Consider the following 576,716-nt stretch of genomic DNA (forward strand, 5'->3'; position numbering starts at 1 on the left):
CCCTTTCTCAAATTTTCATAGGATCTGGTAGACATATATTTTTGGCTGGTATACAATATTTGTTCCTTGCTTTTCATTATGTTTTGAGAATTTCATGCATGAGGACTGTCTTTTCAAGTGGTACTCTGCCTCTTTCCTCCACACCACTCTACTCTCTCTTGAGTTTGTGAACTTTCCTTTAATTACTGCTGACACACACACACACACACGTACATACACACATTATAAATACAACCTGATGACTCCATTACACCCCACATTAATCAGTCCACACAGTCTTACTGCAATGGCCCTAAGATATTTGGCTATGATGTTTTTGCAAAGTCTGACTTTAAAGAAACTGGAGAAAGTAGGAATGTTTAGAGTAATCATCCTTGGAATTCCCTCCCTTAAGAACTGGTTATTGACCTACCTCTGGCATTGGTTCCTTATGATAAACATTATCTATATTCTTAGAAAAGTTTTTATGATCTTGATTTAGCCATAACCCTAAATAGTCTGTATTTTTCATGTGGTCCTGTAATGAGCATTGATAACAAATGCACTAGTTAATTTTAATGTCAGGAGGCCGGTTCCATTGACTTCCTGTGGATTCAAATTTCGAACCATCAGTTTTTTTTTTTTTTATCATAGTTTGCAGTGGTCTTCATTGGCAACTCAGTCTCAAGCCTGGCACACAGTCTTTTCATCATTATTATCTTGAAGTGTCCTTGCACACACAGTTCATGGTAGTTCATCCCATCGTTAGCACTGTTCTGTATGCAATGGTGACCGTGACATTTTTTTAATGTTTTGCAGAAGATATCTGCAACCCCATCCATACATGATGGGTTAAAGTAACTATTGCAGAATAGGATATGCTTAGACTCTTATTTTTTTGAGTATTTAAGAATGATTTATTTAGACAGATAGAGCATCCTGAACTAAATCTAAAATCATAAATGTAGTGGCATTTGAACTGTATTTTGATAAATAAACATTGCCTGAAGATCTGAGAGTAGAATAGTTCCATTGGTCAGTAATGTGTGCAGGGGTGGGTGTGCATCCATGCCGATGTGTACATATGGAGATCAGAGAGCAGCTTGAGAGAGTCATTTCTCTCCTTCTACCCAGTCGATCTGGGGAATGGACCCAGTCAGAAGTCTTGCCAGCAAGCGCCTCTACCTACTGAGCCATAGAAAAACATTTTCTTGAAAGTTGACATTTGTACAAGTAATCTACTGTCTCAAAATAAAATGGTATTTGTTTAAAAAATCAGAGAAGGTAAGATCTAATACAGCTTGTTTAAACCAAATTTTGAAGGGCTAAAAGGATGTTAGAACAGCTGTAATTTTGTTGATACAGAAAATATTAGATTGATGATTGTTCTGTTGCATAAACCCAGTCATAAACACTCCCATACTCAGACCTGATGTTACTATTCTCTTGGGAGATGGTTCTCAAAGCGATCTCCCACAGACCTCACTTAAGCTTGGGTTTAAGTAAGATTTGTTTGTTGAACAGTGAACATTTTGATGGGTTTTAAAAGCCTTAATTTCCTCTTCAGATTTGCAGCAGCAATTTGGAGAAATAACACAATCTTTTATAATTATATTTTTATCTCTGTATTTCCTAAAGGAATTTATTACATTTCCTTTATGGGGGGATTATTTTTTCTTTAAAAATATTTTAAACAATAGGTTAAAAGCTAGAGACAACTAAAATGCCATCTTTGGTGTAATTCCCTATGATAATGCTTAATTTTTCACAAGTGTTTCATTATGTGTACTAAGAATGCTTTAAGCAAAATGGAGCCTGGCTTCTGAGGACATCTTCATTATTGTCTTACATTAGAATTAAGGATAATTGATTATACAATTGACCACCCTGAAATGAAATTTTTTCTGAATATAAAATGTTTAGAAAATAAATTTGAAATAAAGTTTACAAAATATTACTTCTTCACTAATATAAAATCAAATATTTTTTCAAAGATGCTTCTAAATTTGACTCATTTTAAAAATCGTAAGATTTATCCTACTTTAGTGCACTGGGTAATTAGGGCCCTGATGCACCTTGACATGTAATACATTCAGAAATGCTTTAGAGAGCACAGAGGCCATTGGTAAACTTGGAAATGTGCATGCCTTTCCCCTTTCAAATCTGCTTTAGACACCCATCTTGCTGGAACCTGAACCGGCGGCAAAGATGGGTGAATAAGGGCAGTATTGAAGCAGTTCAACAGCAAAATTCTGAAGTAGACTGTTTACCAGAAATAGGATTGAGTAAATGGGTAATAGGCCATGAGGCACATATTTAAGAAACTGAGGCAAGCCGTGAGAAGGTCGTTCAAGAGAAACAAAGTGTCAAAAGCATCGGGAAGGGCTATGTGTTCACATTCCCACGCAGAGCCAAATTCTTTAGGTTAGATAGGACTAGGGTAGATGACCCTTGTTCTCCAAGCTGCTTCATGGGAGAAGTGGGGCCTAGGCAAATAGAGCAAAAATCCCCAAAGTCACCTAAAATGTCACTATGTAGCAACAGTGCTTCTTTTCACCAGACATTTAGATTTTTTCTCTGTAAACTGTATTTAGCTTATATGCCATTACATATACTTATGTGTATGATATTTTTATTTTATTGAAACTTACTATAATAATACTAGATGAGCAAAATACATGCATTATTACCTTGACTGGATCACTATTGAGGTCTAGACACAGAACAACATGTTTTTAAGAGAATTTGAATACAAGTCCAGTGGAATGACATTGTAATCTTTATGTACTAAGTCCCTGCTAATACTTTAGTGGTTTTACCCTTAATTATTGTCTATATTTAGGGAAAAAACCCAATAGGTTCATTCTGAAGAGTTCCATGGTACGCATGGATGAGGCAATTGCACACACAACTGCCTTTAGAGTGTCTGTGACTTGCCCAGTTTTCTCTAACACGTTAAATGTTGGATGCAGACCAACATTTGTAAGCATCCTTTAGCAGTTCACACTTTTAATGTTTATTTCTTCTCCGTCACAATCTCAGCTTCCATGGTTGCTGATGCTGAGAAGCAAGTGACATATTCAAAGTCATTTTATTTTTGAAATTTGCCCCTTTACTCTATTTGCAAAAACTGAACAATTGTTTTCCCCAGTGAAGGTTTCCTCCATTAGAGACTCCCACTTACACAGCTGTTTCCTTAATACAATAAGAGACACAAAAAGTGTGACTGAGCCTTTTTTCTATCCTTTCAGTAAAGCTTCTAATCTATTTTTATCTTTTTTATTTTATCTTTTTAAATAAAGAAATAAATTTATTTCACATCTTGGCTACAGTTTCCTCTTTCTGTTTTAATATGTTTTAATATGTCAGTTGCTAAATATATAAGCCCAGGTGGGGCTATTAATAATACACACAGAAACACAGAGGTTCACTGGGATCTGAGATTCATTGATCCAGAGGAAGAGACTGTGAGTCATTTTGTAATTTGAAAACAATAAAAGTAATGACAGCATGCATCAAGTGTTATAGAGTAGACATAATTTGGAGCAATTTGTCTTATTAACTTGTTTAATCATTCTAGCAATTGTATATTGTCATTTTTTGTCATTTTATACATTCTGGGGAGTAAAATAAAGATAAGATTATGGAAAACAATGACACAAAGACAAACATAAAGCCTAAACATACATAAAAGGTTTGGAAAAGATGGGTTCAGGTAGGCAAATGGAGTCAGAGAAAGGGCAGAGTGATGGGCTATATTGTCCAGTGCGTGCTCTTCTCTTCCAGTGTCATCTGAGAGAGAAGTTGCTCAGGTGCTTAGTTGGGGATCATTATTGGCGAAAGAAAAGTCTATAGATCTCCAGTGTGTTTGACATGAGTTAGGAGCTTATGTGTCCGAAGAAGAACAAGACATATTGTAAAGAAAGGACAGACTAAGCGGAAGTGAGCAGCATTGGCAAGGAAGGCTCAAGTCATCAAACAGCCAGCAATTCTGAGCTGTTTGCCTAAGAGAGAGACTCAGCCCAACTCACACTGTTAACTTGCTCTGTTTCACACAGTAATGGTGGATACATGTCAGGACTTCTTCCAACCTTTAGCATGGAAACTCTCAGACTCCAATGTGAGTCAGGGGTTTGGAGGGACACTGATGTGTCTTGTGTGCTGACACAGAGACTGTGCTGTTAGAAGAGGGAGCATGTAATGACTCCATGCTCTCTAGACAATTTTGCAACGAGCATAAGAACTGACCTAAAAGTCAAGTTGATTTGAAGGGTCAATGAAAAACCCAAGATAACCATCACTTTCCAAACAGTGAATCATAAAGAAAAGTAGAAAAATAAGAAAGACAAAGACCATAATGTCCAGGTGTGTAAAGGTGGTACCTCCATAGGATAGAAGTCTTTCTCCTCTGTGCCTGGCACAGGATCCAGGGGTGAAAATGTTGTACCTTTCATAGGCCAGTAGACATACTTCTCTTTGTATGGCACACTGTTCAGGTGTGAAAAGTGGTGTCTTTCATAGGACAATGGACATACTTCTCTGTACAAAGAAGGTTCTGGGTCTACTTGGAAGATGAAACTGGTAGTGTATATGTTATAGTAAGTAGACTGAACAAGTTGCAGAAGATAGTTTTTGGTAGCAGAAATCACTCAGATTTTTAGCCTGAAAGTCTTAAAAGTTTGGGGTAGCAATTGTCTAGATGGGGAATTTAGATGAAAATGGGGTTTAGGATGTAGACCTAGTATGTCAATGAGAAAGCTCTGATGGTACACACAGAAAAATAAAGAGATGACCCAGAACTCTCATTGGTGTTTAGTTTAAAGCACTAGGGTTAGGATCAGAAGCATCAAGTCAGGCTTGACTGACTGCAGGATTTATGTCTAACAATCTCCCAGAAGCACTGAATACAAGGTTTTTAAATATAAATAATAGACAAATAAACACTTTCTGGCTGTAAGAAAAGCCAGTTACCATGTTGGTTACACTTACTGCTCTTTTAGCACCGAAAAGAATGTCTGCGCTATATTTGCAGAAGTAAAAATGATAGGATGGAATGGACAGGACAAGAAAAAAAAAACATTCTGAGGGAGGTAACCCAGACACAGGCGCATACAATATGTACTCACTTTCAAGTAGAATAATAGATATAAAGCAAAGGACAAGCAGCCTACCGGCCACAACCCCAGAGAACCTAGGTAACAAAGAGGATCCTCAAATAGACATACATGGGTCTGCTTAGGAAGGGGATAAAAAGACAAGATCTCCTGAGTATATTGGGAGTATAAAGGGCAGGGTGAAGGGTGGAAAGAAAGTGGGGGAAAATGTATAGCACACTCCTATCCAAACAATTAAAATGAGAAGGACTTTTTAAAAAGTCACAAATCACTAGATACATGTAAAAGCCCTAAACTCAGGGAGTATATTTTAAAAATAAAATCATATGAAGGGTGATTGTTTATCACATGGGTTTTCTAGACCCTGAAATACAATTTTCCAGTAAATGAGAAGGTTGAACACGATGTTAAAGAAAGAGACAGTAAATTTTTCTTCAAGTTTGAGAGCCTAGCAATGTATCTGGCTGTTGTTGTTGTTTCTCAAGATGAAGTTAGAAATCTAGGACTGTTTCTTACTACAGAGAACTCAAACCGTATCAGGAACAAACTGAATCCATTCATATATATTTTATCAATAAGTATGAATATGGGTGAGCTGGAAACTTTTCACAGTTTGCCAGAGAAAAAGCAAAATGTTTACAGGGATGAAAAAGAAATCCACGCAATTGAATCTAAACAACCTGACTATGGCAAAGTATCTTCAACAATAATGGTTCGCTTGTTTTAATATAGAAAGAACAGGCACTCACAGATACGTCTAAGGATTTCTTTAGGACAAAACAAACCAATACTAAAGTATTGCCTTCCTAAAGAGTTACGGTGATCCCACCAAAAGTGGCTTCCCAGGTAAGCTCCAACTGCATATCTGTATAGTAACACCCATAGTGGATGCACCAAGGTTCACCAGATGTAGTTCCAGATCTCTTTGATCAGTCAGACATAAGTCAGGAGACAGATCCAGGAATGAGAAGACACCACACAAGTGATGTGAGAAGACTCTCAAACAGATCCTTCTCCACACGGGCTTCATAACAGGGCTTTAGCTCATTGCTGTGTGCAAAATGAGTGTGATTCACAGATTAATAGAAATGGGTTAAATTAATATGTAAGAGATAGCCAATAAGAAGCTAGAGCTAATGGGTCAAGAGGTAATTTCATTAATAAAGTTTCTGTGTGTTTATTTCGGGGCTAAGTGGCCAGGAACCAACAAGTGGCCCCCTCCTTGCAACATTTCCTCTCCAAATTCCTTTTGGTCATGGTGTTTTATACCAGTCATATAAAACCTAATTAAGATACCAGGCATGTCTTATCACATGCTATTACCCTTATTTGATCATTTTGGGGTTTACCAGAAGATGGATATACATCGAGTCAAAGGTCTTTGAAGCAGGCTGAATGGAAACCATGGACTTGCTAGAAAGGGTCTCCATTTTAGAGAAGGGAGCTAGCCAGGCCAGCTGGAGAGGAAGGAAAGGGTATGAACCCACCATGCTCATACCATTGGCATGTATACCATTGCTCCAGCAGCTGCTGCCTGTACACTCAATTATCATGTAAATTTTTATTCAGGAGAAAATGATGTCTCAGTAGCAATGAATGGGATTGTTCAATGCTGGAGTCAAATTTCTATTTTGCAAGAGGACTGTTGAGAAAAACACATGGGGGAGTTCTGTGTTTACAGCCAGTGCAGCTTGCCACCCTTTCTGAGCTTCTCAGTCAGCACCTGTTCCTCTAGTTTTCGAGCATAGGAGATACCCACAGAAGGCAGTCCCACTCGTCAGAGCTCACTGCTCAAAATACAGCTGAAGGTTCTATGCCTTCTTCGAACCTCTCTTCAGTGACAACATTCCAGGCAGCCGCTCAGCACCACAAGCATAGTGTGTCAGCCTAGTGAAGAATTAGGTGCAAGACTTACAATGACATAGTTTATCCTACACTCTTAAAATAATAACCACCTGCCATATGTGGCCATTTGTATTTAAATAATCAAAGTGAAATATAAATTGAAGTTCAGTTCTTCAGTGTCACCAGTCACATTCCCAAGTAGAAGAGTCCCACGTGGCTGTTGTCTGCTGTGTGAGAGAGCACCCTTTTAGAAGAGACGCACAAACCAGCACAGGGGTTATCTGTCTCTTTCTTCAGAATCAGGGGCTCTCCAAGAAGACTTTGAGTAGATCAACCTTTGTGTTGCTCTCACCGTGAATGAGTGTCATGCTAATCAAGGACCAATATCCCATGTCGTATAATGAGAGCATTGTTGTGCTCAATGCTCTCCTGAGGGTGTAAAGAGATAGTATGCATCCCCTCACTTTTTAGGCAGTGTGGTGTGACTATATTCGGTAAAGCTTTCTTACTGTGAATAGACAAGAAACCTGTTTGGCTTCTCATAGTGTGTGTGGTATGTAGGCCACAACTTTAATTCATGAATTTTAAATCAAGAGTTGTAATCCTTTGGTTTGTAGTTTAGAATCATTAAGACACTTTCTCCTCTCAATTCTAATTTATACGCATTTTTTATCAGAGTTATGAAATACAGTCTTTAAATAAAAGACAAAGCAGTTACATATGATATCTGGAAAGTGTTTTCCAAAATGACATAACAAGAAAAATAATATTTGAAAAGATAATTTAATTAATTTTTTACACAGTACTCCTAAGTAATGGATATGAACCCTTTAAAATATTAAATTACTCTCACAGAGAAACATGTTGGTGGCATCAAGTGGCACAGCCTATTACTGATAATTACATGCAAGAACGTGAAAATGATGGTTCCTGCTCTTGAGTAGTTGGCATTTGGTAGAGTTGGGAAAACTGCCCATATCCATGTCCACAGCGGCGCAGAGATGTGGCTGCTTCACACCAGCCCTGTACTCTAGAGCTGACCAACATCCCAACTTTCCCGCAGGAGATGTGAATATTGAGCCAGGCCTATTAAAGCATGTACTCCCATGTCCTTGGCTGTTCTAGGCCTCCCTCTTGCTTTGTTACCGTAGGACCATGCTCTTTTGTGGAGAAACTGCCTAAGTATGAGGCAAGCACAGCTGCAATTTATTCAGTAAAAGCACCGACAGAGCCACAGAGAAAGGACACAGGAACCAGGGCAGGAGGAGGGAAGTAGTGACTCTCGTAGCCAGAGAAACCATGTGCTTCTTGAAGTTTTCCGAAAACGGGTTTAAAAGAGAGCGAAGCAGGTCTGTGTCACCAACTGCAAGTCACGATAGAAGAGAACTCTGCTCACTCCTTCCATCGAGCAGGATGTGCAGCTCATATTACTCTCCCAGAATATTTATAGATTTCCTGAGAGTAAGGAATTGTTCTCCAATGTGATATTTTTAGTTGCCTTGACGGCATCACAGTGCTGAGAAACGTGAGTCTGAAAAAACATGGTCCTGTGGGTACGGCTGTGGGTGAACTCCCATCTGCTGGTTCTGGTTTCATTAACAGAAAATGTATGTATCCCTCAAAGAAATTGTTTAGAAAGAAGTGCATTCAGCTTCATGCATGCCAACTGATAGCTTTAAAAGTTATTCCTCACAGTTTATTTTATTTTTCAAGATAGAAAAAAAAAGTTAAAAAAAACCCTGAAGCGATATTCTAAAATCCTTGCAGGGTATTATATGTATGAGAAGGACTCTAAGAAAATAGACTTGCGGACTGAAGCTAATGAATTATCTATGGCTCCCGGTTCAGACTTCCGAGGTTTACTTAAGAAGACGAATATGTTTAAAGAAGTAAATGCCATTACTATTTCTTTGTCTAGCAGCAAATGCTATTATCAGTAGATTTTATTTCATAAGATGTACACATAGCTTTACCTAAGGTAACTGAGAAAGTTTTAATGGTTAGAAATGATGCACATTCCAGTTGTATATTGATGAAATGTATCGAGGCTGTCAGTCTTATTTATTACAGCATGTCACCAGGTCTAGACAGAAGAATGGTACGTTCCCTGGTGAGGCATGCATTTCAAAGACCATCGGATCTGCTCCGATGTTGATCCCTCCGTCCCAGTTATGAATTCTTTACAGTTGATTTTACATTCCTATAGAGAAAAAAATACAACAGTCCTCTTTATCCTAATTCATTGAGAACTTTTTTTTCAAACTCAAAGTGACCTCTAAATTGACCATGGAGCTGTGTCTTCATTTTTTTTTTTCTGTCCTTGCTGTTTCTCATATTCCAAATTATAAGGCAAGTGTTAACAATTTAAACATTTCCTTTCTGAGAACATCACAGGGGCCAAGCAGCTTTGTGTCACTATAAAAAAAAGCCATCATCTTCAAATTCTAATGCACTCCAGACCCGTTTGACTGTGACTATGATCAGGACCTCTAACAGTAATGCTTTATTGCTGATCAGCTTAAATCCAACTAGATTTCTTTAATGTAAAATCTATAGTGAAAAATCATATGTTTAAGGTAAAAGAGAGCTAATAGTTAGAAATCTGGAAGGACCAGTCGACAGAGAATGAGGAAACTATTAAATCTTCAAAGTTATAATTTTCTACAGTTTGAGGTCTTTTTTCTAAGCATTCCTAAATATTTTATATTAACATGCATTGGTTCCTGTTGTGTGTTTCCCCTGTGTAGCTTCTAAGTAGCCTCACAGTGTGAAGACAGTTATTGCCACTCCGGGAACGGAGTCAGGACATACCGTACTGCACACTGCCACACAAGAACAGTCTGTGTGCTGAAATTCTGCTCTCACTCTCTGACCCCTTTAACATGTTTGCTTTCTTCATGCCTTATTATTGTTCTTGTTCACAGAAAATTGACTTTTACCTGATAGCCATCCCTTTATTGAAAGCTGCTTTATGCAAACTTTCCATCTCTCTACTGATGGCTTTATTTTCCTAGTGGTCTATTTCTCCGTCCTGCTGTTCTGTACGATAAGGAAGCACCCTGACTTAGAGAGCAAAATGTATTACAAGGAAGGTGGCTGTCCAACATGGATGATATTCTAAATTATGTTTACTCTCCCAGGAAAAAGATAGTAGGTGCACTTTTAAAATATGCTTATTAAACCATGCAATCTGAGCATTAGCTCCCCTGGAAAGGAACTTCGTGCTTGGGTGTACCGTATCCTGCTAAGGCAGTCAGACAATGAGAACTTCATCTCCATTACTTAGATAACTTTTGCCTTTGGGGCAGAAAAATTAATTCCTATGTCTTCACTTTCTTTGTCCGTAAAATGGAGACAGAAATATCCCTTCCTTTATAATACTACTGTGAGCTTTCAGTGAGCACTTATGTTGGAGCTTTTAGTATAATCTCGTGCACCTAGAGGCCTCCCGGTTCACTCTCATGATTGCCGCAATAACGTTATCTCAATGGCATCTCAGAGATAATCTTGCCTGCTTTGTCTGTGTGATCCCTTCATTGAATTAACTATTATTCAGGTAGAATAGACAGAACATTGTTATAGCAGCTGAGCGACACTCAAGTCTGGCCACTGTTATTCACTAATATTGAAGAATCTAGCCATCATCCATGTCCATTTCACCTGGAAAACCATAAATCACCCTATTATTTCCAGGGTAGCTTTCTGGGTCAAACATGTAGTCCAGTGCGTTTGTTATAACTGTGTACGAGGGCAAGGTCTCTTACCTAGGATGTTAACTAAACATAAGAATGCGAGAAATCTGCTTTAACGTATGGATACGTCTTGAAGGGCTTCTGTTAAGAACAAGAAATGCCATGTTTATCTTAGTAGGTATAGACGCTAATGAAATAGTTCATCATGACTACAGAATATGTTGAGGATAAAAGTGAGTGTCTGAACAGCCAGTCTACACCAGGAACAGAGAACTGCAGCTGAATCTTTTGACACATCCCACCTGCTGTCTGACCCACGCCTGTTCATTCAGACCCATTGACTCTATATTCTGAGCATCTCAGAAATCAACGGCTCCTTCAAGAATGAGCTACTGTCCCCTTAATTTCAGATAACGGCAACTGTCTCCCTGCTGATGTTCAACATTCTTATTAAAAGCTACACTCAGTGAAACCTTTTAAAACTGTAATTGGAACACAACCCTAAGTCCTTAAGCATTGAATGGTTTTCATGCTTCCCGCTCAGTTATGCCACCATTCTCCGTTTAAGTGAGAGACCAGCATCACATAGTCCCACCTCATCCAGGGTCTATCTCTTCTTGCTGTGTTCTCTAAAGTCCTGGAGGATGGTTCTCTGTCTGTGTCATTGGCTGTAACTTTACCTGCCTTCCATATTTTGGCATCCATACCATTCCTTGCTGAAGGCTATTGGTTTGTTCACCAGTGGTGGCTTTCACAGCACCCTACTGTGTGTAACCATACTGATCTGCAACAGCTGCTACTTCTGTGGCAATTTCCCCACCTTTAAGAATTTCCCAATGTTCTCTTTAGACTACAAACTCAGCAGAGAACCTGGGATTGTCTTGCAGATGACGCCAGCCCCCAGCTAAGCAGATTGTCTGACATATCGTTTTAATGCTTACTTAATGCACATCTAAATAAATTTAGAGCATGCCCACCTAATTTCTTAAAATCCAATTACTGTTTGTAAAATTGCTTGCAGAATTTTAAATTTGGACCTGATTAAAGTTTGTACCACAGTTAAGTCTTCCATGCCATTTGAGAGCTGGAGGGAAGATGATGAGTTGGAAACCATTACTGTCACATTGCTGGAATGCTACACACAGACCCCACCTGAGTGACTTAGACATGCCCTTGGGCTGATTAGTTAATTCTTGCTGCTGTTTCACTTTCCTTGTGCATCTGAAAGGTGCAAAGGTTAAATAAGTGATAATATTTAAACGGCTTAAGAGAATACTTCATGGGATGCCCAGTAAATTCGACACGGCAGTTAAAAGGAAACAGTAGACATCAGCTAGATGCTCATCTAGACTTTCCATTGAAACCTAAAGTGTCTCATGCAGAGCAATCAAAATGTATACACTATATAGAGAGTTGATGGGGGCAGATAGAGACACACAGAAACCATCAGTAGTTTGTGGGTGAGAGTTGCATTTCTGATGCTTAGGACCTGTGAGAAGTGTATTAGTATTTTTTTCTATTGCTATGACGAGGTACCTAACAAAGGCAACTTAAAGGAGAAACAGTTTGTTGTAGATCACAGTTCAAAGTGGGTACAGTCTATGGAGGATCTGGAGAAGGAGCTGAAGTCAGCTGGTCATACTGGGTAGGCAGTCAGCAAGCCGAGAGTGAAAAGTACGAGGTTCCACCTGCCTTTCTCCTTTCTATTCATTCTAGGGTCTCAGCCCATGAGATGGTAACAGCCATATTTAAGGTAGGCCTTTCCATCATAATGAACCTGATTTAGAAACTCACTTACACACACACACACACACACACACACACACACACACACCTGAATGTTGGTTTCTTAGGCGACTCTAGATCTTTTAATTAGACAATTAACATTGTCGTCATGACCCCCACAGCTCACATGGGCTCTGACAGTGACAGCATGGGTCTGTGCTGGTGTTGATAGTCACAGTTGCCAACAGAGGACATTTCTCTCACCTCTGTTTGGCTCCATGTGCTTAACAGGGAGTCTCTAGGATACATCCACATTGGGCTTGGTATTTCCAATCACGGCATTAGTGGGCACCCTTTAGATGGGAGAAGCCAATGTTTTTCTCCGGAATTTTCATGAGCTACCATTAGTGAAGCAGATGTCTTCCCTTTAGTACTAACAAAAAACGTCTGTATGCATATGTTTTCGTGTATTTTATGTCGTAATTTTCTATTTTACACATTATGGCTCAAAATACCCCCTTTTCTTGGAAAGGAAACAGGAGATTAACAAAATTCTCATTAAGTTTCTTAGTTTTTCTAAAGAACAGAGATCCATTGAGTACTTAAAGTGGTTTCTTTAAAAAATAAATTGGATTTAATCATGAATTTCCCTCTATTTCACCTACCAAGACTACTTTATGAGGGGTCTAATCCACTTGTCTGCTCCTACAGGAGGATGTGTGTTCCAAAGTAAATTTGCCTTTGAGAAATAATCAGGTTGCTTTGCATAAATGTGAAGTCTCTTTTATTTTAAAGAATTATTTCAAAGTACAAAATTATAATTAGCTATTTCTGTCAGACTGTAAAAAGACCCTGTCCCCATCAGTAATTAATTTTAGATATATAACTGTCCAAAAAATATTCCACTCCCACGTTAACTGAATATTAGCACACTTGGTCAGTGAGTTTATTTTTCTCTTCATTCACAAAGATGCATGAAGGGAGAGAGAGAGGCTTTTAAACAGACTTAATTAACAACCCGAAATTATATGATTTATTTACATGGAATGTTCTCGTGGCAGAAATCCTCCCCATGCTCTATTTTCAATACATTAAAAATGTTTTCTGCATTAAGATGTTCTGTAAATGACTCCCAACATCTCCAGAGAAAATAGCTATTGCATCCTTAGGGTGATGAAATGGTTTTCATTCCTGTGAGAGTTTAAATTTGTTGAGGAGATATATACGTAGTAGAAAATGAGAGTGGAGCCATTTCCCTTAATTTTCTTTTGTGTTTCTAATTAGGTATCATAAAATGCAAAGGAGATCAGACAGAGGAAGTAATAAATGCAAAATGTCATATATCTTCGCTGTGTTTCAAATGTATATTGACCCATTTTTGCCTTCAGAATAAATGAGCTTGGAAAATCATTGCATCTATACTTATTAGATCCATAAATATAAATGTACCTCTAGGACTGCTATACTGGAGGCTGATAAGGGAGGCTCTATATCTCTGATTTCCAGCCATACAAATTTTAAAGCCCAAGGAGATCTGCTGTGATAACATTTTAAAACAGAAACACTTGCTGGAATGACTTGGGAGAGAAAAGCCGCTCAGAGATTCAGCTATTACCATGGTAACCAGAGTTCAGAAGTCCTCACTTGGAGGTAATCATTGGTACTCTTGAGAAGAGCACAGCTGACTTAGTCCCACTCTTGTAAGAAAGGCTAAATGGATTCTATTAATAAATTGGAAAATGGAAAGACTCAGGTAAAGTGTGCCGATAAGTCCAATGTGCAAGTAGAAAGACATTGTTAGTAGTTTGTCTGACTGAGTCACTCTTGGATGGTTTCTGCCTGTTTCTAACAAGTTAGGAAACAAACACATCCAACTTTCTTGGATGGTATGTTGTAAGAATCTATCCAAATGAAGGATATTAATTGGTTTATTCATCAAACTTTTTGAATGATTTTTCCTTATAACACTCACAAAAAAAAATAGTTACAGACCTATAGTATCCCTATATCAGGAATATATATCAGGAACTAGAGAGAAACACAAATGGATCCATTTAGTCAAGTTAAGTAGGGAGTAGAGAAACCAAATAAAAACAAAGGGAAAAAATCCAAGATGCTTTGAAAATTTCCAAGTATTCTTCTTTTATTTTGTAACCTATGGTTATTATATAAATTGCCCATTTTAACATAATTTTGCACACATTGCTTTAGGGCAATAAAATCAGGCTTCAGTATCATTCTCTATTTTGTACTAAGAGGCTTAAATTTTCTCTAACAACACTTTCGTACAACTCAGAAACCTCAACCACAATACCTGCAACTGATGTTGAAAGATGCAGTAGCTTTATGAAGAAAATATATCCTCTCCTTCCCTTCCCCTTCATCAACTTCATCTAATTTCAGATTGGTCCTATGGAGAAATAGGCTATGAATAATCCTTTTCCTTGTGTCAAGCATGGCTATGGGATGCGAACACAGCCTTGCCCTAGGGCCCCAATTTTTGTGGAATACATGCTAGATCTTCTGTGTGTCCGTGTGACCTGATGAATCAGCATATGTGCTGGGTATGTTTATAGAGAACACAATTAGAAGTAATGGTGACAAACATTTCTCTATTGGATCTGTAGGAGACTGGGAAGAAAACTGAGAATTCAAGTATTGAGTTCTCACATTGGTGTTCAAGAGATTTTTTTGTGTGCGTGGTTTTTGAGACAGGGTTTCTCTGTAGCTTTGGGGCCTGTCCTAGAACTAGTTATTCTAGACCAGGCTGGCCTTGAACTCACAGAGATCCACCAGCCTCAGCCCCCCCCCCCCCCAGTGCTGGGATTAAAGGCATGTGCCACCACCTCCTAGCTTTTGTGTTTAAGAGGTTTATCCTATCCTTCTCCATCAATGTATACAGACATAAACAGATTGCTAGAAAGTAAGTAGTATTCCTGATTCCAACTTGATGTAAGGATGGTGCTCTCATATACAAATGGACAAGTAACTCATCATAGTTATAGGTGGACAAAATACTACTAGAGTCAAGTGTTGGGGCTCGAAGTTGGCTCAGGTGTTAAAAGCACATATTGATCTAACAAAGACCATAGTTTGATTCCCAGCACCATGTCAGCTGTTTCACAGGCACATACAATTCCAGCGTTCAGGGAGCCAATACCTCTGGCCACTTTAGGCACTAGTACACATGGACACACACACACACGTACACATATATACACACATGTGTGAACACATATGCACACACACACTCTTGGAATCATAAAGATTTTATTTAGAGTGAAGATTAGAGTTAGTTTATATATCCAGGAAGAGACATATCCTGTAAAATTTCTTTATTCATCTCATAAAATGTAACTAGAAATATTAGTTTAAAATCTAGCAAGTTTGTAATTATCTCCTTTATTTTAACATGCCATGTTTCTTAATGCAGTAAAACTTATTTTCTTCCCTGGGGTCCTTTTGTTTTTCTTCTTATGTGGCCCCGGTGAGAAGAAGAGGAGCCCTTTATGACCTTCTGCAAAGTACAATCCATGTCTGGGGACCTAAGTTTGTCTTTGCTCCTCATACTATGAATTTTGAATAACCCTAGGTACACTGTCACTTTTAGTTTTAGAAAGCAATTTTGCAATCATTTCCTCATTAAATGCCATGCTAGTTTTCTACTCTCTGGATAGCAAATTGCTGTGTCTTAGTGATTTAAAACATATTCACTTAACCCTTCAGTTTCTGTGACTCAGGAATATAGGTCAGACTTATGGTCCCCTACTCAGCTCAGCTGTGTTCTCAACTGTGGAAAGATTTGCTTCTGCTATGGTATGGGCACTATATATCCACCAAATTTTGGTGGGCTATCTTTGTCCCCAAGACTCATGGCATTTGGAAGTGGAGGACCTTGAAGAGATTCTTGTGTGACACCTTGGTGGTCCTTAAAAGGTTTGATAGATCTGTGTCTCTACAATTTTTGCTCTCTTCTTGGACATGAGATCTTTTTCCTCTGTGCATCATCTTGCTCCTGTAAGGGTATGGACCATGAGATGCTCACTAGAGGCCATGGATATGACAGCAAAAATCTCAGTCTTCAGGACAGCAGTGAATTGTGTGTGTGTGTGTGTGTGTGTGTGTGTGTGTGTGTCTGTAATGTGTTTCATAGGCACATATGTTGTTGGTTCTGTTGAAGGGGATGACCTCAAGTCATATTGAATGCTTTGTCTACTAAGATAAATAAGAGGCTGAGTCTGAAAAGAAGGAAGTAGGAAGAGCAAAGAGAGAAAGGGGAAAAAGTATTCTTTAGTGAGTGAAAGATGCAGTTAAGGGTGGGACCATGACACAGAGCCAAAGGCATGCATATTTCTCTACAAAAATCATCAGAGTTGTTACTCTTTGTAACCTGTTTACTTGTTCTAGTCTATTGAGGGTGGATTTGGCTAGCTCCTCTGCCACAGGACATGCATGAGAGAGATCTGTGTGATGGATGACCTCTTACCATATGTGGGAACAATGGAACTAAGACAAGGCAGAGGACATGGGTTATGGGACACATGGAAGAAATTTGATAGTCGTGCCCTAGGGAGACTCAGCGGCAGCAAGGTCATACCAACCCTCACAACTTCTGCTCCCCTTATCCCCTACATGAGCACTGGGTAGGAATATGCAGAACAGAAATGACTGTCTATAGGGTAAAGGACATTTTAAATACTTACTCAGATGACAGTGATAGTAAACACTGAGAAGGTTCTGGGATTCAAATGAAATTTAAAAAGTCACAGAACCAATACAAGTTGTCTTAAGAATAGTAGAAACCTATGCAGATTCCTTTTTCTTATATGAGGTCATTACCAAACTCATCGCTCTGCTCATCAATCATTTCTCACTCACAGGATGCTCTACCCAAGGCATACTGCATGCTAGAAGAATTCCTACTCAGGAGAAACATATGCACACCCCTGAGCTCATAGCTTGGCTCTAGACAAAACTGTCTCATCTGTGATGAAGAGTCCAAGATACCGAGAGTAGTGGGAGGCTGCTTGTTGGTTCCCGTATGCCCGGCTATCTTAGACACAAAATAATCACAAAGAAGCTCTATTAATTAAATCACTGTTTGGCTCATTAGCTCTAGCTTCTTATTGAATAACTCTTACATTAATTTAACCCATTTCTATTAATCTGTATATCACCACAAGGTTGTGGCCTACCAGCAAAGTTTTAGAGTAACTAAAATAGGTGGAACTGTATTAAAGGGTCACAACTTTATGATGGTTGAGAGCCCTGAATTAAGAGAAGACAGTAAGTGTTCATATGAGCAGAGTAGATTGCATATGTGTGTGTGTGTGAGGCTGTCAAAAATAAGAAGGGAAATATTAATGCCCGTAAAGGCCATGTGACCAAATGGAATTAGTATGAATGTGAATGCCTGTAGAACCAAGATGAAGTCCAAAGTTTGAACCTGGGGTATCTTAGCTATATAGGGCTCAGCACAAATACAGGTGGGAAAATTGAGAAGGACTTGCCAGTAAGGTATTAGAAGCAGGAACATGGAACGGCGTTATCAGAGGATTTAAGTGTAGGATAATTTGAAGGAAAGTAAGAGAGTATGACTTCCCCTTCACTCTGCTACTTCCCAACTATCCATCCTCCTTAAAGACAGTGCTCAGTGCCTAATAAGCTGGCAGCACAGAGGAGTGAGCTATGAGCACCCAGTGTAAGTTGTCAGAAATGTATGGGGTTTGAGTGGGTCCCTAGTAATAGATTTTTAATCAGAATGTATGTAAATGAGAAGCAGGTTGAAAATGAAGGACATGGAGCCATTTTGAAGCATCATGCTGTTTGGAGGAAAAGAGCAGTTGCAGAGGGAAATTGGTGTAAGAGTTATTGGCTTCAGATAAAAGAAACAACAGCATATCTTTGCTCTGATGGGTGTGATTTATCTGTGAAGGAAAATATGCCCAGGCAGTAGAGAGAGAACAATTGCTTCAGTGATGTTTGTAAGTGACCAGACAATACAGCATTGCTCGCTGTGGGGGCTGAGCAGAGAGACAAGTGCAGCCAGGCTTCTAGGGAAGAAGACAGGGTGGACCCTTAAGACTTGTGTTTCATCAGCTGCAGAGTCTATGGGAGTCCTGAGTACTGCTTCTGTGTTCTTATGGAAACAAAAGTCAGGAAGCCAGTACAGGGTGAGAATGGAGGAGGAGAAGTTGGAATGTTGAGGAGAGGATGATCTGGAGAAACAAACAGAACAGTGTAGGATAATGAGAGCCTATGAAAATGTACTTTGGTAGAGGTCACCAGGAAGCATCAATGGCCCTAGTAGTCAGTAATCCTGAGCTTCAATTGTGACCTCCTGGTATAGGGTTGTGCTTTTTCCATAGTCAGACTAATTTCTTTTGTGGATGCACAGGTACTGGCAAGGAGAGATATATGTTCATCTTATCCATACTATAATACACTATTTCTAAGTAATTATGGAGGGGAAGTTAATACTGAGTACTTTGCTCAACTGAGTGTTTTAGAGGACGAAAACAAAGTCATGCTGATGAATATTTTTTTATAATATTCCTCTCCAGACAGTGCCAACATCGTATGATTTCTTTTAAATGTTCATTTATTTGGCAAAAGGTGCTGAATTCAATGTTGCCAATTTCCCCCTCCTCCACTCAGGAAGAATGAGAAGATAAAGCTATTCTATTTGCAAGTTTTCTCACTTACAAATGACATCCCTTGGGTCTTTTGCAAGTCACTGAAGTGATTTTCAAAGTCACCTGTCATTATTATTATTTTTTTGCTGTTGTCATTCAAGGGAAATAACCTTCAAAGTTACAAATATTCTTATCCAAAAAAAAAAAAAAAAAACTAGGCTGGTGCATAGCCCAATTAGAGTATAGGGAGCCATTAAACATTGCAGAGAAAAATGATGCAGTGAAAGCATGGCATCTCCCACATGGTACTTAGTCAGAAATGAGGGCAGTAACACACCCATTAGAAAAGGCTCTCCCAAAGATATCAGGAGGAAACAGAGACAGAACAGCCAACATTATTTGTAAGATATGTTAGATCTGGGAATAAAGACCTGCATTCCCTGAACGGTTATCAATCAACAATGTCTGTGCTACAATTATCAAAATTTTACATTTGTATGAGTTTCAACAGAGCTGGCTCAGTATCAGAGTTCTTGCTAGTGGGATGAGGTCTTGTGTTCAATCTTGAGCACTGCAGTAAAGCAGAGAAAAGTGTTCCTACACTCTTGAAAAGAAACACAGGTAGAATTGAGTGGGACCCTTCAATCCTCATTCATGAAATATTCAGCAAAGAGAAGACAGGGTCAGATAAAAAGAAAAGAGTAGATACTTACATTTATTCCGTTTTGGGCTTGAGTACTCATTAGGAATTGCATCATAAAAATTCGAAAGGCAAAGAAAAGAATAATTTGAAAATAAGGCAGAATGAAATGCCCAGCAGTTATACAGAAAGAGGAAAACAGCAGCTTACTGCCCCCTGCTAGGCTGGGAAGCCTTGCAGTTCATGGTATACTGGATGGATTACTTAGGAAGAATTTACTCTATAGCTATAATTGATTAGCTCTGGATTAAGTCTATTCCAGATTCCACCGAACAAACTAAGAGGCCTAGCCCAGAATATTTAATGTGTCCCCAATGAAATTAACTTAATTTGAACATAAGGGTCTGGCAGACATGAGATTATGAAATGGCCAAGATTCACTCTTGCGTATTTTTATAATGTATGACTTCTTGAAATACATGAAAGTCATGAAGAAAAATAAATAAATGTAAGCCAGAATAAAATATATCAACTGAAACAAAATGAAAATTGACAGATTTTAAAACTAATGTTTAAGATAAACTATGACAATTGTTCTAAACTGCAGCATGAGTTATTGAAGTAGAGATATAGAAGGTAAAGGAAAGCTCACATCTATCCTTAAACTAATAGAAATGGGAACTACAATGGTTCAGTTGAGAAATTTATTTGAAAGGAATAATAAAATAAATATTCAGTTGGAAGGAAAGGAAAACTGAAATTAAAGGTAGCCATAAAAACTATCCAGAATGAATCGACTTAAAAAGAAGACAGAATAGCAATGAGTAAAGATAAATTCTCACTGGCATTCTCCATAGAGGAAGTGTAGAACACTTGCAAAGTATCTGAAGAAATAATGGTCAAAGTGCTTCCAGACACAATGAACCCAATAGTCAAGAGTTTCAATAACCTCATTCAAAAAGCAAATAAAGAAAAGAGAAATATATTAAATGGATAAAAGAAAAAAGCTGAATATAAAGCTTAGGATATGGTTGGAATATATGTTACATTGAGAAGCAGAGCTAAAACTGACTGTATATTTATCACTGAATAGTAAGCAAGGGAATGGATGGTCATGCAGACTCTTGAATGTATACAGGAAAGCAATTGCCAGTCTATGTTCCTGTATTAGGCAAAATCTACCTTCAAAACTGTAAATGAAATAAATTGGGATCTTAATACACAGGGCAATTGAAACAATTAACAGAAAGCAGACATACTCATGGAGAAATATTTTATCAAAGCCCACCAGGTGGAACAATAATGAAGTGGAAATCATTTAAAGTTGGAATTTATACATAAAATTAAGAAAATTGGAAAAGATTAACCCATAGCCCCTCTCACCCAGTTTGAGAGAGAATACAAAAAGTTAATTATCACACATTCTTTCTCTGTACTTGAATAATATGAGATGATCTGGCAAAAATCTGTGATTGTTTATGAAAGCCAAAGGACCAAGTAAATCACATAATACTTTTATCTAAGTCAATATAAAAGATAAATGAACTCATAAATTATACACTTTTAATTGAAAAGAAGTCACAAGAATAACGGTTAAAAATAGGAGAAATAGAGAATATGCACAGTAGAGTCGAACAAAGCTGTGTTATTTGCACCGATAACTGCAGGTGGTCTGGACAGTCCAGCCACTGATAAAGGATGATGATGGAGGAAGGTCATTGGTTAATTAAATAAAGAAACTGCTTGCCCTGATAGGTTAGAACATTGGTGGGTGGAATAAACAGAACAGAATGCTGGGAGGAAGAGAAAGTGAGCTCAGAGACACCATGCTCCCTTCTCCAGGGCAGACGTGATAGCTCTGCTCTCTGAGGCAGACACAATCAAGCTCCAGCCCAGGATGGACGTAGGCTAGAATCTTCCCGGTAAGTGCACCTCGGTACTACACACTTTATTAGAAATGGTCTAATCCGGGTGCTAGAGTTAGCCAAGAGGAGGCTAGATATAATGGGCCAAGCAGTGTTTAAAAGAATACAGTGTCCATGTAATTATTTCGGGACATAAGCTAGCAGGCGGCCGGGGTGCTGGGGAGGCAGCACCATCCCTCCTATTACAACAGGATGATTACAGTGAGCTGAAAAGCAACACTCAGAACTCCGATACCTGCAGACCGCAAAATACACCTTTATAAACAGTCAAAAGAGAATAAAATGAAATTGTGAGAACATACCATGTCTACATTAGTAAAATATGAAGTAGTCTGTAATATTTATATCAGAATGAAATAATGCTTTGAGGACAGAATGTCCTTAATGGATAGGGAAGTTTGTTTTATAATGGTGAAAATGTTGAGATCATCAAATGAACATGTTGTTTAAATGCATATGCAGCTCATGGCAGAGCTTTAAGATACATTAGCTCTGGGGGAAACATCACTGAGATAGAAAAGGACTCCACAGACTCTCCTAGACTCCAAGTGACTCTGAATTAGCTGCAACTTGTGTGCTGGTATGCCACTGAGCACTCTTACACTCTTATGAACAGCTGACAAGCTATCAAATTCAGGCCCTTGTAAATCAGAGACAATATTCCAGTTAAATGGATGGGGCATTGTTTTTTTAATTAATTAATTTATTTATTTATTAAAGATTTCTGTCTCTTCCCCGCCACCGCCTCCCATATCCCTCCCCTTCCCCCAATCATTTCCCCCTCTCTCATCAGCCCGAAGAGCAGTCAGGGTTCCCTGCCCTGTGGGGAGTCCAAGAACCTCCCATCTCCTTCCAGGTCTAGTAAGGTGAACATCTAAACAGCCTAGGCTCCCACAAAGCCAGTATGTGCAGTAGGATCAAAACCCAGTGCCATTGTTCTTGACTTCTCAGCAGTCCTCATTGTCCGCTATGTTCAGTGAGTCAATCTGGGATTTCTTCCCTAGAGTAAAAACAAATCAGTGTGCTGTGTATCCAACATTCTCTGCAGTGGCTCAAGAAGTCTTTCCCTCACTGGTTTGATCAGGAACACAGTGCTGGGGCCAGATTTATTATTAAACAATATTGGGAAGTTATGAATTAGTAAAGCAAGTGCTGCTGTTTCCCCCACATCACCTGTTTGGATTATTAAGTTTCCAAGGGTTGGAGATGTAGCTCAATGGTTGTGCTCTTTCCAAATGACTAAGGACTTACATTCAGACCTTTTCAACAGACTTTCATGATGTTGAGGACAGGCAAACAGAATACTGGAACCGTGCATTTATGGCAGATGCCAGGAGTAGCAGGTCAGACAACCTCTCTGAAGTCAAGAGTCAACTAGTATCTCTACAACTAGATCTACCGTTGGACAAACTCATAGACAAAGAGTAGAAGATTTATTTTTTTTCTCAAAATGCTCAGTCTTCTTCAAAAACTAATGAGATAAGAAGAGAGAAAAACAAACCCAGATAAAATATAATAAAATGCTTCAGAGATCAATATTAACCACCATTCTCAATTATGAGATACTGAAAATACTTTTTTAAAGTCAAGAACAAAGAAGTGACCTCACTTTTAGAACTTCTGTTCAACGTAATATTGGAACTACTGGCCAAAACAATAAGACAGAGGAAAGAAATATGAAGCATTTTAATTTCAAAAGAAGAAAAAAATTCTGTTTGCAAATACCAGTATCTTGATTTCTATTATTTAGAGAACGTCTCTTTAGTTTCTATAGTCAAATGTAGATAGACAGGGCATCCATATTTAATATTATTCATATTACCTATAATCACCGAAAAACTAAATTTAATGGCTCTAGGCCAAGAGTGGCTGTTCGTTTCTGTGCAATGCCATCTCATTGTGGAGGAGTAGGATGCTCTTTTTAAAGTTTACAATACAGAGAAAATTTCCCAACATTCCAAACTGACAATTTTATTTCTGTGAATCAAGACCATTACTAATGGTGTCATAAATATCAACAGCAAAACGGCTTTTCCAAGTCCTGCATTGTGAACAAAATTGTAGAGACATCCGGCATACACTACATTAGAGGCAAAAGGCTTCCATAAAACAGCAAAATTCAATTATTGTTGTAGTATCTGAGCTATTTTTTAAATAGTCTTCTTAATAGTCATCATAGGAAGACGTCTCCAGCAGTGCATCATAAGGAGAGCACAAACCAAAGGTCAGCACTGCTGTGTAGTATGATATGTGGGAGGGTGTGGGATGGAATGATTCTGCATTTTTGACGCTAGAAGATGAAATTCTAAGGGGATTATTTGAGAACTAGTATGACTTTCTCCAAAGTATGGTATGCCACAGCCATGAAAAGAAATGCATTTTCTTAAAAATATTGTGTTTCATTAACTACACAGTTTTAGGTACTCATTGTTTTCAAAAACATAAAGGCTGTTATTTAAAAAACAGGAAACAGGAAACCTCAAATACAAACTGCCACAACTAATAGCATATATAAAAATGGAACATTTCACATTAATTGGATTCATTTGAAAGTTGCTATCATGACTTTATAAGCAGAAAACCTCTAAGGAATTCACACACTTGTAAAGACACACAGACATATGTATGTGTGCAGACATTCACACACACACAATTACTAGAACTATATAAACTTTCATAAAACTCAATCAAGTTTCTATACCCAACGCACATTTTTAAAAAATTAACAAGAAAATACTATTTACAACAGCACCAAAATAATAGAGTATTTGAATATGGAAGCAAAATACTTAATCCCTGAAAAGTACAATATAGTTTTGAGAGAATAAAAGGTGCCAATAAATGAGGGCATCTTTCATTCATCAGTTGGAAGGTTTAGCATTATTCAGATGTCCATATGCCCTCCAAATTGCCGTTTCAATATAATCATTGTTATTATGCCAGAAAGATAGAAAACTGCACCCCAAAATTTACATGAAACCTCAAGGTTCTTATCTACCCAAAACAATTTGATAAAGAAATAAAAATGGGGAAATAATCATACTTCTGATTTCATCGCACATTATAAAATATAAAACTGAAAGCATTGTCTACTGTTATAAGAGACAATTAGATCCTTGGGGAGGAGAGGAGTCTAAAATTCTGACATGTCAAGTAACATCTGGTAAGGACATCAGCATCATAGATTATGAAAGGTCAATGTCTTCAATAAACCTTTAGAGGTTATATACTAACGTAGAAGGAATGGTGTTGTATACTTTCCTGAGCCATATATGAAAGTACAATTGGAATGCTGGAAAGACCTGAATATAAGACCTAAAGGTAGAAAACTCTTGGATTCATGTTTTCTCCCAGCACATGACTTTTTACTTGATTTGGCAATAGAATCGACACCAAAAAAATGATGGAGAAAGTTTAAGAGACTGCATAATACTATTAAATATGTGTACACAATCTAATTTACAAAGTAAACCAATTTACTAAGTAAAAAGGCAAATATTTGAATGAGAATATTTGTAAATCATGGAATTGATGGACAGGCAATTTCTAGGACATATAAAGACCTAAAATTAAAAAAAAATACAAAATTAGCATATGTCTAGACCAAAATTCCTTCAAAGATAATATGCCAATGATCAGCTTTTGATGATGTTCAGCATCAATAACGCCCAACAACCAACATGCAAGGCAACAATGCGTACTCACTAAAAAGGATAATATTAAAATTAGAATACACAAAGCTCCAAACAGCACCACTGAGATTGTATAGTAACTGGATCCTTTCTGTGTCCTTTGGACTGTCAAATGATACAAGTTTTATAAAAACAGAAGTTTATTTTGCCCTGTGACTTACTTATGAGCTCTGCTTTGAGGTCTATATATACAAAGTAATTAAAAACCAAAGCTCAGCATGGTAGGTGCATGGTCAGGCTCAAAGCATCTACTATGTAAATTTACTAAAAGGTTCAGGAATATTGAAGTTTACTGAGGCTGAATGGGTAAATATGAAGAATGGAAAGGAATCCCAAGGACATTATGGTATGTGGATAAATATTATACATAAATAACATAAGCGCATCAAATCCCTGGAAACAGAAAGTTGAGTGATTTTTCCTCATTGGCAGGTGGGGAGGGGCCATGAAGAGGGACTGAAATATAATGGTTAATCTTATAGAATTGAGAATCAAGCAGTAGTTCAGAAAGTGTTTCCCTGAGGTCATTTCTGAAGAGGATTGATTACTAGAGACCTGCTCCAAATGTGGGTAGTGCCATTGATTAGGCCGAGGTCCTGGATTAAACCTCCAGGGCTTTCTTGTTCTCTGCTTCTTCCTTAAGGAGAGCTGGGCAGTTGGCTTTGTCGTATGCACCTGTTCACACTCTGAAGCCTCAAGACAGCCTAGGAAGAGTGGAGATAGGTGACCAAGGACCCAAATTTCTCCCACTCTGAACCAAAATTAATGCTACCTGTTTTTTTTTTTTTTTTTTTTTTTTTTTTAAGGAGAGGGCCCCTTGTTTGTCCCTGCCACCCGGATAGCTTACACCTGATATAACCATATAGAAACTGTATTAATTAAAATACTGCCTGGCCCATTAGCTCTAACTTCTTATTGGTTAACTCTTATATCTCAGTTAAACCCATCTCTATTAATCTGTGTATCACCACGTGGTACTGGGTTAGCGGAGATTTCTAACTGGTGCCCGTCTCAGGCAGAGGATTCGTGGCTTCTCTCTGACTCCGCTTTTTTTCCTTCCAGCATTCAGTTCTGTTTTTTCCACCTACTTAAGTTCCGCCCTCTCAACTAGGCCAAGGCAGTTTCTTTATTCATTAAACAATGAAAACAACACACAAACAGAAGGAACCTCCTACACCACTATTTTATTTTATTTCTTATTCTCAGGTATTTTGTTAGAGTGATAGAAAGCTAACCAATATATTGGTTTTGAGAGTTTCCAATGTTCAATACGAAATATCCCTTATTGGGATATATCCTTTATTGGGATATATCCCTATATGGATACATGTGACAGCTGGACCTGGAAACTGTTTAAAAGAGGACATTTTAATGACATATGGATTTTTGCCATGATAAAAGCATAATAATCTATTAATTAAATATTAACAGGACTAGAAATAGAGATTTAAATATTATTTTGAATTTTTTATTTTCTTCTTCAATAATTGACAACAACTTAAAATCTAGCTTCATAAACAATTATGACTCAAAAATCTCATTTTGCCACACAGTTTGATAAAAGATGATGGTAATTTTTTTTAACATAGGTGTCATTGGAGAATTTGTTAATAATGCCATGTAGCTACCACTTGAGAATAGATTCAACATTTTAAAGATCTGCATTGCACTCATCCGCTAGTATTAAGTAACTAACTGTGTGTATGTGTTCTGAAAGGAGGTATGTGAACACTTTGTATTTCCAAAAATAAGTCATAACAATAAGTCATGATGTCATAGAATGAAATACTTGTCAAAAGGTTAATTTGAAATAATTAGTTATTTCAAATGCTTAAATCAAGTGATGTTTGCAAAAATATGTAACCACGGCATGGTTACATTGCATGTATTTATAACCAAAAAAATATAAATAAAAGTGAGAAATCTTAGGAAAATGATGGACCATAAATTTCATAATCTCAATCTCTCTCTCTCTCTCTCTCTCTCTCTCTCTGTTTCTATCTTTGTCTCTCTCCTTCACTGTATTTCAGTTATCTATGGCTGCATTTGGGAGAAATGAAATCTTCCTGACCTGATGAGTTTGCGGGCTGAAGGTCACTCTACAGGTAAGGATTCTTTGAATTATACTTTGATGAAGCAGAGTACATAGCTGGGAAAAAAAAGGAGTACAAGAGTTTGAAAATATGATCCCAAGGTTTTCTTGTCTAAACATTATTGATTTCATCAAGTAACCTTTGTTATTAGGATAGAACTCTTTACAGTACAGGAATGAAATGCTGACATATATCAAAAAGAGGAAGTTTAAAAGTTAATTAATTTGAAAAAAATAGATCCTTGTATGTATGTTTTTAAAAGAAAGGAATGTTAAAACTATATAAACATCACATAAAGGTTATGCTCTTGTATAACCCCACCCCCTCCACTTTCTTCACTGAGTGGAGTCCCTAGTCTCCACCTTGCTGACTGGGCTCAAACCCTTGTCTACCAGCTCAGGCTCTGATTATAACTCTGCATTTTAGGGGAAGTTCACATTATTCTGGGAGCTTGACTCAGAAATTTCATTTGTGTGGAAGGCTGTATTTTTACTGGCAATTATTAATATTTGTAGAGATGTTGGTTAGTGCAGTGTACTGTCCTGGGCCCTTGAACGGAAATGCTGAGATATTGAAAACTGTGTCCCCATCAAAGAAGAGAGGGAGATACAAATGGGACGAGGGGCACCACAGATCTACACCTCTCAGAGGCCTAAAGTGCAGAGGAAATAGACAAAGGCACTGAGCAAGTAAGGGGCTCATTGTATCGCTTTGCAAGGTGCTGCTATTGCAAGTTGCTTAGCCGCTCCCGAGAAGCCCTTTCTAGACTCTACATGTATCTACTACCATGCAAAGAAGTATTAGAGAGGTGGCTTGTGCATTGGATTTTTAGAACCCTTTCAAGGTGACTTGTTTTCTGCAAACGTTGGCCTATGATAACTAAGGAATACACATGCTCGATGAATCTTCTTTGAATAGTTCAAAAATGAACTAGTGCAAAGAATCAACAATGTAGTTGAATTAATATCCACTCATAGTGACAGTCCAAAGATACAGGTCTGGAGAGACTGACTGACAGAAAAACCAGGTGAACTTTCCTCAAAACTTCTTCTCATACTCTATCTGAATTGGAGAAAACAAACAAACAAACAAAAAAATGCTCCAAGCCTTATTCCCTCTCTGGTTGGCTCCTACCATCATGTTCTATGGAGTTGAATTCCCCTGTGTTCTTGAAGTCGTTTTACTAGCCATCAGTTTGGAAATGTTTTCTTTAGACACATGTGCACAGCCCAAGGGTATTGAATAAAGCAAAGGAGATGTGTGTAACATTCCTCTCACGTTCTCTGTCACCTTCACCAGAGTGGATCTGGTGTGTTTGAGTACTATAATGTGACTTTTATTTACAAGCACCCAGTCACTAGACCACAGAGACCACCTTCTCCACATGGCACTTCTGTGTTCTTGCCAGCTTGCTAGTGTCCTCTCTATGACCTCCACTTCCCTATTCATGGCAGTGAAGCTTGCCATGTTCTAGGCAAATGCTCCAGAATCTCCGGGGCCTCTGCTCACTCTGATGCCTCGAGCAGTAAGCTGTCACCTCTTTCTTCTCTTTGGCTCACATCTACTCATATTCAAATCACATATAATTAGAATATACAGATCTGGAAAAGTTCTCTCCTTTAATGAAATCTGATTGGCTTGTGTGTTCTTTTTTCCCAGTGTGCCTACCCCTCAAAGTGGTATGTGTTCCCTCATCAAACTCAAAGTGATATTCCTTATATTTCCATCTGTGCTTGGCCCACAGCACACAATTAATAAGTATTTATTGGATTGAAGTAAAATAAACACTGTCTTAGATAATCAAGCCCCAAACTGACTTTACTGGAACTTAAATAATTCAGTATGTTTATCGGCATCCTAGACTGTCAAAAAGATCCGTGCTGAATGAAAGTGACTGATTATTAACAGCTAACCTTAGATACGATGTCAAGTATTTTAAAAATGTTGTTTTGTTAAACTTCTTCTGATTTATCAGAGGGAACAATTTTCTTTCAAAGACACAAATGGACAATAATTTACTTTCACACATGTGGAAAATGCTTTCTTAAATGCAGGGTACTGAATTGCCTATGGACAAATGGGGCAGCCATGACAAGGAGGTGTGGACCAGAGTTAGTGTGCTTGCATCTGACCGAACACTTCTCATGTGCCTATCTAGTGTATTTAAACCTCAGGCTCTGCCACTTCCAAGGGGCAGGAATATTAGTATATTAAACAACAGTTGTTGAATGGATGAAATGATGTATGTATGATAATTAGTATAGCACTTATGCAATTAAAAACTCCAGTTTTGATGAACATGGGTGATCTATGCAATCTTACAATGCCTGTTTTCACATCAGTCATAACCTGAAAATTATTTTTGATGTAAACAAATCCAATGTCAACAGGACGTCCAACTGGCATCAATTGTGAGGCTTAGATATGTGTGGTCTCTACTGAAATACACAAATTTACCCTTAATACGAAGAGTTATTCCTCCTTTCCATTTTATCCAAAAGAGTGACTGTAGGACACATATAGGAGATAGGTAAAAAATTATGTATTCACATATCAAAGTCTTTGAATGATGATCATGTGAGTGCCTGATGTCATCTCTCGTTCCCACTTATGTAGCTTTATAATAACACAATATGAAATTGAAGTGGCTCTCATCAGCAGGGAGATTGAGCATGTCAGTTCTTGGAGCGGGGGCTCCTCCAGGGCTTCAGCATGTATCACTGGAGATGCGGTAGAGTGCTTAGGAAGAACATATTCAAGTCTTTACCTCTTAGTGTTACAATCTGACTGCTTTAAAGTAATTATAATTTTCATTGCAGGATCTATTAAAAAAGCTTTTACCTGACAGTAATTTTTCTTGTACTTACAGGTCGTTATTAGAATGAAGTGAAGAAAGGAAGGCATGAAGGGGAAACGGGGATGTTTACGGAGCGTACCTCCACAAAGGAGACAAGAGGAAGGGCTGTGCTCTTCAATGCCTTCAGAGCATAAATCATACAGAGTCAGAAGAATTCTCCACAGCTTCTAAAAGCTTGCTCCAAGGGTGAGCACCAAATGGGAGCTGACTTCACATTAGCGTTGTTTTCAAATAATTTATCTTAAAGCTAATCTTAGAACTTAACACTCTGTGATATGTAACTGTTTGCTACTTCATCATTTAACATCTAGAAGGGAGATTTACATTCCTCTCAACTTTCTTGTTTATATAACCAATGGAGTACCCCTAAAAGCTGGACACTATGCAGGACTCTCAATTTTTTTGTAATTAATATTCCCATGACACATGATTGAAGATACATGAATCTATAAAAATATACAAATATATTTATATTTGTGTATACATATATATGTATACATAGATATACTCATATATTTCCCGTTTTTACACACAGAGAAAGATTTGAAAGTATGTAAAATCTCCAGTGGGCATGCCATTCTGATGAAGGAAATAAAGGTAACTAGAAGACCTGTCTTCCTCCAAAATCAATGTTTTTCTGTCTCACATGTCCCTGCACATTCCCAGACAGGCATAGAGTTTCCTGACATGTCTTAAACCAGTGACATAGCTAAAGTTCGCCTCTAAAGTTCTTCCCACCTGAAGACTCAGCACAGACCAGATGACAAGCATGATGGGTTTTTTTAAATGTCTGCATTAATCTTAGAAGAATCTTCAAATCACTCAAGAGATGTAGTATACAATGGGAACAGGTGGGAATAGCGTGGATGGTGGTGAGGCATGCTGAGTCTGAGAGAGGTTGACAAAGACTGAATATCAGTGATTGACTTGTAAGGTATAAGACAAGAAGATGACCTTTCCACAATGTTTCTGGACCTTTGTTGTTGTGTCCAGTTGCAGGCTTTGGTCCTTCATAGTTGGAGTATGAATTATACCTCAAGAAACACTGCATGAACCACAGGACTTGCTAGCATTAGAAGATTGCTGTAATTTCTAAAATTATGTCAAGCATCACTTTAACTAACAAGGTCATCCTCCTTCCATGTATTTATCCTAAAGGGAATTCACTGCACAAATTAAATATAGAACAACTCTATGTGCAGTCATTAAAGTTTGATAGGCAGATACTGTAATGCATGAATAATCTAAGAAACCATCTTAGCCATTTGTTTGATTTTCCTCTCATTTGTGACTGTTTGAAAACTGGTCTTCCTAGAATTAGGAAATCTAATTACTACCTGTCTCTCCCCACTCTGCAGGCATTAACCCTGACACAACTAACATTAGAACCGAACCCGAGGGAGGGCCAATGCCATGCAGATGGGGTGACTGACTGACTGGGTAAGCTGACTCTTGGTCGTCTACACTTTTAGGTAGAGTCCCTTGTCTACCTTAGTTATAATATTTGTACAAAAAAAATACTTTTCTGCTTAGAACATTGGATGTAATTTGTGGAGTCATTTTTAAGAATTCTAGAATTTCAGTCTTTTGAAGTGGCTCAGTAATAAACAGGAAGCCAGGGTAAACCACAACATGCAAATCTGGAAGACAGCTCCAATTTATGTTTTCTTCGTACGACTTACATTAATGAGGAAAGAAAATCGTAAAATCATAAAATTGGCTTTTATCTAATAGTCTGTACGTTGGTTGTGACAAGTGTTGCTGAAGACAAAGGAACATTACCTCATGCTGGTGTCCCAGAGCCTTAAGGGAGTGGGAAACTCCCAGAGCTGGGCAGCTGGTAACCGAAAACTACCCTGTCAATGTCAACCACGGGCCATCTCCCTCATTTGCCAGAGAAAACATAGCCACACTTTGCTTATAGCGTCTGGTGTCAGAATGACCAAACTCTTGGCTCCCCTTCATTTAGGACTGGGGCAAGAGGGCCAAGGCATACAACCAGCATGCCCACCCTGCCAGCTGCAGGCCAGAAGGAAGCAAAGAATGCTGCAAATTGCGAGTCATTGCTTTGAAGTATTCAGAGGCCAAAATAGGACAAAGGATTTTTTTAATTATTAAGAGAAGAAGAAGCAGCAATTCCCCCTCCTTGTATTTCAGTTCTGAGTGTGTGGAGATCTGAAAGCAAAGCTTGTCGTACCTTGTAAACGCTGGAGAAAGAGACATAAGAACCCTTCCCTTTTAAGTTATCTTCGGCACTAATTTACTCAAAAAAGTAAGCAACTCAAGATACCATATAAACAAACTGCTAATAAATGGTGGTGTAAACAGCATTGCATGAGGACAAAGATAAAGGAATGAGAATATCAAAGAAGTAATCGAGAGTTTTAGAGCTTCACTATGGGCAGAGGCACCCCAGATGGGGTTCAATGCAAACTTCACCCAGCAGAAGAAAAGCTTCATACTTAGGAAACACTGAGGATTAAAAATCAATGAAGGAAAATCTTGTTACCTACAGAAACCCTGACTCATAGTCCACAAAAGTTTTTAAACTAGAGGGGCTCATCTCTATGACATTCTTCCTTCAAATACGTATCCCAATGAAATCACAAGTAAACACTGGTCAAGGCAAAACTGACATATAAGTTAACAAAAATACCCGACGGGTGCTTTTAAAAGTGTCAGCATCATGCAAAATGCTGGTCAAGGAAGTTTCACAGATCATGGGAGGAAGTCAAGGAGACATAAAGATTAATTGTGCATATGACACAGCCTCCCAGAGCAGGAACAGCCAACACCAGAGGAAGAAAGTCTGTTCGGTTCTACTTGGTGTTTATCCCTTAGTTGTAATGAATGAAGAATCATTGTGAAGCTGAGAGCGGCAGAAAAGGTCAATAGAGAGGTGTGTGAGACGCTGCCTTACTACTGGGGAAATGCTTTCATGGGTCTAATAATTCGGTTTAAAATCTGAAAAAAAGCCATCCAGAACTATTTGCTCCTGGAAGACAATGGAGGCACACCTTCAAAATTATTTAGGGAATGTGATGTTCAGTTTATCCTCACTGGATCTGTCAGCGATAAGGATCAAAGGATCATTGTTTCATATTATTGAAAAAATTTTGAAAATTCAACTTTCGACCGCATTTTCTTAGATACTCGTTTCATGATCTATTCTAGACAATGAAAGACCAAACCAATAAAAAACAGGGACATGGAAAAGTAAGTGGAAACAGTGTGAGAAGCTAAAAAGTTCTATAATAACAATAACAATAATTATGAGAGTAATAATATGATAATAATATCATTTATGTTTGAAAAAATTTAAATAATTTGTTTTTCTGGATTAAGAGGTGCCTATTGTCAGATGTCAATGTAAACATATAAAAAAGTACTCGACTGAATAGATTCGTGAACGACTGATGCCTTGAGAGGTCATCTTGTGAAGGACAGGGGAAAAGCAGAAGGGAGGAACAGTGAGAGGGAGAAGGAAGGAAGCAAGAAAACTGAGAGCAAGGGAAAGGTCCAACTAAACCATAGGTTTCTACAAAATGAAAATGACCGAGAGCACGAATTCCTTTCTGCTCCATCCAGTTTCTTCTTTACATAAAGAAACCACAGCCACAGAACTGGTTTTCAAAGCACAGTAAGATTTGCCCAGGGGTCAATGCCGCACTAAGACAGCTAAGAATCAACAAGATCCTTCCATATGTCATCCTGGGAAAAGAAGCAGCATGCTCCAGAACACGGGGTTCAATGAGAATAAGCACCTGAGAAAGTTCAGGGATGAAATGGAACAAGCAGAATTCGTAAAGTCGAGGTGGATGGGATGAAGGGGACAGAGAGGGACTATGTTAGGAAGACATAGTTGTGGAAGTAGGGGACATTTTTTAAATTGATAATGTATATTTTTAAATGTCAGTTGTATTTCTAAGACAGATAGCAAAGTACTTTGTAATACAAAATGATAATCTCTAAAATAACGATTTTGAATGACTTTTGGCAAATGGTTAGAATTAGGTAAAAAGCAGGCATAGATGAATTTAGTTTCTGTGTTAAGAACTAGCTTGGCCCAGATTAAAGGAGTGCCAGTAGGAAAATTCATGGACACCAAGGTTCATGGAGACAAACAAGGGTGTGATTTTATGGTTATTTGAACTTGGAAAAGCAAAGGAGCAATGAAAACACGTCTAGTTTGTGACTAGAGCCACTTCCTAGAAAGACATTCCTCTCGTCCAAAGCAGACAAAGACTCATTGGTGTTTGCATCATGGTGACTGAAGGAGGGGCTAACTGCACTGTGGATTTCTGGGAGATCCAGTTAGACATTTGCATAGAGGACTTCAAGCAGCTATTAACGACATGGCTGTAACCATTTTTGGATAGCATCATGTGAGAAGTCATCGCTTTGAGCATTGTTACCCCAATGAGAGTTGTAACTTTGTGTGATTGTCAGGCTTCTTTCTCTTCCCTTGAGAGAATAAGGCAATCAGCACTTCAAACGTTTCATGAAGTACCTTTAGCTATAAAAGTCCGTTCCCTGTCCACTCACAGATTCATCCAGAAGACATCTGCCAAGAGTGACCAGAAATACACAACTAATCATAAAGATGTTCCCCATTTAAAGAAAACCCAATCCCTCTCCTCCCCGTGTAGGGATACACTGTTCTTTTGGGGCCACGGAGAAACAGTAGTGCAAATCTAGGCGGAAATATTCGAATGGGTTGTCACTTATACTAATGAAGCATGGACAGGTCTAAATTATGTCCCCTTTCCAATTTTGTTGTTTTGGCCGATGAATTAACTCTTCTCATACTGAGGCTTCATTTAACCAACCAGCATGTAAATATTCTTAGGATTTCAACAGAAAATACCATACTCCTCAGGAGAGCTGGCTTATTAGCTCATGTTCTGCTGAGAGATGATTATAGGAACCAGAAAGCCTGGGGAAGGAGTTTGATGGGGCAGGAAGGGGGAGACAGTAGACTGTGTGGCACATTTACTTATCTGCATTTGTGTGACAAACACTTCAAGCACTGTTCCTTCACATATTATTTTTTAGAACTGTTCCTAAACATCTTATTTTTTAGAACCATGGATATTTTTGACTCTGTCATATCTAATCTTCCTTACTGTTATTAATCTGAGGTTATGTCAGTATCATATGATATTTGTTGAACAACTACATGCCTTGCTATTGCAGACTAAGTTAGCAAGCTAGTGTGGCTCAGGAAGGACCAGCCTTTACCTTTGTGTTGAGGAATTACAGGGAAGCCTTTAGTAGAGGTTTTAGGAGAGGAGGTATATGCTTTCAGGATGAGAATGGGGGCAGAGAAACAAGATAGAGTATCAACTAATGGGCTGGAGTCAGCAGTTGCAGAGGTAATTCTGGGAAGACAAAGAGTTACTGCTTCATAAATAGGGTGACGTTCCAAGTGTCACATGTGAAGATAATAAGCCAAAAACACTGGCATCTACTGGATTGCATACAAGCCCAGTAAATCTTCAGTAATGCTCTGGATTTTCTATCTGTTTCATAAAAGGGCTGCAGACATTTTGAATACAAAATGATTAAACACAGATGAAGGGCTGATTCTTTTCCTCACAGGAAGCAATGAAGAGACTTCTAAAAATGCAAGCTTTGAGTTGTTAGGACTTAAATTAAGGCTCTGGTAATAAATCATAATTATATAGAAGAATAGAAAATTATTCCATAGTCGACGAAAGTTGGCTTCACTCTTATTTTTCTGCAAGCAGCATACACAGAAAGACATACCACTAATAAAGCTACCATTCAGTTTGTTTTAAATGTAACAATTTTGCTTAACTTAACTGAAGCTACAACAGTGAAGGCAGTTTTGAATCAGGCAAGGCAGGATCTGCGCAGGAGACATGGGGCTGCAGAAGGCATTCCCAAGGGGTGGAGATAAAGGGGGCTGCAAAAGTCCAGTGGACATTGTAGGTGTCAAAATCACCTAAGGACTGTTGCATAACAGAGAAAAATGGCTTAATTTAAAAATATTCTTTTTTAAAGAGCAAGCATAGAAAGTTTGGGATCAAGGTGATGAAAACAAGCAACATGTGACGACACCAAAGTGTATAGCAAACGCGGTGATGGGAGATGCTGGGCAGAAAGGTATGCTTTAAAGGGAACCCACAATTTGGAGAAAGATGAGTTCAGGTTTGAACACACTCCGTCCACAGTGAAAACTGATTACTCAGAAAGATCATTGCTTGGACAATCAGCTCAGTAGTCTGGGGGAAATAGTCATATAAAATAAACAAGTCACAGGCTCATTCATTGATTAAACTGACACAGATAAAGAGAAAGGTAAGGATTCCCATAAATGGGAAATAAAAAGACTAAATAAGTACAATAAGAAAAAAATTAAAAAGAGTCAGTTGAACTGGGGACTCTGTGGTCTACTGAGGACGAAGAAGGTGGAAGGTGGAGAACATGACTCTCATGTAACCGTAGCAGCCTCCCCAGAAGAGAAGGATGAACCCAGGTGACCTGTACCACTCTGTAAGCAATTCAAAGACATTGCGAATTATGGCACAGAAATGCCAGATATCCCTGTTGAGGATGGGACAGCACGTAGGGATGAGCTTTTTTGAGGAATGCATAAAAAGCTCCAGTGTCTCCATTTTAGTCTCAGATTCTTTGAGGACAGTAACAAAGGTGGAGTAGTAATTTTTATCTTTGCCAAAAAAATTTAGTTTAAGAAGACAAATTCAAGAGCAATATTTAGGACAAGAATAATGTGGTGTGCGATGTTTATCAAGATCCTGTATATTTAAAAGGTTACTCTGTATTCAAATACTTTTCTTTTATTCTTTGCTATAATCAGACCTAATTTGGACTGCCAGCTCCCAAATAATAAAACTGAGATTTCTTATTAAGTGTGAAAGCTTGGTCTTAGCTTAAGCTTGTCCCAACTAGCTCTTAAAACTTAAATTTAACCTTTTTCATTAGTCTACATTCTGACACACACACGGCTCATTAACTCTGCTTCATGTCTGGCTGGTGAATTCTAGCTCTCAGCTCTTTCAGACTTTGTATCTCTGCCCGAAAGTCCCACCTATCTTCTCCTGCTTGGCTATTGGCCATTCAGTTCTTTATTAAACCAACCAGAATGTGGCTTGGCTTTCACAGCATACAAAAAGATTATCCCACTTTGTTTTTCTTCAGTAACTCTTATCTTCAACATTAGAGCTAAAATAGTCTTAGCAGGATAATATCAATAATACTGAACATCGTGGGTAACATCACTAAGAAAGATGATAGAGTTCAATTTAAAACACTATTCTCATTTGGTCTAGGTCCTGGGAGGAAAAAGCGATAGAGAGAAATGAAGTCAGTACATATCATCTTTAAAAGTAGAAAAAAAAAACCCTAGTGATTTTCAAGTTATTTAGTTCATAAATGATATTTTATGACACTTCAACAAATATAACAGAGATAGAAATTTACATTCCAAACTTTATATCACAGTTGCTCTAGGTTACTTCTCTGCTAAGGCAGAGTGATGCCCAAGAGCAACTTCAGAATGACACTGAGTGAGGGGCTGGCATCTGGAATGTGTAAAGAACCCACCTTCTAATTTCCTTATGCACTGCCCTTGCTACCCTTTTGCTGTATCCTTCCCAAACTCCCCCACTCTTGATACCCACCCTCTTGGAGAAGCCTATTGGATTTTCTAGACTCAAGACATTTAGACAAAAGTGGTGTCCATCATCTGTGCCTTCCATCCTCTCATGATTCCAGTTTACTGATTACCAGACATGGTTTGAAAGAGAGTGGCCTCCATAAGCTAAAACATTTAAATGTTTGATTCCCAGTTGGTGGGATCATTTAGGAGGTATTAGGAGCTGCTGTTCATTAGAGAAGGTGTCATTAGGGATGTACTTCGAAGTTTCAAAAGTCCACACCAGGCCCAGTCTAGCTCTGCCTCATCCTGCGGATTAGGGTGTAGGCACTCAGCTCCTGCTCCAGTGACATGCTTGCTTGCCTATTTGCCTGCTGCCATGCCCCCTACTATGATGGTCGTAGAATAATCTGTAAACTGTAAGCAAGCCCCTGACTGAATGCTTTCTTTTCTAAGACGCCTTTGTCATGGTGGCTCTTCACAGCAACAGAATAGTTACTAAGGAAGTGAGTACAAATACCCCAGAACAGAGCGGTAAGTCATTCAGAAAAGGCTACCTGCAAACCCTTTTCTATCAGGCTCAGCTGAAATCATCCATTTGAATTGCATCAATGTTTATTCAAACACAATGCTGGTATTATTTTCTACTGGATAAGTTTTAAACCCCAAACACTTTATCATTACATATATCTCTAAAAGAAATTCTTACATGATTTAAAAGGTCATCATAAATTTTTTGGTGAAAAAAAAATCTGCTTATTTTTAAGATCTGTGAATGTCATTTGTGATGATATTTCTTCCATAGGGTTACATGATTTTCTATTGTCTTGGAAGCATCTTTTTTTTTCCCCAAATGAGATACACAGTTATTTGAATACTGTCTAAGAATATGTGCAAATACACAGGCTTAAAAAGTTGAACAACTTACAGTCCCCTCTTTACCTGGCAATCAAGAAGCTCAGAATGAAAGCTATCCCAGGATCCTTAGAGACTAAAACCCTTCATCGAGGGGCTTCTATGTGTCACGGTAGCACGTTGCCCAGGCTTCCTTAGTTATTTTTCTAGCTAGGGTGCAGAGCTGAGGTTTGCCCCTGTCTATCTAGTATTGCAGGAGTGTTCATTCCTGTTGGGTTGTCATAGCATACGTGTCTGTTTTATGTAAGTCCATGCACACACGTATAGGGACCTGCGTCATTTGCATTTGTAATTTTTATCCAGTTGCCTCAGAAAAGATTAAAATAGAAGATTATACCCCATTCAGAATTACACAATGCCTCAGTAATAAATCTTTCTCATCATTGGCAGAGTGAAATTTCAGAACTATGGGATAGGACAAAAGCTGATTTGAGATTCATACCGTTGTATACCTACTCACAAGAAAAAAAATCCCAGAAGCAATTTCCACATCTGCAAATCTAGGAAATGGTTGAGGAAATTTGCATGATTTGGGCACATGAGGCCATTTTAGCACTCAGACTTCTTCCTTTCATCTCTGAAGGGTGTGGAAAGGATATAAACATGTTTTTTGCAGATGATGTGAATTATTGAGTGGCATAAATAGCAACTCACACTAAATGCCTCAGAAATGTGGCTTTTATTGAGTGAAGATGGCATTCAGAAGAAAATATGTAAGAAAAAAATCCTATTTCATGAGGGATGAAGATACAGTTAGCTGTAGTATGTGTATACGTGTATGCATGAGAATGCATGAGTGTACATGTCTGTGTGGGCACATGCACATGTGTGTTTGCTTTGTATCTGACTACACTTCTAGGAGGATCTTTGTTATGCAGTTAATGTGTGTATTGTGTGTTGAGACTTTTGTATTCAATAACACAATGAGAAATATGAGTAAGGAAACCCCTATACCACCCACTATAGCATCACTGTCTATATTAAATGGGGTGAACAAAATCCAAATATGGACATTTTGTCAAATAAGGAAGAGGCCTCTATACAAGCTTTTACAATGACTTTAAAATGTATTCTCGAAATCACCCAATCAGATGTTCTTTTAAAGGAATCGTCACCTATTTTGTCTGCACAGACATTTGTTTTCTTTTGCAGCACAATTCAAACAATGCAGGAGCTGTCAGTGATATGTTGAGGTTGGAAGCACACAAGTTAGAACAACGCTTCCTTCAGTTTTAGGTAGAATCTGAGTCCCTGAGGCCCTCACAGTCCCCATGGGGAGTCAAAGATTGGTCACTATTAGTAAACCAACAATAGCGGCAAAACCAACAACAGCAACAACAAAAAACAAGACATCCGTGCAGGTGGGGAAATGGATGGGAGCAGAAGATTTCAGTGGTGGAATGGGGCAGGATATGAGTAGATAGGATGAGTTAAAATATCCCAAAGTTAGTATATAAGTGTGTGAAATTGTCAGGGCATAATAATAATAATAAAACCCATATTCTCCACCATGTTTGACAAGATGAACAAGAGTTCAGACTCCTTACTGCCATTCCTCTCACCTCCATCCCCTGTTTTTCTGCAAACATGGGTGATGATACTATTCAAATTGTCTAGGGAAACTTTGAATGTTTTTTAATCTTTAATATCTAGATTCTTGATCATCAGAAGCCTTTACCCAAGGTAGATCCTGAAAGATGAGGCCTGGTTTCAGTGACGGGATAAATAAGTCAGTATTATCTCATTGGGGACACTAATTTGAACGAGAGGAGATTTAGAAATGTTAGATGTTTGTGTTTTTTTCCCTTTTGACTATATTGAATTACAGTGTCTGATTGCATGCTTATAATAGTGATAAAAGAGGTCTAGGATATTTTAACATCCTATCACTGTGGCTCACAGAGTGTGTCCTGCACAACAAATTACTCCACCTCTCTATCTGTACATCTTCTATATGCATAGGAAATATATAAAATAAATATGTGTAATACCTATTCCATATTATGCACATATATTCATGTATATATGCACACCTACCTATGCAAGCATATCAACATTCATGAACAAATTATAAATGTGTGACTGAACAGTTAAATATCTAAGCGCATGGGATTCAGATCTTTATTTGAGATTGGTTAAGTCCTACAGATGTGTTACACACTTATCTAAATCGCTGGAATGAAGTAAAAATATATGAAGTGTGTTTCAAGATCTCCCAACCAGTAATTTTTCTCTAAAACTCCGAGAGAGTAGATGTGTATGAACATGTACACAAAGCAGATATACCATATTCAGGACAGCATGATTTCAAACAAATGGGAAACAGCACTGTAAAAGGGTGCCGTGGGGGGTGCTCTTCTAAGAGGAATCCTATGCAGTAATCATGAGTAATATATTCTGATTATACCTACTAATGTGGATGCTACTTGAACCATCGTGAGTATGTGAGCACATAAAGAGAAGGATTACTGAGGACACGTTTGTTCTTCAATCTCAAGCCAACTATTCGATGATGGTAGAACTCAGCTAAGAGGTACACAGATCTGTGAAACTGAGGTAATTCAGGAGGGACTCTCGCAGATAGTGGATGGTGTTTATTTTGTAATTTAAAACTTCCTTGAGGTTATAAAACAATTGCATCATTTTTATTTTTCTTTTCCTCTCTCCAACATCTCCCATACATACCCCCTCTTGCCTTCATTCAACCTCAAGGCTTCATTTTCTTTAATTGATGATAATGTTTTAATTATTGATTTACTCTAGAGACAAAGGCATGACCTTCTTGCTGGCTTGGAATAGTTCATTGAACAGATTGTTGGTTCTATGTGTAATAACACCGTTTTGACTGTTCACTTCATGCTTTTGTGACTTTGGGGAATTTACTTTTGCCTTTGATGGCTCCATTTTCTTCTCTGATCAAAAACTGACAACTGTATTGCTAGTATCTTAGAGTCTGAAAAATTAGATCAATGGGGAGAATATATATATATATATATATATATATATATATATAGTACTTGTATGTACTTGTACATTCTTGTGGCTGCTGTACTTTTATCTACAGTACAGTAGATGCATAAACTTGTATGCAGCATTTGATTGCAGGCAACAGGAAACTGTTGAGAACATTCTGTCAACTACCTACTAGGCATTCTAGGCCTTCCTGCAGGTAGTGGATGAAGATTTTCATCAATTCATCTCTGTGTAGCCTAAAGGAGCAATGAAAAATATCTGATTAGCTATCAGTTATGGAGTGAATCTTACCTTTCTTCCTCCCTCCCTTCCTTCTCCCTCACTCCTTTCCTCTCTTCTTCCCTCCTCCTCCTTTTCTTCTTTCCCCTTCTGTGCCTTCTCTTTTTGAAATTAGTCTTAAGTTTTAAGTTTCCACATAAAATTAAATGTTTTATATATATAATACAAGCCATACATGCACACACACACACACACACACACACACACACACACACACACTTTTTGGGGGTTGTGGTGGATACCATTCCCTGCAGACATTGAGAGAGATTAAAGACATGAAGCATCGTGATGTCAGGGTTTGTCTAAGGGGCTCTTTTTTAAATGCATCATTGAATAACTCTGGGTTGAGTGGTAGCCTCTGTCAATGACCACAGGTCAGTAGACTTCTTTGGTTTGCTTGTTTGTTTGTTTGTTTGTTTGTTTCACAGCTTCTTGCTTTTAGGCATCTTTTTGAGATGGTTATTTCTCCTTACTGCCGCCAGCCCTGCTCTTTTCAACCATGGCACTCTGGTAGTCCCCAGTCGCTAGTGTTTGTAGGTGGTCCTGGCACCAAGCTCTGGATAAGCTTAACAACAGTGGCAGTGAGTCATCTGCCATTCATCATGTCTCCACCTGATCCTTTGTAGTAGCCCTAGCAAAGCCAGGACTGCAGATGGAACTCTGGGAAATGGTTATCATTAAGTACCAGCTAAGAGAAATGGGCAGCAGGGAGGTTGTGCTGATAAAATAAAATGGAAGGGCAGAAAAGGGTCCATTGCAGTTGAAAGGCCATGGGAGGTTTCATCCCCAGAGATATTTCGGTGATGCACTGACAGCATAAGTTAGACAATTCAGGCTAGGGCTGTAGGTGGTGAAGTGAGAAGGAGAAATTGATAAGTCTGATGACAGGAAGAAGGGTGAGTTCAGAATTTATTTAAAAGCAAATGTGGAGTTAATCAATTTATATCATCAAATTCTTTAAATGAAAGTTAGCTATGCTGCGTCTCCTGTGGTCACAACAGAATAGAAAACATACCATCAAAAGGCTTTATAGATGTCAATGTAAGAAACATCATCAGCACCTTAGGCAATAGATTTTTATTAGTCTGGTAAAGAACAGAATCAAATGTCTAGTCTTGACTTTTAATCTAAGCAAAGAGAAAAAGAGAAAAAAATTGCAGATGATGAAGAAGGCATAGAAAATCTAAGTGAGAACAGAGGGTACGATGATGGTTACCCTGGGCTATCAGAATAAAGAAAATGTAAATACTTCTATGTTTTTATGTTGCATCTTGATAATGATAGAAGATGAGTTATAATGCCATTGCATTTAAAGTGTCTAATGCATCCATTCATCATTATACAGTACCAATCTCATGTATTTTCCAATGATCACTGGAACAAACTATTGGAGCAACAAATTAAGATTGGCAAATGTGTATGTAAATTGAACTACTTAATCAAATACTTTGTGTTAAAAAAGGGAAATTGCTGTTATTTAGGAAGCTTAGAGCAATACTATATTCAGAGAAATAAATGTCCGCTATTTTGATGAGTTGTTCCTCATTCATATTAAAAACTTGAGATCACATGAAGAGTTTTTCTAGTTGGTGTTTTCTTCCTAAAACTTTTCCAAGAGAATTGCAAAAATAATATGATCTAAGAGAATTACTAATTCCCTATTGCTTAGTCACTAATAGTGACCAGAAATGCCCCATTCCAGGCTCTGTGGGAAGGGAAATATTCATCTCTACTATGATCTAAACCCTTCAAGGTCTAGCTTAGTGAAATGATGGTTATGAATACTTGTTTGGAAGATATATGATCTATCCTTTATGCCTATCCCTAAACAATTCTTGGGTGAATTAAGACCACCAGAAACCACAAATCTAGTCACAATTCAGCATGCTTTCTCTTCTTTTCTTTTTGAAAGAAAGGAAGGAAGGAAAGGAAGGAAGGAAGGAAGGAAGGAAGGCCAGAAACAAAACCAACAGACATAGCCCCTTTTCTTGGACTTCAGGGTGATGTCATTACTATATTTTGAAGCATATGTTCAGAAATCATCAAGAGAAGGCATTTTCATAAGCGAGAGTCATTTATGGCACCTTATCTACTATAGCTCTGTAAATTATTTTCTTTCTTTATTTACAGAAAGCCTCTTTCATTCCTGTCAGCTGGTCAGCTTTTTATGGACTCTGAGGTTTGTTTACTGTGTTTCCTGGGCCTTCTCCGGAGCTTAGATGTTTACATGCTGGACTTGAAGTTCCTTGTTAGAGAAGGAAATGACTTCATGCACAAATTTTATGGATTAACTGTGCTCTGGCTTCTGCTTAAAAATAATTTTCACTTGTCTCATCTTTTTAATTTTCGGGCAATTTTTATCTTGCTTCCTTCTCTGTAAAGCAAACTTCATGTTTTTTAAAACCTTCCTTAATTTAAAGTCATAGAGAAATTGAAGTAAGTACAAAAGTATATTGATATCAGCAAGCCAGGGTGGCTTTGCTCTGTCCCCAGAACTGGCTGTGCTTTGATTCTTATCTGCCTCTTCCATGATTACTTCCAGTCAGTCTGAACTTCAGCCACAGCTAAGGCTGTGTTTGTGAAATCGAGTGCTGACACATTACCTAATTTAATTTCATCCATCAAATGAGTTAATTTGGATAATTCAGCCTGCTTATTTGTCCCCATTTGCATTGTTAAAATGAAGTGACAAACAGCCAAGTCCCTCCCCACTACTTTTTTCTCTAGCTTTAGAGAATTAAAAAGAAGAGAATGAAAAGGAAGGAAGAAGGAAGAGACCTGCATTAGTATTTGCTTTCAGATACTGTTAAAGATCTTGAAAATGAGAATTCCAACTTTAGTGTTGTTTTTGGTTTACACTGTTGATGATGGAATGTAAGACACCTGGCAGAAATGCCACCATAACATATCACAGTAGAAGAGAGTGAACAGTAGACACCCCACTTTCAGTCTCTGGTTTGCTGGGGCAGTGGCGGTGGTTATAGGAACCACTGATTTTATCTATCTGACTTTTAACTAGGAAACACTTCTTATGTGAGAAGAACACTGTTAGCAAGCTTGAAAGACAGTGGAGCCAATCTTAATTAGGCCTGATAGGTTCTCTATGGTGGACACAGGAATCAGGCATCCTACCCAAGTGGCTTGAAAGCTACATTATACAAGTAAAGTTATCACTGCTGAAGAAATCACTGTACATGAAAGATTCTGGAAACAGGGGAAAAGGACATCGAAATCTCTAAGAATATGAGGTTTTTGGGTCTTGTGTTTTTGTCATTTTTAATTACTTCCTACTTCTTAAACTGCAAGAACTGGTAGCGATTAAGTGGACACCTTATGATAATGCAAGTTATCTTCACCTTATGAAAAAGGCAGCAGTTGCCTGCAAGGGGAAAGCCAGCCAAGGCTGCTGTTTGCGAATGCATTCGTGAGCCCCTGCAAACCTGGGTGCATGTTGCTTGGCATTTTAAAATGAACTTAGTGCTGTTGCAGCACCAAGTAAGTCTGTACGTAGAGAAGTAAATAAAATATTTGGGACATGTGCGTTTGATAGCCTCAATATATTATCTTTTTAAGACACTTGTTCTCTTAGTCCTAAATGAATTATACATCTTGGTGATCTTCTTTGCATGATTGTATTAAATAGGATGTTCAGGGTCATTTAGGAACACTGAAATAGAGATATATTTTAGCCATACTTTTCTAAGAATATCTAGTGTCCCATTGTGAACAACCAATGAATACAATCCTCTGATGGGATGTGATTTATATGTATGTTATACAGTTATGCCTTCACAACATATTCAGTGAGTCAATGACAATATAGAAAATTTATTCTGGAAATTCTGTTTTGCTTCAATGTTACTGAAGAAACTTTAATAAAAATTCCAGAATCCAGGCCTTTTAGTGTAGGTCTGTAAGTCCAGGTGTTGTGGAAGTCAAGATATAAAGTCTGCAAGCTCAGTGCCTGCTTAAGCTACAGAGTGATTTTATTTTAGTGAGAGTCTGTCTCGAAATATTTTTTAACTAAAAAGAAGCTAGAGATAGGGGCTAGGAGTAGAAGACTTTGAGGCATGCACCTCACTCCGGTTGCCTCAGTAGCTTATTCCCCTACCACACATACAGACACACACACACACACACACACACACACACACACACACACCATCATGGAAAATAAAATAAAGTCTTAATGATTAGTAGTTTTTGAGTGTTGAGAACATCCACCAGCAAGAGACAGTGTAGGTGGGGGGACTTAGGTCTCTGAAAGTGTAACCTCCATGAAACAATTATGGTTTTACTTTTTAGCCTCAAATGGCAATGTCTACATTTTAACCTCAGATATGTAAGTCTGAGATGATAAGAACATAAGGATGGAAGAATTTATCTACAGTTATCCCCAGAATCCATATTCGGACTACTAAAAGATACAGACATATGCATTATTCTCTTCCTTGGTACTCCATTCCATGGAGCCATCTGTAAGTCAGACAAGGATTTGGCAGCCATTCTTTTCTTGGTCTATTTCGCTTTTATTTGTTCTTGTAGCATCAATAGGCAATCACTATGCTGTCCATCCAGTCAGGTTCTAGATTTTAACTGAGTTTAAAAAAGAAACCTTCAAATAATTAAACAAGCTTTCAAATCTCAAAGTATTATAAATGACAACATTCTACAAGATATTTTCATCACTAACCAAACACTGTCATTACAAACTAAATGTATCTCTTCCTTAACCATTATTTAAAAAGATTACAGAAAATTCCATAAATAACTAAATTTCAAAATATAGCACTGTGAAATCCATTCTGTTACAAGAAAGTATTAGTCCAACAGAAGTCCTTTATCAATGGATGGAGCTTGAAATGTATGTGCTATGTTGTATAGTTGGATGACTTTAATTGGATCAGTGAAGGATCAGGCTTTGCAGTATTCCTCGTGATGGGTTTGTGCCTCTGAATCTTGCTATGCCAGGGTTTTTCTTTACTGTAAGCGTATATGAGCAGGAAGAGAATCATTTCTTTTGAATACACTGATACACTTGTAGAAGGTTTACAGGGTCTTCAGGAGAGCAGAATGGGGTTGGGGAAGCAAAGTCAAACAGAATCAGCAAGCCTTGCTTCCAAGGGACATTAAGTGCTGTCCACATGACACCAGGGAACTAAGAGAACAGTAGGCTCACACTTTAGTGTGAAAACAGAACTTTTCCCAGTCAGCCCCCTAGTGTCTCAGTCATTCTGTATCCTCCTTTCTATCTTCTTCTTCTTCTTTTTTTTTTTTGTTTTTTGATTTTTGAGACAGGGTTTCTCCGCAGCTTTTGTTTCCTGTCCTGAAACTAGCACTTCTAGACCAGGCTGGCCTTGAACTCACAGAGACCCTCCTGCCTCTGCCTCCCGAGTGCTGGGATTAAAGGTGTGCACCACCACCACCCGGCTCCTATCTTCTAAATGACAAAGACCTCATTGCGAAGGATTTCTCTCTCTAGAGTTCTTTGTTTCAAAACCCAAGGATACCACTGTTAGCTTCCATTCTGTAAACATCATGAGCTCTGGGAACCTTTGCTGTGGGTAAAACAAATAACGCTCATCTTCTAAGAACATTTGGATTGGTGTTTACTTTGATTCATAATATTAGGGTAGTGAGAAGCACAGTTCTTGCTTTTCGAGGAAAAGGAGAGACTACTGTGATGTGTATGTAAGGTCGTGTGTAAAAAGTGCAGGTGCACATGCTTATATGTGGTGGCCAGAAGCCAACATGAGTGTCTTTCTTAGGTGTTCTATACTAATTGGTTTGTATAGTTACTCGTTCATTAGTTTTTTGTAATCTCATGTTTGTTATGTTGCGTGTGTGTAGTGCGGGTACCTATATACTGATATGTATATCTAATCATGTGTGGAACCAGTGCTTATCTACTTCCTGATTCTTCATGGAGGCTCCAGCTCACTTGTACAAACAATACTGTGTGAGTAAACAGAGCGAGCACAAGATTATTTATGTGAAACACAATTAAATGTAAGCAGTAGAATCCACTTCACTTGGCCTCCATTGCCTAAAATCAGGACACTCGTTTTAGCACAAAGCTTTGTCATTTCTAAAAATAGCTTAAGCTACATCTTACCTTCCTAGAATTTTTTTTCTTGTTTTGAGTTATTGAATAAAAAATGATGAAGTGGTTTCTTTTTTCCTTCCTTCCTTCCTTCCTTCCTTCCTTCCTTCCTTCCTCCTTCTTTCCCTTTTTACCCTTCCTTCCTTCCTTCCTTCCTTCCTTCCTTCCTACCTTCCTCTTTCCTTTCTTCCTTTATTTTTGTCTTTACTTTCTCAGATGTCATCTTAGAGAATTAGAGTGTAAATGTGACTGGTTTGAGTATAAACTACAGAGGGTTTCACGTAGCTGTGATGCCATTTACCACATCTTATGAAGTGGGACTGTTCTGAAGACATCCCTGTCAGAGGCTTAGTCTGGGCAGTTATTTCAACCATGGACACTCATGGAGGTTAGAATGTCATCTTCATTCTGACTTTCCCTAAGTTGATCCATACTCTACTCCGCAAAACAGCAGAAACTCAGGGTATCCCTCTCCTGTCATCATCTCTTCATTTTCTAAAGCTTTCTGTACCCTCCCAAATTTTTGCCTCTGTATTCTTTCTAACGTGATGTCGCCCAGACTGTGTGCCTAGTTAGCCCCCACTGTCTGCTTCTTTTGATTCTTGTCCATATCTTTTCTCATAGTTTCTATGCACAGACTCTTTCATTTGAAACATGCTCAGCTGAGCACATACTAAAGCCAACATGCCTTCTGATACAGACTTTGCAATGATCTCAGTTTTGCAAAATGAGATTCCTTCATTGCTTGTTCAAAGCATATTTCTAGCTGCTGAAGGCAAGCTTCTCTAATTCAGTATTTTAAATTGATTTTTGAATTCAAATGGAAAGCTTTGAAATCAAATACTTTTACAGCCAAAAGGGAGCCTTGAAATCACATGGAAATTAGGATTAAGGTCCAACTCCACTGCTGAAGGTACCATGCGTCTTCAAACAATCAGCTGAACTCCCGGGGCAGATCTGTAATCCGTGAGAAGTAGTGTTTCTTCCTCCTTCACAGGACTCTTGTGAGCACCGAGAAATAATACAAACACAGCTTTTGAGAATGATACAAACACAAGATGTCACAGGCTTCTGCAAGCTCCTCTGTTCCACTCCTCCTATCTCAGTGCTGCTTCAGAAAACCAATCGACTTAAGACCTTTGCATGCTTGTGTTTCTAGCGCCAAGTAGTCATCTGACTCTGACAGTTTGCTGCGATCCGACTAACAGTCCAGACTCAGAGGAACCCACAATGCAAGGGCTCAACCTACAAGGTGGCTTCCACTTCAGAAGCCAGACACAAAAGGGCCACCCAGGCTACTTACGCTCCAAATGTAGGTTTGCCGAACATACGCTATATTTCAAGTTTTATCATTTGCCAGAAAAATTCAGAAATCCACATACTTAGTGATTATGAAATTATAAAGGCTACAAAGAGAAGAGATGTTGGGACTGTGTGTGAGGAAGGGTGAGAGAACATCCTAGCACTTGGGGAACACCAGCTTCTTAGTGCACGGTTCCGCACACACCTCCCCTGCACACATTCCTAGAAGGCTTCCCCCCCACACCTTCCTTGCTCACCTTTCTAGAAGGTTTCCCTACACACACCTTCCCTGCACATCAAACGTGTAACAACTTCATAAACACACCCAAAAGCCTTAATTCTTTGTCATGGAGTTTGCACGCCATGGTCTCTAGCTACATTTTCTTCTACCTAGAGGTCAGGGAGGTGTGTGTAACTTAAAATCTTTAGACATTACTCATTAATTTGACCTCTTGACCAACCCTGTCTAAAGGTTGTCCAAAAGTCTTCTCAAGTCATCTCACTGCTATGAATGTGAACATGTGTAACATGAAAGCTGGGCTTGTTGGGGTTTCTGTCTCACCTGGTCCCCCCAGCTGTTTAGTCCCAGAGAAAACGACAGAGTGTCTGCATTAATTATAAACTGATTGGTCCATTAGCTCAGTCTTCTTATTAGCTCTTGTAGCTTATATGAACCCATTATTCTTATTTATGTTAACCACATGATTCGGTACCTTTTTTGGTGGTGCATATCACATCCTGCTTCTTCAGTGATCTGGGCAGGAGTGGGAGGAATGGGTTTCCTTCTTCCCAGAATTCTGTTCTCATCGCCCTGCCTGTACTTCCTGTTTGGTTGACCCACCTATACTTCCTACCTGGCCAATCAGTGTTTATTCAAAACATGAATAACAGAATACAGAGAATTCTCCTGAACCAAACATGGGAGACGAGCTGGCTATCAATGAATAGGAGACTCTCATCGTGCAGGAAATGTCAGGGTTTCAAGAGCTCTGTATCAGAAAATGTGAAAAAAAGGGGCACCATAGCTATTGCTATAGCCAACCCTCACCACAGGCTGCCACCCTTGTCATCGACTCAATGTGCATGGCTCTCCAGCCTTTCTCTAACCTAAACTCCCCACCTCCCCAGAGAGTTTCCTTACCTCAACACAGTCAGGGTTTCAGGCCCCTCAGGTGCAAATCCGTGTCAACCTTTTATCTTGGATCTTCCATTCCTGGGAGCTGATGATACAGCAATGCTGCTCTTCCTTCTAAGGTTCTGCCCACCGTTCCTTGTCCTATTGGAAGCACACCAAGGAGAGAGAAGACTTCCTTATTGAGAATGGAACCTACAGGGAGTTTTATTCTCCAGTGTGCACATGTATTATTACTGCAATAAAAAGTTTTTTTTTCTTTTGTGTTTGGAATTTAAGTTACATCATCTGCAGAATTTTAAAATAAACTGCTCAAAACATATCACAAATTTACACATCTATATAATCCAATGAACATGAGAAGCTTTTCTGAAATTAAGTCCAGTATTTTACAGACAGGATACCAGTAATTTAATTTTCCTATTTCTTGACAGCTTCTCTGATCACTATGAAATTAATCTCTGAAGATGATTCTTCACTACAAAATGACCAATCTCTTGAAGTGTGAGCTGGGAGTCTACTGCAGTGCAGCTGACTCAGAGCACTTCATGTGGAGATCCTGGAGTTCACTCTCTACTTCTCATCTGTGCATCATTGAGATTTACTAAGATGAGAAGGTAAGTTTTCATAAGCCATTAGGGGTCTGCGGTATGAAAGAAAAATACCCATGTCTTTTGCTTTTGTGAAACTAGAAAACTGAAATCTATAAATCCCCCTAGATTTTACCTGTACTTCTTGTATCAGGGTGAATTGTCTCAATAAGCTAAGGTGCATGATATATAAGAAACAAGCTTTGTTACTGCTTGGGAGTCTGAGAGAGCTTCTGAGCCAAATGCCTGAGTACTTTTCCTAGGAAGATTTGGCTCCATGCATAAAATTAAGCTTGTTCCTCAAGAGTGTATAAGTGAGAATAATTTTCAGATATTACTACAGGCTAGGTCCTGTGTGCATAATCAAGTTCCCATGTGTGTCCTCCTTCAAAGGGCTCTGCACTCCTGTTTGAATAATCCTGCTGCCCCAGTCTCCTGAGTTACTGAGACAACCTATCAGTTTCCCCATGTATATATGCTTTGAGAGATGTTTTACTTCTTCTTTGGAAGTATAGTTTGTGAAATTTAGCATGAGAAGGACTTCACAAGAAAGAGGAGTAGTTTTATTATATCTCTTTTAGGTCATGAAATGAACAATATTCAAAAGAGTCATAACAGAGGTCCACTTTTGGTCCTTTTGTGTGCTGGGGAGCCTGGTCCAGTGCACTGGTAACTAATTGGTTAAGCATCAGCCACATGTTGTATACCTAGTACACTCTGGAGACACCTGCAGCTACAATTGCTTGTGCAGATATTTTTATGCTGCCCTGACCCAGCCTTTTTTGCTGACACCTCCACTCTGGACGGGAGCTCATAGCAGTGACTTTTGGTAAAGTAAGTTTGAGAAGCCACTACTTGTACATGATGCAGGCTGAGTGCCTGTGGGAAATGCTCTGGAATGTCAAGCGAGCATCATCAGGGGCAGAAGAAAGGGTTGTCTATGCGACTGTTCTATGTTACTTTTGTGCATCTCTGACTATCAAAATAAAATTTCCTAGCTGTTGAAAGAGCTAAGGGTATTGACCTTCTAAGTTTACTCTGGCATATTCTAACGACATTTTGATTAATTAGTTAAGGTCATTGTTTTTCAGGTACTCTTGCTCCAATATTGAACAAATACACCAACCTCCTCTGACAACTCTTGAGACTCTTACTTTCTAATATTCTGTGCTACACAGAAGAAAATGAATGACAGGATTCCATGTATTTTACACATAAATCTACATTTTGTGTAATTTACAAAGGTTTGTTCTTTCATCAGAAAGAATCAGAGATGCTAGAAGTAACGAGGCTATTTGATCCAAATTCCTTAACTTACTCCAACACCCAGAAAAGAGCTTTGTGGCAAGCTTTGTTAAATCAGAAGAGACGTTAGACTAGTGCTGAGGTTGGAATAGCAAAATATTATTGTATTAGTCTGCCTGGCTGCCATAAGAGAGAACACCACCGGCTGGGAGGACGGGGCAGTGAAGGCCTGTTCCCCAGTGCTGGAGGCTGGGATCCAGGATAAGAGGCAAGCAGAGCTGCTGTTTGCTTCAGCTCCCTTTCCAGACAGCAGACCAGCCCTTCTCACTTTGTCCCCAGAGTGTGCTGTTTCTGTGTGCACTCCTAATTGTGCCCTCTTATTGCAGAGCACGCTAGTTACATTGGACTCCAGTGCCACCATCATGTCCCATTAAACGTGTTTCCTGAAGGGACAATGCCCATATGTACCGCAGTCCTGGGGCTGCTGTACTGTACAATTATTTTCCATGAGTGTGAAAGTCTTTTCTCAATGCTATAATATTTTATGAACAGTCAAGGTCTTGTTCAATCTCAGGAGTCTCCCCATATATTGCATAATTTCAGAAATATTTATAGTAAAAGTTTTAAACACTATATTTGTTCCCTGATATTTATATATTAGCATCTTGGGCACTGATTTTGAGTTAAAAACCCAAATCCTCTGATTCACTGCCACTCTGAGGGCATAGACCAAGCCCTGTTTCTGGATTATATACACAGTCTTTTCTGTCTCTGCTTTTCCCTTCTGTCTTCAGTATCTTCATGAGCAAAAGCAGCCCTCGTTGTTTGGTTCAGGGAATAATGATTCCTCATGCTCTTCCTTTTTGAAGGGTTATTTTCCTAATACGCAATTTCCCACACTCAGTTTGATGCTCAGTTGACCCACGCAACCTTCTTCCTTTGTCTCATTTCCCACTGCCATTTCTGACCCTTGACTCAAATCTACTGCAATCTTACACTGTTTTGTGAGAGAAGTTTTACTTTCACCTTTGTAAAGCAAACTTTAGGAAGTCACAACCTTTTCAAGCTCTCGTGATTATGCTTACTGCTGATTGTCTAGTTGGCACAGTTGAATGATGATTAGGGATGGGAAAGAACGGCTGCTGTGTGACATTTCTGAAGTCTATATCTTCCTCTGTACTAGATATTGATCCTAAATTTGATGTGCATGTATTATGATTTTATTTAACTATACTGAACAATTGCAGTTTGCCTCATATCACATTGAACCACAGGTAGACAAGGATCAGCTATTCAGCTTACAGGAAGATGGACTTCCCAGATGAAGTCTCTACTGTGAGAGCTAGCTGCTTGCTAGCAGGTTCCTGAAACATCTTTAACTGTTGTCTCCATAATACACTAGGGATTAAAGTATCATGAATCATGGGGCCTCGGAGATAGCTCAGTGCGTCAAGATACTTGCTAATAAGCCTGACAACCCAAGCCCACCCCTGCAACATACACATAGAAACAGAAAACTGACTGCTCCAAGTTGTATTATGACCACCATGTCGACACCGTGGCAAGCATATGGTTCCAGAATACATACAATAAAGAACCAAATATACAAAAGAAAAACACACTGTCCCATTAATTGTAAGGTTCTCTGCGAGCTGCCACATTGATACACTGAGATAATTTTGTTATCCTGATGAAGTCCTTCAGGACTCTTATTATTACAGTTTCTATCTGTGACTTGGGGCATCAGAATGACCTTCATGGTTATGACAAAATACCAGGAAAATCACCTGAAATGGAAGGCTTTATTGAGTCTCATTATTTCAGAAAGTTTTCAGCTGAGGAGTGGGCAACGGTGCAACAGAATGGAATTGGGAGACAAGGCTATTTGCTTGCTTAATGGCAACCATGAAGGAGAATAAGACAGGGAGAAACCCAATACAATACACAACATTCAAAGAGAAAGTCCCTGTGGGCCTACTTTATCCCACCATCCTGCATGTCCCTCAAATGCCATCTTATTATAAAACTATCAAGAAGATATGAAGCCAACAAACGATTGGGTGAATGTGATAATGATCTAATCAGCCCTCATGTCTGCCAATTAAGTCTGCAATACTTCAGTTTCGGTAGACACCACAAATTCAAACCCAAACACTAGTATGCTATTCCTTTCAGTCTGTGGATGATTAAGGTTAGATGAAAAAGGCCTCTATGGTGGACTTCACAGTCATCAACCTTACTGCTCAAAAGGATAACATTCAACAGCTGCTATCACAGTAGGATAAAGTAAGTTTATCCTCTGCTACAAGAGGCTGAAGGGTAAGCAGCTGGGGACAATAACAAAGAAGATTCTCTTATTTTTCTACCTCAGCTTGAGGGTCTTCAGCATGAAGGGCAAACAGAAAAGTGACAGATAAACCTTGGCTTGGAATTACTGTGGTTCAGAAACAGCCATTCCTCACCAAAAGGGAAGCAGGAGAAGAAACTCTTAGCTTCCACGGCTACTTATTGTGGACAACAGTTCCTGGTAGAGCAGTACAGCAGGCCAAAGGTAATGTTCATATTGGGTCTTAGAGAGGTGTGTCAACAGCTTCACCTCCTGGACCACCCAGCTCTTAATTTTTCTTTCCTGGAAAATTATGGGAGAAGAACATTTTTTCCTCTTAGAGAGAGTATGAACTTCAGAAGGGTGGGGGAGCCTAATTGAGCACAAATACAAGTCAGAAGCAACCTGATGTGAAGAAGGCATGATTAGAGAAAACACATGCTTTTCATATTTGGATGACACACGCACATCTGCATTAAGTTTTTGAACCCTGAAATAAGAATTTGAAAAGAAAGAGAAAATTATTTTCCTTTCATAAGGCTTCTGAGAAAAAAATTCTTTTCTCATTTGTTAAAATAAAAAGGAGCTAATAAGCTACAATAAGAACGCATTGACCCTTTCATTGGCCTGAACTTCCTTTTGAAAAAGCAGGAGACAGTCATTTTATTTTTTTAAAGCTCATTCTCCTCCCTCCCGACACACACTCTTTCTTCATTATTTTTAATTGTTTGAAGAAATTTATTTGGGAGCTAGAGAATATGAGAGTGTAATGCTAACATAAAAATTAAAACACAGTAAGAAGTTAAGAAAATATCACTATTTTGTAGTGTTGGTGATAGATAATATGATGTGAAAAATAACAAGGAAACTTAGATATGCAAGTAAAAGTAAAAATTATACAATTGAAGCTTCCTGTTACCTTTCTTTAGAAAGCATATATATATTCATTTTATAGAATTTCCTATTTCATTTTAAAAGCTATATGTGATTTATTTTTATTTCAATACAATTTAAATTAAAATATAGTAATATAACTTTACCCTTTCTCTTTCCTGTCTCCAGCCCTCACAAGTTCCCTTCCTCCGACTTTTCCACGACCGTCTCTCTAATGATGATAGCCTCTACTTCCCTGATCACTTCTGCTTTACACATACACACATACAAATACGTATGTACATTAATATATAATTACAACATGTTGTTATATAACAAGTTACTTCAAAACTTAGATTTTAAAAACAACAAAACATTTTAATCTTTTTAAAATTATGAGTCAAATTTATAATTGTGTTTGTTAAATATGTCTGGTTTAGGTTACAGTTAGGATGATATCTGAACATATAGCTGGGGTTGGAACATCATCATTCAAGATACTTTTGTGTTGTGTTGGCAGGGTGCTCATTCCTCACATCTAGGTGAATGGCTTTCTCTACAAATGAGTGGCCCAAGACAAAGAGGACACACACAATCTACACTGCTTTCATGATTTAGTGCCAAAGTCACACGTCTGTATTAAAACACAAGTTAACTGGAGTAAATCATTAGTGCTTGGTCACACTGTATGGCAGGAGAATGACTTCAGCATCTTAAATGGGAGATGATATTGTGTAGAACTAATTTCATACCACTATAGAATGGCAGTAGCTGTGTGACTTTGAATCATTTAATCTGAGCATCAGTTTCTCCCACAAGTTAAGGTAACAAAATCCACCTTAAAAAATTCTTGAGATCTATCCATTAGAAGCTGGGTATTTGTCCAAGTATATTCCTTCAGAGAAGGAATCAAAAATATTCAACTGCAGAGGGTGTGATACTCAAAGATTTTGCTATAGACACAGAGAACAATAATCTCCAATGGAAAAAGTTTAATTGCCAACGGATGGTAGCGAATTACTGTTTTCAGTGACCTGATCCAAATGCATAGATTTTATTTGTGTTTTATTCTTTGTCTTTCTTACTTTGTCCCCATATGTCAGGAAGCTGGGGATAGGAAGCTAGTGTGAGGCTCAGGCATCCCCTGCAGATTTGTGAGCTGACAGCCTGAGTTTCTTGGCTCCACAGAGCCCTCCTCCCTGTTTCATTCCTGCCTTGCTGTCTCTGCTTGCAGTATGGAGGCACACCTTAGGCAGACAGGAGGCAAAGGACACAAAATGTCTGCTGATTGTGCTCTGTTTTGTACAAAATCTTTTTATTTTAATATAATTTTAGACTTATGGAGAAGTTATAAAGTAATAATGATTTCCCATAAACTCCACTCATCCTTTAGAATCATTTAATGCTAACATCTTCTGTAACTACAGTATATTCATTGAAATCAGAAAAACAATCACTTGTATTCCATCTTTATCTATCTGCTCCATCATTATAACCAAAAGTTAGAACTAATAGCAATGATTATTTTAATAATACCTTTAATAATATAGTACAAATAAAAAATAACACTGTACCATAACTACACCATGCAATCACGTAAGATATCAATAACATTACCTTTGCTCTTCGTCTGTCTTTATTAGTTGTACTAACTCATGTGTGCTTAAACTTATCATTTTTCCATATATTTCTTCTTTTTTATTCTGACTGCAGTATCAATTGTCTGCCAGTTCCTTACTTTTTCCTTACCTCTTGTGACTCTGAAATATTTGAATATTTCTAGTCTGTTTAAGTGGAAAATGTGCCTCAAAGTGGATATGCCAATGGTTAGATTTAAATCATGTAATATTGCCCAAATGGTACTACGTTGACACCGTGAAGTTCTCATTATATGACATCATGGATCCAGGAGGGAAAAACATGATTATTTGGTTTTGACAGCTTTGACCATGTTTGACCATGTCTTTAAGGGAGGACTTTTCATTGTGCTGTTTCTAAGTTTCTTTGAGCTACTCTGACTTACACTGTGCATCTGTCCACCAATTTTAGTACAATAACTGCCCTTACTTACTGTGGCTGTTTCTACATTGTTTAAGTCAATGGTTTTTATAGGAATCGATACAATAAGCACAAAGATAGATTCATGGCTTATTATTGAAAGGTGACTGTGTGGTCAAATATTTTTAAGGTAGATGGAGTTATTTGATTTAGTCCATGAGAATAAGGATCATGTGAGCTGTTTAGATATCTGGTCGTAAAGGTGGCATTCTGGATTTTGGCATTCTTTGATTGCAAAATCAGCTGAATGTATTTGCCGCAGGAAAGATCTACACACAGGCGAAGAATTCAAAGAGCAGAGCATAGCACTGTACTAAATTCTCTTTGCAGACACAGAACATCTCGCTACGAAAGACAGAGTTGCCCCAGACAGTTTTAAGACCACAGAGAGATAAATGAACATTTATCATGACTTTGCCACTGAACAAGCTGAAACTTGTTCCTGGGAAGAAAATCTGATTCTACTTTCCTTGATATTGTTACATTCTTTAAAAACTCAGGTTAAGAATGTTTCCATCGCTCACAAGAAGATGTATTTAGATAGAGGAAGTGGTGTGAGAATTGACACCATGTGGCAGCTGTCCAACAAAGTCAGTCAGCACTTCAGACAACTGAGAGTATTGGATGTCTGCGTGGTTTGCCAGCGTGCGAAGGAAATAACTAAGCGGCATCAACAAAGAGTATTTAAACAAACCAATCTAGTTGTCAAAAGGTTATGCACAACGTAGAGCTGGTGGTGCTAATTCTTCATGGCTTAACACCACAGTTATTTCCTAAAATAGACAAGACCTGCACTAAGGGTTGCGCCTTTGTTGTCTACGCTCCAGATCAGTCATTTAGCTCTGTCTTTGAACTAGTAAAGTGCTTTCCATTAAGGTGCTGGTGAGATTGAGTCATCAGAGGCCGAGTTGCTTACAGGACCATGTTCTGCCTTAGACCTTAGGAGGGAGGCATAGGGACCTGCACTCATACTGCCGGCAAGGGTGGGGCATTGACTCTAAACCCGCTATGAACAGTATTCCTGACATCCACCAATAACAGGTCAGAGGACCTCTGAAGTCTAAGGACCATGGCCACAAGCAGTCTTTGTCCTCTTTTACACAATGTTCCTTGTCTTTCCTTCTGTGAATCAGGGTCTTACAAACAAGACATGTTATCTTTCCTGGCTAGTTGAGGTCAGAACATGTAACCCCATGATGAAATATCTGTATGTAGGAACCAAGAATATCACCTCTTATACAGACCCATATATAGGGCTTGCCATGAGGTGTGGCGAGGCCCAGGACAGGCAAAACAGAGAACTGGATGCCGCTGTATGCTTGACTTTCCTAGTCCACTGAATTTGACATGGAATACTGAGAAACCCATCAAGCTGAAATTAAATTGTACTAAGAAGAATAAGTAATAATCATAATTATTAGCATATTTAAGTAGAATATAACTGATCATATTTCATAGATTTTATAAGATAATATATTTTAATACTATATTTTAATAAGATAAAACATACATAAAATATACACAAATAAGATTAGAATTTTGTCATTGTATTATTTTAAATACCTAACTCAGTCATATTAATTATTCTTATAATATTGTACAACCATCACCTCAATCTATTTCTAGAACTGTTTAATAATTCCAAATAAAATCTCTATTACTACATAAAACAGTGCCTCCCCATTTTTCCTTACCACAGCTCTTGGCAAGAAGTCTTCTATTTTATGTCCTTGTGAATGTGTCTCTTCTATGACAGACACCTCATAGAAATGGCATTAAGCAGCATTTTTCCTTTGATATCTGGTTTATTTTATGGAATGTATTCACTTTTAAGGTTCATCTATGTTGTAGCTTGTAACTCCATCTATTTTCACACTTGGAAACATCCCTTCTGACATTCATTCTTCTCCTCGATTCATCAACTGGTGGACATTTGGGCTGCGTCCACATTTTCGCTGTTGTGAATGATGTTGCCAGGAATACTGGTGCTCACTATGTGAATTTGTTTCAATAGGGCATGTACTTTAGACTGCAGCTGATGGCTCACGGGGAAATGATATGTTTAACTTTTCAAGGACCTGTCAAGCTGCTGTTCCTTGTTTTTAGCTAATATTTACATGTGTGATGTGGGAACTTCTACTGTATCCATGGTGCTTGGCTGAGTTAAGGGTTAGGCTGCACGGCAACTTTAAAGGTCTAGAGATATAGAATGGTTGTGTTTCTTAGAAATGTTATCACTTCCTTTTTCATAGTTTCCCATGTTTTATCAACGAAAAATATGTGCACAACTTTGTAAACTTTTGTGCTGTCCAAAATTAAGAGCGAGAGAGAGACAGACACACACACACACACACACACACAAGGGGGGGGGGGCGGGAGATTGACTTAAAGTCAAGGTGTTTTGTGCTTAAAAAGAAAAACCTGGCTGGGGTCAGGTAGCTGGTAGTTGTCTGCATTGCATTAATGTTATTTGTGTAAAATTTATTTCTTTAAAACTTTTAAAGTTTGTGTATGTATTTTACCTATCTTATTGGGTTTTAGCATACTCTTTGCACATCAAAGAACTCAATTACTCTCCATAGCTTTATGGAATTGTTTGTCCTAAATAACATATCTTAAAATGAGACCATTAAGACAAGATCTCCTGAGTAAATTTGGAGCATGGGGACCTTGGGAGAGTGTTGGAGAGGAGGGGAGAGGCAGGGGGAAACAGAAAGATTTAGAGGTCAATAAACTCAATTGAAAAAATGATACCTTGAAAACCATGCATGAAGAAGAAAAGTAGAAATTTAATGAAGGAATAAGAGAGCTTCACGAGTAGCAAGACCCAGTTCCCACTGTTTGGGTACAGCCTGGGCTTTCAGTTCCTTTGAAGCACGCACAATATTCTGAACCCTAACAACCCATATTCTTAAAAATTTAAGCTGGAAACTAGCATGAGCAAAGTGACATCACATTTGAGTTTGAGAACAGAAAAATCTCTGACTGCCTGGAGCGAAAACTTTAATCAGAATGTCTCTTCATTCTGCCTTCTGACCTTTCCCAATATTCATTTCTTTCCCACACAGGTCTTAAAAGAGCCTGTGGCTATAAGGATGAAGATCTTCGGTATTGCTTAGTGTGGTTTATGTCAAGATTCTGCCCTTGTCAAAGTACCTGAGTATATTGGTGACAGCCAGAGAGGGATGAAAGTTCAAAAGTAGTTCCAGCTTTTGTTAATTTTTTTTCCTCCCAACCAAATGGAAGCACTTCTCCCCACAACGATAAAAACATAGTTCATTAAAGTTATACTTTTCATATTAAATAATTTCTACAGATAGTTCCTATCTTTAATTTTTTAATGCCTTGTATTTTGTGTCTTGGCATTAGCCATAGTTAATATTTCAATAGTATTAGAAAAGACCCAAATATAGGAATTTATAATGAAAAGAGTCTATTTTAACGTGCAGTCTGGAGACTGAAAGTTCATAAAGCTTAACTTTGGGGAGGGCTTTGTGGAATAACCTAATTATTTCATGGTGGATGGCATTTTAATGTCAGGAATGTATTCAATAGAAGGCGATCACCTAAGATCTGAAGCTAGAATGGGGGTGGAGCCAGTCTTGCAAACTACTCTACAGCCTAAACGTCCCCGCACCTCAGGACCTGGACACTCGGGAGCATTTCTCACCCATGGGTCCTTGAAGGACACACTATTTACCCATCATTCTCTGTGCTTTTATGGATGACCCTTAAGAAGAAGACAGGCAGCATAGCAACTGATTTCACAGAAAAGGGGAGACTCAAGTTTTAGCTGTCTATCAATAGTTAACCAGGAAAGTTTGATATTGGACTCAACATTTGTCTTTCTACTGGATTTATTTTTAGAACATTTATTGAGAGAAAGCCAAACCTTAATAATTATATCAAGAAACTGAAAGCTGTCTCTATTAGAAGTATATGACGAAGGCATTAGCAGAACTAAAGAAACTTCACCTTAGGCTCCCCCTTTATTTCCTGTATATCTTTCATACCAGATACTTCATTATTATATGTGTAAATTGCATAAACATATACTGACTTATACCTAAACATACACGACCAAGTCTGACAAACCTAAACTTATAACATCTCTATTTAAGTGACAACACTTGAGAGAATAAACTACTGAAAAGATCACTCGAGTGATGTCCTGGAAACTGTGACTCCAATCTAGTGGAAGAAGCCATAGCCCTTAACTAATTTGCAATTATTTCTTCTTTTGCCCTTATAGGGTTCCATACTACAGAAGCATTAAGAATCACAAAAACATGAAATCATATGTCATATACTTTATGCCATGTTGATACTTCAATCCTTCCACTGTGCAATAGCGTTACCCAACTTTGCTGTGTCCACATGTCCTTCTGTGTCCCACAAAGCATCCTCATTTCTCCCACAGAGGTTCCTTGTTCTACATTACATGACTTTCCCTTACTGCTTTGGATATATTCATTGGTAGTTTTTGAAGTCAAAATTTTTGTACATATCGTCTTCTTAAACATTTTTCTCTTATTTTTTTTTGTAACAAGCGCAGACATTCTAATGGTATGGGAGGTCAACCTGTTGAGTGTTTTCACTTTTCCCACCTGCTATGACTCACAGTCAGTGTTCACAGTGAGGAGACGATGAGGAGCTGTTCACAACATTCTCAATGCCGCACCAGTTATTAACAAAGAACAGAATGCAATACCAAGATTACAGGATTTCCTAAACAAGACTCTTGCCATTATGTCTACTTATTGAGAGATTTCTTTGATAGTGCTTTCTTAGACTTTCTAACTATGGACCTATCATATATTTATCATATATCTACTAATTATACCTATCTATTGCCTATCTGCTATATTATTTACCAAATGTCAACTTGTTTATCTATGATCTACAATCTACCTATATATTAGTTGATTATGTCTATCAACTATCCATCTGTTATATATCTACATATATATTATCTGTCATTTATTTTGCTATCATCTATAAATTTACATTTGTCTACCTATGTTATATTGCCTATATCGACCACTTGTTTATTTATCTATATCTATCATTTATTTATCTATTTACCTGCTATCTACCTAATGGTTTATCTAACTATAAGTTTATTAACTATCATATGCCTACTTACCTATTCTCCAATTCTATCTACAACCAATAAACTTCTCTTTCAACTATCGACTTATTTATTCCCTATCTATATATCAACTAACTGTCAATATTATACTAACCTCACTGATTCTTCAACTGGTTGTAAAGAAAATAGTTGAAAGACCAATAGCAAGGTCCCAGTCAGCTGCTGGAACATGCTGTTAGAGTCAAAGACGCATCAGAGGAAAGTCACAGCTAAGAACCATAATTATGTAAAACCCCCATACCTGTCAACTGTGTAAGCTGTGTAGATCCTGAGATGTGTGTCCCTCCCTCCAAATGCCTTTCTTCCTTGGAGGGTAATGTCTTCACAGTGGAGGCTTTCAAGTGAAAGTTTTGTGAACATTCTTGAGCAAGATGAGGTTTTCTAACAAGCAGAAAACCAGCTCTTAGAGTCTGTGCTATGTAAACCTAAATATCGAACCTCATAATTTGAATACTTTACCATTTCATAATGTTTGTCATAATTTTTTAGTAGCTCCTAAAGTAAATTTTATTGGGCAATACCATAAATCAGGCCACACACACTGTTTTGAACTTTACATCACAACTTCCCAATATCTGGATAAGCAGAACTATACTCACATGCATAATTATATATACACATTGTCTAAAAGGAAGTTCCAGAAACGGATAAAGTTATGCAAAACAAATGCTATTATTTGGTGGTTTTCATTATTATGGCACAAGTTAAAATATATGAAAATGAAGCTGAATATGCTAAGATCTCTCACTCTCTCCTTCCTTCCCTCCCTCCCCCCTCAGTGTCCAAGTGTGTGCATGCAGAGGCATGGGACAGCTTTGGTTGCCCATCCTTGCATGGTGTTAACCTTGTTTTGTGAAATAGATTATCTCATTGGCCTGGAACAATAGCTCATGCTGGAATGCAAGGGCATTACTGACTGACCATCATCTTAATATTAAGAGGCTTATGAAGCACACAGAGAACATTTTGGTTACTAGAAGGGTCTAGGGAAAGAAGAAACAGTTGCTCACTTTTCTGCCCAAATAACATGAATTTAGGCACAGATCTATCACAATGATTTATTTTATATTTATTGAATGATTGGTGAACAAAAATCCAGGGCAATTAAATTTCCTAATTGTAATATAGGGTATTTTTGCTTTATTTAAATTTGTATTATAAATATAGTTGGCATTGACTGTTTTTCAGGTAATTTGCATGCTCAAAGACCATCTGTTACAGAAAGTTCTCCTTCTAATAAGAAATTTATCATTGTCTTACCTTCTCTCTATTTATCCTTTCTTATTAACTGCTGTAATAATCATAAAATTTTAACTCTCCTAGTTTACTTTCTTCCTGCTGTAAATTTTGGGAAATCATATTTTTAAATATGTATGCTAACCACACAGCAGAAGTCGGTAAGGGGGATTTTAGAAAGAAATTTTGTAATTTCTCCAGGCAATACACTCTGCTTTTCTGAATACACCATTTCAGATGAGAATGAACTGGTTAGGCAGCACCCACTTGCTCGTCTGCTTTTGCTTTATCCAGGTAGATGCTATTAGCACTGATGGGAACTGCTCATTGAACAGAGGAACTAAAGGCAGGAGAGGGATTTCAGAATCAGTAGAGTGACCCATCCACAATTCCCTCTGCTCTTGTTTCTTCATGTGTTGTTTCCAGAGTTTAGTCTAGACTGAGAAAATAGAAAACTATGTGAATTGTTTCCTTAGCTTTGAAAATTTCAATATGCTCTCACTCTAACCAAAGTAGTGTTAAAATGGTTGTACGGCTGGGCGGTGGAGGCGCACGTCTTTAATCCCAGCACTCAGGAGGCAGAGGCAGGCGGATCTCTGTGAGTTCGTGGCCAGCCTTGTCTACAAGAGCTAGTTCCAGGACAGGCACCAAAAAGTTCAGAGAAACCCTGTCTCGAAAATTAAAAAAAAAAAAAAAATGGTTGCATGTGGGCTACTATTTTTGCTGTAATTACTCATATTATTGCGATATTTACAAAGAAAACAGAATTTGTGAGAAAACAGTATACAAATCTAACTTCTTATATTTGTATTTATACAACACTTCTTAGAGTGTTTTGTTTTAATAAGTGTACAGGGAAAACCATTGAAGTACTACAATCTTCACGTTAAGTCGCTGAAGTCTCATGGTGTTCTGTGAACAGACTTTACAGAACTATGATATCTGTTAAACAGTGACTTGCCATAGAGTAACCACCACATGTATCACATTGATTACAGTTGCCCTAAATATCCTTACAGTCTCGTTGGCTCGGGCTGAACAAGAGGAGGATGCTGGCACTGGTGGTCATGCTTCCTGACACTCTTTGGCTGAGTTTGGTTGGAAACACTTTGCTAGAGCATGGGTTTGTAGGTGAAACATGTTTCCTCTTGAAAACACAGGGAGTTTGTGCTATAATTATTAACGTGGAGTTATTGTCTGAATAGCTTTAACCCTTCCAGCGCCCCTTCTCTGTCAGTTCCCTTTGAGAAAACCCATTTCTCCAATTTGGTTTCAAAGGAGTCGCTGTAAAACACAGCTACCACAGACATATTGAACTCTGAGTAAGTTCACTGCTTCTTGTTTTCAGGTGTCTCCCTTCATTTCCTGTCATTAGTTCCTTTGCCAGGATTTAGATTTTTCTCTTCCTTTTTTAGACTTGGTAAGATATCTGATGATCAAAACACAACGGGTTGTCATTGGACCATGATGTAGCGAGGAGCTTCATCTATGGAATGTGCCACATAGAATATTTTATTTCCAGCTGACAATAATTATTTCTTAGAGTAAGAAAGAAGAATTAGGGAAGCGGTGACACAAATAGACAGCAGTGAATTCAGAATTCACAGCAGAATGTTCAAATTAAAGCCAATGTTTCCATGCCCAATTACCTAATTTGTAATTGCAACTATACACTACACTTGATTATTCCCTTCAATGCTCTCCTTCCACTCCCCGACTCCTTTCTAGGTTTTGTATGAGAGCTTCATGATAAATGCAGAAGGGCAGCTGTTTCTTTCCTAGTGTTCTCTACTTCCAGGTCCTATCAAGGGCACATGAAACAATGAATGAAGCCTGTGACTGGCATGGGGAACTCTTGTATTTTCATACTGTTCTTCAAGGTGTGTCATGGGAACCACTATGTTAAACCTAAGCAAAGCCATAAATACTGTGCTCAGAGAAAAGTTAAAGGCAAATAACACACACACACACACACACAGAGAGAGAGAGAGAGAGAGAGAGAGAGAGAGAGAGAGAGAACATGCTTTCTCTGACATTTAAAAAATGTAGATGTTTCAGGAGTGACTTAAAGAAATAAAGAGTGGTATCATAGTAAGTAGAAATTAGAAATCCTGAGGCATCCTTGCCCAGATATTTTCATTTAAACATTAAAAGTGTTAATACTCATGAATTGGATGATGGAAGTAATCTGATATTTAAGCCTTTAGCCCAAGGTGTACCATCCCTAGGTATCTGAAGTCACAACCTGTGTTTCCTAGGAATTCTCAGTGTGGTTCATGAACTGACTTGATGAGGGTCAGCTGAAATGGTGGATAAAAAAATTAGAGCAAACTAGCATCTTTTTACTTTTTCTTTTCTTTTGTTGCAGTAAGGTATACAACAAATTCTGTTACCAGAACGATTTATGTGTCCTTGAGTGATAATAAACACACCAATATTTTGTACTAATTATCTAGATCCATAGCTACTTCATACAGAAAAATTAGAACTTATTCTCATTAAAACAAGCACTGTGTACTACTCTTCAGACCCAGATTAATTTTACGTTCTTTTACTGACTGTACTACCATCAGTGTCTTGTACAGACAGAATCAGACTGTATTTCCTTTCCATGACTGATTAATTGCATTTAACATAAGTTCCTGAATTTTATCCATGTTGTAACATACTTCAAAAGTGGCCTGACTTTAGGGGTAAATGATATTTTACTGAATATCTAAAATAATACATGTACTCATATTCACATTTTACTTTTCATTCATGTACAAATGGATAATGATAGAGAACTATTTTATTATATTCAGGGATATAACTTTCTGTCATTTAATCTTTCTGTTATCTATCTATCTATCTATCTATCTATCTATCTATCTATCTATCATCTATCTATCTATCTATCTATCTATCTAATCTATCATCTCTCTGCCATCTATCTATGGATATATCAATCTATCAATCATCTCTCTGCCTGTATATATGGATGCTGAACACATCAAATGGGGGAAAATGTGAATCAAATAATTCCAAGCTAACTCCAAATAGAGTATTCTAAGATTTTTCTTTATAAAGGGAAAACTAACGGAACAGGAACATGGGTCCAGCATTAAGGTTGTGAAGTGCAGGAAGAAGAGGCTGAGGTGGGTGGGACCGTGCCTTTTTTCTACCCTAAGTCATGCCCCAACTAGGTACAGCCTCTTAAAGGCCATTGGCTGATGGAGGTTCCTCATCAATATATTATCTATATCATTGGGTTATTTCATTCATGTATATCTCCAGAAATAGAATTAATTTAATTATTTAATCTTTTGTTTCTTGAGTTGGTCATGAAAGTTCTATTTTTCTCTCTGATGTGACTGTACTAATGTACTTTCCTCTCCTTAGGGGACAGGGTTATCCAGTTGATTACTTAATTTATGTATTATTTATTTACTCTGTGTGTACGTGTGTGCATAAGTGTGTTTCTTCATATGTAGCACATCTGCACGCCCAGGAGTTCAGCTATTTTCCTTTTTTCTACATTGTGAATTGCTGGTTTTTGAGTATCTCTCTTGATAGTCAACTTTAAGAAGACAAGTTCAAAACATTCACTTTGTCTAATTTTTACTCTAGTGCTCTATGCCTGAAATTTCATAAAGAATTTGCCTGGTGGTATTTTTTTTAAATCTAATATATACAGTTTTTTCTTTTGTTGAAATATAGTTTCCTCACTTAATATATTCTTATTTGGAGGTTCCCCTATCTCTTCTCCTCCTATTTCCTCCCTACATTCCTCTCTTTCTGGATCCACTCTTTTTCTGTCTCTCAGAAAAGCAAAAACAGACTTCTAAGGGATAATAAAGGAACATTATTAATAACAACTAAAATAATATGAAAATTAAACAAAAACAATCACATCAGAGTTGAACAAAACAAACAGAAGGAAATGAGTCAACGAGAAGGCAACAGAATCACCCCCCCCCCCCCGCTCAGGAATCCCATAAAAACAGAAAACTGGAAGGCATAATGTATACACACAGAACCTGGTGCACTGTGTTTGTGTACGCTACCTTAATCTCTGCGAGTTCCAGAAGACCTTGTTCTCATGGTGTCCTCAAACCCTTCTGTCTTACACTATTTCTGCCTCCACTTCTTCAAGGTTCCCTAAGCCACAAGGGGAGAGAATTGATGGAGACCTTCCTTTTATGGCTAAGTGTCTCATGGTCTCTTATCCAGAGTGTAATATCTGGCTGTGGATTTCTGTATTGTTCCCATCTTCTGCAGGAGGAAAATTCTCTTCTGATGGTGACTGAGTGAGGCACTGATCTGAGTATAGCGGAATATCATTTGGGATAACTTTATTACTATATTTATTTACTTACTTATTTGTTCATTTACTTATTTTTAGAACAGTCATATTTGGTTATGTCTGTGGGCTACCTAGTCTCAGGTATTGTTCATCCGAGCCATATCAGGTATGGGTTCCATCTTGTAGAGCAGGTCTTATGTCAACTCAGATATTGATTAAACCTTCATAGTTTTAGATTTTACATTTAGTTGTTTAATCCATTTTAAGTTCATTTCTTTATATCTTATTAGGTGAGAATCCAGTAGCATCGTGTTTTCTCAGCAATATTTGTTGCAATTGCTGACTTCTTGGCAATGAATATTTCTAACACACACGTCAAAATCACGTGAATATCCACGAGGAGATTATTCTGGTTACACATCGCAATCCGCTGGGCTGTTTGCTTTAATGTTGGTACCACACTGTTGGATTATCATAGATTTGCAGTGAATTCTGAAATTAGTCAGTGTGATTGCTCCAAATTAGTCTTTTTAAGTGTTGTTTTGGCTGTGAAGGATTTCCTGAGATTTTAAGAAATTTAGGATGTTTTTCTCTCTCTTAAAGTTGTTGAAATTTTTACAGGAATTTCATTAAATTGGGGGATGAGTTTGGATAATGCCTTCCCCTTTTTTACGTTGATAGAACAAAATGTGTAAGCCCAGGTCACTGAGATTCATGTGAGTGGCTGTGGTCTAGGAAGAACCATCAGTATGGTGCCAGCATTTGGTGGGGTGGGATCTTCACGTGAATCAGAATAGAAGCAGAAGTAGAAAAGGAACCAGCCACTTGCAAAAAATACCAGACCTGTGTTTTAGAGCAACCGCTGTGGAGTGGAGTGTTATACCCCATGATCTGCCCACTCACCGCTTGGGTCCTTTCTGTTCCTTAAGATTTGGGGGGAATAACCCAGGTTTTGAATCACTGCAGGTAACTTGTGCCTCTTAATATGATCAGTTCTTCCATTTGGCAAGTGTGTGATGTCTTTTCTCACACCTCCTCACAATCAATGTCTTCTTTGATTTGGTAGGAAATGTTCAAATTTCTGTCACAACGATCTTTTACACACTTCCTATTTTGTTTTATGATGCTATTATAAGTAAAACTGTCCTTGGATTATTTTCCCATTTGAAGCACTTATTGCTAGTATGATATATGCAAACTCAACTGAGTTTTTGTGTTGATTTGTAACCCGTCACTTTGCTGAATTTGATTAAATATTTTTTCTATGGAATCTTAATTTTTTTCTACACATATGATCTTCTGTGAAAACTGATTAAGTTTTCTGATTCAGAGAAAGACTCTTCTTCTTGCTCACTGTCTGGCTAGGCAAATCCAGACTTACGCCAAGAACTCGCCCAAATGAACATCTCTGGCCTGCTCTTGTTCTTACAGGAAACCTTCCCTTCTCTCTGCATTGTTCATGATGTTTGTTGCATGTCACCATCTGGGTTGTGTTATGGTGAAGTAATTTCCTTCATTAGTACTTCCATTGAGTGCTCCTATCAGGAAAGCATATTAAATTTTGCCAAATGATTTTTATGCATCAATAAAGATGATTGTGTATTGTTTCCCCCTTATTCTGTTAATGTGGTATATTATATAAATTTCGGTTTTTATATTGAAATGTATTTGCTTTCCAGGAATAAATTGTACTTGGTCATGGTATATAATTCTTTTAATATGTTAGTGATTTGAGTTTGGTAGTATTTTGTTGAGGATCTTAAAAAAAATGCTATTAATTAACTTTTTATAAAATTGGTTTTTTTATGATTTTCCTGTTTCAATTCCAGAAACCTCTGCTCTGTCCTTTATGGTTCATTGCTTCTGTTAAGTGTGCTTTATTTATTGTTCTTTGTTCTTTGTTCAGTTCATAAAGCTATGAAGTTAGATTGTTGACATCAAGTCTTTTTGTATTTCTCGTAATAAAATATATACTATATGCACACACATATATAATATGTATATACACACCACATTTATCTTTGTATATATGCAACCATGTTTATGCTTGCTTATCTCTGGGACCATGCCAAGAACAAGAAATACATTGATATTTCAGATAGGCTGTTCACACCAAGAACCCTGGGTCTGGTTGTCTCTGGTCCTCCAATGCTAGAGTTACAGAAAACCATACCACACTATGCTTTTTTTTCTTTTGTGGGTTCTCAGGATTCAAACTCACACCCTCTCTAAGTGAAATCTATACTAAGCTAAATCCCCAGATCTTCTTTCTTGTTTTACAATGCATGATTTTTCCTGTTAGAAATGCATTTGTTGTATCTAAAGCTTTTTATTACATAATTTATTAACACTGATATTTTCATAGAGTTTATTTTGATCATTTTAACCCCTTCTTTCCCCCTTGTTGCCTACCAGAACCAACGTTCTTTCCTCTCATACCAACTTGGTGTCTTTTTGTTTCTTCCCAGCGAGTTTTGACATGATATACTTTATTATTATTTATGTTTCTTTTATTTTGTTATTTAATATTGAATCAATCATTTGCTAAAAGAACATGATTTAATTTCTACCAATTTGTATGTTTTCTACTTTCTCTTTTTTCACTTATTTTGATTTTATCCTGCTGCAGAAGGTATGTTGCATTACATTTAATTTGTTAAACCTATCAAACCTAAGTTTGTGGTCTGACAAATATCATGAACAATGTGTCTTATGGACACTTGTATAGAGTTATTTGTGTATCCCTTGGATCTTCTTGGTTTATTGTGTTAATTCCTCTATTTTCTCTCTGCCTAGCTGATATCCATTGTTAATGACAGAATTAATGACGTCCTCACCTGCAGTGGTGCACTGTGATTGTTGATTTTTGAGTGTGTGTGTGCGTGTATAATTCTGTGCCTTCATGAGATCTACACCAGACATTTTACTAATATGTAATTGTTATCATCATTCGATATCTTATTCTTTAAAGTCGATTTTGTTTGATTTTTGGGATAATCCCTCCTGCTCTTGTTTGGGTGTGAGATCCCTAAATTCTCTTTACCTTCAATTTTCTTTTTCAAATTATTGTTTTGTGTATTCCTTTCTGAAATCAGTCTACTTTTTTGTAAATAGAGTATTTAAAGTGCCTTAAGATCCAGGCAGCTGAACTTCTATTTTTGTTTGGTAGCGCTGATCTATGTCTTCTTAAACTGAAAAACCATAAGTCAGTTTCAGAGCTTTTCTGTGTTTATCACCTTTTTCCCTTCTTTCCCTGCATTTCCTCTTCTTTCATGCTTAGTTCATTAATTAAAAAAAATACTTTTTATGTGATGTGTGTGGAGGTTTTGCCTTCATGCATATCTGTATACTACATACTTTCCTGGTATCCACGAACTCAGTAGAGGCCATTCAGTCCCCTGGTACTAGAGTTAAGTATGGTTGTGAGCCCCCATGAAGGTGCTGGGGATTGAAACTGAGTCTTCTGGAAGAGCAACGAGTGTTCTTAATTACTAAGCCATCTCTTCAGTTGCATAATTGTGTGTTAAAATGAAATCTTTAAACTCCTATCTTGTTTCCTTTCTTGTAAATTCTTTTTATTTTCTCTTTTAGGGGTTTTCATGATAATTATATTTAAATATGTTTTAGTTGCAGGTTATAGTTTAATTGGAATGGATGCCAGCGACACTATCCTAATATAAAGAAAACTTGTATCTTTTTCCTTTAAAAGCTTTATTCCTATCCTTTTCAGTTGCCCATGCCATAAAATTGTGCCTGTGTATATGTTATGTCCGGAAATAACAACAGATACTTCTTAAACATCTATATAGAAATTATGTAGAAGCCACAGAGAAACCCTGTCTCGAAAAAAACAAAAAACAAACAAAGAAATTATGTAGAAAACAGAATGTGGTCTTCCAATCAATCTTTATACTAATAAATCTGTTTGAATATTTTAGTCGTATATTCCATAGCAGACAGAGTTATCTAAAGCTACAGTGATACTAGCAGTTAGACAATTCAGAGCTTTCCTTTCATCTGAATCTCATTTCCTTTATATGGCTTTGAGCTGCAACCTAACACACATTTCCACAAAGGACTTACTGTTGTATTTCTTATGGGGAAATCAGCAAGTAATGATCCCCCATTTTGTTTATATGTCAATGTCTTCCTTTTACTGACCTGGAAGGGCCATTATGCAAGACATGGTGTTTTTTTTTTTTTTTTTGACAACATTTTTCAACACATCGTGTGCTTTTGAGACTGATGTGATTCCTGAAATTCTGAGTCTCAACATGTGGCATAGGGTTCCTCTGTGCCTATGGTCAGAAGCTTCAGTTAGTAACTGGAGAACAAGGATACTTTCGATAGTTAAAAACCAAGGTGTTTTCCTCTATCTTTGCTCCTGCGTTCTATGTTGTATTTCCTTCAGGGACAAGTGTTCAGTACCCTGCTCAATGGTTATGAGAGAAGATGTAGGGTAGCTTCCGTTTTGATTAGATATCATGTTGACCAAAATCAAGTCAAGTCTATGGTCCAAGTCTGCTGAAATTTATGGTTGGAAGTCTTTTACAGGAACTTTCCATTTGTAGATTCCAGAGTTGCCCACGAGTTACACCTGGGAGTTTCTAACACTGATTATCTGAGTGTGGAAGCAGGTTCCTATTGCTACCAATTGTACCCCTTTCCCAGAAAATTGTTTCAAACTTGTATATCTTTATATGGAAATGTAACAAAATGATCCATATCTCACATATATCCCTATGCAACTCTTTGTCTACTCTAAGTTTCTAAGCTACAGTTAACTGTTTCTGTCTTTGCCACACACAGAAGCACTGGGAATACACATGGCTCACAGTGTAGCTCTGATGTGATTCATCTTCCAAGAGAACACAGTGAGAACAAAGGGATTGTACTTAAGCTGTGGGAAGAGATGTGTATGGGTGGATTTGAGGCTGCTTTGGAAGGAGCGATTAGAAAAAGCAGTTCTTTGCTAAGGGTTACTACCAAAATGATTGTGCCATATTTTTGCATCACAGTGACATTTACAAAGGTTGAGTATTCACAACAACCTAAAGGCATTTATTTGCTAAGAATATGGTGTATATCATACATCTTCAGATGTACTGAATGTGAATTATGTGAATTATATTTTTTGTGTATACACACACACACACACACACACACACACACACACACACACACACACTTCCATGTCATCTTCCCCAATGGATCAGTAGAATCTCTTAGCAAGGATGAAATATTTTTTCCCATCAAGATTTATCAGTCTTCTCCGTGCTCTTCTTGCTTCAGACCATCCTACATGGGGTTGATCTCTTCCTTGTGTTAGCATCAATATTATTATTTTCAGAAACTCTCGCTTTTTCCATTGGCAAGTGCTCAAATAAAACTTTATAAAAAAATTCTTTATAGTGTTGTTGCCAATTTAGCTTCTTTCCATACAGTGTAATTGCTATAGGGCAATTGTACAGCGGGATGCATGTCCATGTGCATGTGAAAAACGACATTTTAAATGCTTTGTGGGGAAGAGTAAACCATTCTGGATTGAATTGAATACTGAGTTGGCTTTCTGTTTGGAAAAAAATTTACATGCTAGAGTAGGTCTTGTATAAGAACATTAAACATCTCATCCTAAATTATGCGCCTCGGGGGATGTTATGATAGCTGTAATTGTTTATGGGGGAAATATTCACTCATAGAAAACTTAGGTACTGACGAGAACTTGGAAAGTATAGCAATAAATATCCAGCTGTGTCTCAGCAGGAAGATACAGTTATGTTATTGGGTCATTGGACTCTTGTTGTGACTGGAACCATCCAAATGATTTAGAATAATAGATAATAAGCAAGATAAGCATGATGAATTCAGCTTACAAAATACAAATATGTCTGATATCAAATAAATCCTGGGGCTACTAAACTTGACCCTAACTAATGTTTGACATACCATTTTTGCTGCAGCTAATGGAAACAGCCACTGGAGAATTCTTAATCCAATTCTATCTCTCTAGATCTAACTATATATAAATCTATGATTGATGTATCTCTTCTACTGCCTTCCTGAAGGTCTAAAATTATAACTGTGGAGTTGCCATGGCTCCATATCAATGTTCTACATATTGTTACTCAGCAAATGGCACAGTTTGTCTTACCCTAATTGGTGAGTCCCTGTAAAGATAAGGGAACAATTTTTAAGAATTAGTTTTCTCTTTTCACTATGTTAGCTTCAGAAACAGAATTCATGTAGGTGGACTTGGTGGCAAGGCAACATTACCCACTGACTAACCTCACTTGCCCCAAGCACTCTTTATAGAAAATTAGGGATTTGTTTCAAGCATATGTAAAACAAAATGAAATTTTAGTAACATCTTTGAACTCGAATGCAGAAAAAATTCTTCTATGAATTCAATATCTGTAAAGGTTTAAGAATATGTGTATCTCTATTTCTTTCTAATGAGAAGAGATGATGAGGCACAAACAAGGGGCCCAACATAGATGCTGATCTAAGCAAATTCCTCCAAACCACACAGGGCTATGCAAACTCTTAAAATTGCAGGAGCAATTCTTGATCATTCTCATATGTGCTGGGTACACTCAAATAGACCTTCCTATTTAATTTATGTGATTATTAACTTGCAAGTTTATGTGTAGAAATGGTGAATTTATTGTTTAATGTTTCATAATTGTTTTTCCCAATTGTATCATATTTCCTTGTTGACATTGAAATGGTGTTTTAAAGCAGAAGAGAGGCAAATGTTATTAATTTAGAACATCGCTAACCCTGAAAATCAGGGAATTGTAGACACTATAACCTAATGATATTCAGGTATTGTTTTCTGTATCAGTTTTGTACATTTTCTGATCAGGCCAGTTCTGTATGGGCTTGATTCATTTTAACACGGAAGTTATGTGAAGTGGTGACCATAAAGGGCCAAAATTCATTTTCTTTTGACACATGATTTCTCATTAAGAATGGAAGGAAGACAGTGTGGTGAGTGAGGACAAATCTTTCTTCAAAGAGATAATCTTCGATGGCTCAACATCTTGAAGAAGTTATTGTCATATTGATCTTGACAATAAATTTGCAACTCTTGACATTATTAATGTTTGAGAATATGTCATTTTCTCTGCTGCTGACCTCTAGAATTGTAACTCAGATTCTTCTGGAAGATCTTGCAAATAAATAGACAAGCATCATGTGCTGTAAAATTAACAGGCAACAAAGTGTTTGCCCAAGGTAGCATTACATGTATGATTGGCTGACGTGATAGTCATTTTGGATAATGTCCATGTTCAGTAGAAACTTACCCTAACTTTCCTCCAAATTGGTGTAAGATTGAAGAGATTTTAGCAGGGACAAACTTGGAGAAAGTGTCTGTGAGGATATAAGTAGGCATTCCCTTAAATCCACAGTCTTAACTGTTTAGCCCTAGCAGTCTATGAAGAAAGTGCATCAACCCTCATAGTGCAATTAGTGCTTTTCAATGATTGTGCCTTGATGAGCAAAATAAGTCTGTGTGAGGGAAGATGGAGCACATGTTGATCTCCTTGTTCTTCACATTCGTGTTTGAGACGTGGGAATGACAAACTTCCAGTCATATTTATAGGGTGGAAACCAGATAAAATCAAAAGAGAGGCCAAGCAGTGGTGGCACACACCTTTAATCCCAGCTCTATGGAGAGAGAGAGGCAGGTGGATCTTTGCGAGTTTGGGGTCAGTCTGGTCTACAAGATCTAGTTCCAGAGCAGGCTCCAAAGCTATAGAGAAATCCTCTCTCAGTAAAAAAATAAATAAATAAAAAGAAGCATAGGTTCTAGATCAAATGTAATAAATTAATGTCTCTTATAAGTCAGTGACAACTGCAAGATGGTGCATGAGAGAGAGAGAATAGAAGAAATGATATTGATTAACCAACAAGAGTCCAAATAGGCTTATAATGTACCACTTGTTAAATATTATTCAAATATACAGAACAAATCCATTTTATTTTTAAATATCATGACAATATTCATAATTAAAAATAAAGTGGTTGGCTAACAGACTTAACTTACAGCAGTGGTTAAAATTTTCCCTGTACCATTGTGTGAGTTATGAAATTGACATTGCTATTATCTATATATTTAATCATCTTTATAGGAATCATTATAATAGGAATGATGCTGATAACACTCTTATCAAAGAAATCTTCAACCCAGGCAAATTTTATAGTCAATATTCATTTCAGTTAGGAGACAATTGTTTTTTTTTTCTGTTTGAAATCATTGTTCATGTGCTTTTAACAGCAAACAGTTCCATCCATAAAACAAGATTAGACAGTGTATCATTTTAATCCTGCTGCTATTTTCTCATCTCTTTATAGATAACGTTTTTGAACTTCAAACAGGATCTCATAAAGCCAAGACTGGACTCAGACTCAGTAGATTACCAAGAATGCCCTTGAGCCTGGGTCCTCTTACCTCCAGCTTCTGAATGGTAGGGTTACAGTGTTTGGTTTTATTTTGTGCTGGGGATAAACTCAGGGATGTATGAATTCTAGGCAAGCACTGTACAAACTTACTTAAACCCCCATCAATGGATATATATATATATATATATATATATATATATATATATATATGCACATTTAAGGGGAGGAATTCACCCTAACGGTCTGAAGAAATACATATCTCAGATGTACAACTTATATTAAAATGATTAGACCTTATAAAATTGCCAAATAGTTAGGTGTACTTCAGTTTCTGGGCAGTCCATATCTTTTGTCATGGTTCAAGTTTTTTACATGTTGTTTTATTCTTCTAAGTAACTGTTAATGAGCTTAAAAATACTGCTGATGAAAGAAGCTGCTGATCTTGGCCTGGGAGACAGCTTAAGCAATAATATCTGTCAAAATAACAAAGAGAAAGAGCAGTGCAGCTATGATAAGGTCATTATTGTCATCATGGTCCTATACTCTACAGGACCAGCATTGTCCCAGGGGCCCTGTGTAAAACCTGGTAACAATGAACCTCTACTCAAGGCTGGAGACTCCTGGGTAGAATGTGTGATGGTGACTACCATGTCATCGGTCTGTGTCTCAAAAAGAAAGAACAAGATTGAAGGGAAATTTAATAAGGTAATGTTCCAGATAAAATAACTAGAGGTTCCTGTATTTGTTTGTTCTGCTTTCTCCTGCTTCTCTTTTTTTAAATATTTATTTATTTGTCATGTATACAATATTCTGCAAGCCAGAAGAGGGCACCAGACCTCTCCACAGATGGTTGTGAGCCACCATGTGGCTGCTGGGAACCGAACCCAGGACCCCTGGAAGAGCAGGCAACGCTCCCAACCACTGAGCCATCTCTCCAGCCCTGCTTCTTAAAACCATCATCAGCATTGCACTCTCTTCCATATTTCTGCCTCCCTCAAGGAAGGATGCCTGATTATATTTTCAGCCTTAAACATCGTAAAAGTCATCTCTTGTTTGGGAACTGGAACCTTTACATGTTTGCGAGAACCAGGTAGTAACTGATGATCTGTCTGCCACAAAAACCATGAAAAGAACATGGCAGCTTAAACAATAAATATTGGCATTAATAGATAGATGGCTCTAAGAAATATAAAGTAACAATGTCAAAATTGAAGGTCATAAAATGCTTCATATATTGTTTACAGAATAGAAACAATCAGGAAAGATTTACCTATAGGTGGCAGTGAACTACACACACACATGTGCATGCACACACACACACACATGAAGTCACACATATAGTACATACATACACAAACACATAGATACAACATATACACGCAGACACACACACAGACAGTGTATAAAAGAGCAGTTCAGATATATGAGGGCAGATTTAGTGGCTCCAACATCTCCCAGTGAAGTTCACGATAAAGAGGATTAAGGAGAATCGGCAATTGAAAGGAGAGAAAAGTTCTGTAGTTGAAGGAAAGAATGAGGTTCAGATTGAATGAGATTTTTAGTTCTGAGAAACATGAATGAGAATTAACTCAGACAAAGCCACAACGTAATGCAATTAAACAAACATCAAAAATCCACATTCTTTTGCACTTAGGCAGGAGGCAAAGCTCAGGAGATCGACTTCACAGCTTAGTGACAATAGGCAACAGCTATGTGTTCTCTGCTGGGAAAACGCTAGGCGCAGGTTTTAACTGTTCCCATTACAATCACGTCAAGCCTGTAATCTAACACATGCGCTACTTCACTCTAGCAGCCGTTTCACAATAAACAGATATTCAACGTGGCGACACATACAAGTTGGTCAATAAGTATTTCTGATTCTTAAAAATCAGTATGTATTTTTAATTTGGAAGACCCATAAGAAAAAAAAACATTTTTTATAAAAACAAAAATTAAATTCCTCATAGACTGCACAATTGATTTAAAAAGACAATAGATAAAATAAAAATAAAAAGCTGTAAACTTAGAAGTCAGTGTTCTGATGTACCAATTAAGATAGAGGGTATAAAGGTCACTATGTCTCTTTCCCCAGCCTTTCCATGTAGACTTTTTATGTAATCATATATTATTAATAAGTATTTCTTTCAGTAGTCTTCTACCATAGCATGTCTGATAATACCCATACCAACCCCCCCCACTATATATATATATATATATATATATATATATATATATATCACTTCTATAATAACTGAGTTGATATCAAATAGCAAAGCAAATATTAGTATTTAAGAATGGTTGATCAAGTCATAAGAAGAGGTCCCTCCCTTCCCACTGAGTACTTGGATTTATATTTATATTTGCTGCCAAGAGAACTCCATATGAGGACGTTGAAATACCATGAGCTGAGTGAACTATGCAGCATCAAACAACCATAATATAGAAAATTTCTACTTTAATAAAAGGGATATATCATGGAGCTGTGTGGGTGTTTAAAAGATAATTTTCATGCAAGTTGATTATTTTAAGATGAATTACTATTGTGTTCTTTATTTAATTTTGTGTGTTCTAGAGAAAATGGGATTAAAGTTTTGATCAGGTACACAGATCTTAATATGTCCCGTAGACAATCTACATGTTAAATATATCATCACTGCTGCAAATAATATGGATGGCACTTATATCAAATAGGTTTTCATGCGGAACCCAACTGCAATCACTCATAGGTAAGAACTTTGAGTCTTTAATTGGAAATAATTTTTATATGGAAACTCATATCAGAGTATCACCTATTCCACAATTATTTATTAACGACCTACCTCATTTACTAGGAATGAGAGTGATAGCCACAGGCATCTGGTGAATGTGTGGTTAAGGCAGTGGTCATCGGATGTATAATTAAAAGTAGGTTGGTAGGGGAAAGTCTATACAATATAGCATTTTCAGTTTCTCTTAGAAATGAAGTCATGCATAGCTGATGCACCTGTTAAATTCTGTGGCTCTCCAGTTATCGTGAATTGGTTCTAGTAGCTGTTTGTCTCCAGTTAGCGTGAATTGGTCCTAGCAGTCTGTTTAACTAGTGACTGAATCCTAAAATTCAGTTTCTTCAGTAAATATCTGATCACTCAAAGGTTTGTAAAGTATGGGTAAACAAAGATTTGAGTTTAGAATGTAAAGTATTTAGAAGAGTTTATAAAAGTCATAATGGAGCTGTCTATGTTTTGGATATCAGGATTATATGAGTGTTTGAAGAAATGGCTGAATTGAGCCCTAGAGAGGCTAAAGGTTGAGTTCATAACCTTAGTGTTCAGAGAGTTTGGGTTTTTGTTCATTTAGAAGGAATGTTTTTTATCTTCTAAGCATCCAGCCATGTCAAATCAAGATAAACATACTCTTAAATATTCACCTTTTATAGCTGTGTTGGTTTCTTTTCTTATTGCTGTGATAAACTATTCTGGCAAGAGTACCTGATTTATGGAAGAGGGGTCTCAGATGGTTCACTGTTTGAGAGCATAGTCCATCACAGTAGGGGCATCAGGCAGCAGGGGTTGAAAGAGCTGTCCAGGTGTCATCTGCAGCCAGGGTCAGTGCTCTGAATGCCTGCCTCTGCCTAGCTGTCAGGGAATAGTGTCTTAATGGGTGGGACTTTCCATAGCAGGGAACCTAGACAAGATACCCAAGGCCTGTAGGCATGTCCAGGAGTCCATCTTCCAGCTCGTTCTATAGTCTGTATTCTAGTTGGCAATTCTAGCATTCAATCACCCAGTACTTACACATTGCTTCAAAAGTGATTTTGGAAAATAAGTAACCCTACTTCTGTTTTCTGAAACAAATAAAACTATTTTAAATTATCAGATCAACCAAGTTTTACATTCTTTTCTGTAAAGGAGGTTAAAGCACTAAGGATAAAAAAAAAAAAAAAAAAAAAAAAAAAAGTCCTGGGGAAAAAAATCTTTGGGCAAATAATTCGGAAGAGCTCAAAGTTAATGGATAGTAAGAATTCTTTTTTTCTAAGACATTATAAATATGACTGAATGAAATGTAGAGCTCAATAAAAATCAATAAAAAAGATTAGAAAAGAAAAAACCAAACAAAACAAACAAAGAAAACAAAGTCCATGAGCTCCTAGGAGCTCATTGTGTGGTTTTGGTATCAGGGTAACTGTATCATTAAGAAAAAAGTTTTGCAATGTTCCTTCTGTTTCTATTGTGTTGAACAATTTAAGGAGTATATCTTTGAAATTCTGGTAGAATTCTTCACTGACACCATCTGGCTCTGGAATTCATTTTTTTTTTTTTTTTTTTTGGCTGGGAGACTATTGATGACTGCTATTTCCTTTGGGGTAATGGGTATATTTAAATTATTTATCTGCTCTTGTTTTAATTTCAGTATGTGTTACCTATCAAGAAATTGTCCATGTATTTTAGATTTTCAAATTTTATGGAGTAGAGACTTTGACATGACCAGATTATTGACTCAATTTCCTCAGTGTTGGTTGTTATGTCCCTCTTTTCATTTCTGATTTTGTTAATTTGGATATTCTCTTTTTGCCTTATGATTATTTTGGATAAGGTTTTGTCTATCTTGTTTATTTTTTTCAAAAAACTAAGTCTTTGTTTTATTGATTCTTTGTATTGTTCTATTTGTTTCTATTTTATTGATTTTAGCTCTCAATTTGATTATTTATTATGTCTACTTCTTCAGGGAGAGTTTGTTTCTTTTTATACTAGAGCTTTCAGGTGTACCATTAATTCTCCAGTGCACGATTTCTCTAAGTTCTTTATGTAGACTCTTATGAACTTTCCTCTTAGCACTGCTCGCGCTGTGACCCCTAAGATTGGCTATGTCGTGCTCTTTTTTTAATTGAATTCTAGGAAGTCTTTTATTTATTTATTTATTTATTTATTTATCTCTTGACCTCGTGATAATTCAGTTGAGAGTTGTTCAGTTTCCATGAGTTTGTAGGCTTTATTTAGTTTGTGTTGTTGAATTCTAACTTTATCTCATCATGATCTGATAAGATACTTGGGGTAATTCTAATTCTTTGGAATCTATTGAGATTTGCTTTGTGACCAGGCATATGGTCAATTGTAGTGAAGGTTCCATTAAGTGCTGAGAAGAAAGTATATTCTTTTTTCTCTTTGGGTAAAATATTCTGTAGATATCTGTTAAATCTATTTAAATTATGATTCTATTATTTCCCTTATTTCCATATTAACCTTCTGTCTGCCAGACATTTCCATTGGTGAGATTCGGGTGTTGAAGTCTTCCAATATTAATGTGTGGGGGGTTTGATGTGTGACTTAAGATTTAGTGATATTTCTTTTATAAACAGTGGTGCCCTTGTATTTGGGGCATAAATGTTCATAATTGAGACTTGATTGATTTTTTATGTGATAAATATGAAATTTCCCTCTTCACCTTTTTTGAATAATTTTAGTTTGAAGTCTATTTTGTTAGATATTAGGAGAGCTACACAAGCTTGCTTTCCAGGTTTATTTGATTGGAAAATCTTTTTGTAACATTTTAAACTGAGGTACTGTTTGTATTTGAATTTGACATTTGTTCCTTGTATGCAGAAGGATGGATCCCATATTCCTATCCTTTCTGTTAACCTGTGTCTTTTTATAGGTGAATTGATTCCATTGATATTAAAAAGATATGAGTGGCCAGTGATAATTCCTGTTATTTTTCTGATTTCGATGGTGGTAGTGGTACTGTACCTATGTTTCCCTTCTTTAGATTTTGCTACAGTGAGATTATCTATTGCCAATATTTTCATGGGTACAGATAACTTACTTGGGTTTGAGTTTTCCATTTAAATTTTTCTGTAGAACTGGATGTGTGGTTAAGTATTGTTTGAATCTGTTTTTGTTGTAAAATATCATTTTAAGATTTGTACCCTTTGTTTATGCTGTGTTTGTTTAACTCTGTGAAGCTGTGATTCCTTGTCTTTCTAAAACACCTAATGGCCTAATAAAGAGCGGAATGACCAATAGTGAGGCAAAAGAAAGGATAGGCAGGGTTGGCAGGCAGAGAGTATACATCGAAGGAGAAATCTGGGTGGAGAAATGAAGAAGAAAGAGAGAATAAGGAGAGGAGGACATTATGGGCCTGCCTCTCATTCAGACATGGAATAAGAAGAAAAGTAAGACATGCAGAAGAGAATGGTAAAATCCAGAGGCAAAAGTAGATGAGATAATTTAAGAAAAGTTAGGAATAAAAAAGCCAAGTTAAGCCCGGGCTTTCATAAGTGAGAATTAAGCCCCCATGTGTTATATATTTCAGTGCTAGGTAATGCCTCCCCCCTCCACACACACAAAAAAAGCCCAAAGAGTAAAGTGTAAAATATCAGTGACAGTAGGTTTTATCATGGGCTACCTTGTTTTTTCTTTCTATGGTGACTGAAGATTTTGCTGAGTATAGTAGTCTGGCTTGGCATCTGTGGTCTCTTAGTGTTTGCAAAATGTCTGTCCAGGACTTTCTGGCTTCTAGAGTTTCTGTTGAGAAGTCCAGTGTAATTCCATTAGGTCTATCTTTAATTGTTACTTGGCCTTTTTCCTTTGAATCTCTTAATACTTTCTTTATTCTGTTTGTTTAGTATTTTGATTATTATGTAGTCGGGGTATGCTTTTGGGAAGGTGCAGTCTATCTGATGTTCTGCAAGCTTCTTGTCCCTTCACAAGCATGTGCTTACTTAGGTTGGGAAAGATTTCTTCTATGGTTTTGTTGAATATACTTTCTGTGCCTTTGAACTGGAATTCTTCTCATTCTTCTAACCATATTATTCTTAGGTTTAATCTTTTCATGATGTCCTAGATTTCTTGGATTGTTTTCTGTTTGTATGTTAATAATATTTTAGATTTATCATTTTCTTTGACCTCTATCAGATCTTTGGTGCCTGAGATTCTCCCTTTCATCTCTTGTATTCTGCTGCTGATACTTGAGTCTGTAGTTTTCTGTTTGCTTACCCTGATTTTCCATTTCCAGAATTCAGAAGGTTTGTGTTTGCTTAATTGCCTCTATTTCAAATGTGAAGTCTTTCAGTGTTTCTTTCACCTGCTTGATAGTTTTTTCATGGCTTTCTTTAAGGGATTTATTGATTTCTTCTAATTTTTTGTTTCTTTTCCTCAATTTCTTTAAGAGAATTTTGTATTTCCCCTTAAATGACTTCTATCATCATCATAACATTATTTTTATGCTCATTTTCTTCTGCTTCATCTGTTTTGGGTTGTTCAAGTCTAGCTTTTGTGAGGCCACAGGGTTCTCGTGGTGCCATATCGCCCTTTAAGTTTTTGCATGTATTCTTGTACCCTTCTTCATTTGGAATAGTTATAGGTATTTAGTCATGGTTATATAAGTATATATACAGAATAGTTATAGTTACTGCGTCTGTGCCCGGACTAGGAATCGTAAGTGAGACTGCTGGCAGAAGGAAAGGTAGCCACTCCTAGGGATGAGACTTCTAAATAGTTGTCCAATACACAATGGTCAGTCCTGAAACTATAAAAACACCAACAAGAAAAACTGCTTCAGCAGACTGAATTTATATATTTGTTCAAATATATACTTATACATATGTAATGATAATAATTAGAAGAAGATGCTATTGATTTGAAAGGTAAGGCATGGAAAAACATGGAGAAATGAAAAGGCGAAAGGGATGTAATTATATTTTAATAAAAATGTATAAAACTAAAATATTAAGAAATGATTTTTAAAAGGAAAATACAACAAAAGACCAACTTACATTTCAAAAACAATATATTTTTATGTTTTCACATGCACACACGCAAATGAGTATTGTCCACACATTGTCCATGCTGCCACTTAGAGCTATTTCAGAGGAACTGGCTCTCTCTTACACATTCTCCATGTTGGCACTTAGAGCTATTTCAGAGGAACTGGCTCTCTCTTACACATTGTCCCATGTGCTCCTGGGGCTGCCTCTTGTAGCATTTCTTTTAACCCATGCCTCAGAGTCTTAACTCTTTCCTTAACTTGGACTATGAGTTCACATCAGGGTGGTTAGTGAGGAAAGTTGTGGTAAAAAATGGTAATGGTCAAAGCACGCACAATGTGCGTGCACAATTGTGCACTGTGCATCTGAACGCACAATGACCAAAAGTTGGTCTAAAATCAAATATGTAATGGATCGTATCTAAAGAATGTGAGCTGCTTCTGGCAGTTCCTGCCTGTGTTGTTCGGAATTAATGGCTTGTACAGTATGAATGAAACGTTTCCTCATTCCAAACAGTGCCAATCTAGACCCCCGTCACATGTCACAGCTGTATTTATGAATTGTACCTTTCACTTTGTTTAAGTTTTTTGTACTTCTAATAAGAACACAGTAGTTTATTTCACAAAATATTTTCCTTCAATGTTACTTAGAATGCAAATTTCAAATTATCATATTTTTGTACTATACCATATTAGATTGTTTTTAAAAATTGCCGTTTTGATTACTGACTTGAGTTTTGTTAAAAGTCATTAAACATATTCGACCTGGGATTAGGACGGAGTTTCTAATGATTTTTGAAAGGGCCATTACTTATCCCAACTTGTACTATATATGTATGTGAAATGGTACTATTATAAATTCCAAATACTGATCAATTCTGAAAAATTGGGAAGGTGCTCTCTGTTCATCAATTCAAATTTTTAGCTGAGATTTAATTCTCTATATTAGAATTTACAAGCACATCATCATTTTAGCTTGCAAAATTGCTTTCACTTTAATAAATGGAAAGATTTCATATTAAATGAAATAATTATTTACTGATAATAAGCCATAAGAAAAACTATTTTCTTTTTATACCTATTTTACTTACCTTTAAAACCAGGGCTATATAAAATGTTTTTTTGATAAGAAGGATTCTTGGATTAAAAAAAGTGAAGAAACCATGTTTTAAGGTATATAGAGAGGGGCATTGGATAGTTTAATTGTCCTCAAATAGACCTATGGTGAGGTGATGCAGGGAACTCAAGATGTTTCAATTTTGTTGATTTATTTTGCCCATCACAAGGTCATCTTAAACAGGTGTTAGACATTCACGCATTTATCTAGATCATATGAGACCAAAACATTAATGAATAGTAGTAACATCATTGTGTTGTATTTTCTAAGATATAACATAGAGATTTATCCAGAGAAAACATTTAATATATAGGAAGAAGATCGAAGAAATACTACAGAGCCCACGAAAGTTGAAACAAGTCTTTCCTTACTAGTCCCTTCTGATTGACAGTAGAAAGTACCATAGACCGTGTCTCAAAGGCACATTTATGCCACTATCTAGTAGGCTTGAGTGAAGATCTGGGTGCAGATGCCACTGGCTCCTGGGTGTCTCTTTTTCCTAGGTGGTCAACAGCCTGTCTTTCTTCACTACATCTCATGGTAGGTAAAGCTCTCTAGGCTTCTGAGTCCAGGATTCTCATTTGTGAAGCCTCTGCCCTCACACCCATGTCACTTCCTGAATTCTCCTCCTCCTGATGGCACCAAATTCTAGGCTAGAATTTCACAATGATATTTGAGGATGGTTTTGGTATTCAATTCATAGAAATTTGAGGATAAACCCACTTCTTCTAAAGCTAGCATCAGTAACATATGTTGCTTTTCATGCAGGGTTAGATTTATATCTTGAAAAATAGCAAAAGAATACTCTATCAAATGCATCTACATCCACAATGCACATTTTCATTTTCATGTACATATGCATGCATGCATGTATGTGGGCAGTGCATGTTATGTGCAATAAAGTAGTACTGGCAGATAATATTCATGTTGGTGCTAACTGATTATAGTTTTCTCTTTTAGGCTGAAGTCATTCTAAAGAAACTGTTAACATTGTATATTTTATAGTGGTACTAAATTCTTCTAGATTTTCTTCCTGCAAATAAGGGATAGAAAGATTTTTTCTGTTGACAATTGTGCCCTCAAGTGTTAACAATATTCACACATGTTTAAGGGAATAATTAGGCACATTCCGTTCTATCCTGCTTAAGTAGTAATTATAAAACGACCTTTGTTCTATTTATACATACAAGTAGTATACTCTGATGGGAATTTTTTTTCAGATAATAACCCAATTCCCTAACAGAATTATAACTCCTAAATGACCTAACCTTGGAAAAAATTAAATGAAAGACACCTGCACCAGAGATTAACTTCCTGATGTTCTGTCTAAATTCTCTGTGCCAAACTAGCCAAGGACACCTTTCTTGTCCATATGATGGAAATGATTTCCATGTGTTTGTTGATCATGCCTATCCCACCTTAGACGATATAGGAACTTCAAACCTTTCAACTCTGCTATTGACAAGCTTTCTATGCTTATAAAATTTTCTCTAGTATTTGTTAAGAGTCTTCAGTATCTTAAATAAGAAGTGGAAAATACATTTCAGGCAAGAATGGAAGCCTCCACATTAGAGTTATTCTGCATTTTGATATAATTTACAAATATATGACATCAAACATTAGAGGATTTATCCCATTTCTATATCAGAGGGAGTTCTAACATGTTGTGACAACCTTAACTCTGATTTTCCTTCTTTTGTCAGTTTAACCTAAATCTTTGCTATGCTTTTTTGAACACTGCCACGCTTTTAACTCTCAAACAAGAAACGGGTGGTTAAACACTCACACATGGCCATATTCTTTGTGTGTGATAATCTATATTAACTAAATATTATCTTTTGCCATTGTCAATATACACATCTTATCATCTTATTTTTGCTTTAACTTTTCCACTAAGACTACACTAATAAACAATTAACTAAATCAGCATTAACAAGAATTCAATTCCCTGATCTGTTGTCTTGATGGAAGAGCACATTCATTCATTTCTCTTATTGAGTCTGTATCACTCTATATGCTGGGGAGACCAAACAGGTGCTTGCATCATGCTTTTAGAATCGTTGTTCCTGGACACACTGAAGTTAGTCCTGATATCATAAGTGCACATTCAGGAATTAGGGTCCTAAAATATCTTCTCAATATTGGGGTTCTAAAGCCATCTAGCATGGTTGGGATTAACTCTTTGCAAGCTCCAGGATACTGACTGGCTTTTCACTTATCCCTAAGACTGATGTAGCTGGTTGTCTGGGAACAGTTCGTGTCTTACAAAGACCAATTGCACAGTGTGTCCCCACATCACAGGCCCTCTGAGTCCAGGTTATTCGCAATTGCAGCACTTGCAGTTAGAACGTAAATGATTTTCAAAAGAAAACCAGCCTCCATGGCAGGGTGGTAATTTGAAGACCCAGAGGAGGCCACAGCATGAACATCCTCCCTTCTCCAGATGCACAGTTGATATTTGTGTCCTGACTAGAGCTTGGGAGAGTGCTCATAAAGCCCACAGCATCAGTGAAGGGCGAGTGTCTGTATCTTTGGTCTTATCTGATCCTCCTATGCACCTGTATAATGAGTAGCCTTTCTAGATTGTTCAAATAGAAACAGCAGAAAGGGACACAGGGAACTTTATGTGAGTGAGTCAGGATCAGTGAAGTTGGAATGGAGGGGCAGAGGGCCAAGATGAAAGAGCCAAGAGGGTTTGGGAGCAGAAGGGTCAAGCTCTGCATGGATTGTCTCCTGCTGGACTTAACATCAGAACACATACCTCTCTTTGACTCCGAGAAAATATAGATGGACATCAAGGCATCGGCTTTGTTGCTGATACTGGAGAGCCAGGTGACGGCTGTGATGTACTAGCAGGCACCTGTTCCCTTCTCCCTTAGAATTAAACATGCTGTTACATTTGCTGTCTGTTCCATTTCTTCATGGCTGTGAACCACTGCCTTTTGGTTGCTTATTATAGAAAGAATGTGAGCTTCTGTTCATGAGAAGGCTCAAAATGCAACCAAGCCAAGTTAAGCTTGGTTTTAAACAGAGGGAGATAACCTGCAGGGTAGGGGTTTGTGAGTGGAATTCCAGAAGCTATTATTTCCTGAACAGGAGACTCACTACCGCTTTAAGGAAATACAAAAATTTTCTGATTAGATTCCCTAAACTTTGAAGGGAAGGGTTTGATAGACATTTCCATTTAGGCTTGAGTGCTCCAAGGTCTCTCAGCATATTGTCCAGTTGTGGACCTCTGTGTTAATTCTCATCTGCTTGCAAGAAACATCATTTTGTGATGAGGTTTGAGCATTGCTGGATCTATGGGTATAGAAATATGTCATTAGGAATCATTTTGGTGCTTTGTTCCTTGAGCATACTAATAGTAGTAGATTTTCCTGTAGAGTCCACAACCTATCTAGTCTCAGACACTTTATCAGTATTATGTATGGGTTCCACGTCATGTAGAGAATCTGAAGCCCAATTTCAAATGTGGTTGGTTACTCCAATAACACTTGTGCAATTATTGTACCCTTATATTTTGCAGACAGGATACTGCTGTAGAAGCAGGGTTTGTAGACTAGTAATATTAATAATTACTTTTGTAAGGAAAAAGCATCTTTCAGATACAACATGATTGATACACATAACAACTCATAGACACTGTGTCAGCACACAAAAAATCTGTACAAGTCCAAAACAGGCAGAACCCCATCACTGAGAAAGCTAAATGTACATAAAGCTGTTTGCAACTTATACCTGCAGGGAAAATAAAAATCAATTTTCTTCAATGAAATAACACTGGCTATATAATCACACTCTAGAGAAGGCCCATTGCCAACAGAAAATGGAATTTATCTCTTGTATTATATGTAGTTTTTGTTTTGATATTCTTTCTGTCTTATTGTTTTGTTTTTCTTTATCTATTGGTCTTGATATTTGTTTTTTAGTTTTTGTCTCCTTTTAAAAGAGAAAGAGAGAGAGAGAGAGAGAATAAAGTTAGGTGGGTATGTGTATGGGGAGGATCTGAAAATGATAATGGGAAGGGAGAATGTGATCAAAATACATTGCATGAAAAAAAAACCTTAAATTTTTAAAATATTAAATTGGGCAAGGTATATGTCAGGCTCCTATTGTTCATTATCATTTAGCTCATTTACAAGCATTCTTAAGACTCTTTAGTGACTGGTGTATTTTTGACATTGAGAAGTCAATCAGTATTGTTTATTTTGAACTTAAATATCATCTGGTACTGAGGCTCAGGTGCTAGGTTCTCACTGTTTATTTTCAGAGGCCCCATTAAAAGTTCCATTTTAAGTGATTCAGGTGCAGCCTTCAAGTTCCATCCTTGTGTTTTTCAGTTTCTTTATTTTTCAACACCATTCCTTTTTTATTTATCTCCATCTTTTCTTTATAAATATCAAAATTTACATCATTCACTATTTACTTAAAATGTTTGGAAGTATTTTAGGTAGTATTAGGTAATGTTGATATCAAGTCTAATATACCATTGTACTCAGCAAACATATTCCAAATTCTTTAAATGCTTTGGCATTTATCAGGACTTATTTTTTGAGTGAGAGTGATCTACATAAATTGGTGTCCTGTGTATCACTATGTACATATATAGATATACACATATATGATATATATATATATATATATATATATATATATATATATAATAGTGTATGTTCTACCATTGCTGGATATGATATAGGACATGTGGGTATTAGATTAATATGTCCAATACTATTCAAAGTTTCCAAAGCCCCATCAAGTTTTTAGTTTCTAAATGTTTTATGAATTCCCAATAAAGAGCACGTGTAATGTTTGATCATGATCACAACTTACTCTGTAATTCATCTCCTTTTGTATTGTTAATATGCGAAGGCATCTGCTGATATAACCTGGAAGTGTTCTCTAACAATAATATACTTGTATAATTTACAATCATTCATATTTTCTCTTCAATATTTCTAAAGTAACTTCTTAAAAAATTCAAGCAAAACCAAAACTGCTACTTAAATTACTAATTGACATAATTTAGCTTCATATGGAAGTTTGGTCAGGGAGAACAGTGACTTTGGTATGACATGTCACTGTCTACTATGTCCATGTGAATTCAATAAATGGTACATAGCATATGGTCAGTCTGGATCTAGAGTCGTGGAAACATGAGAGAATGCGATCGCTTTACAGTGACTCTTTGCCAATAACACCACATTTTGGGTACTTCTACCAAATGAAAAATAGTATTTATGATTCTAGGCTTCTAGAAGTCAGGAACCAGTATGAGGCTCTCTAGAAATCTCTGTGTTCAAGCCGCATAGCTACAACTTGTCTCAAAGAGAGTTGAGACTAATGTTGGGAGAGAAGCAGGAAGTAAAGTGGAAGGCAGGTGTGGTCCTCCTGCTTATGCCGGTGTTCTCTCCCACTTTCAGTAGAGAGATACTTAGGAAAGCAAAGTGACTTCATTTCCTGCTTGCTTTTGCCCTTGGATTTGACGTAGCCTTGGTGTTAGGGAATTCTGCCCTCAATGCACCAATCACTCACACTCAAATTTAAACACACTTCCTCTTCTGTAATCAGTGAGGGAAACAGCTGGTCACCATCTTCTGCGCACTACATGTTAGAGCTGCTGCTTCAGAGTAAATGATCCTACTTCATAGAATCCTGAAATGAGAAGGGACCTTGATGTCATCCTAGGCTTCCTCTCCCTTTGGAGAAGGTGACCCTTTAACTGTCCTGAACAGATGAGCAAATCCAGCCTATTTTTAAGTGATCAAGAGAAAACGTAATCAAATGCCTCCAACGACCACACATTCCTCTGATGGGAGACCCTTGCTCTCAGGAAATCATCTCCATTATCATCAAATAGCATTTACTAAACACCCACATGTGAAAAACGTGTTTGTGTTTTCAGAACTTAGAGTGAACGTCGGGGAGAAGAAAACTGCAAAGTGGCAATAGCCCTTCTTTGTTTTTGGGCAGGGCACGGAGAGCTTAGCCTACACCATACGCAGAGCTGCAGTGAGCTAATGGAAAGCAAATTATTTTCAAAGACCGTCTAGAAAGTCTAGGGGATTTATTTTCTGTTCTTTCTTATTTTAGAAAAATGGCATTGTAATGAAAGGTTATCATCATTTTGCTTTCTTCCATTTAGACTTTAAGATTTAGTCAATCTCATTTAATGCCCAAAGACTGAAGAAAAGGAAAATATGCTAATCACAAAACAAATCTGGGATCAAGACTACACTTGTTATTCAATTTTAATTTGTGCTTCTATTACCCAACAGTCAATGCCCTACAACTGTTACCATATTCTCCGCTATTTTCTTTACCATGGTTAGAAGGTCCTAGTGAGCAAGATACTACCATAAATGTAGTAATGCAGTGTGGATGAAAGAATAGTATTGCTATAGTTGTTTGATCGTGTTTCTAAACCCCCTCTGTGTGTGTGTGTGTTCTGTTTTCTAAGTTTATAGTTGTATTTCAAGGCAAGGATACTTATTCGCACTTTTTCCTGATAACGAAGCTAAGCTTCAGAGAGGAATTCTTTCCCATTAACTGAATTCAAATGAAGGATTATCTGATCTCAACATGCATATATGCATAATTATGTAATTCATTCGATGTAATAAACAACAATAAAAAATAAGTGCTACATTTCTAGAAGTTATCAGACAATCCTAATGACCACTCTATATGGCTTGTCTGGTTTACCTGTACTAAGCCATGGAGTAGAAAGAAAATTTCTGTATGCAGTGGGCAGCGGTGAACGTAGAGACTCATAATTGGTTGATTTACAAAGTAAAGTTGACTGAGTGTTCAGTTGTGAGTTGTCAGACTAAGACTCAGGAAACTTCACAGAAAAGGAAACAGAGAACTGGTAAGAACTGGCAGATGAGCAAGAGGGAACAAACTACAGAGGTCCCACAATTATAGAAGTATACACTGTCAGCTGATGGCTGCTGAGGGAAGGAGAATCAGTCTTCTTGGGGGCTTGGCCACTGGTACTGGTAGGTTGTTCATGACTCAAAGGATAGTCATCACACACACACACACACACACACACACACACACACACACGTAGTACTAATTTAGATTTAGGGAATATTAAAAAGAACATGAGGCTTAAAGGGGAATGGAATCTGGAAACAGCACTAAAGTAAACAGCATGGAGGAAAAATGTTTGCTGGCTTGATTCCCCTGGCTCACCCAATTCCTTATACAGCACAGGTTCACCTGCCCAGCATTGGCACCACCCATAGCGGGCTGGGTCTCCCTATAGTATTAACAATTAATAAATCCTTACAGATAGGCCCATAGGATGGACTGACAGAGGGAATTCTTCAGAGTCTCCTTCTTCGCAAATGACTATGGGTTTTGTCAAGTTGACAGCTCAAAGTAATTATGACAAATGTACATTGCATAAACATATGAAATTTCCAAAGAATAAAACATTATTTTTTGAAAGAAGCTACATATAGTTGTTTCAACTTAAGGTAAGGATAAAGTTGTCATGTAACGCACATTTTATCATGTTCTTTGACAACAGCCCACCTGCCATTGGAAGGACTTAATTTATAACCTGTGGCCTTTGAATGATTCCTATTGTTTATCTGTTCTATGTCTGTCTCTACTTTATGAACCTTTAGTGCTCAAGGCTGTAGTATTAGAATAGCTTCCTGAGGACTGATGCTTCCTTCTTCCTTCTGTGCCCAAACTTGGCTGTGAGTGCTGTCCTTTGCTTGCAGGGCCTCAAGGATACAGAGGCATCATAAATGCCTCTTCTAGTGTTTGAATTGAGCCATGCTCATGGATCTTACCAGTACCCATCCCCAGCGTGCCACAACTGACTGTGCTAGCCAGGTTTATAAAACTGTGGCAAAATATCTTAGGAGTTTGTTTGGCCCATGTTTTCAGAGATATTTTCTGTCTCATTGGGCCTGTGATATTCAAATGTATCAAAATGGAGATACGTGGAGCAAGAGTACTTATTAACGAGAGCAAGAGAGAGAGAGAGAGAGAGAGAGAGAGAGAGAGAGAGAGAGAGAGACCTGAGGTCATTTTTCTAGAAGTTTTGTGAGGTTCTCACTTATTCACTTATTCACAGTACAATGAAGATGGAGAGACTGAGTCTCTTTGGGGATTAATGCCCCTAAATTTGCCATATGTCAATCTAGACAAGGACAGAGGTTTTGTTCTCTTTTTGATTCTCTTTTTATTTTGTTTGCAGAAACTGAAAATCTATAAAAATAAAATAAAACAACCTATTTTTACCTACTTAATATACAAAAGGGACTGGAGAGGTGTCTCAGTAGGTAAAGGTGCTTCCTACCAAGCTAACAACTAAGTTCAATCTCTAAACCTACATGTTAAGAAGAGAGAACAACCTCCCCAACAACCCAAACTCTCCTTCATATGTATGCTCAATCATATGCATACACATGCACAAATACACACACACACACACAAAGTCACAGAGCAGTAAATGTACATGAACCTATGGATAACAGTTATTTAAAAGCATGTCAATATAAATATTTGGAAGTAATAGTCACTCTTCTTTGTATTACTAATACATTTTTCATAACTTATTTCAAACATTTGACCTTAACCAGTGGAATTTACCTTTAGAAGAAAAAAATATGACATTGTGGACAGTTTAGACCCAGTGGAACTTTTCCAAGGGATGTATGTGGTGAAGTAATAGAATTCTACCACAGTAGCGTTGAATTTAGGTCTTCAATATTTTTTATTATATTTTATATTCTTATCAGTTAGTACTTAGGTACATTTTGATTCCTTATCCTGAAGTATATTGGCCAATTCAGAGTCAAGAGTTTTTAATTTGACTCAGTACAGCTATTAATTCATGACTAGATGAACTGAGAAAGGCATCTACACCTTCTAGAACTGTTAGCATATATATTTATATTAATATAGCCAATTAATTGCTAAGTATCCATAAGTACAAATAAATGTATTCTGTAGTTGATGGAAATAAAGTTCCTAACTAACAATGTCTTGCTGTAGTGTGAGATTTGTGAAAATTCAATTCTTATATTGGCAAATCATAGTCCCTTGCTGTGATTTTCTTTATTTACTTTTGCTACATACGCAAGGGCCTCCATTGAGTGAACAATGGGTCAGGAGCTATTCTTGAAATGCATTGGATGTGTGGATACTTTGGTGAGTAATTCAAAAAACTAAACCATCTAATCTCTTTAGACACTTCTAAAACATGTGTGATAATCTGGCATAAGTAACACAGACACAAGAGGCAAGGCAATAACTTCTCTCACAGGAGGTGAACAGGAATAAAGCAATGAAACCAAACAAAGTGCAGGGACATCTGGAATTTCACGAAGGGAAGCTCAGGTAGATTTCATAACTTTCAGTGATGTGCTTCAACCACATATTTAATGTTTCAGACATGACCTTAAAATCACCTTTGAAAGGATTTACCATTACTTCGTGTAAACATCTGATTGGAGCAAGATCCATTTCATTAATCAATTCCAGGAATGCTCAGGGTGCTGCTTCTGTCAGAAGAGAACGGAAAGAATGATTTCATAAGCAGATGAAAAGTATGGGCTTGCCTCTGTTTCTCCAAGCAGCCCTCAGTGCATGCTTAATCTTAAAACTCCCAGTTTTGAAAAGCTTGCCAAGACAGCACTCAGAAGTGTCATGAACATGAGGCAGTAAAGATGCAGTAACCACTGTTCAGATTTTGACATCTGTGCTTCTACCTACCTAGCCTTCAAAAGACAGTGAACTAAAGCTCACTGAAGAAGAATTAGAAACGTACCGATTAAAACCCTTGAGGATTTCAAAAATCAATGACACGACAGAGGAGAATAGGCCATTTATCATTGCTGTCTCTTTGATGTCAAGGAAAAAAAAAAGAAAGAATACAAAAAACATTGCCCTTCATATCCAAGCTGAAGTGCTTGCTTAGGATCCTAAGAAGTATTTTTCTATCAGCCCATTATGTCAATTAGCTGTCATAATATCATTATGGAACTGATGTTCACACCACATGCGATAATCACTCCATGTGAAAGCCGAGAGAGTCGGGGTCAGAACATTTATGTCATTTTCATCTGAGCGGTAATGCTACCGACAGTCAGCCCTAGATTCTCCAAAAGATGGAGAAGAAAATCTCTTAGTCATCTGTAATGTACGTTTTATTGGCAGAATTTCCAAATGTGAATTGAGGAATAGTCTACATTTAAAGTACTGCAATAGGAAAGTATAAAAGTATTCCTGAAGTCATACATAAATAATATTTTGGTTAAATGGAGGAATAATATAAGAGTTTTGTTTCTTCACTTGAACCCAGCAGAAATTCACTGAGTCCAAACTTTTTCCGTGCTCCTATGAAAACAAAACTATCCCAGATTAGTGAATACCAGGTGAAGCTACTGATATCAAAAAAAATATTTTAAGGTTTCTTCATCTTTGTACCATTGGCTTTGGGTACTTTTTTCATTATTTTAGGAGGATCTGATTTGTGTTGTAGGATGTCAGGGGTTGATTTCTCTTCATACTGTGTTTCAGTAGCATGCCCATTGCAAGAAAACTTTAATATCTTCAGATAGTACCACAATACATTTGGCTGAGAGTCATTTAATAGCTGGCAGAGGTGGTATCTTTACAACAATCAGTCTAAAATACTTTAAATTAACAGAAGTAATTGTTATGAATAAGACTATGGTGGATTATTAATATGCTGCATAATTTGCAAACATTTTTGCATATAATCAGTCAATTAAAATAGTTACTATTTCCATTACCCTTTCCCCTTTCATCTATCTGTTCTTTCCTAGGGTAAAGTTTTTCTCTAATTTGTTTTGTTATAAGCACTTCTCTTTAGGGAGAAAATAGGTCCTTTATATTTTTGTGCAATTTACATCAGATGGCTTGCTATTGGAGTCTGTCTTTGGCAGACTACTTATGCAGCAAACAGCACTAGAAATCAGAGATCACACCCCTGGTGGAACAACACACAGAGATGGCTTATTGCCTTCATGGAATGGTAAGGTTATCAGGTCTCTGGGTTTTTTCCTGGAATGCAGACCACATGAATGCTGGTTTTATCTGATGCTGTTTTCCCTGTAGGAAGCAGAGTTTTAGAAACTTGATCTTGGACCAAAAGGTTAGTTATTCCTTACCAGAATTGTTAAATCTATGTCAGGACATTTTTTTTTTTTTAATTTTTAAGAGACTGAATTTTCCACTTCCTTACATTTTCACATTTTTTTCACGTTATCCATGCCAGTCTCTGGCATGGATAGAACATTAAGAATATTTGTTCTTCAATGTGCTAACTTCTCATTTCATTTTGTTGTTGTTGAAAAAGAATTCTTAAAGATGTTATCCACTGTATCACATACCTTTCTCGTGTATATAAACATATCGACCTTATAAAGGAAAAGCTATTCTCCAAATCAAGAATAGCTTTCCTTCACTACACCAAAACTTATGATTGGCTGTTGGTGCAGCCTTGTTTTGTTTTTAGGAAATGAAGACTTCCTTTTCGTGGGGCAGTTCAGCAGCTGTGCAGCACCATTCTGTAATAATGCCTGGTGTTAACTCTGCCACTGATTTATTGTTTTTCTACTTTTAAATAATTGGACATCTTGGGAAACAGGATTTATGAAAAAATGCTGCAACCTCTTTAAAGGTTCACCTAACTAGTCACCTTTGAACACATTTCTATTATTATTGTACCAGGGAACTCACAGGAGCAATGTCCCCTATATAACACCCAGAACCATGAAGATCCAAAAGACCTAAAGATCTTTTCCTCCCGTCTATGCATGCATTGTTAGTATGTGCATTTGTGTGTGTGTGTGTGTGTGTGTGTGTGTGTGTGTGTGTGTGTTGGAGTTAGGGTCTCAGAAACCAGAGAGCTTTTGAGTAGAAAATGATTGAGATCCCAAGACAAAGTATGGAAAGTATTAGAAACACATCTAGCGAAAATAGACTCAGAGCGTGTCTGGCCCCAGGAGTCCAAGTACTCCCTGGGTACATTGCAAGGGTAGAACTTGATTCCAGATTTCACCACAGTTTCTGAGGAACCTAGGGAAAGGTGCCACTGGACAGTAGCCGTCTCTCCCTTTGGAGAGGCCCAAGCACTTCCCAATTAATAAAAAACAAAAAACAAAAGAAAAAAACAAAACAAAAAAACAACTAGCTTTCATCATGGGGAATTGCTTGTGTCTTTGGGTGTAAATTTGAAGACTTTTAATCACTGAATTAAAGTAGAGGACAATTTTTGTTCTATGGGGCTGCTGTGGAGTAGTCAAGGGTCATCTACCTGGGTGGACAATATGTATGAAAGACTATGGGAAATATGGGAAGTTCATACTTCAGCGGGAAAAGGTCACATTCTACTCTCTTTAGGAAGACTTGAGTCCTTGGGTAGTGTGGGTTTGGCTGACTGAGTTTATTGAGTCAAATGAAAGCAAATAGGAATGACATGAGCTAAGGGGTATAGGCTAACTGAGAAGATAGTGAAAATCCCCACAAGGCATTTATTGCTCAGTGAGTTATATTTCTGTCCTCTCATCTATCTGTTCTGCTTGCTTATTTCTATATTTCTTCCCCAGTGCTGAGGCTTTAACCCAAGATCTTACACAGGCTCAGCAGGAATTCTCCAACTGAGTTTCATCCCTAGCCCCCCTTTCTCCATCTTTCTGTTAGTTCTTCAAAATACTCAAGATCCTATAATTGATATTTATCTTTATAATATACATCTCTGTTTTGCTATTTTATACAGATGTGCCACTTTGTTTTATGGATTGAAATTGTATACAGTTTCTATTTCTTTTTGATATATAAAAATAATTACATTTATTGATGCTATATTTTTGAGATTATAGTACAATTACATTTCTCCCTCCACTTTCTTCCCTCTAAGCCCTCTCTTACATCCCTCCTCACTCACCTTCAAACAGATCAACAACTTTTAAGTAAATATGACTGATCAAACATTAGTTGAACAAAGATGACACCAATGGCTATGCCAAACTGGACTGGGAAACGCCCATGAGGCTTCAATTCCACACATAGATTTATAGGCAGCAAATGAAATTGGGGAGGAGGGAAGAGCCTACCAATTAGTTGTCCTCTGCCAAATAGTCAGCACTGAAAAAGCATACTTCCTAGTAGCATTGTGTCATTTTTATGTGTGTGTGTATGCGTGTATGTGACTTTAGCCACTTTGTGAATGTACGGTATCTTCATTTTAACTGGGGATAATGAAATGAGGTATCTTAACAAAGAAAATAGGGATAATACTGTTTACTATGTTTGCAAAATAGATTCTTCTCTAAGAAATACACTCATGGACCATGAGCTCAGAGTTGGGCAGTAGTTTTAAGTATATTATAGAAAACTTGTCAATATTTCCATCTATTAATGAATCCCAGTAAAGTAAAATACCCAGATAACATAAAGAATGAAAAATGACCCCACTTAATTGGTACTTCTGGGAAATCCAGGTATATGTCTGAGATCACTGAAGGACCTGTGCCAATTGCTAGATGGTTTCATCTATGTCTTTTTCATTTCTGTAAGCCTGAAATATATAGTATTTTTAATGCTCTCTTTGTGTATTACATTAAATCAGGAGGCAGTGCCTTGGCTTGCTATTAGAGAGAAAGAGCAACGAGCATTCTGCTTTGAGGGTTTTGCTGCTGGTGCTGATAAAAAGAGTATCCGTAGTTTTCTGACACAATATGAAGAATACACAGGAAGGAAAAGACCTATTTCAATGGATGCAACTTTGATCTGAGAAACTTTTGTTTGTTCTTTGATTTTCACTGATAACTTATTGTTCATATTTATTTTATGAGACCTCAACTGTTAACTACTATTGGTAAGGAATTTCTAGCAACAATGAGCAACTTATACTAAGAATAAACATCCTTTACTAATCAACTTGTATAATTCTCACAAACAAACAAAAAAAAACAAGGAAGATAAACTAAATTAAAGAAGGACTAAGTGTTTGGATCCGACCCAAAATGACCATTAAAATTGTAAATTACACCCATTAAATTGATAACAATACGAGCCACTTTTTATATTGATGGAAATGTCAACATAATTCTAAGGAATAACATCCTTTCTAAATGGTCTTTGCTATCCCATCTTGATTTCAGCTTTTATGTGCTGTAGTATATTTTTTATTTTGAGCAATGAGTTGAAAGATAGTGCTGAACTGATGGATGATCCAAGTCTCAGGGATTCTTCCACACTGTCAGTGGCTGAATCAGTCTCCTTACTCAGCATATTTGCTCCTGTGAAATAATAGATGCTCATAACATATGCACAGTTTACATCAGTCATCATTGTATTGACACAGTCATGGATACATGACTTCCTTCTCTTGCACTTTTTGACCATTCCAAGATAGTGACCATTCAACATATTACTGAGAGTGGCTGGGGTGAACGTTTTGCTTGGTATCAATTTACTCCACTAAGTTAAGCTCTTTATCCTAAGAGCTGCTCACATCCGTACTGTTATTAACGTCTATAAACCCATTGGAAGTTCCATTGTCCATGTCGTGTAGTGAAGGTGCACTGTGGAAAGGCACTCTGTTTCTGAAGGCTCCACTCTAACCCTAAATCCAATTATTCCCATAGCATGTTGATATAGGAGGGTCTTCTGTTTTGTGTTGATTTCATTGGCTAAATAAAAAAAATGCCTTGGCTTTTTGATAGGGCAGAAAATCAGGTAGGCTGAGTAGCCCGAACAGAACGCTAGGAGAAAGAAAGCAAAGTCAGACAGATGCCACGAATCTCTGGCTTGAGGATCTTTCACAGTAATCCACAGTCTCGTGGTGCTACACAGATTTAATGGAAATGGGTTAATCAAGATGTGAGAGTTAGCCAATATGAGGCTAGAAATAATGGGCCAGGCAGTGTTTAAATGAATACAGTTTCTGTGTTATTCTTTCCAGGGCTAAGCTAGCCATGAGGGAGCCATGAGGGACGAAAAGCAGGCCTGCTCGCCTCATCACTACAGCATGTGCTCACTGTATCTATCACCCTCAGATGCAGAATGCTTCTGGTGAAGTATTTGCCACCTTGTTCACTGTGACTCTTCTTCATGAATATGTGAAAATGGTGTGTCTTGAAGACATCTAATCAGAAAAATATCAGGTTTGATTCCATTTATCTTTCCCTTTGGACATATAAGCATTTGTTTTACCTCAGTTTATTATAAAAGAAAAAAGATAGTTAGTTGTATATCATGTCCATCATTTTGGTTTTGAAAATTTTCAAATACGTTGGCAAGTCGAAACATACACTGAACCCATCATAGAAATTCATCAACTGTGGGTTTAACATATTTACTTTTCCTTCTTGCTACATCTCTCCAGTTTTATTTCTATTACCAGTCCATCCTCTATCTTGGATAAGTATCATTTTATCTCTCTCTGTATTATACAGACAGGCATGACACACAGAGTTGTTTTATCTTGTGTAGGTCTTACTTCTTTGCCTGCTTTTGAGACTCTTCTCCTATTGCATAGCCTTATCCAGCTTCAATATGAGGGCCTTTGTTTAGTCTTATTGTATCTTATTTTGTCATGTTTGAACGTTGTCTCTTGGAAGTCTGCTCTTTTCTGAGACTAGATCTGGGAGAGAGTAGAGGTTGGTGGGTCTTATGGGGGGAACTGGGAGAAATGGAAGGAAGGAAAACTGTGGTTTGGGATGTATTGTATGAGAGAAGATTATTTGCAATCAAATAGAAAAGAAATCACGACATTTAAAAAATTCACATCTATGAAAATTTGCACTAATTTATTAATATTACCTAATAACAGAAAATTATTCAAATGTATTTTCCAATATTTTTTTATGAGGACTTGTTTTAGCACTTGTCAATTGGGAATGATTTTGCTTGTTTATATGGTGGAATAGTTTGGTCTAGTTTTCATGTAACACTGAAGTTTTGAACAACTCAGGGTACCTTTCATTGTGCATTCCTTCACCAGGACCTTGTGCTTAGAGGAAAACAGAAATTGTTTCTGAAAAAAATGACATATATGCTATACTATGTGTTATTTAGGTCAGTCCATTAGGGACCCTTGGGTTCATGCTTTTCCACAAATGACAATGGCAAGGTTCCCTTTGTTGGCTTGGGTATAGATGACTGCCACATGTACCCATAATAAATGCATGCATTTTAATGTGACATAACATATATACATGCATGCTTATTTGTGTGTGCATCTATGTGTATTAGTACATATTTGGAGAGTTATTGACTTCTGGCAATGCGAGTACACTATTTTTGAAAACTTTTAACAAAAACATTTCTAATTAGTTTTTGTGAAAATCAGCTGTCATCAGGAGTTGCCAAATGGCAGTATGTCATCCATTTCTTATTAATAAGCTTTTTTTCTTCTGAAATATATGCTTTTTATCTATCTTTATTAATTTATTTATATCTTGAGAATTTCATACAGTATATTTGACCTTATTTTGCCCCAATCTTTCTTGCCCAGGACCTGAATTCTATCTTCCTCCACCTTCCTAATGTATATGCCATATATTGTAATATTATAAGTAGTCTAAGAACTTACATTTTTAGGCATTTAAAAAGTTTAGGCATGTAAATTGTTGGAAACACCTAATCATGTGTTGGTACAAATCAAAGATATATTATGTGGAAACATTACACTCATTTCAGCTTATACAATATAATTTTTTGTTTCATTTCAAAGCAACATTTGTTAAAACTATATACAGATATCCCTGACTGTGCCTTGATTTCCAAGCTGTTGTTTAATGTGATGTGTACCTGCAAAAATGGGTCACTCACTCCGTGGTGTCGTTGTTGTGAGGGCTACTTTTATGAACGCACTGTTTGACCTCTGAAAGATTTCTTCAACCCTTCATAGAACAGAAAACAACACACACACACACACACACACACACACACACACACACACACAAACCCCTCCATCCACAGACATATACAAACACTCCTACTTTTCCTAAGCAATGGTGTGAGAAGAAGGACAACGTGAGATTCTCTTGTCTGCAGGTGATCTTGTTACTTTAGTTCATTACAACACATTCTTGACAGTTGTGTAGCTTGGTTTCTTTTTAAGGCTCCTAGCAGTGAGATCAGACCTGTCCCTGGCACTTAACTGGCTTTTGGGAACCTGTTCCCCATGTTGGATTAACTTGCCCAGGCTTGAAGCAAGGGGGTGAGCTTGGTCCTGGCTCAGTTTGATGAGGGTTGCTTTGTTCAAGACCATTTGAGTCCTGCTCCTTTCTGAATGAAGTGGAGGAGTGGATAGGAAGCAGGTGGAAGACAGGACTGGGAGGAGAGGAGGGAGGAGAAAGTCTATGATTGGTATGTAAAATAGATGGAAAAAATGTTGTTTACATGAAATAAAATAAAAATTTAGAAAAGAATACATTCTAGTTTATGGAACTTAAATTGAGTTGTAATGTTAGGAGCACCCATGGAGACCTAGGTGAGTTAAACGGGTACATAAACACATGTATAAAGATTCAAGTCTAGTGTACTCATGTGGAAGAGAGCCCGTGGCGGCCTTTGGAGTTACCTTACACTTAATGAACTTTTTTAGCTCTATCCATTCATCCAAGAGTTTCAGATTCTTTAGCTGCCAGTTGGATAAACACTTCAAATGCTCATTACACTTTCAGTAAATTTTTTTCTTTGATTGAAAATAGGTATTTGTCAGGCAATATATTTACACACAATCTTGGTTTTTTTTTTTTATTTTTTATCTAAACAGATTTACTTAGGTAAGAGGTGCTACTGATTCCAGAAAATCTATAGCCAACAAGTTAAATGACATTTAAACTTGATTAAACAGAAGCAGTAAACTCACATATCTAAGTTAGCACTTTTGCCAGAAAATCATAAATATTTGCTATGAAAATCATGAATGAAAACTTCCAAGTCAGCTTTTCTGTCAGCTGATGGTGGGAAGTTTACAAGAAAGGTGACCAGCCAACTTCTACCACTGTGGTAGTTCTCTTCTGAGCTGACAGAACTTCTCTTTAGATACAACTGACATCTTTCTTTCAATCAAAAGTAAAATCAGTATTCTTGGGATTTTTCTCTTGGGACTAACTAAACAATTTTAGAGGTGAATCTTCTTATTTCTTCCCCAAGTTGAACCCTTAAATTCTGTCGAGCTCCATTGATGCAGTATACCAATGGCTTCTTTCATTTCACAAAAGCTACATTGTAATACTTTACTTTCTGTTTCCTGTTTTAAAGTACCACTACAAAAAAAAAAAGTGAATAAAGAAAATGTTGTTTTTCAACTTAGAGTCCATAAGGGAGGGTAAGACATGTTTATCAGAAATAGAAGGTGGTGGCTGGTCTTATTTCCTCTGCACTCAGAAAGCAGTAGAGAGAAAACAGGAAGTGAAGCAAGGCTATAAACCCTCATAACCATCACCAAGTGATGTACTTGCTTCAGTAAGTCTCCCCCTCATAAAGGTTGCATATCTCCAGTTGGGGACCAACTGTTCAAATACAAGATCATATACATGGAGACATTTCTCCTTCAAACCACTGTGCATCTAAACCTCTACCTATGTGTCCAAACTTTGGTTTACTTGGAACACTAGGAAATTCTGATATTGTCATCAATGTGGCCACAGATTCATAACTTTGAAGATTTAGAGTCCACATTTCTTCCAAACTTTGCCTCATTCTTATCAGGATAACAACAGACTATTTGAATTTTTTTCCATTAAATGTTTTTGTTATTATGTTTGCAGCTATGATTAAATTGGCATTGGAGTAGACCCTTTTTTAGTTACTTTTTTATTTTTTTAGACTGCACCAATAATCCTGGCTGGCATTACAGGCTCGTGTTTTTGAACACACTCATCTATCATAGAGTGACTCACTTTGCTGTTTTTGTTTCCACTTGATTCTGAAAGGCACTGGCAGAAACATTACAAGAATGCAGAGTTGCAGCAAATAAATTCTCAGACCAGGCCTGCTCTGTGTTTCCACAGCCAATCTATCCCACACAACATCATCTTTGAACAATACAGAGTCATAGCTAGAGATAAAAGAATGAGTTTAGATAAAGCACAACTTTCCATCGTTCCAAATATCCAGTGCACATTTAATCTGAAGCCAAATGTTCTAACAGAAATTTATTGAAAGACTTTACTCAGGTTCTACAATGGGGAAGTCTAAAAACCTGGTACTTTGTTCTTTGTTTGTTTGCTTTGCCTACTTCCTTTATTTAAATTCTAAGCCTCTGGGTATTTTGTTTATCAAAAGGATTTTTTTACTTTCTATTTTTTTTTAATATGCTTTCTTAACCATTTGTGGTTTTACATGGAGAACAGATGGTTTTTTAAAACAAGTTTGCAAGAAAAGCAGCTCTTTGGGTAGACCTCTGTGAAACCATCATAAAATGAACACTCACTGTTGATACATTTGAAGCAGATTGACCACCGATACTCGCTCATTTGACACACTTTAGAAACTGAGCCCATAGCAAACAGAAAACTTACACAAGTGGGGACAGAAGGCTTTACTTTCTGAGCAGAGTGTCTTCAGGGGAAACTGGATGTTCTTAGTCTTAGAGAACCTTCATAATGTCTTCCAGCCCCAGGTTCACTTGAACCCTAACATATAAACAGCACACACAAAGAGGAAGCTATTCCATTGAAAGTGCGAAAAGAAGAGATTTGGGTGGCAGATTGTCTCACAAAAGCTCCCTCCAGATGTGAGCTCCCACAGCCAATCCGCTAACATTATCTTCCAGAAATTCAGCCTTAAAATCTTCTACTAGAAGAGGGAGTGTAGAAGACATGAATTAAGACACATGTAGGAAAATGGCTTTTCCATTCTTGTCTCCATTTCTTGCCAAGAGTCTGTTCCTTCAGTCTTCAGAACTGTTTCTTGGACATTTAGTGACCACACAGCTGGGTGAGAGATGACAAGAATCAAGTACAGACTTGAACTGAGTATTTCTGGAGTTCTCGGCTCCTATTTCAGGTTGGAAGCAATAGTTGTCTCCTTTTCTTTTTTTCACTATATTTTTAAAAAGGTGTCAGTGAACAAGTCTAGATTCTTTCTCAGTCCACTTAGTTTTCCATACTTTATGGATAATCGAAACTTAAGAAAAACACTGGCAAGTCTTCCTTCAAAATTGTTGACTTTTTCCTAGGAAAGTGAGTTGAAGTGAGAATATGTATTTAAATTCTACATGTAGACTTTATTGATCCTGTGGGAATAATGTAGTTTATTCTATTTTCTCATTCTTTATGTGCTTGAATAAGGACCATTTAAAATTTCCTTCACATGAGCCGAAATAACAGAACTGCAGATTGCTTGTTGAAATTTATAGGCATAATATATTCTCAAAAGAGTGACATAATTTTTATTTCTGTGGAATAACACAAAGAGATCATAAAACTTTGAGCTATTTAATAGTGAACCACATGAGAGAAGACAAACTGAGTTTCTCATCTCTGAAAATATGTAATGAGCCAGTAGACATGGACCACTGATAGGTGTGCCTGAGTGTGTAATAAGCCGATACACATGAATCAATGATACAATATATCGATTTGTATGTGTGTGTGTATGTGTGCATGTGTATACCATTTGCTTGTTTAAAGAATCCAAAGTAGTAGATATTGTCTTTACTTTTGAGTATATACTCAGAATATTTCACAGTTTTTAAAAAATTATGTTTTGAGAACTTCATAGATGCATATAACATTTTTTGATGAAATACATCCTTATTAACCCCCCCACACACACACACACGCGCGCGCGCGCGCACACACACACTTCAGGTACTCACATACTCACTGTGTCTACTTAGAGCTTCCAGTGAATGCATGGTTGTAGGCCCATCTACTGGAGTATGGGCAGAGTGTACAAGGTGGCATTTTCTTTAATTGTCAATTTAATATGTGAACCCTGGTCAGTGTACTTGGCAACTTAAGCTCATTTATTCATGGCCCTGCATGAAATAAGCACTGCGGAACTTCCATCTGTATTAAAAAGCTGTAAAAAAGCAAAATGCCAGCTTCGATGATTTCATATACAATTGCAGTAATTTAGAATAATCATTATGGCTCATTTCTGAGTTTTGTCACACAGGAAGAATAAAACAAACATTAAAAAAATAACCCAAAACTTCCTTCAATAGCTTTTAGGGAAAATAAGTCTCATTTTGTAAAAATATAAGCTAATTGAATTTCACATATTTCTGCGTGCACTTCATGTTCATTGTGTAAGCATGATGCTGATATAACGGTCATTGGATTATTCTCCATGTAAACGTGGTGGGTGTGCCTACTCACTGACAGGACTAGTACACCCCTTGCCTTGATAGCTCTCCCAGTTTTGGTCAGCTTTGACTTCTTATGCCACTTGAAGACCATTTAGTTACTGATACCTAAGCTCGCCCCAAAGCAAAGTGATTTTCCATGACAAATATTTATAACTTAGAACCAAAATGTCACTTAATATAGAATTATTGATGTTTTCAAACAAATAAATTAGCAGAGAACTTTTTAAAACCCTTCAAGTATTTTCAGTTTTCTGATTTGGTTGCATGAAGATTTCAATATTATTTCCAAAAAAAATTTTAATCAGGATCAGACATTTGTTTCTTCAAAAACTGGGCTAACATATGCAGAAGTCCATTTAGTAAAACATATTTTAACTGGAATTGCAATTAGTCATAAGGGGACCAGCATTTTAGTGGAAAATATAATCCAACAAAGCAAAACATTAAGTGCTGATGTTGCCTTTACCCTTTGTAAATTCTTACTGCATGATCTCACCCTCCATATATTTTTGAATGCATATTTCTAGGGAAATTATTTTGTGCTTGATATAAAATTCTAGGCAATTAGATGCAAAAACAGCATAAAGAAACATTAAAGTTGCCAGTGTAAACACAGGAAGGAAAACTAGTCGGGGAGTTAGTGCTCTGAAAAGCTGTATTAAGTAGCACACATGGCTAATGCCTGCTAGGCACACTGGCAAGCACCCATTCACTCCAAGTGAGGAGCCGGGAATTGAGTCTGGAACATGGTGAATATTAACCTTGCGGTGAAATAATGTGATTCTGAGATACAGTTCTGGACATTCATAATGGACAAAGGTTTGCCAAAATTATGAGAAAGATCAGTGTACTCAGATCATTCTCTAGGATGCAAGTCTTATGGAGCTGATCCAAGGTGTGCTTCGGGCACTCAGATTATTCAGAACTGAAAATTGAGAGTTGCCATTTCCATGTCTATGGAAGTTTTAATTTTCTATTCCTTATTATAAACATATAAGTTGATAATAAAAGGAATTTACTTCTCAAAAAAATAATGAATAAAATGCCAACTCTGCTGCACACCTTTTCTTCTTATGACTACTTGCACATGCGGTACCTTGAAACCTAGAATGATGTGAAACAGAAATCTGTATGACTGGTTATCTTCCTGTAATATCTGATTTCCTTTCACCCTCAGATTCTAAGTTGTTCTTTAGATGTGCGTGCTGAACTGAAATCTGCACAGCTGGATGCCATTGTGCAAGAGTCTCAGGTGCCAAGTCTTTCTTCACGAGGCTGTAGTGAAGGTAATAGGTAAACACAAGGCATTTAACATAAAGCTAGAGAGGATAATTCTGAAACAGGCATTGTCAGTATTATTTTTATTAGACAGTAGTTTTCTAGAGAATTTTTTAATTGGAATTGTAAAACATTTTGAGAATTTCATGGATGAGTACTATATCTACATCATTTTCACTCTTTTTTATCCCCTGTGACTTCTGTGGGTTTCCCTATTCCCTTTCAAATTAAAAAATTCTTTCTCCAGAATCATTATCGTCACTCATGTATCCACATGCTATCTATTGAATCCATTGAGTGATGCTCATATAAACATCTGAGATTGACCATTTGGGATTGGATGACCGCTGGTGCCTCTTCCCTGGTGACAAGTGATTCTCCCCTTCTTAGCAACCCTTGATTGTCTGTAGTTCTTCTACCAGGGGAGGGACTTTGTAAAATCCCCCCATCTGCACTGGCATGTTGGCTGGTGTGGTCATTCTGTAGGTCTTTTTTATGTACACAATCATATCGTTAATTTATTGTGGGTAGAACTTCCCTGTTATATGTAGAAGATGTTATCTCATTGCTGATATCATGGTCTTCTGGTTCTTATGACATTTCCCCAACTTCCACAATGTACCTTGAGATATAGAAATTCCAGATAGGGTTGGGAATCCCAGGGTTCCTTGTTATCTTCATTTTTATCATCAGTTGTAGGTCTTCATAGTAGCCTCCATTTGCTGAAGGAGGCAAATTCACATATGTTTGGTTATCAGCCCTCTGTCAGATGTTGGGTTGGTGAAGATCTTTTCTCATTCTGTAGACTGCTGTTTTGTCTTATGGACAATGTCCTTTGCCTCACAGAAGTGTTTCCATTCCATGAGCTCCATTTATTAATTGTCACTCTCAGTGTCTATATACTGCTATCATATTCATTCTGAGCTAATGCATTCAAGTTGACTTCCCACTTTCTCTTCTATCAGGTTCAGGATGTCTGGATTTATTTTGAGTTATTTGATTGACTTGACTTGTACTTGAGATTTGTGCATAGTGATAATTTATGCCTGCACCATTGGTTGAAGATGCTTTCTTTTTTCCATTGTAAAGTTTTGATTTCTTTGTCAAAAATCAGATATTCAGAGATGTGTGAATTTACATCAGTTTCTTCAACTGGATTCTATTGATTTGCCTTTCTGTTCTTAAGCCAATACCATGCAGTTTTTATTACTATAGCTCTATAGTAGAACTTGAAATAACAATGCTAATATTTCCGGAAGTTCCTTTATTATACAGGATTGTTTTATCTATTCTTGGTTTTTTGTTTTTCCATATGAAGTTGACTATTGTTTTTTTTTTTTGAGGTCTGTGAATAATTGTGTTGGAATTTTGATGGGATTTCCATTGAATTTGTTGACTGCTTTTAGAAAGATTCAATTCATAAGAATTGACAACTATATTTACCTGTGAGTAGAATGTTAAACATTTAGACTACTTTTAGGGATTGTACTGGTGTAGAAAAATGACAGTAGTCAGTTTCCAGTAAAGTCTATGGCCTTTCTAACTATACAATTCCATCTTACAGCCTGTCAGTGATAAAAATCTAGAAGGAAGATAAAGCCAAAACTTTGCAACAATTTTTGTAGTGAATCTAAAAAGACTTTCATCTACTTCTGCTCACACATAGGTTTTTCATGACATACAAACCTTCTTTTGGGCCAGGGGAAAGGATCCTAAAGCATATTTATTGGGATCAGCTTCTTCATGGCCAACTGGAAAAGAATAAAAGTGGAGAACACAAATGTGATCACTTTTCTGATTCCTAAATGACCTTCTCCATCTGAAACTTAAATATTAAGCTTCAATGGTATACATCTGAAAGTGCAGTCATAAAGGGTTTAAGACTGCTTTTTTCTTCACAGCTAGTGTGGTTCTTCAAAAGCTTTCTCCATGAATAAGTTTCTATATAAATCAAAGATGTGGAAGTTTTTGACTAGATAATGTAGGAGATAGAAAAAAAATAAGAAATATTTCAAATTTAATAATAAATCCATACAATTTTACATCTCTAAAAGATTTCAAATGACTGGAATATATGCTTATAATTATTGGCCAAAGAAATGAACTGTTCTTCATACTCTGCATTCCTATATTTCTTCCCTTAACATACATAACTTGTTGTGTCTGATTAACTTACATAGAGCCCTGTGCTACTAGTACAAACTGCTTCATTCTTCTCAACCAGAAATCTTGTTTTTATTTATTTATATATTCAGAAGTATTCATGCAATAAAATATGAAGGATATTCCATTTTAAATAGTTTAAGTTAGAATGGTATGAAGGAATCATGAGACTAGAATTGAAAGAAAATTGAAGATAGAAATTGTCTGGAGGTTAGTTTCCAGTTCAGAAAAAATGAATTTTTATAGTGAGTGATTTATCAGACTGAAGGATAGAAGTTATTGCCTAAAGCCCTCTGAATTGAGTAACATAATAGAATACTTTATCTAAGTTAAGCTGAAATGTAGGAATTTCCCATTCAGGTAAGTTGAACCAAAAAAAAAAAAAAAGTAGGAATTTTCAGCACAAATGCTCATGGCCTTGTGGAATTCAACTCTTATTTCAATCATTGACCTTCTATGGAAGATGATCTCAGTTTGATAATATGCCTCACCCATATGTAACATAAGCAACATCCATCACTTGCTCAAAAAAAGGGCAACTTCATCATAGGCTTAGTTTTCAAGCACGAGATACAGCTTGTGTTGCCACCTAAGCAGGTGCAGGTAGTCGATTCCTATATGACTACTCTATGAGCAGGAATCTAGAAAATAATGCAACAGCTTAATGGACAGGAGAATCCACAGTCTAGGAACAACCTACTGTGTTTGGGGGAAGAGGAGTCACATACAAATTAATAAGAAACTACACATAGAATGATCTGAGATATTTGGAACTAATAGAAAGGAATTCTATTAGTAAGATTCAAGTAACTAATTCTATAGGTAAACACGTGAAAGCAGTAGTACCTGACAATGAAGGAAGAGAGATATAGTGAGTCAGAGGAAGTCAAGAGAAATTACATATAATACAGAATATGAAATAATTGATATGGAGGAAAGAGCAGACTACTGTGCTATATATTAAATCAGTTTGTTATTGTTTCAATGTGGGAAAAAGTACAACCAGAGAACTGAAAACTTATCAGAGAAATTGAAATAAAAGTAATAAATATTATAATCAATAATTTCTAATGAGAAGTCGTATAAGCCTAAATAGAATGTACTAGTATATTTATTCACCACGTTGCTATAATTAGGAGCCTAGGGCTCTACCCAAAATGTTAATTTATTTTCAGTTATTAGAATAAAACTGCAAACTATTGAAGAGATAAAATCAATTTACTAAATACCATGTTTTAATTTTTAATCAAACGTTTGTATCATTGAGCTTCCTCAATATACTGTTTTGAGTTTTCACATATATGGATACTGGCTGAGTTTTTTGTTGTTGTTGTTGTTGGACTCAATGGAAATCCAGCCATGGCACAAAAAAAAAATCAATTTGCTATAAACAGGTGTCAATAATAATTTTCATGGCGAAAATAAAAACCAACAAAACATATAGTCTTCCACTTGAGTATCTAATTGAAATGAATGCCATGAACAAGAGAAAATATAGTTTTTATGTCACCATATTATCAGAATGACACTAATTAACTTTATTTTATGTTGGCTTCTTTTGAGACAGGGTTTCATGGTGTAGCCAAGGCTGTCCTGGAACTCACTCTGTAGACCAGTTTAGCCTTAAGCTCACAGAGATCTGCCTCTGCCTCTGCCTCTGCCTCTGCCTCTGCCTCTGCCTCTGCCTCTGCCTCTACCTCTACCTCTGCCGAGTGCTGAAATTAAAGTGTGCCACCACTGCCTAGCAGACACTATTTTAGATGTATAAATTAAGTATAGGTGATGTAACTTTTAATAGAGACTATCAACATAATTCCCAATGATCCCTTAATATATTTTGCTGTGTTATTTTCAAAAAAAGAAGTTAGGCCAGGAGACCGGCAAAAGAAGGCAATGCAATGAGCAGGCAGAAATTCCAGACAGCATGAGTTAAAGTTTCCAGTTTTAAGAAGAAATCCAGGAGCCGGGCGGTGGTGGCACACACCTTTAAGTCCAGCCCTTGGATGCATGTGGATCTCTTTGAGTTTGAAGCCAGCGGTATCTACAGAGTGAGTTCCAGGACTGGCTCCATAACTACTGAGAAACCCTATCTCAGAAAACAGAAAGAAAAGAAGTAAGAAAGTCAGAAAAGTAACAAGGAGTTTTGCAAATTCAGGAGTTGCTCATTGTCTGAAGTTTAGTGGGTGCTTAGGTTCTGATTTGAAAGAGAGTCTTCATTATTAACTTGGATCCATCTGATCAATCCAAATATCAAGTGATTGAGGCAATTCATCCTGAATGTTATTTATAGAAAAACCTACACTAGAGTTTGATAAAAATAACCAAGAGGGGTGTGCATGCTGCAAGATTGACACTAGATCCTTCTAAGAGATATACCATTATTAGAAATCCCCACAGGGCAGGAAACCTGGTCTGCTCTTCCTGCTGATGAGAGAGGGGGAGTTGATTGGGGAAGGGGGAGGGATATGGGAGGTGGTGGCAGGGATGAGACAGAAATCTTTAATAAATAAATAATAATAATAATAAAATAAAAAAAAGAAATTTATGGTAAAGAAAATTCTAAGAAATTCTGGGGATTATCTTTTAGTAAATTTTAGTGAAGTCAACACATAAAAATGTATTATGGATACCTACTATTTTGTAAGTTACCTAAACTATTTCTCTGTCAATCATCTATCTCTCATATAAGACAGTTTATTTGAATTATTGTAGTTACCCTACAAAAGAAATAAAGCTCTTCTGAGAAGCCATAGTTTACCAAAAAGACTGTGGGTTACCACCTTTCTAGTTGTTGGCCAAAGATATCTAGGCAATCCCCTAAACAATACCTGTGGTTATTACTGATAGTGGTTACTCCAAGTAACTTAATGGCAAGGCTAAGTTGCTGAGGTACTGCATAAATTAATCATGGAACACAAAGAAATCAAGTTAATATGACTAGCAAGCTTCTCTTTTACTAGCTAGTTCTCATAGTGCTGGAAGGTGCTATGCAGGCCTCTAGGGTAAGGGAGTCTTCAGCAGTCTTATCCAGCTGTGACCCCGATGACCAGCAGCAATTGACTGACAGAGCAATATATGCAATGATATAGTCATGGCATAAGGATTATGTGAGTAACCAGCAGCTTTCTGATTGATGTAAGGACTTCTTCTCAGGAGGAAAAGCATGGCTCGTTCTACAAATGTTCAGTAGCTCAAGGCTCTCAGGGCTAACCCTCTTACTATTATTGTGCTAAATGGACATAGTATCAAAGTGTCCTCAACATTCCTGTCTCTACCATTAAAGAATTGCAGCTCTCAAACCTATCAGAGAAATTTCTTTGAGCAGTGGATGATAGCTAATTCTGAAAAATCACAACTTGTCAAAGTGTATAGAGTAATTGACTGGTGAGTGTTCCAAATGGGGCATTTATACCACATCCACTTTACACAACTCAAGGACCATTGAGGAAGAAGAGGAATGATCATAATATCTACTTGTCTTGGAAGATATGAACAAAAAAACTCCTCCTGGATACAATAGGACCTCGGCACTTAGAAACTAACAGCAGCTGTGGTTACCTACATAAAACCTGTACAATATCAAGCCAGTCAACATCTTGGCAAGGATGGAGGTGGGGTTCATGAACTCCTCCCTACTTCTAACTGATGTTAGAGAGATTGTGGTACATATGGTAGGAGTTAAGGAAGGTATTGAAGTACATAAACCTGCTTGCTGCTAAGCCTGGTGAGCAGAGATCAGTCTCTAGAATCTACAAGGTAGAAGAGAAGCCACACCTTCACTCTCTCCTTCCATCTCCACAACCATCATGTGTTCAAGCACATTGTCACGTACATATGCAAGTACAGGAATATAAATAGGTGAATGTAATTAAATAACAATAAAATAGGAATCTATTAAATCAGAAGACTATAGAAGGAACAAATAGTAAATATAAGAACAAAGTTTCATGAAATTACAAACTATAACTTGTATTCAAAAGGACCAATTAAACCAAGATTTGGCTCCTTGAAAAGACTCAGAATTGGCACAAGAAGGGTGAGTTAGAACAAAGAGAAAGAGAGGCACAAATATTTGGAAGTAGAAAACTCAGTACTTAAATGTTGTGCACTCAAGAAAGAAAATAAAGATTTTTATAAACCTTATGCCAATAAACTTGAAACTTTAGATTAAGCTGATGAATTCCTAAATATATGTTACTCAAGACATATTGGAAAACTAGAGTCTCATGCCAATTCAAAAGCTTACATAAGTAGTCAAAATCTTCTCTGGGTAAAATCATCCCTGCTTGCCTTCTGTAAAGGCTTCTTGCAGACATCATATCTTGCATATGCATATATGCAGATATACTAAGCATCTATGTATATGTTATGCACATAATTTGTTTTGCATACATGCTAATGACTACAGAACTTTGCAGAGTTTTGATGTCTGGCACAATCTTATGCATGTTTTTTAAAGATTTGTTTAATTTGTCCGGGTGCTTGTCTTGCTTGTGTATGGATACCACAAGGAGGTCAGAAGAGGATATGAGACCACTTTGACCTGAACATACAGTTTCGTGGAAATACACAGATTAATAGAAGTGTGTTAATTCAAGATGTAAGAACTAGCTAAAATATGCCTAAGTCATTGGCCAAGCAGTGTTCTAATTAATTGAGTTTTGTATGATTATTCAGGTTTGGGAGGCCAGGAACAAACAAGAAGCCTCTCTCTACAATGAAGTAATTTAGTAACAGCTAATTGTGACATTTGAAAAATTAGAAAATTATTGTTCAATGTTGTAATAGCAGTGACGGGGCTGCGTTCCCGGCACCCGGCCACCCGCACGGCTAGCTTTACCCAAAATAATTACATGGAAACTGTATTCTTTTAAACACCGTTTGACCCATTAGTTTCAGTTTCTTATTGGCTAGCTCTTACATATTGATTTAACCCATTTCTAATAATCTGTGTAGCCCACGAGCTGGCTTACCAGGAATGATCTTAACCTGCGTCTGCCTGGAGTGGGAGAATCATGGCGACTCCTGACTCAGCTTATTTTTCCCAGCCTTCTGTTCTGTTTACTCCTCCCACCTATCTTTTAACCTATCAGGGCCAAGCAGTTTCTTTATTGCTTAACCAATGAAATCAACAGATTGATATATGACACTCCCACATCAGTTCAAGAAATCATAAAAGAAGTATTGCATAGGCTATGAAAAATAAAATATAATTTAAACCCTACCTCATGCTTTCTAAATAATAAAATTTTTAATTATCAAATATCAATATTAACAATTATATGAGAGGAATATTTGTTATATAATATAATAGCAAATATATAATATAAATAATATAATATATGCAATAATATAATAACTTGTAATGATATAATGCAATTATATATTACATAAAATAATGACATAATAACAAATAATTACATTACATATAATGTAATATTTAATATATAATATAATATAGTAATATAGTAACAAGTATACAAGAGGAATGCACTCTGGCTTGTTTGTCTTATTGATAGTGATAAGAGAAAGGAAGGTAATTTTGAATTAATTATATAATACAAAATGAAATATAAAAAGAATAATGATATTTTACTGTATGAAATGGTCATTTTCCAGTGAAGAAAATAATTTTATTTCATTGGAAAAATTAAAATATAAGATGTCAAGCACGAACTGGACATCCTCAATTTAAAGGTAGCTCCAAATACCAAGAATACAGCTAAAAATCAGATAATGAAATAAATGACCACGGGAATTGGGATACTGGGATTGGGGGAAGGTGACTGGATGACAAAGGTGGAGTCCTTCTCATGCAACTGGAGCATTTAGAAGAGTTGAAGATAGAGTTCTCCCCTTCCACCCTGTGAGTTTGAAGTTTACAAGACTGACTTTCTTCAATCTTGAGAACCCCTTAAGTTTTAGACTCTGCTGCTTCTGAAACAAGAATGAAAATTCCATATTTATAAACTCTCTAGTTCACGTATGTATTGACCATAGCCTACAGCTAAAAACGGTGCCTCATCTCTGGAATTGGTTGGTATTTTATTTTAGTCTATTTTGCATATGAACAATTTGTCTACAAGGATGCATCTGCATCATGTATGTGCTTAGTTCTTGGAGGCCAGAGAAGGACATCAGAGCCGCTGTGGCTAGAGTTCCAGGAGGCTCAGAGTTGCAGTTAGGTACTGAGAACAAATGCCGGGTCTTCTGCAAGAGCAGTAAGTGATCACAAGCCTGGATGCTCAGGTTGGTAATTTTCTGAATGAGTGGATGAATGCATAAAAAGGATTACGATGCATATTGTCCTTGGATGTTTTGGTTATGCTGTGGGGTAATGAACTCACTGAGGAATTATTTTTATGTGGCTGGACAGAATTGTACCTGCTAGGGCAGCATCTTCCAGGTCATTGGAATTTGACAGATACTGTGTTTGTTTTATAAAAATTTCTAAAATGAAAAGAAATCTTTTTTTTTTTGCTGCTTATGCAAACCATTGGAAGCTTCTGTCTCAAATTCTAGTCATGCTCAACTGTCTTGGAATGTGTATTTATAAGCTGGAACTCCAAGACAGATGAAATAGCTGAGCTTTTTGAGCAGGACTTATTGTTGAAGTTTTCAATGATTTCTTTTTTCTGTAAAGGTGTAACTGTATGACATTACCTTCAGGCTTCAAAGCAGCAATTGCATGTCATAGAGCCAAAAGCAACCCCAAGTGCCAAGAATACAGCTAATATACATGGGAAATGTTCCAAGAGTCCCATATGGCAATGTGAGTTGAACATCTTTTACAGCAGCGATTCCTTTCTAACCCAAGTTCTTTCCTTTAAATAGCACCTCTTTTATTTCCTGTAGTCGAACTGGCTACACAGGCCTGTGGCTTGCCAAGCCCATGTCTGGGATGTGAATCTCCAGGAACCAAAGTGCTAAACCTTGCTTTTCCCTCGCCTGCTCTGCCAAAATCCATCTCACCACACCTTAAATTACATGAGATCAAAGGCTGAAAATTATATGCCATCAAAGTGGAGAGATAAAATGTTTATCTACGGCATTAGAGGTACAGGGTGTTTTGCAAGCACTTGGTGTTAGAGTGAAGCTCGGCTGACTGCTCTTGCTGTGGCCCTGCCTGCTTCCTCATCCCACTGGATAGATTCGCTGGAAGAGGCCGGTGGCAAATTGGAAGTGGTGTAGTCATTATGCGTTGAAGACCTTGTGTTGTGTTCAGTCTAATTAGAAATTAGACTTCCCTGGTGAGAACAGCCAAGAAGAATGGAGCCATACTATAAAACTGAGTCTTGCTGCTGGCATGCGCTTCTTTTAATGGATTTCTGCATATTTGGAAAGCATTCTAATTTCTCCTTTAAAAAATAAACCCATTAATGTCAGGGAAAATATGTTTATTTTTTTCTTCTTGATGTTCTCTCTAAGCCAAAATGACTTTGCAGAAGTATCTGTAGGTAGGCTCTGGGAAAAGCCAGAACAATTGATCGATTTTTTTTAAGTTTTTCTTTTAAGAAATATTTCCAATTCAATACAAACAAGTCACCATGTACCTAGGTTTCAAATTTATTAACAGCTGGTACCGTCCTCAAATATGTACTCAATGTTGGTGAAAGTCACTGAGATGTGATATCCTAAGTCTTCCCTCAGTTATAGGTAGTATGTTTACACCCCATCCCTGTTCCCCCAATACGCTCAGGCATTTCGATACCTAGTCCCCATCTTAGAGACTGTTTGAGGGGGACAATGCACTCTGAAGAGGTAGAATTGATAAACACAGGTCATTGGAGAAAGAGAGGGAGCTTTGATGGGACTAACTTGCTTGTCTGCTTCCTCCTGCACTACTGTGAACAACCCCCTCAGCATCCTACCACCACTGCTCCTGTGGCCATGCCTCTCACCACAAGAGACTGAAATCTCCTGAAACTGTGAGCAGAAATTAAAATTTTTCTCCATTTAGTGTGAGAGAGATATTTTGTCAAAGACAAATATGTAGTATTACTACATACTAAATTGAAATTTAAGTATGTGACATTGCCAAAATTGGAATTGTTTGATAACATGAATTAACAGGGTTAGGATTTCAGACTTTATTCTTCTTGATTATTTTGTAGTATAGAGACATAAGAAAGTATAGAATATTTTGCTTGTCTTACTTTAAAAAAGTATACTTTAAGCCTGGTATTGCAGAAAATGCTTTTAATCCCAGAGCTTGGGAGGCAGAAATAGTAGGATTTTTATGAATTTGAGGCCAGTCTAGTCTACATAGCAAGCTGCAGACCAGCCAGGGATGTATAGTAAAACCTTGTCTTCAAAGAGAACGTAGGTATACTTTGAGAATAATCATAGAGCATATTCTATGTCCTGGTTACATATAAATTAATAAATAAATAAAGTTACAATCATTGTTTAGTGTAATATTACTTTTCAAGAAGCAAGGGCTAATTCTAATACAAACAACTTTGAAAGTACATTTACAAAAACTTCTCTGACTCAAGCTGTGAAGAGAAAAATCCAATGTTTGTTTCAATCTTTGTTTCTAAAATTATTCATTTACCTAATGTTTTTAGGAAGAAATACATCATCAGAGTTTTCTGGAAAACATATTTAATTGGAAAATTAACTTTTCATAATCATATTAAATTCGATTCTTTTTTCAATATGTATTTTGTTCTTGTTTTTTAAAGTTAACGTACAGTTATGGCCTTCATTGTGACATTTACATACATAGCTGCCCTCAGATTTTGTTCTAATTCGTCTCCCCAATTCTTGTTGTACCTGCAGTCCCATCACTGTTCCTGGTTTCCTTCCAATCATCAAACAGTCACCCCAGCTCCTCTTAAATTTGCTAATGGCAGCAGAACTCTCTCATGCCAAAAAGGAACTCTGTCCTTTTCCTACTATCTTTGGCTGTCCCAACCCCCCTAACTCAGAAGTCATGTCTAATTTCATTTGTAGGAGTATGTATTACAAGTAGAAAATCATGAGACCCTGCTCTGGAGCTCTGTATTAATCCTTAAGCCTTCTCTCTCCTGAAACATGAGCCCAACCATCATTGTCCAAATATTACATTCTGTTGACCTCAAATCAGCTTCTGTTCCTTAACTCTAGCTAGTACATTACTAAAGAAGAGTGGCAAGACCTAAGTGTGTTGTCATCCTTGACCCGTTCAAGGTATTTCTCATGTCACTGAGGCCATATTTGTTGACTATCATTGAGGAGTAAAAGATTCATCAATGGAAGGAAGAAGTGGATATCAGGGAAGTAGTGTCCTTAGTCAAAATGTGGTAGATTATTCTGATAGAACTCATGAAGTGAAATTCCAATGGAATAGTCCCTCTGAAAATTTAATTAGATAATGATGTTTTCAATAAAAAGCATGAAGAATTCTTAAATATGAAGGATAAAAAGCTGGGAGTTTATTATACCTCTGATTTTGTTTGAAGAAACTTGGTTAAAAAATTAAAAATTTTTAGGTGTGCTTTTCACTATTTTCAAATTAGATTACTGATTTAATGTAAATAATTTACCTCAGAGATAGTCTTATAATCTTTGGTAACTTTCCTGTATTTTTATTCATGAAAGTGTTAATTCATGTTTGGATGACAGAGTAATGGCTTTTGTTGACTGAGTGGATGATGTATTGAACAGATAGGAAAACAAAGACATATCATCAGAAACTACTGGATGAGGTGGGAGGTGGCCAAGTTGGTTCTTAGGCTACCACTAGACAAAAGAACAATGGCTATATAATTGCTTTATTCCAATGTGGCCTAGTAAAGTGCTAACAGTCATACCAGCACAATAACTGAAGACTGGAAACCAATCCCAAAGGGAGATGACAGAAATACAGTGAAGTGCATGGGCAGATTGCCCCGGCCCTGCAGCTATCATAAAACTATCATTGATGTGGAGATGGGTGGGAGCTGGTGTCTTCCTGCGGCATGAGCTCTTCCTAATTACCCTGCTTGATCCTTCCCATGGTCTGGAGAGTCAGCCTTGCTTTGTCGTGCCTTGCCAAGGGTGTGATCAAAACTGGGGAGAGATGATAGGAGATGGGTGGTGCTTTGAATTGCCTATATAGTTAACCTACTGAAAATTCACTCTTGATATTTTGACCACAGTAATTTAAAGGAACTCAAAGTTTTGTTTCATAACTGGTGGCTGCAGACTCACCCTTACCAGGGAACTGTGTTGTGGGCTTTTTCTGAGAAAGAAACCATTACAGAGTCATGGACAATCTTTTCTTTATGCATTTCTTTAACATTACTTCTGAGCCTTTGCTTTAAGTGATGCTTGTGTTTTCTTTCCCATTCCCTTTGTTTGTGGTTTGTAGCAAGACATATTTCAACATTCCAATTCTTGTATGATTTTAGCCTACTTTTATTTCTCCTCTGAACTCTCCCTACAATTTCGCTGTGCCTCTTGGTTTAGAGCTAGTTCCTTGAAAATGCCTTATCTGTAATAACAATCCACATAAAAACAGAAGAGAGCAAGTCTAATGAGGACAGATTTCCTTAAGCTGCAAAAATCAAGTTGTCTTCTTTGACATTCTGTTGAAAATTAGTTTAATACAGGCTTAAGGTCTCCACTAACAGCCTGGTGTGACTTGATTCAGAACCAACCTACATCCTGCAGGGCTGCCGGTGAGATGAATCCCCTTTAAAGATTTCACAGAGAGAAGGAGCTCCATTTCCATCCCGTTTTAGTGTTAAAAAACTGGTCCTTATTCTCATTCCATGATTTCAAGTATCAGTCTCCAAAGGTTATTGCTTTGTAAACACTGCCAATTTCTTCTCTCTGATATTTTCCAATATATTTCTTAGTAATTCTTCTTCCAATTCCAGCATTAGCAGATTCTATTGTATTTAGACACCACAGTATCTATTTCTTCCAAGATATTGTCTTGATATATGACCAGCTTATCTGAAGTCCAACTCATGGCATTGACACACATTTTCTTGAATGTTGTGTGGTTGTATCAGAGAAGAAAGGGACCCTGCTGGGAAGTAGTAGGATTTGAGTCTACTTTTCTGTGGGTGAAGGAATTATCTACAACAATTCTACTACCTTCCATTCATAATTAGTAGCTGTAAGCAAAAGCCTTGCAACGTTTCTTTCTTCACAGATCAGGAGAGAGCAAGACTGATTTGTGTGACTGTTCAGGGACATGAACATCTGTCTAGAGCTCACTCTACAATATACAGGAGAAAGAAGGCTGACCTAGATGGTCTATGATGATTGCAATTATGTTTTATCCAGAGGCAAGGATGTTAGCAGGCTTGGATAAAAGATCAGGGACATGTTTATATAAACATGGTCTCTCAAGAATGGCAGTTGTGTGTTAGTGTCTCTTTATGCCTATACTAAAGACTCACGATAAGGGTGAACCAATACAATCCAGGCAGAATTCCTTATGTTTGAAAAGCCAGAAAGCAACTTCCAGTGCTTACCATTAAATAAACAAATTACTTAGGCTAGTCAAGAATCTATACTTTTCCTAATCTTAAACACATGGGTAATTGTTTTTATTATTTCCCCTCAGCTCAGTTTTAATTCTGAGATTAAAATAGTAAATGTCAACCTCACAAAGTTGTTATGGAGATTAAATAAACTTCAAAAGATGTCTTGTTTAATTGTTGTTTATATGCCTTACTAATTTGTTCACATTGAAATTAATTCATTTTTGGCCCCATTTTAAATTATTCATTATTCTGAATTTGGATCCTATTCTCAAATTGTCAGTACTTCAGTCTTTAAAAATACTTCTCCTATACCTCAGTTTTATTTTTAAAGTGATATCTTATTAATTATATGATAATTTTATACAACATATTTTGATTATATTCAGCCTTCCCTTTCTCAACTCTTAGATTCACCTCATCTCCATACCCACCCAACTATAGAGGGAGGCTTCTTGTTTGTTCTGGGTTATTGTGGAACTCCTTGGTACTACTACACCCAGCTTCATGTTTCATCTTCTGTGGGTTTTTAGTTGTTGTTAAAGCCCATTTGTCCAATTTGTGCTTCACAAACACGATTGAGTGTGGAATAATCCCCTTGAGTTTCATTGCTTTTTTCACAGATAGCACATTTTAAAAAATTAACTCTCCTAGCAAATACCAATTACCAATAGCTCTCCAGTTTGGGGTGAGGTTTCGTACCCACCTCCTCTCTTCATGATAGTATTTGTTTGACTTGAGCTTAAACAGGCCTTATGCATGTCATAAAAATAACTATGAGTTCACATTGGAACATCCCAGAAAGGATTAACTATTTTAAAGATGTTTGTTGGTAGGGTCTCATAGACATTCAAATGGAAAGCTATTGCCATTGTTTATGGTTTCTCCCCAGAACTTCATGGTTATAGACTCTTAGTAACAGGATCATATACTTGAATCACAGAACATAGAAAACTTAACATGGTAGTGATCTTAAAAGCTTCTTTCCTACTGGCTAGTTTTCATGGTTCTGGAAACCTCTGTGCACACTGCTGTAGGAGAAAAAGAACCGTTGCATCAGTCTTACTGTGACCACTGCAAGCTATAACAATGACCTGCCTGGGAAAATATTCCCACTGCTGCTAGAGTAGTAAGAGTGTTATGGAAGTAACTATTTTCTGCATCAATTTAATGCCCTTCCCACAAGATGAACCTCATACCACGAGGCATTATCAGGCCAGTGGTGAGACATCTCATAGGGCCTAATAAACAGCCTACAACTATTATTATGCTAGTTGAACTTAATATTAAACCAATTCCTAATTACGTATCACTAAACCCACATACTAATACTTCTTTCAGCACTCATCATAGAAGTTTATTCTTATTGTAGATTGTAGATGACAATTATTACAGATACCCAAAAGTTTTGGGAGACCTTGCTGATCAGAGGTTGTAGTCCACCATGGCCTAACATTTCTCTTTGAGCTTGGCCCAACATGGAGTGTTGGAGGAGAGGCTGCTTGTTGGTTCCTGTTACTCAGCCCTGAAATAATCACACAGAAACCATAATATTTAAGTCATTCTTGGCCCATTAGCTCTAACTTCTTATTAGCAAATGCTTACATCTTAATTTAACCCATCTCCATTAATCTGTGCATCAGCATGAAGTTGTGGCCTACCAACAAAGTTTCATCTTGTCTGCTTCCAGCGGCAGCCCCATGGCTTCTCTAAACCCCACCTTCCTTCTCCCAGCATTCACTTTAGTTTTTCCTGCCTCCCTCTCTTCTTTGCAAAAGCCCAAGACAGTTTCTTTATTAACCAACGGTATTCACAGCATACAGAGGGGAATCCCACATTAGTGGAGGACCACCCCCCAATTGGAAGACTTTCCCATATTGGGGGCTTCCTCCTCTCTGCCTGACCTTATTTGGAGAACACACATATCCTATTTAGTCCAATACTGTTGCTCACATATGTTTGTGCATGTGCATTGGACTAAATAGGGTGTGTGTGTTCATACATCTACACACACACACACACACACACACACACACACACACATATATATATATACAAATAATAATTATAGAAGAATAATAATTGTAGAATATAAAAGTATAGAAGTCATGAGTTTGAAAGGTATTTTGGGGACTATCAAATGAGTTGGACGAAGAAGGTAGAAAGTGATGTAAATATAGTGTATTAATGTATGTAATTCTCAAAAAATGAAAATCAGATTGTTGAAAAAGTCTCACTTTAATCAAAGAGGTTTCCTCCAGTCCTTCATCCCATCAAGGATGCTTCATGGAGTCATGTGCTCTGTCCTCTAATCCTTTCTTTTCTTCAAGAATGGATTAGCACCTGGAATAACATTGTAACAAGGGTGTGTTTGTTTAAGGTGTGTCTTTACTAAGAGAACAGAAACTTCTTCATGACAATGATCATGGAGTGGATCCAGATATTGAGTAGGTGTTTAATGTGCGAAATAAATAGACAACTGAAATTAAAAAGCATAAGGATTCAATTAATTTGCTGCAAAATTATCTGTTTATTGCAATTAGTGTGCACTGGCTGCTTAGAAAACTTAATGTCACTGAATTTAATGAATCTCTAACAAACTTTTTGTCTGTGAAGGAAAGTGAAGTACAGACTATAATAAAGATGACTTTACCTCTTCTTTCTTTTCTAATTATGGTTCCTAAATTATTGTTCCATCCTACTGCTCCAATGCTTAGAATGAGGCGTGCTATAAACTGTTCCCTAGGAGTGACAAATTCTGTGGTTGTTTAGCTGATGTGGGACATAGCGTCAAGAGACTCTTGGGTGCTGAAGGGAAATTTTGCATATACCGAATGATGGTTCCTCAAACGCTGCTCAACCTCTTGGTGATTTGGCACAGTCCTACTCTCCTGTATCCCTGATTGGGTTTGACAAGCAGTGTGAATGTAGAGCTGTCATTATGCCCTAGTGCAAAATCCAGGAGATGTGTTTGTGGACTGAGTGCAGAAACTTTGATGGGTTTCTCCACCTTAAAGTAGATTTGAATCTTCTAGGAGAATGCAGAATAAATGAATGGAAGGAGCAAATGGGTTAACTTTAATAGAGACATATGTATAGTTAGCTTCCTTTAATGACAGATGTTGATATTCACTTGTTTTCATTTTAGAAGGTTTGTTTTGTTGGAGAGAGACCCTTAGCCATCTAGTAGAAGAAAGATACTTTGTCACTCATCCTTCACAATGGGGAGGACTTTGAGAGGTCCCCCATGCAGCGATCTGAGGATCTGACGTTCTAGCTGTGCCACAGGCAAAGCAACCACTGATTTTAGAACTTTTATTTATTTTTTTATTTCTTTGGTAAAGTGAGCAGCAGAATTTTAGGCAGAAGCCCAAAAAAGCATGTAATTGCGAATCTTTGTGAAACAGCAAATAACTGATATTTGTTTTCTTAGTCCTTTTGATCTGTAGCACCGACCAAGGCTGTGTGGGAGCTCTTGACTGAGTGGTTGCATCAGGCAGAGGATAAAAGGAGACCATCCTCGCATTCTCCTTAGTGTTATTTGTCCTGTAAATAGAAAGGGACCCAGTTAAGCTGGCCCGTTGTTATACAGAGGAGAGCCTTATTAAAAATAAACAGCGCACGTATTCATTGCAATGAGTCATTGTTCTGTTTCAAGGCCCCTGGCTTCTGCTGGGCCCTCACTAGACTCCTCTTGGATATCCTGCTGCTGCCCTGTGTCATGGAGATCCTACTGCTTGGATCTGCAGGACAGGCCCCTTTATGTGCTCCAGCAGGCCAAGGATGGTATTGTGGTTTGAAAGAAAATGACTCCCAAAGGAGCGGCACTATTAGGAGGTGTAGTTTTGCTGGAGTAGATGTGCCCTTTTTGGAGGATCTTGGCTCTACTGCACTGCCCCGAGGAGATGTAGGGCCCACTCTCTAGAGTGCTGCAGCTGGAAAGCAGCAGGCCCAGTTCTTCCTGTCTCCTGCACCTTAGGTCAGCTCTCCTACTGCTGCAGGTGGCAAGGGGTGAGCTGGGGGAGCAGGTACAATGTGTGATTTACTGTGTCACACTATGAGAATTTTTATTTTCTATTAAATTATATTTTTTTGGAAGAATGAAAGGGCAGAGGGTAGATATAAAAGGACAGGGAGATGAACGTGATTGGGAGGCATGCTATGAAATCCACAGAGACTCAGGGCATGCTGAGCTAGCAGAATGTGGTTTTTCTGCAGAGACATCCATGACGGATTCCAATAGTTCACTAAAACACGAACGAGCACTCACTCGGGGTTAGGGGCGGAATATCGTCATGGAAATTAAGGCCTGCTAGAGCTTTCCTGATGATCACACAGAGGATTGTGTTTGAGACTATTTAATGTGATAATCCGAATATATGACCCCCATCTTATTTTTTTTTTATTTTGACACATATGGAAGATGCTGTTTTGTTTTAACATTTGGAAGAGATGTTCTTTTTATTAAAAACCATTAAACAGTAACGCGATTTGAGGAAACTGTCTTAGTTGATCTCTACAACAGACAGAAACAGGATCCTGATGGCTCACAGCTCCATGAGATAAGTAACTGTAGGCCTGTGCAGTGTGTCCAGATGTGGTCAGTGATTTCCCCCGCTGCCTCTGTGTTTGTTTCATGGAAGCTGGGTTGAGTAGTTCTTGTCTGGACAATAGCTACTCAGAATTACAAACATGAAGCCTAGAACAAATGCCCTACAAGGAGTAACTGGAGAACACGACACCAGCTGTCTTCTCAGCTGAAGACTGTGAGTTCTATCACACTCCAGAACAGGCCAGTATTCCTCCAGTGTGGCTAGATATAGTGATGCCATAGCAAGGCATGTAAGATAAATTCAGAAGAACACGTGAAGAGCATGGGGGATCCAGAAGGGAAAGCCTGCTCGGAAGCTACGGCTATACCCAACACCAGAAAATATATTCTAGGAGCAAAATAAAAACATTGTTCAGAATGACCAGAAAGGATCTCTTCATCTTGCCTTTCATCACGTTTTCCCTCATATTTAATCAGAATCGTTTCATTTCAGTACCTATGCAGTCTCATGGAATTCTACACCAGTTGTGTGGGTTTCTTGTTGTTGTTGACCACACACATCTCTGGACTATGAGAACTGAACTAAGATGGTTAGAATAAGAGAGAATTAGCAAACATGTTTTACATTTACTTTCTTGAAAAATTAGAAAGCAGGCACACTTCCCCAAGGTGATAAAAATCTCAATCAGTGTCAGAAAAAGATAAAGAGCTACTGTTCCATTCTGTCCAGATATTGTACCAGAATGCCACACAGATCTCCCTCTTGCAGCTTCCTGATGGAAACTTACTTTTCTCACAGTTCTGGAATCCAGAATTCCAAGATCAAAGTGGCCTTGAGGTCATTCATGGTGAGAACTATTCCTGGAGCAGACAGTGAGCTTCTTATTTAGGTCTCTCTCTGCCTTTCCTGAGCAGGTTTCTCTTCTTCCCCATCTCTTGAGGTCAACAATTTTCACACACTGGCTTCACCCATATGACCCCAATTAACCTTAAATATTGCTTCAAGGGCTCTGAATCCAAAAAAGTTCTGCTGATGGTAGAGCTTCTGTATATGAAGGGGGAAGGGGCACAGTTTTATCTACACTTGTAATAATTTAATAAATACAAAATCTAGCACCTACCTCTGGCCTTTATTTATTATAACAGTTCCCATTGCATATGAAAAGATGGAAAATGTATTCATTTCAATTGAAATTAAAATTATGGTAGAATGAGTGGGACCAGGATGAGTCTTCCAACAATTTCGCTTTGATTGATGGTGTGTTGGCATTAGACAGACATCCTTGATGACTTTTCTAGAAATTGGCGTGTAGTTTTGTTTTTATTTTCTCATTCATGTCAACTTTGGTCAAATTTAGTGCTTATCTGGTAACATACAGGTTATTCTTTAAAAGAAACAGATGCATAGACAAGAATTCAATAAGACCTTTCCTAGTAGCAGCAATAGAGAGTTTCTGAAATGTCATCCAAATGTAAATGCGAGGTTTTGGTCTATTAACTTAGAAATCTTACACACTGTTAGGTCAATGTTTCCTTGCTGATGTATGTTGTGTCAGAGCTACCATGAGATTTTAGGAGGATTCCTGGGGATATTAGACTTTCCAGTGAGAAGACTGGATTCTTCCAAGAGACATGTGGGCTTCAGACAGACAGAGATCTTCCCTGGAAAGATGGTATTGGGAACAAAAACGTGGATAATATTGCTATCATAGACTTCACTTACGAGATGAGAAAAAGTCCACTACACATAGGGCCCTTAAAGTCATTTGTAAGGTACCCAAGCCCCTTAAATGCCCATAATAACGACTTTTCTAAGCTGAGAAATTTTGATTTATTTCTTAATTGAATCAAGTAAAAATTTTAATGATAGTGTCTACTAAAATTATACTAAATAAGCAAAAAGTAAATGTTTTAACTGTTTGCAAAGAATTTAAATATTAATATATTATTATTTTTAGAATACCACGTCACGGCAAAGATAGAAGTTCTTAACAGCCACGACAGTTTCAATGCAACCTTGGTTTGATATAGCATGGATAGTCTTGAAAAGGTCTAGAGAGAAATAAACACTTACTCAAGTATTGAGAAAGGACCTGAAAAGCACACAGAATTTAATTTCCCAAGCACCAGTCTTGACTTTTTTTTCAGCAGATAACTGGGATCCAGGAAGGCGACAGGGGGGTGGTCTCTCTGCTCTGAGAGTGCTATTTTCCTATTATACCTCAATTACATTTATAAAATTTTTCCTTTCATGCCAGCCTAAATGGTTGTCGGAGTTATTAATTTTAATGTTTAATAAACCGGTTGCCATAGCAACAATCATATCACAGATGTTTCGTTAAAGACTCTCCAAAGCATACACCTTTGTCAATATGTTATTTTGAACATTTCAAAGAACAAATACGGGAGGGAAAAAGCAGCATAGCTCTCAGGTTGGAATCTCACAATTTGCATGACTAATTATGCATGCAAAAGAATTTTAAGCACACTAGTACAGAGAAGGGTGATGAGTTAATATCAGAAGTATAATGCAGAGAAAGGTCGGAATGGAACACCACCCTTGCAAAGAAAACATAAGGTTAATAATGAATCTGGAATAGGAATGATCGAATGCATGTATCACTTTTAATGAAAACAATTTTTAGCCAAAATGATAAAAATATTAGGCAACATCTTTAAGTTTTTAATGCATTTTCCTCCAGTGGGTGACACCAATTGTAACTCTGCTACTTTTGTATGCACAAAGCTCTAGCATGGAAATTTGTGTTTTTCATTTGCTGTCTCTATCAGTCACCACATTCCCCCTGATCGTAAAGACTTTCAAACGATTGCAAAGTCTTTTGTGTTTTTTTTTCTAATTAAAATCGCCTTATTTCATATCTACATATCTTGATAATTGAATTTGTCCCTGGTAATTTTTTCAATTTAATTTCTTAAAGTTAATTTTTCAATATATCAACTGAATAACAGCCACTGCAGAAACAACAGATCCAACCGATGGGAAGCGAGTATTTCATTGTTGTTATTCTGTGCTCCTTTGAACTTTTCTTCAATAAAACCTGCCTCTTTGGAAAAGCAGATGTGGGAGGTGGCAATGGCAAATACGCCAAACACACACAGAAACTTCCCAGGAACACAGGCCATCACTAGGAGCCACACACTGGGTGTGTTTTCCTCAGCTCTCCCCTTAGCTGTCTCAGGTGCTAAGTTGATAACAACTTTTTGGGGGATGTGTATAAGATCCATGTATGAACAAGGGACTAAAGGATCCCTCTCTGGAAGACTGCAATTTTCCCTTTGTGGGACAAAAAGATTCCAAGACTACAATCACAGCTAAGTGGGGTTTCCTTGGGCTCTTGTACTCAGGGACACAGGGAGAAATAAACACTTTCATCGAGGGTTTCAGAGGGTATGTGAGTTATAACAACCTCTTTCTTTACCACTGTGACACAGAGCTGGACAAGTTACTTCTTGTGCCTCCCAAGGGCTGGAACCTTTGGCTCCTTCTAAATACCAGCCTGGCCTATGCTAACACCAGATGAATAATTTTCCAAAACAGAAACTCAGAATCCATCTGTGTAAGGATGCATGACAAATTTCACTTAAAGTAATGGTTTAAGGATCTTATTCAAATGTGAAGGAAGAGTGAACACAAGGCTTTCATTTGTTCTTTAATGGGAAAAAAATCCCTCTTAGTGAACTTAAATCATGAGTTGTGTTTGGGAAGGAAAATGTATTGCAGTTTGGCCATCCTATGGTCTCTTTGGGACAGTGTAAAGTCAACCTTTATGTTCGCCCTGAAAGACTACACACCTACTTATTTATCTAACATCTGAATCTTTTTGAATTTGGATAATAGGAATAAATAAATTCAAAATAAAAGTTGATAAAAAATAGTGCCCAGTACCTGGAAAATTCACAGTATATGTTCAAGAACCATAAATGAAGTCTAGCATGCTTTATTTGGAAGAATATAATGGTCTATTAAACGAACCACTCTAGAGAAACAGAAGCAGTAGTTTGGGAGTTGGCCAATATTTCAATAAACTAAAAAAAACTAAAATGGGGGAAGTTTTATCTCTTCTATTAGGCTCTGTAGTGAGATTGCTATTACAAATCACCAACTGGGATGAGATATACTGTCTCCCAAGACATTAGGCACTGGTATCAGCTGGTGATACCACAGAAAGGTAACCAGTATTAACTTGTGGGTGTGTATTTATTACTGATGAGTTTTATGACTGATGAGTTAAAAAAAAAATAGGTTTGGTTAAAAGAAGAATGTTCCATTTTTTTTCTTGTCTTTCAAGGGAATCTTGTTTCAGGCTAGCTCTTCTCACCTCTTTCTGTCTTCTTCCTGGACACCTGATGTGACTGCCTAGCAGCACCACACACCCTCTGCCATGATCCTTTCTCTCACATATGCCCCCAAACAACAATGCTAAGTGACAAAGGATGGGAGCCCAAGAAACCGTGAATCCAAATAAGCCTTTTCTCTTTAATTGGCTTCCTTTATTCATTTTGTCATAGCGATATGAATCTAAAACAGGACATGAACAGGGGCGCCTCCACCAGGGTTGGTGAGGATTTGAACATCTGCTATGTGAACTATGATCTTCCTCAAGGCTTTGCCTGGAGTTGAATACCTGTGTTTGCACCAGGAAGCTGAGTTAGGTTGGCGATAATGGAGTAGAGTTAATCTAATTGACTAATTATATATCTATGTGTGTATTCAGATAAACATGTAGATAGATAATGCATTTCCTATATTGTCCAAAATTAGTATCTATCTATCTATCTATCTATCTATCTATCTATCTATCTATCTATCTACGTGTGTCTGTGTGTGTGTGTGTGTGTGTGTGTGTATTCTATCTTTTCCAAGGGGCAACATTCTAAATTTAAGTAATCTGGAGTCAAAATCATCCATGTTAGGACCATTTAAGAAAATTCATTTTACTTCAAGAAACAGATCCAGAAAGACTATCTTTTTCACCTGCTGTAGAAATATGTTTTTCAAAAATAAGGAAAACCTTCAATTTTCACTTTTGTAAATATTACTGATATTTTTGAATATCAGCTGTCCTCTTCTGTCCTTTTCTTCTTCATCAAATGTGCAAAGATATTCTGACACCATAGCTTCTCTCCCTCTCCCCCACGTTTCCTTCTAGTGTTGAACTGGCATCATGGTGACAATTGAATAATTACCTCCTTCAAAATGTTCGTTTAAGCAACAAATTCTGCATCTTTGAAAATATAATAAAAGGGCTTGTTACAAATATAAACTCAAAATAGACAAGTATGTCTTGCTAAGTTGTGGTTTAAAGACAAACCATGGATTACTAACATATACTCAGGAAAACGTCTATCAGCATTTCATCCCTGATTAGGGGCTGTTCCATGTTACCTCTGAAACTATCAAAGAGCTGGAACTGCTGAATAAACGAGAGACTGTGCTGAACCTTGGGATGAAGATGCTTCTTATGACACCTGGGATCCAAGTGGGGGGAAGAACGTATCTTATATCTTTAATGTGTTTTAGTGACATTTCAGAACGATTTTCTCTTAAATTTGTGGTTCTCAATTTCTTCCCCTCCCAGACTCTCTAGGTTTCTTAGAAGTCTTATTGAAGTTGTTTAAATTTATTCTCATCTTTTATACCTCATGGCCAAGTCACATTATTCTTAAATGACAACCTTCGATGTGAACTTGCCTTACCATACCATCACAGCTTTGCTTAAGGCCCTGGCTAGGACCCAAACACTTTGCTCATGGTATAATTCATTGTCATTTGAGTACTACAGTCTGTTTTCTTTCCTTTTTCCTTCTTGAGCATAGATTAGGATGCTTCTTGGCCTCAATATTGATCCTAGCAGTCTCACTCTTCCTTTATTTGCATTGGCTCGTTCTACATTCTTCATCAGTCTTTTACATTAATATATCCCTATCGTTTTTATATGGAAAAGGAAGACAAGTTGATAATTCATGTAAGCCAGAGATTTGCTCCATTAACATTACTTATTATGTGTGTTATGAGATTAAACTTGTTTCCAACAATTTTAGCTTGATATATAAACTGTTGCGAGCATACAGTCAATCCCAAACCACGATATAGAATTTATTGCCCCATCTGAGATGGTGAGTAGGCTTCAGACATCAGTGCTCCATCTCTTGAGTGTATAGGCACCAAGTGAACAAGGTGATTGGGTAAATCCTTACATCTACACTGTAGTGTATTGATAACTACATATCACATGTCTTTCTTGCTTTAATGAGACACACAAATGCCAACTAATAAATAAGCAGAGGAGCATGGGAACATGACTTTAGATTCTCTACTCTGTAGAGTATTGCTCCCTAAAGATGCAAGGCTGTGTTTTAATAATCTGTGTGGCAAAGCCCTCTGAGCTAGAATTTATCCAGAACTTTGTGGTTAATTGCTTTCTGAGGATATATTTTATAGCAGGCTACATTTGAATGGCTCCCATTATGAAAATCCCAGTGTTTGATTGAGAAGAAGCAGGTATTTACTTAGTAATTAATGTATACTCTTTCTGCCCACCACTGCACTACTGTTTGTTCAGTCTTTCTTTTTTGTTTGTTTTTATTGTTTTCAGGTAACAAGGGAAGACACATTTGTATAAATGGCTATCGTAGTTTCCAAAGTAGAAAAAAATAATAGCCTGAGGTCTGGAAGTCTTACAAATAGAGGATGTAGGGACAGTTTCACCTCACAATCTACCACAATGTTCATGGAATTATTTCGCTTCTATTTCTGTCTGCCGTTACTCTGCTTAAAAGAAAAATAATCAAATAATCAGGAGAAATCAGCAGATGGGTAATAACGAATGTTTTTTAATGTCTCTGACCAGATTAGTGCGCACAATCACAGGATGAATTACAGGAGCTGGGAGAGCTGATTTTCTGACTTTTTCCATGGAAGCACTGATCAATAGCAATTACAAAGCTTGTCTGACCAAGAATCTGCTAGGATGCTTTCATTTACAATGAGAGAAACCACAGCTGAAGCATCTTAAGCAAACTGATTATAAAGAAATAGAAATACTTTATTGTTATTTTAGGGTTATGAGTGACAGTTTAAGGTAGTAACTTTTTTAAATTTCAGTTTTATCTTTGTGTGTGTGCTTATAGGTGCCTAATGGTGGTGGGGCAGAAAAGGGTGTTAAATCCCCTGGTGTTAGAGTCACAGACCATTCTGGCCTGCCTGATGTGGGAATTTGAAACAGAATTCAACTCTGGTTCTTTGCAGAAATAAGTGTTTTAACAGCTAAGCCATCTCTCCAGCTTTTTGGAGTATAGATCTTAAAATTGACTTAAGAAAACAAACAAACAAAAACAAACATATGAAAAATATCAGAAAATAGTCACAGCCAGAATGTGGTTTTCCTCTTTTCCCACCCACTGATAAAGATTCTCCTGAGCTGTGTGTTTATGTTCTAGGCCCTAATTATGGAGAGGGATCCTTGCCAGGTAGAGTTAGCTGATACCCGAGAAACAAGTCTTAGCTGCCTATGTAATTTAACTGTGAAACTGTTCACCTTAGAACTGCTCCTGACGGTCAGAGACAAGAATACTGTTGGTTCTTATTTTATCCCCAGAATCTGTGACAATTGAGTCTTTTCCTTCACAGACCAATTCTCTGACCTGGGGATGAGGAGGAGGCAGGTGGATGAGGGAGAAGGTTCCTATGAGCATTGTAGAGGACCAGGACTTCTCGTGCCATGGGAGGGCCCCTGCGGGAGCTAGCAAACTATCAACCTTACTCAGAGGTTCCAATTAAATCAATATATTCCTGTTTCTGGCTCTGTTGACCCCAGTCAGCTGTCAATTTATAAATGTTATTACAATAGCAAGGTTTTGAACACTGGACACTAGCTGGACCCTATGTTGAATCGTTAAGAGATTTTTTAAAAATATTGTTTGTCATAGCCACGGTGGTAATTACTGCTTTTTATAACTGAAAATAAATTGAAACACACACTCACAAACACACACACACACACACACTCCACACACATACTCACACATATACACACTCGCACACACGCGCGCGCGCACACACACACACACACACACACACACACACACACACTCACATACACAATTTAACTGTCCGTATAAATGTTTCAGTGAAAAATATACTTGCAGTGCAGGTCTGTGGACCTGAGCTAGTCTTCAGGACCCCTTTTAATTTGGACATGGTAATCAATGCATGTCTAAACCAGAGTGGCTAGAGCTCATTGGCCATCTACTTTGGCAAACAACGTGATGAAACACATGAAACTTTCTCAAAGGGACTGACACCCGGGTAGTCATCTGAGCTCCACATGAGTGCTGTGAACATCCACACACACATACATAGCATACCCACACCCTCCACACGGAAACACACACCCACACCCACACACACATGCATGCATTTACACATCACTCTCAAAGACAAAGTTAATTAATCTGGCACAATCCTATAGGTGGTAAAAGGAAAAACAAGAAGTTAGACCTAACTTTATCCAACTCTAGAACTTGTAACTGTATTCATGAAAACAGAATAGATCATTTCTGTTAGACAGGTTCAGTTCTGTCCTGCTACTTAGTGACTGTGACTGTATTTCATCCGAGGTATTTTCTTAAGTCTGGGACATCTTCTCATTTACCTAGTCCTAAAATATTTAAAGTTACAGCCCCTAGTGGGCCAAACACCTTTAAAACTTCATTTCAATTGCAAGCTGATCCATACTAATTACTTTAAGAAGTTTTAGTCATTTTTCATCTGTTTTGAGGCAAAGTCTACCTATATAACCCGAATGAAATTCACAGAGATCACCTGCCTGGCTCTACTGAATGCGGGGATTAAAGCTGTGCACCACCATGCCTGACCCTGCTCTAAGTAGTTTAATTGAGTCTCCCATCTTCTCCAGGTGATTTTCAACTCTCCTTTGTCAGTTCAGCTTGGACCACAGTCCATCAGCCTCTAATGAGGAGACGTTTGATGCTGTGTCTTTAGAGGGTTTCACACACTGTTTGCTGCTCCTACAGTTTGAGCTGATTTCCTACTGAATTTATCCCTGGGTCAGGTTGAGTTTCACAGTTCTAGCAGCGTGGTCAAATAGAGAGATCCACACAAAACCAATTTCTATAGACCCAGACCTCTGTTAAAGACAAGATGTGAGTGAATGTCTGCCCTTTCTTTGTTTGTCAGTTAATGCCAGTGAGGGGGTGAGACGGAGCCTGGGAATATATACCACAACCTGATGAGAAAGGCTCAGCCTTGGCTAGACGTCGGCTCACACTCTGTCCTTTGTGTGTAGAAGCAAGTGTTCCCAGATTTCATTTCTTCTTTAAGGGTGGAGCCAAGTAAAATAGTCCAACCAGTTCAGTTTGCTAATTGCCCAATTTACACATAGTTATGATGTCGGTAGGATGGCAAAAAAAATAATCCCAAGCTGGTGGCAGATGAATTTTCTTCCTGAAAACTTTATACTCTAATTTGATTTTGTGAGACTTCTCTTATTCTTGTAGTCTAAGGTATTCTTTTTTGTGGTAACTATTCTTGAAGAGGTGTATCTTTTATCAATATAATATTTCCTCTCTGACAGTTAGATAAAGGACAGTCAACAGAAATACACTGTTGTGACTACATGTTCGATGAATATGCACATGGGTGGTAGACACAGGTAAACAACACTGGGTTTAGCCATTGTGGCCGATTTAATGAACACCAAATTGCTGAGAATTTCTATCTACGAGATGACTAAGAGATTGCTGAAACATAGTGGAAGACAGGATCAAATAACCTCTTCCTTCATATTATTGATTGAATCATATTCAATTGCTTATGTCACAGTGATTTTTAAAAAGCATCACACACCTAGTGACCCATGAACAATATTTCAAAGTCTCTCAAATTTTAAGAATGGAATAAAGATGGGGTCAGTGCTACAACTGGCTAGCAACTACGGCAATAATCTCGCAATAGGGAGTGGTACATCATGAATTCAAGTATATTGTGAAAGTCAGGATTTGGTATTGAACTTGATGAAGAGAGCATTCTTTCTTGTTAGTTTGCATGACTTATTGACAGGACAATTAGTTCCTAAGAAGTATTAATTTGAGATACATGTTATGCCTGTTAATAGTCTCACATTTTGACTTTCTGTTTATTCTATACTTGAATTAAGAAAAGCCAAGTGTTTGCACGCTCACATTTTTCTCTTATTTGAACTTTTAAATGAAGAATTTATTAGTCAATCTTCAGTTGTTTTATCCCGAATGTGAGAATACTCTTGCATTACTTCAAAGATGTAACTGGGGGCCAAGTCCTAAGCAGAGTTCCACATAGAGGCAAGGTGCCTTGAGGTTTTAAATAGTATAAATCAAGTTTTATTCTTTGTTAATCTTATGGTTCTTAATGCCATGGAGTAAAATTTCAACTAGTCAAAATATTATACATTGGTCTTATTTAAAGGAATGAAAAGATACATTTTAAAATATTTAAGTCAAATATACTTTCCTTTCTTCTTACTAATTACATAGTTTCTGATAAGATCAATACCAATCTTTCCTTTCCATCTCTGTAAATGATAAGAGTTACAGAATTATGATAGCTTTTTGTTTTTTGTTCTGTGAAAGTTCATTCATGTAGCTCACAATTAGTTAAAAATGCATTTTCTTCTTTATTTTTCTGGTTATTCATACTCTTTGTTGCTTATCTACATTTGGGTCAGAAAAAGTAATAAAGTTTATTATTTAGACGTAATTAAGTGAGGCTTTATGTTTTAGAAAAGACAGTTCAGGATGCATTTCTCTGCAGGTTTCTACCTATATTCTCTCTATCAACCAACTCATTCCCAATTTCCTGTTGTATAATTCAATTTGATCAGCACAAACATACAAGCTGGCAAGATCTGGGCAGTTGAAGCTCATTGCTTTAAAATGTCTTTGTTTAAAATCTTTCATAATTCATTCTCAAAAATGGCCCTCTTAGTAATTAGTTACCTTTAATGTCTCCATTTCCATTTAAATGTTCAATGATCAGGATAATTAGAATTAATTTGGCATTGTCATCTTATGGTAATGAAGCTTCTGCCACTTATCAGGGGCATCCTGCAGGCACAGTGCTAGAGGAAATGTTACTCCTCACACTTCCACACTGGCTACGGTCTTTGGTTAAAGTGGTAACGGTGGGACCTGGCCCAATTCCAGGTTAAATTTATGTCACTTTGGGTGGATGATGATCAGGAACAGTCAAGCTGGTGGTCTTACCCTGTTTTTAACCAGCCGAGTTAACCTGTCTCCATTCCTCTGGATCTTACCTTTCAACAACAATTATACCATAAACAAGGGAATCTTGTTGAATTAAGCTTAAGCAAATAAAAGCTGACCAAAGCCACTTTGAAGACTACATGGAATCTGAAAAATCAAAAGTTCAGGAAACTCTGAACCAAAATAGTCTATGATAAAGAAATTTTGTCCACAAATTTTCAAGCTGAAGAACTTCTTGCTTTTCCTGGTTTGGGTTCTCGGGTTACAAGCAAGATATATTTTTTATTCCCTTTATTCAAAACCATACCTTTACCTTAGCAGCAGTATTGGCTGGTCCTTAATCATCTCAGTCATCTTCCTTACTCCTAGGAAGCATGAGGTTAAGTAGAGGGCTTAACTGAGTGCAAATGTGGAAGAAGAAACCCTAAAGATGTCTAGACTTGCTAAATGAAGCGATATATAAGGCTGCCTCTAGAACATACACCATTCTCTAAATCAGTATCTGTGTCTTACAGGAAGTGGATCTTTCTCCACTAGACTGTATGATTTTCTTTGGATGTGTCTTCTCAAGGAGTAATGTCATATTAGTCCAATGCATATTTATCTAAATTTTCATCGTTGATAAAGTACAGTATTTGTGAAGAGAAATGTCTACTTTCAATCACTGTAATTATAATGACTTTGATCAAATGAGAATACTGTACTAAACTTGTTAGCTCACGAAACACTTCCTTTTTCTAATGACTTTGGGGTCATAGAGTTGGAAAGGGCAGAGCTTGGCATTTCCCTCTGTATTTATTCTGAAAACTAACAGGATAGAATGTTCACATTGTCTATTGCCTGGGAGTTCTGCTGGGGATTGCTTGCGTCACTGCCACCTGCCTGTATACTGTGACCGTATCACAGAAGTAGAACCTCTGCCAGTGGATGACCCTTGAAGAGCGTCCTAAGAGATGCTAAGGCAGATGTGTGTCTCCCAGTGGGAAAAGTTTTTGAAGTTACAGGATGTGGTTTATCTTCTCCTTTCTATCAAGAGAGTGATGTGGAGGGTTACCTGTGTTTCTAGTGGATGGGATATCAACATTACCTATTTCTGGGGATGAGAGAGGGAGGGAAGGAGGAAGGGAAGGCAGGAGGGAAGGAGGGAGGGCTGCCCAACCCTTTTCAAACCTTTGAAAATCACCATAGTGGTCAAAAGCTGAGACGTTCTGTACTCATCAAAAAATAGAAAAAATACCTTAAAATTCCCCATGTATTTACACAAGAGAGATGGCTTGGATGTACCTTCGTGAAAGGCAGTGAGAAATCCCTTTGATCATGGGCATTTGTTCTCTAAAGTCCGTTTTGAAAAGCAAACATGCACAGGTAACACATAATGTCCCAGTCTCTAATCTGAATGCAGTGGTATCACATTGATAGGTTGAAGATGACCACAGGTGGGTATTTACACTATAGAAATTCAAAGAAATTAAAGAAAGGAAGGGCTCCTTTCTCCAGAGATCCATCTGCTGAAAGACTAGCAGCACAGTATTAGCAATGGGGCCATCTAGAAACTCCCCAAAGAAGCCCCGGATGTGACCAGTACTGGCTGTTGTAAGATAAGTGTGTTTAGAAAGGGACCCATTTCAGAAAAAATCATTAAAAGAGTACTACCAATCACGAAACACCACAGCACTCTCTGGACTTGTAGAGAATTCAAAAAAGAGTCCAAGCCAAGTTTGCACACAGCTCCAAGGGGTCATGATGCCATTCTCGATACTTGCTTTTGCACAAATTCTTTTCACACTTATCACATACACGAGTAAGTCTCCTATGGATCTTTATTAGCATGCGAAATCCTTAAATATTCTGTACAAAAAAGAGAAATCATCTAGTTTTAATGATCTTTAGAGACCACATTTCTAGAAAGTAGCTGAAAATAGCCTTCAGTGGTGTTATTATGGTGGCATTATGTATACACGAAAGGTAAGGTTAACAAAGAATGGCAGAAGGTCAAGACCAGCCACGACTTCAAGGGACCTTGGCCAGATTTGGAACACCAAGTCTATATTTGTGAGACCTGGGAAGAAGGTGACGATAAATCCACAGGGAACGGGACTCAGTTTAGTGTGGGAGAAGATGGTGAGCAAAGACTTTGTAGCAAAGGCTGAAGCGTGGTTGGCTCCCACCTTCAGCCTTCTGTTTCTTTGGATCTAATTTACTCTTAGGAAAAATAGTGATAAGATAGCACGGTGACCTTTCCAATGAGTCAGAATGTACAAATTTTGTGAATTTATAAAAATATTAAGGCTTGTTAATTTTTGAGGATATAACATAATCACATTTCTCCATTCCCTTTCTTCCCTTAAAAGCTTCCCATATGCCCCTCACCACTCTCCTGCAAATCTGTTGCCTCATTTTTCATTAATTGCTATTGAGGGCATATATTTATATACATGCTTATTTCTTAATATAACATGTCCAGTCTGTGTAATTCAGATTGTACGGAATTTGACAATATGTTATAAAATAGTTCATTTATTTATTTTGGAATTAGTGGATTATATTAGTTGCCTTGTGTGAGGTAGAATAAATAGAATAAAACAATGAATGTTTTAATATATTTAAACTGTAGACAGCCATTTCAGCCTTTTTTTTTTTTTTTTTTTTTGGTTTTTCAAGACAGGTTTTCTCTGTATAGCAGCTCTGGGGTTTTATCTGTGTAGTAACTCTCGCTGTCCTGGAACTCACTTTGTAGTCTAGGATGGACTTGAACTCACTGAGATCCTCTTGCCTCTGACTCCCAAATGCTGAGACTAAAGGCCTGATCCACCACATCCTGCTAGATACCCATTCTCATCCTGCTTAACTTTGGGTCTTACCTGGAATTCCTACGAAGTGAAGATTTAGTACAAATTTATATCTATTGCTATATTATTTAAATACTTAATCCTTATTTCTTGTGTTGATGAAGACTGCATATATATGCATGGAAGGTAAGACTGTCATTGAGTCACCTTCTGATTATTCATTATAAAATAGCCACCTCTGCCTTTCCCACAATCTTTAATTATGATGAAAGCCTTCTATATGTTATCAGACAACGAAACAGAGCCTCCTAATCAGCGGCAACTGTCAGCCAACTTATTTAAAATTGCAAGAGAAACAATAAACCAAGTTTAAGAATCCAGACAGGTTGGAAGGATGCTAAACGTACCACACATTCATTACCATTAAACAGCAGTGGCCAATATAACATGCATAATAGATAGATAGGTGAGTCAAAGGAAAAAAAGAAAGAAAAAGTATCTGTAAAATTGCTAGATTGTAGTCACAAATAGATGAAATTTTATCAAGAATGAAAATTATGGTCGGGATGTACTAATAATTGCGTATGTATGGTTCTGTGCCCTGTCTGCTGAATATAAAATACATGTGTGTCTCAAACAATCTGACATAGCTATGAGCTATTATCCTGATACACTCATGTTACACAGTTTGCAGTCATCACTTCCAATGAGTTTCAGTCCAACTGAAATTTTGCTATAATTAGTTTACTTAGTTTTCTCCAGTATATTAAATTAGGCACTGATTTCAAGGATGTATCTGATGAAAGTACCTTGTACAGATGGTGAACAGTCTACAAGATCATTTAGCAATTTTGGTTTTCCTGAGTGAAGAGCATGTATCTTTTCAAAATCTTACTACTTAGACTTTGTGGAATAGTAAGGGATGCACCTCTAATTTTTGTACCATTCATAGATTGTATGGCCATCCAATCTCAGTGGAAAGGAAAATCTTGCCTGTGACATTTAACATGTGTTTAGTTCTAAGTAGCCAAAGTTCAAAAACGAATTGCTTCAACGTTGGATGTTATTTTTATATAACTGATGGCTTCAGGTTGGGCTCTCTTCAAAGCTTGTTGTTATGACACCCAAGCAGGATATGCAAGATCATATATTATATTTATATTCACTTTCGACATTGACTTCAGGCTGCTATATAGGAAATTGCGGCTATTTAAAGCAACAGATTCGGAACAGCCATGAAGGAGGAAGTGTAGCAGCTTTGATGGATGAAAGGTGGTTACAAGTGTGGTTTCCTCCCACCTCTGGCCTCCCTCCTTCAGATGTGTGTTCTGTGCTGGCATCCGTTATAATTAAACTCCCCCAACATCCCCTGGGTATGTCATCTCTCTTTAGTACTCTGGCCCTGCACTTTTATTTCTTTGTTATTCATTTTTTTTCTATCCCCCCACCAGCCACATGTGTCAAAATAACTCCATTAATAAGGCACTAAAATGTTATTTGGTTTTCATCCATTATTGCATGGATTGATGATTTTGGGCATTTATTTTCTGGCATACTATTTTGGATTTGGCCACCAACTTTAAACTGTGTCTTCCTTTTTGCTCTCTTGAACTATCTATTGTTCTTGGGTTTCTTCCAAGCTTAAAATACATCTACTTATTCATTCTCTGAACATCGCAGAAATGTTGGTTTTTCCTGAGATTTATAATGATCCTTTATTATTTCCTGTTCTTCAAAAATCTCATTTGCTCTGATAATGAGCCACAGTTTGAATAATGAAAACTACCGTATGTCCATGTCCTGTGGACATATCTTTCTTCCATTCAGAAGCATCTGTAAAATGGCTTGCTATGACCTCAGCCTGGTCATACTGGTGTTTCAACTTCAGCGAGTCCCAATTAGGACAGATATTTTCCTTTGAAATCTCCTTGTTCTTGGGAGCTTGAGGTATGACTCAGCAGTTAATAGTATAAATGTACTGCCCTTGTAATGGACCTGAATTTTGTTCCCAGTGGTTTTCCAGCACCCACATCACATGGCTAACAACTGCCTGAAATTCCAGCTCCTAGGGAACCATGGACACCTACACCACATGCACACATGCACACACACACACATAATAAACAGCTGTTTGCTTATTCTTTTGCTTTCTCAACCTCACTTATGCACACTGATCAATAATGACATTCACCATCCTTAGAATGATTTTTGTCCACACCTATGACTCTCCTTGGTGATTGCATCTGTGTACTTCTCATGCGCCCTTGCTCACATTCTGGTGAAGCTAGAACGCTGTGGTGTGCCTGGGCATCCTGATTTCAGATCAGTTAGATCATCTATGAACCGCCCGTGTTTTTACACTAACGCTTTTCAAGTGACACCTTTACTCTCTTTAAACACTGAATTTGATATTTTCTTGCTTTGCTCAATACATTGCATTTAATATGTTGTCACTGCATAACCTTGTTTTAAAGAAGTTTTAAATATGATATATTTTTACTATGCCCTCCTCTTGTAGGAATATAACACCCAAGTCCATATCTTGAAATCCTGACATCCCAGTCAATGGTATCAGCATGTGGAGCCTTTGACAAATGCAGTGACTTTCATATGGCTGGATTAATGTCTTTTCCTAAGGAGTCCGAAAAGGCATGCCACTTATTTTACTATGTTAGGACAGTGTGAGAAAGTGCTGTTGACCAATAAGGACACAGACACGCATCAAAGTCCCAACGCCAACAACCTATTCCTTGTTTTCCCATCATTCGCAACTGTTGTAAATACTTTGATTTTATTTATCTATGTCTTTCAGCATAAAATATTTTTTATGAGAATACATGTGCATTCAGTTATAAATATGAAAAGGAGATGTGGGAATACTGTTGTAGCTAGTATCTAAAGTATAGAAGTACCTTTGTATCTGGGTTATTAGAAACTGGAAGAGTCTTGAGGTGCAAAGTATGAATCATCCTATTGTCCTAAGGGAAGTCATGAGTGTCCTTTAGAAATTTTTCAGTGAGGACTCATAAATGAGACATTTTAGAGAACACTTCACACTGTAGCACACACAGGAGTTACTGTTAACTGAGCAGTGTTGTGAGTCTTTGGCAAAATAAAGAACAGAGTTTTGTTCTTCTTTTTTTTTTCAACTAAAAGTAGAATTTTTTATATAATATATTCTGTTTCTCATTTTTTCTCTCCCAATTCCTCCCACATCTTTCTGTCTCCCCACTTACCCATATCCACACCCCTCTTTCTCTCTCTCTTTATCATTAGAAAACAAACAAGCATGTAAGAAAAGAAAAAAGATAAAAAAATAAAGTAACATAAAATTGAAAAAATGAATAGGATAAAAACAGATGAGCAGAAAGTAGAGACACCTCACTTCAAATTCACAAGAAACATGTAGACTCAGAGATGCACACATTCATGCACACAGAAATCCCAGAAAGACATAAAATAAGAAACCATAAAATATAATCAGAAAACATGTAGGAAAAAATGTGTGGACAAGGCATTATTAGACAAAATCCTTCCAAAAATACCCCCAAGTTCATTTTATGTTAGTCATCTATTACTGGGCATAGGGCCTGTTATTTTTAGCCAGTAAGACTCCATTAGAGAAACTAATTTTTTTCATTTGCTAGTGGTTCTCTATTGGGGGAAGCTTCTGGGTTAGGGATGGGGATCTACTTCCACACACAGCACTGTGACTCCATCTGGCTTCGTCCTCTTCAGGTCCTGTGTATGATCACACATTTCCTGTAAGTTCATATGTACATCCATCATGTTGTGTCTAGAAAGTTTGTTTTGTTTTCTTTTAAGTGTCTTCCACCCCCCATTAGATCCCACAATCTTTTTTCTCTCTCTTCCATACAGTTCTCTGAGTCAAAGAGGAGAGATTTAATTGAAACAGTATATTTAGGACTGAATGTTCCAGAGTCTTTCACTATCTGTACTTTGTCCAGATGTGGGTCTCTGTATATAGCCCCATCTAGAACAGGAGGGAGCTTCTCTGATGATGGTTGAGAGAGGAACTAATATATTAGTAGAGCTGAATGCCACTAGGAGTAATTTATCCTTATATTCCTCAATCAGAGCAGTAATATTTGGTTTTCTCCAAGATCCATGACTTATCTAGTCTCAGGTTCTTGAACACTCAAACAGTGTCAGGCATGGCTTTCATCTCATGGGTTGGGTTTTAAATTTAATCATATAGTTATTGGGTACTACCACAACCTTTTGCCATTACTGCACCCGCATTATCATGTATGTCCGTCACCATTGTTGACCAAAGGTCTTGCAGCTGGGTTGGTGTTTAGGTGTCTCCTCTGTGATACACAGAATGCTTTCCGGTACCGTGAGCACTGGAGCTGGGTTGGTGTTTAGCTGTGTCCTCTGTGATACACAGAATGCTTTCCGGTACCGTGAGCACTGGAGCTGGGTTGGTGTTTAGCTGTCTCCTCTGTGGTACACAGAATGCTTCCCGGTACCGTGAGCACTGCAGCTGGGTTGGTGTTTAGCTGTCTCCTCTGTGGTACACAGAATGCTTTCCGGTACCGTGAGCACATGTCGATGGAAATGAACAGTTTATTAAATGCACTTGAAAAATTCTCACACGAAGCCCACATTCACTCACTATCAAGCCTCACAGGTTTGCCCTGTGTTGGTTTTTGTTTTGGGAAAATCAGTAAAATTGATAAGCCTTTAGCCAGATTAATTAAAAGGTGGAGAGAGAAGTTCCAAAGATCCTAATTAATAGAATTAGAGGTGAACAGGGAGAACAAAAATAGGCACTGAGGAAATCCAGAGAATCGTAAAATCATACTTTAAAAACAACACAAAGCAAAGCAAAGCAAGCAATCAAATAAAAAAAACTGTAGCCATCCAAACTGGGAAACTTAAAATAAATGGATAAATTTCCTTATATACACTACCTACCAAAATTAAATATAGATCAGTTAAGCAATTTAAACAAACCAATAACGTTAAGTGATACAGAGCAGTAATTAAAAGCTCCCCACCCTCTTACAAAAAAGCTCAGGGCCAGATGAATTCAATGCAGAATTCTACCAATCTTTCAAATTAACATCAATATTCTTCAAATTATTCTGAAAAATAGAAACAGGTGGAATATTGTGTGATTCTTTTTATGAGACCATAATTACATTGACACCTAATCCACATAAAGACCCAACAAAAAAAGAGAATTATAGACCTTTCCTATATGAACATAGAAGCCGGGCGGTGGTGGTGCATGCCTTTAATCCCAGCACTCGGGAGGCAGAGGCAGGTGGATCTGTGTGAGTTCGAAACCAGCCTGGTCTACAAGAGCTAGTTCCAGGACAGGCTCCAAAACCACAGAGAAACCCTGTCTCGAAAAACAAAACAACAACAACAACAAAACAAAACTATATGAACATAGATGAAAAAAATCCTTGATGAAATACTTGAAATCCAAATTCATGACCACTTGAATAAAAAAAAAGATCATCCACCACGATCAAACAGACTTTTTTCCCAGGGATGCAGGAAGGGCTCAACAAATGTAAATCCATAGCTATAATTCAAGTTACAAACAAACTGAAGGCCAAATCCACATGATCATCTCATTAGATGCATACAAGGCCTTTGAAAAAAACCAAACACTCCTTCATAATAAAAGTACTGGAGAAACTACGGATCCAATAAACATAGCTTCAGGTAATATAGGCAGTTTACAGGAAGCTCACAGCCACCATCAACCTACATGGAGAGAAACTCAAAGCATTTGCACTAAAATCAGGACAGATAAGGTTGTCCACTTTCTCCATACTTATTCAGTATAGTACTTGAATTCTTACCTAGAGGAAATAAAGACAATTGAATGAGATCAAGGGGACAGAAATAGGAAGGGAAGTATTCCTTTTTTCCCCAGAGGAACTTGTGATTGGGCAAGGGGAATTCATGCGTTCTAAAGTGTGGATAAAACTAGAAGGATCCTGTATTTAGCCTAATATTGGGTGGAACTTGGAGCGGTTAAAATGAGTATTTTACCGAGGTAATTTTTATGTGAAGTTCTTCAAAAGTAGCCTTGTTTCTTTTATATATTTAAGGGAAAATATTTAAAAAGCAAAGTGATTTTTTAAATGGAATCATTATCCACAAGAGAAGCAAAACTTGCATATTAGAAAAATTCTGAATTTATTGTTATTACAAATTATACTTTTAAGTAAGTCTTGGAATGGATATCTAAAGAAGTAGTTTCACCAATGGAGAGCATACTATGGATGTGGCCAAATGACTATCTGAGAAGAAATAATTCAACCGTTTTCAAGAAAAACCAAAGTGTAGTGTCTAAAACAAGGACAGCATTATAAACTTTAAGTACAAGAACCAGAAGATGGAGAACCAAGGGCAAGATGACCACACAGACCCTCCAGATCAGAGTCCATCGGGTTCATGAATGGAGATGTGGTAGCCACAAGGAATGAAGCCTTGTAGAGCCATCTGTTCCCAATTCAGAAAAATCCACAGATTCACACCTGCATCCACGAGGTCCTCACTGTAAAAAGCACCCAGACAAATTGTGGGTGAAGGAGCTGCCTGGAAGCTTGAGAGTCCAACCTTTACTTAATAAAGTTTTAGAGGCACCCAGCTCATGGGCACATAAGGTGTAACTTCTTTCCAAGGGTGCCAGGAGGTTCAGCATGAACCCAAGGAGTATTAATCATTAACCCTGATGGCTGATGCTGTTTTCTTGTTAGGAAACAGATCAACTAGGGATCTATTTCTTCTTTACATTTCCAATTTTCCCTTTGGGTAATGAATTTTATTCCCTGTGCCAATTGCACTCGTACATGTGGAAATGCATGACATGTTGATCATTGTTTCAAAATTGAGAACAATTTGCCCCAGAATGAATTGTAACTTGGAACTGATTCATATTGGATTTAGGTGATATTTAAGTGCTGCTATGAATATTTGAGCCTCATTCTAATAAGTCAATTGAGATATGGTAGATGGAATTTGCATGTGAGAGTGATATGAATTTTTGGCACTATTGGGAGAATGTTGTCTTGATTCTTGAGCATCCTTGGAAAATTCATTTAGAACTCGACATCCCTGGGTATGACTTTGGATAGTTGATTGTAAAAGAGCACTTATGATTTAGACAATAGTCTTTATAAAGGGGGCCAAAATGGAAAGTCCTATTCCAACAAGTAAAGATCAGGGAAATTATATCTCAATATAGTCAAGAGCAAGTGAAGTCATGGACATTGAAAGTAAACCTACAACTACGGCTTTACTAAATCAGCATAATCCCTAGCAGCAATTTAAATGTTTGTCTTTATACCCACTGATAAGTATGGTCTTCACATCTCATGAAGAGAACTTCTATTTGCAAAACTATAGAAAACCATAACCAATCAAAATGTAGGATCTTGGAACCCATTTCCAGTAGACACATCAACAAGACTCCCACACATAAGGCTCAGGGAACATTGTAGGAAAGGGCCCAAACTGTAAGAGCCAGAGGATCAAGGAGTATGCTATGGGAATATGTGTTCTTGTAATATTAAAAGCGAGCCCCACAGAGTCTCATCACTAAGACTGCCTAAATATGAGCTGAAAAAATGATATTAACAAACCTGCAAAACTGGATGGGGGAAGCTCAACCATATGCAAAAAACTATAGGTAAGTATAGAGTACACATATTGGGAATAACTGTTCTTGTCAGGGAACAACACACACCAATTGGCTATCCAATACCAAATGACCATCCCTGAAACCATACATACAAGTAACGTTACACAGAGTGAGCAATTTGTATTTAGGCATGTATTTATATGTACACATATGCATGGATGGAGGAAAGGGGAGGGAGAATGTTGTAATTATATTATAACCTCAAAAAGTATAACATCTATTTATTACCACAGAGAGCAAATAAATTACATAAGAGTTTCCACATCCAATACATACATAAGACAATTCTGATTTAAAACATGAAAGTCTTTGTTTAAGGGGAGTTTATTAGAGAAGTAATAATAACAAAGCCATTCCTCCAGTTCTGACACTGGTGTGGATGCTGTCTTGAACTTTTGTGTGGGTTCTAGGTTGGTAAACTACTTAAAAAATATGGTATCCTGCAAGAAATAAGTAAGTGCTAACTAAAGCAAATTAAAACGCAAAACCATGCACCATGAGATGGCCAAAGTCATGGACTACCCATGATTTCATTTGCATGTGGAGGAAAAAAATGCTAAAACACAAGTTTGGGTTCTGAATTATAAGATGTTGTTTTGTAGAGTGTATGAAAGCAGTTATATTTCCACAAATAAAATATTTGTGTGACTACCCAAGTTAAAAACTAATGCCTGAGAGCATTCAATTATAAAAGTTATTATTCCAGCTGCAATATTTCCTTCTATCTATATCTTGAATTTTTTTTACAGGATAAAATAAAAAGTGGCTTAATTCAACACAAAGGTTACTTGAAAACTAGAACACATACACATATATATTCAAACACACATGCAATCACATATGCTGTGGAGTAATCCTTCTGTACACTGTGTGAATATATATTGCTACGATTGGTTTAATAAACAAGCTGGCTGGCCAATTGATGAACAGAATAAAGTTAGGCAAGAAAGCCCAACTGAGGTGAGGCTGTAGTTGGACGAATCACTAGTCAGATGCAGTGGGAGCAGGAGGTGAATGTGCCATGCTAACAAAGGTACCACCATGTAGCAGAGAGTAAATAAGAAATATCGGTAAACTTAAAACGTAAGAGCTATTTACTAATAAGCCTGAACTCTTGCCCAAATATTTCTAATTAATATTAAACATTTGAGTGATTATTTGAAAGCAACCATGGGACAGAAAAACTGTCTACACACATCACACATAAACACATGCAGACACACATATGAAGTTTACAATGCATAAATGTATATATTCAAAAAGCTGTTTTTGTATAATACTCTGCTTATGACCTTTTATATGAACCTGTGAGTTCTTGAGTTTTAAACAAATATTTGGAAGTTCCTAGACATTTACTCTACTATTATCAAAGAAATCAATGAACCCTGCCACACAGATCATATTTTACATTAACCTAGATATTTTAAAAAAAATATTCACCCTTTATCAATACATATACTTAAAGTGCTTTAATAAAGATGAAATATATTTTAAAAATATGATTAAAAGACTTACATTTCAGATATGTTTAATTGGCCATATTCTACTATACTTAGTCCCAAACATTCAGCAGTAAATAGTATTAGATGAATAACTTAATGGATGGGGTATATATGGATTATTTTACTCCTCAGTTAACACAAATTTTTAGACAATTGCAAATACTTATTTTGGAGAAATACCTTTTACTGTTTGTACTATTTCACTTTCCATTTCCTATGTTAAATGCCTGATAAACACAGTTTAAGGAAGAAAAAAAGGAGCCCCATTGTGGCTTATATATGGAGGGTACAGTCTATCCCTGTATGTAAGTTGTGGCAATAGGCAGAAATGTTGAAGGAGCTGATCAAATTATATCCTCAGCCAGGAAGGGGTCAGTGAAGTTTGCCATGCTTGCTAGTGTTCTTCTTTTGTTCAGCCCAACATCCATTCCATGGGATAATATTTCCCACAGCTAAGTGGGATGTTCTAATTTATTTAACCTACTGAATATTTTTGAGTTAATCTTGTATCCAGTCTCTTTGCTGAAAGTATTTGTCATCTGTAGGAATTCCCTTGTGGAACTTTTTGGGTTGATTATGTATACTGTTATATCATCTACAAATAATGATACTTTGACTTCTTCCTTTCCAATTTGTATCCTCTCAATATCCTTCAGTTGTCTTATTGCTCTGGCTAAAATTTCAGGTATTATATTGAAAATCTATGGAGAGAGTGAATAATTTTATCTTGTGTCTTGTTTTTAATTTGAGGAATTTCTTTGACTTTATTTCTATTTAATTTGTTGTTGGGTATAGGCTTTCTGTCACTTGCCTTTATTATGTTTAAGTATGTCCCTTGTACCATATCTCTCCAGAACTTTCATCATGAAGGGGTGTTAGATTTTGTCAAAGGCCTCTGCTGTATATATTGATATGGCCATATTATTTTATTTAAATTTGATTATATGCTGGATTATATTTACTAATTTTCATATGACAAATCATCCCTGCTTCTCTGGGATGAAGCCAGGATAGCTAAAACAATCTTAAGAAATAAAAGAACTGCTGGACTTATCACTGTTCTTGATTTCCAGTTGAGCTACAGAGCTATAGTAATGAAAAAAAAACCAGTATGGTATTGGCATAAAACCTGACATATTGATCAAAGGAATCAATTAAAGACTCAGACATAAATCCAAATACATATGGATACTTGTTTTTTTTATATAGAAACCAACCAGAAATACACACTAGAAAAAGACAGCATCTTCAATAAATAGTACTGGTCTAACTGATTATTGACATATAGAAGAATGCAAATAAATTCATGTTTTTCACCTGCACAAAACTCAAGTTCAAATAGATCAAAAACCTCAACATAAAACCAGATACACTGAACCTAATATAAAAGAAAATGGGGATAACCTTGAACAAATTGGCAAAAGAGATAATTTTCTGAACAGAATATGTTTGGCATAGGCACTAAAATAAAATTCAATAAATGGGACCTCATAAAGCTGAAAATTTTATGTAATGCAAAAGATACCATTTATTGGACAAACTGATGGCCTACAGAATGGGCAAAGTTTTTTTTTCTTTTTCTTTCTTTCTTTCTTTTCTTTTCTTTTTTTTTTTTTTACCAGTTCTGCATCTTCTAGAGGACTGGTATCCAAAGTTTATAAAGAACTCAAGAAACTAGATATTAAAAACCTAAATAATGAATTTAAAGTGCAGTACAGACATAAACAGAAAATTCTGAATAGAGAAATCACAGATGTTTCAGAAATGCTTATATGTATGTTTAATATCTTTAGCTGTGTAGGAAAATCAAATCAAAACTACTTTGAGATTCCATCTTGTACCTGTCAGAACAGCTAAAATCAACAAAACAGATGACAGCTCATGCTGGCGAGATTTAGACCAAGAGGAACATGACTCTGTTGTTGCCATAGGTACAAACATGTACAGTCATTATGGAAATAAGTATGGCAGTTTTCTCAGAAAATTAGGAATTGATATTCCTCAAGACCCATTGATGACTGAAGTTGTTGACAGTGGTTTCTGTCCACCTGGTCCTGCAGTCATTCCATCAAAAGGAAACACATAGAGGTCTACATTAATTATAAACTGCTTGGCCTAGTAACTCAGGCTTCTTATTAACTCATAACTTATTAGCCCATAATTCTTGTCTGTGTTAGCAATGTAGTTTGGTACCTTTTACAGCGAGGCAGTCACATCTTGCTTGCTCTGTGTCTGGCGTCCTCTTTTTCTGGCTGATGACAGTAGACTGAAACTACTTTCTTTCCAGAATTCTTGTTGCCCCACCTCTATTTTCTGCCTGGTCACCAAACCTATACTTCCTGTCTGGCTATTAGCCAATCAGCATTTATTTGAAATACAAGTGACAGGGAACAGACAATTGACCCACAGCAACCAAGTTATAGCATTTTGGGGCATATACCCAAAGGATGCTCCCTCTTACCACAAGTACATTTGCTCAACCTCATTTACTGTAGCTTTATTCACAATATCCAGAAACTGTATCAACCTAGATGTCCCTCAACAGAAGAATAGATAAAGAAAACATGGTACATTTACACAATGGAGTGCTACTCAACTGTCAAAAACATATGTCACCACAAAATTTTCAGGAAAATGTATGGAACTAAAAAAAATCATCTTGAGTGAGGTAACTTAGGCCCAGAATGACAAATTTGCTATAAGTTGATGTTGGTCATTAAATAAATGATCGCCAAGTTACAAGCTTTAGACACAGAGAGGTTAAATAAAAGGAGGTGTCTAGGGAGGATGCAAGGGTATCCTTAGGAAAGGGAACTAGAAGAGATTTTATGAATGGCCTGGGGGTGGATGGAGATGAGAATGAAAAGGATGCAGGGCATGAGGTGGAATGAGAGAGTGTGGGGAAGAACAGCTGGAATCGTGGAATATTGAAGGGAAGCTGTGGAAATCTGGTGTGGTTGAAACTTCCTGGAATCTATGAAAGTGAACCTAATGAGTTCTTTGTAATGAGAGATACAGAGTCTCAACAGGCCACCTCTAGTAGCTAGGCAAGGCTTCCAGTGGAGCGACTGAGTTCCATTCAGTTAATTTTCTGGCCAAGGTATTCCCATGGAAATCCCCCGAATAGCCCAGGCTGTTGCTAAGACAAAGGGTGGCTCTCCACAAACTGACAACAGACAGGGCCACATTGCCAAGGAAAACATCTACACAATTGAATACATGAAGAATTAGTGTTGCTGCATGCATATTAGTGTCTTTGGTGTTGGAAGGTACTCTGTAAACTACAGAAAGAGAAATGTGCACACCAAACCTTCCAAAAAACTTTGGACCTATAATCTGTTGTGCCTGCAAAATATGTTAGGGCAATTGTGGTATAGAATGTGTGGAGTAACCAACGAATGTGTGATGTGATGTAAGGCCCACTACATGAATAGTATCGTACACTGCTTGAGTAACCAAGAACCAGAGACCAGATAGACTTCAGATCTAGGGTGAAATTCAACAATGAGGGTGTAAAAAAATCAATAAAATAATTCCTAATGATGTTCTGCCAAAATCATAGATTAATGCCTTATCTAGTTATCATCTTTCTCCAGCAGTGGGTACAGAGACCCACAGCCATCCATTGAGTAAAAAGAGACGCACTGCCAGAAAGTCTACATTGGAGCTCAGCATTAAATCGCTTCCCTTAGAAGTCAAAGAATTCTGCAGAAGAGTAGGCAGAAAAATTCTAAGAGTTTGAGAGGATGGAGAACACCAGGAGAACAAGGCCCTCTGAATCAACTAAGCTAGGCACAGAGACTGAAGCAGCAAGCACAGGTTCTACATCGGTCTGCACCAGGTGCTCTGCATATATGTTTTAATTATTAGCACTGTATTTTTTATGGAATTTGTGGCTATGAGAATAAGTGATTCTCTGACTCTTGTGCCTGTTTTTGAGACTCTTTTCCTTCTGTAGGGTTGCTGTCTCCAACTTCCATATGAAAGTTTTTGATTCATCTTATTATATTTCATTCTGTCATGCTTGGTTGCTATGTCTTAGAAGTCCAATATTTTCTAATGATAGACAGAAAGGGAGTAGTTCTAGAAGGGAGACAAATTGAGGAGGAATTGGGAGGAGTAGCGGGAGGGAAAACTGTAATTAGGATATATTGTATAAAAATAATCTATTTAAAAAATAAAGAACAGTAAATTTTATTGAGAAAATATTTTGCACATGAAGACAGTATCTTATTAAATGGAAACATTTTGTATTTATTGTTGCTATTTTCAATCATCAAGAATTAGTCACACAAATGCCTTTTCTGATTGGAACACCCCCCCATCTACTTCTCACAATAAGTACTGATGTTGATATTCATTATCACAAAGGTGGCTACAAACTTGTTTGTCATTGAGCTTGTCAACTGACTACAGGTGTTATTTTGGGTTTTGCAAAATTAGAAATATTTAATCCCACATTTTTGCTACTTCATTTTACTAATTTATGTTTCTTTGGTTTGAGAGTGTAGACAACAGGAGAAGCAGAAAAGATTATTTATGACCGAGCATGAGTATGCACCATCAGAGTGGTAATGTGAAAATCAATCTGACTTTTCCCCGAGAAGTTGTTTTCTCTGACATAATGATTGACATACTGCTGAATTCTTATTTATAACCTTTCGCTTTCACAGAAATCTTCATTATTTCATGGTTGTTTCATATCTCTCAAATTTGTCTTCATAGCCTGGAAAAAAAAATGGGAGAAATCAATTGCACAAACTGTTGAGATTCCTAAAATTGTTTGCTAATGTATTCAGAACACAGCATAACTCCATATGTCAGAGTGTTCAGGATCTATACCAGAAAGCATCAAGAAAGCACCAACACCTCCTTCAGAAAGGTGAGGGGTAGAATCCTGTGGCGACATGAAGGGGATGAATCTTAGATGATGCATATCATAGTTAACGATTTCTGTGGTTTAATTACTTGCGTAGGGAAACACTTTGAATTTCAGTCTCCAATGTCACCATTGCAGTTAGAAGACTCCAGAAATAAATTCAGAGGAATGTCAGTAGTATCCACTTTAGCCTTCTGGTAAATGCAGGTTCGGCTTCTTCTCTAACTGGTCTCTGCTCTGGAATGTGATAAGAGTCACAAGATACTTTCTTCAGGGAGGTGAAGATGAAAGAATTCAGGAGTCATTAATTTTGCTAATCAGTTAACTATAAACTGAAGCTATGAGAGATTTTTCTGGGTGATAATGGGTAATTGAATGAGTTTTGAATGTAGTCAGAATTTATAGGTATACAACTCTCTGGAAGTAGCAGAGACCCTCAGATAGTAGTTCAAAACAAGCCTTTGTTCTTGGCTATATCCCCCTTGTTTCAAGAAAATGCCTAACGAAAACAACTTAAGAAAGGGAAGTTTCACTTTTGACTCACAGTTGGACTGTATCACACATCAGGATGGAGAAGCCATGTCAGCAGGAATTTAAGGTAGCTGATTGTACCTGCCAGTAGGAAGCAAAAAGCTATGAACGTCGGTGTTCAGCTTTCAGCTTTCTCTCTTTGTTTTATTTAATCTGGGCCCCGAGCACATGGAATACTACCATTTAGGGTAGATTTTGTCACCCCAGTGGAGACAACTGGGAATCTTCCTCACAAACATGCCCACAGGAAGACGATAAAAGATCATGCTATTTAAAAGGGAGTATTTTTTTCTCAGTCTAAAAATTATGAAGAACGCTTAACTAAAAAATGTATATTATTCAACCGACCATGACAGTTATGCCCCAGTCGCAATATTAGCTTTAAGATGTTATTGCTATCCAGGCATGGTGGGACACACTTGTTTCTCCAGATTTGGGTCTGAGAAGGTCAGATGAAATCAAGGCTGCACAGTGAGACCCTGTAAACAGTAAGGTTTAGGTTCAGTCTATACTACTCAGCACTGTGAAAAAATGCCTGAGATAAATCAGCTTTGAACAGGGAAAGATTTATTTTGAGTCAGTTTCATGAGTTTCACTTTATATTCACTTATGATCTTATGGAACTATGGTGGCACAATATGATCATCATGATGGAACTGTATGATATAGAGAGTCTACTTATTTCAAGTGCCTGCATTCCCAATATGCCCATCATACTCATTCCTATATTTCCCTGTTTTCCATGAATTCTGCTTTCAAAAGGTTCTGCCATACCCCAGTGGTTTCAGAAGCTAGAGACCAATCCCGAGATAAGTGCTATTGGAAGACATTTAAAATCCAAGCTATACCTTGCTTTTCTTCAAAGCCCAGCTAAAATAGCATTTATTGGCATCGCTGCGAATCAGGTAAAGAGAGGAAAGCCATAAGTGTGTTGTTTCTCACAGTTGTGTTATCCTAAGTAAGCAGCTATTTTATTTATTCATTTTTTGATTAAAATTCATACCAGTTTATTAATACTTAGAATTATAAATATGAATAATTCTATGATTAATAAAAACATAAAAATGCAACAGGGTTGCATTTAAAGATATAAATGTTCTATGATAGGAAGACCAAGTGACTATTGAGGGTGCTAAATTGCCCTTTACATGAAACCAAATATATTTTGTATCTTAAAGTGTAAAAGATTGGAAACATGAGAACTTTTCATAGCAAACAGTTTCTAGAAAAGGAAATCATTTCCTCTTTTTAAAAGATATGCTCTAACAGACATTATTTTTTTTGTTACTTGATTTATAATAGATATAGAATTTAGCACATATTTATCATTACTGTCTTTGAAAGCTAGGCTTTTCATATATTATTTTGATTTTATTCAACTTATAATATATAAGAGTACTGGTCCCATATTTACTTTTAATATTTTCTTATCTTTTAAAATAAATTTATTGAAATTAAGCAAAATTTTTATTTATTTTAAAATTTTGTATTAAGAAGGAATTGAGTACTTTTAATTCCTTTGTATGCCAATACTACATTGAAATTCACAATAATTGTCAAGGAATATATTAGTGGACAGTTTGGTTAAACTCAAGTTTGATGGCACATTTCTCTGTCCCAATTGCATTCATCTAACAAATTTAACTTTAGTTTTAGGCAGAATTTTAGTTTAATGAGAGATATTTTTAATTGAGATTTTAAGCACGATGTTCAAGAGCTATAAAGAGACATACAGCAGAATATTTAGACACATCATAGTGCATAGATATGGGAGTCTCTCAATGTCATCTCAATTTCTGTTTACACATTTAAACCCCCTTTCCCTCTCTCGATACTATTTTATTGAACTTTTCTATTAATCTGCCTTTGACTTTTTATTGCATTGTTCACTCATAATGTGGCTGTGTAAATCATGTATCTGTGAGCTGAATGGCTAACTAGTCCAATTTGATATTCCTAAGTGTAACTTTTAAGGTCAGTATACAGTCATTATGAATGTATGTCAAGGTTTCTCAAGGCAAAATGGTGACAAGAAACAGGAAAACCCTATCTTGATTCAGCTTAAATTACATGGCGGGTTGGTTAATTTTACAATGAAGACCCACCTAGAAATCTTGCTAAGTAAATTGGGGGGAGACGATATCACAGAAAGAGAGAATGTAACAGAGGAAGGAAGCTTGGATCTGGTAGCAGATAGAACGGTTTAAAGAAGTAACATGAAGCCCAAGTTTTGAAAAAAAAATTACAGAATTAAAATATCGCAATAAGGAACCAAAAACTTCATTAATATTTAAAATGATTTAATTTTTTAATCAAAAATCCATTCCTCTTTGTACCCCATTCAATACTGTGTTTCAAGCATTAACATCAGTATCTTGCATGCAGAAGCAAACAAACAATACAGTTCTCCCTTTATAAGGCAAATGATGCCTTAGGCATAGGACATGGAGAAAGTCACTCCAGCAAAACATCTTTCGGTCACCTCTGGATTCTTCCCCACCAGCTCTTACCTCCATTTTCATTCTATTTTGACGTATCATTTAAAATTATAATCACACTTGCAAATATTTTAGGTCATAAACATGGTCTTAAAATTAACCTGAAACAATTAATTGGTATGGAGATGCATTTCTCTTCCTTGCATTTGTACATTTGGTATTAGTTATAACTTATTGGAGACACTGAGTGCTATTGTAAAATTTATGTGCCACTAATGGAGAAAATTACTTCATAACTATTCAATTCTATCTGGATACTTTCTATATTTTATTCTGTCACTCTTGTTTTGGAACCTATAATTTTCTGTGAATCTCATAAAAGAATTTTAAAGGATTAAAAGAGATAAAAAGAATACAGTAAGAAAAATAATGGAAGCCTAGCCAACTATCTAGGGTGAGTGAAGTCATGGAGCTTGCAGGAGAACCTACAACCACACCTTTCCTAAATCAGCATAATCACTAACTACCTTGTAAAAATTGTGCTCATATCCAGAGTAATTCTCATTATGTCTCATCAGCGAAATTTCACTTTAAGACAGGCAGAGACCCTTACATAAAACCCACAAACAAACAAAACACAGAGTTATAAAGCTCCATTCCAGCACATGCATCTACAACATAACTCCCATTCTTTAGGGTCTGGATCACTAAGAAAGAAATGTTGGAAAGATTGTATGAGTCTGAGGAATAGGGAGTTTGCTGTGAGACTTGACTCATCTAGGAATCCAGAAATCTACAAAGTTTCACTAAGATGAGCACATAGAAATAAGTTGAAAAGGGGCAATAACAATACATATGTTAACATAGACAACAGAAGGCCTAAGATAAGTCTCATGATGAATAAAGTAAATAAGTCTCAACCCTACACAAACAACTACAGGCGACTAAGGAATGCCCAGAGTGGGAGAAATATTCTTTCCTCAGAAAGAGCAGACTAGTTACTTGTCCAAGACTAAAATGTCTAGCCCTGAGTACATACAAGCAGGTAACATTATGCAGACTAAATAGACTGTTCTTATGTAAGTAAGAATCTATATCTACCTGCCTATTATCTATATACTTATATATCATATGTATGTATATAACAATTATTAATTAAAAGAGACCATGAATTTGAAGGAGAGGCTCAGTATTCTATAAGATTTGAAAGAAAGGAAAGTGGGAAAAATGCAATTATATTATAATCTCAAATAATAAGAGAAATAAATTTTTTAAAAAGAAAAATCACTCAACAGAAAGAATGAAAAATCATAGTCACTGAGTGACATGAAATATATAATATAAATTTAAAGATATTTATGCAGTGCTTTTGGCAACTTACTACTAAGTGCATTCCTTTGCTCCTTCCTTTCTTTATGACTTTCTTTACTTTTCATACAATATATTTTTCTCATGTTATTTTCACTTCAAAACTCCTAAGTTCTCCCCAGCTCCTCCATACCTCCCCAGTTCCCTACTAGCCCAACTTCATGCTCTATCCATCCATCCATCCATCCATCCATCCATCCATCCATGTATGTATGTATCTATCATCTATCTATCTATCTATCTATCTATCTATCTATCTATCTATCTCTCTATCTGTCTATCTATCTTTGACATTTTTTTTCTCTAACACAACATCCAAATAAGAACAACAAAAATTTGGAAAACTAAAACAAATCAAAAAGGAAAAAAAAAAACCAGAAGCACAAAAAAACTATGGAGTCCAATTTGGGTTAGTAAATTATGTTTGGGCATCATGTCTGTCCTAGTATATGAATGATATACCCAGTGATAATCCATTGGAGAAAACAATGCAAACAGCTTCTTGGTTAGGAATGGAACTTTGTGTCCACTTCCCCTTCTCCGTCCTGGGATTTTGTCTGGATTGAACCTGTCTGGAAAACACAGTTTCCTTGGGGTCATGCAATACTTACAGCTCTTAATACCTTTTCTTCTTCCTCTTCTGCAGATATTCCTGAGTCTTGGGTTAGGGGTTTTGCCATAGACATCCTACTTAGGACTGAGTTCTCCAGTGTCTCTCACCCTGCACAATGGTCTAATTGTGGATATCTATGTTAATTTTAACCTGCAGCAAAAAGGAAATTTTTTTTGGTGAGGGTTCAGTGATGCTCTGATATATGAATCTAAAAATATACTATTAGAAGTCACTTGATTGCTATACTATTTATTAGAATAATAGTACTAAGTTTTTGCCTAAGGCCCATGGCCTATATACTCTCAGGTTTTGTTCATTTTAACAGTGTCAGATATGGGTTCTATCACATGTAGTAGCCTTATATTAAAAAGTAGTTGGTTTTTCCCATAACATTAGTGCCATGATTGCACCAGTATATCATGAAAGCAGGTTTCGGTTGCAGGTCACAGAGTTGTAGCTAGGTAATATTAATGATTATTTTTGACTTAGGCAGCATACAAAGTCCCATCCAGAACCATTAGTGTTAGGCAGTAGCTGTGAAGCTTCTATTTGGACACCTCATTGATTTCTCTATGTTCAGTGACATAAGTAAGTTGTATATTGGGCAACAGGGCCTTTATCATTGGTTATGGAGAAGTATTGGTAGCTTTGGTGTTGTAGGGAGACTGGTTGTTCGTCCTGGCCACCCATAACCAAAATAATCACACAGAAATTACAAAATATTACACACATAAACAATCACACAAAAATCATACACATATCATTTGCAGTACTGCTTGGCTAATAGCTTAAGTGTATTTCTAGATAATTCATATCCTAAACTCTATTATAACTCATTTCTATTAATCTGTGTATCACCATGTGGCAATGGCTTACCAGATAACATTCCAGCATCTGTCTCTAGTGGAGCTACATGGCTCCTCTCTGACTCTACCTTCTTTCTCCCAGCATTCAGTTTAGTTATTCCCTGCCTACCTAAGTTCTGCCCTGTCAAAAGGCTAAGGCAGTTCTTTATTTACCAACAGTAATCACAACATACAGAGGGGAATCCCACATAACCTCCCCTTTTATCTTTAAATAAATAAGGAAGATTTTAACTTTAATTTAGCAAAATTACATATAACAAAACAAGCATCAAGCAATAATTACAGATACAATATTTATATCTACTTTATCTTTTATCATAACTAAGGAAAACTATAACTATAAATTCTTTAACTCCATCAAAGACTCCAGAAAGGTATAATATTACCTAAGTAAACAGAAAGTACATTGTAAGCAACTTCCAAAACTCTAAAAATGACAGAGACATCTCACTGCCAGGACAGTTACCCAAAGATCTTCTTTACCATTGGGGCGCCCATCTTCAGTCCATAAGCCCAATGGTATTCACAGCCTACACAGGGGAATCCCATATCACTTTGGCAACATTCTGCAATGTTAGGGCTTTTGTAGGACCTCTTTGACCAACAATTAAGTAATAAATTTAATACTTTTAGGGTATAACGTTTATCTCTTTCTTTTATGTGGAGATAAAGTACTTTTTCTAATGGCAAATGAAGAGTGAAATGTTATTGAATATTTCAGGAGTTACACTGTGTTCTTCATTTCAGAGTAGCAAGGTAACTACCCATCCCTGTATTTTAGCACTGTAACCATTCAACATCATCCAGAAAGATTAGGTCCTTGTTTCCCTATTACTTTATAATTATGCTCCCCAAGGTTAGCAAAAGTTCAGTTGCCTTGTCAGTTAAGTTTCTAGATCAGATGAATTATGTTTTCTATAATTGAGCTCACCATAGTTAATTACCTAATAGACTATGCCTACACTAACTGAAAAAAGAAGAATTAATTGCTTGGAAAAGAATGTGTTCTATTTTTTCAATCCTAGCTATACAAGTGTGTTACAAAAACTTACAATAAAGCCACTTCTCTACCAGGACCTCTGCCCACAGCAAAATTAGTCTTGAATTAGACATGTGCCAAAATTTTGTAGCTTTCTAATGGGTATATGGGAGTCTGAAAATAAGAAATATGACTGATAAATTGAACTTATTTAGGAATCTGAATTCATTATACTATTTTTTTTTCATTTTGCTACACGAGAAAATAATTGTAAATCCTTGGCAAAAATTTCGATGCAGTTAAGAAGGCGACATTTAACCCTGTCATCATAGTAGAAGTCCAATACCAGGTGCCTCAAAATTTTCTAAGCCTTTCCTGAAAGCATGAGATGCATGAAAAAGGTCATGTTTATTAAAGCCATTTGCCAAAAGAGTATACACATCTTCCTTCTCTGAGCCATAGTAGCTATGCTAATGCCTCCCAATTTTATCTTTTAGGATATAAGTAGAACCCTGAAGAGAAAGGCTAGAAAAATTAAACATACCTCTTGCTGCTACACTGTGATGTATTTGTTTCTATAACTGGAGAGTTGAAAAGCAATATAGTCAACCTTAGAAAATTCATCTAGTTAAAATTACTCAAGTCAGACACAGAAAGTCTTTAACTCACTGGATTCTAAAAGAAATGAATTTTGTAGTATTTAAAAGCCATTTCATCTGTTGAAACATTTATGAAAATATTTTTTAACGCTTTTACCTTTACATGAAATATTCAAACACAATGCTATAGCAAAGGCTGGGGAAAGCCAAGTTTATCATTAAGAGAAATTTTGAGACATATGATAAAGACCAAGGAGCACAGTAAGCCCATTCATGAAAAAGAACTTATTCATAATTCTAATTGGAAGAATTCTGACGTCTGGTCAGAAGGCTGAATAACATTAGACAATAACTAAAAATGACACTTATTTGTAACTTTCCATTCTTCTAATGGCATGCTCCCAATGTTGACGCAAAAACACAGGTGTAGAGATGCCCTCCTGTAACTCCAGGGCTGTGGGTTGGAGACAGACAAGTCCTGTAGCTCCCAGGCTAGCCAGCATAGACAAATTACTGAGCTTCAAGTTTAGGGAGATATAACACTTAAAAAAAAATAAAAGTGGAGAGCAATAGAGGTAAGACGCCCAAAATAAGCCTTTCCTTGTACACATATCCAAATGCTCCCAAATGCCCGTGGCACACACATATTAACTGACATGTAAAAATCATAGGTATACACATGCATGCACCAGACACAGACACAGACACACACACACACACACACACACACACACACACACACACAGAGAGAGAGAGAGAGAGAGAGAGAGAGAGAGAGAGAGAGAGAGAGAGAATAGATGCAGTAGGAATAGGAGCAGTATCTGGTGTTAATAATTAAACAGATTCCAAAGAAGTATCCTTAAACTTGTGTATGTATTATAATAATTTCCTATATCGCTATGTTTAGTTAAGGATACATAGTTAAGGATTATCAGTAGTTTTATATCTGAATGTTTTTAACATGGTTGATTCCCTGAGCTTGTCTAAGGAGATGTAATTTCAGTTACTAATTCTTCCAAGTATGACCATGTCTTCTGTGTCTCAAGAGAACATAGATAGCCCCAGTTACCTGAAACAAGATGAAGCAAAAAAAAAAATGGTGGTGTGGAGGAGCCAGAGACTTGTAATACCTTCTCTCCAGAGAGAGAGAGAGAGAGAGAGAGAGAGAGAGAGAGAGAGAAACACAGGAATGCACGAAGCCAGTCTTACTTTGTTCATTTATCTCAGAAGGGTCCTTAGCATACTACAGATGCTCAATAAATATTGATTAGATACAGGAAATTTGGAAGTGAATATGGAAGCTTTTTACTGAACTGTGTTCTCTGAAAAAGATTAAGAATAAACAAAGATTAAGAAAGAACTGATAAATTGAAGCATAAACTGTCACTAAACATAAAAATGAAGAGCTTTTTGTTATAGATCAGTCCTTGATAACAGTTCTGTTATCAAGAAAACAGAAAATTGGGTACTTAGTGAAAAAAAATTTATTCTAAGCTCCTTGATATGACTCAAACGTTCTCTAATTCTGAGACTGCTTGGTTTATACTCAAAAATCTGCACAGGGTATCACTCCTCAAATATTTAGGAAAGTCTAGATCAGTTGTGTCCAATCTGTGGCTCATAAGTTACCTGTCCCATGATGTTAGAACATACTGCTGATCACAATGTCAGAATGCAGTGTCCAACAGCGTAACCACCTGTCTGTTCTTGACTACAATGCTAACAATAAACTCTTCGTTTTTCTTTTTCTAGCTTTTATCTGCTGTCCTTCATTTATAGCCTTCTGTGCTCCCTGAGGTGTGTTCCACATGCATTGATGCATGAGACCATTAATTTTTAGCTTCTTCTTGTGATTCTTCTCAATGCAGTCTATGGATGAGTCTCACCTGATTCCAAAAGCCAAAATTTTGTGAGCAAAACATTCTGTTCCCACAAGGCACAACCACACACTTACTACACCTTCTCTGATCTATTTTCAAGTTCTCATGTTGGAAACCCTTGATATTCTCACCCTACTTAAGATTTAATTGTGATTTTGGGGATTCTGTGTTACTTTTTATGGTAAAAACACATATTATTACAAAGGGAAGTTCACATAATTTTTGTTTTAAATCATGTTGAAACAAAAGAGCAACAAACATACACACGAACATTGAACTTACCACATACACACAGGTTGATAAGCCAAATGGCTGATTTTATTGATGAAACAAAATCATTCAAATTAAGAAAGCTACACTTATAGAGTTGGAATTAAATTATATATTATCTTTGAGCACTTCCTGACGCTGATGCGTTACCTTCTGGGCTGAAGGAGCAATATCCAAACACATCCTTGTGTGCTTGAGTCCTCTCTCAAGGGTTCCCCTTTCTTACCAGGAAGAAAGTACCCTGGGAATCCTCCCCTGATGGAAAAAATGGGAGAAAAGCAAAGATAATTTAGTAAAAATGTGGTGTCAAAAGTAAAAATTTATATAAAAATGTGTGATAAAGTACATTTGAGTGGGTATAAATGATGAATTATATATATATATATATATATATATATATATATATATATATATGACAAATTCAGAAAAGTGTAACATTGTCTTAGAGACAAGTAGAAGTATTTAAAACTCACTTGGGAAGATCTTACAGAAAACTCTGGTTGCTATATGAAGCTAGAATAACTCAAGGTATCTGCGTAGTTATATTCAAATTCAACCTTGGGGTCATAGTCAGCATCTTTCCCTCCCCAACAACACAGGAAGATGGAATCACATACAGGAAACATCCAGACTATTCTAAAGACTGTGGTATTTGCTAGCATCAAATATTACAGATTTATGGTTTTACTGGTAATCCAAAACCACAATTTTGTAAAGTATTTGTGAAACTTATTTGGGAACAGTAATGTGCTTTATTCTTTTCTCATGTTTTCTGAGATGTTTCCTGTACTCTGTTGCCAGCTTGTCAGTTTGAGGGTATTTATTCCTCTTTTATCTATTTCAAATCTATTGCCTTCATGTGAAGCTAATGTAGAGAAGATTCACATCTAGTATTGATATCTCCATAGTCATTGATGACCCTTATATAGCAGGATTGCTCAGGATTTCTGAGTTCAATATACTGTCCCCTCCAAATCCCACATTATTCATATGTACTATATCTCTTAAGGTTTCATTTTGGGCCATGGGGCTCAGTGGTGAAATGTGTCTCAGATTCTGGACCTAACCCCAAATAAATATTTATACTAACCTGTTCTCAGTGTTGATATTAATTTACTAACTAATTAGAACCTACCCAATGCAGTTACTTTATAATGGTTCCCCATGATCGATCATAGCTTGTTCTTGCACACCTCCCCTTCATACGGAACACTTTTAAAGTCTTCGTGGTTATCTCTGTACATATTTTATGCAGATTACTTTTATATTTATGGAAGGGGATCACTTCTTCCCCCAGGTGGCTGTAAAATTGCAATTTCACTTTGACATGATACAAATTGGTTTAGAGAAAACAAATTATTCTAAAGTCTTTAGAAGCTGAAAGATGTAGTTTGAGCATAGTAACAACATAAATAAATCTAGAAGATGGTGGCTTTTATCTCGTCCTGGATCATGCCTCTGAATTTAGTTTACCGATTTTTTTTTTTATCCAGGAATGATTTGAGGCTTGTGTGAAGAAATGGAAACCAAGAACCAGCATAAAATGTGAATAAGTTTACAATCTCTTGAAATGTGTATTTATACAGACCACGAAATACAAACATTTTGTTCAAGAACAAATGTTGTCTTTCAAATGCTGTTCTGAACACAAGACCAAAAGTGAAAGATTTTAGAAAGGAAGTAAACAATCTTATTTACCTTCTGCTACTAACAACTCCACAAATAGGGAATGTTGGAGCATGGAAGAAAACTGAGTTAGGGTTGTGGTAAACTAAAGTAAATCATAATTCATCAGTTGAATTAATTTTAATAGATAATAACCTTGCTACTAGCCTCCCAGTAAAAATAAGACAGTAGCACCTCAGAAGACCCTCATGACCCACTGTAAAGCTGTTGCAATTCTGTCTGTTATGGTTGTGTCTATTCTCTTAGCAGGACCTCTTTTATTAAATATTTATTTATAGTGCTATTAATTCATGTGGTGTGTGTGTATCATGTGTATTTGCATGTGCGTGTATGGGTACCCATGCAATACAGAAGAGAGTGGTTGAAGAAGTTGTAGTCTTAGACATTTGTGTGGTTGTGAGCTATTTGATGTGAGTTGTACAAAGTAAACTCCAGTCTTTTGCAGATTCAGTGATTATTTATATTATTATTATTAATTAGATTTATTCATTTTTTTAAAAAATTCTGACTCCAGTTTCCCCTCCCTCCTTTCCTCTCATTTCCTACTCCCACCTCCCCTATCCACCCTCAATCCACTCTTCTTCTGTTTCTGTTCAGAAAGGGTAAGGCCTCCCATGGGTGCCAACAAAACTTGAAAATCACATTGATGTAGGACTAAGCTCCTCCCATTGTATTAATACTGGGCATCTCAAGCCAGTATGAAGATTAGGTTCCTGGAAACCATACACAGCCTTAGGGACAGGTACTCTTCCCATCATTAGGAGTGCTACAAGTAGATCAAACTACACAACCGTCAATCATATGTAGAGGGCCTAGGTCAGTCTCATGAAGGATCCCTAGCTGTCAGTCCAGAGTCTGAGCTTTTGTGATCCATGGTTAGTTGTTTCTGTGGGTTCCCTTATATTGATCTTGAGCTGACTGGCTCTTACATTCCTTCCTCCCTCTCTTCAACAGAATTCCCCAACCTCGCTCAGCCTCGCTCAGTGTTTGACTGTGCATCAATTCCATCAGCCCCTGGACAAAGCCTCTTTGATACAATTGACAATTAGAATAGTTACTCATCTGATTACAGAATATGGCCAGTTCAGGCAACCTACCCACTATTGCTAGGAGTCTTAGCTGGGGTCACCCTTGTAGATTTGTGAGAGTTTCCCTTGCACCAAGTTTCTACCTGACCACAAAATGCCCTCAACATCAAGATATTTCTTTCATTGTTCTTCCCTCTATTCGCCCTCCTCACCTCCAACCCATCCCACATGTTCTCTCCACTGCTCTGGTGCAGCCCCACCAACAGGCAGGCCAGTGAATGACCTGCCTGCAGGCAAGACTTCTGCCACCCATTGGATTCTGTACCCCCAAGACCCACTCCAACACCCAACCCCACCCACCTCATCATCCTCTCCAATGGATAGCCCTGCCCTGCAACTCCAGTGGATTCTATATGCAGAGAAGTGCAACACACACCAGTCTGAAGAACAGTGATTACTCTCAACTGCATGTCATCTCTCCAGTCCCCTGAAGACAGCTTTAAGTGTGTGTAACATCAATATCATCTTAGAGGAGCTTTCCTAGGAAGCTTTAGCCTCCCAATTATCAATCATTATCCAGGAGGCATCATCATAGAATCAAGGGATATTAAGCACTTGAGGCTGTCTTAACACAAACATATCTTTCATAATTGTTGACAGGAACCTTGTGCCAGTGCTAAGATCTAAGTCTGAAGACTAGATCCAATTTTAATAGCACCTGTACAAATTATTCCATGATCTTTCTCCTACACTAATTTGGTTCATAGTTTTGCTTAGCAAGAGAAAAGCCTAAATCCACCAAAATCTGCTCGAAATTAATGAAACAATAAAATATAGAGAGATAGGTAATTTTAAAGATCAAGGAAGAGGGAACCTTGGTTAAAAATTACAAGCTCTTAGAGAGCTTTATATATCAACATATTGAAAAATTAATTCCATCAGTTCAGGAATAATAATTATTTTTAACAATTAAGCTTTTTTATTCTCTATAATTGTGTCCCACAGTTTAAAATGCTTAATGAGTTCTTGCTAGGAAGTGACTATTTCAGGAGAATATAATGGTCTCTAATCACTTCACTGGAGCTATTAGTGAGAGAAGTTGTCAGGAAATGTTTTTACTTTTATTATAAAATTAATTGAACTTCTCATTTAATGAAACAAGACATTTGTCAATATGTAAGCCATGAAGTCTCACTTTGTCTTCTTTTTCTTGCATTGCCCCTAATCTAACCGTATGGGCTATCAATTTATTTAAACAGTTTCTCATCTTTTTCCTAGTGGAAGTCGTCTGAGAAAGGAAGGTAAGGAGATGCCAAGGGAGAAACTGCTGAGTCTCTGTACCTTGTGTAATAACATACTTTGCTTCGTGTAATACAGGCCCGTAGAAGTCTGTTATCAGGTGTTCTGAGTTAGTGTGCGAGACCCCTAGATTAGAGTTATACAAAGTAAGGGAGTTATAGTGCCCAGGTGAAATAATTCCAAAGACCATTCTAGTACTTTCAGTCCAACTGAACAAAATGTTTATCGGGCACATCACTATATTAATATTACCATATTAATATTACCCCATTGAAACCACCAGCAGATTGAGGAAAGCAACTATCTTGCTGATTTTATAATTGTGGAAAACAGAATGCTTTGCTCCACCCCAAACCGGCATAGCTTCCAGAATGAGAATTAAAAACAGAGACATACGACTCTAAAGCTTTTCAGGAACATGTTTCTGTAAAGAACTGAGGGCTGAGAATTAGTATTAGACACAATGTGTGGGCTGACAGACTGATGTCAATTCTGGTAACAGAATGATGTTTAATGCTGCAGAAATGTGAGTACCAAATTGCCATACAATTTTGTATCTTTGCTTATCCTGGTGAGGGAGTTGGTGTGGGAAGTTCAGTTCGTGTGGATCTCTGTCTGTGGAATCTGTACTGGTTGGATCTCTATCATCTGTAAGATTGTTGGGAAAGAAAGACAAAGTTCCATTCTGAATCTGCCTGTCTGAGCATAGTGCCAAGAAAGCTATGTTTGAGAAAGCTGCTGGTTTGTTTGTCTGTGTGTGTGTGTGTGTGTGTGCGTGTGTGTGTGTGTATGGCATATTTGAAAACTGTACATGCACACACACACACACACACACACACACATATATATATATATATATATATATATATATATATATATATATTACTAAAATGTATGTAAGGTGTACAATATGTACCACAATCTGAAATCAAGTTACAAGATATTAGTATATCAGCCCATTTCTCTGGAGCTTTGTTTCTTCATAAAAATGTAAGAATTGATGAAACTTGTATCACAGGTTTGCTCTGAGGACATTGTAATACTCAGGTAATTCTAACTTTACAAAGCAAACTGTAGGACCAGGCTAATAATAAAGACTATTACTGATAGCACATCTTAAATTCACTATAAAAAAGCATTCACTATATTCACCAGCATTTTAATGGTGAGCTCTAATGTTTAATTGAAAAGAAATAAACATTCTTTCTCAACTTGCTTTAGCATTTAGAGATACAGAGAACAGAAACGGAAAGGTGATGAAGCACCCATATAAACACTGCATCGTAAATTACACGCTGTGTGGATATGATTTCGTGCAGAATTCCAACGCGATGCCATTAGTGCTCCAAGCCAGAAACCGCAAATGAGGATTTAGCAAACACATGATTTGAGAAACGCATCAGAGAGAGGAAAAAATACCTCCGTAAATTTGAATCTTTAAATGCAGATGCAATCTTGTGATGAGAAATTCCAGAAGAAAACATGAGCTGCTCCTGATCATTTTTAGTCTCGGGAAGAGAGAGACTGAGAAAAGTTACCCTGAGTTAAAATTATCAATGGAGACAATTAATGGAATCCACTCCAGAAACGTAAGGGTATGGATATAGCATCCAAGCCGAGTGTGCTGTTACATTCAGTATTGATTTTAATGAGGTCCTTCCCGCATCGACGCACCTGTGAGTGAGCAATCACACCATTTGCGATGGCAAACTGGTGACAGGGGATGATAAAACGAGACGTGAACGACCACAGATGGGGTGCACATACCAAAGTCAGAGCCACACACTTTGAGGCGTGTTTTAGTGTTTTCATATTTATAGAACAGAGTTAAGGCATCAGCTGAAAAATACTTTTGGTTTTCTTAGCCCGTACACACCAGTTAAACACACGCCATTAAACAGTAACTGTGTTTGTTGAAGCATGGTGCATAGAGAGATGGAGAGGGAAATTTAACCCACACACATTTTTATTTCATTTTATCCTTTTAAGAGGAAATACTGAAACAATAAAGTGGCAATCCGAGTTTTTCCAGAATGCTTGAATACAGAAGTGCCTTTCCATATGCTTGCTCAGGCTATTCTCCTAATGCATTGTCAGCTGGACTTTGCTATTTTCTTATTATATTTATAAACGTATTTAATATAATTGTGAGTGTATGTACATGGTATGTGTGTATGTGCCTGTGTCTGTGTGCGTGGGTGTGTGTGTAACAGGACATCTTAATGGTATGTGTGTATGTGCCTGTGTCTGTGTGCGTGGGTGTGTGTGTAACAGGACATAATCATGGTATGTGTGTGTGTGCCTGTGTCTATGTGCGTGGGTGTGTGTGTAACAGGACATAATCATGGTATGTGTGTGTGTCCCTGTGTCTATGTGCATGGGTGTGTGTGTGTGTGTAACAGGATATAATCATGGTATGTGTGTGTGTGCCTGTGTCTATGTGCGTGTGTGTGTGTGTGTGTGTGTAACAGGACATAATCATGGTAGGTGTGTGTGCCTGTGTCTATGTGCATGGGTGTGTGTGTAACAGGACATAATCATGGTATGTGTATGTGTGCCTGTGTCTGTGTGCGTGGGTGTGTGTGTAACAGGACATAATCATGGAGTCAGTTCTTGCCTTTCATCTTCACAGGTGTGTCAGTGATTAATCTTAGATTGCCAGACTTTCAGAGAAAATAGCTTTATTTGCTTAATGTATCACCAACGTCCATATTGTCACATTTCCTGGTTAAGGACATAATGTGATCATTTGACTAATGGGGTATGAATCAGAAAGACATGAAGCAAAACTGAGAGAAATTGTAACCCTCCTCAGTTTTTGTTCTAAGGCCATATCCTTAGTTACCATTTTGTTATGTTTCCTTTGGAATGTGTGTCCTAATCTTATGAAACCCAAAAGACTCTCGGAATCAGGGTAAGCATTATATATACAACTTCATAATCACATTATTAAATTAAAAGTCATTAAATCAGTATCATTCAAAGATGAAAACATTAAGCTACTTTTCCAATCTTCAACCTTACAAACATATCTGTGTAGCCTCAAAATCTGGAAAAAGCTAATTCTTTTTTAATGATGATTAAAGGTTTAAAACTCCTTATCAAAATGGAGGAGGAGTACAAATGTGACCTCACAAAGGGGTGGAGGAGGAGGACAAATGGATCCCCACCAAATGATGAGGTATATTTGAAGAAACCTGTCACCAAACCTGCAGTTTAACGGACCATTCAGTTATAGCAATCTCAAGCCACAAGTTGAGTGACAGCTTCCCTTGTGGAAGTCTGACTAAGCAGCAACAAAACTACAAATATCTTGATATCTGGCTCCATGTGTGGCCTTCAAGACTACACTCTTATTTCCGTGTGCCTGTGGTTTTAAATCCTTACATGCTGGCCAGATGTTATCATTGAGATTATAAAACAATTATGTTGTTAGCCATTTTTCTCCCTTGGAGTGATTTGGGCAGTAAGTTTACCTCTTTATTTTTATTTTTTAAAAATAAATTCTCAGGGAGCTAACTGGGAACATCGCCCTGGGCACCTGGGAGCCCCTCTAGGTTCAAGTCTCTTGCCAACCCTAAGATGGCTCCCTTAATTAAGTTATGTGATTCCCTGCTCCTCTATCCAACCTTCCTTTCTCCCAATCATCCCGTTTCCCCAAGTTCCCCCCATTCTCCCCTTTTTGCTTTTCTCTCCCCATCTCCCCTTATCCCCGTCCCACCGCACCCCCAAGTTCCCAATTTTTTGCCCGGCAATCTTGTCTACCTCCCATACCCAGGATAACAATTATATGTTTTTCTTTGGGTTCACCTTCTTATTTAGCTTCTTTAGGATCACAGATTATAGACTCAATGACCATTATTTGTGGCTAGAAACCAATCATGAGTGAGTACATCCCATGTTCCTCTTTTTGGGTCTGGGATAGCTCACTCAGGATAGTGTTTTCTATTTCTATCCATTTGCATGCAAAATTTGAGAAGTCATTGTTTTTTACTGCTGAGTAGTACTCTAATGTGTATATATTCCACACTTTCTTTACCCATTCTTCTATTGAAGGACATCTAGGTTGTTTCCAGGTTCTGGCTATAACAAATAATGCTGCCATGAACATAGTTGAACAAATGCTTTTGTCATATGATAGGGTCTCTCTTGGGTATATTCCCAAGAGTGGTATTGCTGGGTCCAGGGGTAGGTTGATCCCGAATTTCTTGCAGTTGAGGATAGGGAACCTGAAATGACCCTATCCTGTAGCCATACTCATGAATATCTTGCATATCACCATAGAACCTTCATCTGGCGATGGATGGAGATAGAGACAGAGACTCACACTGGAGCATCGGACTGAGCTCCCAAGGTCCCAATGAAGAGCAGAAAGAGGGAGAACATGAGCAAGGAAGTCAGGACCACGAGGGGTGTGCCCACCCACTGAGACAGTGGGGCTGATCTATTGGGAGCTCACCAAGGCCAGCTGGACTGTGACTGAAAAGGCATAGGATAAAACTGGACTCTTTGAACATGGCGGACAATGAGGGCTGATGAGAAGCCAAAGACAATGGCACTGGGTTTTGATCCTACCTCATGTTCTGGCTTTGTGGGAGCCTAGCCAGTATGGATGTTCACCTTCCTAGACCTGGATGGAATGGGGAGGACCTTGGACTTTCCACAGGGCAGGGAACCCTGACTGCTCTTCGGACTGGAGAGGGAGGGGGAGAGAAGTGGGGGGAGGAGGAGAAGAGTGGGAGGAGGGGGAGGGAAATGGGAGGCTGGGAGGAGACGGGAATTTCTTTTTTTTTTTCTTTCAGAAAAAAAATTCTCAGAAGGTAGCCCGTACCAGATTGGAACTCATTATAGAGATCATATTTGCCTCAAACTGGTAGAGATTGTTTTGCTTCTGCCTCCTGGGTGGTGGGATGAGATCTATGATCCATCATGCCTGGCTTGATGGGGACTTACTACCAGTTAATAGCAATTTGCCTCTACACTGAGGAACAGGTATTTATGCCTCTTTTCTTCTAGTGTCATTGGGTCTGCATTCTTCTTCTTAATTACTGGCAATTTGCATAGTCTCTAAACTATTACACTATTGGTAGGCGGAGCCACTGGGTAGTCCCTAAATTTAGATGAGGTCATGAAGGTGAAAGTGACAGAGAAGGAACCATCTATCATCAGTACAAGGATAATGCAAGAAAGAGGTCATCTGTAAGACAGGAAGTGAACCCTCACCAACCTCCCTATCTAGGGTTCCTTTGATTTTGAACTTCCTGGCCTCAAGATCTGTGGGAAATAAATTTCTGTTGTCTAAGGCTCTGAGTCTGTGCTATTTTTACAGTAGCAGCATGAACAGATTGAGGCATTCAGGCAAAATATAACAACCGGATGTTCTTTTGTTAATAAGTTCACTATCAATGTGGCTTCTCTGGCATCATTAGAAAAGTTTGCGTGTGTAGGTGAATACCTGGAGAGAGGTTGTTAAAGATAATGAGAAAAAAGGGGTTGAGACAAGGTGTAGGATAAATTAGATCTTCAAGTTGAAAGATGATGATTTGATCTATTTATATAAATGTACTCTGTTCAACTCTTCTCCTGTGGAATTATTGATCTTGTCTAGAGAGATACCCCTGCAGAGTACAATGTGTCTGTGATTCTACTGTGAGGCACCCCTCCGGGAAGATAAGAGGAGGAAGTTCTCCCTGACCTCAGGGAGCAGGGTCATAACCATCATCGCTGTCCATTTTGTATTAAAATATTTATTTTTTATGTGTGCTAGGGTCTGTTTGGTGCAATTATGTGCACCATGAATATATAATGCTGGAGAAAGCTATAAGGTATCCTGAAACTATAGTTGCAGGCATTGTGTGGGTGCTAGAAACTAAACCTGGTACCTTTGGAAGAGAGGTGAGTTCTCTTAACCCCTAAACCATCTCTCTAGTATCCATACCTCCACCATTCCTTGCATTGATATCAAAACTTAAGTCAATAATCTTATCTGCTTCATAGTTAGAAGTTAGATATTTCAACCTAAGGATTTTCAACTCATGTATTTATGTATGAACAAATTTTGTCATTAACTTTACTTTCATATGGTTTCAATTTTTATATCAACAGCCTTAAATTATTAAGACGAATATTGCCAAAGAGTACATGAGTGTTGTTTGATCACAAAATTTGGTTATTCTTTATTCTGATGCTAAGTAAATGCAGAGGTTTTCTCTGATTGGTAGCCAGTTAATTCTATTGATTGTGAGGAATCTATTAGAAATTTAAAGAAACTTTAATTGGTTTTAACGAAATAACGTATACAATATTTCCAAAGCATTACATGGAGTTGAAAATGGTTCTTATTGAGTTTGTACAGATGCTATAAGAAAAAAATTCTAAATAATAGTAGGAGAATTATTGAAATACTTAATAGAAATGTTTTATCAAAATATAAGCACAGGGTTGGCATGATTGTTGCTGTGGACAAAAGTGATTGCGACCAAGACTTACAAGTTGAGTTTAATCCGCAAAACTCACGTGATGGAAGAAAATGTATTTTGGCACGCTATCTTTTGAGTTCTACACATATTATATGGGCTCATACACTCCCATTCAATACAATGAGTAAATAATAAATAAAAAAGTAAAATATTAGTTCAATGAAATAGCAAGGTTGAAGCCAATTTGCTCAGTGTATAAGTAATTATAAACAAACAAGACTGGTTTAATGATGTGATGTGATCTCCTCTCAGTTCTCATAGTCTCGTGTAAGGTCAGTACTTTTATTGTACTTAATTTGAAAATAAGGAAAATTCATATTAAATAACTAGTGTTGTCAGCATCTAAGTACAAAGGCACTGTAATCCCACCAGCCTTGTTCCTACCTTCTGCTCCTCTATACCTACCAACCCTGAAGTCTAAGAACCCTACAAACAGGTGATTGCTTAATGTTTCTGAAGTTTGTCTTCAGAGTTTCAGGGATAGCTTGCTTTCCTGTGTGTGACAGGAACATTGTTAAGTTTCTGTTCATGCTCTTTGTGGGTGTGGACCTCACGAGTAGCTCGTGTAAGTAGGCCAAGTAAATAAGAACACAGAACCTTTGCCCAAGACCTTGGTCAATGGGAGGCAGACACTGTAGCTTCCATGATTTTCTTATGTTTATAACTAAGGGAAAGGAAAGAGGTTGTATGTAAGAATGTAAGATATATGTCCCTGAAAACAAAACAAGACGAAGATAGAAAGCACGTCTACATCTTTAGCTCATCTTAGGCAACTCAAGTCATCCTGATGTTTTCACTTTCTGTGTAACCATAGGCAGACCTTGTCCACACTGACAGAGCAAAGCGTCACCTCCATTGTCCCAATTCTGTCACTGGTGTCGGAAGACCCACAGGTTGTCTTAGAAACCGAAGCACACCACTGCTTTTCTCCTGCCATTTGTCATTTTGTTGTGAGCTATTTGTCTTGATAATTTATCACATATGATATTGGTAAAGCATCACACATCCCTACTCCTCTAGAATGGCTCACTCTCTTTGCGCCTCTGTTCTCTACTGTTTCCCTTACTGCTTACTGTCCCACCACCAGCCTGTATTTTGTGTCAACAGGGTGTCAGGACACAGACACTCCAGTTCAATTCTGATGTTTGGTGCAGCAGTTACCTGCCATCTTCTCTCTTCTTTCTTCAGAACTTTCCAGTTCATGCACTTTCTTACACTTTTGTGACCTGACTTTAAACCTTGTTAAAATCTGTACCGTCCACTTTTTGAGGCCTGAAAATCTTTACACAGCATCATTTCTCAGTCAAGGTTTTATTTTAATGACCCAGTGTCTTTTATTTGACACCAAATTTATTTTTTTCTGCATTCTTTTTACATAGTTACACAAGGTGAAAGTATTCCTCGAACTTTCAGAATATCTTCTGTCACAGTTTTTGTTTCTTTGCTCATCTCCTGTGTATAAATATACGACTATATTATCACACATTCTTAGTGTCGCTAGATACAAGTTGTAAAGGAGGAATGAATGACAGTTTAAGTAACTGTAGGGTTTGACAAACCTTTCAATAGTCATTAGATATGCAGATAAACTGGCCTCCTCCTGTGTCATCTTTAAATATGAATAAAACCCAAAATTTCCTTAGCAGTACTTCAGTTTTCATTCTTCTGGACTCTTATGCTACAGTCTTCTTTCATGCAATTAATTTCTAGCTCGATTCAATAGATTTTCATTTCTTAGGAAAAAAATACTTTTCTCTAGAAATTTTGCACACAATTCCCCTCTTCACCTTTTTAACAGCCAAATAATATTTTCTTTTCTTCAAATACTCAATTTAACATTATCACAGATTGAAACAGAGCAGCTTCCTCTAGAATATGATTATTTAGTATCCGTATTTAAGTGTAAAAGCATGTGTTTGTCGTGCAAGAATTTCTAAGGGTAGTTGTACTAAGCTTAGAAATTTGGGGAGCAAACATGCAGCAATTATTGAGTAATAAATACACAGAATAGCTGTCAGGGAATAAACATTCCCTGCACTAATATGCCTAGTTTCAAGGAATGTATATTCATGTGCCCAGTGTAAGTATGAATTCAACATTTCTGACCAAGCTAACACATTAAGCATATTGAAATAAAAGTACAAATTACCATGAATTCTCAAGCTACAGAACCAAAGGAAGAAGGAGAGGGTGCCAGTCTGAGGAAGGTCTAGAGAGGGCTTTCAAAGGTTCAGAACAAGAATTACTGGTTGACACAGGACAGCTGCAGTTTGTCAGCCTGCTCCAAATGTAGACCGGCCTAACCTCATTTTCCTCATTCACAATGAGTAAGTAAATTTTACTAATATTGTTAGCCTTCTGTTTGTAAGGACATGGGAGGAATAAAGGTCTCTTTCCCCGAAGGCCCGGACATAATTCTGCTGGACACGCAGTCATGTACTATGAAGCAGGGACAGAATCAATTGTACTGAGCTTAATGAAGTCCTGGCTCTCTGCCTTTTATATCCTCTAATTGCACATGGCATAACATATTTATTCGAGCCAGAGGACAAAATAGTCTAAGGACAGAAGTCAGCTAAATGTATGGCCAGATAATTGTACCGAAATTATCGAGTCAGCGTTTGGCTCCAAAGCCATTTCAGAATTGAGCATTGGGCCTCATCACAAAGAATCCAGGCTTGTAAGCATTCTATCCATTATGTTGAACACTCTCAAGGGGATAGGTCCAAATGCACCAGTTTTGACAATTCTGAGGTCTTAAGCACTAATGTTTTATTTAAAATAATTTCAGTTTTAATTGTTATGTTGTTTAAACTGCATATCTGGTTTCATTGGAGACAAATATAGGTGACTCTTTCTGTCAGTTCATCTGTGAACTGGGGTTGCAAAATCCCTGTTAGCCTTCCAATTGTGTTTGTTCCTGATTAGAACAGTGGTCATACTAGAGAAGATCTCAAGACCCATGTTAGACTAAAATTCCAACATACCAATAAAGGGGTCACTTATGAGGATCTATTTCCTCCAATTCAGTCCTTCCCCCTATTGGTTACACTTCTTCACTCCAGTACTACAGGTGTGCTATCAAGTCTGGCAATGCTTTTGAGTGGCATTTCAGATCCGAACTGTATGTACAAGCAACAGTTTTTAAAAATTCATTAAAAAATCTTTGCTGTGCATTTGAAGTCAGAGGACAATTATGATTCTGTTCTCTCCTTGAGATATGTGAGTCTTAGAGACCAGATTCAGGTCTTCTAGGTATGACACCAGACATTTTATTCCACTGACCATTCTCAGCAGTCTGAAGTCACCATTTTCTTGAGCTATTGGAACCAAAAGTGGTAGAACAACATCCTCTTGCCTGTCAATCATTGTCAGTGTTTCTTTGCTTGTATTCGGTGTGAAACGAAATGGGAGCTGCTGTTTCTTCAATAATTTGTAAGAGAAAAAGCAATCTTTTATTTCACAGACTTTGGGTGTTTGATTTCATTTCAATTTAGGTTCTTTAATGGTTTTAAGAAAGGATATGAACATCTAGAGAGATGGTTCTGCAGTTCATAGCCTGTGCAACATCCTGTTTCTCCTCAGAGGGCCAGAGTTTGATTCCAAGCACTCCTGTGTGATGGCCTACAGCTTTCTATTACTTTAGCTTTGAGGATTGTGATGCCTTCTGAAGTCTATCAGATTCTGCATACATGTGCACTTGCTCTCTCTCTCTCTCTCTCTCTCTCTCTCTCTCTCTCTCTCTCACACACACACACACACACACACACACACACACACACACACACGCGCACACACACAAGAAAAATCTTCAAACAGAGAGTAGAGAGGGCTAATCTTATTATAAAGCTGCTGACATTCTTCAGTATTACACATATCAAGTTCAAGTGGTGCCCACTGACACGAGATTCTGTTTTAGCAATTTTAGACTCTAGACGGCAGAAGATTTGTGCCTGTCAATGCTTTAGGAGAAAATATTTTCTAGCCAAAATCTAAAACCTCTTCCCCTCCACACACACTACCGCCAAATTTCTTTGTATAATAAAAATAAGAGATAGGAACTTTAGATTCACAAGAAATAAGTATGCCTCAGCTTAATATAAATGTTTGTAGAACTATATTTCAGAGGGTGTAGTTTATTGAAATAGGGTCAAAATGAACAACAGAAGAAGTGAATGTATCAGAACCTAAGAATCATTGTTTCGAATCAAGCAGAAAAAGGACATTGTTATTTTTAGCTGGTTTAAAAAGTCATTTGTTTCTGTGGTGATCGATTCAGGTGAATGTGTGAAGTAAGACATGCAAAATGTAGTGTATCATAGAGGGTAGTCATATCATTTTGATTTTGATCAAAGCTTTAGTAACTTAGTAATAGTTTGGCTGAAGAAAGGCATGTCAGTGATGCTTCTGTTTGTATCCAAATTTTCTTTTACTATTCACCCCAGTGCAGTTGCAAGTGCTACGTATTGTATTTTCTTTTTACTTATTTATTTTTTATGTGTTGTATTTTCAACTAGACACTTGAGAAAGTTTTAAAATAACTTTAAATGAAGCTTTTATAGACAGTGGGAATATATAGATATATAGTTAGCTATTCATTATTGAAACACACATCCCTCCCCATGGAATGAGAGGATGCAGAAACTTATCAAATAGTACACACAATTTAAATTTAAATGAATTAACACAAAAATATTGCACCAATTCTTGAAACTGTGTACTCTGGTTAAAGCATTCCAGCATTCCTACATTTTATAATTTTGCTTACTTTAGTGCAAGTCTTGATTTGCTTGTACAATGCTAAGTTCAGTGGTGTTGTGCAATACTACTCCTGGAGACACTTGAACAAATACCTACTCACCATAACAAAAGATGCAAGGACCAATCAAGGTAGCATTCCTTTGGCTTCCAGCTTGGTGAACCAATGACGTTTATTGGGCTCATTATATTTGTGAGGGGTTATACCCAGGGATAGAAATGACTCAAAGACAGTTCCATCTCACAAAGCTCACATGAGTGTGGGTGACAACTCATGAGAACAGGAAAGAAAGAGTCCAGTGTGAAGCATGCAGGCAGCTCCACAGGTTGGAGAGTGTCCTTTCCAGGCAGCTTAGTTGGCCTCTGCTTCCTCTAGGCAACTCTGTAGGCCTTTGTCTCTTCCAAGCAAGCACCTCAGGTAAGCTCCATCACTTTCAGGTGGCTTGGCTGGTCTGAGCGTCTTTAGGGGAGTTTGACTTGTTATGTCAGAGTGTCTCTCAGCAGTGCTGATATAAGCCTGGGGAGAGAGGGGTTTTGGTAATCTGTTCAGTGTCAGGGACATCATGATGCTTTTGAGTTCTTGAGTTTTAAAGAGTTCATTCTTCATTTTTAAAGAGTTTCCCTACAGGATGGGCTACTTCACAGGCCTTCCTAGCATCCTGCTCCTGACGAGCTTCCCTCCCTGATGGAAGATTTCATCTCAGAGAAAACTGCTACACCGCAAAGGGACACCTAAAATAGAAAGGTCTTCCACCTGGTAAACATACAGAAGACATAGCTTGACCCAGGCACTAATGTAGTATTTTAAAAGTTAAGCAAATGGTTAGCTAAGTAACAACCACCCTTAAAAGATTCCAGAAACAGATAGTGACAAAATTAGAGAAGCATAATGTGAAAATAATTAAAATTTTCACTGATGGACAGGTGAATAATATTCCTGAGGACCTAAACACATCTGAGGGTTCACAGTTTGAACCATGTTCTTAGGAAGCATCACACAAGCCAAGCGAGGGTGTTTTATTGTTAAATTTTCTTCATCTAGACAGCTACTATAAGACACAAAATATAATGACCCATTTCAGTTTAAAAGAAACTTATGGAATATACCAACAAAATACAATATAAGACAGAATTCTTGGTATTAAAGGCATTGCTATCAATTACAAAACTGGTGTTTGTAATATATTGGATATGTAGTCTATTAGTGGTGCACCTCCCAAAATGGAAATTGTTCTGTGATGAAGCAAGAGGATGTCTTGGTTTTTAAGATATGCACACTGAAGTGCTGAGGGAGAGAGAAGTCAGAGAACAGCCGCTTGCTTTCCAGAGGGTGTGCATGGGGTGCACATTCACACAAAGAAAAGTGGCAGTGTTGCATCCGTCAACACAGCTGGGAAAAGAGCTTGCAGGGGGTGCACGTACCATTCTTGTGATTTTTCTGTAAGCGTATAATTGCATTCAAACAGGATGTTAGAAATACTCCCCCTGAAAAGAATGATGTAATATTAGTGTAGGTTAACACTTCGATGGCTCTGTTTTGAGAGCTACAAGAGTGCTATGATTTCGTGTGTGAGGCTCATTATCTCTGCCTTCATTATAGACTTGGGAGGTGTAAATGTTAGCTGGATTAGGTCTTAATAATTTTTTAAAAAATCGATGTGTGTGTATTTGTGTGTGTGTGTTTGTGTTTGCGTGTGTGTGTGGGCTGATATGCTTGCGTGCATGTTGGTGTGAGTATGGGCTGATGTGCATTTGTATGGAAGACAGAGGAAGATGCCAGGTGTCTTGCTCCATTACTCTCAGCCTTACTCTCCTGAGATCATCTCTCACAGCTTTGACAACGCTGAATTTCCAACAGGCTGCTATGGTCTGCCTGTCTCCCTCCCCTTGAACTGGAGTTAAAGAAGGTCACACAATGCTTACATATGGGTAGTGGGGTCTGAACGCAGGCCTCATGCTTGTAGAGCAAAGGTTCTTACTCATGAGGCCACCGCAACCTCCCCCGCCCTAGCTGTAGAGATCCTGATGAACAAAGTCGCTGGTAGCCTGCGGTCTCCTTTTAAAATGAAATGCATATGATCAAGTCACACTCACGTGGGATGGCTTGGCCATTTCTTCTGAGAACTTAAACAAAACACTGTTTGAGTTCATAGCCCTTTATACATGTAGGATGTCTATTTTGTCACACTAATTACTTGATTCGAACAAATGTTGATGAGATTGTTAGGAAGTGACATAGAGAATGATATAGCACAACTTTAGGAAATAAATGTAGAGAGGATTGAGGCCAACAACATACCAGGGCATGAGACTTGTACAGAATTTCCTCTCAGCTGTACACTCTTCTAACCAGAACTGAAGGCATTAAGAGTGACAGTCTCTTTACTGGCAGCACACAAACTCTCCTCTTCTTCCCTGCTTATTCTCATAACTTCAATATTAATAGAAAACTAAAATGTGTCTTCACTCCACACAGTGTGTGCAACCAGCTGTGGCTCTATTTTTGATGCTGCCCTATGGGGGGAGGGAGTTGTTTTTTCTTTGCTATAGGTGTTAATTGGTATCTTTGTATCTTGCTAATTACATTCTAGCAACACCTTTTCCCTCTTTCTCGTTTGCATTTAATGAGCTCCTTGTTGTATTAATTTATTAGATAATAAGATAAAACAAAAAGTTCAGTTCCTTTAGGCGTGGTTTGGAACATGTACATTAGCTATGCGGTCATATATGTAAACTTACATGTTACACCAGAAAAGGTCAGTTCAGAAGAAAGAAATACCATTCCTGTTATTCTACCCTGACAGCTTAGATAGTGTGATCGTTGATAGAATCACAGAAAGGCAGGTTTGGTTAATCTCAGGCAGTAGCAGTTATTGGGAATAAGCAAATCGGAATCCCATATGGCCCAACAAGATGTGCATATCAGGAACCTCTGCAGTATTTAAACACAACAAACAAATTATGATTTCAGCAATGTGCCCTTTAGACTCTAATTATCATTTTTATTTGCATGTTCATTTTCTTTATCCAGTTCTTTTGAAGCCATTGACCGGGCTCTAAGTTCTATATAATTAACTAAGACCCAAAAAATTTATTTGACAAGAGGAATGGAAAAACCATCAGTGTCTAGAGAGACTTGCAATTGTTTAATAGAATAAAGTCCTTCATCCTTCAGCAGGTAGGGAATTCTAGGAATTATTTTGAGTGAAGTCTTCCAGATGTTACTGAGTGCACTCTACTGTTCCAGTTCAAGCTAGTACCAGTTACCAGTTTTTTACGTTGTTGTCTGATATTTTTAGGGGAGCTTGTGATGCTCTTATTGCTTGAGTAATGGGTTCCATTAATCCAGCATATTCTCCGTTGCTTTCTGAAATATCTACAGTCAAAACTGTACATCCTTTGAAATAAGTGCCAATTCTTAACATGAAGTAAACACTTCCACACTTCGAAATCCCAAGCTGTAAGTATTTTTTGCTAAATAAGCAGACACATTTCCAATCAGTGCTAACACTATGTGCTGCAACTAACAGGGAAAAAGTTAATGCTGAAAGTCCTAACAGTGCAAATTGCTGCTGTACTTTGATACATAAAATGGCAGAAATGACTGCATTTTCTACTGTAGTTTTAGTGATGTTGAGCTTCTCAATTTGGATTTACACATTTTAATAAGATACTTTCGAAAGTGTAATAAGCACTGTCCCATGAGATGGTGTTATCAATGCTCCCCACAGAAAGCGTATGGCTATCACTAGGCTGTCTACAATATATCAATACATTAGGGTAGAAACATGCAGCTGTGGCGAGCTTAGAAGTTATATCAGTTTATCTCCACTTGAGGTGTCTTTTTGTGAGAAGTGTTGGAGCAAAAGCTTTTTCCATTGTCTTTTTTAGCTCATGAATCAGAAAGGAGAGTTTTTCTCCACTGCATCTGAGAAGAGTCTGAGGCAGGTAATCGACACAGCAATTTAAATCTTGCACAGCTCATGGATTTGCTCTCCCCTGAATGCTAATTTTAATCCCTCATGGTGGTTAAAAGCAAGTGTAAAAGTGAAGACAATTTCCAGAGAAGCCATTGAAGAGAGAGACAGTAGAGCTTTGAGAAGATTGTTTGCAGAATATAGTTTTCCCATGTGTGGACTTGGCCTTTGAAGCAAAGAATTATAACAGGAAATTAGTGATAGGCTGGCACAGCCTCATAAACAAGTACAAAATTGTGTCAGCACACCAAAATATTTCACTAGACTGCTATTGCTCTAGAAGGCTCACAGGTGGTGTAATAAATAGGATCAGCTATCCTTTTACATGACTAAGTTATATGTTATTTTGGTTCAGCTGACCATCTAGTTATTGGTAACCCAAGGCATAAATGCAGACACTATTTGGTTATTTATATGCAGTTCCAGAATCCACCTTCATTAATTTGTCTACATATGGGGAATAGGGCTGATAGGGGAGAGTAGAGAATATTACTTGGGGAGCCATTGAGGTAATGTATTAAATATGAGTGTGCTCCTGGTGTGGGGGGTCCTGGAACTCTTGTTAGGTGTTGGGTCCCTGTTGAGACTTTATCATTTTCTCCTTTCCCACACTGAATATAAAACTAAAAAGCTACCTTTAGCAGCTTCACAAATGGTGACACTGCCAGAGTCATCTTAAGAAATTTGCTAAGTTTTCTTCCAGATGTAAGAATTTTTATAACTGTAGTTGTGGAGAATCTGTCCTCAGAGCCCAGCTCAACCTGATCCTGACATCTGTAGCCTATATAGAAGAATTACACCGAGACGCCTTTGTTTCACATTGCACAGTAACATTAACAAGTTCCTGAATTTATACTCTCCCTACAGCTCTTGTTATTGTTCTTTTAACAGAAGAGAATATACAAAGAGCAAACACACATAAAGTGTGATGCAGAGTCGAATGTCTACATCCAACATTTTATAGATTCTAGACATAGAATGTCTGCCTGGAAAATGGTCTCGATGTCAAATATTCAACCTTGTAAAAGAAAACTACCTGCCCATAGTTCATTTTAATTGTAAACTGTCTTTTTTATTTTCTTTTTTTGATATATATATTTATTTAATTTATTTATTTAGTAAAGATTTCTGCCTCCTCCCCGCCACCGCCTCCCATTTACCTCCCCATCCCCCAATCAAGTCCCCCTCCCTTGTCAGCCCATAGAGTTATCAGGGTTCCCTGCCCTGTGGGAAGCCCACCCACCTCCATCCAGGTCTAGTAAGGTGAGCATCCAAACTGCCTAGGCTCCGCCAAAGCCAGTACGTGCAGTAGGATCAAAAACCCATTGCCATTGTTCTTGAGTTCTCAGTATTCCTCATTGTCTGCTATGTTCAGCAAGTCCGGTTTTATACCATGCTTTTTCAGTCCCAGGCCAGCTGGCCTTAGTGGGTTCCTTATAGAACATCCCCATTGTCTCAGTGTGTGGGTGCACCCCTCGCCGTCCTGAGTTCCTTGCTCGTGCTCTCCTATTACTTGGACCAAAGTCTGTAGATATTATGCTCCACTGCATACATACTGATCATAGATTAATGGGTTTTGAAAGCATTTCCTCAAAGTGGATAGAGAATCTTCCTACTATTTCTTTCCATTCTGAATTTTTTTTTTGTAAATTCATAACACTAAAATAAGTTTTTGCTATGGGGGTTTGAGAAATTTTCTTTTTGTTTGTGTGAGACAGGGTTTCTCTGTGTAATAGCTCTGACCATTCTGGACTTTGCTCTGTAGATCAGGCTGGCCTTGAACTCACAGAGATCCACCTGCTTCTGCCTCTTGAGTGCTGGGATTAAAGGCGTGTGCCATTAGCTAGAGATAGTTTATAACTGCCAAGCTTATTCTGACCAAAAGTTATATAATAGTTATATCACGTACTCTTTTAGGTTTGTCTAGGAAACAAATGAAAAATTTATAAATAATTTATATTTTCGGATTAAGAAATGAGTGTACTGGAGTATGGCTGAGTGTGGAGTGATATATTGATTTGCGATACAAGATCCTGAGGTCTGATTGAAGGGGAAGGAGAGGGAGAGAAAGGAGAGAGGTGAGAGGAGGAGAAGTGAAGGAAGAAAATGAGATTATTTGCCTAAATATCTTATTAAAGAATAAACTTGTAATTAAAAAAAATAAGATACTTCACCAAACTGTCAGCAATGGTCAGTTCTACCAGTTTGTCAACACAAGTATCCCAAAATCACATGGAGATTTATGATACAGTAGATTTTCCTTACCTCCACCTAGACCTTGTATTAATATTATTAATTTTATTATTATTATTATTATTTGAGTGTGTGTGTGTGTGTGTGTGTGTGTGCTTCCATGGTGGCTGGAAGAAGGCCTTGGAATCGGGGAACTCAAGTTATAGACAACTGTGAGAGGACTCAATGTGGATGCTGAGACTAGAATGCTGATCTATTGGGAGAGTGGGAGAAAAATCTCTTTAAAAAGAATGTTTTTAATTGAATAGAATTATATTGCCAATCCCCCCATCTTTTCTCTTTTCGGTCCATTTCAGTCATCCTTCCTTTAGTTCCTCTAGTATACCCACTCTCAAATTGATAGTCTCTTGTCCTTTGATTATTATTGTTTCACACATACACAACACCACAAATATATATATATATATATATATATATATATATATATATATATATATCAATAGCTGAGACATCTCTCCAGCCACAAAGCCAGTAATTTCTGAAATAATATTTTTGAATTTCCATAAAGTTAATATGATATTTTGATTCAGAAAAGCTGACCATATTCAGATGAAATCATTTGTCCAAAATAGAGGGATATGCTTCCTATGGTCCCAACCCAGCGTTTTATGAGATTTGTTCAGAAAAGTTGCTAGAGCTAGGGAGCTTGTTATTTTCCTGCAAATTATTAGTCAAATACTTTATTTTCTTTAGTTACAGACTGTTTAGAAACCTTAGAAGGGAGATCGGGAAATGGCTCGGTGGGTAATGTGCCTGTTGCATAAACCAGACAGTCTCCTCAGTTAGGATCCTCTGAACCTACATAAAGTCCAGACACAGCCGCTTGCCATCTTAGACAGCTCTTTCCAGAGGACAGGGAGCAGAAGCAGGAAATGGACAGAAGCTCCCAGGCCAGCTAGCCAGGAACATGGAATAAAAAGCAAGAGGGACTCTGACTCAATACAAGCTGAAAGACAATGACCAAGCAATGCCCAAGACTGTCTTCTATGTACCATGTATGTGTGTGTTGGCAAGTATCACACACAGACAGACACACACACACAAATTATCGCACACACACATATGCACACCTACAAACACACAGAATATCTTAGAAATATTTACATTATTTATTATATTTCTATTTCCATAAATAATGTTGCTAGTAGTGATGGCACGTGCATGTTTATCTAAACAGGATTTTTAATATATTATTTTATACTTGTTTCAAGAGGTTTTTTTTTTTTTTTTTTTGATTTTTCGAGACAGGGTTTCTCCGTAGCTTTTGGTTCCTGTCCTGGAACTAGCTCTTGTAGACCAGGCTGCCTCGAACTCCCAGAGATCCGCCTGCCTCTGCCTCCCGAGTGCTGGGATTAAAGGCGTGCGCCACCACAGAGGTTTTTAATATTATATGTTTAATTAATAAGATGAGTAATTCTGTTTTAAGTTATTAGAATAGACTGATGAATAGTAGAGCAAAAGTTGTTCGGATTTTATTTTCTGGGATATATTAATGAATTAATGAAATGACCTTCCATGTGTTCATGAAAGAAAGAAGCATATACTCTGTTAAAAGATAATCTAGGCTTGACAAAATTCTCAGGCTGGATGCAATCTGAGTATGTCAGGATTCCAGATGAAGCAGTCTTCTGTGACTAGCCCTTGGGTATTAACACTAAGCTCTTCCAGAGGAAGCATAATGATGTGTTAGACATTAGAAAATATTAGATACCAGAGTTACTGTATGGATGCAGCTCACTGAAGCTCTCGTATAAGGGCAATGTGGTCCTTAGTGGACTCGATGTCCCTAGTAATTTGTGTGATTATTTTTATGTCTGCTTGACAAAATCTAGAGTCATTTTGGAAGACAAAACTTCGATTGAAAACATGCTCCCAGTGGCTAAGTGTTGGGGACATTTTCTTGATTGATGTGAGGAGGTCCATTTCATTGCGGATGGACGAGAAGTCCCGCACCTGTAGTCCTGAGGCATGTAGGGAAACCGGCTGAGGAGGTTCTAAGGAGCAAGCCAGTAGGAAGGGCTACCTCCAAGGCCTTTGCTTCAGCTCTTGCTTCCAGGTTTCTCACCTGAGATTCTGCCCTGCCTTTCCTCCTTGGGGGAGTATGACCTCAAAGTTGTAAGTTGAAATATACCCTTTTCTCCCTAAATTTATTTTAGCCATTATGTTTTTTTTTTACAGCAATGCAAACCCAAGACAAAACCATCTAATTGCCTGCAAATTTCCTGATGTTCTTGTTTTTAACAGGTGAATAATACACTATTATGTAAATGTAGTACATATTCTTTATCCATTCTTCAGTTGATCTAGGTTATTTCCAGTTTCTGGCTATTGCAAATAAAACTGCTATGAACACAGTTGATCAATTGTCCTTGAAGTATGGTAGAGCATCTTTTGGTATATGCCTGGAGTAGAATAGCTAGCTTGGTCTTGAGGTGTATCTATTCTCAATTTTCCAAGGATGTTTATTTCCATAATGACTGTACAAGTTTGTTCTTTCACTAGCAATAGAGGAGAGTTCCCCTTGTTCCACATCCTCTCGAGCATGAACTATCATTTGTGTTTTTGATCTTAGCCATTCTGACAGGTGTAAGATGGAAGCTCAGCATCATTTTGATTTGCACTTCCCTGATGTCTAAGAATGCTGAACATTTCTTTAAGTATTTCTTGGCCATTTGAGATTCTTCTCTTGAGAATTCTGTTTAGATTATACCCCATTTTTAAATTGGGCAATTTACTTGATTTCTATATATTTTAGTTCTTCTCATATTTCGGGAATCAGCTCTCTGTCGAATGTCAGGTTGGTGAATATCTTTCATCATTATACAAGCCGCTGTTTCTGTCCTATTGATAGTGTCCTTTGCCTTACAGAACTTTTCAGCTTCATGAGGTCCCATTTATTAAATGTCAAACTTAGTGTCTGTGCTATTGGTGTTCTATTTAAGAAGTTGTCTCCTGTGCAAATGCATTTATAGCTATGCCTCACTTTCTCTTCTATCAGGTTCAGTGTATCTGGTTTTATGTTGAGGTCTTTTAACCACTTGGACTTGAGCTTTGTGCAGGGTGATAGATATGGATCTACTGTAATGATGCTAATGACATTCTGCTGTACTTATAGATTGGTGCCTAGTCCAATTGTCATCAAGAAGGCTTCATCCAGCAATCAATAGAAACAAATGTAGAGGCCCTCAGCCACGCTCAGGGAATTGGGCCCAGCTCAGGGAATATTGATGAAGAGAGGGGGAAAGGATTGTAGGAGCCAGAGGAGTCAAGGACTCAAGAAAATTAACAGAATCAACTAAGCTTGGCTCAGAGATTGGGTTGGCTCAGAGGACCTCAGAGTCAGAGAGACTGCAATGGACTGACCTAGGCACTCTGCTTGTATGAAACAGTCGTGTAGCTTGATCTTTTAGTGGGACTTCTAACAGTGGGATCAGGGACTGTCTCTAATACTTTTGCGGGCTTTTGGGACCCTATTTCTCATACTGAATTGCCTTGGCCATCTTTAATACAAGGGGAGGTGCTTAGACTTACTGCATCTTGATATGCCCTCTTTTATTCATATCCATGAGTAGTCTACCCTTTTCTGAATAGAAACTGAGGAGGTGTGGATTGGGGGATAGCAAAGGGGAGGTGACAGGGAGGGACTGTGAGGAGAGGATGGAGGGAAAATGTTGGAATGTAAAATAAATGAACACATTTAAAATATAACAAAACAAAGACCAAACTTAAGACAGAAATTGCTACCAAGCCATGGGATATTGTTGTGACAGAACTGAGCATGAAATTTTGGTTAGGATTGTGGTGACATTTGAACTTCAGATTGGGAAATTTGTTGAGTGCTCAGAGTATTATAGACTATTCTTTCTGAGATGGGAAAATATAGACTATTAAGAGCAATGTGATGGAGGCATGGCTCCCATCAAGTGAAGTTTCAGAGGGACATTTGTGAGTCTCTGTAAGACTCTATCAGGGTCATTTATGTATTGTTTTGAATTAGTAATCTGTCACTCTGGTCAGCTGGAGCGGAATAATCAGCTATGATTTTGAAAATACCATCACTGAGGGGGTCTTTCCTCAGGGTCCGCACACTAAAGCTTCTGTGCATAGGAGTCCAAGGGTGCACCTTGTATTGGTAGTCACGTTTGGTAAATGTGTAAAAGTCTCCCAAGCATTCTTGTTTAACTAGTTGATGCTTGGCATGAAGTAGCAGGTCAGGGTCCCTGATGAGGGCATAGGAGAGGTCATTGGTCAGTATGCTATACCTGTTATAGTGGAGACCTCAGCATATTGGAAATGTCCTTAATATGGGATAACAATGTCTCCAGTAGTTCCTAAGTGGAGCTTTCCTGAGTCTGCATGACGAGCTGATGTGTTGTAGGTGGCAGCTTCTTAAGCCCTTTGGAAAGCAGAGAAACACCAGGTTATTTACACTCCTGCAGTTTGCTTTTATTTTTATTTAGTTGTGACTATGTCTTGGTTCCTTCCTCATAGAGTCAGGAAGAATATAACTTAGAAGTCCGCATATACGAGATTTTGGAAAGTTTTAGAGACCTTTTTTTTTTTTTTTTACATTTTTGGAAGACTTGGTGTTGTAGAGAAAATTTAGTATTTCAGAGACTGGATATTTTGGAGAAACTGAACTTTGAATAAGGATTTGGTTGATTTAAAAAGATTGAACTTTTAAACTCTTTGATTTTTTTTCAAGTTTATTACTATACGTTCTTTTTTCTTTTTTTTCTTTTTTGTTAAGTAAATTTATTCATTAATTTTACATCCCAGCTGAAATTTCTCCTCCCTCCCCTTCTCCCACTTCTCCAATTCTCTCTGCTCACATTCCCTCCAACACCCAACAAGCCACACTTATTTCTGTTCAGAAAGGAACAAATCTCCCTTGGTTATCAACAAAGCATGGCATATCAAGATGCTGTAGTCCTAAGCTCCTCCCCTTGTATTAAGGCTAGGCAAGGTTGCCCATTGTGAGAAATAGGTTCCCCAAAGCCAGTCAAAGTATTGGGGATAGCCCCTGGGAGCTAATGTCCCAATCATTGACACAGGTGACAACTTCCTGAAGAGAACACCAATAGCCACAAACACTATGATCCGTAATTAATAAATGGGACCTCATGAAGTTGAGAATTTTCTGTAAGACAAAGGGCACCATTAATAGGATAAAATGGCAGCCTACAGAATGGCAAAAGATCTTCACCAACCCAACATCTTATAGGGGGCTGATTTTAAAATATATAAAGAACTCAATAAACTAGATATTATCAAACTAAAGAATCTAATTAAAATGGGGGCGCAGCTCTAAACAAAAAAATTCTCAACAGAATATTCTCAAATAGTTGAGAAACACTTGAGATATTCCGCATCCTTAGTCATCAGGAAAATGCAAATCAAAACAACTCTGAGCTTCCATCTTACAGTAGTTAGAACGGCTAAGGCCAAAACCACAAGTGATAGCTCATGCTGAAGCAAGTGGAACACATCTCCATTTCTGGAGCGAGTGCAAACTTGTACAGCTCCTTTGGATGTTTAGGGTAGTGGTTCCTTAGAAAACTGGGCATCAATCTACCACAAGACCCAGCTCTACCAGTCTTGGGCATATAGCCACAGATGCTCAATCATTCAACAAGGACACTTGCTGACTATGTTAATAGCAGTTTTATTTGTAATAGTCAATATCTGTAAAGAAGCTAGATGTCCTTCTACTGAGTAATGACTAAAGAAAATGTGATACATTTACACAATAGAGAATTATTCAACTGTTAAAAACAAGGACACCAGAAAATTTGATGGCAAATGGATGGAACTAGAAAAAAAATCATCCTGGGTAAGGTAACCCAGACTGATAAAGACAAGCATGGTATGTTCTCACTCATAAGTGGATATTAGCTATAAAATAAAGGATAACTATGCTACAATCCATAGACCCAGAGGGACTAGGTAGCAAGAAGAGTTCATGGGGGGACTCCCAGATTATTCTAGAATGGAGAAAGGGATTTCATGAGTGTACTGAGAGCAGGTGGTAATGGGAACATACACAATTAGATTTGGGGAGCAAAGAGGGAGAGAGTGCTGAGGTGAACTGCTGTGGAACATTTCATAAGCCTGACACAGGGGACTCTCCCAGGAGTCTATGGGGATGACCCTAACTTAGATGCCTAGCAATAATGGATAAGTAGCTGGAACTGGCTATCTCCTGTTACCATTGATACCTGATCCAATTGTCAAAGAGAAGCATCATCCAGTGGCTGATGGAGGCTTTTGCAGAGACCCACAGCCAAACATTGGACCTCACTGAAGGGAGAAAGGAAGGACTGTATGAGTCAGGCTGGTCAGGGACATCACAAGGAAACCCACAGAAAAATCTAACCTGGGCTCATAAATTTACAAAGAGTCTAGATGAACAGCCAGTGACCTACATGGAACCAACCTAGGCCCTCTATATATGTGTAATAGTTGGATAGCAAAGTCTTTGAGTTTTTGATGACTGTAAGGCTCTTAAAAATGGAATACTTTACATTATGATATTGATAAGAATATATGTTCCCATCTTGGGAACAAATGAAAAAGGAAAGGTTCTATTTAAATAGTGATGGGTTTATATATCAAGTTGTCAAAGTATAAATCTGCTTGGCATGCTTTATTTCAGCTTTATATAAGCTAGAGAAGTTTGGAAAAAGGCAACCTCAATTCAGAAAATATCACTAAGAGAATTTAAAATTTTTAGACTAATATTTATTGCTGAACAAAATTATGAGAAATTTTTATAACATTTTGTAAAAGTGTGTGTGTGCTTGTGTGTTACAGAGGGTTGAATACAGGACTTGTACTTACTGAGCATATACTTCACCACTCAACTAAACCACCAACCTGACAGGATTCTTAAGAATTGGATTCCCAAAATGAAAATTGGTGGATTTAAACCACATGGAACTATACACAATTGTACCTTTTTTTCTTAATGTTGTCATTTTCATACCCACTGAGGATATTTTCTTTACTTTTTAGTGATTTGAATTTTCCTATTTTATTTCCAACTTATGTGACATTTTTTTAAATGCTACATTATGGCATCCAGTTACTTGTCAGAAACTGAACCTGTATTTATACATTGTAAATACTCCAACAACTGGTTGACAATATTAAGCCAGCCACATATTCATATCAACTATGAGATTAAATTTGAAGTTCAAGTTACTGAAAAATTAGGTCATGTAATTTACTCAACCTGGTTCATAACCCTGTGGAGAAGAATTTTGGGTGGAGAAATGCCTTTTTAAGGGAATTCAGTGCAACCTCTCATTGAAATCAGGACTTCCCTCACGAGACTCCTTGAATGACCTGAAATCAAAATTCCCAGTGACAGTCTTATGAAGGAGGAAGCTCTGGGAGGAGCAAAATGACCCTAATATTGCTTATAAAAACAAAAAGCAAAATTAAACACCAAAGAAGGAAAGATCTGCAAAACACAATCTGAAATGAATGAGAAAAGTTGGAAGTCCCAACTTCTTAGCGCTAGCTATCTTGTTCTTTTTGCTTATTGTTTGCTTGTGTTTTGTCTGTGTCAGAGAATCTTATATATCAGAAACACCTCAGTAAACACATTTATCTTGCATAAACTCCATTGGCAAAATTACCTAAGGGACTAACTATGCTTTAATCTTTTCCCTACAAACTAACTGTCAAAGTGAAAGGCCTTTCATTTGCTTCCCTACCCTCAATCATGATTAGTTAATTCTTGAAACTCTAGTGTTAACTTAAAAAAATAAAGGCTTTTAATAATTTGTAGGATGTGGTTCCTACAAATCACTTAGTACCTGTAGTAACATTTGAAGGATGAATGAAGATCATCATTGAAGATAGGGGGATACTGTCTTCAAAGAAGAATGACTCTCTGTTTTTAACACAATGATAAATGCAGCTGTGAGTGCTGCTTCATCTGAACATGGAGAAACAGAGACAGTCTTCTATAAAATGAGATCTAAAGGATATTTATTTGCCAGACTAAAAATCGGCAATATATTTCATCATGAATGAAGTGACTATGAAATCACAAGGGTATATATTATTGAGAGGGTATGAGGTATTACCTGGGAACAGCATGACCTCCTATGGGATAGTAAGGATGATATTTCTGTAGGCTGTATGAATATCTTATGGCATTTTTAACACTTCTTACATCACATCTATAATTTGATTGCTTCACATAACTGAGACTCAGTTTTGAGATGCATTATTTATATGCTCATAAAGAAAAAAGTTTTATAAATTTTGTAATTATCAATGATCGAGGTGAGTGATTTCTCCTCATAGTGGTTAAAAACTTCATCTAGAATTTTGAAATGAAGCCAAAATGAGCTGTTACTAACCGAGGTTGCTGAGGAGACATCTCTTTATGAAGTAATTAATATAAATTTTAACATCTATTACAAAGTAAATTGTATCCACTTTTTCAGTGTTATAAGAATTTTTTCCTGTGCCTGGTTTCTCAACTAGGATGCTTTAGATGGTTCTATGACTTGCTTTTTCCCTGCTCTTTTGCTCACCAAGTGACACCCTGTTGAAACAATTGCTGTGCTTATACGTTATTCCAGAGCTAATATTTTGAAAATTGGATAATTTGTATATGTTCTAATATTTGTCAAAAGTAAATTGATTTTTACTAACTTCATGTCCTTAGTCTGCTTCATGTGTGTTCACCACTCAAGTCAAAAATTGGACATATTCACTTGACAAAAGAAAAGAAGAAAACACAACACATGCACACGTGGTTACTATTAAGGACCCGAACAGAATAATTTTAGTATCCTTGTCATGTAGAGTCTCTAACAGAGTAAATACATTAAATTTCCACCTTGGAAGTATTAAGGCACTCTTAACTTCATTGGCAGATTCTAAATCAAATTCAGTGCATAAATATAATTAATTATTTCTTGCTCATGTCAGGAGGTCAGGAGTCTTTGAACAGCTGAGGATTGATCGTGTCATCTATAACAATTCTGCATAATGATAAGTCATTAGGAGTCAGTTTAATTTGATGTCCATTTATCAAGGTAGGAGCAGTAAGCCCCCCTACTACGGCCTATGAGCAGTCTAGTCACAAGCTTTTGGCCTTTTGATTTTAAAACGAACAAACAAACAACAAAGAACATAACCCTCATGCCTTTTCATTAACCTGCACTTCCTCATGGATTTCTATTCTGATTGTAACGCCATAGAACCTCTGCACCAAGAAGACGCCCTCCTGTTCCTTAAACCATCACGACTCGTTTGTAAAAGCCCCCAGATTTTCCTTGAATCTCTTAACTCACGTTCCCACCACTGTCATTTTCAGGCTCGCAGAACAGGTTGTAATTAGGTCATTCCTCATCGTGTCTACTCAGGAATCAATGCATACTCAGTTGCCACACTTCCCATTAATACATTATCTGAAACAATCTTTCTTATGTTAAAGCTACATCCTAGTGACCAGCCTTCCCATGGATTGTCACACAGCAGCAGGCCACACAGGCCCTTCCATGCCATCTGTGTTCCTGGAGACTTCAAATCTGTCACTCCTTTCTGCTTCATACTTGATGTCCAGCAGGTGGTTCACACTTCAGAATCAGAACCTTCCCCTTCACAAAGTCACAATGGATCTCTTCAGCCTCCTTTCTTTCTTTTGTTAGAGGCTTCTTCTGTCCTCCAGGTTTCTGTTGTTTTGGTTGTTTTTTTACTTTTATTTTTTCATAGGAATTGCATTGGAATGATCGCTTCACAGCCACTCCCAACTTTAAGCCACAAATGCCTGCTGGTGCTATCCCCTGGATGCAATTCCCTTGATAACTCTCAAATGTACTTACTCTACTTTATTGTGACTACCATATGATTTCAGGCCACTGCAGTCATTGTACTAAAACATTAATATAATGAGCATGTTTTAATATTTTCCATCTGTTTCTACCCATTCTGAAGATTTCCTTTTACTTCAATGAAGCTGAAGTAGAAAAATTAGATCCTCTTTTTAAATAATTCACCGCATTGCCACAGCACCATGGACAAAGTCTAAGCTTTTCACTGTCATTTACGAGATGTTTCCAGATGAGGGTCTGCATATCCTACACAGCATGTGCCTTGCACTGTCCCATATAGAAACCCTGTCCCCTGTTCTTTCCACCCACATTCACGGTTATTGCTTCCTCCTGTGATCTTTCCATATGACTTTTTATCTGAATGACAGTTAGAAGATTGTTCTTCTGAACCCACCTCTTCATCACCTTGTGGCCCCTCATTATCTGCATCCAAATGGTCAGTGTCTCCTCCAGCCATGCTCCCCCAGATATTGTGGACTGATCAAGTGCTGGCACTTAATGCCATTTCCACGGATAATGGCTCTTACAGTACGTCCTGTGCTCCTGTCTCATCCACTCCCACGTCTGTACACATTGCCAGCATTTTCTCATTCCTAAACAAGATACTCAGTGTGTGTTTTGAACATTATGTCTTCTCCGGGTGTAAACCTCTCATATTAGTGGATTTCCTAGAGAATTTTCACCTTTCATAACACAAGACTTCTGCATATCTGAATAAGAACTTGAAGAGCCCCTGCAGGCTTTGGCTACCACAATTTTCCATTTTGCCAGAGAACCACATGTTTCAAATAGAAAATGCACGTTCGATCTGGATGCCGGAGAGAAAAGGCACACGAAGTGAAACCCCAGCCAGCCCACAGCTGCAAGGCCACAGGAGTGAGAAATGCATTATTGTCACGTTCCACTGAGAGTTTGGGGGCTATTCAACAGCACGGAAAATCCCCAAAAAAGTTGACATAAACAGGTAATCATATTTGCAGACTCAAGTGCAGTTTCCAATGGCTCGTTCATCTCCCTTCCAATGCTTACCAATAGATAAGATTAGCTTCTTCCTGCAGAAAATACAAAGAAGGGAGGGAGGGACAGAGAGAAGGACAGAGGGAGAGAGGAAGGGAGGAGGACAAAGGGAGGAGAAAATGCCCCTGCCTCTATTATGTGTCAAATAAATTCTAAGCCCAAATTTCTTTACTGCAGATTCCTATCAGTTTCAATAAAAGCACTGTTAAGAAAATAATAAAAGTTAAAAGACCGCCCTAAATCCTACTCAGTATGTGATCTGTGTCTCTGTTGTCTACCAACTGTTTTTAATGGACTTCACAAAGTATTCTCATTTTCATTTTCACTTCTTTAGCCTTGTTGACCCTTAAACCTCTCTGTTTTTGCATTTCTTTCTTTTTTATTAAAACTTTTAATTAAAATATAATTGGATAATTTCTCCCCCTTCCATTTCCTCTGTACAACCCCTCCCATGTCCTTGCCTTGCAACCTCTCTCCTGCGACTGCTACGTCCTTCAAATGGATGGCCTCTTTCTCTTTGATTCTTTTTTTAATGTATCTAAATGAATACATACATTCAAAAATCTGCAGAATCTACTTAATGTGGCTGGATTGTATGTGAATGCTTTCAAGGCTCCTTTGTATTATGATCTCACCAAAGCAAGGCACCTGGACCCCCTTTTCATGTCATTATTGATGTACCTGTCTGTGTAGGAAAGCATTGATTGTTTCTGTTCCCATGTTACTGCAGGACCTGTTGATAGGTAGCCTCCACATTGAAAATTTATGGCCATGTTTTAGCATCAATGACTATTTATACATCTTCTTTTGCTTATTTCAGATCATTATGATTGAATATTGCTCCTTCACAAATCAGTATTTAAATAATTAAATATTTAACACATCCACTTGCAAATCTCAAGTGTAACATCCCTAAGGCAAATATCATGAACTCCCTCCCCACAAGTGAAAACAAATGTGTCACTGTGCACAAGTTCTTCACTATGGAACTTCAAAAAAGTAGAAGAGGAAGCTGTGCCTTTGTGCCTGGTGTCTGTCATCCAGCATAATATTCTTGAGGTTCATCTACATTGAGTTTGACTTTTTAAATTGATGAGCTTAAATTGATTAATTGCTTAGATAAGTCAAATGTTAGCTGTGATATCTAAAGTCCTATCAAATTCTCATATAGTTTTGTGAATTTACGTTTTCATGACCTTGTATAAATGCGCAGCAATGGGATAACTTCATGAGCTATGTCTAAACTCAATTACATTGGAAAAGTTAAAAATCTTCTGAAAGCAGTTGCCAGTGTCTGGGATTTTAACCTACTTAGAAGCTAATAAATTTGCCTATTAATATTTTATGGTTGCAGGAAGAAGGCATGTGATTCTTGATGTAAGAAAAACTATTTTATCGTTCAGGAGAGGAAGCAGCATGACCACTATGTGTATGTTGTTTTATGGTGTTGCTGGAGTCCCAAAAGGAATGCACAGGCCTAGGGGACGCTGAACATTACAAAGAGTACCTGGTCCTGGGGATCCTAATTTAGGGTAAGTGGAAAGAAAGCTTGAAGAGAAAGTGTTTTTTCTCCCACCTCAGGGATGCTAGTCAGAAATTTCACCCTGGGAAATGGTCCAGGCGAAGGAGGTCATGAGACCTGCACACATGGAGAAGCCAGAGAGCATGTAGAGGCAGGAAGCACCCAGGGAAGACAAATTCCCACAGCTCATAACTTTGCACTTCCCTTACGAGTGTGGGAAAGATCCTTAACTGCAACCATTCTCAAATATGCACCTTACCTTTGAAATTCCTGATGAATAAGAACAAAACCCTTTTTCTTATTGGACAATCTCTGTTTCCTTTGCTTTGTTTTACAATGTGCATACTTAAGAATTATTTTTGTTTTGTTTTTGGGATTATAATTTAATTACATGTCTTCCTTTCCTTTTCTCTCCCCAAACTCCCCCATGTATCCCTCCCTGCTCACATTCGTTTATGGCTTCTTTCCCCCCCCCCAATTGTGATTGCACAATTAGATGCCCAAATATAATCTGTTGAGTCCATATAATTATTGCATGTATGTTTTTAGGACTTTTTGAATACCCACATTTGTCTTTCTACATTCTAGAGTCCAGTGTCATTTACATATTATAGATATAATTGGTCACATATATTGTAAATATTTTCCAGTCAATGGCTTCTTTTTCATTGGCATCACTTGAAAAATCAGGAACTTAACACGTAACATGAATTTTTTTTTTTTTTTGGTGTTTGGTGTTTTTGTGCTCTTAGAAATCTTGTGTATCAAAAGAATTTTTATATTTATTATTTAAGCATATTATTTCACTATTTAATAAGTAGCTTATTATGATTACTTTCTCCTCCTACTCTTTCTTATCTCTTTTCACTACTATCGGTTTCCTCCCCTATACCCTCTTTAAGATCTATATCTCTTTGTCTTATTTTGTGGCCCACTGTGTATAAGCAGAGTCATCTGTGCTGTCATTGGCTTCAGTTAGTCATGGGCGTCTAGTAGACTCCCTGGTTGTAGACAATGGCCGGCAGTGATTCCCTTTCTCTAGAACCCATGAAGAGTCAATAGTGGCTCAATTCTCTATGCATGACCACTTATTCTCTTACTTTTTACTGAAGGATTTTCGTCTTCTTGTTTTTTTTCTTCTTACACTAGAGTTATCTTTTTGCCTTTTAAATTAATTTAAACTAATAATCAAACAGCCATATATCCTATTCCATCTTTAAAAAAATGAATATTTTAATTAGGTAGCATTTGATGGGTCAACAGTGTTTATTCTTACTATACTAATGCTATAGTAATTATATATCATATAATACTTATATTATTATTAATTATTCTCATGGATTACTATTGTTATATGTTATTTTATAATAACTATTTATAGCAGGAAGGTTAGTTTTAGATTAGCTGCTTTTCTGTAACTAACAATGTTTTTTATTTAATAACAATTTCATAAATTGATTCATTTTTACTCAATTGAATATTGACATTAGTTATTTTGTTATGCTTTCCACTGAAGTCTTTATTTTTTTATTGAAAGAAAAAAAATTCCCGCCTCCTCCCAGGCTCCCATTTCCCTCCCCTCCTCCCACTCTTCTCCTCCTCCCCCCACTCCTCTCCCCCTCCCTCTCCAGTCCAAAGAGCAGTCAGGGTTCCCTGCCCTGTGGTAAGTCCAAGGTCCTCCCCCCTCCATCCAGGTCTAGGAAGGTGAACATCCATACTGGCTAGGCTCCCACAAAGCCAGAACATGAGGTAGGATCAAAACCCAGTGCCATTGTCCTTGGCTTCTCATCAGCCCTCATTATCCGCCATGTTCAGAGAGTCCGGTTTTATCCCATACTTTTTCAGTCACAGTCCAGCAGGCCTTGGTGAGCTCCCAATAGATCAGCCCCACTGTCTCAGTGGGTGGGTGCACCCCTCGTGGTCCTGACTTCCTTGCTCATCTTCTCCCTCCTTCTGCTCTTCATTAGGACCTTGGGAGCTCAGTCCGATGCTCCAGTGTGAGTCTCTGTCTCTATCTCCATCCATCGCCAGATGAAGGTTCTATGGTGATATGCAAGATATTCATCAGTATGGCTATAGGACAGGGTCATTTCAGGTTCCCTATCCTCAGCTGCCCAAGGAGCTAACTGGGGACACCGCCCTGGGCACCTGGAAGCCCCTCTAGGTTCAAGTCTCTTGCCAACCCTAAGATGGCTCCCTTAATTAAGTTATGTGATTCCCTGCTCCTCTATCCAACCTTCCTTTCTCCCAATCATCCCGTTTCCCCAAGTTCCCCATTCTCCCCTTCTTACTTTTCTCTCCACTGAAGTCTTATAGCTAAATCCTGTCACTCAAATTAAATGAGATCTTGTCTCATAGCATATCGAGTAAATGGTGTTTGGGGACAGTCAGACCTAAACCACTTGAATCTTTACAGTGTCTTTGTTTCTTTTTGGGGGGATGCTTTTTAGTGATAGCCAATATTCTATTAATAAAGGCCAGTAACCCCAACACTGGGTACTGCCCTGTGTTGTAAAGAACACAGGGAACTGCCCGGATTAGCAATTTGCCCAGAATTCTAGCTATCAGTTTAAGATGCTAGCCATATGAACTTCAGGAGCTCATCAGTCAGATAGGAAAATGATGGCTTCCAATATGTCACATGAAATGGGAGCATTCATGGATTCATCCAGCTTTGCTAATGAGCAGAAGCATTACTAATAGAAATTGTCAAGGAAAAGTCGTCCCCACATGGCAGCATCTAGAGTCAGCCATCAGTGCCTCTGCACTATGGTTACGGCTGTCATTCAACTTTGTCAACTCCAAACTCAGAGGAAAGTTTACTAAAAGTCTTCTTGTTACTGCGACTAAAACCTGAATTGACAGAACACAGAACGAGCTTCCTTGTGGTGTGATATTTATCTATCTATCTATCTATCTATCTATCTATCTATCTATGTATTTATGTATCTATCTATCATCTATCTACCTTTCATATATATATAACTATAATATATATATATATATATATATATATATATATATAAAATCAGTGCTGATACTAGATGAGAAAAGAGAAAGTTATATCCACATAAAAGTGTCAAGTAAATGACCTCTCCTTGTTCTCGTGTATAGAACATTTTAAATATATGGAAAACTAGATATTGTAGAGCCCCAGGGACTTGTGACTTCTAGTTATGTAAACAAACACAAGTCCTTTTGTAGTTTTATAAAAGAAATTATTTGGACACTAACAGCTTATTTATTAAACAGGGTGACTTTCAGTGTTTTTTAATTCTAGCATGAAAAAAGCTATAAGCCACTCAAATCATCCAATGCCTTTTATCCTAGTTAGCTTTATGTGCTTACTCTAAGTGTCAACTTGATACTGCCTAGGGCATCTGAGAGAAAAGGCTCAACTGAGAAATTACCCGCTCAGATTGGCCTGTTGAAATGTGGCAGGATTGTCTTTATTACTGATTGATCATCTGGGGAGGGAGCAACCCGTTGTGGGTATTTTCATCTCTAACTACATAGCCTTTCTGTACGTAAGAAAACTAGCCAAACATGACCTTTCTATCGAGCCGGAAAGCAGCATTCCTCCACAGTTCTTTCTTTACATTCTTGCTTAAGTTTCTTCCTGCCTTGACTTCCTCAAGGATGGATTCTAACTGGTAAGCTGAGGCAAACCCTTTCCTTCTGAAGCTCTTTTTAGTTGGAGTCTTTTATTACAGCACCAGAATGAAAGTAGAACACCCCCCCAACTTCCCAAGAGGCATTAATTTGACTACAAAACAAGCCATTGCCCATATAGTTCAAAAGTGCTCTTGCATCATAAAGAGTCATCGTATTAGTCTTCAGGGATTCACTAAAAGCACAATTGAACCAAAGGTTCTTAGGGGAGGAATAAAGAAGAGGAGGGCCGACAATTCTGCATGAATCAAATGCACATTTGCTGCTCATGGCCTTATCTAATCAGTCTCTTTGAGAAACACACATCTAGTGGACTGCATTTGCAAATCTCATGTTTCCCCCTTAGAATAATATAGTGTGGAAATGCTTTCCTCTGCAGGAACACTTTTGATTCATTTTGCTGAGTTTTAGGAAATGTGGCTACCTTGCATAGAAACACCAAGCTATAGCATGCACAAATTTAGCACCAAATTTGCAGGTATAGCAATTTTGATACAGCCACCTACAATTCCTATTTACTTTATCCACACCGTTATACCCGTGTCATCAATGCTCCACACTCAGAGCAGCCTGGCAGTTTACAACAGACACCACACAGTCTGCATTATCCCCCATTGGCTTCCTGAGCTGCTTAGAAAAAGGACCTATTCTAGGGTCTATTGGCATGCACAGAGAGAGGGCGGAGAAAATAAAAGTTCTGCCACTTCACTTACTATTTGTTCCTCTCCAGTTTCTCGGGCACGTCTGCTGATTATCACCTAGTACAAAACATCCAAACTCCCCAAAGAGAGAAAAGAGAGTCAGTCAAATGTTAACATACTTCCAGCTCATTTCAGAGCATGATAATTAGTCTTGATCCAGTCTAAGAGCCAAAAGCCAGAGAGCTTCAGGAAAATATTGTACATAAAATCCATCTTGTTTAGAACCAGTGGGCAAGTTACACTTCCTGTCTCAGATGGTTGTCTCTCCAGCATGGCGTTCATTACAGGGACGAATAGTGAGTACCAGTGGGGTTCTAGTCATGCTGGACACATTAGTTGTAAGTTTATGTTTTTTTTCAGAAAGGAGTTCTCAAAACCTGAACTCAACTTCAGGAATATGTGGAAAATGGTAGACGCTCGCTGATGCTTTCAGGATGTGTCAATATCAACGAGACTGAGATAAAAGTCACTAGGTTTAAGCATATATGCTTTAGTATAAGAAGACAGGAAAGGAAGAGAGAAAATAAAGGGGAAAGAAGGAAGAAAGGAAGGCTTTGGCTATGCCAAGGGAAGATTATAAAAGAAATATATGTGTATATATATATATATATATATATATATATATATATATAATGTTTTTGTTGCTCTAACAATAAAAGGAAAAAATGGAGAGAAAAGAAAAATATAATCTATGTAACCATGTCTGACTGCATGAAAGTTAAAGAGTAGTGATAAGAAGATAGTATTATTTAAAGTATGAGAGGGTCATAGAACACAGAGAACAACACATCACAACATAAGAAATACAGGGAAGAGAAAGCAGGAATTCTCCATCCAAAACTAGATAATGACCATTAGCCAATAACTTATGGCTTATGGATTTGGAAGAGAATACTTAAGAATGAGAATGATGACGATGATTCAAGGAGATAAACTCAGAGGGGGTTGTGGACTGTTTATTTGGATAGCTTTGGCTACTTAATCTCTGAATATGTGGAGAGGGTATGGGGAACAGACTCTAGGAAACCAAGTGATGGACACTTTGTAAAACAGAATCATAGATTGATTGCAACATCCTCAGCTAGATAAAAACAGTATCTGATAACTTCTTGGAGATAGACCGATTGTAGGATGCCCAGAAAGTAGAAGGGGTTGGTGACCAACAGGCTAAAGGGATAGAAGGGAAAGTATGCAAGGCATAGGGCTACAGAAGAGAGCTTTGGTTTTCAAACCAATGCTAAACAGAATCCAGATACCAGGCATTTGCAGTGATACCCTGCCTTGGTAATGTTTCAATGGCAAATACACGTTTTAAGTCAAACACATTTTCCTAAATACATTTATTAATGCATTAGTAAATCACTGCAGCAACTAGGTCTGCAATTTTTGATTCCATGTTGCCTTTGATTTGATTTTTGTTGTAGCCATCATTTTGCTTTCCCAAAATTTCTACCCCTGAAAACTTTATTCCATGATTCTACCTGAATAGTTTGAATTCCATCGATATATATTATGAAGAAATATGACATCTGCAAAGTGTGGCATAGACACTATCATAGGATAAATTAACTGGTCCAGATAAGGATCCTCCATGTGCATTCATCAAGTATAAACCAAAATTAACTGCAGATATTCTTCAACCTCCATGGACATGTAACAAACATAGCATATCACACAAGGAACTGTTAACGTTCACATAATGGAAACAAGCATTCAGGAATCAGGGGTTTTGCGGTGTGCTTCTTACATTAATATGTGGCAGGTTATGTTCACTACAGAGCCATTTCTATGAAAACATGCTCACACTGGTTATTCAGGATACCAGCAGAATATGTAAAAGTGGTACATAAATACATAAATATTTGTTACATGTTTCCTAAATATGTATAAGATTACAATTTGAAAAAAAAATGTACTATAGCATTGAAACAACTGATTTTATAACAAAATTAAAGCAGGTCCAAAGCACTGAAGAGGCAAAGTTTACCTTTTTAAGTCCATTTCTCAGTGAGAAAGAGTTTAGTTAATGTACATGAGTTTAGATTCCCTTAACTCCACATAATTTTTTTCTTAGGCAATACTCATAAAGCAGTCATTATAATCTGTGTTATTATAATCCACAGTGTGAAATGAAAATAATGAAGGAAGGGGGATGAGAGAGCTCAATGACTTAGAAAATATGATTTGTATATTATTAATGCAATGACAATAAAGAAAAATTTGAACTGGGGAGATGGCTTTTTTTATAAAGAGCACTTACTGATCTTCCAGAGGACCTGAGTTTTGTTTCTAGCACCTGCTGGTGATAAACAACCACCTATAATTCCAGCCTCAAGGAATGTGATGCTGTCTGCTGCTGCTTTAGGGCACCTGGAACAGATGGTACACTTACTTACAGGCAAACACAACTATAAATGAATTAAAATCAAAATTAATCTTAAGTCAAAGAAGTATTATCAATTGAAAGCTAAATATAGGAAGAAACCTAGAGAACAACGTAGAATTCTAAACCCAGTCCATTTTTCAAATACTTGGAGCCAATTGGATTGATCAGTATCTATAATCGCCAGGCAACCCAGATCAAAGGTTCTTTCCTGGCTTGGCCTGAAGAATATACATTTTTACATTGATACCTTCAGCGAGTGGTACACAAAATCCACCTCCTTTTGGTAGTTTTCTTTGTGTTTTCAGTAAACTCCATCACTTATAGTTTATAGAAAAAAAATGGCATTGATGTTGGCATGGAAGAATGTTAATAAATTCTGAAAAGGCTGGTGGTGTTTAAGCTACATCTTGTGATTTCTGAACCAAGGAATGTGGATATATGTAGAATTTTAAGATACCCTTTAAGAGATCTTCAGACATATAGGCTGTCTGAGGCCTTCTTTATTTCCAGTTGGATGGAAAGGAGTTTATATCATAGGATTAATTAAATAGAGTTGGTTTGTTTTGGTAAAAAATGATATTTGCATGAATTATTTTTACTTGATGATAATATTTTGATTCTGCAATATTGGTTTATTCTTTGTCCTTTACCACTACACCACACCCCTGCTCATAAATGAGTTTGCTAGGAAGCTGTCTTTGTTACTGTTCTATTGCTATTTAGAGATACTATGACCAAGGCAAATCTTATAAAAGATAGTACTTAATTGGCTGCTTGCTTACAATTTTAGACAGTTAGTCTATGATCTTCATGGTGGAGAGTAGACAGGTATGGTGCTGTAGAAGCAGCTGAGAGCTTCACATCCTCCTTCCTGATCCACAGGCAGAAGACACTCACTCACACACACAGGGGGCGGGGATGGAGGAAGAGAGAGAGACTGGGATACTGGGTATGATGGCATGGACTTTTGAAACTGCAAAACCACCCTCAGTGACACAACACCTGGAATAAGGCCACATCTACCCTAACAAGGTCGTACCTCTCAATCCTTCTTAAACAGTTCTAACTGGTCATTAAGCACACAAACATATGACCCTGTGGGGGCCATTCTCATTCCATCTAACACAGATGTCAAAAGTGGGTACCAGTGGTATGGCTTAACACAATAGGAAAACACTCCCTCACAATTATAGAGACTGAAGTGAGACATCAAGGCTTCATAGGGTGGGTTTTCTAGAAACCTGTAGAGCACCGTTTCCTCATTTCTGGATCCTTGGCAAACTGACTTGTCATTCCTCAGATCTGAATTCTATCTTCCTATGGACTTTCTCCTACGTTCAAGGGCTATCTATTGGTACAATGATACTAATCAAATAGATCCAGCCAACGTGGACAAGACCTCATCTCAATTGACATAGAAAGCTCTTATTTTCCTTCTTTCTTTTGTTCTTTCTTGCTTGCTTTCTTTCTTTGGTTTTATTTATTTATTTTTCATATGTGGTTTCTCTGTGTATCCCTGACTATCCTTGAACTTCCTTTGTCGACCAGGCTGGAATCAAACTCACAGAGCTCCACCTACCTCTACCTCCTGAGTACTGGGATTAAAGGTGTGCTGGCAAAAGTCCCTATTTTCAAACAGGGTCACATGTACAGAAATTTAGAAAATTAACCCAAGCGGTAATAAGTGAGGTGCACAACTTAAAACATAAAAGTAAGATGATGTACATACTACTCCCTATGATACCTCTTCAGTACTTCCCGTAGAGGAAAGACATAGAGGGGTGAATGCCACAGAAAGCCAGTTCACTACAGACTGCTTGCTCACTTGGGGAACAGCCTGAAGAGACTTTAAAAAAGACACTAGTGTTTGCATATTTTGTGGTATGTGGCTGACCATAATGTGTGCATCATAGTGATAAATAAAGTCAATATGTGATTGCGTGTCTTCACAGCATCTTTTGTTACCTGAACGTGAATTGGTGCATCAAGGTGTGGAACTGACAGTTAGGTCGTCCCTGTCAGAGACTGGTCCTCATAGGTCATGGAAGGGCTTCTTTTCTGATTGCATCTTAACACACTTAACTGGTTACATAAATAGAAGACCGTTGAATAGGTTTAGGAGTCAAAGGAATGTATGAAAGAGGTTCTGATACTAAGAGAGAACTAAATGACAGGTTGGAGTTTGAGATATCAATTTATTAAATTAAAAGCCTTCTAACTTCCCTATATAGTAATTCATCGAAAAGAGAGAGATCTAAGCAAAAGTAGTTGAGTTGCAAGTGCTTTAACTGACTGAACACTCTCTGTGCGGTGGAGGTGGGGAGAGACAGGAAGTGAGGGAATGACAGGCCAGGGTGTCTTACTAGGTGGGTCAAATCCTATTAGAACAGGTAATTTCCTTGGCTGGAAATGGGACAGGGCTCCTATTGTCTTGTCTCCCTTGGCAGAAATCTTTCATTCATCCTCCATATTTGTTTCATTCTCAGGATATTCTATCCTCTTCCTACATTTGCCTGTACTCTTTGCCCTTGCTTTATTTTTAAGTTCTTATAATGAACATATAAATATACTTTAAAAAGATAATTGTCATGTTTTCTCTTTGAGTACTGAAAGTGATGTTTTGACTTATCTTAACGAAAGTTAGTTATAGTTACTGCTATGAGTATCTTACTAAAATCTTTAAATGTGTTCTTCCCACTACAGATGAATGTATTCTTTTGAAATCTGATTGCCAACAAAGCTTGGCAGGAAGTTTATTCTCCTTGTGTAATAAACCATTTAATCTGGAATGCGTATACATCCACCTGATGCTTGAAGAAAATAAGCCGTCTTTGGCTTATGTTCAAACACTTCAGATTTCTATTAAAATATGGGCAGGTTAAAGATACAGTTCCATTGCTAATCATTTATCATTTATTATATGACACTTGGCACGTCTACAGTTCATGAGAGAATCTCATCCCAATTGTCTCATACCTAACAAATACAATGCTAGGACTCTGGCTTTACTAAGGAATGTAAGAACAATTGCATCAGGTTTAGAAAAAGAAGACCATCCTGACTGTAGGATTTGCTTCAATTCCTCCACCTTCCTGGATGCCAGCGCTAAAATGTTACCCCTAAGAGCATTCAAATTGGTCATTGGCAAGGGAGGCACTTAGCGTTTTTGTAGATATGGTTGTTGACCATATTTCCGAGAAGGTTAGGTTTGCTTATCCTCCTTGTATTTCTAGGAGCTTCCTGGAAGTCTAAGAAAGAATGTGGTCCCCATATCTTGTTCAAAGACTCCACCCTTATCTGCCATTTTTTTTTATTTCCTTTGCTTTGTCTTTTCCTTTCAAAAGTCCTTGAATCCTGCCATAACTATCAGAACTACTGTTACAATTTTGAGTGCATCCAGAAAATGAATTCTAACTTGGTTGGTGGAAAAATCTTGATAAAACCCAATAGTCTAGTAACTGAGAAAAGTAAAGGACACAGAATATAAGGACAGGGGCAGCAGAAAGAGTAAACAGAAGTATGTTCTGAGTCTACAAGAAATATAAAAGACATGCAATAATCTTAAAGAATTAGAAAATAAAGGAAATATAGCCTTTAACATGAGAAGTCTTATGGGTTAGATATAAAGATCATAATTTTAAGGCCGCTGAAGGTCATCTTTAGGCATATAAGAAGTTCTAGGTGGAACCTATGCTAATGGAAGAGGGGTAAAGGAAAAGAAATTTAAATACACCCATAAACTTATCATGAAACAGACATGAAATCATTAGCATAGAAAATTAAAAGTGGGATGATTATGTTCTTTTGGCATCCGACTGAATATCTGAGAAATCATTGCATTTTCTCAGTCCTCAGAATAGCAGAAGATTCACTGGCCTTCAAAGATTTTATTCCAATGAAAAGTCTGGCTGTGATGCAGACCCATGACCAGTTCAAAGGCCGTGTTAACTACACAGGTGATTCAGTATTGGAGGAATTGTTCCTCGAGACTATGAACTAACTTTGAATTAACTTTAGATGTATAGAGATTTTATGAATTGGTAGTCTGTGTTTAACACCCAAGAGCATTAGGTATGAGATCTGGGATGGCTAATATATACTTTTAGTTTTAACCTTGAAATGGTATGAGACTTTCTAAGCAACTTCATTCTTATGAGACTGCTGTTGAAGTCCTATTTTAATTGTTTTCCCATTCCCTCTGCAAAACAACAATGTGTTATACTTAAACCACTGGATTTTCATTACTAGAAAAGGAAAATGTAAAGTCTCATTGATACCTGATTTCCTTTTAATTCCAGAGACCTTTAATCCTAAATTGTAGCTTAATTTAATTTATTTAAATATTTCCATGAAGAATGTTCTCCAGTTAATATTTGTTACACTGATTCTAAAATCTTAAAAGCATGAATATAAGGAGGGATGATTTTACTTTTTCACATAGTAATCAGAAAAAAAAGAACAGGGAACAATTTTAAAATCTCAATACTCTATAGCAATAAGGAAAGTCAAAAAAAGAAAAGAAAAATCACAAATGTTCCAAACAAAACAAGTCCAGTGATTTTTTAAAAAATTCTCCAATGGTTTTTCTGTCATAAAAAGTTCTTTCACAGGCAATGTGGCCACAACCATTCAATTTTCTAACGTATTAAGCAGTCTAAGAGTGAACTGAGAGTTTCACTTCCAGATTATGGCGATCATTAGCAACTTAAAAGTCCCTGTTGACATTCATTAAGTTGTTATAATATTTAGTTGAGACTACAGGATATCTGCACAGAGGGTAGTGCCTCATATAATTGTAAGTATACATAAAGGAATATTGAGAGTACTTTAACATTGCGACAGATTATCAAAATTGCATTTTTAATTTAAGTTCTGACTTCAGTCTCTGCAGTAAATAAATACACATCTCTGTGTTTATCAAAGTTTATCAGTGAATGAGCATATGAAGCTGAATGAATGAGCTATAAAGTGAGAAGGAGAAAGTACTTCAGACTGTAGCACCAGTGGATAAATCTGATGTGAATCGTTAACAAATAACACTGTGTGTATTTCTATCAGCTCTATAGGATTGAGTAGTCAGTGTATAACGCAGGCAGCGAAAGACTCCAGTTACTGGGCGGACATCCTCTTTCATCTACGGTAGCAGTGCTGGGATCAAGACAAAAATATCTGGGTGGCCTTTGCCCGAGACCTCTACTCCTACAACTTGGCTTCTGAGAGAGCGCTCATCTCTCTGACCACTGGGGAAACTTCTAACTGAGGAACTTCAAAGGGACAAGGCCTTTCTTTGTCAGTCTCTTTGAAGGTTACCACCTTCCAGGTTAGCTTTTAAGGGAAGTCCAAGATATTAGGAACATGAAAATAAAGAAAAGTTTGCACAATGAAATTTCGCTCGCTTGTAGTTTAGTCCTGGGAAAGGAAAATCTGAAATTCTAGAAAAAAAATTGGCCTTGTGCTGCTAGGATTGAACCCTCACTGTCCCTACATGTTAACATGGTTTATGCGTGGGAAACTTGAAATAGTGAAGCAGAGACAAAATGTGTCCTCTGGAATTTAAAATTGTAAGCGAAATTAGCATGATAATTTAGAAGGTTTCTTACACTTTATATTTGGAAAGTGCTTTTCTGTAGCTTATTAAGTTGCCCATTTCAAGTCTACCACTTAAATCAACAATCTTGGTTGTTTTAGGCCATCATTGTTGTCTTTTAGGGGTTTAACCGATAAAAGTTCCCAATGGTCTTGGACATTTGAATGTTTGAATTTCAGTTGACAGCACTTGTTTAGCTAGGGTCAGTAGGTGTGGCCTTGAGGGAGTAAGCCTGTCACTATGCCCTGCCTTGAGAGTTTAAAAATTCACACCTTTCTAGTTTGTGCTTTCTTTGTGCTTCATGATTTCATCTCAAGATGCCAGCCCTCTGCTTCATGCTGTAGCCTTCGTGTTGGCCCCTTCTCCACTATGATGGCCTCCTATCCCAATACACCCATACGACCAAATCGACTCATCCTTCCATAAGTTGCCATGGTTATGGAGCTTTATCCCAAGCTCTATGGTGAACAACCTTCCTTATAATTACAAATATTTATCTTTTGGTGGGGAAGAAAAGTAAGTGCTTGGCTATTACTATCAGATTTCATTCAGCAATTAAATGTAGAGCACAGTGGAGTCACTTTAGCTCTTTAGGCAATGGATTACAGTTGAAGGAAAAACAAATAAATTGACATGAGAGACAGAAATTTAAGTCTTTCCCAAACAGGAGAGATTTGTAATGGGGGGGGGGGGGGGGATTAACTTGGGAAACAAACAAAAATCTAGGGGTTATGCCATTCATTAGAAAGTATTATTGCAAGTATAAATGCAAAATTTTACATGTTTTGAGAATAATCCTAACATTTAATACCCAATTAATACATGATAAATATTCTGCAAAACACAGCATTTGAGCAGGAACCAGCCTGGAGAGCATGCGGAAGTTCCCTTCTTCCCACGGTGTGTCAGGAAATGCTTTCACTAGAGTTGTACAGCTATGTCTATACTGCAGCACGCAAGAGAAGTCACCTCCAGTACAAATAGTGAGGAAAAAGTGTAATTCTATTCTTAACACATTCTTCATTTCAAACAGTCAGATAAATGCTCATGTGGCAATTTTAGTAGGAAATTTTATTGAAAGAGTATAATGGAGTTCAGTAATTTTGAGGAAGCCCACAAAGACAGGTTACAGACTTAGAATGAATATCAGTATATATAGAGAGGAAGTAAGGGACCCAGTCCAACCCCTACACAAGGAGATATTTACAATTGTTAGCTGCTAGGAAATGAGGGCAAAGTTTTCTTTGAGTGTTGCAGCTGTCAAGCTGACCATTCTCCAGTGGAAGACCACAGATCTGAGAATATCTGGGCAACACAAATTGGTACTTGTGTTGGATAGTTTTATGTCAGATTGATAGGAGGTAGACACATCTGAAGGGATGGATCCTCAATTGATATCACCTCTATCTTGTCTGAAGGTAAACCTGTAACACATTTTCTTAACTAGTGATTAACGAAAAACCCATCCCATAGTGGGAGGTACCACTTCTGGGCTCATGGTCCTTGGGTGCTATAAGAAAGCAGGCTGAGCAAGCCATGAGGAGCAAGTCAGTTAATAGCACCCCCATTGCCTCTGCCTAAGATCCTGCCTCCAGGGTTTTTCCCAGTTTGAGTTCCTGCCTTGACATCCTTCAATGAACTCTGACTCAGGATGTGAAAGCCAAATAACAAACCCTCTTCCCTAGTCCCCCAGCTCTTCCGCACCCCACCTCACCCCCAGCTATCTACCACCAAATGCATACAGCAGTAAAATCCCTACTAAGGTAGTATAAAATACTTCTAAAAAGACACAAAGTTGTGTAGGTAGGAAAGTGTAGATTTGGGAGGAGTCAGTGAAGGTGATGAATATGGTGAAAACAGATTGTATGGAACTAGAGAATGAGGAGGAGGAGGATGAGACAAGGAGGAATAGAAAAGAGAAGAAAAAAAGGAGAAGGAATGAAGGAGGAGCAAGAGGAGCAGGAGCAGAAAAGGGAGGAGGAAAGAAAGAATGACCAGAAAACAGCCAAACTGCAGAAAGGCAAAAGCGTTGCTTCTAGACTATGACTGACCACACTGGTGCACCTTCTGTGTTTCCTTCCTTGCACTGCCTTGGCTAGGGCAATTGAATGACAGCCTGAGGCACATCCATGGTCCTGAGGATGTGTGGGCACCTGTGGGCAGGCAGCATGCTGTGATGGTGGGGATTACTCTCTTCATATTCTTTCTGTCAGTGGAACGATAAAGGGACGATTTTGGATTTACTTAATTGACACAACAAATGTGCACATGGCTTCCAGTGAAATCCAGAAATGTCTGATCTGAATGTAGGGAAAGCCCTTTAATCCCCATGCAGAGGAGACGAGTTCTCAGGAAAGGAAGTGCCTAAAAGTCTTACCTCTGGCCCTGGCATTCACGCCCCAGCTTATTTACATGGGGCTGTGTTTTCAAGAGGCTGTCTCCTTTTCTGCACCTCATGCGGTGCTCAGGTATCTCATGAGATTGTTCACACATCTTTCCAGGGTGTTTCGTGGCATCTCCAAAAGCACAAATCTTCTGAGAACCATCGCTTAAGTTTAGTTTTTCCATGGTCTTTTAGTATGACTTTAGTGAAGTAAACTAGATCAAGGAATAGATTTTATTGCTCATTATATTTGAGAGAGGAACACGTCGCGTGAGAGGCTCTTTCACTTTGAGAAGCAGATTGTGATGTCTATGTGCCAGGTGACCCAACAGATCTCTAGGACTTTTTGTCTTTTCTAACTGACCATTTGTACCCGTGGAACAGAAAGCCCCCATTTTATTCATATCCCAAGGCCAGCAGCAGTAACAATGGACTCCAAGGACAATGAGTGAAGTAAGTTTAAAACAGGACAACATATCTGAATCCATGAATGTGGGGTTCTGAAAGCAACTAAGCTTATGGAAGAGAGGATTATTTGGGGAAAGATAGCCTCTTAAAATGTGGGGGGATCTTTGCTTTAATTGATCAAAACCATGCACCTAAAACCTCTTTAACATGGCGTATTGAAGGTATGGTCTGTGTGAGTGTATGTGTGTGTGTTTGTTTGAGTTATGGACTACAGGTATACAAACATTTCATTAAAATGTCCTAAAGAAAAGAAACAAAAGGGAGATTTAAGGGAAAGAATGGAAACACTCTTGGCCACAATATCTCCACTTCAAAGGGTGTATTAACATGAAATATTCACTACAAGTTATAAAAGCATTTTATTTGTGGTGATAGTAAGAGATCAGCTGGTCCAGCTAACTATTGTAAAATAGACTCTTGCCATTACCTTCTAATTTGTTTAGAAATTCACTGGATTTGTCCATTGTATCTTCTTAATAAAATATGTAATGCAAGTTTATATTTTCACATTTGAAACACACAAAAAAATGTTCTTTGTACTACTTTTAATGCAAGGTACCAGGGCTCAGGGATTAGGTAATACCACCTATGATTGACCTGACAATGAATAATTTTTATTATGATTAGACATTAAGCATATAAAAAGGTGAGACCCAAAGATATGATTTCAGAGTTATGAATTACAATCTTGATTTGCATTTTGGAATGGTTTTTAGATGCAGAATAATCCTAGCAATATATTTAGTAACAAGACGAAACCGATTTACGTAGCACACTGATTGCATTCATTTGGAATATAAATACTATAAGCAAAATAAGAATGGCAATTATTTATTTTGTGCTCACTAATTTTCAGGTTTTATATAGTCTTTCCTTTACACTAGTCCAATGAATTACTCATGGAAGATAGTTTTCCTTTCATTTACTTAAGTGAGGTAACTGAGAACTCAACAAATGATTAAGTTTATTTTAGGACATATTGCTGATAGTAGAAAAAAAAACACTATCAGATCTTCTGGAATGTTTCAAGAATTCTGTTCATGCCCGAGACTGCTATTGCACTTGGAACTCTGGAGCTTCATGTGGGAATTTATCACAACTGCACAAATCCTCTTGTTCAGAAGTGTGATAGCAAATACAAGGAAATACACCGCATACTCTCATTCTCCTTGTCTCCATTTATGCCATTCTAAAGAACAGCACAGTTCTTCCTCTCTGCTCTCTTAATGACATAACCTGGTGTCGTTACTTGCTGGAAGGTGATCTCAGGTCTAGAGCTATTAAAAAAAACAAACAAACAATTATTGGGATGATTGAAGCTCCATTTTGAGGCACACTGAATTTAAACTCATGCCAATGAACATGGGATAAACAGATCCCACATACTATTCACCTTCCTAGGCATGGTGTCTATAAAAACATTCAACCCAGGGTTTCTCACACTTCTCTTTACTGTGGAGATAAGACTGTGACAAGGTCTGAAAGAATGCTTCCTGTGTGGATTGCAGAACATAGTGATTAATGTTATTTATCAACTTAATGGCATAAATATACCACTGACATCAATGAAACACGCTTTGGATGTATTAGTGAGGGCCTGCCCGTGAAGGATTCACTGAGTGTTGAAGACTTGCTCTGATTGGGTGCTCCTGTGTCTGGTGGACTTGAGTTCTAGAATGAACACACAGGAAATGGGAAAAGATATAGTTCAGTGTTGGATTTCCTCCCGGTCTCTGCTTCCTGCTCTGCCCATTTGGTCCTGCTGTAATGTGTGAGTCTATCACCAGAACCATTAGTCAACATAAATGCTTCTACCTTTGCTTGCTTCTTTTCAGTTTTGTTTGGTAATAACCATGATCAAAGCATAACCAGTGTTGAGGCGGTGTCGGAAAAATGGGATGGGTATCTCTGGAGAGCTGCAGCCTTATAGGCAGCTGTACTCCAGGCCTGAACTGGGCATCCCCTGCATGCCTGTGAGAATGCAATTTCAACAACCACAGGGTACATCAGTGTTCACATGACTGCTCCCTTTCTGAGAGAGCCCAGTGCACACCAAGGGTCAGGCACTGTGTTCGTTGTTTGCCATCCTTACAGATTTGCTCTTGGTGCACATTATATAGCAAATTCTCAAGAGAATCTAGTAGGCAAACATGTTTGAGAGACAAAAGAAAACACACCGATCGATGTCTTTAACTCATCCATAGACATTTTGCCTTGGTTTGAGAGAAACTAGGTCTGAGGTTCAGTAATTAATTTGCCCCTCCCTGGAACTGTTCGTCTTTTGGCAAGGCTTGTTTGAAGCAGCACTGAGACCATCTTGTTAATCTCACTTTTCAGATACAGAAATAAGGATACAGTGTAGAAGTTACTAGGGAAGCAATCCCAAGTGTGAGGGAACGGAGTGCACAGCCTAGATTTTATATCCACTTCCAAATGTTTATGTTGCTGGTTACATTTAAAATCTATACCCCACAACCACTGTTCTGATCCCCTTTCTCTACAAAACAAGAAATTAATATTAGTTACGTCTATCTGAGATTTCTCAGTGAAAAACAGGATAAATATTAACAGTGAATACCTGAAAAAATCAAAAGCCCAACACATATTTTCATTTTTTCAAAAATATTTTAAATTAAAGTTTTTCTTATAAAAATCTCATTTTAAGGCTATTGTATCCAAAAGTTGTTTTTACTGTTCTTTAGTGTTCATACATTTCAAGTAGGTTATCTCACCTGTTTCTTATAATCATTATAAATTATCTTAAAAAAACCATATATTTCATTGTAATTTGGTACCACCTTTAAAAACCATTTTTTTATGTATTTATTTATTTTGTTTTTGTTTTTGGAGACAGGATTTCTCTGTAGCTTTGGAGCCTGTCCTGGCATTTATGTGTTTTTAAAACATGTTTAACAACTATTACTAGAATTCCAATTTCTCATGTGAACCAAATTAGAGAGGTTAATTAGAAGAGTAACCTGGTCATCATTAGAATGTAGGTGTTACTTCAAATACATTCCACTTAGTCATCGCAGCAAGGGAAACGATTTTACACATCAAGTCAGTCATAACCAGACAATGACTGTGCAATTATCAGTCTATAAAGGAGGTCCAGTGGTGGCCCTGCCCCAATGAGAGACAGGCGGGAATAACATGGAGCTTAAGAAAAGTGGGTGCCAATCTCATTCCAGTGGATAACGGGTAAGCCTTGATCAGATCAACAAATCTTACTGAAATTTTGTTTGTGTTTAATAGTTTAGGAAAACACTGAATTTTGAAGTGAGTAGTAGATAGGATTTGAAACATTACTTGTAAAGAGCCTGGTTTTCCTGTACTGATCTAGGTTTTATGGCTGTGATGGTTAGCTTTGTAACCTTGACATAATCACTTATGAAGAGAGGCTTGATAAGAGATTGTGTACCTTGAGCTGATATTGAACATGATGGTTGTGAAATGTCCAAATTAAGTTAATTGATGTGGGAAAACCCAGTCCAGTGTCAGGAGAACAGTTCTCAAGGAAGATTCTAAACCATACAAGAGCGAAGAAACCAAGCTGAACACAAGCAAACAAGCAAGTGAGGAAAGGGAAGGGTGGGGAAAAGGATGAAGAGGGGAGGAGTGACAACGATAAGGAGGGGTGGAAGAGCGTGAGGAAGGCAGGGGAGGGGTAAAGAGCATGAGGGAGGGAGGGGAGGGCTAAGGTATGGGGAAGGGAGAGGTGAGGAAAGATTATGAGGAGCAGAGGACTCAGAGACAAGGGGACAATGAATACTGAGGACAAACATTCGGCTCATGAAATAAATATAGTGGAAACTCAATAGCATTGTATTTATAAGTATTTATATATAACCTTTGGATTTATTACTTATGAGAATTCTCTGAAGGATTATTGAACTTTTCCTTCTAATGCATTGTATTCCTGCAAGGCCACGGTGCTGTTCAGTTTAGCGGAGTAAACACTGCATTCACGGGCAGCTAGATTCAATCTCCTCTTTACTTTGTTGTGAGGGGAAACATTTCAATTTGTTCAGAGAGCACATTTGAAATAATCAGGGCCCATCCACAGTTGGTAACCATGACTGTTGGAGGAGAGACACCTGTTGTTTTCTGGCCTCCCTGCTAGCTTAGACCCAAAATAATCACACAGAAAGTGTATTAATTAAAGCACGGCATGGCCCATTAGCTCTATCTTCTTATTGGCTAACTCTTATATTAATTTAATCCATTTCTATTAATCTGTGTATCTCCACATGGCTGTGGCTTACTGGGTAAAGTTCCCAGCATGTGTCCCCATGGGCTTCTCTCTGACTCCGCCTCTTTTTCTCCTAGCATTCAGCTTAGTTTTCCATGCCAATCCAAGTTCTGCTATGCTACAGGTCCTTAACAGTTTCTTTATTCATTAATGGTAATCACAGCATACAGAGGGGACTCCCACATCACATGACTTCTAGGGTAGCTTCCATTCTAGAGCCCATTGGAATCATTAAAAACATTCTAAGCCTCATCCACAGAGATTCCAACTCTGGAGCTTTGGACTGTCCCAGAGAGTCTCCTTCTTCAGGTTCCCATGAGTAGCTAGCTGTCTCTGCTGATCAGGGCTACCATCTGAACATTGCATTTGTCCTGCTCACATGCAGTAACAAATGCCTTTGAACCAAGGTTTTTAAAGCTAAGTTTTGCTACATCATTCCTGGGTTATGTAGAAGAAGGTAGATGACTTCTCTGTAGCCCAATTGCTCTGTAGAGTGAAAAAAAGACAACACCCACCATGCAATGTCCAGTCAGTAAATATGCCTCTTGTTGAAGGAAACATCAAAGCTAATTCATACTTAAGGTAATTCTTCAAGCTTTGTCATATTTAAGCAGCAGTTTCTCCTTACACATGGATATTCTGTTTTCTTTTTATGAGACAAAGGAGCCACATTTATCTACTAGAGCATGTTCGGGTCTTTTTTAGGTATGGTTAAAAAGAACTGAGAACTAAGACAACTAACAAATTAAAACAAGTTGAATGTTTTCTAATTCTAATTTCAGAGCCATACATACACATATATATTTCCAGCTAATATTGTTTATTTTTATCTTCACATTTGTACCAGAGATTTGTTTTTAGATTTAAAGTAGTCTTAATGTTTTACAAGCTCACAAATATTAATGTCATAAAAAATCATTTCTTTTGATTTTATCCTTTGTAAGTAAACCTAAAAAATACAGCTAGTTGCATTAATTGTCTAGCATAATTGTGAAATGCTGGATTGAAAACCATTACTATATATAAATAGAATGTATTTACTCTCTACATTTTTCATCATTCACTTAATTTTTAATCATCCCTCGTTCATGCAGCAGATATATGTACACTATTTTTGTACTTTTTCCTCTGTCCTCCATTTGCCCTAAACCACTTTAAACCAAACAATACTCAGGGTGGCGGCATTTTTTTTTCTTTTTTCTTTCTTTCTTTTTCTTTTTTTTTTTTTTGCCTGGAAAACTTGAGACGTTTGATTGGTTCCACTTACTTTCATTCAATTGAATTTTGGTTTCTTCTCCTGCAGCCTAGGATGTAAACTCTCCTTTAAAGCCACCACTGTTGAAAATCCACCTAAGCAAGTCAAATCCAATGGTTTCCTTACCGACAAAACCCCCGGGGGAAGAATTAGCGGGAAGGACTCCATGGTGCATCTGCTACCAGTTTTGTATGCTTGGTTGCTTGTCACTGGGCAGAAATCAATAGGTCCACAGAAGAGCAGAGGAGACAGGCAAACCGGAGCTATCGCTGCACAGACTGTGGGCTAAACACTTCAGTGTTGTCGCTCCGGCATGTGCCCTCCGAGTAACACTTGGCTCGGATTTACAAAGGACCGCATTTAGCAAAGCTTTAATTTAGAATAGACACAGGTGACAACACTATTATTTTTGTATGTTCACTTGCATCCACAGATGTTTTTATTTATCTAAGCTGCATGCACGCACATTTGTTGTAATTATTAGTTTCTGATGCCATTAAAGATAAATATTTCCAATGCCTACAGAGGCTAAATTAAATTACGGAAATCACACTTTCAACCTCATCCGCTTCGGCCCTGTTTCCTGCAGGAAATTACCACGACTTACACGTTTGAGCCTCATTTCTTAGCATAAAAAGTGCGTTGCCAAAAAGGTCATGGCTTCTAGTATTATTGCTTTCAAATAAGCTACCGATAGTGTCTACTCTACTTAACACAACAAAAGTGAGTTTGAAGTTTTTCATATATGCACAAAATATTTATACACTATTTTTTATTACTGGGAGAATTTCTGAAGCATATGGCAAAGACTTGTGGCATGGAACATTTAACGTATTGTTTCTGAGTGAATGATTTTGAGCTTAGGTGTTTATTATTTGTTTGTTTGTTGAGGTGTTGTCTTTTAAACTGTATTTGACAGGTTGGAAACAAAGGAGCAATGACTTTACCAGTGATCATAGGAGATGAGGAACAGTCTAGTAAATTTGGAAGCTTAGAAATATGCAATAAAATGAGGGAGTAAATAAAAAAGGTGCAATAACAGGAGTTCCTTCCTTTCTCCCTTCCTTCCTCCCTTCCTTCCTCCATCCCTTCCTTCTTCCTTCACATCCTTTCTTTCTCTTTCTTTCTTTCTTTCTTTCTTTCTTTCCCCTTCCTTCCTTCCTTCCTTCCTCCCTTCCTCCCTTCCTCCCTTCCTCCCTTCCTTCCTTTCTTTCTTTCCTCTTTTCTTTCTTACTTCTTTTCTCTGTCATAATTTCGTTCCTTTCTCTTTCTTTATTCCCTTCCTCCCTTCCCCCTCAGTCTTTCCCTCTCTCTGTCCATCCATCCATCCATCCATCCCTCTCTTCCTCCCTCTCTCTTTCTTTCTGTTTGACTCTTGTTTTTTAAATAGGTAGAAGTTTGTAATTTGTAGTATCATGGTATGTACCTCCAAGAGTCTAGTTGAAGTTTCTTTGGGGAAAAAAGTCTGGTTGCAGAGGTATGGAAGAATTGTTTTGATTTAGAAGGAAAAATCAGGTGTTTTTTTTTTTAAGGTTTGAAATAAGATTTAGTATGTTTTACAGAAGGACAGTAGGCTGGTTCTCAGACACAAGAGTGTCCTCTGTAAACATTGGATTATCTTGGGATATTTGTAGCTTCATGCATTTCAAGAATTTCATAAAGAAAAGTTTATTGAATGCTGTCCAACAATATGTGAGGATGTCAACTAACTGCTAAGGAATGTAAGAGACAGAACTGTAATTCAGCACGCAGAAAATCTAAGTATGGAAATGGACATGTATGTTTCCAACAGCCATAAAAGACAAGTATTTGAGTTTTAAAAGAAACAAATTGTGTAATTTTTATAGTTATTTTGAGTATAAAGACATTTCTCTTACTCTTATATATAAAGCTCTATTTTTTTTTTAGTTTTGTTTTGGTTTTGAGATAGGGTTTCACACTATCTATGGATTCAGTCCTGGAACTCGTTCTGTAGGCCAGTTTTGCTTTAAACTCAAAGAGATCTCCCTGCATCTGCCTCCCGAGTGCTGGAATTAAAGGTGTGCACATTTTTAGTTTATTATTCAATTCTGAATTTTAGTTTATGACCACTGGCATTCTTCATGGGAATAGAAATACTAAAATCTATAATCATTTCTGGAAGGAGCTGCAAGTGGAAGCATCAGGTTTGCACTCGTGACTTTGGTAGCTGCTGTGTTTTTTGTCTTTCTTGCTTTTCCTTTTCTTCCACTTAGTGGAAGGGTTTCTGAAGAGATATTTTAATGTCCTTGATATGGTGATATTTTTAAATCAGACATACTCCAACTCTCAAAAAATAATATTTAACCACATTTACAATATTTCTGTAAATAAGATCAGTGATGTTGATATTGATGATCTCTTAAAGGGCTTATGTTCCTAGATGGGGGAATGGAAACAAGTTTAGCGTTGGCTCTCCCACCTAGTTACTGCCACCACTTCATTAGCAAAACATTCAGTGTTTTAATTCTTTAGTTTGTACATTTGGGGGTGAGGCTTTGTGACAGGTGATAATAGAGGTTATTAGCTGCATTGCATGTAGAAACACTTGAATATATATGTGTTAACACATTTTCACAATGGTGGAGGGTGCCCTCAAATAACAGCAACTCTTTGAAATGGCATTCAAAGCTAAATCTTTGAAATCACATGGAAGTCAAGACAAAGTATAAGCTTTGGCAAGCGCTGCGTTGTGATTCGAAAGACATACTTTTTATTTCAACTCAAAATAAATATTTTAAGAGGTAATGAACTCTGTTTCTCTATATTGTGTTTGATACTTTTTTTAACAGTTATGGAAAACAAGTTTCCTTGGTGCTATTATCATGTGTCTTTCTCCCTTTTATAGTACCAACCTCAGGTGAAATGTTAAGGGAAAGGGCCCACTGGTTATATAGTCTTCCGCTGGCTTCACGTTACAACAAGTTAGCAAATACCTCAATGTTAGAAGCTGTCCAGTTCTTTCCTGCTCTTAAGATATGCTACTCTTTTAGTTTATCTTCTGTTAGTATAACAACAAAGCAGGAACTGCTACTTTATGTATTTATTAAATGGATTTATTAACTTCAGAGCTCTTGAGGTTTAGGTACATGGAACGGAAAGTGACCGTATTGCATGTTCTATGAGGGAGGATGATCAGAAGGCACCTGTGGATGCCGGCAGCAGGACAGTCACCAGGCTCGGCAGTGCCACCGGAACTAACACTAATCCCTTCTCAAGATATTGGCCCAGTGACTCTCTGCTTACTAGACTTCATCTTGTAAAAGTCTCATAGTGCCTTTCATATCATCACTAAGAGAGCTAAGTTTCAACATGTGAAGTCAAGAGAAACCCGGAACTATATCAATACAATGGTACCACCATGCATTTTCAATGATCTTTCAAATTAGAGCGGGTGAATCATATAGTCACTTCCTCTTTTTCACTGTGACCTTGGGGTTCATATTGAATTAGATTTCAATCTGAATTTTGAGTCGTCGTGTAGATTAAGTCAATTTGATGCATTTACACAACTTGGCTCTGTTTAAGCAAGTTATGTTAACATGAATTTGACTATATATTGGTGCTAAATATGAGATCTGAGAGGAACCGGCCTCCTTTGAACGGTTTGAAGATTCCAGATAGACACACATAAGATAAAAAATAGGCACATACTGCACCACGGAACAGCAAAAGGGACACTTTATGGAAATGAACACACGAGATAATAATTTGAATTTGACAAGGTGATAATTAAAGTCCCCAGATAGATCCCTTCCACTTCTGTATGCCTTTTGGTAAAGTTGGTTAGCATATTAACTACTGCTTGAGAAGACTAAAAAATATTCATGGGATGTAAAACTGCAAATTATTATTCACTTCAATTTGTATAATAAGTGTAACAAACTGCAGTGCATACAGGCTAACACAAGAGATTGGAAACTCTATTATACACCCTTTCAAAACCCAGGTGAGATCTGAAGATAACAACTTTTATGATGCAATAGTCGAGATAAGCATGATTTGCTACTCTTCACAGCTCAAAAGCTACTTTTATATCTTTAGTGTTCTGTAGGAAACGTTAAGTTCTCTCTTTGTATACCTACATTAGGCGTTCTCTATTATGTATTAGGATTACTCACATATAAACATGTAGTCATACAAATAAATCTCAGTATCATACATTTCTGCTATAAAATGTATAATAACTCTAATAAAATAATTAGAATTCAGTGACCAGAGAAGAGGACATAGGACACAGAGAAGCGCTTTCTCTTTCTCACTTATGGACACACACACACACATACAAACACATTACACAATCGTATAATACATACACACAATGAGCACAAATTTCAAATTCAGATTTTGCAGTGATTCAGCGTAATTTCCTCTTCATAATTATGTTTGGTTTTTATATGTATTCTAATTTTGACATTTATATGAGAAAAGATTTGAAATATAATGATAAAAACAAACTGTGAAATTTTTGTTGAGAACTGTGGAAGTGTGCCTACACACTGTGGGTGACTGATGGCATACTTCAGCATGTCCTTAGACCTGCTGATCTGTGTAGAGAATATTTTCTATACTGTGGAAGTTTCATTGAAGAGATGGAGGAAACACTAGGTAGAAAAATGTGTTGTAATACACACACACAAAAACACACACACACATACACACACACATATGACTAATGAATCTTGAATAAGAACTTAGATCGATGTTTTTTATATATTGCAAAAATTATACTATTTATTTTTATTAAAAAACTCCAGTCATACTTATGTCTTGCACCATCATTGTGGTGTTGAGGAGTTTTTGATTCAAAGTCAGGAATCCTGAATGTTAAAGGCAAGGATATGTCCTATGCCTCTATTCTCTGAGGGGATGGAACATTCTGAAGTGGGCCCTATTTAGAAGTTAAGCCACACAGAGGCTTCTTTAAAAGTGCTATTTGGACCTTGAATCTTTCCGTTCCCTCTCTTTTCTTCCCAGCACTAACTCGGAGAGCAGCTTCCTCTGCCTCACTTCTTGAATGACATTCAGCCACACCAGAGCCGCAAAGGCGGTGGGGCTAAAAGGTCTGAGACTTCTGTAAGTAGAAGGCAGATAAACCTTTTCTACTTAAAACCTGACAAGGTGACTTACAGTGTGAGGAAAGGTGACTGAGGCAGATGATCACCCAGGAAAAGTTATGGTCTCTATGGAAAAGTGGCTAGAGTCAAGGCAGCAGAATCACGGTTACATAAAAAGGAGATGTCTTGGAAGGCAGCTCAATGTGAATTATGTATTTATGGATGGAAAATAACTCCTGATAAGTCTATGCAAGAGAACATAATTCATACTTGAGAAAGAGAGAAAAGGGGAAGGAGGGGGAAAGACATGGGAGGGGAGAGAGAGAGACAGAGACAGAGACAGAGAGAGAGAGGAAATTAAACAGTCACAGGCAGTTGCACAGAAAAAGAAATAATGGCGACCAGTGAATGCATAGCATTCTGCAAAACCAGGACAGAAAGCCATTCAAAACAAAAACTAGGAATCAGAATTTCCTGGAGGTTGTATGAGATGAGAGCTCATGCAATTCTCAGCCCTGAGAATGGCATACACACATGCATGTGAAAGCAGCCATCACAAGTAGTTGGTGCTGCCTCTGGAAAAGGAAGACCTCTATGGTTACTAGGAAAGTCTGCTCAGTCTTTCAGACTCTGAGTTGAGGACACTGTCTTTTGTAAAGACTATTCAAGTGTCTCCCTGGGGAATTCATGAAAAACAAAAAACAAAAACAGCCCTGTGACTTCTATAATTTATAATTCATGCTTTGTGTGTGTGTTTTCTATTTTTTAAAGACTTATTTTTATATGTACATATGTGTGTGGCGAGTTTATGGAAGTGTGCATACAGGAGCCTTCAAAAAACTCAAGAGGGCATCAGATGATTTGGAGCTGAGGTTGAAGGAGTTTCTGAAATTCCATGTGGATGATGAGACCCCAAACTCCAGTCCTCTGCAAGAGCAGAAAGTGCTCTTAGACACTGAGCCAACTCTCCAGCCCACATCTTTTGTTTATTTATGCAGTTTGTTTTTTCACCTGACAAGGATCGATTAATTACCGATTGATTTCCAACAAATGCCACTGTCATCAGCTGGGCAGCTACTTGAACCAATAGCTAAACTTGTACTTCTCCCAACCTTGAGTAGGTACCTACTAACAGCATACTCTCTGTTCTCATATATCTGTCTCTTTAGCAAGCATGACAAGATACCACTGTTATAGCCAAAGAGGAAATCTGGTATATTATATAACTGAATTTTAGTTTTGAAGAACATATGTCTATGGAGAAAATAGAACAAAAAAAAATAGGATTTTTCTCCGACTTTATGACTCTCGGTTTTTCTCAATTTTTTTCTTTTTAACCTTATTTTAAGATATCATTTTCCTTTGACTTTATTTTACCTTTTGCTGCAGTCTGGGCTATCTTTGCAAAATAAAAGTGCATGTTATTTATTTCCTTATTTCTTCTTTGTGCTACTGCACAAAGAGACCCTGTGGTCAGCTTTGCCCCTCCTGGGAAGCTCTCAGCTTCCTCAACTCAGGCAGGCTCTTAGAAACATAAATATCAGCAGACCTGACCACTCCACAAAAGGAGGGGCTCTTCTGACCAAGATCCTTACAAGTTTTCTATTTGGGAGTCAGAAGTATTGATTTTCCTTATTTTTCAAGAGATAAAGCAGATTCAGAAGAAAATGATTCAGATTTTACTTACTGTGAATGATTGTAGGATTTTTTGATCTGCTCTTCTTTTTGTCTTGTGAGAAAAGCATGTATGTGAGATAAAATTATTTGTTATGTTATTTAAAATTATGTTTACCAAAATAGTGTAGTATAAAATATTAAAATTTAATATGGCATTTTTCTAGTTCAACTGTTTTTAATAAAAAATAATTTATTGATATTATTCATTCTGATTTTCTTTCAGACTATATATTCATATATATTAATATATGTGTGTATGTGTATATACATGTGTATATGAATGCATACACATGTGTATAAATCAACCATCACAAAACTTTCTACTTTTATGTAGCAAAATGTAACTAAATTTCCTATAATTTAGTATAACTGAATTTTTAATATCTTTAAAGTTTTTATTTCTTCTGCATAGTTTATTGTGTCACATACATTGCTTCACCTTACACTGACTATGTGCCTCAGGACTCAGTTACTAACTCCTCCCCACAATGACTACATGAGCAATGTTATATCACTTAAAGGGAAGGTGACATCCTCTGTAGGGGTGGTTTACCTTTGACTACAGAGCTGTTTTGGTCACTACTTAGTACACCTGAGCTTACTCTTAGGAAACAAACTCACTTCAAACTCCCCATGTTTTATTTAAAGCAAAACTTCACCTCACCCTTCATCAGCTTCTTTCAGGGGGTTAACCTCCCTACTGAGATTCTTCTTCCCTGCACTTCTGCTTCTGTTGAACATTTCCGTGCAGGAAACCCTTCTACAAGTCTCTGTGTGCTATGGATGGGCTCCTTCTTCAGGGATCCAGAACAGCAAATTGCTACCTAGATCCAAGTGCCGACTGCAAGCTGTGGTACAGGGCCTAGACCCAAGCGCAAACTGCAGCTATGATAAAGGGCTAGGTTCTAACACTGGCTGAACTCCAATAGTTTATAGGCTTATGAGTCTTTTGAAATTTGTTAAAAACTTTTGTATATTTCATTTTTGAAACATTTTGCAAGAGTAGAGCCTAACTGAGGCTAGCCCTTAGTGATGTCTGTAGGCATAGAAGGACTGAAATTGACCATCAGTGACATGATCTCTTTCCTTGGAGGCCGCTTGAGTTCACCAGTAAGAAATTACTGTTCCTTTACTTTTGGAGAGGGGAGTACATAGTTTGAAGATGTGTGTGTGTGTGTGGTGTGTTCATTTTTAATATTGACTTTTTAGTACAATATAATGCATATGAAAGGGGGGAGGGAAAGAGAATTGTCTATGCTTTCAGGAAACTAGCAAAGTTTTACAATTTCAGGAATGAACATCCATCCTGATCTGTTGATATTACCAAATGTTTTCTTCACTGTTAACAGCCCATACTTTATGACTGCTGCTCTAAGAAGGTTGTTTACTGTCCTCTACCGTTACAGTTTCTGTTGAGAAATATATCAATGGTACTTCTGAAAAAATCTTGTTCTCATAATATGCAGAACCCCACTTATCAGGAGAGTTGATAGTTGGTCATTCTTGAACACCTTTTAGAAGGCTTTGCATATCCACCCAGACAGGATGGTGCAGCCTTCTCTGTTATGCCACCAGCCTAGTGAGCATCCTCTGGTCCCTGGCTCACTGACAGGACGTGAATAGACAGGGCTTGGGCTTCTGTGCTTCTGCTACATATCAAGAAATAAACACTGCAGGCCATTGCAGTTCCCAGCGTCAGGAGGCGAATCAGCTTGCTTATACATAAATGGTAACCTGGAGTCACACCAGACAGTCCCAGCAGACTCCTGGCGTGGTCCTAGCTGACCTAGGAGGGAATTTGGGGATTGTTTACCCCTGTGAGGCTGAGTTTTTGGCTGTTTATAAAACCACACATTTTATTAAAAACTTTACAAACACAATGCTTTTAGCAAGGACTTCTAATCTGTGCTCTACAACATCTAATTGGGGCATGCCTAGCAAGATCCCAATTCCAACTCGGTTTAAAGGGGACTACGAAGCAGCTCTGGTTCAGACTAATGGGGATTCTGCGTCAGGAAGGATACAACAGTCCTCAAGGAGCCAGGACAAGGGAAACAAAGGCTAAATGTGGAAAAGAACTACAGGCTCGTGCACCCAGTTGCCTCTCTGGATGGCAGGCCAAGGCTGTGGCACACAAAGCTGCGGTATTATAAGCATTTTTTCAGGGCTTCTCAGAAATACTTGAAGAGAGAAACCCCATAAAAGACTAGATTTTCTGCCATAACACACAAAGAGACCCAAGCTATTGGTATTTAGGCATTAAAGGGAAGCATGACCCACCCCCGAAGGCTGAATAAGTGTGAGACACCTGGTTTACATTTCTGTAAATCTTTACACAGGACAGCCCAACCTTCTAAGCACAATGGAAAGTAGCATAACAAATCTATTAAGCATAGTGCCTCTTAACTCATAATACGTAGCGTACAGCGGTCTCCCGTCACAGCCGCTAGCATTTATTCAGATTTTTGTATGGGCCAGTCTTGCCCAAAACCTTTTTATTTTTTTGAGGATTTAGCTGATCTAAAACCTTATCAGATAAGTCGCTTTACTATTACTATTTAATAATAGAGTCAATTGCAGCTTAGAAAAGCTTGATAGCTGCACCAAAATATGACAGTAAAAATGACTCTGTGGTTTATTGCATACATAATATGCCTTTGATAGTTTCCTTTTATCCTTGTTTCTACATCTGGGAAGCAAGCTGTGTTCCTTAGAAACAAGATGTGTATTTGTCTGTGTAAATGAAATGATATATAGGCAGATATTAACTAGACCTCCATTCCAATAAAATTTGGTCTATATTAGAAATAAATAACAAGGAATGGGTCACCACATTCCTAGAGTGAGGAATTTACTAATTTATTGATAATATTTTTAAATACTTAGTCCATTTTGAGAATGTCTAGCTATGTGAGTTAGAGACAAAATAGTCTGCTCTTTCTGAAAATTTGAAATATTAATCAAATAGAAATTGTTTTATAGATAGGAGCGATGGTTTCTTTGGGGGGGGACATCTTAAATGGAAAACATTATGATAAAAACATTTCTCAAATATAAAATTCCCTGTAATTGAAGCTCTGCTACAGGGAATAGTTAGATAATGCCATGGTGTCTCCTCTTTTCCTGCGAGTGCTGGCTGTCAACCAGTGCTCTGCATGGAAGGCTCACATAGACAGTTTCCTCCTCTACCGACCTGAGAATGCCTCACTAGTGGGTTACCACTGTTCCTTTGGTGTCCTTGTAACTAGAAACACCGAAGTAGACAGCGGTTTACCTCCTTTAACTTTAAATTTGTTCAAATTAAACACAAAACCTTTGTAAGAAATTAATTTGCATATTTCAAATTATTAATAAAAATGAAAAGATTAGGTAAGATGTAATTTCTGAAATAATTAGAATAGAGATAATTATAACTAGTTTCTCAAAAGCAAACAAAAAGTGATACTCTAAGGTTTAAGTTTAAAAAAGCATAGATATCTTCTTTAATAAAAATACATATTGTTACCGGGCAGTGGTGGCACTCACCTTTCATCCCAGCACTCTGGAGGCAGAGTCAGGCAGATCTCAGTGAATTCGAGGCCAACCTGGTCTACAGGTCCCAAAGGTACAGAGAAACCCTGTCTTAAAAAACCAAAAATAAAATTATATTATTAATAATTGAAATGTTTTCAAATCTCAAAAGTAATTATTACATTCAGATAAAATTAAATGTATTGTCTTAATGTTAGAAAAATATGTTTCATTGCTTATTTTGGGAATTATTCTACTAATAACCATTTTAATTATAATAACAAATTATATTTTCTGTAAATGGAATCTCCAGAATTTATATAAAAGATCTAATATTTTAATATATGAACTAATCTGAATTTAAAAAATTTTCAATCATGACAAGGTTCTATGTGCATCTATATTTCTGGATTTTATGAATTTATACACACAAATACCAATAAAAACATTGGCATGTTTAAATAAAATATACATACACATTTTAAAAGCTAGAAATCCTATATACACTTGATGGAGGAAGGTCATTGGCTAATAAAGGCACTGCCCTGGCCCATTTTATTGGTTAGAGGATAGGTGGGAGGAGTAAACAGAACAAAATGCTGGGAGGAAGAGGAAGTGAGCTCAGAGTCTCGACAGCTCTGCTCTCGGGAGCAGACGCCTCAGCAGAGACGCCATGCCCTGCTCCCTGGCAGACACACGATGAAGGTCTGACCCAGGATGGACATAGGCTAGAATCTTCCTGGTAAGCGCACCTTGGGGTGCCATACACAGATGATTAGAAATGGGCTAAATTAATATGTGAGAATTAGCCTAGAAGAGAATGGGCCAAGCAGTGATTAAAAGAATACAGTGTCCGTGTAATTATTTCGGGGCATAAGCTAGCCGGGCAGGCGGCTGGGGTGTTGGGGACGCAGCCCGCTGCCGCCCCTATTACTTCATACACTAATATAGGTATTCCCACACCCTATAAATATATATATTCTGACAGCAAAAAAAATCTAATTTGAGAAACATTTAAGATTTACATACATTAAGGTGGGATTTTTTTCACTATTAAGATTCTGCTGCTTCTTATGAACATACAAATTTCTTACTTTTCTCTATACTTTAGTTTTAATTTGTTTGTTTTTTTTTTATTTATTTGCCTTGTGAAGAGGTTTTACGACTTAGAACTTAATAATGATCATTATTACTATTCCAATTTTAGGGAAATAGTCTCAGGAGGGACAGAAATAAAATTATCTGATGAAACCAGAAGGAAAAATTTAAAACAGATACCCTTTTATATTTCAGATATTTAGTCAACCATCACAATAATCAATACACATCACCATTTGTTACCCAGTGAGAAAAGTGCTAACTAGGAAAGAGAAATTTTATTAAGTCCTATCTCATGTGAAAATGTTTGAGATATACCTTTTTTTTTTTTTGGTTTTTTGAGACAGAGTTTCTCTGTAGCTTTGGAACTTGTCCTGGAACTAGCTCTTGTAGACCAAGTTGGTGGTGCACGCCTTTAATCCCAGCACTAGTGAGGCAGAGGCAGGCAGATCTCTGTGAGATATACCTATTTTAATTGAATGTTTTGATTTGGTTGTCTGGTTTCAATGCCAAAAGCAAGTAAGAAACTTAAAATAAAATCTAATAGCCAAAGCCTTCAGCATGCATTGTTCTCTATTTTATTGGGATGGCCATTTAATGATGGGCTTTAGTGTGAAGAGGAAAGATTCTGTCTAGACTGATGGTGACACACAGCTGTTGAGGGACGAGAGGCAGAGAGCCTTGCTCTGAGCATGTGTTATATTTATACTTCATGGTGGTTTCTGTGATCTATAGGCAGACCATAAGTTAGCCAAGATCACATGTAGAATGTAAAAGATTTAGAACTCGATCCTAGGAAGTTCTTTTCAAAGACTCAACTCTTGACCATCGCCTCTAGTGTGCTGTTTGAAGCACTCAGCATGTGGATTTCTCCTTATCCTTTTACGTAATACTCCAGAGGCCTGCATCCCGTGAGTCTCAGACATATCTACATAAAAGTGTGTGTTCTCCGAGCAACCAGAGCTCTCTACACTAAGCTGGTCACATTGGAATAGAAGACATCATTTTATGACAATAATATAAACCCTTCTTTGCTCTTGTTTCTCTAGCAGAAAATTTTACTAAAACTCACTCCACGTTGAAGGAACGTGAATAAAGAGAAACAGGGGAGTCACCTCTATTGGTGTTTGGGAAATCAATTATTTAGAGCCTGTGGCACACTGACCACACACACACACACACACACACACACACACACACACACACACACTCCCAGTAATGCAAGGCAGATGGGCACATTGAAAACATGTTTTATGGCTCAGTGTGGTTGCTATGTGGGGAAGAGTCACTGCCAATGGGCCTGAGACCTGAATTTGGTCTCTGTACGTCACATGGTAGAGAGATAGGACAAGATGATGCTGCTTTCTTGTTTAAACATCACCTGTATCCTGATTTCTGTGCATAGTAACCAACTCATCCCCCATATAAATGTACACTAAATACATAGATAAATACTAAAACATAATATCTCAACACACTGTGAATATACATTTAACACATAAATTCCCTCCTTTAAAGAAAATAAATTTTTAAATTAATTAATAATTAATTTATTTGATATCCCAACCACAGTTTACCTTCCCTGCTCTCCTCCCATTCCTTCCCACACCACCCATCAAATCCACTCCTCCTCTGTCTCTGTTCAGAAAGGGGCAGGCCTCCCATGAGTATCAGCAGAACATTGCATATCAATTTGCCATAAGACTAAGCACCTCCCCTTGTATTTCATCTGGGCAAGGCAATCCAGTATGAGGAATAGGTTCCCAAGAGCCAGCCAAAGCATTAGGGATAGATCTTGCTCCCACTGTTAGAAGTCTCTCAAATAGACCAAGCGCCACTGCTGTCGTATATACTTAGAGGGCTTAGGTCAATCCCTATGTCTAATGCAGGAAATAAAATAAATAAATAAAAAGTATAAAAAACAAAATACAAACAAACACAAAAAACAAGGAAACAAACAAATTAAAAATAGCATTTTTCCCATAGTAACTATATATTGTAAAAGCAGGAAAGGTTCAATCAGTAGTCTTAATGGAAGTGAATTGTTAGGGGTAACAGATTATTGATTTAAGACAAGAACAGGGTGGATTTCAGTCCTGTTTAAGACAAATTAACACATTGCGTCTTTCTCCATAGCACTTCATTTTAATTTAAATTCTGGCACCGAGTTGCATTTCCATCGTTCTGTTATCTGAAAACTCCCTGCTTCACAGCCATCCTCATCACTTTGACTATGTTTAACTCTAAGGTCGGGATGCCAATGAAACCACAGTACATCTTCATGTTTTCTGGTTGGATCTGGTCAGGTCGATGACTACTGCCAGAATGATGCCAGGCAGCCTCTGATCTCAATGGATTCCCACCTGTACGCTAAATACCATCCTCCTCACTGCTCTGACAGTTGACAGTTGGCACGGTGACAACTCAACAAAAAAAGAAACAGTAGGTGCCCAAATTCCCAGAAAAATCTCTGCTCATTCTCAGAAAAGTCTTGAATATTCATCACCTTTCTTTTTAGCCTAGCCACTGATTTTATTTCTTTAAATCTATATTTATAACCTCCTGACCTGCAGGGGTTGAGAATTTGATTTGAGACCTTATCTCCCACCTCTATTCTCAGTCAAGTTGGAAGTTTTCTTTGCTGCTCAGTGGATGTCCAGCCAGGTTATTGGTTCTACAGTTCTTAGAAGGAAAATGATTCAGTCTGGGGCAAAACGCTATATCAGTTTCTTTCTACATTCAATCAAAATATAGCCATGAAATATAACCATGCCAAGGGGAGAATTTGATGATATATTAATTTCAAGTCCAATATCAGGTTTTTCTTAAGCCTGTGCCTCAAATACCACACTCTGAAAGTCTTTGCAAAGACTTTCAATATCCATTCAAGCCTGTGACTGTACCACATTTTCTTGATATATGTCAGGGAATAATCTGCCTCTGGAGACTGTTCTGTTTTGGCAGAGTTCAATTCTTTATGGCTGCAAATTTTTTTTGTCTGTTATTACACATCCTTATAAGTTCCTGCAGTATCCTCTAGTAACTAAACTCAACACAGTTCTTTACCATGGTGACTCTTTCAACATTACTGGTAGTGACATCAAGCTTTCTATGAAGTCTTATCACAGTGGGACAAATCTTGCCTAATGTACCCCACCAAGCAAGCCAGATCACTTGTGTCTAGGGGAAAGGCATCATACAAAGACGTGATCTTCACAGGTATAATTCATTGGCTTGTGTTTGAGTCTGCCACGACTGTATATGTGGATGTAGCAATGCAGAAATCTAAAATGCTATGATGATGTAAGTGTATTTTGAAGTCCATTTCTGAAGAAGGCAAAACAATGCCTCACTTTGATAGATTGGCAGGTGACATTTGCTGGAATGCCTCCTGGGTTCTGTGAATCATTTCTTAATGTGAATTACCCTGGTATAGTTCAGAATATGGACAAAGACTTAGGATTTTTGCAATTGAATCGTCAGAAATAGTAACAACCCACACGTTCAGTGTTTGCCATAATGTGTTTAACACTAATCACCATGAATTTTGGAAATTAAAGAAATTTTAGGTCTCACTACAACCAGGAAAATCTAGCTAAACTTGCCATAAGTCAAAACTAGATCTAATGAACAGAGCAAAAATGTATAGCAATGTTAGATATTATCTTGGAATTGATGGCACTTATCCATGATTTCTATAAGACTTGCATTAGACGAGTCTGTCTTGTTTTAAAGCGTAAAATACTGGTATATTCCTATGATATTCATACTATAAAACTTATCTTAACTGTTCTGGAGAAAAGCTGTTTTTTAAAAAATTATAGTTATTCAACATTAACCCCTAAAATGCTCCATAGACCAACTCTAAGCAGATTGTGATTGCAGGTCATTTGAAAGAAGAAAATGTAAATGTAAAAGTTCATTTCTCAGTTGCTAAAATGAGAACTTTAGAAGTAACGGAATTTTCCATGTCATAGAAATATTGGAACAGGATTTAGAATCTATATTGAATTACTTATTATATTACTTACTATACATATACTTATGTATACACACACGTGCACCTATATAAACATGCTCAGAGATTACCATTCAGCATCCTCCCTAGCTCCCCAAATAGTCACCCAGTTTTTAGGTTCTGTCCATGCTCCTGGGCTCAGTCACTCTGGGCAGCAGTGTGAACTGTCACACAGATTGCCTTGGTAGACAGCTAGATCACTGGAGCATAACAGTTTGTTAAGTGTCTCATTACCCTAGTAAATGATGTTGTGTATCTTGTGAAGGAGGAAATTAATACTGATGACTTCTCAACCCCCACCAAGATCGGATAAAACACGTTGAGAGAAGGTAGCTTCTCAGTGTGAGAGATGCCCACCATGCATTTCAAACACCTCTGCGTCATCAGGCCCTGTACTGAAGATGCTTACCTGACAGTATTCTAATGGTTTGTCCTCTCTCCCTATTCTCTTCTTTCAAAAAGATAGGTGCTACAGTTAAAAATTTAAAGGTAGATACATATAATGAAATAAATACATTAAACGTATTCTGCCCTCTGGTAAAAATAAACAGGACGATGCTGTGGTTCTTGAACTGCTGCCATGTCAAAAACAAATTTATTCCACAAAACTCTGGGATAGAACCCTCAATGCAGAAATGCAGTGGTATAATACTTCGAAATAATTGTGAGCCAAAACAGATAATCATATTTTCAAACTCTTTGAAATGTACATGTAAACTGTTATGTGCCTCAGGTTCAATACGATGATAAATAATTCTAGACATCACTCAGTAATATGACAATTACAAACCATATCATGTGTGTTCCTGTTAGCAAATCAGAAAACGGTGAGAAATAAGGCCATGATGATAATTCGATTTGCTTCATTCATAGTTTTGAGTTGTCTTTTCATAAGATTTTTGTGTTACTTCTCTCTACCAAGAGGAATGCTTTATGTAAGGAGACTCTTTTGTGTTAATCAACGCTGATGGGAATATTTTACCAGAGGAAAAGAAAGAGGGAAAAGGAGCAGGTAGACGTATTGGGCTCTGGGGAAGCGACAGATGAGGAAGAGCAGATTGAAATTATTAGTTGCCTGAAAACGTAGCTATTGGCTTTTTACATTTTCAGAAGTACCTCTATTAGCTCTCAGGATTCAGCTGTTTACAGCAGTTGATAAGCCCTGGCTTTTAAGCTTATTCACGTCCATTAGTTCCCCCCTTTTCCCTCTGTTAAAAATCTGAAGCTGTCAGGCTGAAGCAAGCATGATCAACTAATGTTCTTGCCAGGCTCGCAGCAAGTCCCCAGGGGTGGCTACAGCATTCTGAGTCCCTGGGCATGCATGGTTCCTCGGTGATGTCATGGGACACCAACCATTGCCTTTACTTCACTCGCCGTGTTAAAATAGGTATCAGGCAATTATACAAACTGTGTTTAACATGTGTAATAGGCCTTTAGTGGCTGATTTCCTATAAATACTTCATTATTGAGACTTAACTAAAAGTGCTATTTGAAATTCATCGTTTTATTTGACTTTTTAAAAAAATGGAACATAGTTACATTTTTTAAATTGGTGAAACTAGTTTCTAGTTTCCACCTCAAGTCTACTGGTGATTATGCGCTTCCTGCCCTCTACTTGTTAATTTTTGTCTTGCCAATTGTCACACTATTCTCCTTCTCCTGCAAAGTATTTTGAGCCTTTGATTCATCACTTTTGGGTATGTTTTGTAGGAAAGAAGGGGGTGCAATGTTAAAAGAAGAAGAAATAATTTCTGAAATATAAATTCTTAAACACTGAATAATAAATATGATAGTCAGCACCGTGTCTTATAGGGACTTATCTCAGAGGCTATTTTTAAAAATACATGAGATAGAGAAGGCATTTCAGTTAATGGAAAGTTCACCATTGCTGTCATGAGGACCGGAGTGCAATCCAAACCCACGTATAAATGCAAAGCATGGGAGCAGATGCTTATTATCCAGCTGCTGAGGAAATGGCACAGGTATGTTTCTGGGGCTGGATGGCCAGCCAGCCTAGCAAATTCAGACGTGAACATGCACATGACCTACACTTGTATACTCACCTGTACATATGCACACATGGTTAGTGAATGGATAAATAAATGGGATAAATTACCTTATCTCAATTATCAAGATATTATTATTATATAAATTATATCATTTTGAAAGGCCTTTGTAAAAAATAACAAAGATAAGAGGAGGGAGTTAAACGTGAATATTCGTCTGAAAAGTAGAAGTCAGGTTTCTCCTCAGCACGAGACCTGGGGTTTTCAAAACCAGCTGGCATAATTGTGTCATTATCTGCCTTCTACAGGGTACTTCAGTTTTCCCTACTTCATTTATCTGTGCCTGTTGTCTTCTGACCCCAATTCCTGTTACCCACACCAGGTAATCCGTGTTTGTGTTAGTGAGGGGGCTTGAGCAATTTAGTCCATCCTTGAAACCTTGGCGCAGATTGGAAGGTAGCTCTGAAATGCAGCAGGGAGAGAATTCCCCACAAAGCAGGTTTATGCAGAGTTGATACTGAGACTGTTGAAACTTATGGGATCATCACGTATGTGGATTCTGCATCCAAAGCATCTTTTGTGTTGCATCTAGCTTGCAGGCATACAAAACAACGGGTGATTGTCTTGTGTGTATTTTTTACATGCCTCACTAAACCCATAGTCTTTAGCTGGGAATACTGGCATCAAAGCTTTTAATCCTGGCACTCAAGAGGCAAAGGCAGGTAGAGCACTGTGTGTTTGATGTCCGCATAGTCCATATAGGGAGTTGTAGTCCAACCAGAGCTTCTAGTAAGAGATTGTTGTGATCTTAATTAATAATAATAAATTGTTGAAGTTGTGCTTCTGTGAAATTAAGTATCAATAATTTATAAGACTGACAATCAAATAAAGAACTTTAGTTCTTAAAAAGTGACCATTAGGAGAATTAAAATGTAAGCCTAAGGTCAAAATGTAAGTCAAAAAAATATTTGCAAAAGGTCTACCTAATGCAGGGTCTCTATCCAGAACTTAGTAAAATCTCTCAAAACACAAAGTAAAAAAAGTCATCAATTCTGTAAATTATAGAATAAAATTATAGCAGACATGAGGCAGATGTTTAGTTGGATAGAAAATATTCATATGAAAAAATTCTCCATATCATCAGCCATTAAAGAAATCTATATAACAACATATCATTGCATATCAATTGTGTAGGTAACCTATAAACTATAAAGGTTCACCTTATTTCTGGTGCGGTGGGGGAGGCACTCATATCTAATCAGAGTGAAACACGATCCAGTCACTTTGTAATGCAATACATACTCCCAAAGATAAGCATGTATCTACCAGTTTGATCTAGACACATGATCTAGGCATTCACCCACCAACGAGAGTGAAGGCCTATGTCTGTTAAAAGACTTGTATTCAGACCCAGGTGTGGGATACAGAATCCCAGACCTGGTGAGGCAGGCAGATCATAAATTTGACTAGCTTGAGCTACAAAAAATAACGAACAAATAAACAAGCAAGTAAAGACATGAGTACAAACTTTCTCAATGCTTATGCAATAGCAGCGGAAACCTAGGTGAGAATAATCATGGCTGATGGGCAGGTGGGTTGATGAGAGTTTGTTATGAAGTGGAAAACAGCTGACTAACGGACTGTCCACAGGAGACTTTTGAGAGGAATCTTCTTGCTCTAATAAACTATAAAATAATAAAAGTGAACTGTAATGAATGAGGACTGAGGCACAAAGACAGGAAGTAGTTGATCTGAAAGCCTACTGGAGCTTTCCCTGAGGAAGACGGACAGAATGGATAAAGGGATGCTGAAAAGAAAAGTGGGGAAATTTCTAAGAATGGCAGTGGGCTCAGCTGCTGTGTCTGTGGTAATGCTTTCAGGGTTAAATCACACATCAGTGTGGATAAAGTTCTATACATTTGTGTGATCACTTTGCTATGTAAATTATATATCAAAAAAAACCTGGGGAGAGTCTCGTAACTTGAAGTTTACAATTTTATGTTGAACTTTGACATTACATCACTCAAGTTGGGAAAGAAAAACAGAAGCTGGGAAAAGAAGCACAGGCATGAATCCCAGGAGCTTGAGAGATGCTGTGGCCAGCTCCAAGGATCAGAGAGCCCAGGGACCTGAGAGGTGCTGTCAGCCAGCACTGAGGTTCTAACTACCCTTTCTGATGCTGCTCAGAAATCAAGGCCAGAACATTCACAGGGAACACTGCTAACTCGGTTGAATGATCTACATATGAGGAAATAAGGGTTGTCTGAAGAATCACGTACAGTTGGCAAATATAGTCATTTGATAGCGATTTCTTTTAAAGAAGATACACATACAACACAGGGGGAGAGATAGACTGAGACATAAAATGTTAGCGATGACCATATTTAAATATTGAGGAGGGAGGTCCAACAGAAGGAGAAATTTCAATAATTTGTTTTTTTTTAATTGACAGAATAGCCACATTGATTTGGTGAAGGGATTATTTTTTTTCAAAGAGGAAAAATCTCTCTATATGTTAGATCATAGGTAAATTATCGAAGGGAATTTATCTTCTGTTTTTCTCTTTCATTGAAGAAAAACAGACAAATGTCTATTGAGATTTAAAGTTTTGAAGAGACCTGTGTCCCATGCCTACATGCAAGCAAAAAGCATAATATAATGGTGAATCGGTTTTTATCTCTATCCAGGGAGCCAAACCCAAGAGTATCCCTCAGTTTCATTGTCCAGCCTACCCTGTTTCACACCAATAGGAGAACTTGTTTCAAATGAGGTGAACAGTGTTCTTGAGACTGGCAGCCTACCTTATTTTTTAGCATTTCACATACAGCACATACACACTCACACACACACACACTCACACACGGTGACACACACACTCACACACACTCACACACACTGACACACACACACTCACACTCACACACACACTCACACACACTCACACACACACTCACACATACTCACACACACACTCACACACACTGACATGCACACACACACACTCACACACACTCACACACACTCACACACACTGACACATACACTCCACACACACTCCACACACACTCCACACACACTCCACACACACACACTCATACACACTGACACACACACTCACACACACTGACACACACACTCACACACACTGACACACACACTCACACACACTGACACACACACTCCACACACACTCCACACACACACTCACACACACTGACACACACACACTCACACACACTGACACACACACTCACACACACTGACACACACACTCACACACACGCACACACTGACACACACACACAGACACACACGCAAAAGACAGTTGTATGCCCTATTTATCATTAATATATTTATTGGTTAAACTTTTCAGCCCAGTGTATTATTTTTTAACTTTCTTGTTGCCAAATTATTTTAGTTTATATTTGCTTTTATGTATGTGATTGGCTTTTCTATACATTTAGATTTTATACTACAAAATTCTAGAAATGCAACCTTAAAAGAAATTGCTAATTAATCTCTGCTTGGGAAGATTCGGTTTAGTGAGAAAATGGAAAATCTCTTTGTGGAGTGTCTCCAAGCAAAGGCGTCACTTCATGCCCAGGTCTGGAGATGGCTGTATGGTACAGTGTTGGAGGGATGAGCTCGTAGGGTAAAAGACTGCTTATATGAGCAAGAACAGCAGAGCTGCAGCTGCAGGATGCAGAGAGAACCGAGGGAAGGAAGACCATCGGAGACAGCATACACAGGTACTCCTTCAGTTTGTAGGGAACCACAGTGTTTGTCAATATCTTGCTGGTGGTGTCACTAAATGTGTAGAGCTATAGCTAAGCAGAAGTTGAATGCGATGCTGTTCTGACATGCTGGCAGACATGGAGAGTCTGAGGGCAGCAGGGGGGCAGGGGGACTCTGTGCAAGAGAAACTGATGCCTTTGAAACTCAGACAAGTGTGGCAGAAATTGTGTTCAGGTTCAAATGTTTTAGGGGTGCCATGTAACACAACTCAACAGGATGACTTGAGTGTCAGGAAACTGAATAATTGGGGCTGGCCAAAGGCTTTGTGCTGCGTCCTCGGCTGCGGGCAGACTTAGAATAAGGTGAAGGAAGCTTCAGGCTGTTTTTGTGGCCACGTCTTTTCCATCCACATCATCAGTCACCAAGAAAGTGAGTTAATCCTGTTGACCCCTCTTTTTCATACCTCACATGTAACTTAGAATAAATATTTAAAACAAAAACTGGTGCTTAGGAGGGATAAGTAAATCTTTTTTCCCATGGAGGAAAACCATTAATTATTTTTCTTTCTCTAAAAAGATCTCTGAGTGAAGTTATGGATATTGTTATCATTTAGTAAGCTAATACCTGTATCTCACAAAACTCTGAGCTGAGCTTATTTGAGAATTCCAAATGGACAGAAATGTTTTAGAGCTCTCACTGTTGGCATTGTTGAAAATGGGACAGGGTGCGTCAGCAAGAACGGGGTGGGAGAGGAAACGTCACTGCTCCTATATTCCCAGGCTGATTTCTAGACAGGCACAAGTTTTGATAAGTTAAAATTTTAGATAAAGATATCTCTGTTCTTTTCTAGTTTCTCTAAAGGGAAAGCTAAAATATCATTATGAGATCCTGGAAATAACAAGTTGTATCAATAAAGAGAATTATTAACAGTATTGTAGTAATAAAGAAGAGTCCCACCAACAGTGGTTTAATTATACACTTTATTAAATGGTCCAATTAAAAGAGTCTGTGTGCAATTTCCTTTATGATTGGGCACAAAAATAAATGTAAATAATAGAAGCCATTATTTTGTACATTGTTCACTTTCTCTGACGTAAATAAAAAAGCAAGTGATCTACCACCTGACAAAACATAATAGATTTCATGTACACACGGAACTTCCTAAGTACAAAATGACTGCATCTCAATATATTGGGAAATTCCGTATTTTCAGCTTAAATCACTGCCCCTAAACTTCCCATCCAATTTATCCCTTATTTTCCCTTCATACAAATACAGCCCTCAGTTAGCATAGCTATTATACAGTCTGAGACATCTTAACTCCTCCAGAGCCCAGCCTTCCAAGAATGAAAATTCCCTCTCTGCTTCTTCAGCATAGCTGGTGGTTTCTGCTGTGAATTTCTTCTTATTTTCTAAATTTGTTTGAAAGACTTTATAAGAAATAAGTCCTTTGACAAGGAGGCCGTTTTACCACCGTCATTACAAAAGAGTCTGTGTTCACGAGGGGAACTTCTTCCCCTGAATTAAACTTAACCTCTTTTTATTCCCATTTAGCCACCTGATAAATCCACTTGAGCTATCTTTTGGGGAGAGCTAGGTCCGCGGGAACAATAACACTTCCTTTTTGAATGGTTTAATAAAGCTTTTTGAGATTTCGAGATGAAAGATAAAGGTGTAAGGCTGATAGTGCCCTCCAATGCTTTCATTCATGGATCCAGTTACAGGTTCCATCCTGGTAAAAGCCACCCTGGGTCTATTAAATGGGAGCGTGGTTTAGGAACTAAGGCGTGGCGTCTGAATATTTGGTTTCTAAAGTTGACTTAGCTTCTGGTTTCTTATCTAACCCGGCGCAGCTGCGAAAGTCCTTTCTCGGTGTCTCCTTCCATAAACTACCTAGCAAATGTCTACAGAATTGCTTTTAAAATGACAGCGTAAACCACAGCTTAGACCTCTGAATAACACTGAACAAATGAGGTGAGCATTAGGGAAAGCAAGTGTGGTCTTCTGGCTAATGTTAGACGTATCACAAAGACTTTCTTTAACAGTTTAAAAGCACAGAGATTTCTGGTGGCTGAGACCAGCATTTTCCAGTTCTGAAGGACACTGGTGATGTTTCCTCCACTCTGTTCTCCTTCACCCTCACCAAAGTTTTGCCTATGACTTTTCTCTGATTTCTTTGCCTCTCACCTCCTAATTACTCATGGAAAAGCATGAATTGCGATCTCTACTTGCCTGAATCTGTCCTCTAATTTGAGGTAGTCTTTTTAAGGTTATGCAGGCCAGATTGTGTTTCTTATATGTTCCTTTCCTATTGGCATATGCAATCATCCCCTTTTAGACATTAATCCCAATGATCAACCTAATCATGGGATTGTTTATAATAACATAGAATATTATGTAAATTAATTTTTGAATTAAAGCCGGCACAACTTTATCACTCATGGCCGTCTTTCGATGACCTTAAAGCAGCAAACGCTGATCAATTTCTAACAGAGCATGTCACGTCAACAAATGAATATTCGTGTATTCAAAAATCCACGTGCATCCCATAGTTTCTTTTAATAAGCAGTGCCATGAGTTTGAATACCTGACAGATGCCCAGCGAGCTAAGACAATGTCTCTGTTCCTGTGGCTGCATGGTTCAGGTGGCTTCAGAAGGACTCAAGTGTAGCATCTATTATAGCCTCATTGTTCTTTTCTCAGCCACCTACAGGTCCAAGATATCAATGCAGGTGCAAAGATTATCACATAAGGTTCTGAAATGAAATCTTTTGGTTATCCTGGACATCCATCCATGCAGAACAATAAAACAGATTTCTTAATGTGCTAGTTTGTGGAGAATTGTGGCATATGGATGGTATTCTTTGGCCTGTCATGTCTTTAGCAGAACTTCACAGGTTTTTACCTCAGTGGGTTCTTGCCAAACTGCTGATTCCAAAGGAAATTTTGTTAAGAAATCTGAAGAGTTTAGCTTCATTTTAGTGATAAGAAAATTTACTAAAGCAGTGTTCCCATAGTCCAAAGATTAGGCAGTTCTGATTAGAACTAGATTGAAAATGAGTAGAAATCACCTCTTAGAGAACTTGTCTAAATTTAACTTCATTTCAGACCAATAAACTATAGCCTTTCCTGTGCCGTAGACAGATTATAGCTCATCAGTATGACTAGAAATCACGGTGGAATTACTCCATCACAGTCGTGTTGCTAGGCCTCTAAATATAATTCCACTGAGTGACTTTGCGTTTTTCTGACAGCTTAGATCCATTTTCCTGTGACAAACCAGAGGCCCTCCATCAGGAATACTGTAAATGACACTTTGAAGTACACTCATAAAAAAACATGAACAGTCCACATTGAGTTACTCTGGTTAAAAAAAAATAACAGAATATTGAATTTCATCAAGAACCTTAAACCACATTTTTTTTCTGTGCATTTTAACTGAATATGTTTGGTGTACAAGTATAAAAAGATAATTTAAATCTCATTTATGATGTGCTTAGCCTATAGGAAATAAAAGACCTCATTTAGATTAACTGAGCAAATGAATAATTAAACACCTGCAGTGATGAAACAAGACAGAGTTAGAATTAAGTATGGCATATGGGTACAGATTGAAAATTAGATGGAGCACAGGATTAAGAATAATTTAGGATATGAGTTTAAGTGACCTACAGTGGACGTAGATACACATTCGCCACAGAGTGGGCTGTGTCATTCTTAACACTCCCCCTTCCCCATGTGCCTTTTTCTTTCTATGTATTACTTGTTGCAGACTGTGGCCTACCACTACGGTACTCTAAGATCCTTAACGGAGATGGGTGGAATAAACGTAATTTACATTTATAATCGGATTTTGGTTTGGCCCTGTGAAAACATAATGCTTTTAAAAAACAGCTATGGAAATTAAGCTCAAGAACAGCTAACAGAATATGATGAAAAAATAGAAATGGGATATGCAACTCTTTTTTTAAAGCTTTAAATTAGGTATTATGTTCTAGAGATGTAAAGAATTCTAACTGTGAGAAAAATGGAAATTAGAGCTGGATTGAATAATTAAACAATGTATATAAGAAGGTGTTTAGAGGTGGCTCAAAGGTTTGGAGCATTTCCATCCCCAGCACCCACGGAGTAGGTCACACTGCTAGTAACTCCAGATTCAGGGCATCCACAGCTCTCCTCTTACCCCCACAGACCCCTGAACACTGCCGCCATACATAGAAACACTCTAGCATACAAACACTTGCACGTGAATTGAATCAATCTTTTAAAAGTATCTAGAAATTGTCCTGGTGTTGAGGAATGTAAGATAAAGTGAAATGGTCCATGCTAATATGACAAATAAGACTGCTATAATCTCTAAAACCAACTCTGAGCACTTGAGCCTAGCTGTGTCCTTCCCTATACCTCCCCAACCACCCTTCCTCCTTCTCTTTTTCCAATCCCTCCTACCTTACATCTTCTGCTCTTCTTCCCTTCTGCCCCATCTCTTTGTGCAATATGAATCTGTGCTTCTCCCTATAATATACCCTTAAATATGCCTATCAATGTAAGGATTGGGTGGCAATTATACTTAATTTTATTTAATTTACTTAATTTTACAAAGTTGCTTATCAACATTAAATTTAACAGATCTAGATTCCTTTGTATGAACGTTGAGTTTCTTATTTACAATTAGATATACATCTCTAGATTGAGGAGTCCAAACTAAGTTGTGGTTCTTCACCTTTGCATCGAGATGTACACCTTTATAAAGCCGCACCTTGTAACTGTAAGCCTGAAGTCCTTCAGGAGCAATAGGGCTCTGTGGACCTCAGAGAGCTTAGTTTAGGTTAAAATCGTTCTTTGGTTCTGATGAGCAAAAGAACTTGAGTGTGTCTCTGAATGTAGTGGATTTGTAGAAAGCTTTAACATGGGTTATGAAGATGTCAGACGCCTCCACCCAGCTCAACCTGGCACCGTCCACCATTTTCGGATGATTTATATCTTTGTGAATGGTCACTTTGCAGTGTTAGCATGGTGTCTTCCATCAAAACACCATGTGGTTGTAAAACCATGAAAACACTTGCCCATTTTTGAGTAGGCTTCTGTATGATTGAAATTATCTTCTCATACAATTGTAACACCCCATTTCCTGACTATTTAAGGCACCAAGGATAGTTCTCTATGTGTGCGCACTTTATATGTACATGAGTTTTCAATTAAACATTGTTAATAATGGCATAACCTCACATCCATCCCATCAATTAACAAAAATGTCTTTAAAATGTGGAGCCCATTGACTTTTCTATTTTATTAAAGCATAATCATTTTCTTAAACCTGTCTTGAGGACATAATACCCTCTGTGTGTTTCTTCACGCTCAATCTCTGCTGATGTTTGCTTTGCCCTAGAACTGCCAGTTGTTCCAATGAATGCTTCATTTCTTACAGTGTTTTCATCCTTTTTCTCGGTAAACTCAAAATTCATCTGATACACACTTGGCTTGACTAGAATGTTCCATGCAGTTATGCTCAGTCATTCACCAAATGACTTTCATAATAGAAGCAAATAGGGATGACTTTATATATACTTTACATATACTCATAGCCTTCCTTTACCCATTTTACTTTTACCAACATAGCTGCTATAAGTCACAGATATCTAATAAGTGGTAGAATGTATTGGTACATGTTTCCTTTGATATTTTGTTAAATAATAATAAATAAGAAAAATGAAGAGACATGGCATCAAAAATGTTTAAACTAAAACCATCGTGAAGGCAAAGATAAGCCAAGAAAGTGACCCACATGGTTGCCTTTTCACTGAAGGACAAGTGAATTTCCTAGGAAGCCAGTGAGCAATCTGGACCACCTACGGAGTTTTAGAGTGGCATTTGGTAATCCTCAAGGGGTTGCTCTTCATCTTGATGGTTGCTCTGGTCATAGACATAAGAATGTAAATTCACCACCATCTGCCAATAAGAAAAAAAAATTACCAAAAGATAAATTCAGTAGAGAAAAATATCAAGCCTAGAGACAAGACGATGATCATGTTATGGGTAGGCAGAAAAAACAAAACACATTAAAAAAAACTGAGATTAAATTTATTCAGACAAATTTAGAGCAACTAAATTGCAAGAAATTTTTCAAGTAAGAGAAAAATAAAAATGGACCTCAAAATTGGGTAAAGGAGATGTAGAGAGAGTCTATTTTTCTTCAATATGAATTGAAATATACATTTGTCAGAAGATAAATTATTGCTATTGAATATTTAGAGCTAAGATGAAAATAAGTTAATTCTAAAAAATTAAATCGTTGATTCTTCATACAGCACAAACCCACTTAATTCTGCTTATTTTCTTTTCAAATTCTGTGCTTTCTTTTAAGGAGCTGGAGCAAGGAAAGAATGAGTGTTACCAAAAGAGTTCAATTCAATCTACTGTAATTACTTCTGAGTAAGGAACCATAATTGGAAAGCAATTTTCAACCTTGAGTATCTACTCTTATAAGAATGGTGGTGGCAGAAAAAACATTATTTTGTTGCCTCTTCTAAACTCTTTATTGCAGAAAATATCTATGCTCTAATGTTTCTATAAGAAATGTATAAATTTTCATTATGGGGATACTGGGATTTTTATTTATTCATTTATTGCTTGTCAATTTGGTGAACGAATGCATTCAAGAAATTATAAGCTGCTAAGGACTGGATAATGTGATTTTCTTTTTATTTATTTTCCATACTGAAAAATAAGGCCTTAATAAAATATGACAGCACAGAATCAAAGCTGGGAGAAACAGCTCTCTGAAGAAAAGAGAATGCAGACATGAACAACAGTGTATATCATAAGGGATAAGACTAAGCAGATGGAGATATGGGAATAAGAATCGCCAGCACTCTTACTACTGCACCACACAGCATAATACTTAGATAATGTCTGTCCTACTCATAGGAAAAAATGTAGGCATTTTATCTAATTCTACATGCATGCATGCATGCGTGCTGAATCGTATTGACATTCCATATTTCCCTACTTGTACAGATGTTTTTAATGTCAGACTTTGTCTGACGAAAATATGTGTTGGAGACTATTCTAACTATTCTACTCTCTTTGCTTTCATATTCATGCATCTGCACAGACATCAGGATGAACACAATAAGTAAAATCTGGTATAAGATCTCTCTTCTTTGAATGTCTGGTTTCTTTCCATTTATCCACAATTATATTTACATTATTTTTCATGGTGCCACAAACTAGAGACGAATGTCTGAAGGGATCAACATGCCAAGGAATGGCCATTGTTAGACATGAATAAAACTATTTGCATTATAACACTTAGTTTTATTTTTGTTTGAAAGTAAATATCACAATATAAATACCTCTGTATACATATAAGCTATATTTTATTTTATTTTTTGGATTTTCAAGACAGGGTCTCTCTGTAGCTTTGGAGCCTGTCCTGGAACTAGCTCTTGTTGACCAGGCTGGCCTCGAACTCACAAAGATCCACCTGCCTCTGCCTCCCGAGTGCTAGGATTAAAGACGTGTGACACCACCACCTGACAAAATTTTATTTTTTATTAATAAATGTTATCCTTTAAATTGTTCTTCATGTGTACAATTCATTCCTGTTATTCTCTCTCAACTCTCCTTGCTTCCCGCTTCTTTTCTTGGCAGTCCTGCCTCTCCTCAACAAATCTCTTTCCCATATTCATGACTTTTTGTTTTGTTTGTGCTCCACAGTGTTAACTAGGGTTTTCTCTGTGATCATGGGTTTGGCACTATCCATGAAGTTCTGATAGATTCTCCAGTGGGTACACAACTGAATTCTATACACTCCTTTATTCTAGCCACTGATAGTTCCCAAATATTTCAACAGTAAGTAATAAGACTCCATGAAAATCATCCCTGTTCATAGGCTGCAATTGAGTAGGACCACATTATAGAGGACCAAAGGCAGAAGGTGAAGTCATTAGGACTTCACAAATACCAGGTGGCATTTCACAACCCTTCTCCGTATCTCTGGCTCTTCTATTTCCTCCTTTCCCTCTTCTATAATATGCTCTGAGCCCTTAGAAAGTAGAATAAATATATTCTTTAGGTCTGGACTCTCATTATCCTATGTTCAAAGCAAAGGCAGGTTATCCTGAGTAAGGCTGAGAGCAGCCTTTGAGTGTATGTGTCAAGAGATGGGGTCAGGATTCTTTACCTCTTCCCAGAGAGGTATCTACTTTCTTAATAATCATTGAAAAAAATCTTATTTCTACTTTACAGGTTTGTATTTTGTGACTGTGTTTGCCAGTAAAGATTAACAGCTCAAAGACTAATAGTTATGTTGTATTTGAATTCCAATATCTTTAAATAAATTGAAATTCTTCCTGTTTTGAAAATATAATGCACAGCTTTATCTTGGTTCATTCTGACTCCTTAGAAGAATTTAAGCGAGGCCCAAGATAAAAAGTATCATATCTACAGAATTGACATCTATCCAAATATTTTTCTCAGTGGGCAGCACTGTAAATCTATGAAGAATCCCTACCAAAGTTACATCAGAAATTAAAAGCAAAGGTAATATGTTCAGGGTTCAGACTCCTAGGTGCCCTGCACAAAGCTATCAATAGATCCATATATGCATTAGCAGCAAAATAGATATTATTCATCAGGTTTCCCCATGCTAGATTTTTATTTCATTAACAATTCAGCCACAGATAGATCAAAATTTGCCACTTTTACAATGGAAGAAATTGAGGTTCGTGTCTTTCTGTCTATAATCTCCAGAGCTGCACACCTGGGAAGCAGTCAACAAGCAATCGCATTTCAGATGTAACTGACTCCAGAGGCTTTGCCTTTTAACATTGTCAGTATAAATCCATATGTGTTAACTGAAAATAAGTACGAATATCATTGTGTGTTGCGGAAAGCTGTTTGTTCATTTCCTGAATGTCCAGACTCCCGAAATAATCACACAGAAACTATATTGTTTGTAATACTGATTGGCCATTGGCTAATAGCTTAAGCGTATTTCTGGCTAACTCTTACATCTTAAATTAACCTATTTCTGTTATTTTTAATATTACCGTGAAGCTCATGGTGTTCTGGCAGCTCACATTTCCAGCCACTTGGTGTCTCTGACTCTGTATTCTTTCTCCCAGCATTCAGTTTAATTTTCCCCACCTCGCTCTGTTCTGCCCTGCCATAGAGCCATGGTGTTTCTTTATTCATTAACCAAAAAAGCAACACACATATAGAAGGACTTTCCATTCCAATTGTGTCTGTACAAGATTAAATACAACCTCATAGACAAATGGAACATTCATAAGGGTCTAACAGTGGTGGATGTGGTGGTGATAGACAATACTTTTTTCCTAGCTCATTTTCTGTGTCTGTGATAAAGAATCACAAACAAAATTAAATTTAAGAGGAAAGGGTTTCATTGTCTTACATGTTCTGATCAATGTCAACCATCTAGGAAAGCCATAAGTACTCAAGAGGGCAGGACACTGAAGAAGGCGCTGAAGCAGAGGACTTGGGGAAATGATACTGACTTGCTGCCTGTGGCTTGCTCAGTCTGCTTTCTCATACCATCCAAGAACAAGTGCCCAAGCGCAGCAGCACCAGCAGAGGCTTGACCCTCCCACATCAATCATTAATCAAGAAAAGGCCTTGCAGACTTGTTTACAGGCCAATGTGAGTGTAGCATTTTCTTAACTGAGTTTTCCTTTTCCTAGATGACCTGAGCTTGTGTCAGACTGACAAGAAAACTTACAAACACAAACCTCTGCACAGAAACAATCTGTTTCCTCTCAAAGTACAATTGAAGAGAATATCTTATTTCAGCAACAGGAAAACAAACTAAAATACTTCATTTGTTGTTTTTGTCATCTGTCATAGTGCATTAAGGACCAATGTAACCAATATGTTCCATTAATTGTGTTTTACTATATACATGTATACTAAGGACATACAAACACACATGCACATGCTCACACAAGTGCACACACACACAAAACACACATGACTTACTTCAATTTCCCAGGATATTTTAAGAAATAGAAATATAACCATTGAAAACCAACTTTGAGTGTTGGTGTGGAAAGTCCTTCTGTATATATGCTGCTTTTATTGGTTAATGAATAAAGAAGATTCTTTGGTCTATGATAGGGAAGAATAGAACTAGGTGGGGAAAGCAAAAGTGAATGCTAAGTGAAAGAAGGTGGAGTCAGGGAGAAGCCATGTAGCTGCCATCGGGGACAGACACACTAGAACTTTGCCATTAAGCCACAGCCACGTGACAATACACGGATTAATAGAAATGGTTTAACCAAAGATATAAGAGCTAACTAGCAATATGCTTAGTGACTGGCCAAGCAGTGATTTAAACAATGTGATTTCTGAGTGATTATTTGAGGGGTCTGGATGGCTGAGAAAAAAATGAGCAGCCTTCCCCAACAGTGTTATTTAATAAGTATTTGAATGGTACAATATTAAATAATTTATTGGTTTTTTTTTAAATGTAAATTACTAAGTTTTTTTGTCTCTCTGTGTGTGTGCTTGTAGGGGTGATTTAGGAGGCTGCTTGTTTGTTTACTGGCTGCCCAGACTACTGAAATAATCATACAGCTACTATATTATTTGCAATAGTGTTTGGCCAATAGCTTAAGCGTATTTCTGGCTAACTCTTACATATTAAATTAACTTATTTCTATTATTTCATATTTTACCATGAGGATTTTGGCATACTTGTAAGGTTCTAGCTGGAAGCTCAAGTTTTTCCCCTTTGGTGGCTACTTGGCGGCTCTCTGACTCTTCATTCTTTCTCACAGCATACAGAAGGGAATCGGAATCCCACATCACTTCCCATTTTCTGTTTAAATAAAAAGAAAGGTTTTAACTTTAAAATGGAAAAATTGCATATAGAAAAACAGGTATCAAGCAAAAATTACAGTTACAATATTTATATCTAATTTATCTTGTATTACAACTAAGGAAAACTGTAACTATATATTCTTCAACTCCATCAAAGGCTTCAGAAGGATATAATATTACCTAAGTAAACAGGAAGTACATTGTAAACAACTTCCAAAAGGCTAGAATTGACAGACATCTCACTGCCTGGGTAGTCACCCAAAGTTCTTTTGTATTGTTGGAGCATCCAATCTTCAGCCCACAGGCTGGTAGATAGTATCTGGAGGAACTTTCACAGACAGTTCCACGTATATCAGTCACTTTCTTCTGTGTTCTACAGAATGTGTGGCAGACTATTTCATGAAGCAGGAACTCCAAAGGACCATCTCAGTTTTAGGCAAGTTCAACAGTCATTTCTCTGTGGGTTCTGTATGTCCAGTTCATACAGCATAGCATCAAACAGTCCAAGCAAGAGCAGGTTCTTGCCCAAATGGCAAACAAACTCCATGATGAACCTCTTCATTGCCCATCTTCCTCTTGAAGTAATTGGTGCTGCCAGGAGAAGATGTGCCTCAGTGTCAGGAAAAGAAATAACTTCTTAAAACACCTTAAATACCATATTCTGAAGGTCTTTGAAAGATTTGAAGAATCCCTATCCATCTGAAATATATCTCTATATATTTAGAAAACCTAACTAACATGACAAGTTGACTATTACAAATGACTCTCTATTGACCTATATTTCTTAATTATGCATTACATTTTTAAATTAGCTGCACAAACACAATGCCTTAATCAAGAGAATAAATACATATACACAGTATAACAAAATTGACCTTAAATTTGTAAAATGCTAAGAGCTTCTAAGGTTGCTTTGCCTTTTGACTCCACCCAGTCCAATATGGTGGGGCGGAGGTCTGTTTAGTGCAAGCCCTGCTCAAAGTCCCAGAGATATATAATGTAAGGATTACAGGATTGCATCTTGTAACAGCCACCATTTTGTCAGCACTTAAATTAATTATTATTAGAAAGTCAGCTGTTTGTGGCGCTGACCAGACTTACAATATTCATTATTCACAGGTGTCTAGAAAGCACATTGCAGAACACAGACAGGACATGACTACAGTTGTGGAGAATTATATCTAGCAGGGTTTTTTTTTGTTTGTTTGTTTGTTTTGAAATATCCAGACTTTTCTGGGACCCCAAAACTGGGAGATTATACCCCTGAGATCTCCTGTTTCCTGCTGAGATAAAATACTACTTAGTCTGTATTAATGTGGACAGTTAAAGGGAACTTGATTTTAAAGACGATCATTGTTTGAACCACTATATGATGCTTTTCATGAGTTTTCTACTGTGAGCTCCTTTTCATTGCCATGATCAATCTCATCTTTACCAGGGACTGTTGAAGAAAATAAAACCTTATGGCCCAGAACAAGTTAGTACCCTGTACTACTGGGTCGTATGTTTTATGTGCCTGTACAGGTAGTGAAAGTTCCATGTAAGGGATGATTTCATATAGTAGCAGAATAGTTTTTAAGCACAGCAAGTTAGGGTAAGAATGATTAGATGGCTAAGAATGACTTCATTGAGAATAGTTCATTTATTCCACAGATATTTATTTAGTAAGTCTTCTTTTTTTATTGATATTACTGAGCTATACATTTTTCTCTGCTCCCCTCCCATTCAACCCTCTCCCATTGTCCCCATGCTCCCGATTTACTCAGGAGATCTTGTCTTTTCTTCTTCCCATGTAGATTAGATCCATGTATGTCTCTCTTAGCATCCTCATTGTTGTCTAGGTTCTCTGGGATTGTGATTTGTAGGCTGGTTTTATTTGCTTTATGTGTAAAAACCACTTAAGAGTGAGTACATGTGATAATTGTCTTTCTGTGTCTGGGTTACCTCACTCAATATGATATTTTCTAGATCCGTCCATTTGCCTGCAAATTTCAAGAGATCATTGTTTTTTTTCTCCTGTGTAGTACTCCATTGTATAAATGTACCACATTTTCCTTATCCATTCATCAGTCAAGGGGCATTTAGGTTGTTTCCAGGTTCTGGCTATGGCAGACAATGCTTCTATGAACATAGTTGAGCACATGTCTGTTGAAGGAGCTGCGGTGGGCTGCGTTCCCACCCAGCTCCGCACGGCTAGCTTTACCCAAAATAATTACACGGAAACTGTATTCTTTTAAACACCGCTTGACCCATTATATCTAGCCTTTCCTCAGCTAATTCTCGCACCTGGACTTGCCATTTCTTATAATCTGTGTAGCCCACGAGCTGGTTTACCAGGAATGATCTTAACCTGCGTCTGCATGGAGTGGGAGAATCATAGCGACTCTCTGATTCAGCTTCTTTCTCCCAGCATTCTGTTCTGTCTATTCCTCCCACCTATGTTTTAACCTATGAGGGCCAAGCAGTTTCTTTATTGCTTAACCAATGAAATCAGCAGGTTGATATATGACACTCCCACGTCACATGTCCTTGTAGTACGATTGAGCATCCTTTGAATATATACATAAAAGTGGTATTGCTGGGTCTTGAGGAATATTTTTTCCTAATTTTCTGAGAAATCACCATACAGATATCCAAAGTGGCTCTGCCAGCTTGCACTCCACCAGCAAAGCAGGAATACTTAGCCAGCTGCTATACTAGGTAAACGGGGTGGCATTTTTAAATACGTTGAGATGTCACAGAATTTGTTCAAAGTTCAGAAACATGTGTCCATTTCCAAAAACTGAATTCAAACTCATGAATATATTGCTAAGACTGGCATATTTAAAAATCATAAAGGTAGAGCAGATAATAATGGCATGGTACAGCTCCCTTGACCCCAATTCATTAGGCTGTGAGAAACAGTTATCAGTCAGTAAGTATGATTAGTGTTATTTTGACTTTCTAATGAATGCTGGTTTGAAGAGGAACTAAATAGCAAAGAAACAATCTGGAGGTGGTTAAATTAATTTTGCAATAGTTTTGGGAGACAAAATTGCATATATCTGTATGAGAACTGAAAATTTTTAAGAAAATCAATGAGAGATAAATAATAATAGGAATGCCAGTAACTATGAAACTGCCAGTCTCAAATCTGAGAGGTTGTTGGGATGCTATCACTTAAAGCCATAAAGTGAAATAAATAATAAAGTAAAGAAGGCTCATGTTAGATGGTTTAGCTCCCCACTTGTGGATACAAACACTTACTTTCCTAAAAGTATGGAGACAAGTAAGAACAATAAAGGAAATATGATCTCGTGCCAGGAAATGAGATGCAAACAATATTCCTCAAGCCCGCTGTGAGTTTAAACTCCCCACATTATCCAACTCTCACACACAGAACACACATATTGTAATTTCTAAACTGGATACACTTTCTTAATATGGTTAAAGGTTAAGAAAATAGCGAACAAAAAAGATTTTCTATCATTTAAATAATTTTCTGACTTTACAACATGAAAACTAGTCACTTGAATAAATGTCATTCGATATCAAAGTCCTCTAACAAAGTAAGCATGACTAAATGTATTCCTATATTAGTTAGGTCTAAGTCTGGGAGTCGGGCCATACTTTTGAAATTATACTATCATTGTTTACAAAGAAATAGGAAACTGTTAACTAACATTATTAAATAAAGCACATATAAACATATATGACAGAAACAAGATAAATGTTAGTGTTAGCACATGTTGAATATGTGTGCATATACAAAATATACTTTTAGGTTGTATTAGAAAGAGTATCGATGCCAGGGGGAAATTTTTTATAAACCCCTTGGCTGCAGGCTGCCTGTTTATTGTGTTATACAAATATACCCAACGCCACTTTCACTGTGCGTGGGCTAAGTCAAAACTAAAACATATAGTCTGCACATACAGTTTTTCTCGCTGCTGTTTCTAGGTTGATGGTAAATCGTCAAATGTAGGCGTTTTAGAAACAAATGCAGTAGAAACAGTCCATTACCTGTCTCTGAAATACAAACTTCTTTTTATATTTTACAGAAAAATGTCCACCTGTGGTCAGAAAGTCAATATTATCTGCTCAAAACTGACCTAATTCTAAGTCACATATTCTTTCCTGCAGTGTTTTGGGAAGGGAAAATAATTTGGAATTTTGTTTGAATTTATTATTAAGGCATTTTTTTCCTGTTTAAAAATGTTTCTGTAATCAATGGGAACATTCAAGCCACCTATCCACACAAACACCACTCTTTCCTTTTAAAATACTTGATGTATTCCAATGCTAGGATGTTGAGCAAGGCTAAGAAGATTGTCTTGCTGTGAGGTCCTGCTTTCTCTGGTGATGGAGCCATGCAGAAACTGGGCTGGAAAGCTGATGGGCCCAGACATGAAGAGGTGCTGATGACAGAGATGTATAATTGGGAAACACTGCCCTGGGGGAGAAGAGAGCGAGGGCTGGTGAGGCTAGCACCCCCACCTCCTCCTCAAGTGATATGTATTCCCGAGACAGAGCACAAAGAGCATGCAGTCTCATAACCAACCTGGTGCAGTAGAAACAAACACACACTACAGGCCAAAACTTGTTTTCCGTACGAGTCCAGGAAAGAAAAATGTGTGCCTCTTAAAGAAATTCCCAAACTGTCACTGTGAGAAGTAACCCAATATTTCAACTTCAAACTGAAGGCTGTTTTTAAAAGGCGGTAATTATCCCAGCAGAAAATGAACACGCATATCAGCAGTCAAAAAATATATAAAAATGCAAGGTTAAAATTGAAAAAAATTAAAAGTACTTATCTGTAGTGTTTGATTTTAAAGTCCATTGGCATTTCTCCTTTAGGAAAAAAACAAGAAGTATTAAACAGTATTAAAAAATGCACGAGAAACAAATGAAAAACTAAATGTTCTATTAAGAACTCTTAAAAACACAAGACCCTTTTCCTTATTACTATCAAATTGCATTTTTTTAATTTTTAGTTTAGAGAGAGTCTTACAAACACACAAGAAGAGAGCTGATATTTTGTTTGTGTAAATTTGTATTCTCTCAGCTTAAGGGTATTTTTATGTCTAAATACAGTCTGAAGCTGTCAGTGTCTAATTGAGTCACTCTTCCTCAGAACACACATCCTGGAGCTTGACTTCCCATCTATGGGGTGTTCTCTGGTAAGCTGTGCTTCATCTACTGTTTTTTCCTGTCGGCTTCACTTTTGCTAATTCTTACTCATGGTGAGATGGATTTTTAAAATTAAGATGAAATACCCTAGTAAGTTAAAACATAGCTTTATTTTCTGAAAATATTGCTATGCACTAGGTCAAATGTTTGTGGTGTCTCATGAACCCAATGAATATATTTTTGTATTTATCTAAACTATATTTACACATACTTATATATTTATTCATTTTCACACTTGTGTATTATTTCCACTAATCACTACCAAAAATTATTTAATTAGCTTAAAATATATTTTATTTTATTACCCATTAAAAATAATGCAAGCTGTTTTATTCTGTGAGAACAATAAATGTACAAAATATCATAATCATATTTATCCCCAACCTCTTCCCCCAGCTTCTTCCAGATCTGCCTTATCCTACCCTACCCCTTCACAGCATAGTTTATTTCACATTTTTTATTTTTTGATATTATTATTAAAGTACAATATGCCTCCTTTCCTCTTTCTCTCTCCATACCTTCCCATACATTCCTTTCTGTTACCCTTCAAATCAATGGCCTCTTTTTTTTCATGAATTGTCATTACATGCATACATGTATGTACTTGTATATTCTTAACTACACCCTGATCCGTCTGTATAATGTTATTTGTATGCAAGTTTTCATAGGTGACCATTTGACACTATACAGCAACTGTGTTCTTTTCCCTGGGGAACACTGTCCCTCCCATTCCCCACTTTCCTCCATTGCCCTAAGTTCTCTGTGTATTTGCCAGATAGCTCAGTATGAAGTTGATGTCTGGATTGCCTCCAGTGTTAGATTCCAACTAGGCATCATGATGCTCACTTTATGTGGGGCTGGGCATGGAAACCAAGGCCTTGTGCATAATTCGAAAGCATTCTATGAACTGAGCTACATCTGAAGCTTGAGTTACATTGTAAAATTACATTTTATCCTAATGTAAGCAACTCGTCATTGAATCTATTTACCTCCAAGTTTGGTCCTTGTCCAGGTGTAATTCACAGTCTGTCTTCCTAAAAATTTTATACCTTGACTTTGCTCTAATGTGTTACTCTGTTAAACTATACCCATAACACTGTTGCATAGATACACAGTAGCTAAATGTTTGGAAACAAATTGTATCCGTGCATTGAAGATCTAAAATGAAAAGCAAACTCAAAGGAAACTAAATGCTAGCTAAGGATTTATGGAAAAAATTTCATATGCCATTTCTCCAAATCTTGCCTAAGGGGACTGTAATATAAATCTAGGCTTAAAGACCTCATGGATTTGAGAGCTGTGGAAAAGAGATTATAGCTCTGAAAGATTTTTAGGAATGTCTGAAATATACTTTGAGCAGACACACGGTCTGTCCAAGGTAGTGGTAAAATGAGGGTTCCCCAAATGACGTCTTGTCCCCTTGGACTGACCCACTGGTGTTGGTCTGTGTAAGAGGTAAGTATTCCTGTAGATGCAAGGCTTTTCTGTCTTCCCTTTTCCCACTGGACTGGTTTCTCTCCACCGACTGGGTCCTGCTTGGTAGAACCCCAACCGCTTATGAAATAACCACTCTGAGGCATATTATTAGTTATAGTTGTTTGGCCAGTGTGTTAGGCTTCTAACTGGCTAACTCTATTAAATTAACCCATTTCAATTAATTTATTTATTACCATAAGGCTGTGGCTTACCGGTACAACATGTTGCTCCTTTGGTGTGTACATAGTGTCTCCTTGATTCTGATTATTCTCTTTCTATATCTTTGTTTGAATTTCCTGCCTAGTTTTACTTTTCTAAGTCATTGGCTGAAACAGCTTTGTTCATTAACCAATAAAAGCAACACATATGCATAAGGACACCCCTCATCATATTCCTGTTTCTCTCTCTTCAGCCAAAGGTGATTAGACAAATACCACCATCCTGCTTTCATTACAATTCAATTGACCATGGAGTGGAGTATTGTTTTCTGACCGTAGAAGGTCAAACAAGAAAAGGTGTGAGCTGCATTCAGACATGGCTCTTGTGCAATCACTTTGCTATCACATCTAGCAGAACTTTCAAAGTGTAGCTAAAGTGTATTTCAGCACAGGAGAACCTGTTTTGGTCAGATCATTCCACTATGACCCACAGAACATATGAGGTCCTTTGTTGGACAGTCTGAGACCAAGGAAAGTCTTAATCTGGACAGCACAGTTGGTGTTTCTCAGACCTTTAATAATAATAGACTCCAAAATAGTTCATCAAACTGTAATATGGCTCAAGTCTCAAACATGGTCTTCCTCTCAGATGGGCAGTGGGGAAATTAAAAGAACATAACAAAGAATATTTTGGAAAGCATTTAACCAAAGAATGCTGATTTTGAAATAATCAGATATAAGTTATAACATGTTGTCAGTAAATTAAGTCTCACACAGTGGTAAGTATAGGCAGAGTGAAGTTTTTCTGCAGCGCCAACATCTAAGTTTTGAAGGACTATATAATGTTCTAAGAGTTCATTGTGTGAATATCACTGTCCCCTGTAGTTGGCTTTATTTTTATTTCATTTGATTATCTTTTAGGGGTCTCTCACCAAGCTTCCAAATAAATACACGGAGATTTATTCTTACTTATGAATGTCAGACATAGTTTGGCTTGTTTCTTGCTAGATTTCTAAATTAAATTATTCTTTTTCTCTTTAATAATATTTTGCCTCTCAGCTTTTTGCCTTTCTTTATTCCAGACATCTTTCTTTTCTTCCTACTCCTTCTTACTCTGTGACTGACTGTGTGCCTGGGTGGTTAGCCCCTGGTGCCCTCCTCATCGTCTTCTTCTCCTGAGTAGAGATTTCTTCTCCTATTTATTCTCTCTTCCTGCCAGTCTCACCTATCTTTTCTCCTGCCAAGCTAGTGCTCATTCAGCTCTTTACTAGACCAAATCAGGTGTTATAGGCAGGCAAAGTGACACAGCTTTATAGTTAAATACATTTAACATAAAAGAATGCAACACACATGTGCATCATTAAACAAATATTCCACAGCATTAATGAATATAACACATCTTAAATTAATATTCCACAACAGTCCCCTATATTGATAACAGAATTTCTTCATTACTGAAAGACTTAATAGTTAAAATTCCCTGCGAGTAAACTATACTGCAGTAATGCTCCTAAGAAAACCAAGAATGCTCGTCACATATTTTATCCTGGTAAAAGTAAGTAGCCAATACACAAGAGAATGCCTGTGCCTGTGCCTGAGCCATTTTTCTCAGTTGCCGGTGCGGTGACTTTTCTTCTTCTTCTTCTTCTTCTTCTTCTTCTTCTTCTTCTTCTTCTTCTTCCTCTTCCTCTTCCTCTTCCTCTTCTTCTTCTTCTTCTTCTTCTTCCTCTTCTTCTTCTTCTTCTTCTTCTTCTTCTTCTTCTTCTTCTTCTTCTTCCTTTCTTGCTTTCTTTCTTTTTTTCCTCCTCCTCCTCCTCTTCCTCCTTCGAAAAGAGAGGGGTCTCTCTTTGGAATGCAATCAGGACTTGACAATAGTGTCAACATTTCATAGATGACGGCAGCAGCCTACAGAGCACTTAGTTTTAATGCAGGTGAGAACCTTTACCATCTCCCACATTCCGAATGCACAGACATACACATTTTCAAATATGAAGTAAAAAGGCATTTCAAAGTTTGCATAGAACCCCTCATAGTTAAAAGCAAACCTCAAAGAAATACTTTGAAACTTCATTGAGAATTAAACAAATGTCAGGGTTTTTATTTTCTGGTCCATTTAAACAAGGCTTCAATTCCTCTGGGAACTTCAAACTTCAATTTTTGAAAGGAAACCAGCAAGATAAATGTAACTTACAAAGTCTCTGCAGAAATCCTCAGTGATCTTTCTTTTTTTAAGCTTAATTCCCCTAAAACCTAAAATTGTAATAAACTTGAAATTTGTTTATAGAGTTTAAATAACATTACCACCAAAATTATTAATTAAAATATAAGTCTTTTTTAACTCTTCACAACATATCATAGTTTAAACATTTAGAGCCTAGATTGAGAAAATATGTTGAAAGGTATATAAGAAATAGGTCAAGTCATGTAAAAAGTTGAGACAACAATAATAATAGCTGATCATTATATTAACCTTTAAAGTTAAGAGGGCTTGAAAAGATGTATTTTAAGTCATGAAACATCACAAATGTCAGTCTATAGTATATACTAAGAAAACCTGTATAATTAAAAGATAACTAAAACCTTTCCATAATAAAAATATGCTAAAGGAATTTATTGTCCCCAAGTCAGCATTAGATAGGACAGGGTTTAGATTCAAGAGAAGTACAATCATACCTTTGAGATCAAGGAGCTAAATAAATAGTGTCAAGATAGTTAACTAGATAAAGTCTTAAAAAAGTCACAAAATCTGCAGAGTGGCAGGCATTTATACACATCTTTCATAATAACCCTGAATATTAATGGCTTTGATTCTTCAAATAAATGGATACAGTCTGGTATGTTGGATTGGGAAAAGTTCAAAATTTTGATGCCTTCAGGAAACATACTTCATCATGAATGATAAAATCCCTCTTAGTATAAAATGTTATAAAAATTCTCTGTGCAAAGGGAACAAGGAAACAATCAGGAATAGCTATTTTAATATCTGACGAAACAAACTTCAATGATAAACTAGTATTAAGTGATAGAGATTATCTTATCACACTGCAAAATAGAATAATCCATCAGGAGGGTGTGTGTATGTGTGTGTGTACAACAAAGCAATATAGACTTTGAAAATGTAAACATAAAACATCAGGGAAACAATCTTATTAACAATAGCCACAAACAAACACATTCTGGAAATACAGCAAAGCAGGGAAACAAAATACTTCATTGATGGAAACTTTAAGATGCTGAAGAAAGAAATAGAGGAAGATACTAGATTTCTCATGTTAATGGATCTGAAAAATTAATTTTATAAGCATGGTCATTCTACCTAAAACAAAGTAATTAAGGACTTATATATAAGTCCATGAAGCTACGGTTTTCTGGTCTTTGACAAAGATGCCAAAAATTTACATTAAATGAAAAGAATATTAAGCAAATAGTACTGAAGAAAAATTTTAATATGCCAAAAAATGAAATTTAATCTTTGTTTCTCACTTTGCACAAAACTCAACTCCAAATGGATAAAGACCTTTCCTATGAAACCGGATATCCAGAAACACCAGAGGAACACTAGGAAGAGTATTTTTCTACTCTTAGGCTCATGTAAGAATTTTCTGAGTATGGTATCAGTAGAGTAAGAAATAAGACAGATAATCAACAAATTTGATTCCGTGAAACTGCAATGCTTCAGTGTACCAAAGGGAACTATCAGTCAAGTCAGTAGGGAGACAATAAAGAGGCAAAGCTAAACACTGAACAGAGATTAATATCTGGGATATATGAAAAAAAAAGAAAAAAAAAGCAGCAGCAAGGAAACAAAAAACACCCCAAGCACCTAAATATCAAGAAAATATAAAATCCAATTAATTAATTAATACTGTGAATGTGTACAGAAATTTCTGAAAAGAAGAAATACAAACGAATGGTAAGTGATTAAAAAAACTGTAGAGCGTCCTTAACCATTATTTAAATGCAGATGAGAACCACTTTAAAAATCCACCTCACCCCTGGCCATCATAAGGAATAGAAATGGCAACAAATACTAGAATGGGTACGGCAAAGGAAGAACTCTGATATGCCTTTGGTGGTAGTGTGCATTAGTGAAAACCACTTTTTATATCCATCTGAAGGTGTTTTAAGAACCCAGAAATAGAACGGCGATATGGCCTTTCTCTACCAGTGCTCGGTATGTATGCATCCAGTGGACTTTATTTCCTACCACAGAGACTCTTGGGTATCCCTCTAAAATGTGACTCTATTCATAACATCTCATTGTGCATTGAAAAATAAATGTGGCAGTTTTAAATGTGATTGTGATATAACCCGAAATCAGCTGGGGAGAGTCTCAATAGGGAATTGTATAAATCTGATTGAAGCCACGGGCAGGTCTGTGGGAGACTGTCTTATTTAAGGTAATTGATATGGTCCAGACCTCGCTCATTGTGGGTGGGCATCACTCCCTGGGCTTGGGATGCTTGTCTATATAAATGGGGAAGGAGGGTGAACTAATAAATCTGCCAGCATTTCTTTCACTCTGCTTTTGACGGTGGACATGAAAAGCTGCTTCTAGTTCCTGCCTTGACTTCTCCAAACCGATGGGCTATAATCTAGAACTGTGAGAGAAAATAAGCAATAAACACTTTCTCTCCCAAGATGTTTTTTTTTTTTGTCATAGCAACAGAAATGGAACTAGAACAGTACGACTGAAAGCATCAATTTGAAAGATCGTGACTCCACTCAAATATAAAATTGTTGTAAGTGAAAGCAGTCTCAATCAATGTCAGCGGCTTGAACTAAGTTCACGGAAGCCTTTCTAAAGAACTGTGAAGCAGCTTCAAGGAATTCAAAAGAAGACGTGGCATTGTGAGTCTGAGCTCTTAGTGCCACATTTACTCTTTGACCACCAAAAGGCTGGGAGAGCCTGGAAGAAGAGAACACCTGTGTGAGGGGCCTGTTGGCTAGGGCTTGACCATGCAAGCAGCCTGGAATTCATCCAGAGTGAGGAAGCCACTAACAGGAATCTCTATGCAGTCCTGGTGAGAAGATTTACATTTGTCACTTGAAGCTGTCTGGGTACATCCTGGACAGATGACAGGATGGGCTCTGAGGGGATGCAGGGAAGCAAAGACAGAGGCCCATTTCAGAAGTCCACGGAAGAGATTGTGAGGCATGATCAGGGTGAAGAGCCAAAGCGTCCTACTTGTCATGTTGACAAGAACCGTAAATCAGTCATCCTACTCTAAAGCGGTTACAACCACCTACATGGACACTGGCAGCATGCCGCTGGTCTGGGGGCTTCTTATCTCAGCACGGTGAGGAGATTTATAAACACTGCTTCTAATCTACACAGGCAGAAAAATGATTTAAAGATAACTTTCATCTTAGGGTGTTCTATGGTGAGATTTAAAAAACCCATGGCACCCAGCATTGTGATGGGGTCTACTTTTCATGACATTGCTCTTTCTTTTTGCTCCATTTTCTCTCCATGTAAAAAACTTAAGGGGTGTTCTTCCTTTCTTAGTAGGCAAAGCCTGGCAAGAATCTAATAAAGTTCCAGAACGATGATCACAACCTAAGTCAGAAAATTCCATATAAATAGCCGAGTTAAAACCCAGAAAGCCACTGTCTCATAATTACAGATGGTTGACTAGTTATCATAACTCAGATATGGCTGTAACCTGGAAGACCATCACTCTTAAAGACATTGATAATAAATGAAGTAAAATTAGTAGTATTTGAATGAAATACCTATCATAGTTTATCTCAGGAAAAGTTAAAATTTGAGAAACAGACAATAACCAGGCAATCAGGTCATTTTCTTCATAGTTTTTAAAATATTTCTGGCCAGGACCACCTGTTAGAATGACATGTGTGGGCAGGAGGAGGTCAACAAAATGCATGTAACCCCACTGTATAGAATGCAGTGATTACTAATAATACCACTTTACTGTCTTTCAACGTAGATGAATATGTACAAATTCAGAAGATCTGTGTCAGGGTCAGGACTGACATTGCAAAGGTTTTGTTTTGAAGATGTTTTAGCTCTCTGGTGACCTTGTTGAAACCTAATCCCCCATTATGAGCTGTCAAGAAGGAGGACCAAGGGACTTTTAAGAGGTGATTAAAGTTCTCCCCTAATTAATGAATTAATTCCATCATGCAACTAATGGATTAATGGGTTATCTCAAGAGTGCCCATGGAATAAAAAACCACTGTTGATAGACCTCTCCTGTGTCTCATCGCCATTTCTTGTTATGTGATACCCTATGCCAACTTGGAACTATGCCAACATAGCTACCACCAGATGGGTCCCCTCAGTGTTATACTAGAACTCTAAAATAAAATGTATCTTTTTTTGTGTATAACACACCCAGTTGATAGCATTATTTCATAGCAACAAAGCATTGACTTAAATGGGTTGCTATTCATGGAAAAAGAAATACAATTTCAAGATGCTGGATCCTTAGTAATATATAATACATCTATAAGAGTGTGAAGAGGTGGTTATTATGAATCGGTTGTGTAGATATTTCAGTAAATTACCACATACTGTCAAATTAGCATAGACCATCAGGTATTGGGGGGGGGGATGCCTTGATGAAGGTTATTCTGCTATCTGAAGACCTAGGCTGTGGATATTTAAGTTGAAATTTGGACATTAAGAGGAAAAAGTAAATTGCAAGTTGAGCTCCCTGTCCTGTGTGGAAGAAGAAGGGGTAATCAATGGAAAAGTTACAGCATCACCTGGGACTGCCTCAGTTCAATTGATAGATGCTGGAAAGACAGATTCCCTAACCTGGAGCTAGTTCAACTGAATCATTGGGCAAACAGTTTTTAAGGAACACATGTTGTGAATTTAGAAAAGAGAGATGAATATTTATAACTATCTGATACTTTTCATGGCATATTTATTAATAAAAACTATTTTAGATGATCTATTGACAAAGGTATTTTTTACATAAATGGTTGTGTATTTTCTTCACACAGACTGTTAACAGCGCACAGTGATGTGCTATAAGGCAGTCCCATGAATTAAATGGTAACCTGGGGGTCCAGCCTTTAATACCAAACTATACTGATTTTCAAAAAAGAGCTCTCAGAGCCCAGCATCATTTTAAGGGCACTTGCCCATAGCTAAGATCAAATGCAAAAGTCTGTTTTGTGGACATGTAAAAGGAACTGCTACATGATCCAAGAAAGCAATATAGAGTGGTCTTCAGTGAAGACAGGGGTCCTTGTCACTCAGTGTGTGGCAGCGACCACTTGGTTTCACCTCAGAGGTGACTAATTAAAGTGCTGTTTTCTTAGGTATTTTTTTTGTAGTGATCTGAACACAATGTCTAATATGGTGGAATCAATCGCAAATTTTATTGGTTTTGTAATACTGAAAGCTCCAAACAAAGAGCATGAAAATGGAGATGCCTGACCATTCTGCTCCACATGTTTGGTCATGTGTGTCCCCACCTAGAAAAAAAGAGATTCCAGTGTAGAATTCTGACTCAATGACTCAGTTTTTTGGGAGGCATCGTTGGCTATTGTTCCAAAGTGACAACAGCTGATGATTCCGAAGCTTTAATTTTTAGGAGTGCATACCCCAGTGCTGAAAAGAATGCCAAATTCACCCTTCAGTTCATAAAGAGAATCATGTTGGTTGCTGTTCAGTGCATTCATTTCCCGTATCATGCTTGTGGTACCTTGAGGACAAGACACTTGCTCATGTGTTTCCTGTTTAGGTAGAATAGAGGCAGAAAGACTTCCTAGAATCTAGGACCTCTAGGTTCCCCATAAAGAAGTACATTGATTGTACTGTCTAAGAGTGTACATCAAGCAGAGGGATGAAGCTCGTGACATAGCCCTGGCTTCAATCTTTGATACCACTAGAAACAAACAACAAACAAATAAATAGATAAATAAATGAATAAGTGGTATAATATAACATTACTCTGTGATCATTTTTTATATTTAAAATTGAGGACTTTGTTGGCTTAGAAGAAAACACAACTGATTATCAGGAGACTAAGATCATCATGAACTATACAATAAGACAAAACTAACAGAATCGGTGAGTCTCTTTTTTTAAGTGCTGTTAGGGCTAAGGATGTAGTTCAGTGGTAGAGTACTTGCCTAATATGTACAAAGTTCTTGATCTGATCCCAAGAATAGAAGTAAGGATAAAAAAAAAGGTAGAAAAGAGGGTGGAGAGGGGAGCGGGGAAGAAAAAGATAAGGAGAAAGGAGAGAGAGAGAGAGAGAGAGAGAGAGAGAGAGAGAGAGAGAGAGAGTCTAGTAAACCAGTTTACCCGGTTGAGCAAGGTTCATAATGCCAGGTACTGGGAGGCTGTCTGGAGAATCAAATGTCCAAGGCCAGCAACTGAATGAGACCTTTTCTCAAAAAATAAAAGGAAGGATGGGCATTCAGTTCAATAGTAGAGGGCTTGACAGGCACAAGGTCCTAGGTTCAATTTCCAGTTACATACAGATATTACTAAAATGTTCTACTTGTCTATATTTTTTAGTTTCTTGCTGTTAGAGCTGGGTTAATCAGTAGAAACCCTAAAACAATACATTATTTATTATTTTCCCTTTAGCTTTCTTCTTTCTCATCATTCTTTACAAAATACATCCATCATGACAGAGGCACTGAAAATATATTTTCATGTTCCTTTCTTTTCGTTCTCTTGTTTTTTTTTTCTCCTCTTTCTCAAACTGTCTCAGTGTTTCACCCAAGTGTAACATCGGATTCTCAGTTTACCCATTTGTATTTTGGCATTCTATCCAAGCACTGACATTTTCTTATTCTAAGGGTTCTGGACATATTGAAAACCTTCCTGGAAGACAGGCAAGTCCTTTGCTTTCTTCTTCATTGCTTATCCATTTTGTCAAATTCAAGTAGAAATATTGGAAAAGATCTTTAGAAATTAACATCAGATGATGATTTTTAAAGGTGGTTATTAAAATGAATCTCTGTGACTGGTTATTTTTCCCTCTTTTACCTAAGAAGCAGTCATCACTCTTTCTGGTATTGTATTTCTCCTCAATAATTGATACATTACATTAAAGGAACACAAAATGGTCTTAATTATGCAGTAATGATCAAGGCAGTGTTTCCTGAGAACTAATGGTTGCCTGAGAAGGCGTGATGGCCTGAGGCCCAGCTGGCTGTTAAGTCACAGGAAATGCTGAGGGCCAAGATTCCTATTATATCTCTCAGATGAAAATGAACCAAAAGAAAAAAAAAGCAAAATGGATTCTTTTCCCTCTAATGGGTAAAATGGATTCATTTTGGATGCAGAAGATGGTTTGTGTAGGAGGGATGTTTTCCCTAATAGCCAAGTCCCAATGGCCCAATGGTCAGGGTGTGCATTTTGTCTTTAATGTGGTATAGGGCAAAAGATATTCTATTATTGATTTGAAGTTTTGATGCAACCAGAAATACCTCACCGCTTTTGAGTCTGTCCACTCTTATATACACTGGGGAATCTTGTGGGAAGTGTTTGCTCTGATAGCTTTTTGTGAGCAAGCAATAGATTTCACTTGTGCTTAAGACCAGAAAAAGTTACTTTAAAGACATTTAGTGACAGTGATCAATTGTAAAAGCCACCAAAGCACTCAGGGGCTTTCTTTTCTTTTATTCCGGAGTCACTTCAGTAAAATATTGGGAAAAGAGACCTGACCTCAAAATACGTTGGTTTCCTTAGGCCACTCTCCTTTTATGTCACAGTGCGTAATTAGAGAGAAGTCACATGACCCTCAGCAAAAAGTTAGTCAATTCAAACAGTGTACTAGATCACTCCTCTGCCTCTGATGTGTGCTGACTCCATACCAAAACTAGTGTGTGTCATAAGTATCAGCGCTCTAAAATGTGATGTAGACTCTTTATCAGACGTTCCAAGTACAGAAGGGCAATGTATTAATTTAGCAAGGTGTGTGAAAGGGCACAGTAGGCCTTTGGGTGCCTAATGATCAAAGCTGAAATAATTTGATTAGAAAAGCAATGCAGAAGTGTAGGATTAGAAGCCAATACAAAGCAGATATTTAGGGCTGTAATGACATGAGCAAGGGAAAGAATGCATACATATATGAAGAGAACAAGTTCTCCTGTACCAAGGATTTTATGAAGGTGTTTCCCCGTCATAGAGGACGTGTACAAATTCCCTGTTGTTGTTTTTTCAGTGTGAATTGTATATAGTAGTTTTCTTTTCATAAAGAGCAATGTGGGAAGGAGAAGGCGGTTTATAAATACAGAATGGAGATCAAGCCGGCACGACTTGACATATCCATCATTAGTGTTTAGAAAGTTTTTATATTCAATGTAGAATTTTACTTACTTGTGTTAGGCATTGTAATGACAACAGGTGTCCTTAATAGAGAAAGTTGATAAGTCACAGGTTTTGAAAAGATGTCCCTTTCTCTCTGCCTTAAAAATAAAATAAAAAGCATACCTAAATGAGTATGAACATATGGCCACTCAATTCAGCACTTTATATTGCCAAGAAATATGTTTGTAGGAAACATAGCACACCTCACTGAGGGTGTAGAGGGAAAAAATCATTAAAACAAAGTCTACAGTATGAAATATTAATGCACATGTGAATTAAAAAGTAAACATTCATGTAAAAGCAAATTAAATTTTCCCAAGGAAGGAGGCTTATTTCTCATTTGTTTCTCTTTCCTTGGAGAATTTAAAACTCTCACTATCACACAGGGAACCTTCCTTCATTCTAGTTGAATATGGCTAATATGTATTATATTTTAAGAAATTCGTTACATATGACTTAAATGCTAACTGTTTCCCCCTTTATTATTAAATGCAAAAGGAAGTGTGTGAGGGAGCATTTTCAGCCATGATTGACTCACTTATTAACTCAATGTTGTCTTGGCTGTAGGAGTAGGAGCACAACATGCTTTTAAAAGGAGTCACGACATTTTTGGATGGAGAGGCAGTGGGCTAGCGAGGTTAATGAGACTGAGGGAGTAGCATCTAAGTTCAAATTCTGGGGCCTCCATCTGTCAAGCAGAAATAGCATGACTAACTTCTGAGACAATTTAGAAGGCTAAATTAATATATTTTAAACACTTAGAAACCGTGTCTCGAAACCCCCCCCCCCAACAAAACTTAGATAATCCTTAAGATCATGGAATCCCCTTGTAAACCTAGCAGAACATATCAACTTTAATGTTTAGTATTTAAATAAAAAAATTGATATATTTTCAGAAAGTGCATGACACTGAGAATTATTTATATTATACTGTTTTGGCTGTGACATCAACAGGTAAGCCTAAAAACTCACAGCCAGAAATTAACTATGATTATTAAATTAAATTCAAGACCAGTATAATGTTGTACCATATAAGAAGCTCCTAATTCCCCACATATAAAATTTCTCTCTCTCTCTCTCTCTCTCTCTCTCTCTCTCTCTCTCTCCCTTTCGCTCTCTTGCTCTCTGGAACATGTGTGACACATACATGCATATCTGAGTATATGTACGTACCTACTTTGTGGTACGGAGTGCAAGTACATGTGTGTATGGCAGCATGAGTTTGACATCAAGTGACTTCTTTTGTCACTGTTCACATTATCTATTGAGGTAGAGCTCTCACCAGACCCAAAAGTTTTTGTGCAACTGGTGTTGCTCCATCTTGCTCCAGGGAATGTCTGTCTTCGCTTCCTCCACTCTGGTTGTATATCCAGGCTACTATATCCACTCAGCTTTCAGCCAGTTTCTGGGGATTCAAAATTAAGACCTCTCACTTGTAGAATAAGCACTTTATACACTGAAACAAATCTGCCCAGATCCTAGAAACTTGATGGAAATTTGAGATAAAATAGAGCTGGGAATCAAGGCACTTGCCTGTAATTCCAGCACTTAGGAGGTGGAGGCAGATAGACTAGCAGTTCAAGGAGGAACTCAGAGCTCAGACACACAGGAATTATTAAAAATAAGAAAGACAAAATGAACAAGAAACAAAACATGTGAAATAACCAAATAATTCATTTAGGATCAGTATCAAATATAACTGACTAAATTAGAAAATATAGATGCTTGGCAATCAATAAACAAATTCTTAAAGGTATTTTAAAATTATTAACTAATTAGTATGATGATAACAATGTGATGGTTTGTTCTTTTTTGTCCATTCTAAAGATTGATGTTTATATTTGTCCCATAGGACAAGAACACGATGGTTAAATCGTAAGCAGATCCTTGGTTATTTTAAATTCTTCCATTAACTTTCTGTTGGAAGGACTTTAAACCCTTATATTGAGATAAACTCAAAGTAGAAGTCAGTGCACAAATCGTTGTATATCAGACTATAAAACTAGGATTTTCTGAAGAATGGCATCAAGTGTGACTCATCCTACCTTTCTGGAAGATATTTTGGCTCTCAACCTTGAGAGAATACAAAACTATTATAATATATACTATTAAACATGTGACTGAAGTGAGAAATACAATTTAACATCTATCTCATCATTGATATTTTTCTTTTGCTATAAATCATGATGAATATAAATATTATTAGGCTTAAAAATTTCTATTCAAAGAAAGACACAAACATTTGGTGCTGTTTGGTATTTTGCTAGACCAGTGCTAGTTGTGAGACCACTTTCTTACTTTTGCGGGGTGAGACTTGAGTGGTAGAGTCAAACCTTTTCTTCTATGAAAACCACTATGTTTTCACTTGCTGTCATCATGTGGGCAGACTCACTTGAGAGGCAAGTCTCGGGCATGGGTCCCTCAAGTGTCGGCTTCTAGCAGCTTCCTTTATCTTGGTAAGAACTATTAAAGCTGTGCATGGAACTTAACTACTGTTTTCTTTCTTTTCAGATATTTATTTAATAAATGGGAAGTCTTTGTCTTGCCTTAGGAACTCACTTACTACAAACGATTTCTTTTTTACATGAAATAAATACAAGAGGGAATGCATAAAATAAGGCTCTTGCTATAACTTTATGACTATTAGCATTTTATCTCAATTAAAAATGTGTTTCCATTTTTTCTAATTCATTTCATTTAGTCAGAGATTTCAAAAGTGTGTATCGTTGCTCATAATGTATATATGAGATGTTAGTTGCAGATTGGTGTGGCAGTTAATGCAATTGGAAGACTCCCACCTAATATTTCTTACAAATGCTGATGAATCACCTGCCATGAAGAAGGACAGAAAGTAAACAAAGTCAGCCCTTCTGGGTTTCATGCAGTTGGTGAGTTTGCACCTCACAATAGAATAAGAATTAAGTACAGGTCACGGGCAAAATCTTATGAATGCCATTATTCCATATTTCAAAGTCAGAATGATCAACTCTGTTTTCAACAATGTTGGGTGAGAAGAACTTGCCTTTGAATATTTTATAAGTAGCCAAGATCTGAGCAGTTGAGGAGCTTTGAAGGGTGCTGCATTGAATGATGGATTAACTAATATATACAGTAGCATAGACCTCCTGAAGACAGGAAGAGTTTTTACATTACTCAAGGGAATGGAACCCAGTTTGAATACTGTAACAAATTTAGCACAGATGCTCTCACCTGCCTTGGCATGTGCTTGGTAGACAATGGTCAGTGGAGCACTGATGCTTGATAATATTTCTCAATAAAGGAAGCCTAAGTATGATGAGAGCAGTTACATAAAAGTAATACATACATGATGCTACATACATGCTACATGCATGATGCTACATATATAACTGCTACATACACGATGGGAGCAGTTACATAAAAGTAATACATACATGATGCTACATACATGCTACATCCATGATGCTACATCCATGATGCTACATACATAACTGCTACATACATGATGGGAGCAGTTACATGAAAGTAATCCATACATGATGCTACATACATGCTACATACATGGTGCTACATACCTGCTACATGCATGATGCTGCATACATAACTGCTACATACACGATGGGAGCAGTTACATAAAAGTAATACATACATGATGCTACATACATGCTACATCCATGATGCTACATCCATGATGCTACATACATAACTGCTACATACATGATGGGAGCAGTTACATGAAAGTAATCCATACATGATGCTACATACATGCTACATACATGGTGCTACATACCTGCTACATGCATGATGCTACATACATAACTGCTACATACATGATGGGAGCAGTTACATAAAAGTGTTTCAAGGAAGCCTGGATGTCCACTGTGGCCCAGTCATTTTGTGACATTCTAGAGAAATTCAGCCAGTTAGTAAGTTATTGGGTCTTCAAGCATACTCCATAACATGTCACCAGCATTGTATGTTTTAAACCTCACCAAAAAGTCACTTCTATTTTAACATGAAATGCTATCAGTCTATATTATTCTCCTCCAAACTTCAGAGAATAGTTTTCATTAAGGAAATAGAAATTTTGAGAGTGGCTGGTGAGAGGAAGTTATTTGGCACAGAAGTGTGCTTTGTAGGATACTAGAACAGAAAGTGGAGGAGAGCCAAGGAGCAGGAACAGAGGGGGAGGTAGAAGAGGATGTGGAGAACTTAACGAAAGATGCTTCCATAGGAAGGGGGTGTAAGAAGCAGGCCACAGACACTTTCAATCTCACCAGCTGTTTGCTCTGTTTTCAGTGCTTTAAAAAAAATGAATCAATTTAAAATATTTTGATCTCCATCCAGGGATAGTGCTATCTGCTTGCAATAGAGACACTCGGGAGTTAGGGGTAAGAGGATTGAGTGGGATTGAGTTCTGGGGAACTAAGTAATGAGGTTCGTGCTCTCTCTTTCTCACTTCCTATCAACAGAAATAAAAAATAAGTTCAGTTCATTCCAATGTTTCCCTGCTTGATATCGTTCTCAGTCACATGACTATATTAGGTCAAGGTCTATTGCATAATGTATTCCTATTAAAGTTCACTGTAAATGTGCTGTTTAAAAAATACTGAGATCTAGATCATGAAATGGAAGGTGGTATTAGAGAAACTACATCTTTTAGGCAACAAGACTTATCACAGATTTAAGGCATTCTCAGAGCCTCTCAGGACATAAAAGTAAGACAAAATATATTTATATTTGGTACACTATGCATTTGTGATTTGTTCATTTATTTCTTCCCAGATTGCTAAGATTTTGGTAAAAACAAAAGGATTTCGTTCTTCACTATCTTTCCAAAATGAAAACCAAACTACACACACAACTTTCACACACAAAACCAATAATATTTATGTGACTAGTACATATTCATTTTTACAAGGTCTCCATCAGCTCAGAATAGTCTAATTCTCATTGAACTGAGAAACATCTTAACCTTCGGATCCTCCTGCCTGTGTTGCTGGGATGCTGAAACTACAGGCGGAACCCTACCTCATCCAGATCATGTGGCACTGGGAATCTGCCCTGGGCCTCTCATATGTGAGCCAGCCACTCCACCAACAGAGTTAAGGCCCTCCCCAGGCTCCTTTTTTAAAATGGAAAAATATTTAGGTGCAGTTTTTGCTCATGAGTGTTGTGGGCTATTAAAATTTGCAAACTGTTTATCCCATTGTTCTTGTTTTCCCCTAAAATGTAATATTTTGAATAAGAACAACACAGCTTTAATTTCTAGCCCCAAGCATCCTTTGAGACTAGTGTGCCAACAGCAATGTGTGGAGTTGAGTTCACTTAGAAGTAGACCAGAGAAAGGCTTGATTTTCCTCATGTTTCTGTGTCATTCTGTCATCAATTAGGGAGCATTGAAAATCAAGTTTTTAATAAACATGCATGTGTGCTTCATTGCTTCTGGCCCCTTGTATGTCTGCTTTCAAATTATTTGAGAGTTGTTTGCACAATCATAACTTTATATTATTGTGACCACATAATTTACTGCTTCCGTACAGGGTCAAGAAACAATGCTCATATACATACAGCCTTTGTAGAATTGGTTTGGTTTGTAGAAGGGTGGTGTTGATGCAGTTTATATATTCATGAATACGCCACAAGATCATACTTGTTCATCACTGTAGGTTAAGAGATGTATCTTTAAAATGCAATGGCTTTTTTTTATTGCTATGGCTGACTTGTCCAACAGTGCTTCTGCATGAGAATTTCTTTAAGCAAACCCTGTCCTTCTCTGAATTATGGAATAAAATAAATATTAGATTTGATTCATTTCTTTGCTCATCCATTTAATAAAATAGATGGCCCCCATAAAGGTATCTGTAGGAAACAGAAAGTAAAACGTAAAGGTTACTTTTAAATGGTTAAATGGATTTCTTAAAGAAAAAATGTAGTAGATGTCATTGTAGCAAAAGTAGAGTCTTTTATTGGAAGTATTAACTTTGAAAACAGATACATTGTGAAGCATTACACTAATTCCAAAATTACTGTTATTATTCAGAAATTGGGAAATTCCTGGTGCTGATGTTTTAGCCTCTAGATAATGTCTTATTTGCACTGAAGTTTAAGATATTGCCTTTTAAGTTTGTGATAAGAGAATAAAATCTAGTTGCTCTTATCAAGGTCTTGAAAAATGGATATATCACACTTTGTAAAGATAATTATTATTCATATAATTCTAGCTTTTTATTATGGGTACAAATTTGCAAAGGACTTTTGCGTGGTAGATATTCCAAATAATAGGGCATTGCGAAAAAATTTAGCATAAGCAAAATGGCATGACTTGAAGGATAGAGTTAGAGTTGAATTGTTTGTCAGTTTTCAAATCATGGTTTGCTGAATGAAAGAAGGATAAGAAAAAGCCTAGAGGGCATTCACATAAAATCTAACTCCTTCAACATGAGAGGAAGTTCAATGCGTCTATCTACTACTGACTGATACTATGAGTATCACACTCACCTGATAGATAAAATAAATGTGAGGCATCTTTGATTTCTGATAAAAAAAATTCTTCAGCATTTGTTTATTGGGAGAGTTTAACAATCAACATCTTTAACAATAAGAGAAAGTGTAGTTGTCCTTATGTGGGAAGTGAAAGAAATATAATCCAGAAAATTTGAGCTGGTCCATATTTCACTTAACTCTGTTTCCCTCTCTTCCTCTGTCCCATGTAATTTGCTAACAGTAAACTGTAAATGGGATAGGGTGATTTAAAAATGAAAGTGGTTTGATTTATAAATTTTAGAAAAACTGTCACCATATCCACTGGTTTTCTCCTTGCCTGTTTAAGGGAGATATCATGGTTAGGAAATGAGTCCTCCAGCATAGCTGGAGTTCCCACTAAGGGCTGAACGGCAGCCTCTGCAGTGACAGAGACACAGGAGAATGAGAGGAAACTCTGGCGACTACTACCTTCTAGCTGAGTACTGTGATCTTACCCACACTACTTTTTATTCATCTCTGGAACCTCAGATGGTAGGAGATAAAGAATATTATAGCCAGGCAGGGTTGCATGGCTATGATCTCATCCATCAGGGAAGCCAAGACAAAAGGTTATCGACTTTAAAATCAGGCTTGGGTACCCAGCAAGACTAGACTTTGAAATCAAATGTAAATGAAAAGAAACGAGTAGTGTAGAGTCCATTAAGATTATAGAATCCTTGTATTAGCACAGCAGATTTCTTAATAATAAATAGTATTTCGTTCGATAACAGGACCAGTATTTTGTTAAACCTGTGGAAAAAAATTCCAGAGTGCTTTGTGGTTGGCTGTTCTCAACACATGTATATACATAAAGATATTATACAACAGAGACATCAGTAAGAACCTCCTACCGTGGTGTGGAAAGGCAGGTGTGGCATGTTAGATTCTCTCTTTGTACCATTCATTTGCATATGGGCAATGCTGAGATATTTCCTGCAGTGACTCCAGGAGTCTTATATGGTGAATCTCTTGTCGTAGAGAGTGGCTAGTGAAAAGTCACTCAAAATACAGACTAACAATTTCAAGAGAAGGGAAGCAAGCAATCAAGTGTTGAGTTACGTGAAGCAGGACAATGGATGTTTTCTACCTCTAAGAAATTAGTAAAAGAAACCAAACTACAGTCTTAAAACTCCACAAACGTGGCATTTGGCTGAAATAGAGCTTCTATCCCGAGCATACGGCAGCTCAAATACCGTTTCCTTGTCTAGTTCTATTCAGCAAACCAGAAGTCTTCTGGTCAAGGACCACGCTGTCTAGGTCCACGTCTCATAGTAGCTACATTGCTTCTCATGTTCACTCTGCTATCTGGAGTCATTAGCTGTTGATCTCACCCAGCATTTTTCCCTAACGTGGTTGTAAGCTAAGGAGGTGGTGTTTAAAATGTTTCTGAAACTAAATCCCACTTCAGCAGTATTTCTATAGGAACGGTTTAGTCCAAAGTGTTGATGGAAAATTTGGGTGAAATAAATATGAAAGAACTTTGACATTTATTACTTAAACATTCCTTAGTATTTTTATTATTTCTTTCCCACAGTCCTAGAGGGTCTAGGCACTAATATAACCCAAAATTCAGAACAATCTCCACCGAGGAATGTTCATTGTTTAACTGATGGTGCAGGAAGTCTTGTTCTAAACCTCTGACTCAAAACGTGACATTGCTGTGATGAGCCTAATCACGGCCAAGGTGTTGGGTTATCATCAAATACACTTTCTAAGAAGGATCTTTCTTTCTGTTTCCTTATTAACATCATAATATAGCACACATCATGCTGTGATAGCTCTAGACTCGCATGCACACACATACAATGTAGCTCACATAACCTGTGGCATAAACATACACGTGTGTGACACACACAAGCACAGACACTGGTCCTGATACAATTTACTACTCTGTTTCTTTCCTGCTATGCTTATGATTGAGATCTAAAACTTCCGGGGCTGGTTTATTTGTATTTTTTCAAGATAAAGCTGATCTAAACAGGAAGGATATTATGGGTTACAAAAATAAACTCCTTATCATATTTCAAACTGTGATTTCCTGTATTTGAAGTATTCCCAAGTAAAATACGAAAGTAAAAGAAATATTAACTATATAGAAATAGAAACATGCTCATAAATTTCAAAACTGTGACATATACATACTTACAGTCAGTTTTTGCACAGGATTCATTTGGGTTTTTTAAACCAGTCACGTATCATCGATCTTGAGTGTGTGACCTGAGGCAGGTCACACAGAGTGAGTTGGAATAAAGGTGCTCACTTGTCAGTCCCTTTGCTTTTCCCAGACTCTCTTCTCTCACACCACAAAGATGCTTGGACTTTTCACTTTCCAATATCTTTTGGTGTACTTATTTTTCTCTTATAAAGTTTTACCCAAGTTCATCCTTTACTTAAAAAAAAATCGAAAGTTCTTATCATGGTATTTTAGTAACAAGTTTCTGAACTATTTTTTTCCTATTTCTGAGCCCTCTTCTTTCTGAAAATAAAAACTATAAAAATCAATAGAATTTCAGTTCACTGTCAGGTGTGTTTTAGATTATGCGGACCTTTAACCTCACAGCCTGACTTCTAACCCATCGGCTTAAGGAGATATAGCTGCAAAATCTTCAATACATGGAAACATACAGAAAAGCAGATTAGCTAATGCCACAATGAACCCAAACTGCTTACCTCCTATTAAGTGTGAATAGGAGACATACCCTTACATTATATACAGAGATTAATTTATTTTATCTCAAATTTTTTTTTGGCACAAATTATCTTATTAAGTCCTGTGTTGACTAAGGTTTCTGTCCTGCCCAGTTCCTGAAGTCATTAAGTCCCAAAGAAATCACACAGAAGTCTACATTAATTATAAACTGATTGGCCTAGTATCTTAGGCTTCTTATTAACTCTTATAACTTATATTAGCCCATAATTCTTGTCTGTGTTAGCCACATGGCTTGGTACATTTTTCCACAAGGCAGTTACATCTGACTCCTGTGTGACTGGGTCACTACTGCAGACTGCAACTTTCCTCTTCCCAAGATTCTCATTGCTCCTCCTCTACTTCCTGCCTGGTTGCCTTGCCTATACTTCCTGCCTGGTTACTGGCCAATCAGCGTTTATTTAAAATATAAGTGACAGGGTACAGACCTGTGTATAAAGTACACTTGTAACTTATATCAAACCCTGACTATTCTCATCCCATGAAATAAGCACACTAAGTGCTGATCACTTGGCAATGTTATATGTCTTCAAATAATCTAAACTTTAAGTTTTAATTTCTAAATGCACTTCATCACTATTCTGCATCAGTTCATGGTTTGGAATTGGTTTATGAGGCACGCACACTTGAACAAGAGGCAGATAAAATTATTTAGTGGGAAGTTTACTGAGAAGAATTAAATTAATAAGGGAATCTTAGCTTGTTGAGCATTTCTATCACAATTTCCAATTATGTGCTAATGTGTTCAAATAATAGAATTTCATGTTATTTGGCAAGTTCTTTCTTTCTTTCCCCTTGGTATCTAGAACAGAGTAGAGAAGAGATCACCTAAATCAGAGCATTTTATTAGGATCTATCTGCTCTGATATTAAAATTGAATGGAAAAGAAAAGCATTCCCCGGACATGGAGTGAAAAAGTACAAAGGAAGATGTTCTGAACTTCAACGTGATTGACAGCACATGACAACACCACAGTAAATCAAGATCTTTTGTGATAAAGACTTAAAGAAGTAGCCATGCTGTGGGTAATCAGATAGAAATTACCTCCCAGGAGTGTGGAAATAATCTTCATATCTTTGTGATGTTGTGTATCACAGTTCACTATATTTTATTAGCAGTTCTTACTCTAAGGCAATAGAACTCTGTTTTCAACTTGAATCACTCATTTCTAAAGTTATTACACAAATCACTCTCTTAGTAATGGCAAGTAATAAGTGAGCTAAAATATGGGATACTCATTGTCTTGTTTTTAAAAAAAATTGCCAAAACACCACTAGTGGTTCTATTATTATTACCTACCAGGAAGACTAATGAACTCCAAATTCAAAGACAGAGTATTCTTGATTTAAGAAGATCTTATATAAAAGATAAGATTTATATAAATCTTATATAAAAACTATGGTTCTAATTCTGAGCCTCTGGCTTTCCTGCAGCTTTTAGTTCTCATTTGAAGAGACTCTTATTGTGAAGCATGCTGGCTTACTCTATTAATAGATTTATGTGATGCTAGTTGGGTTGATTTTATATGTATGCACATGCAAGTTGTAATTTGTTGTATCTATCTAAGTTGACAAGATTTTAAATCTTGTATATAAGTTGCTAGGCAGACATCAGTGTTAAAGGCCTGAATGATGCTTGCAATCTATTCTTCAGAAAAAATACAATTCCTCCTCCATCTGCATCAACCAGCACTAATTGTTTATAGTTACCAGTGGGTGAAGGCTGGGCCTCCTGCAGCTTCCCTTAAAGGTTCAGCCATGATATATGGGTGCTAAATAAAGGCTTATCGGCTTACTGTACATCAGACCCCTGATAAAACTTCCCCAGGAAAGGAGAAAATGGAACAAGGACCTATTCAGAAATGTTAGTCTTCAGATATACCAGTACAATGGGACTCCTCTAAATGACAGCCTGGCTTAAGTGTGGAATTTTTACTCCCAGGCCAGGAAATTCTAAGGCGGCAACCAAAGTCTATCTTAACTCTGGAGAGGGGGGCCAGGGTCCAGGCTGTTTTTCTACCGCGTTCTGGCTTTCTGAGACATGTGAATTTTGGAAGATAAGAACAGAATAGCGTCTTAGCTGTAACATGTGACACTTGTCAGATGAACAAAAGGAGTGGGAAGCCTCAGCCGAGTCTCCATTCTCTCTGGTGCAGTTTCTGGGTAAGAAGAGCATAATATTCATGTTTTAAACCCTGATGTAAAAAAGGCAAAAGAAGTCAAAGATTTGCAGCTCACAGAAACAGAAGCTAATTTCTTTCGTGTTTTAAAGAGATCTGATCTAAAGATACGTTCCTTGTGGACCACAGATATTGTTGGTGTTTAGTTTTGTTTCCATTTTATCTAAAACATTAAAAGGAAGAAATGTGGTTATATCTAGTACCATTATTTTTGATGGCAGGGCTCCTTTAATGTGTATCTGGCCCCTCTCTGTAAATAGGGAGGCACAGTTTTGTGAAAATAAACACGGAGAATGAAACCTCTTAAGTTAATTGCACTTTTCTGACTCACTCTCATCAAGCACACGGGTGCTACCACTTACCTGATCTTTTAGATGACTAGTTTATGCACACAGGAAGTCCTCTTTGTTATCTAATCTCAGTCTCTCTTGCAGTAATTCCCCCTTGTTTTTTTGTTGATAAAGGAAACATGGTGGAGTTCTGCATTTAAAAGTACAAACATAAGAGACATGAAAATTGGTTGGTATCTTCCTAATCATTTTTTGTAATTGAATTGAATTCTTTTTCTTTTCTGCATGTCTGGGAGGGGTGTGATCCATGTCCTCTATATGTGCACGTTAAGAAAATCATAGGACCCATGGGTAGTAACAATATATAAGGGCCAGGCAGAGGCCATTTAATGATATCTTGATGAATTCATCCATCATTTTTAACAAAGAAGCAATGTCTGAAAGGCTCAGAAATTTGGAGGATGACACTGATGAACATGTTTAATAAATGGTAACTTTGTGTCCTCTTGGTTTCGTAGGTGTTGCAAATATCACAGCCCTTATACTGAAACATTTGGACAGTCATGATTTGAACAAACAAGCCCACCTTTAGCCATACCCTTGAATATTCTCCCAATAGAAATAGTCACGGAGGCAAAGCAGATAGGAAATGAATCAATCTAATCTCAGCTTCTCTAGTCGGGAAGAAAGAGAGCCATGGATGACATTGCCCTCTGTGTCACTTATTTCAACAACAGCTTGTTCAATATTGATGGGTCTCATCAGGAGAGAGATTCAGCTGAGTGCTGGAATAGAGGACATGAGGAGGTGAAGGGCACCAAGTCAAGATGGTGACTGCAAATTCCTGGGAGCCAGCTGCTCAGAGCACAGCTTCATTCTTTGTGGCTGAAGAGGGTACTTTAGAATTGGACAAAGTGGTAAGAATATTGTAGCCTTATCCTTTTAAGAAATTGCATTCAGTTTTTATGAAATGTTCTTATAAGTGGGGAATGCAAGAATCGTAATGCATGGTTTCTGTTTTTAAAAGGTTCAGCTTGTTTTGAGGAGGCAGTATAGATAGAAAAGTCTCTGTTTAGCAAGTGTTTGACAATAAATATAAACCCAAAGGTTAGCTCAATACAAAGTCAGGAAGGAATGAGGATGGTTCAAGAAAACTCAGAGAAAGGAAAAAAGAAAACAAAATGAGCACAGGGGAATCATCTGATCATGCTGAGAATGGCTCACCTTTTGTACTAGTAAGATGGTTTCTTTAGAGAGAATATGGCCGAATACAGAATGCCCCAAACACCCGGGTAGCATGGTTGGGTATAAAAACTTAAACTTCAGTCACAAATTCTATCTTAGTACATACATAGAACAGAAAGCAGGAGTGAAATATTTACTTAACATCCTGTAACAAGCTGGTATGTAGTGGGGGCAGCCATCATTTCTTAATATAGTATATTTCATAGATCATAACATTTGGTCAAAAATAAACAAATGCTAAGTCTAAAACTTAAATGATTCATGCTTTTAAAAAATAAGGTTACAGAGCTAAAGAATGTATTGGTGGTCCAAGGACAGATGTTGTAAAGTATTTGTAAAGAATCCAAGTTTTGTTCACCGCCCCTCAAGAGGTGACTCACTACCTGTAATTCCAGCTCCAAGAGGATCTGAAGCCTGTTTCTCTTCAGGCACCTGCCTGCATGTACTCAGACAGTCACATACAAGTACATGTAATTAAAACTAAAACTCCTTAAACATAGACTTGCAGTCTCTGGAGATGGCATAGCAGGGAGAATCCAGAGTACATTTTCACTGGAGCTGTTCATATCTGCGCTCTTGAGGCCTGGCATCTGTTGAGTGTCATGATCGAATCTGCCCTACTGGACAAACCCTTACAAAGTCTGAGGAGTCCTCGAGACTGAGGCACTGGCATGAGAACAATTTCTGAGTAGAGTCGGTCTCCCTCTTACACAAGAAGAGAAAGATTATATTTGAGTTTTGTTTTGAAAGCCCAGCTGATATAATGGTGACAGAGTGAATTAATACAGAGTATGAGGGGGAAGAATTAACTGACATATGAAGATGTATAAAGATATTTAGTGTCCTCAATGACAATATTACTTTAGAAAATTCCTATAAAACAGACTCGTAACTACATAATTCTATTACAAGAAATAGGATAGATTAAAACAGTTGAACTTTTTCATAGTTTTTGTAGCTCACTCAAAGTTTTAGACAGATTGACTTGGAATGAAAACAAATGCTAAAATGAAGAACACTGACCTATACCATACTTACATTGTTTTTGAGCTCACAGATTTCCTGTCTAGTGCATTGCAAAGAATTTCAAAATAGGATATATGTTCTTAATAACCCGTTTTGAGCAATTTCAAGTGACAGACAAATTATTATAATCTATGCAATGTGGGCTGTTCAAGTGCCCCCTTTAGATAAAGTAGATTGCAGTTTTCATGCTAGCTTTGCTAAGTTGAAAATAAATATGCCTGGTGAAAAGAGTCTGAGTGAAATTTTTTAAGTCAAATAACATCTCAAGACTAGTGTTCTAGTGTGCTCTCTGTTGCTATTATCAACACTATGACTATAAAACCATTTGGAGAGAAAAGGGTTTGTTTGGCTTACAAGTTATAGCCCATCATTCTGGATTGGCAGAGTTGGGCTCAAGGCAGGACCTGGAGGCATGGACTTAAGGAAAAACCATGGAGAATCACTGCTTATTGACTGCTCTTTATTCTAACTTCAACCAGCAAGGATTTTTCATAACCCAGGGTAACCCAGAGGTGACAGGGCCTGCAGTGGCTTAGCTTCTGCTGTATCAATTAAATTAATGAAGAAAATGTACCACAGTTATGTTCCAAGGCTCTTGTTTTGGAGAATAATCCCTACTTGTGACTACCTGTAATGACTCTGGGCTTTGTACAGCTGACAGCTGAAACTAACTAGAAGAATGAGGGGTTAGCTCTACATGAGGGACATCAGTTTTGAGCATGACAACCCCGTAATTTCATCTCACTCTTTTTCAGTTTAATTTAAAAAAACAATATATTTGTGATTCGTGTGCACATGAGTGTGTGATAGCATACCATATTTGTCAACTTCAGAGTACAACTTGTATAAAAAAGAGGGTAATGATACTCTCTCTTCACCAAGTAGGTTCTCTGAATGGAACTTAAGTTGTCAGATCACCATGTTTAGAAGCAAATACCTTATCTGGTGGAGCCAGAGCTGCTAAATTTAGCCTGGAAAAGGAATGCTGCTACTATGTTTTGAGTATGAAATTCCCTTCTCAAGGTCAAGGTTTGTACTTAGTCCTGAGCTAGCTAAGCATTTTAGGGTGCCAAGGAAGCTTTAAGAACTGTGCCCTAGTGGGACAAAGTGGGTTTCTTGGCATAGGGTTCAGGTTTATATTTAGCATGGTTAAGTAACCTAATTCCAGACTGCTGGTCGTTATATGCCCTGCACACCCACACTCGGTCCTGAGATACCAATCACTGCTATCCCTCCCAACTCATGCCTTCTCTCCCATGATGCACTGGCTCCTTTAAACCCCTGAACCCTCATCCATCTTGTCTCTCTGAAGTCACTTCTTACTTTTGCTTTCTCTTGCATAACAACAAGAAAAGTAACTTTTATAATTTCTGGTGATACAGAGCTGTGCTGTGGGACTCGAGTTCCTTCAAATCAAAGGCTAGCTGTGAAGTCAGAGCTATTGAGGAAAAGCATGCACTGTGTAACTGAGATGAATCAAGGAGGCTCTGAAATCAGAAAGAATGTTCACTATCTGATGTGTGAACTAATATTCTTAATCTAAATCATACTACATGGTAACATTTTGTTGTTGTTGTGATTTTTTCATATTAATCCAAATAATGAACAATTTCTAGATATTTAACATTTACATTTTTTCCTTATTTGATTTTTAACTATGATTCCAAAAGTAATTTGGAATATGAAGGTAATTTGAAAACTACAACAGAATGCTGAAACTGACTAAATATTCTTTGACTGATTCTTAAAATGATTGAAGTAGAATAAAAGAGATTGAAATAGGGAAAGCTGGGATGAAAATCACATCAGTTCTTACTCTGCACTAAATCTTGCATTTCTGAGCAAGTTTTTACAGGCAAAGCAAACACAGCATGCAATCCCGAGCCCTCCAGCAGCATCAGGCTACAGCTTATTTTTTGAGTTGTCATGGGTGCTCTCCCTCCAGTAATATTTTTTCTAACTCATGTATCATGTCTTCTTTCAACTCTTCAGACAGTATGTCAAGCATTGGTCCTGCAATCATCTGTACACACAGTGGGAGAGAGAGGCAAGCCAAATACACACTGACTAGGGAGCAAGGAGACCCCAGCCTTTGATACTTTTTCTCCCTACTAAAGAGGAAATCTTCTAAGCACATGGAATCAAGTTCCTGGATCGATAGGGAAAACTTTTAAATATATAGCTATCCAGTGAAAATTTATATCTTGACTAAGGATATGTTTTGATAGTATAAGTGATATTCTCATAAAGTTTTTAGAGTGACACATGAGGAATGAATGGGATAATAATATAAAAAGCACATGTTACCTCCTCACTGCCAATGGAGCCATCTTTCTGCCTTGCAAAGACATTGACTTCCATTCTGCCCTCATCTTTTAAAGTAGCTGAGTTCTGTATAACTAGAGAACTGCACACAATAAAACACAGCTAAAATTAGTATAATGAGCTTGGGATAGAAGAAGCAAGATCTCCTGGATCCTGTATACACATGCTCGATTAGGCTAATTTGTCAAGAAATATTCACAGGGAATATCGCTTTCCTTCCCAACATATGTTGGGACCTTTGTTTGTTTGATTTTTTTTTTTTTTGATTCCAGAACCATTCAGATAGGCTTTCTCGGAAAAGGGATTCTGCTAGCCTTATGTTTTTAATATACTGCCTTAAACACTAACATTTCATTCAGCTATTTATCTGCAAGACTGCTTTTTGACCTATTTGTTATGGGAGACGTTTCAGAAGAGATATTCAAGTTCCCTCTCTGTTTTCTGGTCTTAAAAACAGGGGAAATGGTTTCTGAATTATCGACTATTCCACTGAGAGCTCAGCAGGTGATTCCAAATTAAATTCACAACCTTCTAAGATGACATTTTCTGTAGAAAGTCCCAGGATATAGTTTTACCAACTGGATTCAAACCAAGTCTCTTTGTGACAATATATAAATCAATTAACTGCAGGATGGAGCATAGCTCTCTCGAAGTCCAAGGGTTAAGAATAAGAAGATGGATTTTTTTTTAAAGTAATCTGTGGCAGTTGTGGGAAACATTCTCAGGTCAAGTGGCATAATTTAGCTTATAATATTGTCATCTATATATCTATCATCTATCAATCTATGTACCTATCAATGATCTATCATCTATCTCTCTATATCCTTCATCTATCTATCAATCTATATATAATCTATCATCTGTCTATCATCCTATCATCTATCTATAAAAATCTATCTATCATATATCTATCTATCATATATCTATCATATATCTATCTATCTATCTATCTATCTTCTATAAATCTATCAATCAATAATCTATCATCAATCAATCACAATATAAAATAATGAAAAAGAAGACATCAAGTTGAGAGGGATAGGGTTGGAACATGGAAGAGATTGGAAGGAAACAATGTGGAGGGTTTGAAAGCAGGAAATGGAAGGGAGGAGATCATATAATTATATTTTAGTTAAAATGTATTAGAATTTAAAAAGATATTTCTAAAAGAAAACAAAAAATAAATGTGAAACTGAGGAACATTTTTGACATTTGCAAGACTTTTCATATCATAAGCTTGATCTCATTATAGCATTTGATAAGTCTTGACTCATGAAAAAAAATGAATTTATATTAAATTTGTAACTTGCTGGGTTTTTAAAAATTATCTTTCAAATTAAATATATATATATATATAATTTCCTACTCAGAACAATATGTTAAATCAAAATTTAATTTCTTCCTCATATTTTGTGACACTAGGTCTGACTATGTATCCCCAGGTAGCCTGGATCTTGCTATGTAGACCACGCTAGATTACAGTGCCTTGCCTCAGCTTCCCAAGTGCTGGACAACTGGTCTGCACAAATGCACCTAGCTTAAAGCTTAATTTCTTCCTGAAAATTTTAGATTTGAATAATGTAAAGTAATTTTTGAAAAGAAAAACAATGAATGAAATTTACAATAAATCTCTTTTAAAGAATTTCGTTACTCATAAATATAACAGGATGAGTCAAACTCTGTTTATTAAGACATTTGTATCCATTCTCTAAAAATAGAAACATATACTAATGCTTTTAATCACACATATAATTCATTTACTACGCTGAAAGTAAATACCTAGATACAGTGAACTCATAGAACAAGGAATGAATGAACCATTATGGCTGTTTTTGCTATTAGATGGTAATTACTTGCTTTGATATTTTTTGAATCAGCATACTCATGAACAAATGAAAATATGTGTTGTCATGATTTCTGGCTAATTCAAGTAATCTTATTGCCCTTATATTCTTACAAATTTTGATTATATCAAAAAGTATTACCCTAATATTAGATATACTTTCAAAGAACCTTGTAATTTTTACCATTTTGTATGAAAACCTAGGGGAAATTCCAGTTATCTTGAACAAGTCCATTTCTACAATATTCTTGACACCCTAAAAAGCATGTTGCTTACAAACATTTTGGTACTGGCCGCATAAATAGGACTCTGGGTATGACATATAAGGTGTTATGGTTGTATATCATATATGTAATTCCTTTTACAAATAGATTTTTTAATTTTTTTACTATTTACATATGGAAATATTATTTGATGATATGTAATATGTCATTTGAATTCCTTTTTATCATTATATTTCATTGATAAAGTGGCAAGCACTTTCTTAGTCCTCTCATGGACTATCTTAAACTGTATTTTAAAAATCAGTCAGGGCTCAGTAGTAATACAATATAACATTTTTCATTGTGTTTTTATCAATTATGCCATTTTAGCAATGAAATCTCTTAAACATTTTAAATGCATTGTACTTGAGTTCTTGCATGGTTTAAGATGTCTTGAATTTCTGTGAATCTCACTTCAGTATGACATACTGAACATAAGTTGTCAGGATGTAAGTTTTCTTTTTTATTTGACTAACACTGGAAATTATATTGCTCCAAATTTTATGTTAAAAATTGAGTGTACTTCTAAAGTACCCTGTGTGTTGCTGGAGAATGAATGGTGAGTCTAGACACTGTCCTATCAATCGCACAAACCTTCCATGTAGCCACTGACTGTAATTGTATTTAGGGAACCAGCTTATACTGATTTAAAAGACAAATGTACACTCATATATAATTTTATCAAAAGGTATATTAAGTACTAAATACTAAAAATCAAGGCAATTAGATAAAATAATTTTAAAACAATCATTCTTTACTGCACATTTCCTTAACAGATATAATTTTGCATTTGTATTTTCATTGAATTTCTTCTTTCCCCAAAAAACCAATTATTTTTATTTTCCTTCATTTTAGAACAACCTAATTTCCTATAGTTTCAGTAACATCTGACCATTGAGATTAAGTATTTATTATTTTTAAAAAGAAAGCAAACAATCTTTTTCATTTTACATACCAATCCCATTCCCCACTCTCTCCCCTTCTCCCAATTCCTCACCCATCCTCCACCCCACTGTCACCCAATCTTCAGAGAGGGAAAGGCACCTTGCTTTGGGGAAGGTCCAAGGCCCTTCCTTCTATATCTAGGCTGAGCAAGGTATCCATTCAAAGAAAATAGATCCCCCAAAAGCAATACAAGGAGTAGGGATAAATCCTGGTGCCACTGCCAATGGCTCCCAAATATGCCCCAGCCATACATACAACTGTCACCCACATTCAGAGGGATTAGTTTGGAACTATGCTGGTTCCCTCCCTGTCCGGCTAGAGTCGGTGAGCTCCCATTAGCTCACGTAAGCTGTTTCAGGTGGTGTCCCCATCATGGTCTTGAACTCTTTGCTTATATTCCCACTACTCCCACTCTTTAACTGGACTTTTAGAGCTCAGTCCTGGGCTTTGATGCAGGTATCTGCCTCTGTTTCCATCAGTTGCTAGATGAAGTTTTTATGGTGATATTTAAGATATTCATCAGTCTGGCTACAGGGCATAGCCAGTTCAGGCATCTTCTCCTTTATTGCGTAAGGTCTTAACTGGGATCATCCTTGTGGATTCCTGGGAATTTCTCATTGCCAGGTTTCTTGTTAGCCCCATAATGGCTTCCTCAATCAAGATATTTCTTTCACATTTGTTCAGCTATGTTCCTAGCAGCATCATTTGTAATATCCAAAACCTGGAAACAACCTAAATGCCCCTCAACTGAAGAATGGATAAAGAAAAGGTGACACATTTACACATTAGAGTACTATTCAGTGGTTAAAAAAAGAATCCCACCTCTAATTGACAATAGCTTCTTGAAGAGAGGGGGATTCATTCTTTCCTGGGGATGGCCCCATAACCATGAACATAAAACAGCACCAAGCTTCAGTGAAATGGAAACATTATTAAGACATGAAATTGGGATGGGGAGTCATTGGAAGAGATACAGGTGGATTCAGAGTGGTATATAGAAGTTGGATACGATCATTCATATTTCATTATATACATAAACGAAATTCCAAAAGAGTTTAAAAAAACCTGGAATTACAAAAATAAAATGATGCTTCTCTAGAAAAGTGAGAGATTTCTCACTGATATGTCAAATATATGAGAAGCAGTGCAATGGAGAGATGATTCTGTGTTCCCTGTATCTCATCACAATGTGGCACAAAGAGCTCACTATAGCACTTCAGCATTAGACTTATCTCGTGTTTGAGGGTTCTACGAGGCATACAGTAAAATTGTCTATCTATCTATCTATCTATCTATCTATCTATCTATCTATCATCTATCTATCTATCTATTTATCTATCTATCTATCTATCATCTATCCATCTATCTATATCTATCTATCATCTATCTATCTATCTATCTATCTATCTATCTATCTATCTATCATCTAACATCATCATCTATCAACTATCTTCTATTTATTTATTCTACATCCTGACCAAACTTACCCATTCCTCCTCTCTTCCCATTCCTTCCTCCCCCCTCCTCTGCCCCCTTCCATCTCAACCTATTCTTCTTATGTTTCTGTGCAGAAAGGTGCAGACATCCATGTTGTATCAATAATGCATTACATATCATGTCACATTAAGACTAAGCACCTCCCCTTGTATTCAGGCTAGGCAAGAAAAGCCATTATGAGGGATAGGTTCCCAAGAGCCAGCCAAAATGTTAGGGATAGCCCCTGCTCCCATATTTTGGAGTTCAGACTTCCACAAGTATATAACTCTCACACATATGTAGAGAGCGTAAGTCTGTCCCATGCAGACTCCGTGGTTGTTGGTCATATGACTCTGTGAGTTCCTATGAAGCAGGTTAGTTGTTTCTGTGAGTTTTCTTATGATGTTCTTGACTCCTCTGGCTATGACAATCCTTCCTATCTCTGTCCAGCAGGAAAGTTTATCCACTTTTAAAAGTATTGATGGTATTTCATAGTCATCTCCTAACTGAACTCTTACTATGACTTGTACACCTCTTTGCCATCTCTCCTTAAGAAAGTTTCTAGCCAAATTTCATTTTATTTTCTACTTTGGCACCCATTGGAAAGGGATACATCAGGACCAGACAAGTTTGGCAACTTGTTATTTTCACTTAGAGTAAGTTTTGTTCAAGAATTTGGAGTATGAATATTCCTCCTAATTGTGGCTCCCCATTCTTCACAGTATATATATATATATATATATATATATATATATATATATATATATGTGTGTGTGTGTGTGTGTGTGTGTGTGTGTGTGTGTGTTAATAAATAAAGCTTGACTGAGGAACAGAAAAGTAAAACAGTCATTGGCCAGCTTTACACACCAGCCAGCAATGACACACACCTTTAATCCCATTTGCCACACTAGTTTATTATAGAACGCATGTGGTAGTGGTGCATGCCCTTAATCCCAAAACTAGAGAGGATTATAAAATGGGAGGAGCCAGCTCTCAGGCTCATTCTCTTCTGAGGTTTCCTAGAGACAGGATCACCATTTTTGGACTCAGGTCAAGAGACAGGTAAACCTATTTTAACAAAATTTATTAGCTTTTAATTTATGATGCAGGTCTTTCTTTTCACTTATTTTCATATACATATAATGTTTCCATTTGGTAAATTGCATATATTCTACCTCAGCAAGGATGTTGCAAATATGGCAAGGCAAATATTTTGATATCTGACAGAAATTAACTAAAAATCAGATTTCACTTAAGTACAGATCCAAAGCTCAAGTGGCTATTTAAAAGCAAACTGACCAGTCAGCATGGGTAGTTTTACTTCTTTGAAGAAGTCCCATTGTAACCGGCCATATTTTAATACCTGTGAAGATTGCATCTTCTCTGTAGTTTTGCTGCTGTATTCATGATGAAGTTTATATCTTCATTGTTCACTTACAGTAGCGCATTTGTGTGAAAAACTGCCAGCCTTACTTTGTGTATTTCTCAGAAAAATCTGTCAGTGTTGATGGCTTGGAGAATAACTGGCTACTGTTCTGTCCCATTATTTTCTTCAAAAGATCAAGTCTGAAGAGTGAGATGTCAGTTTAGAGTTAGTTCATATTTTCTCTGTATTTAAAGTACACAGATTTCAAGTAGGTGGGATGAAAACATTTAATTATCATTTTATGTCCAGCCCTAAACAATCCACCTAGTGTGCCCTTGTTTATCAAATATTATTTTATTATTAATTTGCGCCTGTATTAATTAGAGGTCAGTGAATGATCTCAAAGTATGTTTATATTTCATGTGTTATATCCAGTATACTATAATTTTAGCCATTGTTTTTTGCTCACTAAATAACTGTTTGTTTTATTCTTTTTAAAATTCTTTAAATAAAAATGCTAGGTTTGAAGGGTTACATAGTTATTACATGAAAAACTGTGACCAAATTGTTCTTGTAGAAGTCAAGGAGTTTGGGGTACATGGAATTTTTCCCATTCTTTTTAATTTTTTTCAAAATTTACATTATACATAATCATATGCACAATTTAGACTTCCAGCCATTTTTAGAAACTGTAATTTTTTATTCAAAAGAAATCTGCAATCTTGCAAAAATAATACACGATTTAACAGTGTGTTTCCAAAGAAACTGTAGCTGCTTCTCCTCTCAGACAAGAGCTTCCTGATGGAATCTCTTAATATTCCATGCACAAAATGGGGGTGGGGAAGAAAGCAGAATACTCCATAGGCCCACATAGTGCTGCCGTGCAGAACACAATACCTGAAAAGGGGAAGTAATCAGGTCTCATTCTTTCATGCCACCAGCTAGCTCACTCCAGTGTGGACACGCCTCTAATGGGTGATGGCCCCTGGAAAAACGTTTTTTGGCAATGATTTTTGTTACTTTTAAATTTTTATTACAAGTGTTTTAGGACCCAAAGATTAAAAATAAAACCGAATATAAATACACCCACTTTGCCTTTTAACCATGCGCTTTCAGACATCGGGAGTTCTGAAATACCACAGTTATTAGCAGAAGATGAATAAACTGTTGTTGCTTTAACATATATTCTTTTGTGGAACTCTAGCTACTAACCCTTACAGAATGACAGCCTATTATTTTTCAGATGCACCATCTTTAGCTACAAAGCTGGAAGGACAGCTAATTATATCCCTCTTACAAAGGAGTACAACAGAGAGATTTTGCTGAACATTTTTAAGACTGTTGAGTGGGCCCATTGGATGACTTAAAGTTTTTCCAACACGTGTGTGAGTAATTGTTTGTGTGTGTTAGTGTTCAGCCTGCAGTGTTGTGTAAATTGTAATATGGGGTTATGATTGTGTACTTGTGTTACATTATGAATTCCTATTTTCTGTGGAACTTTCATGAGCGTCTACATTTTTTCTTCTGATAGAAAAAATAGTTACTGTTTTTAATGTGTGCCCCAACATTGCTGGGAAAAACACAGAAGGAAATAATTAAGTGAAGGTCTATGAAAAGAAACATATTAACAAATAAAAATGATTTATTATGCAATCTCCTTATGCACCTTGTAGATTACTATAACTGTCATAAATAACTGTATCAACAAGTGTAGACACTAAAATTTTGTGGAATTGTGATGCAAAATAATTTAGTTGCATTGATCATCAAGGGAAGCATTGTGTTCAGGGCTCTCCTTGTAGTTTAATGCTGCTGCTCTCAGATGGGAGGCAGAGGCAATGATCACAACAAAGTATTGGCATAGGACAGTATGACTTTGGTGCTCATGAGGTGAAAATTGTGATAATGGACCATCAGAGAACAGATGCAAGACATCTTTCTGTGTTGTTTTCCTAACAACTTGCTGCCTTGCTTGCTCTCTTCCCATATTCTTCCTTACGCCCTGAGTCATTGGACTGCATTCACCTTGATTGCAACAAGGCATTCAAACTTTGTGCCAACAGAAATGTAGCTTTCAATGAATGAGATTTTCTAATAGGACAGATGCCCATGGTATGTTTCAGGTGACTCTTAAGCCATCTGTGTCCTTCTACCATTACAGGAGCTCTGACTAGTTGCAGAAAAGAATCAGTGAGAGTTGCACCCAGGTATATGTAATGTAGGGATATTTTAGACATAAAAAATTGATATTTGTTGAAATGTTAAGTGAAGGTTGTAATTTACTGTAAAAGCACATTGCTAAGGAAATTGATAGCACTATAATTATAATTTCCTGTCTTTATTTTGGGGATTTTAATACCTCTTGCATTGCTGCATGCAGCTGCTTCTTTTGACTTGGGTGTATATCAATGCTTTTGTAAGTATCATTTCTAAACTTTCTTATAAAGAGTAACATCTTGCTAGAAGGATAATGATCCAGTGTTGTTGACTATAAAAGATACCTGTTATATTTGACAGTTAAGTCATGGTTCCTGGTTATTAGATTTTATTAGGAATTCACCTCCCACTGAGATGTAAAGGACCCCCACGTGCTGATGTCATTCTGTGCTGCTCAGGTGCGCTTCCATGCTTAGGCTGATTCATTACCACATCTCATGGAAGAATCTAAAAGTTTTTATTCTTCTTCATTTGTCTTGTTAATATTTTGCTATAGAGACAAGATTCAGTATTCAATTTGGAATGGAGTAGGAGAAAGAAATGCATGGAACGAGTGGGTAACATTTATAGAGCAGGTTTGGCATAAAGTGTGAATGACAACATTTTTTTAACTTTAGTAAATATTTATTAGCATACACTCGCTGAACATGGCAATGTGTTTATATGGATATTTTCAGGCAAACTTATAGTGTAATCTCAGAGTTCCACCCCACAAGCCAGATTATAATCAATTCATTCTCATGCATATCCCTCCACTCAGTCCCTTTGGCTAGTTAGCTTCTGTTCACTGTTCACGCTTTATTCAGGCATATGATTTTATGGCTCTATGTAAGTTCTTGGATACAGTGATATGAGACCACATGTGATGCTTGTCTTTATAAGAGTTTCATAGTTTGCTTGATTTGACTTTGGTAATTTCCATTTTCCTGGGATTGATTTCGCTTCATTCTTTACGGCTGAAAGTTTCCATTGGGAAAATACCAGCTCTGTATTTGACAGAGGTTTAATATCTCAAGTATATGAAGAATCAAAAAAAAAATTGAACAGCATGAAGTCAAACACGCCAGTAGGTAGGTTGGGAGACGAAATGCAAAGAGTTCACTAAGATGCAATATAAATACCCAACGTACACAGATTGATCTTTTAAATGAAAATAGTGATTTAACAGTTGAAAGCTCTCAAAGTTAGACCTCCTATGAAACACTAACATAAAAACTGAAAACTTTGTTATGTGAAATTCAAACAAGTGTTGACCAGTCCACTGTGTGACTCAGCATGTACATAAACATTAGTAACATTATTAAAATAAACATCATTTATAAAAATAAATGGCATATACTATTTAAATTTGTACAGGTAAAGTGTATAAAGTACGTTTTTAAAAATCAATGAAGGGTTTTTAAAATCACTACCATGGCTTATCTGTTCCATCACCCATTTTGGCAGCCTTTTGGGACTGAGTTATCAGAACAACTACACAAACTTAGAAGTAATGAGGAGCTCATTTGGATAGAGAAAATTGGCTAATGGAAAAAGTAAACGAGAAAATAAAATAGTTAGTAGGAAAAATGTAAATTTTATTATAGCGTTATTGGTACAGAATGATTTTTATTTTCCTTACCTAAAGTAAATACGTATGTGCATGGATGGAACCTCACAGGGCTGTTCAAAGCATGACACCAAGGTCTGAATTTCTTGACTCAGAATATCAAAGCCCATGCTTTCTTATTTTTCTTTAAAATTACAGTAACTTGTTTATAGAGCTGGACATGCAATCATACCTTTATGAAATGATGTACACTGTGTGCAGTGATTTGTTATTAAAATAACTTAGATCTGAGGTTGCCTACATTTTATTAATCATTATATCAAATTCTAATATAGATGTTATATACATTATAATATATATATATATATATAAACTCAGATGGTCTCATGATTTTTTATTAACTAATTTATATCTTCTTTTTGTCACAAGTATTTCACATTTTTCTCATCAAAATTGCTGACTTAAACCGGAGTTCATTTCACGTATGTTTACTCTAAGTTGGGTTGCTAGTCAAGGGACAGAATGACACTAAGGTTCATGGTTTCCTGTAAGTGTGTCAGGAACAGCATAGGAGACAAATAAGGGGATATGTTGGATGCCTTTGAAGGATTAAATGGACATATAAAACAGGGAGATTTGCTCTTATTTGTAGTTAAATGTTCATTTTTTTATTTTAATTTATTTATTAAAGATTTCTGTCTCTTCCCCGCCACCGCCTCCCATTTCCCTCCCCCTCCCCCAATTAAGTCCCACCCCCCCCCTCAGTCCGAAAAGCAATCAGAGTTCCCTGTCCTGTGGGAAGTCCAAGGAACCCCCACCTCCATCCAGGTCTAGTAAGTTGAGCATCCAAACTGCCTAGGCTCCCACAAAGCCAGTGCGTGCAGTAGGATCAGAAACCCATTGCCATTGTTCTTGCGTTCTCAGTAGTCCTCATTGTCTGCTATGTTCAGAGAGTCCGGTTTTATCCCAGGCTTTTCCAGACCCAGGCCAGCTGGTCTTGGTGAGTTCCCAGTAGAACATCCCCATTGTCTCAGTGTGTGGGTGCACCCCTCGCAGTCCTGAGTTCCTTGCTCGTGCTCCCTCTCCTTCTGCTCCTGATTTGGACCTTGAGATTTCAGTCCTGTGCTCCAATGTGGGTCTCTGTCTCTGTCTCCTTTCATCGCTTGCTGAAGGTTAATATTCAGGAGGATGCCTATATGTTTTTCTTTAGGTTCTCGACAACTATATTTTTTGAAATTTTTTTTTATTTGAAAATCAAATGCAGGTGACATCCTAAGTTTTCCATATGCCCTACCACATTCTATAGTAACATAAGAAAGAGAAATATGAAGATATCTGTATATTTCTAGAAGGATATGAGTCACTGAAGTAAGTTTAAGTTCCATGAAGAATTTTTGAAAGTATTTTATAATGAATGATTATATTATTGGACATATTTTTTGGGAAGAGATGATGTCACAGCAGAAGTAATTTGCCAACATTAGGGCAAACATGCCAAAGAGAGAGAACTCTCTCTCTTTCTCTCTTCTCTCCTCTTCCTCTTCTTCTTCTTCTTCTTCTTCTTCTTCTTCTTCTTCTTCTTCTTCTTCTTCTTCTTTTCTTCCTATGCTCTCTCTGCATCCAAACCTAAGAGTATTGCAGCATTGCCTAATTTGACATCCTGGCCTTAGACAGTGTGTAATGCCATGTGGCAGATGTGTGTATACCTACAATCAATTCTCAGTTCTTAACAAGCTTCACTTCTATCATGGTATGGAGAGCAATGTGTGCTTATGTCTTTGGGGATCATTCCCATGAGACAGTAACTGATCTCTAGCTTTAGGGTCTATGGGCTGCGGTGATAATGGCACCCTCATGACTTCACTATCTTCAGGCTAGTCCTACATCTGTCACTTGATATCTTATTATCTGTCGAGTGTGAGCTTCACAAATAACAACCAGAGAGTGAGACCAAAGAGGACACTAATCATATGTACCAAATGGATGACTCACAGACCAGGTTGAAATAATCCAAACGTGACAAGCTTAGCATGGTAGAAAAATTCCCTTATCATATTCTGCTACCAAATCTATCTTTTTAGTATTACTACTTTGTGAGGTGTGCATTTTCTACTCCTTAAAATCTATGGATACCCGATTGCTAGAAACACATGCCAGAGCCACAGAAATCATTCCCAGTCCCAGTTTTAACAGAGTTCAATTCAATCAGAGTCTCTTCCTCCTTCGACACAACATTGTGATCCATCATGTTATTCCACCTGGCCTGCGCTTGCTCTTTCTAGTTCTAGTCTAGAATTCTGCCCACTGCTCTGCAAGATACATGCAATAAGCTGCGATAGTAGCTTGTCACAGCACTGTGAGGAATAGCCAAAGCTTTTACTTTAACAGTAGAATTCATTTATTATACATCATGGTCCAAATCGCCCGACTTAATTAATTTTTCCCTTCGTAAAAAAATGTAGTGGTGGTCAGAATCCCCCAGATTAGACATGAGAACCTAGGGTCAGCCCTTAGCCTGTAATAGTTCACCGCCTAAAGTGGTTTTCAAGTGCCCATGGATTATCTTTATCCGCCTGGATGTTTTCTGCCTAGAAAATTAACAGCTGACTGCATTTTGAGTAAAATACTAAAGGAAATGGCTGATAAAAATATCAGTGTTGTATATCTGCTGAAGGCGATGCATATCTGCTCTTTCTCACAACTCTGTTAAGCTGTCATCCTCACCCTTATCACAGGAATGATTATCTCACAGCACGTTATCTCCAGACTCTTTCCTGACCAGACAGAAAGCATCCCTGGAAGGAGTCATGTGTCTCATTTGTCTTAAGGGGGTTGTTCTCTTGTGACAAATCACTTATCCTTGCCGTTAATAGTCAACACACAGTGAGCGTACTGACTGCGGAGGGGTCAGGCTCTGTGCAAAGCAGTATGGGATTTCAAATTACTCTAGCCAAATAAACCAAATGGCAAGAAATTGATGGTAATTGTCCACCTGATTGCCTGCTTACTCCTGGATTTCCGAATCTGCTAGATGATAAACCGTGACTAATGTAATCCTTTGAAATCACGTGATTGTGCCAGAACACAGTGTCTGTCTCAGTAGCCAGGGTGGTAAGAGGGCAAGGCTTGGGGACAGATCAGGGAAGAGATGCTAAGTGACCCGAGCTGAAAAGGGAGCCCCAAGAAGGACTGCAAAAGGCAACTGAAGTAGTTCAGTGGGACAAGTGCTTAGCCCACAGTTGTGCAAACCTGGATCCATTTGAAAGAGCCTGACACACAAGTACTTTGTTGAGATGTCAAGGGTGTAGCTTCCCCATCATGACAAGAAGATACTATCTAGCAGTAGGCATCTATGTCCTTTGTATCTTACAATCTTTATGCCCCTCTTCAGTGATATTCTCTAAGTCTTAGATATCAAGGTGTCATTGAAGATATAGTAATTTGAACTTCACAGTCCATGGTCACAGACACTTGTCTTTTGTATTTTGATCATTTGTGGATCTCTGAAAGCATGCAAAAAGTCAGTAACAGTTGACAGGCATTGTAGATGGGAAAATTTCATATGGTTCTACCCTAGATGAAGAGACATAGGCAATCATTGGCTGAAGAGAGAATCAGTTTTCTCTAGGGATAGGCTTCTAGATATGTTACTCAGTTTCAAGTGGTCATCCCTAAATGCGTCGACTTATAAATAGACTCAGTAGGATGTATGTGGGGGGTGGTCTTGTGGAAAGGAGAAGGATAGAAAGGATGAAAATTTCATTGCAATGTACTTTTTAGAAAAAAATATTAATTTTTTTTTTTTTTTTTTTACAAAGCCTGACACATGAGATGCAACTGTAGTCCCAGCTGGGGAGACAGACACAGGAGGATCTGTGGAACATACTAGCAGATCAACCTAACATATAAGTTTCAGACCTGTGAGAGATATGGTCCCCCAAATAAATAACAAATTAATTAATTAATTAACATAAGAAGGAGCATGACAGAACAACGTATGCGCTTCCGCATGCACTCACACCCATATGCACACAGATATACACACACATGCATACACATGTGCACAGTAGCACACACTCAAGCAGTTGTGAGATAAATCAGTGAACATCAATAAAAAGAGAAGGAAAAATGAAATGAACAAACAATCATAAATACAATTTGACACTTGACTTGTGTGAACTACAAATTTCTTACAGCTCTATTTCTAGATTTATGGAATGACTTTCTTGCATGATTTCTGATTGTTCAATTTTAAGATCATTTATGGAAATCAAATGAATACTTAAATTTATAGTGAGACCCAGGGAGTTTTCATTATCTTGCTAATTTATTTTTCTATTGCATGTATCACTATTGAATCATATTTCTTGGTAAGTGAAAAATGAGATTTAAAATGAGCAATTATAAATAAAGTGACTCATATTTATACATCAACTGTAGGAAGAATAGGTATTTATGGATCTTGTACCGAGTATCATCACCTCTCTTAATAATGCTAAAATTGTTTTGTGTCATAGATGACAGTGAAGATTAATCAAAGATCTAGAACAGCCCCTGAGAATCTGCTTGGTTTTTATTTTTACTAAATGTGAATAATCTGGATCTTTTATTTAATATATTTTTTTGTTTTCTTTTCCCATATTTCATGAAATATCTAGCATCTCATGAATTTTCATTAATAAAGCAATATTTAATATCACCTAACATAGGAAAAGAAAAGTTGTTGATAGATAAATCATATGATCAGAAATCCAACTTAAATGCTGGCTCTCAATGGCTCAGAGGCTGAAACACATGTCATGTGAGCCCCATAACCTGGACTCCATCCCTGGAAGTCATGTATAGGCAGAAGGAGAAAATAAATTCGATAAATAAATTCTCTTTCCTCCATACACATGTAATGACATTGCTATCTATGGACACATGTTATGCAGACACAGTAATAATCAAATTTATTGAAAAATGAGGAAAATCAACCTCAGATCTGTGTACAGGAGAATGTCTTCACCCATACGTATAACCTAGTTCTGCACATCAGCATATAAGAAGGGCATTCCTGTTTATATAACATTGAAACTACTGTCTTACACATCTCAACCTACCTGGAAGATGGCTCTAAGAAAGTGAAGTCTGAATGCAGCAGTGATGGGCTTATGCTTGCTCTTAAAATAGTTAAAGTGCAGTCCCTGCATTCTGCTGGGGGACTCATCTGGGCTCTGCTTTGTCCTGCCTCTCCTATCTAGGGTTCCCCACAGTGCTGGCCATGATTTATCCAAAAGTGCCCAAGGAACATACATTTTCTCAGCTTGAGAGCCTGTGAAGGCTGGAATTTATCTTTCTGCCAGATACAAAAGAGGCTGAGAATTCCCAAGGCCTGCATCGTTGTTGAGAAGCAAATGAGCTGATTTCTGTGTCAGTTAGTCCATTTGCTCCCGGGAGCAATCGTGCTTTCCAGAATCAAGTCCTGTTGACTCTCTTCCAAACCTCACAGTAATTCTTGCCAAGCCATTTTTGAGAGGCGGTTCTTGGAGAACAGACGGCCATATGGAATGGAACTCGTGCTTCAGGCCAGCCCACACTATAGGATTTGCATAATGCAAACCACTGTCCACCATATCTTCACAAGGTTTTGGAAAATATTCATCTTTGGGGACTCCATGCTAAGGTCTAGCAAATTTTCTTTACAAACAACCTCAGAGAAAGGCTCGGTAATCAATTCCATCAGTATTCTATACAATTAAATTAAAAAAGATGAAGGTATGAAGCAATAGTACACTGTCCCCGCTTGTGCTCACCCTACTAGTACATTGTTCAGTCCCTCAGGATGGCAACCTTGCTGTTTTCTCATCCTCAACAACATCTTCAGCTGAACATGTTGCCTGTCAGTCCTGACATCCTGAGGAAATGCATTGCAACCAACACTTCCCAACACTTCTTCCCATGTTCCTTGAAACCCAGAGAAGAATCCCACAAAGACATAATGAAACCTGTGTTTTAAAGGTATCAAAGCTAAAAAGTTATTTGCAATTGAAAGCTGCTAGGAAAAGAAAATTAGTTTTCTCCAATAGCGTGACACTGGATATGTCTGCTATATACAGGGACGGCCACACACTCAAAAGGAGTCATATAACATTCATAATTTTGGAAATGTTTTAAAGGGAGGACATGAAGTTGGGTGGATAGGAAGGAAAAAGATTATCTTGGAGGAATTCAAGGAGGGGAATAGATATAATAAATATAGATATATATCATGAAATTATGAAAGAATAAATAAAAACTATTTTCCTAAATGTCAAGTTTCAAATTTATAGAAATATCATCTTGATCATGTTTATAATTAATTTGCTTTTATAAATACTAATGTTTAGACATTCTATATCATAGTAATCAAAAATAAATTTATATATTATATACCATTTATCAAAGTACACAAAATCTATCTTATAAATTTATTTAATGAGAATTTCGAAAAAATTGAGATCTGGAAAATATTTAGCAGAGGATCTATATTGATAAGAATGTCTTAACTAAAAGATGTAAGTTATGGGGCAAAAAATTATTTGTTAAAATAATGAAATTAATTTGTTCAAAATTTCAAATAACAAAGCACTTAAAAACAAACAGCCACAATTATAATGTATTTTATTTTCTGCATTATCATAAAGATTATTGCAAAATCTTGGTCTGACAGCTGAGTGAAAAAATGTCCTCCATGAATCACAGACCAGAAATAATCACCTTGTAGATGATTTTATTCTAATGTATGGATTAAGGGAAGACACTGGGAGTCGACAAAATTTTATATTATTCTGTGATTCTGGTCCTTTTTTCGGAGTCCAAAAGCGATGTGTGCTTCAGTTGAGATTGTGTGTCTACAAGCATAGCACTGTCCACGTTGGTCCTGCAGGAAACACAAGAGTATGTACAAGATTCGTCTATTTAATTTGGCTTTAAAATACCATTGTGTCTGGAAATTTCAGGCATAAAAAGTCTCATTTCCTTTATGAAAGGAAATATTTGGTATGTGGAGAGCAGAACACTGAATAGCATATTGGGTCATACACTGTAATGGAAACCGTTTAGATCGGAATCCACAGACCATGGCTTAAATTTCAGAGTATACAGTTATTAGTGATGCCAGATACAGCATAATATCATAATGATTCAAACCTGAATCCCTCATTGAAGAATAGGAAAAACAAATCCTTCTGTTCAAAATTGTGATGCCAAAATATTGAAAATATGGAAGCATCATCAGGCATGTTGGAAAGTAGAGACCTGCCATTTGAATTCATATATATGTGAGGGCATATGACGATCTCACCATTATGAGAAGGGGGAAGAGAGTCCAATACGTGTGCACCTTTGTCATCTGTAGTATCTTCTTGTCTTGTGCAGGGACTAGGGTTGATCCCCTGATTCCTAATCCTGTCTCATTGCTTTCTAACACTCTGGGTTCTGTGCAGTGTCCTACTTGGCTTTAACCCTAACTTGACACACTCTAGAACTCACCTGGGAGAAAAAACTGAGTTGAGGAATTCCCTATCAAACCGGTCTGTCGGCATGCCAGTTGGAGGTTATCTTGATTGTTAACTGAAACAAGAGAGTTCAACACATCATAGTCCCCATTCTCTAGACTAGCTGATCATCAACCTGAAGGAACCACAGAGCAACATCCTCTATCATTCCTGCTGTCCTTTTGTTTTAAATTCCTTGGTCAGAGATGATACTGTGGAAGAGCAACTAGGATTAACTTCAGGTGCCTTCTTGAGTGTTTTTGTCTGACTTACCTCAATAATTGGCTGTGGCCTATAAGCAAGCAGAAATAAACCTTTTCCTCACTTAAATTTCTTTTAGCTGGAATATTTATCACAGCAGTGTAAAAAAAAATAAGAATAAGCAGTGATTCACCTCTCTGAATTCAGTGTCCAGATCTTCAAACTAGATGGTTCTCACAACAAGCTTAACTGACAATGTAAAGTGCATAATTTTTCAGTGCTAAGACATTACAGTTCCCCAGAATCATGAACATCGCCTCTGTTGAGTATTCTACTAGATACGAACATGGTGCAATAAAACTCATCACCCGTTTGAATTTGCTTCTTTCTCCGGAGTTTATGCCATGACATCAACCTTTCTTCACATATCCCTGAATTGGAGGCATACTTCTTCTAAAACAAAGAAGGGTATTTGCATGTTAAATATACACGTATTGAACATACGCACTATATTTAGGATGACCATATGTCCCAGCTACCTTTGTACCATTCCCAACTTACAGCAGATGCGCCATATGGTTAAGCACATGTTCTTGGCAGCAGTGTTACAATTTGGATAACTTATGTAGTCACCCCAACCATTATTTGCTCCTGTTAACTGGAGAAAACATTCATGCATTCTCTGTGTTCTCTGTGTTCTCACTGGATATATTTAAAGACTTCAATACTTGTGTATGAATTTCAATCACAAAATCAAAAAAGTAATTTGCTATCTTCAGCAAACAGAACAGCACGTAAACACACACATACACACAGAGACCCCCCCACCACCATCACTACCACTGTATTATAATTTTTCTATTTATTTCCAAGTCCATGAGTTTTAGGTGCTCTTTTCTCTCAGTTTGCTATCAATCCCGTCTTGGTAATTCATCATCTTTTCATTAATTTATTAACTTAGCATTATCATTTAAGCACCTCCAATTATATATATATATATAATATATGCTTCTAAATGTATATACATATTTGTATATTGTGTATACACAGATGTTCATATGTAGAAAAACATGATAATTCATGTAAAATAGAGATTGAGAGTATAAATTATTTCTTGATTGAGAGTATAAATTAGATTTCATCATCAAGTGGATTTTCCCTATGCTTTCAGAACACATTTCAGTAATATTCTGCAATTTTTATATCTGAAGGTTTTGGTGGACCTTTTATAAATATTTTGGTATAGAATATAAATTATCCTCTTTTATATTTAAGAGTCTTGGTCATATCATATGCCATACAGTACACAGAATGCTATTCTTTCATTACCTGCTTCGTGATCTTCCAACAGATCCTCTGATGTGTCACAAGGATAAATGGAAATAGCATGGAGTCATGAAAATGAGCTCAATGTTTTAACACTTTGGGGATATGCTCTTTGATTAGTAGCTGTGATAGAGAGAATGCTGTGATTGTAGAGCTGACACATATACAGATAGAATGAGTGGCGGCAAATGGAAACTATACCCAGTGAATGTTCAATGTTCATCTTACATCAAGAGCATGCTTCTTAGCACATGCAACTGGTCACTTTACTTAATGAGCAGACATCACAGAGAAATGATTGAAAGGAAATTTTCCCATAGAGGCTTCTGTATAGAGGAAGAAGATCTGTGCGTGTGATTATGTATTCACTTGTAGATTTCAGCCAACGGTGTGTCTGGAGAGACAGGTACTTGGAAAAAATATACCGGAAGCAAAATTTCTAACAAGAAAGTCTGTGTAAAAGGTGTCTGAACAAATCTTGCTCAACTGGAACTTTAATAAATATACATTTGTTATGTATGGATAATCATCTAACTTAAACCCCACAGAAGATTTTAATAATGAAGTAGGTGCCATACCACATTGTATAAGTAGCAGCATGCCTATTATTTCCCAGCCACTACTATTATTGCCTATTGGGATCTTAGATGGAATGGACATACTGTTGGGAACGGAGGCTATGCATAGATTTTACCGATGTAATCTGACTTAATATTGTTCCCATTGAGTGTCCAATATACCTGTTCTAGGGCCAGAAGCCTGAGTCTCAGGTGGTACACTATTCTCCAGATGTTCAAGCATATACCTGACTGTACAGTGATTCCATCAGACAGCTCCCTTCCTATGGAGAAAACCTTGTGCTCTAACTGGACCTTGTGTTCTCTGGACAAGGCTGATGCCTACCCAAGACTGACTCTGAGAATGCTGTACACTCCATCCTGCTCACACACAGCAGCCTCTAATCAGTCAGCTTGCTGCAGAGCAACAGAAGTGCAGCAGTGATTCAAAGTCTCCACAGGTATCATCTTGTCTCTTGATTTCCTAAAAAATGCTTACTTGATAAGACCATAGGAAAGGATTTTCTGCACTCAGTTCCTGGGTTAAACTGCTGCCCCTGCTTTGCAAGGATGTTACAACATTCTCCAAATGATATATGCTCTAAATAATTGCTCAATATGCAGTATCAATTATTTTTTTTCTAGCACAACTATACATACGTATTGTCAGTAGACAGCAGCTAAATTTGATAGTTCATTTTTGTTCAATTAATTAAATACTTGTTTTTAATTTTAGTTTCAAAATGTTATTTATTACAAAACAGAATATATGAACTGTACATTCTAATGCTTCTAAATCAAGGAAGATGTTAAACATATGGCTATGGTTGGCAGAGAAAAATAAAAATCACATTGCACAATAAATTCCAGAAATTATAATCCTGTCCATAGTTCTCTTCCTCTGGCATTGATTCTTTTGGTATTCAAATACTGCTGCAGTGGAAAATGTTCAAAAGGCATGAGCATTTGAAAAGATTTCATATGATGACAGAATTAAAACTATTCAGGTTTTGATTCCACACCTTTTCAAAGATGGATTATAACTATTTACTTCATGTTGACTCCTCCATATCAGAAGCACAGTCCATCCGGAGGTGTGCATGCAGGGTTTGCATTGAAAGCAAGCATAGGTGAGCAAAAATCTATAGAAAGCCTTTAAAATGAATGAGGTCAGCTGAGTCATGCCAGGGTTCCTTACAAAACTATGTGATCTCCAATTTAAAATCCATAAGAATACAAACATTGCTAGATGACTAGTAACCAAAGCAAACTCATTAAAGTTTATATACTATGATCAGCTTCAAAAGAATAAAGTTGTTAGGAACTTAGTTAATATGGTATTTCAGGAGAGAATTTCCTAATTGTGACGCAGATGCATGCTTGGGTACTCTGTGGCCTAGAATTGTGGTATCTTCATTTACCTCTGCGCTTCTGTCTTAAGTCCTCTGTGAGTGTGTGTGTGTGTGTGTATTTGTGTGTGTGTGTATTTGTGTGTGTGTGTGTGTGTGTGTGTACATATGCATATGTTACTATGGGGAACAGATAGGTTTACATGTATGTGCACAAAAAGGAAAGACTGAAGTCAATCCTGGAAGATATTTCTCAGGTACCATCCACCGTGTTTCATGAGACAAGTTTTCCTCATGGCTCACAGCTTATGGATTAGACAATTTTGGCTGGTCAATGAGTCCCAAAACTAACCTAACTCCACTTCCTCATTACCTGGATTAGACGCCTGTGTGACCATGAACGGCATGTTATCTCCTGGGTTCTCAAAAATTCCTGCATTTATGTCATTTTATTCAATATGAAATGAAAAAATACTCACTTAATATTAAGTATTTTATAATTTATATACCTAAGCACAACAGATGTCTTATCATAGAAATTTATAAAACATCATTAGTAATTATATCATTCTGATACCTTATGATTTCATAGATCTTGCCACTTTAGTTACTGGAAAAGTAATTATTGCTTCCTAGTCTAAATAAATTCTTGATACTTGTTCACAAATATCTTAAAAAGTAATTTTCAAATTTTCTTCTCTATGAAAGCAATTACCTTGAATTTTAGGTGAATTTATTATGACTATTTTATTGTAGATGTAGTCATTTTTCTGTGTCATCTATTTGCATAGAAAATTATATGATGCAAGAATATTCTACTTTGGCTACAACTTACCTAGCTTGAAAACTTTTTAAAACTTGCTAATGGTCTGGTATCTTTCCCAAATCTAATGAAACAGATTCTTAAAAGGCATGAGCAAAGCATTACTATTTTAATTGAACGTATCCCACATTGATTTTACATATATCTAAAACTGATATTAACCAAAGGCATTATGGACTTAAAAGAAACTGAGATGTGGATGTCTGTCCTCCGTGATATAACCATGTCTACTATGATAACTCTGCTAATTCAGAGTTGAACCAAACAAAGTGGTAAGTCTAAAGGTACATTCTTTGTAAGGGAAATTATTTCTAGTGTAAAAATTTACAAATTCCCACACCCTATCCCCCAAAAAGAAAGAAAAATCCCCAAATCTATGTGGTTTGCCCTCAGATGCCTGGCCTGGAATATCATGCAGTATCTATCCAGACACACGAACCAACATAAAGAAGTGAATGGGGTTTCAGCCTTGCTTGGTCTTTGTTCCATATAGCAATGCTCCCAAGTAGAAGAGATTTTATGGTATGCAAAGCATGAGCCACTTAAGACAGGCATACACAAAGCATATTTAATTACTTAGAGTTTTAAAAGCAGTTCATTTAATCATTTCACTTAAAATTTTCCATGTTCCTGGGATCACTGGTATCTCTCATATTATCCTTCATTGAGATCATTTGCATAAAATACACAAGACGATTATGATTTATAAAATTATGCTCTACCTTTGTTACTATACAATCATTTTAAACTTATTATTATGAACTTTCTGCTTGAATGTCTAAAGTTGTCACTGAAAGATGAATATCTCAATGATATTGCTTTTATAGACTCATTTTGATATATGTTACCTCATGATGAATAACTACTATCTTACATATATATATATATATATATATATATGTACACTTATACAAGACTTACTTTCTTCCATGCCAGAGGCTAAGACAATATGGCTACGAATTTGAATTTGAGACCAGGTTACATATGAAGACCTTGTATCAAAAATATATTCATACTTTTTTGATATGCAAAAAAATACTCACGTGTTTATTTGTATTTATATATATGATCAATGCTGAATTAAAATGCTTATTTTGCCTTTATGAATGATTCCAGCTTTGTTTATGACCCACAAATGTTAGTATTAACTTGGTAATATGGAAAAGGATGATTTATTTTTTCTGATGTATTTTATATTATTTTTATGTATATGGGCTTGGTCCTGAGTAGTTCAAGTATTTTTCTGACAGAAGTCAGCTATGTCAATGTAAATATGTATATCATGAGAATAGACATGTTTATATTCATTTCTTCGAACTGGTGATTAAGGAAGACACTTTCACAATTTATTTCAATCATATACCTTCAAGCTGCTTTACTAATTTCTCAAACTTGAAAAATTATGAGAATGAATAACTTAACATATAAATAACTTAAATACCTATTCTCAGACTACAAATTAACTGAGCTTGCTCAAAAGCCTAGGGTGTTTTGGATATGCAACATGAGATTTTTGCTCATTTTCTAATGTGAATTTTTTTCTTCCTTATGTTATCATATAGTTGATGATTTTTAACCTCATCAAATTGAGTGGGAAACTTCCTGACTGCTACTTATCTTTGGCAGTACTGGGAGCTGCTCTGCAGACTGGCAGGAAAGTGAGAACATCTATGTGACCCAGTATTGGTCACTGCAGGCTCCAGTATCAACCTGACACGCAAGATGTGCTCACTGGGACAAATGTGGCCTGATTTCCTTAATGGTGACTGGCTGCTTCCCCCTTGTTCCACAGAAGGGAATCCATACCTGCTACTTTAAATTTGGCCAAAGCCCATGTGTAGGGCGTCCGTAGGCCTTAAGGTGGAAACCAATATTACTATTCCGCTAAATGGTAATGTTTTAAAACCTTAACGAAGGAGGAACATACATTACATAGATGTCAAAGAGAAGTTTTAAGATGTTCTTGCCATAAAATGAGAAGGGATATATAAATTATAGTGATCATAACTATTATGTACTGTTATTTAAAAATAATACTATTCTAAAGCTTGAAACTTGGGAATATCTTTGTAGAAAAAAATGATCATTTTTCTTTATTAAAATAACAATTAAACTTCAATTTCTCTAAGCTCAGTGTTTTCAATGACCTCTATGACCATGACAGTGATGTCAACTTTGAGCCTGCCTAGTCGATGGAACAGTGCTAGACACACTATAAGGAAAGGGAAAAATGGGTATTAGGTTGTTGATGGGGCTACTCCAGGCTTCTGGATGTAGCTGCTAACAGCAACTTCTGAGGGGAAGTTGATGCTAAAAATATCTGGTATGGGAACAGCAGGAAACTCAAGTTTCTATTAGTACTTTATCTAGTACTTTGTAGATTTGTGTGCATTTAGAGGGTTTCTCAAATAATTGCATGAGGGTAAACTCACATTAAATATTTCATCATCTAAGAAGCTCTTTAGAGACAGAAATTAATCAGACAGAGATGTGAAACATGATCTATAGTAAGTTTATTAGATGAATAGCATGATTCCAAATGGGATCAGGCAGTAATTTATAGAAGACTGCAGGAAAGACCTCTAGGCCATCTTCATGGACAAAGAGGGCCAGAACGGAAGGGAACCTGGAAACAATGCTTGCTTTGAGGGAAATGTGAAACCTGACAAAGGGGATCTGACATCCTCACAATTCATAGGTGGCATTTGTCATCTCTTCCTAAGTGAGATTTACAGAGAAATGGATCCAGAGAAGTAGGGAAAGAAAGGTTTAGAGTTAATGGCCTAGGATGATTCCCAGGAAGCCCCGAGGGGACTTATTTTCAAGATGTAAACCCGGTAACCTTTGGGATATAATGATGGTTTGTGAAGAATTATATCCAGCATGTCCCAGTGCTGTTACCCAAAATTTCTAGATGATTATTTAGCTTTTAAAAGGTTTTAATTTTCTTTAGAGAGAGCATCTCATCCTGTAGTTCAGACTGGCCTCAAACTCTCATTAATTCTCCTCTTATTTCAATCTTCCAAAGACTCGAATAACAGGAATGAGATTCCACACTAGGCTTTAGTCCTTTCTGCAATGCTTGAAAGCAAAATGCAAAGAGATATAAATGTCAAGAGAGATGCCATTTCAGAATCATGTTATCTACCAAGAAGTAAAAGGCTTTATTTATCTGTTCGTTTGTTTATTTATTTGTTTGTTTATTATTTTTGACAAACCACAACATGATGCTTTCTAAACTACTGTGACTGTTGGGACCAAAAGACTTGTTCCAGTGTGCCTGAAAAAGGGAACAGGGATTAAGAAAGAAAGAGACAAAAGACAGAAAATAGAATCAGGAGAGCTTCAATGAATACTGTAGTAGCCTCGAGTTTCTTTCTTTTTTTCTTTTTTGGCAATATTAAATTTTTTTAATATTTTTTTTTATTAAAAATTTCTGCCTCCTCCCCACCTCCCTTTTCCCTCCCCCTCCCCCCACTCCCCACACCCCATTCCCCTCCCCCTCCCACTCCAGTCTGAAGAGCAGTCAGGGTTCCCTGCCCTGTGGGCAGTCCAAGGTCCTCCCTGCTCCATCCAGGTGAGCATCCAAACAGGCTAGGCTCCCACAGAGCCAGTACATACCCAAAGCAAAAGGGGAGGGCAAAAGACTTCCTTACCAATGATATAAGGAATAAATAAGTATAATTATCTCATTAATACTCAAAACATCTAGTAACCAGGCCCTTAATTTGACACTGAAAAGAAAAGCATCTAGTGACCATCCCTTTGGCAAGACATTCTGTTATTTGGCCTTCATAAGATTGAGCTCTCGGACCTTGAGTCAAGATGGGAACAGAATCACTGTGGGGTACTACATATGACAATCCATCCTGAGGGAGAATCTGTTATTTCAATAACTTTCTATTATGCCTCTGCACAATAGACATAGTGCTATGGGTTGAATAATGCAAAACTGAGAAGTCAAAACTTTGCTTAAAACAGATAAGATAGCATATACTTTGTGTGCTTTATAGCAAGGATGTTTTCAGCCTTGAGGAACTAGAATGGAAAGATACCCAGAGAATTTCACACAATAGGTACAATAATGAAGGGGCTTGAATGAGCACAGTTGTTTAAGCCAAGGGAGAAAACAGAATTATAAGCAGAGCCTTAACATAGACCTTTATCCAGTATAGCAGATACAGTATTTTATCAGTAGGTATTTGCCTTATGAATGAATGTTTGAGTGAAGTATTTCCTATTCTGTTTTTTTCTAACATATCATTGAAGTTCCCAATGGACAATCCAGTTTCAGGAAAGTGGTAGTTACTGCATAGAGCTTCAATATTTTCAGCGACAGTCCCAAGTTGTTTTTAATGATTTACCTGGGACTTTGTCACTGGGAAATGTCACCAAACCAATGGAGAGGGCACTGAGTTTTTATCTTGTGTTAAATCAGACTCCCTGTGGGAGGCAGCTGGGTTATAATAGAAGGGGATGTCTAGCTGTTTGGGGTGTGTGGGTATTGCCATTTTATAATTGCAATGACGTGCTGGCTTGGCACAGCTTCAAATGCCGTTTTTGAATCCATCTGATCACTTCCAGAATGGAGAGGTTCTATTTGGTTACGGTTCATGGGCAGTCGTTTCAAAAAGGGCATGCATTTCAGGGTTATAATGCCTGGAGTGGGCACTTTCCCCCACATCTTCCTCTAAACATAAGCAATGCTGAAAGCACGTTTTAATAGCTAATAAGGTCAGAAAGGATAAATGGGAAATTCGAAGTAAGAGTCACTTTTGAAGTGACTTAGGAAAGCATCAGTGACTTAGAGAAAGACCCAAATGTGATCCTTCTATGCTTCTGATCCTTAATTTTTTTCCCACAGCAGATTCATGCTCAAGGGTCAATTTTTTCCCTTTCTTCCTGTCAGTATTTATGTATCACCCTATTTTTAAGCTGACAGTTCTGCTTGGTCATATATAATGCTGCTGTTAAAATCACTTGACATATATTGTCCTCCTACATGAAAATTCTTATTTTCATCTTTCTTGCTGAAAGATAAATATATTCGATTGTAGGGCATTTGACAGTCAGCCATTAAGGGAAACTGGTACAGTATCTATTCTTTACACTGACACTGAGATTGAAAAGAGCATTAGTGTGTGTCCATCAAGTACTTGTTGGCACAAAAAAAAAAGTGCAGAAATGTGGTGCGGAGTTTAAGCAGTGTCACTTGTCTGGAGTTCCTACAACATGCTTATATCATTTTACTTCCAATTCAAGGGGCTGCTAGACTTAGAGACAACACACTACTTATTGCTGTCCATCTCTTTCTTTACTTCACTTATATTTACACTGAGACACTACAGAAAACAGTAGTCCAGAGTGATTTGCACAAGGAGCGATCTTTTCATTTCCTCATATGAAAAGAAATAGAGATGTAGGTGAAGCAGAGCTACATGGCATCTTTGAGCTATAGATGTCAGCAAGCCTGCCAGTAGTGGTTAATGTCAGATCTTACAGCAGCAGCATGAGTTATTCCCATCCAGATATGACGACTGTGTTGTAAGAAAGATCAGCATCAAAGACTTAGAAATCCAAGGACAAAGGTAGGCAAAGATACATATGTGGATAAGCCACAGTACAGTCTGGTTAGCTGCATGGCATTCTCGGAATGTGACTTCATCAAAACTAGGTGTCTATTCGAAAGAAATATCTTGCTGTGGGACAATGATCTTGTACCCTGTTAAGATTTATCCATTGTATCACTTTTAATAAAATGCCGATTTGGCCAGTAGCAATGCAAAAAGTATAGGTGGGGTTACCAGGCAGGAAGTAGAGGTGGGGTGAGGAGGACAGAGGACTTTGGGAAAAGTAAAGACACAGTCTGTAGTCATCACTCACATACAGAGGAAGCAATATAAGACTGCCTTGCTGATAAGATGTACCAAGTCACGTGGGTAACACAGACAAGAATTATGGGCTAATATAAGTTATAAGAGTTAATAAGAAGTCTAAGCTAATAGGCCAACCAGTTTATAATTAATGTCGGCCACTGTGTGTTTGTTTTTGACTGAACAGCTGCAGGACCAGGTGAGACAGAAACCTCTGTCACAAATGGCGTCCCTAACCAACACATATGTCTGAGTTGTCATTGACCAGAAACTGGAATTTGTGCCACAAACCTTCAAGAAGAAACTATATTGCTTGTTACACAAACTGTAGAGAATGGATGAATAGTATTTAGGTAACTCAGAACTGTGAGAGAAAACACAAGTTTTAAGAGGCTAACTGACTCCCTAGCTCCTGAAAAGGCATTGCCTATCATTGTGTCTACTTCTTTCTTTCTTTTGCCCACTGCATGTTGATTTGCTTTATTTAGATTTTACCAGCAAACAGTGCTTTGCATTGTGGACCCACTTATTTTTAGCCTACATATAAATATTTCCTGATAGTAAAAGCTGCTACTCTACAGGGGTTTTTAAAAGCCTATCACATTATATGACATATGTGTATTCTTTGGGGCTTAAATAGCTGTACAACAGAAGCCGTCAGTGTTTCTTATGTTAACTGTGGAGAAACAGGCAAGTCTCTGCCTGTCTTTTAATATTTTAGACAGATGTACTGTTTTAAAAGAAATAAATTTAAAACCACACCCATCAAATACTTTCAACACATATATAAGCTAGCATAACAAAATATTGCATAAAACTACTTCTTCGCTCTCATTCTGACTGTGTAAAATAATTGATGCTTGATAGGCAAAAATAATAACTGATTAATAAATTGCTAATTATTTGTGTATATGAAATTGATATAAAATGTCTAAATAAGAAAACTGATGAAGCCGGGTGATGGTGGCGCACGCCTTTAATCCCAGCACTCGGGAATCAGAGGCAGGCGGATCTCTGTGAGTTCAAGACTAGCCGGGTCTACAGAGCTAGTTCCAGGACAGGAACCAAAGTCACAGAGAAACCCTGTCTCGAAAAACCAAAAAAAAAAAAAGAAAAAGAAAGAAAGAAAACTGATGATTTGTTCTTCCATAAAAATTTTGATTTTTCATGTAACAAATTCTAAGCCTTTCAAACCTCTAGGTCTAGATTATCAATATACATATTTACCAATATATGCTTAAATTATCTTCTACATACCAACGCATGGAGAAAACTGTGGTTCTGTAAAGGACTGGAGAAGTTAAGAAGGAAGGTGATTTAAAGGCCAATCACTAGATTCACCTGCAATTTCCTACCTCGATTCTGATGTCCATTCTTAATGATGGGATGAAAATCAGGGTCACAAATAATGCAACAGATACAGAATCAAATTTGATGTCATTGGTGTCCTTTCCAAGTCCGTATAGAATATTTAACTCTAGGATTATATTTTCCGATTCAAAAGATTACAATAACACTACCTGGGTTTTGCCTCATTTTTGTTCATGTGGCTTGTCTCTGGACCAGAGAAAACACAATACATAAGAAAATATCATTGGAAAATAAAACTGTGCCTATCTGATGACACTGGCCTGCTCATTCATGTCTCTTCAGCTACCCAGACACCCCCATTTATTCCAGGCTATTATGGACACAGACATCCCACAAAATTTACCCCATGCAAGAAAGCAGACTTATTCTTCCCTGGCTAGAGACCTCCTACTGAGTAGTTCTAGCTAAGAGCACATGACTGTCCCATCTACCAAGTTCTGGTCCACACAGAAAATGGTGGCTTGTCTCTGCAAGAGGAAGAGTAATATCCTTTCCAGTAGGACACCTGGGTAAAACATTACACATCCTCCAGATATAGTGTCTACAAGTCAAACTAATAACAATGTTTACTATACAATATTATATAGATTTCATAATACAGTTGGCAAAATGGATCTTTAATTAAAGCTAGTATACGTTTCTCAAACAATGTGTTTGATTAAGTCCATCAGTTAAATTTTATTTGAAATACAACTAAAGGAACAATAACAATATAAGTCATATGTAGCTTTAGTATGCTGAGGTATATTCTATTTCCTACATATAAATTTTCTTTTTCTATTCATCCTTTAATGGAAACTAAAGCCAATTCTGCATCTTGACTATTGTGACTCTTACTGAAAAGAACATGGAAGGATTAATGTATCTTCCATGTACTGATGTTTTTCCCCTCTTTGGATACATACTCAGTAGTGGTATTACTGTGTCATAAGGTAATTCTATTTCTAGTTTCATGAGGAATCTCCACAATGTTTTCTGTAATGACTACAATAATCTCTGTCCCTACACAAAATATGTAGGAATTATCTTTTCTCGTGTACATGAATTTTTTACGCTTTTTCATAATATCTGTTTCAGGCTAATAGATAAGAAGTGACATCTCAAAACATTTTGCTGATTATTAGGCATGTTGATTGTTTATTCATACAGTTCTTGTACATTTATGGCCCTTTTATTGAAAATGCTTATCCTCAATCTTTTACCGATAGTAAATGAGGTTTTGCCTTGTCTTTCTATTGAGTTGTGATGATTACTTGATATGGAAGCTTCGAGTATTAGGTGATGTGTGATTTGTAAATATGATTTTCTGTTCTACAAGCTCGGTGTTGATGATTTCATTTGGCATGCAGTAAGATGTTAGTCTCCATGCAATTTGAACTATTTGTTTTTCGGTTATGTTGATTGTAATTTGAAATAACCCCCCAATTATTCTATAACCCAATGTCAGAAAGTTTTATATAAGTTTAAAGTTTTACATGTTGCATGTATTTTTACTCGGTGTTGAACTGATATTTTGAATACAAGCATGAGACCGTAGTCATTTCTACTCTTTCGTGTCTAAATATGCAGTCCACCTATATTTATTTTTTGATGAGACTCTTATCTTTCTCAACATGTTTTGGAACTGCAATCTCAGCTGGGTATAAATATGTGGAACTATTTCAGGGTACTGTATTTCTTTCTAATGATTTATTCAGCTGGCTTCATGCAGTACAGGTTTGTGTTGACTGATAGCATTTTATAATATAGTTAGAAGTCAGAAAGGTGGGTAACTCCCTCTTTGCTTTTCTTTCTGCAGATTATTTTGGTTAATGCAGTGAGTTTTTTGTCTTGATTTATTTTTTAGACTTAAAATATAATTTCTTACAAATGTTACTGTAGTAATAGGTATTACATTGACTCTAAAGAGTATTAGGGATAATGTACACATCTTTAAAATAATGATTTTTGTAATCTATGAACATGTGTGTTTTCGTCTGTTTCTATCTTTTTTCAGTTGCTTTCATTAGCATCAGTGTCTCACAGTTCACAAGGAAAGATAGCTCATTTTGTTTTATTGACTGTGCTCATAAGTATTAAATTTCACAGTATAAATTATGGTTTTATTTCTTTGATAATACACTTTAGTGCATAGGAATGTTAATGTATTTTGTATGCTGATTTTAATAGAGATCATTTGACAGACTTTTAGAAGATTCTTTCAGAGTTTCTAGTTATAAAATGATATCATCTGTATTCAGGTCTTTGGGCTCACACTTGTAACCCCAGAATTTGTTTTACAGAGGTAAAATAATTGTTTCAAATTCAAGGCTAGGGTAGGCTACATCAGCCTGAGAGATTCAATTAGATCTTTTCTCAAAGATACAAACAACTGGAAGTTGGAAAACACAAGTAAAGGCAGGACATTTGGCAGAAACAACTGACGAAAATGTGTGAAAATACTATAATGACACCCCTTTATATGCTAATAGAAAATTTTAAAAAAATTAAAATAAATAATAAAGTAAAGGATTTCGGTTTATAATGCTTAAAAAACAAACCACTGATGTCACCTGTGTGAGTCTGTCCACGAGGGTTTACTTCTCTTGCCTGTTTTCCATGATTTGAGTTTCTGTTCTGAACAGAATTCCAGAGAATGGTTGCTCTTTATGTTTAAGTTTGGCTCTTAGATCTTAGCTTGTTTGTCTTCCACATAAAATACTGTCTTCTGCAATTCTGAGAAAGTTTTTAGTAGTAAGGGTAAGGGGCCCGATGAGTAGACCCTGAGATATATGTTCCCTAGTGAGGCCCTGGTGTAGGTTTCCATGCCTGAACAGTGTTGAAAATCTTGAAACAAAGCTGTATTGCACTAGAGAGCCTGGCACGTGCATCTTTAACACATTCTCATGAAGTCATGTAATAAGTTAAAAGATTGACTTCAGAAAACCAAGATTCAGGAAGAAAAAATGGAAGAGGGATTACATACTGAAAACAGCTGATGACAGATTGCCTTCTATGTAACCTAAGCTCTTGATTGAGAGCCAGAGACTAGAGTTGACTGTGTCTGCATATTAAAAGTTTTAAAACCAGAAAATGCTAATCTATATGGTGAAAAATGAAATAAATATCTTGGTTACAAAGTTCATTTCTATGGTACAATCTAAATCACCTTTATGTGATCAGGCTACATATTAACAATGAGCTTGCAGAAATAACATGTGTGTCCTTACTTGTCCAAGCACAATTTGCTGCAGACATATTTTGTATGATGCAATGTTAGCATGAAAACTAAAGACCAATATCTTAATTCCTCAGCATTGTAAACAGATTTGACACAAATCCTTTTTGTGTCCTTACTTTGTTAGAAAACTGAGTTTAGTATCTATGAAGCAAATAGAATATCTTTCTGTCATAGGAATAGAAAGAATGGCAGATTTCATTCCGCTAATTTGTGTGTGATCTTTACAGGGGAAACCAATTTTAATGAGTTCCTGTGATGCTAGCTTATCATGAGAATTCCTCACATTGCTTTCCCAAAGGTGAATGGGGCTGAAATTAGACCCTTTCTAATCTTAACTCTGTCTTGTCTGCTCCAACTTCTATTTGTTACCCATTGCTTTCTTTTCTTATCCCTGGTCTAGACCCTGGTTAACTAATACATTTAGATTAATGGAATGTCTCCCTTGTAATGCTCCAACTTCTGGCTTCCAGCCTTGCTGACTTTTAGCTAATCCTACTCTTATGTGTGATCCAATCCAGGAGGGCTAAGTGATCACAAAAGGCTCTATTTTATTCCTTGGGACTTCCCATCACTTGACTCCTAAGAAGTCCACGTTCCTGCCTTATTTCTGACTCAAATAACCCACTTTAAAGAAGCCAGTTTACTCATTACTCATCCTTAACTCATGATCCCATTTTATGGCCCTCACACAGAGAATCCTTCTTAGAGCCCATGGCAGAGACATACCCCTCTCCTATGACATACATAGCCCCTCAAGGATTTCTTACTTAGGATTCATTTAGCAGTCTTTAAAGATCTCAAGTAACTTCCTTTACAACAAATATTGATCTGCTGTTTTCTTCTTACAGATCCTGTCTGCAAAGCTTTTACTGTCTGCAAAGCTGCCTTATATAACTTGCAAAAGCCACATGGCCATCATTTACACTCTTTGGAAAAGAGTGACTCTTCAAGGATCCTGGCTATACACATAGGATCACAAGGTAGGGAGAATAAGACTTTATATCCTCAGTGGCAATTTTTACTATATTTCTTAGCCCGAGAAAATAATTCACAATTTTATTAAACTCTAATTTCTTATAGCAAGGTGTTTCTAATAAAGCTCTTATCTCATCATTTGCCTAAAATGTAAATTAGAATAATCAGTGCTCAACCACTTTGTATTGTTTGGTATATTTTGAGTTCTTAATACTATGTGAATCTTATTTTTTAAAGATTAGCATTTGTTGCTTAAAATGTGTAGTACCGCTGTAAGAAAGTGAGACTTACAATTTAAAAGATTTGAGTCTGCCTCTGTTTGTTCTAATGATATAGAGAAGCAAACTTGGGATGGATAACCTAAAAGGTTTGCTAAGTGAAACACAAACATTGTGTAATAAAGGAGTGAGTTATCATAAAAAAATGTTTCTTAAAATTATGAACATATAAGTTTACATAGTGAACATACTGAGTATTACATATAAAATGATGCAGTCATCAGCAGCATTATAGAGATGGAATAAATACTTTTTAAGTGCAATATTTTTAAACAAAATTTATATTTTGGTAGTAAAGAGTCAAAACTGACACTAGTAATTAAAGTAAGGGAAGGAATGTAGTTATTTGAGAAGAGTTTATTGACTTCTTGAAGAAATGGAATTCAAGGGTTTTTATGTTTGATTTTAGTTTCATTTGTGTTTTGTTCATTTTTTTGTTTCGTTCTTTTGTGACAAGTAGATAAATGATGTGAAATCATAGCATTTCAGTGAAACTACATTGCTTAATTTATATATTGTGATCCTGAGTCATTGTAAGATGGCTTATTATTTTTTAATTCATGTATAAGAAAAATAAAAGATTCTTCTCTTTTGTTCTAATTGTACAGAAATCCATACAGTGTATTTGTCAGGTTGTGATATAAAGTAAAATAGAATTAGATTTCTTCCAATATCATTTTTGAGTTTTATGGATCCTATTGATTCTAAACCCATACAAAAGGTACTTAATATCCTTCAAATTAATTTTGAATCTGCATTTGTCCATATTTGTATACAAGTGCGTGATGATGTCTTCCTCAACCACTCTCTACATTATTTTTTTGAGACAAGGTGTGTTACTGAGACTGGAGCCCACCAGTTTCCCTAGACTGACTTGTTTGAAAGCCCCAAGAGTCCTCCAGTCTATCCCCATGTTCTGATATTACAGAAACATCTCTCCTCGGGAGCTTTTCTTGTGGGTATTGGGCATCTGAACTCAAGACCTTGTCAGATTGGTCATGATACTTAAGTTCATCCAAATTTGCTCATGAATAACTTGACTTTGATCTAGAGAATACACAGAAATTATGCCAAAATTACTTTAGTAAGCAACACTTACCCACTCATAGTAATTTATAATTATTTGTTTCAGAAAGTCTAAGAAATATTTTGTCTTTATATATCTATATATGTAGTTCCCTTTCTCCAAGATTATGGGAATAAACACACACACACACACACACACACAGTATATTCACTCATATATAGACATGAAAATTATAATCAAATTCAAAACCAAGAAAACGATGATTATCACAGGATTTAAATTTTTATTGCTATTTCTTTTTGTCATGTGGGAAAACTTTACTCTCTTTAGTAAATAGCCATTTTGATAGACAGTGTTATCATTTATAGACAGTAAGAATTACGTCTTTTGGTAAATAGTATTTACCAAATACTTCTTTAATCAGAACGGCTAGAAATTATGCATGAAGTACATATCCTTACAATTTTCAAAAAATCAAATATAGAAACTGCTTTGTTTCCTATTGTGAAGATGAAGAAAGTTATGAACAAAGACATTAAATAAGAAATTGACACAGTCTGTTCCCTAAATTCAGTTAAATAGCGAATATTTGTAAAGAACCATCCAAATGTCATAGGTTTTTATGTTGAATTAGTATTGTACTTGTGAATGGATTTTTAAACAAAGACTTTTAGAGAAGTGATCACTTAATGCCCATTTATTAGTCTACAAGGGAATAAAGTCTTTAAACAAACTCAAATGTTGGATGCCAAAGATTGGTTAGCATCAGGAGCATAAGAAAAGAAAAGGGACAGAATGAAGACATCAGACTCAAATTTTATTATTTAACCCAAACTGTTTATACATAAGCATATAAATTTATGCAAGTAAAGTGTACATTAGCATAAAAAAGAAGACACCTAAATGACACATAGCTCATGTCTTGCTGGAGGATATGTGGACACAGAGGTGCAACAGCAGGTTTGTGTGTGGCCTCTAGTACTGTTGGAAGGGGCAATCATGGTTAAATAAATACATAAATAAATAATAAATAAATAAATAAATAAATTTTTTTTCAGGTGACCATAGACATTGATAATTTAAAGCTAGAGCCTTCTATGAAGTGTGTTTGTAGCTCTATATTTTTTCAAAACAAAATAAATACCATGATAAGTTTGTATCTGGAGATATCCCAAACAGTGAAAAGTTCTGTGTGGTGGGCACACATGTTTATGCTTTAGTAGAATATGCATGGTTATGAGCACATTTTGGTTTTGAATTTGAATCTTTCATTCCAGCTATGGAGTTTGTCTCTCAGAGGAATACTCAGATTCAAACTTTAAATTATAAGAGTCAGCTCCTCATGGTCTCCTCTTTCTGGGCAATAATTCTTGTGGACATATGGAAAATGATTTTTTGAGTCGTATAAGTCAATATCTGATAAAATGACTTTAGCAGAAACTTTCCAAATATTCACCTTTTGGCTGAAGCCAAGCCTGGAGAGTTTAAAACCCAGAAGGGAATCTTGGAGAAAGTTATGAATGAATGGGTTCTAGTTTATTATGGAAATTCAATTGTAACCAAGTACTACAGTGTGTCTAGACTGACAAGGCTTGCTTGCCAATGATGCAGGGCTCGAGTTTCACAAGAACTCTGTCTGGAAAGTACGCAAGATGTTGGATGGTGAGAACCTACCAAGGGACTATGTGTGCTCTGGGCACTGTTGGAAAGGCACTCACATACCTCTTTCTAGAAGGGTGAGCAAGAGAATGTGGAACACTGTCTAGTAGACACAGCATAAGACTGGGAGAGAAAAGTACTGGGATGGCATGATGATTTTAAGAGTTTAAAAATATAATCTTTAAATTGTCTTATTTTTAATTCTTTTCTTTTCTTTTTTAATCACTTGTGTTTTGTTTAGGGTCTTTTGACCAAGCTTATATCTCTATGACAATTTTAGAAGATCATCTGTGATAAAATTGACATACTCACCAAAAGACTCAGTTGAAATACTTTAGATTCAAAGAGGCTTCAGGGGGAATCAAAATGGAAATCAGACATAGCTCTGTCATAAAGGGATTCCATAAGAGATAGAAAAGAAACAAATTTCAAGGACCCCATTTCTAATGGAAAAACAAACACAAAATTTAATGCTCATACTGGAGACTAATATCTGCCTCACTCAGGGAACACCCATAAGATCATAATTTGATGTAGCCTGACTTTCTAGCAACTCAGTGAGACTGCAGTTCATTAAAGATCTTTGCTTGTGCGTGTGCATGTCTGTACGCATGTGTGCGAGATCTTCAATAGTCCAGCCATCTTCCACGTACTTATTTTATAAATGACTTTATAAATCCTGAAAGGAGAATTACTCAGCAGCCCTTTTAGAACCACTTCCAGTCGTGTGTCTCCAGAGTCAAATAGAGCTGTCTTCATCGCTTTTACATATAGACTTCCTCAAACACTAAAAAGAATGATAATCGCCTAATTATAAATTCACTGTTAATATAGCCTTAGAGCTGAGAACATTTCACTCCAGTAGTTAATTTAGTCTGTAGTAAATTCTCGCCGTTATTTAATGTCATTTATCACCTGCTGTTTTGTCTTACTGAGAACATCCTGCCTGCCCCGTGCTGTCTACAGTACATGGACCTTCTGTGACTTTAATGTACTCTGAACAAAGGCTCCAAAGTGTTGCTATCGGGAGGATTTTGGCAACTTGCCTCCGATATGTTCAAGCCATTTACTGCCTGTCACTCAGTGCTGTACAAATTGAACTCGGAGGAGAGGTAAAAAGGGTCTATCAGGCACTTTTTTTTTCTGGGAAAAAATATGCTAATAAAGCGCCCTCAGCAGGAAGCAGGCCTTGTCTGAAAGAGTTTTGTCAACTCTGAATTAATTTTGTGTGTTAAGAAACACGGGGTTGCTTCTAGAGCTGGTCTGTGGTAATTAATCCTTCCTGTTTCTGGAAGAACAGAACTGTAATAAATGCAGCCCAGATTTAACAGATGTGTGCACACAATGTCTGCTTTATGAGGAGTAAAACAAAATGATGGGTACAGAACAAAAAAATGTTGATTTGAAAAAAAAAGAAAAGAAAAGAAATTCAAACAGTATGGAAAGCACGAAGCATGGAATTCCCAGAGTTTATGCAAATATACTATTCCTTTAAATGTTCACAGACAACGTGGTTTTGAAAACATCTGTCCATGGGATTGAATACTGTGAAGAGACTGGAAAAGACAGATGTTTCGTATTCCTTAGAAAATTAAGTAAAGGAAAAAAAAATGGCATGCAGACATTGGGAATGGCATGGCGCTTGCTCTCTGGAGGTGAGGTTGATATTTGACTCTAGTAATTAAATGGCAACTTAATAATGGAATACATTTCTCATTATCTTACTTATTATATTTTTTTCTTCCAAACCTCATTCTGGAGGACAAAGTCAAATTATTTCATCTGTAAATACAAAAGCATAGCATGTGTGATGATTGCATGCTGTCACTCTGAGCAGAAGCATTTGTCTGTCAAAGCAAGGCATGCACATTGTGCTACCAACTTAGACATTTGATACATTTGGATTCCAGTTTCACATAAAGGTGAATGGGAGAGTTCTTCGTGCAATTCATTAAAACAGATATTTCTCAGAGAAAATGATTTTAGTTTTGGGAATAACAAGGCAGTCTAACCAATTATACAATTTCCCTTTCCTCATTTTTAGTTTTAACTTTCTTTTTTATCTTACTAAGCTAATCCTGCCCACATAACTGGGAGTCAGGAGTTGTGCATATATAATAGTGAAAATGTCCAAACAATAGCTATCATAGCAATTATTCTTGATAGGGCATACTTTCAACAGATGTGTGCATACCCTCTTACTTCTAAAGAAGATATCTGAACCTATATGTAAACATAAAAATCAAAACTTTAAGATTTTATGTGAAGACCTGTGCTATACCTATTCTTCGCCATTGTTTACATAGCTTGTGGTATAGAACAAGAGAAAAAACAATTTAACTGTTCCCAACAAAATGTGTTCCTTTTTCATACTAAATAGCAGGGATTTTAGTTTTCCAATACCATCTTCCCAACAGCTGCCTTAGAAAGTTCCATAGCACTTTTGCTAGAGAACACTCAACTGAGAGTTTCTCTTATCATACTATATTTTGCTGATTGTTTCAAGAGTTATAAGGGAAACTACTGGGGGATATTGGTTCAATAAAATACTGATTAACCAATAACTGGGCAGAAAGTATAGGTGGGGCCACCAGACTAGGAAAATTCTAGGAAGAGGAAAGTCAGAGTCAAACACAGAGGAAGTAAGATGAGAATGCCTTACTGAGTAAAGGTACCAAATCCTGGAACTAAACATAGATAAGAACTATGGGTGTATTTAAATCATAAAAGCTAGTTAGTAGTAAGCCTGAGAAATCGGAAAAACAGTTTATAATTATTATAAGCATCTGTGTGTTTATTTGGGACTGAATCCCTGTGGGAGATGTTGGGACAGAAACTTTTGTAAATAAATGACACCCACTATTTGGCAACTATATCCATATAAAACCTGAAAAAAACTTGGGAAGGAATTCTAGATACAAAGAACAAAGTTAAGCATTTTCTTGGTAACAACATTTTCTAGGGTGGGCTCTATTTGTCAGAGGCAAGCAGAGGTGCGAATCCTTTAAGAGAGGCTTCCTGACTCAACGTTAGTAACCAAAACCTCACAGTTCTTTGGAGAACCCAAAGAAAAACATGTAGGCATCCTCCTGAATATTAACCTTCAGCAAGCGATGAAAGGAGACAGAGACAGAGACCCACATTGGAGCACAGGACTGAATTATCAAGGTCCAAATCAGGAGCAGAAGGAGAGAGAGCATGAGCAAGGAACTCAGGACCGTGAGGGGTGCACCCACACACTGAGACAATGGGGATGTTCTACTGGGAACTCACCAAGACCAGCTGGCCTGGGTCTGGAAAAGCCTGGGATAAAACCGGACTCTCTGAACATAGCGGACAATGAGGACTACTGAGAACTCAAGAACAATGGCAATGGGTTTCTGATCCTACTGCACGTACTGGCTTTGTGGGAGCCTAGGCAGTTTGGATGCTCAACTTACTAGACCTGGATGGAGGTGGGGGGTTCCTTGGACTTCCCACAGGACAGGGAACCCTGATTGCTTTTCGGGCTGAGGGGGGGGGGACTTAATTGGGGGAGGGGGAGGGAAATGGGAGGCGGTTGCTGGGAAGAGACAGAAATCTTTAATAAATAAATACATTTTAAAAAAAAATGTAAAAAAAAAAAAAGAGGCCCTGGCACCAAACAGTTAAAAGATATTTATGAGCAGTCACCAGCATGGTTCTTGGTGGTGACATGTACCTAGAAACTCTGAAGAGTTGTGGCAATAAACGTGGCTCCTTCCTGTACTGCAACCATGAAGAAAGACTCTCAGGAAGCTAAGGAATGGAGCGGAGCCAGGCACTGAAACCACAACTTTAATCCCAGCCCTGCTGTTTAGCAGATCAAAGACCCATGTGTTCAGAAAAAGATAGATATAAACAATTAAGGCAGAGTCAGATGAAAAAACTATTAAATCATCTACACTGTGTTTAAAAATATATGTAGACTTGGGAGAGAAAAGGAAAAGATTAGAGAGAGTCCTTTAACAAAGAAATAGAGTGGTCAGACATGGTGGCACATGACTTTAATCTCAGCCATTGGGAGGCAGAGGCAGGTGGAATTCTATGACTGAGATCAGATTGATTTACAGAGTGAGATCCAGGACAACAAAGGATACACAGAGAAACCCTGTGTCAACAAACCACTAATTAAAAAATAAAAGCAATAGAGAAAAAAACATGTAAAGATGGAAAATACACAGAGAATTTGGATACCATGTGTTTACTGTCTTTGAATTGTTTGACAGCTGAGGAAGGAGCAACAGCTGCTAAAAGATATTTCATTATAAGTGCTGAGAAATTATTCCTACCTATATATTTTAAAAATGGTTTGGATTCAAAATTTAAGTAAAAAATATGTTACATTGGAGAAGAGGTTTTGCTTTTGTTTCCACAGAAAATGAGAGGCTGTGGATTTAGTCTTGGTCAAGAAAAATAAGTTTTGATTGAGGAAGACCCCATGAAAAACTTTCAATGGATGCAGATGACCCAATATTTCAGAGCACCTCTATTGTCATTTCTTCTGAGTTCTGCATCCAGAACAGCTTCATGGCTCCTGGTTGAGATGATCTGGGCTCACAGAATACTCCAGCCAAGACTTGACCATAATTCTTGTCTATATTTAGCCATGTGGTTTGATACCTTTTATCAGTAAGGAATTCTCATCTTGCTTCCTCTGTATCTGGCTAATGACTGTGTCTCTGACTTTCCTCATCTCAAAATTCTCCTAGTCTGGGAGAATTTATGTCATAAGAGCTAGTTAGTAATAAGCCTGAGAAATAGGGTAAACAGTTTATAATTAATATAAGACTTTGTGTGTTTATTTGAATAGCTGCAGACCAGGTGAAAAAAAAAATTCTGTCTACAGCAAAGTTCCCATTAACAATTTTCACATTGCTGGGGCTATACATCAAAGGCAATCACTTAACTCTCTGTGTAAAGTTTTTGAAGAATTTTAGTGATTGAAGACTTGACTATGTGATCTCTGCAAAAATGATTTTGAAGAAATCTAAATTATTAAATAAAATGTTTTCATAAAAGCAAGGATCACACTTTGACATAATCTGAATAACTTGTTAATTCTCAAATTTTTAAATTAATAAATAACCATGTTTAAAAACACTAACTCCTGATTAGAAAAACAATTTGTGAAACACAGGTGATCCAGTACCATCTTCTGGCCTATTTTATCACCATTCATGCAGAGTACATAAATACTGAGGAAACATGCTTGTATATTAAATGAAAATAGGTCCTAAAAAGGAATGAATAAAATTATTGCTACCACTGAATTCACAAGCTACTTTGGCTTTGTTGAGTGAGATCAGTTACAATTACAGCACCCATGAATGGATAACCAGATGGAATATCTACCATACATATGAATAAATGGAGAACTCCTTGGCCACAGAGAAAAAGTAAATTTTATAATTTCTGAAAACATGAGTGAACTTGGAGAAAATTATGTGTGTAACAATCCAGACACAGAAAGAAAAACACCCTGTGTCCTTTTGAATAGAATCTAATAACAACAATTTCACAGACATTAAGTTGCTAATTACCAGAATGGCTAAGTGAATGTTAACCTTCATGAGAGTACGACTGTATCTCAATTTATTTATCTCTCTTAGACTGCAACAGCAGGAATAGAGCACAGTCTAAAGGCAGCATTAGAAGGAAAATTACGAAGATCAAGTACTGCATAGGTCAGAGACGCACACTGTCATTTCTCCCCCTGAGAAACTGTAGAGCATTTTTTGGTCAGTGAAAGGTATTTGTTGACTAAAACCATCACCGTCTACTCAAAGACTAACATTACCACCTGGAACTGTACTTCTAAAATACAAAACAAAATCACGCTGCAACATTGCTGTTTTTATTATAGCAGCTCCTCCTAGGTAGTCTGTATTGTAATTCTGCAAGTGACACCAAATCTTTTGAGGTTAACCTAAGACAAGTTATCTCTACCCGACTATGATCTACTAAACAAAATCATTTTTGTGTAAACCTGAGAACAGTCATGAGGTGCCCTCCAAAGTGCTTGAGTCTTTAGACCCATCCTACCAGATCTGGAATAGCACAGAATATATAAAACAGAAATATTTATAAGTTTAAGAAACACCATACAAATATAGAAAGGGTTATGGAAGTGTTCAGTTGAAGAATTGTCCAAAATTTGATTCCATTTAGCAAGGGATTACCCATTCTACCATCTGCCCGTCACTGTTTCTCAAGTCCACCTCTCCTCAGCTCTTCAGAATAAATCTGTTTGTCAGAACAATTGAGCACCTATGTGGTAAAACATGCCTTGCAATTAAGGTTTATAACTCAGCTGGTTTTGTACCTTGGCTTTAAACCTTCTGTTAGTTGGGAGAGCCATCCTTAAAACATCTGGGTGCCTGACTGAAACAATAGCGTGGTTTCGGCAGTAATCTTGTATAATTTCTGGTGAATAGTAGGGTACATTTAAACAGTTCTAATGGAGTGAACAATACTGTTTTAAAGGGCTCTGATCATTACTTATCTTCCAGTTGATTATAGGAATCTTGTTGGAAGCATTCAAAGGATTTTTAATTTTGAGTCTCTTTATGTCTTCAACCTAGTGATGACACTAATTTCCCCTATTGCCTGTGAAAGGAATCAGAGTTTTGTCCTTAGACTTTTTTGTTCCCTGTGTCATTTCTTTTGTGTCTGCAGATGGAGCTGATTAATTCTAAGGCCCTTGCAACATTAAGAAATAATTTAAATAAGGAGACATGGTAAAGACAAGTAAGTGTTTTTGTTTAAACCAAAAACTACCAACAACAAATACACAAGCAGAGAAATATTTAATTTTTATTTCTATAGCTTTAAATGAAGCTACCATTTTCCTTATGGACCAATGGCCTTTTTTTAACAGCCACTAAGGCAATATTTCCACAACAGATCTGGAATAAGTAAAGCACTATAAAAACAGGCCATACTCTACCCCAGCATCCAGCCCTTGCCCAACAAGATAATTGTTTGTGATAGGGGGAGAGTCTCAAAAGAAAATACAGCACTTGTATATTCTGTAATTGTTACCAAAAACATAATGAATCTCATTCAATGTCTTACATATGACAGTTTTGTTTAACAAAACTACATCTTGTAACATTTAGGCAGGTGTCTGTAATTGAGACTTCTTTTGCTTAAACAGTGTGTCTCCTGTAGTATTTGTTTAATGACAATCACGTTCTAACTGTGTGTCTTAACAGACTATTTGATCACCTGTGTTTGTAAGACATTCTGTTTAATGGAGACACAGACTCAGACACTTTTCAGTAACATACCATTGTGGGGAAGGTCCAATGACATGGAGTCTAAGCAAAGCATCTCCTAGCTGCTCTGGTGCGATATTCAAAATGGGGTTATTTTTGGTTTTGATTTGATTTGAGGATGGAGACATAAACCAAGATACTCAGGTATTCCTTTCTAAAACTCTATCCACCAAGTTGTTATAATCAGCATGAAACATCTCAAGACATTTTATAGACACTATGATGACAGTAGTTACCTATGGATCAGTGTTAACCCTCACCTGTGCTTCCTGCTAACCCACCGTTCATCAAATTTATATCCACATGGTGCATGACATCTGTCCAAAGATCACAGTCATGTTCAGATATAGGTATATTAAGCTTTTTGCTTTCTTATTTCTAAACCTATCATCTATGAATCATATTCATTAGAAATGCCATGTCAAGTGGGCTTTCTTTATAGTCTTATTTTGTATTGACTAATCATTTTATAAGTGGATTTTGAAATTATTCATGATATAGGCTAGAAAAATAGTAAAATGGGACATAATGAAAACATTGTATTTATAAATAAAACCCTTCAGACTTGATAGTGTTATCATTTAATACAGCAGTGTCAAAAGTTAATAAAGGAAGGAAAGTAACATTCGGTTAAGGCATGGGAACTATGCTGAGACAAGCAAACAAATAAACAAACAGTGTAATAGACTCATAATATATATGTATGTAGCAATCATTTATGTAAAAAGAGGTCATGAATTTGAAAGCCAACAAGCAAGGATGTAAAGGAAAGAAAAATGATATATTTATGTTATAATTTCTATCAACAAGAAAGGATGGAAAAGAAGGGAAAATTATATATTTATGTTATAATTTCTATCAATAAAAACTCTGAAGTACAATATTGACATAAGAGTTTACAGTTGAATTTTCTTAGTGATCAAGGTGTGTTTCAGATTCCTTAGTATCTACTTTCTGTATCATCTGTTGAAAAAAATTAAATCTTTTGTCCTCCTTCCCCTAACTGAGCCCCCAAGGCTATCACAATAACCACTATCCAGTTCCCTGCCTTCCATTGTTCTCCAATTTAAAGAGAACTTTCTAAGAAGTTTCTTTGAAGCTAGGATAGGCTTTTGAAAGAGAATATACATCACTTGCTTTTCTGGGTCTGGGTAGACTTATTCAGAATGATCTGTTCCATCTCTATCTGAAAATTTCGTTTTTCTTTACAGTGTCCATGACTGTACACACAAGACTGGAACAAGGTGAAGTCAGTCAAGATTCAGTATTTATCAGAGGTAGGATTGGGATCCATAACTGCTGCCATAGTAAGACTTTTAGGTTTGTTTGGTTGGTTGTTTGTTTGTTTGGTTGGTTGGTTGGTTGGGTTTTGTTCTGTTTTGTTTTGACAGCTGATGTCTGTTAAGAGATTCAGAGTTTTCTTCAGGAATGTGCAGAATGCCAGCCCTCCAGCGGATGGCTCTATAATGTGTACTCAGTGAGTTAAGAATAGTGAAACTCGGGAATGGTGCTCCTGAATTTGGAAAGCAGAAGTGCTAGGACTTTCTTTGAGGAAACTAAAGGATGTGGACATGGGTTGTATTGGTAAATTTTTACAAGCACATTGTACACTTAATGAAACTCTCAAACAACGAAAAACTAAAACAAAAAACAACTTTAAGATACCATCTTACACCTGTCAGAATGGCTAAAATAAAAAACACCAATGATAGCCTTTGCTGGAGAGGTTGTGGAGAAAGGGGTACACTCACCCATTGCTGGTGGGAATGCAAACTTGTGCAACCACTTTGGAAAGCAGTGTTTCGGTTTCTCAGGAAATTTGGGATCAACCTACCCCTGGATCCAGCAATACCACTCTTGGGAATATACCCAAGAGAGGCCCTATCATACAACAAAAGTATATGCTCAACTATGTTCATGGCAGCATTGTTTGTAATAGCCAGAACCTGGAAACAACCTAGATGCCCTTCAACAGAAGAATGGATGAAGAAAGTATGGAATATATACATATTAGAGTATTACTCAGCAGTAAAAAACAAGGACTTCTTGAATTTTGCATACAAATGGATGGAAATAGAAAACACTATCCTGAATGAGGTAAGCCAGACCCAAAAAGAGGAACATGGGATGTACTCACTCATATTTGGTTTCTAGCCATAAACAAAGGACATTGAGCTTATAATTCATGTTCCTAGAGAAGCTAAATAAGAAGGTGAATCCAAAGACAAACACATAGGCATCCTCATGAATATTAACCTTCATCAGGCGATGAAAGGAGACAGAGTCAGAGACCCACATTGGAGCACCGGACAGAAATCTCAAGGTCCAAATCAGGAGCAGAAGGAGAGGGAGCACGAGCAAGGAACTCAGGACCGCGAGGGGTGCACCCACACACTGAGACAATGGGGATGTTCTATTGGGAACTCACCAAGGCCAGCTGGCCTAGGTCTAAAAAAGCATGGGATAAATCCGGACTAGCTGAACATAGCGGACAATGAGGAATAATGAGAGCTCAAGAACAATCGCAGTGGGGTTCTTGGTCCTACTGCACGTACTGGCTTTGTGGGAGCCTAGGCAGTTTGGATGCTCACCTTAGGAGACCTGGATAGAGGTGGGCAGTCCTTTGGCTTCCCACAGGTCAGGGAACCCTGATTGCTCTTCGAGCAGATGAGGGAGGGGGACTTGATCGGGGGAGGGGGAGGGAAATGGGAAGCGGGTGCGGGGAGGAGACAGAAATCCTAAATAAATAAATAAATAAAGAAAGAAAGAAAGAAAGAAAGAAAATCTGCATAACATAAAAATATCACACAGCCTTAAAAATAAGGTTGAGAATTTCCCTAAATGTTGATTCAATAATTTCTTTCAAACTATCATCAATTATTCCTTTTCTATTGATCATGTCCTCAGGCTAACTTTTGAAATAGTAAGAATTACCTAAAAATACCTCTTACCACTTATTGGGCTTTCAGAGGTCAGATGTCTATCAATCAAGAATGACCCCAGGAAATAGGTGGACATTTTTATCCTGTGACAAAGAAAAACAAAATAAAACAAAACAAGGCAAATCCTGTAGATGTGCTTCTTATATTCCGCCTGTGTGTGTGTGCGATGTTTGTGTGTGTGTGTGTGTGTGTGTGTGTGTGTGTGTGTGTGTGTTAGAAGGTAAGTAACATGAAAAAATTTTATTTGGACTTGTATGAATTAAATATAATGTATTACTGTGATTATGTTAAAATTTAAAATCTAGAAAGAAGTTATATGTATGGTAATGAACATTTAAAAATAAAAATAACAAAATATCAAGCAGGCAAGCAAAGAGGGTTTTTATTTGAGGGTGGATGGAGCAATTTCTTTGAGTAGACCCCTCAGCTTGTTTTCCATTGCTGCAGAATATTCGTTTTTCTAGTTTGAAAGGAGTGTTAGGAGGTCATTGAGTCTGCCCATTCTGATTGCTTAAACTTGTCCATCATTTTGGGACTTTTAAAACCCATACACTTAAAAAAAACTTTTTAATTTTTATGACCATGCCACAAATTATGCCAACCAGGAATTCTGCATGATTCCATCTTCCCACCAAAGTGAATTATGTTGGATGGTTGTGTAAATTTTGAAATGAAATGAATCCTAACTTTTTATTTGAATATTTTTTACACCGAGAATATTTTTATAACTAATACTGAGTACAAGAAAGAGTCCCTTGGGTAACTCAAAGGATTCTAAGGACCTGCACCCATGTTTTGGCTGTTTGCTGACCTATGTGTTACCTGAGCTACAGATGGAGTTAGGTACCTCACAAACTGTATGCTCATTATATGGGTCAGGTTTCTAAATCACATCCTACTACTCTAAATGCTTTCCTATCTCTTTGACCATGGTAACACCTTTTCACTGTTGATGTAGAACTTGAAAATACAGGTATTGCAATCAAATATACATCATCTCATTTCTAAAAATAAAATTAGATATTTGTATTTTTATTATTTTTAAGTTAATTATCATTTACCGATTTCATTTTTTAAATAAAATAATAATGATGCAAGTAAAGTTACCTGTATTTAGTGTTATGTGGTATCTATTGGCCATGGATATGAGGTTTTTCTTTCATCCATTTTAAAAAATTATAAAAACATAAATCCCTAACAGAAGAAATTGACCCACAAACACACAGTATCATGTTGAGCCCTTGACTTCTTTCACTCAAATGCCTCTGTATATGATAACACACAGTCCTGACATTTGCTCATTGCTGTAGATGCTGCATGCCCCTGCTGCTCACAATTTCAGGGAGGACTCTGATCATATCATATTCATACAGATGCATTGAGGGCATCTCTTAAAATCATTCTTCAAGCCCACACTTCTCTTTTGTATCATTTAGCACAGATATAATTTCAGATATGTCTGGCAGGTAAAGAAAGATGGGTCTTTGCTCTGGAGCCTTTTCTTCATGAGAACAGAAAAGTGTTCTTAACTCTACGTAGATTTTATGAACTGAGGAATCCATGTGATTTACTATGCCTTTGTTGACAAAATTTATGAGTGACTGATGTCATCTTCATGAATTTCTCTTGCCTGCCTGAAAATGTTGTGCTATTTATGTTATCTACTTGATTTGTGAGCAAGCGATTCTGAGAAGGACTAAAGTGGTCCTTGATAATGTACTTTAAGATCATCAATTATCAAAAGAAAGACTCATTATTTCTATAAATGGCCATAATTGTATATAGAAAGATGCCAGACAAAGTATTTACTCTGCAAACATTAAATATATATATATATATATATTACTAGAATAGTTATTATTTAATATAAAGTTTGCCAAATATTTTATACAAAGAGCAAAGAGAGAATGATTTAGGATTTATGGTTACTGTCTGTGCAGGTTATTTCTGTTATGACTTCACGTAGAATTATCTAGGAGGCATACTTCTAGAGAGTGTCAGGAGAGGTTTGATTAAAAAGCCAAAACCTTCTCAATGTAGGCAGTACCATTGCATGATCTAAAGTCCCAAGCTGAATAAAATGGGGATAGGAGAAACTGACCTGTGGATGTGACATAAGTAGCTAGACCATGGTGACCAGGGGCTCTACAATTATGATGCCTTGTCAACCACCATGATAGACTATATCTATAAGTCATAAATAAAGTTTCCTTTCTTCCTGCCTTCCTTCCTCCTTTCTTTCTTTCCTCCCTCCCTCCTTCCCTTCCCTTTCTTTCTTTCCTCCCTCCCTCCTTCCTTCTTTCCTTGCTTCCCTCCTTCCTTCATTTATTTCAAGTTCCTTCTGTTGAGTATATTGTCACAACAGTAAGAAAAGTTAACAGCACATCCTCTTTGATGAGAAGATCTTATACCTTTGTTGTTATAGTTCAAAATACTCCATGATGGTGTTAAAAGCGTAAGGCTGTTTCTAATGCTTTTCTTCTTGACTAGGTGTTAGCCAGGGGTTAATCATTGGTTCTGGTTTATAAAACTCTGGCTCAATATACTGCAGATACTCTTCAGAAGCATACTTTGTCTTCTCTGGAACTTTTTGGACAGTTAACATGACAGCAGCTTCTTTTTGTGATATTGTACTGGTATTCACCTTCTGTCAGTGACTATGAATAGTCTATTTAAAGCTCAGTCATGATACATGCATGACTGTTGATATTAAAAGTGGATCTTAGTCATTTCTTACTTCATAGTACATGTTACAGCACAATTGCCACGTTGGAAGTTCTTCTTAGCTTTATGAAGCTGAAGGAGGCATCATCCACAGTCAAACCAAGTATGAATATCTGCTGAGACCCACCCAGAACTTTGACTTCTAGAATGTCAAATCCTCTCAAGCAGATACGAACTTGAGGTACCAGATAATATAATAAAATAGCTAAGTATTTATTAAGCTGATTGAGTTTTGCTTTTTTATGAACACCTTAAAAATCATAAAATACGTCTTCGAGAGTGCAGTGCATTCTAGTATTTCAGATAATGATAGAACATTTCATGGATAGACATGATTAATTCATTGAACACAAACATTAACTAGCATTGTCTTATAATATTAAATTATAGTTCATGATGTTGACAAAATTAATTTCTGAAGAACAATTCACATTCTGATCAAATCACTTTATTACTTAAAATAAGATTTTTAGCAGGAGTATATGGCTATATCCTATGTCTTATGAATACTTTTACTTTTACCCTAATATTTTAAGTAATAAAAGCATTCTATATTCTTTAGAAAATGGTAAATATTTTTCTGTCATTCATTTCCCTTCTATTTTTAGTTTCTCTTTCATAGTATTTACAAATAAATAAACTATTATTTAAAAATAAGTATTATAAAATGTTTTAACTGTTTGACAAAAATGAAGTTTGTTTAATAAGTGATCTTCATTACATTTGTAGTTATTCTTTCTGTGTGTGTGTGTGCGCACGCGCATGTGTGCACATGTACCCATGCACTTGGAAGCTACAGGTAAAAATTTGATGTTATTTCTCTAATTTCATCCTCCCTGTGCTTTGGAATATGGTCTTTCACTTGGCTGGGATCTCATATATTAAGCTATGTGTACTGGTCAGAAAGCTGGATGGGTCCATCTGTCTTTGCCTCCCCAGCACTGGGTTCACAGCAAGCTCAACATGTCCAGACTAGGAGGGTGGGACCTGGGGTTCTAGCTCAGGCCCTTGTTCTTGTTCTGCAAGCACTTTCTTGACTGAGCTACTGTCCAGCTTCATGAAATTCTTTTTATATGTTTGAGAATTCTCATGGCATATTTATTTTACTAGTATCACTTCCTAAGTTTTATGTGCTCATAGTTACATTAAAAGCATGTTAATGATATACAGAATACTATTTGGTAGAAAACTATGCATTTGTTCATTTCAGAATTCACTTGAAGTACTCCACTATCAACATCTCCTATTTGCCTTCAAGAGCTTACTCTTGCAGATAATTCTTATTGCAAGAATTAATTGCTATATAGTGTATCATGAATGCAAAAATGCAAACAGAATTCTGTAGTACATTGAGTCTCATAGGAAATCTAATTGCTGCCTTTGCCACTACAAACATTCCATATGTGAATGCTTCCTGAATACAATCTCTAGCTCTGAACTCTGCTCTAAAGGTTTGTTTATAATTTCATTACTGCCCATGGGACGCTTCAGAGGAACCTCTACTCTTAGTGTCTAAAATCAAAGCCCTTAAATTTCCTTCTCACTTGTCTTTCTCAATAGGCCATGTTTCTACAGATGCCATTTATGGGTTTTGTTGTTATTTATTATCATGGGTTTTTTTTTTTTTGGATTTTTTTCGATTCAGGGTTTCTCCGTAGCTTTTGGTTCCTGTCCTGGAACTAGCTCTTGTAGACCACGCTGGCCTCGAACTCACAGAGATCCGCCTGCCTCTGCCTCCCGAGTACTGGGATTAAAGGCATGTGCCACCACCGCCAGGCCCTATTTATTATCATGTTAATTATTCACTTAATTTGGCAGAAATGTGGGACTCGTTGTTGACTTCCTCTTTCCTCTTACCTTCCTGGCAATGGCAGCTCTCTTTCTCCAGCTCCTAGACTTCTCTTTTCAAACCTAGACTTCATATACCAATGGGGCCCTTCCACAAACACAGATATTAGCTATGGCACTTTCTTGTTCAAAGTATTCAGTGACTCTCCTTACATGCAAGAATTAGACACATTAGATAGGCTCCTCTGGTCTGGATACGGCAGAAATCGCTTCTCCAACTTCCTGCATGGTCATGTCGCCCACACTCATATTTCCTATTCACCCGCCATGTTGTAGTTCATATCGGGTGTTTTATAGTTCTTCTAGGGACTCAGCACTTTTCATAATTGTGGTCCTTACTGTTGAAATTAATGTTATGTTTAACTTTTTGACAGGCTTTTTTCTTTAACTTTCAAGTTAAAGCAGTCCTACTATTTCGTCACTAAATTATTGCAATAACTCACTGTGGTTTAACTATTGTACACTCTTTTACTTGCCTTTGTCTACTAATAAAGACAAGAACCTAATCTCTTGACTGGCTGGTGTTCCCCCATGTCATAATAGCATTAGACATTAGACATTCTGGAAATATAAAATATTGAAATGAGACCATATGAAACTACTCTTCTTAAGTAGTTGTATCTACACATATACTTGGAATAATGATTTTTCTGGATTATCAGTGTTACCTTTTTGAGTGCTACAGTGTAGATTAGCACACACATTCTCTCTCCCCTCTGGATATGTAACCTTATGCTTTCTATTTTAACTCATCTTAGAGACATTATGTACCAAACAATAATCCCTTGACATCCTCTCTGATTTCCAGCAGAGATGTACACACAATGCTGTCAAAGTTCATAACACTGACAGTGGGAAACAAGGAAGCGAGAGCTCTGTCCTCTGGGAACTGGAGATAATCTAGGAGCACTGTTCATCTGTGGAGTGCTTTTAGAAAACAATAAAGCTGTCTAAAATCTGATCCATCACTTAGCGTGGGCTGGCCAAGCAATTCTAAACAGTTGTAAAATTACTCACTGAGGTGTTGGGAGTAATGTTATTCCAGGATCTAAGCAGCAGAGTGACTGGTGTTGAGTTTTTTCTAATATATGTGTGTATTTTAATTTTCAAAAACAATAGCACCAGTGTATTATTTTTCTTCATCGCAATTTTCCTTATCGTCATCATGTGTGTGTCTACAAACACGTACATGTGTGTGATGTATACACATTGTGATTGTGTGGTGGTGGAGACCAAAGAAACAAGTCAGTTTTCCTGTTCTATCACTATCTATATGTCCTTGTGAGAGAATGTCTCACGGAATCTGGAGCTAGCAAGGAGGCCAGCAAGTTCAAAAGATTTCTTTGCCTCAGCATCTCTCAAAAACCAATACCTCAGTGCTGGAGTTGTAGGAGTGTACAGACATCTGTGACTTTCTCAGAGGAGTAGAGAAACTGATAGCAGGTCCTCATGTTTGCACAGCCAGTGTCCTAACCCAGTGAGCCATTTCCTCAGCCTTATAATAATGGGTGATAATTGAAAATTATTTCTGATTGCTCACTATTACATAATTGGGACCTGCCACAGCTATGGGTTTGTTAATTTTCAGATAAGTGAACAGTGTTTTGAAGGTCCTCATGGTTTATGTGTCTAAATCATATTGAATAGTCTTGCATATAACTAGTATGTATAATAAGCAGTATTGAGAGTGTGGTTATAAAGTCTGAGAAAATGGGTTTATGTGACCAATTGAGATTTAATTATGTTTAAAACTAAATGTGGTGAGGCAGATTGAATGCCACAAGGGGCCACATTTTCATTTGCAAAATGAACTTTCATTTCATACATGAAGTATTCTCATTAAGCTGAATATAATAAAGTGAACACATGTGGGTTCAGAGAAGGCTCAGATCATCACAGAGATTGCTGTAAAGGATGAGCATCTAAGTTCAAATCCTTAGGAAACATATAAAAGCAAGTAGTGGATTAGGTATACCTGTAACCCAAGTATGATGCAGGGCAAAGACAGGGTTGTCAATGGAACTTTCTGACTTCAATGTATCACCAAGCTCATCCAAAACCCAGTCATAGAATAAAGTGGAAAGGCATAGACTGCGACATCTGATGTCCTCTGGCATCTGTTCTGTTGTAATAAGGGCAGCGGGGCTGCGTCCCCAGAACCCCAGCTACCTGGCTAGCTCATGCCCGAAATAACAACACACAAACTGTATTCATTTAATCACTGCTTGGCCCATTTCTATCTAGCCTCTTCTAGGCTAATTCTCACATATTAATTTAGCCCATTTCTAATCATCTGTGTAGCGCCCCTAGGTGCGCTTACTGGGAAAATTCTAGCCTATGTCCATCCTGGGTCGGAGCTTCATCGCGTGCGAGAGCTGGGAGCATGGCGTCTTTCTGAGGCGTCTGCTCCCGAGAGGAGATCCGTGGAGTCTGAGCTCACTTCCTCTTCCTCCCAGCGTTCTGTTCTGTTTACTCTTCCCACCTATCTTCTAACCAATGAGGGCCAAGCAGTTTCTTTTTATTTAACCAATGATCTTCCTCCATCATGTTCATTCAGGGATGTTTGTAGCCCACCTCACACAGTAATGCATACAGTACCCACCAAATGCACATACACACGCAGGAAGAAAAAAAATCACAATACAGACTCACAAGGAAAAGTCCCAAATTTAACATGTTGTTTTTCTTTTTAATTTGTTATTTTATTTTGAAGCAAAGGTGCAATTGATACAATAACATATTTCATCTGTGGTGTAATCTGATAATTGCCTAAACTCTATGTTTTGTTAATATTAACATTGATTCACCATTGCGGAGGCTGTGTACATGAAAGAAGGAAAGAATCATAAATATTAATTTGTGTATATTAAAATAGTTTTGTCTTTCAGAGATGATTGAAAAATTTAATCTTTCAAATACAATTAGCATAAAATGTTGGGCAAATAATTGGCCCAATGGATGGATTTTTAATACAATGAATATGCTGTTTTAGTCAGAGATGTGGCTCATGAGATCAGATCATGACCACCCAAAGGGCCTTCGGATCAGTGAGGACAGCTGTTGGAAAGGAAGGGACAAACTCAATGACAAATCCTCTCCAGTGGACAACTTCACACTCAGCTCCTCATGCTCACAGGAGTGGCTCTAGTTAAACCCAGTAAGTCACAAAGCAAGACAACTTCAAAGAGGGTTGGAGATTCAAGGGTGAACAGAGGGTCGTTGATAGAGGTGTTGGGAAGCTGGGGTTCACTTGCTTAGGAGAGGGAAGAGGGATGAGTGTGATGAAAATGTATTATAGGGCAGTATGAAATTGTCAGAGGGTAAACTAAATACAAATAACTATTATTACTATTATTATTATTATTATTGTTATTATTATTATTTATTCAATTTGGGACATAATAAGGGTGTTGAGTATGTCAGAATGGTATTTGTCTGGATTCTTACCGAGTTTCAGAAGTACTTACTTCTCCAGTCATTAGTAGAGTTCCTGAGAGCTGTATCATTAGTCATGGTCACTTTGTAGCTGAAGTCGTGGTATCATTTTATAGAATGAAACACCCACCTTCCTTTTCTGTACTAACAGAAGGGAATAATAAGTGATAAGACCCCATACACATTCCAAGAGTCAGTGAACATGACGTTTCTTCAGCTTGTCCCTGACTCCTGAAGATGACGCTGTAACTTAAGTGGGAAAGTTTGCTTTGGGAAGGGCCATTGATAGTTCAGGATGGATGTGTCACTTAGAGTCTGTTTGCCCACCCTGATCCATGAATCTATCTCTAAGTAAATAAGGCCAGGAAACCAGAATGCTAGTTGTAGACTTTAAGCTTCCTGAAGAAATGCATTCTCCATACATCTCAGAAAAGGGCCTGAAATCAAGCTTAGGGCTGTTGAACATTCCCACTCCACCATTTTCACAATTTTGTGGTTTTCTTTTTTATGAGACAGAGTCTGCTACGTAGTCTTACTCACCTCGAAGTCATTACAGTTCTGAGCCTGGCTACAAAGTCACAGTGTTCTTACCACAGCCTCCAAAGTGAAGGCACTCAGGCCTGGGACACCATACTCACACTCTCTACTTCGTCTCTTTTCACATGTCTTAAATATTCTCTAATCAGGTAAACTAGATGGCTTATGAAGCCCAATTTAAATCTCACCTTCTGAAAAAAGCCTTCTTGGAAAAACATACACTTTGTAGAGGAGCCTTATATACCACTTTTATCATGAAATTTATTCCATTTGTTTTTCAGTTAGAGGCCAGAGACTTAGGATTCAGCTCAGTGGTAGAACCCTGTGCTGACGTAAGATCAAATGGCTATATAATAAAAATTCGTATTCAATTACTATTGCCTCCCTATTTACATCATGATTTCTTCAGGGTTAAAGATCATATCTTTTATATCTTTGTGTGGCCACACTACTTACTTAAAGAACATCTGTACACAAACACTTCATCATTTATTAACAAAGCTAAATGTATGCTACCTCAGAATCACACTCCATAATGGGCTTGGGGATCAATACATGTGCATCTAATTGAATCAAATAAGTTAGCAAGATACAGAAAGCCATCATCATGTGAGGAATACATTGGACTAGATAGTACAAAGACCAATCTGTGCTCCACTAGGATCCTAGGTATTCGAGATCATTTCCTATTGTAGTGAAAGAGACATGAGTACAGTGTGACTAGAAAGAAGTCTCAAATGCAAGAAGAGAATACCTACCTTAGCTCAGGAAGAGAAGCTGAAACCTTTTGACACCCAATGCCTACGGAAATAAGGCTTACAAAAAAACTCCATTGACTCTACTATTGGGCATATGAGAAAATGTATCTAGTCTCAAATCATGCATTATTCAATATTAAAGCAGCAATTACAATGCAACAAGACCACAGTCATCTGCTGATTTGTTAGGACTTTTATTTCCATTTTAAGACTACCTTGGTTCCCAGATTGAGCACAGCAATAAATGCAGAGGTCTTTGAACACTAGGATTAGCAACACATTCTTTTTCAGTCCATTAGGGTGATGAATGCCCTGTAGGTAGATGACAAGGAAATCCCTGGATTGCTGCCTGATCATTTTGCTTTGCTGGCGATTCCACTTAGCCCCATGCCACAACACTCCACAGGTAGGTTGGCTGCCTTCATCTGCAAATGTTTCCTGTGGATGGCTGCACAGCAAGCATTCGTACCAAAACTGTGAAGACCTATGGTGTTTACATTGGTATTGGCTAGCTAAGGATCCAAACCTGGCTGTTGTTTTTTTATTAACAAACAACTGAAATTTTAATACAATATTCAGGAAAATTATGAGCCAAGTAAGAATTGTGAGTACTCCCAATGTTTATATAGCATAGTTTTAATGAAAACTAATAACAACCAAGCTTATATCTAGGAAAACTAAAATACTCAATAGAAGTCTTTACTTATGTTGATTGAAATTTTATTACAAGAATGAAATATGTTGATCTGAAGTATCAATGTGATTGACTTTTGACTCAAAACAGAAGGTCCTATGTTGACCTAAAAATAGCATATTCTCCCATCTACAAACATTTTTCTCCATCTAAATCTAAGCTCTTGACTTTTAGATTTTCCAAAGTTGCAACTGAATCTCAACCAGGTTTATTACTTTCCCAAGTTGTGTGGTCATAAGGAGAGTAGGATAGCACATCTTTACTCAGAGCTATTGTTTGCAATCCTTTGGAGCCCAGTGGATCATTAAGGCAATACCAGAATCCTCTTCTCCATGTCTTCAGGACAATATTATTTCCCAAACAACATTCAACCTAATCACCCAATCAGCTTAGTGAAGTTGAATAAATCTTCCCACTGGTCACTTAAAGACAGTTGAGTATATAGTCACCATCTGTAAGCCTTTCTGTGACTGACTATTATTTAGTTTTAAGAAGTCACAAGACACAGATGCAGAGCTGAGACCACACTGTGTCTCTTCCTGTTAACTGAAATTAATTCTCTAGAAATTCTTCAAATGTACAGATACTCATTTATATAGAGGTGTGGCATTGTTTTGATTTGTAATTTTTCTATGAAAGTTATTCATTCACTTGTATGAATATGTTAGTTTTATGTATGATCTTGTACCACATGCATACCTAGTGCCAATGGCATTCAGAAGAGGACATCAGGTCCCCTGGTGCTGGAGTTACAGATGTTTTGAGATGCCATATGAATGCTGGGTCTTTGTAGGAACAACAACTACTTGTAACACCTCAGTCACTTTTATAGCCCCTTATTCAGTACTTTTAAAAAATGTTATTTGGATAATGAATTGATTGCTGATTGCACTGGAGCCTGAATTCTGTAAGACAGAATTCCTATCCAGTCCTGTAGAAGGACCATGACACAGAAGGTCATAGATATTACAAGACAAACAATTACTTCTGTTTTGCTAAAAGGAGATGTTGTCACACTGTCTCTTAAATAATAATGTCTGTTACATTAGACTAGTGAAGTTCTCACCTTAATAAAAGATTCTTCTCTTTGAAAACAAATTGGCTAATAAAGAGATCATGGTTAGTCAAAATGTTGAGAAAATGTGATTGTTTACTGTTTAATATAAAAAGGGCACCTATAACAGTCCTCCACATATTAGAAAGCACAGGAAAAGAGAGACAGAATGAATGCAAGAGGAGAGCAGTAGGCAAGAGGGCTGTGACACACACTTGGTTATGAGCATGACGTGGCCTTGGCATTCAAGACCTCCCAACGACTGTGCTGCCCGAATGAGCAGCACACCAGACTGAGCCAATAAACACACAGTCATTCGGTGGAAAGGACTTCAGGAGGAGAGGAAGTCGGTGTCTTAAGTGATGTAGTTGCTGATGAATTAGTCATATTTCAGTGGATGGAGGAGTGGCACTGATTACAGTTACAAAGGAAAATAAACATGGAAGTGAGATGTGGCCTCAGTGAGAGACACATAGGGACCCAGCAGAGGTAGGATTAAAACACGGGAGTGTGAAGCAAACAGTATTTTAGATGCATGCTTAAAATATTTAAAATATAAAATAAAAAATTAACATTGGGATGGAAGTAGAATGTCACATGTGATTTTCTATGAACGCAACATCCTCTGGATAGAATGCATCTCTTGGACCCCTTCCCTTTACTCAATGACAATAGCAAAGAGTCTGTTTATGATGGATAAATTTATGTCTACAAATAAGCAGAAGGTACATAACATTATTTAATCGCTAAATTATCTACATTTATCAAGAATATTGTGTCTGATAAAACAAGCTATTTTCTGGATAGATGTGACACTAAAATGCCAGCGAGGTTTGGCTGTGGAAGTCTCCATCCCAGATATAACATAGAGCAGCCTAAATGGGAGTCTCCTCATCCTTGCCTTACTCCTTGCCTTAGCTTTGCCTCTCACACTGGCTCACTTACCCTTTCATATCTGTTTGAGAATCTTGTTGTTTGCCACAACTTTCAAAATTAGTCCTCAGCTGGATTTTAGTCTTCTACACTAGATTACCAGGTTCCATGGGATCCCATTTCTCTTGGTAGTTGTTTCATTGAAAAATTAATAACATAAAAGGCTTTTTCCACAAAAGGATGAGGATTTATTACTAATAGTATAGTAATGAAGGAAAAATGTATTATGTCCTAAGATTTGAAATTAATGAAGATTAAATTAAAATTTTAAAAAACTTTTACTCAAGGTGTTATGCACCTGCCTTTGAAAAAATAAATCTAAAAATGAACCTAGGATTTTTTTTATTCCAGAGCCTTGTTTATCAATTTGTAGCCCATATCACCATATATACACAATGGTTTCATTTTAACATTTTTGTGTATTTATTATATGTAAGGTCCTAGAGATAGAAATTGAGATGTAATTATATCTCTGAAATTTTTCATTGTACAGAGGTACTATACCACATACAAGATATTAGGATTTAGGGAATCAATTATATTGATTAAGAAACATCTGTGAGCCTTTCAAAATTAGAGAATTAGCTCTTAAATCACAAGTGACACTCAAATTACAGTCCACAAGTATCAAGAATGAATGAGAACCACAGTGCCTATGCCACACCTAAAAGCAGATCAGCAATGTCTAGTCAGATTACCATCAGAGTGCAGAAAATGACAGACCATTGCATAATGTCATGGCATAATATCCTCTTGGCAAAGTTAAATGCATCTAAAATATTCTTAAGTGTACGGTTGAAGACACCAAACCAATGGACTGTCCATTGGGAAACTACCTAGATTTAGTGTGATTCATTTAGTATTGTGAGTTCATTTATATTCTGTCTGTTATGAATATCATGACTGTGAATGATCCACAAAGAAGTCCTCAGAATAAGATTGTGCAGGGACATTAAGGGGCTGTGTGAAACATAAAATAGGAAATTCTTTAGGAGTATTGGATATCTCCATCTGAATCATCCTGTAGTTACTGGTTCTTTCCTGCTTTCTCTCTTTTGCTATATTTCTGGGTTTCTCTGAAGATATCTTCAATCTGGATCTCCATGAGTGATTGTGCCTCCTGTTTTCAGTCGCACATGTGATTATTTTCCTGTTGTCTTCAAATCACTGTTAAATGTATGACTTCAGCGTTGAAATCAGTAACTGTGTCACTGACATCAATCAAATACATTCTGGATACAGTCCAGTAAAGAAGCATCATTACTAACATCCACCTATGATAGATGCTGGATTTACAGCAATGCCCAATGCTGGCTGAATGTTTCTCTTCTCTGCTTTCCACATTGAGACTTCCCTAAAGCATGAAGACAGTGCTGTCAAGTCACAGGCTCAGTGTCCTGCTGTCTCAAACACTTTTAGCACAAATGCAGACATTATTTGACTTTCCTGGGGTGTGGTTGTTAATTTTTCTTCTCATTTCTTTCTTTTTTTTTTCTCATACCTCACTTCTTTTTACTCATCCTACTTCTCAAAAATGGTCTTGATCCCTTGAGGCTATGAATGGTTACTTCTTTGGAGAAAAGAATTTCATTTGTATGATTAAGAATCTAGAAACATGAAAATGACCCCCAGAGAGTAAGGAAGACTAAATCGTTCACATGTGTGTGGAATTTGACGATACACTGATCTTGGGCCTCCAGCCTACAGAGAAGTAAATGTTTGGTGTCCTAGCTTCCTTGTCCACGTTATGTACCATATCAGCAGATCTAAGACACGTGGTTACCTGATTCTAACTGTGTAGGGGCAGTGTTATAATTAGATACAAACTTCCACTCTAGAGGATTTGGTTTTAGTTGTTGCATCTGTTTAGAAGTCAGATTCATTGGTCAGTTTACGAGAAAAATGAATCCTTGAGACTCCTCTGCTACCTGAGAACATTATGGACTTAGAAGTAGGTGGACCAAATGAAGTAACTTTGAAAATTCTTGTGAGAAATTGCTAAATTCATGTATGTTATGTTGAACATAAAACACACACAAAAATGATGTGCTATAATCCCACTATTCAGTAGAGTGGTATCACTGTTAGGAAACATCGTTCATTGTATATTTTCTGGGACATAAACAGGTTTTAGGAGTTTTGAACATTGACGTTCGTACCATTAGTATCACTCACATCTATAATCTGGATGATATGCCCAAGACATCTATATTGGTTACTAAAGAGCTGTTTTAACTTTATTACAAGGAGTTTCTAGGTACATGCTTGTCAACTTTGACTTAGGTGAGAGGCGACATTCCCTCAGAAGCAGGACCCAGTGTATTCAGACCATGGCTCACCCTGTTAGACAGCAGGCTTGTCTAGAATAATGTATCAAAATGTTCAAATGAAATGTCCAAAGGCTTCCTTTGTATAATCAGTTTTTTCTATGCAGACTACAGTAAAGCGAACCCTTCCTGGGATACTCATGAAGAGACTTGCAATTTTTTCCTTTTCCCCAGGGAGCCCTTCGTTTTCCAATAGTTGGACCCGTGATTCACTTAAATATACAGGCAGTGCAGTCAGAGAACTGAAACCCTGAGAAGATTCAGAAGTGGTGAATGTCCAGTTTAATTTCCTATCATGTACATGAAAGACGAGTCTTCATATGGGTGCCCAGCTTCACAATCTAACATTTTGTGAGGAAAAGGGAGAACGGATTCTCTTTAAAATATTTTCATTAAATCAGTAAAAATCTGCAAAAACTTAGAGTGGGAGCCAGGTTCCCGCTGTCGGAGCCTTCACAGCATGGTGAGGCGGCCAGTCATTTTCTGCCATGGTCACATCGATGAAAGTGAAGGAAATGTTTGGCATTTCTTCTGCAAAAGAGACACCAGTCTCCCCCTTTACTGTTTACCACTACACAAGACCATGTGTAGAGTGTTCGCTAATAATGAATTATATAAGCATAGTTATAAGTTTCAGGTTCCTAAAGGTATCATTTCGGAAAAAAGCTCTGATTTAACAGTTTAGAATATATTTTAGTCAGAAACATTAGTTCAAAGACAAGAACTAGACGTTGTTCTTTGAGTAAGAACTAATGACATTTTGGAGAACAAACAAGATATTTGATAAAAAAAAAGTATTTCCTCTTTTCATTGATTCTCACATGAGCACTTTGGAGAGTGTCTCAACTTTTACTCTGATCAATCACTAGGATACGAAATATTTACTGAACATCTCCTGTATCTCAGATGCTAAACAGATGTTTGCCACATGGATATTAAAATGTAGAAGATGAAGGACTTGTCTTCTTTTCCATTCACAGGAGACACCTTAACGACATGGAAGAATTATGACTCCACACAATGGGTAATGGTGGCAGAGGGGGAAACTGTGGAAAAAGAATATAGCTATGCTCGGACAGCCAGGGGAAAGATGTTCCCACAGGGAGGAAACATTCCAGGTGAATCTTGAAAATTGCTCATAGCAAAGCTGAGAAGATGAGGATAGCAGGACTCTCGTGTCTGAGGACACCAGAGGAAGATGAGTTAGAGCCGGTAGTGGGTGTGTGTATCAGATACATGCAGGATGAAAATGGAATACTGAAGATCCCAGGCAGAGTCAGATGAAGAAACTTGTTGCATGTGGCACAAAATGTATGCTCTACCTTGAAGGCAGAATGTATTAAAGATACAGGCTAAATTAGCATGTCATGAGAAGCTGAAAGTCAGAAATACCCAATGAGGAATACAAGAACTTGACAACTTTTCAAACACATTGATGCCCATGTCTGTGTTCCCCTAACTGATACAACAGGGCTTTCCTTTTATGGTGATTACATGATTTAATATACATAAATTACCAAATGTTTTTTATGTGCCTTTGTCATCTCACAGACTATCCTTGTTTTCATTCTAGGACATTCATCTCCAGTTTGATCTTCGTTTTTCTATCAAAACCCAACTTTGTTTTCCTTTTCTAAGCCTCTGGTTGAACATTAGCGATTATTTAAGAAACATTAAACCAACACTTTTAGTGTTTGACTATATGTTATATTTATTATATATGTATAGTATATATAGATATATATATGTGTGTGTGTATAAAATTATACTGGTAAGACAGTTGAGTAACAGAAGCAAAATTTGTTTAAAAGTCTTTAAAATGAAGGAAGCAATATGTATATATCAATAAGTACTCAGATAAAATTAGTGAAACTTGAGTCACATGAGAATTTCTCATTACTTATAAGGACATTTTGGTTTTTGTTTGTTTTATTTTCTCGGTTGCCTTTTGATTGAAATTGGCTTTTTTGTCATACAATATATTCCGATTACAGTTTTCCTATCTGCAGTCCTTTCAGATTCTTCCCCACTCCTCCATCCATGCCCCCTTTTGTATCTCTCATAGAAAAAAGAAACAGGTATCTAAAAGTAATAGAAATTATTGTTATTAAAAATAAATAACGAAATAAAATCTGAGAAAAATTATAAAGAAGCAGAATAAGGCAAAAAAAGAAGAAAAAGACTCAAAGAAAAAGCACAAGAAATACAATTAGACAGAAAAACACACGTTTTCACACATAGAAATTCTATAAAAAACACCAAACTGAAACCCGTGTTCTATAATGCCAGTGCAATAGTGGTACAGCATTTGTCAGAAGAACCAGCCACTATGTGATTGCAATTACGGCCTTAAAACAGAACCCGTGCCTAACACAGGTGGTCAGGATTCTGAGACCAGATAGGCCAGGTAACTAGGAAAAAAACCAGCAATATTGTTATACTAAAGGTTCATAGCAATAAAATGACTAATGATTTATGATGCTAACTCATGTTGCTAAATTCAAAGGTATGTGTCATGCTCAGCTAGCAGTATAGAAGCTTTCCCCTACAGTAGATGGGAACAGATGGGAAAAAAAAAAACTATTATTTTTTAAAGCAATAAAATACAGCATAGTTTGTTCTTGTTAGTTTGTTTTTCACCAGAATTGTTATGGAAATTCACATGGGCATGATGTCAACACTTGACATTTCATCCCATCTGTACAGTTTTGGTTTTACTTCCTCCCCCCCAAAAAAAGACAGGAGTCATTGGCTGTCACCCATCTAGTTACTAACATAGGGTGGCAAGCCCTGTTATATTGTGGGCAAAATGTGAACTCAGATGTTGAAGAAATGGTTCAGTGTTTAAGAGCACTTCATGATCCTACAGAGTGCCCAAGTGTGGTTCCCAACGTCAAAATTTCGTTGGTAGATAGATGCCTCTAAGTCTAGCTCTGAGGGACCCTATGACCACATATGACTCACTCACACAGTTAGTTTTTCTCACATGCACGCATCTTCTATACATGCACACACAGAAAAATAAAATCTAAAAGTATAAAGTGTAGGACCCAGTCATGATAAACTTAATAGAGCCCTGAGTCTCAGTAGTTTTCTTTAAAGTAATACCTGCTTGCAAGAAAGACCATACACTGACACCACCCAGGCACTACCCAGGAACAGACCATCCAAAGGAAATTCCTAATGTTCCAACCATTGTAGATAAGATCACCTGCCAGCACACACCCATCACTTTATACCAGGACACCCCTAGACAAATGTCAGCCAGTCAGGATTGAACCTATCACCCCAAACCCTTTTATGTAACTTCTCTGGTTTTTGCCTTTAAATCCTGCTCTCTAGAAGGAAAGGGTACCTAACCTTGCTGCTGCACTCACCAGGTTCCTGCCAGCTTGTACTCACAGGCCATAATAAACCTTGCTTTTGCATTTTGGTGAGTCAGTCTCCCTGGTGGTCTTTTGGGGTCTCCATGGACTGGGCATAACATCACCTATATTCTCAGGGTCTAGTTTGGTCCTATACAAGTTCACCCACTATCAGTCCAGAGTCAGTGAGCTCCACTAGCTCAGGTGAGTTGTTTCTGTGTGTATCCCCATTATGATCTTGACTCCTTAGCTCATATTATTGCTCCTCCATTTCTTCCACTGGTTTCCAGAAGTTAGGCCCAGGTGGGATAATGTGGAAGGAACGAGAGGAGGGGAGGTATGTATAATGAGAAAAGATTGGTTTTAAAAAATTAATTAACTAATTAAAACAAAAAACCATAAAAAACAAAAAGGAAAATATTAACTTCAAATAAAAAGAAATTACCATAAAAATGTGTTATTTTCTAACTAGGAAGATATTCTTGGCTTACTGTAAATTGTATTTTTATAAATAAATACATCATGGTCTGACTAGGATGATTCTTTTTTTTTTTCGTCATGAAATCTTTATTAGTTAATTCTTTTAAGCGTGTCATCCTGAGGGTTGCGTTCACAACTCTGAGCATTTCAAAGGAGAAAAGGGAATGGAAAAACAGGGTACCAAAGAATCTGGTTCCACTAGTATGCACAAGTCTGGTCTCATAACTTCATAGAAAGCTGAGGGAAGTTTGCATGCCTTGAGAAAACTGATTGCGATAAAAGAAAATGGTTTAAAGGACATGGTAATATGGCTGGGACTTTCAGTGGAACATTCTGAGGAAACAATCATCTAGTTATTAATTTCAATTCTGACTTGCTCTTGACGTCACTGACAGGAAATGCCCAAATTTGTTCATTATTTGTATTTATCTTTAATATCAAACAATGATAAGGATGATGTACAAATGAAGAACTCAGTACAGATATCATGGTACATATGGACGCAACATTTCCATGAAACATTACTAAGCAAAATCAAATAAAGAAATAAAAAGAGTCTCAGGAGAGCACAGCAGCTAGGGAGGCAGTCTTGACACACTGGGAGTGCGATACGGCTAGAGTCTGGAGATTCAAGCTTCAAGTTGTGTGGTCAGGAGAGCGTTCACTCCCAGCTCTTGTCATCAACAGAGAAAGAAAAGAATGATTTAGATTTCTTTACTGTGAGGACTATTTTGAGAGCTCTGAGAATTTTAAAGTGGGCAATTTGGATGCGATGAAATTCAGCTTCACCTCAGGGAGACAATGTTAGCGTCTGCAGTTGCTGCTACTGAAGCTGAATGGAGCGGAACAACCTGTCTCAGCACAGAACCTATTCAGTCTGCTCTTCTTGTTCATGGCCGAGGGGCTCCTGAGCTGCTGATGTGAAGTTCTTGCAGACCATTTCCTTGGGATTGTTCTAAGAGCCACTCCCTTCAGAATACCAGCCTTCAAGGAACCAGGCTTATTCAAGTTCATAGTGAGATCTGGAACCCAGTGGTGCATGCTGTAACTGTGCAAACAGTGCATATGTTGACTAGGATGATTCTTTTTACTTGCTGACCAATTCTCGTCTCTTCAGGTACTATCTGTGTTCAATTCAAGGGCACATTCATCATCAACATTTTGGCATAAACCTTCTTTGCCAGAATTTAGTGGATGATTTTAAATTTAATAAGGAGGAACTTCAGTCAAATTAAATTGAATCATTTCTGACAGTATTCTGGTTTACTGGACATAGTTAATATTCTTCCTCTGTACTCTGATTCTGAAGTGTTTATAGACATTGATGAGATCATTACTAGTCAATATGAAGGACTGAGTCTATCCAAATACAAATACTTGAGACAGGCTTTAAGGATAACTTTTTTGTGTGCTAATAGAATTTGTACATAAAGAGGTAATGTTTGTACTGGGATTCAATACCCAGGATTCTAGACTGACTGGTATATTGATAATACATATCCCAATATCTAAAAAGAAAAGAAAATTCATATAGTATCTTTATTTCAATTTCCCCACTTTATACACAGGACTAGTGTGCCCCATGCTGTCAATTCTGATAGCTTCATTGCACTGTGTTGCAGGACACAGGGCAATGACAGGCAGACACCAACTTCATAGGAAAGAGGTTGTAGAATAGAAAGATAATTACTTTCCATGATGAGTGATACTGTTCACACACATCAATTCATTTGCTCATTGAGCATTTTCCATATTTCTTTGATCAGGTAGGCCACATAATTTGTCCCCAAATATTCCTCACAGATTTTCAGAGCCCTGGGCTTTCAGATGATCTTAACATTTGAAAAGACAGAAAAGGAAGGAGGCCATTTTCTATAATAAGACAAGTTGAGCTGGAGGCAAAATGACTTGGAGAGAGAGCGAATCATCACACAGAGGGAAAGAAATGAAAAACTTGAGCAAAGCGAGCAAAGGTAGGGATCTATAGGAAAGACAACACGTAGACAATGAAACTGGAGAGAAATTCACAAAAATATGAGGTCCCAAATATGAGGAAGAAATAGACAAATCCGTAAGACGGAAAGTAAATGTAGAATTGAGGACAGTAGCTGTTCTTGTTATGACTCTATAAACAGATAACCAAAGAAGATTGTATTACATTTGATATCTGTGTCAATTCTCTACTAATACTTTGAATTTGGAGCCTTGATACTATGAGGCAAACTTTGAGGAAGGAAAGCAAGGATTGGTACCCCACTTGAAAGATTTGGAAGCTTGTCGTACATCTCTGCTCTTTATCTGGTGAGGACACACTAAGGAAACAGCTTCATGCAAAACCAGGAAGAGATGCCTGCAAGATATCGGACACCTGTGCTTCCACTTCCTGTCCTCTTCAGAACTGGGAGAATTAAATATCAGTCTATTAAGGCACATAATAAATTGAGACCTTTTAAAGTAGCCTCAGGCAATAGTAACTAGGACAACATTACTATATTACTGTTCCCTAGATTCTGGCCTGGACAGACACATGCGTGTGCGCGCGTGCGCACACACACACACACACACACACACACACACACACACACGAGAGAGAGAGAGAGAGAGAGAGAGAGAGAGAGAGAGAGGGAGAGGGAAATTGAGAGATTTCAGAGGACTCTGTAATCAAGAATATTATTAACTTCAAAATTAAATTGATACCATAGAATCGACAGAAATGGAATATTATCATACATCTGCAATTTGGGAGTTATATCCACGTCCTTCACATTGCATTTTAATGTGCTAGGTCTTCAGAGGCGGTGAATGAGAGTAGTTTAGCTATCATCTCTCAGCATTTTGAGTATCCGGAGCAAGGCTTTAATTTTAGAGTAGTTGCATAACCTACCATTGAATTCTGATCTCTTTAAAAGGTGGTAGGGTAGGAATTTTGTATTTAAAAAAATGTAATTTAGCAGTTAAGAGAACTGCACTACAATTCCATGATGTATTCAAATAGAAGCATCCATGTTTGGGAATTAATTGCTTTCATTCCTGTTAAAGTCAGTTAATTGCAGACTATTTGTTTTGAGTTGAGTCCCACTAAGCAAATAATTTCCATTTCTCTTAGAATTTCACCTCTAAACCAAAAAACAATGACCACCTCTATCTGGAAAAGAAGCTAGCGGAAAAATGTTTTTCTTCTCTCATCTTTGTATCAGTCTGAAATTGTATAAAGAAAAAAAAAGATAGAGATCATAAAACCACTCATCCCTAAATGAAGGAAAATGAAGCTACAGTTTGATTATATGGTATTATGTTCAAGGTTAAAACTAATCACAAAGAGTACAAGGAGACATCAAGGAGTCCTAAATGCTGTCTGGAAAGAAAGAAACCATGCTGGAAACCAAGCAGAGGCACTGGTAGCCCAACCTTAGCTCCTCCTGAAAATTGTCTAAACTCATTTTAGGTGCCATGCTCAATACTTCAAAGTCATGTTCTAAGAAACCGTGAAAGAGTGGGATATAATATAGAGGAGCAGCAGCAAGAGCAGCAGCGGATAAGAATGCACACACTCATTTCTCTGTTCTTGACTGTGGATATGAAGTTACTATCTACTTTTGTACCTCCTGCCTTTAATTTTCCACTTGATAAGCTGTAATTTGGAATTGTTAGCTAAAATTCAACTCTTTCTCTCCTGCATTGTATTATTGGGGGGGGGTGGGATTGGGGTATTTTATCACAGTAACAGAAATAAAACTAAAATAGGTACCCTAGGCAGAATTCTTCAAAGACGACAAAGCCATGGCTGGAACGCGGGGCTTTGTCTAGAACACAAGCAGCTTCCAATGCTTCCTGATTTTCTTCTGACTTTAGTAAGACTGTTGTAATGTAAGATATCAAATACAAAAGAAACAAGCAGACTTCACAAGGTTAGGTGGTTTCATTTGCAGGAAATGCCAATATTCCAAGGGTTAAATGGCATCTGCTGTACCTACCTGAGAACTTAGCAACAAGCTAAGTAGACCAACCGTCCTGTCACCATTCCAAACTCAAGTACTCTATAACAGAAGCTTCTCTTCTGTCTTTATTTCTTTTTATTCTGCCTCTAAACATCAAATAAAACTAATGTGTTACCTACAGTCTGATAGAATTCACCTCTAAGAATTCTGGAATCAATTAGACTCTATTGTCTAATATTAGACAGGAGATCCTGAAAATTATGATTAAAGAAAAAGTTGAACGTCCTATATAAACAATTGCATCTAGGCTAGGACTACTTTTCATTGACTTTACAGCTTCGCTTGTGCGCGGCGCGCGCGCACACAAACACACACACACACACACACACACACACACACACAGTGCCCATACACTTTTATTTTATTTCCCTTCAGCTTGATTTTATCAGTTAAGCTGCTGATGTTATTAGCACTTAACACATTTGTTTTGAGAGGGCGACCCTGCTTCTGCTAAAACTCTACAGCTGTTCAAGGAGGAAAGATCCTCTGCTCTCAAGTCCCTGCTATTTAAAGAAAATTCCTCTATGCAAGAATTTCCAATTAGTGTAGGCCACCTTTTAGATGCTGATAAAGGCCTGATTTCATCTCTTTCCAAAACAGCATTAACAGGTCCTGAATCCCTTCATCTTAAATCCTGGCAACCAGATAGGAAGAGCATGGATTAAGGAAACCAGGTATCACAGTTGAAAATCAGAACACTTTGATCCTAAGTAGATGGATTAAGGTTTAGTGGGTGATTTAACTCATTAAAGGGATGTCTAATATTTCCCATGCGCTTCTGAAAAATGCTGTCTGTTTTCCTAATCTCTCTAGATGGAGTAGCGCTAAGTATAGAAATAATTATTAAAAGCAACAAATGTATATTTGACTTCTTGCTTACTCATAATTATCACATAAAGTTTAAATTATGCAATTGAAAGTTCTGTCAATATACAATAAACCAAACCTTGTTATATACTTTTAAAAAAATTTTTGTAAACTAAGTACTTCAGGATTATTATATTGCATTTTTTATGTTACCAGAAAATAAGAATTAGAAGTTATCTCTCTTACCACATTTTTTGGTTGAGAAGATATAAAAAAAAACATGATTTAAATGAATCCTGGGAAGCAGATGAGTTATTTCCTTTTAGGATAGAGTTGTATGTATGTGCTAAGTGATAATAACATGGCCTCTTGCCTGATGATCATTGTAATGAGAACCAAAACAATCTAGTAAATGAAAATTGTCTATTTATGTATATATCAATTTCACATGAGCATGCGAATATGTGTCCAATTATATTTATTTAAAGAACATATTATAAAAAGGTACTATATGTCCATCTTTTGCTTTATTTTTTTAACTCTGTCAAGAGCTCATTTGTATGTACTTCTAGATCTTCTAATTCTCACAGGGATTTATATTGCAATTTTGCTTTTCAGCAGGGGATGTAATCTGGCATGACTAAAAATGCCTTGGCGATGGCAAAGTATGACTGTTAGGTGACATTGATCCAATGGAGAGAACAGAACTCATGATGTAGAGTGGCTTCTACCTCGCTCTCATCATCTGTCAGCTGCAGTCTCAAAACGTTCGATAGATACCCAGTTTCCTCTCAGGTGAACATCTTTTATACTTACTCCACCGCATCATACTGATTTGATGACCATCTCATGGCAGGGAGCTAAATTCAGGAGGGAGCACCACAGTCTTTCTTACTTTCCTAATCCCAGCTTTGTCCTTGCTCCGCACTGTCTGTTTTCAGTTTGAGAAGATAAGATGGTTCCATCCAAACATCTTTTCGATGATTGTGTCTTTTGCTCTCCACTGTGAATTACTGCTACACACCGGGAATAATGGCACAGAAGCACGCCGTTTGTTTAAAAGTTATCACACAGTTAGAGCGAGAGAGCTAGGAATTGTTTTCCCCTGATTGATTTGCATGTGTCCTGTGAGAGCCATCAGCCAGCACTCAGGGAAGTAGCTGCCATGGTCTGCTGTGTTTACACTTTCCACTTGAGTTCACTCAGGTGCATTATTAATAGTTTATGTGACTCCTTGTTGTTTGATGTGAGTGCTTTCTTACAACGAAGAATGCTATAGTGATATCATTTTACTAGGAGGTTTAATTGCTAATTGCTAAAATGAAAATCCACTCTTCTTTTTGGATTGAAAGCCTTTGTGGCTTCGTGCTGTTATTGGTCATCTTTGGACTGGGTCAGAATAACCCCATTTTGTTTTATATTTTGTCCTTTGTATTTCCATACTTCATTTACATGCAAAAGGAGATGCATTTGGGCTTGTTTATAAGGTGTTCGTCATTTTACATATTTATCTATAGCACATATTTCTAAACAAGAATTGTTTTCGGTATGGAATCATGCTGATTTAGGACCATGTTGTTTTGACATAGGTTAAGTTTCTGTTCTTAAGTAGTGGGAAAAATGAGATAAAGAGAATGAATCTCACTGACATAAAAACATAGCCCATTTATTATACAATTCCTTAAACAGTGGATGGCCTATTATTCTGAGTAGATTTTTGAGTATACAAATTTGTGTTGTAACCAGAGTATATTGTTATTGATATTGCTAATTTATAAACTCAGAAAAAGCCAAATAACCTCTGCTTCACTTGATAGCAAACTACAAGCAGTCTTTCTTAAGTATGAATTTTCAATGTTCTGCTCCTTGAATATACAATAATTATAACCTACAGCTGCAAGGGATTGCATAGTCCTTTAACATTACAAGGCTTGCACACTACTGAGGTCAAGTGAAAATGGTCTTAGGACAATGAAAGAGCAAAGCCAGAATGCACCTTGTAAAGTGGCATAGATGGCTCAGAAGCTCCGAAGAAAACGATGCCCATATTCCCAAATATTGTCTATAAAGGGAAAAAGGACTCCCATATTCCCAAATATTTTCTATAATTGGAGAAATCATGCCCATATTCTCAAATATTGTCTATAAATATTTGTTTACATGTAAAATGGAATGTGATATAAGTATAAATAATTTGCATTGGTATGGATCTTGGTTTATAGATACAAATTTAAAGTCAATTTTGTTATATGTATATTTATTTCTGTTCTTGGTTAAGGTATTGTGTTTGCATAGCTTATTTAAAAATGTAATGCATAATTAGGATATTCTGCAGGACACAGAAGAAAATGACTGACAAACTGCCAATACAAGCAGAACTGTCTTTGGCATTTCCTGCTTCATGGAAAAGTCTGCTGGATACTATGGGCCTGTAGGCTGAAGATTGGATGCCCCAATTGTACAGAAATCTTTGGGTGACTGATGGAGGAAGGTCATTGGCTAATAAAGGCACTGCCCTGGCCCATTTTATTGGTTAGAGGATAGGTGGGAGGAGTAAACAAAACAGAACACTGGGAGGAAGAGGAAGTGAGGTCAGAGACTCCACAGCTCTCTCGGGAGCAGACGCCTCAGAGAGAGACACCATGCCCCGCTCCCGGGATGAAGCTCTGACCCAGGATGGACTAGGCTAGAATCTCCCCGGTAAGCGCACCTTGGGGTGCTACACACAGATGATTAGAAATGGGCTAAATTAATATGTGAGAATTAGCCTAGAAGAGAATGGGCCAAGCAGTGCTTAAATGAATACAGTGTCCGTGTAATTATTTCGGGGCATAAGCTAGCCGGGCAGGCGGCTGGGGTGTTGGGGACGCAGCCCCGCTGCCGCCCTTATTACTACAGGTGACCCTCCCTCCATGCAGAGAAATGCCTCTGTCAATTCCAGAGTTTTGAAATTTGCTTACAATGTACTTCCTGTTTACTTAGATAATATTATATCCTTCTGGTGTCTTTGATGGAGTTGAAGAATTTATAGTTATAGTTTTCCATAGTTGTGATAAAAGGTAAAGTAGATATAAATATTGTAACTGTAATTCTTGTTTGATTCCTGTTTTGCCATATATAATTTTACTATGTTAAATTTAAAACCTTCCCTAGGACTTACCACAGGGCAGGGAAATCTGACTGCTCTTTGGGCTGGAGAGGGAGGGGGAGAGGAGTGGGGGAGGGTGAGAAGGGTGGGAGGAGGGGGAGAAGGGTGGGAGGAGGGAGAGGGAAATGGGAGGCTGGGAGGAGGAGGAAATTTGTTTTTTTTTTCTTTTCTCAATAAAAAAAAATAAAAAAAATAAAACCTTCCTTTTTATTTAAACAGAAAAGGGGAGAGATGATGTGGGAGTCCCCTCTGTATGCTGTGGTTACCATTAATGAATAAAAAAACTGCTTTGGACCCATAGCAAGGCAGAACTTAGGTAGGCAGGGAAAGCTAGGTCAGATGCTGGAAAAGAAGGGCAGAATCAGGGGGACACCATGGAGCCACCACCAGCATCAGACATGCCGAAACTTTGTCAGTAAGCCATTGTCATGTGGCAATACACAGATTAATGGAGATGGGTTAAATTAATATGGAAGAGTTAAACAATAAGAAGCTAGAGCTAATGGGCCAAGCAGTGATTTAATTAATACAGTTTCTGTGTGATTATTTCGGATCTAAGCTAGCCAGGTGGCTAGGAACCAACAAGCGGCCCTCCTCCAACATCCAACATTCGTTCACCACAAGACCAATGTCATAGTGTTTTCAATTTCACAGTCCTTGATAACTAAAATTTCAAACTACTGCTTCTACCAATTTGGTAATATCCAATAGTATAATTCAACAATTTTAACTGAAGTTAAAACATTGCTATGGTAGCTATAAACTGTTTATAGATTGATGTGGCTCTGGATGGTTCCCACCTGGTGAACTGTTCTTATTACCCACTTAAGTAAGCATTTTGTGGGTGGGAACTTCAGTTATTTAGTTTATTGAACTTCAGAATTCTTGGTATTTTGCTTCTTTTTTTTTTTTTAATCCCACCCCTGTCTTTTCTTCTTGAAAGTAGTCAGCAAATTTGAAATTGAAATTAGAAACATAATTCAGTCTTTTCTTTAAGGTATTTTCTGGAATTTTAAAATGTAAAATTTCAGTAGCTGACCATGTTTTATCTAAAGAATATACATGAAGATCTAAACATAAAACCAATTTTTTTCATAGGTAATATCTGAAGATATCCCTTCATTTTACTACATCTCAGGAGAATATAAGAAATGTTCTCAAGGATGAAAGTTGCAGCATTGCATAAACATCAATGCCTTTCACCAATATTTAGAAATAATTACTGAAATTATCAGTATATTGTGACTGTTTCTGTTCAGGTTTTCCCCAGGCCCCACCCCATATTTTCCAATATGATAACACTGGCTAGTCTTCAATTTTTTGCTTTATTTTGAAATTTTAAATCTTCTCATATTTGAGAAGGGCATGATGGGTTTTGCCTATAATTCCAACACTCAGAAGGCTGAATTCAAGACCATTATTAGTTCAAGGGCAACCTAAACTATTGATAGGACATCTCAAAAACATCCCCAAATAAACAAACAAAAACAGATCATATTTTCCTCTTTTTGTGTGTTTTTCTAAAATGGGGAGGACTATTTGTTGATTTGCATTAGATAAATTATCATTGTTAATTATTTTAATTGACTTGCTTCATAGTTTTGAATACAAATTATCTAGGAAGTTTTAAATGTTTTCTAAGTATAGTGCCAAGCTTTCCAATAACGGCTCAAAACAGTTGACCTATATACAGAACTTAAGTGTGGTTCATTCTGATCTTGATCTCATCGCAGTCCCTCATCTTTTCCATCATGATGAGACTTAATAGCATGCCCGCTCCCTCAGAAGTGTGCACTGCTAAGGTCATGTGACACACAGATGTATGCCAACAGTGTTTGAAGTTAATTAGCCTAAGGCACATGTGCTATATTAAGGTGTTCACCTGCCCCTTTCAGGCTTATGACATATGTATTGCTAAACTGTAAAAACAGACCACTGCAGCCTCGCCTTCCCATTCTAGTAAATCGCATATATGTATGCTTTTAGGATATTTGCACTGGTGTGACACAAAGAACTACATTTTGAAGTACACATAAAGATAAATTAATCTGGCAACATAAAGTGAGACCTAGTTGGTGGTCTTCATCATCTAAATGGGGGTGTTATTTTAAAATTTTAAAATGGATAAAATCCTCTTGGAAATCTGACTTTTCTTTCAATCCAATGTTTATGAAACTATAACCATTCCTGCAAACGCAGGCTGAAGTGTGGTCATCCCATTGACTTGTTAGTGGTTTACAGGGTACAAACTTGGCTAAAATTATGGACAAGGGGAAACTGCCTAAAAAATTTCAGAGGATTAAAAATATTATGAGAATAGTTACAATGTTCGTCTCAAGTCCAGTCCTGACTCTTTATCTGTTTGCATTCCTCAAGAACCAAAAGGGATTTTTTTTCCCTTCACTCTGGTAAGAATCTGCGAGCATGAGACTGATTCCTGACATTCACTGCAACCTTTAATAAAGAGAGAACATTGTGGGCCTAGTGTGTATGCCCACTGCTGACCATTTCTGCTGGCGTGATCTGAAAATGAAGATTGAGCAGACTGTAAAACATATGAAGTGTCTGCCAGACAGCAATTCCTGTACTAGCCAAGTATTTAAATTAAATCTGGGTATCTGTCTCTCTGTGTGCTTAGCACAGACATATTTTCTTTAGGCCATGAACTTCTAGTTTCTGATAAGTGGAAATAGTCTCCTTTGTTGCAAGATAAGAAACACTACATATCCATTAGCTATTTCATCTTTATTATTGAGTGTTAAAATGTAAAAACCATAATAATAATTGCATAAAAAGGATGAAGAGAGTGGCATTTAGTGCAGAGTATGGCTTCATAATTACATAATTATAACTACATTTATAAACTCATTGCTAATCCTTCATCAAAGCAAAGCGAACATTCTTTCTTCTATTTCAATTGATGGTTCCTTCCTTTTAAATATTTATCTAAAAATTCTCATTAAGTTGATGGGAAAACTGGTAAACTCCCTTAATTATCACACATTTATATCTTGTTCTCCTCATATAATTGGGTCTTTAAAGGTGTTTGAATAACAAAGTACACCATTTGGATGCAATCCTGAAGCTAATTTGATTATGAAGAGAAGGACTCCAGGGAGTGACTTGAGGGAGTGAGCTGCAGACGTCTAAGAAGGAATGTGGAAATGTCAAAGCAGGGTGTGTATACAGAAGGGATTCTCAGCTTCACTTTTGATGATTGACATGATTAAGTTGAGGTGTTCGTGCAGAGATATTGAAGAGAAGATGGCTTTGGAACAAGCCCAAATTACATTGAAATAAACTAACGTGTGTGGGAAAAGGTAACAAATATTATATTTAAATTTTAGGGAAGTTTTCCTCTCACAGACAACACAATGAAGTCCATGTTATACATGGGAAATATAATGACGTACAAACAGTGTATTGGTTCAGATGAAACAAGGATTCCCAATATGGTGAGATAATCTTTATGTTTAAAGATAACTATTCGAGTATGAATGACATTGAATGTGCCACCCTGATGTGGGAAGGTCTTCTGTTTTGTGTTGATTTCATTGGTTAATGAAGAAACTGCCTTAGCCATTTGATAGGCCAGCCCTTAGGTGGGTGGAGTAGACAGAACAGAATGCTGGGAAGAAGAGGGAAGTGAGGCAATCGCCATGCCTCTCCTCTCTGGGGCAGGTGCCATGGAACCAGCCACCAGGTCAGACATGCTGAATCTTTCCTGGTAAGCCACCACCTTGTGGTGGTACACAGATTATTAGAAATGGGTTAAGGAAGATGTGAGAATTAGCCAATAAGAGGCTGAAACTAATGGGCCAGGCAGTGTTTAAATGAATACAATCTGTGTGATGTTATTTCGGGTGTAAAGCTAACCATGTTGGAGCCCAGTGGGATGAAAAGCAGGCCTGCCTGCCTCCTCACTACACCACCCCCCTGAACACTAAAGTCATGATGTGACTTCAGATTTCAGAAAAAAAAATAGATTTACTTTGTATAAAATGAAGACAAAGTATAGAAAAGTTTCTTGAACTGCAGGAAGGTATAGGTAACTTGTAGTTAGCAAGCATGGATCATTTGTTTACTTTAGTATTTCTCTTATTACATAAGTTTCTGTCTTATTTTTCAAAGGTTCCCAACAAGTTTATAGCCATTTGTGAAACCTACCAACAACAAAAGTGTATTAGCTCTCTCTTTCTTGAGTTCTAGGCTAGCTTGAGCTATATCATGAAACCAAAAAGCAAGCAAACAAATGTGCAATGTGTTATTATCCAGGCACACCTTGGCACTGCCCCTTGGGAATTTGGCACAGTGTGTTACTCCTCTGCGCATGACAAGCAGTGCCCTACCTCTGTACACAGACACAGAGGTCCATTTGTTGAATGGAGACAAGTAGAACCTATTCCTGCTCTTTGTTTTCTGACATTTCTCTGAGGAGGCAGATTGCTGTCTCTCTGTCTCTCTCTGTCTCTGTCTCTGTCTCTCTCTCTCTCTTTTCGCTCCCCTTTACTCTTCTCTCAAGGAACGCCATACTCAAGCTCTGTCTGTGTGGTGTGTCTGTGTATCTGTCTCCCGTCAGCCATGAGGCCTCTGGCTCTCAGTTGCCAACATCTCTCTCACACTATTTTAAAACATAATAGAAAGAAAATCCACTCGGTACAAAGTAGAGTCCATCAATGTTCACATGTAATGGCTCCACATTCTCTGTGTGTATACACAATCCTACACAGAGTCCTTTCTTACATAAAGCATATAGAATTTGAATATAGCCTTTGAATACCCATTAATGTGTTTTAAATTAGCTTTTAAACACACCTGCAGAGACCAGATGAATCTGTCAGGTGTCTTCCCTTTTAACACTCCACCTTCATTTGTGAGGTGAAGCAGATCACTTACTGAACCCAAAGCTCACCATTTCATCTTGGTTGTCTATCTTATCTGGGTTCTCCCAGTCTTGAACCACCGCTAGGATTACACATAACTAAGCACAACTCTTATACATACTGGGGTTTTAACTCAGGTAATTTGTTTTCACAGCAAGAGTGTTAACCCCTGACCAACTTCCTAGCTATATCCCCAGCTGCAGCAACTATTTTGAAAGACTCATTCTGATCAGAAGTTGGTTTAATCTGTGGATGTGAAGGCTTTAAATAACGTAGGGTTAGATGCACAAGTTAAATCTCAGCTACTTTTTCGTTAAACTATAAGATTCTGATAATCCTGTAAGGTTGGTGTAATTATTGAAAAGAATAAGAGGCAGCACAGGGATCATGCTATGGATGAGGAAAAGAATCAATACGAGAGCTGGAAATACAGGTTTTAGAAACTCTATTAATATTGCCACTACCATTAAATATTTCCTTTCCTCATCATAGCTTATATAGTATTTCACATGAATACCAGGGGAAGAAAGCACAGGGGATTAGATCTCTTTTATCATGAATATTTAGGATTTGATTGTAGGAATTTTTTCTTTCTTTTTTACTTGTTTCCTCATTTATAAAGTTAGCCTCAGTAATTCTCACTGCATGAGATACAACTGGTTCAAAACAGTGTTGGTCTTTTACATGAGCAGTGAGAACTATTGTTCCAAGTTTGAACATTTTTCCTAGCTAAATGCTAGGAAACTTTTAAAAGATAAAACATACACAAGAAAGGGAAGAATAACAGTAGGAAGGAGGATTGAAACGTTGGGCACATTCTTCTTTGTCCTAGTCCAGGCTCTACTGTGAAGAAATAATCTAATGTAAGTCAACCTCTCTTTGATGGAGAAGGCTAATTATCATTGTCTTCTATTGCTGACATGTTATTACCCTGACCTCATTAAAAAGAGGCAGATCTAATTAATAAGTTATTTACATTACAATAAGCCATAACTCATGTTGGATATTCCCAACTAACACTGAACTGTCTAATTTCATTAAACCAATAAATATTGCCAGAGGGCTATGTGTGCGATTACCATCCTGATTTTACCAATTTCTCCACAACAGCCTGTGTATTTTAAAGATCCATGTCAAGAAATGCATTATTTTCCCCATTTAGAAGTTTCATTTAGCTGCTCGGTGAAAATTAATTTCCTAATTATTTTTCTAGTATGACAATTTATTCCTTCTCCCTTAAGGGCACATATAGAAAAAAATCTTTATTACTGTAACTTTGTTGAAAATAAGTATCCATTATTGTTGTTGCTCTATTTGTACAAACTTAGATAGTTAGATCTTTACAACCAGGCACCATCTTATAAGATCTACAAGAAAAACACCTGAAAATCATTTAAACCAACCACTGTAGTTTCTACTGTGTTCATCCCAAATAAATCAAATCGATTTTGAAGTCTTAGTCTTTGTGCTCCAAATCTACCAGACTGTTATGAAAGTAACTCTTGCTTTTCAGATGTTGTGAATATTACTAGCTCTTTTCTTACGGCAGCCTCAAGCAGGATATCTCTTACTTGATTGACAGAACTATGTACTTTCAGAAGAGTAGAACCTGCGTGCAGACCAGAATGGTTCACTGAGCTCCTCAGGGATATTTTTGATGTCTCTAAAACTAGCCTACTGCTTCATATTGATGACCAGGCCACACTCTTTGAAAGCAATGTCCTGTTTTGTAAGACATCTTTTTGGTTGAACTGACAACTTATGTATGGTATGGCCAGAGTAGATTCTATTTGTAACTAAAAAGACTGCCAAGGCAAATCGACCTCAGGAAATTGAGTCTCTAACAAAAACAGAGATAAGACCTCAGCAGTAGCAATATTTTCCTAGCACCAACAGGGGAAGTAATGAAGTCTTGTTGATCCTAAGCTAGAGGGATGCTTTAAGGGAACAGCTGCCTAATTCTCTGGGAGATTAATCCATAACTTGGCTCTCCAGAGACAGCAGACATATTACTGCATTTCTATACTCAGTGGTAATAAAATATGTTATTCAGATGACCCAAGGTATACAATTTCATATTATCGAAAGAAAGGGTTATTTCCTTAGCTTCGCATGAGCCTTCTTCATGGTCAGTTAGGTTTGTTGTCTTTCCTTCTCAGTGAGATTCTTGGTTGGGCGCCACGGTAACATTTTCAGATCTGAAGCATCATTTAGATTGCAGGAAAAGCTTCAAGTGTGTGTGTGTGTGTGTGTGTGTGTGTGTGTGTGTGTGTGTGTGTGAGAGAGAGAGAGAGAGAGAGAGAGAGAGAGAAGACAGAGTGTGTTCTGTATGTATATATGTGTGCCTTTTCTTTTTCTGAAAAGTTTCCTGCTAAAGAACATATTAAGGGAACAAATTTGAGGAAAATGTCTCAGCTATGACATTTTGAAAATACTGAAAGAGTAACAACCCAGAGAGGACTAATAACCCCATCATATGAGAGGTTCAAGAAGAACGATCCTTTGGGTTAAGATAGCTGAGGTTTCCCAATTCTAAAGTGTATCTGAAATATATGAATCATCCGAGTTTCACACAGACATAATGCCTATTTTTATATTGTTAAATATGTATTAATGTCAGTTGATTTCCCCTTATATAATCCCAATTTAATACCATACCAGAATGACTTTATTATAAATCCTATTCTCTCACTTGATTGAGAACAAACCATGATAAGAAAAATAAAATACAAATCCTGCTGGAATGCTGGAATCTTTTGATTTTTGTTGACCAAAAATTTATACACACTTGCATGTTTTTTATTTGTTTGTTTCTTTTTTTATTTCAAATTTATCCAGTTATACACATTGTCAGTTATATGGGTGCTTGTAATACCTGCATCATTTAGTATTGTTGTTATTTCTTTTTCCCTAAAAATGAAGAATTAAAAAACACAAACCCTTCACTTCATTTCAGTATTTTTCAATAACTTTACAAAGACCTGTAAGAGTGGAAATCTTAAGGAATCAACTTGTGTTTATTCTTCTGACCTGTGTCATCCAAATGAATATTATCATCTCCATTATCTCCAATATAGTTCATATTATGCAGTAATTCAGGAAGAATGCATTGAATATATTCTTTCTGTTGAGCATTGCTCTATGGCAAGTGTGGTGGAGAGAAAGTTCCCCACTCTCAGAGAGCTTATATGCAGGTGGAAAGAAATAATATCATCCTGTGAACAACTGTGAAACCCCACAAAAGTCTGCCGCTGAAGAAATCAAATCACTCCTTCAGTTCACCAAGCCAAGTATAAATTATTGTCCTTACTTCTTGCAGAACTAGAAGTCTCTGATAACTTATAAGGAGTAAGTCAAAGTAATTGTAATAGAACAGTTGCCTATAAAAAGATTTTAACTTCAGGGCTAAGTACCCCTTTGTCTGTCGTACATTCGGTAACAATGATTAAGACATGGACCTGTGTTTACTCACAAAATAAAGGGGGTTTAAAACGAGAATCACGTGTTAACAACCCCCTCAACATTCCCTCCTGTAGCTTTGTGTGGGAAATAAAAAAACAGCAATGAGGAAATTTCTAGAACATCACACACAAATGGACATAATAAGTTTGAGGGCACACTCTTGATTTGAAATAATACTGCACCACTAGTTCCTTCCCCACCTCAACCTGGTCTTTGTATTTTTGCAATAAGAGGACAGTTGAAATTCGTTTGCATAATTTCTAACCCTTGGAAAGACATATGGTTTCCTATTCTCTTATTTTGTTAAGATATCCTCATAATCATTTAGTACTCAGGTTGACAAGCTCAGCTCTTCTTGGCTTTGATCTAAAGAGCAAAATAAAGACCAATCCAATTTTGAGAACTATCTGCAGTTTCATTTTATATTCCCTGTGCACAAACTCAAAAGATTTAGGAGAGAATTATAATTGTTCTGTACTTGAAATATTATTGAAATTGCAATAGGCTGAGATTAAAATGCTCTTGGAGGTTCAGTCTACTGATTTTAGAAAAAATAGCCAAGTTCATTTGCAAACTTATGATTAATTCTTTTCCTAGGTTTTACTTGGTTAAAGTAATATAAAGGTCTATATTAGGTTACCAAGGGTGAATCAGTATTTCTTTTATTTTTAATTATATTAAAGTGTACTGTACAACTTATAAAAACTGGTAAAGACAGTCTAAGAAAAACGTTCAGTTAGTAAAGTGCCAATTGTGCAATAATAAGGACCCTTTTTGCTCATTTTTTCTCACATAAAAATACCAGGTATAAAAGCCTGCACGTATAAAGTCAGAACTGAGGAGTCAAAGACAGCTGAACCCTGGAATTCCCTGGCCATCCAACCTAATGTACTTAGTCAACAAGAGATATTTCCTCTAAATAAATAAATAAATAAAATAGTTAGAGGTGTCCTAGGGAATGACACCTGTGGTTGCTCTCCAGCATGTGCCTGTCAGTGTACCTGCAAACAAAAATATTCATATCTAAGTTAGGGTTACTATTGCTGTAATGAGACACTATAGTCAAAGCAACTTAGAGAAAAAAGAGTTTATTTGGCTTACACTTCCACATCACTGTTCATATCAAGAATTCAAGCCAAGAACCCAAAATGGCAGGAGGCTGAAGTCAGTGGTAAAAGCAGAGGCTATTGAGGGGTGCTGCTTACTGGTTTGCTCATCATGGCTTGCTCAGGACCACCAGCCAGGACCAGGACTACCAGCCCAGGGATGAAACCATAACAATGGACTAGGCCCTCCCCCATCAGTCATTACTTAAGACAATGCCTGGCAGCTGGATTTTATGGAAGCATTTTCCCAATTGCAGTTTGCGTCTTTCAGATGACTCTAGCTCATGCCAATTTGACATAAAGCTAGCCAGCACAGAGCAGGTGAACGCAGATGTGGATATTCAGAGATTCTGTGGTCCTGTTCTCTTGGAAAGGTACTATGTACCCATGTCTTATAATGCTGTATTTTTCTCTCATTTACAAACTGTACCTATTATTTTTGTAGGTTACATGAAACCCATTTCATGCTATTGGAACAATTCCCCCAAAAGCCCAAGCTGACAAGTGATTCTGAAAAGAGTAGCCTCATTTTTCCAAGATGTCAAATGTATTTTGTTTCCTATCCTCCCTTATTACTAAGGTGTGGTTTTTAATTTTTTTTCTAAAGGCTCACTTTCATTTGTCAACAATGTGCGTTTCATATGGAGAGATTTTATTTCTGATATTTATTTGTTTGCTGACCAAATATTTCACTTGTTGATTCCAGATACGTTATCCATGTCTCTTCACATTTGGCGACCATTATTGTATAGATTGTGTGATTCTTGTCACTGCATTTTGGATTGATACTTTTTTATTTAGTAAGTTTGCATATGGCATGGCTTCAGAGCAGAAGACAAAAGTACACTCTGAAAGCAAACATGATCCAGTGTTTTCACCTCTCAAAGAATCACTCTGAATTTTTTATCTTTATTTTTTTTCCAAAATCATACTCATTACTTAGCTCCCTGAAGGATTAGATGTGTTTGGTTTGCAATGGAATGACGATCAAAACTCGGCTAGAATTATGGTATTGGGCTCCATAGGTGTCAAAGAGAACAATAAAATAACATTCTATGGAGTACATTTACCCCTAGGAGACAAAGGCATAAAAGACTCTGAGAGGTCATATTCTGTAGAGTAACCCTGAAAATATTTGTCATCATTTTGTAACACAAAAAATGCATAGATTAAATAATGATTAAATTTCTTTCTCTGATGGAGGAAGGTCATTGGCTAATAAAGGAACTGCCTTGGCCCATTTTATTGGTTAGAAGATAGGTAGGAGGAGTAAACAGAACAGAACACTGGGAGGAAGAGGAAGTGAGTTCAGACTCCACAGCTCTCCTCTTGGGAGCAGACGCCTGAGAGAGACGCCATGCCCCGCTCCTGGGCAGATGCAAGCTATGAAGCTCCGACCCAGGATGGACATAGGCTAGAATCTTCCCGGTAAGCGCACCTAGGGGTGCTACACAGATGATTAGAAATGGGCTAAATTAATATGTGAGAATTAGCCTAGAAGAGGCTAGATAAAAATGGGCCAAGCAGTGTTTAAATGAATACAGTTTGTGTGTTGTTATTTCAGGTAAAGCTAGTCGTGTGGGTGGCTGGGGTGCTGGGGACGCAGCCCCGCCGCCTCCCTTATTACTACAGATTGGCGCCCAACGTGATGGACTAAACACACTTAAAAAACTTGAGAAGGCTTAAAAATAAGGGAGAGAGAGTTTAACACAGATTTTTGCTGTTTGTTGGTGGCGTGCTGTAGAGAGATTTCCTGATTCGGCAACAGTAGCAGAAAAAAGGCTGTGTCATTTTAAAGTGCGACTTCCTGGGGCTGTGCCACCATTGTGATCTCTGTCTGGCTCCTGCAGGAGACAGAGCTTTTGAATAGAGCATTTGGAGTAAAGTGCTACGATTTGTTTGATGGCAACTAGACTAGCTGTGTTCTCGGGTCTGCTCTGCTTGCTAGAGGCAAGCAAGCACTTCATCTAAGAGAAGCTTCCTGACTCAGCTTTAGCTTCAAAACCCTGCAGCTCATTAAGAGGTCCTGCCACGAAACACTTAAATGGTGTTGACAAAAAGCTGAACGCATGCTTTTTGGTTTTCAGCCATAGCAGGAAAAAATCTGTGCTGTTTAAAAATGCCAGCTTTCTGGGCTGTCCTGCCAGGGCAAACTCTGAGTCTTTTATGCAGGCGGTTCGTGCGGTTTGCAAGCACAGGCTGCTGAAGCTCGCTTGCTGGCAGGGACCTTGAAATGCCATAGAGTTGTGGCAGTAAACATGCCTACAGCCAGTACCTCAGCCATGAGGCTGGAAAGCAAACGAATGGACTGGATCTAGCTGGCAAAGCCACGCCTTTAATCCTACCCATATTGCTCAGTAATTTAAAGGCTCGTGTGGTCAGAAAAAGAGAGATATACAGTAAAGAGAGATTCAAAGACAAAGAAAATTTCTAAATGGCTTGAAGTGTGTTAAAAATATAGGCAGACTAAAATTTAAAGTTCTTAACATAACAAAAAAAAAGGAAGAGAGTTGTTGTATGTGGTACACACCTTTAATCCCAACACTTGGTAGGCAGAGGGAGATAGACCTCTGTGACTTCAAGGTGTGGTAGCACACGCCTTTAATCCCAATTCCTGGGAGGCAAAGACAGGCAGATCTCTGAGAGTTCAAGGACAGCCTGGTCTACAGAGTTACTTCAGGTCAAAGATACAGAGAACCTATCTCAAAAAGCAAAAAGTTAAAAGTAAAAATAAACAAAATAGAGGTTAAAATAAAATGAACAAAGATGGAAAATACACAGAGAATCTTGATACTGTATGCTATTATGCTCTCTTTGAATTGTTTGAATGGTGAGGAAGGAGCAACAGCTGCTAAAAGATATTTATTTATAAATGCTGCTGAACTAATCCAACATAGATATTTTGATGCCTTGAATTTGAAATTTGGATCTAAGGACATGATGCTTTGGAAAGGAGTTTCTTATTTTGTTTTCACAGAGGATGAGACGCTGTTCATTTCTTCTATTCCGATTTGGTATAATGGACCATGTCCTCCTGAAGGGTTGGTGTGAACATCTTCAGAAAATTGCTTCGCTCTACTGCCAACTGAGATGAAACTAGCACACAGTTTATACCATGAAAGACCTAATTAACAACGCCCCCATTAAGCAGGAAGCAGTTTAGAGAGAAAAAACTGCGCCCATATTCCCAAATATGGTTTATAAACGTTCTTTTACATTTAAAGGGGGGTATGATATAGGTATGAATAATTTGCATTAGTATAGATTTTGCTTTATTGATAGAGATTTAAGGTCAATTTTGTTATATGTATAAGTGTTTCTGATTTTGATTAAGGTATTGTGATTGTGTAGTTCATTTAAATATGTACTGTATAATTAAGAAATATAGGTTGTTAATGGATAATCATCGATAATAGTAAAGCTTGTAGTCATGTTAATTAGATTTTCTAGATATATAGAGATATATTTTAGATAGACATTCTTCATGTCTTTCAAAGATTACAGAATAGGACATTTAATGTTTTAATAACTGAGGACTTTTCATGACAATGAGACACTCTCTGCTCCTGGCAGCACCAATCTACTTCAAGAGGAAGATGGGCATCGAAGAGGCACTTTATGGAGTTTGATAGCCATTTGGGCAAGAAACTGCTTTTGCCTGGACTATTGCATAAACTGGACACAGAGAAACCGCAGAGAGAGGACTACTGAACTTGCCTAAGGTGAGATGATCTTTTGGGGTTCCTGATTCATGAAAGAGTCTATGAGACATTCTGCAGGACACAACAGATAGTGACTGAACTGACTTTGAATTTTCCTGCTTTATGGATATGTCTGTTGGATACCATGGGCCTGAAGGCTGAAGATGGATGCCCCAGCGGTACAGAGGAACTTTGGGTGACTGTCCAGGCAGCGAGATGTCTCTGTCATTTCTAGAGTTTTAAAAGTTGCTTTTTCCTTGTTTGCTTAGGTAGTATTGTATCTTTCTGGAGTCTTTGATGGAGTTAAGAATAGTTAGTTATAGTTAAAGTTTTCCTTAGTTATGATAAAGATTATTGTAACTTTTACTTGATAACTGCTTCGTTATATGTAATTTTGCTATGTTAAAGTTAAAGCCTTTTTTTGTTTAAACAGAAAAAGGGGAAATGATGGAGGAAAGTCATTGGCTAATAAAGGAACTGCCTTGGCCCATTTTATTGGTTAGAAGATAGGTGGGAGGAGTAAACAGAACAGAACACTGGGAGGAAGAGGAAGTGAGCTCAGACTCCACAGCTCTCCTCTTGGGAGCAGACGCCTGAGAGAGACGCCATGCCCTGCTCCCGGGCAGATGCAAGCTATGAAGCTCCGACCCAGGATGGACATAGGCTAGAATCTTCCCGGTAAGCGCACCTAGGGGTGCTACACAGATAATTAGAAATGGGCTAAATTAATATGTGAGAATTAGCCTAGAAGAGGCTAGATAGAAATGGGCCAAGCAGTGTTTAAATGAATACAGTTTGTGTGTTGTTATTTCGGGTAAAGCTAGTCGTGCGGGTGGCTTGGGTGCTGGGGACGCAGCCCCGCAACCTCCCTTATTACTACATCTCTCTGTCAAGTTTAGTGGATGAATTCATTGTGCCAAAGTCCTTGGTCTTAAGCCATTACCAGTAGATCAGTTTTTGTTCATAAACGTGGAAGTCATTAGCTGGGAGTAGACAGCTGTGAATGTCATCACATGAGTTCTCTGGGGAGGCTGTGAATGGGAGAGCTGGCTGCACCATCTAAACGCAACACCTTTAAAAAAGAAAGTTCATAGAAGCTAAGAAGGATGATGAGAAACAAAAATACGTTCTAGACTAGACTTTTACAAAACTTGAGATTTTAAATGTAAGAGACTCACTTGTTATAGCTTAAGCCTTTCTGAGAAAGACTTCAAGATGCCTATGTAGTTATGTCAATAGGCATAACTAAGAGACAGACTATATCTGAAAACATGGGAACACTTGAGGTCCTCTTAAGAGCACTCTGCCTAAAGTGAATTATCTAGAATACTGGTGTAGCCGGTATTAAAAGTGTTAGAGCCCCTGGCTTGAGTACTGGGCAGCCAAACAATTAAAATAATATGAAACAGTTAATGCATGTCTGCCTTACAAAGATTCATTCATTCATTGATGTTCCTGCCTCAACTTACTTTTCAATGTGTGTGTGTTTGTGTGTGTGTGTCTTGTTTAAAATTTGTAATCTTGTCACTTGCAATCATCTAGAGTGTATGTGATTTCTATATATGAGTAGCATATGTAGTATTTGTGATATATATATAAAATATGTGTGATATATGGTATATGTCATGTATGCACAAATATGTGTAATGTATATGTATGCATTACAGGTCTCTGACTTACTTTCTCCAGCAGTTTTGGAGGTCAGTACAAATCTTTGAGCCAGAATGTAACCTTGATCAGATATCTCATAATTCCTCAGTGAGTCAAAGGATTCAGTAGAAAGCCATTCAGTTCTCCTACACATTTCTTCAGCTGGGCTGGCCTGTAGGTGGAAAACTTCACATCTGCACATAGTAATCATAGGTTTGATGGACCTAGCAGTGGACGTGGTTTACTAGTTTAGCTGTTCGTTACAATGCCTGTATATGTTCCAAATCAAGGCTCCTTGAGCTCCTCTTGTGTGTTCTTGTTACCAAGGGGGTGTCTCCCGGAAGTAAATCAAACAGATAAGTATTGACTTTCTGGAGTAGAGTCATGAATGTCATAGTGTATACATTCATGTCTACTTGCATAAGATTCAGGGTGAGGGGACCTTTGAAATGACACTTAATAGGAACATAAATGTAACTTTGCAAAAAGATCATGGGAGGTGAAATATCTTGAGGTATCTTTCTGTGAAACACGTACAATGCCACAGTCTAAATTCTGGCCAAAATCCTATATTTCTTTCTTCTACGCAATGTACACCATCACTCTTCCCTAAGGTTCACACAGTTTCATGTATTAATTTTCAAAGACCGATATAAGTACTACCACAGTGTGTGTACTATAAGCAATACAGACATGTACTTTTGTGGGTGAAATCTGAACTTCCATATATAGCCAAATCATGAGGAACTGGGCTGGGAGAATCTCTGTGAGTACATTCTGGGAAAAGTGAATCTCGTCTGTAATGCGATAGCAGCCTGCAGTCTAGGAGACTGCCACCCAGGCCATCTTCTGGTACACAAATTCTGCATGGATGCAGATGCTCAGTGCTGCATCTTCAGCATGTGTTTTCTACCTCAAAATCTTGGAACTAAAGAAAAATGAAACCTGCTCATTCGTCCTTAATGTGTAATGACAATTAAATCATTGAACAGATTTTGACATTCCTGTTCCAAGATCCAGAGCAGAGGAGGAATAAAATCCCTCTTCTTCATTACTACTCTGCTACCCATGGGAAGTCTTTCTATTACAAGATAATTTAAAGCTCTCTACAAAGAGCCTGTTTGCACTTTTATAGAAGAGATTTATATCCTTAAAAACTTTGCTTATATGGAGGCTCTATCTTGGGTACTACACATAAAAGGATGCTACAATATACCTCATGTATATACACCTGTTATGATGTGATTTTCTGGTTTGCTTTTATTGAAAGATGATGATGGTGATAGATAGATAGATTGATAGATAGATAGATAGATGATAGATAGATAGATGATAGATAGATAGATAGATGATAGATAGATGGAGTGTGTATGCATGTGTGTGCACATACATACCAGTGCGTCTGTGTGTATATATATTCAAAAATTTTAAACTTGGGTAGATCTTACAAGCAGCTCCATGTTAGAAAAAAAGGTCAAAATGATCCAAAGTGAATTCCAAAGCTAGGTAACACAATGTTATATGATTCTGATGTTGTCTCAGGACATTCATTTTTGTAGCCTTTCAATGATCTATAAGAAAGACAAACAAACTTTGAGAAGTCTTATGTAAATACTCTAACTGCTGGCAATAGTGGGTGACTCAGCCAGCATCAGTCATCAGCTCAGAATGAACAACCCTGTTTCGATTGATGTGCAGATTCAGTGAAGGCTAACATTCCACCTACCTCAGCTAAGCCATCAGCAGACAACCAAAAGGGTTTCTCCAGTCTGCCTTTTATAGTTTAGTTATTAGCAAAAATAGAGAAACTGGTGGCTTGATCACTAGTGTGTCTGTATCCAGTGCCAGAAAACATTCTAGAGAGTGAGATATTTGAAGAAAGACCTCTAGGTGCTATACTCCAGCTCCGAGACACTTCCTCTCAAGCACAGTGACCTCAGAAAACAAAGACACCTTACTTAGGGCAGAGTAGTGCTTGCATGGAGTGAAGGTTGCATCTTCTACTTCTATCAATGGAAGACACTCTTTTTATAATCAACAGATTAAAATCAAATTAAAAGCTCTCCAAGAAGAGAATACCTGGAGGAGTGTCAAGGACACTTGTACGAGAACAAGTTTTGCCAAAAACCAAATGCCACCACTGTCTTTGGAAACACATTCTCTGTCATCAATCACACTAACAACTTAAAATCTAATTGGCTCCCATAAGACACATTTGTTTTCATTTCAGCTGGCTTTGCCCCAGTTTCTTGATTGCAACGATGCTTTCCATCATCTGAGATTTTAAACAAATCCTTCTAATGGGGGAATTTGTGCTGTCACAGAGGGAGTGAAATCAGCCATGAACAGTGTTATGGATCTCTTGACCTTCACTAAGTTATGAAACTGAGGTCTTCGGAGAGGACAAGGTAGGTAGTCAAGAAGAAAATTTAAGCAAAAAATAGGAAGTAAATACTGAAACATTGCATAACTTTATGAAGAAAACCTGTCTTCTCTTGATGCCAGGTGACTGTCTATCTTAGACGTTGATGTCCATTTTATACATACATCTTTTGATTTTTTAAACACCTTTGCTGTTCCATTTGCTTCTTCGCCTTGGTTACACTGTAGTTTTTCTCTTAGAACTGTTTAACTTCCTATGTCTAGGAATTAGATTTCAGATGCATCTGAACCCAGGCTACTTGAGCAAGGTTCCTGTGCTAAACTCAAGAATTATGAAGGTTATTACCAAAGCAGCTATGATAACACCACCCATTGTACATTCCTTTAACCTCTGTACTAAAAATATCTGGCATTAAAAGGGTTGTGTTTTTTTTTTTAAGATCAGTTCTTCCTTTGACTTTTCTTTTCTCTAGTTGGTATCATCTTCCATGTGAACTCTATATTTGAATGGCAAAGGCAAGTGTTCTAACTACTCACCTGACTTTATTCCTAAACATCTTTAGCTATTTCCAGTCATATCTCATTTTTCCCTATGCTTGAGATACCCATAGTCCTCTAGTCACTACTGCCCTGCTTCCTGCCAATTCTTAACTTCCCGAACTCACAGGTCATCACTGTCTTAGCTCCCAGGTCATTTTCAAAGAACTAATATGAACACCTTAAATTGCTAGCATCCATAGTACTGGAAGGTGCTAGGCAGGTATCTTCTGGAAGAGAAAAGTCATCAGTAATTTTATCCAGCTCTAAATCCATCAAGCTACAGAATGATAGTCCTGGCAATCCATGCCCATGGGTTCAATGATGACAAGAATGCTTTGGGCTTATTAACTAACTTGTGACTTGGTTTATTTTGGAGATCAATCTCTGTCCGATGTGGTGGTTAGTGAAGATCTTTTTCCATTCTCTAGGCTGCCTTTTTGTCTTGTTGACCATACCCTTTGCATTATAGAAGCTTTTCAGTTTTGAGAGGTCCCATTTATTAATTGTTTCTCTCAGTGTCTGAGTGAGGTTACCCAGACCCAGAAAGACAAATATCATATGTACTCAGTCATAAGTGGCTTTTAGACATAAAGCAAGGAAAACTAGCCTAAAATTCACAATCCCAGAGAACCCAGACAACAATGAGGACCCTAAGAGAGACATACACGAATCTAATCTACATGGGAAGTAGAAAAAGACAAGATCTTTTGTGTAGATTGGGAACATGGGGACCATGAGAGATGGTAGAATGGGAGCAGAGAAAATTGCAGAGCTCAATAAAATCAATTAAAAAAAAATGTGGACCCTGTAAGCTGACAATATTTAAGTAGGTAGTCCTACATCCATGGGTATATGAGCAACCCAAATTGGAATTGATGGATTATGAAAAGAATAAATAAATAAATAAATAAATAAATAAATACAAAATTTTAACAGTGAAGTAATGGAGTTAGGGAGAGGTATGAAGTTGAATTTGAGGGGAAGCAGTGTGCGTGTGATTTAAAAGAAGAATTAATAAAACGGATGGTTTTGTCAAAATTCTGCTTAAAACTATCTAAGAAGTTCTTCTGATTTCTAAATTATTGTCTGTATTTCTATAGCAAATTTGGGCCCCATTTCTCAACATCTACCCTCGGCAATGACCTCAACTGATCAGAAGGCCCACCTTGTCTTTCTGTTGCTTCACTGCCTTCCCTTCCACCCATGGATTTTTGAATTCATTCCTACAAGGTAAGATATGAAGTTTTTCTTCCTCTTCCCCTACTAGAGTTATTATTTTCAGCATTCTATTCTAATTATTCTGGGACATATACTTATTAAAAGTGTTTGTCATGTTTAACTCGTACTTATTAATTTGGCTGTTGTCACCCCTCATATAAGAGACAGCTATTCCCATCTAACTCCAGTGTAGATTTCAATGTCGCTGAACAAGGAATTAATTACTTTTTAATGAGTAATTTCCTTGATAGAGATTTTGGTTTCAATGCTCCTGTGTTCTATTATAGCAGAAAGGTTTCACTAAATTTTCATTCCTTAAAGCATACACTTTAAATTTTTATCAAAGCGTATATCTTTCAAATGTGTCCTTTGTTAATGATTTTTATAGGTAACATACAATACAGGTATATAACGAATGACCTATGTCTATTTAAATAGTCATTTAAGCAATTATTTGTGTAATTTGAATATCCTCTACATTTACAAAGTATTTTCCTTTGTTTCATTGTGTAATGTTTTTATGCTTTCTCTGTTTTCACTTGAACATTTTATGTATTTTCTTTTTATAAGTGTTACCACATCAATCATTTTTATTAGTTAAAGTTGGGATTCAAAATATAATTTTTAAACATATCAAAAGTTGCCTTTAAATATAACTGCAGTATATTACCATATTGTTTAGAATATATATATATATATATATATATATATATATATATATATATATCCTTTCTATCCTTTTTTATAATTTTGCATGGCCTGGAACTATGGACTTTTGTTTACCATTGTTTTCTTTGTTTTCAATATATTATCTTTCTGCCTTCTGATGTGGTGTCTGTTAGTAATGACATGACACCATGGTTGTCTTCTTCCTTAATGAGTAAGATACTTAGATTCTATTCCCCTTTCAGTATTTGCTGTTTGTCTTTGCCATTTGGAAGTCTGAAAGAAGTTACATCTAGGGGTTGTATCTTTGTTATATTTTTTTAAACCATGCTATCTTTTCCTGTGTCAATGAGTTTCTTTTATCACTCTCAGTGATCCAGTGAATCTTGGAGCTTATCATTTTGGTATTATAACTGCCTTTTCATTTGTTCCTCTTCTTGTACTTCAATTACAAATATGCATAACCTTTGAGCCGCCACCCACAGTTCCAAGTTAGTATTAGCTTTTTTCATTGCATTTTGAGACAATTTCATTTTATTTATTTAAATGATGTTTTATATATATATATATATAATAAAATTGATAAAATAATAAAAAACAAAAATATCACATTGAAGTTTGGCAAGGAAAATTCACAGAAGGAAGAGAGCCTACGTAAGGGCATGAGAATCAGAGACTCATATGTTCACATGCATGGGAGTCCCATAAAAACATTGACTGGAAGCCATAATGTATGTGCAAAGGAGTATTAATTTTCTTTAGGCTCGTAGATGCTTTTGATGGTTGTCTGAAATCTCTTGCTCAAAGGCAATCTTTACTTCCCCGACACAGTGTTTTTCTTCATTTCTAACACTTTAATTTATCTTTAGAACCTTCACCTGTTTACCTGCCTACCAGTTTATGTTTATTTATCACCAACTGTTTCTAGGTTCATATTTTAACCACGGTTTTTTGTTTTGTTTTGCTTTTAATTCCCTGGCCAGTAATTCCTGAATATGTCTTATCTGGCTATATCTTTAAGGCTTCTCTATCTCTGTAGGAAGTGTTTTGTTTTTCTCTTGTTCTTTCCGTTTCTGTTGAAAGTTTCTGTTGAAAGTTGTTATCTGCAGGAAACAAGCTTCAGGTCTTTGGTTTGAAGACTTACCTGATTCTAGCTGGAGACTGGGTTATTTCATGGTAGGTACAGATTAACATGCCCAGGTGTCCCAGTTTTTCCTGTGTCTTTGGTGGTCTTACTTTCAAAGTACTGCTCCAAAATGGTTGGCATTTTGCATGCCAAATACTTTCTTGGTGTGCTGGTGACCTTAGAGACAGATAGTGCTTTGCACACTCATTTTGCACTGTTAATGGGTTTTTGACACCCATTTGTGGCTGTAACATATATCGGAGGCTTCTCAATCTCTCTCTTAAGAAAGGCTGCCATCCAGGCATATGCCCTCCCCACAACTGAACCCAGCTCAGGAAATATCTTTTCTCCTGATGTTAGCATTTACTTTTGAGAATGTTCCAAACTATGCCCACCATCCTTTTCTCTTACCAAAGTACGAAAAACCTCCATCTCTTTGATCTCTGAGAGTTTCCCACTGATACCCTTGTTCATCAAAACGGCCAGGTAAACCATAACTTGTTTTTTCTGCTTGGTTATATGTATAATACCTACTGTTCAATAAGCCCACCTCTCCTGCCAATTTTGATTTTCTTTCCAGACCGGCATGAAATGATTTGCTCTATAACCTTGGCTTTCTAATAGGCCCAAGGACAGATATTTGTGCTTCATTGTAAAGCTTTATCTTATTGTAAGCTATAGTGATGATTTCCAAGTTCTTACTTAGCCTGACAGTCCATTCAACGCTAATTATTTTAATCAGTTATAATGTATTGGACAGCACTGCATATCTACGTCTACATTAGATTTATAAATAATTTGATTTTCAGATTTGTTTGAGGTATGACTGAGTGCTCCTTCCCTCTCATTTTCTCAGCTAATGGAAATCGGGCATTTGCTCTTGGTAAGAAGTGTTTTCATTTTAGCACCTTTGTATGTCTTAACCCCCACCCTTGGTCCTTATTGTGTATGTCAGTGTGTGCTTATCTGTGTGTGCTTCCGTGTCTGTGCAGGAGTGTAAGCACATATATGTGTACGATCAAAGAGGCCAGAGTTTGACTTCCAGTATCTTCCCCTCAATAACTCTTCATCTTGTTTTGAACACAGTCCCTCAATGAAGCCGAATTCACTCTACTGCCTGCTAATGGATTCCTGTCTCCTGTTCCCCAACAAAAGCTTTACAGCAGCAGGTGACTGACTCTGGCTTTTAACATAACTGTTAGGATGCAAATTCAGATTCTGATGCTCACATGGCAAATGTTTACCCAGCCCCAACCCATACCAAGTCTTTGAGCTTAAACACAAGCTGCATTTTACACAGAGAAAAACATATCTGAAAGCAATAGATCTCCTGGGTTCACAAGCTGGAAGAGACTAAAGTTTCTACTTTGATTTTGGATCCAATTCTACATAATGTTAAAACCCAAGGAAAATTTGGACAAGAAGCCAAATAAATAGCATGTGTTTATTTATTTATTTATTTATTTTTGGGTTTTCGAGACAGGGTTTCGCTGTAGTTTTAGCGCCTGTCCTGGAACTAGCTCTTATAAACCAGTCTGGCCTCAAACTCACAGAGATCCGCCTGCCTCTGCCTCCTGAGCCCTGGGATTAAAGGCGTGCGCCACCACCACCCAGTTGATAGCACATATTTAATTGTGTTTGCATGATTTTCTCTTTTCCTATGTTCCCTAAATGATGGAGGTAGAGATACATCTACCTCTTGCTTGTTCAGTTACTCTTGCTAAACAGTCGCTTCCTCCATTTTCAGCTTCTCAAAGGTAGGCAGTAGGACCTTCTGACACAGTGTGGATGTTTGGTAGGCATATTAAGCATGCCTCTCATTTACAAAGGCAGAGTCAAGTGAAAGTACATGGCTTTATTAGACTGTCAGAATAAATATCATTCAATTAATGCCAATTATGCTGTTATTTTTTTCTTAAGAGTCTGACTTTCAAAACTATACAAATCTCCATGCACAAGATAGAAGGACAACTTTTACCTTGGAGTATTTGACAACGCCTATACATCCTGGGGAGCAGGAGTAATGATATTAATAAATAGCTTATAATTTTGGAATCTTTACTTATTAATTCCCAAAGGTTAGTTCTCCTGCTATATTTTATAATAAATACAACTTTTTTCCTCTAGGGGAAATTATTTTTTTTTCAAAAGCAAGAATTTAGTTATAGTTGGTTTTGTTTGAGGCATAATGGCACAGTTCAACATAACCTCCTATTTCCCAAGGTGAGCCTCCCTACTCGAGGCACCCTCTCTTAGTGTTAACTCCTTTCCTTTGTTCTTTACACTTCACAGTTTAGAAATGGGAAACACATAAAATAAAAGTATTTTCTCAATCTGTTCGACCAACTCCCATGTGTCACTAAGGCGAAGGGATTTAAATGGGTCTTTTGGGATGTTCTGAGTTTATCTGAGCACGGGACAGTTTGCTTTCTGTACCTGTCAGTGTTCCATAAACATCAATTAGCTGACATAACAACCTGGGAACTTTGGTCCTATCGCATCTGCTCCATAGATAAAATGATTGCAACATGTAATCAAGCTATGCAGGGTGAGATACGGAACGCTTTCCCATAAGCAGGGAGATGGAGTCACAGGCTTGAACTGAACAGAATTAAAAGAAGCCTGATTGGCACTTACTCTCATTTGTGATCTTCACATTCAGTAAATATTAATTTAGAGTTTGCTATTTGAGAAGCACTAAATCCTGCTTGGTTCTCAAACAAAGTTACTCTTGATTCAACCTTTTTAACCCTTTTCCAGGCACTTGCCACCCAGCAGGATCAATAGCATCTTTTTATTATGGATTCAGAAACAGCTGCTGCTGGCCTATGGTTATCTCACTTCTTTTCACAGCATCTCCCTTCATTCAGATGTGCATACTTGTGAGTTCAGAATATATGCTTATTTCCCTGTGTTTGAGGTAATCCTATCCTGCCTGTCTCCCGATGTGTGTGGCTCCTGTACCGACATGTCTGAAACCTCACTTGTCCACATTCTATCCTTTCTACTCTTTCCTTTTATACATGACCTGCCCTTATCCACATGTCGTCTTCTTACCCCATGCTGTCAAAAGTCAAATACCTTGACAAAAGCTCTAAAATCTATTATGGAGCACTCATTTATGACAAATTTTTCCCTACAACTTGGCAAAGTCCTTTGTTTCTATCATATCAGTTTCTCAAGAGTCTTAACCCAGGACTCCCTTGTCTCTGTATCTTTAAAAATCTACATGCCTTTTAGATCACATAAATTATTTAAAAATCTTCTGACTGATATTATAGTTCAAATCTTTTGAGTTCCCATCTTCCCTGGATTACCTGGATCTTCTTGACAACATACTACTTCTCCATAACGTTTGTAATTTCATCTGCTGTTAATAGCTGCCTCGTCTTTGAGAAGAAAATATTCCATCTTGCTGTTCTTACAAATTGAACTTATTCTTCTGCATAAGTACTCACTGCTTAATAAGATAGTTGCAAATTTCTTTTTTTTTTTCCTAATCTACTTTATACTCTTTCCACAATTTCCCTTCCCTGCTCACATCCCGGTTCCCTTCCACTTCTGCCCTCACCTCAATCCACTCTTCTTCTGTTTCTGTTCAGAAAGAGGCAGGGCTCCCATGGGTATCAACAAAGCATGGCATATCAAGTCGCAGTAAAACTAAGCACCTCCCCTAGGCAAGGCTATCTAGTAGGAGGAGTAGGTGTCCAAGAGATAACCAAAGCATTAGGAATAGTTCCTTCTCCCATTGTTAGGAGGCATACAAGAAGACCAAGCTACATAACTGCCACATATATGTAGAGGGCTGAGGTAGGTCACAAAATATAAAAGTTGCAGATTTTTTATTGCACTTGGAATGTTTTAATAAGAATATGTGTCTGTATTTGCAGTAACTTAAGAAATATAGATGTGACACATTTATATTTTCATTAAAGTGAATTTGATTCACATTTTGAGAAACAACTCAATCAACTCTAATTACTGTGAATTCTGATGCACAGCAACTACAGTCTTCTGGCTTAAGGTAGTAGATAATCCCTTATGCTATCAGGCCCTCATATGAAGCCACATCGGACAGTAGCTTTGGTTATAAGAAATAGACACTTTTAAATCCTTGGCAAAAGTAGGTACCTATTTATTTGTATTCTGCCTACAGTAGGATGCATTACTATCAAAATACATTGTGTGTGTGTTTCTTAGGGTCTCATTTTAGTTTTGGGGACTGATATCCTCTTCTTATCTTATTTACCCCATAATCCAAACTCTGCCTCACATCTGGAATGTGTCCTATTTGACTTAATGAAATTCCAAGTTTTACTCAGGTTTGCCTTTGTAGGTTGGAAGACCTACTCTCCAGCCACCATGGAAGGTCCATGACCCGGCTACTTTCCCTGTGAAACTTCTGCCATGAATTGAAATAGAACCCCAGTGAAGGGCTTTGTTTTTCAAAGACAAAATCAGAACACACTTAAACTCTTCTGCCTTTTTGAACAAGTTGACCTAGTTCTGCCACCAGGTACAGGATAGTAGAGAGGTAGCAGATCTCATCAGAGAAAAGGTGGAGCCACAGGTAGATGAAAATAAGGCAGGATTCTCTGTCATTATCTACTTTCACAGGGTCTTGATTTTGATTTAGGTAGAGAAGAACCAAGTTATTTCTGCTTCACTTTCACATATGAAATGGACTTTCTTAGGTACTTGTTCTTACATTCAGTTACTACCACAATCACCATAACTAAGGCAGCATTAGGGACTTGGGGTGACAATATGTCCTTGATGGAAGTTAGGGCAGGAACTCAAACAGAAACTTGAAGCAGATATCACAGAAGAATAATGCTTCCTGGTTCACTTATAGGCTCATGCTTACCAATTCTGGGAATGATACCCTCAGGAATGCTGGATTCTTTCTCTTCAAATAACCATCAAGGCAACCCCTTCCCCACAACATTTGTAGAGGAAAATCTGTTCTGGGAACTGTCTTGAGACTTCTTTCTCAGAAGATCTGAGCTGTGTCAGGCTCAGACACAAAGCAGCAGGAGAGCAATTTTTGTCACTGTTACTCTAATACCTAACAGAAGGGTACGAAGACTCACTTTCTTTCATGGCTTCAAAGCCTTCATCTCATTATGTAGAAGACAGCAGGAAAGCTCAGCTCATGGCTGGGGGAATGTATGGCAGAAGGTGTGTGTGTGTGTGTGTGTGTGTGTGTGTGTGTCCAGCTAGAAAACAAAGAACAAAGCCAGAAGAAAAGGCTGAGTAAAGCCCTCAAGTCACATCCCCATGGACTGATGACTGACTTCTATCAGCTGAGATTATGTTCTTGGGAATCCATATCCTCCCAAAATGTCAGCACCAAATGTCAGCAACCATTAAATATATGAGACTGTTTAGAGCATTTCAGATTCAAAACAGAACATTACACTTTGGACAGTAAAGACTCCAACCATCTCTTAAAGCAAAACTATTGAATCTAAATTCAAAGTCTTAACAGTTCTAATGATTATTACAGTAAGTTTTGATAATCAGTATATATTCTTAATCATAAATATCTATGAAATAAGTCAGAAACTTTCAGACTTTCAACATATAATGGGATGCAAAGTGTTCTCAGTACAAGGGGTGTGGTGGCTGGAGGAGAGAAGGAAGTCATAGGGTGAAAGTTAGACTAAAACCCAGGAGAGCGAATATTAAACCATGTAGCTCTGTGCTCAGCATCCATAGCATGTGATGGTATCATTAGTCTATTGATCTCGAACCAGCTAGGTTCCATTTGCCAAAGTTTCCCTGTTCCTGAAAAGTGCCAACAACTGCTCAACAAAGTTTCAAGTCTTTAGGCCATGGAAGAAATAACAGATTCAACCATAACACAAATTATGTGGTATCTTTCCCATACTCATGTATCTTAATTTTGTCAATTAATCTTTAGAGATATCAGAAAAACAACCAACTAATATTTCAGGTCCAGGACAACGTGTTTAGACACTACTGTGTCCCTAGACTGCAGCACATGGGAGTTTTCAGAGTTGATGACTTATGATAGCCAAAGTGATTCTCTGTCATAACGTCCATCCCATTTGTCATCATGGGCATATGTGTTAGCAAGAGTTCCTCGATATTCTCTGCTTCTGTCTTAAGTAACAGGCATTTCTAATTCTTTAATATGAAGTAAGAATTCACTGAGAAGAAAACTTAATGCAGAGACTGGCACACAGCAAATACCAATAAGTGTTAATCATTATTGTGTGGAAACACCGGGTCTTAATAGAGCATTTGGCACATGTTAATTATTGAGAGTCTTTGAAGTATCACCATGTCAATAATTTGAACAATAAAGCAAAACAGACTCTACTGAAGACTCTTTATTAGTAAATTCAGTTCTGTGCATTTTAAACACATTTTTTGTACATCAGTAATAAAATTAATATTTATTTCAAATTTTTAGCAATTAAAGACTGTGTGTAAATTTGATGACTAATTTGGTTTATGTAACTTTATTATAAACAGCCTGTTCCTTAAGGAAGTGCATTTTTGTCTGAATTCTGAAAGCTACCAGGTTCTTATTCTGCTTCACTTGTCTTGACTTGTATCTTCATTGGGGGGTTTTCTTGAAACTGAGGTTGCAGAGATTCTTCAGTGGATGGTTTTGACTGTCCTTAATTACTCAAGGATTCTCTCTTTCTATATGGTTTCGGCTCATTGAGGTTGTCCTGGCCTACTTTTTTGGAAACTAAGTTTCCAGAGAGCATTTTCCCTGGAGTGAATGATTCTGAAGCTTCTTCCTGGATCACATTTACCAACATCCTTTGGTAGATGCTATGTGGAGAAGGCAGAGTTGCTGTGGGAAATGTCTAAATGCATAGAATGTGACTAAGTAACACTGAGAAATGGTTATCAACATCCAGACTCTGGAGGGTCTTATTATGTGAAATTGGTTCTTCTGGGTACTATGCTTCTCAGAGATTCTACTTCCTTGTACTCTTGCAGACAGTAGGGCAGAAAAAAAGAGAGAGTATTTAAAATTGGAAGTTAACAGTGTGGTAACCACTTTTTTGTTGTTGTTGTTGTTAAAGTAAGCATAGTGTTAAGTCAATACTAAAACTCCTTTTATCTCCAGATGGTCCTTGCTTTCTGCCCGTCTCTATGCAAATTCTTTTTCTTGTCCCTGACTAACTGAGCAGATCTGATCTCAACACCATGAATAACTTCATGATTTACAGAGTCTGGGTCATAGGAAGTCCTCATTTTCAAAAAAAAAAAAAAAAAAAAAGATGCTAATGGTTCTGTCTCAACCCCAGTTTGATGTACGGATGATTTGTCTGACAGAGAACCTAAGAGATCCCTTCTCTGGTCTACTTATGCTCTTTTCTGGACTGGCCCCTATCCACATTCAAGTATTTCATTTTTCAATTACTGTGAACATAAACCCAGCAACAGTTCCCTATAACACTTCCCAGATATCTGACCCTTAGTAACTTCTGATTCATAACAAATCCATTTTCATACCGTTGGGTTCTTCTCTTCCTCTTTGAACAACAGGAGAGAGCACTGATTTTTTTATGTGACTTGTAAGTTTAGTATATTAATAGGGCTGTGTTGTGAATTAAAAGAAAACATGCAAGTCTTCAATTATGTTCCATAAAATACAATGCATTCCCATATTTAATTTCTTTTTAATTTATCTCAGAGTTCATTTGTTGAAATTTACAAATATTGTTCACTTATAAGTCATGTGTTGTCTTTTAGAAGTAGAAGTTGATAAAGACTTTGAAATTATTTTATATGCAAATAAAGTAAGATAACTTCATGTGATTTTTTTATAGTTCTCATTTTACTTCTTTCCCAGACAATAGTATTCATTTTGTTATCATTATGGATTATTTTCCCCCATATCTGTCATATTTTCTTTCTGCCCTTGAATTTTTTTTACCAATACTAGGAAAAAATAAATGAAAATAAAATTTATAAATATTAACCCATGGAGCTAATTAGAAAAAGAAATTTTGACGATCAAGAAAGATCAAAATCTGTCTGAATTTCCAGTGACTTTGAAATGAATGATCCATGACTTCTTTTCTTCTATCCTTTCATGGACACATTCCTGCACCAAAAGAGCAGAGGTTCTTTATATACACAAGATATGTATGTATCTGTTCTTCATGGTTTTGATTAGCAAAAGTTATCAGTTCACTCTATGTTTGATTTGTAAAAATAATGTTTGTTTTGTAGGGAGCATTGGGAAAATTATTATAATTACCAAAATATACCATATATGTACCCCATAGAAACAGCCTCTCTTCAACACTTAGTCTTTAAGATATAAAGTGCACTACTATGAGCCTGCATGTTCCTTACATTAACACTCTAACCAGTCGCAAGGTTGTATATGAGACTTCAAGCAATCAGATCAAGCTACAGCCCGGTGGGCATGGTCAGTATACTTTTATAGAGAACTCTGTTACCCACTTTTCCTCTCCCATAACCAAAAAAATGGGGCCTTTGACAACACCCAAGCTGACTGTTCCTTGATCTTGGACTTTCAAATTAATAACCGTAAAGAATAAGTGTGTGTTATTTGAACCTCTCATATCTAGTACTTGTTATTATAGCCACAATGTAGTAACACTTTTCATGCATTAGACACATAGATACACAAACCCACAGCAGGGTTTCATTCAGTGGCAGTCATTCTCACTATGGTCTGTACCTTGTTTTGTGTTTTTTGGTTCATAGTATTCGTACAACACTTGCACAAAAATGACTTCACATTTCTCCTCCTGTTGTTGTAAAGATGAAAACAACAAAATAGGTCTCAGAAAAATCCACTGTTGAGAAAGAATTATTGTTGAGGCTTGGGTGCCATGCTGCCTAGGTTTCAATACCAACTATACTTAATGCACTGGCAAGGTAACATTAGATAAATCAGTAATATTATTAGTGCTTTTGCCATCAAAAGAATGATCTTAGTAGTCAGGTGATCTAAGTTATCAACATAGCAATCATGATTACAATAAGAAAAGCTTGAGTTAATGATTTAAAATTATATTGGCAAACAGATTTAATAAAGTGTAAATCATTAAGTGTTTGTATATGGTGTAAAAGCACAATAATATTTTTTCACATTTTGAAAATTAGCATAGAATTTTCTTCAAGATATAAATAACACACAGCAAAAATAAAGAAGAAAGAAAACCTTCCATTTAATGAAAACAGTTACGACATTTGAGTTCAGATGAGCAAAACAAAATAACAAAATGCCCCCAAATTATTCCCTAAAGATATGGTGCTACATTCCTTTAACATCAACCTTAAAAAGCTTTTTGGCATTTCTTCCATTTTGCGTTGATTAAAATTTCATATATAAGTATAAAACAAAATGATTTGTAGACAGTTGCAAATTAAATTCTAGCTACCTTTCCTGCTATGATAATAAAACCTCCTGTTTTATTATAAAAATAAAAGCAGTTTGGGGATAAAAAGGATTTATTTCCTTCATTAGATTTATGTTTTTCTAATTTTGAAATTTTCGTTTTTTTTTATTTTTTATTGAAAATAGATTAGTTTCTCATAAAATACACCTCAACCACAGTTTCTCTGCCTTCTATTCCTCCACAATCTCCTGTACCTTCTCTTTCCACCTGATTCACCCTCTACTCTCATTTCTTCTTCAGAGATCAGGCCTTTAAGAGATGAAGATAAAATGGACAAAACAAGGTACAATAAGACAAGGCAAAAGACCTCATACTAATGCTGCACAAGGCAACCTAGATGGAGGAAATGAGTCTCAAGAGCCGGAAAAAGAGTCAGAGATACACCTGTTCCCATTGTTAGGAATTCCACAAAAACACAAGCTAACAACCACAACCTATATGCAAGGACCTGTTGTAGACTCTTGCAGGCACCATGTTTTCTGTTGCTACTTTCTATGAGCCCATCGTGGCCATGCTGATGGGGGATGATATCAAAAGTTATGTTGTTTGTTTGTTTGTTTGTTTGTTTCATCTCTGATGTTACATTCATTGATCATTGACAGCAAAAGCACAACAGGAGCTCAAGGCAGTAACTAGAGGCTCAAGTAAAGTAGAGACTATGGAGAATTGCTGTTTACTTGATTGTGCCAAGACTCATTACAAGTACCTTTCTTATTAATTGGCTCAGAGCTGATACCACAGTGATTGGCCCCTCCTATAGCAATTAGCAATCAAGAAAATGCCCCCACAGAAATGCCTACAGACTATCTGATGTAGTTAATGCTTCATCTAGCATTCCTCTTCCCAAGTGTGTCAAGTTGAGAGCTGAGATTAGCCCTCCCAAATATTATGAAAGTAATAACTCTTCAGCAATTGGAAAATACGCAAGAATGTAGTCATTTCCATCTCCATTGATCAGGATTCCAGGAAAAGAAATATTACTTTGTTTATAAAGGTAAGACCGTGATGTACTTGCTTGCAGGCCATTTTCATTTATTTCACATTTAAAGTTACCTAAATGAACCTTATTTTCTAATTAAAGATTTCTTTCATGATCAGCAAATGCTTTCAAGTTTGGCCTCTAAGTCTGCTGAGTGCCTCCATCATATTCTGACTCAAACATAATAAAGCAAATTTCTATATTCATAAGAAGAATGTTTTCTGTCCAGAATTGCTTTTGATTAGTGTGAGGGTACATTACTGGGAAAGGACCCTGAGTGTATTTTATCAAAGTGCAGTAATTGTACTAGAAATAAGATGGCAATGGCTTTCGTTTGCTTTGACTCTAATGGCTATAAAAGCCATGGGGAAATAGACTTTGTGCTACTTTTGCACAAAATAATGACTGTCCATTGCATGCCACTGTTATGCTCTTGATTTGCGTAAGAGAGAACGCTGGGTATACACTCAGGGTTTTTCCTATTCTAGTGTATATGCCCAGTCAAAGAAAATGGCATTGGCCTTCAGTCTGCACATACTGAAGAACTCTGAAAGGAACATATTTAGAGAAACGTTGATGAAAGGCATTAGAGAATCAGGAAGTACACACAGGATACACTGTATTTCAGAAGTTCAAATGCTTTGTTGCCTAATATTTAATGAAGCATAATAAAGTGGAATATAGGTACCTGACAAGGAGATATAGAGATGGCCATGTTGAGGTCTTCTTTTTGGTAGATGACATTTGCAGCCTAGTACAGTCTCGGGGAAGTTTCCAATTTAGATATGATTAATTCATTGTTCAAATATAAAAACCAATGTTGGCATTTTAATCTAGAAAGAGTTCACTGAAGGTGTTATTTTTAAAATATTAAAATAATATAAAAATCAAATTAGAAGTCATCCTATGATATTAGAAAAATCCATCTATTAAACACCCCAATGTGCTTTTTTGGATTATCTTTATTTAATACCAGAATTATCTCAGATAAAAAGATATTTTGCAATTAATTTCATGCAAATGAATAGATTTGTAGAATTCCACGAGAGGATTGGGTTTTACAATACAGATTAGATCTTCAGTGTTAGCCTGCAGTGATCCATTTTCATTTTGCAAGGCATTATATACTGTTAATTTGTTGCTAACTCTATTTTTAAAAAGATTTTAGTTTTTATTTTATGTGTTTGAGCTTTTGCCTACGTGTTTGTGTGCACTGTGTGTTTTTGTGCGCATGCACACACACTTGCATGCCTAAAGAGGTCTGAAGAATACATCGGTTTCCCTAGAACAGGAGATACAACTAGTTATGAGCTGCCAAGTGGGCACTACAATACTCCTTACTGATGAACTATATCTCTAGCCCGTGTAGTTCACTCTCTTAAAAAGACACCTATTCTGTTGCTATAATATAGCATAAATGACACCAAGTATTTTCCTTTGTTCTATGACTGCACAAGCACTCCCTAAATGCCTCGACCCCAAAAGATTAGTCTTAAGGTAATACTATTGCTCTGTGATGTAATGGGACCAATGGAAGATCTTTACATCATTAAACTATGCTAGCATTTATTTGGAAAGCAGAGGTATTCAGTCTTTTCCTGCTTCCTTGATTGTTTTATAAGTAGTTTGCTCTGCTACAAGCTCTTTTCGTGGAGTTCTATTTTCTTCAGAAGCACATGCATGTGAACCTATAGAACTAGAGATAGCTAACACTTCTCATCATGAGTTAATTGAATCCAGTATGTACTTATAATAATATAAAGTTAATAACACTTTTAAAGAGAAAAAGACAGATTAAACATGTACGTGGTTTGCAACTGCAAATACTAAAAAAGGTAAAGTACATCATTCTCACTTTCTGTTTGAACACATGTTTATTGAAATTAAATTTAATTTTTTGTTTCTCATTTAATCTCAGAGTGAGAACACTGTTGGGAATTCCTCCTACCTACATATATTTCAAAATAAGCAGTTGCACAATTTAAGTAAGCAGTGACCAGCACATTCTTCACACTGCCTTGAAAGCTGATGTGTTGATTATAGGCAAATGAGAGAGTGATTTTAACACCTAAGGCGCAGCCATTTTTCTTTTTATATTTGAATACCAGTGATTTATTGAATATCAATGCACAATGATTTTCAAACCTAGCAAAGATTTTGTTTTCAAAGAAGCCCAATTTTAAAAATTATGTCAGAAGAATAAAGCAAATTGTTGTATTGAAAACAATAATACTGGGTAGTACTTATTAGCTGCCAACTCTGAACTGTTCAATTTTACATTCAAGTGTAAGTATTGGTCAACAGAGTTCGTATAGATAAGTACTCAGAGGCTCAGATCTAAGTCACCTGCCAAATATAGAGAAAAATGAAGGCACAGTTTAAATCTTGTAACCATAGCAGCGGATCTCAGTTATGTTATTACTATGGACACAGTTTCACATAGGATAGCTTGTCTAATCAAGTCCATAAACATTTAAATGTGCAAAAATAGAATCCTAAATATTTCTAGAACTGTATTTAAAAGTTGTTATATTTATGCTTGTAGAATCTCTTAAACTTCAAGGTGTGTGTGTATTTGTGAAAACTACAAATTATTAGAGAAAGTGCTTTTTAAGAGCAATATGATAGTTAAAACAGAGAGCCCAAGGTATTTAAATGCCTTAACCCCTACTATGTGCTGGCTTTAAAACAGAGTGCCTTCCTATACTAATGTGTCTACTTGTCTAGCTCAAATGTAGACCACATCAAACAAATGGATACTTTATCTTTTTCATCAGCATCTTACCAAACAGAAAATCCAGGAACAAAGAGAAAAAGGGAAGTTGTGTAGAGTCATATAAACAGGAGCGACTTAGCAAACTCAAGATTTCCATATGGATAGTATAAAATCTTAACCACTTGGCCCAAGTGCTTTTTTAAAATGACATTTCCTGTAATAAAGTTAACTTGATTAAAGAGAATTTAATAGCCTATTTCCACCTGCAGCAATATTACATTAAGCTTCAAAGAAAGACATGTTTGCTAAATCACCTAATTCTAAGATCTAGTTGGGTGAATCTGTGATTATCATTGAGTGATATTTCTACTTAGTTTTTATCCCAGAGTTGCCTGCCATTTGAGAGCATTAATGATTTATTAATTGATATTTAGATACCACAATTATTTGGCTATTACTTGATTTGTTTAAAAATAAATTCTTTAAATTATTTTTAGCAATGGTTACCGTAGGAGGAATTATGAAATAAATATTAATGATAAAAACACAATAATCCTGGAATAGAAAGATCATGTACTAAAACTTAGTCTGAAGAAAAGGAAGGGATGGAAAACAATTATTGAGAGGAACATCTTTGACCTTCAGTGCCTTTACATTTACAAATGTCCTTACTCTAGGCAGTAGTTTTAAGAGGCCAAGAGGTTTGGGGAGGATAACAAAGAGCAGAAGATACCATAGGATGAGAAAATTCATGAGAAAGATTTGCAGAAAAAAATGGAAAGCTGGAAGTCAAAAGGGATAGAAGACAAATTTTAAAAGTGTGTTGGGGGGGTTAAACCCCAGAGTGAACAGGTCCAGTGAAGATAAAGGGTAGCTGGAAAGAACTTGGGAAAAGTGCCATGATGTGTCAGGCATAAATAAATAAGAGCCATCAATTGAGTCTGGCAGGGGTGCCACACATCTATAATCCCAAAATTTGGGAGGCAGAGGAAGATGGATCTCAATGAGTTTGAGGCCAGCCTGGTCTACAGAGTGAGTTTCATGACAGCCAGGATTACATAGGAAACCCTATCTCAATAAACAAAAACAGAAAACAAACCATAATAATCACCAGTTGAAAATAGAGCACAAGATGTTAAGAAGAGAAATTATATGATCTTGAGTGTGGAAATACTAGAAAATTAAGTGGAGCGTATAGGAGGTCCCCTGGTGTGATATATAAGATATAGACATGAAAGAAGCAATTGTTTAATTAGACATGAATGCAAAAGAATGCTGTAAAAGATGAGTTGTGAACGACAAGAATATAATTAAACCCACCGTAACACCTTCTGTTAGTTGTCTGGGCAAATTGTGTGTGTGTGTGTGTGTGTGTGTGTGTGTGTGTGTGTGTGTATTGGTGTGTGTGTGTGTGTGTGTGTATTGGTGTGTGTGTGTGTATTGGTGTGTATGTGTATGTATGATACTTACAGATAATGAATTAAAAGTTCAATATTGAATACCTACAACACTAACTATAAAATTAATTACACATTTGCATTTAACATATTTGTTGTATTAAGATATATAAATACTTATAAAAACACATGATCCAATGTGAACAAAGGAAGGTAGCCTTAAAATGACAGAGATATACCTCATCCATTCTTTATCTACTTAAAGTAATTTGTCATAATTTAAAGGTCTTCCACTATAAGGGCTGCCCAGTTACCATATTCACAAAATAAAATTAAGAAGGAGAAAGAACACTTGTCTCTGTTTCCTTTAGTTGCCAATTACTATTGATTTTTTACTGCATGAATCACCCTTATTGTCCCTCAATGAGGTTAACATAGCCAAATATTGCCCAGGGAATCATCCCATAAATAGTGAGTTCTTAGATGTAGCTACCATAGACAGCCTTATGGCCATTTATAGAAGAATGTACATTTTGTTCAAAGATTCTATTAAGCACATGGAGTTAAACCTCTGACCTAGGGTGTCAAAGTGACATCTCTGTCAGTTTCTAATGATAGAGACATTAACATGTGTCCTTGACCTAGAAAGTACAATTTGTCATGAATCATTTATTAAGGTCCACATGTAGAAACAGGCAACACTGGGGACGTTACTATCATCTTTCATCAGTGAACAGAAGGGACAAAAGCAGATATATTAAGCTGAGACACCTGGAAAAAGTGTGTAGTTGTTGGTTTCATCTGCATATCCTAGCTAATCTGTCAGCTAAGAATAGGAGCACAACCTTACATAGTATTTACCTCTATTACATGTTTCTCAATATTGACACGGCCATGCTTTCTCACAGGCTTGAGTCATATAGGAGGAAATATTAAGAGTTAAGAAAAATTCTTTGCATATTCTTTACTCAATAGAGCTGTGGAGTGCACACCCTTTGTACTGGAGAATAGTGTGGATAGAAAGTGAATCCAAAAAGTTCTCACATCTGATTGCCCTTTTCACCTTCGGTGTGGACTTGTCTAATACCCAGCAAAACAGATCGGACCAATGTTGATTAAATTTGTGAAAAATCTGAAGTTAATCAAAGCTCTGTTGCAGAGTTAGTCTGTGATCATCAACATAGAAAAAGGACACGTTGCATATTGTGATGCCCAGTGCAACTTGTTGCTATCATATATATATATATATATATATATATATATATATATATATATATACATACATATATATATGTATATATATACATATATATATTTATCATCATTACAAAGTAAACACATATACATTTGTTGGGAAGCAAAATTAAAAACAAAATATCAATGACAATTGATTCAGACTCTTCAAGCAATCCAGAGAGTGGTGCCGTGCCATGTTAATTTCAGACTTAGTCCCCAAACTGAATCTCATCTCACCTTGGAACTCTGAGTGCCAGTAAGTCTTAAAACTGAAACTTCTGTGGCTAAGCTATAAACAGGCTACTGTTTCTTAAAGGCAGTATGCTCCAGAGTTTCTCTGTCAAAGACCAGTAGATGTATACCCTTCATCTTTAGCAATAGAAAAGAAGGAAAATAAAGAAGGCTTCCTGAGAAGTGGGTCTCCAGGCACTTTCCATATTGCATATGTCACATGGTTGACCAAGCACAGATGAAAGGTGTTGCGCACACCAGGGTTCAGCACAAGGGACATGTTTGAAAGGTTTATGGAGTAATGTAGCTTGAACTACAGACTATAGCTCCATGGAGCATGACCTCTTGATTTGTTCTACTGGTATCCCATCATAAATAAATGAATATCTGGATATGAGGCCTGTGATTTATTAATGAGCTGGAACTTAGAATTGTAAATCAAAAAAAATAAGATTTGTATGAACCATAAAGAAGTCTGACTTATTTAAACAAAGAGTGAGAAAGCTCCAGCATTGGAATTGGTATTAAAATGTTCACGATTGAACACTGGTTCTCCATACTATGGGAATTGAACTTCACACTTGATCTGGAATCATTGTATTCACTGAGTAGGTGTCATGGCCCACAGATGTGAATCCGGTCTACCTTGACGAAAGGTTAGAGAGTTCGAGCTTATTCTTGCTCTCTCAACATTGTTGACAACAGGCGCGGCTACGAACAAGAGATCCTCACCTAGGGTGTTAATTAGTATTTTGAGAATAGAAGTGGATGTACTCCACCTTGACCAAAGGTGGAAGAATTCAAGTCTATTCCTGCTCCTTCGAGGGAGGTTGACAAGAGGTTCATGGAGTGGCTGCCTGCAGGAAACTTGGTCTAAGGGTGTGGTCATTACGTGTCCTGTCCAAACAACAGAGTGCTTGACTGATGATGCTCTGCTTATTCCTTATATCATGGAAATGAAGTCGGTTTCCTACTCTTTTGGAATAAGGTATACAAGCATATAGAAAATAAACTCGAGAAATTTCAGTATTTACTGAACTTCCACTGGTGCTTTTTGTGTTTATGTCTGTCTTTTATTTTACTCATATCTCTGTTCCTTTTGCTTAATAATTCTAATCCTCATTTTACTACCCTGGAACATGGGAATCCTGTTGAGGCTGGACCCAGACAAATAGACTTAATGAATTATGGGATACAGCATAGCTGAAGTGCATAGCTGAAGTGCTGTTGATTGCTGTCAATATACCCCTTGACAGCAAACTTTCCTCTCACAAAGTGCAGATCTGTTCTGCTGGGAAGGAATGGCATCCCAGGGTGGGGCAAAAATTTCCACATAAAACACAAAAAAACTTTTAAAAAGTGATGTGGAATGTCCTTCTGTATGCTGTGAATATGTTTTATTACCATTGATCAACAAAAAAGCTGATTTGGCCAATAGCCAGTCAAAAGAGAGCCACGCAGGAAATCCAAGAAAAGATAAGGGAAAAAGAAGGTGGAAGCCAGGCAAAATAGAGCCAAGCAAGATGTGAGGTAACAAGTCACGAGCCAAGAGGTAATGTGTAGAATAATAGAAATGGGTTAATTTAATTGGAAGAGCTAGTTAAAAATAAACTTAAGCTAATAGGCCAAACAGTTTTTTAATGAATATTAAGCCTCAGATTGGTTATTCAGGAACTGGCAGGTGGGAGAGGAGCCTCCAGTTATAGAGGAGATGTCCCAGTCACTGGGAGCTGTCCTGATTGTGAAGAAATTATGTGTCCTAAGATGATATTCTTGAAAAGCAGTGACCCATGCCTGGTGACTGGGACACATGGTCTTGTTTATTTGGTGAAGTTGGGCATGGTTCTTCAGAGACATTTGAACCCTTGAGGGGATTTCCTGTGACTGGTGCTGCAACCACCATGTTTGTCAATCATTCTTTACCCACGCTGCATTGCTTTGCTGAAGGTGGATCCTGGGCTTGCTGGAGCAGAGCAGGCCTTCCTGAAGTTGCCTCTAACTGAATGCTTACAGAGATCATTAGTGAACTGCAAAGTTTCAAACTTGGGGCTGATTGGCCCAAATAATAATTTTAATGTCATAAAATAAATTTAATGTCCTTTTAAAACCCCTGCCATGTCCTAATTGAAACTGTTTTAAGACAAATTGAGTCTTCCATGATCAATTTACATGCCAGTGTAAACTGTCACTGTTATTTTGAAATGGTATTGCCGTTTGACAATGGATTTTAATCACGACTTGTCAAATATTTGTATGTCCTTAACATCATGTTGAATTAATTGTATATGTTAGTTCATGGGAAAAATAGAACAATTAAGCAGCCAATAGCAGGCTGGTATTTATCAGACTATTCTCACTGTGAGTGTAAGTGACAACTGCAGAGTAATCCAATTTGTGTTTCCACCAGCTTGTGGATGCATCAAGGTGCCTGCCGTGCTTGTGAATGGGCTGCCAGTGTAAGGCGCCAATTCTAAAAGGCACTATGCTTAGGTATCAATTTTGTAAACTTTCTTGGATCAAATCAAGCTATTAAGGAATGCAGCTTCCTCTAGAATTAGCTGCAAAAAGTATTAAGCAAAGCACAGCCTCCACACCACTAGAGAAAGATGACCAGGAGAGCGTTGTCTAAAGGCATCCTGCTCAACTAGAGAATACACACAGAGTATTTTATGAATCTCTTTGCAACACCCTGTTAGAGGAACCAAGAGTCTGGGGAGGTAAGTGTGAAGTCACAGAAACAACCAATACCATCATCCTCATGATATTGTCCAGTCTTTTAAGACTTTCCTCTGCTTGATTCCTAAGCCTCTGAAATTTCACATCCTTTTTGTTTTATTTTGCTTTCTTTTGGTTTGTTTATTTGTTGTTTTTTATTATTGAAAATGGTGTTTTTGATCTTGGCCATTCTGACAGGTGTAAGATGTAATCTCAGAGATGTTTTGATTTTCATTTCTCTGATGGCTAAGGATGTGGAACATTTCCTTAAGTGTCTTTCAGCCATTTTAGATTCATCTGTTGATAGTGCTTTGTTTAGGTCTGTCGGCTAGTTTTTAATTGGATATTTTATTCTTTTGATGGCCAGTTTCTTGAGTTATTTATATATTTTGGAAATCAGCCCTCTGTCCGATGTGGGGTTGGTGAAGATCTTTCCCATTATGTAGGCTGCCATTTTGTCTTGTTGACCATGTCCTTTGCTAATACCCCTCTACCAAAGGATGGATAAAGAAAATGTGGTACATTTGAACATTGAGTACTATTCAGCAGGGAAAAAAAGTAATGGTATCTTGAAATTTGTAGGCAAATGGATGGATCTAGAAAATAACATATTGAGTGAGGTAACCCAGACCTAGAAAGACAAATATAATATGTACTCACTTATAAGTGGCTTTTAGACATTAAGTAAAGAAAAAGCAGCCCATAATTCACAACCCCATCGAACCTACAGAACAAAGTGGACCCTAAAGGGGACATACATAAATCTAATCTACATGAGAAGTAGAAAAAGACAAGATCGCCTAAGTAAAATTGGAGTGTGGGGAACAGAGAAGAGGGTAGAAAAGAGGCAGGAGGGAGAGAAGGGAGTAGAGAAGAATATATAGCTCAATAAAAACATAAAAAATAAAAAAATAAGAGCTGGATGATGGTGGCATATGTCTTTAATCCCAGCAGTCGGAGGCAGAGGCAGACAAATCTCTGTGAGTCCAAGACCAGCATGGTCTAAAAGAGATAGTTCCGGTACAGGCACCAAAATCACACGGAGAATCCCTGTCTCAAAAAGCCAAAAAAGAGATTAAATAAATAAATAAGTTAAAAATAAAAAATTTTAAAAAGAATCATTTTTTTGACTTTTTATAGCTATAGGGTTTGGGTTTACCCTCGGTCTCTGTCCTATGTATTCTCTGGTTCTTGGTTATCCAAGCACTCTCTCTCTCCACACCTGATCCCTTTCACCTCATCTGTCCTTCCTGACCCCAATGGCCCCCAGGCTATTCCAATTTACCCATATTGCTTTCAGTTTCTGGCTATTATGAATAAAACCACAACAAACATAATTGAGCAAGTGTTCTTGTAGTATGATTGGCCATCTTTTGGGTACTAAAAAGAGTACAGCTAGGTCTTGAGATGGATCATTTTCCGATTTTCTGAAGACCCATCACATTGATTTCCATAGTGTCTTTACAAGTTTGCACTCCACTAGCAATGGTGGCATGCTCCCCTTGCTTCACATACCCCCCAGCATGAGCTGCCACTTATGCATTTTATCTTAGACATTCAGATAGGTGTAAGATGGGATATCAAGGTAGCTTTGATTTGCATTTACCTGATGCCTAAGAATATTGAATATTTAAGTGCGTCTCCGTCATTTGAGACAATTCCTCTATTAATAATTCTGTTTAGATCTTTACTCTATTTTTTATTGGATTTTTTGTTGGTATCTAAATTCTCAAGTTCTTTATATATTTTAGATATTAGCCTTCTACTAAATGTGAAGTAATGGAAAATATTTTCTCATTCTGTCGGTTGCTTTTCTGTTTCATGAGGTCTCTTTTATTGTTGCTCATAGTACCTGTGCTATCATTGTTCTGTTTAGGAGGTTGTCTGTTGTGCTGACAAATTCAAAGCTATTCTTTACTTTATCGTCTATCAGATTCAGTGTGTTTGGTTTTATAGTGAGGCCTTTGGTCCACTTGGAGTTTATTTTTGTTACAGGTGATTAATATGGATCTATTTGCATTCTTCTGCATTCAGACAAATTTGAGCAACATGGTTTGCTGTTGTTTTTTTTTTTTTTTCAATGTGCATTTCTGACTTTTTCACGAAAATTTAGGGAAAGGTTCCATGAATCAACATGTCTGTTTTTATGGCAATAAAGTGCAGTTTTTATTTCTTACACCTTTGAAGTATAATTTGAAATCAGGGGTGGTGATACCTCCAGCAGTTCTTTTATTATTCAGGATTGTTTTAGTTGTCCTGCTTTCTTGCTGTTTTTCCATAGGAAGTTGAAAATTGTCCTTTTCAAGGACTGTAAACAATTGTTGGTAATTTTGAGGGGCATTGAATTGAATCTGTGGATTGATTTTGGTAGGAAGGTCCATGTTACTGTCTTAATTCAACCAATCTGTAAGCTTGGGAGATCTTTCCATCTTCTGATTTCTTCTTCAGTTTCTTTCTTCAAAGACTTGAAAGTTTTATCTTTCAGGTCTTTTACTAGCTTTGTCAGAGTTTACATAATTTGAGACTATTATAAAAGGTGTCTTTGCCAGTCAATTCAAATGTTAATTCATATAAGGAGACTACTGATTTTTTTTTAATCTGCTATCCAGTCACTGCTGAAGGTATTTATCAGATGTAAGAGTTCCCTGGTAGATTTATTTTTTTAGGTTTACTAATGTAAACTATCATATCATTTGCAAATAATGATACTTTGACTTTTTCCTTTCTAATCTGTATGCCCTGATGTTTTTCAGTTGTTTTATTGCTCTAGCTAAAACTCCAATTGCAATATATTGAAAAGATAAGGAGAGAATGGATAACATTGTCTTGTTTCTGGTTTTAGTAGAATTGCTTTGAGTTTCTCTCCATTTAATTTGATGTTGCTATAGGCTTGCTCTGAACTGTGTTTATTATGTTTAGATATGTTCCTTATATCCCTAATCTCTCCAGGACTTTTAACATGAAGGAGTATTAGATTTTGTCAGTCTTTTATTGCATTTAATGAGATGACCATGTGTTTTTTTTTATTTAATTTTACATTGTTAACAAATACCTGAAATATGCTTAAATACACTATTAAATATTGCACTGAAAATAGATATTGATGATATATAGAGACTCTCTGCTTTAAAAGCATGATTATTCATTTCTGTAACAAATAAAACTGAAATAAAACTCCTTACTCAGCTTTCATATTAAACATTCTAATATTTTCTTGGCATTAGAGCTGTTTAGAGAAGCTTCTGCATTGCTTGAATGAGTTTGAAAGTTTTCCTACTTTATCAAGGAACTAATCTGTTCCGATTTAAAAATTAGGATACTAATATTGAATTTACATACTGTATCTGTCTGACCTAATACCAATATCATGGGAAGAGGTGCAATTTTCTTCAGAAAACAAATTTAGAGTTAGAAGATGTACAACCAAAGGTCTTATTGTTTAAATGGCATGATATTTTCATATTATGATTATATCTTATAAATAAATAAAAGTCTCATTTGATGTATTAAGAACAGTCTATGAAGCCGGATGGTGGTGGGACATACCTTTAATCCCAGCACTCGGGAGGCAGAGGCAGAAAGATTTCTGTGGGTTTGAGGCCAGCCTGGTCTACAAGAGCTAGTTTCAGGACAGGCTCCAAAGCTACAGAGAAACCCTCTTTTGAAAACAAAATAAAACAAAACAAAACAAAAACCGAATAGTCTATGTTTTACAAATTGTATCTAGTTTATAGAACTGGAAAGGAATATTATTATTATTCATATTATTATTAAACTAAAATAAAGTTGGGGAAGTTCAAAAGTGTGTTCTTTTTGTCCCCCTTCACTCATTCAGCACATGTCTAGAAGATTAGGAAAATTTAAAAGGAAACATAAAGGCTAAATATAAGAAAAATCAAGTCTTTCAAAAGTAGATGAGGGAGCATAAGGTTTCAGTGGGGTCATCCCATCCTAAACTGCTTACTATTTTACAACAGGTTTTTATTAAGCTTACACATCAATGGCTTTTTATTTGTTAAATGCTAGCATCCCAGAATGCTAGATGTAACAGCCATGAATATAGTTTTGTCCACATTAAAAGTTTGAAACCAATTAAATCTCTGAATCTCTTATATTATTATGACTTAACTAAGTTACCGGGTTTCAAGTCAACAGAAATTTCATAGATAGGTAGACTTCTGATTATGTTAATAATTTTAGAATACTGCTGATATAATTTACTTGTACATGGCACTAAACAAAAAATTCTTGGTACATTAAAGAAAAGGTGCTTTCTTGGACTTATCTGATGATTTTAAAATACTTTTCATTATTCTTGGAAATTTTCAAACATTTGTTCAGTGTATTCATGTGTATCTGCATGTCCCTCCTTCTAACCTCTCTAGTACCCCAACCGCATCCCCTTCCTAAGTTAATGATCTCTCCAATATCTATTAACCCCCTGAAATCTAATTAGTCTTGACCACATTCACTTAAGTATTTGGACAGCCACTTGGAAGCACATATTAAAATGCTCTATCTGAGGTCAGTTCTGATCTAGGCAGTGCAGAAAATGCAATAAATTTAGGGTGAAATACCTGAGAGAAAATAAATTACAGATAGATACATAAATGATAGATAATAATAACAATAAACTCACAGACTATTTAACTTAAATAAATAAAAACAGACCATATTTACTTTTTTCCCTTTTCTTAAAGTGTTTCTTCAATTTACTAATAGCAGAAAATCAAATGTAGTGATATTTCATTTGTATTTAAATGAATAAAATTTGCTGAAGATCAGAGAGTAAAAGAGTCTCACTGGTCAGTCTTACAGACCAGGCAGTTGGAACACACATCTTTAGTCTTAATAACCACAATGACACACACCTTTAATCCCAGTAGCCACACTAGCTTGCCATAGAAGCCAGATGGTAGTAGTAGTACATGCCATTAAATCTCAGCACTAGAGAGAATTCTAAAACAGGAAGAGACAGCTCTCAGGCTCAGTCTCATTCTGAGATTCCTGGAGGCAGGATCGCCATTTTCAGACTGAGGTCGAGGTAAGAGCCAGTGATTGACTGCTTTGTTTTTCTGGTCTTCAGGTTGAACTCCAAAATATATCTCTGAGTTTTTTATTAATTGTGTATCAGCCAAAGTATAGGTGAAATCCAGTCCTAGATGGTCTGTGACATTTGATTATCCCTTCTTCCCATTTCTGTATTTGGGGGTCGAAGTTGGAGGTGGTTGTACACACTATTCATGTTTGTTCACATTTAGGTCACTGGTGACAGGCTGATGTTCTAATTGAGGCTTAACTTCTGTATGAGTCAAACGATATGCAACATATCTGTTTTTTAGTGCTGATCATTTAGTTAAAACATTCAGTTAATTTACTTACCTAAAACTGATTAGCCCTTGGTAAGTGATATGCAGGACCTTGGTAAATTTCCTCCATCTTCCTAAGCAACATAATTACCCTAATATCCTTTTCAACATATTTTTAGAGGTGACATATGATGCATGAGATGTCACTACAGTCTCCAGTCACTCAGTTTGCGGAGATCTAGAAGCCCCAATGTCACCCTCTTTGTATGTGTGCCTTTGAGGACGCCCTTGTGGTCACAACCTAATTAAAGCCTGAAGCTATTTCTATGAAGTTATTCCCCACACTTCCACATTGGCTGTTTTTCCCTGACTACAAATATTAGAGAATTCAGAAAGAAGTTTTTGTCTTTTTAGATTTTGCAAAGACATACCTAAGATTATAACTTTGTATTATATTTCCCACAAAGTTTTGATGCTACCAGAAAGCAAGGTAGAGCCCCCTCTTAACTTAGATTAGCATCAACAATGAACCTTATTGTTGTTCACTGCTATTTCTGGCTATTTTTCTCATTGATCCTATTTTTAAAGAGATTCTGATATGTGGTCAGAGGCGGGTATAGGGTTCTGGGGAAAACTGAAAGTCAAGGCAGATAGCCTAACTTAGAACCAGAGATACAATGAAGAAGGTGTTGACTTCAGACAGGGACTTGCTTGAATTTTGCTAGAGATCCTAACACGCTGACACCAAGTCTGGCAGGCGCCAAGAATGTACATGCCTAGTCATTCCTCAGGGTTTCTATGCGATGGACCGAGAACGTGCGCGCCTAGTCATTCCTCAGGGTTTCAATTACGAGGGACAGAGAATGCCCCTGTGAGCCATCACTCTGGTATATGGCAGCTTCTCAGGAGAACTTGAGGATTCTGTATTAGTGACATGGAGAGACACAAGAGTCTCAAAATCTGACCATTGGGATGATTGCAACTGCCTTGAGAATGAGGACGAAGGTGGGAGGTTACTGTGCTCGCAAATACTAAAATGAAATTGCATGAATCTAGTGGGTTAGGAGGGAGAGGGACAGAAGCCAAAGGCTTTTTCCTAGAATTTCTGGTATACCCTTAGAAAGATCACCTTTGAGATGTCCTTTTCTACGACACCGACCTGCCATCCTTACTGCTGAATTTATACATACAAGAAATATTTTTGTATTTCTTGCAATGTGAAACTAAGAAAAAGAGGAGAAAATATTGAAGGTACTTACTTTTGTTATTACTCATAGATTGCCATATAAAAAATCTTTCTTTGTATGTTGCCTCTCCCAATATTATTCCATGCTTCTTTAAAAAATGTAAAAACATGCTAATTTTAATTTTTGTAGTATAAAAAGTGCTGTATAAATATTATTATCTGCTACCTTTAAAAAAGTTAATGATTCAATTTTAGAGCTCATACAAGGAAAGAAAGACATTCTAATGGCCATTTAATACTTTTATCTTATATTAAATAAATTAGGTTCAGCAGGAACATTTAGAAGGTCACTGAAGTTAAGAGTTGCTGTTTCCCACAGGACTTAAACCATTGGAGTTTGAGGCAACATTTATCACTAGGAACAAGAATTTTACTGAAGAGGAATAAACACATTTACAATGTGTCTAAATAATGTCTGAGGCCAATTTTCATTTGCATGTTAGTGACCCCTTCCACTCTTTCTTACAACTTTCCCTTCAACTGCATGATGTTTATTGGTTCATTATTTGTAAAATAGTAAAACCTCAGCTTTAAAAAAAAAGTGCATTGTGTCTTTAATTTAAAAATCGCCTAAGGGCCCTATGGGGTATATTAAATCTGTCTCTTTGCCATATATCTTGATGTACATTTTACTTGAAACCAGGTGTTTTGTATATTGAACTTTTTAACACTGCAGGGAAGTAAGTATTCACAGCTGGAGTTTTATGCTTCGCACATTTTCATGTTTGAGAACAAGAAGGAACCCCTAGGAAAATCTCCTCCAGCCTGAAGAGAGGCCAGACAAAGCGCTTCTGTATCTAGTGGCAGGACACGGATATGACGGAGTCACTGATAACATCCCTGAATGCAAAATAGATGCCAGGGAAACCAAGGCGAAAAGCTTCAAGGAATCCAAACGCACAGGTTCTCAGATCCCTCCCAAGTGAGGAGGCTGTCACTGTGGAGAGCCACTGAAAGGCAGCATCAAAGCCTTAGGGAGAGGGGAGAGAGAAGCTTTTGTCATGCAGGCTTTTGTCTTCTCAACCAACCCTGGAAGCCAGCCCCTCTCACTGAAAGGCCCAGTTAAGCTATTGCTAGTGACCATTTTCCCTCTGTGTGTAGTTAACCCCAGATCGTTAAAGAAAAATAACTAGGTTGGCAAGACCCAAAATAGTGGAGATTTTCCTGTGGGGGTACATTTGTATGTATTGAAATATTTTTTGCATATGTTTTTTGTGTGAAGGAGAGTAAAGAGCTGCCTCACCCTGCAAAACAAATAAATGTGCACAGCCCACTGCTCCTTGGCCTCAACAATGGACTTGGTGTTTGCAGGTCAAGACATGAAAGGGTTGATTAAAATTCAAAACATTGCACTAGTAACCCACTCTCTTTTGGATCCAGTTTCTTCTCTGAAGTCTTCTTTACAGTCCTATAACATGAAAGTGTTTGCCACTGTTTGGTTAGCCTTCCCAGAGAAATTTGTCATGGTGCTGTATGAGGATTTCTTTGTTTGTGATGGGTGGGAAGAAGTTTGCTGGGGGTAAGGGATGATTAGAGAGAGGCAGGCAAGGCTACAAAGTCTTTAAGACTTCTTAGGATGAAATTCTAACACTGGCCAGTGCCTTGCTCCCCCCCACCAAACCTGTTCATTTTAGCTAAGAATAATCATCAATCATTTAGATTCCTCAAATGCATCTGTCATTCCATATCCAGAAGCACACTTCTTATCTAAGATCATCATCATGAGAGAGCTAGCAGGCACCTTGCAAACTACATCACCTTTGTTGCTAGAGAAAAGAATAAAACTCACTTTGCCCTAAGATCTCAAAGCCCACACTCCTGTTTAGATGTCAGTATAGGGATGTACAGAGAGTTTGGCTATTAGACTCTGTAAGGCTCCTATAGTGAGCATGATAAAGTTTAATGCCAAGGAAGAAAAAAGAATAATAATCCTTCAAAATTGAAAAAAAAAATCTTCAATTAAAATCAGAAAATGCCAGTAGGTACAAAGGCAAGAGTAACCCACACATGACAGAAGTACAGAAAACTGAAAGGGGTTTGAACTAGATCAATGTATACTTCGAATTTAAACCTAACCCTACTAGGTTTTGCTGATAATTCTCCAAATATATTTTAAATACTTTTATGCAACAAAATCACTTCTATTGTTCATTAGCTCATGTTTGGAGCTTGAGATGATGTTGTAAAATAAAGAGAACAAAATAATCTCTTCGATTTCCTAGTTTTTTTTACGGCACAACACTGCTTTATAGAAAGGACTGAAGGCCTGACTGGGATCCTGAGCAAGTAACTTGAGGGGTTAACTGCAGAACTCAGAGACACTGTAGATGGTCCAGATGGGGCAGTAGCCCAAAGACAAGGACATGGCCAACATGGTTGTGATGTAGAAGCTCATTCGTAACCGCACATATGACACTGAAGGTTGCTCTGAGTCTTTATATATCCAAGTGTCTCTTTTTCTTATACATATGCATACACTTAGACACATAAATATGTGCATATTTATGCATGTGTATGATTCTGTGCACAGTTGTATGTATTTTTTAACTTACACTTGTGGTAATTATTTGAGTCTATTTTTATTAACATCTCCCTAGAGGCCAAATTATTTAGGTAAGAAATAAAATAACTAATTTTTCATAGCTAGAATGGACCCAGCTATTTAAAGTTATAAGTTTACTAATTCCACATGAACCAGAATTGGAAATTTAAGAATTTATGAGATCTTGAAAAATTCACTAGTATTTTTTAGTTCTTAACTTTCTTTCCAAATAAGATCCACCAATTTAATGGTGGAAATGGAAATATGATGTATACAGACCAAAATAAATGAGCAAACTTGTTCTCAAAACATATTATGAAACACTTCAAATATTATTAAATATTTCAAACAAACAAATGTAGTGATTGCTGACTATCAGTCATGGGTATACACCAATGATTTGATAATATAGATGAGCTTGTAATCTTTATAGAACATGTTGACTGAATCACACTTCAAGCATAATTTTGACAGCTTAATTCTCTTTTGTCTTTTCCATTTTGTTCTGTTGTCATGGATATTTGCATTACAGAACTCAGGAATTATAGTTTTGGGATATATTATATTTTTAAACAACTGTAAAAAATGTTTATTGACTGCAGACTGTAGCCAGTGAGTATAGAGGAACAAAAAAAGCAAAATCATCAACTGTATACTGGGGCTTTGCTAGCTGTTATGTTTAGAAATCCACTTTAGATGCTTTTCTATCTCCTTGCTTCTAGATCAACCCTCAGGGAAAAAAAAACAGAAAACAGATAAGACATATAACGTGCATGCATACAATGCTGCAGTTTTTATAAGTAAAATTTATATTTATAAAGACATTTAATGAAGCTTGCAAAAACTGTTATCTAAATAAGGGATGAATCAAGTAAGAGCACTTAGTGTAAATTGAGTTTGCCTCCCCCACCACTCTGCCCCCCACGTTAGTTTTTCTACATTGTAAAGTAAAAGCTTTTTTAGGGAAACATCTAAGCAACAGTCAGAGATATTACAGGAAGTACCAATTTTCTGATCATTGAGCTGACATTAAAGATGCAAATAGGATGTAGGTACTGACGCGCACTGGGCCTGAAAATGACATCCTTAGAAGGTGCTAACCCCTGGAGGGAGCAAGGGCTAGTATGCTCTGGTAGAAGCAATAGCAGAATATTCACTAAAGCTGCGCATTGCTATTTCCGGGTTCTAACTCCAACCCTTCACCAACAAGTAAAGCTCGGGTTAAGTCTTGCACCTGAGATGCATAATGTACCACCATTGATGGGTCCGTTAGCTCTGACAACATCTCTGGTAGCCTCTTCTTCTGAGCACTGGACAGAAGTGAGGGGACCACTTGAGATCTTAGTCCATCGAGGCTGATCTAGGACTGTCACTAGCACTGGGTCAAGGCCCTTCCTTTTGCTATCACTGTGACAAGCTGATAGAAGCAAAGCAAGGGAGAAGCTCTGTTTTCATTCACACTTTCAGAAAGCACACCACATCAGAGGAGACAGAGCACGGCAGAGTTTATGGGAGAGGAGTCTTGAGGCTTGTCTTCCTCTTATCATAGAGTAGGAAACAGCAACTCAGGCGCCTTACTTAGGGTTTCCATTGCTGTGGTAAACCAACATGGCCAAAAAGAACTTGGGGAAGAAAGGGTTTATCTTGCCTAATCATAGTCCATCATGAATGGAAGTCAGAGCAGAAACTCAAGGCAGGAATTTAGAGGCACATGAACCTGCCATGGAGGAATGATGTCACTGGCCTGCTCTTCAAAGCATGCTCAGCCTACTTAACTTCTTATGCACTCCAGAACCCCTGTCCCTGGGTGGCACCGCCCAATATGGAACAGGTCCTCTCACTTTAGTCACTAATTAAAAGAAAGGCCCAATAGGCTTACCCACAGGCCAATCTGGTAGGACAATTTTTCTCAATTGAGGTTCTCCTCCGGAATGACTCTAGCTTATCCAGCATATCTGTTGCAAACACTGTCAAGACAATATCCTTACTGCCTGCCTCAAAGACTCTCGTGAACCAACTGTGACTCACTCTCTAAAAGGCAACACAATCTGGGGACTAAGTAGAGGGTGTTTCATCCATAAACAGTAGCAGGCAGTGCCCAGGCAAGAGTGACTTCTAGGCTGCATGCTTTTAAGGACTCCAATTTAGAAAGCTCAGTTGCATCTGTCATTATGGATTCCTTTGTGCTAACGGGATGATTCGCATATAAAACACATTGTCACATCAGCACAAGCTTGGAGAAAAACAAAATAAAATGTGTTCTCTTTCCTCCCTCCTTGCCCTGTTAACTTGCAAGATTCTCCATGCTGGAAATCTAGACTTAAAACTTTCATTCTTATTTATGAGAAGGTATCTATAACCGTAAGTTAGTAAGGGAAAGAGGGTATGACGATTTGTCTTAAAATCTATATCCATATATAACAATTGTTTATTGCCTGTTTTACATTGAGAAATAAGAAGGTTCATTTGCTGTCTCAATATATCAGAAAAGATGCTCTTTGAACATGTTGTGTTTCAGAAATTAAGTAGTATTAGTTATATATCCATTTTATTAAAATAATTCACTTAATACAAAGAAGGAATTCCAACCACTTTAGAAATTTAAACTATGTAACTCAGCCCTTTACTAATCAAAAATAATTGCTTTGGCAGAAGTCAAGGCATATTTTATTAAGAGTCATCTTAATTTTGCTTTGTTCCAAATGTTTATATTTTCAGATTTTATGTTTTAGTATCCTTTGTAAAATCAGACACTCTAATACATTGTGTTTTGAATTTTTTTTCTTTTTATGCCAACCTTGCTTTACTTACAAACAAATGAGAAAGGAGGTGTTTGAAAAACTGACTATAATGTTTGAATATATGTATTTCGTATTTGTTTCTAATTGGTAAACCACCAGAAAGACATACACATAACACAATCTGTAACCCTTTACTTGACCACTCTCTAAAGAGAGTTAAGGCTCGTCTACTGAGTATTTAATCCAGAATAAAGGGAGCTATTTTGTCAGCAATCAAAAGAAAATCCTGGTTCCTCCAGAAGTGAAATCTAAACTAAACAAGATATAACATGCATCAGTAGTCCTGGATTGTGATGTCAAAGATAGGGAAGATCTATGCAAATGGCATTTACCCTTGCTCAAAATCTACCTTGTGAAACTCACTACACACAGGTCCTGCCAATTACCCATGGTGAGCAGGTAGTTTTGCTGAGCTGATATATTTTTTCAACTCTTTCTCTACACTCTGATTATAATAGAATATGAAACACTATGCCTATTAAAATAACTTGAAAATGAGTGATTTATTTGGAAAATTTTATTCTTATATGGTTCCTAGAAATGTATATATTGTGATGTGTTTTTATGTATCACATTACATGCCCATATATATCTCTACACAAATACATTTTGATGGTCATCCTCACTATTTTAAGTAGGAACTAATGTGTTTGTCATAATTCCTAATCTTTTGCTGAGGTTTACATTATATTTTGTGAGTTTGAGTTTTCTCTGCCCACTTCCTATCCCCTTTGAAGACTTTTTAATTCAAAATAATTCTAGATAAAAGGTTTCATCTACCTTCTTGTACATGATTTCAGTTTTGAGTCTCTATCATTTTTCTGCAGTGAACCATGAGCATGCCTAACAGTAACCTTTGAAGTCTACAAAACGCATATGGGGCCCCATGATGATTCCAGCGATAACACCTCTAAGCTGAAAAACACAACCTAAAGATCGGCTTTGGGCTACAAACTGTTCAGAACAATTTCCAGGTAGCTGAGATGATCCAACCTAACAGACTACTCAATTTTTTTTCTTTTCAGGGTCCCCTAAATATACCACTGCCCCCAGACAGAAAGAAGTAAATTCAAGACTAGGACACCCACATTCCCACTAAGTGGAAATTAGTCGTTCAATGGGTTATGGATGTTTGTCATTGTTTAAGGGGATTGGTAACAGATTGTTGTTGGTAAAGGTCAGGAAAAAGCTTAGCAGAGCATACTAAATTCAAGGTTCTTGTTTTGAAAAGAAAAAAAAGGATATACAGATATGATAAGATATAAAAGTAGATTATTGAATCTACTTTTATAAAAGTAACTATTAGTATTAAATGTTTTACATTGCATTGGACTTTGTATATTGTATACAAATTTTGTATATTGATACAAATTTGAGATTAATTTTATCAAAACAGACTGTACATATGTTTCTAAACTTGTTCAAGGTATTGTACCTACAAAGCTCATTAAACAACGTAATGTAAATTTCTAGTTCTTGAAAGTTATTATTGCCAATTGCTTAGGATATTTAAAAATGCAGGTTAGTAATTAGTCAGCTATTAAAGTCAAACTTGTAGTCATATTAGGTATGTTTTCAAGGCCAAACAAAGATATATATGTATCTATTTAAATATAGATAGATAGATAGATAGATAGATTTAAATAGGTCACCTTCAAACACTTCAGAGATCTGCAGAATATGACATTCAAGATGTTTTAATAATATAGGCTATTTTTCTCTTTTTTTTATGACAAAGAAAAGAACATGTCTGCTCCTGGCAGCACCAATCTAATTCACAGAAGATGATGGACATCAAAGAAACTCCACATGGAGTTTGCTTTCTTTGTGGCAAAAGAAAGCCACTGGGCAAGAAAATGCCCTTGCTTCGACTGCTGACAGTATGCTGTTTTAATTGGACAAGCAGGACACAAAAGAGGGTGACTACCGAAGCATTCCAAGACAAGGCAGGACGGTCCATCAAAAGACCTGCTTCTTAGAAAAGTCTGTCAGATAGTCAAGGAGTATAGGCTGAAGATGGATACCCTAATGTTGCAGAGGAACTCTGGGTTACTGTCCAGGCAGCCACCTGTTTCTGTCATTTCTCACAATTTTTGGAAATAACTTGCTGGCACTTCCTTCTTACTCGGTCAATATTATTTCCTTCTTGGATATCTGAGAGAGTTGAAGACTAGATAATTATCGATTTCCCTGTTTACCAGATGCAGAAAGCATATTATGATAGAATGTAAATTAGGTAAAAGATTCTGGACTCACAAGGTAGGATAGATATGGAGTATTTTTTTGCATTTTTCAAATTAAATAGACTAGACATTGTTGATGTATTTATTGCCTGTATATATTGCATATATCTTTTGTACTTATTGTATATAGTTTTTCTTATATTAGTTATAGCCTTCTTTTATTTTATACTAAAGCAGAAATATTGCAATATTTTATTTATATTTTAATACATAAAGCTTACCTTAAGATCAGAGAGTAAAACTATGCCACTAGAGGCCAGGTGGTGGTGTCACACACCTTTAATCCCAGGATTTGGGAAAAAGAGACAGATGGATCTCTATGAGTTCAAGCCTGCCCTGGGTTACACAAGATCTATACAGAACAGATCCAGGTGGGGGCGGCTCATACTATTAATCCCAGTACTAGGGAGTTACTTGACTTTAATCCCAGCACTAAAGGGGAATATAAGACAGGAGGAGACAGAGGCTCAGGGTCAGTAATCACTTGACCAGCCCTGATAGAGGTAAGACTTCTTTAGTGGCTTAGCTGTTTTGCTTTTCTGATCTTCAGCTTGAACCCTAATATCTGTCTCAGGGTTTTTATTATCCAGGTTACAATTAAGTAGGAACTAATATGTTTGTCATAATTCCTAATCTTTTGCTGTGGTTTTAATTATATTTTGTGAGTCTGAGTTTCTTCAGCCCACTTCATATCCTCTCTGAAGACTTTTTATTTCATGAAGAATGTCTGAGAGCCAAAAGCTCACTGAGTTCATTGGGGTTTAAGATTTCCATTTTTGAATAAGGCCTCTATCACCTCTGGTGAAATCATTACAAATGAATGCCAATAATATCCAAGAAGACAGAATCTTAATATAAACCAAATGGTATCCCTTGAGGGAGAAAAAAGAGCTTACCAAGGGCTTAGATGTACATGTGTTCACAATGATGATTACCCAGCAAGGGGATCTCAGAACAAGGCTGCTTGTTTACAGTGGATGTAATGAGGTTTCTGTGCTAGAGTTCAACACTTTTTAGAATTCTGAACAAAGAAAGGCTACATTGGAAGAGCTCTTCAACTTACACCATAAATTGGACTTGCTGCCAAAATCAGGAGGAATCTAAGGCCTTGACTGGGGTAAGTGGTTCTTAGCAGAGTTCATGACAAAATAATGAAAGCCGGGGGTGTTTTTTTACAAAGAACATATGCTATGCACTGTGGTCTTTTTATACTTGCAGAGGCCCACATTTATTTTTAGCCTTGTGTATGCAAACATACCTAATGACTAGGAAAGATGCAACACTTTATACATTGTTTGATAATTTATTTGCCTCTTAAAAGGAGTCAATGGTATCATCAGCTAAATGTACTTGAAGCAGCAAGATGACAAATGTTGCCTATGAAGTGGGATGAAATGTCACAGAAATGGTAAACTTCTAGAAGTAAATATAAACATGTTCTTATTTCATCATTTTAAACATCTTTCAAAATTCAAATGCAGAATGAAATCTCTATGGCAGATACTCTATGTCTGGGGTAGGAAATACAGCGTGTGTGGAGTGACAGTTATAGAATGAATATATGAACATAAATTATAACTCAGATAATTGAGAGAGAGAAGTTTATGCTTATCTTGGAGTCTAATAGAGTTGGCAAATGTGTTGTTATGTTTAATAGATTCAGAAATAGATAATTGTTTCTTTTTTTTTTCCAAAGCAAAATGAGGCAGAGAAGCCCAAATCAATGCCCCACAGAAATGGATTTTTCATTAGATGAAAGCATCCAAATTAGAACCTTGTAAGTGCCACGTGTGGTCAACCATCTCAGAGTGGTCTTCACACACACATCTGCCGGGGTCACATGCTCTGTTGATTTTCTGCTAAGCAGCAACATAGAAAATACCAGAGGGTAAAGAGAGGTTGACATTTGTGTAATGATTTGATCCCGAAGCTCATCGTTTTTGCAGCTAATGTTTCTTAAATGTCTCTTACTACTGGCTTTGAGAAGCAAAGTAGACATGTTCTAGACTCAATTTAATAAATTTCTCTCGTGGTATGAAAGGAGCTGAAGGAAGCCTTCAGTCAAAAGCCAGCAAGAGAAAGGCTGCAGGCTTAGAAAAGCAAAGCTATGAATCTATTCACCATCTCAGTGAGTTGAGAGGATTCTTCTTTCTTGGTCAAGCAGCAGGCAAGTCCATAGTCCTAGACAACATTTGACTGAAGATGGTCTAACTATACTGGCCCAACATTCTTCCCACACAGACATGGGAGAACTGATTAGTGTCTGTTTCTTTTGGTTCCTAAGTTTTTGGTAATATTTTCATGTCATAGTTGCAAAACTGCCACATATGGAATGGTTTGCAGTGGTTTTTTTCTTGCATTCTTTAAAGTTTTCCTTTCTTCATATTATTTTTTGAGACCTTGATAACACTATGTATAGTCATGTTCATGCCATCATAGATACATGAAAGCCATAGGGCAGCTTGCTGGAGTCAGACCTCTCTTTCCTCTGGCATGCTATTCTGGATATCAGACTCAGGTCATCAGACTTGGTGAAAGGTATGTAAATACTGAGAAGACCTTTGGTCTGACTTAGTAACTGCTTTTGTTCATTTGTTTGATTTTGTTCTTCAAGACAGCATCTAACTGTGTAGCTCTAACTGTCCTAGAATCCTCTGTAGACAAGTCTGACTTTGAACTCATAGAGATCCACCTGTCTCCCCTTAATGAGTTCTGGGAGTATAGGCGTGTGCCACCTACTTTGTAAATTTAAGTGAGCTTTGTTATTGCTGTTTTCATGCAATGTCCTTTGTCAATTTTATTATTAATATATGTCCTCCTGGTGGCCTAAGTCAAGTAGTCATTTCAATATCAGTGAGCTGTTTCTTTGTGTGTTGTTCAAAGAATGCATCATCTCAGTGTTATATTTAAATAATGAATTCAATTTTATTTAATAGTTGCATACAGTGTTAAGGCCCAAGTCTATTTTGGGTATGGGCAGGCAATTTTTCCTATATGATTATTATTATTTTTTTGTCATTATGTGATTTACACTTGGACACTTCTGTTTGTGTGGATTTAAACAAGAGTGTGAGGGTTATTTGGCCACACTGTACTCCATTTCACTGGTCTACATATATGCCTTCATGCAGATGTCACATTGCTTAGCTGTGAAACACTCTAGAAAGTTGGGAGGTCAGAAAATGAGTAAGGCAGGTCTTATTCTTTTAAGGTTAGTTTGGACTTTCGAAGTTTCAGGAAAAAAATATGTCTTAGAATGAGACCTTTATTTTTACAAACCACCTTATTAGGATTTTCAACTGGGGAAGGTTAAATATGAAAATTTCTTGGAGTAATATTGCCATTAATAATATTATATCTTCTAATATATCTTTTAACATTAATATCTTCTAATGTAGAATATGTAACAGTTACCTGTTTTGTTTATTGGTTTAAAAATCTATTTTTCAATATGCTAAAACAATAATAATATCTTTTTAAATTAATATCGGTTCTACATAAAATTTTATATTCAAGATTATATATCATATTAACAAATATTTAAATAAGGAGACAATGACCTATTGTGGGTCTTTTTTCAGATCTTACTTAAAACAAAGCTGATTTCTGGTAAAAATATTTGGCACGAAATCTGGTTTTATTTATAACATCATACCTACAAAATTTATAATCTTTGCTTGTCCACAAGTGTCTCATTATGTATAATGCAACAAATAGGTACTTAGTGCACGAAATTCTAAACCAGAGTTTCAATCAGGGAGCAGTGATACCCAGTCGAGTTTCTGCATTGGCAATGCTACTATATGACTGTTACCCTTAGCCCTAGTCGTGTGTGTGTGTGTGTGTGTGTGTGTGTGTGTGTGTGTGTGTGCTTGTGTGTAAGACTGTCCTAGCTGCAGCTTAACTTGGAAAACTGACAGTCTGGTATACTGTCAGGTCTTGAATCAAGTAATACACACACAAGCATGTGCATTACTTATCTCTGTAGACATATGACTATGTATAGATACACATAATGTATATAACTATATACTTTTGTTCATAAACATGTACAAAATTTATTTATTAAGACACAAATAATACTAAGTAGATTGAATTGTATCTAATATGGAAAACTAGACTAAATGAAATCCTCTTAATATATAATATGTTTAAAGTAATATATTTAAGCCTCATTCTTTAAAAATGATATATTCACAACTAAAATTTAAAAAGAAAAATCTGAAAAGATACTTTAAAATATTTTAAAAGATATTTTAAAAACTATATACATACAAATATATCTCTTTGATAGGCATTTATTCAAATGGTGGAGGGTCTTTCTTGGTATAGGGATGTGATGGTTTCTATACGTGTGCTAATGCATTCCAGATTCAAAACTCTCTTTTTCATGGAGCACACTTTCAGATTTTCTTTGACAATCTCTGTGACATTCCTTGTCACAATTATGTTTGTTCAAGCTATATTTTAAGATAATGACTGTTAAGATAATGAGAAGATGCTGCTTGTTTGTTTCCTGGCCTCCCAGAAATAATCACATAGAAACTATGTTATTTAAGTCACTGCTTGTCCCATTAGCTCTAGCTTCTTATTGGCTAACTCTTACATCTTAATTTAACCCATCTCCACTAATCTGTGTATCATCAGGAGGTCGTGGCCTATCAGCAAAGTTTCAGCACATCTGTCTCCAGCAGCAGCTCCATGGCTTCTTTCTGACTCTGCCTCCTATCTCCCAGCATTCACTTTTGTTATCCCTACCTAGTTCTGATCCCCTATAGCTCTACCTTAGGCCCAAAGCAGTTTCTTTATTAATCAATGATATTCACAGCATACAGAGGGAAATCTCTCATCAGATAACTATTATTTTCATAGACTACCTATGTTTTAGTAAACTCAGAGAACCTTTTACAGCACTTCAAAATACAGTTTTGAAGTCTGTTGGATATGTCGCTAAATCTTGAGTTTTTGCATCAATATATTGACTAGGTTCTCATTGTTGGCCAGTGTTCAGAGCATCACAACAATGCAGTCCAATTCCTATGTTTTTGAAGAATAGAGACCTAGTAGTAATATGGATGACTACTTCAGAAAGTTCTAGTCTATATTTTATATCACAGCACGTGAGCTACCTATTGTAACTTGCTATTAAGTTTAAGAAAGATTTACAATTAGCCATTTTCATATTAGCTTTCCAAGTTAACAAAATATAAAGCAAAAATTAAGAACTTTAGCTAAGAGAAGACTTTTTTTGTAAAGCCATCTTTAAAACACTAAAAGAGCAGTACAAGATGGCTAGTTAGTGAACACGCAAAAGCAACATGAGTGTTCAATATAAATAAAAGAAACAATGAAAATTCAGGGAGAAAAGACATGGTTATCAGAGGACAACTGAGAATCCTATTGTGGCAGGAGAATGGTTAAGGAAAAGTGAGTTTAGAAATCAAGACGTTTGCACATGCTTGGAACCCTGAACACTTGGCAGAAGTTAGGGAGGATGGTTGTTTTTATGACACAGGTTTTTTTTTCAAGTATATGAAAAAGTTACAAGGATAGCAGATGAAATACTGAAAATAAATAGGCAACCCACCCGTGTGTGTGTGTGTGTGTGTGTGTGTGTCAGAGAGATAAATAGAGAGGAGTGAGAAGGAAAGAGAGAGACAGAAAGAGAGAGAGACAGACAGACACACACACACACACACACACACACAGAGAGAGAGAGAGAGAGAGAGAGAGAGAGAGAGAGAGAGAGAGGTCATGAATGTGAGTGGAAGTGGTTGTGCACTAGAAAATTTGGCACTGGGAAAGGAAGCAAAGAAAATTATATACATACCATACTGATGTGTGACACTCTGAAAAATAAAAGTTGAATGGATATACATACAATTAACATTTTGCTATAAACTCTTCAACCTCTTTGTTCTATTTTATAGACACATAAATGACCTCAAACAACAATTTTGTGAGCTTCCTTATCTTTGGTTCACTGTCTGCAGAGTCTATCTGATTTGTCTCTGTGATCACTCTGTCTCTTGAATGTAGAGGGGCTGTGGATATGTTTCCTTACCTGTAATGGACTCTTTGTATCAACTCAGGCAAGGAACAGGGGCCATTCTTCATGTCTTGCCTCTATCCAGTCTCAGAAACTCTGTCTTGTGTAAGTGCCATCATTTACATGTTTTTTGGAGAGTCATAGTTCTCATGAGACTCCCTGCTTTGGGAACAACATACCTGCCCAGAGTGTACTAACACTGAGATATATCTGGACCTGTAGCATGTTTGATTGTCTACAAACAACTCATCATTCCTAGCTTTCCTGTTCTCTCTTTTTGTGTTTGAGAGTTTTCTCATGCCTGTTTCTTAAGTTCTTGTGATACATGCTTGTCTATTTGTAATGTATGCTTCCTATAGCTCTGAATACTGGAATTCATACTTATTGTCATATTTTCAGATACCACTTCCTTATTCAATGTTAATTCTGTCTGTCCTCCCATGAGCAGCTTTTTTTTTTTTTTTTTAACTTTGGCTTTTCAAGACAGGATTTTTCTGTCTAGCCCTTGCCAAATTGGAACTAACTTTATAAACCGTGCTGACCTGGAACTTACAGAAAGCCATCTGCCTCTGCCTCCTGGGTGCTGGGATTAAAGTCTTCTACCACCACTCCCTGGTGCATGGGGCCATCTTGAAGCACTCAATTTTTTGTCTTTCCTGAGCATAACACAGGACCCCTGACATAGCACCTCAGTCAGGGAGGTTTCCTGGCTATCAGTTCCTTTGTGCACTTGAGATGAAATGTCTTAGAGTCTATGCTTAGTTATTTTTTGAAACAAATGATGTCCTAGCCATTAAGATGTCTATCTCCCAGAGGCTTATCTCTGTTAATGGACTTACTGAAAGTAATTTTTCTTTCCTGTGTGAAATAAACATATAGTTTTCAGCCGTCATCCAACATTCACAAGTTTCAATCATACACCAGGTTTGATCCACTGGAACTGACACCTTTGATGCAGACAGACATCCATAAGCTGTAGGTACACATCTGAAAGCAGCCCCTCTCAAATGGAGCTTTATGATCCTTGGAATTTTGATACTGAGAGAAGATGCTGAGAGAGAAGAGGAAACATCTCTGTGGAAGTATAATGGTCAGTGAAATGCAGCTGATGATCACCTTTCAAAGCATGGTTTTCTAAATCTCGCCAAACACATTTTGTGTCAAAAGAAAACCAGAGAATACTCTACAGAAATATTCCCTGTCAGCTTCTCACCATGATAAGTGGCAACTTGACACACTACTTAGAGTTTTAATATAGAAACTATAACTGAAAGGGAAAATCTCCATAAGATGCCTGTTCGAATGCCATGGGCCAGAGTCCCATGGGTAACAAGTGAGAGCCGAGAGTGGTCTCCTATCAGCCCTTCCTTCACTTTCTTTGGAGCACCCAGAAATGTTTTCTCTCTTTACTGCTAAGGAGTTTGCTCTCTAATTTCCTCTTCAATGTTACTTGAAGCAGTATCAGTTATCTGCTACGTTTGGGCAGCCCTCATGTTGTTCCATTCCTCTCTTCCATTGTCAAACTTTCCTTTTGGACAGGTAGATTGATTTCTTTAGCTATAATGTACTAAAAGCATATGAGCAGCCTTATATTAGTAGATGAAGGTTTGATCTGAAAATTAGCAGTACCTGAAAGTTAAAGAACCATAATGCTCATGAAGAATAAATAATCATGGTATATAATATATAGGGCAGTATTTCATTTCTTGACTTCTCCTTATTCTAAGCTATATTTGGTCTGTGGAGTAATAATAAATATTACATTGAAGACGTATTACTGGCTATTTATTCTTCATTAAATTCTAGGTTTCTTCATTAAATTATATTCCAATGGGTGGGTGCCTTTGAGGAATTCAAGTTAATAGCTTCCATATTGTTCTGTCTAAAACTTTAATATCAGTTGTCAAACATTAAATTTCAATAATTATATTTGTAAAACTGTCCAGAATTTGATTCCTTAACAAATTATAAAATCCTAGATCAAATCAAAACTCATTTCTGCATGTGAATGGTACTTGTCTTTAGCAGGAGACATTTGAATCTTAGCTAAATTTCCTATAAAATTACAGGGGAAAGAGTTATGATTTCTAGATTAGAAATCTATAATAAAATAAATTTTGATAAAAGATTTTATTAATATTATTTTGTTAAACTGGCTTCTGCTACAGTAAAACATTTTATGACAACCACTAAATCAATTTATAAATAAATATCTATTATCTGAGGAAATTGTAGGTAAGAGAGATTTTTGAAGTCTGTCTATGTGCTGACAGAATTAAGCTACACTATAACAAAATTGACAAGGCTGTAAATTTTACTTATCAGCCTGATGGATTTAGGCTAGGTCACATGGCTTGTTCCTTGTGCTAAAATCTAAGAATAGAATATTTGAAATAAAAGCCACAATCTCAAACCTCAAGGCCTTTGCCCCATATTACCAGAACCCTACATCGGGATGAACAAACAGCAGTGACCTGTGGGCAGAACACCCTTAGGCTACAGTACAAGGCCAAGTTTGTAGATACAACTACTGCATGGACTGCTTACCTTTATGCTGCTTGATGAATTTCAACTGCTCCCTAACCCCTACTAGCTAGAGTGCCAAATGTCATTAAACAAGGAAGCCAGGATGAAAGTGTGTGGGCTGAGGAGTGATGCTCCTGCCCCTCTCCTGGGAGAAAGAACTCAGCATATGCCTCTCTGACAAGGTCCAGTGACTTTATCTACAAGGTGAAGAACATCACCACTTGGAAACAAACCAAATGAGGTCTGTTCTACTCATGCATGGAATGCTATTCAGTTAAGTCAGCTTCAACAGCTCTAGTACCAGGCATTCTCTGCTCACCACAGCAAAACAGCATATGGCTTTAATTAACAGCATGAACCCTAAATACCAGGTAGCTAAAGCAGTTTCCATGAGTAATTCTTCATAAATCATTCACTGGTAATAATATAACTTTGGTGATCCACACTCACAGGGAAACCAGTGAACCTGTGTGGGCGACACATTCCATGAAGACAGATGCTTATGTAAAATGTAGTTACTAATAAGGAATGAAAACTTTGATGCTGGATGATGATATTAAGATTAATAAATTTTCTTTGAAAAATAAATATGATTATCAAGTATAATAAATGGGATTGGATCGTTTCCTTGTGGATGAGGTCCGTAGATAACTAGTTAATTTTAACTTGCTACAATACAAACAACAGATGTGCTTGGCTTACATGTCAGTATAGACCCAGAATACTTGTTAGAAATTGCAATGTTTTCTAGGTTTCTAAGACAGTTCTTTTTTTTTTCTAACAGTTTTATAAAGTTTATTTTGTTTTAATTAGGTATATCTGTGTGTGACCATGTGTAGGCAGGTACCAGATGAAGCCAGGAAACCCCTGGAGATGAAGTTACAGGAGCTTCTGAGCCACTTGATGTGGTTGTTCAAACGTGTTATTAACAGCTGAGCCATCTGTCTAACCCTCTACTTTTTCTATGTTAAACCATTTTCACAGATAGTTTACATTTTTTAAAATGGGGCTTGTGACAAGTGGAAAGGAGATTAATAAGAATGGGGGCAAAAATAAGCAATGTCTAAACTCTAGTTTTTGAGGTGTGGTGACCCCTGCTATCTCATTTTTGACTTGTAGAGAGAGCCTATGTTTGGAAACTCCTACTCAGACTGCGTCTAGAGAATGCTGAAATTCAAGGAGCCAGATATGAACAAAGGGTTATAGTAAAAGAAAGCAGACTCTATATTTCATACTTTGGACCAATAAACTTAAATTGAAAATTAAATAATGCTAATCCATTATGTCTAAGCACCATAACCACATCTATTCATATACAGTCAAATTGATTTATCTTCTTCTTACTTATTTTTTGTAACAGATTTCTCTTAGGTACCCCTACCTGTTCTGATAATCGTTATATATCCCAGGCTGACCTTACGCACACGGAAATCCTCCTGCTTCAGTCTCTAGAGTTATATATCACCATGTCTTAAAATAATTTTAGCTTGAGTAAAAAAATAAATGCTATATTATGTATTTCTGAATGTACATGCGTATTCTCTCTCTTTCTCTCTCTCTCTCTCTTTCTCTCTCTCTCTCTCTTTCCACACACACAAACACACACACACACACATACACACACAAACACACACACAAACAAATGGAACATCAATTAAAGAAAAGTAAACCATGGGATTGAAAATGCTCAGGGGCAAATGTGGGAGGGTTTTCAGGGAGGAAATAGAAAGTGGAAATTACATAATTATGAGTGATTATAATTTCAAAAAATCATTGTTTTAACAATACCAAGTCAGTGATCCCAGACACATTTGAGTTGCCTTTGTATGAAGTGAGTGAAACAGAATACAATTAGGGGAAATAAACAAATCCAGGTTTCTTTCTTTCAGTCCATAATCATCTACTGTATACTGCATATGGCCTGTGTCCCTAAAGTCCTGCCTTCCTTGAAATCATAGGCAATGTGGTCTTTACATTAATCCCTGAGAAAATAACAGATGCAAAAGCAGCACCCCATGACGAAGAAACAATCCAACTTTAGAGCCTCTAATGTGAGGACAGTGGCATTCTTTGGCAGTATACTCTTTGAGATACACTCATTAGCCGTCATCTCCTTAGAAACAAGAACAGTCTAAGCCACCAGATTGTCACATGACCTCTGCATGCCAACAGGTCTCTTCAGATTAAATTTCATTCCCTTATTGATTCATTCCACCCACATTTGCCCTTCTTAAATGAGTGCAGTGATCACTTCAAACTGCAAATCTGATTAGAGTAAAATCATTTCTGAAATTGCTTGTAGCTCTTTTCATGAAATTTTTAAAAGTCAGAGTTTCAGAGATGAGACTGTCTCATATACTATTCTTTGGTCTAGAAATTTTTGAGCCCAAGATAACATATCATAATTTGTGTGTGTGTGAGAGAGAGAGAGAGAGACAGAGACAGAGACAGAGACAGAGAAAGAGAGACTGTGCTATAAGAAGTTACACAACACCACCAGTCTGGATACCTACTGCCCGTTCTGGTAAAGGAATCAGTTAGGCTAACTTCACTCTTCTTCCCATCCTCCAATTCTAAATTCCTGGTTTTATCCACAATTTAATAGCTCAAGATACAGTGTCTGTAGTGCCCTGTATTCCTTCTCTTCATCCATTCTCCAGGATTCCGCAGACCCTTATGCCAGACCCAAGTTGTTTTTCCTCCTATAGGACCTCTCAACCCCTCACCAATCTTATACTTCTAATCCATGCCCATTCCTTTATGTCAGTTCCTAATGCCTTAAGACATGTTCTACCCAGTGGCTCACTTGGAAGGGACTCAAAAGAACTCCCTACAGTTGAACACATGACCACCACACTCTCGTAAGATCCAGAGGGGTGTAACAGAAATCAAGGAATGGAACATATATCCAACAAAGATAAGACTAGATAACAATACCTATAATTTAAACAACCCCAAATTCAGATATATAGATATCAGCATAAAAATACAATCAACAGCCAGGACAATATGCCTCTATTAGAGTTTTGCAACCTTATTACAGTAGGCACTGAAAAATTCCACATAGGTGAAGCACAAAGCAAGAACTACAAAATAGCTATTATGAGTACATTCTAGGACTGAATAAATCTATAACGAAGTCAATGAAAACATGAACAGTGAAATGAAATGGAGAAAAGCTATTCAAGACATGAAAGGAGATATAAAATCTATAAATAAAACTAAAACTTAGGGAGAAGTGAAATTAAAAACTTAGAAATTCAAACAGAAATCTAAAGAAAGCCACACCAACAGAATAAAAGAGATGGCAAAGAAAATCTTGGGAATTGAAGACAAAATAGAAGAAAAGGAAATATTATGAAGAAAAAATTATTACATCTAAAACATCTAGGCAAAAAACATCCAGGAAATCTGGGGCACTATGTAAAGATCAGCTATATGGATAATAAAAATATAGAAAGATGAAGAAACCCATGTCAAAGGCACTGAATATATTTTCAACAAAACTATAGAGGAAAATTTTTCTACTCTAAAGGAGATGCCCAGGAAGCACACAGAACTCCAAATAGATTATACCAGAGAAGAAATTAACAATGACATATGAAAATAAAAATACTGAACATACAAAACAAAGAACAAGCAACAGACCCATAGCATGTGTATCCATTTTAATATGCAAAATATATTTCAAAACAAAACTAAGCAAAACAGATAGGGAAGGACACCAAATACTCATCAAAAAAATCTACCATGGGGAGATTGCAATTTCTAACATCTATATGACAGACACAACACCACCTTTTCCTTAAACAAACAAACAAAAAAAGCCCACTACCACAGCAGCCACCACATTTTGACACTCACACAATGATAGTGGAAAACTTCAACACCCACACTCTCCAACAGAAAATGGAATAATGCAATGTTGGAGCTAACCAACACTAGAAACCAACTGAAAGTAGCAGATATTACAAAACCAAAATATAAAAATACCTTCTTCCCAGCACCCATGAATTTTCACCAAAATTGACCACAATACACAAAACAAGTCTAATCAGATACAAGGAAACTGAAATAACACCCTGCATCCCATTTGATTACTATGAATTAAGCCTGGATATCATCAACAGCAGAAACAGGAGGAAGCTTACAAACTCATGGAAACTGAACAACTCACTACTGGATGAAAACTGTGTCAAGTCATAAGTTATAGATGTTTAAACTTTTGAGAAAACAAATACACATCATCCCCCAAACTTACAGTACACAATAAAAACTCAGAGGCAAGTTCAGAGCTTAAGTTTAAGTGCTGGGTTAAAATCAAAGACTGAAGAGATCGCCTTTTCATATCTTAACAGCACAGCTGAAACCTTCATAACAGAAGGAAGAAATAAATCCCCAAAGGAGTAGATGGCAAAGCTTCATGAAACTAAGGTCTCAAATTAATAAATTAGAAATAAAAAAATACAAAAAACTAATGAAACAAAAAAGTTTCTTTGGAAAAAATAAATAAGATCAACAAAGCCTTAGACACATTAACTAAAATGCAGAAGGGGACAATCCAAGTCAATAAAATAGATAAGAAATGGAGGCATAACAACAGATGGTGAGGAAATCAAGAGAGTCATAGGACATGCTTTATAAACCTGTACTCTACCAAAATAGAAAATCTAAAAGAAATGGATATTTTTCTTGTTATGTACCACCTACCAAAGTTAAACCAAGATCAGATAAACATTTTAAACACAGCTGTAACATCTAGTGAAATAAAAGCAGCAAGAAAAGTGTTCAAATAAACAAAAAAAAATAGCTCAGGGCAAGATTTTAGTACAGTTAGTGCAGAATTATAACAACCTTTTAAAGAAAAGGTAACATCAATAATCCTCAATTTATTCCACAAATTAGAAACAGAATGAATATTGTCTAATTCTTTTTATGAAGTCATAGTTACCCTGATATCTAAACCACATAAAGACTCAATGAATGAAGAGAGATACAAACCAATATTTCTGGTGAATATAGTTGCAACTTTCTCAGTAAAATTCTTGCAAAGTCAATACAAGGATGAGAGGTACTAATGGGGACTGGTAGGGATAAGGACTGTGAGGGAGGGAATATGGGGAGTGACAGGTCAAACTAAGGGCCATTTGAGGTGCTGCATGGAAAACTAATACAATAGAAACTTCTTAGAATATATAAAAAATAAGATAATAAAAACTGAATGACCAAATAACAGGGGAAAAGAAACCCCAACTGGAAATCTCTTGTCACAAATGAGGCTTCTAGCTTCAGGAATGGATTGCATCTAATCAAATTCTTGGTCAAAGGGATCACATGGACACCCCAAACAACCCAGGATGTGGCCAAGGCTGTAGGTTGTTTGCCGTCTAGAAACTGATGATTAGGCCCTGTTGCTAAAGACAGCACCTCCTCAACTCATGGAAATAGAGACACTGAGATGGCTTCTAATTAGTGCCTTCAGTCCCACAGACCAATGTTCATGCAAGTGGAAGATACGCTATAAAAGACCAAAGGAGAAATGTAAACACCAACCCACCTGCAAACTCTTTGATCTAAAATGATAATCCTCCTGCAATATGTACTAATGCAATAGTCGCACAAACTTGTGGGAGTAATCAATCAATATCTGTTTGAGGTAATGAAGGCGTAAGTCACAAACAATGCCACACCAGTTTGGAATTATGATTAATAGGGTGGTATTTATTTAAAGGGGAAAAAACTTACAGATCACTGTCAGCCCTCTGCACAACCAGGAAGGGAGTCTAGTCACCTGTGGAGCAGGAAGTGAAGAGAGAGAGGAAAGGGAAGTGGCCGCTTTTTTAAAGGGAGAGAGACCATGCCCCAATGGGTTGGTATCTCAGCGGCTATTGGCTGGAGGAGTGGGAGGACCTCCTGCAACACCTCCCCCTTTTGTTTAAATAAGAGAGTTCTAAACCTACTATGAAATTATATACAATAAGTACAAATATCCTATTCTAACTAGCTTAGGTCTTGAATAATAAATAACTTGGCCAAGTCATGAGAGAAATGTAACTACATCTATATAGTCTTCAATCCCATCGAAGATCTGAGAAGAGAAATAATGTTACCTGGGTAATTAGGAAGTTCAGTAAAACAACTTCCAAAACATGCAACAAATCCCAGAAACAACTAGCTACCTGGCCAATCACCCAAAGTCACATTAGCAGCGCTGAAGCAACTAACTTTGGCTAAGGCCAAAAATAACTGACATACCATTTTCAAAGGCAAGCAACTTTTTCAAAACTATCTTACACTGTCTTGGCAGGATATGACAGTCCTGTTTTAGCCATTGATGCATGTTCTGTATCTCTGTCAGTGGTTGAGGTATGGGCATTTCTTTGCCCCAAGGCTAGTTCTGCCAAAAAGAAATGCTCCAGATGGAGTCTTTGGTGCTCAACATTCTCTCAGGAATAGAGTGGTGTTGCCAGGAGCAATTGTGTCTCACTACTGCAAAACTCTGAATTAGATTAAAGGCCATTTTCTACAGCTCTTTGAAGAAGTTGAAGATTATCTATCTATACTGAGTATAATCTCTATATATCTAAAGAACCAGATTAGTCTAATTATAAATGACAAACCTAGATGACTATAATCTGTATAATTCTCAATAGCTATCTAACTTAAAGACTAAGACAAGAAACGACTGTGAAACAAATGAGGACAATGACCTCCAAATATAAACACTGTACAAATATACATTGCAGTAGGTAAATATATATCAATACACAAACATTATATAAGTATCTTAATCAGAGGTAGAAATGTACACTTCAATATGGTAAATATATACAATATATATATCAATACAATATTTGTCAATACATAAAAATGTTTTAAACAGAGGTAGAAACATGCATGCATACAATAGTCAATATAATTTAACTTTGTATCAATATACAAGAATCGATACCAATATATTTGTCTAAAAATAGTAACTCACAATTACAAATCTATTATCCCATCATCCCTCTTTTTTTTTCAAAATGATTCCTGAGCTTATAAAATTCCTCCCCCAATCCTCAATCGTATACTAGTTATAATCAACCCCTAAATGATGTCCCTAAACCCAAGAGCAAACTTTACTGGGAGAGGGGACGTTGTCCTCTAGAATTACTTCCAGCTGTCATGGGGGCGACGTTCTTTCTGGGGGATCCTGTGAAAGTAAAATGATGGTTAAATTTCAAGATCAATGTCTTTTAAAATTGCCAATAGTCTCTGAGTATTTTGTGCAGGTCTGGCCAAAATGTTGTATAAGATGTGCACCATTTCAGCTAACCAAGTTGGAACTGTCTTGTGCAGCTGGTACCCAAAGCAGGTCTTGTAGTAGTGCTATCATTATCATGACCTCATATCAACCAGATTGTTATGGGGCCCCATCTTCTTCCTGGAAACTTCAAATGTCACTTCAGGAAAAACTCATTGTTCATTGTGAAAAACTTAAACATTAATCATATAGACGTATATAGACATATATATATATATATATATATATATATATATATATATATATACATATATTCACTGAAAGCCATGATAGATATATTCAATGAAAAGTATGATAGATATGAAGAAAAGCAAAGATGTTTTCTAAACTCATATTTCTTTCTGTCCCATATCATGGCTCTTGACATGAGACAGAAACTCCAGAAACTCTGGGTTTTTCTCTTACTAACAGGCTTGGAATTGGAGAGGGACTGAGCCAGAGTCCAACTTCAAAACCAGCTTTATAAATTTAGAAATATGGTTTAATATTACTTACACAACCCATACAGTTTTCTTGATATTTCCTATTGGGCAGGTATTTTTCTATCTGTCGGTATCCAAACATCCAGAGTCCCTTGAATTTCTCAAATATGAGTGTTTTCCTGTGGTGATAAGAACAGAACCCTGCCCCCATTCTATATGTTTTCTTACCACCTATATAAATATCATCATTGTAGATGAGTTGTCATTTCTCCTTTCCAAGAGGTTTCTCCTCTTCAAATCGAAACTTTATTAATTTTGATGGTATCCACAATTTTTCTTCTCCTGTGGAAACAACAGCAAAACCCCTTCCCCAATGTAGCACATCTCCTGGCTTCCACTGAGAGGTTAGCACATCTTTGAAATAAATCGGTTGATTTAGTTTAGCAGACTTTTCCATGATCCAATGTCTTTCTGCTGCTGTTGGTCCTTTCTCATTAGCATTAAGAAAATTAAAGGTTAATAAAGTATTATGTAATCTATTTCTGGGGGTATTTTTGGTCCCTTTCTGTTTGTTCAGCATATCCTTTATAGTACGATTTGATCTTTCTATAACTGCCTGACCTGTAGGATTATTTGGAATGTAATGTGTTTTATATTATAATAATCAAAAAAGCATTTCATTTTCTTAGATACATATGCTGGACCATTATCTCTCTTTATTTGTGCAGGTATACCCATGATGGCCATAACTTCCAATAAATGTGTGATTACTGAATCAGCCTTTTCTGAGCTCAGGGCAGTAGCCCATTGAAAACCTGAATACGTGTCTATGGTGTGGTGTACATATTTTAATTTACCAAATTCCATAAAGTGGAACACATCCATCTGCAGGATTTCATTTCTCTTAGTGCCCTTTGGGTTACTCCCTGCAGACAATGGTGTTTGATTATAGAAAGAACAAGTAGGACATCTCTTTATAATGTCCTTAGCTTGTTGCCAAGTAATGGAAAATTCTTTCTTTAAGCCTTTACTATTGACATGATGCTTCTTATGAAATTCTGAGGCCTGCTACACACTTCCAATCAATAATTGATCAATCTCAGAGTTGCCTTGGGCTAGAGGACCAGGCAGACCTGTATGGGACCGGATGTGTGTTATGTACATCGGACAAAGCCTGTTCCTGATTATGTCTTGTACCTGGATAAACAATGAAGTCAACTCTGTGTCATCTGGTATAAATTCAGTGGTTTCAATATGCAAGATAACTCTTTCTGCATATTGTGAATCTGTAACTATATTAAGAGGTTCTTTAAAATCCCCTAGCACCATAAGAATGGCATATAATTCTGCCTTCTGGACAGAATTATAAGGGCTTTGTTCCACCTTACTCAATTCATCTGACATGTAACCTGCTTTCCCTGATTTATTTGCATCAGTATAGAACGTACCGCCTCCAGTTATTGGAGCATCACGTACAATTCTAGGAAGAATCCAAGAAGTTCTTTTTATAAGGTTAAGCCTACCACTTTTGGGATAGTTGCTATTAATTTCTCCCAAAAAAATTAGCACAAGCTCTTTGCCACAGTTCATTGTCTTCCCATAACTTTTTTTATTTGTTCAGTAGTAAAAGGCACTATAATTTCTGCTGGGTCTATACCTGCTACTTGACGAAGTCTCAGCTTACCTTTTATAATTAATTCAGAGACTTTTTCTACATAAGTTTTTAATTTTTGACTTGGTTTATTAGATATAAATATCCACTCTAAAATAATATCTTCCCTCTGCATTAGAATCCCTGTAGGAGAAATTCTGGAAGGTAATATGACTAGGATGCAGCTAAGATTTGTGTTCACCCTATCCACATGTGTCTCCTGTAATTTTTCCTCAATCATTATCAGTTCCTTTTCTGCTTCAGCCGTCAGTTTTCTTGGACTATTCAAATCTTTATCACCATCTAAGATTTTGTTTAAATGAACTATTAGATCAGGTGTTATCCTAACAGCTGGTCATAGACTGGAAATGTCTCCTAACAATCTTTGGAAGTGATTAGGAGTCTTTAACTGGTCTCTCCTAATTTGTGTCTTTTGCATTTTAATTTTCTCTAACCCTATTCTGTAACCTAGGTAATTAATAGAATTTCCTCTTTGAATCTTTTCAGGGGCAATTTGTAATCCCCACCTAGGCAAGACTTTCTTTACTTCTTCAAACATCCTTTCTAAAGTATCTTTATTTGAATCAGATAACAAGATGTCATCCACGTAATGATAAACTATGGACTTGGGGAATTGTTTATGAATTATTTCCAATGGCTTACTTACAAAATATTGGCACAATGTAGGACTATTGAGCATACCCTGTGGGAGGATAGTCCATTGATATCTCCTATTAGGCTGAGAATTATTATAAGTAGGCACTGTGAAGGCAAATTTTTCTCTATCCTTTTCTTGTAACGGTATAGTGAAAAAACAATCTTTCAAATCAATAACTATAAGAGGCTATCCTTTTGGTAACAGAAAAGGCAAAGGAATTCCAGATTGTAGTGGGCCCATAGGTTGAATTACTTTGTTGACAGCTCTTATATCTGTCACCATTCTCCATTTACTAGATTTCTTTTTTACAACAAACACAGGAGAATTCCAAGGGCTGGTTGATTCTTCAATATGGAGAGCATCTAGTTGCTCTTGCACCAGCTGTTCCAATGCCTGTAGTTTTTCTTCAGCTAGAGGCCACTGTTTGATCCATTTGGCTTCTCAGCCATTTTAAAGGTAGGGCTGTTGGTACCTCTAAAGGTTTGGTATTTGCTGTATGTTCTTGTACAGCCTGAATGACTGGTGACCTTTTTCCATAATAACTCATCATATCCTTCCCAGAATTATGAGTTCCTGGAACTACAGGAATGTTAATCTGGGTATTCCATTGCTGTAGCAGGTCACGGCCACATAAATTTATGGCAATATTGGCTATATATGGCCTTAGTCTTCCTATTTGTCCTTCGGGCCCTATGCATTCAACCCATCTTGTACTTTGTTTTACACGAGATAGGGTTCCAATTCCCAGGAACTGAACATCTACCTCTTGAAGAGGCCAATTTGGATGCCAAGATTCTGGGGTAATGATACTTAAATCCGCACCTGTGTCTAATAAGCCTTCAATAAAAGTGCCATTTATACAGACTCTTAGCTTTGGTCTTTGATCATTAATAGAAGTCTGCCAAAATATATGTTTACTCTGTCCTACTGGTTTTTTTGACTCATCCTCCTCGCGTAATTAATCATTTAGACCAGTATTACTTTTTTCAGCAGAAATTGGAGCTTTTAATTTTCTTGGTGAGGCACATTCTCCACTGTGACTGGGAATGACTGGGCCACTGTTGGCTTGGGGGCCTGTGAGAGGCCCCTCAAGGAGTTTCCTGACGGTATCGGGTTGCCTTGTTTGTCTGTTGTTGACCTACATTCGTTGGACCAATGTCGGACTTTACCGCATCTCCTACATATACCTGAAGGCCTAGGTCTCCTATTTTTGTCATTCCCAGAGGAGATATTATTCCTAGAAATTCTTTGCCTGTAATCCCTTTTCAGGTCTCCTAATTTACCACAATTAAAACACCTGGCAGTTTGATGTCTCCTCATTGCTGTGGAAATAGCTTCTCCTACCCAAGATTCATCGTTATAGCTAAACGTCTCAACATTCATCGTATGCTGAATCCATTCATCCATAGGTGCTGATCTAGACTTTAAAGGCCCAATTATCTTTTTGCATTCTGTGTTTGCATTCTCAAAAGCTAGAGATTCAAGAAGTATTCGTCTAGCTTCTGGGTCTGTTACCCCTATGTCCAGAGCCTTAATTAATCTTTACAAAAAGTCAATAAAGGGTTCTCTCTGTCCCTGCCTAATTCTGGTATATGATTCAACCCTTTTTGCTGGATCTTGTATCCTATTCCAATCATTTAAAGCTGCTTGGTGACATAGACACAGTACTTCATCATCATAAAGAACTTGGACCTATGGATCAGCATATTCTCCTGCACCAAGAATTTGATCTTGGGAAACCTCGACACCTTTTGCTCTTCCTTGCTGTTCCATATGTTTGGATTCTTCTCTGAAATAAATTCCAAACATCAAGGAAGGTCCATTATCTAAAACTGCAGACACTAACTGATGGAAATCATGGTGGGTAGCTCTAGCATTAGAAGCCCAAGTCCTTATCATTTCCTTTACATATGCAGAGTGCAAGCCAAAATTAACAATAGCTTGCTTAATTTCTTTTAGATCATTTATTGCTATTGGCGTCCATCTAGCTTCTCTGACTCCCTTTGAGCCTTTAGAAGTTGACGCTTTGTCAGAATTAAGTATCGGGTATGCCACTAAAACCTTGGGTAAGTCAGTTCTAATAGCTGGTGTTGGCATTGTATCCTGTCCTTATGCCTTATTACTCTGTTCACCAGCTCCAATCATTTATTCAATCATTTCAAGTCTTTTTATTATTGTCTTTATTATTGTCTGTTTTGAATCCTGAATCTCCTGACCTGAATGAGTTTCTAGTAAAGATTGTATGGTTATTAGGAGTGCCATGTTCTTCCTAAATGATAGAATATGCAAAAGAATACTGAAACCTAGTAACCAGTAAATTAAGTTATCCCCATAGTCATATAAACCTTGCATGATATAACCCATTGTATTAGTAACCAGAACGGTAAAATTCACTTTGGAAACGAAAACTGCCATATTACCTATTATCCAGCAGGTGGTGCTGTTGCCAAGTTACGACGAAAACAGGGTCCTGTTTCAGAGTCCGCCTAGTATTTGTTAAAAACTGGAAAATGTAAGTTGCTCAACAAAGTAAATGTAATTAAATCAATTCCAGAGACGGAACCAGAAACCCAGAATCCAGGGGTAGAGAAGAGCAACCTGGAAGCCGCTTATGCCTCCACGTGACAGAGTCACCCTGGGTTGCAGCTTTCAGCAACCGCGTGCTCTGGTTTGCACCACTGAAGAGCTGTGCTGCAAGGGAGATTTAAAAATGACTCAGAAAAGAGCAAACCACGCGGGCAGAGACTACACAGGCCTGTGGAGTTTAAATCCACGTGGGGAGGCAGACGATAGGGTGTGTAGGGACTAGAAGTCAATCTGAGGTGTCTAAAGAGAAAATATAAAGAACCGCAGCAATAAAAGCCAGTATGTGATGAATTATATTAAGCTTCTGGCTCCATGCACAAGACACAAGCCATGCCGGCCGTGGCAGCTGAGGAAGGGAGGCTCGCGCCAAGCCGAACTCGCTGCCGGCAGATGAGCGGGGGAAGGAGAGGCCCTAACAACAAACGTTGGGTGCCAACTGAACGCGTAAGTCACAAACAGCGCCACACCAGTTTGGAATTATGATTAATAGGGTGGTATTTATTTAAAGGGGAAAAAACTTACAGATCACCGTCAGCCCTCTGCGCAACCAGGAAGGGAGTCTAGTTGCCGGCAGAGCAGGAAGTGAAGAGAGAGAGGAGAGGGAAGTGGCCGCTTTTTAAAGGACGAGAGACCACACCCCAATGGGCTGGTATCTCAGCGGCTATTGGCTAGAGGAGTGGGAAAACCTCCCGCAACAAGGTAAATCCATTCCATGGGGTAGAACCCATCTTTGACATTGCTTGGGTGACAAGGAACTGGGACTAGATAGGACAGGAACTTAGGTAATATATAAAACTTATTTTAAAAAACAACCTAATAATTATGCAACATATTTTTACAAACATTCCTCATGAAAAGTAAACTTCTGTGTTCATGTGCATTCAAGCATTTTAAGTTGGTAAAATTAAAGAATATTGTAATTTTAACCACATATCAATTTGCTTATCTAAAACAAAATCCTAAGAAGATCTAATAATTATAGGTTCCTCTTTCCAAACATTTAATGCTTTATACTAGATATGTGTACACACAGAGAATGAAAAAGAACTTTAGTTTGATAATTCCTTTAGTTTGATTTAATTTGAGTGCAAACTGGGTTGACAATTAGTTGGTTCTACATTTCTCTTTACTCCATCGCTTTACTAAAACATTTTTAGTATTTTTAGGATAGAGAATTTTTTTAAAAAAATTCTAATATTGTCATCAACAATGCAGAAAAATCTAGTACAGATTAGGAACAAATTAGAAATGTAAGCTTAAAATAAATTTCATTCCCTTCACTTATACTATACATAAAAAAGGTAATTCTAAAAGGAAGAATGTGGAAGTGTTATTTTTCACAACTCTTAGTCCTACTTCAGTAAAAGGGAGCATTGGGAGTCCAAACGAGTGGAATGCCATAACTTATACAAAAAGAAAGGGATAATGTAAAACAGGGAAGTGGAAGGTTGTAAGACAAGGAAGGTCATCCACTGGTTGCTATTTCTTTAAACTTCTCTAGTCCATATTTTTGTATTTTTGGAACCAATGTTAGAGGGAAAATGTTATTTTTGCAAAGACAGATGCTGATTTCTTGATTCTTAAAGATTACAAATGATTCAAGGAGTGTTCTCTGGTGATTTCAATCCCAGCAAGCTTGATTTTAACATCTGACTTCTGAGTCTAATTTCAATGTAAAATGTAATGAAAAAAAAAGTGTCTGCTTGGTATAATGAGCAGCAAGCAATGATACCCGGATAGTCTGGGAGTTGGTTCTGAGTAATCCAGATGTTTGTCTTGTGTTGTGTAATGCCCTCCTTCTTTTACAAACCTACTTCATGCTACTGTGAGGATTAAATACATTTTATGTATTTATGTGTGCAGCCCCTGGCATATTATTTAAAACTTACTAAAGTATAGAATAGAAAGCTATTTATACTTCAGTAGGATCTCTTTAAGTAACTAGGTTGATGTCTGCCTGGAGCAATGAGAATTCAAACTTTTCTGTGATTCTCTCTCCTTAGCACTTCAGATCTACTATTTTGGTTTGACATATGGTTCTTATTTCATTACCTATTATTTCTACAGCATCATCACCCACACAACACTTTGCTCATTCCCTTGTATATAATATTTCTAGCATTTCCTTTTGAAAAGGCCCTGGAGTTCATTTTCTGGGACACTGGAGAGAATAAAAAAATAATTGTCTTGAAGAATGTAATTAGTCTGTTTAAATTATAATTAGGAGATCCGGTTGTTCAGGAAATATAAATTAAAATACATCATACATATCTATCTCCTTTTTGCAATTATATTACAATTCTTAGTATTGATCGAAAAAACTACTTAGCAATTGTTCAAATATTGTTCTAAGTGTTGATGTCCTATTATCCTAGGGGCTATTTGGGACATTTTAAAAATGGATTTTTCCAATTACATAACACATCAGCAATCTTTTCATGGAAGGTTGTAATGCCCTTGCCACCCATGGAGATTAATCCTGATTGGTAACTGGAGACAAATTCTATATAGTTGCATTAATAGCTCACATTACCTGTCAGGAGTGTAGCCCTAGGTATTACAGCTAAGAAATTCATCCGATGCTAACCTAGTGCCATTTATCTCAAGCAATGCATAGTTATGAAGATCGATGGCTGTCCTTTGCTCAGACAATTTAAGATCATTTGAGGTACTTCTCCATTCATTAGTATTTTAAGCTCCTAAAATATTGTTAGTGAAAAGAAATTAAAAAGTCTGAACTATGGCCCTGTGTGGCCACCGAGTCATAAGTAGCTTTTGCAAATGCTTGCATCTCAGTTGTTTGAATTTTACAAGAGAAAAAATTATTCACAAAGCTGATGAACTGAAATCAATTGCTGTGTTCGTCCGTTCATTTCAAAAGGCATAATTTGCACACAGTTTACAAAGTAGGTGTTCTCTTTCTCCTTATAGATGTTGACCCAGGTAGTATTTAAAAAATGCTAAGAAATGCAATCAACCAAGAGATAAAATCCCAGCATGGCTTGCCGGTGCGGCTCCTGAAGTCCTATTGAGTCCACCTGAGGAACTAATGGCAATTGATAGCTAGTGGGGAGGGGCAGTCACTTCTAATCAGGAATGCTGCCTCCTAGAAGCTTCCCATGTTCACTTCCAGGTTCTACACCTATGCACACACAAGCAACACTAAGTAGATGTAGATGCTACTGTAGACCACCACAGCACACGAACTTTCTCAGAGATCAAAGTAATCAGTTTCATGGTGTGTTCTGCTTCCCTTTAACCCATTCTTCTATATTAGATTTGTGGATCCCGACTGGATTATTTGTGGTGTCAGAGTTTGTTCTGTTGTGACCTATGGAAAATCCTTCTGCTGAGACCTGTAATAGTGATCCAGTGTTGATAAACATGTCTTTAGTGGCCAAAATACATCCCATTTGTTTTGAAAAAATATCAGACTGCCTCAGATGCCTTCTCTGCAATCGTTTTGTCCCCGACCACTGTATCTATTCTTTTTAACCTAGCAACTATTCTTTCTCATGTTCTTCTATAGTTACTTTACTCTCCGAATTTCTGGGGGTTAGGATGAACATTTTGTTAATTTACCTATTCTTGGTAGAGGCTGCTGACTCATTTCGCCGTTGTTTGACTTGTCATCATTTCGTTGACTTAATCCAAATTCCATAGCCGATCATGAGAGTGGAATGTTTCCATCTTAAAGCTGAAAGAAAAGTGAACAAAACAAGAGTAAAAATCTGTGTAGGAATGCAACCAGCACTAGTTTTTTATCTCTTCTTTATTCTGCATAGTGACCCATAGTTAGTTCTGTGCTGCTGTGATGGGGATGTTTCAATTCCTTCTCCTCACCCTACTTCAGTCTGCTGATCTGTATAGGGTTATTTCTGTGGTAATTGGGACTTTCAGCAACTGTAATAATTTGAGTTTCAGTCATTTACAGGCTGCTCAGACTCCTGATTCACAATAGGAGCAGCCCCGACAATGGAGCACGATGACAGAATTGAATTGGTCCTTTCAATTCTGATTTGACTTGATTACCCAGGGTAGAGAAAGAAAGGTAATTATAGGACCCAGAAAAAGTATATCATGACAATGACACTTAATAGCTGGCTCCGAGATATGATTTTCTTTCTGTGATATCTACACGAAGCTCAGAGATTAAAAACCCTCAAGAGTAAAATTATCTTGGCAAATATAATATTTTCTCCCTTTGTTCATTAAAGCACTTTAGGCATTTATTATGTAATTCTTTGTAGTTCTATCTGAATCCTAATTAATTCATTCTATAATGTACAATCTAGGTGGAAAGGTAGCACAGGTATTCTTCTTTTTCTCTAATCATTTGGATGTAGTAATATATTTGCTTCCTAAGAAAACTTAATCAGTATAAATGCAAGTATTATGGCCTATTCCTACCTGTTTTGTATTATCTGTGACAATAAAATAACCAGTTGCCAAAACTACAAAAATGTTCATAATTCCATAAAAATTATTTAAACAATTATAATAGATATCCAGTATTGTTAAATGCATCTTCAGACATTACGTTCATATGTTGTTGTCCATGTGTTTACAATAGCTTTGTTCTGGATGCAAAGGGAGGTGTAACATTTCTGCTGCTTCTTGTGTAAAGTTCGTATGAAATCAATTTCTTTTGTGTGCAAAATAATCTATTTATTTTATTTTATTTTCTGTGTTGGGAAGGTGAACATTGGGCTCTACACTTGCTAGGCCAGACGTCTACCTTGTTAGTCTACTCTTCAACCTTGCTTGATATTTTCAACAATATGTTAGTTTATTCAAGATAAATCTATCAAGTGATACCAAGAGGGAAATTTAGGAATAACATTTAAAAAGAAAGTTAATCAAAAAAATTGTTTTCTGAAAAAAAAAGAAGCACAATAAATATTTTCTAGAAAACAGCGAATCTAATAAAAGATTGTATTTAAAGTTAATATTGATGTATTCTATTCAGTGTTTATAGTATATATATTTTAAGTCATTTTTATTACATTTTTATGTACACCTAAACATTCCCTAATAAATTTAGCTACTTATTTTGGATAAGATCCTCAGTCCTGATCATTCTCTATAGGGTAGGTACTGCATTTGTGTATATATATATATATATATATATATATATATATATATTGCCATGATTCAGGGAGATAGTCCCTATGGCCAGTCTGTTGGCTTATACATTTGAAAGTAATCTTCTTCACACCACCCACAAAAGCCAACATTAAAGGATAAATAACGATGACTAACACTTTCACCAACTTTGCTTTTGCATAATTTTTCAGTGAATAAATGTACAATGTTGTGTTTTGCAATGCATGAATGCACAAAGGTTAAAGATCAAAATATAAAAAGGAAGTCAGAGGCAGTCAGAAGCAGGGATTGGCTAAGGATGTATATGCATGGAAACACTGTGTAAAATACTACTAAATTCTTTTAACTCTTTCTATACCTGGCACATTCTGTGCTGCGGTTTCTGTGAACCACTTATATTAAACATGATTATTGATTCAAACCTATGTCTCCCTTTCTTGGTAGCTGCTTTGTATGTGTTCCTCATCCCACACTCTTTATTCAACATTCCATAAACATCCTCTCCAGCAGCTTATTTTTTACCATTTTCTTTACAAAATTTATTTTATGGCCTTGAAGTTACAGTGTCCATCTTTAAATACTCTGTGAAAATGCACATTGTGGCACACAGTGTCACACAGAGTATCTGCCGTGTACAACATCCCTTCCCACAAGCTTTCTGTATCTCTGCCATTATACATCCCCCGTAGAAGCAAAATGACTTAAATTAAAATTTGTTTTAAAGAACGGTTACATTTAAAATAGAATAGAATAAAATAAAAACTTGTACCTTGGCTTATATATTTGTTTGGATCAGATGCTTGGAGAGTTCTATGGGATCCCTGGGCACTGAATTTTTTCAGTTCATTGTTACCCATGGAAATTTTGATTTTCTTTCTTTTTTTTTTTTAACTTTGAAGCTTCACATCAGGCTGTTTTCACCATCTACACTGACTTTTTGGGAATTTTCTTAAATATATTTTTAAATACTTTACTCCATTGACCTCTTTACTTGTATGCTGCTGACAAAAGCCTGTTTTTTCTTGTCCTTAGTACTTCTAGGTAATGTGTCTTTTTTTCTCTTTGTTTCATAATCTGGCAACTTAAATAATTTTTTGCATTATCATGATTCTCTTAAGATTTTTATCTCATTTTGCTTCAATGTGGTGGTTATTTAGCAGGGTAGTCTTTGTCATTCATTAGTTTCTTGTATGATGCCAGTTAGTAATTGGTGAAATTCTTGGTCATCATTGGTATAAATTTCACCCAACACAGGCAGAAGTATGGCAATATTTCAAGGCCATTCTTGTGTGTACTTCATTGTTAGCAGCTATGACAAATCCCTGAGACAATCAGTATATAAACAGAAATATTTGACAGTGAGTCCTAATTTTTTGAGATTCCTATGCCATGGTTGGTGGGATTTGATCTTTGGGGTTCATGGTGGGACCTAAGAGAGGAGCAAAGCTGTTCAAAATGTGAAGGTGTAGCTGGGGAAACCCACATACACACAGATGGAGAGAGAGGCAGAGACAGAGACAGAGAAAATACATTTGGATCAAGTTGGAAGAGGGGGGACAGGAAGAAGAGAAGGAAGTGGTTGATGATGAAAGGAGAACAGGCTGAGGATGAAGAGCAGGAGGAGGTTGGACATTGTTGTCAAGCCTTATCTACTCTAAAGATATGATGTCTGTGACCTTAAGACTTATCACTCAGCCCTACATCTTAAAAGTTTCAGAACTTTCCAGCAGTGACTTCATAGAGACTGAACCCTCAACACGTAGACCTTTTGCTGACACTGCACTGTAGTACCTTGTTTGCCCCTTATCTGTCTTTGCTGTCCTCCTGGGTATAGTCTCTGGAGCTTTTCCTCTGTTCTCCATTGTTACTTTCTAGCACTTCTCAATAGAGTGATGGGGGATGAGATCTAACGGATCTGTCTGAGGTTCTGCAGATGCTTCTGTCTGTGGCTGATACCATGATGGAATCCAAGGATGTGTCCTACCCAAGTTGTCTTTCTAACATAATAAACACAATATAATAGAGCAGCATAATAGATATGTGTACCTAAATATTAGCGGGTGCCAATTCTTACCCTCTAAATGCAGGAACTAGAAGTTCCTACAAAATCATGTGCTACTCTTATTCATGATTTGCCTCTTTTATTTCTCTTTTAATCCACCAATTAAAATTGATGATAAATATTCAACCAACAGGTCAAGAGGTAGAATTATCTATCATCCATCTAATATATATATATATATATATATATTACACACATACACATATATTTATACATGTTTGTATATATATGTTTTAATTTTCTATCTATTATAATGTTATCCTTAGGAATGTCATTTTTGCCAGAATATTTTTACTTTCTTAGAGCAAGTAGAAAATGTAACAATGTGACCATGATTGAGCAACATGTCACCTCTATGTAAGCCACTTGTTACCCAAATCACAATCTGTCTTATTATTTGTTTCTGGGTAGCTTTCATAGTTCCCATTCTTAGCATTATATTCTATATTTGTTTCAATGAACTTATTTATCACTCCTTTTTCCTTATTTTAAATCTTATATTTTTATAATGCTGCATTGCTGTCCATGATCTAGCTCAAAGGCATAAAATTTCATAGTGTATATTTGTTTTAATGCGTTGATTTTAAATATAGCAAAGAATGAAGGACAATAAATATGTTAAATATGTATGCTTCATTTGTAGTTTGAAAAAGATTTCAGCATATAAAGATACCATTAGCAAACTATTTTAAAAATGCATAGGGAAAAAGAAAAATAGAACAGTATAAGAACCTTTATTATTGATGAAATAAGTCACAAAGCAAATATTGTCTTCATACTTATGTTAACAGTAGTTAGGTTTTCATCTTCTGTTAATAGCATTCTTGACACATGTGAAAGCCAATTCTAATGTAATCCTGTACACAGCACTGGGAATTATGGGGAACAAGGTAAGGGTCAGCAACTTCTGTTCTTGTTCTTCAAATCTCACTAGCAGCCTCACTTAGGTCAATCAAACAATCCTTCTGAGCTCTGTTTTCTTTTTCTGTAAAACGAAAGATTTAGCCACAGTATCTCTAAGTCCCGGAAAATCTATATCTATCATTTAAGTGAATGATAGGGCAGACAGTATTGCGGGCTGAATGCCAACCTAAGGATAATGAGCTTGATCCCTTCATCAATGGAAAGTTATCAGTGATGCCTGTCTTAGCAAGAGGTTATTGGAAACATTGACTGTAGGGGCTCTACTGGAAGAATGGTTAGATTGGGTGACCACTGCAATGGGTGGGAAATGCCTGAATTACAGACTAACAGGTAACAATGGAAAAGGCAGATCTAGAACCCACTAGATGCCCCTAGTCCTTAATTATATTAGAGCTAATTAAGGAAGGCATGACATGCATTGACTTGGAATTGAAGGCTGTGATTTCAGTGTACCTGTGGTTGCTGTCCATTTATTTTTATGGACCTTCCATAATGGCTTTATCTACATGAATATTTAACCATGAGAAACATATAATCATAAATTTCATGAATAGAATGGCTCCTTCCATGTTTCTGAGATATTCTCTGGATGTGGATACTTCTGAATTTAATTGATTTAAGTATTTTATTGTAGTCTGAAAGTTGACCATATGACTTCACAATTACCACACTTGTTCTGAGAATTTATTCATAAATTGAGTTACATGCCAAAATGTATTGTTTCAAATAGACTTACGGATTCTTTCAAGTAACTGTGAGCTGTGGAGATTATTCTGGAAAAGGAAGTGTAGTCAGTGTAGTTCACATGGGTATTTTTAAGAGAGCAAGGTTAGAGAGAGTCTTCTTGGTGATGTGTGATAAAAGGAATTCCTGATAATGTGGAAGGGCATGATACAAAGAATATTCTGGAAACCGGAAAAGTATAAAGCTAATAAATATTATTTTCCACAGAGTCTGTAGCAAGGTGTCTGCTGACACCTTCAGTTAGGCCCAGTGGAAACATATTAAACTTCAGAAGTCATGAACCTTATGATAATATATTCTTAATAATTGAAAACCAAGAGGTTTCGATGATTTTTGCAGTATCAATATGAAGCAAAAACAAGAGCCACGTAAAACAGCCTGAATTATTAAAGAACATTAGTGCTATTACCAAAGTTGTTTTTATATGCATTTATATATTCATAAAGATATACATATATACATATGTGCATATACATGTTCATATGTATACATACTTTTTGATTTGTTCTTTACAGCAAAAATATCAAAGTTTTATGGCTAGCTTTAATGATAATTTATAATCTTAATTTATTTTTGTTAATGCATATGTGAAGGATTAGTCTTATTCTGAGCCATGGCTACTATAAATTTTTTTGCTATTACTGAAAAGATACTCTATTTGTACAGATGGAAGATAAGAGAAAATTAAGCATAGTATTACTCTAGGTAATTTTACATAGATAGTTTCTACATTATAAAAATTATAAATCTCAGTTTTATTCAATAAACTCACTTGGAATTGGATATAGCTGTAAAAAAAAAAGCTGTGTAAAATGTTTGCTACAGCCTAAATTTTGATTCCATAATGAAGTTTAAAGTATAGGGCATGAGTTGGCTCCATGAAGCTGTCCTATGACATTAACATGTATACTGTGGCATTTACATGACCCCTCAATACCTAAACATTATATACATAAAATAACAACAATGTATAGAAATTCTTTTAGCTATTAATTATGTTCAAAAGTAATGGCATCACATGTCACAATTATAATATTTTCATGTACTGAGTTTTTCAGATGTATTAAATAAATAATAATTCTATGAAAGTTTAGGAAATTTTCTATATATTTACAATGTCTAGTATTTAAAAAGGTTGTGACATATTACATATGATATTCCACATACAGAGTAGCTTAAGAGAAGTTGTTCAGTTAAACAAATTTATGTTTTCCTTCTGCCCTCACTGCAGTTCTAATTAAACCCTAGAGGTAAAATAATAAACTGTGTCTGATTAATTTAACCAGCAGCTATGGCTGAAGTCATCTTTTCTGACCCCTAATTTAACATATTGACCCTTTCTATAAGTAAAACCAGAGGAAGCTAGAATTAGAAAGAATTTATTACTTCATTCTTTTTTTCTTCATTTTCTCATTTTAATATGTCATATATGAGACATTATAGAGACCATAGCACTGGCTTCAGATAATTTATACTGGATAATATCAATGGACGAGGAAAAATTAGCAAGGCATAAATATTGCATGGAAATGAAATTCAAAGCTTGTGAGGAAAGAGTTTTCCTTGCTATTTTCTCGGGCTCTTTACTTATTATTCCTTAGTCATTCAAAAACACAAGTATGCACAAAAAAGTCATATGACTATATTCAGCCATGGACCTTTCAAGACACTACATAGACACATGTTTTGTTTTTAAGTGTATAATGCTAAAAAACTAATTATCATCATAATTATCATACAGACTAGACAATTGTTGAACCCAACTTCCTTTTTTGGTAGAGATTTTATTTTTGTTTTATGTGTGTTAATGTTTGACTATATGTGTATGTGTGTGTACTATGTACATGAATGTACTCTTGGAAACCATAGAAAGATATTAGATTCTCTGAAACTGGTATTACTGACCGTTATTACCCACCATATTGGTGCTGAGAACTGATTGATGATCCTCTCCAAGATCTTAACCACTGAACTCTCTCTTCAGTCTCTCAGATTTACTTTTCTAAGGTAATGTTACATAAATTTTGGCACCTATAATTTAACCACCGAATTTGAACTTTGAGACATTTAAGTTAATAGTTCAAGGTATGTGGATTTTAAATTAATTTCTTTATGTAGCATAAAAACTCGCCTTATATTGAATTTAAATGTAATTATTATGTTGAACAGTACATTCTTTCAAGCTCAAATCTTTGTTTGTACGCATTACTTCAACAAGTAGGTATGTACTTTACTGTGTGTTAATAAACAAACAAAAAAATCTAATTGAAGGTCATGAATATTTCTCTTTTTAATTATGCATTAATTACAAATCATTCATTCATTTAAATACAGAACATGGTAACATTCTTGGCATGTTATAGGAGCTTACTGGTCTTCTACAAATTGATCTGGGCCACCATATAAAACTGGTGCTTATGTTACTTCTCTGAGTGTTTCAACCTCTAGTATGTCCAAACTTCTCTTAAATTCCTCCCTCCATAAAAAAAAAAAAAAACCTTGACTGTTGTTTATCACATGAAAAGTCATTGTGTTTTCCTCTTTCTTCTTCATTCTAATATTTGCATATATACAAGACTTTTAAGAATCCACTTTGGTCTGTCTCTTACATGGTTCATTCACATTGGAGAATGCTGGGGTAAAGAGACAAGCATGCCTACCTGTGTCTAGTGGGTACCGAAAGCTAAAACTACAAAGTCTTCAGATTTTAACATTGTCCTTAAACCAACACTTCATATAAACAGCATTCAATTCCTAACATCCCTCAGATCCTTAAACGTAAGGTAACTCACCATTTTATTATTTTATTCCAACTAGATTTGTCTGCATCACTGCTTGTCAACCAAGACCTTTTTGTTTTTCAAGGGAAATACGGGATTGTTTGGAGACAATTATTTTCCTGCCACAGCCAGGAGTTGAGACTGAACTGTCATTTAGAGATCAAAAGTCACAATGTTACTAAGTATTCTAAAACTTGTATCCAACCTGCAATAACAAAGTGATACTCAGTCTAAAATGCAAAGCTAGGGAGTTTGACAAAACTAACTACATTTGTATCACAGCAAACCCATTCAAGATAATTTGTTTAACTTTAGCAAATAACACATTGAAAAAGTATTTTCTAATGAAGTTATCATTCCATTCAATCCCCATTGCCTTGCTAAACATAAAGCCATGTTCAGAGGCTTATCTGAAGCAATTATGTCAGTTTGGGCAGTTGTATTGATTACTTTCAGACTTTAAAATTAGTTGAATCACTTGCATGTCTGAATAGCTAGTTGTTTGTTGGTTTGTTGTTGTTGCTGTTTGTTTGTTTACTATCCAACCCAAAACTTTGGGGTAGCTTATTGGGACGTTATTTTATTCCATCCTGTTCACAAGGACACAGAAAGTTCCTTAGAGTCCCACCACATCCCTTAGTGACTTTCACACAATCTTGCCTGAGAAGTCAACATGGAACCTACATGTTGAACAATTTTGCCTTTTCACATTGGGTATGGTACTTTTTAAATGTATAAATGGAGTCTGGTTACACAACGCCATAATGAAGTTGATATTACTTCTTTGTGATAATTTCTTTTGATGTTTAAAGTAACTCGCCAACAGTGTATTAATTAAAAGGAAACCCAGGGAAGTAGTCCTTCATCAGTCTGTGAGGCAGTCTTTGACTTTCTCCTGCTTGCCTTTGTAATGTGTCATTGTTATTTTCCTGACCGGCGTTACCATCTGAAAGCATTTCACGGCATTATTTCATGTGTGTAATATAATACAGTTTGAAGGAGACTGAAATATTATATGCTTCCACAGTCAGGAGAATGAGAGGTGGGATCCTGAGCTGCGTCGTTTTGTCTAGATCATTTTGTCGTAGGTGTTAATTTGTCAAGGTATTTCTCAATTACTTCCCAGAACCTAAGCATTGTACTCTCTTATTGGATAAGTATTTACAAAGAGACTTAAAGAAAATACATCCCTGGCAAGTGTTTACTCCCTGTTTCATGTTTGATCCTTTTTCTACAATCTCCTCAGAAAAGCTGGAATCTATTTTCAATGACGACATATGTATGCAGCGCACGTTCTGCGGTCTAACAGATGCCATCTGTAAAAGCATTTACTTTAAATTAGTGGGATAAGTAATCAAAAGGGCTTTGTACTTAATGCAAAACTTTTGGTGACTATTAAATGCTCATTAGAGGGTGTTTTTGCTGTATGACTGTCAAAATCAGCAGGACGTTTATGTTACGTTTCCTGAGTGGGTCAAGATTGAATATGATTTTACAACCTAAATAACATAAATGGATGCAGGTTATTTCAGCATCTCCAGATGTTTTTTAAACTCGTTACCCCTAAACCCAAAACTTAGTGCCATTTCAAATTCTACAATGGCATTTTTAGTGAAGATTAAGAAAAAAAAATATGTATTTGTTATCGTTAGATACGTAGATTATACCTCCATGCCCTCAATATTTGAAGATGAATGAATTGATGCCATCAACAGTGCTAAGTGTATTACAACCCATATTTTATGGAAATATATGCCCCTGGGAACCCAACAATATTAAATCAGCTTTACTATGCACTTATTACAATAGCTAATTATTTAAAATTTTTAATTATCGTATGATGGCTTATTTGGTAGATTGTGTATATATTACAATTTGATTGAATCTCTGGAAATACGTCCTTATTATCACTTTGTTTTTAATTAAACATTCAATTGCAGTCTTGTTTAATCTTGAGAGACGCATCTATTAGTCTCAGCATTGTTCTTTTTGTGGCACCAATCACAGGACTAATACTGCAAGATAAACACTATATTTTAAACTAAATAATCATCTTTATCTTTAGAAAATTATGTCAAATTTATTTTAGTGAATATCAGTGCGGGGTCTTTCTCAAAAAGATTGTTTTGAAGATCCTTCCTGCACTGTAGAAGTGGCAAGGGAAGTCCTAGGGGTTGGCGGCACATCCATGATGAGGTAGGAATGAAGGTAGACCAGTTAGATCCTGAAGGTAAATGCAGGCGATAAGGAGCACTAACCTGAAGTGGAAACAATGGGTTTGAACAAGACTGTAATATGTCAAAAGCATTTTCTTCACTTTTTTAAACTGATATATATATATATATATATATATATATATATATATTCTCTGCCTGTATATATATAGGCAGAGAAACCTGCTTCTCTGTTTTCTCTGAAAATCTTTTCCAAGGAATTTAGTTGTATTACTTCCCATATTGTGAAGAATGAGACCTATTTCTCTGATTTATGAAGCTGCAATTGTTCATCCCTTGGTCTGTACTTGGTTAAATACACAACAATCTCAAGAGTACGAGGGCACCTTGACTCACTGTGTTCCTCCTCTAACAGTAATCACTATCCTTCAGTTCAACCCTAATAGACCTTCTGATGTCCAGGGTCGCTCTAACAGCACTTTGCTCCAGAAACAAACATATCTGCTTTCTCATTTGAACTGTGCCCACGTACGAGAAGTTTATAAAATGACAGGACATTTTCTTGAAGGTTCTGGGAAGTGCATGCAAGGGCTCAAGGTTTTGAGTCTGCAGTGACTTCTTAGACAACCTGATAGTGCCCCTGTCAGTAACAAAACAATGGGATGGAAAACTTCCGCTCAGTCACTTCCCCAGGCTGAAAAAGGGAATTAAATATCATCAAATCATTCAATTAACCATAGCATTAAATATTTATAAAAATTTCAAGTGTCTCTTCAATTAAAGTTTGTTGATTTTATTTTAAAAATAAATGTAGTCTTCAATATGAACCCCTTATAACCTGTTGATAAAGATATTTGTGCTGTGGTCAAATCAACTGAAAATCCTGAATCAGGTGAGAAGAGAGTACAGGCAAGTGAGGTGCTCATGAAAGTCGAAGGTGAGATCTCTAGGATGGGGCCTGGGAGGAGCCCAGGGTGACTTCTAAGGGTGACTGGTGTCAGTGCTCTAGGGAGCAGATGAAGAGTCCTTTCCCAAAGGCTCACAAAGAACTTGATATGGGGATGTGAAATGTAGAAGTTCTGCTCATATGAAACCAACTTATTTCCGACCATGTTTTGTAATAAAAAAGTTGAACATATACTCACCAAGATGATTGAAATTATCTTAATCTCTGAGCCGATTTGTAGGACGGAACCATAACTTACCTTTTCACTGCACATATTGGGACGTGCAGGGAACTCTCTCGACAATGTTTTCCCAGTAGGTTTCTGTGTGAGTGAGGAACCCAGAGGAGAGCCCACAAATCCTTGTGCCTTTGATTGTGTACTGTCAAGAACATTGTAAATTCCCTGTGAGTTTGTTGCTCACAGGGAAAATGAAAACTATTTTAAATTTAAGTAATATATGCCATAAAACTGTGATGAAGCTATCTTTTAGGGCTCATTACTCAAAGAACAATGGCTATGATAAAAAATAAGTATGAAGTTTGGTAAACATATAAAAACACAGTAAATAAAGTTATAGTAATTTAATTTATCCAACAGACAAAGATCAAGGCTTAACAATTCTGCCACCATACATTTATAGATAATAGGTAAAAACATCATGTTTCATTATATTTTTTATTTTTGAGATTATGATATAATGATATCATTTTGCTCTTCCCTCTCTCACTCCAAATCCTCCTATATACTCCTTCTTGTCTATTTCAATCAATTCCCCAGGGCTGATGAAGTCATGGACCTTAGAGGATAACCTACAACCACTACATACTCTAATCTCATTTTAAACATTAGTATTTATACTCACAGATAGCAGCAATTTAAGAGTCATGCTGTCTTTTTTACTTGCTGGGAGAATGGAATCCTTTGACACTAGACATTGTGTCAGATCCTGGTAGGAAAGCAGGTATGATTACCACCATGCAAAGCAAGTTTTAGAGTTTGGTAGCATTTTATGTCTTAGACTCTGAATATGACATCATGTCCATACACTTCCTTAGTTAGTGAATATTCAGGCCAATTGACCCCCTTGTTCCCTTCACCAAATCACTGAAAGGCAAGTATTTTCACATGGCAAAAAAGATGAATCAAATCTATGTTAGCATTTTCCTTCAGCTTTTTTTTTTTCCACCAGAGCAAACCATACTTAACTGGTTTTGTTGGCTGTGTGGCAATATGTTTCTTTAACTTCCAAACTTCTCACAAGGTTACATAGTCATAACTCTGTCAATGTCTCTGTCCTACACTGAGATAAGTCCCTTCATAGCTGCATATACTACACCCGGGAGCCTCTTGCTTCTGCGGGCAAACATTCTGAAAGTGGGCCTTGGGACTGTTGCGTCCATTAGAGAGATGTTAGCTTTCAGAAAGTCCAGAGGTCTCAGTCCTGCCCTGTATGGGAAGAAACACTGAAGACATTTCTGTTCTATCCCATGTCTGTAAATACTTACCTAGAACTGCCTCTTTGCTGACTTCTGTCCTTCTGTTAGTTTGAGAGCACTTGCTCTTCGTCTGACCCTCCTCTTTCCATCTATAATTTTTATGTGATGCTTTCCTAAGAACTTTGTCATTTCTCTCCAAATATTGTTCACAGTTGAGCATTATTAAAAACCTTCCTTTTCTCTCCCACTCATTTATATCCCTCAGTAAATACACTTCTGCGGCCTCCATTTCTACCCCACTGTGAACCCAAGACTAAGGCAGATGTATGATACACATGTGTCACATGAAGACAAATGTCAGCCTTCTCTAACCCTTGGCTGAAGGCCCTCATGACGTCAGTACCTGTAGGCATGGAAACAGCAGATTCATGCCTGAGGAGTTAAGTAATGCAAGACTGTCTCTTCTTCTCAGTTATTCTATAAAACCCGTGCTTTGTGAAATTTCAAAGCTCACACAACAATCCAGTAGCTTGGAAGGAGTTTCCCCCCAATGTTGGGTATCTCCCAAGTCAGAAAACAGCATTACAAGCCATGGCTGCCTCTCCCTAAATTGTTTTCTCTGCTTTCGTTTCCTGTCATCTCTGAAGCAATGAAAATATTAGCATTATTACACATGATACTTGAATACATGTTCAAACATTATTCTTTGTAATAGGTAGAAGATACACCAAAGGAACTTGTGTTCCATCCCAAGGGACTGTGGCTGGCTTGAATGACACCCATGCTTAAGTTGCTGCTGTTTGATATGTACCTTTCATCCTGGAGCTCCATGTTTGCTGGATGATGAACATGACACACACACTCTGGTCATTCACCTCCAACATGTGTCAGAAAATTTCTTTTGTTTTCTCTTTTTTTTTCCTTTCTTTACTTTTTTTTTTTTTCTCCCGAGACGGGGTTTTACCGTGTCACAGCCCTGGCTGTCCTGGAAGTAGCTCTATAGACCAGGCTGGCCTCAAACTCATAAAAACCCACCTGCTTCTGCCTCCTGAGTGCTGGGATTAAAGGTGGGCACCACCACTGCCAGGCAGAAAATTTCAAGTTACATGAGATGAGACTGTCTCTTCCATTATGTCCACTGAAGGTAATGACTGTCAATTATAAAACTATGGAAATGAAGGGTAAAGTAAAATAAATTTAAATTTAAAAAAAAAATCTAAATTTCAAAGTTTTGACTCAAATGCCAAGTATCTAACACTTTCCAAACTATAAAAATTTATCTCTCACAAACCCCCTCCCCCAGCTCCTTCTGCAGGGCTGTCTTTCTTTCGCACGACCCAGCACCCCTCCCCAACCCTGCCCCTCTGTATGCTAGGACCAGTGCTCAACTACAGTCTTAAGCTCCTAAACTAAGGCGACCCACCCAGAGCGGTGAGTGCCTGCCAGCCGGGTAGGCCTCAGGGTCCCCTGTAAGGGAGCCGGGCACCTTCAGCTCCGGCACCAGGCTTCCTGCGCGCTCCTGGATACCACCCCCCCCCCCCCACTTGCTCCATTCATCCTGTTGGCCCTGGATCATTGGGCTACCGGCGGCCCTGTTTAGTTGCTGAGGAATCCCATCAGGACGGTTGCAGAGGAATCCGATCTGGACAGGAACGGTTCCTGCTTCTACACTGAAGAGATATACCCTGAGAGTCAATCACAGCAAAGTCTGGACCAAGAGACCAGGCCTCTCCTGGCTCCATTTGAAGGAAGAGATGGGAAGGCGCCAATACAAGAATTCCTCCAACAATCTGAAAGGCAACATGACACCACCAGAAACCAGGGATCCCGAAATAAGAAGAATTGTACACCCTACTCCTGAAGAAATAGAAGAAATCGACTCAAAAGTGAACTATATGAAAATAATAGAGGACCTTAAACAGGAGGTGAAAAACTGCCATAAACAATTAGAGATTACAAACAAAAAGGTAGAGGAAATAAATAAATCGCTCAAAGACACGCAAGAAAACCAAGAGAAACAAGAAAAAGCAATCAAACAGGTTAGGGAAGCGGTTCAAGACATGAAGAATGAAATGGAAGCAATGAAGAAAGCACAAACCGAGGGAAGAATGGAGATGGAAAATCTGGGTAAACGAACAGGAATGACAGAAACAAGTACTAACAACAGATTACAAGAGATAGAAGAGAGAATATCAGACACTGAAGATACCATAGAAAAAATAAACACACTGATCAAAGAAAACAGCAAAACCAACAAATTCTCATCACAAAACATTCAGGAAATTTGGGACACAATAAAAAGACCAAACCTAAGAATAATTGGAGTAGAAGAAGGAGAAGAAGTGCAGCTCAACGGTACAGAAAATATACTTAATAAAATTATAGGAGAAAACTTTCCCAACCTGAAGAAAGAGGTACCTATGAAGGTTCAAGAAGCATACAGAACACCAAATAGGCTGGATCAAAAAAAAAACATCCCCTCGCCATATAATAATCAAAACACAAAATACACAGAATAAAGAAAGAATATTAAGAGCCGCAAAGGAAAAAGGCCAAATTACTTATAAAGGTAAACCTATCAGACTTACACCTGACTTCTCTATGGAAACCATGAAAGCCAGAAGGTCCTGGATAGATGTACTGCAAAAACTAAGAGACCATGGATGCAAGCCCAGACTACTATATCCAGCCAAGCTTTCGTTCACTATAAATGGAGAAAACAAAATTTTCCAGGATAAAAACAAATTCAAACAATACGTAGCCACAAAACCAGCCTTACAGAAAATTATAGAAGGAAAATCACTAACCAAGGAGTCCAACAATGCCCACAATAACTCAGTCATCTAGAGACCTTTCACCAGCGCAACTCAAAGAAGGGAAACACACAAACCCTACTACTAAAAAAGTGACCGGAGTTAACAACCACTGGTCATTAATATCACTTAATGTCAATGGGCTCAACTCACCTATAAAAAGGCACAGGCTAAGGGATTGGATACGAAAACAGGATCCAAGGTTCTGCTGTCTACAAGAAACACACCTCAACCACAAAGACAGGCACCTACTCAGAGTAAAGGGCTGGGAAAAGGCTTATCAAGCAAATGGACCTAAGAAACAGGCAGGTGTGGCCATACTAATCTCTAACAAAGTTGACTTCAAACTTAAATCAATCAGAAGAGATGGAGAGGGACATTTTATACTCATAACAGGAACAATTCATCAGGATGAAGTCTCAATCCTGAATATCTATGCCCCGAATATAAAAGCGCCCACGTATGTAAAAGAAACATTACTAAAACTCAAGGCAGCCATCAAACCACACACACTAATAATAGGAGACTTCAACACTCCTCTCTCACCAATGGACAGGTCAATCAAACAGAAACCTAACAGAGAAATTAGAGAATTAATGGAGGTAATGAAGCAAATGGACTTAACAGACATCTATAGATTATTCCACCCGAAGAGGAAAGCATATACCTTCTTCTCTGCAGCTCATGGAACCTTCTCGAAAATTGACCACATACTCGGTAACAAAGCTAACTTACACAGTTACAAAAAAATATTAGTAACCACCTGTGTCTTATCAGATCACCATGGATTAAAGATAGAATTCAACAACAATGCTACCCCCAGAAAGCCTACAAACTCATGGAAACTGAACAGTCAACTTCTGAACAATACCTGGATTAAGGAAGAAATAAAGAAAGAAATTAAAGTCTTCCTTGAATTCAATGAAAATAAAGAAACAACATACTCGAACTTATGGGACACTATGAAAGCAGTGCTAAGAGGAAAGTTCATCGCACTAAGTGCCCACTTAAAGAAAACAGAGAAAGCACATATTGAAGACTTAACAGCCCACCTGAAAGCTCTAGAAAAAAAAGAAGCAGACTCACCTAGGAGGAGTAGAAGATTGGAAATAATCAAACTGAGGGCTGAAATCAACAAAATAGAAACACAGAAAACAATCCAAAGAATCAATGAAACAAAAAGCTGGTTCCTGGAGAAAATCAACAAGATTGATAAACCCCTATCCAAACTAATCAAACGGCAGAGAGAGAATACGCAAATTAATAAGATCAGAAATGAAAAGGGGGACATAACCACAGACACAGAGGAAATTCAGAGAATCATCAGATCATATTACAAAAGCCTGTATAACACAAAACTGGAAAATGTAAAAGAAATGGACACTTTTTTAGATAAATACCATATAACAAAGTTACACCAGGACCAGGTGAACAATCTAAATAGACCTGTTGGTCGCGAAGAATTAGAAGCTGTTATCAAAAACCTCCCTACCAAAAAAAGCCCAGGACCAGATGGTTTCAATGCGGAATTCTACCAGAACTTCCAAGAAGAGCTAATACCCATACACCTTAATGTATTCCACAATATAGAAACAGAAGGGTCATTACCTAATTCCTTTTATGAAGCTACAGTTACTCTGATACCAAAACCATACAAAGACTCAACCAGGAAAGAGAATTACAGGCCAATCTCACTCATGAACATCGACGCAAAAATCCTCAACAAAATACTGGCAAACCAAATCCAAGAACACATTAGGAAAATTATCCATTATGATCAAGTAGGCTTCATTCCTGAGATGCAGGGCTGGTTCAACATACGAAAATCTATCAATGTAATCCAGCATATAAATAAACTGAAGGAAAATAACCATATGATCATCTCATTAGATGCTGAAAAAGCATTTGACAAAATTCAACATCCATTTATGTTAAAAGTCTTGGAGAGATTAGGGATACAAGGGTCATACCTAAATATAATAAAAGCTATATACAGCAAGCTGACAGCTAACATCAAATTAAACGGAGAGAAACTCAAAGCCATCCCGCTTAACTCAGGAACACGACAAGGATGTCCACTCTCTCCATACCTCTTCAATATAGTACTTGAATTTCTAGCAATAGCAATAAGACAACATAATGGAATCAAGGGGATTCGAATTGGAAAGGAAGAAGTTAAACTTTCGTTATTCGCAGATGATATGATAGTGTACTTAAGCGACCCCCAAAACTCCACCAAAGAACTTTTACAGCTGATAAACAGCTTTAGTAATGTGGCAGGATACAAGATCAACTCCAAAAAATCAGTCGCCCTCTTATACACAAAGGATAGGGAAGCAGAGAGGGAAATCAGAGAAGCTTCACCATTCACGATAGCCACAAACAGCATTAAATATCTTGGGGTAAATCTAACCAAGGAAGTGAAAGATCTATTTGACAAGAACTTTAAGGCATTGAAGAAAGAAATTGAAGAGGATACCAAAAAATGGATGGATCTACCTTGCTCTTGGATTGGGAGGATCAACATAGTAAAAATGGCAATTCTACCTAAGGCAATTTATAGATTCAATGCAATCCCCATCAAGATCCCATCAAAATTCTTCACAGATCTGGAGAGGACAATAATCAACTTTATATGGAAAAACAAAAAACCCAGGATAGCCAAAACAATCCTATACAATAAAGGATCTTCTGGAGGCATTACCATCCCTGACTTCAAACTCTATTACAGAGCTACAGTAATGAAAACAGTGTGGTACTGGCATAAAAACAGAGAAGTCGACCAATGGAATCGTATAGAAGACCCGGATTTTAACCCACAAACCTATGAACACCTCATTTTTGATAAAGGAGCTAAAAGTATACAATGGAAGAAAGAAAGCATCTTCAACAAATGGTGCTGGCACAACTGGATGTCAACCTGTAGAAGAATGAAAATAGACCCACATCTTTCACCGTGCACAAAACTCAAGTCCAAATGGATTAAAGACCTCAATATCAGCCCGAACACACTGAAAAGGATAGAAGAGAAAGTGGGAAATACCCTACAACAGATGGGCACAGGAGATCGCTTCCTATGTATAACCCCAGAAGCACAGACATTAAGAGCAACATTGAATAAATGGGACCTACTAAAACTGAGAAGCTTCTGCAAAGCAAAGGACACTGTCACTAAGACACAAAGGCAACCTACTGACTGGGAGAAGATCTTCACCAACCCTGCAACAGACAAAGGTCTGATCTCCAAAATATATAGAGAACTCAAGAAACTAGACTTTAAAATGCTAATTAACCCAATTAAAAAATGGGGCACTGATCTGAACAGAGAATTCTCAACAGAAGAAGTTCAAATGGCCAAAAGACACTTAAGGTCATGCTCAACTTCCTTAGCAATCAGGGAAATGCAAATCAAAACAACTTTGAGATATCATCTTACACCTGTGAGAATGGCTAAAGTCAAAAACACCAACGATAACCTTTGCTGGAGAGGTTGTGGAGGAAGGGGTACCCTCATCCATTGCTGGTGGGAATGCAATCTTGTGCAACCACTATGGAAGTCAGTGTTTCGGTTTCTTAGGAAATTCGGGATCAACCTACCCCTGGACCCAGCAATACCACTCTTGGGAATATACCCAAGAAATGCCCTATCATATGACAAAAGCATTTGTTCAACTATGTTCATAGCAGTATTATTTGTAATAGCCAGAACCTGGAAACAACCTAGATGCCCTTCAATGGAAGAATGGATGAAGAAAGTATGGAATATCTACACATTAGACTACTACTCAGCGGTAAAAAACAATGACTTCTCGAATTTTGCATGCAAATGGATGGAAATAGAAAACACTATCCTGAGTGAGGTATCCCAGACCCCAAAAGATGAACATGGGATGTACTCACTCATAATTGGTTCCTAGCCATAAATAAGGGTCACGGAGTCTACAATAGGTGAATCTAAAGAAGCTAAGTAAGAAGGGGAACCCAAGGAAAAACATATAGTTATCCTCTTGGCTAAGGGAAGTAGACAAAATTGCCGGGGAGAAAATTGGGATCTTGGGGTGGGGTGGGTTGGGGGTAAGGGGAGATGGGGAGAGAAAAGTTAGAAGGGAAGGAGGTCGGGCCTTGGGAAAGCAGGAGGATTGGGATAAAGGAAGGTTGGACAGGGGAGCACGGAACCACAATTCTTAGTTAAGGGAACCACTTTAGGGTTGGCAAGAGACCTGATCCTAGAGGGGCTCCCAGGTGCCCAAGCTGAGGTCCCCAGTTAGTTCCTTGGGCAGTTGAGAATAGGGAACCTGAAATGACCCTATCCTTGAGCAATACTGACGAATATCTTGCATATCATCATAGAACCTTCATCTGGTGATGGATGGAGATAGAGACAGAGACCCACACTGGAGCACTGGACTGAGCTCCCAAAGTCCCAATGAGGAGCAGAAGGAGGGAGAACATGAGCAAAGAAGTCGGGACCACGAGGGGTGCACCCACCCACTGAGACAGTGGAGCTGATCTATTGAGAGCTCACCAAGACCAGCTGGACTGTGACTGAAAAAGCATGGGATAAAACTGGACTCTCTGAACATGGCGAACTATGAGGGCTGATGAGACGCAAAGGACAATGGCACGGGGGTTTGTTCCTATGTAATGTGATGGCTTTGTGGGAGCCCAGCCAGTTTGGATGTTCACCTTCCTAGATACGGACGGAGGTGGGAGGTCCTAGGTCTTACCACAGGGCAGAAAACCCTGACTGCTCTTTGGACTGGAGAGGGAGGGGGAAAGGAGTGGGGGGAGGGGGAGAAGGGTGGGAGGAGGGGGCGTAGGGGGGAAGGAGGGGAGGGAAATGGGAGCCTGGGAGGAGGTGGAAACTTGTTTTTTTTTTTCTCCATTTCTCAATAAAAAAAAAATTTATCCCTGATTATTGATACTAATACATAAAATTACATACATAATACATATGAATATCTCTGTGAGATTATTAATATTAATACATAAGATTTAAAAACTACAGAGATGAGTCAATATTTGAAATGTTACTACAACTAAGTAAAATAATGATTTCTAAACAATCAATGCATATTGCTATTTGAAATTTTCTAAAGTATTAACTCAGATGCCAAGTACCTAACACTTTCCAAACTATAAAAAATTTCTCTCCCAGATTATTGATACTAATACATAACATTAAAAAACACAGAAATGAGTCAATGTTTGGAATGTTACTGTAACTAAGTGAAACATTGCTTTCCAAACAATGAACGCACAATGCTGTATAGAGCATCCATTTGAAATGCAAACTGGGCTTAATAGGCCAATGGATTACACAGAACAATTGTTTAATAAAGTAGAACAAAGTTTATTGTAAAGGTTCAGATTTTACATTGCAATTAGCCTTAAGACAGTCCCACTTAATGAGCTTGGGTATAGCATCAAAGAAGAATGTCACAATTATCTAAAATGGCTATTAAATAAATATTCCTCTCTTCCCACTTTGTATCTGTGTGAGGCCATATTTCCTTAATATACTTCACCCAGAACAACATATTGAAGCAGATTGAAAGCAGGAGTCGATAGAGGCCCCATATGGCTTCTATTAAGGCAAACATTAAGGAGATTTGAAAAAGAAAAAAAAGTATGACAATACCACTCTTCTAACTTGATTCTTATTGTTTGGAAAAATACACTTAAGTTGAAATGTCATTCATATTAAGATGTAGTGTGTAGACTATCACTTTAAAGGAATTAGTGTTTTAAAAATCTTATCTTATTTAATCCACTAAATAATATATAAGTCTAGTCTGTTAAAACAAACACTCTTTACAGGGCTTCGATAATTGCTAAGAATTGAAGGGGTTCTAATATACAACTTCAAGGCTCTCTGACTCTTGATTCCTTTGGACAGCCGTAAGAAAGTCATACATAACAAAATTATAGGATGAACTGGGTGATTGAAAGCTACAGAAGCCTGCACTGTCATGTTGTTTAGAAAAGAAAACCCAAATCAAGGTGTTAGATCCCCTGCTCTCTGTGGAGTCTGTTTCGGGGAATGTGCCCCATGTGTTTCTTCTGCTTCTGCTGTGGCTCACCCACTCTTCCTTTTATAATTGCTTCAATGCCCTCTCTATCATCCTCACACCCTTGGCTTCTCCTCACATACTGTTCCCTGTGTGTTTCTGCGTCTTTCATTTTATCTTACGGAAGAAATCACCCTCACCACATTGACGACCCACCCTTCCTCTTGGAACTTCATCATAGCTTAGTAGACAGCAAATGATGCAAAATTTGTACTCAGCAAACCATTTAGGACTGAATGAGCTGTGGTCAATTAATTAACGTATTATAAGAGCCTTGAATATCTCCTGTTTTATTTAAGTGCTGGAAACTCCAAGGAGAGACTAATAAAGGTTTTCTTTTTTCAAATTTGCTTGCTCAGGGCTTTGAAACATGTTTAGGTGATGACTGGGGAGAAAACTTTTGGCACCATGTATTTTATGTGAGTGATAGGACAATCGAAGGCTTCTTGATCACTGAAACAACTTCAAGATGCCCCCTTTAGTTTGCCATGGCTACGACTTTTCAGGAAGTCCTCTAAACTTCCTCTTGGTAGGGATGAGGTTCTTCATAGTTTGAGTTTTGAGCTTTTTTAAATGGCTCTGTATTTGCCACCTACCTTACGCTTATTAATCTCTGGGTCACTTCAGTACAAGTATTCACTGAAGAACAGCAGCTTGAAATTGACATTGATTTGATTGATTTGATACAGTATCCCATGAAGGTTTAACTAGATAAAAATGTTTGAGAATTAAGTTTGTGGAACTTATACAATGTATTGTGATTGAGTTGTTTCTCCTTCGCTCAGTTCTTTTCAGATCCACCTCCACCTCCCTGCACACACAATTACAAATATCTGTTCCTTCTTTCTGTCCTCCCCCCTCCTCTCCCTTCACCTTTCTCTCTCTACCTATCTCTCTCCATCTACTACAGCTTGTCTTGCTCAAATATTCTCATAGTTGGTTATGCCCTGGATTATGGTTAACTTACCAGAAGTTACACTCATGAAGAAAGTTGACTTTCTTTTCCAGAAGCTGTCAAATACCAATAGTACCTCAGTTAAGGATGGTGTTCTCTTTCCTCCCTTTAGACTGAAATTTCATCTGACTTGAACTGACACTGGTCAGGCTGTTGTCACAACCATAGTGGGTTAATAACTGCAATTTTTCTGTTGTCTCCAGAAAACACTTTCCCCTTGAATTCATCTGTTCTTACAATCATTCTGGTCATGTGTTTGAGCAGTTCCAAAGCAGTGAGATGAACACTGAAGCTACACATACCTTTAAATTATTCGATAAAAATCACATTTTTAAGAGGAGAGAGATTCTGAGCACCATGACCATGTTCTTTATTCATTTCTTACATTCAAGCCTGTCTGGTGCTCTTAAATAAAATGGAGAAACTTGGTACATTTTTCTATCTCGTAGGATATTTGAAATGTTTGTGCAAGTTGTAATCAGATTTTAAAAGCAGTATGAGCCCTGAAGGGAGAAGTGCCACTTACATTTTCAATCATAACTGGAGGAAAAACAGTGACTGAGTTCAGAAAAATGCTTTCTTGAGTTTACCAGTTGCGGAAAATCAGCTGGCATGCAACTGCCCAACTGCCCGCTCTCTTTTGCATTGCTTGAAAGAGTTCTGTAAACACACTTACTTCTTGGATGCACCCATAGCATAGTGGTTCCATATGTACATTTATGAGGGGAATAAAAGCAAGGGCTATGCAATTGTCTCTTGGGAATTTCTTTGAGAACCTAGGGCTCAAAAAGGGGCAAATGAATATAATTCAGCTGGTATATTTTTGCTTTGTTTTTCTAGAGTTATCATGCAATAAAATTTCAAAGAAAGAATATCTAATTTAACTTGAAATAGTAAAGAAAATAAAAAAGCATGGGTACCCCATTCTTCTGCAAGGCAAATTGCAGTGGAATTTCACTTAGGGTGGGCTCAATGTTGGAGGCCTTTTTAAAAAGCCAGAATCATAAAATGAATGCACAATTAAATTTAAAACGGATAAAAATATTCAAAAAATAGTAAGATCACATTTTAAAGTGATTTCTCTCTCTCTCTGGATATGTCTGTGTTTATGCCGTGTGCATGTATGTGTGAATGTGTGCTTCCTTATCAGATCTGGATATGTCTGTGTTTATGTTGTGTACATGTAAGTGTGCACATGTGCATCCTTATCAGTTCTTCATCTTTTCAATTATTTTTGTTTTTTTCATTTTGAGATATGATCTCTCACTGTATCTGTATTTCACAAATCGAGTTAGTCTAGCTACCTTGTGAGCTCTAGTAATTTACCCCTGCTTACCTCTTCGTTGTTGGGATTACAGATTCCAGCTATTGCACCTTGCTTTTTGCATGGAGGTGTGGTGGTTTGAATGAGAACGGCTCCATAGGTTTCTGTATTTCAATGCCTTCTCTCCTATTGGTTGAACTGATTGGGAAAGATTAGGAGGTGTGGCTTTATAGCAGGAGGTGATGCACTGGAATGGGCCTGGAGGTTTCAAAAGCCCACTTCATCTCCAGCATGCTTGCTCTTTCTTGCCTTGTGCTTGTGAAACAGATGTGAGCTCTCACCTACAGCTCTTGTGCTATGCATGCATTCATGCATGCTGCATTCTCCTGCAATGACAGCCATAGAATCTAGCCATCTTCAATCTTAATCCCATATAAATGGTTTATTTTATAAGTTGACTTGGTCATGGTATTTTATCATAGCAATAGAAACATTGAGACAGGTGGTAAACATTGGAACTGAGGCCCTCATCTTTGTGATAAAAACATTTTTTCATCTGAGCCACATCTGGTTCTTATAGAATCTTCTGTACAAGAAATTGATCAGATGATTCAATTATTTCAATAGATATTCTTTGTTTTGTTAAGACACGACTTTTTGCTAGGTGCTGAGAGAGAAACAAATCATCATATTGTCTGGAAGGAATTGATTCATATGAAATTTACTGTTATTCACAGAACTGGATGAAGATCAAAATGCAGAGATGTGAAAGTGTATCTATTTGAGAATGCAAGGACACTTATATTTTAATCCCATAGAGAGCACTTCAAGTAAGGTCACCTAATTATGCAAAACAAGTGTGAAATAGGGAGGTTTTTAGGATAATGATCTATCTCAACTGTCAACATGTTTGGAGCTAGTATCCCTTGGGAAACAGGTTCTTGGGCAAACCTGTGGGACACTATGTTTATTAGCTTCAATAAAATGGAAAGACCCCCCACACCATCCATTCCCTGCATTGCATCCTAATCTGAATAAGAGGAACAAAGAGAGAGGTGAGTGCAAGATTTTCACCATTCTCTGCTTCCTGACTGGGCATTCCTCTGGGCATTGTCTCCCAGGACTGTTATTTTCCAACTTTCTAGACTGTAACCACAAAATAGGAGACGAAATACTCTCCTTGTCTGCCATTTTATCACCAAGGCAGGAACAGAATCAAACAGATAAAGATACTGAGAAGCCAGTTTATGAGGCACATTGAGTAATTACTTTCTGATCCTCCTTGCCTGTGTGTTTCGAGTATCAACAGAGGAACAGTGTGGTTAAAAATGATAGTGAAAGGTGTCTCATCATCTGAATTTTTTCATAGAACAACCCCAGAAAGGACACCAGTGGCAAACAATGAAAAATAGTCCTCTGAAGTCTGGTTTGGTGAACCGGTGAATTAACTGGGGTTTTTGCAGGAAGGTAGGTGAAGGATTGCTTATAAGGATGTGTGACTCACACAGCTACATCAGGGAAATACTTTGCACACTAAGAACTGACTCTTGAATGCTACACAGCTGAAGCACCCTCAACAGTGTGTACTGTGTAGAGAGTTCCACTGAAGAGTTTCTTCTGCTGTTGTTATTGTTTATATAGCCCAGGGAGGGGCTTGTGATTCTTTTACCTTCATTGTGTGTTCTCTAACTTTCTTGTGGCTTTTGAGAGTCTCCCTTCTCCAAAGGAGTTCTAAAATCTGGAGGAAATAGCAAACAGCACAACTGGCCTTGGGTTTAGTGCAAAAATGGTATATTCCTCAACGAAATTATATTTAGAAATTCATTGGAAAATTATACTAATACCTTGGAGGGGGATATTTTAAGCAAAATTATGAAAGGGTGGTGTGATATGGTCAGTGTAACCCCAAAACATGAATGAAAGAAATGGTAGAAGTTGCATTAATTGTTCTGCAAACAAGTAGATGTGAGCAGAAAAGGAAAGTAGAATAAAAGCTAATATTGAACAATTGAGCATAGTTGATACAAAATTTGATGCAATTACACTGGGTGGAAGGAAGAAAGAGGAGAGAGCAAGGTCAATGATGACTCCGTGCAGAGACGGGGCTTCTTAAGGTATGCACAGCAGGCTGCTGGGGCTTAGGAAATAGTCCATGCTAGAGGTAAAACGTGTGCATTTTCTGAAGAGAACTGTGATCTGATGCCATGAGATTAAAGAGAAGTCACTGGGGTTTCAGGATGGATTAAAGCAAGGCCTTTAGAACTCCGATGCTGGGAGAAAGAAGTGGCGTATAAGCAAAGAAGACAGAAGAAATGTCAGGGACAGGGTTTGAATGTGAAATGTCCCCAGAGACTGACTTGGTCCTTATCGGGTATTGTGTGGTAATGATCCATGCAATCTTATGATCACAGGGCTTTGTTAGTAGACATAGGACTAAATGGATAGGGTTTTAAGATTATAGTTCTGTACTGCTTCCAGCTGGACCTGGGATGTGACAAGCCACTATGAGGTTCTGTTGCCATGGATGGAGATCCTACCATGGAACTTTGCATCTCTTTAAATTATGAGCAAAATAAGTCCCTAACCTTTTATATTTTAATTGGCATGAATTTAATTTCAGCTATAAGAAAATCATTAGTATGTCATGGAAAGGGAAGCTTGTGGGGCCTTGGGGTCATAGATTATAGCGTGCTGATGTTTCTTTCAGAATATGGATAATTTAATTATGAAACAACCAATGTTTTTTATTTTAAGTCTTTCAACTTAAATAGGCATTCAAGATATTCTCATTAATTCTCAGACATTTTCATTTAAAATATTTTATCCATGCTAAATATTGATACTTAGAAGTATTTTCACAAATACTGTACATTGATTAATTTTTGTTCTCCTAACTATAAAGAGACATGATTTCTATAAAACTCTGATTTGAATATGCAATTAAAAAGAGGCAATGAGGTCTAACTTCTTCAAGACCTTAAACAACTGTACCACAATATAATCACCAATACTAACTGCCTGGGAAAATGGCTTCAGGAATGTGGATGATGTGTGCTCCTTTTCTGTTCAGAGAACCACAGAAGCCTCTATGAAAAAAAAGCATTTAATTCCAAACCAAAAAGCATGCACCAAGCCCTTGTGATCTTCCAAATCTTAAGCTAATCAAGCATATCTACATAGAGAATCACACAGACTCACTGCAGAATTAGTTTCATTTAACTCTCGGTACAGTTTTCTACCATTGTATCTGCATACACAGAAATGTGAAAACTAAGTCAGGGAAATGATGTGTTGAATGTTGCTTCCAGCTTTAAGTCAGACGCATACTGTTCTTTTCTATACAGCTGTCGTAGGAAGGGCTGCTACTTGGTCCCCAGCTGCTCAGAGCCCTGAAAGAATCACACAGAAACCATATTAATTAAACCACCGTTTGGCCCATTAGCTCTAGCTTCTTATTGGTTAATTCTTACATATTAATTCAACCCATCTCCATTAATCTGTGTATCGTCATGTGGCAGTGGCTTCCCAGAAAAGTTCTGTTCAGCATCTCTCTCTGGAGGGGGCTACATGGCTTCTTTCTGCAGTCAAAAAATTCAAAGAAAACTCAATAATATACATAATCCAGACTCTCTGTGAATTTTCCATCTTTACATGGCTTATTTTCTTTATTTCTTTAAACCATTTACCTCTTTTTATAACTCTCTACACTCTCTTTCTGTTTTCAGATTTGGGCCAAGCACAGTTGACTTTAGTAATTATTTGGGGATATATATATATATGTATATGTGTGTGTGTGTGTGTGTGTGTGCGTGTGTACTTATTTGTGCATAGATATACTTTGTTTATGTTTAAAACATTGACTCTTCTTAAATTATTTTGGTTTATGTGTAAGCATGTGCATCTGTGTTGGGTATGGACAGTTGCTTGCTTGTGGTCCAGAGATCTGAAGAGAACATGATATTCTCTGAAACTGGAGTTATGACAGTGCTAGATATAGGGCTGGGGCAAACTGAGGTCCTCTGGGTAATTAGTAAGTGCTCTTAACCACTATGTTAACTTGTTAACTCTCCAGCCTCTCCCTTACATCATACATTCATATATTCATTTATTTATGTTTTTAAAAGATATTTTATTTCATTTATTAATTTTGTGTCTGAGTGTTTTGACTACATGTATGTATGTATGTATGTGTGTGTGTTTGTGTATAACCCCTGAATGTTTGGTGGCGATGAATTGTTGGTTGGGATCTCTTGGAACTGGAGGTACAGATATTTTTAAGCTGCCATGTGGGATCTGGAAGTCAACCTAAGTCCTCTATGAGAGCAACAAGTGCTCTTAACCTCTGAGGCATTCTCTAGTCGTGTTAGCTTTCTTATTTTCTAAGATACTGCAAATAAACCTATTTATTTCTCTATCTTTTTCAGAAAAAAATACAATAATGTATTTTTTAGCCTAATGTAATTTACTTCTTCCTTAGATTTAGATTGCAAACTATTCCTGTTTTCTGGAAAAATGAGATAGCAAATGAGAATCGATGATGTAGTGAAGCTGTGTGGCCTTTGTTTCTGGTTTCTGAGGCTGGTTTTCCAGGCTCGTTTTCTTTCTAGTGACCTTTCTTTGTGAAACAGGTTACCTAGTTATTCTGAGTATCAGTTGCCTCTCCTTGACTCCTTCTTCCTGGTGTGGAATTGAATTCCTTCTCCATTGCGAATGGACAACAAAGGGTTTATTCAGCCCCTGAAGATGGTGTCAACTGAAATGGAGAAAGGAAGCACTTTTTTCTCTTTAATTAGCCATGAGAGGAGAAATGCAGTGGTTTTCCCTGACTTCTCATGGCCTAAAAGGAACAGCCCTGAAATTGAACTCCCTCCCCTACCTACCGAGGTCTAACTCAACTTGACTTTGCAGATAAAATGAAACTTCTGAGCTTGGAATTTTGAACTTCAGGATGTCTTGGATTGTTTATAATTCAGTTCCCAGGAAGGAAAAGCATAATATTCGTTGTCCTTACAGCATGCCATCCACATCTCTGCCTTCCTACCCCAGCTAAAACTAGCAAACCAGGAAAGTGAGTGCATGCCCTCTATCCAGCTAAACACAGGCTTCAGATTTTTATGCGAAGAACTCTGTTCTTTTAGGGCAAACAAGCCCCAGGTGGTGAATTTGCATTAGGTAGAAACCTTTGCTTGTTTTATTTTCCAGTAGGTGAAGCTAATTTCCTAACAAGCCAATGGGTCTTTTACTTAGGTATTCCAATCCCTGGGAGTATGCTAAAAATGTTAAGAAATTCATTAAGAGATTCAGGAAGACCAGAGCTAGCTGAAAGCTACTGGCAATCTTCTGCTGGGGAACAGAGACTCAGATTTTTTCAGGAATGTGTCCACTGCCATGCCAATAAATATCCACACATCCATGTACAAACTGTACAACAAAGTGGATTCAGAAAGGGAAAAATGCCCTTGAAGCTGAGAGGGAAAAGTGATGGGGTATATGGACAGATATGAAGTCAGTGATTGGACTTGATCAAAACACACTGTACATTGTTATAAAACACTCAAAATATTTATTTACAAACAACAAAGTGTTTAGATTCATTCCCTTTCTTTCTTCTATCTTTCATTCATTTTTGTTTTTATTTTATTTTTATTCAGCTTCCTTTTTTTTTCTTTTGCTCAGTTCAGAGACATTGATAGGAAACCATCACCTCATCTTACCTTCTGTCCTTTCTCTCTGCTGAGTTTCTCTCCAGGCCTTATGCAGGTGTCCAGCCCCCACTCTTGGCTTTACAATAACAGGATCAGGTTAAAGTTCTGCATTCCATGCTCTTGCATTGATCAGGACATTCATTTCCTTCCAATTTTGCAGTTGACAGAGCCTGCAGAAACAAGGTTTATATTATAGTGTTTTAACATTATTTTATTTTAACCTTAAACTGTACTATGTGCTCAAAAACAATTTTTTAGAGTTATAGCATAAATACTAAAGAAACCAAAGAGAACAAGAGAGAAAATGATGAAGAAGATTGGTTATATGCACTCTGAGTTTCTTATACTTTTTCTTCTTTTAAAAATATATTTGTCTTTGAATAACTGAGACACCATATTTCTTTAAGTACTGCTGTAGGAAGGCTTGTAGCTTGTGGTTACTCGCCTATGGGGGCATGACCTCTTTTACTATATATGCAGATGCAGAGCCTGTGTCTGCCCCCTTTTTCTTCCTTTGCTCTGGCTGCTCGTTTGGATTGTTGGGTTGCTGGATTCGATCTCTGTCCACTGTTCAAGCAGAGAATTCTGATGTGTGAGTTTCCCCTTAAAGAAATAACCATCTATTTCTCATTTCTGAGCTAGTGTGGGATTTCTTTTAAGCATCCGTTCATCACTTGTTTATCAAAGTACCCCAGTTGAGAATTATGGAATAAGAAGATTGAAGAACTTGGCATCTGTAGATTTTGGATGTTATCAGTGAGGTCACATGTACTAAAGTCAGAGGGAGAGTGGTGTTGAAGTATTAGAGAAAAGTTTTATGGAAAAATGCAGCTCAAATTCTAATTAGTCTTAATAAAAACCTGGAGTAAGATATTGGGGTAAATAGTCAAAGATCAGAGGAGTAAAGGAGACAGTCACTAGAGAGACCTATTATGTCTATTGAATCCTCAGATTACAGTAGGCAAGATCCTGTTTCCATAAATCTTCAGACTGAATGTGGTGATCACCTGCCTTCTCCCACCTTTTTTCTTTCTGCCTAGCCATTTACCTTCCTGTCTCCATGTCCCAAATACTGGGTTTAAAGATGTGACTACCACCACCTAGCTCTGTTTCTCTTTCAGACTGGATCAATCTCAAGTAGCCCAGGGTAATCTTGAACTCACATAGATCCATCTGCCTCTGTCTCCCGAGTGCTGGGATTAAAGGTGTGTGCCACTGCTGGAGGAATTCCTACCACCAGTATCCTTTAAGTTACCCACCCACTTGGGTGTGGCCTCTTATACTATATATGACTAATTAAAGTGCACATCCAGCCTGTTTTAATGCTGTGGGATTTGGTTGCTGTTCCCTGTTCCAGCAGAAGATTGTGATCTGTGAGTCTATGCCTAAATAAATAACCCCCTCTTATACTCAATTCTGAGCTAGGATGGGATATCTTTTAAGTGTCCTTCTTCATGTGAAACCCACATGGATCCGGACTTTTCTTTACAGGAAAATATACATCTTCAACTGAAGCTGTCTCCCCCCCACTCTCTCTCCACCCCATCTCCCTTTAATCTATCATTCTTTGATGTATTCTCTCGAGACCATGTTTCCCTCAAAAAAAAAAAAAAAAAAACAAAACAAAAACCTACATCTAGGTTTACCAAGAGATCCTGCTGCCTCTATTCACTACAGCTTGTGGTTACATACAGATTTATGTGGCCCCAAGAAGCTTTTAATGGAGGTCCTCATAGATTTAACTCAGTTCATCAGTCTTTCCTTTTTGTTTTAACAGATAAAGGGGAAATGATGGAGGAAGGTCATTGCTTAATTAATAAAGAAACTGCTTGGCCTGATAGGTTAGAACATAGGTGGGTGGAGTAAACAAAACAGAATGCTGGGAGGAAGAGGAAGTAAGCTCAGACGCCATAGCTCTCCTCTCTGAGGCAGACGCCATGAAGCAAGCCGCCAGGTCAGACATGCTGAATCTTTCCCGGTAAGACTGGTGCTACACAGATTATCAGAGATGGGTTGATTGGGATATGAGAATTAGCCAGTAAGGGCTAGAGCTAATGGGCCAAACAGTGTTTTAAAAAAATACAGTTTGTGTGTTGTTATTTCGGGTAAAGCTAGCAGGTGGCTGGGAGCTGGGTGGCAGGAATGCAGCCCTCAGCTCCTTCTACATAGGGGGAAATGGACTTATATTTACTTTGGAACCAATGAGGGACCATGGTCACACAGTAAGGTGAACACAGTAAGTAATGCTAAGTTGTTGACTGAAATACAGTTCTCCGCTGTGCAAGCTTTACTAAAAATATTCATCAAAATAGATAATAAAAAGGTCTGGGAAGTTCTTCAGAAAGAAAGAGTAAAATGTTTCTGATCAAATGAACAAAAACATCATTATTGTTACATTTCACTCCACGGGATGTCTGAAATAGTAAACCCTTCCCAAACTTGGGTAGATTAGATATAATGGCCACTTTAATATTTTGGTAGTGAGAATGTCAAATTGTTTAAGGACCTTGACTTATTCAGGAAATGTAGATACTGAACTCATAATTAAATAATCTATTGGCTCATTTATAGAAGAATGGATAAAAACACCATAGGTTATGGAGTATCAAAATGAACCAGATAAATGACAGAACACTATGACTGAATCCAGAAACACACATAAGGTGACAGACAACCAGAAACAACACAAACTTGTAGATGGTTTCCATTCATGTTCTGTCCATGAAGGGTCAAAATATTCACTTCCTTTCTTAGTGTCATAATTTCACAGTCATAAAATCTCTGCCTAAACCATGCTACTCACAAATTCTTGCTGTGCTGGTTCATACCTATAATCTAATCTCTTAGGAGATAGGAAAGAAGAGTTTTGATGTCAGCCTGTGCTTGGTAGTAAGTTTTAGACCAGCTGAGGCCAGAAAACAAAACTTGTTTCAAGAAATCTAAGCAAAAAATTAATAAGTAAATAAGTAACCCAAATAATACCATTAGTCTCTCCTTGTGTTAATAAACCCTGGAACCCTCATTTTGTTAGTATGGTCATTTATATACTTACAGTACATGTAACATTTTTTTTCTGACCTAACTTGTCATGGATGATAGTATGTCTTATTTGTTACTTATCTGTTAAAAATTTGTTTTTTATTACAGTTTGAACATCCTTTCCTTTTCTTCTTTTACAATTAATGTCTTACTTATCACACTATCACACCTCTGTCCAAACTCATTGGCAGGCTTACAAAAGTTTACCTGCTGATGCATCAAGTTACAACATAGCTCCCTCCAGCATCTGTTTACAAAGCACTGTACAGATCCCCTTTACAAAACTTTATGAATATAAAAGTGAATGCCCCTGCCTTCTTGGCTGCGTTTGGTTTTCTGTCTTCTTCCCCATGCGTAACCCAGGTGTTAATTTAAAATTCAGTGACATCAATGATTACTGTTCTAAATTATCTCCTATTCTTTCAGTCCTTGATGTACGTAAGAGAGAAGCCTGGAGAACACGTTCTTTCCCATTGAACATATAGCATGTCTCTGGGCAAAGGCTGAAGCCTCATCATTGGAATTTCCATCTAAACAAAGATTTGCAGCAAGCCTCCCAGCAGCTGGCTTGTCAGGTTTGGGAAAGGGAAAAATTAAATCTACTATATTTATTCCAAGTCTCCTACGTAATAGGTCTCATATGAGAGCTTAATTTTATTTTCTGTTTATCAAAAATAAGGCCTACCAGAGGCCGGGTGTGGAAGCAATTATGTGAAGCCATCCCACAGATGGTAGGCGGTAATAAGGAATTGTTATGGGAATCTGTTCCTTTAACAAGCCAAGAGAAATGACATTTGACTTTCCTCTTTATAAATGGTAATACCTAGTGCTTTTTAAATCGGATGACTCCTTCACTTTATCAGAACAGGAGATCTGAAAAACATAATAAATGAATGGGAAGGAAGCAATTCACAGTCTCTATTCTCTCAGTGTAGGCAGGGACATTAGGGAGATAGGCAAATGGAGAGATGGGTAGGTAGGTGTTATTTTAAAATGTCTAAAAGAAGGAAGCCAGAATTTTAATGAAGCTTTTTATGGATGGCAGATAGCCTTTATTACTAACTTTTAATGCTGTCTCAAAAGAATCAAAGTGCAGTAATTTTATTGTTTACATTTATCCTTCCACAAATCATTACTGTTAAAATACTATACACATAAAATAATTGTTTAAATGTTCATTCATGTATTTTTATAGGGATATTTTTTAATGAGCCTGACATTTCCAGGTACTGTGAAGACAGTAAGTTTTGAATGAAATTCTAATGTCTACATCACACACTGTGAGTAGCCTGGAACATACAAGACAGTTTTTCAATTCTATGGATTTGAAATGAAATTAAATCCCTCAAGCATTTTCTATGTTGTGAAAGAGTCTCACTCTGCAAGCCAAGCTGGGCTGGAACTCACTGTAGAATATTCTGGCCATAAACATCTGACAGTACTCACGCTCCTACATTCTGTAGGTAGATATAACAGTCATAGGTACCAAGCTTGACTTTTTGTTCAGCATTTAATCGTGATATTGTTTAGATAATTATTATCTCATAGTCTGCCAGTGAAAGGGCTAAGATGGGAAAATCTTCAACCAAATTTACAGAGAATTACTCTGACATTCTTCAGCCACTTGTGATTTGCACTCATTAATAATATTATTACATTTTCACTGTTATACCCAATATAAGCTACAACATTAATTTTAGTTACTACCTCAAATGTTAATTTTATCATCTTAATTATCATAATTATTAGTACAGCTTACTGATGGAGGACGGTCATTGGCTAATAAAGGAACTTCCTTGGCCCATTTTATTGGTTAGAAGATAGGTGGGAGGAGTAAACAGAACAGAACGCTGGGAGGAAGAGGAAGTGAGCTCAGACTCGACAGCTCTCCTTTCGGGAGCAGACGCCTCAGAGAGACGCCATGCTCCTGGCTCCTGGGCAGACACATGCTATGAAGCTCTGACCCAGGATGGACATAGGCTAGAATCTTCCCGGTAAGCGCACCTAGGGGCGCAACACAGATGATTAGAAATGGGCTAAATTAATATGTGAGAATTAGCCTAGAAGAGGCTAGATAAAAATGGGCCAAGCAGTGACTAAAAGAATACAGTTTCCGTGTAATTATTTTGGGTAAAGCTAGCCGTGGGGGCGGCCGGGTGCCGGGGACGCAGCCCCGCCGCCCCTATTTACTACAGCTTACTACTGCTTTTGTCTTATTCTTACAGTATATAACTATAGTTGAACTCTCTTTCATTTTGAAATAAAGCTTACTGCTCAAACAGCGTAGATATGAGTAAGATATTTTGAAACAATTTCTTGTTTTGTAGCTTAGAATGGACACTGTTAATAAGAAACAAGAAGAAAATGATTAGATTTATTATTAAGGGAAAATATATCATCAAAAGAGAGTGGACATAAATTTTTTGTAAATATAAAATATTAGTATTTAATTTGTAATATTAGTAAGTTCTTTTAAGAAATTTTTTTACTTTTAACTTCTTTTAAATTTAACATCAGTTTTGATAATGTCACATATGCACTATGCTCACGTCATATCTTCCCCACTTCACCCTCTCTTATCTCCTTCACGTCTGAGAACACTTTCTTCTTATACTCACTTGTAACTCTAGCTCTATGTTCATTGTTCTTTGCATCTACACTTCCATGTTCACATGATCTACAACACACAAACATAATTAGAAACAAAATAAACCTTTTTTTTTAAATAAAAAATCCTTGTTTGTGAAGAATATTGATTCATTTCATTTTTTGGTGGGGAGGAAAGAAGGGGAATAGGTCAGTTGAGGGCAAGGATTGGTAGTTGTTGTTTTAGAACTATGTGCAGTGTGCTGTCCCAGTGAAGGTATTCCTTGGTATTTTAAGTCAGATTATTCTTGTTGAATGGGTTGTCTCATGCTTAGTAACAAGGCAGTTGAAGTTCTGGCAGCTGCCTGGTGAAGACATGTAGTAAACACAAATGTCCCCACACACTAGAAATGGTACATCCTGGGGGACCTTTTCCCACCTGCTGTGATTGCAGAAGGAAAATTTATGCTCTCTCTCACTTAAAGAACAAAGTGTCTTTGAGAGAAGACTCACTAACTTTGTAGGGTCTATGTTTGAACAGCACTAGAGACAACATTTTAATTATTTAGAGAAGTCTGGGGCTATTTGTATGGTATTTAACAAAAGAAAATAGATCTCATGGTGTAAAAATAGGTACTGATTATTCAAAAGACATGTGAACTTCTGTAATTTAGTAACAATATCAATTACTGTTTGTGATCTTTGTTTATTTCAACATCTGCTTAAATGTTCAGCTTGTGGATTACAGCAAGAAATGAAGTTAGCAGATACTAATTTTGACTAACTATCCAGCCATATTCTTATGTTTTTTAAAAGATGAAAAATATGTATACTAAATAGGATATCACAACTTTCCTCAATTATCCAAACAGCAATTATCCCAAAAAGACTAACCTTAATGAAACACCTGGTGTCTTTAAGAGAGTGAAATAATTTACCTATAATTTTATCAATAATTTCAACTAATTTTAAGTGCTGAAATTTTCTAACTTGTTAAGATTTATTTATGTTAAATATGACTTTCACTTAAAATATTTTAAGAAGTACAGAATGATCCCTGAGCTCCCATGAGTTTGGGTCAGCTGATTCTGTGGATTTCCACCATCATGATTTTGACCCTCCCCCTTTTTCATATAATCCTTCTTCTTTCTCTTCAACTGGACTCCTGAAGCTTGGTCCAGTGCTTGGCTGATGTGGGAGTCTTCTGTTTTGTGTTGATTTCATTGGTTAATAAAGAAACTGCCTTGGCTCTATAATAGGACAGAAAATTAGGTAGGCAGAGTAGACAGAACAGAATGCTGGGAAAAAGAAGCCCAGTCAGGCAGTCTCTATAGCTCTCCTCTCCAAGACAGACACAGGTTAAGATCCTTTCTGGTAAGCCACCACCTCATGGTGCTACACAGATTATTAGAAATGGGTAAATCAAGATGTGAGAATTAACCAGTAAGAGGCTAGAGCAAATGGGCCAAGCAGTGTTTAAAAGAATACAGTTTCCATGTAATTATTTCAGGTAAAGCTAGCCGGGTGGTAGGACACAGCCCCGCCACCCCTCACTACAGAGTGGCACTCCAATGTGATGGACTAAATCCACATAAAACCTGAGAGAGCTTGAGAAGTAATTCTAGACACAAAAGAACAGGGTTAAACACAGCTTTTGGTGGGCTCATTCTGTTTGCTAGAGGCAAGTGCATCTAATTTAAGAGAGGCTTACCGACTCATCTTTAGCTGCAAAAGCCTTGCAGTTCCTTTAAGAGGCCCCATCACCAAAGATGTAAATGGTGTTTATGAATAACCCACAGCATGCTTCTTGTTGGTGGCAGGGACCTTGGAACTCCAAAGAGTTGTGGCAATAAACATGGCTCCATCCAGTACCTCTGCTATGAGGCTAGACTCTCAGAAAGCTCAGGAATGGGGTGGATCCAGCAGTCAAGGCCATAGCTTTAATCCTAGCCATATTGCTTAAAATTAAAGACCCATGAGGTAAAAAAAAAAAAAAACAGAGATATACATTAAAGATAGATTCAGACAAAGAACTTCTAAACAGTTTATAGTATGTTAAAAAATAGATATATGCTTGGGAGAGAAAGAAAAAGGATTAAGCCCTTTAAAAAAGAAAGAAAGAAAGAAAAAGAGTAGTGATGGCACATACCTTTAATCCCAGCACTTGGGAGGCGGAGGTAGGCAGATCTCTATGAGTTCAAGGGCAGCTTGGTCTACAGAGTGAGTTCTGGGAGAGCCAAAGATACAAAGAGAAACCCTGTTTCAAAAAACCAAAAATTAAAAATAAAAATAAAAGAAATAAGAGTTTAAAATAAAGACATGTAAAGATGGAAAATCGACAGAGAATCTGGATACTTTATGTTATTGTACTGTTGTTGAATTGCTCAATGGCTGAAGAAGGAGCAACAGCTGCTATTTGATTACAAATGCTGCTGAATTTATCCACCATATATATTTTGAAAATGTCTTGACTTCAAAATTTAAGTTGAAACATATATTACTTTGGAGAAGAGGTTTTGCTTTTGTTTCCACAGGAAATGGGAAGCTGTGGATTCATTCTGGGTTAAGAAAAATCAGGTTTTATCAAGGAAGACTCTCTCAGAAATCTTTGATAGGAACAAATGGCCCAGATGATCTAACATTTCAGAGAAGCTCTGTTGGAGTTTCCTCTGAGTTCTGCGTACAGAACAGTCTCAAGAATGCTGGATGTGATGATCAAGACTCATAGAATATTCTAGTCAGGAGTTGGCCATAATCCTCACTTTTCTTTAGGTCTCCATAAGATTATCAGTGCTACCAATCAGCATGAAGTAGCCTATACCCAGATTCCTCCCAAAAATCGATTATGGATGTTTGTCTTTGTTTGGAGTGCTGTTTATAAACTGTTGTAGATAATGTTCAGCAAAAAAGCTAAAAAAAAGAGATTAGATTCAGAGTTCTTGTTTTGAAAAAAATGCAGGAGGAAATGCTGTAGGACAAGGATCTTGTACCCTGTAAAGATTTGTCAATTGTATTGATTTATCAAAATGCTGATTGTCCAGTAGTCAGGTAGGAAATATAGGCAAGGCGACCAGAATAGGAGAATTCTGGGAAGATGAAAGGCTCAGTCTTACAGTCATCACTCAGACATAGAGGAGTCAAAATGAGAAAACTTCACTGATAAAAGGCACCAAGCCACATTGTAAACACAGACAAGAATTATGGGTTAATATAAGATGTAAGAGTTAGTTAATAAGAAGCCTGAGCTAATAGACCAACCAATTTATGATTAGTGTAATTATAAACTGTTTGTGTTTCTTTGGGACTGAACGACTACAGGACTGGGTGGGAAAGGAAGCTGACTTTTTTGGAGCCCATTCCTTAGGGTGGGATGCCTTGCTCAGCCTTTATGCAGTGGGGAGGCTTTTGGTCCTGCTTCAACTTGGTATGCCAGGCTTTGTTGAATCCCTTTCTGTGGCATGGACAGAGCTGATGTGGGAGTGGGAACTGTGGTTAATATGCAAAACAAATAAAAATTTAAATAAAAGAGGAAAAACAGTAAAAATAATCTGTAAAAGTATGATTAAATAAGTTTTTCTATACAATAAAAAAGAAAATATGAAATTAAAATCTAAACTAAAAACAGAAATGCAGAAGGGAGATGTAGAAATATTACCAAGTGGCTAATTTTTGTTATTTTTAAATATATTTTATTTATTGATTGACAATTTTATATATGTCCATAATGTATGTTTTCCAAGTCATTCCCATTCTTTTACCTGCTTCCCACTACATCTTAAGTCCTCTTCTCAGTAAGTACTCCATGTGTAATCATGTCACTGTTTTGTTGTTGTTGTTGTTGTTTGTTTTTTTTATAACCCACTGAGTCTATTTAGCTACTTTCCAGTGAGTTTATTTTGGTACTCTCTGACATGTGCCTATAGAAGTGAGATTATTTACTGAATCATGAGCAGCTTGCTCATGGCTACATTCCTGCAGTGGATTCTTAGTTAGGCATGGAGACTCTTACACCCTTCCTTCATTTACATGAGCGTTGAAGGTTCTAGGTCTTACATATAACCCCAGGGAAGTATTCACGTTTAAAATAATTAATCGCAATAGTATTTTTAAGACAAAGAAATTTGGGAAATCAAAATTATGTTGTGTCTATGATAAACTTCCTTATCTTTTTATTGCAAAAAAGGAATTTATTCACAAAAGTGTCTACCCACTTTTCAATGGTAGACTACTGGCCAAGGTTTACACATTTTAGTATTAAGAACATACAGCATGGAACACGACTCAGATTGGAGCTAGATGCGCTCCTCCTGTGAGTGATGCTATATTATGCTTTGGTCCAAAATCTTCCCTACCCCTAAAATACAGACTAAATTTAATTTGGAAAGTTTTGTTCTTCTCTGGTCTAACCATTGCCTTTTGACCCAGAGAATCCCCAATATCCTCTTAGGAGTATCAAAAAGAAAAAGAAAACCTGAAAGATTTTACAGAGACAAAGGGAGCTTCCACTATTTAAATTCCATTGGGGAATATCAGACTGTATTAAGGGGAAAGAATTTCAAAGAGAAAATGATTTTATCTCTCTTCAGAGGAGTGCTAAGCTGATAATCTATGGTTAAAAACATTAATGATCCAAGGTATGTAGAGAATTTGGATGTAACATTTTCAAACATTGAGTCCTAAGCATATGGAATGCATTGAGCAAAATGACCATCAAAGCAAATAAATAAATGAGCTTAAGAAACAGATGTTTGTACATGAGAGAAAGGATTAAAGGAACACATACCGGTCAACGTGAGGAATTATGATAACACTGGGCAGCCTCTTGGAGCCATATGCTACTTTCAGTCCATCCATCTAAACCATAAATTGATACATTTAATTAAATCTACCTCCCAAAGCCATCCCCTGTGCTTTACATACTTAGAAGTAAGCAGGGCTCAGCGTAGGGTACAACTGACTTAGGTGTTCTCATCATCTGCTCATTAATGAAAAACACATATGCAATAACGCAACGGAAATGAGGAATACTTCCTATAACTCCTGCCATTCCTATAAAACTCAGTGTCTTATTGATGAAGCTGACGGATTAGCTGACCACTGCCTCAGTATGTAGATGACTAAGGGGAGTCAGTCCCTATGATGATTTATCCACCCCACTTAGTGCTTTGAGAGATGCTCTCTTCTGAGAATTTGATTTAGGGCAGAGCAGTGTTGGTTCTTCGTTGCTTTCATTGTGTTCCTCTTAGTCCTAACCCAATAAAGCAGCTGCATGCAATGATTTTCTTTGCTTTTTAACCCTTTCTTAGTTAAAAAAAAATCTATTGCCCCTGTTTACTCATCAAGCTTATGTTCTGAAACTGAAAAGGGGCACTCTGCTTTTGATTTCTCATCAGGCAACACTAATGCTAGGAAATTAATATAAAGTACACACTACTGAGTGTGTTCTCACACACTGGTACATTTATCTTCATAAAAATACAGAAGAGACTCTCTCTTTGACTTCTTCCTGCACATAGGGATAGATGTGTAGTCTTGTACAATGACCTTGGCTGTTTCAGAGACTGTGCTAGCACATTGTGTAATTTAATTCATTTATCCTTAACAGAAGTCTGAAAGATTATGTTCAATATTATTACAAAGTTTGAACTGTGCCCTCTCTCACAGATCATATATTGAAGTCCTAACCTGTAGCCTTTCAGAATGTGACCATGTTTGGAAATAGGTTAATTGCAGATGTAATTAGTTAATGAGGTGAAATTGAACTAGGGTAGATCCTTAATTGTATATGACTGGTGTCCTTACAAAAAGGGGGAAATTGGGCAGAGTCACAGGCAGAGCAAATGACTTTGGTGGTAAAGGTAGCACCAAAAATATGAGGCTGTTCTTTATCAGGTCCCAAATGACACAGAAATACCATGGGAAACATGTATTGGACAGGGTTTCTCTGGTGTAACTCTTACTAGAAAACACATATTAAATTTATGACCTCAGACTTCTAGTCTGAAACATTGCAAGGCAATATCTAAAAAAAAACAAGCAAAAAAAAAAAAAGAGCAAAAACCAAAACCGAACAAACATATAAACAAGCAACAACAACAAATCCAAAGTGAGACCTGGGCACCAATTCTAGAATAGGTTATGGCTAGCTATGTTGCAGAGTTCCTCCTAAGATGGTGATTCTGTTGACCATTCTTAGTGCTAAGAATTACATGTATGGAGCTCAATGTTAGCACATGTTTGTTTAGGTGAGTCACACAGCTTAGGGCACCTTACTGTGTTGGTTATGGTAAAATGAATGATATCATTTACTTTTTTGCTGAAGAAAAGGGGCTTTTTCTATCTTGGTTAGAGGGACAGAGGTCAGATAGGAATGTGGAAGGGTCCATTCTCAGCTTATCATAGTTCAAGATACACATCTTTATTAATAAAAGAAATGATTAAGTCATACAGTACAAAAAAGTGGTTTTACATTTCTTAAAACAGGATTTTTAATTTACCAAAATTATGTTTTTAATTTAGGCTTTCTATTCTATGATGAGACACCATTACCATGGCAACTCTTATAAAGGAAAACATTTACTTGGGGTTGGCTTACAGTTCAGAGATTTAGTTCATCCTGATCATGACAGGAAGCATGGCAGCAGGCAGGCAGACAAGAAGCTAAGAGTTGTACATCAGGATTAGTAGGCAGAAGGAAGAGAGAGTGATACTGGGCCTGACTTGAGCATTTGAAACATCAAAGCTCACCCCAGAAACACACTTCCTCCAACAAGGCTACACCTACTAATAGTGCCACTCCTGTGAACTTATAGGGGCAATTTTTATTCAAACCACCACAATATCATTACAAACACAATAAATAAAGAGAAACAAGATTAATTATATTCTTTAAGAGTTAAGAGATAATTTGGAATCACCTAAATCTGTTAAATAATTCCACATTAAAATTTCATGAAAAATTATGTACAAAGAAAGACTCTTCATATACCACTCATATTTACTGTCAGTGACAGCTAGTAAAGGGCCAGTGAGTCCAAAATTTCATAGATTAGTGGTTTGCTGTCATTAAGCGAACAAAGGGATAATAGTTGAAAATGCCATAAAAGGAAAAATGTGCAAAGTGGAAAAAAAAAAGAAAAAAAATTGAATGTGAGGATGATCCGGTGAGCATTATATATTTGTTAAACCTTTCTTACAGTTTAAATTATATTTATGTCCACTTTAAGCAATATTTAATTTCAGATATTTGTGAGACACCTGCGATATTTTAAATAGGAATTGAGTAATATTTAAAACCGATTAACAAGCTGAGTCCTTGATCATGCATTATTTATTTATATGCATTTACTATCTTCAGCTGTTTGAGATGGTTTTTACAGTGTTGCTTTCTACCTCACCCTCTTTGCTAGATCCTATACAGAACTTCTTTCCTGATTGTGGCCTATGTCTCATTCCCTTCCCAATGCTGGTTCTCTCTTTTCTAAAGTTCTGGTAAATGGTAACTACTCAGAGAATCTTTCCCTCCTATTTCTGTCTCTCAAAAACCCTGCCTACTTGTTTACCCAGTCACCATCAACTCTAACAGGAAGTTCATTTATGAATTTGCTATCCAATATAAATTAGTCATATACACACTAACAAGAATGAACTTAGTAGATTGTATTAATATATGGGTATGCAACACTAATAATCAAACCAAAGAATTCATCAATTTGCTAGGGAGTTGTGGGTGGGAAATGTTGGAAGAAAGGATATAGGATAGGGGTGTTTGGAGGGAGGAAAAGGAAAGAGAGTAGTGATGTAATTATCACTACAATATAAAGAGGCTTTGTAAAAAATTGAAAAAAAGTGACGACCTAAATTAACTTAATTGAAATTATCAGGGAAACATTACTTACTGCACACACCAAAGAAATACAGACTATTATAGGGAATATTTTGAAAACCTGTACCCCATTAAATTAGAACATAAAAGAGTAAATTTCTTGATTCTTCCAAATTACCAAGTTGAATTAATAAAAACCAACAACTTCAACAGACTTACATAAAGGAGGAGAATAAAATAATAATAAAAAAGATTCCAACTTAAGCAATTCCTGGTCAAGACAGATTCTCACCAGAATTCTACCAGAATTTCAAAGAATAGCAACCAAATGTCCTTAAAGTCTTCAAAATAGGAGAAACAGAATTATGACTCCCAAATGCAACCTATGGAGTCCATATTAATGTAATATCTAAACCATAAACCACACACACACACACAATTTCTCATAAAACTAAGGACCAATATCACTGAAAAAGAAGATGCAAAAATACTCAATAAATTAGCAGCAAACCAACTACAGGAACATAACTCCATGAAATTAGGTTTACTTCATCTTGAAAATGCAGGATTCCTTTTAACATTTATAAGTCATTAAGTAGAGTAAATCACATGAATAGATTCAAAGATAAAAATCACATGATCCACACAATAGATGCAGAATAAAACTTTGACAAATTCCAACATGCTTACTTGATAAAAATTCTAGGAGATACTTTTATCTTTTGTTTCTTAAGTGTGAAGAGAATGTAATGAAGACTGTATATGACAAACCCACAGCTAACTTTATCATGAATGGAGAAAAACTTAAACCAATCTCATTTAAATTAGGATTAAGATAAGGCTATTCGTTATTTTTACCCCATTTCTATAGAGTTCCAGAAGCCCTAGATGAAATGATAAAGCAAAATAAGAAAATTAAAGGAATCCAAATAAGAAAAGAAAAAGTGAAAGTATCCTTATTTATAGATGACATAATATACAGATGATATCCCAAAACTTGCACCAGAGAACTTTGACAGGTTCAAAATAACTAATAAAAGCTAGAATCCATTCTATACAACAAAAACAGACTCTGAGAGAGATCATGGATATACTTGCATTTACAGTAACATTATCAACAATAATAAATATTGGAATAAACTCAATCAAGTAGGTGAAAGTTGTCTACAATGAAAACTTCATATCTCTGAAGAAAGGGATGAAGGAAGAAACTAGAAAATGGAAAGGCATCCTGTGTTTATATATTCATAATGTTAATACTGCAGAAATGTTCAATTTACCAAAAGTAATTACAGAAATACCAATCAAAATACCAAAACATTCTTCACAGGATAGAAAAGAAATTCTGAAAATATATGTATCCAAAGAAGACCCCCCCAAAAGAGCCAAGGAAACCCCAAGCAAGAAAAGATTACTGAAGAGATTTCTAGATATCAAGATAAATTACAGACACATAGTAGTAAAAGTATGTGGTACTTGCACAAAAATAAGTATGGAGACTCTCTTAGGATTTGCATTGCTTTGAAGAGATACCATGAACATGGAAAGTGGAGCAAAGGAATACATTTAATTGAGATGGTAGCTTACAGTTTCAGAGGTTAAGTCCATTTTCATCACAGTGGGGAGCATGGCAGTGGGCCAGAAGACATGGTTCTGGCAATATCTTGATCAGAGGGCAACAGAAAGTGACCTGTGACACTGGGCAGTGTCTTGAAAAGAGGAAACTTTAAAGCCTGACCACACAATGACACACATCCTCCAAAGCCAAACCTCCTCCTAAAAAGCCACATTTACTAATAGCGCCACAAAATATGAGCTTGTGGGGGCCAATTACAGTCAAACTACCACATTAACCATTGGACCAAAATGAAAGTCCCAAACATTTGTTTTCATAACTACAGCCATCTGATATTTGACAAATGAAACAAAAACTATCAACTGGAAAAAAGTTATCATTTTCCATAAAGGGTTCTGGGAAAACTAGATGTTGTATAGTGATAAGTTCTTTCTTTTATATCTAGAGCATTGTGAGACATGGATTCTGTTTTAAGCCCTGTTTAGCATACTATGTATTGAATATGGCTGTTGGTTGTAGGATTAATGCAATCCCTGAGTTGCACTTGGGAACACTTTTGGGGACAGATAGGAAATGACTATGTATTAAGGGAAAGAAGAAAGCTGTCTTCAGAAGGACAAATTGTTTACAAAAGGAGTTGATCAGGCCTGGATAGATAGATATAGAAGGTAGGGTCATGTGTCTTGTTTGTACAGTCCTAATATGAATTCTCATGTTAGTCATTTTTGTGTGAAACATGGATTCTAAGGGTCTGATTTTCTTGTTTGTTTAATGGGGTAGAGACTGGAAATTACTTCACATAACTATTGTCAGAGATCATTAACAAGCATACCAAATAATCACTCCATTGCTTCATAGAATGTAATTATAATCTTGTGTTTTCTTTTTATGAAGAAAAATCATTGACTATCATTTATCCATTTATTGTCCTCATTCCAGTAAAATTAGTACACATTTTCACCTATTTTGATCATAGAAGTATGTTGGTATGTTGGCTTTTTTTTTCTTTTTACCTTTTGCTCTTTTGGGGGCTGTAGTAATACGAGCGGCGGGCTGCGTCCCTGGCACCGGGCCACCCCCATGGCTAGCTTAACCTGAAATAACAACACACAAATTGTATTCATTAAAACACTGCTTGGCCCATTTCTATCTAGCCTCTTCTCGGCTAACTCTCGCACCTGGACTAGCCCATTTCTAGTGTAGCCCACGAGGTGGCTTACCAAGGAGATTCTAGCCTACGTCCATCCTGGGTCGGAGCATCATCGCGTGTGTCTGCCCGGGAGTGGGCAGCATGCCGTCTCTGCTCCAGAGAGCAGAGCTGTCAGTCTGAGCTCACTTCCTCTTCCTTCCAGCATTCTGTTCTGTTTACTCTTCCCACGTATGTTTTAACCTATGAGGGCCAGCCAAGCAGTTTCTTTATTTAACCAATGACCTTCCTCCATCAGAGGGCTCCAACACCCAACACCCAAGCAAATCACACACAGAGAGACCTATTATTACTTAAAAATGCTTGACCTTAGCTTAGCTTGCTTCGTGTCATCTTTTCTTAACTTACATTATACCAACTTTCTTTTGTCTCTGGACTTTTTCCTTTTCTTACTTCTGAATATCTTATTTTCACTCTTACTCTGTGGATGGCTGGGTGGCCTACACCTTGAATTCTCCTCTTTTTGTTCTTTCTCCTCTCCCAATTTTTGCCTTTTATTTCTATTCTTGCTAGCCCTGCCTATCCTTTCTCTTGCCTTGCTATTGGCTATTTAGCGCTTTATTAAATCATCAGGTGTTTTAGACAGGCAAAAAATATCACAGCTTCACAGAGTTAATCAAATGCAGCACAAACAAAAAGCAACACACCTTTACATCATTAAACAAATGTTCTGTGGCATAAACAAAAGTAATACAGCTTAAAATAATATTCTACAACAGGACTAGGTGAGCTTTACGTGACCCAACTTTCACAACAGTGTTTTTTATTTTGTTTGTTGGAAGTTCTCATTGTCACAATGGCTCATTCACTTTGAAAGAAAACCTTTAATTTTGACAAACTGCTTTAGCAAATATGAAAATAAATGGCATTTCATTTTATTTCATTTTTTGAGGGAAAATGGGTTATTCTGAGCTCAGGACAAATCAGAAAGGGGTTGAAAAGGGAATTGAAGAGCTGCCCAACTGAACTTAATTTCAAGGCCATTATATTAACAGAGTGGTGGTCAAAGACCCTGAGAGTTGAAACTGCCAGGACCTGGAAAGGGTATCCCTAAGAGACACCAAAGGATTGATTTGCCTTTGTTTATTTGGATATTCCCCAAATATACTGAGGAAAATTATTCTCTAATCCTTGAAACAGTGGCTTATACCACGTGTCAAGAGCTTCCAGATGTATGAATTGCTGACTGAACTCTGTACCTGCAATTAATTTGCTGTTTCTTCTTGTACTCTTGAGCTTTCATGGGAAGTCACTGAGGTATGCTATCTCTTTTGATTAAGACGCCAGGTAGTCTCTCAGCATCAGTTCATGAGTTTTCTTGGGAATCTCTTCCATCTTTAGCTTTATCCAACTAAACATAAAGAGCTCGTAATATCCCCTCATTTTTAAGTGCATTTATTTTCTTTGCAACAGATGGAAATCATTAGAAAAAACCATAACCAGTTGCAATGCAAAGTTGTGAAGTCCAATCACAATGGATACATCTACAAAATTCTCCTACTACAAAGGTTCAGGAACCATTGTAGAAGCAGGGGCAAAAAGACTGTAGGAGCCAGAGAATCAGGGAGTTTGCTTCAAGACTGTATCTCTTTGTAGTGTCAGAAGATACACCCATAAAGTTTCACCAACACAACTGACCAAATGTGACCAGATCTAGGATGACATCAACGAACATGCCAAATAGGATGGGGAAAGCTCATGAGACCACAACCCTACACAAAGAACTTTGGGTAATCGAGGAAAACTGGGAGTTAGAGAGATGCTTCTTCTCAGGGAACAGCAGACTGGTTTGTTGTCCAGTGCCAAATAGTCAGCCCCGGGATTCTATATAAGTAACATTTTACAGACGAAACAGGTCATATTTAGGGATATATATGCATGCGATTACAATTTGTACAAAAAGGAAATCCTGCGTTTGGAAGAGAGAGAAGGGTGGTATGGGAGGATGTGAAGGGCAGGAAGGGTAGGGATAAGTGTTGTATTTAAATTATAATTTTAAAGAATTGTCATGTGGGAGTCCCCTCTGTGTGCTGTGATTACCATGAGTGAATAAAGAAACTGTTGATAGGGCAGAACTTAGGAAGGCAGGGAGGACTGGACTGAATGCTGGGAGGAAGAAGGCAAAGTCAGAGAGATATGCCATGGAGCCACCAGGGTCAGACATGCTGAAACTTTGCCAGTAAGCCACTGTCACATGAAGATATAGAAATTAACCAAAATGGATTAAATTATTATAAGAGTTAGCCAATAAAAAGCTAGAGCTAATGGGCCAAGCAGTGTTTTAATTAATACAATTTCTGTGTGATTATTTCATTTCTGGGTGGACAAAATGAACAAGCAACCTCTTCCTACAAATTGGAGCCCAACAGAATTGAAAAGAAAAAAAAATCAATGCCCATCGTGTTGTTAGAGTAAAAATATATTTATTCCTTGAGAATTCTATATAAGTATAAAATGTTTTTTTTTTTTTTTATCATACCTCTCCCTTTCTCACCAACTCTAATTCCTCCTAGATCACCAATCATGTCCCTCTTCCAATATCAGTTTGCTGGAGTTCTGTTAGTGCTGGCAGTGTTGCACAGATTATCCACAGTTCCTGTGCAATCTACCAGAAACCATATGCCTTAATAAAATTAATGTATATTCCAATATCAGCCTCTAATTGTCATTAATTTCACTGCTACAGTGGAGTTTTTTTCTCTCCTCCCCTCACCCATACTGGAATTGTGACTTGGTCTATCTTGAACTAGTTCTGTGTATGCAGGCCCAGCTGCTGTGTGTTCAAGAGTCCAATAGCCCTGTCCTGTCTAGAGGACACACTGTAGTAGCAGTCATCTCAGAGTCTGGGTCTTAAAGACTTTCTGTCACCTTCTCCATGATGATCTCTGAATCCTGTGTGTGTGTGTGTGTGTGTGTGTGTGTGTGTGTGTGTGTGGTGCATGCACATGAAGATGTGTGTTATAGATATCTCAACTAAGGCTGAAAATTCATCAAATCATATATTCTTTGCATTTTGACCTGTTATGTGTCTGTATTTTTACTACCACCCATAGCAAAATGATTCTTTACTGATAAGAGGTAAGAGATGCCCTAACACATGGGCATAATGATAAGTATCTATAAGGCAGATTGATACTATACTCACTTAGAGAAATAGGAGGAGCATGTTACACACCTAGGGCTTAAGGACTCCCCAGTCCTGCATTCTCCTTCTTAGAGCACTAGGCCTCAGATCTGGGTAGAATCAGCCTTAAAGGCAGTAAGAAAACATGTGGTTATCCTTTTAACATTTGCGTCATTATTGTTCTGGTGAGTGTATCTTGCCTGACTGATCACTATTGCAGCCTGAAGGATTCACAGCTGCTCATGACTTTTCTCCTCCAGCAGTGTGCCTGGCACATCTTTTTGTTTTTAACCCTGCCAGTTCAGTTTATCATCAAATTTCTCTAATTTTCCTTTATTTTTGTTAGGATAACATCTACCTTTGATGTCTTAAGCACTATGAGGCCCATTTAAAGTCACTTGAACTCCCAGAAGCCCTTCTATATTTAAGATGTAATTCATTTTGATCCACGATCAAAAGCAAAATAAATGTCCTTTGCAAGTTTGAATATTCATAAATTTACATGGGCATGGATGTATACATGACATGAATCAAGTGAAAACTAAGTGACATTCTTGGAGTTAACGTGCCAATTTCCCCAATCTCAGCTGCTCCTTTAGCATGAACTTCTTTGTCCTAAATATTTCTTTTTCATATAGAACATCATTGAATAAAAAATATATCACATTGAATAGAAGATAGCCAGAATTTCTTCATTCTATTGAAAAATTAATGCTTCAATGTTTTTAAATATATTCTCTAAGAATATTAAGTCATAAAAGTTTGATATTTACTAAAGTTTTCTTGTTTAATCTTTAAGAAATAGACATCAATTATTACAAGGACATGGGGTCACAGTCTTTATCATTCAGCAAAATCAAAGGATGGAGAGGAGAATAACAGTGATGTTTAAGAATTTAAGCTCTGAATAGCTATTAGGAATACATTTTAATTATGAAGAGAAATGTGATCTCTAATTTTCTCAGTAATATAACAAATACATCCATAAAAAATAATATCTGCCCCCAATTAGAATAATTATATTTACAATGTGTAAATTGATCTTAACTGGGAATTTGAGTGATTTTACTTATGTATTATAAACTTCTGCCTTTATATATTATAGTCTTTTAAAATAAAATAATGGTTTAAAGTAGTATTGTATCTAAGGCTATTCATAAGTATCTTTAAAATATTTTCTATAAGATTTTAATTAGTTTGTTAGCTCCCCAGCTTAAGATAAGAAAATTCTTTGGATATATTTTTGAGCATTTAATATTTTTATATAAAATTATGATTAAAAGGTTAGTTTAAAAATGTTAATCTTGAAGTAAAGGTGGGAGGCCCATCATTCTTTCCCTTGACTGAGTTAGGCCTTTACCAAGCCCATGCATATAAGGCATCTCTTTCTGACAACAGCAAATAATAACAAAGCCATGGAGTGTGTGGAAATGAAAATGAATCAGCCTTGACTAGCAAGGGGAGGAAGTGTACAGCAAGGTGCTATATGCTCAGAAACTGCCTTAGGGGAAAAAAAACAAAGTAGGAAGAGAGGGCAGCATTTGAATGAAAGAAGGGAAAACAGGAAGAAAAGGGAAGATTCAAGTGAGGAAGAAATAAGACAAAGATGAGTGTGCTGAAGAGGAGAGCAGAAAGTGGAGGGAAGGGAAAGGAAGGGAGGCAGGGGTGAGGTGAGGAAAGTAGGGAGAGGAGAAGAGAAGAAAGGAGGGGAGAAAAGGAGGGGAGGGGAGGAGAGAGAGAGAAGAAAGGAGATGAAAGGAATGGAGGAAGGGAAGGGAGTAGAAGGGAGAAAAGGAGAGGGGAGGAAGAAGAGGAGAGAGGGGAAGGAGAGGAGAGGAGGGGAGGGGGAATAATGGAGAGGAAAAGAGAGGAGAACAAATGACAGGAAAGAAAGGGGGAGGGAGGGAGGGAGGGAAGAGGAGTAGAAGGTAGAGGAGAGTGGAGGAGAGGAGAAGAGAGGGGAACAAGAAAATGACCTTTTGTGAAACCTCCCTCAAACTCTACTCTTCAACAGTGATCAAATACAAAGGATTCATAAATTTCTTATCTGAGTTGCTCAAAGCATGGTACTAGTAAGGAAATATTTTTTGGTTAATTTATAAGTGGCCAATTAGGAATGTCATGAGCCTGTGTTGCACAATATCCACATATTCATATCAAAACTACCAGTTCCAGGCTTTAGTGCACATCTGGTGAGTTAGGATAAAACTGTGATACAAATTAATGAAATCATACAATGTCACTTAATGGTAATATATATGTTATATTACTGAACATAAATAATTTTAATCTCCATGATAAAAGAAGGATTTAAAATATTGTTGTCAGTATATTTTATGTGTAACACATTGAAATGATGGTTAATTTTAATGTTAGTGAAGCAGATTTTGTTGAATCCTTTATAGAGAATTACTTTCTGCAGCAAACCAGATTATTTTGATTCCTGTATAAAATGATTACTGTATAAAATGTTATGAATGTAATATTTTAAACCATAAAGTTATTGCTAAACCAAAAATACTTAGACAGCTTTTCTAAGACCAATGGTTTATTATGTCTCAACTGGGTATCTTACAGTTTGAGTCCAAAAATATTTAGCATAAGGCATGTAGATTGGTTTTATTATCCTTTATTTAAAAGAATAATTTACCTTCTTTATAGGGGTGTGATAGGAGTCTGTTTATGACATACTTTTCAATTAATTTAAGTAAGTCATGTTCAAAAACTTGTGTAGTGTGGCGCATGCATGGAGATCCAGAAATTTGGTAGTTTGAATAAGAAAATCACTTAAGGATTTTTGTTTTTTATTCTATACTTATTAATATGTTCACAGTTTTATGTAAATGTATCTTATATGTGCAGGGTCTATGGAGGCAAGAAGTGGACATCATATTCCCTGGAATGGGTTTTATAGGTAGGTGTGAGCCACCATTAGGGTGCTGAGAATCTAACCCAGGTGAGCAATTACTCTGACTCACTGAGCCATCTTTCTGCCTCAGAATGATCACTTAAGGTGCTAGTTTCCAGCCCAGCCTGAGAAACAAAGTAAGGTCCCTTAACAAAAACAAAATAATCTCATCCAAACCATTCAGACAAACAAACTAAAAAAAGAATAGCAAAAACCACCTATCTGTATATATGGTTGATATTTAATCCATAGTAAAAGTTATTTTTTCTTTTTAAGTAGTAAGTTTTTCTTTTCACAATCCATATATGTGCATCTTGGATGCTAACATTTAAAAAGTTACCTTCTGTTAAGTGTGAATGTGCATAGATGGGTGAATGTGTTTGGAGAGAGAGAGAAAGAGAAGATGGGTGACCTGTATATGTGAGTAAAATGTTCTATATAGAAGAAAAGATTCTAAAAATCAAACACAACTATTTCATGTTCCAGAATCAAAAATGTTGATAAGGACAACTCCAGAAAATTTTAATCAAATGACTAAATACTATTTTTAATGAAGTCAAGTTTTCCTTTGTACTTCATTTTTTTTTCCTACAGATATATGACATGATTACTCCAGTAGAATCCAGTCTTATAACTTGCCCTTGCCTTTGCCCTTAGGGGATGTTTAAAGCATGTTTGATGACCAATATATACATCTCTGTAGTGTCCCAGGACAACACTGTCTGTGCTAGTTTTTGTTCAAATATTACATGGCCTAATAACATAGAGGCACAGTTTCAAGAGGCTTAAAAATCCAGTCAAAATGGATTTCATGAGAACCAACAGAATCCTCCACAAGGAAACCCTATTCTCCATCTTTATAAGATTAACATGGACTCACAGTTGTAAGTAGGAATGAAGACTACTATACTAATGCTAATTAAAGCCTTTTTAAAATTTATTTATTTATTAAAGATTTCTGCCTCCTCCCCACCACTGCCTCCCATTTCCCTCCCCCTTCCCCAATCAAGTCCCCCTCCCTCATCAGCCAGAAGAGCAATCAGGGTTCCCTGCCCTGTGGGAAGTCCAAGGACCACCCACCTCCTTCCAGGTCTAGTTACCTGAGCATCCAAACTGCCTAGGCTCCCATAAAGCCACTACATGCAGTAGGATCAAAACCTAGTGCCATTGTTCTTGAGTTCTCAGTAGTCCTCATTGTCCACTATGTTCAGCGAGTCCGGTTTAATCCCATGCTTTTTCAGACCCAGGCCAGCTGGCCTTGGTGAGTTCCCAATAGAACATCCCATTGTCTCAGTGTGTGGGTGCACCCCTCGCAGTCCTGAGTTCCTTGCTTGTGCTCTCTCTCCTTCTGCTCCTGATTTGGACCTTGGGATTTCAGTCCAGTGCTCCAATGTGGGTCTCTGTCTTTGTCTCCTTTCATCGCCTGATGAAGGTTAATATCCAGGAGGATGCCTATATGTTTTTCTTTGGGTTCACCTTCTTATTTAGCTTCTCTAGGATCATGAATTATAGGCTCAATGTCCGTTATTTATGGCTAGAAACTAATTATGAGTAAGTACATCCCATGTTCCTTTTTTTTGGGTGTGGCTTACCTCACTTAGGATAGTGTTTTCTATTTCTGTCCATTTGCATGGAAAATTCAAGAAGTCATTGTTTTTTACTGCTGAGTAGTACTCTAATATGTATATATTCCATACTTTCTTCATCCATTCTGACAAAGGTCTGATCTCCAAAATATATAAAGAACTCAAGAAACTAGACTGTAAAATGCTAATCAACCCAATTATAAAATGGGGCACTGAGTTGAACAGAGAATTGTCAACAGAAGAATTTCAAATGGCCAAAAGACACTTAAGGTCATGCTCAAATTTCCTTAGCGATCAGGGAAATGCAAATCAAGACAACTTTAAGATACTGTCTTACACCTGTCAGAATGGCTAAAATCAAATACACCAATGATAGCCTTTGCTGGAGGGGTTGTGGAGGAAGGGGTACACTCATCCATTGCTGGTGGGAATGCAGAATTGTGCCAGCCACTTTGGAAAGCAGTGTGGTGGTTTCTCAGGAAATTCGGGATCAACCTACCCCTGGACCCAGCAATACCACTCTTAGGAATATACCCAAGAGATGCCCTATCATACAACAAAAGTATATGCTCAACTATGTTCATAGCAGCATTGTTTGTAATAGCCAGAACCTGGAAACAACCTAGATGCCCCTTAATGGAAAAAATGGATGAAGAAAGTATGGGATATATACATATTAAAGCCTTTCTTTAGGAGAGTGCCTGAAAACAGATTCCCCACTGTCTGGTGGAGAATTTAGTTTCAAGAGATCCCTGAGTCTGTTGAAAAAAGCAGGCTCATGACTGTATCTGAGTTACAGTCTAGAGATAACTTCTAAAGCTATGAACACAAACAGTAGCAACCCCATGATTGTATCTGAGTCACAGTCTAGAGATACTTCTACATGAAAACTGACTTTCTTCTATGTCATATATTATGATGGAGAGTTTTAAAGTATGTGATAAAAATGTACACATCATACTACTACCCAAACTGCCTACCAATTTACTCATGAAATATTTTCATCCATATGCCTATCACCACAATGAATGGCCTCATTCCCCCTACTGGTCAGTTTATTTACTCTTTTATATCTTCAGCCATTTAATCCTCTCTGATGGATCCCATTCCATATTGCTAAATTCCGATGGTGTTTGCTTTTGTAATTGTCTAATTTCTCTTTGGCATACCAATTTTCTCCCTGTCTATCAGAATGTCCATGTCAGGGCAAACAAATGACCCAATACTCTATTTAAATATGGAATATCCCTCATTATCCATCAAATTCTTATGACTTACTACTATGCTACAGCACCAGGGAGCTGCTGTCCATAACCCTTGTCAGTGGCTATTCCACCACAAACATTCTTGGCCATATCACTTCTATAAAATGTTTCTATCAGTCTTCCTAGAGGTGTCAACATTGATCAGATTATCAGCCTTTTTTCAAAGATAATTTAGCAGCCGTCCTACATCCAAGATCGATTACCTGTGCCATTCCCGTGTTGTCAGCAGAAGCAGCAATCACAGAACACTCACTCTCTGTGTTTGTTCTCTCACTTGCTCCCTAACCTCACCATCCCCAGGTTGGAAGTACTCAGATGAAAGGAAACAGAATTATTGGCTGTCTTTTGAAAACATTTCCCACTGATATCACTTTAATTTCTTAAATTGCTACCTCATCTGAGGCTTTTCTGTAACTTGCTTGGATGTTTTGTTGTGTCCCTTTGATTGTTCTAGTTGCTTTGTTGTTATAAGGCAGAATTTTATTAAATTATCCTGATTTACTAGAACTCCTTTCAAGCTGAGGCTGACCAAGGGCTGCCAATCTTTCATGCTGAGTTGGAAATATGAGTGTTCAAGACCACATTTATATTTGCCTGGCTTATTAAATGACTCTCATACCAAAATTTCTACCATAGTTCTGACCACATTTGTGTTTTCTTCTTTACTTGTAGTTGAAGTATGGGAATTACATATAATACGTATTGACACTCTCTGTTTACAAACGTTTTGGTGTCTAATAAAGGCGCATATAGCCACTTCCGGTGTGGAACATTTTATTCCAGAGAGCCTAAATCTGTGAGTCTTTGCTGGTCATTCATAATTGGTTCAGAATAAATTATTACATCACATAAATAAATAAATGAATTTAATGAAAAATTAAAGGAGAGAGGAGCAGTAAAATGACTCAGCAGGTAAAAATGTTTGCCAGCAAGCCTGAGGACCAGCCTGAGATTCATCGCCAGAATCTCCATGTGGACAGAGAAGCAACCTATTCCTTCAGGGTATTTTCTGACTTCTACAAGTGTACTGTGGCCAGGAAACGGACACTCATTCTCTCTTTCCCTCTTTCTCTGTCTCCCCACCCACACACACAGACACAGAGAAAGCAATAAAATTTAAAATGAAGTGACAAGAGTATAAAATAAAGTAATAAAATTTTAAGAAAATAACACAGCACCTATTTTATTAAGGTAAGAGCTGTATTTTTTATTTACATATACCAGATATCATTCTAAATCCTTTACATATAATCTTCAGGATGCTTATAAAATCAATAGATTCCCTGAATCACAATAACTTATCAACATTCACTATGAACATGAAACATAATTTTCAATTAGATTGTTAAGTTAGCATTCTACATTTTTCAGAAGGGAAATGAGCCCTTAAGTGGTAAAAATCATTTATCCTGTGTTCATGAGTTTCACGAGTGTGATCATTAACAATGAAGGTGGAGACTCCTAGCACTAGCTGCAGCTGAGTTGAGGGGACATAATTCCTAGCTTCCTGCTTCCTCTCATAGCCCAAATTATTTCTGCTCTGTGTTCACCAGCTTTAATTGTCTTGTGTGACTTCTCTACCTCCGAAGCATGAACTCTGCAATCAGGAATCCTTAGTTATTCAACTTGACATCATCACTTTACCCTGGGCTCAGCTGGTAGTGTGCTCAGGAAGTACTGGATGAAGGGCCAAGCTAAATGTGGTGGTGTGGCATTTGCTGCACTAAAGACCAAAAGCAAATGAGTTGTGCTCACTATGTATAATGACTTTCCTTCACTTTCTTCTTCACAGAAGAAACTATATGTTTTGATTTTTAAATAGCTTAAACACATTTAAGCAAACTCAATAAAAAGCTACTTCTTGGGGCTGGAGAGATGGCTCAGAGGTTAAGAGCATTTCCTGTTCTTCCAAAGGTCCTGAGTTCAATTCCCAAGCAACCACATGGTGGCTCACAACCATCTGTAATGGTGTCTGGTGCCCTCTTCTGGCCTGCACGCATACACACAGACAGAATATTGTATACATAATAAATAAATAAATATATAAATAAATAAATAAATAAAATACCCACTTCTTAAGAGTCAAACATTGCTATGTTACATAATATATTAACATATCCATTTTTCTGTGTAACTCTCTAAAATACTAAGCGATAAAACATCAATTGTATATTTGCATAATCAGAGTCATAACTTTACACCCTTTCCCAGTAACATAGCTGACAAGCAGGAGAGATAAGAGACAAAGCCAGGAAGCTCAGCTCCATGTCGATCTCTTACCCAGAGTAGGTCGGGGGAGTCTGAGCCGCTTCTTTAGATAATGAGGTCTACAAACACAGATGCAAAAATCTTTAGAAATTAGATGAGCAGAAAACTAACCAGAATATGATATGCACTATTATCGGAAATATTTGGGTATGTACAAGCCTACTATTGAAACAGTATGGGCTTTTATTTTTTACCATTATATACAGGAAAAAGAATGCCCTGCCAGCAAGAATAAGAAGTCTTCAAAGCTATAAGAGGTTATAACCATACATTCTTTTCTAACCATTTCCAAGGAAATAGACTGAGGTAGATCATAAAATACAAAGCATACAATCACGTAGTACGCATTAATTTTATACAGACTTCAAGATAGAGCTACTTAAAGCACGTCAAAGGGAAAACTACTTTCAAGGAATAACTTTTGCATGGTATCTCCTAGAAAGGATTGTACAGTACATGTGTCTCACTTCCTTAGTGCTAATCCCATTGGACTCGAGTTCTGATCTCAGCTAGTGCTGTTTCAAGTACGTTCTTAAGCATAGAATACTTTCTTAGATCAAATCACATTCAACCTGTGTTTTTTATGTACAACAAAATATGTATGCATTTAACAAGTATTTCAAGATATCTTTTTGTTGTTCAAAACTAAACAGAAAGAAATTAGTTTATAAAATATCTTTACAGGAATTTAACATGTTCTTATTTGTGCCAATTAGTGGTAGAATCTGTAGAATGCTCCCACACAACAGAGTTTACTTAATCCTTTGTTGGTTGAGATCATTCTTAAATGTATTATATAAGTAAATCATTAAAATTATATTGAAATTATACAAATATGTTTCTCCACTGAAATAAATAATAGAATATTCAGTCAGGGTAGATAAATGAGGATTAAACATATTTAATCTATACTAACAAAAATATGGCAGTCTTTCATTTCATGCAGTACTCATTATACAATGCATACAATCATTGTTAATTATATATAAGCTATATATGCTTATAATTTATATATGATACTATAAATACTGTAAATACTATGCGTGTATAAATTATAAAGCATAACCTATACTTATGTAACACATAATGTATCAATTATCATGTATTTGTCAAAAATCAAATTTTTCCTCAACATCGAAACCAGAATTCAGAGCTAGGGTGTTGTCATGACACAAGAGTAAATGTGAAAATTAAATTTACATACTGCACTGGACTCCTGGAAATCAGTCAGTCTGTATACTCAGTGTGGGTTTTTTTTTTTTATCCAAGTATTCCACACCATAGAAATTCCATCCAAGTTATATGGAATGCCATGCATGTGGCAATCTGCCATTGAAACTATTACTAGAAATTCAGTGTTGGTCCACAAATCTTGTAAGAAGGTAATTGTCATCTTCCTTTGTCCTGCGAATGTATATCTGCTTGGATATAATATAGGTAAAATACTTGCCATTGTATTGTATGATATATCAGAATAATATTTATTTTTTTCTCATATGTAATACTGGCATCTGTGAGGTCATTTCCAGGTGATGTAAGGATAGGATCATGGTCCTATGCTTGTCGGATAATACTCTTGTACACAGTAAAGATTTGTCACTCATATTACTTTAATAAAATTCTGATTGGCCAGTAGCCAGGCAATTGAATCAACTAGAGTAGAGAATTCTGGGAAGAGAAAAGGCAGAGACACAGTCTCAGAGGAAGCAAGATGAGAATGCCTAACTGAGAAAGGTACCAAGTCACATGGTTAAACATAGACAAGAATTACGGGTCAATTTAAGTTGTAAAAGGTAGGTAATAATAAGCCTGGACTAATAGGTCAAACAGCTTATAATTAATATAAGCCTCTGTGTATTTCTTTGAGATTGACTAAGTATGGGACCAGGTGGGATAGAAACTTCTGTCTACAGTCTTATAAACAAGTTCTTTATTTCTCTACCAATGGCTTGGGTTGAGATGAGGTAACTCTTATATTTTTTTCTGAGCTTGAATTGATTGGGGTTGGTCCAGGCCACACATCTTCTCCAATAGCACTTAATGGTTCAAAGTAAAGCCATAAAAATGCCCTAAAATAGGAAGTACTTTGGGAGATATTAAGCACAAGGTGACTTTCATCCCAAGATGTAATTAGGAGAAAATGCCACTCTATATTTAGCAATGTAGAAAAACAAAACAAAGATCTTCAGTGGATACCTGGAAAAGCAACTGTTCTTTCTGTGTTTTTCTTTTTCTTTTTTTTCTTTTTTTTTTTTTTGCTTATTTGTTTTTTGTTTTTGCCAGTGTGCCTTCCAGTCTTCTATATAGGGCATGTGCTGCCCCTGTCTCATCTCCGTTACAAAGTGAAGCCAGGGAGTTAGAAGGGGGGCACAGTGCACACTGACCTAAGGTGTCCCTTACCCTTAAGGAGCCTGTAGCCCAGCTTAGAGCGTTACCACACAGTACATAGCCACATGACGGTTTGAGTCAGTACACATTGACAAAAAACTGCAGCAAAAATTATCAGGGTTCTGTTGTACTCTTTTCCGGAGTGTTCTAACTGAGGTCTTAGGGTCAGGACAGTGGACTGGGCTCATGACTCATGGCTAATGAGGCTGCTGTGTGCTGGATCTCGTGTTACACAAGAGATGATGAATATGTTGCATAACCTCCCCATTCCTAGTGCTCTCTACCTTAAAAACAACAACTGTAGAAATGATGAATATGGATAGAGGAGATGACTATGTAAGAATATATTGTTTACATAATAAAAAAACGTTTAAATGTACCTTGTGAAAATCAGGCATTTCTTTTCTGATTGTTTCATGATGCACAGAATGGCAATATTCAAGTAGTTTGTTCTTAGTGACTCTAGTTTTAAAAGCAAAGGTTTGTCCCAATTTGAGAGCAAGTACTAAGGTGATGATTATGTAAGTTTTTACAAGTCAACATCTGTACAGTAAAAAACCATGAGACTTAAGCTCAGAAATGACTAATTAACACAGATAAAACTCACCACGCACAAACTTACTAAGTTAGATCATGAACTTGCAGTTACATGGAGTAAGAAACAATGTCAAATAAACAAGACCCTAGAGATAAACAAGCACACAACTACAGAATGGTGCAATCTGGGTAATACGAAAGCAGGGGTTTCAGACATTGGATACAGCTGAACCTGCTGATGTGTCTTCACACTTGCTGTGGGACAATGGTCTTTTATTCTGTCACTTGTATAATTTTAATAAAATGCTGATTGGCCAGTAGCCAGGCAGGAAGTATAAGCGGGGTGACCTGGCAGGAAGTAGAGGCAGGGTGATGAGGACAGGAAAATTCTGGGAAAAGGAAAGCTCAGTCTAGAGTTGTCACCCAGATGAAGAGAAAGCAAGATGAGAATGCCTCACTGATAAAGATACCAAGCCACATGGCTAACACAGACAAGAATAAGGGGCTGATTTAAGATATAAGTATTAATTAATAAGAGGCCTGAGCTTATAGGCCAACCAGTTTATAATTAATGTAGACTTCTGTGTATTTCTTTGGGACTGAATGGCTATGGGATCAGGCATGACTGAAACCTCAGTCAACACACACTACTTGGTACATGTGCTATGTAATAATCAGTACACACTTCCCATCTGTCACAAGACTCAAATTATCAAGGTTCTCATCAGACCAGGCCCATCTACAGCCATGAGTTATAAAGCTCTGTTCTATGATCACCGCCTCTTGCTTTAACAACTTTTTTTCTGACAGCTCTGTAACTAGGTTGAGAGTCAACATTTTGATTCTTTAAACCTTTCCTAGAATGGTCTGTGCATACCAGGCAAAATGTACTGTGTGAGTATTATAACTCTTAGTCATAAATACTGTAAAGTGAGGGGGCTGGAGTGATGTCCCATCCTTAAAGAGCACTGGTTCTCTTCCAGAGACTTGGTTCAGATACTCAGCATGAAAACAACAGTTTATAACTGACTGTAACTGCAGCTCCAGGAGATCTAAAGCCTTATGTTGGCCTCCTTGGTCATCATGCATGCATGTGGCATACAAACTTACATGTAGATAAAATAATCACACACAAAAATAAATAATTACATTTAAAATGATTATAAAATATTAAACAAACCCTTGCCAGACAGAGGTCATGAACAGCAAGTGAAATCAAGAAAGATCCATAAAATAAGGTGAGTAAAACTGGGAACTCACATGCATTCGTATTATTCAATAATTTCTCACATTATAGAAAGCTACAAATACATCATCTATTTTCCTGAGATAGCTCACCCATGGCACTCTAATTTTAATATGAATTGCTCATAAACTTAGCGATATATACACCTATGAGAAAGAGGACAATGCTTTTATGTTGTGCTATGTTTTCTGGGTAAATCAACATCATATGCACAGCTACCCTGAGCAGAAGACACAAATCGCTTCCCTTTCACAGCCTCTCAAAGGCAAGCAAACCCCTCCATTATTGTCACACGCAATGGTGAACATTCAAAGATGTACTGACACAAAACTTTTATTCAAGGCCATAGTTTCATGGGACTTAGTCAAGTCATGTGTACTCCATCATCTCAACAAGAAGTACAATGAGGTGCACATCATTTAGCAGGAGCATGCCTTCACTGCCTTAACTTCCCTGTTCTCCAGGGGTTCATCTGTTCTTTCAATATGTTTCACTTTTTCCGGAGGCCATTTCCTTCACATCATAGAGTGTATAATCTTTCAAAATTGATAAATTTCATTGGTAATAAGGATTTAAGGATCCTCACTATTCTTCATGGTTTAATAATTTACTTAGAATTCTATTACCTGCGTTTATCAGCTTATCAGCTTTAGTCTATTGAAGTTACCTGAGTCACATTTCCACTGTAATGTTCAAATTATCCAGCATAGAGAGCTCATAGAAGAAAGAATTATTTTGACTTACAGTACCAAAAAGTTCAATCTCTCATGGTAAGAAAAGTGTGGCCACCAAGATCAGTGTATATCAGTACAGAACAGAAGGGGGCTTCTATTGTTATTTTCCTTCCTATCCCACAGGATACTGCCTCCCATGTTCAGAGTGAGCATTCCCTCTTTAATTCTCTCTGAAGATAAACTAACAGAGACATGCTAAGAAGTGACTCAGTCTCATTGATTTTAAATACAATCAGTTGGACAATGAAGATCAATGACCTGTAAACACCATGACCATTTCCAAGTTTGCACAACAATAAAAATTATTATAACAATTGATATGTAGGTTATTGTGTGAGGATAAACCCTCAGTTGCCTTGAGGATCACTAGGAGGCTCAGCTTTTGAGTTTAACTGAGAACTTGTAAATGCAATGATGAATATCTGTGTAATGTTATCTGGGGAAATTATAACTCTACATTTTATTTCGCAGGTTAAAATTTTTATTAAAGAAAGGGAGTTAAGTGTCTGTTTTGCTTGGGTTGTCTCATCACTCAACACCATTTGTTGAAGCCACCTTCTCTCCGCTGCCTTTGCTCTTTTCTCATCTGTGTGCCTTTCCAGGCTCTCTCTTCCACTGTGCTGATTTGTATTTTCTCCCCAACAGTACCATACTGTTCACAGGAACTTCAGCAGTAGGAAGTATCAGAACTGTAACTTTGCTCTTCACATAATTCTGCTGCCATTCAGTATTGAGGAACAGTATTTAATGGTGACTGACATTTGCTACTGTAAAGAGAGAGGAAAAAGGAAATAGAAAATAAAAGCTGTCATAGCAGATGATGGGATCCAACCTCAAGAATTTAAATCAGGAAATTATTGAAATGTAAGGATCTTTAAAAAAATGTCAGTGTTCTAAAGACTAGGAACTAAGGAAAAAGAATTTTTAGTGGTGCCACTGAGGACAACGTAATAAAAAATAATAAACCCTGACCGTTTCTTTACCTTCATTGTTTTTGTTTTTATTTCATCCCCCATCTTTCTTCTCTTTCTCCTTTTCCACTTCCTCCTTTCCCCTCCTGCTTCTCCTCTTCATATTGCTTCATTCAAAGCAGCTAACTGTTAAGAGACAGTGAGAGATAAAACTCAGGCCTAAGGAAGACAGAAGGAATGTGAAGGACAGTATGCTGTTGAGAACGGAGGAAGAAAAGCAGATGAGCCACTGACGTTGTCTTAGGAGATGGAGAACAGCTGCTTCCTCTTCAGCATTCTTGGCATGTGAAGTGTGCATTATAATTCATCGGCTGAGTTACTACTGACTCACTTTGTCCTGTTCCAGAATCCTTCTCCAGCTTTTCACTCAATAGAGACAATGGCTGGTGTGCATGGAAGCCACTGGAGGGGTTTCGCTTCCTGTCAGTCCTTTCACCACCTCAACACAACCTCAGACTCCCAAGAGTCCCTAACTTTTTCAATGTGCTATGTGAGGAAGACCGACAAGTGCACTGAGACTCTGTGAGTCTTTCTGGAACATTCTCCTCGTTTTCAGCAAATGTGGATGTCTGTGGAAAAGAACCACCTAAGGAGTATTTTTTGAATTCATGAGCTGCTAATAGGTCAGTAAACAAGATTTATTAAACACAGCTGCACTCAAGGCCAAAAAGAATTGTGGTCTATGCGAAATTGCAAAATCACTGAAATCTTAAAAGAAAGAAGGATTAAGAGAGATTCAATTAAACTTTGCTAAGTAGGAAAAACTCAATTAGATGGAAGTAGTATATCTGTTCTCGTAGAAATGGTGAGGTAGAATTTAAGTGAAGATTTGAGCTGGAATCTGGCTAGTGTTCATTGTTCTCATGAAGTCATAGAAGTAGAAAATAGATCAAGTGTGTGTGTGTGTGTGTGTGTGTGTGTGTATGTGTGTGTGTGTGTGTGTGTGTGTGTGTAAGTGCTCTTTAGATATACCTGTGCCACTGAGAATCTGTCAAGGTCAGAGGACAACCAAAGCAATCTGTTCTCTCCTTCTACCATATGAAAGCCAGAAACCAAAATTAAGTTCTCATATTTGGCAGCCAGTTCTGAGTCACCTAGCTGTTCCTGATTAATATTATTAAAGAGTTTAGAAAAAACTTATTATTTTTATTTGCTTGTTTGCATGGTATTATGAGTTGGATGCATGTATGTCTGATCACGTGTGTCTGTGTGTGTGTGTGTGCACATTTGTTCTAGTGTGTGTGGCAGGTGGTGTCCTGCAAGTGTCTGTGCATGGAATTGGAGGCCAAGAGGTTGATATCAAGTGCTTTCTTTGTTACTTTCCACATTATATTTTGAGGTAAGGGCTCTTGTTTGAAACCAGAGCACACTGGATGTGACTAGTGCAGTTAGCCAGCTTGTTTCTGGAATCTCTTTTCTCTGCTTCCCCAAGTTTACATGCCTGATTCTTTAACCTCTGAGCCATCTTCGCAGCTCATGGAGTATTTCTTTTCTGGTAATATAACTGTTTAGTTCATTGAGTATTATTAGTATTAGCCTTCTCAGATTTTCTGCCTGTGATTTCCTAGCATTACACTCACTCACACCTAATTAAAGCAAAACGTTGCGTATTGAACTAAAATCTTCAAATTAATTTCATCTTCTGCCACTTTCTTAGAAAAAGAATTCCTCAATGGCTCTCCATCTTGTGGCATGCTCTCACAAATCCTCTTCCCCTTTCAGCTCCTTTTATCCATCACATGATATTTGTCTCCGTTTTTATCTCTTGAGCTATCAGTTTGTGAAATTACTCACAGATATTCATTCAGACAACACAGGTTCACTTTATGCTCCATCCTCAGCATATATAGAGCCCTGTGCTTACGCTCTTCTCTACTTAATTATGTTAAATCCAATTTAAAATTCTCATTCCCTTAGCACAGCTTCATTCACTGTCAGAGTTAAATACATTCATGTGTATTGGGATCACCATCTTTTAGATCAAAATGCACCAGACCATGTTTGTTTCTTCTCTATTTCTCTTCATTAGTTCATTGCCTATGATCTTACAGCACTATGGATGCTAAAAATACATGGATAATGTATAATCCCATTATTATTCACCAGGGAGATTTTGAAAGAAAATAACTCATTAATGAAGATTGTAAAAAACACTGTCACTTCAGTAAATAAATGTACAAACACATGCTTGAAGTCTACTTAAAGTAGACTGTGGACCTTCATGAATTTGATAATGTCCTGTAAACATTGAGACTGTATGCATGTTAGTAGAGAGTCAGTGCTACCTCACATATATGATGATAGGTTTGTATTCTCAACTGAGGAATCTATGGGGCACTGGTAGCTTTGGTGATGTAAGATTTTATTATAATTCTAAATAGATTAGAAAATTATGGTCAAAAATAATTTCACAGTGCAGAAAGTAGAATTCGAGAAGGCATAAGAAACCAGTGACAGCCTTTGCTGGAATGGTTGATTCTAAGACATTAACAAATATACATACATCAATTTGGAGAGAGTTCAAATTATGAGATTAAGGATAAACCGTTCAGTGAGGCTAGTGATTTGCTATAAATGAGTCTAGGATATAATTTTTTTTTTGAGAAATGAAGCAAAATTACTCAAGTTGTCTTGAACTTTTTCCTGTGAAGAAAGAAGATAGCCATGATTATGAAGCAGTTGGCAAAAATATTAAAACAAGAACTCATCTGTAATGGATTTTATTCAGAGCTTCATTTCTTAAAATGTTGCCATAATTCAGGCGATCTTGAGGCAGGAGACAGCTGGAATTGATAATAGGGCTGCTCAAGCCTGTCATTAGTTCTGCAATATTAGCTTAAAATTAGTATGGGGGAGAATGCAAAGTTCATGCAGATTTTTGGTTCAGTTCCTTACAGCACATAAAAGATGAAACAACATCTTTTATAAATTACAGGAACTTGTTTTCTTCAGAACACAGCAGTCTCCATTTTTAAAATGTACTGCTCGAAAGTATATTTTACTAAGCATATAGAAATATGTTAGTCATATTTTAATCTAATTATAGAACAAATTAATTCCACAAAATAAAAATTTTCTCTAAAATAAAATATGCTTTCACTGAATTATTTAATAAGGATTCACTCCAGAAGGGTTTATGCACCCATTAGAAAAAGATGCATCTTCCTTTTTTTAGATTCCTTTCTGGTTGCTAAGATGAAATGTCCTCACAGAAGCAATTTAAGAGGAAAGGGGTGTATTTTGGGTCATAATTTTACCCTTCAGGAAAAATCAAGTTTCACACCAGGGAAGTCAAGTCCTGAAGAACATTACAAGTGTAACCAGAGACAGTGAGCAAAGGCTGCATGTTAACTCTTAGATTCTGCTTTACACTTAACAGAGGTCAAGATCCTCTGCCTAGGTATAGTCTTTTCCACACCAACTAACATAATCAAAGCTGTCTGCCACAGATATACCCAGCAACCCATTTCCTAGATGACTCTGGACTTTGTTAAATTGACAATTATCTAATAAGATAAATTTACTATGTGTAGCAAGTTGTATTTCCAATCAATTAACGTTCCCCATTAGATACCAGCAGTTAAAACCAAGTTAAGCATCTATTTGGACAGTGCCGTGATGTGGGAGTGTCATATATTAATCTGTTGATTTCATTGGTTAATTAATAAAGAAACTGCTTAGCCTGATAGGTTAGAACATAGGTGGGTGGCGCACGCCTTTAATCCCAGCACTCGGGAGGCAGAGGCAGGCGGATCTCTGTGAGTTCGAGACCAGCCTGGTCTACAGAGCTAGTTCCAGGACAGGCTCCAAAACCACAGAGAACCCCTGTCTCGAAAAACCAAAAAAAAAAAAAAAAAAAAAAGAACATAGGTGTGTGGAGTAAACAGAACACAATGCTAGGTAGAAGGAAGTGAGGTCAGATGCCACCCCACTCCTCTCCAGGGCAGAGGTGATGAAGCAAGCTGCCAGGTCAGACATGCTGACTCTTTCCTGGTAAGACTGGTGCTACACAGATTATTAGAGATGGGTTGATCGGGATATGAGAATTAGCCAGTAAGTGCTAGAGCTAATGGGCCAAGCAGTGTTTAAAAGAATACAGTTTGTGTGTTGTTATTTTGGGGCATAAGCTAACCGTGCAGGAGCCAGGCAAGATGAAAAGCAGTCCCGCCGCTCCTACTAGAGTGCCATTCCTTCAAAGACCAAGTGCTCAGATTGAATGTATGCATGCCAGACAATATCAAACCAACATATACAAGAAAACTACAGAGCGTCAACAAAGGGTATTAATCTCAGAACAGGAAATATTAGATGTTTAATAAAATGAAATTAGCATATAGGAATGTTTACGTTGGCGTTTTGTGTTGACACAAACTAATACCAATATATAAATCATATTGAATTTCAAAGAAATGCTGTTAAATTCTCCACAGATATAAAATCACATATGCTATATAACTTTAAAATATTTACACTTACATAGTCATTCAGAATGAACTATATTTACTTGACTGATCATATCTATCTTATCATTTTGTTCTTTTCTATATGTATTCTTTTTTATTAGATTTTTTTTTAAAAAAAAACATAACACCCAAATTCCCACTCCCTCCCCTCCTCCCATTCCCTCCCATTCACTCCTAAGAGAAGGTAAGGCACTTTGCTTGGTGGATGTTTTACGGCCCTCCCCACTACATCCAGGCTGAGCAAGGCATATATTCAAAGAGACTATGATCCCAAAAAGCCAGTATATGCAGTAGAGATATAACCCAGTACCACTGCCAGGGCCCCCTCAGTCCGTTCCAGCCATACAACTCTCAACCACATTTAGAGGGACTAGTTTGGTCCTATGCTGACTCCCTTCCAGTTCAGCTGAAGTTGGTGAGCTCCCCTTAGCACAGGTAAACTGTTAAGTGGTTGAACCCTTCAAGGTCTTGACCTCTTTGCTCAATTCTCATTCCCTCCACTCTTCACTGGAGCTCAGACCAGTGCTCTGATGTGGGTCTCGGCCTCTATTCCTGTCTGTTGTTGGTCGAAGGTTCTATGGTGATATTTAAGATAATCATCAGTCTGACTACAAGGCAAAGCCAGTTCAGGTACCATCTCCTCTATAGCTTAGGGTCTTAGCTGGAGTCATCCTTGTGGATTCCTGGGAAGTTTTCTAGAGCCAGGTTTCTTGATAACCTCATAATGGTTCCCTCAGTCAAGATATCTCTTTCCTTGCTTTAATATCTGTCCTTCCTCTATCTTGACAATCCCATTCCCTCAAGTTCTCCTCAACTCTCCCCTTCTCCCCTCTTCTCCCTCTTTTCCCCTTCCTTCTACCTTCCACCCCCATGATCCTAATTTTGTCAGGCCATCATGTCTGTTTCCAACTTCAAGGGGGTCTATATATATTTTTCTTTGGGTTTACCTTATTACTTAGCTTCTCTAGGATCATGAATTATAAGCTTAATGTCCTTTGTTTATAGCTAGTATCCACTTATGTGTGAGTACATACCATATTCATTTTGGGGGGGTTCTGGGTTACCTTACTCAGGATAGTATTTTCTAATTCCATCTATTTGCATGCAAAATTCATGATGTCATTTTGTTTACTGCTGAGTAGTACTATAATGTGTATATGTGCCATACTTTCTTTATCCATTCTTCAGGTGAGGGGCATCGAGTTTGTTTCTAGGTTCTGGTTATTACAAATAATGCTGCTATGAACATTGTTGAACAAATGCTTTTGTAGTATTATTGAGCACCTTTTGGGTATATACCCAAAAGTAGTGTTGCTGGATTTTGAGGTAGGTTGATTCTCAATTTTCTGAGAAACCACCATACTGATTTCCATAATGGTTGTCCAAGTTTGCATTCCCTCCAGCAATGGATGAGTGTTCCTGCTACTCCACATCCTATCCAGTATAAGCTATCATTAATGTTTTTGATCGTAGCCATTCTGACAGGTGTAAGATGGTATCTCAGAGTTGTTTTGATTTGTATTTACCTGATAGTTAAGGAAGTTGAACATTTCCTTAAATATCTTTTGGCCATTTTCTTCTATTGGTAGATATTCTGAATTCAGGTGGAATCTATTGAAAATACAGTGGCATAGACAGATATGGAAGTCTTTAGTTTCTGATGTACAAGGAAGATATAGCTAGATGTAGTGATAGAATTGAAATCTCCATAATCTACCGAGACTTGCAATGAGGGATGGTGGCCTCTGTGACCTCAGAGTGGATAATTTTTTTTTCAAGATTACAGTAGCCCAACTCAGGCCCATGGAACATCTTCAACCTGAAGACCAAGCATCTTCACCATCAAAACACAACAGAAGAGAAGTTACTGTAAAAGATGACTAAAATTTTAAAATATTCAGGTAAAAGTGTGGAGTAGTTCCATATGGATATTTATTGAAAAAGAAGGACAGAATTTGAAATGTCATCTGGCAGGAAATCAGAAATTATAAAGAATAGGTGAGGAAGTCTGAAATACAATCTTTGTGCTCCTTCCCCCGCTCTTTCTCTTTCAGAGAGGCTTCTATATGTCATATATTGCTGTGGGACAATGGTCTGTATCCTGTCAATTATATTTTAAATAAACACTGTTTGGCCAGTAGTCAGGCAGGAAGTATAGGTGAGACAACCAGGCAGGAAGTAGAGGCGGGGTGAAAAGAACAAGAGAATTCTGGGAAGAGGAAAGCTTGGACTGCAGTCCTTGCCCAGCCACAGAACAAGCAAGATGTGACTGCTTTGCAAAAAAAGGAACCAAGCCATATGGCTAACATAGACAAAAATAATGGGCTAATATAAAAAGAGTTAATAAGAAGCCTGAGCTCATGGGCCAATCAGTTTAGAGTTAATGTCGACCTCTGTGTGATTTCTTTGGGACTTAACAACTGCAGGAAGCAGGCAGGACAGAAACTCCAACAACAAATGGCAACAATGTATTATGTTTTTCATATGTAAAATATATTAAATGTATTTGTTACACACCTTTTAAATATTCAAATGTGAAAGAAGAATGAAAATTCAACACACTAGAATTGAAACGAAACAGAAAAGTAGAAAACTCACTAAAACAAAAAATAAAGTATAAAAATATTGATAATACATGAGGATAGGTTGGGCCCGTCTGTCATACACACTAGCCATAAATAATATCAACAATGGAAAAAGATAATATGTGAAAATACAATGACTAAAAATACTAAACGATTCATTGAAAACACAAATGAAAGTAAAGAGAAAGAACATAAAGGTAAGCAAAAGTAATAAAACTCTCTCAAGTATGCATATATAAGCAATGGGGTTATTTTACACAAATCTGGACTAGATACAGAGATCAGGACAGTGCTTGTTTTGGCATGGTAGATGAGAAACAACACCAGAGTGAACTGTAATGTGTCTGCTCTTTATGATTAGTCTCCTGGGCATAATGAATGACAGGTGTATAAGTTTTTCTAAGTTAAAATATTATACACACAACTTTGGTGTGTGTTATATTTTATATTTTAATACCTCATTTGGAATTCAAAGCTGTGTATATAGATACTAGCAAAGAATCTGCTTATAATCATATCTTCTATTTGTTTGAAAGGCACTAATATATCTAACATTTTATTTCCTGGGATTATATAAAAATTGTTTAAGAATTTCAAAGTTTATGAAAAATGTTGTCTTCTTAGTACATTTTAGCTGAGATGCCCTGACATGGGACCAAGTGAATCAGGTGGACTAAGTTACATTATGTTCATTTATGATATTAGCAGAGGAATTAGATATCTTCTGGTGTCCCTCTTAGGTCTAAAGTCTAATCGCAGCGTCACTGTGAATCAGTGTGCCCACAAATAGAAACAATTTTGAGGAGTTACATTAGTTTAATATTAATATGCAAATATTTTCATAGAAATCCAGCTAAAATGATTTTAAAAACTAATTTTGCTGTTTTTCCATTTAAAAAAATAAATATGTCTGTGGCAAATTCTGAAAAATGTTGATAATTGCTATAAATATGTGAAGCCTCAAGGTAAAAATTAATTAAGTATCCTGATAGACTTTCAGAACTTGATAGGAGGCAATATTAAGGGCTCTAGACTTAATAATTCCTTCTGCTAAATATTAAGACATTAATGCTCTGGCCTGATGTCGCTAATTCAAAATTTGCTTGTGAACTGCATCCACGAAGTTTCCTTTCTCCCTATAGATGTCACTATGAGAAATTGAAAAATAGATGTTTTCTTTCAGTACAAAAATCTGTTTCATATGCAGGTGATTTCCCATGCAGCTAAACACCAATGGCAATATGAATTGAAAAAAAACAAGAACTTAACTTTTTAGAGAAATGATTGGTGAAACACATCAGATTTTCTAATATTTCTACATGAACGTCAAGGAAAATATGTGAATCTTCTCGACTCAATTTTTGAAATTCAGTAACATAATTTATATGTATTAAAATATTAAGGAAGCACCAGATATGATACCCTAGCAATCTCTAGGCAAGGTGGAAAAGAGCAGATGACTTACATATTAAATTGATTATCTTCCTCCAGATACAGATTTTGACAGAGCTCTGACTTTTCCGAGAACCATGTTATTACCTTGCCTAGCGTAACTGTCAAATCTGTGTAAAGTCATGAGATAATTCAGTTTTTTCCAAATGCATATTTCACATTACCTTATACTTTTAACTTGAATAATTTCTTGTTCATTTTCCAAAAACCACAAATAAAACCAAAATATTTCTCCTGGGAAAATGTTTGTTTTAATTTAATTGTTACATATCTGTGATACAGCTGTTTGTTAGGTAGACATATTTGACAAGTTACATTTACAGAAGGAAACATGAAACGTATTCATTAGTCCTCTGTAATAAAACACCCAATCTACTGAGAAATTGAGAGGACATTTTAACTTGTCAATTTAGTGTTTTATCTTCTCTATAGCTCTGGCCCCCTCATTCTGCTCTCTTGTGTTTTGTACTGAATAGTTTACCTAAAGAGAAACACTTTTATGGTTAGTGATAAAATGGTCGAATCAGCAATGCACATACACAATCCATTTGTCTTTCATCCTGATAGCTGTGCAATACGCAGGAAATCTGTCCCAGTCCTCTAAAGACTAGCACATATTTCATGTGGATAGAACATCTAGTACGTGGCTGTAAATGGATGGACAACGGTTTTTCAGAGCTCACATTTTTATTTTTATTTATTTTTAAAAATTTCACTTTACTTTCCAGTCACAGTTTTCCCTCCTCCTGTTCTCCTCTCGCTGCCCCTCCAGGTTGCCCTCTTTCCACTCCTCCCAACAGGTAAGGGCTCCCATGGGAAGTCAACAATGTCTGGCATTGTTGGGGTAGGAAGAAGCCCCTCCTCCCTGCATTAATGTTGAGCAAGGCATCCATCCCACCACATGGAATGGGCTCTCCCATAAGCTAGCTCATGAACCAGGGATAGATGCTGGTCCTACTACCAGGGGCTGTTGCGGGAGGTCCTTTCACTCCTTCAGCCAATAGCCGCGGAGATGCCAGCCCATTGGGGTGTGGTCTCTCTCTTTAAAAAAGCTGCCACTGCCCTTCTTGCCCTCTTTGGCTTCGGCTCTGCTTCAGGCGGCTAGACTCCTTCCTGATTGCGCAGAGGGCTGTTGTCTGGGACGGTGATCTGTAAGTATTTTCCCCTTTAAATAAATACCATCCTATTAATCATAATTCCAAACTGGTGTGGGATTGTTTGTGATTTATGCCATCATTAAGGGGCCCCTCAGATAGTCCAAGCTTCACCACTTTCTCCCATGTATAATGGGCCTAGTTCGGTCCCATGGAGATTCCACAGCTGTCAGTCTAGAGTTCATGAGTTTCCATGAACTTGGTTCAGCTGTCTCTGTACATTTCTCCATCATGAGCTTGAGCTCCCTTGCTCATATATTCACCCTTCCCTCTCTTCACCTAATGAAGAGGTCCTGATTCTGGTAAAATGTCACAGACACTATTACACGATCTTTCGTCATCTTCGCCTTTGCCCGCACTCCAGTTGCCTATCTTTTGTGTAATCCGTATCAATATGTGGAGTACTTGCTTGTGTTTCTGTGGGTGTTCTCCTTTGCTTATTTAGGTTGTGTGTGCAAGTACGAGGGCAAATGCATATGAGCTTGTTTGTGGGTTCATCCTGCTGATACCAGCTGTCTTCGTTGACGATTTGTACCCCATGTGTTCAGGAAGCTTCTCCTTACCCCAGAGCTCCCTGATCTGTTTAGTATAGCTATGCATTTTATTCTAGGAACCCCTGCCTCTGTCTCTAGCACACTGGGATTACAAATGGGCAGCCTGGCCAGTCTGGCACTTACATTGGTTGTTAGGATCCAAACTCCATTCTTCATACTTGAGTAGTGAGGTTTTTTACCTTCCTGGGACGCCCAGATCCTCTAAACCGATTTTTTTTTTAAAGAACATTTGAATTTATCATTTTTGTTATTTATGTTAATATTTAATGTTTTATGTTTTAAATAAAACTAAAAATGGATAGGAACTCCCTTTGAAGTACCTTCCATGTTGTTCCTGGTTATAGTAGCGGTGTTGAATATATAAGAGAATATTTGCAAATGTTCATAGCAATACGTGCCTTAATTCTAACCCTGGGGAAGCTGAGGCAGGAGGATCACTAATTTGAAGCACGTTTGAGTGGGTTAGTTAAACAGAGAGTGTTAGGCCACTTTGAGGTGTGTGTTGAGATAAACAATAAAATAAAGCAAGCATGCATTTTTATTGCAGTTGAAGAAATAGCTTTTCTTTGTATCTTGTTCCTACCCTGGTATATCTTTCTATCAGTTGATGATCACTTTCCATTAATAAATTTCTGTTACAGGGGGGATTCTTTGTGTTCTCCGTGATTATTAATTTATTTAATTTTCTTTGGTATTATACTCTTAAATTTGTGTATTTGAAGATGAAAGAAACTTATAATGAAGCAAATTGAAGAGAAACTGAGCAGGTAACACTATCATAAACTTATAATGCTACTCCACAGAAGGAAGAAAGCCTCAAAAATTTATAATACATAAGAAAAGCATAAATCAATAAGATAATGGCTTAAAACAGGACACTTAAACTTATGGATTCTTTTTCAAGTGAATAATTTATTACCTTGTATTTTTATTTCCTATATTAACCTACTAAGTAATGGACTTCATTATGATATCATCATACATTTATGTAATATAGTTTGTTATATTTGTCCTCACTCATCTTTTTTTCTTTTCTCAAAGTCATTTTATTTTTGACTATTCATGTGTGCATATATGAATGAGAGGCATGTTTGCATGCCTGCATATTTGTAGAGTGCAGGGGCATCAGATTGTACTGAAGCAGGTCGTTGTGTGCTGCCCAGTATGAGTGTTAAGAGCCTAACTGAGGGCTTCTGCTACACCTACCACATCTCATACCCATTGGAAGCATATGTCAAGCTCTCCCGGGGTTTTTATATTAACTTATAAGTTACAAATTAGCAAGATGTTAGTATTCTGGGACCATACCTAAAATGAGTAAATACACAATTATACATTCATATTAATATATGCAAAGTGACCGATATAACTAAATATGAATCTCTATAGACATAAACTTAGAGTGCTCCATGTGTTGAGGGTCATGTCCTACAGACAATTTACATATGTGCAAAAATTTAAAAATAAATTTTATAAATAAATAATAAAAATGTCATGTGGTTGCTTAAGGAATATGCTAAGTTTATATCTATATAAACGTAATTTTCTTTGTAATACTTTAAATAGGAAATAAATGTTCTATTGTATGACAATGAGTTCATAGCTTGAATATTTTGTATTCTGGGAGTTTTAATTCTGATAGTAGCATGTATTGCTTTATTTTGTGAATAGGACATTTTATCATTATACTGTTGATAACACATATTCATTAAAAATTTTGTGACACAATCTGTTTGTTTCCATAAAACTGTGGACCTTAATACTGGGAAGACTTCTTTCTTTTTTTCTTTTTTTTTTTTTTTTTTTTTTTTTTTGGTTTTCGAGGCAGGGTTTCTATGTGTTTTTGGAGCCTGTCCTGGAACTAGCTCTTTTAGACCAGGCTGGTCTCGAACTCACAGAGATCCACCTGCCTCTGCCTCCCAAGTGCTGCGATTAAAGGCGTGCGCCACCACCGCCTGGCTGGAAGACTTCTTTCAAATCCATGCACTTACATAGCACGAGGGGGACTGTTTGGCAAAAGATTAGGAATGAATCAAATATAGGAACAGAATTTTCATAATTTATTATCTATCACTCTTAGAAAATGGTTTCTGAATGCAAAATACAATTACACTAATGTTTGGCTCTTTACAAAGCTTCACATTGTGCCATCCAAATGATTTTATAAACAAAGATTAATGAGCCTCTACTGCCATGGGGTATTTTAGACGGGATCAGAGAATGGAGCGGAGAACAGTGATAAATTCCTGCTTCTGCTGTTATCCTAGGACAGACTGCTTTTTACATTAAATTATGGAAAATATGAATAGCTCTTTGAGAGGTAATTGTGCTGATGTGGAATGGCACTGTTTGGTGGGACACAGCCTTCTTGTCTGACGTGCTCCAGGTCAGCAATGCTCATCCGTAATTGGTAGTCATATTGCTTCTGCATCGCATGTTGCTTGCTGCTTTGAAGAACAACCATCATGGATACTTAGATTTCTTTACTAGGTGGCTCTCAACATCTGGGTAACAACTATTGACAAGGGGATGGATGCTAGGGAAGTCTTTCAGTGGAGAGTGGAAAATGGAGGAAGTAAATTATGCAACTACATCTTACTCTCACAAAGTATGAAAAAGATTCAATCAAAATATATTTTGCTTATATTTAATTTCTGGCCAAAAATACACTCATGATTCTAGCAATTTATATAGTATGACATAATCAGTTTGAAATTAGACCAAAAAGTACCTTATAGTTATTCATCTCAAAAACATCAATGCCATTGACACATTGTTGTTTTGTGAATATTAATAGCTGACCGATTTGTTTGTGCTAAATGTAGTACATTATAATATATTATAATAGAAACTTCTTAATCTGCAAATGACTTTCAATTATGTACCTACTTATCACAAGGCAATCAAAGACATTTCTGAGTCTGTTCTTATAAACTATATAAAGGTGGCATGGTTCATGCTCATACAGCGGTCAAAAGGAAAAAAACTGAAAAAAATATTCTTGCTGCATTACCTACAGTCATGATGGTATTATTTAAAAAAAATGTTCAACAATTCAAAGATTGTGTGTGTGTGTGTGTGTGTGTGTGTGTATGTATGTATGTGTGTGTGTATGAGTGAGTATTTCTTACCACTCTCTGGGTTGAGGTCCACACTTTAAAAAGCATAACACCATTCCTAAGTGTTTTTCCCATAAAATGTCATTGCCATAGGTTATTACAGCTATTTCCTGCCATAGATCAGCATATCATCTTTAAAGCAACTGTATTTTGCATACCAGTTCCAGTTCCCCCTCTCTCCAGTTCTCCCGCTCCCATCTCCCCTCCTTCTTCCTGTCCCCACTGACTTCCTCAGAAAGGGTGAGCCCTCCAGTGGAGAGTCACCAAAGTCTGTCACATCACTTGAGGCAGGACCAAGGCCACCCCCTCTTCCCTGTGTCTAGGCTTAGCAAGTTCCTAAGGACACCCTCCTTAGGAAACGGGCTCCAAAGTCAGTTCACAGCATATCATTGTTTAATGGAACTATTTAGCTAGAAACCAATCTAACAGTGAGTCACATTAGCAACAGTTCACTATCAAATGTCTGTAAGGGTTTTCTTATCTCTGTCCCTTTTAACTCTTGTAATTATAACTAATTGACTAATGTAGTTACTTTTAAAAGTATGTGTTTGTGCGTCAGTCTGTCAGTGATTGTGCACCACATGCATTCAGGACTCTGGGGAGGACAAAATATAGTGTTTGATGCTTTAAAATAGGTTATAGATGACTATAGCAATGTGGGTTCTGGGAACTGAATCTGGGTCCTCTACAAGAACAATAAACACTCTTTACTGAGCCTGCCTGTTATGCCTTTCTTTACATTTATTACACACACACACACACACACACATCACTCATGCATATCATTTTCCAAAGAAATATAAATAATGATAGATAAATCAAAGTAATTATATGACCCAACTTATTTATTTTTGATTATCTAGAAGAAATGTTAATCTTTCACAATACATGTATAATAGAAAAAATATATATAGTAAATATGCTTATTAATCAACATTGATATAAATTGTTTAAAAATATAACTAAGAAAATTTTACATTGCCAAACGTGTTGATCATTTAAAAGAAGATATGGATGAAATAATGACAGTAAAAAATATAGTCACAGATATGAGGAAGCAAACTAACAAAATGTCTAAAATCGACCAAATGTAAGTCCTATTAGTCAGAAAACTTTTGTTTCTCCTCTTATTACAGAACTTGGTATTAACATTTTTCTTGAACTATGTCATGAGTTAGGTTTTAAATTTTATATGATAATGCCAAAAAATGTTAAAAACTGAACCGGAGTTGACATTTAGACCAGCACAAAAAGTTTTAGCATGAAAAAATATTATTAGATTTATCTTAATATTTCCACAAATTTATGATGGCTGATTTTTCACACACAAGCACCTAATTGACATTTAATCAAGCATGCAGGAGTGTATGTTAAATATGAATTAATTACTGTGTGCTAAAATACTGCAATCTTATGGTGTACAAACATGTAAGAACATTTCAGTTCCCATTTAATTACTGATTTCATAGATTATAAATGTATGTTTACCTAACTAACAATTCATTACCTTTCTATGGATGGCATATTTTTTTGTCTGTTTGTTAAGTATAATGTGAAGTCAATTAGGTGTCATTTTATAATAATATTTAGAGAGTTCCACCTGACTGAGCCCATCTATATCCCTTTTGATTTGTCATCTTATCAGTAATAATTGTGGGGAATAATGTAAATAACTGCTACTGTGAACTCATACTTATATGACTGCAAATTGAATACCATTCAATAAATAAAACAATATGTGGATATAAAATATTTAATATTTTGCATTAATATAGAAACAGTGTCTGGCTATAAGATTACTTAAATTTTTTTAAATTTATTAGATTAAAAAAAATCAATCCAAATTCCCAGTCCCCCCCCCCCCCCATTCCCTGTGATTACCATTGATTAATAAAGAAACTGCTTTGTGTGCCTATAGCAAGGCAGAACAGAGCTAGGGGAAAAAAAACTAAGCTAAGTGCTGGGAGAAAGAAGGCGGAGTCAAAGGATGCCAGGGAGCCACTAGAGGAGAAAGATGCAAGCCGCCAGCTGGAACCTTGTCGGTAGGCCATGAGCCTCATGGTAAAATATAAAATATTAGAAATTGGGTAATTTAGTATGTAAGAGCTTGCTAGGAATACGTTAGAGTCATTGGCCAAGCAGTGTTTCAAATAATATAGTTTCTGTGTTATTATTTTGGGAGTCTGAGCTGCCGGGAAATGAACAAGCAGCCTCCTACAACAAATATTAATATATATCCACTGAGGGCTGGTTACCACAGAATACTGCATATGAATAGCCAAATAAATGATAATTTATCATATCTGCAATATTATAATAATCACGACTCTTATGGTAAAGAAGTGAGTTTTAATTTCTGCATGCATCTTGCAAATACAGGAGTAGAATAAATTATACTATGCATATTTGTGATATTCAGCAGTTTAAAGAGCCAAAGGTTATTTATTTACACATTTTTAATGTACTCTGCCACTGGCACTTTCTTACTTACAATTAAAGGTCAAATGCTGTTTCAGTATTCCATCTAAATAAAACAATTTTGAACGTATTGCATCTTCAAAGGAAGACTACACCACGATCTCTCCCCTTTGAGTTGAAAATAACACAACTTTGGAAACAAGAACTGTAATGTACTAAGATGCAAGGGAAATTAAATTTCCATAGTGAGCAATGAAATTGCACATTTAATTAAATGGCAAGTTACCTGATAAAAAATAAGCAGAAAAAAATCACAAAAGGAGAAATTAGTATTTAGAAAGCCTTCACAGAGAAGTAACCATGGGAATCATGAAAGCTTTGCACAGCTAATTTCAAGTTTTAAGAGACACGGATACCTCCTCCTCTTCCTAATTCAGAAGGTACTTGGAGGAAGTCTGGCTCCTCTCAAGTTTCCTGGACCTTAACTCTACAATGGCAGGAAGGGAGTAAATTTAACCTTATGTTTATCTCCACCAAGGCCTTTTTAAAAAGACATTATCTGTTGTCAAAATTATGGCTAATTTTCAAGGTTTTCATATTCTAAAGCAAGTCCCCAAGGCCTCCAAAGAGCTTTGTTTTTCCAAATTATATCTACAAGATGTACACTATCAGAGATGAAATAAGATAAACATTAAAATTATTATTTATTGCTTGAACAATGCATACTGTACCACCCGAGAGTTCACAATTGGGATCAACATTAGGGTCTGTCCCTTGTTCTTTCATGTTCACCTTAGAAGGCATGATGAGAGTTACCCTGACTCACAGTTCAGGCACTTGAACGTCCCCCAGATATGATGACTTCCTGGGATGCTACTTCCTCAGATCAGACACACTCACAGGTACCATAAACACGTACTTCAGTTCAAGACTTAATTAGGAAAAGAAACTTGAAGGAATTTGAGTTCCTTCTGATGAGAGGTACGTTTTCTCTGTCCCTGGAGTGTGAATTGCCTGTGCCAGGTGGTGGCAGTGCCATTCAGTCTTAGGCTTCCCGTTCCAGGTACAGATGTAAATGTTCACACAGTAACACACGGTTATAATGAGAAAGTATTGGTCATGAATTTGATTTCTTATTTCAGAATTCCTGAAAGTTATTCGGTAATTCCCTCAGAGTTCTTAATCTCCCATTGAGAGCCAAAGTGGTGGTACAGAGAGAAACTTGGACAAGAATTTCTATATGTATTTTGGAGTCTTTTCAACAGTCTGCTTTCCCTAAATTTCTATCTGCTTTCAGTTATTTATGCATCTCTGTTGGAATATGAAGGGAAAAGCAGCGCTTTTCATTGAGGACAACACTGATATTCAAAATAATGTTTCCACACACACACCATGGATCAACCCTATAAGTCAGTACTGTCCATTGTCATGTTTCTCTGTCCATTTGCTTTTGTGAGTGTTATTTTTGCAGATATTTTTTATTTACGTATTGGTTTCCTTATTTTATATTTTTGGAAACAGAGTTTCACTATGTAGCCCTACCATGCTTCAAACTCAGGAACGTCTTGAGGAGCCTCATGAGTGTGAGGATTGTAACCTGCAACAATGTGCCAACTGTGTCCTTGAGGTTTGCATAAAATGAGCTGATAAAATGACTGGAACATACTGTGTGATGTTATACTCTTTTGGCTTTTTTGGAGGGAGGGCATCACCCAGCTCCCAAATAAATCACAAACAGAGGCGTAACTTAAGTCATGAATGCCCAGTCTTAGCAAGGCTTGTTTCTTTCTTTATTATTTTGTTTGTTTGTTTGTTTGTTTTTACAAGACAGGGTTTCTCTGTACTTTTCTGAGCCTGTCCTGAAACTAGCTCTTGTAGACGAGGTTGGCCTGGAACTCGCAAAGATCCCCCTGCCTCTGCCTTTGGAGTGCTGGGATTAAAGGTGTGTGCCCCCCCCCCACCCCTGGCTTGGATGGCTTGTTTTTTTTTATGTTTTTTTTCCCGTTTATTTATTTATTAAAGATTTCTGTCTCTTCCCCGCCACCGCCTCCCATTTCCCTCCCCCTCCCCCAATCAAGTTCCCCTCCCTTGTCAGCCCATAGAGTTATCAGGGTTCCCTGCCATGTGGGAAGTCCACCCTCCTCCATCCAGGTCTAGTAGGGTGAGCATCCAAACTGCCTAGGCTCCCACAAAGCCAGTACGTGCAGTAGGATCAAAAATCCATTGCCATTTTTCTTGAGTTCTCAGTAGTCCTCATTGTCCGCTATGTTCAGCGAGTCCGGTTTTATCCCAGGTTTTTTCAGACCCAGGCCAGCTGGCCTTGGTGAGTTCCCGATAGAACATCCCCATTGTCTCAGTGTGTGGGTGAACCTCTTATGGTCCTGAGTTCCATGCACCGGACAGAAATCTCAAGGTCCAAATCAGGAGCAGAAGGAGAGAGAGTACGAGCATGGCTTTTCTTAACCTAAATTAACCCGACTACCTTTTGCCTTTGGGTTTTTATCATCTTCTGTTTATGTATGCCTTTCTTTGTTTTTTTTTTTTTCTCTGTGACTTGTTGTGTAGCTGGGTGTCTGACCCCTGATGGCCTCTTCTCTTTGTTCTCTCCTTTGCTCCTTGCTCTCCTCATTCTTGGTTTTCCTTCTATTTATCCTTGCTGCCTGCTGCCCTGCCTATCATTGTTCCTACCTCGCTAATGGCCGTTCATTTCTTTATTAGGACCATCAGGTTTCAGATTGTCACAGTAACACAACTTCACAGAGATAAACAAATCAGTATAAACAAAAGTCACACACCTGAAAACAATATTCCCCAACTGAAACACAATAATGTAATAAATAGTTTGAAACCACAAATGCAATTACTTTATATGCAATGTGACTCTATCACCTGCCATTGGAAAGATGGCTCAGGGGTTAAGAATACTTGCAGCTCTTGCAGAGGAACAGGCTTTGGTTCCCAGTACCCACAGATATGTTCAAAAATGGTAGCAATTCCTCTTCCAGGGGGTTGCTGCCCTCTTTTCACTATAGGCATCAGACATATAAGTGATGGACATACATAAATTCAACCAAACTCTCATATACATAACAAAATAAAATAAAATTCAAGAGATAAACCTTTAAATAAACCTAAGCTGTTCAAAAAAGTAACATTATACAGATTAACTGGGCAGGTTACATTTAGGGGTGTCTGTGTGTGTGTCATCTGTCCCTGTGTGTTTGTATGTTGTTTGTATGCATGCATGTAACAACAACTAATGAAAAAAGAGACTGAATTTGAAGGAGAGTAGGGAGGGGTTTATAGGAGGGTATGGTGGGAGGAAAGGGAAACAGAAATGATATAATTATATTATAATCTTATAAAAATAAAAGAAAAATAAAGAAAAACAAAGTTTGGACATCCTAATAAAATAATAGCACAAAGCTCAGAAACAATGATGTGGGTGTGTCTATCACGCCTTCTCCTCTGATGTTTTCCTTTGCTCCACTCAACACATTGACTGACACGTAGAAGGAATGAGATATATAAATGATGAGAAATGAAAAGATAGCCCCCAGCAACCAACATCGGTGATCTCGTCTACAAGTAAAGTTGCAAATATTCAATGTATACACCATGATATTCTGAACATTAACTGTGAAAATATTACTATGATCAAATTGGGTATCATATTTATTTCATTGTCATTTGTTCATGTGACTGACATAGTGATGAATACTTTGCGCTGTTGTGGATCTTGGTCTACTGATACAAATTTAAGGTTGAGTTTGTTATGTGTATGTTTGTGCAGTTCATGTAAAATGTAATGTATAATTAAGAAATACAAGTTAATAGATAGTCATCTATAAAAGTCAAGCTTGTAGTCATGTTAGTTATGTTTTCTAGACATATAGAGATATATTTCAGTTAGATAGGTTTTCTTCAAATCTTTCAGAGACCTTCAGAATATGGCATTTAAAATGTTTAAGAACATAGAAATTTTCATGACAATGAGACACAGCTGTTCCTGGCAGCACCAGTCTACTTCAAGTGGAATATGGGCATTGAAAAAGCTCCTTTTGGAGTTTGTTAGACATTTGGGCAAGAAACTGCTCTGGTCTGGACTGCTTGATGTTATGCTGTATGAAATGGACATGCAGGACCCACAGAGAAATGAATGCTGAACTTGCGTAAAGGCAAGACAACTCTTCAGGGTTCCTGCTTCGTGAAAGAGTCTGCCAGACATTCTGCAAGACACAGAAAAAAGGTGACTGACAAACTGCCAATACAGGTGGAATTGTCTTTGAGATTTCCTGCTTCATGGAAAAGTCTGCAGGTCACTATGGGCCTAGAGGGTGAAAATGGATGCCCCAATTATATAAAAGAAATTTGGGGGACTGTCCAGACAGCAAGATGTCTCTGCCAATTCCAGAGTTTTGGAAGTTGCTTGCAATGGACTTCCTGTTTACTTAGGAATATTATATCCTTCTGGAGTCTTTGATGGAGTTGAAGAATACATAGAGTTTTCCTTAGTTGTGATAAAAGATAAAGTAAATATAAATATTGTAAATGTAATTCTTGCTTGATAGATACCTGTTTTTGCTATATGTAATTGCACTATGTTAAAGTTAAAACCTTCCTTCTTAGTTAAACAGAAAAGGGGAATGGTATGGGAGGTCCTTCTGTTTATGTGTTGCTTTCATTGGGTAATGAATAAAGAAACTACTTTGAGCCTATAGCAGAGCAGGACATAACAGAGCTAGGCAGGGAAAACTAAGCTGAACGCTGGTAGAAAGAAGGCAGGGTCAGAGAGAAGCCATGTATCCCAGCTGGAGACAAATGCCAGAACTTTACCAGGTAAGCCACAGCATCATGGTGATATAAAGATTAATGGAGATGAGTTAAATTAAGATGCAAGAGTTAGCCAATAAGAAACTAGAGCTAATGGACCAAGCAGTGATTTAATTAATGTAGTTATTTTGGGGTTGAGCATCTGGAAACAAACAAGTAGCCTCCAGCTACATGTGATAGTTTGTGGTATGCAAAATTAGGACTGACTCATAACAATCTTAAGAGTCCAATACAGCATCTTTGACAACAGCTGTATGTTACAGCAGCAATAACAAACAACTGATGAGTGCATTTGGGCTCCAAATTCCCCATGTGTTGTTCTTACATCCTCTTTGTTGTGCAAGTGTGGAAAATTCTTAGACTCTGGCAAAATGTGCCTTTCCCCCACTTCTTTTAGCTTCTGAAATAATGGCCCATTATATGATAAAGTTCATGACCAGTGCTTTATTTTTGCTGTCAACTATTCTTAGGCATTACTAGACACACAGAGAACAAAGAGCCCTAAATATATTTTAACAGTAAGTAATCTGAAAACAATAATCAGTGGACAGGATGTCACATCCCAAGCATTTTATTATCAATGTTAAGCAAACAAAACTTCATCTTTGAAATATTTTATATCAAAGTCACTATGACACTTTCAATATTACAGGGGCACAAAATAATTACTTATATATGGGTTTCATTTAAAGGTGAGGTATTCAAATGTTTGCTGTGTTCATGAATGCATGCATTCTTTGAATTCATGAATATCAGTGATCCAGCAACTAGCAAAATTAGTTCTTTGATGTACTGCACTGCTAATTTTTAAACCCTCTTGCTTTTCTAGACCAGGTATAATTATCAATCTATCAAATCTTTTAAAATAAAAGAAGCATGGAAATGAATGCTACTTACAAGAGTGGGTTTGGAGAGCTGTTTTCAGAAGAATGGTGGGATGCAGTTATAGCTAAAATAATCACATAAAAGATAGTAAATGGTAGGAGATTATTTGGCTTTTTTGTAGAGATCAATGTTTTTGTATCATAACAATTTTACCTATCTTTGGGGAAATTTGTCCCACAAAGTTTTTTATATCATATGCTTGTTTTTCCTGTGTTGTTTTCTCTGAATGTCTTTGTATTTAGACATATAATTTAGACAGATATCATTTATTTCAAGTATCAATATTAAATTATTTAATTTTCAACTTGCTTTTGACTTCTTTGATGAAAATTCCATTTCTGACTTGTATTAGTGAAATCGTGAAGTATGTTAAAATGTTTGAGTTCCCTGGTGCTGACTGGTTTTATCTACTTGACATAAACTTACATGTATCTTTTAAGCTGGAATCTTAATTGAAAAAAATGCTTTCATAAAATTGGCCAGTAATAAAGTCTATGGGATATTCTTTTGATTATTGATTAATGTGGGAGCACCTACCACACCACCATTTGGGTTACCCCAGGGCGGTTAGGACTGGGTTATATATAACAAACCGAGCAAGCTATGAGGATATAGTCAGTAAGCAGCATTGCTCTGTGTTCTCTATTTCAGTTTATACTTCCAGGTCCCTGCTCAGGCTCCTCCCCTCACTTCCCTCGGTGATAGGGTATGAGCTGAGAGGTGTTAACTGAATTAAACCCTTTAATGCTGTAATACCACATCAATAGAAAGTAAGATAAGACGCCTTCAATGTTTTTAATTTTGATTCATCGATTAAACCTATTATTTATTTATATTTACTTTGGAACATAATTAAAAATTAGGAAGCATTTATATTTCAAGGATTATTTATTTCTAACAACATTTTTAAACCATGTATATTATTTTCTCTCAATAAAAATAATAAGCTTAAAGATCTTAAATTCCATTTGAAGTTTGGGACTTTTCTTTAAAGATTGTGTCATCTTATATTGTTCATCAAACAATCAAAATTATTATTGTTTTTCAGTGTTAATAATCAAGTCCAAGTTCTTGAATGTCAATGCTAACCGAACTATATTGGAACATCTTCACCTCTAGTTCTCCCTTATACGCGCACACACACACACACAGGGAACACTTGCTATAATTAAAATGTTGTGGTAGGCCAGGCAGTGGTGGCAGACTCCTTGAATCCCAGACTCAGGAGGCAGAGGCAGGCGGATCTCTGTGAGTTTGAGGCCAGCCTGGTCTACAGAGCTAGTACCAGGACAGGAACCAAAAGCTACGGAGAAACCCTGTCTCGAAAAATCAAAAAAAAAAAAATATGTTGTGGTAGGAAAATTGTAGAGAACAATAGCCAAATAAATATCATATGGTCCTTATTATTAAAATGCTCATTTTATAATTATCTAATATATAATCATATACAAGTTAAGTGCCACCAAAATTCAGATTCAAAAATGTTTATAATATCAGGAAATATTCATTCAAAGAAAACACTTAATGTAAACCCTAAAATAGGCTAGAAAAGCAGTAATTCAGAAGAAGAGAGGAAGTCTAAATGAAGTCTGTATTGTGAAAGACCAGGGACCAAGGAGGGAGGAAAGTGCCAGGTATAGGGATATGATTTGAAAAGAAAAATTAAAAAACTGGAAAGCATGAATCTATATTGAGCCCATCCTCAGAGGGATCAAAAAGAGTGGGGGCTTGTAAACATGTCACAGAATATGCCTTGAGTCTTGTGATGAATGCCAGATTTACTTCAAAATTAATTAATTAGAGAATGGGAAATCATGAAAGGCTTTTGACAAGGATGTTGATATCATCAGACTGTTAATTAAGACCACTGACAATTATGCAGCAAATTTCAAGGTCTGTATAGACCCCCAGGAAATCCACGGAGTCATAAATCTTTTGTCATAACATGTTCAAATCTTGGTGCCATCTACCATCCACCCTAGTCCACACAGGAAATATTGCTCTGATTCCAATTCAAACATATGTGAAAACCACAGCTCATCAGTGAAGAAGATATGAAAATTGGTTTGCTGATACTTCCAGATGTTTGGGTATACCTTTATTAGTTCATACATGTCAGTTGTCAATTTTAAAAATACTTTCAAAATGATAAGATTATAGTGTTATATATTAGGATTAAAAGTGTATATATCATATCAATAAGAGGCATCTGATAATAATCACAAGCAACGTAATGATGCCAATCATTTACCTAACTGTATCTCACATAATGGCTGATAAAAAGAAACATAAATTTCTACACCAAGGCAGCTTTAATCCAAAATACTATTGAACATTTTCACTACAATGCATATAATAGGACTTTATTCTGATATATGTATCTTTAATATATAGTCCATATAATATATTTTAAATAAAACTTTATTTATACTTTAAATAAAATATATGGTAACAAGGAATATTGTACTTAGTTCATAGACTGCATACAATTAGATTTATGAACTTAATTTTGTGTTATATCCCACAGTGATACAATATACTGATGTTTCCACTATTTACATCATTAAGTACTAGAAACAATGTACTAATGACTTATCATTCAAGGAATGTATGCACAAGTTATTTAGAAACACAACATCACTTTATCAATAAAGCCTCAGGTATCTACTTTTTATTTTCCATGGAGCATTCCCCACAGGATCAGAGAGCTTCATGTTCTGAAGTCTGGACTTTACTGCTCAGCAGGAAAGACATGGTTAGTTATTTATACTACGATGGTGTAATGATTGTGTTGCTAAAAGAATTGAGTCAGTAGATATATTTTTTCTTATACCTTATGTTGAAACACAAGCAACAGGAATATGTGAGAAATTTCTGAAAACAAACCTTCCTATACAAAGTGAAGTCCAAAAGTTCAATATGGTGGTCAGACAATTTTGTAAAATCTGATCGCACACACAACAGGAATGGAAATAGAACTTAGAACTGGGAATAAGCAGAGTGAAATACAGAGGACTTTGTAAAGTAAACACACATTGCAAAGTAAATGCTGCAGACTTTGCTGTTTCTGATTGTAGTTTGCAGAAGAAAAATTAAGGCAAGGAAGATGGGTGATGTTTAAATGGGAAAACAGAAGCTAAGATTTCCCACCAGCCAGACGTGTAACTGGACGTGTGCTGCTTGACAACATGTGAGATTCCATCCTTGTCTTCATTTCCTTTGTCGATTGCAATTGTCCAGTACTCCAGTCTCTAGGTCAGTGGGGTGATTGATTTAGCAGGGAAGCAAGTGACCTTGCAAGCTGACTAAACGTCAACAAGGAAAGATATCATGGAGATGAAAAGGCTGAGAAAGTGGAGTTGGAAATAGATAGCTAAAAAAACTGGTCCTAGATAGTTTGTAGGGCATAACTAGACGATGGTAACTTACTGCAGATGGAATATAAGGGGATGCCAACTAGCTCAGTCACACATTTTTGATACTAATGCTGAAAGTATAATTATAGGAAGGAAAATGGCGGATGTAAATTATCATGTGTGTGTGTGTGCTTGTGCATGTGTGTGTGTTTGTGCATGCATGTGTGCACACCTTGGGTTCATGTGTGTGAACGCAGAGTCCATAAATTGACATCAGATATTACCCTTATTACTTTCCATCATATCTCTTTTCAAGCAGAGTCTCTTCATTGTACTTACTGCTCATTGATTCGGTTATGACAGTTGGCCATTGAGCCCAGGAGTTTGTCTCTTCCGTTCCAGAGCTGAGGTTAATGCTGCATCCTAACTTGGGGGTTTTATGTGGTGTTGGGGAGGGGACCTAATTCATCTTGTTTCATTTTCACAGTAGGCACTTTGCCTACCAAGTCCTGTTCCCAATCCTACACACATGCATTATTTAAAGTTATGGGCTCTTCCTTGCAGGAGTACCTCCAATAGATTAAGATAAAAGCTGGGAGAATCTGAAGGTGTTAGAGCTGGATTCTAATGTACAAAAAGGGACTGTTGATGACAAGAGGGTATGACTCTGAAAGTAATGTGATCACGGGAGAATGAGACAGGATAGAGTAGTTAAGACCATTTGAATTATATAAAGAGAACAGAACTGAACAGAAAGATAGTACTGTTAGAGACTTCAGTGATGAAGTTGAGACTATCGGGAGTAAAAGGGGGTGGTTTCCATCGCTCCCTTTCCTAAGGAAAGTGGAAAAAAAATATGAGTGTGACTATATTCATGTGTGGAGCTCAGAGAACAATTGTGGGAGTCTCTTCTAACTTTGCACCCTGTGAGTCCCAGGGACTAAACTCAGGTTGTCACACTTGGTGGCAGAAGCCTTTAGCACCACCTTGTATGGAGTGTTTGTGGTTTTACATGGAGAAACATCTTGATTTGTGCATGCATGACGGCTTTGTGCTTTGCATGTAGAAATGGAAAACACAGCAAACCTCCATTGGTATTATCATCAAGATGTTCAGTAAATGTGTGGAATTTTGTCATGTAGACAGGAATGATACAGCTAACCTTCACTAGTATCATCTTCAAGATGTCTAATGAACATGTGGAATTTAGTGAGTGTGAAACCTGTACTAGATCCAGTGTTAAGTGAGGGAGTTTGTGAAAGTTCTCTAGTGTCTGATCTTGATAGGACTCACACAGGGTACAGGAGCTTGAAGAGGAATTCAAAAAGAGAATATCTAAGGTAATATCTTCAAAGCAGTTCTCTCTTCTTCTCTTCCTCTTACCATCTTCTTACTTCCCCTCTCCTTTCCCCTTCCTCCTCCTTCCATCCTTGTTTGGGGATAGACCCAAAGACTCTTCTTTGGGAGAGGCCAGTTTATGAAGATATACACAGGTCATGTAGAAACCAAAATGGTATAATGTCCTCTATGTTGGATATGTGGGATGATCAAGCCTAAAATGAAGTTGGTGATTGTCTCCTTTCAGCTGTTTCTACATCAGTGCACAGTCCTGTTTAAAGAATATCCATACAGTGTGTGGGTGCACCCCTTGTGGTCCTGAGTTCCTTGCTTGTGCTTTCTCTCCTTCTGCTCCTGATTTGGACCTTGAGATTTCAGTCCGGTGCTCCAATGTGGGTCTCAGTCTCTTTATCCTTTCATCGCCTGATGAAGGTTAATATTCAGGAGGATGCCTGTATGTTTTTCTTTGGGTTCACCTTCTTGCTTAGCTTCTCTAGGATCACGAATTATAGGCTCAATGTCCTTTATTTATGGCTAGAAACCAAATATGAGTGAGTACATCCCATGTTCCTCTTTTTGGGTGTGGCTTACCTCACTCAGGATAGTGTTTTCTATTTCTGTCCATTTGCATGGAAAATTCAAGAAGTCATTGTTTTTTACTGCTGAGTAGTACTCTAATATGTATATATTCCATACATTCTTCATCCATTCTTCCATTGAAGGGCATCTTTCTGAAGGTCAAGACCTGGTGAAGAAGGCTATGCCAGGACTGGAAATCAGGCTTGATGCACAATGACTGAGTCCTGGCCTTGACTGAGTTCCCGAGAGCTGTCTGCAATTTGTTATTTGAGTGATTTATTAAATATTTCTTTGTAAAAAAAGAATATCCATACAATGCTTCCTTTGTTTTCACTTTATTAAATGCTAACAGCTTTGAAGTCAAGGAATCCATGTCTAACTTCAGGAAAATACTTTCTAATATTTATGTATGCCTAATTAACCACATTGTTTCTTGTGTAGGAAACTAAGATGCAGAAATTGATGCTTACTGAAAAGCAAGCGAGCTAAGCATATGAAATTCTATAGAGTTTCACTTATCAGATCATTGCTACCTGAGCAAGGTGTTTTCTATAGTTTGATCAGCACATAGCAAATTTGTCCTATTTTACTACGATACTAAAATGGAATTAAGGTACACTATTAACATAACCTATATGTTAATTTTGATTCAAATATAAGACTCATATAATAATAAAATGTAACCAATATCAGTGAGAGGTCTGATATACCTGAGTACAACACTAATCTCAATCTATGATTTCTTGCTAAGATTTCTTCCCTTCTACCACAAATTCCTTGCACACACGTCATCTTGTCTCATAGAAAGCAATTCTATTTTTTTGCTCATGCTTCCCCTTAACGGCAGTCATTAATTTACTGATACCCTGTCTATCAGCCCACATCATCTTGATTAGAGCTGTTATCCTAATCAAAAGGCTGATAATTAAGACTATCCATCTGTAGAGTTCTAAGTGCTAAGATGAGTTGAAGATCCTAATTAAGATTATTTAGGTGTTACTTAAATGTCATCATTTGACTCAGCTAATCATACCAGCAGGTACATTAGATTTGCATTAATGTTCTGCTGAAGCCAGCAGCTATTTAGGCAGATCAAAAATGTAGATTGCAGATACTATTTCAAACATCTTTATTTGAAAGTGATATTGAGACAATGCATTAAGATAAGCAGGGTGTTAGAACAGGTTAGGTAATTTCCACATTGCTTAATTTACTTTATGGTAATAAGTGCAGTATTTAGAATAAACAGTCTATTTACTGAATTTGCTGTGTATCATTCATCATTCTCCGGTTTCTCCACACATAGATGCACTCCCCGACACCGACACATTTTTTTTTCAGCATCTATTGCTGTTTGTTATACTCAGAGCAGCATAGAACTTCAAACTGAGACTGCTAAGCATAAGTATTGTGGGTGTATACAGACCATATTGTAAGCCCCAAAGGATCATAGTCCTCTCAGATGGAGAAATAAAGTAGCCTTTTAATCACTATTCAGTTGAAGTCTAACATAAATGAACAAGAACAGTGTCACAGAAAAGTATAGTCCATTTATGTTTATTTTTACTATTTTACCTTTGATGACTAAAAGACAAACTCTAGTCTATTAAATTTATTTACATGAAGTAGAATTAAATGGGTTCATAGAATAAGTTGATAGGGCCTGCTTCTAACACTTTCCCCCATGCTATGGCCCCTTTAGAAGATTACAAGAATAGCAAATATTTACAGGATTAGTTCTCTAAATGTATGCAAAATATTTTATAGTCAACGTATAACTTATGCTGTCAATATATACCTACCACAAACTGCATACGAGAGGTCATATGTGGGATAACAATTCCAGAGTGCACAGTCTATCCATCACCCAGGAAAGATACTGAATCTGGACAGACCCATCTGGAGTCTGGAACTTTTAATGTGGTATTGTCAATGTCTAAAACAGAAGTTCTCAACCTTCTTAATACCATGACACTTTAATACAGTTCCTCATGTTGTGGTGAACCCCAACCATAAAATTTTTCCCATTGATACATCATAGCTAATTTTGCTACCAATAGGATTGTAATGAAAATATGTAGGTTTCCAATGATTTTAACGACTCCTATGAAAGGATCATTGCCCTCCCTAAAGGTCAGAGCACACAGGATGACAACCACTGATCTAGGATGATCAGAAAGCAGGAAGAGAGGTGGGACTTAGCTGCCACCTGTAAGACCCATCCTTATTGGCCTACATCTGTGAGATGGGCCCCATGTTCAACTGTTCTACCATCTCCAAAAACAGTAGCTCCATTTGGGAGCCAAATATTGGAACTTGAACCTTTGGAAGAACTATCACATTCAAACTAAATAATTCTGCTCTTGCCCACATAGGCTTATTAATGTCTTATAATGCAAGATCCCTTACAGTTTCAGAGGTTCTGTCCATTATCTAACGTTATGGTGGGGAGCATGGAAGCCTGCTTGCAGACATGGTGCTGGAGCTGAGAGTGTTCTGTCTTACAGGCAACAGGAAGTCTGCTGACACACTGGATTCTATCTTGGGCATATGAAACCTCAAATCTCACTTCTATAGTCACACACCTCCTGATAGTGCCACTCTGCTTGGGGGCCGTTTTCTTTTAAGCCACCACACCTCCTTACAGCTCTCAACTTTTCAACACACATGACATCCCCTAGTACCATCCCACTCAATGACTGCTGTTTCTGTAGGAGATGCTCCACTTTTTTTTTTTTTAATCTTCAACATCCTTAGCGCCTTACTGAAATTTAGCTATCACCTCTTTCAGAGATCAATGCACAAACATTTCATGGGCCTCCCTGAAAGGAATATAACCCTGCTACACACTGCCTGGCCAATAAACTTTTCTCTAGAACCTTAAATGAGCCTGTGTTTCTGTATCTTACAGCTTTCGGCTTCTACAACGTCTTAGTATGTAAGCACCTACAGCAGGGAAGTGCTTGCTTATTCCCTTATTTATACAGATAACCTTAGAGATTGTAGTATATAAGACATCTCTACTTCAAAGAAAGTTTTTCATTATTAGTAGATATTTATACTTTGGGGCATACAGTAGGCCTGGGCTTGCTTGGAGGACACGTTTCCTATCACTCTAGTGCAAAGGGAAAGACACTGCTTTTTTGACAACTCCAGTTACATTTTCATCTACCCATGTTCTTTTCTTAACTAAACTGTACATTATCCTATCTTCGACTCTGACTTTTGCTATGAATTCTTACTATATACTTGAATAGTAGTAGCCAGGGATGGCCCAGCAACAGTCTCAACATTATGCTGTCTTGAGCTTAACACAAGCAATATAATTTACTCTTTACTTTTGCTTCAGCCTCATTGAAAATTTTAGGACACAGATAGAATACAATTAGATTGTTTGTTAGACTATATAAACAATGATCCTTAGCTCAAGTCTCTTCTCTGAAACCTCATTTGAGCCTCTTCTTGCTGCCATAACTCCTTCAAAATTGACATTAAAAAATGGTTGAATCTGACACTTTGGGGATGTGCCATCTTTGTTGTTGTTGTTGTTTATTTTTTGATACTGTATTTTAATTACAAAGAATTTTCCTTCCCTTCCCTCTTTCCAAACCATTTTGTCTACCTGCTCACCCCCAATTTCTCAATATGTGGCCTCTTTTTTCATCAATTGTCATAGCATGTATGTATGTATTTGTATATGCACACATATTTCAAAATGCCATCTGCTAAATTCATATAATGTTGCTTGCATGTATGTTTTTAGAGCTGGCCCTTTGACATTGGACAAGAAACTGGTATGTCTTTTCCTGGGGAGGGTTAAATCTCTCGCTCCCAGCTTTCTTCAGTTGCCTATTATACTTTGTGTAGGGTTGAAGCCTCTTGCGTATTATCCCCAGCTCATTTTGGTGCTATCCCCCTTCTTTAGCTCATGTTTTGACAGTCAGTTTGGTGAGACTTTATGAGTGTATTTTTTGATGTTGTTAGGAGACAAAATCTCACAGCAGAATCCCTTATCTCCTGATTCTTATAAAGTTTATGTATCCTGTTCTGAGCTTGAAGTGTGGGGTGTTTTACAGATGTATGGTTGTGGTTTTCTGTTGTGGTCTCTGTCTGTTACAAAATGCAGATTCCTTAATGAGAAGTATAGTCTTCAACTCTCCATGGGCATAAGAGCAAATGTTTATATATTTTTGTTAGTAATCATGTTTATTTAATAAAATAGTGGTTGTAGATTCTCCTCCAATATTCATGAGGTTTCTAGCATTGGTTAGTTAGCTAGGTTTCAAGTATGAGACATAGTATCCTTCTTGTTGAAAAGGTCTTAAGCTCAATTAGAGAACTGTTTGTTTCCACCCATGTATGTGTTCTACTTCTGAACCTGTTAGGTCATCATGCCATGCTAATCACTGATATAGTTCATAAGCATCATTTATGGGTGGGATTGTTTGTTGCCTCTGCCCATTGGAATGACACATACAGGGATAGGGCATTAAAGTAATTCCAGCAAAGAGGCCTCTGGGGCCTTTTTCTGAAATACTTGGTGTATTCAGTAATATGGTTTTACTTTCTATCTCTGGTGAGGTACTTAAGGGCAAAATTAAGAAACTATATGTTTTGGGAGACTCTTAGAGTCTTAGACAGCCCTGGAAAAGAACTCAAAAAAGGGATTCTCATGTTTGCTAATAGGAGTTTTTTTTTTTTTAAAGTGGTCATTGGCTCTTGAAGGTAACATCGTCAAACCAAATAAGAAAGGTTCAATGTGTGTGTGTGTGTGTGTGTGTGTATGTGCATGTGTGTGTGTTTTTATACTCTGAATTACATATATGACAGGTTTTTGTGATAAATAGATAATAGTATGATTTCTTGTAGCTTTTTTTGCCATCTACTTGTTATTTTACCTACCTCTCTCTTCCTGGATAAAATATCCTACAAATATTTCTTAAACCCATTTATTTGCATTTGTTATATCCGTTTGTTCTACAGTGAAGATTAACACTGGAAAATATTTTAATGTCTTTATTTTGAAAATGAAGTCGTTAGATACCATTATGAAAATTTTGAAGAAAATATATTCTGTGGTTCGATTTCTTTCTCCCTCCCTCCACCCCCTACACTTATTTCCTTTATGTTGCTTCCCAAATGATTATACCTGTTTTTATACCCCACGTTTCCATTTGCCCACCTGATGAAGCTTCCTCATCACCTAGTATTACTCTCCTATGGTATCCTCTCAGGAGTTTCCTACTTTTCCTGTTTAAAATATGTGAGAGAACACGTGATTTTTATTTTCCCAGTTGACACACCTGCCTTAATAATGTGATTGGCAGACAGATCAATCTTCTAGCATATTTCTTGATTTAATTTCTCATTCAAACAAATCAATATTCCACTGTATAAACACAGCCCATTTTCATTATCTCTTCGTCTGTTGATGAACATATGGGCTGTTTCATATACTTATTGTTGTGATTATTGTAGTACTGACATTGATAAGCAAATGCCTCTGTGGCAGGATATGAAGTCTCTTGGCCAGAGGTGGGATATCTGTGTTGTATGTTAGCTGGATTTTTAATTTTTTAAGGAACCCTCATACTAACATAACATAACATAACATAATGACTGTGTTAATCTACATTTTCACAATAAGTGAACATAGGCTTCATGTTGTCTACCTTGTCTCAGACATTTGTTGTTTGCTTATGAGATAATATCCTTCCTTGCCTGCATGAGATGGTGTCTCAAAGTATTGAATTGGGCTTTCTCTGGTGATTGGGAAGGTTGAACACTCTTAAAAACACTTACTGAACAATTGTGTGTTTTTTTTTCTTTTGTATCTGTCTGCTCATTTCATTAGTTTATTTGTTGACTGGCTAACATTTGGTGTTTAATTCTGCAGTTCTATGTAAATTTTGCATACTAGCCTATGTACTAAAAGACGCTTAATAAAGTTTCTCTAATTTCTTGAACTGTCTGTTATCTTGTTGATGCCTTCTTTTGCTCTACCAACACGTTAATCTCATGTAGTTCTATCTGTTGATTCTTAGGGCTTTTTTCCCATGCTTTTGGAGTTCAGAAAGTTTTTGCCTATAACAATACTTTTTCTTTAAGGAGTCTCAGCATTTGGATTTCTAAATCAAGGTCTTTGATCTACTCTTGAGTAAATATTTTGCACAGAATGAAGATAAAGTTGGATTTCATTCTTCAGCAGATGGGTATCCAATTTCGTGATCATGATTTGTTGAATAGACTTTCATTTGTTTGTTATATGACATTCCTTGTTCCTGTTGGTTTTGGTCTTGATGATATATCTGTTGGTGAATGTGAGGTGTGGAAGTCACCAACTATACTTGTGAATGGCTCTATCCTTCTGTTTATTTTCAGTAGTGTTTACTTTCAGTGGCTGAGGAGTCACAGTAGTGTTAAGTGCATATGCTCTTCCGGTCATATATATTTTTAAATTGATTCTCTTTATTGTATGTGGCAGTATTTTATATCTTAGGCATCATTTTGTTTTTCAATCATTTTTATCAAATATGAGGCTAGCCAATCCTGCTTGTTTTTTATTTTGTTTATTGAAATATTGCTTCCAGTTCTCTGACTTTTATTTCAGGTTCCTTTTTAATTGTGCTGAGTTCCTTACAGACAGAAAAATATGGCATTTTGTTTTCTTTTTATTTCAATTACGTATGTCTGAGTCTATTTAAAGCACTGTGTTTGAGGGAATTGGGCTCACATGCTACAGTGTGGGTATGGAGGTCAGATGAGAACTTACAGGAGCTGGCTCTCTTGTGCAATAAATCCTGGGTGTTCAACTCAGTGCATAAGCTTGCAAAGAAAAAAAAAACACTTTACCCACTGAGACTCCCTACCATCTTTTGATTTTATTGTTCAATCAATCTTCTCTTTTGTTCAGAAAAAAAAAAATCAAGACCATTTGCATGGATGGGCTTTTCAACCTGCCTCCTTCCATATTTCCTTTTCCCTGAGAGCACAGCTTGATCTGTGGAGTGTCTTCTACTCCTCCAAGTGCCAGTTTTCTCTTTATCTAATTCTATGTCCATCTTGTTACTCTCTCTCTCTCTCTCTCTCTCTCTCTCTCTCTCTCTCTCTGTTATCAGTTTCTTTTCTTTTTCTCTGCATAACCTAGAGACTTTGCTTCCATGATACTCTTGCACAGACAGGCATCTACATGGAATTCATCTTCCCTCTTACCCCAGAAGTCTATTAACTATTTCTATAACATTGCAATGAGGTTTGAAGTGGGAAATGTTAAGGCTTTCAGTTACATTTTATATAATTTACTTGAGTCTAAACATTTGTTGTTTTGTTTTTCTTTTGTCTTCTACTTCTGAGAAAAACATCATTGCTGGTTTGATAGAGACTATACCACTGTGGGTAGAGTGAATATTTCACAATAGCTACTCTTCCTCTCTGTGAATACAGAGGATCTGCTCTGTACTATTTAGTAAATTCAGAAATTCTTTACATTCCTTGTTTATATATGTGTTTCTCTTTGAAAAATCGTTTCTCTGATTTGTTTTTATGCTTTATAAATGAAATGTATATTTTTATGTATTTCAGATAGTTTATGTATGAAACAGCTATTGAAATATCTATGTTTATTATCTATTTTGCGTTTTACTTAATTATCCTATAGTTTTCGATTGTAGACTTTTAAGAATTTCCATTCATGAATTGCTATCATCTACAAACAGGCAAATCATCCTTTCTCTTTTAACTTAAATACATCTCTTTTATTCTTCTCTTCTAATTTATCTTGTCAGAGCTTAACTGAAGGGGAAAAAAAGGTAGGTATCATGAGCTGAAAAAGATGGTTCAATGACTAATGGAGCTTGCCACCATGCATGAAGACCTGAGTTTGATCTGAGTAATAACAAAAAAGTGACTCTCACAACACAAGTTGTCCTCTGACTTCCTCATGCTTATATTGGCATATTTACCCACACATATTCATAATAAAAACCCACAATGTAATGAAATATGGAAGAGTGGATACCATTGAATTTCTTCTTATCTAGAAAATGCTTTACACATTTCTCAATTAAATATGATGTTGTTTGTAACTTGTCATTCATAGGTTTTATTATGTTAAGTACAATCCTTGTGTGCCTAGTTTGTTGGTTTTTTGCTTTTATCAAAGAGCGTTGGAATTCTTTATATGTGTTTTTTTTTCTGGATATATTAAGGTAATAAAGGACCTCAGAAACATCTCAGGAGTTAAGATAGCTTCTGACTCTTCTAGAGGACTAGAGTTCTTTTCTAGAACCCATGTCAGGCAGCTCACAATTGCCTGTTACTCCAGCTTCAGGAGCTCTGAAGGTTTCTTCTGGTCTCTGTGGTTACCTGCATATGCATACATATGTGAAAATATAGCTATTTACTCAGGGAGGTAAATAAAAATACTAAAAGACAATCACATTTGTCTTTTATTGATGAAATGAATCTTGTTTGTATATCTGCCAGTGATAAACTCTCCATGCACCACATGGGAAAAAAAATCACATTTGATCATAGTGTATGATTTTTCTAGCTAGACCTTCATTATATATATTACTATCCTGTATGGGTTTATGCATGTGTAAATCATGTGCATCTGTATGAGTGCAGGAACACATGTACCGTTTATGTGTATGACAGTCAAAGAACAATCTAGGATACTGGTCTTTAACTTCCGTCTTGTTAAAGATGGGTTCATTTTTGTTGTTCACTGCTGCAGACACCAGAGTAGCTGAACTGCAAATTTCTAGTATTTTCTATTCTTATCTCTCATCCTTCTGTTAGAGTACTGGGATAGCAGACATGAACAAAATGCCCAGGTATTATGTGAGTTCTGCGGTTAGTTCACTAAGCCGTCCAGCCTTTGATGAGAAATTTGACTCCAAGTTTACTGGCCTGAGAGTTTATCGTTTCTCTTATGTCAATGTGTTTTGATGTTGTTCTCACTGTTCGCATCCTAATCCTGGATCTAGGGCCAAGTTGGTCCTGGATCCAAAGTGCCAGTGTACCAAAGTTGATCCCCAAGAGAAACCTCCCTTAGTAGAAGTGGACTGCAGGAACATAGCTTCTTTCAGTCCATAACCCCAACCTTCCGGGTAGCAATAACCACATTGCCATCCTTGCTCTAGTTATACTGAGTCTAAGTCACGAACTCTCTGGGGAAAGAGAAATAGGTTACCACATCAAAGCAACTTACCTTTTGCAGTTATTGGCAGATGAGTGTCTTGTTCATTGACTCCCTTAGAAAAATGATGAAAGAGATGAACGTTACCTGAGATTTACAGACAGCACTGGAAATGCAGGAAAAGCAAATAGACACATTGTTATCAAAATTATCCCATAGCTATCCAGAAAATTGTGTCCTTTAAGAAATGGAAGCCGGGCGGTGGTGGCGCACGCCTTTAATCCCAGCACTTGGGAGGCAGAGGCAGGCGGATCTCTGTGAGTTCGAGGCCAGCCTGGTCTACAAGAGCTAGTTCCAGGACAGGAACCAAAAGCTACGGAGAAACCCTGTCTCGAAAAATCAAAAAAAAAAAAAAAAAAAAAAAAAAAAAGAAGAAAGAAATGGAAGCCTAAGAGTTCCCAGAAAGCAACTTCAGCGTAATTGTTGTAATGAAACAGGGAGAGACAGCTGTGAGAGACATCCTCAACATAGACATTGGATATTAAGAGACAGGTTGTAGCATTTCAAATTATAACTTCAAACTATAACGTACTTCATTATCGTTATTATTATTTGCAAAGTACTCCTTAAAAATCTACAATATTCCTAATTTCCAACCTCTTCCCTTCCTAGGTATTGACACATCACTTATTTGTCTGATGCCATGACATAATTTTCTCTTGCCCTTAGATAGGAGAAGCCTGAGTTATTGAACTTAGAGGGAATGTTCGAATTGCAGACGAATACAAAGAGTACGGAGGTTCTGAGTATCCTGTACTTTGACTACGCTGGCACTGAATAATTTAGAAGCAAGTATGATGACACACATTAAGAAGCCTCAGCTGATAGCACCCAGTAATTCCACTTTCCTGGACGGTGGCCAAAAGTCCCTTACTTATGGCTTCTTTATTTTAATGTGACCGATTCATATTTTACCTTAATGATTTTCATAAAACTAATTTAATTTTATTGCAAAGTGTATTTTATCTAGAGTTGTTTGCATTTCATTTAAGATTGTAATCATTTTAACTTACCTATCATTTTTCTTGGTAAATGGTAACCTCAATCATTTTGTTGCAAGCTTTCCTTGTTTCAGAAAATTTAACTGATATTAAACAATGTGATTAAAAAGGAAGCTTACCTATAGGTAATGCAAAGCATTATACAAATTCTACATGTAATATTTTTATTAAATGCTCACTCTGTGGTAGATATATAACTTATAGTTTTACTTTTATATTCCAGCTCCTTATAAACAAGCTCAGTCAGTCTTGATGGCAACACTAACACATTGAAGGCATCCCTGGTATGTCAGTGCTTGGGCACCTGAGAGATATGTATACTCACCTGCTACAGGAAAGTAGTTTTTGTTTTTCTGATTTGTAAGGGTGTTATACAGATTGAGATAGTTTTTCTATATTTTCCTCTCACAAAAGTTTATCTCAAAGTCTTTTCCCTCTCTGTAAATGGCAATGCCTTCCTTTATCTTCTTACATTAAAAACCCTCAGAGCCAATGTCAATGGTCATTTTCTCCATTTTTTTCCACGATCCCTACAGACAGTCTTAGGCTATGCACTCATGGTACAGACAAAATTCTTAGACTCAGTATGTATTATTGCTATGCAGACAGAGGCCAAAGCTGTACTGGCATTTTTATTGTATAGATCAAATTATTGGAGAAAGGGATAGGTTTCATAATGTGTATATAATACCTTAAAAAGTAAATGGCTTAAACAGTTGTATTCTACAACACAGACAGACAGACACACAATTAGGCTGATTAAATTATAACACTTGGATATGGATCTAGACTAAGAAATATCCATTAATAATACCTCAACAAACACTTCCACGAAAGCATGCGTGAGATGAGTTTGTAAATAGTCAACTTAAGGACTGAAAATGTGGGTTGGGCATTATATGGAAAGAGGTGGTAAAGATTTAGTGTAGGGTACATAGCTACAAAGCTCTGCCTTTAGATTTGTTTGGTGATGATAACTGCTGATATTACTGTACGCTTATATTTCTATGAACTTTGCTAATAATTTTATTGATTCTGTGAGTTTCTTAGTATCCCTTAAATTTTCCCATCTTGATAAATTATCTGCAGTGAATTTTATGTCTTGAAGTCATGTACTCTGAAGGAAATAAAACATTAATCTTCTTTGTGGAGACAAAAAAAATCATGATTTATGAATGAATACCTCAGTGGAGTAAAGAAAAACATATTCTCACATGCAATTTCAAAATGGAGACAAAAATTGTCATTGATAATTGACAAGTCAGTTTTAAATCTCAATCCTTTGCAACATTAGGATTCTATTGTGAACCCACATATTTCAACGATAAATTTTAAATACCCAGAACCTAAGAATGTTATTTTGTTCACAGAAAGAATATTTAAAGAGATAATTAGATGAACTTTTCAGCAGAATAAATTTAGACACAGACACACACTGTGTAGTTTTGTAGAGACTTGGAGAGGGTTGCTGGAGGGAGACACTTTGTTAGAAATCTTCCTGACACTTTCAGTTTAGGCATCTAGGCTATTAAATTTTTCCCCCAGATAATAAACTTCTGTAGTTGAAGCTTACTCCCATTTACTTCTCGATTATGCTAGTTCAATGCACTAATGCAGAGATAATAATGTTGACAGGTATTTAAGTTCATAGGAGTTCTGAGAGTGGGAGACCAGGGGTAACAATAGAATACCTCTGGGCAGTTCAGATTCAGGAGTAGTAAGATGAATCCACAGTTTGCTCTTAGCCAAGGAGACCTGAACTCTAATGCATTTAAGTCCCCTCATCTCAGAAAGTGAGGTGACTTTGTACAAAATACAAAGTGAAGGCTGCTTAGCATAGACCATTGAGAATGCTAATGATATCTGTCTCCTACAAGGAAGTGCCAAATCAAGGCCTCACAGAGTTTGTTTTGTTATTCTTGGCATTCCTTTATTAAAAAAGAATATACTCAATGGCATTTTATTAACATATTATCTTAGAAATGCTATATTAACATAAGTTAAGAAATAACATCATCGTGTAGCCTTATTGATATTGTATACATGCAATTCTAGGTGTAAACTTACGTTTCAGAGTACAATGTTATTTAGTTGTTTGAACATGCTGTAATCATGCATTTTTGTTGAAGTGGAGATCAGACTAGTTCTACATGGTGGTAATGTGTATAAAAATAAATATTTAGTAATAAGGAATTTACAAAATCTTAAGTTATTACTTGAATTTTTTTTTTTTTTTGCTTTTTTCGAGACAGGGTACTGAAATCGTGTGTGCTTACTTTTTTTAACAAAGGCTGAGCCCTAATCCAAATTGTCACATAGACAATGAAAATCATATTGCTTCAAATAAAAAGACCTTTTTTATTATTGATTATCCAAGCTAGATGCCAGGCATAGGAACTCTTGCTTTACAAAGCACTTACAAAAACTGGCGTCCATATTAGCTAAGATAAACAAACTAAGGTTTTCTTCTCTTGACCTTAGAAGCTCATCCTTCTGGAATATGTCTTTGAGTCTTGTCGAAGTGTTTACCTTCCTAATCACCTCCTGGTGTTTTAGTAAAGTTCCTTTTTGCTGGTCTAAAGAGTTCCTCTGGCCCTTGGTATTTGCACACAGAATCTAAATATTTGTAAGAGTACTTGCCCCTGCTCTTTCCTCCTCAGTTAGCAAAGGCAAACATCAGTTAGCCTCAGACTGCCACCAGCATGGAGGAAAGAGCGGTTAGTCTCCCGACAACATCTGTACTTTAGCAAGCCCCACTGTTTATTCACTCACTCACCAGTCATTGACAGGCACTCACTTCCAATCGGTACCATATTTCCTCTGGGAAATTTGAGAGTTTTACTCAAGTTCAGAAGCAGATGTCAGTAAACACAGGTGATTCCACATGCTGTGCCCACCCCCCGACACATGTACAGCGTATTAGTGAATGCTGCAGCAACCTGACCAGGAGTTTAGGATACCACCCTAGACGGAAGAGAGGTGGATAAAAGCATAATGATGATGCCAGAAATTTTGGAACAATTAGTCTTTCTCCTTGTTTTAGAAAAATGAGATGACCCTAACAAACAACGAACTGAACATATGAAAATGCAAAATGTGAAATATGTTTGTATGTATAAATTATTGGAACCATTGACCCTGAGTAAAACTGTGATCCCTAATAGCAAAGATATTTCTTAGGTTGGTGGTTAAAAATTCAGTCTTTCCTTCTTCTTCCATGAAATGCTGTTCTGGTCGATCACTAGAGATTAATTTGAAACTTCTAGAAAATTCAATACTGAAATTAGACTACATGGCCTTTTTTAAGAGGAGAGAAGACAGGCCCATTGTATTTCACATAGATAAAATCCTTTGAGATCCACCCACTTTTTAGATGTTATTTCCTTCTTTTCCTTTGCATTTACCTTATTCTATCACCATATTGATATTTTCCAGAGAGCCATTTCAATATATACAATGATATGTACAGTTTTAGCTAACATTATATGAAGACAAGCAATTGACATTGATATCTATATAGATATCAGTTATGCCATCTTTGAATGAAAAGCATGGCTTTATTCTACATCCCAATTACTAGATGTCTACTGGGAATTCAAAGTTTTAATTTTTGAGGCCTTTAAATTCATCAGGTTTAAAAATATCATACAATGTACCTGACATTGTCATGTTTTCTTCTGGACGATTTGCTGTTACATTTGGAGCCAACATCCACTTTGAGTTATGAAGGTTGCTTTTTGCTCTGTTGTTTAATTTTGTCTCACCCACACATACACTTAATCATTCAAGCACCATGGACTCGTTTATTCAATTTGAGGAAGGGTCCCATGAGGCCTAGGTTGCCCTGGCACTCCTGATGTGTCCAAGGATTGGTTGGATTTCTCATCTTCCTGTTATTACCTGCTGAGATTACAGACATGTACTCTAATGCCTTCTTTGTGTGCTCTTGTACTGAAGCAAGGGCTCCATAATGCTTTGTACACATTCTACATACTGAACTACATCCCTGCCACATTCACTTATTATTGTATTTGAGTTCATTGTTTCCCCAATTTGCATCTTTGTTGAAAATCAGTTCATGTATATATTTAAACAACCCGTTTCTTTCTACTGATCTAGGTAATTTTGTCATTAACCAATTACTACACTGACTAGATCATGATCATTTCATAATAGGTTTATAAGTAAGTCTGCTTTTGTTTTCCAATACACTTTTTATTCTATTATCTGACCTATTCTACAAAGCTTGCATTTCTTCACATTTTAGAGTGAGCTCAACAAGTTTCTATAAAAGACGCATCCAGAGTTTTATTTAATATACATTGAATTTCTATATCAATTTGATTCTCATATTTTATCTGCTTTTTCTTCCTCTCAAACGTCTCTTAGAAGCAGAAAATATACTTTTGCTAAGAATATTTCACTTTGATGATGTCTCTGAAATTGAGGTTATCAAGGAAAATTAAGCCTTAAATCAGCTGCTAAGTTAGATTTTAGTAGCTGAAGGGCAAAATGAAGCAAAAAATAAAGGTGAAAATATTTATCTATAGGCAGAAACAAAGACATTAGATGATTATCTGTTATTCTGATATTTTATTGAGTTCTTATTTTAATGGCAATAATTTATTAATAGTAATAATGTTTTATTCTGAGTTTGAGTCTCTTGGCTTTATTCCTTGAAGTTGATTGTTTGGGCACATAAAATTACCATCATTATTCAACTTTTTCAGCTGTAGCACACCAATGAAGTCTAAAGCAAAAAATTTGGTGTACATAATGTTATAAAAAACTTAGACTGTGTTAATTATATAAAAACGCTGCTTCGGGGGCTGGAGAGGTGGCTCAGAGGTTAAGAGCACTGGCTGATCTTCCAGAGGTCCTGAGTTCAATTCCCAGCAACCACATGGTGGCTCACAACCATCTGTTCTGAGATCTGGCGCCCTCCTCTGGCGTGTGGGCCTATAATGACAGAATGTTGTATACATAATAAATAAATCTGTTAAAAAAAACGCTGCTTATAACATTGCAGATGTTAGGGATTCTGATGACTTTCTTTCTGTGAGGTTACATGAATGATGGGATAGTAGAGCCAGCATCAACACTGCGGTGAAGGTTGCCTTTCAGAGCCAAGGCTGAGACTAGAAAGGTGTGGTGCACAGATAGGCACGTACTATTCCCGGTATTTGTTGCTTAGTAATTTCTCTAACCTTTCCTTTTAATAGTTATTAATACTGATTTTCATCTTACTGGAATACAGCATCAGCTAGGGGAGGTGCCTGTATGCATGCTTGTGAGGAATAGTCCAGATTAGATTAGTTTAAGTCAGGAGACTTGCTTTGCCTGTGACGGCAGCATCATTTTGTGGGTTGGAATACAGTACTGAAAAAAAAAAACCAAAACAAAATACGGAGACTGACCACAAGGGTTTATCTCCTGAAGCATCTTGACTGCTGTTGCAATGTGACCAGTCACCTCCTCAAGCTTGTGCTACTGTGACTTCCCTGCCATGATGGAAAGTGCCAGGATATGATGAGGAATAATAATGCATATTCTGGAACCTGATCTGTAGTCCAGCCTGGCCTAGAACTCGAAGAGGTCAGCATGCCTCTGCCTCTCGAGTGCTGGGATTAAAGGTGTGCACCACCACCGCCCAGCAATCTTTTAATTGTTGATTCATCTTATTCCTGGTATCCTGATATGCATGCTCTCTCTCTCTCTCTTTCTTTATCTCTGCTTTCTTGTCATTGTTCAACTGTTGATTCATCTTATTGATGGTACCCTGATATTCTATCTCTTGCCTTTTTCTTCTCTCCATCCTTCCCTCCTTCCTTTTCTCTTAGTCTCCCTTCTTTTGAAACATCTTTTTTTTTTCTAGAAAATTTAACCAACATTGAACATTGAAAGCTTCATGAAAAACATTTCTTCTGAGGAATGTGGATTTAACAGGGCAAAGGTCATATCTAGGACTTCAGCGAATAGGCTTTAAATCAATACTGAAATACACCACAGATATATTCCTGCTGGGTCTCACTGGTATTCAGACCTCACTTCCCTCACTTCCCTCATATATTCTTCTCCCCATCACTAGTTCCTCTCCACACATTCTCACCGATTGACTCAGAAGTCTCTTTCTTCACTAGGAAATGCTGTAGAAAGTAGTTTGGGATGAGCTGGTTGTAGTAAATAGGGGCGGCGGGGCTGCATCCCCAGCACCCCGCTGCCTGGCTAGCTTATGCCTGAAATAACAACACACAAACTGTATTCATTTAATCACTGCTTGGCCCATTTCTATCTAGCCTCTTCTAGGCTAATTCTCACATATTAATTTAGCCCATTTCTAATCATCTGTGTTGCACCCCTAGGTGCGTTTACTGGGAAGATTCTAGCCTATGTCCATTCTGGGTCGGAGCTTCATCACGTGCATCTGCCTGGGAGCGGGGCATGGCGTCTCTCTGAGGTGTCTGCTCCCGAGAGGAGAGCTGTGGAGTCTGAGCTCACTTCCTCTTCCTCCCAGAGTTCTGCTCTGTTCACTCCTCCCACCTATCTTCTAACCAATGAGGGCCAAGCAGTTTCTTTTTATTTAACCAATGACCTTCCTCCATCAGCTGGTCATTGACCTCCTATAAAGAACTTTCCATGAGTACTAGTGTGGATGTTTCTCCGTTCCTACTTGAAACAGTGAGATCCTGGAATATCTGCTTCTCCCTTCCTAGCAGACAGTCATCAAGGAAATATAAAGTGCTTTTGTTTATATGTTCATTGTCATGCAAAGATATGGTTACTTTCTGAAGTCATGGCGTATAAAACAACAAAGAAGCAATATGAGTCCATAATTCTATAGTGTCAGATCAACATCTTAAGAAAAGACTTTTTCTCATGTATTTGTTCCAATCACAATATCAAATATAATGAAATATGAGAAAACTTATCTCATGTGGGGATATTTCAGAGACTTGCGAGTCATTTTCTCTCACCTTTTGATTTAAGATTTTTTGTGTGGTATAGATCAAATATGTCGAAAGTCAAGCAGGTATTGAGTAACAAGTGAAATGACACAAATATGATGATATTTTTAATAATTTAAGTTAGAATAGGCAACTTGTTCTATTCTTGTTTAAAGACTGTTGGGAAAAGCAAAACAAAATGTTTCTGAGCAGAGAAAGAAAAGGTTTCTAAAGGAGAAAGCTAATGTATCTGAACAACCTAAAGCAAAGGAAAATGGTGGACTAAGGTAAACTGATAATAACTCTCTGTTAATATCATAGTTAAGTACTATGACCCACTGTAAGAGGACTGCAGGAGACCCGTAGGTCCACAGGAAGAAGTTACTCTAGAGGAATGAGATCACCCTCACATGCTGTCCTATAAGGTTTTCCTGAACCTTACCTCTTCTGTGCTGCTTCTCCAGACACCTGTGATGATTTTCCCACCCTATCAGTAACTCCAAATACTTTCTGTTGCTCATTCTCCCCTTCTGCTCTGTGTAAGTGCATGGAGACTTTGGCAAAAAGCCAAGAATGTTTTGTATTCCCTTTGATAAGCAAACAATTAAAGAAAAAAAGCAAACAGGCTTTCCCTGTGAATATACTTTGGGGAGTATGAGTGAAACCTCAACACATTTTTATGAATCCTCTATGGATTCAACTTTGCTTCTTGCTGTGAGGTATCCTGGCGTTTCAATATTTGTGCTTAATTACCTAAACAGATGGTGCTGAGACACACCAACATTCATTATGATACTGTAAAAACGTATGTCACTTGTGTTTCCCTTATTTTCCTTACACTGGAGTTCTGTTATTGTGTGACTCCATTCTTTCAGCTAAGTCCGGCAAGAAGATATTTTCATAGAAGAAATATGTAAGGAATGCATATCAGGAACTACACAGACCTTGGCTTTGTGGGTAACCATATCTTGTTAGTCTCTTGATATGTAGAATATTTGGTATGCCTGGGGTCATGTCATATTTAAACCCATGTGAAACATTTGTGCTGGCTAACACAGCCGTAAAGGAGAAAGGTATTAATTTTTATGTGCATTGTAAAGTAATTTAAGGTTCAAATGAGAATATTTATTGCACAGAAATAAAGCATTTTCATTATTCTTTAACTCACTAACATTTCATATTTCATTGAACATTCTTAGTATAAATTTACATTAAATTTAAAATTAGAAGTGCATGTGTGTTTGGGACCTTTCCATGCAAAAATTGTGCCACATATTGGCCACTTAGATTTGTAATTAAGAATGCCTTTAACCTTGTTGTCTGGATAACTAAAGAAACAGAGAGTTGTCTTATGGCAAAAAGTCTGTTTTTAAAACTGACAAACACCCTTCCTTAACTCTGGATCAGGTTTTCTAAGTCTTGTTGCTCCAGAGAGCTTGGCCATGTTGATTGCCTCCTTACTGTGTGCTGGACAGACCTCTTAATGAGAACACAAAGACATCACCTGCTGTCACCAGCTAGAGTAATGGTGGGAAACAAAACAACTAGCAAATCTTGAAAACTTTGTCTCTTCTTCTGACCATTTCCTGTGGCACTTTCTTGTTCCAAGTCCTCTGGGGAAAGGGGACTTTCATGTCAGGAGATGTTGATTTCTGTTCTTTTCACTGAATCCTGTCAAGTCATCAGTTTCCAGCCTTCTGCTATGCCCACTCCCCCACTCCATCCATCTTCCAAGTTACCCCATGGTTAAGATGTCAGACGTGTTTGTAGGGTGACACAGACCAAAAAAACGGCAGAGGGAAGGAAGTCCATGGACAGGCCAAATATATATTGTGCATATGTTTGAAGTCGGATGGATAAAGATGACATTTTTTATCACGAGAAAAAAAGATGAATTATTTAACATACAGAACTGGGCCAATTGGCTATCCATGTGGAAAAGGAAGACAAACTAAATCCCTACCTCACAGCATATGGACTAATAAAATCCAGATGAATTAAACATTCAGATGTCAAGAATGGGAACCCAGAGTCACTGATTGAGCTGTGGGTGGATATACGCTGCTGGCAAGGAGAGGGAAGGCGAGGACTGCAAGAAACTGCCTGCAGTATAAGGATTTTCTGAGAGTCATAAAGTATAATATTGGCAAATGCTTTGAAGCATGCAACACACATTGCTGACATTCATCTCATAAATAGCTCGCAATATTAAAAATAAATACAACAGTTGAAAAGTTTGTAGTGTGCCTAATTGTTATTAACCCCTGGAAGTAAGTAGCCAAAATTCAGGGGAGAAATAACAGACAATGAAAGAAAAAAAAAAGATTAAAAAAATGAACCGAATTCTAGTTTGCCTGTAAATGTAGGAACTGGTTTGGATTGTGTATTATTTGCAAAAGTTTTAGTAAGTATTATCTCCATGTACAAAAGTGGGGTTACTTTGGTTGTTGCTGGTGCGGACTTCAGTACATTGTATTAAAACAATGAGGAAGATATATACTTAAATGTAAATTGTCTTAAAGTGCTTGCTGCAGGTAAAATTTACAAGTATCGTAATATTAAAATAGTTAAACATTAAAAACAATAAGTACACTCACCTAAGGAATTGTCAAAAGCAAAGCATCAAGCAGGATTTTGAACTTTCTATTGATGGTGAATGGGTAAAATTGTGTTTAAAAGAGTTTTATAAAATTACATTATTGAAGTTTATTTGATTATTAAAATAGAACTCATTACTGGGTATTCCTAGTCATATTTTAATACCGAGTATAAGCAAATTACTAGTGGGTACCATATTAGAAAGTTGAGAAAATGGATAATTTCCATCACTACAGAAAGCTCATTTAGCAAGGTTATTAAATAGTCATTCCCAGGAACCAGCATAGTTTAATTAGATAATGTCTTAATGAGCTATAGTCTCAACTTGACTAGAATTGCTGGAAAGATTCTCAAATGAGTGATTATCTAGATCACCTGTGCCTGTGGGCATGTCTCTGAGAAACTCTCTCATTGGCTAATTGATGTAGGTGGACCTAGACCACCTTGGGAGGCTTCACTCCCTAGCAAATGGACCTCAGCTGTATAGGAAAGCTAAGACCTGCCTGTGAACCAGAAAGCAGCATCTTCTGTGGCTCATGACAACCACATCAGGCTGTGATGTGAGTGGTTTGGGGGCAAAGAATAGAAAGAAGGCATTGCCTTGACAGGTTACTATATTCATTTTCAGTGGTGAATTTTAAGTTGGAATTTTAAGCCAGATTAAAGTTTTCTTTCCCAGCTGGGCAGCCAGGGTGCAAGGGGTCATGGCTTTAATCCCAGCACATGGCAGGCAGAGGCAGGCAGATCTCTGTGAGTTTGAGACCAGCCTGGTCTACAGAGCTAGTTCCAGGGCAGGATCCAAAGCTACAGAAAAACCCTACCTTCAAAAACCAACACCAAACCAAACCAAACCAAACCAAACAAACAAACAAAAGGTTTCTTTCCCAAAGACGCTTTTGGTCAGGATATTTGTTAAATCTTCTTTCCCAAAGTCGCTTTTGGTCAGGATATTTCTTAGAACAACAGAAATTAAACTATAATAGATAGGCATATCACAATATTAAAATTTCTGTTTTTTGAAAATGCTGATAAACAGACAAGACTCATTTCATATGTACCGTCTTGACTTCAGCAAACTGCTAGTAATTTCTGATAGAATCCTAAATAAAAATGGGGAAATGGGAAACATGTATAATTTAATTTTAGAAACGACTATTCACTCAGTTTGTCCCAAGCACTGGGATTTCAATGATTCTGTACCGTACCTTACTGTGACAGGGACTGAGTTCAGTAATTACTGCATTCTAAGAAACTGAAATACCAAATGAGCCAACATTCCCAGGTTCACTTTAAGACAATTCCATTTCTTAAATGTCTTTTCTACAGCTTCGGACATAACTTTTACTGTTGTTCATCAAGTCTTATCACTTTGCTTTCTTCTCTGTTCCTGTTCCAACAATCATCCACTGCAATCGTCGGCAAAGTAGTACGGTACTGTTTCTCTAAAGTCATTGAAGAATAGGGCAAGACACAAACTTTTTCTCACCTTGACATTGTTTATGTTGCTTAATGATAAAGTACTTGGAATGATAACTCATAACAATTACTAAATCAAAGCTTGGCCTGATATGATCCTTTTAAATAAACTTCCAGCTGCTACGATGGAATTAATACCCTAAACAAATTGCCAGGAACAACCTTCTTCTTGAGAAAAGGGTAGTCACGGTACTAATCACAAACTGTTTCAATAGCAGGCATGAGCTAAGACATCCTGTGTTTGTGTAAAAGACATGTATCATCATAGGAATGTCCTAATAGTTTTATGGATTGTCAAATTTTAAAAACAAGACAAAAGGTAGGGATAAAATTTCTCAGCCTGAGAGAAACAACATTTCCATCTGACATAAGAATTGTTAGCTAATAGCCCTTTCCATATTTTGAAGTTCAATTGCATACTGTGTTTTGAATCAGAAAATCTTACTTTAATTGGGAATAGATTTAAAGACTACAATTAAGCTTGCCCAGGCCTGTTGTACTTATGGTATTAGGTGGAATCCCCAAGGTTCAGAACACCTCTACAGTCTCTTAAGGATAGCAGTTTATCTTGTTTCTTCATTTATATTCAGGAAGATAAAATAATTCACCTTTGCTTTGGTAAAGAATTTATATCTTTGCTTTGCTAGAATTTGTCTTAAGATTATCAAAGCCTCTTGCTGCACTTCAATAGATTGATAACTTGCCCTATTTAGTTTGGAATTATGTGTAGCATATTTGATTCCAGGAAGTTAAAAGTGCTTTGGACTGTTTATTAGGCCTTAAGATTGACCTGATGTACAGTTTTTGGAGTGAGAAAAGAAAATTTCTACCCAACATCATCATGTGGTCATTGTACAGTAATGAACAAGTTACCTATTCTCTATAAGCTTTCATTTTTCTTCTCTACTAGTAAAGTCATCTCAAGAAGTTATGAGAATAAATACAGTAATTCACAGGAAGATGTTGACAAATATAAAAGAGTAGGATCATATATAAAAAATAATTACTTGAAATACAATGAATATCTTCCATCAGCGCACTGCTCTGAATTATTCCTTTGTAATAATTTAAAAATCTTGTGCTTTAACAGTATACCTCCAGTTTGTATGGATGATATATTTTCCTGGTCTTGAAATAATCTACTATTCCTTTGATCTTCTACCTTTCTGCGTTGTGAACCCTAGCGTCATAGAGTACTCAATGAATTCATCTCTCAGCTGGTTCTCCTTTTTAACTCATGTTTCCCCCTTGTGTGCATGGTCACTTCCTGAGCATGACAAGGAAGAACTCTCATTTCTGGACAACATGGGTTTGAATTCTGGTTCCTTTGGTACCTGTCTCTGTGATCAGTTATGTAAGACATTCTTAAGACTAATGAACAAATCAGTATAATGCTAACCTCCTAGAGAAGTTATATGTATTGAAATTATCATAATGACTTCCCTTTTCAAAATGTTCAAGGACTTCCACTTTTGCTAAATAATACTCAAGATTGTCCAAAACCTTCATTTAGACTGGATACCTACTCTCCACAATGGCATCTTCTTCTTTTCTCCAGGACTGTTATTTCTTAGGGTATTTTTCTTTCCTCGTGCTAGAGATACAGAACTTGCTGCTCACTGGTGTTTCTCATTAGGGATATTTAATTGCTTCACTTCCTAATTTACAAACAAATAAAAACCTAAGTAAAATCACTGCGTGTGCTACAGAATTACTCTTAAGAAAAAGATGCCAATCTATCTTCAAAAATACATTACTAGCTGGCAGTACCTACTTTCATAGGTACTTTTACTTTGTGTATCTTTTTATTAATTATGCCATTGAAGGAGATAAATCTGCAACCGTACCTCTCCACTTAGTCACTTTAAAACACAGTGATAGACTCCAGGTGAGAAATGGGATACCTCCCCCTCCATCATTCCGATTCTACCAATGAGACTGCAGAATAAAAACAAAATATATAATATTCATTCACTCTCGAAATTCATGCTCATGAAGCTTACACGACAATATTAAAGACTTATTTTTCTAAGAATTCCTGATAGAATAAGATTTGAAAAATTGTTTGACAACCATGTGAGACTATTAAAACGACATACAGAAAAGTAGAGTAGTTTTCTGTTGCATAAAGTATGAGTATTTGGAGTCCATACAATAACACAAACCTCAGCAGAGAGCTCTCCTGATTCCTGAATTAGCATATACTGTTTGATGTCTCTAAATGCATTAGTACTTAATTGATCCCATTAAAAAATCAGTATTTAGTTGACAGGCTTGATTCTGTATTCTCTTTTGAGCCAAGAACTTCAAATCTGAGTGCACCTAAAGGGACAGAGGCTTTGCATGAATGGTATTCATAGAACTTACACTTCCCTGAGAGGTTTTTAAGGCTATGAAGAGCTGAAATTGAAAAGAAGGGTATTTCAATGTAGACCAGCATCCATTTACCCAAGGTCAGAGAAAATACCCAAGGAAGAGCATGGAAGGTTCACATCGAATCCATTTACCGCTTGTCACTGGCGAGACAGGTAGTGGATCAAAAACCAAGTAGTCAGAAATGAACATAGATGGGATGTCAGAGAAAATAGGCGAAGATCAGCGATAGAGGTGTGGGTGCTGCAAACGAAAGACAAAAGTGGATGTTTAGAGTCCAGAGCATCTCATGAAACTGGAGAGCCTTCATGTGTAGAAACAGAGTTCTCAAATAGGTGTGGAAGGGGAAACTTTCTGCATGGGAACAGACTCAGAAACATCAGTATGCCTAGGAGTTATTTTGAATTAGTTTCTTTCAATTAATTCATTTCATCATGCGAGAATTCAAACAGATACTGAAACTTAACATAAGAACTAGAGATTTTATATGGCTAACAATTTCTACCGGTGAGATCCTGACTGAGGAGACCCTGGCTGAAATGAGGGAACAGTGCATAGGGAAGAGTAGCAGCTAAGGGAGGGGACATAGGCACATCTATGTCTCTCTTTTCAGTTGAATAGCAAGAAGGGGAAATGTGATGGGAGCTATCTAAATTAAATCCCCAAATCAAAGTCGGCTTTCTTAGTTTTGTTCGTAGCCCAGCCTTGTTTAGAAGAGTCGGCCTCTTTGAATGAAATGCTTATCAGTTTAATCCTATTGAGTAAGCTTAATTGTTTCTGTGTTTGTTGTTCTTCACTTTATTGTTTAATTCTCTTCACAAGTTGCATGTTCTTCAAGAAGAACAAAAAGAGCAAGAACATCCTCAATGAAAGCATAAACCTTTCAGCCATTAGCCCAATCCCCTGATTAACAAAGGACATTTTTGTCTTTTCTTTTTTAATGGGTTGTCAGTTTTACCATAGGGTAGGCTTATGAATTTAAATTACAGACAGGAACAAATGGAATTTCATCTGTTGTAAAACACAAACAGTATGGCAGGACGGGGACTGTTGCCAGAATGGTGTTATTCAAGGTTCACAAATGATCCCGGTGGAACACACAACAGAATCTCCCTGTTTGAAAATGACATTCAGTTTTTAGTAAGAAATACTAAGGCAGTAGAAATCCAAGAAATGTCTTATTAAATCCAGATGTTTCTTTCCTATGCCTTCTGACCCACTTTTCCTACAATATAATATTATATCTCATTGTCTGAATTTGTGAATGCAGGCTGTCATTATTTGAAGACCCAAACATCAATTGTTAAAAGACAGTAATTGCCACATCATGTTCTAATTCAGTGTGGTGTTGAATCCTCTTGGGATTTTCACATTGATGTCACTATAGGAAAGTAAAAGGAGATCACTTAATGTTGGATTTGATAGCAAATTTGCTAATATGGTTTTATAAGTTGGACTATTATCACATCACTTTAGCAAAGATATTGAAAAAGAAATGAATAGTGAGCACTGGACAGCCTATTTGGCTTGATTTAAAAAATGACCTGATCTCTCTCTCTTTTTTTTTTTTTGTTTTTTGAAACTGGAGGCAGAGACTTTATTATGTTAGCAAACATCTGTTCTATACACAATTGTTTTATTAGAGGTTCAAGTTTAATATAAGGTATTAAAGTCCATAAACTTTTTCTACAAAACTTTGGAGAAAAGGGCTGAGTGTAGTGGTCTTTAATCCCAGCATTCAGGAGGCAGAGGCAGATGAATCTCTGTGAGTTCATGAGTTCTAGTCTAACCAGGTCTACATAGGAGTTCCAGGACAGTCAGAACTGTACAGTGAGATCTTATCGCAACAACAACAACAACAGCAGCAGCGATAGCAACCATAAACAAACAAATCCAAAACCCAAACAAAAACAAAACAACAAAACAATAACAGCAGCAGCAGCAAAACCTTTGGAGAATAGTAGATAGAATAATAAGAAACAAGGTGTAAAATATTAACATGTTTGATGAAATTAAAATTGAAAAAGATCTTTAGAAGATGAATTATGATCTTATGTTTTATTTTTTCACCATATATGCATTTTATTTAAAATTTATTACCCCTGGATCCAGCAATACCACTCTTGGGAATATACCCAAGAGAGGCCTTATCATACAACAAAAGTATATGCTCTACTATGTTCATAACAGCATTGTTTGTAAAAGCCAGAACCTGGAAACAACCTAGATGCCCTTCAATAAAAGAATGGATGAATAAAGTATGGAATATATACATATTAGAGTACTACTCAGCAGTAAAAAACAAGGACTTCTTGAATTTTGCATGCAAATGGATGGAAATAGAAAACACTATCCTGAGTGAGGTAAGCCAGACCCAAAAAGAGGAACATGGGATGTACTCACTCATATTTGGTTTCTAGCCATAAACAAAGGATATTGAGCCTATATTTAGTGACCTGATCTCTTGATGTTGAAATCAAATGAGTTCATAATTTACACAAATCACTTAATCCATTTTGTATTTTGTCTTTCAATAAAAACACACAATCATCAAAAATAGTATCTGTAATAATTAGAACTCAAAGTGATTTGCAAGCTATACTTTCTATGATGCTGCAAGGATATTTAGACATATTTCAAGAAGCTATCTTTGTTACTGATAACACAAACATGCGTTGTACAAGTGGTTAGGTTTTCTACATCATTGTACTTGGATTACTGAGCTATCTACAGTATAAATTATATTAATTAAGTTTGTCTCTTTTGACCTACCACCAAGTTAAATGCAAAAGCAATGATGATAAAAAAGTTAAAGAAATCAAAGACAACACAACTCTCCATTTGCCTGAGACACTTTAATAAGTCACTCACATTATGAGATAACTTCTGAACATTTATCTTATTAACAATTTTGATTAACATTGTCTTTGTCTTAAAGAAGCAGATAATTTGACCTAATTTGATGTATGTTTTGGGGCAAATTCACATGTCTTAACTATGACTATATACATATATGTATATATATATATACATACATACATATATGTACACAGACTTATGTAATGCCACAGAATAATTTTTATTCTTCCTAGCATTGTAACAGACACTTAAAGGTACTTACTTGTAAACATTAAGAATCAGAAATACACATTTGGAAATACTCTGTCTTATGTATTTGTTCTTATCCCCTTCTGAACTAAACACAACCTACAGCCAGTCTCCAGAAAGGCAAGGAGGATAATGACAGCTTCTCACCTTGCTTTGTATAATTCCAATTGTTGCGATTATTCATGGAAATTATATTGCCAACATTATTGGGCAGTTTTAAAAGGATCAATTAAAAATCAATGTTGGAATTATTATCAGGAATCTACATTCCTGAAAAACTTTGTGCTCTTTTAATTGTTATGTCTACCAAGCAGAACTGGATTTAAAATCTTGTTCTCACTTTTATAGTTTATGATATAGAAAGCACCCAGACTCACAAGGAAATGACTGAAGCAATCACAATTTCTATAACGTGAATCTTCATTGAAAAGAATACGTTTAAGAAATACTTTGCAAACCATGCTGCTCCTTAATGTACACAATCTCCAATCTACAAAGGATGGTAGGTTCTTTGGTTTGTCAAACAAACATTTGCTTTATGCTTGCCTAAGTTTCACTTCTGTTGCTGTCCTAAAACATCATGACCCCCCCCCCCAAATGTAATGGAGAATGGATGTATTGACTCCCTATTCCAGGTTACAGCGTATCATTAAGGGAATGTCATGGTAGAAACTCAAACATCTAGCCACATCACTTCCATAGCCAAAAGCATAGAGAGAATGAACAAATGCACACTTATTTGCTTTGGTTGAGACTCCTCTCTACACTTCTATAGTACAGGACTGAAGTTCAGAAACTGCACTGGTCAGCCCTCTCGCCTCAATTAATGCAATCAATGTAATATATATTATATAAAAGTAAAAAATTGTGGAAAAACAAAACAAACAAACAACAAAATCCCAAACAAAACAAAACACAAGCTTATAGAACAAAACCCCACCAAAAGTCCTTCTCTTAGGATCCCTTCCTTAGGTAGTTTTAAGTTTTAACAAGTTGGTACTTATACATAATGATCACAATATCTGAGTCTGACTGATCTCTATTGACCCTGGTACATGAGTTTATGCAGAGTGACGTCTTATAACCCCAGTGATTGAAGGCAAAGGCATCTTATTTTATCATGCTTTTGTTCTCTGTCTGTAAAAATCCTGAGGCTCACAGACACATTGCAGAGTACCACCAGAGAGGATGTGGGAAAGATGTCAAGGTCATTCTTGATAGGATGGCAGTGACTGGCTGCTCAGAGAACACCTGGACAGTTCAATGAATCTTGCACAAAGGCAAAGGAAAAGTAGGGGTACTACCCCCTTGAAACTGCAGTTGTTAATCTGACCCACATCTCCCAAAACAGTAGGTGACACAGAATTATTCTTGTCAACACAATTCATCAAATACAAGACAAACATGTTTAAACCTCATGCGTTTTTCACGTATAGGTAGCTGAAAAAATATCTGTTATCAAGGTCGGCTGCCCTGACAAGGACATCACGGTGACCAAGCTGCTGGCTCGGCTGCACTTCGCCTTGCTGCCTTTTTGTTGTTCGAAATGAAGATAAATTTCAATATTTCCCTGGCTTGCATAATCTTAGTGTCACATTCCAGACTGTTAGTAGCTTTTCCACATATAAATTATTGGGCTATCGCTTCCCAGAGTCTGGTGTGCTGCTATTTAAAGCAGCCTTTGCATCTTCCCTGCCCTCTCCTTGGAAGCGTCGCCGTTACAGACCCATTAGAGGGAACGGAACTGCTGTGAGTGCACAGCGTCTGTGGTCCACGTTTGGAATCAGATTGCTAAAGCATGCATATTTGATGAAGCTAGCCTAAATAAAAGGTTACAATGTTTAATAGCCTATCAAAGGCGAATAAAAATATATGGCAATGCCATCTTGTTATCACTGAGTGTCATATCCACAAATTAGAAAAAATATCTTTTGTTGTGTTAATAAGGATTATCCTACAGAATTTTCCTATTACAAGAGCAAATAACATTTATTTTTTAGTCAAATTTATATGGTAAAAGATCCAATACATGGATTCAATTATTAGCATTATAGTAATTATAATTAATTAATTTTATGTTTCAAATTGATGACATGAGAAAATACTCTCCACAGCACAAGATGACTAAGGGCTCATGAACAGTATATATTTTTAGTAATATCATGTCTCTTTTTCTGTTTCTTTTTATAATTTTGCCTTTGAATAACTGAGAATTTGAAGTCATTGAGCAAACAATCAAACTGGCATGCTTTTTATTTACATATGTCCTTAAATGAAGGTAATCTGCAGTGAGAGGAAGCAGGTATGTTCCCAAGCCCACAAGTCCAGATAGCTTCTCCTTTTCAAACATTGTAATAGTTTGTACTGAACATAATGTTCAAATGATACTACTGAGAGAAGGTCATTGCATTTAGAAAACATATTCTCATATCTGCCATTTCCATCTATTTTTTTCTGTTTGCAACCCTTATAGCTCTCTCTGGATGATTATTATTTTCACATAATGTTATTGTAATGTCTGATGAATCCCAGGACAGTAAAACTGGTTTTCTGTCAAGGATTTATTTGACCATTTGCATGTTTATATAGTTTCAGATAAACCAGATATTATCCTGAGATTTTTTCCTTCAATATAAGCTGCATTTGTTCATTGGAAAAATATTGTTGGTCACTCCTGAAGAGACCATCAATGGCTGGGGAAGCACTCACTGATCATAAGACTTTGAAACAGAAAAAGAGAAACAGAGTTAAACAACTTGCTTATTATAACTCACACTAAAAAGTGACAAATCAATCTTGAAAAATGAATACTTTTGTTTAAATTTTGTAAAGTGAGTGAATAATACAACCTTACTTTCAATAAAATAATTTACTATATTACATATTTTCAAATAAAGACATTTTCCAAATACTTGCTGACATCCTTCAACATACTGACTGTGGTTTAGGAGTTAAGACATATTACTTGAATCAGCCTGATGGCTTTATTCCTTTTGACATTAATGATATATTTTTCTATTACATGATGAAAGTCTCCTTACATATTCTTGATTATAATTTTCAGGAGGGAGGTTACCCTAATCTGATATTTTTTAAAAAACTGCACAATTGTGGTAGAGAAATGAATTCTCCTCTAGATGGTGTTTGAGATAAATGCCAAAAGTCGGGATTTGTAGAGGTCATTTGTTTAAGAAAACATTTTAATAAAGTGCATTTGTCCTTGTAATTTATTTCGTTTCCCAGTGTATACATTTTTTAAAGCAAAGATAGTTAACATTTACTTTGTGATAAGATCAACATTCAATTAATCTTTTTCTTCTTCAAGGCCTTGAAAGCTAACAATTTTTATGTTTTCTATGTTTTACCTTCTATCGTTTTTCATCTGTATGATGTCTATATGCACAAGAGATTTAACGGTAAAGGAAAGAACAGCCAAAAATAAGTTATCAGAATGATTATGATGTGGGAAAGAACCTTGAATGTAATTTGTTGCCAAGCCAAAGAGCAGAGCGGAAGCGTTGTGCAGTACTTTTCAACCCTTGGACATGTAAACAGACTATGTATGGTCTCTTAGTTATGTGATTTTGATACACGGTCGTGTTCAATGCAGTTGCTCCTTCCTCCTGTTTCCCATATTATCCCTGCTGTTTTATTAGCTAATTGCTAACTTGAGATCTTATTTCTATAGGATTTTTTGTGCTTTCTTTCACGTACAATGAGCTACATACAGCTGCCCACTGAATATGACTGGAGAAATCAACCTAAACAAATGATTGAGATTTTAAGTCTTATTTACAAAGAACATTGTGTTAACTTATGGGAAAAGATTTTTCCAAAATGATCTATCAAGTAGCATATCTGAAAACATTGTTCTTCAGCGCGGCGTGTGAACAACAGCAGTTGCTGGACTTAACTGTTCTCTAAAGTATACATATACATAGATACATTTGCCAGAAATGGTCAATATCCTGAAGTTATGCTCAGATCTTCCCGTTTTAATCAGGTACTCTCACACAGAATACTTGAATTTGGTGCGTGCTACGTTCAACCCAGTGCCTTTCCCACTCTTTCACATAAACTCCTTCCCTTGTCGTTCATTTCTAGTGAAACTGAACAGATCACACATCTTTCAACACTGCCCCTTGCACAGCATAGAGTGAAAGGAAGGTGGCGAGCTCCATTTGGTCATAAGGATGTGAGGAAATCCCTCAGGGGAGAGAGGCCAGAATCTGCACACAGTTGTCAAACAATAAATTATTGAGTGCCCTGACCCCAGAGATGAGAGTCGTAGGGCTGAGTTCGCCTGCAACTTTATAGAACCCAGAATAGCTACTGTCACAGGGCACAGAAAGTTTAGTCATCCATGTGGAGTAACAGGAGCACCTCAGCCTAACCTTGAGAGTTCAGCTGTATTGTAGGTCTTCTCTTTGTTGTAAAACCGCAGCAGGAAGACAGCTGTACACGGATTTCAATTCTCACACTTGCTGGTATATGTGTAGTGCAGCTCATACTTGTCCTTGCTGATTTCATAGGGGAAAAGAAATTAACTAAGGAAATTCTGTTCCTATTGGGTTAGTTTTCTGGAGTTCTAAGCAACCGTTTGATAAGCAGAAATAAGTTTTGTGAAACTCTTTGATAGGGTATGGTTAGTTAAGAGTTTGTTTCACATGTTTCCTTTATAGATAAAGAGTTGTATCTTTCCTCTAGAAATGTCCATGTTCAAAATATCCTGAACACATTGAAACATCCCGAAGTTGCCTGTGATAGCAGGTATCTGGACTCTTTCTGTCTGAGGGTATTAACAGGTCTGCTAGTCCACAGGTCCTGATACTTCATGGTAAGGAAAGAAACTGGAAGCTGAATTTATACTCCTAGAGTGTCCCTCCTAATACAGTTTGTTAAATGTGGCTTTCAAATACTATTCTTAGCATTCTTATTTTTAATACTGCAGTTGGTTTAGGTCATCATTGTAAAACTGCTTTCACATCATCAGGCAACATAAATCAAAGGCAAATGATCATTTAAGTATCTTTTTTGCCCTATGTATGGATAACATGCTATAAAAATACATGCGAATTCCAGAATTCTTTTTGCATCAAATAATTAATTGGTTGTTTTTAAAGTTTGCTTAACATTTTAAATTCTAAATAATGATAATTTTCTTATGAAAATATATTGTGAATGAACATCTGAAGGGGCAAAGTTAAAAATTGGTACAGAAATTTCCTTTTCTGATGAAGGATTTTGCCCTTCCTCCAGAAATTTGTCCATGTTCAAAAGTATTCTGAAAATATCAAAACATCCTGAAGGCATCAGTATCACCAGGTGTTACTCACATCAGAGAGTATTACTCCTAGGAGGCAGACAGGAATTCTTTGTGTATAAAGCCAGGAGTTATAAAAGAGAAATGCCATTTATTGACATTCATTCTATATTCATCCTTCAGCACAAATGATGCTTTGTATAAGACTTATAGACAAGTATGATACATTAAACTTTGCTTTGGATTATTCTTGTGATTTCTTTTCAAATTTTCTTTTGTACTTGATTGGGTGATTCTCACACATACAATTTGTAGGTGACTACTTTCTGTTTGACAAGAGAATTCCAGCATAATCCAAATGTACAACAGAGAAAGGTCATGGCCACATTTTCCAGATTCTGATGGAAGATGTGTTGTCCATCCTTACCTCATATGGAATCAGAGCAGAATGACACCTTCAATTCATTCATTTCTGCCAAGAGACTTTTCTTCTGTCTTTCTCAATAAAGATAATCAGATAATTCATGAAATGAGTTTGGATAGTAGTGGAACTATCATGCCTTATTTGTAAAGAAAATCAATACCCCTGTTTTTTTTTTCAATGCTTAGCTTCCAGTGACCTCAGTCACCTCAAAAGAAGACATCATGACCTTGTTCATTGATGACATCATGATAACTGGAGAGATCAGTAGGATGCAAAACCTTAGTATGAATATATAAAAGGAGACAATATAGATCACATTAAAAGCTAAGGGTCTGACTTTTCCTGACTTAGGAAAAGTCCTGACAATACAATGATATGAAGAGAATAAAAAATATATTGAGATATGTATGCGTATCTTCCACTATTTCATGTGAAGAAAGGCATATTCAGTGTGTTATATTGAGAAGTTGGCTGAATCTTACTAAAGTGATTATTAGAAGTAGGAATTACACCACCTAAGACTGCAATATTCTAGACATTTTAGAGCTAAAATGTGATTGTGAGATATGGCAGGTCTATGGAGTCTTTGTAAAATCCTGACAGGATTACAGCACCGTGACGGTTACAATTCATGTCAAAAGCAGTGCAAAACGAGTACCTTATCCTGTGACATTTGCAACCAAGAGACCATTCTTCACTGCTCACCATGTACTGGTGTACTGTGATCCCAAGCACAAAGTAGGACTTACATGAGGTGTATTGTATGGATGAACGAAAATGACATTTACACAGCTGGGCCTGTGCAAGCTAAGTGGGGACCAAATAAACTGTAATTGGAGACAATGTGTCCACTACAGAAGCTGACCATTTTCACATCACAGCTATGCTTTAGTGCAAATACATATGAAGTTTAATTGTGCATAGTAGATTTGATGAGAATGTTAGGGTGAAATGATGCCATAGTTATTATATAATTAATATTTTTAGTAACATTAAGAAGAACATTATTATCCTGGAGGAAAGGTTGTGTATCACTGAGTGACATTTCTTCTTGTTAATGTTAATAATGTATCACATTCTTTTATCTAATTTTGTTATTCTAATAATTGAAATTTTACTTTTATTTTATAATTTTATTTATCTTCTTTTATTTTTAACTTTGTGTGGCTTCATCTGGTAGATAATGGGTTACTTGTTTGTTTTCTTTTTTATATTAAGTAATAAACTAGATAATAAGCTATAGGTTTGTTTAAATATTTATATATTGTTGAACTACTTAATTCAATCATTTGTTGTAAGAAAGCAAGCAGGATTACACATCTACAATAGCTTGTCCTGGAACTTTGGGTTCATGGGCACATTAATTGGCCTGACAGAGCATCTTGAAGAACACAGTTCTTTGTGATATTTCTAAAAATGTTTCCTTCAAAATTATCACTGATTATAATTATAAAATTTCTCCTAAAATTGGTTGATTTTATATATTTTTGTTTACTTATGTTTTTGTATAATATATTTTGATTATCTTATTGATCCCTCCTTCAATTCCTATTAATTTGGGAAAGCTTCTAGAATATCTGGTTTCAAAAGCCTTTAGTATTACCTGTCCTTATCTAAATTCCCTGCTTTGTCATCACATTCTTTTTTTCCACTTAATCCTCATAATTTAATTTCCTCTTTACCCCTTTATGACAATATAGTCTAATTCCCCTTCCTTGAACAATTCCCTCCTCTCTCCTGATCCCTTGCTAGCTAAGTAACCTCTGTAGATACCTAAAAGAAAACACAGATATCTAAAACTTAGAAAATAACATATCATATAAAAGAAAACAGAATTTGTCTTTCTGTGTCTAGGCCATCTCAGTCAGGATGATTGTTTCTAACTCCATCCATGATCATGCAAATTTCCTTAATTCATTTTTAAATACCTGAATATATTCCAATGTGTAAATGTTCCACATTTTCATTATCCATTCATCAACTGACAGACAACTCTGCTCTTTTTATTTTTTAAGTACTTTGAATAGAGCATCAATGTACATGGACAAGCAAGTATCCCTGTAGAAATATGTAGAGTCCTTTGAGTATACACTCAAGAGTGGGATAGCTAGATTTATGGTTGATCAAGGTTCAACTTTTTGAGCATCCTGCAATACTGATTGCAATGGTGCCTGTGCCTGTTCTCATTCTCATCAGCAATGAACAAATGTTCTTATCTTCTGTGATCTTCATCAGCATCTCTTGTCATTGTTTTATTAATCTGGTCCCTTCTGACTACTGTAAGATGCAATCTCAAAGTAGCTTTCATTTTCATTTCCCTTGAGACTGAGGATATTGGACACTGGCAAGTGTCTCACAATCACTTCCGTTTCATCTTTTGAGAAATCTCTGCTCCTATGTAACATTCTTAACTGAGAAATAATTTTTGATGCGAAGTTTTTTTTAAGTTCTTTATATAGTAACTGATATTAATTCTGTGTGAGGTATATAATTAGTAAAGAATATTCTGTAGGCTGCTTTTTAGTTTTAATGATGCTGCCCTTAGCTGTACAGCAGTAGTCTGCACATTTAATAGGTTTAGTTCATAATGCCTGAATTATCAGGATGCTAGATATTCTTTTTTTTTTAATTTTTAAAAAATCTATACTGTTGTTGAAAATAGATTTTTTTTCATATGACAAGTTCCACCTCATCCCCCAGTTCCTCCTAGATCTTCCCCACCTCTGCTTCCATCATAATTCATTTCTGTCTCTAGTTAGAAAACAAAAAGACATCTATAATAATAATCAACGAAAGTAAAAGAAGCTAAAACAAAACCCAATGAATCTAAGTAGAGCATCACCAAAAAAAAAAAAAAAGACAAAGTAAAAGCTCAAGAAACACGTATAGACATAGACAGATAGACACAGAGAAATCCCATAAAAGCACAAAACTGGAAGCCATAGTAAATATGGAAATGGAATTTAAGGAAGCAAAATTTAATAAAATACAAATAAATATTATATAAATGCTCTGATGAAAAATTATGAGACAAAGAATCTCTGAAGATGTCATTGAGTTCTCTTTGTGCTAATCATCTTGTTATTGAAAGTGGTTTGCACTCTTGGTGAAACTCAACTGGAAAAAAAAATTTTCATTTGTGAGTGATTATCACTGGGAAATAGTTCTGGTTTAGGGATGTGTCTACTTCCTCTCACAGCACTGGGACTCCATTTGACTCAGACCCATGCGGGCCCTATGCATGCTGCCACAGTTTCTGTGAGTTCATACTGCTAAGCCTTGTGGCATTTGGAAGGCCATATTTCCTTGGTGTCCTCTATCCACCATGGCTCTGACAATCTTTCTTTCTCTTCTTCTGCAGAAGGATTTAGTGGAGGCATCATATTTAGGACTAAGTGTTCCAAAGTCTCCTTGTATGTTGTCTAGCAGTGTGTAGGTCTCTGTGTTTGTTCCCACCTGCTGCAGGAGAAAACATCTCTAATGATGGTTGAGTAAGGCACCAATTTATGTGTGAAATATAATGGCCTTAGGAATTATTTTATTAATACATTCCTTTAGCATAACAGTAATCTTGATTTTACTTTGTATCTCTGCCCTATGTAGTCTCAGGTTCTTATCCTAATGAGCACTGTTGGATGAATGAATAAAAACTTTGGTGAACATACATAATGTGATATTACCCAGCTGTTTAATAAATGAAATAATAAAATTCTTAGTTAACAAATGGATCTAGAAAGAATCATTCTGAGAGAGGTATCCTAGACCCTGAAAGAAAAATACAGTATTTATTTGCTTATATGTGGATATAAACTCTTAACTTTGACAAACAATCTATGATTCATATAATTATAGAGATTAGCTATAGGAAAAGGAACAATGTTGAAATAATGGTTCTCCATAGGAAGAAGGAATAGATAATTATGGATGGACAAGGGGTAAGGGTGGAAAGGCAAAATCAAATGTGGAGAGGTAGAGAAGAGGGTGAACATAGAGGGAATAAAGAGAGGCACAGTTAAAATTGTGTCATTTGACGTGCCCTGTGGAAACTTAAGCAGTAGGTGGTTCCTAAAATATATACACCCACGAAGACAATCTAGATGAAAAGGCAAATAGCAGGGGAAATCTCTCACCATGAAATGAAGCTATCAGTACCATGAATGAGTTACATTTAATCGAGTTGTTGGCAAAAGGACTCTCAGTGGAACCCGCAACAACCCAACAGCCAGGGCTATTGGTTGCTCTTCACAAACTTGTACAGTCCTATAACTGAAGACAACGCTGACACCACTCATTGAACATAGAGAAGTCAAGCTGGTGTCTATTTAGAGCTTTCACCCCTATGGACTAGTGTTCCTGCTCCTGGAAGAAATTTTGCCTGTTACCAAAGAAGAAAATTAAACACCAACCCTCCTTCATACGCTACAATTTAGAAATGACTGCCTGTCTGGATGTGCTTGTGCAATAGTGGCTGCAATTTGTGAGAGTAACCAATGTCTGATTGGATGTAAGATCTACTCCATGAGTGGGAACTCATTACCAAGACTTCTCAAAGTTCTAGATATTCTTAAGAAACTGCCATGGATTATTAGTTTGGTGCCAAAATCTACCCTGACCTTCATTCCCCCTATGCCAATATATGATTCAGTATTAAATCCCACACACTCAGTCACGTGGTCCCCGTGGAGCCTTGCATGTTTCCTTCAGTGAGATGTTCCCACAGTTCCCAAACAGTTCATGTGCTTCCAAAGAAGAGACAATAATGTTAGTTTGCCCTGGCAAGACTAAGAAGGGTTAGGGGGCTTAGAGAAATCTTAGAGGGTCCCTCCATCTGTCTGCATCAGAGTGACAGCAAATATGAGGTTGTGAAGACTCATTTTACACTATTTTGTGCAACCTTTAGATCTGCTGAGTTTCAACAGGTGTTCCAGATATGTTGTACCAAAAACAACACTGAAAGTTTAATCGAAAAACAAGCTATCTTTTTAGAGAGGTTGCCAAATTCATAAACAATAAAAGTATTTCTCTCTACAATAAATTTTTCCATTAATTTTTATAATTAGAGTCATGTTTCAGGTTGATTTTTACAGCTTTCAAATACCAAGTCAATTACATGGTTCCTTTAAGATGAAGTTTAGACATCTGAAGTAGAACTTACAAATTATCTCAAAGAATGAGTCATCAATTTATCTTTGGCATCCTTAAAACATTTGTTATTATCATAACTAATGAAAAATATTCATGACAGCTGCTGTACCTTAGCTTCCCACTCCAACAATCATTGCATTAAATTACATCTATCTCTTAATATCTTTATGCAATTTAGTATAATATGTAGGGGATTGAGATATGTAGATCCCTCTTATGCATGTAAAGATATTCCTCAAGTTATCCTTGATCAATTTGACTTCATTTTAGAAATCTTGCCTGACAATGGGAAGCCATTACATTCCCTTCATACATAATCAGAAAGAACACTGTGGCCCCAAATTGTTAGTTTCCTGCTTCCCCTCTTTTCTTATCCTTTTACGGCTTTATAAAGTTTAAAACCTCTAATCTAGTATAATCTTATATTTATTCCTATCATTTGGATTTCCCAATTTTTGTCATTTTTTGTTTGTAATATTTCTTTCAATTACATTTCTGGAAACTTCATAAATTGGGCAAGTTTTTTCTGTATCCAAGCTTCTATTTTCTTCTGTGGGCAAGTGTCCTCATGGGAAGCTACATGATGCTTGGTTAAATCTGGGCAAAATTTTAAGATACTGAGGGACTGAGCTCTGATGTTCTCTGTTACTCAAACTTCTCTGGCATGTCACTCTCAGCGGTTTATAAAGACATCATAAAAATAACGCCTATCACTGTATCACAGTAGAGACCTGATTAGGAAGGACAGTATACATTCATAAGAAGTCAAAAATTCAATCAGGTGAGCATGAAACTACAAAAGTATAAAACACTAAGAAACTTTCCATATTTTTTTTGATGTTGGCTTTAGCCCTGAGAATATCAGACAAGCACTTGGAGATGTCTTGTAAAGTCACATGCTGAGTGACTTGTCATTCATGTGCAATGTTTTATTTTAATCTATCTTTCATCTTTTATAGTTAGTTATTTTTCTGTTACTGTACTGATGCTGTTTGGTTTGTTCAGTTGAGGTCCAGGTAAATTTCACTTTGCTTGTCATAGACACAATACTTGATATTAAGTAGTATTATTTGAGTTATTTTCATTGTCATCTTTTTTGTCTTGTGTTTTTTTCTATTTTCAGATATTTTCCTAAGGGTTAAATTAGCTAATTTCTGAAATATTACTGGGGCATATTAACATAAACTATAACTAATAAATGGTCAAAAATTTATCAAGAATTTTGACAGTATGGATGAAGTTGCAGTGCAATTTTAATGCAAAGACATATTGCAGGCAACAGAGGATATTCTGAATATCTTGATATTCATGCAGCATTTTAGCTCAGTACCTGGGGCACAATTTAAATGTGCGTAAATTTTGTACTCAACTCAGAAAATACTAAAGTCAGTTAATTCATTTAATCACATGAGATTGGACACACAAACCATCTGAACAGAGAAATAGAAAGGTATGTTTTAAATAACACACGATTGACAGTGTGAGGACTGGTAGAACCAAATATATACAGGCAGATATTATTCTTCATTCTTTTAAGGCAGAACAGCTTCAATACTGCTTATCCTCCCACTGAGAAGTAGAAAATATGGGAGGGATAGATTTTAAACAGCAGCAGAAAGTACTTTAAAGGCACTTGATTTGCCAAGGTTGCCATGACCAGCGGCAGGAAGATTAGTACATCAGAAGCACCCATGTCCTGTGGCTAAAACATTTCCATTAAGGCCTCTCTGACTTACCTGCAGTATGAGCTTTTGGGGACAAGGGGGCAGAGAAATTGTATAGAGGAAACTACATAAATAATCCCCTGAAAATAATACTTCATGCAGTAAGTTGGAGAGGAAAGACAAACATAATTAGTCATTTTTTGCCCCTTAAGTTTAACCAGTAGCAGATCAATTCCCTTTGGAGAATTAGCTCAATTGATATGAATAATAATAATAAAAACTTCTCAGCTGGCAGTGACTCAACCTTCCTTGAGAGCATTTTGGGCCTGTTTAGATTCTGGTTCTTGTCTTTGAAGAGGGAATCTCACTAAGAACCTTATAGGATGTGCTGTGCAGTCACAAACTATCTCTCAAATCTACTGCTCTCCCAGAACTGTGTGCTATAAAAGTTAACGCAACAAGACGTTGTTATTGGTTGTTTTGAATTCCCAGTTTAAGACTTTACATTTGAAACTGGTAGATAAGAAGAATTAGAGAGACAGGAAGAAAAAATAAACTAGGGTAGATTATCACAAGATGGACATTAATATTGGCTCAATCTCCAAATTTAGAAAGAATTTAGAAGCTACTTGAACTAATGGTGTAGTGGTATATTATTCGTATTTTGATAAATAAATCTTGTTTGAAGACCAGGGGCAAAGCCAAAGCTACTAGAGGACAAGCAATAGTGACACACAACCTTTAATCCCAGGATTTGGGAGACAGAGTCAGGTGAACCTCTGTGAATTCAAGGCCACTCTAGGCTACATAAGAACAGTGCAGAAACAAATTCAGATCATGGTAGCATACACATTTAATCCCAGACCTAGGGAGTCACACATTTTAAATTCCAGTACAAGAGGGATTATAAAATGAGAGAAGAGAGAGGTTTAGTCTGCTTAGTTTATGTTTGCCTAGCCTTGGTAGAGTAAGACTTCTCTAATGGCTGGACTGCTTTGCCTTTCTGGTTTTCAGGTTAAAGCCCAATTTCTGTCTCTGGTTTTTATTATTTGTGCTGCATAATGAAGTAATGTGAAGGAAGTGTGTTTTTCACATATATTTTGCTTCTTATCCTTTACTAAGTATGAGTTGTGACAACACATTGAAATTGCTGCAGATTCTAATGTAGACGCTACATCATCAGTGAGGTTTCCTTCTACCTCACTCATTTACAAAACGTTGGTTTGCTTCTGTTTCAGTTTGAGATCTTTGTCTGTTAGTTGTCTGATACAGAGTGGCGGTCCTCATTTCCCATGCCCTTCAGTGAAGAATCAATGTGATATTTGTAACCTGCTTGCCCAGAGCTTTTTGGATGCTTACTAATTCTTTCAAAATAACAGCTGTCATGGCTATTCCCAGTTTTCAACTTGATGGCATCTGAATTAGACTCAACCTAGTGGCTGGATATACCTGTGAGAAATGTTTTCATAATTAAGCCATTTGAATTGGGAAGAGCCACCTTTAATCAGGATCTTTTGAGGTGGTGAGATCCAAAAGTAATCTGGGCCACAGCTCCTGATGGCAGAGTATGAAATGAATATGGAAGAAAGAAGCCTTTTATCTCTTGGCCTGCTTGCCTTCACTCTCACTAGCGAGTTCATTGGGATTCCCCCACATACTGCAAACAAAGTCTTGCAGACTGAGCAATAACCGGAATCTTGGACTTCCTCGTGGTAGATGACCAATGCTAGACTATCAGGATCACTGCCCGTAACCACTATAATAAATAAATAGCCTTTTTTACTCGCTTATTATCTTGTTCTAGTCCTCTAGATAACCCTCACTAAAACAACTGCATCTGTTTGACTCAACTGAAAGGCCATGAAGCATCTACTTTTGATCAGTGAATATGTGTCAAGCCCCATTATATATCAGGCAACGTGCTAAGGTCTATATCTATTTTAGTAAGCAAGAAAAGTTAAAGACTGCTACTCACAAAGCTCACTTGACTATTTTATTTCAGGAGTACAAAGAAGCATAGAATAAATGGACATTTTGGAAAGCATACAAAGGGATAAATATCTTATTTTTCTGTTTCAAACAGAGCAGAGGTAATTTTAGTATATGAATCACAAACATATTTATGGCAATATTATAATGATTATGAGAAGGAATAAGCAAAATATCTGGTAATATGGAAAGCAAATGTTTGGTAAATGGTAGGTTTGTGAACATCTAGAGTTAAGAAAATCAGCATGTGATTCTGCTAAGAGACTAGCATGAGGAAATCACTGGTTGTTAAAACCCTCTAAATCGTTCATTGCTCCCCTTAGGTTCTCTACTAATAGCCACACAGTCTTCAAAATTCATAGTGTGCTATTTCTATGTAATTTTTCTTTGTAGTCACTTATATAAGACATGAGTTGACCTTGTTTTTCTCTTATGTTTTCTACATCATTCAAGAAATATCTGTGTATTTTAATTCAACAAATACTATGAATGTAACTATATGATTCTTTATGCTTCATGGAAAATTAACTGATCTTTCATTTTCACTTTGCTGTCTTAAGACAGAAATAACCCTCCTGCAAACCATGAGTTCCCTCAAACCTCCTCTAGACACAATTAATTTAACAGTTATCTGGTATGTATGTGAACAGTTTCTCTTTCTGGGTTTATCATTTGATAACACATTTAAGTATATATAGGAGTAATAGTTTCAAATGTTCTCAGAACTTTCTGCTTAAGTATAAAAATCAAATGATAGGGAAGAAAAATGATCCATGATATTTATTTATAATTTACCTTATTTTCAAATTTACCAAACCAACAGCAGCCACAGTTCTATATAAAATATTGAAAAACACTAGTAAGTTTCTTTAGGACTATAAGAAAAAAATAGTATATTCAGATAAATTATATTTTATTTTAAACAGCAGAGAACACAAATTAAAAAATACACTTTGATGATATCCTTTTCCATACATTTCATTCTTAAATCTTTAGATACAAGAAATCATGAAATATGTGATTATTAAAATGTACATCTGATCACTTTAGAAAGAGAAAGACAATTAGTTTTATAGCCTATTTCACAACTTCTGCCATCACTGTAATCAGTTTATTTTTGTGTCCTAATATTTATCTTCTTAGTTCATTAATCTACATCTTATACTATACCCACATGGACATACATATGCGTATATGTACATGAACATATATACACATACATGCATTTCCGACTATATTCCTCACATAAGGAAGAATGTGTTTTTCTTTTGTTTTCTTTCTTTGAGGCTTTGTGACTTTTAATACTGTTGTATTATATCTCCACCATGGAATTTTTCAGTTTTGGTGGAGGGTAAGTACATAAACTTATATTCCATAGCGAATATATCTAAGGTGATGCTACACTGTTTGAATTCCATGTGGTTATTCTAAATGCAGATAAGTTCATTAAGAGGTATGGAATATGGGTCTGGCTAATTCTTCTGTGTAGTAGCTTTATTTGCTTTTTTATAATGCAATTCATTTATTTTTTATAAATTAAAAAGTAAAAAAAATAATTTTTGTGCTCTGGGATAAAATTTAATATTTTAAAATGTCAACCACATTTTGAAAATATATATATTTATGATGACTGCTGCCTTCAGTTCTTATTTTATTCTGAAGAATTCTAGAGGCAGAGTTGAGCAATCTGTGTGCCCATGTGGTTCCCCTTGCTGCTGACTCAGAGGACAAGAATCTCACTTATGAGGCCATAACTTGAGAAGTTTTTATCCCCTTTTTAAGAAGTTCCATACTTTGGCGGTCAGCCATTGGCAGAAATTTCCCTTGATGGGTCCTCCAATTAAGTAATGTGCGAAAGGTTTTGTGTACACAGCCATGTAACCTCTGTTCTTCAAGCAAATGGCGCCTTATCTTGCACCACTCTAAGCATGGCACTATTACTAAAACCTAATTGTGAAATTGTCTGTCATACTTTGTATCTTTTCTTATTTCAATGAAATCTTTCTGGTGAAGTGCAAAGTTAAATTTACTCTCCAAAGAACTCCCTGACTTAGAATCAAAACTTCCATGAAAGCATACAAGAGCATGAATTTGATATAAACTACCACTGTGGGAATTTCACCATTTGGTCTAATGAATGGAATTTAGTGGGTAGGCCCGATGGGCATGATACTCTCTGGGGATACATGACTCTTTAAGAAACAAAGGAGGAGGGTCACAGGCACTCTCTATTGTAAGTGGAAGGCTTCCTGACACCATGGCTGAGTGACCTGGTCCAGAGCTTTCCCATCCTTCCCTGGTGGATGAAGAGGCAGCAATGCCACTTCGTTCTGTATTTGTGAGTGTGTTATTTCATCCCTTAATAAATAAGTCCTGATCTAAAACTTCCATAGATTGCCACTTTACACAACCTATGCTTAATTTAGGAGTTAGATGAAGAAGAAGGAAAGAAAGAAGGGAGGAAGGGAGGGAGGATGGAAGAAAGGAAGGAAGGAAAGAAAGAAGGAAAGAAGAAAGGGCAGGAATTTATGAGTTATGTCATAACAGCCAGAGAGCAGCAATAACTAAACCTATAGGGAGAGATCAAGGCAATTTACAGACAGAGTGCAAAAAGAAAGCCAGAGAAGAAAGACAATTCCGTCAGTATGACTTTATTAAATGTTTATATAGCTATCATTCGTTTTAGGCAATTTATGGGTAAAGTCTAAAGCCAGATTTCCAGCTTAAAAGACAGAATCCGTTTAAAAGAAGCTTCAAGTGCTTGCTTAAGTGAGTCATTAATCTTGTGAGGTTTAATCTAAACTACAAAAGAAACTTTTATGGGAATCAAAGTAAAAATACCAAATAAATCACTATTATACCTACCGTTCATTTTGTAATTTTCTTTCTATAATTAGATTTTTGATTTATAAGATGTTGCTCTTTATTTTTAAAGAAACTTGATACTTGATACTTTAATGTCTTTGATGACCTAGCTCCCACAAATATTTCTTAAATGTATTAATCTACTTTTCTCTTAAAAACCACACCAAACTTCAAGGACGAACCCTGTTAGCACGAAATGTCTCTTCTGCAATGTGATCAGTTGTATACTTTCAAAATGCAATTGGTTTAAGAGGCATTATGTTTTAACACGCAATATTTTGTCTTATGTTTTGATACTTACAAAATTACTTTGGCTTGGTATTATTAAAAACTTTACCCAAGTAATTGTCAAATTTTATATGAAAAAAAATGAACAAGTCTTACTTTTAGCGTTTCTTCATCTTTTTTTTAAAGACAGGATGAACAAAAAATAACACAGTGAAAATTTTAATTTTTAAAACATTGAATGATTATATTTTTCTCGAGGCTAAGAAATTATTTAGGGTCACATAGGGAAATATTGTGTGAATAAAGCATGCTCACTTCTTTTCACAGTTCAGGCAGTAGATTAATAAAGTGGACAAGTGAACTAACAAACGCAGGGTCTGGAAATGAGGTATGGGTGAAAGAAACTTCTAAAAGAACATTGTTTGACCAAGTTCAGATTACTGACAAATCCAATACATAGTTTTCTGTTTCTCCCCAAGTATTTCACTTTTTGTAATTTGACCTGGATATTGAGTGGAAAAATTATAGCAAAGGATAGCCATTCCAGTGTTTGTAAAAGTGGATTAATGAGCTTAATATGGGAAAGGAAGAAAAGTAAGCCTAGATATTAAGGAAAGAAAGCATTTTTTCCTGGCATTAGAAGCTTTTAAAACTTTCATTTGTTTGTTTTCTTTATAAATAAAAGATAAGGTTTATAAGGATTTAACTTTTTTTGCAGCTCTGTTTTTAGACCTTATTTTCTGGGGTCAATGTGAGAAAAATTGAAGCTCACCTGCCACTTGTTTTTATCTGTAAACATAGACTTCTTAACACTCATCAAAAGTCAAGCGTTTGACGAAGCACAAAGCACACTTTATAAAAAGATAAAATTTCTTGAAAAGAAAATCTTACCCTGAAATCTGAGACATTTTCTAAGTCCTTGGCTTTTTTTTATAAACATAGGAAACTGTGTTGTTAGTGATATATTAGAGATTTAAAATAATCCAAAGCAAAAGATAAAAAACTTTAAATGACTTGCAGTTATTTTGTTTCAATGATAGTGTGCTGCTTAAACAATCTGCACCGCAAAGTGAAGCAGACAAAATCAGTAACGACTCCTGTAAATAGCTTAAGCATCTGAACCTGGGGTTGAAAATGTTTCCTGATAACAGTGAAGACACATGTGAGAACCCAGCTCAAAATTCATGCAAAGAAAATGCTTGTACTGAAAACACCAAGTTGTGCAAGAGGACTCTCTTCCTCTAGAAACACGTTATGAAATTATTTACAAGAGACATAGAGAAAGCAATAAATTTAAAGTCTTAGATAGTTTCCAGTGTGATTAGTACATATACCAGTAAGCATTTTCTTGATTGTATCCTTTAGTTTTATAGCATAATATAGTATGAAAGATAAGAAACAGTAATTATATGGCATATTTTTGAACATTAAAAATTTAACATTCTTTTAATATATAACCTAACATTGTAGTGTATATGATAAGTTCAATGAAATTACGCTGATGAGACAAAGTAAGTTCTGGACACTGAGTTAGACTGACATTGTGGTTGTATAGTCAATGTTGCATTTCATCCATGCCGGTGCCTCAGGTATTTCCTCATTAAATGTAGTAGTTATAATGTCCATATTGGCATCCTGACAGTTTATTGTATGATAAATTTTATAAAACTCAGTCCATCTAAAACCACTACAAATATGTAATCTTTCTGAAACATCATACTAGAATTTGATGTTTATGAATTAATTTTAATAACATTTACTATACTTCATAGAATTATAAAAGTTCTCTTGATTTTGATACAATTGCAAACATATCTTGATCATCTCAAGGGGTTTTCTATGATGCCATGATCTTCATATTTCATTCGGAAGCAGAAGTGAGTTAGACAGACCTCGTTTGTGCATCTGTAATCATTCTTTCACCAACTCAACTTCCTCACATAAACCTTTGACCTGTTAAGTGATTTCAAGTTGTACAGTTTTACATATATTTTGCTCTAAGTTTTTGGTTTTGAAAAATTCATATTGTTGTGTAATGATCATCATAGTAATATATAGAATAGTTTTATTTCCCTGGTAATGCTCTGTGCTTTACCCAATATGCAACACCTTTCTAATTGAATAAACTATTTTTCTTTTCATATAATTTTGTCGTTCCTTGAATATTCTACCCTTGGAATGCAGATTTTTTGTGTTGACTTCCTTGACTCAGCAAAGGCAAATGGCATCTCTGTGATTTCCATGATGAGTGCTCATTTTTCTCATAGCAACATTGTGCCAGTTCTCCAAACATTTTCAACATATTTATGGCTAACAAGGTTCTTGCCCATTCTAGATTTGGGGAAATTTGAAATAAACAATTACAAACATTTGCCTGACAATTTTATGTGGAATAATTTTGTTTTCAAAAGAATAGAAAACTATCTCAGAACCCAGTTGTGAGGCTTCACAGAAACTATACTTAAATTTGTCAAAGACATCTACCTCTTCTTCGTAAGCATGTGTTATTGCTGATGCCTTGGGATTCTTGTTATTTAAACAACTGTAAAACTGTTATGGTTGTAGTTGGTAATTTCCTAAAGACAAACTCTGCAGAGTACCTTTTCATATGTTTTATCTTCTTCTGTATGCTGCCTCTTATTTCTTTGGCTCATTTCATACGTAAATCTTTGATCAAGTACTTGACTTGCAAATGTTGTTTTTCAGCCTCCAGCAAAACTTGTCAATATATTATCTTAAATGTATGGCTTTATTTTCGCTCTTTAGGGATTTTTTAAAAATTCGTTTGATTTGTTCTTTGGCAGTTTTCATCCTTTTATAAAATATATTTTAAGTATTTTTGCCTCCTACACTCGCTAACCTTTCCTGCATATGAATTCTGCTCCCGCATGCGTATCATTATGTTTTGGCTTATGGCCACTGACGTTAACAAGAGTGTGGCCATGGAGTTAGAACCATCTAGTGGATCTTGGTAGGCTGACCAGCTCATACACAGTTGAAAACAATGATTCTAGCCCCAGAGTCTTTTAGTAGGCTGTAGGTCATCAGAGCCAAGTAGGGATCCATTAGCTCCTCCCCTCTATAAAACTGATTGTTGATTTGGTCAGTCTTTTTCAGACCAAGGGCAATTAATCACAGTTAGTGTGTGTTGAGGACTACAATGTTTATTTCATGTCCAGAAAATGTCATTTGACAACCCTTATTCTCATTTTTTGGTTCTTATGCTATTTCTGATCCCGCTTTAACAATATACCCTGAACATTTGTGATACACATTAAATGCCCTTTTTAAGTTTTACTTATTCTCAGAAGCTTGAACAATTGCGAGTCTCTGTAGTTCCCTGTGAAGAGAAGTTTCTCTGGTTAACACTAAGCACAGTATTTGCTTATGGATATATACATAGTTATTTAGAAGGAATTCTGATGTTGCATCAATATAATTAAACAACATTGGGAAGTTCAATGCTAGGACCCATGACTTCCCCAGATACGTTAATGAATGAATCTCCAGCACCATGACGCTTTCTTTCTTTAGAACAGGACTCAAATTCAGAGAACAGTTTGCCACACCATAATGTGTCTTCCCTGGTAGATTCTTACTGAAGTTAATGGGGTTCAGATTTGGGTAAGACGGTGTATTTTTGCCCCGGCAGCCTGCGTTGCACCTTCTTGCACTACGAAACCTTGTCAACAGGAGGATTTTTTTTAGATCAGTTCTCCCATACTTTCTCTGTAGCTTGCAAGTAACCACTTCAGTGGATGTCTTCATTAGTAGGACTATATAACCTAATTTTGCTTGGCAACCAGAGGAAATTGAGAGTCTGTCCTGGATGGCTCTGTGAGCACCATCTAACAAACAAATCATGAAAGGTACCCCACTCCTGGTAATGGAAGTTTGGTTTAGTAACCAGTCTTCTATTTGTGGGATATAATCTTAATATTTTAACAAATACATACATTGTATATTGACCAAATAAATATCTATAATCCTAAATGAATGCTATATATTTTAGTGCTGTACCTTTTTAATATTTAAATAATCTTTCAGAGCTGAAGTTTTTAAATTGCTGTTAACTTTAAGTTATTACTTTATCCCACTGGAGGAATATATACTTTCATTTGAAAATATTAACACATTAGCTTCAAAGATAAAAGATTGCGTTGTCAAGTGCTGAAAACATTTCACAAACAGATATTGTATTCACAGTGGCATAGATAACAATACTCTCCTATCCTTTATATCTGTATCAACTACTTCCCCCCACATCAGTATTGTATCTAAATTTTTGCCACCAAAGTAAAAAAAAAGATACATTTATTATACTGTTAATCTTGAGAAGTTAAAATCTAGAATAGCCAGAAAAATATTGATAGACAAGAAGTTTGGTTCTTTATACTTATCCCTGATATTTTTACTTAAACACTAAAAAAATACATTAATCAAACCAACATAACATTTTAAAACACACAAACAAACAACAATATCAACAAGGCAACGAAACAGATATGTGTAGGAAGTGGGAAGCCTAGAACTAAAACCAAATAAACTGAACTACTAATTAATCATATAGCAAGGACAACATAATAGAGGATAAAAATGTTTGGTTAGTGGTACTGGGTATGTGTGTATTTCTCTGATATATACAGTGAAATACAATGTAGGTGAAGAAAAGTGAAAGATGAACTGGGTACCTGGTACAGTAGCAATCATATCATTCTGGAGGCAGAGGTTTTCACTTTGGACCCAAGGCTGGACTTTAGGGAGACCATGTCTCAAAATATAAACAAACAACTAAACAGGCTGGAAAGAGAAAGGGAGGAAGGATGGATGGGAGGAAGGAAAGAAGGAAGGAAAGAAGGAAGGAAAGGTGGAAGGAAGGAAGGAAGGAAGAAGAAATAATAAGAAAAAGAGAAGGGAAAAGAAATAATAATCTAAATACAATTTTCAAATTGTCATATAAATGTACTCATTGTCAAACAAGTACCTACATGCAAATACCCACATGTACAAGGGTAAATTTTGCTGAAGATGACATAAGCAAATCTTTCGCTGATCTCAGATTTGTCAATGACTTTTAGATAGAGCACCAAAACCAAAACCATGAAAGAAACATTTGATAGCTGAGCATCATTAAAATTAAAACACAGGGCTTTGTCAAAGACATTGTCAAGAAAGAGAAAAGACAAACCATATAAAGAGAGAAAAATATTTTTGAGAGACAGTTCTCATTAAAGACTAATCTGAATGTAGGAATTATTCTTTAAAGTTAGTAATAAGAAAATCAACAACCATTGTAAAACTGGTAAAAGAATCTTAATGAACACATCCTTGTTTTCCTGAGAACTTCATCTTCCTTATAAAGGCAAGGCTGATTTTCTTGTTGCTTTTCTCTGGGAGATGAGGTCTCAAAAACATTAACATGTCTTTTACAAAGTGTAGCAGAGTACCTCACAAAGATCTAAGAGGAGAATTTAACAAAAATTATCTGCCAGATTTTCCCCATAAAATTATTTACAGAAAGTGAAATAATAATGCATAAAATGCATCTCTTCAGCTCAAACTCACCAAACAGATGATAAAATATATTATTGCTTTAAATAACAATCTATATTCAATCCCCAGCATTCATTGAACTTTGAGCTACAAATTTTTAATTGTGAAATACTTTTTACCTTTATAAATACTTCTGTTACTAAAAATGTAAAATATATTACCCCATTTTCCTTTTATGAAATTGAATAAATGTAACAGTAATTCATTTAAAACATTTAATTCTTATAGCTGTAAATTATTGAATGTTTGTGCACACTATTTTACTCTGGAACTCTTAAAATAGGAAAGATCACTAGGGAGTATAGCTTTACACAAATCAATTTCAGTTTTCTAAACTTTCAAAAATTAAAGACAGATTACCATATTATCTTTTCACATGCATTTTCACAGACATGGCTTCTGATGATATTTAGTTCATACTGCAGATAAAAAAAGACATTTTCTATAGAGAATACTAGAAAGGTATCATTGAAATGAAGATTCGTAAAACTTAAAGAGCACAGGATAAAATAAACCACAGCATCCTGATCGTCTTCAGAGCTCTGGTTTAGAAATGGTGACAGTTGATAATTTTTTGGCAGGAAAATTACCTGCTCAATGAGAGTGGGACTTGAAAAATGTTGTTGGAAAGGACATTAGCAGTTACTAAGAAAAAACATCTCTTGCAAAGTATCATTTGTCTAGAGAATGCAGATGTTGGTGTTGTGCTTTCCTTTCCCACATCATGGAAATCTCAGAGAGAGAGATTCTATAAGTCTGGGAAGATTTTGCTTTTCTAGAAAGTTATAAGAAATCACTGATACTTTTGATCATGGGACATCAAAAATCTCTTTGCTGAACAGACCTAGGAAGTGAGCCCCAAATCAATTCACAACATGAAGCTCAGTTTTTGATTCAGCAACATATCTACCCACTAAATGGAACTGTTTGTTCTTTTCCTCTGAATATTGTCATATTTGTACCTAATTTTCAGTTATAATCTATACTTGGTGAAAGATTTTGTTAATTACTGCTTGTGCAAGAGTGCTTCTGTTAATTATAAAAACATGAAAGTCCTTTATTGTACTTAAAACAGTCACATAGCCCTGTCATTATAAAGTATAAAAATAATATTACATTTTTGTTTGTCATTATTTTTTTTTCTTCCTATTTCTTTAAATTTATATTTTCTCTAAAGAAAGTCCTTTTTTTTCTTCTAGGCTTATTGGCATTTATTGTGACATGTTACAATCTTGGATTGTGAGGTAATCTATATCTAGATAGAGTTACACCTACAAGTAGATGACAGATATACAAAATAATAGAGGCTTCTGATTTATGCTTCTTTAACATGATGGATAATTATTAATGAGTTATTTTAAGATGTTCAGTTCCTTTAAAAATAAAACTATGAATTTCCTGTCTCTTAAATGCTTTTGACACATTGATTATCTTCCATTGTCCAGTGAAAGACACTATTATTCTCCAGACATTCGAAAAGTTTCCAGTGTATTTCAGTGACAAAATTGTTTTTGCTTGGCATTCTGGGCCTTATGTTTTTCACGTTCTAGAGATGTCTCAGTATGAGGGCATCTTTCAGAAGCATTGTGAATGATTCTGAGTTGTCTTAGCCTACGTTTCTGTCTACCGTGCAAATACTATCTTTTATAATCTTTGAATTCTACACAATTTCAATCTTCTACCTGCCTCTTCATAGACTTTGACCACTTGCAATTTTATTAAACTTCTGTGTAATGGCACTTCCATTTTGCAAATATTTTGTATAATAATCATTATTTATGTGTTTAAAATGTCATGCTTTTTAAAAAATAAGGCATGGTGTTTCATATAGAATAGAAAAAACCTAAATTTTTCCTTTACTATTTCCTTTCTGTAGGACCTTGTAAAAATGTCAAGTTTTAGATTTTTTTCTCACGAAGTTCTATATATGTATATATTTTTCTCTTCATTTTGTTGTGTTTTCTAAGTAATTTTTGGCTACACCATCAGGACATATTTTCTTTCAGATGGATGTATAATGTGTCTAACACTTGTGGAAAATAGCATTTTGTGGTTTTACCCGTCACAAATATATGTTAGCATTTGTACATATACATCATGACACAATTCTTCTGAAGGTTTATATGATTTATGTTATACAAAGTTCCCTAACATAGCTATATTTGTAGAAAGAATTTGGGGTCTTAAATTTCTGTCCATGAAAATTAAGCCATACACTGTGGGAGCTCTGAATTAAAACAGGAGCTTCAGGCATGTCCTAGAAACAATCAAAGAGGGATCTCCATTCTGATATGCTTGGCTTTTTTGGATAGACTCTTATTTGCAACCAAAATTGAAATCAAAATGTCTATCCTCCTTGTTGAACTCCTAGTGGAGTGCTGGGATTTCAGGCCTGTTCTAAAACATGCAGCTTTGTGTCTTACTTTTAAACACATTGACAAATTCTTTTAAACATTTTTTTAATGTTACAAAGAAGACTATTTAATTTTTTCATATTCTATAACACAACAAATGGGGCAGAATTTGATAGTGTCTTCATTTCTAAGGCCTTTTGGCATATTAGTTCTAACAATGTCACCATATCTATCCTCTACCACAGTATCCTACATAGTTCATTAGAGAACTCCACGCTTTTGAAATATAAATTTTGTTGTTAGTGACCATATCTTTATTTTTCTCACTTGCATAATGTTCTGTGAATTAGGGACTCAAGTATAATAATATATATATATAATATATATATATATATATAAATTTTACAATATTGCAATCAATCTTACCTGTGATCTATTCCATAATTTAATTTGAATATTTATAAATCTTCTATTAGATAACATTTCAGAAAGAGTTTCCATGGTGTGTGTGTTTGTGTGTGTGTGTGTGTGTGTGTGTGTGTGTATACAAGTACACACATGCACACATTTATAAATGGGGCACACATTGACACAGAAAAACAGAGAAAAGGAATACCTTGCTTA

Source organism: Microtus oregoni, unplaced genomic scaffold (assembly GCF_018167655.1).
Source record: "Microtus oregoni isolate MIOR12 unplaced genomic scaffold, Mior012 000024F_ref0000369, whole genome shotgun sequence".
In the NCBI taxonomy this organism is placed as follows: Eukaryota; Metazoa; Chordata; class Mammalia; order Rodentia; family Cricetidae; genus Microtus; species Microtus oregoni.